General features: G+C 41.3%; 38 protein-coding genes, 1 long non-coding RNA gene and 1 other non-coding gene across 99 annotated transcripts; 26 read left to right on the top strand and 14 right to left on the bottom strand.

The window, feature by feature from the left end:
- Window positions 1-8,539: 8,539 nt before the first annotated feature.
- kcna1a (potassium voltage-gated channel, shaker-related subfamily, member 1a) lies at window positions 8,540-16,903 on the bottom strand. Its single transcript, XM_020079398.2, has 2 exons — window positions 15,913-16,903; window positions 8,540-15,295 (listed from the first exon to the last, which is right to left on the bottom strand). Exon 2 carries the CDS (start codon window positions 15,033-15,035, stop codon window positions 13,566-13,568), a length of 1,470 nt encoding a protein of 489 aa, XP_019934957.1. The 5' UTR covers window positions 15,036-15,295; window positions 15,913-16,903; the 3' UTR covers window positions 8,540-13,565.
- Window positions 16,904-16,951: 48 nt separating this feature from the next.
- Window positions 16,952-22,431, bottom strand: LOC109624600 (shaker-related potassium channel tsha2-like). The gene has a single exon (XM_020079399.2). It carries the CDS (start codon window positions 21,457-21,459, stop codon window positions 20,017-20,019), a length of 1,443 nt encoding a protein of 480 aa, XP_019934958.2. The 5' UTR covers window positions 21,460-22,431; the 3' UTR covers window positions 16,952-20,016.
- Window positions 22,432-33,014: 10,583 nt separating this feature from the next.
- Window positions 33,015-33,939, bottom strand: LOC138410806 (galanin receptor 2b). Its single transcript, XM_069528185.1, is given in 2 exon segments — window positions 33,015-33,599; window positions 33,601-33,939. Coding segments are annotated over 2 exon segments (924 nt in total).
- A 3,222-nt stretch (window positions 33,940-37,161) lies between these two features.
- LOC109624601 (parathyroid hormone-related protein-like) lies at window positions 37,162-39,032 on the bottom strand. Its single transcript, XM_020079400.2, has 3 exons — window positions 38,611-39,032; window positions 38,300-38,418; window positions 37,162-37,810 (listed from the first exon to the last, which is right to left on the bottom strand). Exons 1-3 carry the CDS (start codon window positions 38,701-38,703, stop codon window positions 37,414-37,416), a joined length of 609 nt encoding a protein of 202 aa, XP_019934959.1. The 5' UTR covers window positions 38,704-39,032; the 3' UTR covers window positions 37,162-37,413.
- Window positions 39,033-69,505: 30,473 nt separating this feature from the next.
- Window positions 69,506-76,575, top strand: tmpob (thymopoietin b). The gene is made up of 6 exons (XM_020079186.2): window positions 69,506-72,524; window positions 72,674-72,791; window positions 73,661-73,816; window positions 73,990-74,111; window positions 74,197-74,297; window positions 74,649-76,575. The coding sequence occupies exons 1-6, from the start codon at window positions 72,291-72,293 to the stop codon at window positions 75,034-75,036; spliced, it is 1,119 nt and encodes a 372-aa protein (XP_019934745.1). The 5' UTR covers window positions 69,506-72,290; the 3' UTR covers window positions 75,037-76,575.
- Window positions 76,576-77,887: 1,312 nt separating this feature from the next.
- Window positions 77,888-82,831, top strand: ldhbb (lactate dehydrogenase Bb). Of its 2 annotated transcripts, none has more exons than XM_069528863.1 (8): window positions 77,888-78,036; window positions 79,917-80,053; window positions 80,403-80,520; window positions 81,012-81,185; window positions 81,266-81,439; window positions 81,542-81,659; window positions 81,753-81,876; window positions 82,373-82,831. In XM_069528863.1, exons 2-8 carry the CDS (start codon window positions 79,925-79,927, stop codon window positions 82,538-82,540), a joined length of 1,005 nt encoding a protein of 334 aa, XP_069384964.1. In that variant the 5' UTR covers window positions 77,888-78,036; window positions 79,917-79,924; the 3' UTR covers window positions 82,541-82,831. The 2 variants fall into 2 exon arrangements, with proteins under 2 accessions (XP_069384964.1, XP_069384962.1); XM_069528861.1 differs by lacking the exon at window positions 77,888-78,036 and adding an exon at window positions 79,377-79,538.
- Window positions 82,832-83,983: 1,152 nt separating this feature from the next.
- On the bottom strand, window positions 83,984-86,526 carry LOC109624137 (spexin prohormone 1-like). The gene is made up of 6 exons (XM_069528878.1): window positions 86,405-86,526; window positions 85,420-85,491; window positions 85,272-85,317; window positions 84,985-85,044; window positions 84,262-84,348; window positions 83,984-84,174 (listed from the first exon to the last, which is right to left on the bottom strand). The coding sequence occupies exons 2-6, from the start codon at window positions 85,480-85,482 to the stop codon at window positions 84,116-84,118; spliced, it is 315 nt and encodes a 104-aa protein (XP_069384979.1). The 5' UTR covers window positions 85,483-85,491; window positions 86,405-86,526; the 3' UTR covers window positions 83,984-84,115.
- A 1,449-nt stretch (window positions 86,527-87,975) lies between these two features.
- Window positions 87,976-91,338, bottom strand: golt1bb (golgi transport 1Bb). Its single transcript, XM_020079199.2, has 5 exons — window positions 91,163-91,338; window positions 90,160-90,251; window positions 89,884-90,062; window positions 89,708-89,789; window positions 87,976-88,553 (listed from the first exon to the last, which is right to left on the bottom strand). The coding sequence occupies exons 1-5, from the start codon at window positions 91,185-91,187 to the stop codon at window positions 88,515-88,517; spliced, it is 417 nt and encodes a 138-aa protein (XP_019934758.1). The 5' UTR covers window positions 91,188-91,338; the 3' UTR covers window positions 87,976-88,514.
- Window positions 91,339-92,320: 982 nt separating this feature from the next.
- Window positions 92,321-98,971, top strand: slc35b4 (solute carrier family 35 member B4). Its single transcript, XM_020079198.2, has 10 exons — window positions 92,321-92,719; window positions 93,551-93,664; window positions 93,961-94,063; window positions 94,140-94,189; window positions 94,286-94,367; window positions 94,511-94,571; window positions 95,590-95,699; window positions 95,829-95,904; window positions 95,984-96,059; window positions 96,650-98,971. Exons 1-10 carry the CDS (start codon window positions 92,643-92,645, stop codon window positions 96,897-96,899), a joined length of 999 nt encoding a protein of 332 aa, XP_019934757.1. The 5' UTR covers window positions 92,321-92,642; the 3' UTR covers window positions 96,900-98,971.
- A 164-nt stretch (window positions 98,972-99,135) lies between these two features.
- LOC109624626 (uncharacterized) lies at window positions 99,136-106,733 on the top strand. 2 transcript variants are annotated; one of them, XM_069528248.1, is made up of 9 exons: window positions 99,136-99,345; window positions 100,800-102,816; window positions 103,293-103,407; window positions 104,066-104,246; window positions 104,607-104,621; window positions 105,043-105,126; window positions 105,666-105,736; window positions 105,939-106,074; window positions 106,160-106,332. In XM_069528248.1, the coding sequence occupies exons 1-9, from the start codon at window positions 99,268-99,270 to the stop codon at window positions 106,181-106,183; spliced, it is 2,721 nt and encodes a 906-aa protein (XP_069384349.1). In that variant the 5' UTR covers window positions 99,136-99,267; the 3' UTR covers window positions 106,184-106,332. The 2 variants fall into 2 exon arrangements, with proteins under 2 accessions (XP_069384349.1, XP_069384350.1); XM_069528249.1 differs by lacking the exon at window positions 104,607-104,621 and having other exon boundaries at window positions 99,137-99,345; window positions 106,160-106,733.
- Window positions 106,734-111,117: 4,384 nt separating this feature from the next.
- Window positions 111,118-113,889, top strand: LOC109624274 (uncharacterized). Its single transcript, XR_011243561.1, has 3 exons — window positions 111,118-111,316; window positions 112,937-112,996; window positions 113,142-113,889. It is a non-coding gene; the product is annotated as an uncharacterized lncRNA (long non-coding RNA).
- Window positions 113,890-119,122: 5,233 nt separating this feature from the next.
- Window positions 119,123-127,201, top strand: LOC109624618 (neuroepithelial cell-transforming gene 1 protein-like). Its single transcript, XM_020079427.2, has 12 exons — window positions 119,123-119,436; window positions 121,224-121,290; window positions 121,496-121,555; window positions 122,102-122,209; window positions 122,306-122,473; window positions 122,578-122,640; window positions 122,730-122,826; window positions 122,904-122,980; window positions 124,204-124,461; window positions 124,575-124,745; window positions 124,862-125,048; window positions 126,263-127,201. Exons 1-12 carry the CDS (start codon window positions 119,288-119,290, stop codon window positions 126,595-126,597), a joined length of 1,740 nt encoding a protein of 579 aa, XP_019934986.2. The 5' UTR covers window positions 119,123-119,287; the 3' UTR covers window positions 126,598-127,201.
- Window positions 127,202-129,956: 2,755 nt separating this feature from the next.
- asb13b (ankyrin repeat and SOCS box containing 13b) lies at window positions 129,957-138,353 on the bottom strand. Its single transcript, XM_069529245.1, has 7 exons — window positions 138,204-138,353; window positions 134,593-134,775; window positions 133,423-133,622; window positions 133,170-133,320; window positions 132,803-132,937; window positions 132,241-132,432; window positions 129,957-131,343 (listed from the first exon to the last, which is right to left on the bottom strand). The coding sequence occupies exons 2-7, from the start codon at window positions 134,633-134,635 to the stop codon at window positions 131,177-131,179; spliced, it is 888 nt and encodes a 295-aa protein (XP_069385346.1). The 5' UTR covers window positions 134,636-134,775; window positions 138,204-138,353; the 3' UTR covers window positions 129,957-131,176.
- tasor2 (transcription activation suppressor family member 2) lies at window positions 136,498-155,502 on the top strand. The gene is made up of 22 exons (XM_020079172.2): window positions 136,498-136,988; window positions 137,304-137,452; window positions 137,733-137,828; window positions 137,910-137,982; window positions 139,924-140,015; window positions 140,109-140,246; window positions 140,639-140,772; window positions 140,875-140,891; window positions 141,236-141,335; window positions 141,439-141,533; window positions 141,664-141,770; window positions 142,256-142,328; window positions 142,430-142,501; window positions 142,660-144,750; window positions 145,056-145,794; window positions 145,912-146,383; window positions 147,582-151,025; window positions 152,617-152,739; window positions 152,830-152,983; window positions 153,085-153,190; window positions 154,181-154,362; window positions 154,572-155,502. The coding sequence occupies exons 1-22, from the start codon at window positions 136,955-136,957 to the stop codon at window positions 154,664-154,666; spliced, it is 8,586 nt and encodes a 2,861-aa protein (XP_019934731.2). The 5' UTR covers window positions 136,498-136,954; the 3' UTR covers window positions 154,667-155,502.
- Window positions 155,503-157,818: 2,316 nt separating this feature from the next.
- taf3 (TAF3 RNA polymerase II, TATA box binding protein (TBP)-associated facto) lies at window positions 157,819-166,782 on the top strand. Its single transcript, XM_069528311.1, has 7 exons — window positions 157,819-158,245; window positions 158,660-158,902; window positions 159,726-161,548; window positions 161,635-161,717; window positions 163,068-163,338; window positions 163,894-164,000; window positions 165,897-166,782. The coding sequence occupies exons 1-7, from the start codon at window positions 158,080-158,082 to the stop codon at window positions 166,009-166,011; spliced, it is 2,808 nt and encodes a 935-aa protein (XP_069384412.1). The 5' UTR covers window positions 157,819-158,079; the 3' UTR covers window positions 166,012-166,782.
- A 4,054-nt stretch (window positions 166,783-170,836) lies between these two features.
- Window positions 170,837-201,088, top strand: LOC109624358 (CUGBP Elav-like family member 2). Of its 25 annotated transcripts, none has more exons than XR_011243404.1 (14): window positions 170,837-171,096; window positions 182,621-182,811; window positions 185,936-186,018; window positions 187,598-187,646; window positions 188,146-188,280; window positions 189,186-189,265; window positions 190,441-190,602; window positions 191,662-191,707; window positions 192,783-192,917; window positions 193,570-193,698; window positions 195,291-195,467; window positions 195,636-195,779; window positions 196,324-196,504; window positions 197,430-201,088. XR_011243404.1 is itself a non-coding variant. In XM_069528096.1 (13 exons), the coding sequence occupies exons 1-13, from the start codon at window positions 170,984-170,986 to the stop codon at window positions 196,449-196,451; spliced, it is 1,575 nt and encodes a 524-aa protein (XP_069384197.1). In that variant the 5' UTR covers window positions 170,837-170,983; the 3' UTR covers window positions 196,452-201,088. The 25 variants fall into 25 exon arrangements, 16 of the variants coding, with proteins under 16 accessions (XP_069384197.1, XP_069384196.1, XP_069384195.1 ...); XR_011243403.1 differs by having other exon boundaries at window positions 191,662-191,725; window positions 192,780-192,917; XR_011243402.1 differs by having other exon boundaries at window positions 191,662-191,725; window positions 192,780-192,917; window positions 195,633-195,779.
- A 1,110-nt stretch (window positions 201,089-202,198) lies between these two features.
- dhtkd1 (dehydrogenase E1 and transketolase domain containing 1) lies at window positions 202,199-216,257 on the top strand. Its single transcript, XM_020079259.2, has 18 exons — window positions 202,199-202,624; window positions 203,648-203,942; window positions 204,237-204,380; window positions 205,158-205,369; window positions 205,481-205,675; window positions 206,249-206,518; window positions 207,388-207,559; window positions 207,696-207,894; window positions 208,348-208,660; window positions 208,757-208,841; window positions 208,940-209,079; window positions 209,694-209,844; window positions 209,939-210,045; window positions 211,648-211,812; window positions 211,902-211,984; window positions 213,258-213,424; window positions 215,087-215,172; window positions 215,262-216,257. Exons 2-18 carry the CDS (start codon window positions 203,786-203,788, stop codon window positions 215,361-215,363), a joined length of 2,748 nt encoding a protein of 915 aa, XP_019934818.1. The 5' UTR covers window positions 202,199-202,624; window positions 203,648-203,785; the 3' UTR covers window positions 215,364-216,257.
- An 833-nt stretch (window positions 216,258-217,090) lies between these two features.
- On the top strand, window positions 217,091-240,597 carry camk1db (calcium/calmodulin-dependent protein kinase 1Db). Its single transcript, XM_069528107.1, has 11 exons — window positions 217,091-217,684; window positions 229,626-229,757; window positions 231,130-231,204; window positions 232,716-232,854; window positions 233,189-233,315; window positions 233,568-233,643; window positions 234,898-235,010; window positions 236,036-236,114; window positions 236,840-236,927; window positions 237,226-237,388; window positions 238,383-240,597. The coding sequence occupies exons 1-11, from the start codon at window positions 217,590-217,592 to the stop codon at window positions 238,532-238,534; spliced, it is 1,239 nt and encodes a 412-aa protein (XP_069384208.1). The 5' UTR covers window positions 217,091-217,589; the 3' UTR covers window positions 238,535-240,597.
- Window positions 238,706-247,672, bottom strand: ucmab (upper zone of growth plate and cartilage matrix associated b). The gene is made up of 5 exons (XM_020108061.2): window positions 246,478-247,672; window positions 246,291-246,353; window positions 246,096-246,191; window positions 242,028-242,126; window positions 238,706-241,926 (listed from the first exon to the last, which is right to left on the bottom strand). The coding sequence occupies exons 1-5, from the start codon at window positions 246,533-246,535 to the stop codon at window positions 241,829-241,831; spliced, it is 414 nt and encodes a 137-aa protein (XP_019963620.1). The 5' UTR covers window positions 246,536-247,672; the 3' UTR covers window positions 238,706-241,828.
- Window positions 247,673-247,714: 42 nt separating this feature from the next.
- On the top strand, window positions 247,715-250,758 carry LOC109643060 (ubiquitin carboxyl-terminal hydrolase 37-like). Its single transcript, XM_069528546.1, has 7 exons — window positions 247,715-247,897; window positions 247,993-248,116; window positions 248,211-248,359; window positions 248,444-248,543; window positions 248,927-248,997; window positions 249,290-249,398; window positions 250,651-250,758. Exons 1-7 carry the CDS (start codon window positions 247,863-247,865, stop codon window positions 250,756-250,758), a joined length of 696 nt encoding a protein of 231 aa, XP_069384647.1. The 5' UTR covers window positions 247,715-247,862.
- A 1,458-nt stretch (window positions 250,759-252,216) lies between these two features.
- Window positions 252,217-264,485, top strand: LOC109624286 (uncharacterized). Of its 9 annotated transcripts, none has more exons than XM_069528076.1 (27): window positions 252,217-253,910; window positions 254,694-255,246; window positions 255,347-255,405; window positions 255,555-255,678; window positions 255,804-255,865; window positions 256,534-256,599; window positions 256,918-257,020; window positions 257,146-257,204; window positions 257,866-257,931; window positions 258,226-258,349; window positions 258,475-258,533; window positions 259,200-259,265; window positions 259,582-259,684; window positions 259,810-259,868; window positions 260,534-260,599; window positions 260,890-261,013; window positions 261,139-261,200; window positions 261,601-261,666; window positions 261,845-261,976; window positions 262,072-262,195; window positions 262,289-262,437; window positions 262,522-262,621; window positions 262,897-262,973; window positions 263,362-263,470; window positions 263,582-263,642; window positions 263,957-264,114; window positions 264,248-264,485. In XM_069528076.1, the coding sequence occupies exons 1-27, from the start codon at window positions 253,849-253,851 to the stop codon at window positions 264,257-264,259; spliced, it is 2,805 nt and encodes a 934-aa protein (XP_069384177.1). In that variant the 5' UTR covers window positions 252,217-253,848; the 3' UTR covers window positions 264,260-264,485. The 9 variants fall into 9 exon arrangements, with proteins under 9 accessions (XP_069384177.1, XP_069384175.1, XP_069384181.1 ...); XM_069528074.1 differs by having other exon boundaries at window positions 252,218-253,910; window positions 259,810-259,871; XM_069528080.1 differs by having other exon boundaries at window positions 252,220-253,910; window positions 255,576-255,678; window positions 259,810-259,871.
- A 998-nt stretch (window positions 264,486-265,483) lies between these two features.
- On the top strand, window positions 265,484-294,824 carry LOC109624545 (cyclin-dependent kinase 17-like). Of its 2 annotated transcripts, XM_069528090.1 has the most exons (18): window positions 265,484-265,925; window positions 276,467-276,615; window positions 281,298-281,462; window positions 282,635-282,768; window positions 286,417-286,542; window positions 288,307-288,363; window positions 288,554-288,668; window positions 289,970-290,064; window positions 290,272-290,334; window positions 291,057-291,180; window positions 291,342-291,462; window positions 291,796-291,893; window positions 292,056-292,161; window positions 292,291-292,341; window positions 292,536-292,578; window positions 292,735-292,825; window positions 293,004-293,081; window positions 293,534-294,824. In XM_069528090.1, exons 2-18 carry the CDS (start codon window positions 276,489-276,491, stop codon window positions 293,569-293,571), a joined length of 1,632 nt encoding a protein of 543 aa, XP_069384191.1. In that variant the 5' UTR covers window positions 265,484-265,925; window positions 276,467-276,488; the 3' UTR covers window positions 293,572-294,824. The 2 variants fall into 2 exon arrangements, with proteins under 2 accessions (XP_069384191.1, XP_019934856.1); XM_020079297.2 differs by lacking the exon at window positions 292,291-292,341.
- Window positions 294,825-295,526: 702 nt separating this feature from the next.
- On the bottom strand, window positions 295,527-305,923 carry LOC109623634 (ETS domain-containing protein Elk-3-like). The gene is made up of 5 exons (XM_020078124.2): window positions 305,563-305,923; window positions 301,472-301,680; window positions 300,311-301,093; window positions 297,287-297,409; window positions 295,527-296,364 (listed from the first exon to the last, which is right to left on the bottom strand). Exons 2-5 carry the CDS (start codon window positions 301,676-301,678, stop codon window positions 296,266-296,268), a joined length of 1,212 nt encoding a protein of 403 aa, XP_019933683.1. The 5' UTR covers window positions 301,679-301,680; window positions 305,563-305,923; the 3' UTR covers window positions 295,527-296,265.
- A 2,760-nt stretch (window positions 305,924-308,683) lies between these two features.
- hal (histidine ammonia-lyase) lies at window positions 308,684-315,175 on the top strand. Its single transcript, XM_020079547.2, has 20 exons — window positions 308,684-309,221; window positions 309,418-309,478; window positions 309,744-309,771; window positions 309,853-309,927; window positions 310,015-310,087; window positions 310,246-310,312; window positions 310,423-310,460; window positions 310,600-310,725; window positions 310,885-311,024; window positions 311,198-311,245; window positions 311,435-311,582; window positions 311,682-311,777; window positions 312,177-312,235; window positions 312,352-312,432; window positions 312,594-312,659; window positions 312,741-312,906; window positions 313,041-313,175; window positions 313,968-314,076; window positions 314,206-314,275; window positions 314,382-315,175. The coding sequence occupies exons 1-20, from the start codon at window positions 308,975-308,977 to the stop codon at window positions 314,511-314,513; spliced, it is 1,965 nt and encodes a 654-aa protein (XP_019935106.2). The 5' UTR covers window positions 308,684-308,974; the 3' UTR covers window positions 314,514-315,175.
- A 2,385-nt stretch (window positions 315,176-317,560) lies between these two features.
- LOC109647114 (netrin-4-like) lies at window positions 317,561-334,259 on the top strand. Of its 2 annotated transcripts, none has more exons than XM_069528088.1 (10): window positions 317,561-317,911; window positions 323,439-323,995; window positions 326,529-326,801; window positions 328,125-328,251; window positions 328,468-328,656; window positions 329,382-329,589; window positions 329,711-329,823; window positions 329,950-330,018; window positions 331,293-331,466; window positions 332,438-334,259. In XM_069528088.1, exons 1-10 carry the CDS (start codon window positions 317,812-317,814, stop codon window positions 332,578-332,580), a joined length of 1,953 nt encoding a protein of 650 aa, XP_069384189.1. In that variant the 5' UTR covers window positions 317,561-317,811; the 3' UTR covers window positions 332,581-334,259. The 2 variants fall into 2 exon arrangements, with proteins under 2 accessions (XP_069384189.1, XP_069384190.1); XM_069528089.1 differs by lacking the exon at window positions 317,561-317,911 and adding an exon at window positions 320,132-323,164.
- Window positions 317,575-317,661, bottom strand: trnay-gua (transfer RNA tyrosine (anticodon GUA)). The gene is given in 2 exon segments: window positions 317,575-317,610; window positions 317,625-317,661. It is a non-coding gene; the product is annotated as a tRNA-Tyr (tRNA).
- Window positions 334,260-334,378: 119 nt separating the features above from the next.
- On the bottom strand, window positions 334,379-340,966 carry LOC109624240 (methionine aminopeptidase 2-like). The gene is made up of 11 exons (XM_020078786.2): window positions 340,680-340,966; window positions 339,794-339,907; window positions 339,527-339,589; window positions 338,815-338,917; window positions 338,380-338,541; window positions 337,980-338,161; window positions 337,698-337,792; window positions 336,579-336,675; window positions 336,390-336,493; window positions 335,207-335,322; window positions 334,379-335,054 (listed from the first exon to the last, which is right to left on the bottom strand). The coding sequence occupies exons 1-11, from the start codon at window positions 340,825-340,827 to the stop codon at window positions 334,802-334,804; spliced, it is 1,437 nt and encodes a 478-aa protein (XP_019934345.2). The 5' UTR covers window positions 340,828-340,966; the 3' UTR covers window positions 334,379-334,801.
- Window positions 340,967-341,497: 531 nt separating this feature from the next.
- Window positions 341,498-353,883, top strand: LOC109624089 (uncharacterized protein C3orf20-like). 3 transcript variants are annotated; one of them, XM_069528085.1, is made up of 17 exons: window positions 341,498-342,526; window positions 342,603-342,694; window positions 342,761-343,230; window positions 344,890-344,949; window positions 345,057-345,156; window positions 345,716-345,922; window positions 346,045-346,194; window positions 346,715-346,835; window positions 348,248-348,373; window positions 348,945-349,116; window positions 349,378-349,597; window positions 350,681-350,758; window positions 350,875-351,208; window positions 351,576-351,695; window positions 352,618-352,760; window positions 352,995-353,111; window positions 353,516-353,883. In XM_069528085.1, the coding sequence occupies exons 1-17, from the start codon at window positions 342,476-342,478 to the stop codon at window positions 353,619-353,621; spliced, it is 2,667 nt and encodes an 888-aa protein (XP_069384186.1). In that variant the 5' UTR covers window positions 341,498-342,475; the 3' UTR covers window positions 353,622-353,883. The 3 variants fall into 3 exon arrangements, with proteins under 3 accessions (XP_069384186.1, XP_069384185.1, XP_069384187.1); XM_069528084.1 differs by having other exon boundaries at window positions 345,036-345,156; XM_069528086.1 differs by lacking the exon at window positions 342,603-342,694 and having other exon boundaries at window positions 345,036-345,156.
- Window positions 353,884-354,014: 131 nt separating this feature from the next.
- Window positions 354,015-372,528, top strand: LOC109648288 (FYVE, RhoGEF and PH domain-containing protein 6-like). Its single transcript, XM_069528073.1, has 21 exons — window positions 354,015-354,498; window positions 355,738-357,763; window positions 360,333-360,483; window positions 360,737-360,804; window positions 361,987-362,017; window positions 364,731-364,882; window positions 365,875-366,031; window positions 366,190-366,277; window positions 367,062-367,112; window positions 367,207-367,265; window positions 367,360-367,431; window positions 367,827-367,895; window positions 368,383-368,466; window positions 368,549-368,628; window positions 368,738-368,840; window positions 368,962-369,108; window positions 369,985-370,090; window positions 370,203-370,297; window positions 370,580-370,708; window positions 371,260-371,399; window positions 371,710-372,528. The coding sequence occupies exons 1-21, from the start codon at window positions 354,489-354,491 to the stop codon at window positions 371,744-371,746; spliced, it is 3,855 nt and encodes a 1,284-aa protein (XP_069384174.1). The 5' UTR covers window positions 354,015-354,488; the 3' UTR covers window positions 371,747-372,528.
- A 1,823-nt stretch (window positions 372,529-374,351) lies between these two features.
- On the top strand, window positions 374,352-383,221 carry nr2c1 (nuclear receptor subfamily 2, group C, member 1). Of its 6 annotated transcripts, none has more exons than XM_020079418.2 (14): window positions 374,352-374,953; window positions 375,939-376,071; window positions 377,301-377,534; window positions 377,679-377,757; window positions 377,855-378,034; window positions 378,125-378,275; window positions 379,433-379,529; window positions 379,850-380,034; window positions 380,423-380,576; window positions 380,685-380,806; window positions 380,924-381,066; window positions 381,251-381,388; window positions 381,537-381,642; window positions 382,364-383,221. In XM_020079418.2, exons 2-14 carry the CDS (start codon window positions 376,000-376,002, stop codon window positions 382,533-382,535), a joined length of 1,833 nt encoding a protein of 610 aa, XP_019934977.1. In that variant the 5' UTR covers window positions 374,352-374,953; window positions 375,939-375,999; the 3' UTR covers window positions 382,536-383,221. The 6 variants fall into 6 exon arrangements, with proteins under 6 accessions (XP_019934977.1, XP_069384172.1, XP_069384170.1 ...); XM_069528071.1 differs by having other exon boundaries at window positions 374,625-374,759; XM_069528069.1 differs by having other exon boundaries at window positions 374,625-374,759; window positions 379,820-380,034.
- A 2,721-nt stretch (window positions 383,222-385,942) lies between these two features.
- LOC109624567 (transmembrane and coiled-coil domain protein 3-like) lies at window positions 385,943-400,390 on the top strand. 2 transcript variants are annotated; one of them, XM_020079335.2, is made up of 4 exons: window positions 385,943-386,231; window positions 396,112-397,085; window positions 397,162-397,297; window positions 397,996-400,390. In XM_020079335.2, the coding sequence occupies exons 1-4, from the start codon at window positions 386,166-386,168 to the stop codon at window positions 398,299-398,301; spliced, it is 1,482 nt and encodes a 493-aa protein (XP_019934894.1). In that variant the 5' UTR covers window positions 385,943-386,165; the 3' UTR covers window positions 398,302-400,390. The 2 variants fall into 2 exon arrangements, with proteins under 2 accessions (XP_019934894.1, XP_069383969.1); XM_069527868.1 differs by having other exon boundaries at window positions 386,053-386,242.
- Window positions 400,391-404,598: 4,208 nt separating this feature from the next.
- On the top strand, window positions 404,599-430,413 carry LOC109624658 (coiled-coil domain-containing protein 136-like). 11 transcript variants are annotated; one of them, XM_069527863.1, is made up of 10 exons: window positions 404,599-404,825; window positions 405,997-406,142; window positions 413,939-414,256; window positions 418,093-418,167; window positions 418,992-419,294; window positions 421,330-421,447; window positions 422,433-422,709; window positions 424,072-424,203; window positions 425,764-425,876; window positions 427,983-430,413. In XM_069527863.1, exons 2-10 carry the CDS (start codon window positions 406,091-406,093, stop codon window positions 427,993-427,995), a joined length of 1,401 nt encoding a protein of 466 aa, XP_069383964.1. In that variant the 5' UTR covers window positions 404,599-404,825; window positions 405,997-406,090; the 3' UTR covers window positions 427,996-430,413. The 11 variants fall into 11 exon arrangements, 10 of the variants coding, with proteins under 10 accessions (XP_069383964.1, XP_069383961.1, XP_019935058.2 ...); XM_069527860.1 differs by having other exon boundaries at window positions 404,687-404,825; window positions 413,897-414,256; XR_011243370.1 differs by lacking the exon at window positions 404,599-404,825 and adding an exon at window positions 405,720-405,859 and having other exon boundaries at window positions 413,897-414,256; window positions 425,813-425,876; window positions 427,983-428,058.
- Window positions 430,414-432,952: 2,539 nt separating this feature from the next.
- On the top strand, window positions 432,953-455,900 carry LOC109624441 (filamin-C). Of its 4 annotated transcripts, XM_020079095.2 has the most exons (47): window positions 432,996-433,663; window positions 436,075-436,323; window positions 437,795-437,892; window positions 439,033-439,183; window positions 439,536-439,654; window positions 439,772-439,849; window positions 439,930-440,092; window positions 440,255-440,455; window positions 440,620-440,736; window positions 441,329-441,466; window positions 441,661-441,787; window positions 441,879-442,015; window positions 442,116-442,309; window positions 442,397-442,510; window positions 442,603-442,746; window positions 442,891-443,014; window positions 443,314-443,474; window positions 443,595-443,685; window positions 444,088-444,257; window positions 444,340-444,457; window positions 444,559-444,821; window positions 444,922-445,519; window positions 445,939-446,112; window positions 446,961-447,123; window positions 447,211-447,539; window positions 447,619-447,742; window positions 447,890-448,046; window positions 448,136-448,325; window positions 448,453-448,476; window positions 448,561-448,802; window positions 448,994-449,093; window positions 449,169-449,309; window positions 449,480-449,608; window positions 449,702-449,875; window positions 449,989-450,153; window positions 450,258-450,461; window positions 450,553-450,705; window positions 450,995-451,117; window positions 451,223-451,471; window positions 451,566-451,835; window positions 451,923-452,060; window positions 452,210-452,325; window positions 453,086-453,218; window positions 453,308-453,484; window positions 453,602-453,820; window positions 454,224-454,451; window positions 455,209-455,900. In XM_020079095.2, exons 1-47 carry the CDS (start codon window positions 433,288-433,290, stop codon window positions 455,394-455,396), a joined length of 8,241 nt encoding a protein of 2,746 aa, XP_019934654.1. In that variant the 5' UTR covers window positions 432,996-433,287; the 3' UTR covers window positions 455,397-455,900. The 4 variants fall into 4 exon arrangements, with proteins under 4 accessions (XP_019934655.1, XP_019934654.1, XP_069383959.1 ...); XM_020079096.2 differs by lacking the exon at window positions 440,620-440,736 and having other exon boundaries at window positions 432,953-433,663; XM_069527857.1 differs by lacking the exons at window positions 432,996-433,663; window positions 436,075-436,323 and adding an exon at window positions 437,534-437,656.
- An 18,893-nt stretch (window positions 455,901-474,793) lies between these two features.
- On the top strand, window positions 474,794-509,347 carry LOC109624676 (A-type voltage-gated potassium channel KCND2-like). 3 transcript variants are annotated; one of them, XM_069528722.1, is made up of 7 exons: window positions 474,794-475,207; window positions 475,491-476,677; window positions 503,500-503,662; window positions 504,120-504,218; window positions 505,136-505,234; window positions 506,272-506,492; window positions 508,020-509,347. In XM_069528722.1, exons 2-7 carry the CDS (start codon window positions 475,566-475,568, stop codon window positions 508,195-508,197), a joined length of 1,872 nt encoding a protein of 623 aa, XP_069384823.1. In that variant the 5' UTR covers window positions 474,794-475,207; window positions 475,491-475,565; the 3' UTR covers window positions 508,198-509,347. The 3 variants fall into 3 exon arrangements, with proteins under 3 accessions (XP_069384823.1, XP_019935093.2, XP_019935092.2); XM_020079534.2 differs by having other exon boundaries at window positions 474,794-476,677; XM_020079533.2 differs by lacking the exon at window positions 504,120-504,218 and having other exon boundaries at window positions 474,798-475,207.
- A 694-nt stretch (window positions 509,348-510,041) lies between these two features.
- LOC109624677 (dopamine D2-like receptor) lies at window positions 510,042-511,950 on the bottom strand. Its single transcript, XM_020079535.2, has 2 exons — window positions 510,412-511,950; window positions 510,042-510,203 (listed from the first exon to the last, which is right to left on the bottom strand). The coding sequence occupies exons 1-2, from the start codon at window positions 511,948-511,950 to the stop codon at window positions 510,042-510,044; spliced, it is 1,701 nt and encodes a 566-aa protein (XP_019935094.2).
- A 3,207-nt stretch (window positions 511,951-515,157) lies between these two features.
- On the bottom strand, window positions 515,158-517,371 carry parietopsin. Its single transcript, XM_020078586.2, has 4 exons — window positions 516,885-517,371; window positions 515,959-516,287; window positions 515,571-515,816; window positions 515,158-515,419 (listed from the first exon to the last, which is right to left on the bottom strand). The coding sequence occupies exons 1-4, from the start codon at window positions 517,234-517,236 to the stop codon at window positions 515,264-515,266; spliced, it is 1,083 nt and encodes a 360-aa protein (XP_019934145.1). The 5' UTR covers window positions 517,237-517,371; the 3' UTR covers window positions 515,158-515,263.
- A 335-nt stretch (window positions 517,372-517,706) lies between these two features.
- On the bottom strand, window positions 517,707-526,502 carry nt5dc3 (5'-nucleotidase domain containing 3). Its single transcript, XM_020078973.2, has 14 exons — window positions 526,133-526,502; window positions 524,812-524,996; window positions 524,612-524,686; window positions 524,447-524,502; window positions 524,127-524,217; window positions 523,901-524,038; window positions 523,019-523,079; window positions 522,792-522,894; window positions 521,965-522,066; window positions 521,685-521,766; window positions 521,492-521,578; window positions 519,326-519,466; window positions 519,174-519,238; window positions 517,707-519,070 (listed from the first exon to the last, which is right to left on the bottom strand). Exons 1-14 carry the CDS (start codon window positions 526,425-526,427, stop codon window positions 518,851-518,853), a joined length of 1,701 nt encoding a protein of 566 aa, XP_019934532.2. The 5' UTR covers window positions 526,428-526,502; the 3' UTR covers window positions 517,707-518,850.
- On the top strand, window positions 526,217-533,761 carry hsp90b1 (heat shock protein 90, beta (grp94), member 1). The gene is made up of 20 exons (XM_020078972.2): window positions 526,217-526,510; window positions 527,387-527,498; window positions 527,829-528,161; window positions 528,672-528,774; window positions 529,077-529,218; window positions 529,333-529,449; window positions 529,542-529,873; window positions 530,146-530,257; window positions 530,380-530,508; window positions 530,633-530,749; window positions 530,861-530,998; window positions 531,078-531,155; window positions 531,265-531,330; window positions 531,572-531,841; window positions 531,940-532,185; window positions 532,316-532,452; window positions 532,587-532,665; window positions 532,893-533,048; window positions 533,301-533,408; window positions 533,503-533,761. Exons 3-20 carry the CDS (start codon window positions 528,113-528,115, stop codon window positions 533,527-533,529), a joined length of 2,406 nt encoding a protein of 801 aa, XP_019934531.1. The 5' UTR covers window positions 526,217-526,510; window positions 527,387-527,498; window positions 527,829-528,112; the 3' UTR covers window positions 533,530-533,761.
- A 3,374-nt stretch (window positions 533,762-537,135) lies between these two features.
- LOC109624431 (cAMP-dependent protein kinase type II-beta regulatory subunit) lies at window positions 537,136-543,763 on the top strand. The gene is made up of 11 exons (XM_020079081.2): window positions 537,136-537,751; window positions 538,750-538,785; window positions 540,320-540,372; window positions 540,500-540,583; window positions 540,855-540,961; window positions 541,117-541,270; window positions 542,675-542,776; window positions 542,862-542,936; window positions 543,033-543,101; window positions 543,192-543,327; window positions 543,434-543,763. Exons 1-11 carry the CDS (start codon window positions 537,481-537,483, stop codon window positions 543,565-543,567), a joined length of 1,221 nt encoding a protein of 406 aa, XP_019934640.1. The 5' UTR covers window positions 537,136-537,480; the 3' UTR covers window positions 543,568-543,763.
- A 3,926-nt stretch (window positions 543,764-547,689) lies between these two features.
- Window positions 547,690-556,446, top strand: hbp1 (HMG-box transcription factor 1). Its single transcript, XM_020079078.2, has 11 exons — window positions 547,690-547,801; window positions 549,542-549,723; window positions 549,810-549,990; window positions 550,416-550,536; window positions 550,645-550,759; window positions 551,364-551,482; window positions 551,856-552,012; window positions 552,195-552,339; window positions 553,215-553,502; window positions 555,025-555,166; window positions 555,258-556,446. Exons 2-11 carry the CDS (start codon window positions 549,651-549,653, stop codon window positions 555,273-555,275), a joined length of 1,359 nt encoding a protein of 452 aa, XP_019934637.1. The 5' UTR covers window positions 547,690-547,801; window positions 549,542-549,650; the 3' UTR covers window positions 555,276-556,446.
- The last annotated feature ends 12,200 nt before the right edge of the window (window positions 556,447-568,646 follow it).

Genomic DNA, 568,646 nt, shown 5'->3' with positions numbered 1-568,646 from the left:
TTTATCATGTCTGTGTGTGTTGATTTGACTGAGTTAAGACTTTGAAAACGAGCTCACTGCCTCGGTTCGTTCTGTGTTTAAGATGATATGTGCGAATGAGGACAGCAGCACTTAGTCGAAAGGTTTGTCAACAGGAAAGTTATAGTTTTTCTTTTTCACCTAAAGCTCAGATTCGCTCTGGTTTATTTTGCATTTTATGTTCAGCTGCTTCTATTCAGCTACATGACTTAGAACTTGTACATTTATTCATTTCAACAAACTTTAAAGCTGCCAGGAACCAAAAGTACAAGAAAAATCACCAGTGCTTATAAAATGAACACATGTTGTGTTACAATCACTCAAAACCGCATAGATCTCATTTATTTATATAGCTTCACACTATACAGTAAGAATTAAAACAGTTTGTGTTTAAAGTGATGTCATATTTCAGGATCTCTGTCAGTGAAAGTCTGAAGATGTGTTTCTACCTAATTGTTTTAAAAAAGCAATTTCAATTTGCATTTAAAAAACCTGAGAGCCAACACTAAAAACAAATGAAAGACAACAGTTATAGATCAATGTCACCAAGTGGGATTGAAATGGAAAAGTGTTGCTTAGAGTTCTGTCACTGCAGAGACTGATTCTGTCAAATCTGCGATGCATTTGGATGCAAACACAGTTTATTCTGTCGGTTTCTCCAGTGGTGGATGTAGGATTTTTCTAGATCAGGGGCCATGGAGCTTACACAGAGGGGCCAAATATATGTCCAACATCCACTTACAATTCCTGATTCAGAAAGGAACACATTAAGTCATTCCTTGTTTACCGTTAGCTCCATAGCTTCAGGTAAAACCATACACCAATGAATACATTTGGAAATTGTTTCTTGTACAAGCTCATTGTGTTCTTCCAAAAAGCTGAGAACATAAAAATCTTAGTAGTTGACGATGTATTTTCGATCGGTCGACGTTATGGATGGTTGATCCTTTCAGCTCTCGTCCTCAGGTAAAGAGACATGTTGTTGAAACAGACGCCCCTCTGCTCAGACCCAGTGATGTTTGAAGTAACCCCCCCCACCACCACCACCACCACCTCCTCCACCACCTCCACCCTGCTGTTTACAGGCTCCAGGTGCTGAGGAGGCAGCAGCAGAGGAAGGTGAGTGTGTGAATAATGCAGGTGGGCAGCAGATTCAAGGGCTGTGACAATGAGTCAGCAGCAACACACAGAGCGGGAGGGGAGGGGGGGGGGCTCTGCTGAGAGGAGGAGGAGGAGGAGGAGAGTGTTCCTCGACCAACACACACACTCATGCAGACGCTGCACTGAAAACACAGTGCAGGTATGTTTGTGATGATGCACGTCCGACACGTTCAAGAATAGCATCTGTTCCCTCTCTGCAAGCTACAGAAAATAACTCCAGTTCTTCTGTCTTCTTCTTTCTGCTCCGCCGGAAACATTTGCCCTAAAAGCTGCATGGACTCCATCATCAAGCGTTTTGTGACAGACAGTGTTGCCACTGATTAGTTTATTGATCTTCCTGCTTTGCTGAAACTGCATATTTATGCTCATTATCATAAAGGGGATAGAGGAGGAGTGAAGCTGGATGATGAAGCAAAGGAGGTTAGAGGTAGAGGTTTCTCCTGTTTGTGATAAAGTCCTGGATGTTACTGTCACGTTTGTTCTTATTTAATTTGAAAGAGTCAGAATTGAGGGAAATTATGTGACTTCAAATTCTTATCTCGAAACGGCTGACTGAGGTATGCTGAGTATTTGCAAAATAAATGTCTATAAACTGCATTTAACTAGAGTCAGGTGTAACATCGGGCGAGGCAGAAAAAGCCCTGATTTTTCACTCTTCCACAGATCCGTCCTCTGCAGGGGTTCAGTCTGTTAAACTGCTGAAATCTTGCTTTTCTTGAGGACTGCAGCTACAGTGAGAGGGCATGTGGAGAGGGCACAGAAAAGCTGCAGTGGCTGCTGCTATAGAGCTCACTGAAAGTAACAGATCATGAGCCAAAATATACACGATACCATCCCCTAACTGCAGCTGTGTGGTCTGTGGTCGGTTTGGGCCATCTTCAGTGACACTGTGCAGGTGAGCCAGGACTAATGCTTTAGTATTTGTCATATACTGGAGATTAAGAGAGGCTGCTTTAAGCCTCATGCAACAGCAGATCCACTCTGACACTTCCCTGCACTGTGCTGAATAATGCAGCATACAAAGTATTAAAATATGATTGGGTTTTTATTTTCTTCAGACTCCTCTGCTCTCCTCTCAGAATAACCTGCAGTACAGCGTAGTGGACATCTCCATCGTTTTACTAACCTCCGCCATGGACGTTACGTTTTCATCAGCATTTGTTTCTTAGTAAGCAGCATCACACAAAAACTACTGGACAGATTACTGCAAATATGGTGTAAGGAGAATACAGAGGGGCCATTACACGTTAGTGCAGATCCAGATCAGGGGTGGATCCATGATCCTTTCTTTTTTAACATTGTGAGATCAGGTGTTTTTCAACATTGTCTTTGAATTATATGTGAATCCTGACGAAAAAGTGCAGACATATTTAGGGAAGTGAGATTTTTGTATGTAGATATGTACAGTTTCTATGTACATGTGTACGTATAATTTCCAGGCCCAGTGGCTGCATGGGAAACCTGCAGGGATTGCTCTCAGCAGAAAGCACTCTCTCTCTCTCTCTCTCTCCATTTGTCAGCCATTGACAGGCTCTCTCACCAGTGCAGCTGCTTGCACTGCAAAAAATTAGAGTTTTGAAGTTTAGCCTCATGTTGAGCTTTAAAATGAGGGATGCAATTATTTGTCAGGTTAATTGGATGGAAAGAAAATCAGCAACTATATTGGTTGTTGACCAAACGGCAAAATTCTGTGGTTCAAGCTTCCACAAGGAAATTGTGAACTGTCTTCATTTTATATTGTTGTAAACTGAATCAGTTTGAGTTTTGAACAATGCTCAGACAAAATAAGACAATTAGAGCTCTTGCTAGGGACATTTTAACACAGTTTTATAGATCAATCTGCTTTTAAAAAACGTAATTAGCATACAATATACGTATATATATTTCCTTATAATTATCAATAATTGATAAGGAAAATAATAAAGTATTTCCATCATAATAAGAACCAACATTTAAAATTAAAGGAGAGCTTAATAATTCCACTTAAGCTTTAATTTTGACAAAATAAAGCTTAATTTAACTGACACTTAAAATGCATAAAATAATTGCTCTCTAAAAGTCGTATTCAGAAGAGACTCAGTAAATGTTGACAGACATGATGAGGTGGATATTTTTTACAGTGTGTGTAACTCTCAACTGACCCACACAAGCCTTTACTGTAAATTCCACCAGCAGTCCAGTTAATGTGTCCTGGCCAGGAAAGCTGACATGCTCCTTCATCATCGTACAGTATGTAATGGCTCTGCTGCGAGGGGTCTGTATGTAGAGCAACACGGACGCTGCTTTATGTCCAACAATGTCTTTGGGTCCTCTCCTGCAACCTTAGGGAAAACAAGATGCTTGACTCTAATTAGACTCTTTTGACAGCCGTGCATGACTCACTGATATTTAACCTGAATATTAAAATGCTGCTATAAGGGATATAAGGTTAATTCAGATATAGCGGAGTAGTGCGTTGGATGAGAGACATTAATCGTGGTCGCATTAACCTTCTATGATCAGATATTTGTTGATGGATCCTGATAATTGGTAATTTCATCGCTAACTATGACTCTAAAGTCGTTCATCAAGCAATAGAAGAAGAAAACTCCCTGGTACCTCTGGTGCTGGTTCAGTCTTCCGTCAGCGCAGACAGTCGAAGCTCAGGTTGTGTGAATCTCAGCAGGTCCCTCACTCTTCATGCTGATATCCTTTTTTTTGTGGTTTTGTGTTTGCTGGCCTCCTTGAGTGTTGTGCGTTGATGTAATTGAAGTGGGAAGGTCACAGCACCGATTCCGTTTTGAATTTTCTCAGCCAGACAAGTGCGCTGCTGATCCTGCACACTGGGCCGGAGCTCAGCTCGTAAACTGAGATCCTCATCACCTGATATCACAGTTAAGGACATGAACTGCAAATCAGACCAATATGGAAATATTGCCAACATAGTGAACTTTTTAATTTGTTAACGTCACTGTGTTAGCATGCAGGTTCTAAGCACTGAGCTGCTGTGATAACTGCAGCTCTGATTGTACTCGGTGGATGAATAGAACTGATCACTTTACAGATTGATTGTGTTATGGAGGGATCGTAGACAAACAGACTTTGTTATATATATTGATGTTTGTTAGCAGTCAATGTGCCGAGTCATGCTTTTTTCCCTGAACATGTTGATGGGTAGACACCGCACCACAGGATGAGCCTGTGTCTACGTCAATGGAAATCAAATAAACCGGTACATAAAAAGATGAGTGGTTCATTCATGATGAACTCATCCCTTCTAATCTGGTCGTCACCACCTTCTCTGGATCGTATCGTCTCTTCTGTATCACTACAGTGGTGCATGGCTGTCAGTGGCCCGAGGTAAAGAGGCACATTTAACTGGCCTGAGTTTCACAGAGACCATTTGTGGACTTCCACAAGAACGAGGAAATTATGGACGTGCCCTTAATTATTAAACAAGTGTGTCAGCAGCCTGGCCTGATGGAGGTAATGCAAAGAGGAAGTGGGCCAGAGAGAGGGCCTTTGGGATCGGGGGATAAGAGATGAACTGGTGGGCTCGGACCTGGGGGCGGGGTGGTGTTAGGCCCAAGGGCTTTGCCTTTAGCTTGGTGGATCCAATAATGCTGCGCGAGCTATACTGCACATTGTTAACATTCAGAACCTACATGAAGCTGTTAGAGCGCTGTGCACAGGCATCTCACTCATTTGGTTTTACACAGTGAGACAGCAGAGGACAGCTGGTGATTTGATACAGGCTAATCATATGATACTCTGCAGGCAAAGCTGATCGGGCGACAATGAAAAGGCCCTTGAGAAAGTTTTTGGGTGACGTCAACAGGAAAAGCATGGCATTATTGTACGAGGGATATGGGATGATTGTTTGTCTTCAAATACATCGATCTGGGAATATCAAGTGAGCCAGAGGCCTGACTCAGGCAAATCGACCATCCTCTCTCTCTCTCTCTCTCTCTCTCTCTCTCTCTGTGTTTGTGTGTGAGAGAAACAGCACGTGCAGCCGCAGTACATTTACATCCCTGACAGGAAAACATTTGGCTCACAGCTGATTGTCGACTTTTCGCAGACTTGTCTTTAGGTGTTGTGTAGAGTGTGCAGGGAGGAAGAGGAGGGTATTGAGCTCGTTGAAGGCCCGTTCCACCGCTGACCGACAGCACCTCAATTAGTCCAACGCGCTGATCAGGGATTACCAGGACAGTGGCTTAAACCACGGTTTTAATTACATGTTTGTCATTTGCATGTTGAGTCTGACATCTGAAAGAAAGTGTGAACCTGAGACCATTTTTAAACATCTATCTGACAGTGTGAACACTCCACCTTCTGCAGGGATCAGTCAGGTAAATAACCTGGGCTTTAGTTGTCGTAAACAAATCCAATGAAAAAGACTCAAACTTATTCTTTGCGTATTCTTTTCCAATTCTGTCAATTGTTGCAGGTCTGGATATGATACTTGCCAAAACAACAAGTTAGATACGTGAGGTTCTGACGATTTTATTAAATCCGTTCATCTTCATTTGGACCATTTTCTTTTTCTGCTCAGCGTGACGCGTGGAAGTCTTTATGCAGGACTTAGAATGGATCACATCTTTTAAGAGAGATCATTTATCAACGCATTACGGTTGTGGTGTTTGCGTTACAATTTTATTGCATAATTGTTTGTGACTTTTAGTATGTTATTAAAACCTTTGTGTTTGTGCCCCTCTGGAACCAGACCATTGCTGCTTGTAGCTGTAATTTTGGGCGATTGAGCTGCTTTCTTCTGTTGAGACAAAAAGTTTACAATCTGCGATTTAATTCTCCCAAAGTTTTGAGTTTTGTGTATTTTAAAGTTCCATAAAAGAAGAGACTTCACAGGTATGCTATGGGCTACATAGTAAATGCTGTGGTAGGCGATGTGGTATTGGTTTATGTAATATGCTGTAATTGTCCTATACAAATGATCAAATAAAAGGTAATGACATAAAAATCAACTCAGGCATTTAGACTTATTACTATTTGACAGGTCTGTGTGTGTGTGCGTGTGTGTGTGTGTGTATGCGCGCACACACGCATAAGTGTGAAATAAGTTGCGACAACTGGGAGAGAAATTGAATAAAAGCAGGTACAATCTCTTCTACAACCGAGCTCCTCTCCTGTACGCTCGGTTATTACAGTCCAGTGGAGCTTCACAGCACTCAGGAGAGGGAGCGAGTGAGAGACAGACGGACACAGGGAGAAAGAGAGAGTGTGTGTGCAAGAAGAGTGGGACCTGCGCCAGCTCACCCCACCCTTACTGCTGCTGCTGCTGCTGCCTGCAGAGTGAGGAGTGCTGCATTTCCTGAGGGCAATGCAGAGGACAAGGAAGAAAAGACTGGATGGTGTTAAGGTCACTGTACAGCAAACACAGACCTGGGCTGCAAACACAGACACACAGAGTGTCCGTGGTGGACAGGGACACTGAGAAGGACGGACGAGCTGCAGCATTCACAACGATGCGTCCTCTGTCAAATGTTCAGCTTCACGCCATCAGAGGACACAAGTGGGAGTGAATCATTTTCACACCCAAAAAAATGACGCCCACTCATTTCAGCTTCACTGCTCGATTTCCCTTTCACTGCTCTATGACTGGATGTGTGTGTTTGTCGGCTGATGTATTGTCACTACACTCGACGGATTTAGTGCTAAAAGACCTATTTGTTATATGACAAAATATGCCTTTAAAATCACACTATGAGAAACAAGGTGTTTAAGAGTGAGTTTAAAAAGGTTATGATTTAATTATGACTGACAAAAACTAAACTTAACCTTTAAAACACACCATCCCACCAGTGGAACCCTTTGGCCTCGGTTGCTCTACTTTAGTTGTGTTTTGGTCTCTGCTGCACTCAGGCTTCACTCAACCTTCACAAATTATACATTGTTTGAAAGCATGAAGTCTCCTGATTCCACTGTGAATGGTCTGTAAATAGTCTGTATTTGTATCAAGCTTTTCTAGTCTTGATGACCTCTCGGAGTGCTTTACAGTCCAGTTTATTACCTTACACACACATTCATACAGTGCTGTCTATGGGCAGCACTTTTTTCTATGACACTTGGGCATGCAGATGGGGAAGACTGGGATCAAACCGCAGATCTTATGGGTGGAGGACGACTGTTCTACCCCCTCAGCCACAGCCGCTATCTGTACACAAATGATGCAAACTAAAGGCCTGTATTTCCTTTTTTATGCCTAAAAGACCACAAATAATCCCAAAACCCCTTTAAATTACACTACTCCCATGTCTGTGTTCACCTTTTTTCAGTATCACATTCTGACTTCTCTCTTTCAAAGAAGTTGCATTGAAAAGGCATGAAGAACAGAAACCTTTTTATTTGGGGTACATCATTTTTAGACTTGTGCACAGAAATTGGTGTCTGGTAACTGTTTATTTGAATATCTCAAAAACTGCTCTGAAGAGACGGACACTTTGACGACTTTAAATTAGCAACAGGAAATTATTTGACAAATAATAATTAAAATATTTTTTTGAGAAGTAAATTAACAAACATTCGCAATTGTTTCAGCTCTTTTTCATATTGGATAGTAAATCTGAAAATCTTTCACTTTGGGCTGTAGGTGATAGTCAGCACACTAATTTATAAATAAATTATGTTCATAAGTGGTATTGGTTTACGAGATATAGCCTACTGCATCCGACTGGCACATGGACACTGTGTGTGTGTGTGTGTGTGTGTTAAATAACAACAGAGAGAGAAATCCAATGAAATACTTAGTGACAACAGAAAATGATTTTGCAAATAAATTATTTGGAAATTATGTTTTGAATTTCTTTTTTCAAGTAAAAATACTAATACTCCCAATTTTTTTGCGTTTCAAATGTGATGTTTCGCTGCTACTCTTGGTCATTTTGTCGCATATCTTAACCTTGTTACTTTGGGCTTTATAAGTAAATAATCTGCACAAAATAATCTATAAATAAATAAATAACTTAATTATTCTGCACTCAGCAAGTGCACAACAGCCTGGAACGGTTTCATGCATGTGTGCATGTGAATACAGGAAGAAAAAAAAAGGGAGTGATGGGTTCTCTTCTGGCCTCTGAGGTGTATAACAACTCGTTGGGAATGACAGAGGTAAGCGGGGCTCTCCTGGGACTGAGGATTAGTGTGGAACCATTACCTTAGCCCTGTGAATCACTGCTAATGGCTTAAGCGAGAGGGTAGTACAGAGGTAGACACATTTAGATTGAGACTTCCAGTTCTGTAACACTGCACACTGCAGCACATTTCTCCTGTTAGTGTGCTGCAGAAACGCCTCGGACAACTTAGTGCACAGTGGATGATTTAAGTCCCCCCACCCCCCAACCAAAATGAGCGTACACCAGCAGATCCTTAAAAATTTATTGAAGTTAATGTAAGATGAAATCATAAGTGATATAAGAAAAAAAATAACCCTTGCATAGATCACAGACCATGCCTTTGTCATCATCAGACAAACTGAACACATTGTAGCATAATCCTTAGTAAACACAACATGACAATGGTGATTGGATCAGATAACACAATCAGAGTTTAGTTTTCTTATGCATGAAAAGAAGAAGAGTTCAACAGTCCCTTTGCAAGTTTTTCTCCAAAAACGTCCCTACCAGCGATTTAAATGTGCGTTCTCGACAGAAAAAGACAAACTCAGCCATCGCACATTAAACACAGACCAGATCTTCTCACTGAAAGTCACCTTTGGCGAGAGAGGTACACAACAACAACACTCCCGACATTTGATCCTGTCCAGTGCCTCCTCAGCAGGCAGAGAGCAGTCCAGCATCACGACCTTCAGCAAACAAGAAATGCCTTAAAAAACCGAGGTGGTACTGACAAGGGTGTGTGGCACAGGCCCTGTTTGGACATGACAGGCATGTTTCTTACAACACGGTATCACTACAGTCTAGACTGAGATAGGAATGGGGGGAGAAATGTCACTGGAGCGAGCGCTTCAGTCCTAGAATAGAGATAGAGTTTGAGAAACTATAGCCCTTGATGTCCTCGCTCACATTCGGAGCCTAAGCGAGCACAACCTGAACATCCACACACGCTGGGCAAGGCTCGGATGCCCAGCGTCGTCTTGGTGATGAGGTCAGTGCTAAGGTGCTTTTTAAGAAATCCTGCGGAGGACACGTTTCACGACAACTCCTGAACAGGGCCTTTTACACAAAGCCTTGGTGCAGATGAAAGCAAGGGTTTCTTTTCTTTTTTTGTTTTGAAACGATGCAACTGTATTATAGTTGATCCACAGTTTGAAAAGCTCATGCAGTCTTCCGTCGACCATGCAGTTTTTTGCGATCAGTAGGTTTCTGTAGAGATACTTTAAAGCAGTAGGTTCAGCAAGAGACTGGAAACAATGGGAACATGGTGTTTGAATGAATCCTCTATTTTTTTTCTCTAGAAACCAAAAAGAAAAACCATTTGTTTTTTTAGTACACTTATAGTCCATATCATTTATTGTATAACAATTGATCATAATACAGTAGTTTCATTATCATGGCTTGCCAGTGGAACATACTATCTTTGATATATTCCAGTGTATGGCATGTTCTTCCTAAATCAGTCATGTTACAGTGCCACCAACAAAAAAGGAAAAATAAAAACACACATTAAAGTTGTTTTTCATACATAATTGCAGTATATAGTGGTTACTTTTCTCTATCTTATTGTAGCTAAATTGCATTTTGTTCTCGTTTTTTCTTAGTTTAAATGAATGTCATTTTTTTCTTAGATCTTCTCGCCTTTGTTTCTTTGCAGAAGCGTAACATCTGACAGTAAGCTCAAAGAAATGAATATGTAAAAACAATTTAGGCACCTTCTCTGACGTTCACTCGCACGGTCAATCAGTCCAGTGAACTGATAATAGATCCTCTCTAAATACATTATGGGCCATTCCTTTGGGACCACGTTACAAGGTTCGGCCTTTGTTCCTTTGACTGCAAAAAGACTGGAGTCTGACTTGGGTGGTTCATGGGGACTGCCACTATTACAAAGCTTTTATTTGGATTTTTTTTCCCGGGTTACTCCTAACAAAATGTCGGCCTCCGTCTACACTTAAACCCCCAATGACCTTACAAAAATCACAGAACAGAGAGCAAGAGGTTGGTACATAAACAGCCCTGTTGTGAGTATCTGTCAAGTGATCACAGTTCCTCTGACATTCAAAATAGATTTGTTTTTCAGTTTTATATATATCTATATATATATTTATTTATTTTATTTTTTTACAAAAAAGCGTCTAAGAAACTGGTTATTCTGTTTATCTATTGCTGTTAAAGAATGCATGTTTCTTATTTTTGGGTAATTGACTGCATAGCACCATCCGTACATGCCCTCACAGCGGGAGAAGCAACAGCGCTGCTAATGTGAGGGGTGTCATATCTATTTTCTTCACCTCATGTGAGCTGTGGCATGCAGGACATGTTACACACACTTTCCAGCATTAGTCATTCGAGATGACCAAGGACAACAATTTCCTGATAGCTGCATTTATGAGTTGACTATAATTATCTTGAATATATATATATGAATATCTATGCAGACACATATATATATATATATTGTATCAAATATATGTTATTGGGTGTTATTGGCGTCCTTCTGTATGAGAAACCCTACACAAGGTGAAGATCCCTGACACAGTTGTGTCTTTTTTTGCTCTTATAAGATACTGACATTGAGCAAGGCTCTTTACCTCGCCTGAGGCAGACACCCTTCAGCTGTACAGTACAAAGATCAGTTTCAAATAAAATAATAAACAGTTCCCTATACTAACCAACCACCAATAACAAAAACCGTCAGGAACAAGAATCACAGAGTCTCGTCGAAAACAATTAATGAAAGCTTCAGATAATATGTGATGGTGACAGGACAACGATGGTGGTCCTATAGTAGCACCACAAAAGATAGCCATTGCACCAACAGAAACGACTATGACATTCAAGTAGCACTGCAGCAGAGCTTTGTTTTTCACAGGACCTTGTCAGGAGATTGCTAAATCTAAAATAAAAAGGGCATACAGTACAAAATCTTACCTTTGTTAGAATGAATTTGTCTTAATACTGAGTGTAGATTGATGTACAGTAGCTGGAGATTTTCAAGTAGTTGTTACAATTTGTCCCCGTCTATATCTGCAGTCAGCCTGTTTGGGACAATGTGCTGAGAAACAACGCACTATGTGTGAGCAAGCACGGTGACAAGTGACAAAAATCGAACTAGCAAAGAAAACTGACTTTAGCAACCGAACAAAATGACTGTGCAAAAAGTCGGGCTGCGCTTTGGATTGCACGATGACAGACTTAAAAACTACATCAAACTTACATCTGCTCTCTCTCCCACGCGTTTTGAAACACAACTCAGTGTAATTATACACCACTGTTTCAAAGAAAGCAACATATAAAACAGGCAACCTCGCTAAACTCTCTGATGATGAATGTTCTGATTGTGCGTAGCTTTAAGTGAACAAAAGGAGCAGGATTGGGGTACACTATTCGTCCTAAGTGCTTGTGTAAAAAGGCTATGCTTTGGGACTCTCACATTCAATATTGCATGACTGCTGTTTACACTTAAGGTTCCATTTTGCATTATGGTATAGGAAGCCCTGCATTGAAGCTTGCAGCTCTGCAGCAAGTTTGCAATGACCTCGCTGAGGTAGAGACCCTGAAAGGATGCATGGTGCACAAAGAAAAAAAACAACAGACATGAATAAAAGATGTTGAAAACCGATGGATATTCCCTTTTGACTTGAATTGGTAAACATGCAGAGTACAATACATTGCTGCTTAAGGGCATAATTAAGTGCATGAAAACTGGGTTGTGCATGACAGCCATGGATCATCTATTTTTTACTTTTTTGACCACAATCAGCTTCTATTTCAACCTTGCTTATCTGGCATCATTAACATTCTAACCAACAGTGTTTCCACACTTAAACAGAAGGTGAACCAGCTCCGCTCAACCTCACAAATACCATTGTACACAGAGGCACTTTCACTGGTCCTGTTGGTGAAAGGGATAAAGGCACTAGCAACTAATGTCAGAAGAATTCTCCATGATATGAAGTTGAATGTGGTGATGATCTTTTTTGAGTGGATTCCAAACAAAATTACACTAAAATTTGAAATGGAGATGGAAGCATGACTAATAATTTTCTTCTTCGTAGAAGGTCCATGCACTGCACTATTGATGTAATACTGTAATCGGTGCTTATTTATGATTATATGCATTTTTGATAATATTTATTCCGTTTCTTTGTCTACTTTTAAAATTAGAAACTCTGCATCCTCAGGGTGGGTTCGGATATATTTGATCGCAATTCAGAAACATCCAGAATTTGATTTCCGTAGTTTCCCTGACAATAGGGCACTGCCGAGTGCCTGAATTGCAACAAGCTGTATACTCATGTCATGCATTAAATATACCAGGATACAAAAGTACCTTAGTCAATAGACCATAATGCAGGTTACTTTTTTCATGCTATGATCTCATTTTATGTACTGTTCCCTTAAGATTTAACATTCAGTTTCTATACTTCTAAATGAGTAGCATTTCAAATGAAAAACTCATCCAGTGCACTCGGTATGAAAACAGATGAGAAGGGGAGGTGGATGGAGGCAGGTTATCCAAAAGAACATCCTTTCCATTACGTGAGATATGTCACATGCATGCCGATATCAAAATGGAAAGTCTCTAATCATGCTTGTGTGAAGCTCACTTTATCATTGTGCTGTGTTGCATCTAAAGGGCATGGCATTGAATCACTTGGTGATATCACATTTACAGCCACTGCTGGAAAACAGCAGCATTGCGGATGTCCATGAAGCGAGTAGATCACCATCTGTTTACATCCAAACAAGAAGAGATCAGTCTTCCTCCTATAAGGTGCTTTGCTGAATAGTAGATCCAGTGTAGGAAGAGAGGAGAGAGGAGGGTGTGTGTGGAGAGGAAAGGGGGGGGTCACCTAACTTCTTGGCGCTTACCACTTGACTGCAGATGCTTGCATGTCTCTGCAGACGTTTCTGGTGCATTGTGCAACTTGCTGTAATGTTATCTGTACTCCATGCATAAGATTTTAATTGTCACGCCGTCGTCTCATAAGACAGTGTGTGCTCTGCATCCTCCAGGGAGCCGTGTATATGCGCAGTAATCGATGGTTTCTTTTTGATATACCTATATATTTGTAGGATCAGAAGAATTAATTATTCTAACAACCTGTCATACACTCTAACAGCTTTGTTTTTTCTGTTTCCTTTCTATTTAGCTGAGCATAGTTGTAGGCCTAATGCCATAGAGCGCTTTGAGGAGGTAAATGAAGCATTCTTAACTGATGGTCTACTCCACAGTCCAATAGAGATCCCAAAGTTTCTAACTAGTGTCTAAACATCTGTGAGCAGCTTGCTTTTATTTACACAGTTTTGGTTGGCTATAGTGCAATTGCCAGTTCTGAGATTTGCCTCCCTAAAGTTGTCGATGCTATTGTTTATGTCTCCATCAATCTCCATGTACTCCGACTTGCTGACTGTGGATGAACTGCGGCGACTGGAATTGGTTTCGGAGGGGATGTTGGGATTGCTTACATTGAGCAGCTGGGCCTGCTCCTCTCCTTCTGTCTCCCTGTGGTAGAAGTAGTTGAAGTTGGACACAATGACAGGCACTGGGAGTGCGATCGTCAACACTCCAGCGATGGCGCACAGAGATCCTACAATCTTGCCTCCTATAGTAACCGGGACCATGTCCCCATAGCCCACAGTTGTCATAGACACAACGGCCCACCAAAATGCATCCGGAATGCTGCCAAAGTGGGATCCTTGCTCCTCTGCCTCTGCAAAGTAGACAGCGCTGGAGAACAAGATGACTCCAATGAACAGAAAGAAGATCAGCAATCCCAGCTCTCGCATGCTGGCCTTGAGGGTCTGCCCCAAAATCTGAAGTCCTTTGGAGTGTCGTGACAGCTTGAAGATCCTGAACACCCTGACCAGACGAATCACCCTGAGTATGGCCAGAGACGTTGCCTGCTCCCCCACCCCCTCGTTGTCGGGATCCTCAGCCAGCTCAGTCCCAAGTGTGATGAAGTAAGGGATGATAGCCACAATGTCGATCATGTTCATCATGTTCTTGAAGAAGGCCGGTTTACTTGGGCACGCCAGAAAGCGTACTATCAACTCAAAGGAGAACCAGATTATACAGAGTGTCTCAATGACAAAGAAGGGGTCAGTAAGGATATTTGGCTTGTAATAAATAGTAGTGTTCCCCACTATTCGAATTGTTGCGTCCTCTTTCAGCTGTGGTAAAGTCTCTAAACAAAATATGACTATTGAAATCAGGATCACCATCACAGACACAATGGCGATCCCTCTGGCGGGGCCCGAGCTTTCTGGATGCTCAAAGAGGAGCCAGACCTGACGCTGGAACTCCCTATCAGGCAAAGGGCGCGCTTCCTCCCTGATGAAACCCTCATCCTCACGAAACCTCTCCATCGCGTCCACTCCCAGCTCGTAAAACTTGATTTCCTCTGAGAACATATCCAAAGGGACGTTCACTGGTCTTCTCAGCCGACCGCCTGACTGGTAGTAGTAGAGGATGGCATCAAAGCTGGGGCGGTTTCTGTCAAAGAAGTATTCATTTCTCAGAGGGTCAAAGTACCGCATCCGCTTTTTGGGGTTGCCTAGCAACGTCTCTGGAAACTGGGAGAGAGTTTTCAACTGTGTCTCAAACCGGAGACCCGCTATGTTGATCACCACCCTCTCGCAGCATTCGTGGTCATTATGGTCTGGGGGGTAGGTGTCCTGAGGATGACCAGGGACAGCCGAGGTCTCGTCCATGTTATCTCCTGCTACGACGGTCATTTTGGTAGGAGGAGGAGGTGGAAGACAAGGAGGAGGAGGAGGAGTTGTGTTGGGTTTCGGTTAGTCTGACTGAGCAGGCATTCAGGATCAGGGGGAAAATTTCCACTCCTCAGCTTCCCACACCCCTTAAATTGTTGGAGACGTCCCCAGGTACAAGGGGGTTGGTTGGCTGCTCTGCCTCAGTGCGGCTCCACTGCGGTTCTCGCTGACTTGACCATTGCTGCTCTCCAGTGCATCTGCTGCTGTTGTTACTGCTGCCTCTGTCACCCAGAGAGAGAGAGAGAGAGGGAGGGAGAGGGAGGAAATAATGGGATCAAACTGCCAAGATATTTGCTGGCTCAGCATTTTCTGCAGTTTATTTATTTATTCGTTTACTTCTCTCAGCCTACATTTAGTGCAACTACCCGATAGTGTATGTAAAAAATACTATTCCGAGGATTCAAATTGTCATATTTCTACAAAATCTGTATTTACAATCTTTCAGTTAAGAGTTCATGAATGTTTTGATCTTTATTGTGTTTTCCACATTACCTTTAAATTCCTATTAGTAACTCAATTGCTGTTTCATTCTCTGCTACATTCCTATGACATTTCTGTTAACTTAAGTTTGTCATATGTGTTTGTGTCTTAAAGGAACATAGCAGTGATTTATCCTATGCCACTCTCTCCGGTCTGACGCATAATATACTGACATTATAGCAACTGAGGTTTCTATATGCGCAAAGCCTTTAGGCCTAATGCAGTATAAAATACTGCAAATAAAATCTTACTCTTAAGAAAGAGGGAGAACAATACAATAGTAGTATATCATCTTGAACAGCGGCTGTTGACATAAACAATCCATGATGGCTATATTGTGCTAGTCAGCAGTTCTTACCGTAATCTTGAAAGGTCTTGAATGCGTTTTATCCTCGGGTAATATCATCCAACAGCAGGACACCAGTGGGTATCATGTGGCAACTTCACATTGCACCTTCCCGAGGAGAAAAGCCTAGAGCCTCACTATGGTCATCATCACCATCCCGTGTCCCGTCAAAGTGCCCTCATAGGTCTAAACGTCTGATGAGAAATCAGGCAGGTCTGTAATGAGGGAAGCCTGAGATGGAAATGCTGCGAGAAGAGAAGGGTTGCAAAGCTGCAGCAGCGTCCGTACAGTTGCTCGCTTGGCGGCACGGTGGTGTGAGCAGCTTTACAGTAGAGGCTGTACCGCAGGAGAAAATCTTGCGCAGCAGTTCGGGGGGAGAGATACATTATGGGGCAACAAGCGAGCCCTTGACATTTCCAGACATCACTGCATCAGCAGAAATCTGCTGCCTCCTGCGAGTATGGACACGATGACGAGCTGGAGTGTGTTTCTCGGAGAGCGGAATTTTACGCTCCCCCCCCCCCCCCAAAAAAAAAAAAAAAAACGAGAGTGGAGAGACGAGTCAAGTGCAGCAGCAGCGAGGTCCAAATGTTTACTTGACAATGTCAAACATGTTGTGATGTGCATTTTACATGCAAGTGCATGGGAGGTGAGGGAAAAAGAGAGGAGAGGAGGAGAGGGGAGGGCAGCAGCAGCAGGAGGAGGAGGAGGAGTTGGAGGGTTTCGACGCAATGCAGACCGGCTCTACTAAAGCACGCCGACTCAACTTCTCCACACACACCACAAAAACAAGAGCGCCCGCGCAGTGCCAGCTCTGGCGCAATGGACCGCAAAGAGGGACAGGAGCTCTGAATCATTCACTGTGCAACATCTGAGACCATCTGCCAATTACAGACCAGTCTGTTGTCGATCAATGAGGGAAGAAATGATCACCTTGTCATCATATCACTCCTGGATGACCGTTGGATGTGTCAAGGACTGTTGTGCGCTAAAGTGATTTAGTATATTTTATTATGCCGATGAGCAGTAAATCAAAGGGTAACAAGCTTGTGCTCAAGTGCCTTTAGAGAACTGAACCAAGTGCAATACAATCGTAACTGTGCAATATCATCATGTGCAATGTTATTATGTGCAATTTAACTGAGCACACAAACCCATATGTGTTAATATACTACATTTCATACTATGAATTCTTTATGAATCTATTTAATACACAATAATGTGTCTATACTTGTCTCTGAGTTATGTTATACCATTTGTACAACTGGGATACTTAATTGTACTCCATGCAACGACAATGGGTTTAAAATGGTCCACGTTGCGTCTGCAGGTCAGCTTGTCTGTGCAGGTCTGTGCTCATGTCCAGGATCTTTATACTTTATGATGCTGACTAAGTAATCACATCCTCTCAGCCATTAACCTGCTACATTTGGCCCCAGAAGACACATTTTGCAAGGAATGTGACAAATACTGATGTTTATGTTTTTGACTTAAAGCCATGAAGCCATAGGAAACGAGTGAAAATAGATTAAGTCACATAAATGGTGGTTTAGAATGTACTTTCTCAGGCCATGGATACAAACCACAATATTAAACCCTGTCACCTGTTCTAATACTGTGAGTTGGAATTTACTAGATGATCCTCTGCAGAGGCCGGATCACTTTCAGCACCACGGACAGCGCAGATTATTGGTTCGCCTCAGGAAACCACAATTGGGTAAAACTTGAGAACATACTCACATTACAACAGTCAAAATAAAATCATGGCAGTGTTTGGTTTGTCAGGGCCTTATGACACTGAGCTGAACTAACTCAGAACAAATGTCTGACTTACTAAAAAAAGACCTTTCAGATCAAATCAGGTGATCAGACCTCTATCTTATTGGTTGAAATGTGCCTCCTCCATTCATCACAATGACATTTTATTAACCTAATTGCTTTTGTGGCAAGACGACCCTTCCTCTGACACCAATGAGCACCAACAGAGGTATAGAGCAGTGAATTGAACTAATCACTGTGCATGGATTTGAAGTTCTAACATCAATGACTTGCTGTTTCTGAATCCGTTTTATTGCGATCATGAAAAAATAACGAGGGGTATGTTCTCTGATCCATAATTTATTTATAAAAAGAATTAAGTTAAGTTCACATACATCTTTAAATTAGAAAAATAAATATTTTATTACATCTAAAATTCACAATGCATGTACGTCATGCAGACATTGCACTATAATGCTCTTGTTGTTTACAGCGGGCTGCAATGTAAGCTGAATGATTGTAACAACACAGAAGCAAGTTGCGGTTCCAACTTTGCATTGTAAGCTGCATAAGAAAAGAGGAAGTTCAGAAGTTTTACAAAACAACATTATGTACACAATTTACAGCTACAAAAAGAGCGTGGTCATTTATAAAGCCTACACAAAAGAATGTATTTTTTTCTATGGCTAATACACAAAATGTCCACTGCGGCAGACTAAACTTTCCCCAAGCGTTTCCACCATGAGGTCTCTGTAGGCTACATCACTGGCAATGCAAGAATAATCCATGAGAAAATGATCCAGTATTTTGGAGGAGAAAAGAATGCCCCACTAGTATTTTAAGCGAACAACGAGCTTCACTTAATCGTCTCTTGCCTCCTGTAAGCAGAAAACAAAACTCACTATGTTGGCATTGGGAGGTGAGAGAAAGCAATCAGGTATCTGAGCTTAGATCACCATCACAAGCATCTGAATACATACTGTGTCAAAGAGCATGGCCTCAGGAGGCTTAAGCCAAATTCCGAACAGGCAAGCTGCAACAGAGCAAAGATATTCAAGCCTATGTCTTAATTTTGCACTCTGAGGTTCCTGAGCTGTCTGCAGGGATGTGTTTCATCCACAGAGTGGCGCTCAGAGCTCATTTATTTTGACCACTGGCTACACATTACAAGCTCCAAGAAAAAAAAAATTGGGCTGCAGATGATGTAGTATTTTTAGACATGTGAGACTTGTTATTTTTAGAGGAAATCGATCATGTAATAACGAGATATTTGTCTTTTTATTATGGGACATTGGTGTTGTCATGAAAAACAGACCTTAAACCTGAACACAGTATCCTGAGTGTTAGAGCCTTGGTTAAGGCAACAATCTGCAAGTTGAACAGATGCAAACAACCTAATATAAGAAGGTTTCTATCAGAAATCTAAGCGGTTTTACTCATTTGACCGCCTCATACTTAAGTGCAAAGTAGGTTTTCATAGTTCCCATTATGTCGGGACGCCATGCTGCGTAATAGCAGAAGCTACTTGTGTTTATGTACAATGACACGTTGGGCACGAATATATCGGAGGCTTGAACGCAGCTGGACAAGAGTGTTGAACAAGTGCCAGTGTGCTCGTGCACATAGCAGCAGCCAACTATCCACAGTGCGCACGGCTCAAACCCCGACACACTCTGACATGTGGCCAACATGAACCCAAACTCTGTGGTGAAGTATTCTTTTTTCGGTTAATGGACATGTGTCTTAGTTCGCCATGTGCTCCAGTGTGGAGAGATGGATGCCTTGTGCGTCATTGGCACGTTTACGCACGCCTGATCTGCCCTCTCCGACTCTTTTCAATACTCTGGGATTATTAGAAAATAGATAATGCTATTTTCTCAACAATATATGAATAAATTGTAGCTCATATTGAAATGTCTTTATGGGTAAACAAATAACAAAACACCTGCCCCTGACACGTATGGAGCCGTGTGTTTTCTCGGATGGCTCTATGTTACTGCTGCAGACCCAGTTCAAATAATCCTTGTGTTTAATTGCGTGTCTCATGAGTTCCCACATGTTTTTATTTAAGGTTTCCCGAGTACAATATTAAAGTCCACAGCTTCTCTCTGCATGTTTCCAATAGTCTCTCCAATATGAGAAAATGTGAGAAGTGGAGGAATGATTTTCTCATTTGGTGAATTAAGATAACGTGAATTCCTGATGTTGGTGGTATTTGCAAAAACTAATATCTGAGGCCCCACGTTTGGAGACCACTGTAGACAGCATGCGTAAAAGCACCTGCAGCATCCGCCGTGGAGAAGCATTGACTGCGTGTCCACTGGAAGATAACTCACCAGGAAAAAAAACACATCTTCTTTATACATCTGTCAGTTTCCCTGTGTATGTCTCAAGTGGATTTATCTTTGGATATTTCGGAGGGTCCAGGTCGTCGCTCTCCTGAAAGGACTCAGGTTTGGAGAGCGACTGGATACTTTTGTTTGAATCACACTCAACAAATGAGGGCTGTTGCTGTTGCCCACAAGTCACGTGCACGTACTGAGTGTTTTCCTCCTCCTCGTTTTCTCTGTGATAGAAATAATTGAAATTGGACACTATGACTGGGACGGGTAAAGCTATAGTGAGTACTCCAGCGATTGCGCACAAAGATCCAACGAATTTCCCCCAAATGGTGGAGGGACACATGTCTCCATAACCAACCGTGGTCATTGTCACCACAGCCCACCAGAACGCATCAGGTATACTGGAAAATCCAGAATCGGGGTCTTCTGCCTCTGCAAAATAAACTGAACTGGAGAATAAGACCACACCGATGAGAAGGAAGAATATGAGCAGCCCCAGCTCCCTGAGGCTGGCGTGGAGCGTCTGGCCGAGGATCTGGAGGCCCTTGGAGTGCCGGGAGAGTTTAAAAATCCTGAAAACACGGACCAGACGGATGACCCTTAGTATGGCCAGGGACGCGGCCTGTTGACTGCTGCCCTGATGCTCTGCGAGATCCAGGCCCAGGGTGATGAAGTACGGAGCTATGGCCACGACATCGATGAGGTTCATGAGGTTTTTAAAGAAAGCTGCTTTGCTGGGACACGAGAGGAACCTCATGGTGAATTCAAAAGAGAACCACACGATGCAAAGTGTCTCAACCATGAAAAAGGGGTCTGTGAATGGGCTGGTCGCTTTACCCTGTGCGCTTTCATTCACCGTGTTGCTGTTGTCCGGCTGCGGAGGGACGTCTCTGAACTCGGGTAGTGTCTCCAAGCAGAATATAACAATGGATATTAAAATAACCATAACTGACACGATGGCAATTATCCGTGCAGGTCCTGAACTCTCCGGATACTCGAAGAGGAGCCACAACTGGCGCTGGAACTCGTTGTTGGGCAGCGTCTGGTCCTCCTCCCTCGCCAAGCCCTCGTCCTCTCGGAAAAGGTCCACGGCCTCTTCCTCGAGTTCATAAAACTTGATTTCCTCCAGGAAAATGTCCACAGGTACGCTCACGGGCCTCCGCAGCCGCCCGCCCGACTGGTAATAATAAAGGATGGCGTCGAAGCTCGGCCTGTTCCTGTCAAAGAAGTACTCGTTTCTCAGCGGGTCGAAGAAGCGCATCCTCTTGCGCGGGTCTCCCAGGAGCGTGGCCGGGAAGCGGGAGAGGGTCTTTAGCTGCGTCTCGAAGCGCAGACCTGAGATGTTGATGAACACCCTCTCGCTGCACTCCTGGTCCGCCGGCTCCAAGTCGGCAGCATCTTGCAACAAAGGAGTAACGACCACAGTCTCGTCGTGGTTCTCCTGGGACACCACAGTCATCTTTTTACCCCTCCGAGGGTAAACCCGCCACTCACCTCCTCGGTGTCTCCCTCTTGCCCTTTAGCCCGTGCGTCCTCACGTCTCTCTTTCTCATGCAGCCGCCCCAGATTCAGTTTTTTTTTTTTTTTTTTGCTCCTCAGAGTCTGTCGATAATCCAAAATTGTTGCTCCGTTGTTGATTTACACCGTCCTTTTGTCAGATTAGTGCCTCTGAACTGTCAACTTTCAATGGTGCAGACAGATCTCCACTTGCATAAGCAATACCGATGGCTGGAGATGGCTATCATATTCACACCATTTTAAACTCCAGAGCCCTCCCCAAGTTGGAAGACCAGATGACACTTGCTGCTGCTGCTGTCCCTCTCACACTCACTCACTGTTGCACTGCAGTGATTTCCAAGTAAACATGTCACCTTACAAGTCTGTTATTTTAAATCAAATTTAAGTTATTAATACTTAAAATATAATATGCTTTCAAAAAGTCCTTAATCCTTGTTTTGTCCAGGGAGAGTTCAAATATGTTTTCAGATCCAGTGTCTGCTCAGAAATGAAGTGTCTTACCCTGCAGGTCCCTCATTCATGAAATCATGGGGCTATTCTCGTCACAAGGGGAACCTCCTCGCCCGGGTCTACTTTGGGTCACAGCCCACAGTTTTAGAAACAGCACAAGAGAAAAGGACAAACAGATTGAGCTTGTTCAGCATATATTTTGGTTCTTTTCCTGCGTATCAAATGTATCTTGATATAAATAAGATGAAATGACTTTAGTGCTCTGAGGCTCAGAGCAGCGTGTCACCAGGGGCCCTCCTGGACCTGGCCAGTGGAAACTGCTGGTTTGACTGACACTTGAGTAGCCAGAGAGGATGGTGTCTTCAGGAAGCCTCAGCCAAAATAACATTCACTGTTCATCGCACTTAAAGGGATCAATTGTACAACTTGGAACACGTGGACCCCCATAAGACAAGTGACCTAGCTTTGGGGTCACAGAGGTGTAAAAAAAAAAAAAAACAGCTGCAAGTACTTGTAGTCGTATATTCAGACTTCAAGTGTCAACTTTTCGTCACATTAGAGTTTAATTATTCTTCTTCTCTTAAAGATTAAATGCTAAGATGTTTAAATGATGTGGCCCCAATGTGCAGGGTCAAGTTATATGTGTGCCGCAGCATTGTGGTCTTTTTATAGGCCAGTTTTTTCCACTTTCGTTGCCTTCATAAAGCTGTAGGCTATCACTTATGTCAGTCACGTCAGTTGTAGACACAGGAGAACAACAATAATAGCACAGGGGTGCTAATCAGTGTTACTAAAACCAACTTGGACGGTTTGCGTTATTACACAAACAAGGGCGATCATTGGTGAGAAGAACCTGCCATCACAAACTTTCGAACAAGCACTGGGTCTCAGAGGAGCACATTTTTATGGTCTTTCCATTACTGAACAAAGGGTTGGATTTCAGAGTCAAGTGTCAGTGTCAGGACACGGTGCCGCCTGCTGCTAATTTTTTAGCATATAGCAAATGACTGTCTGGGTCAAACCAAGGTGTCAGGCCTTGACTGTAACCAAGGAAACAAACAATAATAAACAAGCTGTGGAATGGACATGTGACTCTCATACATCAGTCAAAGTTAAAGAAAGGAATATAACATGGCATGATCTACATTAGCCTCCCTCTGTCACCTCTAGTTATTATCTATCTTAAATTCAGTAGTATTTTAATCTCATCGTTGTATTTACAACAGCATTATTTCAGCACAATATTCACATCATCTCATTTGATTATTTAACAGAATTGCAATATTTACTATTTTGAATACTCTGCTGCCAAGTGCACGTTTCCACCATCTATCCATTTCTCTTGAGATGTACAGTACATGCACACCTAAACAGTGACCGCATGTACCGAGACGTAGCCTGGGAGACACATGCCATAAAAGCCTGCAGGGTGCATGAATGCTGACAGCGAGGAACCTCCCATCGTTATTAATGGCTCGACCTATGAATGCAGGAGACCCCCATGGTAACAAGACCCCGTGCGTTCACTCACAGCTAGGAAACGTCTGCTTTCTCATCATTCTTCAGAACGAGAGAAATGCTGTCATCTCAACTGACACTGATTTAATATCTGATTTAATCTTGGTTTCATCTGCAGAACTTTTTAATGTGTGATTAATAATGTTATTTTTATATTTTCATATGTTTGCCTTTACTTGATTGCTCTGTTTTTACTTATGTAGTGTCCTTGAGTATTTTTAAAAGCTCGATATACTTAAATTATATTATTATCATTATCTTCGTTTATTGTTATTCATTGCGTTATTTTAACAATAAACTCTCCCCTCAGTTAAGACGTCTCTGTCACAGTAGCATGATGAAATCAATAACATAACTATTTATAACATGCCAATTGTTCTAATAATAAACAGTTATCACAGTGCTTAGATATTCATAAACACATAAACTCTATATCTTTAAAACCAGCCAATGTTTATTAATTTTTATCATGGAAAAATTGCCATTATATCTACAAAATACTAAGTTATATTATAAAAATAGAAATAATCCTAATAATAAATAATTATCCCAATGTTGTGATATCCATAATGACAATAACCTTAACCCTAACCCTATTTTATGATGAAAGACATCCATTGACTGTATGATATACTGGTTAATAACTCATAATATTAATAAAATAATTTGTTTAAATATATTCTAATAATTCTAAATTCTAATCATTATCCTAATTAGATATTTTGAAACACATTAACTATATTTGTTAAGAAGCAGCCAGTATGTATGAACATTTTCATTAACTGCACTTCATCCTCTCAAACTTATCTTTGTCTAAATATAAACAGGATGAGGTTCCCTCCCAACCCATTACAGACGTGAGGTAATCACACGACCAACTTGTGTCGGCGTCTCCCTTTGGCTTTCACCTCCTCCAGATCCCCAGGCCAAGTATTTACAAAGTGTGTGTGTATAACTGCAAGTGTGTATCCGGCATTGTTATTAGTGTGATTGGTGAATGAATGCATGTGCATATCAGGTTTGTGTAAAGAGTGTGTTATAAGTTGAGACAGGTTGGTTTTTTTTTAAAGGTCAGTCACACTAGTCAACAGCTTCTTCAGATCACATCATTCTAGTGCCAACTACTCTGCTCGAAATGAAATAGGGGGTAAGTGACCCAGTCTGAGGTGCACTCCGGTGATGACAGCGTGTCAGACACTGGAGTCTTTTGAGATTAAGTTTAATCTGGCAGGTCTCTGATTCAAGATGCTTCACATAGATTTTCAAAATGCAACATTTTCATGAACAATCACTTAAAATAAGTCAAATAAAATTTTTACCAAAAGCCAGAGTTCGGTTTGATCGATTGGCCAAGAACAGACAGGATTAGTTAATTGATTACAATTGATGATAATGATGTGTATATTTGACAGTTTGAAAGCTGCATTAATTATTTAAACTGATAGTCATTTTCTTTTCTAAGTGTGTAGCCTACATCAACAAATGTTTTTAAATGAGTCCTTATATTTGGTAGATTTGTCTTTATACCTTGACACATACATTTTTGAGCCTTGCCAGAGATGTGTGTATATATGTGTTTTCTGTATTGCAGCTTTATTAACTGACTGATAAATTCAATAATACAAATATGTTTGCAATAAGCTAAGCTTATATCACCTTTGGTAGAGTCCAGCTTAACTGAATACCTAGATGTGTTTTGACCTCAAATGATCGATACCGAAGATCTTTGCTCACAGTGATAGTGAGTCAGTGAAACGGTGACAAAGTCTGTAGATCACAGTTTACCTTGTAGTCTCGGTGAGGAGTGTGTGCAGCTGCAACTAATTAATAGTGTGAAAGTTTTGTCCTAATGGAGTTTAAGCTGTGTTTATGCCGTCCCCCGCTGCCCGCTCTGCACACGGTCTCCTCACCCAGAGGTGTCTGAACTCAGGGCTTCCACTCTTGAAAGCAGACACTTCCCGGGTTTTGATAGCCACCAATTTTAGCCCGCTGTCATCTTAACTTGAAGTTCATGCTCTTGCTGATAGGTAACAAGGCATGCAGCAAGAGATGAAACTGGATACCTCTGATCCGGAGGGCAGGGTTCCTTGGAATTACCTCCCATCCCACTCCTCCCTCGGATTATCATTTCACCCCTTGATCAAGCCTTTCCCTTTTTTAGTAGACTGCGTCGTCCGCCATCCAGGCCAGGGGCAGTTGCAGGGGGATCAGTTCACAGAGGAGCCACACGTGGGTTATAAATCAAGGATTACTTCAAAGGTCTCAAAGTTTCATTTTGTCAATAACGTTGTTCATGTGATTCAATGACGTGCGGGTGACTTTTACAGATTGGCAGGCAGAGCCGGAGAACCAACCCCCTGTGTAAAAATGAATATCAACTGATCTTCATAGTCAAGTGCAGTTTGACAAGCACACGTTTCTATACCTACAGCTGATCAGCAGTTAAATCACAGGATTGTCCACGACGCACATGTGCAAACGTCTAAAAAGCCACGCCCACAAAAATGGCAGGAATGTTAGCTGGTAGTCAACCTAGCTTCCAGAGATAGTAGTCTACTGTTGCCACAAGGGGGCACTACATTTAAAGATGAATGCAAATATCAGCAACAACAAATCTTTTATTGGACAGAACCATAGATTGTGTACAGAAACAGATGTTAAGAGAGATATCTCTTCCTCTCAGGTGGAACCTGTCAAACACTTAATGCTGTATTGTTTTGACATCAGGCCACTGACTGTGTTGGCGTTTGGTTGAACAGACACCACCACCATCACAACTGAGTTTCTGTTGACTTCTATCAGAATCAAGCTAATGTGTGTGGGTTGATTCCACCTGTTATTCAAAAGAAAAATAATAGCATATTCCAGGGGTTAACTCTCCACACTGAGATTTTCATCCATTTCAGCAGTTACTGTAAGAAATGGAAACAGTTGCAATTTTAACAAAGTTATGACTCAATTACATGTCTGTTATGGTGTTAACAAGAAAAGGTAATGTTGATTTGACCTGCCTCTCATTTGAGTTTCTCTTTCCTAGGCCAGATTTTGCTGCTATAGGCCAAAGTAACCACCCACTATTTATAAGCACTCTTGATGTCTAAGAACAGTTCAACTTACAATCTGGTCACCCGCTTGATGTCATATATATACTGTATATATGCAATTCGACTTTGCTGGACTGAAAAAATCCCTGTTCAACAACCCACCCAGCAAACACACAGCTTTACAAGTTCAGCCAGAGAATCTCAGAGAGGATAATTATAAAATATCTGCTGACACTGGTTCTTGCAGGTAGAGTTCTCTGCTTCATTCCTGACTGTTTTTCATTCTTGGCAAGAATTTGAAGACTTTACAGCCAAATTATGAAAAAAAAAAACATTCTGACTGTAAAAACAATTTCAAAAATCATTTGAATATGTGCAGGTTTTCCACTTTCTGATTATTTTCTTTATAGTAAGAGTCATATTGACACTAGCTTTTACAAGGCCTCACTTGTTCTTTAAGCTCAGTTTACTCAGTGTTAACTTCAATGTTTTTTTGTGTGTCACCTGCCATGTCTCCACATGTTACAGTGAGTTCTACAACGTAAACAGACTATTGAACCGTGATATTAGGTCAGGCTGAGGCTGGTGCCGACCATCTGGTCAGCAAATTGCTGCCATGTGTCTGATAGCGTTTCTCGATGCCTGGGCTTCCTTGATATACTTTTACCTTGAGCCTACTTATAAATACATCTCTCTCTACGTCCATGTGCTCACAAACAAGGCCGATGCAAACCACATAGGCCTATTTTCTGTAAAATGTTTTGCAGCCTACTTAAATTCTAACAAGACAGTTTGTTTTTGAACACAGACGATATATGGATTCCTTATGCAACTTGCTGCTAAACTGGTTTTAAGATGATGACAGCACACACTGACGTGATCTAAATATGGAGGATGCTGTTTCTTCATCCTTCAACCTATTTTCATGCAACGGTTATCTTCCATATGCCCCCTACATTACAGTCATCATGCAAAGAAAAGAAATAAAAAGTTTTCGGGAATATTTGAGATGTAGCTGTAATGTGTTTAATGGTTCATTTGCAGTCTATGTTCCTCTGGAGAGATCATGCGCCTCCACTGCCGTGAATATAGCCCAATAAAGTAGGCCCATAGATCTGCATTAAGAATTTATACTCATGTTTGTGTCTGTATAGAAGCTGTATTTTCATCTTTCACCATAGCTGTAATTTAATCCAGCTCAAGAGCAATCCTCTGCCGTGGAACCTCAGAGGCTCCTATAAATAAACAGGCAACGCTCCTTCAACACTTGCCTATATGGCACATGGAATGATTAGCTCATGGCAGGAGCCCTCTGATCTTACAGTGTGTAGCCACAACTATTTTCTGTCAGCTATGTGCATTGCTTAACTCTTGGAGTGTGTCAAGAATGTGGTCTCCAGGGAATTCACAAAATTTTGTCAGCCATACTGAATGTTGGCCTTATATAGATTATTTAATGAATGTTGCTGTTGCGGGATAATTTGGGACCTTACTTGCAAGATATTTTAAATGAATTACAATAAGAACACCAGCTTGTAATTGCAGTGTAATTGCAATTGCTTTGAATTGCAGTTGAGCGGAAGTATAAAGTGGTGCAATATGGAAATACTCAAGTGCACAATCCTCAAATATAATAGTACTTAAATATTCTGCCATTGGCTTTTAGTTGGCATGGCTAACGGTTAACCTAACAGATACAGGCCGAAATGATTCAAATGTCTGGTCATCTAATTTTTCTATTTCTATGTTTCCAAGAACTCCAGAGAAGAATATCTGGGTCTTTACATGTCATTCTGGATTTTCTACATTAGCCATTTGTCCTTTGTCGTTTTGTGTTTTGTCTTGTAGCAGTAAGTAGCTTGTCTGAACTTGAATGCTGAAGCCATACATAATGTCTTCTGGACGAATGAAGAACCGTGCGTTTTCTTAATTTGCAGCGCAGTGTCTCTCTCTGCCACTGTAGGTAGTTAAGGTGGGCTAGTTTTGAGTCATACAAACATGTATTGTGTATACATGATATGATACAGAATGTTTTAGATTTAGTGGTTATAGAAAGGATAACCGTACCTCTGATATCCATACATCCGCTTTTTAGGTTTTATGTTATGTTAAATCAGTGCTTTTGTCTGTACATCCACAAATAGATAGAGCCAACGGGAACTGCCAATATAATTCGGCGCACAGAAATAATTATATGCTTTAAAAATTGTTGTAGTCCTCAGCTCAACTCACTGAATCCACACCATCAACAGAACAATTATATTTAATGATATCAAGAGTCTCTGGAGTACAAGAGTCAAACCAGGAAACACTGAAGGTCACCGGGAAACACTGGGAAAGTTACGGTAATCATCTCACGCCAATGGAACTACTGAACGTTATGTAGCAGCCAAATAGTGTGCCAAAGAGTTTCCTAGCTTTTCTTTGACTACAATTTACTAATGGTGTTGAGCTAACAGTGTTAAGCCAACAGCAACAATTAGCTTTAGCCTCTAGTGCCAAACACTGCTGCATGTACCGAATGACATTGAAAAAAAGAGAGAGAGCTGGGTAATGTCAGTGCAGTCCTTTGTGGATGAAATGTTTTGTGAACAGCTCTCCACCATGACTTTTTTCAGATTTTAGAATATTCATTTGTTGGAATATTAGTTTTGAAATTCAAATCCAGATTATTGCAGCTTTGGTTTAAAGTTTTAAGATGCTTCATTGCACCACTGCTAATTGTATTTGAAATATGTGGAATAAAATATGAGAATATTTGCACCTTTCATTGACTTTTGATGACTGAAACTATGAATCTTTAAACATTTAATGTCTTAAGAATATTTTCTGATAAATATCCCATTGACTTACTGATCAATTTCAATTTGTTCCCACCATGTGTGCATCATCAGTGACTTGATTAACACAAACAGTACTTAATATATAATATACTGTATATCCATAGACATATGTTTAATGCACATATATATATATATATATATATATATATATATATACACACGTAGAAATAGACAAATCGATAATTGTGTCTTTGTAATCAGTGGAGCACAATTTTCTGAGTCACCATGTCCAAAGGACGGACACTTTTACAAAGACTTAAACTTAAAATCGATATTAGATCTATAAAACTCAAACGTTTACTTTCTTTATTGAGAAAGTCCATTATTGGGATGTAAACAGATTGTACACTCCTGCTGATCAAGGATAATATCTAATTAAGTATGGTGGCTGCCATCCTCATCATCTTGATTATTTTCGATCTGTGAGAAAAGGCTGCTTCATGTAGTGGATGCATCGAGAAGGCCACAGGGTAATTGAATTACATTCTGGCAGGAGCTACAGTGTAGATGTTCTAAACATTAAAGTAATTTTTATTTTGTGTCATATCTGGGTTTTGTGACTCAGCATTATCGTTGGCCAACACTGACTTAAGGATCCTTTTAGTACAATTCTCTTAATGAACATGCTGACTTGAGAAACTTTTGTTGTGTGACATCCACAAAGTATTTTGCATTTGATATAAACATGCTACAGTTAGTAGAAAATGCTGTTATACCATCACCTTAAAATTCCCTGCACATGAATCAGAACAACAAAGTGCCGCAAAATGTTTGATAGGATGAAAACACAGAAATCTTTTTCTGCAAAGTTTGTCACACAAGTGTCACAGAAATCACACATAAGTTCAGTGACAATGATTTAGTCAAAAATGAAAGAGCAGCAAGAGCATAAAGGTGACGGTGAAGATAAAGTATCATATGATTACTTGTTTAATATCAACCGATTATCATTTGAGATAAAAAGATAAACTTACTTAAAGCTCCAGTGTGTAAGATTTAGGTGAAAGGATCTATTGGCAGAAATTTAATGTAGAATAATCCTCATGATGTTTTCAATAGTTCATTTCGTTTAAATTGTACAAATTGTATTTTTCTTTACCCCAGAAAAGGCCCTTTATATTTAAATACTTTATATTTACATCAAGTGGACCCTCTCTACAGAGGCCGCCATGTTTTTTACATTAGTCCAGACTGAACAAACTAAACACCTTTTGAGTTTTTATGACAACTGAAGCTACCACAGGTTCTTTTTCATGTTTGTAAGGAGAGGGTGAGGTGAGGGGTGTTCAGCTGCAACATGCAACGTCAACACAAGATATCATTAAATTCTACACACTGTAACTTTAAATATTTGCTTCTCCAATGCTAACATAAATTGTATGTTATCAAATCCTCAGAAGATAATAGAGCCCTGCTTGATTGATTTTCAGTGAAGAGCAGGAAGAGAGGAGCACATGAGAGCAAGGTTCAAAATAAATGAACTGTGATCAGGTAGGGTGGAAAATCACAGGGCTGTAACCTGCCACATGAGATCTATCAGAATCCAAGGTGATGTTTTACAGTCTTGTTTTGTCAGCACAAATTTTCATGTGGATTGAAAAGCATTGGTCTGCCCACAAACACCAGTTTCTGGGAACTGTTAGTGGCCTCTAATGATAATGTAGTAGAACTGTCATGCGCTAATAGATATAGTGAAAGTGTGTGTTGAGCTTTAACAGTACAATTCAACCAATATATTGTTGATAAAAGCACATAATTAACACTAGACAACTCAGATGAGGTGTCAGAAAAAACATTACATTTACAGTATTTATGAGACTAATATTTGTATAGTTTTTTCTTTTGTGTCATTTGCTTTGTTCAGAGGCCACAGATCGATCTATTCACTCTGAAGTTTACATTGAGCGAGATAGAGGAGCCAGAGGGGAGCATGTGTGCTTTATTACTTCACCATATCAACATGCTGATGACCGCTCTGTACGAGTCCGGCCAGCTGCCCTTGCTGTACACTAAGGAGAAGGCCAAAAGTCAGGGGGCGACAGAGGGAGGGGTGGGTGGTCTCCTATTACTGCAGTGGCCGCCAGAACTCAGCCAACCTTGTTATTCCCTTTCTGAATCCCTCTGCTTTCTGTATGACTTCACACCTGCTAGGCAGCTCCCCACTTACACCTCACCTCTACAAACTTTACACCTACAGGTGTGGGTTTATCTGTGTGTGCTGTGAGTTTGTGTTACTGTAATTACCCCCCCCCCCCCCCAATGGATAGCCAAGAGCTCATGGGGATTAAGCTAATTTTTAAAGGAGCAGTGATCACTAAAACAGTTTGTCATTTCTCAGTTTTTCATTTGACTCGATAAACAGTGATCAACCCACGATTTGAATATTTCACATGCAACTTTTTCTCATATTTTATCGATGATTCATTTATTAATCACTAAATAATACAAAAAAAGAGAAAGTGTTAAACCAAATTTACCTCTAAAGAATAATCCAATAACATCTGAAATTAGAAGAGAGCAGGCACAGCTCATTAACGGAAAATAACACTCTTATATTTCGTAAATTACAGTTATGACTCCCACAGTTCCTGCATTGGAATCATACATTTGTCTGATTGGTCGTCACCATGTCTTAATATGTATGCTTTTAGTTGCTCTATGGCGTTCACTCCAGGCAGAATTATCATCACAACAAAACGGACCAATCCAGTATATTTTTCCAAGTGATTTTTAGCAATTTGAATAATAAATAAACTTTGCATGAATGCCCTGAATATGCACTGAAACAATAATAATCAAATGGTTAGAGATCAAAACCTTGTAATTGCATCCAGTGTCAGTTACTGAGTCATCCACTTTGATGACTTACTTAAACAACATAAACCGGCGGTTCTTCATTCCTAGTTATGTGGTGTCATACTAGTGCATCATGCCGTGTAGCTCATGCCGTGTAGCTCATATTTTATGGCCACCCTCTGCCAAAGCAGCAAAACCTGCTGAATGATTTGTTGCATCTTGGAAGAATGACGGCCCTGTGACAGTTTATTTGTCATATGAGCAGGTGTGATGGACGAAACACGGATCTATTCAGTGTTTAAATTGCAAATATTTTTGAAAGGAAGTTCCCCCTCACCACATTTTAGCCAGAAAGTCATTCCAGCTCTTTATAAACCTCTGTAAAAAATACATGTTTTGAAAGGCAGTTTAATGTTTTCTGTGTCTTGTTTCCACTGTTCCAAAAACGTACCAAACTGTGACCTCAAAACCGTGATTTTTCTTCACCTTTACATCCCGAGTAAATGTAAACACTGCTGGACAGAGCAATGACAAGAAACAAAGCTATAAGACTTTAAAATGTTGTGTTAATTTCATGTGCTGCCCTGAAGCTTCAAGTGAATTATTATATTTTTCAAACAATAGAAATCCTCAGCATTAATCAGACGGTCATTATATTGTTCAAGTTCTGCATTACAGTGAACTTACTTAGTTTCCCTAAAAATATGTTTCTAACGTTTTGATAATTCCTGCTACATATTGCAGAGAATAGTCAATGTCTTCATAAAAGTAATAAAAAAACCACCAATTTCATTGTTCACAAAAGGAAAAGTGTCCCTGATGATGTACAAACAAATGAGCTGGTTTTAAAAACTGTCTGTGGTGATGCTGACGACCTGCGGCTGCACTCTGTTCTTGTTACGACTGAAGAGCCAGGCTGCCCTCCTGTGGCGGTAGCGCTTAGAAAGCAGCACATAGAGCACAGGGTTGACACAGGGGTGCAGGTATTGGAGCACAGTACAGATAAAGTAGAACATCTCCCAAGCCTGTCCATGACGATACAGCCCCATGTATACACAGAGCTCCAGCACGTAACCAGGCAGCCAGCACACTGAGAAGGTGGCAGCAGCCAAAAACACCAGGACGGAGGCTCTGCGGGTGTTCCTGGCACTGGACACTGACATTACAGGGCTCTTGTGGAGGAAAAGACCCAGGCGGACATAGTTGAAGGCAATAACCAGCATTGGAACAAAGTAGTAAAGTACGAACTGGCTTAGGACCACTTGGTAGTGGTGCTCATGAATGGTTGGAAGGCAGAAGGAGGAGGTTGCCAGGCCCGGGCTCAAGCTCTCTTTGGTGGCAAACATTCGCAGTGGCAGGCTGATGAAGAAGCTGAGGGCCCAGACCAAGACAAACATGAGAATGACCAGGTCCATGTTGGGTGGCTGATATTGGGTTGGTGATAATCATGGCACGGGTCATAGAGACGGCACACAGCGAATAGGTGCTGGCCGCCAGGCTAAAAGCGAGCAGGAACTGGTAGACCTTGCATGACGTGTCGCCCAGAGGCCAGGAGTGGCTGACAACAGAGTGCAGGGTGAAGGGGATGAGCAGGAGGGTGAGGAAGTCGGCCAGAGTCATGCTGAGGAGGAGGATGTCAAGGCGGTTCTTACGCAGAGTGTTGTACTTAGCAAACAGGGAAAAGACCAGCAGGTTGGCACAGAGCCCGATGCCCAGGATCACTCCACAGGTACAGGCAAAGATCAGCCCATAGGTATTAGGGATAGCCATTTTATCTGCAGCTTTACATCACCTTTTTGAGGGGGAAAAATGAATTACTATTCATTGTCTTTATTTGCTTGATGATTTATTTAACAGGCACAGTGCACTTGTTGTTAGCTGTACTTGTGTTAGCCAAGAGGCTTTTCATCTAGTCCCTGAACAGATGTTACCCAAATGAAACATAAAAACGTATCACATTGTAACTGCTAATTCAATCATTTCTAAGCATAAGGTAATACTCATGTAAATGAAACATTCAGGACACAATTGTATGACATTGACAGGTGCTATTTAAAACATGCAACATCGCCTGATATTAAACCTAACAAATTTGTCTAGCTTTGTCTTTGGGTTGTGGATTGTTAATCTGACAGAGGAAAACATGTGACATGATCTTGAATTACACAATATCATTAAATGCTGTGCAAGGCAAACATTATAACAATATCTTTATAAACAAAATTATTTTTGATTGTTATTCTGACTCAATTTGCAGCTTTTTTTTAGCTATATTGTATAATTAGAAATAAATTAATAGCATTATTAAAACGCACCACTTCTATTATTTTGACAAACTCACCCTGTCTTTAATCAAAGCATTGTCTTCTAGCTCATGTTGTTGAGTGGACTATCTTCATAGTGTAAACAGGAGTGTCCTCTCTGGTGTCCATCCTGTTAAACTGGACTGAAGCAGGGAGAGGTGGCAGCCTCTCAGGGCTCATTACAAAGTGTGATTACTGAATGTGGAGGGAGGAAAGGCAAACATCACTCGCGTCAAATCGATTCTGGTTGACTAAGTTTAAAGAGAAACGGCCTCTCGTCTGATGCTGAGACAACTGTGACATGCATCACACCCTCAGTGGAAATAGTTTATGAAATCAACATCCCTATCCTTCGCTCACATTGAGTACCGATGGGCCTCCTTTCATGCACAGGGAAACCCTTCCATCCAGGATGCAGCGGCGTCTCCTTGATCAGTCCAATAAAAATGCATGCAATTTCACTCGACTGGCTACCAATGGCCACCCAAATCAAATTCCAGTCACTCATACTTGCCTGTACAGACTGACCTCTGGGTCTGCAACCATGTACTTCAACCCAGTCATACATGTGTAATGCTCCATCTCAGCCGCTGCGTTCCTGTAAGTAACATTGTTTCACCACCCCTACACACGAGGCAGTCATAGTCCAGACTGTTCTTGTTTGTGGTTCCCCAGTTGTGGAAGGAACTACTTAATCATTTTTTCCTCGCCAAATAAAAAGACAGAATCGTGAGGCACATAGGGCACAAGGAGGTGCTCAGAAACGCAAAAGCAGCGAGCAAAAAACTTTACTTTCAATAAAAACAATCACAGAAATATTTAATTTCATAAAAATAAGCTGTGTAAGCTGTGACCTTTGCAAATATGGCACTTCATGAACATAGTAAGGATGATTCATTGCTGCACCATGGCATCATTATTTCATTGGCAGTATTGTTTTGTGTTGTTATTGAAAAATATTTTTGGCCTGGCAGCCTGTAAGTCATTATAGGAGCAACCTGATCCACCTGAGCTCATCTCTCCTGAGAGCACCTCCTCTCTCAACACCCTAACATTCCTTACTTGCACTTGCTGTACACTTCTCTACCTGATCTCCTGAACTTTGCCATATTGAATAGATTCAGTGTAAGTTTTTACTTCAGTGTTTCTACTGTACTGAAGCTTTAGCGTTGCTCTCAGTTGTTTGGCACGTTGGATAAAAGCATCTGCCAAATGAGTAAATGAAATAAAAGTTGATCATGCTCCACAGATTAAAAATTCCGTCCATTGATTACGTTCTGTGTTCCTCCCCTGCTCTGAAGATATTAATGTCTCTGTCCGTTGTTGGATTGATTTCTTCGGTGTGAGCTGCAGGCTCCTGGCGGCAGCTTTATCAGGCTTTCCACAGCATTTATGATTATGTCAGCTAATGGCCTATGGTGTACACTGCTGCTCTTAGCACAGGATATAGCAGACGCTGATGCATTTGCTAACCCCTCCATTACCAGTTTCTGTGCCATCCAGTCGGCAGCTGTTAAAAATGCCACATGTTCTCAAGTGGGACATTAACAGCTTCTCTGTGTTCTGCTTGTGCCAAGTCAACAAAAACATTTTTTTTTTGCAACCTGTTCAAATAAGGTTAAAGGTCCTGATAAAAAAACAAGACAGGAGCATGAAGACTAAAGGAGGTTGACTTGCTCAAAGACACTTCAGCAGTGAAAGATACTTCGTGTCAGGCTTATGGTCATTTCTCCCCCTTGTTGCTCTATAGTTATTGTTGATTTATTGGTTCTAGCCCCCCCCCCCCCCCCGCTACCCTTTAAGGCTAAGGGTAATAAATATTGAATGGATGGACTAACAGGGAACTACCACTCAAATTTTGGATGAAGGACGACAAGTTACACCTGAGACAACCCATGCTTAAAATATGCACTCATGGGGAAAATAAGTTTTTTACTTGTCATAAATGATTAAGTGCATCACATTCATTTGACTGATGCTTTTTACCAACACTCATGCACCATCAATGATTGACTCTCTTTACCAGCTGAGCTACATCATATAAATGGTACGACTTAATGAGATAGGACTGGTAAACAAAGACACCACGAATCAAAAATATTTCTAATGGCTACATTTTTAATGTTTGAATAACTGGAAACATGTACAGTATGTTCTCAGTGCAAGTGAAGAACATGAAATGAATCTGACGGTCCCTGACTGCGGCTAATTCTATAAAAATATAAACTATGATGCAGAATGATGAGAATGGGTTTGATGAAGCATCCAATAAGTTACAAGTCCATGAGGGATTTAGGGTGGGAGAGGAAAGCACGTCCATCAAAACAGAAACATCAAATTAAAACGCAACCACAAAAGAACATTTACAGGATATAACTAAAGTGCATTATGGAATTTAGTCAGCAGCACCATGATACATTCACAAAATAAATACACACTTTCAAAGTGAAATAAATTATGTCAGAACAGTTCAAACAGATGTATTAAATGAACAGTTTGCAACTGTAAGTCCATGATAGTCAACAGAGCCAAACTAAAGTAGACCACTCAGCATCCAGATGTTTGAAGTTACATTATATTCAGGCAATAAATACTTCCTTCTATGCTCTACCTGTGCACACTCTTTAGAGATTATAACATACTGTGTGCTTTGTTTTGAATTTAATCAGGGTGAAAGAGGCGTGAAAATTATCCAAATAAATATGGACCTAAGAAGATGTGATGATGAAACTCCAGGCTGTATGAGATGAGATTGCTTTAAAATGGTACACAGATAGCAATATTATCATAAAAGCACAGCCCCGGGCCCCTTATATGACTGTGATGGAGTCCGCTGTGGTTCCAGTCTGTCAGACCTCAGTCCAGCTGGAGTAGTGTCAGTATCTTAGTGCAGTACCATATAAAGGCTAGTAGGAGTCTCTGAACCAAGGTACCGCATCCTTCATGGTTCCTTTGTTGTGACTGTGGTAGACCGTGCGCGTCTCCGCCTCTTGTCATTCTCCCTGCGCCGGCCTAACCTCACCTTTTTTTTCCGCTTTGTGGCCACTTTTAGTGGCTGGTCCTTATAAGCCAGTTCCTTGTTGGTCTCCTGGGGCAAGTTTGGGCCCTCTTTGTCCAGCCTGAATCTGTCAGGTAGGTTTTTGGTGGCCCCTGGGGGCTTTTGGTGTAGAGCATTCCCACTGAAGGTTTGGCTCGGTGTTCTACTTTGCACAGGCGGTGCTTGCTCATCGGCCGTGTGCACCTCCTCCAGCAGCTCCTGCAGCCACATTTGACGCTTGAACTCCTGCAAGGATCGGCCCTTGTCATGCATCAGCTGGGCGTGACTCACTGATCTCCTCCTTAAAACAAAAAAAGTAATGAGCACTATAAATGAGTTCAGTGATCTCTGTTCTCTAATTTCTGATTTCTCTTTGTTTGTCTGTAATATAAGTAATACAAATTTGTAATTTCTGAATTTGCCTATTTTGTATTTTTGTCCCTTGTTGTTATATCATGCCAGACTGTGGAGTTGAGTTTATGTGTGGAGCAGTTAGGCTTCATTAAAGCTCACAGTACAGTAGGTGGCAGCATTAACAAGTTTCTGAGAGCCATCAGGAGTCTGAGCTTAAGACCTTCAAAAAAGTCAGAGCTGAAACAGCAAAAAAAAAAAAACCTGTATGCTACTCAATCTATTCAGATCTGCTGTTTTGATTTCTAAATCAGGAAACAGGAATTTCTTTATCTATGCTTAAATAGCTGTTAAATATTCTTTCATTTTCACATTCCTTATTGCATGTCATTCATTTATTTTTTTATGCTTTTTAATATCAATGTTAAAAATAACTTACGTTCTGCTACTAAGTGCATCAACTGGTCTCCCATCAAGAGTCACTGGGGAGCACAGCAAGAACACAGCCAGACTCCACTGATGAAGCAGGACTATGGAGCACATCCTTAAGCCAAAGAGCTGAAGAAAACAAGTAACATTATATTAGTCACTTTTCTTAATAAAGCACATTTAATTAATCCAACTTTAATGAATGAATTGATACTTAATTATTTAGTCATTTAAAAGTTTATGTGGCTTGTGTGAAAATAACACACAAGCAGGTAAGATCTCTCAGGTGGCATAAACAGTTAATAAGAGAGTTGGACTTACGTGATGTAAATTGGTGCAGTGAAAATCCACTAAAAGCTCAGTCTGCGCGCTCTTTGGAGATGATCTTGATGCAAAAATCAATTTACAAACCATTCAGAAAAATTACCCAGCCAAATGCAATTTGGCCAGTTCAAAACTTGTGTCCAGATCCATTGGTGTGAAGACAGCCTGGGGAAATCCCCCCGTCAGTGTGCTCCATTCATTTGCCTCCCAACAGTGTGTGTTGAGCTATTTATTTCTCCTCAGCGTCCCAATTAAAACAGGGATAAAGATAGAAACCAGCAGCACATGAGCTGCAGAGCTGCAACTCCTCTCAGTCCTCAGCGGTAATCTCACGGGCTTGTTCAGTCCAGCACTGTGAGCGAGCCTGTGTGAGAGAGGCACTGAGAGAAAGCCAAACTCCTCTTTGGGTGAAGATGCAGGCACTACCTTCGCTTGTACCCATTAACTCCAGTCCCAACACCCTCCCCAAACTCCCAACCCTCGCCTCTCTTCCCCCAAACCCCTCACATACACCTGCTGTGACAAGAAGGTGGCGCCCACACTACATCCAATCCAACCTATAACAAAGAGCATATTAACCATGAGCTTGGACATTTTTTTGATTTGTAATCTATTTCAAATTGCTGCAGTGTCTACATGAAGTGTATGAATAACTCATGGAGGTCAGAAATGACAGGTGTGCACCAATGGAGGTAATCATTGGTTACCAAGCAGAGAGTGTACAGTATGAGGGGAGGGGCAGGGTTACTCCAAAGTAAACAGCCAGGCCTAACCACTTTCCCAGGGGAGAATGACCATAACCTCAGAGAAACCTAACCCACAGCGTCTCACTGCAGACCTTTCAGTTCACCTCCACTCTGCCTCAGCAAACCAGCTAACCACCAAATGGTTACAGTGGGCTCTGAGGTATCTCTGATATTCAGCTAATAAGGAAAGTGGAGAGCTTTGCATTGAGGCGGCCGTACACAATCCCGCGTTCACTGTATGTTCAGGCACTGAGCCCAGTATTTAAAGGGCCACTATGTAGGGTTTGGGGGATCTGTTGGCAGAAATAAAATAGAATTCATGGTTATGTTTTCATTAGTGTATAATCACTTGAAACTAAGAATTGTTGTGTTTTTGCTAGTTTAAAAAGACCCCTTTATATGGGGAGGGGCCTCTTCCACCATGTAGCACCACCATGTTTCTACAGTAGTGTAAATTCTTACAGGCGTGGAATGGAAGGGGTGAGAGGAAGGGCATTGGGTTGGTTGCAATCTGCAACCTCACCACTAGATGCCACTAAGTCCTATAAATAGGTAACGTAAAGCTTTCAGCTGTAAATGTAACATGTGCTAAAGGTCAGTGGTCTAATGTCAGAGGTGGCTCAGGAGCTACAAGTGAATGTATTTTTAGCATCATCACATTGATTGACAGAATACTACTTAACATTTGGAGTAGCATATGCAACAAAGGGATGTCATATTTTTCTATTTTATATTGTAAAGATTTACAGTTGAACATGGTTCATTTCTTCAAAAGGAAACTGAATTACCTCACTAGTAGTTTTGCATACATCCCATATAAAAAGGATTTTGTAAAATTTTCCTTTAAATTGTGATTTTAATCTGGCAGTTCTCCCTGCACTTTATGTTGTAATTGTATTTCTAAAATGGGAAATGTGATTTTATTTAGTTGTAACTTGATCAACATAGAAATCAAAATACTTAGTATTTTGTAATATTGTATATTTGACAGTTTTATATATGAGACAAGAAACTGAGTTGTGATTGCACATGATCGTTAATCTCATTGGTCACCTTTCTAAAAGTAATGTTGCAGGTGAATTTGTGACAGACATTTGTTTATAGCTAACAAAAGAGGCTGTACTTCGACACAGCATGCTTTGAGCAGAGTGCTAACATCAACATGCACACAATGACACTACTAACACGCTGTGAAACTGATGTCTAATGCAACACTCTGCCAATGTCTGAATTTAGAAGTGAAGACCGTAAACTCTGCATGTTGTTCCACCTGAGGAACTCCTGACTCCTGACTGGGATCTTGACTCACACAGTTCGCCAGGTCTTTCCACAGCACTCACAGTGAGATGAATGAGTTCGTTCAAAGGGGTCTCTGCCTAAATTCTAATTGGACTTGAATAAAAAATAACAATTAATATGAAAATGGGTATTAGTGTATGTGTACTCAGGTTTTGCGGGAGTCTGTGGTTTTAGTCTGTTTATTATTACGGAAGCAGCTTGTTCTCAACCCAGAGTAAAGTTCCTGTGATTCATTTCTGAGTCATGACCCCTCTTTTGAAAAACAATAGAACAACATGTGTTAATAAAGTTAGCACATGGTCAGTTCCTGACCTGTATTGGTCTTAAAGTGAAAAAACTCTTAACTGTCTTAAATATATTTTAAAAAATGTATGCAGTAGGTATTGAATATAAATTTAGTTTCAGTACACTCCACTAAACTGTGGGAAAGACGAACACCTATTGTCTCAGTGTGTAGTTTAAGGCTTAATCTCTACTCTTCATCTAATCTTTAATTATGGGGAGGTAGTCTGGGACTCAGATATTCCTTCATATCCATGGAATTTGACAGAGGTATTAAATAACATTTATTATGCTCTTAAAAAGCCTTAAATTTAACTTGTTGAGACCAGCAGAAACTCGTAACCAGTACCCTCTATACTTTATACTTACACTCAATCTGCATTTCTCAATTACCGATGCAGCTCAATCACCAATCAATATATTCTTAATATCCCCCCAGGATGAATTGTAATCCCCCTTCCCTTGGAATCCCCTGACTTTTCACATGTTTTCATTTTTAGAATTTGTAATTATACATTATGTACCAAGGGTTTAGTGCTATAGAATGTTAACATGCTAACAAGCCAATCCAAACACTGAACACATTAAACATAAACCTTTTAGCTATCAGGATGTTAGCATTGTCATTGTGACCCTGTTAGGGTGCTCATTCCAAACAACACTGCAGCCTCACAGAGATGTAGCTGCAGTCGTGTCCCTCTTTTTCCATTTATTAATTTATTTTTTATACTTTTGAATCTCTCTTTTATAACAGAGTTATTCATAAAGGTGTGAATAACTCTGGGCCATACAGCACCTACTATTTACCTGCAGTATATTCTGCTTATCAGAAACATTAACCAGTTCACTCCTCTTTAGTTTAGTGTCATCTATTATGATCCTTGTGACACTTTCACTATGACTAAAATCGAAGGTAAACATTGGAATAGATAAATGTTTCCACTGTAATATGAAAACACTGTGTCTTTGTCTACTTTAGGGATTCATTATAAACTTGATCAAGATGAATACAGTCCATTCAAAGACCTGAGTCACTTCTGTGGTTACTGTACCTTCTCGCACTGTTTTACAGGATGGAATTACTTGCATTTCTTCTCATGAATAAAGCTCATAAATTATTTGTGTGAGCTGTGATGAGTAGTAGAATCACTTCAGGCGAGACTGCAGAGCAGTTGGTGGTAAATTACTTAAGAGAGGGCTCAGTATTTTACAAGCAGTCATGATTCAATTCTGCAAGAGGTCCAGAAGGGGGTTTGGGGTTGGGACAAATATATGGCAGACCCCCCTGCTGTCTCCAAAACTCAGCTTTCTTCTGTTTCCAACGTGTCTGCCCCAAACTTCCAACACTTTAACATTTGGTAGGAAAAAAATACCTCATTTGATTCCATTCTGTAAAGACTTTACCTGCAAAAAAATATGAAGAAAAAAAAATCCCATTTCCTGGCAGACGGCAGCATATGGAACAGGAGCCAGGAAAGCTGCTTTTGATTCATGCTAAATTGCACTCTCAACACAGAACAGTATTCCTGTGCGTTTTTCATCCCTTTCACACTGCACCTACTTCACGTTCACACATACAGTACACACCACCCACCCACCCCAGTTTCAAAGAAATTGTACCCGCCTGTTCTCAGCAGCCAGCTCATACACACTCTGCATCCAGAGAAACACCCTCATACCACGTTTAAATTCAGCATCTATTTTTGGATGTGATGTACCCTATTCACTATATTGGCCCACCCAATTATGTCATAAACCCTCTCTAGTCGCAGCAACAGTTCCTTTTGTTGTGGAGTTACATTCACATTCACAGTGTACTTGGCAAGAACATTGCAATTCTGTCTGTGCCAGTAAGACGGTGTTAAGCTCTAAGTATCCTCCATTATTATTTTATTACTGTGTCACGGCACCCCACCCTTTAAACTCTTAGTACTGTTCCAGCTTTAAGTGAAAAGTGAAGACAAGTGAAGGCATGTGCTCTAAAAACATCCAGTACATGTTGAGAAAATTCAGTGCAGTTTCAGTTGAACATGACATTCAGATGTCATACGTAACCGTATATCCAGCTGTAAAGAACAGAATCAGAGCAAATACAGTGTATTTGATAATATTCTCTTTATGATGCAGTCGGGGCTTTGATTGCTCACCAGTTGTCCACATGAGAACTTTGGGTTTGTTATCCTGGAAAACCTCACTTGAAAAATGAGTTTAGCAGAATTACTTTCCCCTCTTAATGGTTTTTTAACGGTGAGTTATTGTACGGGCTATTTGAATTAGTTCATGTGAGGCATGCTTTATAATGTCATGTTGTGGGCAGTTGGAAGAGTTTCCTGCTAATCATCCACACCTACCAATCATAACTGTCATCCCAGGAATGTACTTTATTCCTCTGTACCTTCTTCTTGGTCAGCTATTTCCAACAGCTCAGCTCCTGAGGCGGGCGAAAGTTAAAATTGATGCACTCTGTTCTCTTTTCAATCGGTGGTTTATTGGAGCCTAAATCATGTCACTTTTCTAAAAACCTGGACACCTGACAATGACCTGTTGAAGGAGAGAGAGCTCTTTGTCAAATTAACATTTAAACATGAAAAATTTACTGAGAACTGCAGTTTAGTTACTGTGAACTCCAGCTGACTGAGAAGGGATTTATAAATAACTCTGTATATGTTCCTCAGTTATCTGTGCTTTATATGAAATCACTGCAATCAATCTCTACATTTTGTGTGTGCGGAGGCTAGAATGTGTTGCATACTGACCTTTTAAGATCAAAACATATTTAAAAAGTTATTTTTTACATCCTAGTTTTAACTCCATGTGCTAAGAAAGCAAAGGGATTAAATGAGAGAAGACTGTTTTTTCTTTAAATATATATTTTGTATTTATTTTTGTTAAAAACATTTTTGGAGCATATGAATGAATGAATAGAACTTAAGGGTGGAATATTGCTTTCAACTCACCAGTACAACATAAATTCAGACAAAATACAATCAAATTAAGCACATATTTAATTGGTTAAAGAGAGTCATGATTACATATTCTACATTTGTGATGATTATAGTCTAAAACTGCATAATTGTATTTCAATATAATATATTAAATATATAAACATTTAAAAAGAGAGCTTTAATCCTTGTATTCCATTCAAAGTGCCAATATTTTGTATAATTTCAGCATCAAATGATAGATGAGAAAACAATGTAAAGTAAGATTATTCACCCATACAGAGATCTCATTTAAGCTCATTGTGTAGCTGTGTGGTTTGTAAACTTACTGTCTTGGTTCACTCTCCCATTTGGTCCTTTTTAACCACAGGAAAGAGAAATTTAGAGACTAGCTGGTGAAAGTAGCTGAAAATGCATTAGCTAAAAAAGAGTTGGTAGGGACCAAAAACAGAGCAAAAAGTGTTGATATTGGACTTGCATTTCTCAGGTGGATAAAAATAACGCTAGTTGAGTCACTAGATCAACATTAACGAAAAGATGATGATACATTTTTGCAGATTTTGTTCACTGCTCTCAAGTGAAATTAATGAAAAGCACCAGTAAAATGTTGCTTATGTTGGTCATCCAACTGATTCTGCAACTGATAAGATGCATTTCTAATACTTAAAACAATATTTGGTACATTTCACATTGTCACATCCATTGTATTACATATAATGATACAGGTCATAACGTAATGCTTCCAACAGTTAATGCAGACTTTTAGGTTTTGAGCCAAAATGCACAATGAGAAGTTTAGTCAGAGAAGGGTCACTGATCTGTACTTTAAGAGGCGTACATCCTGAACATTACCTAATTCCTGCTCAGGGTTAGCCAAACATGGCCTCCTCCGTCACGCATTTATTTGATCTGAAGGTAGCTGCAAGATTTGTCTGTTTCTGTTTCTGCTGCATGATATATGATAATCCTCCTCAGGTTGTGCTCTGGGACTGATTTTCTTATTTACAACTGCATTTTTTTTTTATGTTAACCATAAATGTCAAGCTATTGGAGACAGTGAGTCGGGGGAGGTCCAACCAGGACAAAAGCATGTTGTCCAGACTTGGTCTAGAGCACAGGTACATTAAATCATTATTTTTCAGACAGGAAATATCTGCCACTGGACATTTTGCCTGTAAAATGTATTTCTAAGATGAAATGATTCCATCCTGGCACAGCTCCACTCTCATCTGAAATGGTGGTTTATTAAACTCAGTGTTAGAGCTCGTTTCTAGTAAAAACCTAAAATGTTGTTCATCTTATGATTCAACTGTGTTTGATGATTGAAAAAGTAGAAAAACAACTCCGAAGTGTGAGTTTTGACCAGGGGCGCCCACCGCATTAGCATTTCTCTGTGGACAGATGTTGATGGTAGGGTGTCTGACTGTGGCCACAACCTTTCTGCAGTGGCCCTGTGCTCTGGGCTCTGTGGAAGGGGGGGGTAGGGCCCCTTCTTGCTCCGTATTTGCCCCCCCAAACCCAAACCACAAGCTGCCCCTCGTCTGATGCCCCCTTCTCACCCACCTGACCTCAAGAGGCAGACCCCAAGCCAGCTGGACAGGGTCTGAAACCCCACACAGCTACCACCGATAGCCGCCACCCTCCTGCCCCTGACCTATCACCCAAAACATTACCATAAACTTCTGCGTGGCTGCCAAGCATCACACAGGGCAGAGCACACAGTGAGCCCCGTCCATGTAAAGATAGCTCTGTCTGAGGGCAGAAAGTGGAGCTCGTGGACAGGCTAAGCGCTCTTGGTAATGATGTGCATTTTACATGCGACATAAAACCCTCTGTGGTGTTTTATGTTTTGTGGCTTGTGGTGATGCCGTGGCATTGCCTGTGGAACAGTCTCCTGCCCGCTGCAACAACTACCGTGCAGTATTTGAGGCTGATGAAAAATGTGTCCGGCAGCGTGTTAAGCGTTTTGAAACATGCCACAAGTCTGCGTGCTGCACGTCTTTAACTCCCTTGACAAATCGTGCTGCTTTGCATTGCCTCAGCCCGAGCGAAAATTGAAGAATCAATAAAGGCCTGATTGAGAAGACCACACACACATGGTGTTACGGTAATGACGGCTCGAGTCTGTTTGTTTGCACAAGTGAAGAGCAGGCTCAAATCGTTAATGAGTGCTTTGCGTCCAGCGTGCAACCACAGCTAAGCCAGTGGGTCAACAAGGTTGGCCAGACTAACCACCGTGTGTGTGTGTGTGTGTGTGTGCGTGTGTGTGTGTGTGTGTGTGTGTGTGTGTGTGTGTGTGTGTGTGTGTGTGTGTGTGTGTGTGTGTGTGTGTGTGTGTGTGTGTGTAAGAGAGTGAGACTGTGTGTGTACATATGTCTGCATGTCCAAGAAAAGTTATTATAGAGAAACTAAAGTAATTTCAGAATTTGTCACATTTCCCTTGTTTTTGTTGAGTCTCAATTTGCGAGTCTTGCATTATCTATAATCACTTACAGTTTGAAATCATCTTCTATTTACTTGTGCTCTGACACAGATACTTGTTTGATAGTTGTTGTTTTCCCAGTGAAAACATATCTGTAAGACATTTCAGTGCATATTCAAACACTGAAAAAAATGCTTCACTTGAAATTTCCAAATCGTTATAATGCATGGTGTGAGCCAAGTGCATTTCACGGACTCAAAGCTGATCCATTTACTGTAAATGAGCTTGTCTCTGTTGGTTTCCTGACCAATTACTGTACAGTGAACTTAGGCACTGTATTTATTTATCCATAGGTTATTTTAAATGGACTGCACTCAATGCAGAAGCCTTGCTGAGCAGTCTTGTTCTCCCTGCCTGCCCTGGGACATGCAAGCAGCGCTTGGCAGACGGACGTTGATGCTGAAGGCGGCCTCTGGACAGCTTTATCCTGCGCTGTGCGAGGCCACCCGCCTCGTGCTCAGCAAGGCACAGTGACTGGCACGCCGTTCATCGGCCTCAGTTTTCACCTCTCAATTTTCTGCTTCTCCCAGAAAACTGGAGAGCACTGTACACTTTCTAAACATCTGCAACCATGAAAGGATATTGAGGCCAACCAGAGAATAGGAAGGCTCAAACTTGTGGTGGTCTGAAGTACAACATGTGTTGATGGACTGCAAATAAGAAACTACACTTATTAATGATTTAATACTTTTTTTCCTCATGTTTGATTGAAGGGGAAATTGTGAGTCGATGAATACATTAGTTCACTGACATTTAACCAATCTTTCGGCCAAAATATTTTGTAGTTCAGCTGTGATGATTGGCTGATTTTCTTCACCAGTAAAATGAATCTTTGGGGGTTTTGGACAAATTGGCCAATACTAAAAATAATTGCTGAACACAGCCATATTGAAGATTTTAAAGTTTTGATGGAGCACCGTTTGGATGAATAATCATCCAGGAGAAACCAAAGGAAAAAATGAGAAATTAAAGTGGGTCAGTGCAGTGGCTAATTGGATATACAAGTTAAATTTTACGACTGCAGCAAAGCAAATTTCAGAAGGAGACACTTCACTGTGAGACTGTGCTGGTGCTAAATAATAAAGGGATATGTCATGTTTGATGAGTTCTTATTAGTTGATTGGGTTCAGTATGTGGTCTTGTTTAGCCAAACTCTTTTAATAAAACCAACAGTTAAATCTGCAATATTCAAAGATGGGATTTGTTATTTTGCTTAAAATGCTTTCCAGTTGGTTTATGAAGCTAAATTTGGCAGATGTGGTGAGTAGTGACATCACGTTGTTTTACTGAGGGCCACATCTTTTGTTACTGAAGATTTCCCCCAAACACAGACAGACAGACAGACAGTCAGACAGTCAGACATTTAAAATTACATGAGGTTGGTCATCTAAATATTTTATTCTCTCAGACACAATAAATGAGAGCAGCAGTAAAAAATGTCTACTTGAGGGAGGGTGACATTCATGGATCTATGTCTGTTTTTTGAGACATGCACTACAAATCACTCACTTTTCCAGGAAATAATAAGAACTTTGTCTACTACTAAAACATTATAATTCATGCTGAAAATATTCCCAGGTATTATTCACTGATATATGCGTTTTACAAAAAAAATTTACAAAATTAAATTTTACAATGGTGGCTATATACGGGTTTCTCTATTTAGTGGTTAGCACTGCTAGGTCCAACTACATGTTTGCAGCTAGATTTATTATTACTGCACCATGTTATCACAGACGTCTGCCTCGTCCAATAACTTGGACCAATGCATTACTCGCAAGTTTTTGAGGGATCGTTGATGTAGACTTTATCGCCACCTACTGGCCTGGCATGCTTGTTTGAGCATTTGTAATAGTTTCCGTATATTAGTTTGGAGGGAGACATTCTGTCAAACAAATGTTGTGTGTAAAAATATTTTTAAATGGAGGGGGAAATTAACTCAAATAAAATAAATAAAAAATACTGTCTCTTTTACTCTTTATCCTGTGAATGAAAGGTCGGACAGTGAATACATAGTGGATTTTTAGCTTTGTATATATTTGTAACAGAGTTCAAACTGAGGTTTTATGAGGCAGGCTCAGGAACATGTACAATAAACGCACATAACATAATGGGTCATGCATCAGATTCTGCCCATTGAGCTGACAAAATGCAGTAGTATTGCATAATGTTTAGTAATTAGTTTGGAATGACACAGACCAGAATGTAAAAGCTACACATTAGTCCTGTAAAGCTATCAGTAATGTTCCCTTTAAACAGTTGTATGTCATAGTTGACAGATTGTTGTGGTTTTGCATTGACGTTTAGGTTGGTAAAACTTGTTCTGTAATTGTATATTTTTCAGAATAGTTTATACAGAGAAAAATGTCCCCACCCTCTGAGCAAAAAGTCTAAAATAACTTTCTTTCACAAATTGGAAACATCTGCCTGGCCTTGATGATGTAAATGTTCAAAAGTGTTAATTCACTAATGAACAGTGAGTCCATTAGACATGCGATTACATAGTCTGGGCAGGAGATAAATCAACACTGAGTGTAATTCAAACATGGGCTCTGGCTAGGCGGCTTGTTTTCTGTCGGACTGTGGTTTTCCAACAGTCTAAATCCATGAAGCGGATTTGCTCACAACAGCCAACATATTTGTCCAATCTGCATCCCCTTGTAAAGCAAAGGAAGGAAGGCAGAGCTGTTTGTTTTGTGCTGCCCACGGTCTCGCAACCCTGTAACATAAGGCCAGGCTTTCATTGCCACTTCACTGCGTGAGCAAAAGGGATTTGGCTCTTAAAAGTTTGTTTTGTAAGAGTTGTAAATAAAGCCGCACTGATTCAGACCTAGATTCCCTTTCTCTCAGATGGGGTAAGGCTGGTGTGCGTGGCTTTGGAAATACTGAGGCATGCTGAAAATGTTTATGTTACACAGGAGAGTTGAGCTTGGTGGTGCAGATGGATTACAGGGGAAAAGAGCTGTTGTAGACCTTTAAAGTTCAGTGTTAATGGTGGGAGTGAAGTGGCTGTGTAGCTGTGATGTGTTCACTTCACAGGTCACTGGCTTTTCTGTTGATCAAGGAAAAAGGGGGATTCCCTGCACCACCCATTAATAATGTTTTTACTCAGTTTACAGCTACACTAATCAATATTTCATATTAACAGTGGATCACATGACCGTTTGGGTAATAAAGCTCAGGGAATAACATACAGAGTTCTCATCATGTTTTGTTTTTAAGCATACATTATAAAGATGGATGACCTGGCAACTCCCTAAAAGTGAAGCCAAAGTGTCTCAATCTCCTCCTGGTGGCTAACTGCAGTCATATATCCTGGCTCCTTCATGTTACCTGATGGGACATGGACCAGACTAAAGTCAAAAGACATGCATACATACTAGGGGTGTAACGGTACGGCTGTGGAGAATAGTCCCAAGCTATACACTCTCACCAGCCTTATAAAGGGCTCATATGACTTGCTGGTTGAAATGCCGAAGGGAGGGAACTTCGTAACGGGGCTCGAAGGGTGAGACTACGAGAAGGATATCAGAAGACATTTAGGCTAAAAACATGGTGTATATGATGCCATTTCAAGTAGAATTTGAATGTCTGGGCTTACTGACACTTGGATGACACCACAGGAGCAGTATGGAGGCATGTTAATGTTGTCTTTTTATGCTTGAAGAAGTGGTGGCCATTTAAGTCAATCATGGATTTGGCTGCAACGCTGTTTACCCCTGAAACTCCAAAAGTGTTTTGTGGACTCAAACATTTCACAAAGCTTCATTGGCATAGTGGTGAGTAATAGTAATACCGAAAAGCTGCAAGAAAAACAAATGGTTGTAAACAAGATAAAAGCCCTGATCCAACCAGAAAACGCTGGCTACTCACTCTCCTTTACTACAGACTGCTGGTCTGGATCAACAGAGTCCCTGATGAGCCTAACATGTCACTTCATTGACAATGAATGGACCAGAAAGTGGATCGTTTTACACACAAGGGTGATGAATGGATCCCACACTGGGGAATACATCAGACATTCCTGAGCATGCTTAATGATTGGAAAATAAGCAAAGACCGTGTACTGCTTGTGCTTCTAGACAGTGGAGCCAACATGGTGAAAGGGATGAGGCTCGCTGAACTTCCAGACCTCAGATGCACAGTGCACTCATTGCAACTTGTGGTAAATGATGGTCTGTCAAGACACCGTCACGGATATTATTGTGATGCTTGAGTAATGTGCCACCCATTTCCACCACTCAATTCTTGCCAAGTAGCGTTTCATTTAGAAAGACCTAATCCAGACTGTCCCAACGAGGTGGAACTCAATGCTCCACGTAACACAAAGAGTGCTGGAGCAAAAGCATGCCCTTAACATCTACTCTGGTTAGCACAGAGGATTTACATCTCATACTGCTTATCAGTGGGACATTGTGTCCAATTTGGTTGAAACTTTCATCCCAATAAAGGAAGAGACCCTTGAGATGAGCCATAACAATTCATCAGTGTCTTGCTTCATCCCCTGTCTGACTGTGCTGAAGATGCTGCTTCAAGGTGATGAAGGGCTCTCAACACAAGACATCAGAATGTTCAGGCAAGTTATGAGGGAGAGCCTGATCAAACTTTTCTCAAAACTAGATGAAAATAAACTGTATTATTAGCACATCTCTTAGGTTCTCAAAATAAGAATCATGCATTCGTCTCTGCTGCTGCATTGACCAAGGCCAAAGAATGGCTGAAAGAGGATGGGAAAGGTGCCACGCAAGAGACCAGTGTGGAAGAGCATCCTGCTGCAGAGGAAGCCAGTGTGGAAGAGCAGGCTGCTGCAGATGTACCCATGAGAGAGGCAAAGGCAAACGAACAGAAGAGACATATTGTCGTAGTTAAATTGATGTGATGTTCAGTTCTCTGCTAGGACTCCACACTCGTGAGCCGTTGGCCAATGCCTTCCTTGTGGACAAGTTACATCTGTACTTCAAGGATCCAGTGATCGACGGGCTGCTTCCTACACAAGCAAGAAAGTTTCTTTGCTCATCTCTTCCAAGTGAGTTTCAATTTCTGAAAAGAACAGAAGCCCAGAAAGCACGCTGAGCAACTCTGCTTTCTGCACCACAATCTGGTGCTGCTGAATTGGGAATAGTGATCAAACTCAAATTTCAGTAAAATGTTATACTAGCTTTATTTTTTTTTATTTTATTTACTTCAGAGAGCTATTTTGTTTATGTATTTATTTATTATGCACAATTTATTTTCAGATAATGTTCAAAAGCTGACCACCAGATTTCAATATCGGGGGGGTCAATAAAACATACAGTCGATCCCTAATTTGAACGCTCCTTTCTCAACAACAGAGAATGGTTGCATATCAACTGCCATATAAACATCTATGTCGCTTGCAGTTGCACAATGTCAGCGTACAGCTTTTGTTTAATCCACGTCTTTGTCCGTCGTCATCATAGTTGACTGTGAAACTGAAGTGTTCCGACATAACAGACTAAAATGATGAGGGTTTGTCTGCAGTCACCATGACTACGAGCCGACTGCACATTTGGTCCTTCACAAAAGTTGTCCCTCTCAATTTGAGAACCATACGCACACAAATAAGTTCCGCACATGGACTCGCAGCATGACATATCATGATTGAGAGCTGAGACTGACTCATAATTCATCCAGCATATGTATCGAAGATCACTTGCTACTATGGCTCGACCTCAGATCAGTACTGTGCAGACTCTGGCTTTAAATGATGTCATCGGTACAAGATGGCAGCATGTGTTTTCAGGATATTTTGCTTGATATCTTGATTGTTGAGGAAGTGGAGACGTTTCGTCCATTATTATATGGAAAAAGGTTTATGCAAAGCTAAGCTATCTGTTGCACCGCAGAATGAGTGTATCTAATAGAAATTAAACTAAATTGGGAGGCCAGGATTACAACGTAAATGGATGTTAATGTTGCTCTGTGTCAGCTTCAAGTGTAAACAGTTAAACATTTGTTTACGAATTTATCATAAACAAGCTGTTGTGTTTTCAGTCTGTTCTGCTGCCCCCAAGTGGCCAAGAAAATTACTCAATGCATTGACGAATATTTTGATGAAACAAAAGCCGGGAGAGAAAAAGAAAATCACAGGGGGAGGTAAAAACAGTAAAATATGTGGAAGGATTTATTTTAACAACTCCACAGCTGAAGATATCTGTTCCCAATCAGGACTTTTTGCGTAGGTAGGAGCGCACCAGCACTTCTCTACAGTAACGAAACCACAGTGTGTGTGTGTGTGTGTGTGTGTGTGTGTGTGCGCGTGTGCGTGTGCTTGCATGTGTGTGCTTGCATGTGTGTGTGTGTGTGGGCAGGCATGCCTGAGGTTGCTGAGCCTCGGCCTTCTCCTCAACATTAATAAGGACTTCCTTCCTACCAGACAGAGTCAAACACCTGATCACTTACCAAGGAGGACATGCCCACGCATCCCTCAGAGCTGGCAGCCTGCAGCCTCTAATAAGGATCGGCCTGTGTTCTTTAGCTGCCCATCAATCAAAATGTTCGCATGTCGGACTTCCATACGCAAATCATGTTTTCTCTCCTTACTCCACCCTCAATGTGTGAATGTGTTTGTGTGCAAGTTTAGACTTAGATATCATAGGTGGGAGCTAAGAAATCCAGAGAGACAGAACAAGAAACAATCCCTCTCATACATATGCCACTTTAAAAATTACAGCTTCTTCTCCCATGGCAATAAAGTTTGGCTTCTTTTTAAAAACGTCGAGCCAAGATACACCTTGTGAAATGTGCATTTTTATGATGTGCATAACCCGTTATTTGTCCTCCTTAAATATCCGTTTTTTAAGTGTTTTTTCTGTAATAGAGTTAGAGTAGCTTGTCACAACTGACTCAAGAACACATCAACAGAGTCCAGAGGCTGGACTGGAATTATTTGGCCGTAGCAAAAGATAAGTTAGCGAAGAGAAAATTGTTGAATTTGTTCCAGAAAAAAAGTACCCCTGAGTCCACAGCTAAAATGTTGTAATCAAATCATCACCTTGGACTTGATAGCTGATATGTCCGGTGCTGGTTGTCATGACTGTTTTATGGATCAAATTCTGTCAACATACCTGCCAGGAACACAATGCTTCACCAGTAAGAGCTGTAAAAGTCAGTTTGTGGTCGCCATAGCGAAAAGAGAACAAAGTATTATTCAGATTAAATGGAAACCTAGTGTCCTTCACTCCTTCAGCCCAGAAGTTTATTATCATGAAACTCAGTATATTCCAATGTGTCTTTTATAGACCAACCAACATCATCTGGTCTTTATGTTCTGTACCCAGCAGAATCAATGGATAGTACACGAGTGCTTTCCATTGACATAAGATCTGCAGTCTTCAAAAAGAAGCTAAAGATTTGTTTATTCAAAATGGCCTTTGCCTACTTCTCCTTTTTTTTGTCTTCCTTGTTTAATTTTAACAACTTCATTCTTGTGAAGCACTTTGTGACTTGGTGTTATAATAAAATAACTTTACTCACTTGGTTAAACTGAGTATTTAAAGATGCTCAGAATTACTAACAGTGAAATGTGCTTAACACTAGCACAAAGTATTCTATCTCAACACTGAGCAGAAAGCTGTTTAAACCCTTTGTAGTGGCACACCATGTTTTGCGAACTGTGTGCTTCTTGTCAAATTGTCTGTCTTTTGTCTGGAGTGTCGCCAAACATTTAATTTGCAGCAAACCATGGAACATGCTGCTCTTCCTCCTCCATGATAATCTGTGACTCAGCCGGACATGGCCTCCAACTCATGCAAGACTTGGTAGAGAGACTTCAGTAGAATTTGAAACAGGCAACAGTTGAGATTAGAGAGTGCACATAAGAAAAAGTTTAGAGAGCTGGACTCAATCTAAATACAAAATTAATGATCATATTTCTATATAATAAAGGCCCAGGTCCCCTACTAAAAATGATAAATATATGTAAGTAACCCTGGTCAGAGGGTTTTGGGACCAGTGCAGTGTTTATGAGTTTATGAGGCATGTATTTAAACAGAACAACAGAGATGAACAAACACACACACATGCTGCTCAGACCATAGACTGTATATAAAGATGGCTGCTCCCCAAAAGTGCAGCTAAAACATCTCACCACCTGGTGGCTAGCTGCAGTATAAGTCATAATTCCAACTTCCTTCATGTTAGTGGACGGGACATGGTCCCAAATAAAAAGTCAAAGAACACATTAAATACATTTTCTCAAGATAGTTTGTCCTTTTAGATATCTCTTATCATGCCGAGATGCGACTGACTCATAATTGATCAAACGCATGTATCAGCAGGACCTTGCTACTGCGGTTCCATCCCCCAATTGCTACTGCGCAGACTGTCTCCAAGTCCGCAAGATGGCAACGTTCGTATAAGGGATATTATGGCTTCATTTCTGCATAGCTGGAGGAAATGGAGACATGTCTCATTGTTACATACAGTCTATGGTTCATACAAGATATATGATGTTGCTGACTACTGTAGCTTGTTTATCTTCAATTTGTTAAAAATATTTCACGACTAAAAACTTCCTCTATTTGCACACATCCTTGTTGGCGACAGACAGCCATCTGTACATCTGTTAATGTCCAGGTTAATGATTTGAGCACCACTACTCTACTTATCGAGATGTTATAGTGTCAATGACTAAGAAAGAAAAGTCGGTAAGTTGTCTGTAAATGGCATTTTGGCAAAAGGCATTCAATGCTGTAAAACAGACCAGCATGTGTGCTACAAGAATAGAACATTTTTTTATTATAGTAAAATATCTCCAGCCAGTCATCTCTTCGTCCAGAGAAACCTGGGCTTTGTTTCAGTTTGGAAAGGGTTTCAGAAGATAAATGTGTCACATAACATGGAGGACTGAACAAATAATTCTCTTTGGCTATCTTAAGTGTTACATCGCAGTTACATTCCTGTTCGGTACTTTTCTCCAGCGCGTTCAAGCTGCAACCGCAAAACTCAATGTCACTATCAAAGACAAACAAAACAAATCTTTATCGAGCTCATTTCCATACTGCCGTTTCTCTTTGAATATCCCTCTGTGTGGGTTTTCCACAGTACAAGTCTGAACATATTCAGACCCTGCTATTCTACAGCACTAAGGTTCTCAGCTCTGTTTGATTAGGGCAACACACAGGAGGTCCACTGCCACGATGTTTTCTTTACCTGGGCCCATAACTCTTAAAAACACACAAACACTTGGGTTGTAAATGACCTGTTCATCACACAGTGACAGGAGAGGTGATTCTGGACTCTTGGTGGGCCAGGTGTGCAGATCAGGACAGCTGCGTCGTGCCAAGACCTGTTGGCATGGCGACGCAGGACCATGGAAAGTTCTGGACTCTGTCGCTGCTGGCAGGGCTGAGCTTCTGAGCGGGACCGGTGTTGGCTTTGCCTCCAGCTGTTTCTTTACAGACATGCTGAACGCCAGCAACAGCCAGGGGCCAAGATCAGCCCAGCGAGCCTGACCACACACAGCCCACTTACACACTATACACACACACACCCCCACAGTTAGACAAGCACACACAAACATCCAAGCATTTTCAGCAATTAGCTGGAATATATTTTCACACACAATTTTACTGGTATTATTTAATTTATACATATAGAGCTGCCACAATTTTCATTTTGTCTCATGAAGCTGTTTGGAACTTTGTTTTGAAAAGCGCTATAAAAATGAAATTGAGCAAACATGAGTGATGAGGTAAAAGACACTTATTATTAATGGAATTCATATGAGAGATTACAAGAGTTTAAAACATAGCAATACATAAATAATGAAGAGGTCCCCATTCAAAGATTTATGTATCATAAGACTGTGTATTGATTCTTTTAGTATCAATGATGAGGCCCATCCTTCTTGGTGAAAAGCCTCCAGTTTTCATAAATTCATTGTTTGTCTTGCATCTCCTCCAAAGTGTCTCAATGATATTTGGGTCAGGTGACTGCGACGGTCACTCCAGAACCTGTGCTGTTTTCTGATGTAGCCACTACACACTTGATCTGCCCTGGTTAATGTCGAACAAATCTATGCTGCTGTAGCTCACACACATGTCCACAAAACATCAGAGATCCCCCTCCATGCTTCACAGTAGGGATGGTGTACTTTTCTTCATTGGCCTTGTCGACCCCTGTCCAAACACAGCGTTTATGGTTGCGACCATTAAGTTCACTTTTGGATTCATCCCTCAAGATGATTTTTTTCCAGAAGTTTTGAGGCTTGTCTAGGTGTTGTTTGGCAATTTTATGGGTTGTTTTGGCGCAGTATTGGCTTTTTTCTGGCAACTTGACTGTAGAGCCCATTTTTGTTCAAGTACCTCCTTACTGTGAATCTTAAAACAGCCACAGCACTTTTTTGCAGAGAAGTCTGTATTTCAACTGAGGTGGCATGATGGGCTTTCTTTTATTCAGATTGGTTTTCCTGGTAGATGTGGCTGGGATCTTTTGTAGGTCTACTTGACCATGGCTGGGTTTCAACAGAATCTTAAATAATCCACTTCTTTATCAAAGTGAGAACACAACTAACACCATTTTCAAATGTTTAAATATATATTTATATCCAAGTGCATCTAGTCTCCTCTTTCAGTCCTTAAAGGGGTAGTTCACCAAAAAATGAAAATTCAATCATCATCTCCTAAACACTTAGCCAATGGAGGTGTGGGTGAAGTGTCCACTAAACACTTCTGCAGGCTAAACTTTGTTAGAGCAGAATCCAGCACAACTGAGTCCTTCTTCCGACATAATATTAAAAACTAAAAAAACATAACATGCCTCCACACTGCTCGTGTGGTGTCATCCAAGTGTCTGCAAGCCCCGAAAAATAGCCCAATGACCTCGTTTCGAGTTGAATATGAATGTTGAGGCTTGCAGACACTTGGATGACATGTTTGTTGAAATGTTTCTTCTGTTGTTTTATTACATCTGAAGAAGGACTCACCATTGAATTCAATTGTGTTGGATTCTGCTGCAACAAAGTTTACCCCTGAAACTCCAGACGTGTTTTGTGGACTCAGACACTTCACCCACCCCTCCATCTGCATAGTGGTGAGAAGATAATGAGTTCATTTTTATTTTTACTATAATTGATTTATTACCTCGGCCAAGGAGGTTTTGTTTTCATCTGTGTTTGTTTGTCTGTTTCTTAGTTAAAAGAGGTACGCAGAAATTAGTTAACCGATTTCCATGAAATTGTGACACAACTTGTGTTGCTTTTAAAAGTAGACAATCTTAGGATGTTGGCAGTATATCAAAGATATGGAAACATGCTGCTGTAATAACTGGATTTTATACATTATTATGATGAACAACATGCTTCTTATTGGAATGTATATAGAAAAACACCATAATACTAAAACAGTTCTCATTTAAAATATTACAGACAGTAATTTTTCAGTTACAAAATATACAGTACATGCTTTTTCAGTTTCTAAGTATAATGTGGCGTGTCCTTCACAGTACTTAAATGTTCCTGTAGTTGTAGCTAAGCACTATCAGTGGAGCCTGCAGCCTTTGATTGAGGTACATTTGAATGTGGTGTCAGTGAATAATTGCTCTGTTGAAACAGTCCCACCACAGAAAAATAAATGTGCCATCTTTTGTTTTCCTTCTGTGGTAGACAGTAATTCATTGAGTAAAGAGAAACATGAGGTAATCTTTTGAGGCTTTTGTTTGCTAATTCATTACATTCTCAGGACCAGGAGAAGGGGCTGTAGAAATTAGAATTTATTGAAATCTATTTCAGTGGTGAGGTTGGCTGTGTTTCTTGGAGAGTTACAACCTTTTTCAAACTTTCACAGTGAGTTTTGGTCAATGAGGAGGCAAACTGCTGTTGTGGCTAAGCCCGGAGGGAGGAATGTGTAGGTTTGTGGTTGGTGGAAACCTGCAGCCAGAGGAACTGGTAGTAATGGTATGGACTGATCCGCAGTCTTCCATATTTAAATTGAAAACATGATCCCCATCCTTGCAGAAATGTGGACAAAACATATCCAGTAGAGCATCATATTGATTACCAGTTTGACTAGATATCTGATAAATATAACACAAAATGTGTGCTACAATACCAAAATAAGATTCCTGTCTTTCTTTTGCTGTCTCTCCAGATTAAACCATCAGCAGAATGCATTGAAATGTGAAGTATTCTGGGAAATGTAGGAAATCACTGAAGGAAGTTCAAGTCATTAATAGAAAAGGCAATTTAAAGCAAGCCCATGTAACTTTTGCAGATAAGGCATTCATTTCCTACCAGAGATTTACCATTATTGCAGTTTCCAACTTCAACATCAACATCCAAGCATTTATTAGAAGTATTATTTATCATTAATACTGAATTGCCTGAAAACTAAACAAACATGGATGCATAATTTATCCAAATGAATTAAACTAACTTTAATGAGTACAGTGCTACGTTGTTAGATCTCATGTTAGAGTAATTTAAGATGGATTGTTAACTCAGGTTGCAGGTTTGAATCCCAACCTGAAGTTTGCATGTTCTCCTTACACCAAAGGTGTGAATGTGAGTGTGCAGGTTTATTTGTATGTTGGCCCTGTAATATCCTGTCCAGAATGTATCCTGCCTTTCACCCAATGTCAGCTTCTGGCACTTTGGTTTTTTCTATATTTTTAAGAATGCTTTTCTCAGTGGCGTTGAGTCACCAGTTGCTTAGGGTTAGAGTTTGAGGTGTGCAAAGTTTCACCTGTAGCCATGTACATGGTCCAGCAGCTTGGTAGCCTGCTGAGATGAAGTATATCGTGACTGACTGAAAGACTTCCTCCTCTCTGTCCCCTCTCACTGGGAACAGAGTGGGTGGATATGGTTAGCAGCCGTCATAACAAGCATTTTTCAAATTGAGCTCCAAATGACGACAAGCTCGGATGTATTGAATGCCTGACAACTTTTCCAGTCCAACTCTTTGATGATGCCCCAACAGAGAATACGCTGCCCATCAGTATGGAGGGAGGTTTCGGAAAATGAGCAGACATCATCCATGAAAGCGACGACTTGAGCATCCTCCGCACAGCTGGACTTGTATGGTTTTCTCAAGCTGTTAGATATTTTGACTAAATCATTATGTTGTCACTTCAATTTCAGCCTCACATATGGCATTATATGTCTTAATGCATGTGGTTACTACACTTATTACTTTAACAGCATGTCCATCAACTCGCAAAGCTTCAACAATAAACTGTCCATTTTCCATTTACCGTCTGCTGCTGCTGTTGTAAGTATATCTTTGCTTTCCATATCCACATTGCGTGCCAGCACTCGTCCAGCCTTCCCCTCCGGTCTCATTTTGACACCTGAGGTTGCCATCTTGTAAGTCAGAAAAAGTAAGAGCTATAGCGAGGTGACAACAGTTTTTCCTCCTAGTTTACCTCCCTGCGCCACACCAAGTCTGACAAGCTGCTGAAAAATAGGACCGGGTCACGTTTCAGCCTCAAAAGAATGTGCAGTGGCTGTGAGTAACCCTGTGGTCTGCTTTGGCATGTTTGGTCTGGCTCTTAATCGTATCATGTAGTGTGCCATTGAGGACCTGGGGCACGAACACCAAAGAAAAGTGCCGAGGGCGTTTCTACTTTGGACCATAATCGATGCCAAAACCTAATAGGAGCACTGTAATCAGCCTTCCCTCTAATATTAGCACCATGGCTCTTTTCTCCAGGGTGGCGGTTGGTGTGTTTGGCTCAGTGCATCCTCTTTGACCTTAAATTCAGTCCTGTGGCTTTGTAAAGCACCTCTTGGCATCATCAGCAGTCAGCACATTAATAAAATACTGCTTTAACCTTGTATGTGATGCTTTTGACTGAGTGAAACACAGAAGATAGTGATACCAGTGATTTCAAAAACACCTTCAGTTTCACTACTAATCCTTCTTACCAGCATGATTACTGAATTCATCCATTATGCTTCTCTGCATGTCAGATGTATTAACTTCCTGAGCTATTTTTTTTCGCCATATGGTTTTATCATCGAACTCCGCTCAGGAAATCTCATAGAGCTGGTCTCTCTTTTATCAAAACCAGAAGGGCTGGAGATGGCGGGCACCGGAAAAAGGTCGGGTTACACAGAGAAATGAATTGTGTGTCCCACGAGGCCTGGACATGAACTTAAAGATAACTTGGTCAGTGCACTTCACATCATAGATGATATTCAATATCACCCCTATTGGCAATTGTTTCTCCTCTTACTCTGCGGGGTTGCTTTCTATACTGTCGCACCTGTGCTGAATTAGCAGGAAAACTCATATCCTCGCCCCGAAAGTGAAGAGCATGTCAATTTAACCAGAGGCTGATCTCTGGTCAATCAAGCCACCCAGTATGTGCTCTCACTATGAATTAGAATTAATACTGATATCCCCAGCATGGCCAATATTTTTTTGTTCTGCCACTAAATGTCGGCGATTTATCATTTAAACATCCCAGGGTTTTGTGTAGGTTCTTTTGGACCTCGGGTTCAGTGGGTTTGATGCTCAGCCAGGGACAATATCGAATCCATGCCAAGAGTCCAAGCTGTGAACGCTTGTCTGAGAGTTACCGTAAATCCTTCTGCTTGCACCACTAAGAAGCTAAGAAAGCCACAGCCCTGCTATTTGCCACCCCTGTGGTCCTTACAGGTAGCCACTGAGACTCCCCCAAATTATGATCTACATGTATAGGGGAGCAATGTGAGAACAGAGCTCAATGGATAAAGGGCCTACCTGTTGCCCCTTATTCTCCTCAGTGGATAAGGACTGGCGCTGTCAGTTTTCCTCCGAGTTGATTAATCTGGCACTTTATTGGATATGATCCTGATGATTAATGGCATATTATCGTGGCCCTGTGATAAAAACATTCAGATTTCAGTTATTTCCTGGTTGAACATGATATTTCTGGGTGTTATTTCTTAACACACTAAACTTTTTAATGTGACAATTATATAATCCCATGTGCTCGATTAACCATTTACTCAAATATAACCCTTTGTTTCTAATAATTATTTGAGTTATTTTCTTTCTATTCTTTTTTCTGATTTCCGTTTATATTTTTTTCTCTTGGTTCAATGGTCAAATGATATCGATTTCAATGATTAAAGAAGTGAATCATGGTGTTAATGGCGTCCACCCCGATTTCATCGATGTTTTTATTTTCTTTAATGAATTGGCATGATGTCAGTAAACATGTTAATGTTCTTAATTTAGACTTTTTTTTCCAGATGGAAAATGGTCGGTCAGTGGGGTCCGGGAGGTGAAGTCCAACACTGTTCCCACCAGGAGTTCCCAGCAGGCTTCTGGGATCACACATCAAGGTCTGTCGCTGGCCCCCGACCCCTACCCAGGCCCCTGTGACGGGGTGGGGCCAAGATTGAGTGGGCCAGAGGAGGCAACACACCATAGCTGTGTGCAACTGCACAGTGAGTCCTTTCGCTCGTTGCCATGCTGTAGCTGACCGCAGGATTGCAGTGTTTACTTAAGAGCCGGTGCATAAGAGAAAGGCGGACCACCGGCAGTCACCACCCGCCGGGCCCTGGGCAGGACATGGGGCTCATCTGTGTTGAAAATGGCTCTGGAACCTGCCACCTCCCACAGGGCAAGCCTATATTTAGAAACAAACTGAAAAACCTCTTCATTCTTAAAAAGCTGTTTAGGTTTCCATTGAGAAGGGGGTTCAGAGGAGGACGGGTGGTGATGCTGCTCTCATGTGGTCAGAGAGGTGCTTCTGTCTGCCCCAGACTCACCTGTACAAGATGTTTGTTACAACTTAAGGAGGATGGACGTTTTCTAAGTCCTAAGACCAGCCAGTTAAAAAGTTGTGCAAGAAGATGATAGGTCCTGGGATATTAAATGGGAGATTTTTAATAATATAACAATGTCATACAGCATTTGTTTTTTTTTGGGGGGGGGGGTTATTTGGCAGGGTTGAGCAAAAACTATTCAACTGATTTTCATAGATTTTTGTGGAGGGGGTCTGGATAAATGAATTGTTTTTTTTATTTGTTTTACATGGACCTCTCCAAGTGCTCTTCTAGTTAAGACATATAAAAGCAGTCAGAACTGCATGAGAAACAGGTCTCAATCCAACCAGACGTACAACACAATATCTTATGGAAATATTAGACTAGAACTGTGAGACAAAATTAGTAATTCACAGTGGCCAAAATATCCACGTAATAACTTTGAAAGCTGCCCTTAGAAACCAGGCAGATCAGACATTAAAGTGCTGGATAATTAAATAAAATGCCCTTTTCATCAGCCATGATACCAGTTTATCAGAAAATGTGATTTAGGTCCTGTCTCAAAAGAATCCCTTTAAGCATCTGAATGTTTAATATTTTGCTATTCTTGATTTATTTGCTTAAGAAATCATCTTACATGTTTCCTTTCTCATGCAGATGATGATTTGCTGAGTCTGTCTTTTTCTGTTTGCATGCTGTTCTACTCTTCCCACCTCTCAACGTCTCATTGAACTCGGTAGGAAGGCAAATCCAAGACAGGACATGCGTATTACATGTTTTCATTTGCCCTTATATATGCCTCAACACTGAAACAATCCCCCTTTTCATGCCCATGGTTTCATTCAGTGGGTGGTGAGAGCACGACTATGATTGGGGATGAGGGAACTGGGTGATTTTTTTTCCAAGGTGAGCACCTCATGGGAGATGACTGTTCGCTGCCATTAGTTTAAGTGCAGGAGTGTCAGTTAACCCGACACTGGCACCAGGAATACTTAATGCCAGATGGAGGGAGCTGTCCTTGATGTCTTAACAAGCAGGCGTAGAGAAACAAGCCTTTATTCAGAGTGAGAGAACGTAGAAAAAATTGATAACTTAGCAAGGTTACCACAAAGTGTATGTTAAATCCCACATAGGAAAGGGAGGGATAAAGGAGATTGAACAGGGTGGGGAGGGGCAAAAGTCCAAACTGGATAAAAACACAGTTTGGATGTTGCTGACTGTAATTTTTTATTGCGTTCAAAATACGCAGGGATATAAAACAAAGCAGTGGTTGTCACGCTAAAGGGTCCAGCTGCTTAAGAGGTGTCAAATTATTGTACCTCAGCTGGATACATCAGCATTGGAAGCCAGGGGGTGAGAAAAGAGCCAAACCCAGTAGACTTTGGCACATTTGTCCTTCACCGCTGGCACGGATGAGCCACGCTGTGAGACTACAGAGTATCGATAGGCCCCCGGCGTTTTACGACCCAAAAACTATGAACTGCCACAAGACTTGAACCATCAAAACTGCCTCCTGGGATGACAGTAAACATGACGACAAGTGCTTTTTCCACACAGTCCACTTCCTAGTCCCCTGACCAAATAATTCTGATATAGGTCCAGCTAAAGAGCGGTCCATTTAGGCAGAGAGACTGTGTGAGGCCTAGAAGTTTCAGTTTCACATTTTAATAAACAAGATCATATCAGCTGAAGTACCACTTTTTTTTAAGTGTCCTAGCTGCAGTAGACACAGAGCTAAAATAACTCGACACCAGAAAGCACCTAAACCGACCAGTGAGGAAGTTACAAACCCAGTCATGTCACTCTATGGAAGCACCTCACATAAAGGTTCCCAAAGAGCTTTCTTGTTGTCAGCTTTGATAAAACCCACTCTCTTTTCTTTTTTGGACATTAATTGAATATTTAGCTTGAGTCCTGCCAATGATTGCAATAAAAGGCTGAATGCACTGAGCTGTTGGCATGTTAACCTGATCTGGCACTTGTAACTACTTCTCATAATTATGAGTGCTGCTGAGTCTCTGTTGATTGTCTGCTCCTCATTCATTAGTTAAAGTTAATGCTGACAGTCTCGAATGATGCTTCAGTAAGAGGCCTGTGAGTTCAGAGCCCAGGCATCCGGGAAGCAGAGGAAATGGTTCAGGGGCATGGCGGTGTCACAACCGACATATCACAGGAGGCTTTTTGAGAACTCTTTGGCTCCTTCAGTGGTCCAGTACCAGTGCTCAGCCATGTGGACCAAAAACCTAAGTCTGTTGAGATCTTTGTCCAAGTTAAGCAGGGAAATATTTCTTTCCTGTTAACTCAAGGGTCTGGCAGTCACTTGTTTTAGTTTGCACCCCTCTTTTCAGTTGTTAGCCACCGGCCATTCAATTCAGTCATGACAGGCACGAAATTAAAATCCTTTCTTGATGAACCATGAGCAAAGTCAAATATGTGATATCTCAAATCTTATGGTGTTAGGTTTTGACACTATATTATTTTACACTGTCATTGTCCCTTTACTAAGATAATATTTATAGGTTATCTGAAACGTTGGGGAGCCAGGTTTATTCTTGGGGACACAATGGATAGGGTTGTCTACAGTGTGAAACAAGCTATAAGTTGGGAAAGTTGTTAGCATGTTGAATCCGCGGTATTATTCATTTGGCGTTATGTTTCTGGCCATTTGATGGAAGTAAGTTAGGTATTCATTCTTGCATTAACTCCTGAGGGAAATATGTGTCTCTTAGCTGTAAAATGTACCACTGACCTCTAGGTTCAAAAGCTTGTTGTTGACTTCACCTGTTTGGTGCTGAGTGGATTTTGTGCAGCGAGTTTTTAGCAGCTGCCTTTTGTGGCTGAACAAAACTTTGCTGGGCCATGAGAGTAAACCAGAACGTAAAGGTGACCTTTTATTCTTTTTTTTAAATGGCCCCAACATTCTCAACACTGACCACAGTTTTGAAAGATTGATGGCAGCTACAGTACATTGTTCTAATCATCTTGGAGAGCTTTCTACACTCTGTCTGTGGAATCAGTCTCATTGTCCTTTATGTCTTCTTGGAGGACAGATCATCTGTTGCCATTCTTCTTGTTACTGAAAATAGCTCTTTATGACTCTGGCTGTGTGTTTGGGGTCTGCAGAATGAATTTGGGACAAATCAGGCGCCTCCCTGATGATGGATAATAATCTAAACAAATAAATTACCTAAAACCTTGTACAGTTATATTTAATATGTAGACTGGTGTTTTCTGGCTAGAACACTTTGGTCTTCATTCCGATGCTATTATTTCTCTTTAACTCTGGAATAGTCTTAAAACTAATTTGCTTTCTTTGGCTTTCTCTTGATTTGATTCTTTTTATTAAGTGGATAATAACCCCCCCCCCTTTCCATTTTCTTCTCTTGAAGCATACTGCCGTTTGATGAACCATGAGCAAAGTCAAATATGTGGTATCTCAAATCTTATGGTGTTGAGTTTTGCCTTTTGTGGCTGAACACAACTTTGCCGATCCATGAGAGTAAACCAAAACAGTAAAGTTGACCAAACTCTTTCACAGCAGTGAAGCTCCTTATAATATCTGCAGTGGCCACAACAGCAGCTGCAGAAGAGGCTCTAACAGATCACATCTGTGTTGATTCTTTTATGTCAATGTGATATATTTCACAAAGATAGAATAGTCATGATGGGTTTTCAGCCCGAGTGATCTAACATGACATCCCATGGGTGCCTCAGCGTGGCCTTAATAAATATTCTTTAATCACGATAAGTTCATACACAGTAGTTTGCCTGAAGTTCAGTGAGGACATGAGCAAGTGTGCCTTTGTACTCAATGGCCAAATAAAACTGGACAAGCCCAAATCATAATAGTAATGCAAATACATGGAGTAGTACTTATGATACAAACCTTCAAGCAGCCAAATGGGCATCAAGAAGGGCCAGAGAGGCAGTCTCATTTTTCCTCCTGACAGAAATGTCTACAACTAAGTGTGTGTCCTTTTAAGTAGAGTTTGGATTGTCAACAGAAGAAAATATACTGTGCGAGCACTACTAGATGGCTGTTCCTTAGCCAGGACACACAAATCTCAACTCCTGTGAAATACACTGCCCCCGCTGCCCGCATCCTACCCTCCTCTTTGTACAGGAAACGGCCTCGGACTTGATCTTAATTAGTTTGGCAGTGAGTAATAACATCCTGCAAGGATTAGAGATTGTTGTGATAGATTATTGCAGGAAAACACACCTTTTTTCCAGGATGCCTTGGTTATTTAAAAATCTTAATGTGGGAATTTTGTAAAACAGAATGAACACTTATTTTAAAAAGCTAAACTAAACATACAACTGACTGTTTGGTTATTATGTAAAGCTGGACCAGGCAACACATGTACACCCATGAGATGACAGCTCATGACGGCTGTGATCTTACAGTGTGCGGAAATTTCATAACGTTGATTAATTTCACCAGTATGTGTTTCGTTGTGTCAGTGGAATTGGATCAGACATTCTCTGGGTGGTAAAGGTTGACTTTTCCTAAGCTACTTCTGTGGTCGACTCAATAGGGATTTAGAAATATGTAAAATCCAAGATAAACTCGACCGAGGAGTTTGTGTTCAACGTTTTTGTAGGTGATCAGAAATCCGCTTCTAGGACACAGATGTTTGAGATGTGTCGTCTTTTCCCAACACCATCTCACATTTAAGACTAGTCAACACAAATGTCTCAGTGTGACTCCACACAGGCAGTTATATTCTCGTGAACAGCTTTTTTGTCTGTTTTGTCTTCCACCTGCCAATCATTTGACTGTAGATTTGTTTTTTCAAATAATCTGTCATGAAAATGTGAATGTTGACGATTAAAGCACAGGCTTTGATCATTTTTCTGGGGCCATGATTGTTATGCTTAAAGAGGCACCCTCTATGATTCTTGGCCTGAGTCTTATTTTCTGTATAAATTACATACAAAGAAAACTTAAGAGGTGTTTCTCAAGGGCTCTACACTTTTTACGCTGATACTCCATTGGAAAAGCTGAAGTATATGTGAAGTGCTGTATTTTTGTGTGGTTTGGAGCTGAAGTGGAGATCTATTGCCTGGTTTCTGCAGCAACATCATCAAAACGCCCCAGAGGGGCAGCTCTGAAGGACAGGTGGGGAGCCACATGGTGCCACCTCAAACCACTGTCCCCATGGCAGGAAGGAAGGGGGGGTAGAGACCAGCATGCTCCTGTGCTCATGTGTGAAGGCATTATTTTTCATCATTGATTATTTATTGATAGGTTGTAAAGTCTATGTCAGTAAATACAGAAAAAGAGCCTGTTTCCAGACCTCTGCATTGCTGTTTTTATTCAGTGATTCAATAATGGCAGTTCAGTTGGATTATCAGGCTTCTAATAAAATGTCCATCACCCACGAATTTCTATTTGCAATAATATAAAACAGAGAGAAGCAAATCGTCATGTAAGAAGATAGAAGTGTGTGTGTTTGCATGTTTGTTTCTTGTACTTATATCTTTGTGAGGAGCATTTTGAGCATAAAGCTTACAGAGTGAGGACGTTTTGGGAAGGTGGGGATATTTGGCCAGCCCTCACTTTTTGAAATTTCTTTTAAAGGCTTGCTATTAGGGTCAGGGTGAGAACTAAGGCAAGGATTAGGGTTAGGCATATAGGTGTGCTTTTTAAGGTAAATGGATAGGAAATTCATTATGCCAAGGAGTGTCCTCACTAAGATAGAAGCACAAGAAAGTGTGTTTGGTGGCCAGATGAAAGAAAGCTATTGTCACTTTTTGTTCTTTTCTCTTATGCTGTCCTGTTTACTCTTGGCGTACAATATTGTTCAAAGGTTTTGTTGAAATAATACCATGAATATGTATTCATTAATTTCATACTAAATGCAGTAAGCAAGAAAAAGTCCTGAATCAAATCAGTATTTGCTGTGACTACCCTTGGTTTTTTAAACGGGCCCAACATTCTCAACACTGACCACAGTTGAAAGCTTGATGGCAGTTACAGTACATTGTTCTAATCATCTTGGAGAGCTTTCTACATTCTGTCTGTGGATTCAGTCTCATTGTCCTTTATGTCTTCTTGGAGGACAGATCATCTGTTGCCATTCTTCTTGTTACTGAAAATAGCTCTTTATGACTCTGGCTGTGTGTTTGGGGTCTGCAGAATGAATTTGGGACAAATCAGGCGCCTCCCTGATGATGGATAATAATCTAAACAAATAAATTACCTAAAACCTTGTACAGTTATATTTAATATGTAGACTGGTGTTTTCTGGCTAGAACACTTTGGTCTTCATTCCGATGCTATTATTTCTCTTTAACTCTGGAATAGTCTTAAAACTAATTTGCTTTCTTTGGCTTTCTCTTGATTTGATTCTTTTTATTTAGTGGATAATAACCCCCCCACTTTCCATTTTCTTCTCTTGAAGCATCCTGTTGTTTCTTCTATCCATTATATCAAGGTTATTTGCTGGCTTGATACTGAGCAACATGAAACCTTAAATAAGTGTAATAGGTTTCTTTGGAATTGTTGGGGTTCCTGGAGAGTTCACTTACTTAAATGTAAGACTTTTAAATACCACATTGAGCACAATTTAAATACCAGTTTCACAATGACACTTAACAAAGAACATAAGGGAAAAGCAATACAGTTAAAAAATAATTTATTTTTATATCACATTTATAACAATAATGTATGGGATAGACGATGGACAATCATTTGACACAATGTTGAGCAAAAAAAACGAGGTTCATTAGCAGTTTTCCATATTTTCTAATAAATGCAGTGTCTTAAGGTTTGTGACTGGTGGTCAGAAAAAACAGGAATTTGAATATGTTAATGTTTTAAAAGCAGAATTTGACTCATGTTCCTAGTTGATAACGAACTTCGATAGTGCACATTTCTAAAAAATGAACTCCTTACAAACTAAAGCAGGCTAGAGAGAACATTTGAGTTTTCTGTATTAAATTAAAATTTATTTTAACACTCTGAACCTTTCTTGTGGGGAAACTAAATGTGTTGCTATAAAACTCCAGACCTGCTGATACCCTGATAATGTGTCTCATGCTGCCCTCTTCTGTTATAGCAGCAGTTTTCATCTGCAACATTTGCTCACCACTGCATTCTGCAATATTTAAACCAGGGGTGTAGTAGTGAGAAGAGCAGTGGAAAGGTTAAATTATTATTATTATTATTTGAAAATGTAAGATGAACAAAAGGTTTAACAGACAATCTCTTTCATCTATAACAAAAGAGCCTCTCAGAGCCCCTCTTCATGTCCAGTGTCAAGTTATAAGTTTTAAAAATCTGATGCTTGTTCAGTTGTAAGGCTGCAACTTAAAATTGTTTTAAATACCAAACTGTGAAATATACATGTGGACCTAAATCTGTACTCTCTTGTTCTATTCTTGCTGATAATTTAGTTTTTCACTTTACTTATTTTGTTGTCCATGAGCACATTATCACGTTTTTTTGCACCTATGTGTAGCTTGTGGTAACTGTAATTTATCCTTGTTGTTAACCCGTTAACCAACCATATGTATATATACAGGGGGTCCAAGAGACTATAAATCAGATTTTTTTTTTTAAATTGCAGATGTATTGCTCAGTTTGTATATTTAATACATGTAAATCATTTTATAATGCGATTACTCAAAAAAAAAAACAGTAAACATCCACAATTGACCTGTCAGTAACTACAGATATGAAGGAATAACAGAATCCTAGAATTACTTTCACATCCCATAATCGAAGATAAGGGGAAGTAGCTTAGAGAATAACCTTCGATAGGCTAAACTATCTCACAAACTACAGGCAGATACAGTAGGTTTCTGCAGCTTTTCCCTAAACCAAGTTAATTGCGCTGTGATGAATTCTAACTGAGGTGTTTGTTGACCTTACCTATCACTTCCCTGTTGGTCTTGTTTGCAGTTTTGCAACAGCATACACGTTGAGAAAGAACTACAACGAACAGAGACAAATTACAAACTGTGCAAGGTCCACTTTTGGAGTTTCAGGTGTAAACAGCGTTGCACACTGCTCCTGTGATGGCATCCAAGTGTCCATGGGGAAAAAGTTATTGGCCTGGAGGATAAAGAAAAATTCAAGCTGATTAATAGTATAAAATCAGTGTCTGGCAACTTAACTATAGATCCATTGGCGATAATTAACAATTTTAGAGACTTTTATAAATTGTTACACAAGTCAGAATGTACAGAAAATGAATGTCGGGGGTTACGGACATTTGGATGACACCACAGAGCAGCATGGAGGTATGTAACATCTTTGTCTGTTGTTTTTTAAGGTTTAAAGAAGTGGTCACCAGTTACTTCAATTGTGGATTTGGCTGCAATGCTGTAAACCCCTGAGACTCTAAAAGTGTCTCGTGGACTCAAACACTTCCCCCACCCCTCCATCACCATTGTGGTGAGTAGATAATGAGTACATTTTACTTTTTGGGTGAACTATCCCTTTAATCTGCTATAGGGGGAAAGTACTGACTAACCAGCTAATTGAAGAATCAACCTCAGTTCTGTGTATTGGTTGCCTTTTGAGAAAACAACTGATATACCACTGATCTACAGGGGCCCAAGAACCAGTGTTTGCCCAGGGCCCCATAAGACATCTCTGGGCCCCTGATGGTAGCTGATGATATTAAATGAAAACATTTTAAATTCGAGCAGATTCTCATGAACCCTGTGATCCGTCACAAGAGAAACTGACGCTGTGATAACATTGGTAACAATCAGCTCCAACAAACCGCCATTAACGTCGTTATCTCGTCACTTGATACGACTCGTGTGTGAGGTGGGTGCAGTGGACCAGGGGTGCCCAAATTCTTCCCTCTGGAGGGCCAAAATTTAATCGGGGGGAGGCTCGTGGGCCAAAATTGTAATTTTTCAGTATATTAGGTTAAATATGGGTATAAATAGCATGCATGTGCAAAATCAACACTATCACAAGGTCATTTTGAAAAATGAATGACAATGTTTATTGTGCTTCACATTAATGTTCAAAAAATAATAAATAAATCATAAAATCTATCTTCTTTAAATTAGAAAAATAATTGAAGCACTATGAAATATTTGAAGACAGACATGGAACATTACTAGGCCTTGGGCCTGTATCTTCAAATACAAAGATTTTTTTTTAGTGCAATAAAAGTAACACAGGACAGAGCAGAACATACTCCGACACATTGGAGGTCCAGGCCTATACATTATGATTTGAAGTAGGCCTATCAGTGGGAGACATGAAGCCTGTCCTTGGTTTTTACAAGTCTCTTAATATCAGGCTCCAGCTGACTAACTGACAGAGTGAGAATGTTATGAAGGTGAGAGTCAGATAAAGCATTTCTCAGTTTGGACTTATTAAGATTCATCAGGCTGAATGCCTGCTCACAGACATAGGTACTTCCAAAGAGGGAGAACATCACCTGTGCATGTTTGCGGATCTTGCCATATCTGTGTGCAGGAACAGATTTGTAAAAGTCCTGTAAAGAAAGCTCTCTAAACCGGCAACGGAGGTCTGAATCAGACTGAAGCTCCAAAAGTTCCATTTGAAGCTCCTCACTGACTGCATAACTGTAAACCCCAGTCCGTTACAATATATACAGTGGGTAAGGCGCGGGCCAAATAAAATCAGTCGCGGGCCAAACTTGGCCCGCGGGCCCCAAATTGGGCTGCCCTGAGACGGAGGAAATGTCGCCGGGTGTTTTGTGTGAACCATCATCCGAACGCTCGGCTCGAGCTTCCTTTGTGGCCGCGGCCTGCGTCTCTTCCATTCATAGCGGGCCAATCAGCGCTCGGCATACTGCGGCGCCGCGGCCAATAGCGGCGCTGCTTGTTGCGTGGCCTTGTTGCGACCGCGGACAGACAGAAGCAAGTGCACCGGTGTGAAGCTAAGCTAAGCTAACCCAGCCACGTTACCGCCGGTGAAATTTCATTTGTGCGCCCGCTCCGCTCGCAGCACTCGCGCGTATCTGCTTTCGAAAATTCCGCGCTATCCGGAAGTGTTCTCACCCCGAGGCTAAGAGGCGGAACGAGGCGTTTATTTCCTCCAGCCCGCTTCCCCCCCGCTAGCAGCGGGTAGGCGCCAGTCGTGTTTGACAACAGCGCTGCTCGCTCACGTTCCCGCGGGTGTTGATGTTGTTTGCAGCTGCGGACTGAAGCGGCAAAACAAAACAAAAAACCCCGAACCTCGCAGCGGATTGAGACAAGAAAGGTGAAGCATGGCCGAATTCCTCGCAGACCCGTCGGTGCTCACGAAAGAGAAACTGAAGAACGAGCTCTCCGCAAACAATGTGCCACTTCCCAGCGGAGAGCACAAGAAAGAAGTGTACGTGCAGCTGTACCTGAAGAACTTAACCGTGCTGAACAACAAGCCGAGCCCGCCAACAGACACCTTCTCCAGCGACGAGGAGCTGCCCGCCCCCGTGGTGTCCAACAAGAGCCGCTCTGGGAGAGTAAGTTGTTTTTAGTTTGATGACACGATGGAGCTTTTGGTGGTTCTTTTATTTGTTGATGCTGCGATCGTCTGTATCTTAAAGCGTGAGTCACACTGTGTGAGTAATGGGTTTGGTGGGATTTTTTTAAAACTTGAATTATTCTGCAGAAAGCCACTAAGAAGACAGACAAGCCTCGCACAGCAGAAGCGGAGGTGACAGATCTCACAGATGAAGATCTGAAACAACAGCTGGCAAAGCATGGTGTGGAGTCAGGGCCCATTGTCGGTGAGTACCCGGAGGCATGTCTATCACTTCAGTCATTCAAAGACTAAAAACACAAATGTATAAAACCAACTATCACCTTGTTATGATTATGCACTTCTGTAAACTACATTATACAACTATTTACTTACATTCAAACAGATCTTTGGTTTCTTTTAACGAGTTCATCGAACTTTGTCGTTATTTTCTTGATCATAACTCAAACACCAAATCTATTTTTTTCTTGGCTTCCTAACATGTTTGAACTAATATTAGAGTTGAGATGCAAGTATGAATATCAGTTTTTTTATATATATAAAAAAGTTTACCCTGGCTAAATATAAATACATACGTGGAACTTACTGTTTTATCTCATTTAGATTTTATTTGGCTAGTTTTAAGATAGCTAAGAATAAGAAAATGATATATCAAGATGTTTTTATCATGTAAAAACCTTTGTAGCATTGGCAACTTTGTAAATACATGAATATATTTGTTTTTAAGGAACTTAAAGACCACAGTCTGTACCAAGTAGGATATTTTACAATTGTAAAGTTCAGACATACAAAGCATATGTGGATAATGTTATGAATTATTGTGCCACTGCCAAAGTCAAGTCAAAGTTATTCACAGCATTTGCCTTTGTGTCAGACCACTCTGCTGCAGTATGAGTAGGATAATGAAACTGAAATGCTAGAACAATGCATATAGAAAACAATATCCCCATTATTATAAGTGAATACATTGGACTGAAACCTGCTTTCATGACTGATCCTGAAAGAGAGAGAATATAAATGCAATAACTGATAGGTGCAAATGCATGCATCTGTAAGGTTGCTCATCTTCTTAAAATATGTAACAATATTGTATTTATCCTTGTCCCCGTCGCTCAGGCTCTACACGTAAAGTGTATGAGAAGAAGCTACTGAAGGTTTTGGATGAGCCTCCGGTTGAACCTGAAGCTCCTACAGATGTCACATCTCTCCCCAAGGCAGATACTAACCAGAACGGCAACACAAACTCTGACCACTACAGCGACAAGGAAGATGGTGAGCTCTGACAACACACTGCTCATAATCTTTGTAAATTCCACTCTTTACCCCCAAAAAACATAAATATCCTCCATCATACAAGTTTACCAAGGTTTACCAGGTTACGTTTTGTGAAAACACTCTGTATCCCCCTGGAGCACTGTTTGTTTATATCACCTGTGGTTTTTCAGAGGAGATTGCTGTTCAAGAGGCAGAACCAGAACCAGAGCCCATTCCTGTGGTAGAGAAGCCCGTGAGGAGCAGAGGTAAAGCTCCGGTCACTGCCAGGACCAGCAGCAGACGACAAACCAAGGTGAGGGATGTTTTGATATTCTCCAGCTTGGAATATAAGTTTTTGTTTCCATGTGTATGAACATGTTTCTATATTACATTGACAGGTGGTGGAGGAAGTTATTATCGAAGAGACACCAAAGAAGGCCAGCAAGAGCGTTGTTGAAGATATCCTTGCCAATGAGATAAGCACACCCACAGGCATCAGGTAATTATTGATTTCATACAGCCATTAAATTGACCTTTGACTTGTAGTTTGGTTTTAATTCAAGGTTCAGTCACTAGCTTTTCTAGGGTTTTTAACCATATTTCATGGTGTTATGCAGTGGATGGAATTAGCTTTATTTTCATTGCAACAGATGACACCTCTGAAATAAAAAAACAACTCCAGAGACAGCAGCCTCATCTTTTCCCCACATAGTCTTTGTTGTCAGATTGGACAGTTATCTCATGATCAGCTGAGGAAAATCATCGGATGTAGTTCTACTTTGTCGGTCCTTAAGTCCCTTATTTCTGCCAAGTTAATGTGAAACTTTGATTTAATTGTTTCTCTGATCAGTGCGAGCTGCAGGCGTCCGATCCGAGGGGCGGCCGGGCGACCTGTAAAACCGAGCGAGTACTGGCTGGATGAGTCCCGCGTCCTGCGCAGCGTCCACACTGAGAGCCGCACTTTCTCAGAGTCCTTGTCTCGACCGGGCAGTACCGTCTCTTCAAGGAAACCCTCAGCCCGACGAGGCTTTCTGTCCGTGTTGCTCAAGCTCCTGCTCCTCGTTGTTGTGGGTGGTTCTCTCTACTATGTCTACCAGAACCTGGATGCGGAACAGATCAACACCCTCAAAGGCCTCTTGGACGGCGTCATCGTCCCACTCCAAGGTATTGCAGACAACGCAGCCAACTACCTGGGCATCAGCAGCAGTGCTGGTGCTGCAAAGAGCGCTGGCAACTAAACACCCTCAGCAGTCCCTCGCCATGCCCACATCTGCCTCCCTGCCACAGCACACCACAACTCCAGCAGAAACCTCAACTCACCCCTTCTCTTTTCCTACATGCTCGGACAAAGGACACAGATTTAATCGGAATGAAAACTTTCTCCTTTCTCCGTTCCAGCTTTCCTCCCACCACAAGAGGGAGGTATAACTCAAACCGTGGCTTCTGGATAACACTGTTTTTGTGGCAGTCAGAAGAGACTCATTTTAATGTTGATTTTAACCTGTGAATCGTTTGTGTCTTTGTGCGTACTTAACCCTTCGTCTGTAGAAAAAAGTGCAGAGTGGAGAGGCCAGTTAATTCATGCATGGTTCTAGTTTTTGAAGGTCATACTGTAGTTTCTAATGCTCTGTGCCAGGTGTTTTTCTGATGGTGAAGTGCCTGGACACTGTTAGCACTTAGTGCCCTCCCCTCAAGCACAAAGCAGTGCTACTACTAATACCAGAATGTCTTCATGTGTTTCTCTATGAATTTCAGAATTTGCTCCGTAGCTGTAGACTTAGGTAGAACAATGCATTATTTCTATGGTGCTCAGGTAAATTCAGCTCAAACCTTTTATTGTGGTCTGTGCTGGGAGGAGACACATGGTCAGGTCACATCACTGCATGAGGAAAATCAGCCCACAATTACAACATTTTTTTAATCTGCCAATTCTTGACTCATCTTTTTGTGGGGCTTTATGGCTCTGACTAATAATTCTGGTAACTCTGTATTATCATCATGGGTTTTATTGTCAATAGATGATGAACATTTACTGTACTGTGGCATCTTGTTTCAGCAACCTCATCAATTTGCAAACTACTTTTTTAGTGTTGATTATCTACTATTTGTCTGACATTGCAGTGCTTGATCATAGATTGATTTCTCCAGTCCCGCCAGTGTGTCCATATGAGTTTACATGCTTTGGCTTTTTAGTGCTCTATTGTACTTTCTTTTTATTTCACTCTTTTTGATTAGATCTCTGATCCTTCGGTCCTAAACGCAGGACTGGCTGTTGACGTGCACCCACATAGCCCACCTCACTGATTGCATGTGTCCAGACACTGCAGAATCACGAAGAAAACGCAAGGAGAAAGTAAATCTTTTTTGGGACAATTAATTGGTGTGTTCTCTTCAGAGCTCTCGACTACGTCTGCCTGTGCAAATTAACAGAATTAAGATGCTGTAGGTTTCTCTGGGGTGTGAGGGTTTGTTCACTGGAGGTGATGTTGGGGGGTGGGAAGACTTCTGGGGCATCTTTGTTTCTATTTTCATATTTTTCTAAAGTCACATTTTTTACAGCACATTTTAAGGTAACATTTGAAAGCAATATGTAAAACATGCAAATGTGATACTGTATCTTAATCTGACCCTTTCTGACTTAACACGACTGATTCATCACCAGGCAGCTCTCCCACAATGGACAGAAACGACAGGGGTTATGTGGGTAAGGATTTTGAATCTGTTTATTTATGATAATGTGGGCAGTGTATCATAAAATAAACTTGGTTGTTACAAGACATGTTTTCCTTTATTTTAATTTTCCTAGACAATCCATACTTTGTAGGATTTTTAAAAAGCATGTTAGTCAGATGTTATCACAGTGAATATCATGGTCGCTTTTAATAGTCGCATAATCCGAGTGGGGTAATGCACAAGAATAGAATTTGTTTAAAGTGAAAGCGGACATTAAAAACTTAAGATATTAGTATCATTCTAATCTGATTAAGAAATTTAGAATAGCTTATAACGCCACGAAAAATCACTTATAAATAATTTGCATAAGAGTCGCTGATCAATTCCTCAAGAAAACAGTTCAAGTTGGCCCCATTTAATATAAAATGAATCCATTAAGTATTTAATCGTAAATGTTTTAATAAATATATTAACTACTACTAATGCAGACATGTAAAATTGAAGCAATTCTATGAAAGACAGTAAATATAAAACATGTTTTATTAGAAGCTGGTAAGTTCTGTACAATAATAAAAACTTACAACTGCTTACAACTACATCATAGTGTATTATGAATTTATTATCGGGGGACTTGAAAATGTTTATTGTTTGACAAGCAGCTTGAGGTGTGCAGTAACTGCAGCATCTGGGACGGTCGAGGGGAGCACGCTCTCAATCTAAACTCTTTGTTGCTCAGAAAGTTCTGCAGTCTTTCAAAAAGAAAAAAACAGCCATCAGTTTGTATTTTATTTATTTCACCTGAGCAACTGTAAAAAAAAATGTGTCTTAATGCACTGAGGACCTTGATTTATTTCATCTACCGACTTTGTTTTGTTTCATTGTAGTGCACAGGTTTCCTTTGTCTACATGTTTTCTCTTTGTCTACATTTCCTCCAGGTTCTGAGAGCTGCATCATTATTATTAATTGTGACAGGTCCCCACTCTCCTTCCATTGAATGGAAATATCAAAATGAATGTGGCTGTGGAACAGCTGGTTGTCAGGTCAATTTTATTTATATAGCTCATGTGACAAATTAGCTTCACAGAGTTTAACAACCACTACAGCTTACTGACTTTCACCATTTACATTACTGTCTAAACCAGAGCAGCTCAGAGGCTCCATGTAGCTCCCGTCTCTGCAGGTTAACTGCTGCAATCAGTTTAATGTGAAACGATTTTATAAAGTAGTCATCAATAATCATCACAATTGTCATTTATGTTATTGGAAACCTTTCTCAATGTGTGCATCACATCTGCATCTGCACATCTTTATTATTTAATAGGAAATGCACGTTAGTGTTGTTTTTGCATGCCTGTTGTTGTTGTTCAACATAGCAGCAGGTGACTGTTGGAGTGCCAAACTGAGACTTTGGAGGGGATGGAGAGACTTAGTCAAATAAATCCAGCAGCCTGACAGCACAGCAGGGAGAGGAGAGAGGAGCAGGAGGACACACACACACTCACAGAGAGAATCCTACTGAAGCTTCAGAGACACGACAAGAACTCAGCCGGACGCTCGACAACAGGTGAACAACCATGTTTTCATTTTGTAGCTTTGACAAATCTTACGGAGACAGACTATTCTTTTTATTTAGAAACTTATTTTCTACCAAACAGCAGCTGAATATCTGAGCTCATTTCCTGCTTAACTCACATTAAACTGCAAGTTGCATTTATTTAGTCATCTGTGCATCCACAATATATAAGTTCTGCTGACCATGGTTTAATAGCAGATGTTGACAATAGTCCAGATGCAGCAACAGAACCATCATCTGCATCACTGAGCCTGGACATGTTCATGCTTTCTACACTAGAACAAAATGAAAGTTAAATATAATCAAATTAAAGTCATTCAGGTGGATTATGTGTACGTCTTTTTATAGAGAGGGAGGTGGGTAGCTTCTTTGGTTTCGTTACAAATAGCAAAAGAAATTTACTCAAAAATGTTTGTTCCCTTTTGTAGAAAATGTTTTTAAAATGTAACTTCAAATGAAGCGTTTAAACGTTACACTTTACAGTTAAGTATGTGGGATTTTTGTAAGGAAACCTGCTTCCGTCACTTACATTATAATCTGCATCATCGTCAAACAACTGAACATCTTAACACGAGGTCTCTACATATCTGTGTTTCTATGACATTTGTATTAGAAGTTAATAATGTGACAACACTCCTGCTGCTCGACCATTGAGACACTAACCGTATATATATATATATTCTGCACAATGAAAAGTTGTGGAGGCCACTGTCCCCTCTGTGACCTTGTAGGATAAGCCACCTCATTAACCACTTGTGTTTACATGCTTGAAGTGTGCAATGCTTTCTCTCAGTAATCCAGTGTCACAGGGCTAATGAATGGACAGGATGAGGGGATTATCCAGATGTCTCTGTGTCTAATGTCTCTGTTGTATTAAAACAATTCTAAATATACAATAAACCAAATAATCATTAGCTTTAATTGTATTTAATTCAGATTCTGTTTCTGGATGTTATTTTTAATAGTAATATATATAACATTGAAGTAAAGGCTACTATATTGGATTGTTCATATTTTAGAGACAGTTGTGGTTATCAGAGATTATTTGATAATTTCCTAATAATCAAAAATAGACATCAATTGTTATTGGTCTTTATAGATGACATCTTATTAGGTTATGGTTCATGTTCATCAGTGCTGGTGCGGCAGATGGAGGCTGCGTTAAGGGATTACAGTAACTCCTTCCACAGTCTGCAGTCACTCAGTCAAGTTTGGCATCCGATTATAGGCCACTGCTCCGTTCCCAGTTTTGGGAGGAGAGGGGAGAACGGGTGAGGAGAGGGAGGAGGGGAGCTCACCGGCTCTGAGTCACATGTGCTGCGTGCTGCAGCTGACCGGATACCTGCCTCAGTCTGGAGCACACAGACTTGACAGTGTTGTGGATGCAGGCCACACGCAGCTCTGTGGAAACACACCTCAGGTGTCCTCTCAGTCTGCCATGCTCATCACATGGTGGTATTTATACCTCGCAGCTCGGAGCATCGCCCAACAAAGCAAGTATAACGCTGGTGTTTCTGTGTCTGGCTGCAGTGTGTCTCTGTTGAAGGTGAACTCTGCAGAAGGACAAATGTGACAGAGCTCAGTCACTGGGTTTTCCTCTATTCTTGTAATAAATCTAGATCATGTCTGAGATCATGCATCTATTAGTGCTTCTGAGAAAAGTGTCAGGCTTAATATATGACTCCTGTGTACTCTGACTGTGACGTGCTGTGTCCTGAATGCAGTATTTATGAAGTTTGAGCACGCAGCCTGCTCTCTGGCTGCAGGGATGTGTTCCTCTGTATGAAATGTTCACACACAAACACACAGACACACAGACAGACACACACCATGACTGACTCTTGTTTCCATCCATCATTTCCACTCCTCAGCTTTTAAAATGGCCTCAATCCTGCAGAAGCTCATCACCCCGGTCTTCAGTGGTCCTCCTGAGCCGCCCAGGAATAAAGTGACAGTGGTGGGCGTGGGCCAGGTCGGCATGGCCTGTGCCATCAGCGTCCTGCTCAGGGTAAGAGAGCCCCCCCCCACTGGTTCTGCCTCCACTCAAATGAAACCCTCCTGCCTGCTGCTATCACAGGTTTGGGTAATACCCAGGATCCTTGGAGACTGACCCCGGATTACAGATCTCTTGGTGTCTGATCTGGGTGTTATCCCTGCACGGTGCTGACGAAGGTGTGGTGAAAGAAAGAAACTATTTGTTCAAATCTACCTGTCTGAACAGCTGCAACTACATGTACTGCTTGATCTTATGCATTGATAGTACTTCAACCAGTAACTGAAACAGTCAAAAGCAGATATGTTGCTAGATGAGTTTAAAGTTGGGTGAAGCAGAGTCATGTGACCTCTGGTGTGTGCAGGAGCTGGCTGATGAGCTGGCCCTGGTGGACGTGATGGAGGACAAGCTGAAGGGGGAGATGATGGACTTGCAGCACGGCAGCCTCTTCCTCAAAACTCCAACAATAGTCGCAGACAAAGGTACGTTCATATCCACATCATGCAATAAGTTTAAATCTCATAATTCAGGCATCGAGTGGCCGCCACATTCAAACCACTCCTTGCACGGAGAGCTCCAGCAGCTCACTCACAGACTCCAATCATTTGGAGAATCGTATGTGGGCGGCTTTTAAGCGAAAGTAGGACAAGTACGAGGGCCATGTCAACAGCTGCCAGAGGCAAGGCTGGAAGACAAGGTGCTTGCCTGGGGACTTAGGGTGAAGAGACTTTGCAGGACAGTGTCTCTGGCAGGGAGGAGGAGGAGGAGGAGGACCGTCTATAACAACCCAGAGGCTGCAGAGAAACCCTCCAGGTGGCTCTGGATCAAGAGAATGGATCTGTAGGGGAGTGTGTCAAGGGCACAAGTTGTGGCTTGATCAACCTCGGCTGGGTCTCCTGAGTGAGGGTGGTTGATGTTCGAAACCTCCAGGTACATCATCATACATCACCATCTCTTTCTCCTTCTCCATCAGATTACTCTGTGACAGCAAACTCCCGCATCGTGGTGGTGACAGCCGGAGTCCGTCAGCAGGAGGGGGAGAGCAGGCTGAACCTCGTCCAGAGGAACGTCAACATCTTCAAGCACATCATCCCCCAGATTGTCCGATTCAGCCCAGACTGCATCATCATCGTGGTTTCTAACCCAGGTACCGTCCAACCAACGTTTCCTCACTCGTCTTTTGTGTCTCACTCAAAGACAATGTTTTTAACAGCTCTGTTCAAACAGTGGACGTGCTGACCTATGTCACCTGGAAACTGAGCGGCCTCCCCAAGCACCGCGTCATCGGCAGCGGCACCAACCTGGACTCGGCCCGCTTCCGCTTCCTGATGGCTGACAAACTGGGGATCCACCCCAGCAGCTTCAACGGGTGGATCCTGGGAGAACATGGAGACACTAGTGGTAAGAATGTACGGCTCTAACTTGCCTGTGGGCAAACTGAAGAAAGAAAGAATCACTATCATGTTCATCAGAGGAGTGTGATGGTTTGAACGTGTGTTGTAGTGCCTGTGTGGAGCGGAACAAACGTAGCTGGAGTCAACCTGCAGATGCTTAACCCCGACATCGGCACCGACTGTGACGAAGAGAACTGGAAGGAGACGCACAAGATGGTGGTGGACAGGTAGAGTTCACTTCAGTAACTTCATGATAATAATTATAATGTTGAACTGTTGAACGTTCTGAGTGTGTTAGTATGTTTCTGTGTGTGTCTCAGTGCTTATGAAGTGATCAGACTGAAGGGTTACACTAACTGGGCCATCGGTCTGAGTGTAGCTGACCTGACAGAGAGCCTCATGAGGAACATGAACAGGATTCATCCAGTCTCCACCATGGTGCAGGTAACGTCCACACAATCTGTTTGTCCTACAAGCAGGGTTTCTGTTTTTAATCCCTATCATCCATATATATATTATCATTATTATAAATAATACTAATGATATTAATAATAATACATTTGATTTGAATGGTCATGCCAAGCTTATTGATTTAAAATGTATAAATTGATTATGGTTGACTTACATTTAAATATGAAAACTGACTTTTGTCTGTATGTTCCAATGAATTTTTCTTGAATCATGTTAAAATCTGAGTATAGTTTTAAAATTTGGTTCCCCAAGTGTCTCATTTAATACTTTAAAAATAATGAAATATTTGAATCAGTAATTCTTTCAATTCAAACCTGTGCTTTCAATGATTTTTAACTAACAAAGTTATCTTTTCTTTTTTCCCTCACATTGAGTAAGAATTGAGTTTCTGGCTCTGATCACATGCGCTGACTCTAATCTGTGTTTCATAAAAACACTCTCACACACACAGTGGTGTTTTGATTGACAGGGCATGCATGGAATCGATGATGAGGTGTATCTGAGTCTGCCCTGCGTGCTGAACAGCGGGGGCGTGGCCAGCGTGGTCAACATGACCCTGACTGATGACGAAGTGGCCCAACTGCAGGACAGTGCCAACACACTGTGGGACATCCAGAAGGACCTGCAGGACATCTAGATGACCACCAGGGGGAAATGTAGCTGCACCTCCCCGGCTGCAAATCAGCAACACTCACTCTGCACCTTCAGCTCCACCTCCACCCACTGCTCTCTGTAGAGTCACCGGTGAATGCACAGAGATCCTGATTCAGATTTAGCTGTAGAAGTCAGAGTTTGTTCACTGTTGTTCTCTGGAGACAAAACGTGACGTCAGCTGAGAGAAATGTTCGACTCGACTGTGCTGCAGTGTTGGGACCGTGTGTCACTCATGTTGCTTTGATGTGCAATAAAGTTTGGTAATGCAAGAAAAGCAGCGTTCAGTTACTCTGTGAAAGATCATGTGTTCATACTCATTCCAACATGAATACTTATCTTTAGACTACAACAGGGACTGTTCACTGAAGAAATGCATGTTGGGAAACTGGTTTCTTAATTTAATTATAAAGCGAGTGAATTCTCAGCAGTTGCTTCATTCAACTCAATATTTTTAATTAAAGAGGGCTTTTATGTTCTGACAATAGAGACCAGATATTTTAAGTTGAATTAACTTTATTAACACATGTATGAAAAATTCAATTAGATTCCTGCGTGTTGTTTTTCAATGTGTACTATTGTATTGCCTCAGTTTTAAGGTGAGCATTAGAGAGAAAAGACGTATGGGAGGTTTGGATAACGATGTCATGATGTAGTCATTATCAGACATTATCAGGATGCAGCAGGATACTGTCACCTCATCTAAACAATTTAGATGAGGCGTGGCTTCTTATCTAACCTCAATTGATTTGGCAGAAGATTTAAACTCGTGTTGCAGAACATTAATCCTTAGATATGATATTTCTTCTCTCAAACTTGGATCTGGGTCTGAGTCACTTTTATTGTAAACAAATGTAAAATTAGCTGCAACAGTTCAAGTCTAAATGTAGATTTGTAAATCAGAGTTACATCTCTGTAACTACTTTATTATAAAAGATCATTTAAATGACAGATTATAAAATCTCCATTCAATAATTCTCATGGTGATTTTTTTTTCAATATTTGAATGGTTTCTTTTTCATAAATTGTTAATTCAAGAGCCCTTACATGTACAAATATTCTGATTGATGTTAAAAAAAATCAGGGTGAAACGTTCTGTTCCCCCGATGACCGGTGTTTGACCGATTCACGACCGGGTCCAGCTGCTCTGTCTAATAAAACTCAGTGGGCCGACTCCTCCATTGACCCCTGTGTGGACAATGTGATGATGTCTGACTGTTTAGCCTGGTGTTGATCACTGTGCGGTGAGAATCACATAATTGTCGCCTCAAGCTGACAAACTTTTTTTTTCCCTTGACAAGTTGAACCACAGTAAAAGGCAGAAATCTCCTTCAAGCTGAACACACACTGTAAATCTCTCTGAGGAGAATACAGATAAACACAATAAATTAAACACGGCTCAGAATTTAACAATAAAAGCTCACAGGTAAGGCAGTTTTATTCATCTAGCACATTTAATTTCAATTCAGGTCAGCAACAGTAATGTTTAGATGTATATAAAACATAATAAATACAAGAAAATGCAACAATATAAGAAAAGAAGAAACAACTTATGATGTGATCACAAATAGTTGAAATGCAGCTCCTCTTTGTCTGGATAATCGTCTAATTGGTTCCCACCTGAGGAAGAAAAGACAGATTTGGGAAAATAAACTTATGATAGATGATTGTCAGGAAGCATGTTAGTGACGTCTCTCAGGGTTTTACCTCCTTCCACGGCTCGCTGCAGAAGCTGCAGGAGGACGGATGAGGCCCAGGATAACACCAGTTCATCACCTCTCAGTTTGTGAGTCACTATACAGACACACAACATAAACATTTGGTAAAGAAACTCTACAGTTAAAACATGTTCTAGAAATAAATAACATGCAAACATCTATCACATATATATGAGGAGAGACTATAACTTAAGATCAACCTGATAGTTTCCAATAATAATTGTTCTGAAATATGAAAGCTGACATTAAATTTTACGAGATAAATATCTAGTTTCAGACGAATGATATTTTTATTCCACTTTCTAACAAGGAACTTTTTCTGAGAAATTGAATTAAGGAGTGGATATAATCATCAATTCATATTTCAGTTATAAGCCATTTGTTGCCAGTTTGTTAAACCTCCCTCCGGTTATTAATTCAAAAACAAGTGTCGCCCTGGAGGAAGAAAAACACCAGCGAGAGACATTTCCCAACCTGGCAACCCAGATGTTGTAATGGTTTATTATTGCTTTGTAAAGGATTTGTAAATAATTAAGCAGAATATTATTAAAGCCACTCGTTTAGTTTACCTTTATACAAATATACAGAGAATACTGCTTACACAACTTTAAATTACTGTATGATTGTCTGACAGTGAAACTGAAATGTGATTTATTTATGAATATTTTTAATTGTAAGGAATCTGTATGTCTGCGTTACATGTTAAACTCACCTGAGAGTAAAGTGTCATCTCTGTCTCTGCTGTTTCGCTGCAGCACTGAGCGGTGTCCCTCTGTAAAACACCAACACGGTTTCCTCTCTCTGTGCAGACACTTCACAGCAGCCATCTTTATCATGTAAACAAATCTGCTACTAATCACACTAATGAGGTTTTCATTAAGGAGATAATGAGCTCTAATGAGAGCGATGAGCGACACTTGTGTTTACCGCCTCATGTCAATGTAGCTGCTGTGGAAGAAAACTCAAAACAGAGAAGTTGTGTTGGGAATGTGCTCTTACGTGCTCCTTTCAGGTATAAGATGGCCTGAGGAGTCCAGTTCCTCCTCTGGAAAATCAGTCAGACAACACAACACACGACACAGCATCATCTCACACTGATGTTTCTACACTTTCATTATTAAACCCAGAGATATGAGCTGCCACTCACCTGTGGAGCCGTCCAGCACTGAGTCACCAACGTCACCACAAACAACGAGACTATCAGAGACATCGTTGAACTCTGTAATGACATTCGATTTTTAAAATTCAACAAATTGAATGACTGATAATAATAAAAAATGAGGTACAAACTTATATTTTCCCATCAGTTGAAAACATTTAATTTGTATTTCCCTCATTTTTTTAAAAGAAAGAAGAATAATCTTATATAATCTGCTCCTCTTTTACAAGACATTAATTAGCCAAGCAAATAATCCAATAAAATATATCTAACACTAATGTCCACAGTGTGTATACATTTAATAAATGGTTTATGACAAGTGTACATAGATACAGGACATTTAAAGTGTTGATTAATACACACTTAATACTTAACCAGATCATGTAGTTTCTCTAGATATTGTGATATTTTGATTTATTCTATATTTTAGGTTAATGCAGCTGTGTTGTTCCATATTATTGTCATTAATCTGTTAATCAGCCTCGATGTGTGGGATCCTAAATACTCAACTTAATTACAGTGTAATAAACCACTTTTAATCATGCAAAATGATCAAAAACACAGATTTTATATCAACACACTTAACACACACATTAAAAGTAAAATAACACTAAAATCAATGAATTAAAATGTGGCATATATTCATACAAGCAAACTAAATGTTTGGAGAAAGTGAAAGTGTTAATAATAATAATAATAATAATTTATATTATCTATCATCACCACTTCCCTTTATATTGCAACTAAAAGTGCAAAACATTTGGTATAAATATATTTTAGACCATCTGTTAAGGGTCTATATTCTACATTCAGATTGTAAATATTGGTCCTTCAGGTAAAAAGTATAAATATATAAAAAGATTTAAATTCACACGTGAAGAAAAATCATAACTCATATCTGGTGAATGGAATAAGAAAACAACATCAATAACAACAACTAATAATAATGATAATAATGATATTATTAGCTTACCGTAATTTACTCTCCTGCTGGCTGCAGTTTGTGTTTAAATGTTGGATTAGTGCTCCTCTCTTTGATTATTTAACAAAAGAATCCCCCTCATCACCAGCGTCAGTGATGGGGCTGATGTTGAACTACATCACGTCACACATTAAACTGTATTTCAGCTGACGAGGATGACAGGTGCTATCAAAACTGTCGCTGCTCATTAACCACACACACGTCTGATTCTGAAACTTTGAAGTCGCTCATTAAAGCAGCAGCAGCTTCACTGGGTCACTGTCGACACTTCGAGACTTTATGAATGGAGCTGACGTGATGACAGCTTGTCTGTGGGCGTAGACACCTGCAGGACGCCTCAGGCTGGAGGTCGTGTAAAAGCTGCAGATATTTCTCAATTTATTGATGTTTTCTATAAAAAGAAGATGCCTGAGTCATTACCTGTCTACTGCAAAAGTAACTTTTGTACATCGAGTGCTGAAGGATTTATGTGAGTTCAAAACACAAGTAGCACTTTATAACACAGCCCGACATTCAGAGTCGTGAACAGAGAAGGCAATGGACCCACCAACCTCCACACCCAGAAAAGAAAACAAATAAATGTGGTTACTTCCACCATGTTGTGTTCTGTCCATTAGTTTGTTTGTCAGCAAAACACAGAACTTGGTGGGAGGATGGGACATGGGTCAAAAAAGAAACTGTTACATTTTGGCAAACCCTGGATTTTTTTTCCCACTTATTTTTTGACATTTTCTCTGATTTCCCTGTGAATCATGTATTCAGGCGTGTTTATCAGTCTGATATTTATGAGTGTATGATAGAGTGTTCGTTTTGGCAAGGTATGCAAAATCCTTGAGGTAATTTTGCATCTGTTTGTAGATCTTTTCTGATGCCCCGCTGTTGTCATTTTTTCGCTCATGTGTTTTTTCGCTCATGCTTGTAGTAGTTGTCCATCTGTCTGCAGTCAGTATATGTCCCTCAGGGGAACAGTGGCCCCCCAAACCAATATGGATGTATGGGGGCCTCTGCAGATAAAATGTGAGTACCGATACCAATATTTAGACATATGAATTTTCTTTTTTTTTAAAACAGCAATAATTCCAAAGATGTTGTTATTAAACCTTTAAGACAAAGAAATGTAACCAAGGCTTTTTACAGTTTTCTTTACAGTTTAACCATAAACTTTATTAAAGGTTCAGTGTGGAGAATGTGGTGATATTTAGTGGTGAAGTTGCATGTTGCAGCTGAACACCCCTCACCTCACCCTCCCCTTCCAAACATGAAGGAGAACCTGTGGCAGCTTCTGTTGTCATAAAAACTCAAGTGTTTAGTTTGTCCAGTCTGGACTAATGTAAAAAAGAGTGAGAGCAACTTTGTTGTAAATACAGTGGGGAAAAAAGAATTCTACGAGGAGCAGATAAGTAACAGTTGTATATTTCAGTGGAAATGAGAATTATATTTTAACTTTTGAGTATTCCAACAACTCTGGGAAACAAAACCTTGTACCATTGTGAAGGAGTAAAAAGGTAAAACAGACAAACAAACACATTTAAAACTGTTAAGACAAAAAAAACCACAAAAAATGTATGAAAGTCAGTTTATTTCAAGTTTGAATTTACAAAAGTTACAGTAAAACATCTCCACAACAAGATTCTTCTACCTTTAACCAACAACACTGGAGGTTTCTTCGCCCCAGTGACATTTAGCTCCACCTCATCACGTAACGTACAAAACTCCAGTAACACGTCATAGAAAAAAAGCTCTCAGTGAGTGTTCAGGCACGATCTGCAGGAGTTGCTGCTGTAAAAGGCCCCAGACTCTCCTGTGAGTTAATCCAGTGGTCCCACATTTTCAGTCCATAAATATCAAGACTGGAATGATCCAAAAAAGGGAGACCTGCTTCCAACCTTTAAAATAAAAACATCTATCCTGGTAACTTTGTCCAAAACTGTTTCCATCCGACAGACGAAACTTCCCGTCAGTCAAATGTCCACATACGAACTTTGTGCAGAAAAATAAATGATGATTCACAGTCATCGAGTGGCAATGACCAAAATATACAGTAACCGTTAGAAGCTACGATAAATACTGAAACTCTCCTCCAATAGGAAACAACCCACTGTTATACCATCGTGTTGCTCTCACCAATTTTATCCACCAGCTGAAAATGAAAAAGACAAAACAGGGTTAGTTACAGGCCACAGAGAAAATACACACACAGATGTAGACTGTATATTTTTAAAGATGATAGAAATACTATGCACTAACTCTCTGATAGATATAATAACCTCCAAGGAGAATATGTTATCGCCTCTGTCCTTTTGCTTTTTTGCTGATCACGTCATACAAAGATTACTTAAGAGATTTCCATGAAACTTGGTGGGAGGATGAAATGTCTCTGAACATTATGAGAAACATATTTAACATTTTCATTGTTTTCCCAGGGAAAGACTCTTGGATCAGGCATGTTAAGGGGACTTATATCAATAAGCGTGTGAAATTCAATGCAGCTTGACTGAAATTTAACAACATTCTAGTTGTGTCTGTCTTCACTTCAGATAAAAAACTTTAAATCGTTCAATACAATTCTGCTTCTCCTTTAGTTTACAATTGTTTTGTACAGACTTGGTTCTGAAACAATAAAAGTGTTTCTCTGAAGAGGCAACAGATTTGTAAAACTGTGCTGAGACCAGTAGTGTGTCACAGTGTATCACATTCAGCACAGAGCTACACTGAGTGGATCATGTTGAACACTGACTGTCTTTATGAACCTGTGAAGGCCTCACACACTAACAGATTCAGAGGAGAATCCCATGAGGCCGAGTTCACAACAACAGAGACACTGTGCTGAAGAGGCACGAGAGAAAAACACTCACATTTCAGTCACAACCTACCTGTTATATTTGATACACAATTCTACTATGTGTAGACAAAGACATATCTCAACTGTAGCTTCTTCCACAGACGTTAACTCTTTCTCACCACGATGAAAGGTTCAGAAACCACTAAATTATATACAGGTCATATTTGCCTGGTTGTAGATCATAGAAATAATAATCTATTAAAAAATAATGGTATAACTAATAGTAACATCAACAAGAGTAGAGCACATTCATCTTTTAAAGTGAATATTTAAGTCAGCTCAGCTTCAACTACATGAACAACTTCAGTTAAATTCAGATTTATTTGTAAAGCAGTTCCCACCATGAGTGGGCACGTCCAGCAGAACGTGATGAATCCTCAACTCTGTGAATCTCTAATCATTTAAATGTATGCTCATTTTTTCATGGTTTAATTGCTCAACGTGATACTCACAGTACTGATCCCTGGTAAACTGAGCAAAGAGCCGAGCACAGGAACTCGTCTGATGAAGCCCACTGCCACCGGGAAGAATCCCCTGTTACACAGAATGAGGTGAAGGGGAAATCAGTTCACATTCATTCAAGAATATGACAAAATGACGAGTTTGTTTTCTGTCTGCTCCAGCTGACCTGAACAAGAGGAAGAAACCGTAGATCTCCAGAACGACACCGACGATCGGCCAGCCGATCAGAACCACCAACACTCCTCCCAGGAAGAAGCTGGTGGCTTTGAATTTGTGTCTCTGGAAGAAAAATCTGAACGTGCGTTCCAGGCCGATGACGAAGGACAAACCAGAGACGAACAGAATCTGAACAACAAACACAGAGACAATCACGGGTCAAGACATCTTTCAGTCAACACAAGGGAGATGATTGACAGTGTGTTGAGATAAGTGATAAACTCACATTTCCTATGGCGAGGAGAGCTTTATCGAAAAACAGCATCATCCCGAAGAAGAGGAAAAACACGCCAAACCCTGTCAGCCCCATGCCGATTTCTGGAGACGTTAAGAGACAAAAGAGTAGTTGGAGCTTACACATGGTTATATCATATTACTATTATCAAAACAAAAATGTAACTTCTGTAGTCAAAGCAACAGCTGTGGAGTATAACGAGGAGCATGACAGTTTTCAAACAATGGATAACAGAACTCTGAGCAAAATGTGGAGTGAGCATTAGTCACTATAAAACTTAATGAGTAGAACATAAATAAAACTAATGATTAAACTCATAAGCGGTTAACTAACTGATCTTTTTTCCCAATTAATCAATTAAAGCATGTCTTCTGACTGATCATTTTGTCTGTCCAATAGTTAGAAATAAGAACGCTGCCATCTTGTGCCAAACACGTAATTTGGAGCCAGAGTCTGTGCAAGAACATGACCAACTGTTAATCAGAATCAGTTGTCAGTCATGATGTCTTTATTAAAACCATCTTATCAGGAACAAGCACCTGAATGAAAATCTGTGTGATAAAAAAAAACTAGCCCTGTGCTCACTGGGCTCTTCCAGTAATCCTTCCATAGCGAGGACCATTGTATATTTATAAACAAAGTTTTATTGAATGAAGGAACTGAATAAAAACTAGGAGCCTGTATGAACAGTATAATGGAAACAATATAAAGTAAAAATACAATGTAATAATGAAAATGTAGCGTAAAAATATAATGAAATAATGAAAACATATAAAGTAAAACATATAACATGTTATGAATACATATAACATAAAATATATATAAGTTATTACTACTTTATTTGTAAACTTTATTTTAATACGAGTTGCAATGACGTTGATACATGACGTCACACTGCTCTCAGCCAATAGCGTTTGGGCTCTGATCCTCACACATGAACCGGATTGAAAAGGTTGGAGAAACAAAGCAGAGAAACAGCTCGAGCTGAACTTACTCTGAGAGTCTGTGAGAGAGATCATGGTGACGTCAGTTGGAGAGACGATCAAAGCACTTGAAACTCAGCGGATCAAAGCCGCTGATTTGAACGTTGAAGCTCACGAAAGTGTTGATGCCTCCGCAGCAGTGGAGCAGCGGTTTGTTCCACAGACACGTCCCCCACAGCCACGTCATGACGTTATCCGGCAAAGATCGTCTATGAAAGGAAGCTGCTTGTTTACAACCTGCACTCGTGTTTGTGCTCAAACTTTAATTTTGTTTTATTAATCGCATTCCATTTATTTTCATCTTCATTACTTCGGACTTTCTTCATTGATTAAACATTATTTGTTACTAGTACACCTTATTACTCATTAAGAAGCTCTGATCAGAGCCTCTTTATTTTATCTTTATGGCATTCATGCTTGTGGTTGGAATAAATTACCTTCAAATATCAGTTCCATAATCTGTTGTGTTTCCTTCATTCCTTACTTATTAACAGTTTGGTCTATTTTTTCTCTCTTTTTTTCTCTGTCTAGTCTAAGGTTGTAACTTCTGTCTTTACTTATTTCTGTCCCTACTTTATTCTCTTGTTTGTTTTGTATCTGCTGTGTGCTATATTATTGTCCCTTGCTTTGTTTGTAAATGTTTGGGGTCTTCTCTCTCCAGTCAAAGATACGTACATCTTCTATATAAGTGTAAAATATTGAAAGAATATAACAGGGTAAAAAAAAAACACTGAAAGCAGTTATAACAGTATACAATAGTAGCAGTAAGAAAATGTGTCAGTAACATAAATAACTGTATACAGAGAATAACATGGTACAAAACATTTGAATATATAATGAACTGATATTGACAAACCACTTAAAGCACATGAAGTAGTTCAAATTGTCTCACTGATCTGCCACAATAAATTTGTACAATATCACATCATTAATTACTGTATACGTAATTAATTACTGTATATTTGGAGGTGTGTGCAATGTGGTGCACCTTGATCGAATTTTAAGGAGATTTCATTCATAGATGTAATATAGTTAGGCAGCAGCTAAACGGGTACAGCCCATGGGTGAGCCATTTCCTGTTCTTTCTGCTGGTGCTTATAAATTCAGTCCGAGTGAGACCTCTTCGTCTTGAAGGCCTCTCTACCGATGACGCAGCACGCCACGCACGCACTGCGCAGTGACGTGCTGCTCACAACCCATTCATTTATTCTCCTTCTGATTTATCTCCCTGTGATTTTCACTCCTGAGGACATCCGCAGCGGATTCACCAGCCGGGCATGAGACAAGCAGGACGCTGAGGACTCCTTTACCAGCGACGTCACAGGCGAACTACAACTCCCATGAGCGCCCGCGGTAACTTAGAGCACCATCTCGCATTCGGACGTGGAGTTTTCGAGGAAGCAGGAAAGGTTTCGCGCAGCTGCTCGTCTGCAGAAATGCTCCGATCACCCAGCGCTTCATAAAGAGACGCGTCTTTTCTCTGCGGCCACCATGGCGACAGTGTTCGCCATCGCCCTGGTGTTTGTCGGGTGCTGCAGCAACGTGGTGTCTCTGGAGCTGCTCGTCAGGTCAGTGGCAAACTTCTGATCACTTCACCGGCGTCATGTTGTTGTCACCTGCGTCTGTCTGCCCTCAACCTGCAGCATCCGCCCCGCTGTGGATACTGGGAATGAACTTGTGCACGAGGCGCAGAGTAGTGTCGTCATGCTTCTCAGGTTGTATAATTGGTTTTAATGTTTCCAGTCAAACGAGAGAATGAATCATTCCTGGTTGCACAAACCGTCTATTTCCTGCAAGTTATTTGTGTGAGAAAGTTTCCCTGATGACTTTAAATAGGTCAGAATCATTTTTTATTCAATCTGTATTTAATCAGGCAGTCACATTGAGATCAAGATCTCTTTTCCAAGAGAAGCCTGAGGACTTCAAGAAACATTCACTACAGCAACAAACAATTAATCACCAGCAACAACAAAACAACACAATACAAATAAATGAATAAAAACAGTCAGAAGAAGATTTATTAAAAACATGGTAAAGGTTTAAAATCTCTAAGGGGAACACAAGCCTGTAGATTGAGGGAAGTGTGTGAATAATTCCATTTAGCAACTCAACCACATCTCGTTCTTGAAATGTGTATATTTCCACATAGATTAAAAATCAATCAATCAACATTAAAAACCTAGATTTCAGTCTTTGTTTCAAATCTCACTGTGGTTCAGAGTTTGTTTGGGAGCAGCAGAAAGTTGTATTTTCATTCATTACAGTTATTGCTCAACAGTGAGTGTAGTGATTGACATGACTGTAAAATACCTGTCATCTTATTTCCACAGGAAACCAGACAGTAAATAAACAACATATTATAAGTAGTCAAGTGTTGTTGTTTTCTTCTCTTTCTTTAGACAGTTTCCAGGATGCGGCAACATCGTCACCTTCGCTCAGTTTCTATTCATCGCGTTGGAAGGCTTCATCTTCCAAACCAACTTCGGGAGGAAGAAACCCACAATCCCCATCAGGTGAATGTCAACCTCTCCCAGAGGGGTCAGAGGTCAGAGGCCCAATCACAGTATTGTGATATTGTGACGTTTTAAGCCTGACTACTGATGACTGCTTCTGATTTCAGGAGTTTTCTGTGGGAGAGAGGAGCTCCCTTTAATGTGGACTGTGGGGCTTTTAACTTTGCAGAAAATTAACTTACACAAATAATAACCCAAAACAAACTAGAGGAACAGGATAAACTGAAAAGAATATACCGCTGTAGAAAAGATAAACAGACACTTAAAACAAACCTCTTATGCCTGTTTTTTTGCAGGAACTATGTGATCATGGTGACAATGTTCTTCACCGTCAGCGTGATCAACAACTACGCTCTCAACTTTAACATCGCCATGCCGCTGCACATGATCTTCAGATCAGTACGAGCTTCACCTGTCACACAAACCCCACCCATCACCTCCACCTCAGTCTGACCCGCTGCTTGTTTCTCCGCAGGGATCCCTCATCGCCAACATGATCCTGGGGATTATCATCCTGAAGAAAAGGTACCAATGTGTCCTCTGACACTCGTCTGCACCATCACTGTGCACCCACGTGTAGAAGTGTTGTAGTTATTTGTGTCCCACCTTGTCTCTCTGCAGGTACTCAGCCAGTAAATATCTGTCTATAGTTTTAGTTTCAGCTGGAATATTCATCTGCACCATCATGTCTGCCAAACAAGTGGTGAGTCCTCTGCACAACAGTCCCTGGTTCTCATGCAATACATGCTTTTACACAATGCACAGTTTTCTGTCTGAATATACTCAATATACGCAATTTTTACAACTGCTAATACTTTTTGTGACCTCTTGTTTTTCTTCCTGCAGAATGTGGCCTCTGAGGGATCAGGAGAGCAGGGATTTTACACCTTCGTGCGCTGGCTCATAGGTCAGTTCTGACTCACAAAATTACATTTTATTTGGGTCGGGGGTTATGATGATGATTTTCACCATCTACTGAGGTATGAGCTTTTGTCTTTATTCATCAGCTAATTGTTCAGTCAATAAATTGCCAGAGAATAGTTGAGATGTTTTATTTACAATGTCATACAAGAGAGAAAAAAATCAACACATCTGCACGACAAGGAAGCTGGAACTCATGAAACTTTGGTAATTGATTAATGATAAATCAGAATTATTGCTAATTATTATTGATTGTTGACGGACTCTTCCAACCATTTGTTTTCAGCTCTCAGCTGCTGTTAGCTGTTTTAATGTCTAAGTTAACAAGTGGCCTGAGGGACAGTTAAAAATGAGGCCCATCAGCATGATGAGTTTTCAGTAGATATTACAACATCATTCCATGGTGGTTATTATTATTTCATTAGTATGAATGGTTCACTCCACAACCCATCTTACAACTCAGCTCTCATTTTGATCTCAACTACACTACACACAGTCGTGTCTCCATGGCAGCAGAGGACATTACACTGACTTACATTGATTTCCTCGAGACTTGTGATTGACAATAAGGGGACTTAATTCGTGTCCCCACAAGGAGGACAAGTCTCCATAATGTGACTGTGTAATGAGATTTAGGTCCCCACAACATGAGGACTACTCAGACCACACACACATACACAAGTGAAACAATTTCCCAAGTGGTAAAACCAAAGTTTTTCTTTTTCATTTCTGCTCTTCGGCGGCATGGTGGTTCAGCGGTTGGAGCTCTCACCTCACAACTAGTAGGGTCTGAGTCCCTGTTTTAGTCAAGGCCTTTCTTTATGAGTTAGTATTTTCTCCACATACCTGGATTTCCTGTGTGTACTCCAGCTTCCTCTCGGTCCAATCACAAGCATGTTGGACTGATTAGCGACTCTATTCCTGTATGTTGTGTCTGGCTTCTCTCTCCCAGGACCCTCAAAGAATAAGCAGTGTTGCTAATGGAAGGATTTCTGTTCTCGTAGGTATCGGCATGTTGACCTTTGCTCTCCTGATGTCTGCGAGGATGGGTATTTTCCAGGAGACGCTGTACAAGCAGTATGGGAAACATTCCAAAGAGGCTCTCTTCTATAATGTGAGTGTTGTTCTTGCTCGGACACGCAGGACGTGCACAACACATTCAAATGCCTGCAGGGAAACTTCAAGCTTCCTCTAAGCCTCTGTCTCTCGCTGTGTAAATGTCTCTTTTTCTTTTCTCTCTCAGCACTTCCTCCCTCTGCCGGGCTTCCTCCTCCTCTCCACAGACATCTACCACCACTGCGTCCTCTTCAGTCAGAGCGGTGAGTCGGGGGTGAAACGTTAATGTTTGTGACTTTTTCACTTTTCACACTGATGTAAATAAGCATCTCCTCTCTGCAGCTCCTGCGGTGGTTCCTGTGGTTGGAGTGTCTGTGCCAATAATGTGGCTCTATCTGCTGATCAACGTCATCACACAGTATCCTGCCAAAACAAAAGCTCATTGTTAATTGTCGACATGTCCGTCATTAAGTACAGCTGAGTGTTAGGGCCAATTAATGTGAAAGATTAAAAAAATTCTGGATCTTCCTCCTTATTTGGATCTGTGCCAAAATTTAAAGGGTTCTTTTCTTGACTCATGTTCCATCCCTCCATCAAGTTTTATGAAAATCTGTTTGTCAGAGTTATCCTGCTGACAAACAAATAAACAAATCAACGAACAAACTGACGGGGTGAGAACATTAAATATACTGTGTAAATGAAGAAAAAACCTCCTCAAGAGTAGAGAAATACTATAATTTGCTTTGGTAAATCATTAAGCAGATAATCTGGTTTTCACCTCTGAAACTCCACTATCTCCCATGATACCGTGTCACAAGCTCAAGAATCACTGCTCTGGAGGATAAAATCACAATTTATTACATTATTTAGGGTTAAAGATTTTAGATTTAGATTTTCTCCTCATAGATGTGGCCATACACTCGAAACACACAAAACATCATGTAAATGTGACACCAACACAAAAATAATGATGACACTCTTGTTGCAGACCTTAACCAGCGTCTTCAGGTACGTGTGCATCCGTGGCGTTTTCATCCTGACCACCGAGTGTGCCTCACTGACCGTCACTCTGGTGGTGACACTGAGGAAGTTTCTCAGCCTCATCTTCTCCATCATGTACTTCCAAAACCCCTTCACCACCTGGCACTGGGTGGGCACCGCCGTGGTCTTCCTGGGCACTCTGCTGTACACGGAGGTGTGGAGCAGTGTGCGGACGGCTCTGCGCGGACCAAGCGCCAAGGAGAAGAAGGCGGAGTGAAGACAGACCTACTTGAAATACAGCCACTGTGTTGGACTCTCGGATTGGGTCAGCTGCCCTCCAGCAGTTTTTATGAAGTCATTTATTTTTGGTTATAGTAAAGCTCACACACACTCAGAAACATACAGCAGGTTAATGGGTGGTGATATTCTGGTTTTTGGTTATTAAAATTACATGAAAAGACAAAAACCTACAATGTATTAGTTCACCGCTCAAAACTGTCACTTCTCAGCCCAAAGAGCTTTTTGGACCTGAGGTCCAGGGAACGACTCCTGTGTCAGAGGCCTCTCCAGACCTGGTTCTAGGCTTCATTATTTTATATTGATCACACGATCAATATTTTTAATGAATCACATGAGCTGTTACCGAAAGAGGTCACTCAGAGATTAATCACCCAATTGTGCAGCATTTTGGCTTCATTCAGTTAAATATTTTAGTTTTTACTGCTTGTAACTGAACTTTTTGACTTCTGCTCCCATCAGCAGTGTTTTCAGTCGCAGTTTAAACCACAAAACTCTAAAATGACTTTACATCCCCTGCTCAGCGTCATGCAGCCGACACAGTCACTGACTGGCTGGTGATCATAGTGGAGAGTTCAGCAGCTAAATAAGCTGATATTTCCCTCGGGAGTTGGTGGAGAGCAAAAACAGAACTGAAACCGTTCCTCAAATGAATGTCAATGATGATCTTCATCTGTTATCTGCTAACTGCCTGTGGCCTGATTCGAACGTAAATAACTCCAGGAACATTTCCCAGGAAAAATTAGGAATGACATGTTTATTCTTATCTGTTTATGCCCAAAGCCTTTCCCATTCCCCACAGTGGTAACTGCAACATTAGCTAAGGTTCTTTTAAACCTGTTACCTTTAGTTGTGACTCAACTACAGTCTAACGTCCTTCTGCTCTCATCTGCTCATATCTGACGTTAGTTTAACATCATCGTTGTCTCAAACCACCTCTGCTCAGTACAGACACCTTAGTCCACTGACCTCACTCCACTATATAAAAACTGTTTTTTGTTGAAACTTGAAAATGTGAACTGAAATGTGAGTTGTGGTGAAAACGGTTATTTTGGTTGTATGTAGGATCTCAGCTCTAGTTACAGAGTGAATGCTAGTAACAGGACACTGACTGCAGTTCATGCAATGGCCTCTGGTTTCAGTAATAACTACTTTTCTGAATGTGAGATCCAGGACCTTTAAATACCAACTATTTTATCATATCAACTTAAAATTTGATATGTCAAGAATTAGTGTGATAAGTTTTTTATATTATTAATTTGCTTAATTGTCAATTTTTAAAGAGATAAAGTTCTCAAATTCGCTGCTGATTTTGGTTTGTGTCACAGTAAATTGAATATTTTTGGGGATTTTAAAAGTGTTTTCATTCAATGACTATCTCACTTTTTGCTCGAGGAGATTGTGAAGAACAGTTTGAAGTAAAATTTGCATCAATTGTTGGTTTAAATACGATTCACAAAAACATATCATATTTTTCAAAGGTTAAAAACATTTAAAGATCTATATGCTATATAATGTTGGTGTCTGTGGTAATCAAAATACACCACAGAGGCTATTTTCATTTTTAATTTCAGTCACAGTGTCGCTCACTGATGTTTTTTAACAGTGTAGCTCTCAGAATAATAAGTTAATAGGATCAATACGTTGTTGGTTTTGTTTTTTTGGATAACGTATTCGTATGATGGTCAATTTACTACACAGAATATCACCTAACAGTAACAGTAGTCATTTCTAAGTAGATGCCAAATTGTGATGCAACTTTCTTTTCCTTTGCATTTGTTCTTGGATTTGAGTATTTATTTGATAAGAGTGACAGATAATTTTCCTTGTGGATCAGGAGGATTTAACTGCCCACATTGGTGTGATGCTGTAAATCAGGACTGTTACATCAGTAGAGTTCATGGAGATGCTTTCACCGTGTGTTTTCATGTGTTCTTGTCATATTGTCTCAGGTGCAATGGACCAGTATGGACCAGTATTATTGACTGACATGTGGATAAACCTGCACATTTACACACCACTGAAAATAAAATGACAACATGGCTACAAATATAGATTATTCAACTGGTGTGACTGCATCTTGCACAAAGGGTGTGTTTGTTAAGAGAAATAATAATTTCTTATTTAAGAACACAATGTTCTCTTGCACTGCATTTGGCTGTAGGACCCAGGCGGCCAATCAGATGAGCTGTTGTTCAGCCGCAGCCAATAGAAGCAGCTGTAGTTGTGGGTCGGCGGTGGGAAGGGCAGATCTCAGTGTGCAGCAGATTGGTGTGATCCACGTTGTTTGGTGGATTAAGTATTTACAGTTGTCTCCTGGTTGACAGTCTGCTACAGAGGTGGTGTGGATGGGGGGGAACAGTCCGAGTCACCTCTCCCGAGAAGAGGGTGAGGCAGGCGGAGTAGCTTTTGTGAAGGGCATCCGGGTGAGTGAAAGCTCCGGGAAAACTTGGCATGGGATTGAAACTGAGACTTTAAACTAAAGGGTCAAGCACACACTTCATCCACTTCTGCATCAACACTGACCTGTGATCAGTTTCAGTAGTTTCTAATCAGGATCAAAAGATGATTTTTTTTTATTAATTTCTAATTTCTAAATCAAACAATGAAACATTCTGCTTCATTTTTATATTTCCAACAGTAATCTTCATGGATGAGGCAACATTTTCTAAACTAACAGCTTTTTATTAGTAATAATAATAATAATGATGATGATGATAATAGCTGGTAAATAATTGTGTACACTTGCCCGCTGGATCTTGTGTATTCTTTCTACATCCTCTCTAGGTTTGAATTTAAACATCTTTACCTGAATCGTTTTTTAAATAGTCACTATAGCCACTATAAAAAACAAAAAGGCCTCTGACAGAAAATAAACCATTTTGCTTTAGACAACATTAAAATATATTATTTCATGCATGCTGCAGTTTAGTTTTCCTAAATTATTATTTAAAAAAATAGTTGTGCTTCAGATGTGCTTTAAAATTGTCAGTAATCCTAAAGTAATTATAGGCAAAGATCAATCTGTGACTTATATTGACCTCTGTCAGGGACATTGTGCTGTGTCAACTTTTAACTAGAGAAAATATGAGGTTGTGCTTTTCTCATTAAGTTTTCTAATTGTGTAGCAATTAACAAGATCTCATACTCATGTAAATATACCATATATCTATTTACTATATTACATGTCAAACTCATGCATTTAAAGGTCCAGTGTGTAAGATTTAGGTAAAAGGGATGTTTGGCAGAAATTGAATAAAAATTATTCCTAGGGATGTTTTCACTAGTGTGTTTCTTCTATTGTATGAATTATTGTTTTCTTTACCCGACAATGGGCCCTTTATATTTAAATACTTTACATTAACACTAGGAGCGGGTCCTCTCTGCAGAGGCTGCCATGTTTTTTACAGTAGAACAAACTGGACAAACTAAACACCTTTTGAGTTTTTATGTCAACATAAGACTACCACAGGTTCTCTTTCATGTTTGGAAGTGGAGGGGGAGGTGAGGGGTGTTCAGCTGCAACATGCAACTTCACCACCAGATGTCACTAAATTCTCCACACTTGAATAAACATCAGTATCATAACAACTACTTAAAGTGATAAAAAAAAAAAAACTTTCAGATGAATGTATTTGATTTATATACTACAACCAGCCACAAGCGGGTGATTTAAACACTTTGGCTTCACTTTTTGGGGAGAGGTGATGTTGTCATAGATTGTTAATACTGATGAATCAATACACATTTTGTAGGTGCAACAATTACTCGATTAATTAGTTGATGGACAAAAGGTTAATTGGCATCTATTTTGAAAATACACCTGATGAGCCCAGCAGGTGGCGCTCACCACAATAAATATGTGTGTTTCTCTCTCCAGCTGTCAGACCGAGTCATCAACCGGATGAAACAGCCTTCAGTGGTCAGCCCTCAGCTCCCACAGAATGGAGTTCCTCCTCCACACTCACCTGAATCTCCAGCGCCAACTCCACCCTCCGCCCCCTCTGTTGATGACATGCTGCCTCTCCTGACACCTCCTCCTGCTACATTCATCTCACCTCCACCACCATCCACGCCTCCATCAATGGAACCTGCTTCTCCTCCTCCGCCTGTAAAACTAGTGCCTCCTCCTCCTGTAAAGTTTCACTCCCTTCCTACAACTTCTCTGGAATCTGAAGCAACAGCTCCTGCTCCTCCTTCACCTGCAGAGACAAAAACTTCACCTCTACCTGACCTTGTTGTCTCAGCCCCACCTCCCCCTCTATCCTCACTTTCTCCACAAGTCGCAGCAAATCTGGAGCCTGCACCTCCTCCTGCAGCAGGGCCAGTCGATCTACCTCCTCCTGAACCCCTCGTCATAGCACCAGAAAGTCCCACTTCTAGACCACCTATTGCAGAACAAGTCGTCAAACCTTTTGTCCTTCCTCCACCTGTGGAGTCACCCCCATCAGCTGCAGCTCCACCTGAACCTTCAGCTCCATCTCTTCTCTCTGAAACTGTGAAACTAGCTTATCCACCTGCTGAACCTGCTGCTCCTGCTGCTCCTGCTGCTCCTGCTGTCAAACCTCTTGAAACTGTTGTCTCTTCAACCCCACCTGTTGAAGCAGTTAAACCTCCACCCACTGTTGAACTTGCACCAGAACCAACAATCCCATCCTGTCCTGTTGATCCAGCTCCAGCTGAAGGCTTGATTTTACATCTTCAGGTGAAGCCTGTAGTCCTGCCTCCTCCAGCTGAAGAACTGACTCCAGCTGTGGTTGATGCTCCACCTCCATGTGAACTGGTTTCATCTCCTCCAGCTGTAGAAGTGACTCCAGCTGTGTCACCAGCTGTTGATATGCCTCCTCCACCTGAAGTAGTGACTCCAGTTGTTGCTCCAGCTGTTGATTTGCCTCCTCCAGTTGTAGAAGTGACTCCAGTTGTGGCTCCAGCTGTTGATTTGCCTCTTCCAGCTGAGGTTGTGACTCCAGTTGTGGCTCCAGCTGTTGATTTGCCTCCTCTAGTTGAAGTTGTGACTCCAGTTGTGTCTCCAGTTGTTGATTTACCACCACCCTCTCCTCCAGCTGAAGTATTAACTCCAGTTGTGGCTCCAGCTGTTGATATGCCTCCTCCAGTTGTTGAAGTGACTCCAGTTGTAGCTCCAGCTGTCGATTTGCCTCCTCCAGTTGTAGAAGTGACTCCAGTTGTGGCTCCAGCTGTTGATATGCCTCCTCCAGTTGTTGAAGTGACTCCAGTTGTAGCTCCAGCTGTCGATTTGCCTCCTCCAGTTGTAGAAGTGACTCCAGTTGTGGCTCCAGCTGTTGATATGCCTCCTCCAGTTGTAGAAGTGACTCCAGTTGTGGCTCCAGCTGTTGATATGCCTCCTCCAGTTGTTGAAGTGACTCCAGTTGTGGCTCCAGCTGTTGATATGCCTCCTCCAGTTGTTGAAGTGACTCCAGTTGTGGCTCCAGCTGTTGATATGCCTCCTCCAGTTGTTGAAGTGACTCCAGTTGTGGCTCCAGCTGTTGATTTACCACCTTCCTCTCCTCCAGCTGTGGAAGTGACTCCAGTTGTGGCTCCAGCTGTTGATTTACCACCTCCCTCTCCTCCAGCTGTGGCTCCAGTTGCTGATTCTCCACCTCCATGTGCACTGGTTCCACCTCCTCCTGAGCCAGTAGCAGCCCCCCCTCCTGTTCCAGAGCTCACCTTTGAAGAGCCCTGCCCGCCTTGTCACTGTGTGGAGCTGGCCGTCATACCCACTGATGCCCCTGTGGTCAGTGAACCCCTCGTAGAGCCTGTAATGCCACCTCTGTCTGAGCCACCTCCATGTGAAACAGCTCCTGAAGAGTCCATCCCCATCCTGTCTCTGCCCCCTGTTGTTGAGGATGAAGTGACCTCAGTGCCTCCACCGGCCAAAGGTACGTTGATATCTACTGTTGTGACGTATTCATGTGCCTGTAGAGGTTTATCAGAGCTCAGGGACACAGGTTTGACTTGTTGGAACAGCATCACCTGGTAGCTCGGGTACCACATATCAAGCAGCCACGGGTTCATTTATGACCCAGCCCTTTGCTGTGTGTTTTCCCCTGTTCTGTCTCCACCTTTCACTCTAACTGTCTAGTCAATTAAGACAAAATGGCTATAAATATCTAAAAAACACATTCACACGCATTCCTTCAAAATTATTAATATAATTAATAGACATTTATTCTGACAGTGCTAGATAAGTGCTGTTTTCCTTTACAGTCTCATTGGAGAAACAAATGTATTTAATATTAATTTATGCAAACTATGGAGGATCCGCCAGAACTTTGTAATATTAATTATATTCCTGATGAATAGAAATTCAAAACTAAATTCCTGATTTTCTTCTTTTTCTTCGTCTGACAAACAGCGTTGCCTGTTTCTCCTGAAGTGGTGGAGGGAGAACTGAGGCAGAAGATCAGAGAGGAGATGCAGAGAAGTCTGGAGGACGAGATCAACCAGAAGAGACAGGAGCTGCTGCTACAGTAAGAAGGGGTGGTCTATTGTGTGTCTGACAAGGTGACATAAAGTAGAACTTAATTCAAGCTCAACACAATCTTTTGTGACCAAACTCCTCTGTAAACATGGTAAAATAAATACAGTCAAAGAAGCAGAAACTGTTTGAAAAACAATCATAAGATCCACCGAGTAGCTTTTGATCATAATATCACATGATGTTCATCAGATCAGATCAGGTACTTCCCGTCAGTATTCTCTTAAAACTTAATTCTTGACATTGGAAGCAGCAAATGAATTAACATTTATTCATTAAGTGTCAAACTTGTTACTAACAATTAATCCTTGAATAATTTTCTTAATTATTAAATGTAATCAAATCGTAAGAAAAGAGTAAAAATGTTAATTTCCCTGAGCCCAGTGAGACGTCTTCACATTTTGTCCAACAAACATTCGGAATCCCATATATTTTCATTTCACAAGACAAAATAAATATCACAGAAAATCTTCACTTTCTAGTTAAAATATATATAAAACATTTAATCAACTGTCAAAATTACTGCTGAATTATGAATTTTTAGTCTACTAACTCATCAGCTTCAGCTCATCATATATGAACTGTATGAAAGAGGTCATGGGGTCACAATAGAAACTGTTCTGACATGTGATGTGTGCGTACATATGCAGACTGGAGGAGATGAGGGCTCAGGCTCAGGTCGAGGCCACGGCTTCAGCTCAGGCTCAGGTGGAGGAGCAGGTGAAGAAGACACTGGAGGCGGAGAAGTCGGCGCACATGGAGAAGCTGACGGACGCCATCATGAAGGAGCGAATGAGGACAGCGGACGAGAGGCTCATGGTGCAGCTTTATGTGAGCAGAAAAAAAACACATGCATGTCATTTATGTGCAGTACTGTGCAAAAGGTTTAGTCCATAAAAGTAATGTTGGAATGCATTCAAATCAAAGTGTTTTATTTATCGATCAACCTCATGAAACTGCAGCAAACAAAACTGGGTTAAAGCAGCTCCGGGTCTCCAGGATACATGGCAGATACAGTAGGTTTTTCAAATCACTTTAGAGAACTTGATCTCTTCTGGCTTAAGTCTGTTTCAGTATCTGGTTAATATCTAAAGGTCCTAAACCTTGTGCACAGTACTGTGAGTATGAGGATCTCTTGTAAATACGACTCCTCTTACTTTTTCTCTTTCTTGCCCTATTGTCTTGTTTCAGAGGATGGAGCTGAAGGTAAGATGGGAGAGAATGCATGTTTTAATCTTTCACTTTCATTCTTCTCTAACTAAACCCCATTGAGGTTAACAGCCCGAGACTTGTCCACGGTGTCAGAAGAGACAATACAACATTAAGCATGAAGGACAGAAGATACACAAAACAGTTGTTGGTATTTAAGCAACGCTATGTAACTTTGCTGAGCAACAGCAAACCCAGCAGCACCAAGTAAAAATTCATTATTTTGGTAGTAGTAGTTTTCATGTCCAGAAAGATTTACCATCACGTTTGCAATATGTTGAGCACAGGGACACCCAGGTCTTCATTTTAATTTCCCTCTCTAAACTATTCTAATAAGAAAACGGTGAAATGTAGAGTTTGAGCATATATTTTTGTTTTAGAAGTTTTCTTCATGTGATAAAATTGTTTATGGACTCAGGCTCATCAGCTGGAGGAGAAGGAGAAACAGTTGAAGAAACGAGACACTCTCTACAAGGAACACATCGCAAAACTTGAAACCAAGGTAAATGAACTTTTTGGATACTTTTCATTTATTTTAAGCTGCATGGATCAGTTTTTACCACTATGTGGTGCTATGACCCAGATTAATGTTAAACTACACCTAGATTATTAAACTGTTTAACAAAGCAATATAAACTGGAAATTGCTGTATATGTGACTCATGTTAATGTTTTAAACAAATGAAAATATTACACAGCTGTGATTGACTTCAAAATGTGCATGTTGTTTCTTACTTTCTCTCTTTGTGTATTTTAGTTCGAACTCTCTGTGATTAATTTGCCTCTAGTTGTGACACAGCAAAGACAACTCTGCGTTGCCTTGACAGATTTGACCTTATTCAATGATTTATTTTTCTAACAAAAGAAAGAATGAAAGAGCAGTTTTTACATTTTACCTCCTCACCTATGCAATTGCTTATACAAGGTTTGAAAAAATAATGATAAGAATAGGAAATAGAAGAATTATATGAGTTTCTTTTCAGATTTTTTGATTGGTATTTGATCTGGATGGTGATGTGTGTTGTGTTTACGTCTGTGACAGTGCACTGAGTTTTATAAAGTGACAGCAGAGAGCTTCCAGAAGGGCAAAGAGGAGACACACCAGCGTTTTGCGTGAGTCATTTATGTTAATACTGTTTCTACAAATTTATTTTGGGATGACTGTTGTGCTTGGTGAGCTTACAGAGTGCAGTGACCTATGCAAAAAGTTAAACATTACACATGTGACAATAGTGTAGTTTGTCTGCTAGGTGACATTAACCACAGAACCAGCGTGATGTTTGACATTTGCACTTCTGTGCCTCTGCCCTCTCAGGCGCTTCGACGTGCAGCCGGTGTGTGGAGACCTGCAAAGTCAGATTCTAAAATGCTACAAGGACAACACAGGAAAAACTCTGTCTTGCTCGAGCATAGCCTCAGCCTACATGCAGTGTGTGGACAACGCCAAGAAAGTATGACTCTGCATCTACTGTCACATTTGACTTTTTATTATTTCTCTTCATGATTGGTTATAACTTGTTTTCTTTCCATCTACAGAATAAGTTGAGCACTGGAGGTTAAAATGAACCACGCGATGAAGACGTCTGACATATTTACTGTTGCAGTGAACAAACGATGAAGGACAAGGAAATAGAAAAAGTGCCACATACCCTCAAAGTGACTTGTCTGGTCTGGTACTGGTGTCACAAACACAGTTTCATTTTACACTTCATGTCTGTGACCTTGTTGGTTCTTGGGATCATCCTTAAACTTTTTGTGCCAATACCACAACATGACAGGAGGATATTTCTAAGTGCTTGTCTATGTTAACAAGGCAGAAAAATAACAAAGGAGCATTAGGGTGAAGTTTGCTGCACATGGTTTTCATTTTGAGTGTGAACAAGATATTTGTATGAGAAGCAGTGTATACTGAATATGTATGTGTGCCTTGAAGCTAATAATCAGACTGCAGATGCATGAGAGAACAGAGGAGCAGAGATGTGATATAACAAAGACCTGTTGCTTGTTAAAGTTTATGTACGTCGATGATTTCAGGGAATCCCCTTCAACTTCTCACCCTCAAAGTCTGGTGAATGCACAAAATAATAAAAAGGTTTTGTTTGATCTAAAATTAGTTTCTTTATTTCGCAGCTTGAGAAAATAAAATGCAGGTGATTGTTTTCTGTGATGAATTTAGATGAAGTACAAGAATCAAGAGTTTATTAGAAAGTCAGTTTAATAGGCTGAAATTATTAAAGGGTTGTTTTTAACTTATGTGCTGCTACTGAGAAATGATCATTAGTGCAGACATTCATGTTACTCAGAGGATGAATCTTAATGACTTAGGTGATCACTCTGAATGATTCAACTGGAGTTCCCTTCAGCTCTTTGGGGAGTTTTTAGCAGGGAGTGTTTTATTATTATTTTACAACCTGCATCTTTATTACTATGATTCAATCTCAGTCACTTCTGTCATCAGGGTCATATCTAGAAACAGCAGACGTTGGTGCCTGCTGGACGATGATAAGTAGTCAACTGCTGATTGTGTGTCAGGGTTGTGTTTACATGTGGTTTTTGCTGTAAAGATTATTCCAGGTTTACTAATAACTATAGCACCCACATTCTGGCCCCTTCAGTGGCCCCCTTCTCTGCTCAGGTAGGGGGCGACCTGCTCTCTTCTCACTGCTGTATCTATCTTCGTGTCAGATTACGTGTTCCTTCAGGTGAATGGACAGAGAAAGTAAACCTCACAGAGATATATAGTATATATAGATACATCGTGATCCAGGACCCGTTTGTCCATCTCTGGTTCGACAGGTCTCACTAACTAATTGCTGGCTGCTGATGACTCCTCTCAGCTCCAGATGTTGCTGCTCATTGTGGGATTCTGTTTAAAACATTGTATTTAATGGCAGATGAGATGAAATTAGCAGTGAAAGAATAATATCACATCTCCATAGGGATTTACAACACAGTTTTAAGTTTTTGAAAGAACAGTAAAACACACAATTAAATGTCATACATAAAATTGTATGCTTGAAATCATAAAAAGAAACACCATCCATCCATGTACCTCTCCTAAACCATGCTTTCTAGCTCTTCTTAGAAGATCCTAGGGCATTCTCCGGGATATGTAGTCCCTTCAGCGAGTTCTGAGTCCACTCTGGAGTCTCCATCTCCACAGAAAGGCCCCCAGGAGACATCTTAACTAGATGTGCTTTTTAACTATATTTGGTAAAATGTTGGCAAATTAAATACTGGGTCTTGGTTTTGTTGTGCTCCTGAAAGAATACAATTAGTATGTTTTTAAAAAAAATGTTTTATTATTATTTGCAAATCTGGGGGGAAGCCAGTCTTCACAGTAGATATTTCTTTCTCTGAAACGTTTGCAGTCTGGTAAATATCTTTCTGTGAGCGCTCTGAGCTTATATTGTGTGGGCAAAAAGAGATTGGAAGAGAAAAAGAAGTAGAGTAGCATTTAAATGTCTCTGAAGGCCACAGCCCTTTGGAAATGGAAGGTGGGTGAATGAATGTACAGAGAATATTACGAAGGACAAAATAAAAACAACGGGTGAAAAAAAAAAAAGGGAGGTAGGCGGTTTGTGTTCGTGCCCAGTTTCTCAGTCCACAGAGAAAAAGCCTGTCGCTGTAACCTCATCACCCACTCAGTCTACTCACAGATACCACAAAATCATTTACATTACGCTTACATCAAGACAACTTGCTGGCTGGTTTCCTCCACCAGCTTCACGTATTACAACATCATAATCAGATTCAGAACATGATAAAATCAAGGTCGTATTTCGCCTCTGAAGGGAAACTATTCATCTCTTTTTGCTGTTGGAGTGGGGGCCTTGCTGAAAAGACAAAACAACACACACATTTTATTAATTACAACTATGGCTGCTGAAACATACAGATCCAAACATTAGAAGAATGACCTTTATGACATGTTCAACGCGTGGGTTCAGTTCTGTTGCATTTATCTGCTGTTGGAAGAAACTGAGTCTGTCATTATGCAATCCTGTCCTTTTACTTGGTGGTGCTATAGTGATTGTTACCAAGGAGGTGTCTTAAACCTGCAGACTTGAGTAGAACTGTTACATAACACTGCCTGTGGTTCGTTTGAGTGTGCTTGTGTTTTTCTCCTGTCACCATGTTACCTTGCTGAACCCACGAGAGGCAGAGTGTGACGTCTGATGGTTACCTTAACATTACCACAACGCCCACGCACGGGTCATGTACACATCTACATCCACCTATAATACACAGAGGCACACGTGTATCCATGTATCTGTGTCTGGTTGTGTAACTTTTTAAATGTGTATAAAATACAAGGCAGAGAGGAAGAAAAAAATGTCCTTGAAACTCTCCTCACGTTCTTTTTTGTACTGATCTGTAACTTCCATCCACACTGTGATGCTGGCTTATTCATTATAGTATCTGACTAATATACCATCATAGTGATGCACATCACCCTAAAAAGACCCAAAGAGTAAAACAAGCATCAGTGTCTTTTAAACCTTTATTTAGACATCAACAAGTTATTGACTATTAAGAATATCTTTTGCACCTGGAAGCTGCAGTAGATGCCAGTGTCAGTGGCTGTATGTAAGTAAGTAAGCTCCCAGCAATCACATCATATCTTCTTCAGGAAATATAATAGAGCTCCACTCTGAGTCTTCAACTTCTGCTTGAACAGAAGTACAAAACTCAGACTATGTTAATTTAGCTCTTTGTTCAGTGCAGACTGTGAGGTACAAGACAGTTCATCAGGCTGGGTCATGACACCAAGATCTGTTCTGAAACCGTCTCGATAAGGCTCATGTCTGAAAGCTGGTCCGTCAGAATGATATTATCAGAGACAGATAACGAGCAGAAAGAGAGTGAACTGAGGATTTATATAATTTCAGTCTCTCTATCTGTCATAGCAGTGATGTAGTCTGATGAAGCAGCCGGTGAGGACTGGGGAGGATGGTCAGGGTGTTGGCTTGCAGGTGGAGGCCAGTCACGGGTCTGTGGACGTCCAGGATTTCATGATTCTATGGCTGTGGGTTCTTCTGCTTATCTTGGCTTGGCTCATAGAGGTAACTGGCCAAGTAGGGTATCCCACTCCTGAGCCTCTCTTCTTTCCAGCTCTTCCTAGATGATCTTGAGGTGTTCTCAGGTTTGATGGTTTATGTGGAACAAGACTTCAGTTGACCCCGGGGTCTCCAGCCGGAAGGAAGTGGCCCAGGAGGCATCCTGACAAGATGCCCAAACCACGTCAACTCTTGCCTCTCAGTATCAGTTTAATATTCAAACTATAGCACATATAATTTGAACTAACATGTGTAACTATATTTGGGTCTTGGCTCTGTCATGCTCCTGAAAAAACGTGTCACGGCTGGAGAGAGGGGGGAGGTTGAAGCAGTAACAGGTGCGTATGACTGCAGGAGGATGGTCAAAGTGTGGGTGATGTTGCAGTGATGGGTGGGGGGGGGGCTTGTGGTGAGATCAGGGTGAGAGGTTGACGTGACTCAGCCATCACAGCCACTTCCTCTGGCACTGTCAGGATGGAGAGAGGAGAGGAGAAGAGGCAGTGAATCATGGTATATAACCAGCTGACTCACCATATAAGAACGGATGCAGGGAGGGGCAGTATGTATCTGTGTGTGTCCAAATCTGTACTAAGCCTTTGGTCTTTGACAGGAGGACAATTATTCCATTTACCGTCAAACCAAAGGAATGCATGGTGAGATTCCTGCTCTGTGAGTCGTGCACTCTCACCTACCATCACCATGCAGATACGATTTCACCCTTCCCTTTCCCGCTCTCTCTGGGGAATTCCCCCATTCTGTGTGGTTGGACTTGAAGGAAGCTGCAGAGTTTGTGTAAGCCATGTTGATGTTCTGGTAATAATTGAACTCTTCAAGTCACGGCCAGTTTAACATGTTCCTGTTTTTCTTCACGCACAATTTATTTTTGCTAATTTGGAGGAGGTCAGGAGTCTAATTCAGGAAATAAATCTGGATTATGTGGATGAAGTGTGTGGGTGTAATTGCTTGTTTGTGTTCGTGAGATCAGGGATGCTTTGTCATGCTGAATATGCGTGTGTGTGCCTGTGTGTGTGTGTGTGTGTGTGTGTGTGTGTGTGTGTGTGTGTGTGTGTGTGTGTGGAGAGAGAGAGAGAATGAGCAATTAAGCAGCTGCCACTGTAAACCATAGACTGTATATAAAGCTGTAAACTTATACTTGACCATTTTGAGCATAGACCATACAAAGTGAAGACGTTTTTTGACAGTGACATTTAAGGGTTAACACTAAACACTTAAAACTGTGTGTGGCGGGGGGGCGGGGGTGAGCTTGTGTTGAGTCACAGTTACAATAATGACTCTGGCATAGAAATGGACAAACAGCTCGAACTAACTGTAAAGAGAAACAGAGCGAGAGAGAGAGAGTGAGAGAGAAAGAGAGAGAGGGAGAGAAAAGGAGAGAGCAAGAGGGGGCTGTGCTCTCAGTGGCATCTCCATCTTATAACTCCTCTGCTAGTCAGTGCATCCACACACACACACGCACACACACACACACACACACACTGACATAGAGGCTACAGTACAGTATATCAGTTTAGTGCAGTGTGGGTCAGGACTGCCGTTCAGCGGAGAGTGTGAAGTGGTGTGTGCAGTGAGGACATCATGTGTCGTGTGGTGGATGATGGATCATCTGCAACAGGTTAGTGTTGATGTTTATCACTGTGCTTGTGTACGTGTATATTTGTTGTATATTCGGTGCTATAAAGAAAAAGACGCTGTTTTACTTTCAGTCTTTTACTCTGAAACAACTCGTGTTAAAGTGCGTGTCATGGGTGTTACAGAAAGTGACGTAGCAGTTTCACTTTCAGTCTATTTTTGAATCAGTCGGTCGCCTGTGGCCCATGCTGAGAGACTGATCTCTGTCATGTCTGCTATCAGTCACTAAAGAGTCAAGACAAGAGAGACAAGTTTGAGTTGAAGAAGGAAAGGAATTTAACCAACCCTGTTATTTACGAAGGGTGATCCAACAAGAGTCCGTCCTCTTGGTCACTATCTGTTGATTTTACAAGCAGTGACACAAGAATGAGAGAAAACACTTTCCGCCTCTCACTCCTGTCTGTTCTCACAGACTCAATGTGAAGCCACTCACTGAGAGATTGATTTTCAAGGATAGACATCTTCCCTTCATACTAAATTATCGTCTGTATAAGCGTGTCTGTGTGGAATTTTCACTGTCTTGCTCTCATTTGTGAATGTTGCTTATGTGACTGTCAGGTGACCACACCTGGATCCTGTCCTACATACATATATAACACACTCCCTGCAAACCTCATTCTGTCATTTAAATCCTGCGTGTGATGAAGTCTTCCTTTGTTTGTACCATTACTGATCTCAGACCAGGCAATAAAGGTCTAGACTCATTAACGGAGGACCGGCAAGTCTCTAAAATCCCCTGGTTACAGCAAATATACTGTTACATTTATTTTGCCCATATTTGACTAAAACAACTCAAATTCTCTTCCTCCTGTTCATCCATCCTCATTCATAACCACCTCCATCGTTTTGTGTTTGCTGCCTCTTCAAAATGACAAGTCCAGGAAATGTGTCTGTATGACTCATGTGTCAAAAGGTTGATTGCTTTAAGTCTTGGTACATGACAAACGCAGCTTATAGTCTTTGATGAGACATATCTTTCATAATCATTACAAATGTTAGTGTTATGATCGTAGATTCTTATACATAGACAAAGAGATGGACTGAGGCTCTTCAGTCCAGTGTTTTATAGTCTGAGGTAGGTGGAGCTGATTACTTTCATCTGGCCAAATGCCCACAGCCCAGACTGGGTTTCTGATCTCCACCAGATCCTGTCGATTCTCATTACACTCTGCTATCGCCTTAAAGCAACAGTTGAATATTCACTATTTAATACTATATATTTTTTTATATATATATATATATATATATATATGACTTCAAACAGTAGCTGAAGCCAGGCTAGCAGTTTCCAGTCTTTATGCTATGCTAAACTAACTGGCATGAGACAGACATGAGATTTTCCTTTAATCCATCCATCCATCCAGCAGGACTTTGTGAATGATACAGATGTTTGTCTGTGAAGAAGAATTTCAAAATGAATCATCACTTATTTTCCTTCCTGTATCTGAAGTAAAACGGCCATTTTAGGAGTGACTCCTTCAGAAGATGGTTTTTTGGCTGCCCATGGTTTTGCTGACTCATTTTCTGCCCACCTGTTTGAACTTCAAACTGATCAAAGTCATCAGTCAATACATAACAAGCCCAAAATGTCCCCTCTGGTTAGGTCGGGTCAACAAAACCACTTTCGTTCACATCAAGATGAACAGGAAACCGTTCTGCCGAGGTGAGCACATGATAGCACATATTCATGGGGTCACACCTTCTGTTGCCATTAAGCATAATTGCCCCACCATGCCCCACGTGTGAACTCACTTAAGAATACAGAGGAGCGTTCACTGCAATACTAACAGTAAAAACCTCAACTGCAGACGTGCAGAACCTTTCATGATGAGCTCAGACATGATGTATGTCAGCCATCATGTCCTCCTCATCCACGTGTCTCGGCTGACCTCTGCTCCTCATGGCAGTGTGACCGTCGGCTGACTCACCCTGGATTCTCGGACGCTTGATGACACCAATCTTGGAGAGATGAGAGCCAAATTGATGACTACAGCCTCTGGATGCCTCTTGGCCCCATGAGGGTCACCAATCTCATTTAGTCATCATACCAGATTGGTGATGCATAGCATTTACCAGCAAACCCCGAGGAGGGTGGAATTTCATTTCCTTCCTCTGAAACAGCTCCAGTGTTGTTTTTGTGTGATGTGGTGAGGTTGCACTGCGGCACTTCTTTCCCTGAAATGAAAACATGTATTAACCAGTATCTTTGTATCCCTGTGTGTTGGGTTTGTGTGTAATGAGATAAACCTTTACCCTTTTCTACTCCTGTTCAAATGAAGCCATCTGGGAGCGAACATGAGTCACAGCTCCAGGAGTAGATCATTATTAAACCTACCAGACCTGAGACATTCACGTTAACAACAGTTTTTATTCTATAGCTCAGAACAGAAAATGCTAAATGCACTTAACACAGTTAGCCTGACTCTGTCCAGTGGTGAAACAAAATGGACAACTTCAGAGTGTATTTTTAACTGTGCAATTCAATGGCTGTATTCTGCTCACACTGTATATATTGTTTACACTGTAAACTTTATTACTATTCTATTTATATTCTCATATTTAATTTTGTTTTTATTGCATGTTTGCTTATTTATTACTTTTACAGATGTGACTATCCAAAGCAAATTTAAAGGATCCTCTTATCTTATCTTATCTGAATATTTAAAGCACATCCTCTTGTTTACATACAAAATATTTGGGGGGGGGGGGGTTCATAAGATACATAAACAGACACTCACCCTCACAATCACAGCTACAGGTAATCTGAAGTTGCTAGTTAACCTAGCGTGCATGTATTTGGACTGCGGAAGGAGGCCAGAGTAGATGAACAAAAGCAGGTGCAGGGGGATCAGAATACAGAATAACCCGGGTGAACTGGGGTTCAAACCCTCTTGCGTTAAGAAAGAGTTAAAAAAGACTTTAGAGATGTGTGTAGGTGGATGTTTTTTCTCTTGCAGACAGAGCCAGACTAGCTCATTCTCATGTTTCTAGTATTTAAACAAAGCTAAACAACCACTGGCCATATTTGATGTACCGACATGACAGTGCTATCAATCATCCTATCTAACTCTCTGCATGAAAGTGAAATGCATCCAATTATTTCCCAGAATGTCAACATCATACTTTAAAAACTCAACTCTGATACTAAAATGTAATCTCAAAAATGACTGCGAGGTATCCTGATGTCCAACACTATATCAGTATAAAACCTTTTATGTTTGTCAGAAGCAGGAGAGTGTGTGTGTGTGTGTGTGTGTGTGTGTGTGTGTGTGTGTGTGTGTGTGTGTGTGTGTGTGTGTGTGTGTGTGTGTGTGTGTGTGTGTGTCATATATCTCTAAATTATATGAGGTTAAATTTCCTTCTTCACTGGGTCACAAGTTGGGCCCATGAAGTCTATGGTTTGGCCCTGGCTTGCAATGTAACCACGCCCTCTGCTGTTCTTCTGTAGAACAGCACGTGGAGCAGAGGGGAGCAAACACAGACAACTTCCCTCTTCAGACAACTTTTGACCTACATCTGCATCCAATCAGCAGCCAGGAGTCTCACTTGTTACACAACACCAGGAGTCACTTCTTCTCCATCCAACACGTCCTGTGCGTATTTGGCCTGATGCACTTTAACGTCTTTAACAATGAGGAGACTTGTTGAGTGAAGGACTGCTCTCAGAAACTGATTTCATCTGGTGACATAGATGTTTGTATCCAGTCTCTAGCACCATATGAAATCAGTGTTTTGGGAGGTGGACTGTCAGCATGTGGAGCCTCTGTACATGAGTACACTGACACACAACATGTTCTTGTGTTGATGCCGAAAAGTAGGTCACATATGTATAAATTACTGTATATTCTCCTGCTTCATTCAATAACTGCTCACAGCTGCTGTCGTGCTTTGACCTATTTTTTTCTCCCGCCTGTCTCTCAACTACTCAACATATATATTATCGTGAATCCACTTTTATTCATGTAGGAAATCTCTTTCCAATTATCTTACATTAAATGTTATACATTTTCTGAACTATTTAACTACTCCTGAACTGTAGCCTCAACTGACCATTTTATAAGTTGCCTACTTTTCTTTAAAGGCTCATTCTATGTCTGAAATCTGGCAGCTCATTGCATGTACGTCCTCCAATTACAGAATTTCCTTTAATATATTGGTTGTTTTAACTGAACGTGAAATGTACTGCTGAGATTGTGTATGTTGGGTGTGTGTTACAGCCGCTATGCTATTTTTAAAGTGATTTTCTTTTAAAGCTGAAAGAACTGTGCAGGTATTTTCTTCATAAATGACAGTATTATAATAAAGGGTTTTCATCACAATAAAGCTTTTGCCCCATTTAAACTCATTCAGAGGCTGAAAACTAAAATGTCTCTCACATGAGTTTGATATTTATAAAATAAATATCTGAAAGTTTGTTCGTGTGTTGGTTTTAATCAATAAAAACGTATATATCTATGTTTACCCCGAATGAAAGTTCATTCTTGATCTTGAAGATCGTAGTCTCACCACACCCTTGTCGTGAGATGAGCCACTAAGTAACTGCTCCAGAGCTTTTTAACATAACGTAACCTGACCTGAGCAGATTGAGCTTGACCAATTTCCATGATTGCGAATGTCAAAAAGTTGAGATTGATCGTTACAATCGAAAGCTACAGAATAATTATGAAATGGACTTTGTGTTAACATGACGTTTTGTCAGATACCATTTCCAAGCTTAAGAATGTTTCAACTTTTAATATGGACATGAACGGTTCCTGGACACTGGACAAACATCTGCTGAGGAAAATCATTGGTTATGATTAAAAACCCCACAACAGAACTAAATGTACCTTGTGTTGACATCATTTTTCAACCATATCCATGTGTTTGTGGGGATTGTTTTTATCTTGTCCAAATATAAACTCACACGACTACAGATGTTATGTTTGACTGTGAGTCATAAATATGAAGGTACAGTGTGTTTTCTTGCCCATGAGGAGCATTTTCTAACTGCCTCCTCCACCCCGACTTTATGAAGAAGCTACAGCAGTGAGACCAGGCGCCGTATATCATGACACGGACAGATATGGTGATTAAACTGGAACAGGCGCCCTCACTGAGGTGCTGATGATGGGCTCATGAAGGACATGAGGGAATTGACTGATGGCCAGGCCGTTCTATAGGGGACCGTCATACAGGCCAGAGGGATCCCTATAAATCTCAGCTGGATCCCTTCATGGAGGTAAAAGGGAAGATTTATGAAACAGCATAAGTCTTCCCTTAGGAGGATGAATCATTCATGAAACGTGCACCAAGGTTAAAAAAAAGAAAAAGGCGAAATTACTGACATTGTTTTCATAATTTCACATGTTTTATTTTTGCTTTGACTGAAATGAGAATACGTTTTTGAGCTCTGAAGGATGTGTCGAATGTAATATGCACTGAATTAAAACAAAGTTACAAACAGGCAGCGTTCTGATGCAATATTCATATGGTCACATTCGTTTTTATGCATATTTGTATCCCTGTCTTTGAGCACAAACAAGTGTATTCAAATGAGACATTTTACATTATGTTAATATATTTTCTCTGAACTAAAAAGTTTGTTCTTTTTCTTGCTGTAGTTCTTCAGTTTGGTCCATGAACCCAGACTGTAAAGACAAATAGGGGCCTCAGAGGAAATAAGATGTTGGTGCCTACAGACACACCATCTGAAACCAGCTCTCTCTGCAGCTCATGGCAGGGTGTACATGGCAGCTGAGTGATGAAAATCAGCCAGAACTAGATTGTTTTTGCCAAATATGTTGACACCTACATGATTTGTCAATGTCAATGGAAAAAGAAGCTGCAAAATATAGGAAACAAATAAGATGTTGCACATTTAGACATTCAGCTAAACAAAGACATGAAAACCAAACAAACACAATGAATTATAGAGACATTAATATCCTGCACAGGCAAGTAGGTATGAAAAAAATATGTATATAAACAACATCTGGTCAACAGATAAACAGCACGAATAGCTCACATTTTTACTGAATACTGCTTAATTAGAATTGTGGTGTGGTTGTTATACTGTATGTTAAAAACAACAAAGTAGTAATCAGTGGAAAGACCATTGATATGGGCAATGTTAACAATGGTTTGATTGAGTCTTTACACTATATCACATTTCACTAGAAGCCAAGAAACCAACCAGTGCTGCTTAAGTGGAATAAAACACAGACTCAGGTTAACAACATGTCTGTCGTTTGTTAACGTCTGTGACTCATTTGACCATATGAGCGACAGTACAGCTAAAATAAAAATATTTATGACACTGATTATGTAAAAGGTAAATGACACATGGAATGCATTTTATGGTGCATTTATATATAGTCACATTCACACACTCATTCATACAGTACTGGGTGTAGACCCAGCAGTTTTCATACCACACACCATCCATACACTGCCAGCACAGAAGTCAGGGGTGATTTAGGGTTTGGTGTCTTACCCAAGGACACTAAGGAATGCAGACTGGAGGAACCAGGGATTGAACCACTCACTTCATGGTTAGTGGGCAACCCACAGCTTCCCCACAGCCATTTATATGAAACTCAGTTGATGTAGCCATTCATTTTCATACAAATTCTTCTCTGTGTTGTCATTTTTCATCACATTTTACCTCCAGATAGGACATAAAATGTCAGCACTGCTCCCTTTTGGTCAGTACGCTTGTTACAACACATCAGAATGGAGATGGACACAATCTCCATTCTGATGTTTTGTACTTCCCTCCCTCAGGGAACATATATATGCATAACCTCTAGGTTTTTTGGTGAGCTTTGAAACTTTGAACGGTTGAAATGAAAATTTATTGGAAACTAATTTGATAACTAAATAATTGTTTGAGTAATTATTAAAGCAAAAATACCAAAACTTTTGATTTTGTAGTTTTTCTATATTTGGTTTTACATTTGTCAGATGTGACAGTAAAGTGAATATCTTGAGGTTAAGGACCATTCTCCTGTTCACTGGATCAGTTATGGCACCATTCCGAATAAAGTGTTTTCTTTTTCTTTATGTGTTCACATAAGTCTGTTGTATGTAGATATTGGGAAGACACTTGCCTGTATATTTTCTGTACATTCTTATTATAGTGGTGTGTGGTATAGTCCTTCAACATAGACGGGACGATGCTGCGGATGTTCTATGAGTCTGTTGTGTCCAGTGCCACCATGTTTGCTGTTGTCTGCTGGGGCGGCAGCTTGAAGAAGAAGAAGTGGCAGACTCATCCACCCACGCTGCTCGACAGAACGCCACAGGAAATCATTCCTGCCTGTGTACAATGACAACCTGTAAATTATACAGATTAATAATGTATACTGTGTATACTTTAACTTTAACATACACGCATGCACAAATGTAAATCTATACATACATTTATTTCTACATATGTATATCTTTTATTTCTTTTAGCCTTACTTGATTTTTATATTGCTATGTTTATATCTGCTTTTGCTATTTCACCTCTTTCTCAGGGGCTCTGTAACGTTTGAATTTCCCTACGGGGATTAATAAAGTATGTCTGATTCTGATATACAGGTAAACTGAGAATCTACATGTGAGTGTTCATGCAGAAGCTGAATGAAGAAGTGACCATAATGAAATAAATGTGAATGAACGAGCAGAACAAGTGTGGTTTCCATTATTCTGAACCACATTCAGAACAAGGTCCTTTTACAAATATCTCTCTGGTCCCTCCCACCTCGCAGTATCCGAGCAACGCGGCTCCGGGCTCTCTCCTGATTGGTCCGTTTCCAAGAATCCGCCATATTCAAACTTCCGCCGTGGTGTGTGTCCTGTTGTCATCGATCGTCTGCTTTCTTTGTACGCGTCGGGACCGCTCTAACGCGACTGCACGTCGTGTTTTTCTCGCTTGGTCACGACCACACTTTGATAGAAGTGATTCAGGAACGGAGCCGGTCACAAAATGGAAGAAACGGAGGAAGCGTGCGGAGGAACGATGGAGAATAAGAAGCTGAAAGTTCGCAGGATGACGTCGAGGACGTCCTCGTCCAGCGTTCGGAGCGTCGCCGCAGAGGCTTCTCCTCAAACCCTGCGGAGGAACAACAGCAAGAAGTACGTAGAACACGTCCGAGAATACAACTGTGGTTCTTTATTGGGCTCTAACGTTGTTTATTCGTACTAATGTTCGTTTCCTGGTTCGTCCGCGGTGACGGGCAGGGCTGCTGCTGTAACTGATCAACGAGGCTTTCAAGTGCACCACGGAAAACACACCTTTAATTTTAAATGCGGTTGAGACTATTTGAAATCTAGTTGAAAAACAAGTACATGAAAGATTACTGCAGAGATTAACTGGCCCCTCTTCTATTATTTTCATCATCTGTTGGTTTCTGATTAGATATTTTTTCTATAAAATGCCACAAATGCTCATATCAATACCCTAAAGCCCCTGATGATGTATTCAAATCAGATTCAATGATTATTTTCATTATTTGTTAATCTGCAGATTGTTCTCCTCCATTAGTTGTTTGTAAAATCTGCAAACATAATGAAAAGTCTTGTACGATCTTATTTTGCCTGAGCAACAGTGCAGTCAGTTTGAAATGATGTACGTCAAACATCACATCTGCACTCTGCACTAGAGTCAATGATATTGAATCATAGATGCAGCAATGAATTATATGGAGACCGTTTGTATGTTACACGTTTTTCAGCTGCTTTTGCATTTGACTAAGCTAACAGCAGTTTAATTCACAAAGCTGTATCTTTTTCTATTCTATAGTGTAGATCTATGTTATCAGCTGAACCAGCTCACTGTTTATTCCTCCTTACAGGACTTAGCATAGTGGTGATTTTTTCCAGGTGTATGGTACTTTAATGCAACATTGAATACTAAAGTGTAATTTCCTTTTTTTCAATTATAAACATCTGCGTCATTTAACCTGCTCTGCACTTGTATTTGTTCCTGCAGATTTTCCAAAATGCAAATATTGATATCTGCAGATAGACTTGGTATTTGTTTTGGCTTCACATTTATGATTGCAAAGTGCCAGATATTTAGCATGTACTCTCTACACTATGTATCCTCGACAAGTCACAAGATAAACTGTACTTGTTTAGTTCATTACTCTCTTGTATCATTCATGCTTCTCTCATTAGTCTGTTATTTCCAGCATGGCTTAAGGCATGAGCCCAAGATGTAGATTGTGCAGCTGACCTTGGACATGAAGACACTGAAACTCTCTGTAGCTTTATTGTTTTGTCACCATAACTGAAATATTTAGAAGCAGCTAGCAGACTAATGCCTTACATGGTTTTAAACACTAATATCCCTCCATCATCATTGGAACGTAACAGAAATGGGATGCAAATGGGGTCAACCATGTTAACAGAGCTTTAATGCATTCCCTATAAAAAAAACTGTGATTCTCTATCTCCATCTTCTCTTAGATACATAAATAAAAAAGACTTGTCTTTAGTTGCAGCCAAACAACAACAAAAAAACCACTGTGGGCAAACTGAAGTCATTTCCAACGCACTGTGATTCAAAAAAGACGAGATATAAGATATAAAAAAAACTACCTAAAAAAAGGGGGAGTGCACCCCAAGAATAATTTAAAAACAAGCTTGTGAACTTCTGATTAATTAACAAAACAAAACAAATCTCAGACGCTCAAACAAGGTTAAGAAACTATGCAGCTTCTCCTGATTGGGATTCTCTGCAACTGTTCACCTGTGACTCCTAAATATAGACTGCGTGTGGCTATAGTGGACACCAATCGATAACATTCATGTGATTTACCATCAAAATCAATGTAACATGAAGCACACTTCAGTTTTGGCTACAACTCTGTCAATGACGTAGATATAAACCTGTTTTTACTGTCTCTGCTTTCTTGTAGGCCTCCGCTCCAGAGAGGCAGCTCCTTCACCTTTCTTACACCGGGGACTCCGTGGGACTTCAGTCTAGTGAGTTGATCTTGAAAAAACCATCATGTCCCACTGCAGAGGTCACATCCTCACACTGGTATCTGTTTGTGAAGCAGATGAAAATAAAACATGACTTGTACTAATGCTTGGAATAATATATTATGTGTGGGGATATATCTGATGATTTTTGGGCTCGGATTGCAACTGGGAACGTAATGAATGTGGACTTGTTATTTTTCTACAGAAGAGGAAGCGCAAAGAGAAGGACGATGACACGGTCAGTCTGTCGAGCTTCGACCTCAAGGTGAGACCCAGGACAGCCTGTCCACTGGCTGCAGGCCTCGTCTAGCACAGTCTTGAATGCTGCACCAACCAGATCTGCTTTAACGCCTCAAATTTTAATCCCTGTGCATGACTCAGGTGCTCGTCTACACAGACGGACATGAGCGCTCTCGTGTGTTATGAGCTCAGGATAATCCCGCTCTCACTCGGACTGTCACAACCACTGACAATCTGAGCAAATGAGAACGGTGAAAGATAATCTGAGCCACACCGTCGCTCGAGATTATCAGTCTATCAACACTAACGTGAATTACAGGTTCAGTTCAGTACACTGGTGTTTTAATACACTTTTTATTCAAGATAAAAAACAACATAAACAAAGTAACTTTTGAGACCAGAGTTAAATAATAGAGGATTTCCTATTGAAACCTTTTCTCAGCACTAACTAGACACTGAGTATAGCACATAACCATCTGCAAATCCAAAGAGTATAAAGTTTTATAATTACACTTTACATGTCAGTACAATCGAGTTGAACCTGAAGAGAGTTTATTTTCTTGATTCGTAGGAACCCAGCAACAAGCGAGTCCGACCTTTGGCCAAAGTTTCATCTCTCGTCAACTTGATATCTCCTTCAAAGAACGGGGCAGTGCGGCGCTTTGGTCAGACCCTCCAGGTACACAGCAGAAGTCTTTACACTGACAATCACTCAGCCAATTGTCTTTATGAGAATTTAAATGAATTGAATTTGTTTGCCTGTTTTGTGTTCTAGTCAATGTCGTTACGCAGCGACAGCAAGTCACCAGGGATGTCCCTCAAAGCCGGCAGCAAGGCAGCAGGTCCCACTCCCACGAAACGGAGGAACAGCACGCTGTGGTCAGAGACGCTGGACGTCCATCAGAAGAGCACGTTCTCCACCAAAGAGATCAAGAGACAAGAGGTCGAGCATTTCAGACTAAAGTGCAGTCATCTCAGAACTCCACAAAGTAAAAAACGAACTTCTCTCACTCTGGTTTCTCTCGTGTTTTAATATTCCTTCTCCAGGCAATTTATGAGCTGTACAGGGGAGAGCAGGATCTCATCGAAGATCTCCAACTTGCACGAAAGGTTAAAAACTTAAAATTGTAACTTTTATTTTATTTTTTAAAATCAAACCATTTCTGCCCTTTGACAACTGTTTCGTTGTTTACTTTCAGGCGTACCACGATCCAATGCTGAAGCTCTCCATCATGACAGAGGAGGAGTTAGCTCACATATTTGGGGACCTGGACGCATACATCCCCTTACATGAGGGTAAGTAATCACCGACCATGATTGGATTTTGATGCTAGTATGTGTTTTTAACCATGTGTGAACTTTTATATCTGCAGATTTACTGATGAAACTGACAGAAGGAACCGGCCCCGATGGAACAGTCGCTCAGATCGGACAGATTGTAATAGACTGGGTATGTATGCTCGAGATGATATCACATTCAGAGAATATCTGTGAAGATTCTCTATCAAGCTCATGGCATCACGAGAAGTTGAACATGTGTATGTAGTCAACTGGACTTGCTTGTGTTTCATGATGAAGTTTCACCACTGATCAGCTTCTTCAGTTCTCACTGACGAGAGCGAGGTTTCAGGTATTTTACCTATGCGGGTCTTTACCTATGTTGAGAGTCGTTATGTTAAACAGACAGGTCGTTGAACCCCCCCACAGCTAGTGGGTCAGTTGGAACTGAAGAAGCCTTTTGGACGAGAGGTAAAACGTCTTAAGAAACACAGGCAAATTCAGTTGCTTATGTACACAGGTACGTACCCCAAAAGACACATGGCTCCTATTGGATCTTTTTTAGATCCTTTAATGCCACATACAAAACAGTTTAATACCAGCGGAATAAAGGGAAATGGAAAGAAAACCTATAGAGACTGCAGTATACAACAATACATGTTATTTATATGACAAGTTAACTTTCCACTAATGCAATTCATTCATGATTTTTTTCAATTCATATTGTGGAATTAGAGATTTATGAGACAAGACTTCCTAATTGTGATAGTATTGGCTAAAGGTTCAATGGTGATGACTGAAACTCTGCTACAGGATAGATCAGCCTGCTGCAGCTTCATCCACACTTTTTAGTTTGGGGTATAATTAATTAAAATATATTCTATCTCCTGACAGTCTGCATTAGCGTTTTATTAAAATTCTTTATTAAAAGCAAGATGAACTATTTAGTAAGTTAAATTTAAGGCTTTTTGGAGGAAACTGAAGTAAAGATTATTTAATTTATTTTAAGACTTTCCAGAGTGATATATAATCTTTAAATGCTTTCAATAATCTGGATTTATCAAGTTCCAGTGTGTTAACAGTGTCACTGATTTATAAATTCGTGAGCTCATGATTAATTTTAGTAATCCATGAAATAGATAAATATTTTAGTTGATGTAAGGTTACAATTGACATTTTCAAATCTTATGTGTAAGGTACATGAATAAAACATTGTATGTGAGTAGTTAATCATTTACATTGTGTGGTTCTTATCTGGAAGTAATGTTTATGTATGTTTAAAGAGATTTTGAGAAATTTCAAGGAACTTTGATCCTCCTTTATGACAAGAAACCAATAAGGTATTCATTTCACCTAGTTTCAAACCGTTTGAAACAGATTATCTTATCTTCGCAGCTGCCTGGTCTGAACGCTTACAAAAACTACTGCAGCAACCAGCTCGCGGCCAAAGCGCTGCTCGACCAGAAGAAGCAGGACAGGCGGGTGCAGGACTTCTTGCAGCGCTGTCTCGAGTCGCCCTTCAGCAGAAAACTTGACCTGTGGAGCTTCCTGGACATCCCACGTTCACGCCTGGTGAAATACCCGCTGCTGCTGCGAGAGATCCTCAGACACACTCCTCCTGATCACCCAGACGTCATCAGTCTGGAGAGAGCTGTACGATATATATCTGCCTCATACACATCTCTACTTTCACAGATATAAGAGTGTTGATATTTATTTTTCTGGTTACTGTGTGTTTTCTGATAAATCTTTCTTTGATTATCCAGATTTCTATAATCCAGGAGATTCTGTCCGACATCAATTTGAGGAAGGGGGAGTCTGAGTGTCAGTATTATATAGACAAACTGGAGTATCTGGATGAGAAGCAGCGAGACCCTCTCATAGACAACTGCAAGACACTGCTGTGTCATGGTGAGCTGCGGAACAAGAGTGGCTCGGTGAGAATCAGGATTAATCTCTTATCATAATTTCACCCACATGCTTTAAAAGTACTGTCAACATGTATGTGTCCATCAAAGTAAATTTCACTCTCTGTCAACGTCTCTCTCCACAGCGGCTGCATGTGTTTCTCTTCTCCGAGCTGCTGGTTTTGACGCGGCCGGTGACACGTAATGAGAGGAGCTGCTTCCAGGTGTATCGACAGCCAATCCCAGTGAGGGACTTGGCTCTGGAGGACGTGCAAGACGGAGAAATCCGCATGGGGGGGTCGTTCAGAGGGGCTTTCACCAACACAGAGAAAGGTAGGTTGAGTTTGTGTTACACTCCAAACTTGCGTTGAGTTAGTGTTGTGTTGCCATTTTGAAATTTTGATGGTTTCACTAATTATTTGGTAAACTTGCTCCCGTTCTTTTCTTTGTATTGTTGTAAATTTTTTACCTTTTCAGTTTTTGACCGAAAAATCATTTGAAGACAAATTTGTGCTCTTGCATTTTTCTCTGTTGTGACTCTAAATGAATAAGAGGAAAATAATTAATAGATAAATGCTCATTAATGGTAGCCCTCATGTAGAAGCAGGCGCTCATTGCCATATGGTCTCACCCAGTCTGGTGTTTTTACAAGCTTGTTTAAATCGTGCCGATTACCTTGTTACACAGTGAACATGTTCTGATCTCTAAGGGAGGAGTTGCGGCTTCAGTCTTCAGCAGAGCTTAACTTGAATCTTCTCTTTGCTATAATGCCCAATTTGCTGTTGCACAAACAAGCCTGAGCCAATGTAACCACAGACTTTAGTGATAATTTACATGTTTACCATACCATACTGCAGCAGCTAAGTAGAGGTTTAGTATATTTGTACTCTCTGGAATACAACTTAGTGTACACATACCTGCTAGGTGAGTCATTTTAAAATGTTGGGCATTAAAAACAGGGAGTACATCGTTACATTGCACATAATGATAATGATAATATAGCAAAGTTGGATTTTATTGCACTTGGTCAAGTTCTCTAACATCACTTGGATAAAGGCTTGTTAAGAGTCTGGAAGTGAGAGTTTTTAAGGACCTTCCAGAGTGGCAATGTGAAAAGGTGGTGACCTGGGTGAGATGAGCCACTTATGACAGGTTGTGTAAGGTTTGTTTTGATCACCCTATAATAAGGTTTTTTTCCTTCCACTGTTTGTGCATAACGTGAATAAGACTTTGATTTATTACTCCCTCCATGAACATTTTTGCATCAATATCGAGTCACTTCAGGTAGATTTTTATCTGCATTTTCATTTGCAATTATGGTGAAGACAGCTTCCGTGATCCCACGTTGCTTAACGTCACCAAACAATCACAAACGATAACACATCTTTTGTTATTGATTTGATTGAGAGACCCCTCGTGGCCAAAGGTACATATTGTGCATTTAAAGGATAAGTGTTGAAGATAATGGACGAAATTCATGGATTTTATTGTCTCTCACAGCCTAGAGATCATTTGTCACTGTTTCTTTGCTCACTGTGTCTCTCCAGTGAAGAACATTTTCCGTGTGAGCTCTCTGGATCCTTCCCATGGCCAGTCCCACACCCTGCATGTCAATGACGTCTACCACAAACAGCAGTGGCTCAACTGTCTGCGCACCGCGATGGCTCAGCAGCCGCAGGAGGCTGCACCTCGGGTTCAGGAGGGTGAAGCCATCAGAGCCAAACGCCGCTCTTCCACCCTCTCGGCCACCATCTGTGACGAAGAGACGGACGAGAACTGTCCACCCGTCTCTGGCCCAAAACTCAGGCCTCAGAAGCTCTCAAAAACCAGACTGGACAAGAAGTTACAAGGCTCAGTGAAGAGGAAGGAAACTGAGGTGTAGACATTTAACCTGGTGGTTCACATATGGGTTCCTCTCAGACAGGCACGTGACGTCTTTGTCACATGTCATTGAATTATCATGCAACCACTAGTGCTTTAGCTTCGTCTCTGCACTGAAAAAGCCTATCCAATTTCCGTCCAAATGTAAATAAAACTTTTGTCTTTCAATCTTGTAATTAGTTTACAAAAAAAGTGATACATGCCAGTGTGACTGAAACGTGTTTGCATCAATGAAATGTGTGGAATTTTCTCTATCTACATAACTTCCAACTACTTTACACCACTTGTAGCTCTTATTTCATTTTTCATTCCAGTGTTGACACGTTTCCATTATCTCAGTTTTTGTGTGTAAGTAGACATCATATGTGCAGTTGTTTGTTGTGAGTATTATCAGGTTAAAGAACCAGGAAGCAGAGACAAATTGTCATGGCCTCAGTTGTTTTGAGCAAAAAGCCACTAAATGAGACAACGGTAAAAATATTCAAGCTAAGATGATGAGCATAACATTGGCCACAAAAAAGGTTAAAAACATTTCAGAGAGAAAATCAAATGAACATAGATGTATTCAGTGGAAAAAAATAAAATGTGTTTGTATGTAAAATGAATCCTGAGTGTGAGTGTTTGAGTTTTGTTGTTACAACACATCCTCTGGGTTGTACTCTGACCCCTGAGGCACTTCCTTCACTGTTGACAGAGCGGTTTGACAGTGTTTTCTGAACATTTGTAAAGCAAACAGAAGTTGAGTGAACCATCAAGTTGAGTCCTTTGTTCTTAATGGTGAAAAGAAATCCATCTATAATGTAGCTTTGTGCAGTTTTAGACTCCCACTTTTACTGTTCCACTGCTTTTATCTAATGCTGATGACTTGTTGATAAATGACTTTGATCTGCCCCCCAGTTCATTGTTTTGGCTTTACATATTTTTTACATACAGGCAGTGCAAAGTTCTTTGGTTAATAAAAGTTTTGTCAAATATCTCTTGCAAAGCCTTCATTTGTTTGTCAGGGGTCGATGCTGTAAAACCGAAGAATATCCACTGACACTCGCTGGTGTAAAAGATACAGAATCAATGTGTTTAAAATCCATAGAGAAAACAAAGGGGCCTCTTGCAAAGTGTCAGCTGGTGAACAGCTGCAGTATTTATAGCTCAGGGTATCTCACCAACACTAGGAGCTTAAGTGATGGTGAGCATTGTTGAAACCACTTTCCTCACGTTGAGTTTTTGGCTATAATAAGAAACTGTTGAATGTGTAGTTTTTAGAAGCCTATTGCAGTTTTTCTGTTTGGTAAGTAAAACTAAAAGGTGCAAGTACAGCAGGTATTTGTCTTCACTGCCCCCTTACCATAGCCCCTTATGCTTCCTCTTAGTAGAGTAGAGAGTAGCTGGTTTCCTGACAGCCGACTTTCACAATTCACATCATTTTATTAACTCAGTTTCATGTCCGGATGTGACAGATTGAATGTTGTCGTCTTTGTGTATCTTCCTGTATTCCTGGCAGCAACAGTATTGATGTAAACATATTGACTCTGTATGTTTCAGTGCATGTGACTCAGCAGGTAGAGCAGGTTGTAAATTTATCACAGGATTTGACCTCTGGCTCCTCCTGTCCATGTGGCCACATGTCCTTGAAGAGGACATTAAGGCCCCTTTACATTATGCAATCCTCATGGGCTGAGACGTAAGTTTACAGCTTGGACAGACTTTGGCTGTCAGATGTTCATCTCTGCACTGATTATTGACACGCTGCTGCAGATTTCAGTGTCAGAAATTAAGGGTCAAAGTTTGAAAATACCATTTTAAATAATCAAATTTACGTCATAGTGTTGTAAAGAACAGGGCCTTCATTGCACAATCTGACATCAGACGTCAGAATTACACAATCATTGTCTAGGAGAGAAACTTGGGTCAGCTTTTGCCTAACAAAGCTTTTCAAAAAAAATTCCCATTAAAAAAACCAAAATCTTATTTGTTTATAGGACATATGTTACCTCAATCTAACTCCATAGAATATACACTGATGTCTCCTGACCCTGTAAAGTGAAACAAGGACAGGGACACTTTTAGGACTGTAAAAAAAATACAAACGTATTGGTCTGAGTTACATTAATTGTAAGAATTGTTAAAACAAAGTCACTGTTTCCTATTATATATGTTTGTTAAACTTTATATACACACAAATGGCCAATAAATGCAATCTTATGCTGATGTGTTCCTCTGTGACATGTTAAAAATGTAAAAAGCCAACCCAATCTCTAACATCTGATGTAGAAAAGAAACGTAATATGATAATAAACACTTTAAAATAAAAGGTACGCAATCATTGTAACTGCGCAGTCTGATAAGGCCTCTTTAGAACTTTTCAATGTGAAACACTCCTTGTCTGACGTCACATACTGTTTTATATCACACTGTTTCTCTATATGCCATTAACAACTTGTCAGACTTTATAGCTGTGGCTCAGGCTTGGACATGTTTTCAAATGAGTCAGACTGAATGAATGTATCTACTTTCCCTTCAGGAAATGGCTGCAGTTTACTCTGTCTAAACCTCAGTGTACATATATTATGTCCTCTGTACCAGGCCACCCTCGTCTCTGTGCCGGGGGGCGATTCTGGGATAGCCTTGACAGGGATGATAGTGATGACACTTTTTTCATCTTCGGCTGCTTGCTGTCTGTGCAACTGACTATGTTGTGAGAACTTCTGTCTGTGAGGCCTGGAAAAAGGCTGTTGTGTAGACTTTTCATCAGTTTTGATCCGACCAAAAGGTTTTGACTCTATTTTTAATCAGTCCTGAACTGAAAACTGTCACTTGCTGTTAACATCACAGTACTTGATGTTCTGTGATGTACTGTGATGATCTAAGCAGATTAGACCAATAACTGGGCTCAGATTACTGACAACCCTTAGTTACACTTATAATGTAATGATTGCTTTTGAGCTATTGTCCCAATAAAATTTTACAGTAATTTTGGTCACCTTTTCTTTCCATGGCTCCCAAATTAGCATCTTTATACCATTTTAAATGAATGAGATAGAGATTTTATATTTCCTAATGTCCCACGGCAGTTTCCACCTATAGAAGGTTGCCTAGAGACCGCAAAGCCCACACTTGCAAGTCTAACATCCGATCTAACCGTGTTAAATAAAGTGAGAAGAAAATCCTTGATCTTCCTGTTTATCCAGATCTGCTCCAAGTTTGAATAAAAAAAGACAAACAAAGAAACAAACAAAAATCATAGAAAACATACCCTTCTTTGTGAAGGTCATTATTTCAATCAAATCTAAAAATGAATCAGCAGAAGATGATCCAATTTTTAATTCTACATGTAAAAGTTGGAGTACATTAAAATACACAAAATAAAAATAGTTTGGGTCTTTTTATTTACACTAATTTGATAAAGGTAAAACCAGATTATTTACAAATTTCTGTGAAAAATAAATACTCATTTGAATATATACAAGAAAATACAATCCAAGTGAGACAGACCACTTCGAGTTGAGGAACTCACACCTACATTCAAGTTTACTTTGTCATGATGAGCAAGACAAGTACATGTTGACTTACTTAAAGCTCTATTGGGTAATATTAAATACTGACATTAAAACTGACTCTGACTGATGAACATGTGCTCCTTCAATGTGGCTGATTTTTCAACAGCTTAGTCTGTAGGTGAGCTGATCTATGATGGGACTGATCTAAGGTTACCGCACTGTACATTCAGAGGTGTAGATTGTTCTGGCATAACAAGTATGAAGAGCTGACCGGAGAGTCTGTGTTGGCATGCATGGCATTTACCTGACAGCTGTTATGATCTTTCAGCCGTTAAACTTGTCTTTCCTCTTGTAACCACCTTTAGGAGCCAGTTTAAAACTACCTGTCAAGCATGATGCTTGATGTAAATGAGTGGTGAGGAGTTGTTAGACGAAACCAGAGGTGAAAGATGAAAACTTCCGAGACTTCAAATTACCTTGGTGGGCAGAAAACTCGACTCCAGTGCTATGTTCGTGTAGCTAAGGTGTTAATTTAGTCTCAAAATTTGCTCTGGAGGTGGGAACGGTGGCTGATGCTCCCCTCCCTGGATTAGTCCCTTTGAAGACTTGAGTCCCCCACCCTATCGCTGATCTTCCCCCTTTCATTTTTCTGTAGCACCTGTAAAATTCATGGTTCATATATACCACTGCTGTTGACACAAAAATTCTACATCTTGTCTATGCACTATTTACTTGCGTTAAGGGCGTTATAGAAGTGGCTGGCTCATTGTACCTCTTTTTTCTCAAACTATTGATGATTCTACCGCCATGGGGGGCGTTCAATTTTTCTTGCGTGAATTTTGAGACAAAATAAACCGCATATGAAGCTCCGAGTCTGTGGCAGTGGTTTGCGTACAGATTTGTCATAATACTGCATCTTGATGAGCTGATGATGTATCATGGTTACAAATCTGCTGATGTAACATTAGTTATGGGTCAACAGTCTGAGTATGTCATCTAATGAAATCTCCTGTCATATGACTTTCTTTGGAGAGAGATCCAGAGCAGACCTAACAGGTCTGGATTTAACCTCCTCAGAGCTGCAGCTCAAGTTTCTCCAAGTGATAAAAGTTCAACAATTGGAGGTGCTGTGTAAGAAAGAAAACTTATGATGCGATTGGGGAGGCCCAGCTGAGAAACCACCTCACGTGCTCTTGTGCCGAGAGTCCTCCTCACTGTCACTCTGCTGATCTGCTGTAGACTCAGGGGAGTATCTAGGGCAGAGAAAACAAGAGAGAATTTTTTATTTGACTGCTGCTCTCAGGCCCTGTGCATTTCTGGTAGTATCATCTTGTACCCAAGACGCATCAAGGGCACATTTGAGACCAATGAGTCATACTCAGCCGACATCCTCTGCAGTGACGTCCACTTCAATTTCAAAATCATGTTTTGTCTAAGGTTTCCACACACTGGAATATTTGTGACCACCACCACTATATTATAATGAACCTCCACATATTGAAATTCTACTATTTCTCTCCTGCCCCGGGCCACACTGGGTGTATGAACGGCGCTTGTATGCACGGAAGGTCTTTCTTTTTATTTTGGCGCCCATGTTATCAGGTTAGAGCGGCAATACTGTCTGTATGAGCCACTTGTCTAAGGTGTGTCCCAGGCATGTGAGCAGCGCTGCTCTTATAGAGAGTTGGAGTCTGGCCTATTTTTCTAACTGAATCCATTCATTTGTTTTAACAAGGTATTTATTGTTATTGTAAGACCAGAACAGCTTCATACCTGAACATCCTGGCATTTTGTTGAGTACATGGGCTACATAACAGAAACCTATTGAAGCAACTCCTCAGCAGACACTTTCAGCTTTCACACTGACACACATTAACTCACAGACACACTGACGGAGCCATTTGTACAGTCCAACTGGCGAAAAACAACATCAATGCTCTTTGTAAACAGAAGTATAGTACATGTGTATTTGTATATAGAAGCAGGGAGGTGAGATCTGATCACATGTGGTATCTGAAGTCACATGTGGAGACTATTGGAATGCCAGATGTTAGTACCAGATGTTAGACGGATGTTAGTACCAGGTCTGAACAGGGCCACTCAGGATACCGTACATAGAAACAATAAGATATGTGTGTAAGCAAACTTACTCTCATAGAACTCAAGGCAGAGGTAACAGGGAGATCCCAGACTGGTGTAGTGGATGGGTTTTTTGTTCAGGTTATCCCTGGCATACACGTTGCCCCCAAATTCCACAAGTAGCTCAACTAAGTCAACGTTCTTTGTTTTGGCTGCATGATGAAGGGCAGTCTCATGTAGCTTGGCAGCATTAACATTTGCCCCTAAAGGAAAGAAAAAACACAAATGGCTTGAGTGAGTGAGTACATTATAAATGTCATAATAACTTGATATCATTTATGGTACATATGAAAACAAACCTGCTGTTACTTTGAATAGGCAAATTAAATCTCCCTCATATGGAATATCGACATTGTGAGCCATGTTAACAAGCTGAGTAAAACTGTGACAAATAACAGGCAGAATGATCGACTGAAAAAATACAATTAGTCAAATGTATTTTCAGGGCTTGATGAAAAGCTGGGAAATGAACTGATGTGACATTTTTCTGTCCCATGGAGACAAGACAGTTGATTTTGTTGTAGTAATTATCTGAATACTGTAATATCATGATGTTGTCATTTCACATGTTACCTGCACTGAGGAGAACTTTGGCGCAGTTGTAGTGTTGCCTGGCACAGGCTACATGAAGCGGTGTCCCGTAGTGGCAGTCGTGAGCCTCCATGAAAGCTCCTCGATCAATCATGAGCTGAACACAATCTGAATTACCTTTCGAGAGAAAAAGGCAAAATGTATTTTATTTAGAACAAAATGAAACGACTCTCTGAGCACAGAAAGGTCAGGAGATACTTATTTCCTGTGGGCTTGAAAGGAGGAAATGTTTTGTCCTTCAAAGAGCAGAGGAGCTGTTGTTTGGCTTGAATAGATTTTGGTGAAATATATGCACAGATTCGTGCTTCAAAGTACATTCCTGTCTGATGTTGTACAAAACATGACGCACCTCCCATGCACGCCTCGTGAAGAGGTGAGAAGGTAAACAGCGGAGGGTTAACTGTGGCTCCATACTCCAACAACAGCTTGACACATGCAAGGCTTCCAGCTGCACAGGCATCACACAGTGGAGTGCTACCATCGATGTTGCGGGCATCCACCTGTCGGACACAGAGGCACAACAACGTCACACATACAATCAGTCTATCGTGCACTGATGAGCTAAGACATTAACTTGACTCAATTCTGGTGGATCTGTTCACCTGTGCACCAGCGCCCAGCAGCAGTCGGACACATTGGGTCTGGCCCTGTATGCACGCCTCATGCAGCGGCGTGATAGAGTCCACAGCCACGATGTTAACTGCTGCACCGCCCTCGATCAGCTGCTGCAGCTGCAGCACCCTGCCCTGCGCAGCGGCCTCATGCACAGCAGACCGGTCCGTCCAGAATCCAAGACCATGAGCTGCAAACATGCAACACCAGACAAAACTGACCCCGTCTACTTATGTTAAATAACTTTTCTTTTCTTAACTAATCTTCTCCCCAAGTCAATGTTTATTTAGTCACTTCTCTTTAAAAAAACATTGTTGAATAATTAGTTTGTTGTTCATTTGGGCCCAAACACAAAGTGAGAAATGAGAGCCCAAGAAGTTTTTCAACCAATTCTTTATAAAACAAGAGACAAAAATCACTTGGATAGGTCTTGATCCTGTTGTACTGCTGTTGAATTTATTAGTACTTGCATTTATTACATTGTATGAAGTATGTTATTGTATTGTATTACATTGTATGAAATATGTTATTGTATTACATGGTAAGAAGTATGATATTGAATTGTATTACATAGTAAGGAGTATGTTATTGGGTTGTCTTACTTTGTAAGGATTGTTTTTTATTGCGATGTATTATAAGGATCATTGGTTATTGTGTTGTATTATAAGGATAGTCTATTATTGTGTTGTATTATAATATTAGGATCTTTGGTTATTGTGTTGTATTATAATATAAGGATCATCTGTTATTGTGTTGTACTATAAGGGTCGTCTGTTAATGGGTTGTACTATGAGGATCGTCTGTTATTGGGTTGTATTTCACGTCATTGGGTTCATTAACCTGTGATGTCAATCTCTGGATAAATGAGATATGTCGCCTCTGCTGTTAAAACTAGAAACTCTGTGTAACATTGTGTGACAGGTACTTCAGAGCCCACTGGCTTCCCTCACGAGCTTCCAGCTTCGTGCCATGCTCTCCATTTATTTACCAACGCTTGTCTTCCTACGTTGAGCTCGATATGTGACCGAGACTCGCAGCTGCTAACATGGAATGAAAGCTGCGTGAACCCGCTCTCGTCCATGTGTGATATCCCAGCTACCAACTGTTAGCCAACACGGTTGTCCCGGGCTAGTGTTGGTCACCAGCTGTAAGCTACTTACCGATTTCTCCGTACAAGGACGGTCTGGCCCGGGTGGCCTCCATTTCATGTTACTGCTCCTCTCCTCCGCGAAGCGCGTAGATTCCGCCAAACGTGAAAGTCATGTCTGAGCAGATCAATAATGACAGAGACAACATCATCGCTGCAGCAGCACGCGGGGCTGAAGGGGGGCTGAGGTGTAGTCCTGAAAGAGACAAACAGTGCTGTGGAACTCTGGGTAATGTAGGCGACTGACAAGCAGGAAGTGTCCTACAGTCAAGTTAAATAATTGATTTAAAGAAAATAAAACACAACGAAATACCTCCCAGTCACAAATAAAAATTAAATCGACCTAATTATAAATTAACTTTATAATTTGATTATTTATTGACTGTTTCTGAATCCAGCTTGTTCATGCTAACATAAATTATATTATAGTCGTACTTGCTTGTTAACCTGTAACAATAAAGCTCATAAAAGAAACAACGTATACAATGCAGTGTTTTAAATTATATTTTAAAATGCATCGACCTCCTAAATGTGTTAACAAGTAAAAAGGTTTTGCATTTTTAAAGCTTACATGGCTAAGCTAGCATGCTAGTGTGACGCTTACTATGCCATCATATGTTGTGACCAGGACTGCATGAAGGGAGCTGTTTATTTATTCTTTATGATTCATTTATTATATATCATAAAGTTCCTTCACCAATGATTGTGACTGTCTGCAGTTTGTGTTCTAGCAGCAACATTTGACTTCACGGTGAGGAGTAAGCTAGTATTAGATTTTGCTTCGGGAAGTTAGCCAAGGCTCACAATAAATAGACTGACTTTGCATTATCTTACTCTTGCCCAAGTCTCCTTGTTTTTGGTGTAATGTGCGATTGCTGCTGATGGACAATTCAGAAACAGACACAATCCCATTTTCATGTGTAAGGCCTGAACAATATTATTGCTGTAGATGGTTTTCCACAATTATATCCCATATTAAAAATTGCTCTACACCACAAAAGATTTCAGAACTTTTTGATGAACTTTTTAAAAATGTTGTGGTTTGGGTGAAAATGCCTGGGTAGGTTACGGGTGTGTTGTCACTGTTGAAGTAAACATTTGACTAAGATTATACAACTGTGCTCAAAAAGCGATCTCTCCTGTGCTCTATTTTCCAGGGAGTAGTAAATGAGTGAACAGGGAAGAGATTTTGGGTACAGCAATGGATTGCATACTTTGGTGGTGAGAGCCCAGAGTCTCAATTATGCAAGCATCCACCCACAGATGAGGCCCAAATGTTGTGGATCTAGGCTGATATATGAAGCCCTTTTGAGCTACCCAACTGGGGCACAGTCTATTTTGTCCCCAGTTTCCATGGTGGCCCCATAAGCTTCAGCCCAGATGTGTTCATTATAAAGGGGCCCACGTGGGTAACCCTGGTTTCTCCCATTTGGGGCCTGGGGGAATTGGCCTAGATGGGTTAATGATGGAACCCAGCTAGGTCTTATCTGATTCTTATAACAAGTGTATATATTGGGCTACTGTGTAGGATCACGAAAGCAACTTGACGTTGACTTGATTTGGATAGTTGGGGATTTGTTGCCACTTTGTCACCATGGACTCAACAAAAGGTAAATACTTGATGGAGCTTTATTTTGTCAATAACCTCTGATCAGGTCAGTGAAAAATACAAAAAATGACAGTAAAGAATAATGACAGTGGCAGCATTGGCAGTAATTAATATCCTGTCACAGAACCAGACTAACAGGAATAAATAGACCCCGTGTTGCTTCTGCCACTGTTGATATCAACTCAACTTTCTCTTCATGGCAGAATCTCGTGTTTAATCGTCCAAATCGTGGCACGCGTTGAGTCGTCAGTGTAAGAACATATGTCTGATAAGCTCGTGTGTGATGATCAGTCCTCGATGAGGGGAGCAGACAGGGGAAAGGGAACAGCAGAGCCACACCAGCCTCACCACCGCCGCAGCTCCGCGTAGACTTTCAAAATGGAGGTTCTCCCCTCCGTAGGTTTCTGTTTCTTTTTCAAGAGCGACTTTAACAGCATCCACCGACTGGACTACGATACACGTAGGAAGCCGAGGAGATTCCACCATTAACCGTATTTCTTACCTGGGAAACGATATGGAACAATAACCTAAGCAGATCTATTCGCTCCTGCGTGGTTTGACTGTGCTCTATTCTGCAACTTCCTGGTTTTTTCGCATTAATGTCTGTCGAAGCTGCGACGAAAGCTCGAGTGACTGCGAGAGGTTTAGTTGACGCATCAGCACACTTGGGACCGTCTAACATTTCCGTGGTGATGTGTAAAAGCAGAGACAAGAGTTTTCAACGAAGGGCAAAGGGAGAAAGACAGATTTCCTAAAAAGTCCAGCGATGGAAAGTGGACTTATCGCTGCTGCGCGTAAAGGTGACGAAACACTTTCTCCTCGTGAAACTTTGACTATTAATGTGACTTGAGCGTGTACACCTCCACTATACCTGACCTATATTATTACATATACATATATATTTGTATGTTTATTATGAGATATACTATTAATGTCGTTTGAGTCGACGAGAAAAGGACACGGAGTGTGTGTCGTGTCTCTCAGGACAAATAGTCCCAGTCTGGTGGAAGTTTTTTCCCCAAGCTGGGAAAGCGAAAACGCAACTTGCTGTAACTTCGCTCGGTGGCTTGTAGTTTACTCTGTGTCACGCTGTTGTTGTTTGTGTCCACTTTAAGGTGTTTTAGTGCCCGTGTCAGACGCTTCTGACGTCTTTCAAAGCACGATTTTGGCTCCACTTCAAAGTGCGTACTTGTTTGAGGAGTCCAAGCAGTCTTTCAGGTATAAGTCCGCAGTGTTGATCAAGAATGAGCAGCTGGAGAAGAAGGTTAGTCCAGACCTGATCCCACCAGTCCAATGGCATTCACATTGCAGCAACTATATAAAAAGTGTGTTATTTAGGTCATCGCATCCTGTGTTATTTGAGTTCTCATACTAAAAAGTTAAGGCAACATTGTTTAAAATGTGCAGTGCAGCAAAACACCACTCTTACTTTGCTTTGTATTCAAAAACAGATTCAAAAACATCAATCCGTTAAACAGGAGATCTTGAGGAAATGGAAATTTCATTTTCCATTCTGTGTTTTTTTTTTATATCTTTCACTTCAGTATAATGCCTTCCGAGCAAAGAGAAGACAAGCAGGATATTCAGAAGAGGAATTGAAGGAAACCTTTGGGTTTTTGCTGTTTGATGACATCAACCAGGTACAGACTTGCTACGACGACTAACGTGAGACAGCACACGTTCCAGAGGTCGCTGATTTTCTCATTTGTATTTGCTTAAAGGCTCATGCGCTCGGAGAAACTGGCGTCCTCACAGGAAAGAGTGCATGCACAACTCTGGGAGATCCGTTTAAGGGTAAGTTATGATTTCTTTCACTTCCTCAAGCTATCCATGACAGTTTTGTAGAAATAGCTAAGCCATGACCGAACATGAGGTCAGGTTTCCATGCATAACACCGGTGTAAGATTTGTAAACAATGATCACTGGAACATATAACTTGGGTAGAGCAAAAGCAAAAAAAAACATTTGACATTAAATCTTTGTCATTGATTTAAAGTATGCTATGGAGTTATTACCTTGATGGTCATGTCCAGGTTTTTATCCAGGCATCTATGCTGTTCAGAGTGTCTCTTTTGCAGATAAGGTCCATGCTGAGTGAATGGGGGTCCTCTGCCTTTAAAAGTGAAAGCAAGCGCAGGAGCTGCATTAATGTTAAAAATGAAAGTGGAAGAAATTGTGCTGTGAAACAGAAACTATGTTGTCAAACAGAAACTAATTTGGTGTATAGAAGAGTGTTGGAAGGAGGGGGAGAGACGGTATGTGTTGCCTGTTTCACTGCCCATTGCAACATTTAAAAGAAATCTAATCTAAAGGTCCAAGATTTAGGTAAAAGGAATCTATTGACAGAAATGTAATGTAGAATAATCCTCATGATGTTTTCATTAGTTTGTTTCATCTAAATTGTATGAATTGTAGTTTTCTTTACCCGAGAAAATACCTTTTATATTTAAATACTTTATATTTACATCAAGGGGGCCCTTCACGGAGGCCGCCATGTTTACCACCACAGGTTCTTTTTCATGTTTGGAAGGAGAGGGTGATGTGAGGGGTATTCAGCTGCAACATGCAATTTTAGATACATTCTACACACTGTACCTTTAACTGTGATGTTTTTTTAATATATCAAGTTTTGCCTCTTAACTTCCATTTAGAAATGTTGCCAGTCAAAATTTTGCTGCGTTAGACCTGTGCAAATATTCCCACCTGGTCAGACATGTGTATACCAGCATCTCTACATATCTACACGTTTATATTTTCTGAAGACCCCAGCCTACCCCAGGCGGTATGGACATTGTAAACACTGGTCAAAGTCCTTTTTAATGACTCTGTTTTTCATTGAACAGTAGTTTAATATTACACTGGAGTGGACCGTGAAAACATGGCCCCGCTGTGTCACATGCAATTAAAATAAATGTAGCAGTGTTGCACTGTTACCAATCATCCGTTTCTGTTTTGATCTGTTTCAGTTTTTGTCCAGATCAGAAACATGATGTAACAGATTTCCTCTGTTATTAGGACCACAAACTTGCTTTATCGATTTTTCAGAGACATTTGGACAGGTTATCTATTAGTATTTTTTGTGATTTGTTACTTACAGCAATTTGACAGGAGACTTTAGGTAAGGGAGTATACAAGACCCGCCAAACTATTCATTGGCTGTTTCTTCTACCTCTTCTTTTGTAAGTTTGCCATTTTTAATTTGTGGGAGAATCTAACTGAATGTGTATTTTTACACATCCTACTCATTTCAATGCTTTTTTAATTATCCTATTATCTCTACGTTTCAATATCTTTAAGTTGTTGTGCACTGAATAAAGTGTATTGAGTTGCTTTGTGGAAACTAAGAATTAAGTGCAGGCCCTGATCAGTGTGAAGCAATATGTATTCTTGTACAGTGAAGCTTAAAGTATCTATAATATTCGTTAAGGTTATAGATGTAAATTTCTCTTTTTAAATTTCTTATTGTTAACGATTGAGGAGAACATAATGTTGCAAGTACATGGTCTGTCATTCAGTGGGTGAGGTAATTCAGATAGCAGTTTATCGTGTGGTGTGTCCTTGACAGTTGAGACATTCATATTTAAAGGTGTGTGCTGTTAAAACATGAGTTGTTTTTGAAAGTCACTGCAGAGTAATGTGTAGTTACATTGTACTTTATTATAATGTATTCAAACCCTCCTTGTGTTTATTTCTACCTGAAAACACATCAAGTGAAAGTTTCCTGTATCTACTCAGGTGTTTACTTGTCAAGATACTCTGACTGTTGGGATCTAAATTGCTGGTATCATGGAAAATCTGGATACGTCGCCATCATCAGGCTAACAAAGGTACTAAAAAATTGGGAACTTGAAATGTATTTATTATTAGAACATAATATGTTATGAGCTAAATCATTTGTAATCCTTTGTTGTTTTCACCAGGGCAGAGTTAAGAGGGTTCTTGAGAACTACACCCAGAAGTTCACAGCACCCACAGTGGGGTTTGACTGCCATGAGTCAGAAGAGTTGTCCTCAGCATCTGCCAAAACCAGCTCCTTTCTTACTTTTGGGAGAACCCAGGTAACTGAGTGCTGAAATGTGAACAGATATTTTAACTTGGGGATGTGCTTAACTCAGGAGATGATTTGATTCCACTGTTCTCTGCTAATCTGTGTTCTCACATTGGCTCATTGGACATTATGGTGGACTTTATCTGGACTTTTTAGGAGGGGGCGGGCAAACTCTGGAGAGTTTCCGAAGCAACTGACTCTGACATTTGCCTCATACAATCTCCTGAAATTATCCAGAGTTCAGTGCATGTCTGAAAGCAGCTCAAGTGTCTTTATCTCTTCGTCTATATGCATCCTTGGTAGCACAGTATTGTTGAGCACCTTGATATTTGACAGTATTTGAAGAAAGAAAGAATGAAAGGGCGTTAAGTAGCTCAAATGCCTTTTGTTTTGTATTTTCAGTTTTACTTATATGAGCTGTTGGATGATGGAAGCGGTGAAACAGCTCTATCTCCCAGTGCTGCCTGTCCTTTTGCTATTGTACCATTTTCATATGTGGACACCAAAGCAATACTTGTAACACCACAAGAGACAAGGTACTGTAACATGATGGCACCACGTATTCTGCTCTGCATATCAACACCACTTAATACACGTAAAGAATATTTGATAACTTGTTTCCTGATTTCTCTTTTCAGTGAGAAGAAAAAACTGGGTAAGTAAAATCCAGAAAATCTTGCAAATTCAGTTCAATAGCACTTTCATAAGGTTTATTACTTGGCAATTCAGCCACAGCCCAAATGTGCCAGTGTTGAAATACATTATTCATGTTAATCAATTTACAGCTTTTAATTTAGATAATGGCAGTCATTTATTTTTCAGTAATGTGCATGTCTAGTAAATCAGCTATATCATGTTTACATGCACAACTTCATGTTTAATTTCACAGGTTCACATAATAAGTGCCCCATGAGTGTATTTAATTCATTGAAAATAAACTGAAATGAACATGTACAACATATAGCTATTTAATAGTTGTTGTATGTGATTTTATTTCAGGTTGTGATTACTTGGCCTGGAGGGGTCAGCTTCAAATAGGCACCCGGTCCTATGATGTTGGGCTGAGGTCCACCAAAGGGGCACTGATTCCTACAAAACTGTAAGTTAAAGGTGCAGAGTAAATCTATACTGCTCTCTTTATTAACTTAGACTTGAATTAAATGACTTGTATTTTTCTCTCTGTCTTTGTTTTTCTGTTTAAGGCCTCCAGTGGTCAAAGTTGAGAAAGCCATTTCCATGGTTGATCTGATGCAGCTGTTGCCAAGATCTGCCTTTAAAACCTGCTTCTCTAGTGAAGGTGGGTTTTCCGGATGTCCGAAAAAAATATCTTTATTGTCCAAGATTTACAATTCAAAGGAATGTTTATTAAAATTATTGGATTTGAATTCATGTATAGTAATGATGTTGGGTCTTTTGTTGTCTTTCAGTCTCTCTGGGTGGCTTATACTGCAGTGTGTTTGAGCTGGTTCCTTCTGAGGCGCAAGATACAAACTCACTCGCTCAGCTTCTGCAGGAGATCAAGGAGAAAGATCTTGTGAGTCTTTTGATAACAGATCTTTCAGACATTAGTCTTTCATTCTAAAAAAGTTTATTCAGTTGGCAAAATCAATTAACTTGAGCAAAAACCAGTTGAATTTGTCAAGCAATGTAGAATTTTCCTGTCAATTGACTAAATCAGTGAATGGACTAAATTTATGTTGCGCTTACAAGTTATGGTTGGTCATAAAACATAGTAAAAGAACGTGCTAACAGATAAACCATCAAACAAACCAACTGAAAGGGCACTCAGAGAGCACGTTCTTCTCGCCATGGTAAATAAAAAAAATCATGAATCTGGACCCTCTCCAAAATTGAATGGTTTGCGTCTCGGGTCATCCCTCCACATAGTTTAACGCAAATCGTTTTATTATTTTTCGCTTCATACTGCTAACTATCAAACAGACGCAGATGAAAACACAACCTCCTTGGCAGAGGTAACAATTAAATTATGTACCTAACTTCTTTTTTTTTTTTGCTCAGGCTCTCACTGTTCCTCTGAATGATGGTGGTTTTCTTCTCCTGTTGCACTCATCCCATTTTTTCCCATATGATGGTAAGATATGAAAATGCTGATGTTTATAACAGTGACATTTATAATGCAATTATAGAATTCTATCTTATCAACTACATAATTTATTTTTAATTTTTTTTTAGATAATGCTTTGAATGCAACTGAGGTCCTGCACGGCATGTTTATTTTCCCAGGCTCACGGGTCATAAAGAGAGGTGATTACAGCATGCATTTACTTTCACCTTATGTTTTCACACCCCTGAAATGAATTGACATTAACCCCACTCAGTGACATATGTAGTTTGCTTTGTTATAAGACCAAACCAGAGATTTAGAACTATTCTTTTCTTCTTTTTTTTTTTTTTTATCCCAGGCACAAAATCTGGACAGAGAACGGGAACCCTTTCATCTGAAATCCTTCAGGTTCTACCAGTGCTAAGTTATGCAGAAGGTGTAGTTGAGAAAACACCCCTCAACTCAACTGAAGAACTGTGTGAGGTGTTGGCACAGCACATGCGGAGTTACGCAGAACTGATAAACCCTGCGTTGGACTTAAGTACATCAGGGGGAGGCAGCCTCTTTCCAGATCAGTATGATGTGCTGGATGACCACAAAAACCTCTACTCGTCCCCCGTTTGGACTGACAAAGCACGGCAGAGTTTCACTTCATACATGAGCAAACCAGTCTCCTTTCAACTGCCAGTGTCCTTGGCTTCAGAAATCCTGGCAGCTAAAGAAGAGGAGCAAAGGGAATGTCTCGATGACAGTATTCACATCTGTCCGTCATTTCCTGAGGAGGCACCAACCAATCCTATCGGCATGGGGTCAGAAGACAAGTTGACAGACCAGAAATCTCTTGTAAATGCTGAGACATCTGTGAAGAATTGTCCAATAAGTACTAGAGCCCAAGTTGATTTGATAACTGTACCTCAGAATGTTGCATCAAATGATTTGCAAGCAGAAGATGCAGCTGAAGACAATTCAAAATCTGACCTGGCTGTACTGATCAAAACATATGATACAGGGTCAAAAACTCCCTTATCCTCCCCTACATCAGATGACATGTCAGCAGAGCTGATTGTCAGCATCACATCAGCAGAGCGAAGTGTCACTGATGAAAGTCTAAATGTGATCAGTTCTATGTCAGCAGCAAAGCATGATGACTTTCAGATTTCTGGTTTTTCAGCAGCAAAATTACAAACAGCAGGAGTCAACTCTCTGCATGAGACGGTCAAAATCAAAAATATAGATTGCCCAAACATCACAGAAACAAATCAAAGGAAAGTGCGTAAGGGGCATTCCAAAGTCTGGCCAAGTCTGAAAAAGAAGTATAAAGCTTGTGTTGAAACTGAATCATCTGGCCACTCACAGTTGAACAATCTATTGAATATTGATCAGAGAAAATTAAGAAGTCACAAATGCAATGTTGTAAAACTTTTATCAAAACGTAACAAGGTGAGATGTGCTACTGTTGGTTTAGCTGTAGCAGAGGAGAAAAAAACTGACCCTGGACAGCAGAGCTTGGAGGAAGCCATTTTAATGGATCTTGAAGTCTGTCCCCTGAGAAAGAAAACCGAGCGCTGGGATTTGAAGCCTGTTATCAGTGAATGTGGACGGATCTTGGTTCCTCATGGCTCTGTGGATGTTGCTGATCAGATTCAGTCTTTAAAGCACAAGTTTCAATGTACAATCGATGAGCAGTACTCTGAAAAAGTGTTGGTTGATGCCTCTTTGAGTGATAACAAAAAAGTCAAAATGGAGCAAGAATCAAACACTGTGCCATTGACAGCAGTGGACAAAACGGATGCCATCATATCCAAGGATGGAAGGAATCCTCTTCAGAACATTGTGGCTAGTTTTATAAATAATGAACATAGCCTCTTTAGACAATCAGACAATTGTTCATTGCCTTTGCATCCAGCGAGTAGTGAGCATTCTTCAAAGAATGATGGCACAGACACTCCTCCAACAGAGAAAGTTAAAGAAACTGGTACCTTCCTCACAGGAAAGTGTGCAACAAAGGGTGAATTAATCTTGAGTAAACTAAAATCCGTCCTGTTAAAGGGAAAGAGAAAAAAAAATGTGTCAGAGGAAACAACGGAAAGTATTGCCAACACTGAGCCTTGTCTCAAAAAGGGCAAAGATGATGCAGAGGCATTGGAGGCCTCTACAAGTGTCCAGGACACTAATGTGGATGTCAAGGAAATGACAAACATGCCATCAGTTGACCCTCGTTTTGCATATGCCCTAGGCCTGACCCCGAAAGAGAAACCAGATAAGGTACAAAAGAGTGAGGGCCAGGACTCTCAATTTAGGGAATACTCATCAGAGACACAAGAACAAGCCCTTTCAAACAAACAATCTCCAATCCTACAAAGGCCTCCATCAATCTTCACAAGAAGGAGTAGGATTAAAATGCTCAAAAAGCATCAAGGGATCTCTGAAGACAATATCAAAAAGAAATGTAAGTCATATTTATTTTACATTTGGAATGCATGTTTGTGGTTTAATTTGTATAATCCGTTGAATATTGTGCAGGGCTTTGAAAATAACTGACATTTTCTTGGCTCTGTGGCTTCTGCAATTGTCCTCACAATGCTATATGTGCTTTGCTAATTAATTGCTTTTGCTCTTCTCTTGCCTTTTCTGAATTTTTGCCAGTAATATGAACCCAAAGTAACCCAATTTAAAACAATAGTTCATGTGGGTGGCAAGTTCCTTGTACTAATACACGCAATTTATTTTTTCTTCTCTATTTTGTCTTCACAGGGTGGTTGCATTTTCAAACCCCAACTCATTTTCCCACTGACAAACAAAAACACAAAGAATGTTTTAGGGATAATTCTGTCAGTAAGACTGATATGGAAAAATTGAACAATGCTTGCTCATCTACTGAAGCTTTGAATTTACTTGCTGACTTGGCCTTAAGTGCCAGTATTGACAAGGTTCCACCACAACCAGCACTTGAAATAAAACCTGAGACAAATTTCAAGAAGTGTGGCCTGATAAAAGATGTTCCCAGTGCTGAACAGGAGTCACTTCTTCATGCTCTGCTTAGACAACCTGCTGCTAGACACACTCAGCCTCTTGAGACTACTTCACCAATCCCCCACGCGGGAGACAGTAACTTGGTTGGTTTGATATCTAAAGAACATGATTACTCATTGCCTGGGTCTTTCCCTCTGCTGTTGGGTTTGCCAGGTAAACCCTTCCGGGTAAACCCTTTAAGTGGTTCTACCAGATTGCTGCACCATCATCAATACTTGAATACAGATAGAGTTCAGACTGCTCACCGCTCTGTTGGTCAGGAAGACAGAGGTGAACGCAACCACTGCAGGACTTCAGAATCCCTGAAACGCAGGCAAAAGTTCAGGAACTCCCGAACCTTTGTTAATAAGGATAAATCTGTCCAAGTCACTAGACGATGGAAAGAAAACTATAACTTCAAAAGAGACAGCAAGTTTGCAAGTAGCTCTAAGGGCAGAGCTGTCGTCCGAGCCTTGCATGGGTATGTATTTTGTGTTACTTATTTATACAAAGAATCTAAGCATGACTTTTCACATTAAGAGATGAAGATATATTTAACTTAAAGAGCTCATGTTTGCACATTTCCCGTTTTTGATAGCCCGTGGGATTTCTCCATTCAAGACACCACTGAAGAGGTACAACTCATCGTCCACATATGGATAGGTCTGTTTTACAGCCGGTCAACATCCAGATTATATCACCTTGACTCAAACTTTACAAGCCTTTGTTCAGAAGAGAGGGATTCTTTGGAAATGTCCAGTGAAATCGTATCAGCACCAGCTCAGTCTGAGAACAGGACAAAGTCATTTGGTGCTTTCCCAAGTACAACAGCCTCTCAAGACCCTTCAATTTCAAAAGTTTTGGACTTGAGCAAAAATGACAACCCTGTCTTGGACCAAGGATCTGTGCTTTTGGACTTGTCACTGAGAAACTCTTGTGCAGAAACTGTCACTTTAGATCCACAAATCCACAGCAAAGAATCCTCTGTGTCCAGTGAACTGAAAGAAGCAAGTGACATTTTGAATACGCTCAAATCAGCAGTGGGACTACAGGAGGCAAGAACATTACAGGTTTGGTTCTAAAGTTAATGTTATGCTGAAGGCAAACATGTCATATTTTAACTGTGTTTTTCAGATAGTCTTTGTGATATTAAATATTTGAAGGAATAGGGGCCAGTTGCGCCAAGTTGTCTCACCTGGTCTTAGGCTAAGTCAGTTGGTAATCTTAAATCCAAATTTATTGTTATGCCAGTTGTGCCATTTAGGCTTAGAGGAGACGTATTATGCTTGTTCACTTTTCCCCTTTCCGCTAATGTGTTATTTCGTTTTTTTGTGCATGTAAATTGTCGGCAAATTTAAAAAACCAAAGGTCCACGAAATTTCCTACTCATGCTGGAAGCAGTTAACCAAGCACAAAAGATTGGGCTAGCTGACCAATCAGAGCAGTCTGAGCTGTATGGGGAGAGGGGGCCTCAAAGAGACATGAGTTTAAACCAAGTGTCAGGCAGAGAAGATGCAGCAATGGACAGATGAAGAAAGTAAGGCATTTTCTCTGGATCATGTAAAGCTTGTCAAGAAATAACCCAAATTTTAACAAGCATAATATTTCTTCTTTTGAGGAAGTGAATGTGTGAGCACCAATGTCCGAGTGAGATGCTCAGTAGTTTCTGCAGAATTTACCTGCCTGGCCTCTTAAAGTCTGTATAAATCCAGGGGAATTCTATGTGTGAACACATATACTCAGGAGTCAGGATCAGGCAACAAGTAAAAATGTAAGTTAGTAAAAGTAGTAATCATCTTTGTAATTCTACTGTACTAATAGTAATATGCACATTCCTTAGCTGGTCTGTATACTGAAAATCATGCTGTGGATGAACTGTATGAAGACCACAGGGATTTTACCAACTGAAAAGAAAGGCCTTTACACATACCACTCATTATATTGGTGCTTCATGTGATACTGTGTGGATAGATTTAGTTCCAAAGTTGATTTCAACCAAATTCTTAGTTGAAGCCGCTTTCTTGGTTGGCCATTTGTTGAGACTTTTCCGACTTCTGTTTTTAATTGTTCTTTGCTGCATGTCAGGAAACAATTATTTAGCCTTATACTTCTGCTGGTATTGACACATATTTCCCATCGTTTTTCAGTGCAAGTGTAGCTACTTTTTGTAATGTTTTACAGGACAAATTTTTTGAATTGCACAATTGGCCTTTGAAACATTGAATTAGCATTTAATTCCTATGTTCTGTTTTCTATTTCTTTTTCCAGTGTTACAAACCGATGGTACACGCTACAGAGATTGTTAATGAGGTGAATGATCTCAGAAGCCACTGTGGAAATGGCAAAACTTGTGGTCCTTCACAAAAAGCTGAAGATGATAGACCATTCACTCACATTCAAGAAAAGATGAGAAGTGTATTAATCTGGACAGGAAATGTTCAAAACCCATTTTGGATTGGCCGCATGTTACATGGATGCCACAATGAGAAGACACATGTGGACATTAATATAAAACATTCACAAACTACAGGGATACGTTTGGTTCAAAAACATGCAACAGATTCATCCAAATCCATGACTGATGAAGAGGCAGAATCCAACAAAGAAGCAAATGATGTGCTTCGTATAGATGAGAAAGATGAAATTCAACCTAAAGATGGTGAAAAATGGGAAGTGAAAGAGAACCCATGCCAAGAAGAGGATATGCAACCTCCAAAAACGATTTTCAAAGGGGATGACTCTACAAAGAAGGAATTGGGTATTGTTTGCAATGGAAATAGTTTTGAAAATGAAGAGCAGCTAGCGATCGAGGGACCTAAACCAGTATCACCTGGCAAGGCTGAAAATATTGCTGAAGATGTGAATTTTCATACAGTTCACAAAGGTGAAATGGTTGCTGATGAAGATAACTGTGGAAAAGAGGATGAACTTAATGAGAACGAAAGTTGCGTCTCAAATGGCAGTGATTTGAGTGATCAGTCGTTACATATTGTATGCGACAGCCTTGAGTCACTTCAGGATTGTTTTACAGATGGTAGTCGCCAAGCACCATTTGATGAGCAACCCCCTAGTGCCTGCCATGATACACGGTTGGGAAAACCTTGTGCAAATGATAGTGCTTTGACAGAGGAACATTCTATTTCAGAAGAAGCTCCTTACACTCCACATGAAGATGAACCTTTTCCTGACGAATCTGCAGATGAGGAAAACCCAGATGAGGCACCATGTCAGAAGGCATCGTTACTCGTATCTGATGAGACCATTTGTTTATTAAATGGTTCCTCTGCAGCTGGGTTTATTCCCCAGACAAAGGACAGTTTGGAGATGAGAGGTACTGATGATCCCAATGATCAGAAAACCAAATCAGTTGTGTTAGAGAGAAAGGACAACAACGCATCCCAAGAATTACTTGATCACCAGTCACATTCACCTCAGTGTGAGGTTATTAAAAACGAGGAAGATAAGGAGGCACTGACTAAAACAGATCTCGAAATGAACGCTACAAATGAGGGATTGGAAAAAGCTCACAGTGAGGTTGTAATTCCATTTATTACAACAAATATAGTAAAACTACCTATCTCTCACCCACATGGTAAGATAGACAATGTTCAAGGCCAGAAAGGAATACCATTTAACAGTGAAACTGCAAACCCTGACATGCCTGCAGAGGTATGTAGTACTTCCATAATGTACCGTAAAGAAGAGGAAGTGCATGCTGGCAAAATATCACTACTTGATGTTAGCAAAACCAACCAGACATTCGTCTTTGGAAAAGAGTCTGATGACAGATGCCCGACTCCAACTTTGGATGAGGTGCTAAACGAGTGCATACCTTGTCCGCTACCTGGCAGCAGTACTGACAAAACCTGCAAAAACATTACTCCAAAATGTCTGAGCAGAAGCTCAAAACCCATAAATCACAAAAAGCCTCCTGGGCAAAAACTCTGTTACACATCCAGAGTTAATAGCCATGCCAGCCCTCACTTCATTCAGCATTCTGATGTTGAACAAAGAACTCTGAATGTTCTGCAATGTCTAGACAAGTTCCTCACCAATTCAAACCATACCAACAAATCTAACCAGATTGAAACAACTGATACAAAAAACTGTCTTGATCAAAAGCCTAACCTCTCTACTTGTTTGGCCCCAAGACACACTTCGGCTGACTGTACGAACAAGAAATTAAGCTATTTAAAGCCAGCGAAGGTGTTATCCTCTACCTCACAAGAACTGCACAAAGAATCATCAAGTAACCTTGTATCATCTTTCAAAAACAAGTTTGAGAAGGTACGTGGTGTTAAATTGCAGCAACAGAGCAAAGACTCACCAATTCCTCAACATAGTTTTGAAAGAACAGAGATATTAAAGGAAACTTCTAAAGGGCAAGATTATTGTCATTCCTCGAGATCTACTCCCTCTGCTGAGTGTTTGCAAACCATTAAACCAAATATTGACCAAGACGGGCAGAAGACAACATCACAGTTAAGTTTAGATAATGGACCTTGTTCATACAATCAGCGTCCTGTTATGGCTGTGAAACCCTCTAAGAATGATGAAAGTCAATCAGATCATATCTCTGAAGTTGGACATATTGAATGCTCTCCCACCTACACAACACCCATCACCATGCCCATGGAGAAGACAGAAAGTTTCAAGGAAAAGTCTGGACTAAATGATGAAAAGCCAAACTTCAGTGAGTTTTCTACCAAAAGTTATCGACTGTTGAATGTTAATGACTGTAACTCTAGCTCAGATGAAGTTGCATTTGCACACTTAGATCCTCCTGATCACAACCAAAGAAGGAATATGATTCTTTCATCCCCTCTGTCCAAGCAGTCAGTTGAGTCGGCAAAAAGTGATGGACACCAAGGTTTCTTTACACATAGTTTACTTGAGAAAGTTGGGCAAACGACTAAAGAGAACCCGAAAATGGATCAGAAAGACGACACAGAGACATTAACTTTATTTGAGGATGACAATGACAATAGCGTTACAGAAGAAATTCTCTTCCCTGGACCTCAAACTTCACTCACGTGCACAGTTTTTAACACTGGTCAGAAAAGGTCATACTCTTTTCTGGAGCAGGTTTCCCGAAGGTGCCTACAGGATGACCCCACACAGGCATCAATGGAACAGGAGTGTCTTATCTTCTCTGAACAAATGAAACAGCTTTTGAAAAGGAGTAAGAGAGGACAGATAAGCGAACAGGATACAGATGACAAATTGGTATTGTCTTGTGCTACTCCTGTAACTGTGCACTTTTCAAGCCTGGAGGAGCAGGAGGATTCACTGGATCTATTGGACGCTCACTCACTTGCTGGACAAAAAATCAAGGTTGACATGAGTGACAGGAAAAACCCAGAGGATGAAAAGACTATGCATCCTCAAAACTTATCCCCAAGAACAGATAACCAAAAGCAACATGCGGATGCATCTGGTGTTGCTACAAAATGTGCTACACTTTATGAGGCAATGATGGATGACATTTGTGGTGTCCGAAAGGTCCCACTTGGACCTAAACACTTTGTAATGAACAGAGGTCACAAAAATATTGAACCAAGTCACCTTTTCGACTTCTGTGATCAAATGAAGCGAGAGATGGATGAGAGCTTTCGAAGTAAACTGAATTCAGTTGTGAAGAAATCCTGTAAATCAAAGTACAGATTCTACATATTGGCAACGTCGGACGATTCCATCTTTGAGGAAACCAAGGTAAGACCAAGTTTTCAAAGAAATAATGATGCAATATTTCTGTTGATGGAGATGGGTGGTTTTTGTCAGTTTGAATAAGGAAAAGAAAAAATGTCCATGAACATTCTCAGCTTCTGCAGAACAATCAATTTCTCAGGTACTTGATTTGTCTACACCTCTTTATATAGCTTAAAACAATTTGTTGTTGATTAATTAATTTGGCATTAAACATAACATTTATAATAAACTAATTTGATTTTGGTCATTTCTCAAGTAACAATGTCAATGATTACCTTTTCTTTGTCTGTTATGAAATATCAGCCAAAGAAGAAATTGAATGATGGCACCCTACACTTGATAGGGATTTTCTGTTCTTTAAAATATTGTTAACCAAAATGAAAGTAATCATTTGCTACAGTTCAAGTTGTTATCTGTTAATACAGATACATGAAGGCAGCTCAGTGTTGTTTGTCTGTTATATCTGCAGTTTGGTGTTTGTAAGTTATATGTCCAGTATCATATTACAGCCTGCGTGAGGAGCTGTGCTTGTTATATATACATGACGGGTTAGACATGACCTGTTTGCCTGCAGGTCAGGATATGATAAATATAGAAGTGACCTTAAAGTTAAGTCCCTCAGCGGGTCTGCAGGGTTACTTAGAAAATGAAGCAACTAGCTTGTTCGTATTTATTGTAGGACACATCACTGATTGTTTATAAAGACGGATCCTGCCCACTGCCTGTTAGTGGATGGGATATGAGGAAGTATTCACAACATTTTCCCAAAGACTTTCTGTCATTTTAGGTAGTTCTTATCACTCTGACACAACTGTTCAACTCAGTGATATGTTAGCTTTTGATAAGTGTTTTGATGCTAATGGCTGAGAAATCATAATTGACAGAGATGGATTCATAATCGGTTGCGTGGGTGTTTGGACAGTACCTCAGTACCACAGCTCAGCTCCATGACCATGATATTTGGGTATGATCAACAGAAGTGGGTAGAGACGTTTCTATGGTCATTTTTGATTGCTTTATACTCCTTGAAATCTTGGGACTATTGCATTTCATTCTAACAATCTTGAATCCTAAGTGATCACAGCCTCTTTCTGTGGTTGAAAAACTACTTACATTCACTTCTCTTTTCCAACAGTGGTGTTTCATAACCAATGATTCATTTTGGGTTGAGTTTTAAAAAGATCTCACCAGGGTTTAACACCTATGATCCAGAAACTCAGTGCATACACCAAGATTTCCATATATATCAGTTTAATGTTGAGGCAGCTGGTTGGCACCGTCCCCTCAGAACAAGATGATTGTTTGGTCAGATGCTGGTTGATGTCGCCCAATGTCAGCTGGGATTGGCTCCAATTCCCCTCTACAACCCTGAAAAGATAAGCTGTGTAGAAAATGGATGGATGATATAATGTCTCATTCATTGTACCATTTATTGTATTGGTAGGGTTCGGGTTATTCACAAATAACACACAGTCTCTTAATTAGCCCTCTACTCATTTGCTGTTCTAAAATATATGACAGAAAGTCAGGGGAATGTGTTTATTGCAGAAATTTGCTTCTAATGTTTTGGATTTTCTCCTTTTTTTCCAAAAAGACACAGTTAGAGTCAGTGGGCCATACTCCCATACAGCCATCCGAGTTCTTCCTTGGTGGGGGTAGTTCTTCATCCCTTCTCATCATCCTCAGGAATGAAGACATTGCAGAGCACATTTGCGAGGTAACCGATCATCATATACTATTAATTATCGCATAAGGTCTTTTGCGATAGTTAATCATGAATTCATGACTCTGCTCTCTTTTATCTAAGGTCCCACATTTGCTGGAGTTAAAGAAGTCACCAGGCGTGCAGTTCGCTGGAATAGATGAACCAGATGATGTCGTGAATCTCACTCACCAGGAGCTCTTCACACGGGGAGGTTTTCTAATGTTTGACAGAGCAGCACTGGAGTCCCTCAGTCTTTGTAAGTGGACTAGTTTGTTGTGTGAGATCTTATAATATGAGCAGTTATCTAGTATATTTGTATATTTAATCTAATTAATCTTCTTTTGTATGAATGTTTAGGCGACATGAAAAAATGCTCAGACATCTTGCAAGAGCTGAGCAGAACAGGGAAGTGGAAATGGATGTTACACTACAGAGACAGTCGTTGGCTGAAAGAAAATGCGAGGTAAGGGCAACTTTGGAAAAAAGTTATAGAAATAAATCTCTTCTCACCTCCCCATATGGCAGGAAACAGCTGTGTAGAATTCCTTTTCATTTAATTTATAAATTAACAAAAGTCAACATGTTGCAGTTTATCAAATCTAATATAAGTACAATAAAATAAACTTTCACAATAAATTGAAAGGAAGAAAAAGGGATGTAAATTATAAACAACACTTTCATCTCATTTTTCTTCTTTTATGTGCATTAACCTTGATATAAACTTCTTCACTAGACAATAATTTGTCTTTGCAGTTGTAGATTCAAAAGAAGCCTGTGGTCAATTTTATTTACTATTCAGAACTGTCAGTCTATGTTTGACTTTTCCACTGACGGGAACAATCATTTCTTTCAAAATTTAGCATAAAAGTCCAAGTCCAAGTTTTTGTCTGCATTAGTCCTTTGGTAGGAGACACTTGTGTTGTGATAAACACAGCTGAGGAGATTTAAGTACTGGTTTATCTTACCAGTCCAGTGGGTCCACCATGTCACAGGAGCACCTCAGTGGCCTTTCTGTGATCAGTATTAACAACGCAATTGCTGAGCAAAATGATGTGATTGACGACTTTGCATCAAGGAAGGTCAGGATTTAGCAGTTCTGCAATTTAGTTGCATATGTGTGCAATAGATTGTTGTTGTATTTGTGTGATACACAAGAAGGATTTGTGCAGTTTAGTTTTGTGTGCAATCTTTTTTAATGTGCTTTGCCTCCACTGCTACAACTCCATCCTGTCCTCTGAACACTACCTCTGTATAATGATGTAAATTGTAAATTTAGGCTCTAACTGACCGCCTGGCATCAGCCTCCATTTTCTTTTTCTTCTACATTTAATTTCAGATTCAGTGTTTGCTGTAGCTTTACAGACAACTGATGCTGACAGTGCACTTTCTACAAGCCTTTCTGCTGAAATCCTGTCTGTTTGTCTGAATATTATTTTCCTTCTCTCACATTCAGGTTGAGTCCAGAGGCAAAAGAAAAGAAGTGCTTCTTAAACTCTTGCCAGGACATTGGGATACTGGAGTTCTTGCCTTACCATAAGTGTGACGTCACATCAAGAGATCAGCCTGACTATCTCACATGTTTGGTTCGCTTGCAGGTCCAGAATATATCCGCCCGTTATCCTTTATTTATAACTGGTGAGATCCTGTTGAATTTATATTTTCACTGTTCCTTGACATTCAATGAGTCATGTGCTTTTATTTTGAAGGAGTTGTTTCTGAGGAACAAATGTGAATACACATAACGTAAAACATTAAATAGAAGTTTTTGCTCCGTGTCTGAGTTGCCCTGTGTTTTGGTTGTGTAGAAGTACAAAGGGAATAATGTGTATTTCTTGTTCTTACAGATACTGCAACAGACGGTGCATTTGGGAGAAATGGAATTATAACAATGACTGTTAACTCTTTCCTGACAAAGTCTCCAAGTGAAACTTTGTCATGACATTTTCTGACCTGAAAAAGTCTGATGGACTTTTCATTTCATCTCAAGTACCCATGAAATGACTCACTGGGTGTGAGGGCAAAACTGGTACTGGGGATTATAAGTGATTTCAGACATACTGCATACAAACTCATACTTATGTTCACCTACAGCAATACCTGTTGATCTGTTTTAATATGCTTCTCTGTATGTTTATTTGTTAAGTCAGTGATCATTCAGTTAATGGTTAAAACGACAATAATGCCAGTGTACATACTGTAATAATTTTGTATTATATTTATGTTGTAAAGTATAAAGTTTCAAAGACCTTTGATTTTTTCATTATATTTACAGTATATATTGTCTCCTAGCAATTGCAGCGCAATCTCTACTTTGTACGAAGATTACTACAAGAAGTTCACTACAATTTTATAAAACGTTTTTTTTATTTGGCTGTTTTCATTTATAAGCTGCCACTATACACTGTGAAGGTAACTCCAAGTGATTCTTAACTCCTGTTGGAGCAGAACAAGCAAACATTATTATTATTAAATGCTAAATATCTTGAATGTTGTTACATTTTGTTCGCCTAAGTTCAGAGAATAAAGAATTCTCATACATTGTTTTCCTTTGAAAAAAGTTCATTTTAAATGAAGCATCTGATCCGACACTGTCAGAGAAATGGTCTCAGCTAAACAAAGAGCTCTCTTTACTCAATTAAGTAAAAAATATAGTTTTTGTAAGGAAACTCAAGTTCAGCTCTATCAGAGTAAAATGCTTCAAATGTTTGGTTTCTCTACATAATGGCATTTCTTCTGTCATGGATTTCATATTGTAAAATAAAAATATTTCATTTATTGGTGAATGAATTTAAATTAATGTAGCTCTGCTTTTAAGGTACAGTGTGTAAAATTTTGTGATATCTAGTGTTGAAGTTGCATGTTGCAGCTGAACAGCCCTCACCTCACCCTCTCCTTCCAAACATGAAAAAGAACCTGTGGTAGCTTCAGTTGTCATAAAAACTCAAAAGGTGTTTAGTTTGTCCAGTCTGGACTAGTTTAAAAAACATGGCGGCCTCTGTAGAGAGGGTCCCCTCGATGTAAATATAAAGTATTTAAATATAAAGGGCCTTTTCTGGGGTAAAGAAAATACAATTCATACAATTTAGATGAAATTGACTATTGAAAACATCTTGAGGATTATTCTACATTAAATTTCTGCCAATAGTTCCCTTTCACTTAAATCTTACACACTGGACCTTTAATTGTTGTGGGCATGAGGCAATAAAAAGGTTATGTGCCAATTATGAATACAGGTATGGCGATGTAGTGTTTACCTGTTTTAGCAGTAGTTTCTTATCTGTTGTGTATGTTGGACTGTGGAAAATGACTTTTGCTCCCATGTTGTCTGTTCGACAGAAGTGACAAGGAACTTAGACTTGTGGTTTACATCGGCTTTAATGCAAAGCGATAGAAAATGTGGTATTTGGAGTTAATTTTACATTAATAAGCAATGGCTTATTCAATAATTTCAAATGTTTAAATGGTTTTCAGCAAAGAATCATATTTCCAGACGTATGTGTATAAATGAGAATATGTGTAGATAACGTGTCATATTGAACATGCAATGGAAATTTATAAAGAACGATATTTAACCAAAAGAGGGCCTCACTGAGAATAAAAATGTCTTTCACATGAATGTTCTGGCCTAAGCACAAAAACAAAAACACTGACGTCACAAAACATTTAATAAAACAGATGATTTATGAAGAGCACATCCAAAACGTAATGTAAACTTGATTAAATAAAGTATTCCAAAAAGAGGAATATAAAAAACATCATATTGAAGTTATTTATGAAATTGATAAATACAATAAAACAGATCATATTATTGATTACAATTTGTAATAATAATTCAGAATGAGCAAACCCCCCTTTAATATGAATATACTTAATGAAGAGTAATAAAAGTTAGAACCTGATAGTTTTGCAAATCAGGCAGCAGACATTTTATATACTCTAGTTGAGGGGTTTGAAGTGCAATTACAAATGTAATTCCCAAAATATTCTACAATTATTTTATTCATTCATTGACATATTCTGTTTAGCTTATTTCAAGAGGATATCAATCAAACCACATTTGTTTCATCTGAGAGCATTATTAGAAAACATCAAATTGCATTGAAAATGCTCAGACATCTTGAAAATTTGAAATTAGAAATTAATACTTTAAGATCACCCTTTTGATTTTAAGTAAAAAGTATAATTAAAAAAATAGACAGTAGATAAATAGAACTCTTGAGGTGCCTTTGGGCAGCGTGCGGTTACTGCTATTAACAATATTCATGAACCTTGAATAGAGAAAAGTTACTTAGATTTTTTATTAAAACTGACATGACAATACATTTTTTTATTGTTGAAGGTATATGTCAAAAATAGTGAAATATGCCAATTATTGGCACAAGTCAACATTCATACTGAGGCCCGACTTATTGGTATGAGCCTTTCACTGATTACCACATAATGATGGACACTATCCTTAAATTGTTCAAATCTTTATTCAAAGCTCAAGTGCACGGTGTTCATTCAGAGCCTCTCTCCTGCTCGCACACAGACACACACACACTAAGTGATACCAGACACACATGTGAACTCTGACTGAGTTAAACAACATAACCTGGTCTTTGTGAACAGAAATTATATACTTGTTTATTTGCATATAGGGCGGGAAGTGAGATCCCTATGAGATCCCCTCAGCATGTGGGGCCACATGTTAATGGTGTGAAAGCACTGCACCCGGAGCTGGCCACTTGTGATCGGATCACAAAAAACACATGTTGATACCGGATGTGTGCTTGTACTGGTTTTCTAGATCCGACAGAAACACAGAACCGTGTGTAATGGGGGACCAAGGGTGCCCAACAACAAATGGAGCCCCTCAGCGAGGTTACTGATGACTCCGGCCGTGGTGACAAACCCTTGACGTAACGCTTTCTCCAAGTTCAACGCGCCTCAGTGAAATCTGGGACGTGAGAACTTGTTCCCAGGCGAGCGGACAGCGACTCCTCTGGATCCAAACCTCCTCTTTGAAGATCACAGCACATTTCTCACACACTCCTTCCTCCATGTGGCGCACGAGCAGCTGTTCTGCGCACAGTCACGCGGAAGTGAGCTGCGCGCGCACAGCGGAGCGGCGGAGGCCGACGCTGACCTACCGCGCATGCGCCGTGCAGATTTCGGGGATGGGTCTATCGATGGAATCAAGATGGCGTCTCTGGCAAAAGCGCCAATAAATGTACTGAAGTAGATGTTCCCAACTGACCGCGTTGGCGGCTTTTTTCAAGCCCCTCGGTGGGGTTCGTGAAAACATGACGACCGGGAGCATGCTTTGGAAGAGGAATTGACCGGGTTCGATACCGCAACAAAGTCAGCGAGATGTGCGAGAGCTATGCCCGCTCGCTGCTGCGTGTGTCGGTGGCGCAGATCTGCCAGGCTCTGGGCTGGGATGCCGTTCAGCTCACTGCGTGCGATCTGCTGTCCGATGTGCTGCATCGGTATCTCCAGCAGTTAGCCAGGGTCTGCCATCGCTACTCCGAGCTCTGTAAGTGCCGCATTTATCGCCTCCATTACTTTTGAACCTGAAGTGGTCGATCACGCTGTTGTTGACTGGGCTCCGGAGCTGGCGCCCCCTAGCAACGCTTGATGTGTCAAAAAGTACAGTAGCTACATAGCTGGGATGCTACTCTGTTTATTTTTGTGACCGTGGGGCTCTCCAGCTGTGGTGAACACACTGTGAGCAGCTCACGTCACATGCTGTAGTGACCAGCGTGCTGTGTTATCTGTAGTTGAGTCACTATCGGTGTGAAACCTGTTGAGCTTTACTTCTTGCTGTAGCTGGAATGTCAACATCAGCCTGAGCAGCTCATTGTGTGTGTGAAGTCAAACCTTTGTCCCAGGTTATCAGTGTAGTCAAGTGGTCTGATCTTTAATGGCTTGTCCTGATGCTGAATTTCAGATGGAAGAACGGATCCAGTCCTGGATGATGTGAGCCAGGCCTTCAGGCTGCTGGGCGTGAGTCTGAGTGAACTGGAGGACTATGTCCACAACCTGGAGCCCGTGGCCTTCACCCATCAAACACCACTCTTTCCTGTTAGCAAAAATAACGTCCTCCAGTTTCCCCAGCCCGGAGCCCGAGATGCGGAGGAAAGGAAGGACTACATTCCAGATCACATGCCCCCCCTGGTCTCCTTACAAGAAGGTGCGTACACAAACGGTTTACCAGTATATGCATATTTGCGTATGTGTGTTTTTCACAGGTTGAAAGTTTCTTTGTGCTGTTTATTCACTATAAAGAATACAAATGTACATTCAGTGTGCCAGTATTTGGTACATCTAGCTAATACTAATGTGGTCCTGCAATTTATCCTCCATTCATGAGGGCTTAACTACTGTTTAACATATTTTGTGGTTTATTAGTTAAGTTGAATCAAGACCTCTTTGAACTTTATAACTTACAGGAAGCCAAGTTTCTATTAAACCACTTTCAAACATGCACTGTGCTCCGGACATTGTGCTTATAGACATGCACTGAACTCTGCATAATCTCCTGAAATTAGAAGAAAATGTCAGTTGCTGCCGACATTCTCCAGAGTTCCTCTGCCAGCCCCAAACTTAAGATAAAGTCTGAACAGGAGATTTGTTTACAGCGGATTCACTGGGAGCAATTGGAGGTGTTGATGACGTTTCTCACATGCGACAAACACCGACCTGAAAAAAACAAAAAGAATACAAATACCTCAGGAGCAACAGGAGGAGCCAAACACGTAGAAGACACAAAGATATCAACTTCAACATCAGTTCATGTCTGAAAACAGCTTTAGACTGTGTTAGTTCAAGCTAGGCACCTTATAACCTGGCAACTGTGCATATGAAACCTTATCTTGGGTTGGGAGTTAATCACTTTTGCACAACCTCAAAAATAACATGGAAATATGTGGGGAAATGAGGTCCTGTGTTTGTGAAAAATCTGGTAGATTAATTGAAAATAATGCCTCACATATTTTTGTCCCTTTCCTCTCCAGAAGAGGAAGAGGAGGAGGTCCTTGCAGACATGGGCACCTCAGCCGAAGCTATGCAGGTGGCACTGGAGGAGGATGATGAGGAAATTGAAGAAGATGAGGCCGTCAATGATGAGAACTACCCTCTGAAGAGGCACCTGGACAGCCCAGATGCTGCGGTTGGCATGATGCCTACTTCCAAGAGACCACGGATGTACCCTGGCCTCAGCCCAGAATGGGGGGTTGAGCCCCGGGAGCCCCTCACGTCTCTCAATCCACAACGTGTTCCCCCAGGCATCCTGCCTTCTCATGATAGCCTTGATCCCCTGTCACCCGAAACACCCTCTGGAGCCTTGCCCCCCTTCAGACCTCAGCCGGTAGTACCGAAACACTCTGATCAAAAAGGCCTCACCACTCCAGGGAGAAAGCCTAAGGTCTCATCCCCTGGCAGACAACGGACTAAGTCCCCTAAAGGGTCGATTCCTGTTTCGGTGGGTGGTAGTCCCATCCACTCTCCAAAACCGTCTAAGGAAAGAAAGAAATCTCCGGGCAGGACGAAGAGTCCTAAAAGCCCCAAGAGCCCAAAAATGGTTTCGGTCAAAGCATCTCAACCCCCAAGCAAGACAGACGTTGTGCATAAATTACCGCTATCTGCGCTGAGTGAGAGGATGGGTAAGGAGAACATCCATATGCGTCAGAACATAGAGGACCGGGAGTTAGCCGAGGGCCCCTTTAAGAAACTAGAGCCTGATAATACAGCTATCGATGACTCAATCGATGCAGTGATTGCCAGAGCGTGTGCCGAGCGGGAGCCAGATCCTTTTGCCTTCTCATCTGGTTCTGACTCAGACAGCAATGGATCCTCTAGCCCCAGGAGACTGACCATTATGGAGCCATCGACACCTAAAGCCCTGATTGGGGCCAGCAATGCTATTACAGACACGTCAACACCACTTCACCTACAGGCACATGCAGGCCTAGGAAACTGGACAATGGATGATTCAATCAATGAAGTGATCCGAAAGGTCAACCAGGGGGGTCCGTCTGCACAGCCGCCAAACCAAGGAGTGTATGTGTCGTCTGGGTCGGCCTCGCCACCCACTCCTGAACCTCTGCTCAAGGTGTTTGAGGAGAAGAACAAGATTGTGTCATCGGTAGATGTCAAGAAAAAGCTGAAGAAGGAGCTCAAAACTAAAATGAAGAAGAAGGAGAAAGACAAGCCGAAAGACAAAGACCGGGAAAAGGATAAGGGCAAGGTAAAAGAGAAGAATAAGGATAAGAACAGGGATAAAAACAAGGAGTTTTCCAAGGAGTCCAAGACACCCTGGAAGGAGTTTGGAGTGAAGGATGAGGAGCACTTCGTTCAGCGAGACTTTAGTCTGCCCGAGGTTTCCATCAAGGTGAAATCCAGAGATGGAGAAGTTCCCAAGAAGGAGAAGGAAAAACACAAAGACAAAAAGAAGGATAAAGAAAAAAGCAAAAAGGACAAAGACAAGAGGGAGAAGGGCAAAGACAGAAACAAGGAGGACAAACAGAAACAATCTGCTTTAGCTCCTTTTGCTCTGGGTGAAGTCTTACCATTGTTCAGCCCCTCCGCCTGCCTGCGCATCCCCACCATACTGCCTCCTCTGCCCTCGATGCTCCAAGAGAAAGATGTGAAGAGCAAAGAGAAGGACAAGAAGAAGGACAAGAAAGAGAAGAAGAAAAAGAAGGACAAGGAAAAGGATAAGGAGCGAGAGAAGGCCAAAGAAAAGGAGAGGGAGAAAGAGGAGAAGAGGAAAGAAAAGGAGAGGGAAAAGGAGAAACGAGAAAAGGAGAAGGAGAAAGAGAGGATTCGATTGGAGAAGGTAACTTTTTTATTTTATTCAGTTTATCTTTTAATCTTAGTGTTTGTGTGTCACTTAGATTGATCTTATTCTTCCTGTTTCTTCAGGTGAAAGTAGAAATTCCAGCTGCTTTACCGTCTCCAGTCATCCCCAGACTGACGCTCAGGGTGGGAGCAGGCCAGGACAAAATGTGAGCAATGAATGAATGAACGAATGTTTGATATTTCTTACATCACCTCTTCTCACCTGGTGTTCTCCTTTTACTTCTAAAAGCTGAAAGGCAGTCAGAGGAGTGTCACACCTCCCAAACCTTTTTGGTGTAGTCTGAAACAATAACGTTAATAATAAGAATAATATGGATTATTTGAGTGCCTTTCAGGCTGCTTGAGGTCGCTTTACAGCAGGAAAAAGTTAAATATGCGTATAGCATTATTGCAGTCTTATATATTTCTATTGTTATTAAAGCAGGACTGAGCACTGATCAATAACTAAAGTTGAGTTCACCACATAACTTCCTGATGTGTGATTGGGAGTCATGCAGTTTTTATGCTTAAGTTCATGCTATACAACTGACTGGCGACAGGGGTTCACACACTACACTATCTTTCACCAGTAGAAACCCCTGACTGGTCCCAAAACTACATCTAATCACTAATACACATGTGAGAAGAGACAGTGAGTCCAGTGATCCTCCTGCTCTTCTGTGTCATCCTGTGATCAGGCTGAAGAAGGTGAAACGCTTCAGTAGGCTCAGGACGGATTTTGTTGTCTGAACCTAACAACCCGAACCCGATGCAGTTAATACAAGCTGCACTGAGTTTGTGTAACCTTGTCCATAACACACGTTGTTATTGCTCAATTTCTGTGATTACATACGCAGTGTGAAAAATGAGGGGAAACCTCACCACTACTTGAACCTTCACCTCGGCCCTGCCCTCTGATTGGCTAGAGCTAGGCTAAGTTGTCAGCAACTCCAACTACATTTCTAGAAGGATGGAAATCTGACCGGAGTGTGAACTGCCAGTGAGCCTGTCTATGAGCGGCTGTATATGAACAGTTCACACAAGGCGGGTTGATTACTGCTGATCTGAAGCTTTTGTCTGCAACTTGCAAAACTCATTGGTGACTGGTATATTGGCCTGAAAACCATGTGGTGTGAACTAGGCTTAAAGATGCATCAAATGTAAGATCACGACTGTGTTATTTATTTATTTTAACTTTTTTTATGATATAATTTCTGATTTAAAATCAAAATTATGCTAATTATTTACTATAGAATCAACAACATTGCTATACTCAATATTGGAAACAGTTTCTTTCTTCCCATGAAAAGGTTTTGTAGAAAAATGTAAGTATTTGAAGAAAGTTCTGTTTTGGTATCTATATTTAAATTCAGGTATGGTATTGGCAATGATACAAAAGAAAATTATGAGTCAAAAGTCAAAGAATATATTTTAAAAAAAGACTATGATTAAATACATCATTGTATATTATAATTTTATCTTCACACTGACGTGTATTTGTCTCTGTTCATCACCAGAGTTATCAGCAAAGTGGTTCCAAATACAGAATCCAAGACGCCAACACCCAAGACCCCCACTGCCAAGTCTGGACCTGGGAATCGCCCTCGGACGCCTCCACCTCCTCCAATACTTTCCCCAGTCGTTCCCCCTCTGCCTCCACCCGCTCCTCCGCTCCCACTAGTGCCTGCTCCTTCGTCTTTGCTCTCCCTGGCACCCATGCTCTCTCCCGCCGCTTCCCTCAAACCCCCGGTCCGCAGCGTAGTAACTGAGACCGTCAGTACCTATGTGGTGAGTGTTTATACTCTGGGCTTTTGTTAACTTACAATTCATGCAAATGAGAACAGTATTTACACAAAGGGTGTGCTTTGTCTTAAAGGAATAGTTCACCCAAAAATGAATATTCACTCATTATCTACTCACCACTATGCTGATGGAGGGGTGGGTGAAGTGTTTGAGTCCAAAAAACACTTTTGGAGTTTCAGGGATAAACAGCGTTGCAGCCAAATCCAATAAAATTGAAGTAACTGGGGACCACTTGTTCCAACCTAAAAAAAACAACAGACTAAAAAACACAAAATGTCTTCACACCGCTCCTGTAGTAGTATCCAAGTGTCTGTAAGCCCTGGCATTTGAATTGAAACAGCGTCATTCACACCATGTTTTTAATGTGAGTGTACGTTGCAACATTTGTGTGCACGCAGCGCACAAGCTCTAACCTCTATGCTCTTGCCCAAGGGACTACATTTTTAGTTTTTCACTCATCTGCTTTGTTTGTGCAGTAATTATTTTATCATCAAGTGGTTTGTCGCTAATATTTTTCTTATTGTCTGTATTTATTCTAAGATTCGAGATGAATGGGGAAACCAGATCTGGATTTGTCCTGGATGCAACAAACCTGATGATGGCAGTCCCATGATAGGATGTGATGATTGTGACGATTGGTATCATTGGTAAGAGAGAGTTTCTTTTCTGGCTTGTTGACCCACATTGGGTTGTTGAAAAGATCAGTTTTACATAGGGGACAATTTAGGTACCATTATTTACAGCTGTAATTTCATTGGACATAATTATAATATAATATATCAATTAGGCAACTTAGCTGTTGTATGGTCATTAAGAAAAAAGGTAAGTTTTACTCCATCTTATTACAATAGAATCAAATATGCATATTTGCTAAAGTAAAGTAAATGATAAAATGTCCATTAAAGGTACAGTGTGTAGAATTTAGTGATTTCAATCATGTTGAAATTGCAGCTGAACACCCCTCACCTCACCCTCTCCTTCCAAACATGAAAAAGAACATGTGGTAGCTTCAGTTGTCATGAAAACTCAAAAGATGTTTAGTTTGTCCAGTCTGGACTAATGTAAAAAACATGGCCAACTAGGGAGGGTCCCCTCAATATAAATATAAGTATTTAAATATAAAGGGCCTTTTCTGGGGTAAAGAAAAACTACAATTCATACAATTTAGATGAAAAAAACTTGTGAAAACATCATAAGGATTATTCTACATTAAATTTCTGCCAATAGATCCTCTCACCTAAATCTTACACACTGGACTTTTAAGATTAGTTAATCATATTAATAGCAGTTCAAGCAGTACAGTTTTACTCATTTACTTAACTGTTGGATGGCCGTCCAGGAAGATGTCCATCCAACAGAAGAGAACGTCTTAGGTAAAGATGAGGGTGTTTCCTGGATAATGAAATAAAGCTTGTCCTTCACATCAACAGCGACGGCCAGATCCGTCCGGCTGGAACTCTTCAGAAATGTTCTTCATCAACTGAAACTTGAAGCTCATTTGGCATCAATAAGCTCATTTATATATTTAATATAGTCCAATGGATTTTATTGGATTTTCAAAGATTTTACACAGTAAATAAAGTCCCAGATGCAATACATGCACATAATTATACACACAAAATAATAATTAAAAGATTGATGTTTAATAAAGAACAAAACGTTTGTTCCGTACTAAATCAATCTATCATAAAGAGCAGAATTAGTTGGGGAGCATGGTTTCCAAGTGAGGTATGAAGCATCCCCATTTGTTTTGGAATTCAGTATTTATAGCATTTAGTAGCCAAAGTCAGCTTTTCCATGACCGGTCAAGTTGACAGATGTACCGATTGTGAAACAGAAACCAATTACCCGATACTAATGTGCACAATCTGTATCTCGATATGTGACGACAGAGCCACAATACCCCCAAACGCACCACCACAGCTGCATGTGCAGCCTGTTGAGTTGTCATTCTTTAACTAGTTTTTCATTTTGCAATCAACTGTATCTCACCTGTTACTCACAAAATGAATATTAAATATTAATATATTAAAAGTTAGGACACACTGCATTTATTTTAGATACGGAATTACACATAACACATGTTTTATTGTCTTCCAAATGCATGTGTCTTGTGATTATTATGGTCCATTCATGATTAAGTGACTAGTTTAAGTAACTCAAGATGGACACTACCTCCAAAGTAAAACGTTTACCTTTTTTAAATGTAGTTATTTTGCAATTCATCTGTAATAGATAGTAACACTCCAAATGCTCATAATATATTTTTTTATATACTTAAAAACTTTAAACACAGGAGGACCATTTCTCTGTCAAAAAGTCAAATTCGCAGTTAAGCTTCATCGTCCCATTCTCCTCTAATTAGGATCAGAGGCACATAAAATGTAGGTTCCATAGGTTTCTAATATGAACCAAATCAGCATGAAAATCTTCATGTAGGTGAATGACCCTGTGATTATTTCTGACTGATGCCTGTGCTGTTACACCTCTAGTAGAAATGAAAAACCACCAAACTGAACTGTCTCCTCCTCTTGTCCGCTCAGGCCTTGTGTCGGGGTCATGACAGCGCCTCCCGAGGACCAGCAGTGGTTCTGTGTTAAATGTTCCGGCAAGAAGAAGGACAAAAAACACAAGAAACGGAAACACAAACTGCATTGAGACTATGCAAAAAGCACATATCCTGGACTTTTTTTCGGACTGAAAGCCATCACTGAACACACGTGGCGCTGCTGGAAAAGAAAAAAAAGAAAAAAAAAAAAAAGAAAGTTTAAAATTTTGGCTGATACTAACTTCTGATGATTTTTTAAAAATGATGTCAGCCATGATGCATTGTGATTTGGTAAGGAGAAAAAAAATCTTTAACCAGCACATAATCTAGCCTTCGTTCTCATGTGGGTTTCCCTGATACACGTGTACTTTGTTTGATTGTTTTGGATGTCCGCTCTTAAATGACAGTTATATTTGTACGAGGTCACCACGACAATTTGCATGAGATGAAAACTCAACAAAGCAGAACTAGAGAACAGCGAACATCCATTGTCTTTATTTCAGTTTCCATCATGTGACCAGAAAACAACCGGTCTCAAGGTTAACAACTCCCCCTGGTTTTCTGCAGTGTCATTGCAATGTCATGTATATAATGATGATGGCATCAGGCATGTATAAAAGTGTAAATACCAACTTCCAAGCCAAGTGCATTTTGTTCTTAGGATGATTCTGACTTGTTAAATCCATTTCCAGATATTGGTTTTTAACTAAAATTCTTTTCTGTACATTTTTTAAATTCAAAGTTTGTATTTTTATTTTTTCCTTCACGTTGATTTTTCCCCGGGGTTATAATGTAGCCGTGCTTGTAATGTAATTAATTTCCCTGATGCTTCAATATTAAAGATGAACAGTCTGTGTGCTCGCAGACTTTAAGACTTTAAACCTCATTGCCATCAAAACTGTACCTTAAATTGTCTATCGCTACATATCTGCACCTTTGTTTTATTTTCAACCCTGGCAGAATCTCTGCATTTACACCCCCTCTTCTTTTTTCCCCCTCAGTAGCTGTTTGTTTGCATTTGCTTTACAAAAAAATAGATTGGAGATATTTTAACAAACTGAGTTGCGGATGTTGAATTTTGTTCTAGGACAATTTGCTTTGTGTGGAATTGTCTTGATTCTGTGTGCGGTTACAGATCAAGCTCAGGTTTCAGTTTGTGTGATGCATCAGTGCAGATTTGAGGCCATTCTGCGGACTTGGCATTCCACACTGCACCTACATGACATGTGGGACATCGGTGAGAGCTACATTTCAGAGCATGACTTATTTAAAACTGGATTTTGAGGACCTTATTTATTACCGCGTCTAGAATATCTCCCATGCCGTGTGCAGCTGCTGTTTTTGCCTTTCCCTGAGTGACCACACGGTGTCATTCTTCATGCACGGTCGCTGTGGCACGCTGCCTCTGACATGTGCCGACAGCACAGCAGGCTCTCAGAACGTGTTTCCCCCACATGCATGTATGAATGTATGCAAGAATTGTAACAGGTGTCTCATGTGGAATCTAAACCCTGCTGCATGCCCTGAAGTGAACACAGCTTGAGACGTGTGGTCCCTCACGAGGGAACCTATAGATGACTGGGACTGTAAAGATGGTTTACAGCCTTTCAGAGGCCTCTTTTAAAGCTCAGATTTCTATAGAGTGAAGTGTGAGATTGTTTAAACACATTTGTCCCAGTTATCACTGGACTTATCATACTTATGATGCAACCTCTTTCAATGGTTTACAGAAGGAGGAGCACTTGACTGTTATAGAAGAAGCTTTTATTACTGGTCCTCTGCTACTTTACATGCTGGACTCTATCAGCTTGCCTCGTTCTCTGGGAACAATCAGCAGCCTGGTAGTGCTCACAGACCTCACACCAGAAGCACATCAGAAATGTATTTTGGTGCAAAACCATTGAATGATTTATAAACAAGCAGCAGCAGCACCTCAACATGAATTCTTTGGTAGAGCAGTGGTGTTCTGAATGAGCTGCTGCTCTCTGACAGAGCTACGAGGAAAAACATGAGAAAAAGCCCATTAATGTTTTATCATTTACTGAGGTCAAAGACACAGAGTAGTTTTAATAGATGTTGTTGGGACGTTCATTTTCTTGAGATGGTGAGGGCTGAGTTCTAATAGGCTGTTCAGATTAAGATCTGAACCCACGACTATACCAGGATTAATTCAGTTTGTCGTTTGTAGGGCAGGAATCTATTGGATCTATGATGATGATTTTTACTTCTCAAACTCAGGGATAAACAGAATAGATTAAAATACATAAAGCCAAGAGGATTTCATTTTCATAATCATTGTGCCGCGGAATGAATGTATACATTAAATTTCTCAAGACAGCTTTGAAAGATTTGGTAAAGTAATATTGTAGTTATGCCCTGTTTCGATTGTGGAGGATTGTGGCTCACCAGATCAACGAGTGTTCAATGCATTTATTTATTGAGCATGGTTATTGTCTCATAGTGAATAAGAATAATCCTCGCACTCTCAGATACAACACATTGCTCATATACAGATGCCTGATTAGATTTTAATATGGAAAGTTTCCTTTACTTATTCGCCTTTTAAACTTAAACTCCACCTCTCTCTCTTTGAGTGGATGTTGCCCATGCGTGTGTGTTTACGGTAATCAACTCATTGTCTTTCAATAACCCTACATTAAAGAGGAAGTGGAAAAAGTGATGCGAGACAAGAGAAGAAAGGGGAAGTGAAATGATTCCTGTCCATGCAAAAGAAACTGTCATTTCAATGTGGTGCAGCTTTTTACCACATGAAATGCATCCACTCACAAAATGTCAAGAACAGGAAATACCGAATGTTTAATCGCTGGTTAAGGACTTCATGATAAATTATGTCAAAAATAAAAATGTAGTTTTAACAAAAGGACAGAATTAAAGATCAAAAGGTTACAGATCCATTGAATAGTGTCTCATGTAAAAACACTAACTTCACTCATGGTTGCAGTGGCTCCCTCCCTCCCTCCCTCCCTCTGTTGTCTGGTGTCAAGCTCATCTTATTGTTAGCAGGTGCTGGATTATATATATTTTTCTTTACAGAGAAAATGAAAATCTTTATTATCTTACATTGCCTTTTTAGCATGATATCAACGTGTGCTGCTTATTTACACATACACAGGTGACATTCTTCAAATTGAAAATGACAAACGACTTCTTTACTTTAATGTTAAAACTCGTGCAAACGGTCCTTGGCATTCAAGCGTGCTACAGTGCCCAATGTGCACCCAGTTGTGACAGTTTCAGTTTTAAGCCACAATAACACAGACGGCATTTGCTCATGCAGTCAGTCCCCAGGGACCGGAAAAGTGGTAAAAAGGGAAAGCTAATGGCTGCTTTCACTCCTCATGAGACCACCTGCAGGGCTGTTATTTGACTTATTGCACGACAGGCACAAGTGCAGCTTGAGCTAAGAGGCTCCGAGATGTGCACAGGAAGTGGCTGATAGAATATTGCATCCTTGCTGCATTCACTTCCTGCTTTGCAGAATCTTGAGAGCATGTCATTTTCTCACATTTCTTTTGTATTATTTGACTTCTCTAACCGCTTTTCACATAAATTAACTGTAAAACATTACTGCAGAGGGTTTTCAATGCTTGTACATATGTGTGGATCAGCAGAGAGAGAAACCCCCTCTGTTATTCTGTGCTCTACGTGACTCCTGTGGCACTGACAGAAATATTAAGCAGTCATATAGAACTGCTTTTCAACATCAATGTTTTAAAATATTCATGTCAGCAGAAAAGAATGTGGGGCAGAAACCAAGAGGAGTTGTGCCACGACTTGAGGAAGCGGAGTCCCTTCTTCACGCTGGCCCCGTCGACTGTTCTGATAGCAGCACACACTGACATGACCCTGTTTCAGATGACTTTCCTACTTAATGTCAGGTTTGCTCTGAAGGGACACAGCACCTATGGGACAACAAGGCCTAGATTTAATTTCTCCTGGGTTCTGTACAAAGAAAATCGAGACAAATTGCTCTTTAATTTTTAATCGGATGAGATGATGGTGGTGTTTGAAGTGTGTTGGTTATGAGATGATGATAAGTTCACCAATGTTGAGCACCTTCAAAAACAGTGTGGCTCATGGGAGGTAGGCAAATGAGCTTTGTCTAATGCAAATGAACTTGGTCCACAGCAAATAAACATGACATTTTTCTTTGCTGTAAAAGGTTCTTCATTGTGTTCGGAATCCTGCCTTCTGTTGATGGAACAAATTCCCACCGCACGTTTCTGCAGAATTATAGAGCTCATTTGAGTGTGTGTGCATGAAGCTGTGGGTCTACTCACAGGTGAACATGCATCATTGAAACCACAGGCAGTAAAATTATCTTCAAACCACTGCAGGTATTTCAGTCCCAGCGTAGACTGACTGCAGCCTGATAGTGAGCTCCAGTGACAGTGCATGCTGACTGTAATGTTTGCTTATGTCCTGGCAGGCTATCTTTATACTCCAGAGTAATGATGTCATGAGATTGTCATGGAAAGCTCTGTACCTGTCACCCATCGACTCACATGAGCTGGACAGGAGATGTTTGTGTTTACCTGCAGTATGAGAGCTGTTCATTAATGAAAATATCAATTATAATGGGCTCAGTTATGAGGCGATTGGGTTTGGTAAACCTATTTCCAGGAGTGTGCCTCACTTTGACCTTTATGTGTAGCACTTCACATGTTACCACCCACAGAGACATGCCACAAAACCAGAACTTGTGGATGAACTCTTGTGGCCACTGCTTCTAATTTTGTCCCTATCTGACAGTGGGAATAAATCATCTACGTCCAATTTCCCTAAGTTTCCCTAATATGGGTGTCAATTAGCGCAGGGGGGCTACTACAGCCACAGCTTTACAGCCTGCAAACTGGGCTGCCGCAGGCAACACAATGCATTAGCGCATGATGAGCTGTCAGAGAGGATTATTTCAGCCACGCCAGTCAGCAAAGGGGGTGGGTGCCGCTCTGCTGCACTAAAACGAGGAGAAAGAGTGGGCGGGAGACAGAGAAAGAGAGAGAAACACAGGGAAAGAGAAGAAAGTGTCCATTACACCGGGTGGATTTTTCCAGAGCACCGATGTTGGAACACTCTTCTGAGCTGGCTCTGGTGCAGAGTTTGTATGCCAACAGCATGCGCTGTCCCCCCTCTGCAGCTGGGATCTCTGTCAGGAATGAGGACCTGCCTATGAGGTACGTCGGGGTTGGCCCCTCACTCAAATCTGGGCTAGCTTTTGTAGAGCAGCCTGTATTTGGACTGCCTCTTTGTCTAGGCTGGATATTGTCATAGGATGTATTGTTTCCAGTGGAGGCATTCTTCCTGCTGTGATTGTGACTGTGGGAAGGGCAGAGGGGTAGGCTTCTCCTGGTGTCCCAATATATATATATATATATACATACATACATATTTGGAATTCAAAAACCATGTGTTGAAATCTGTTGAATCAGGCTTTTCAAATCAATCCCATCTTCCTATGACACAAATAGTTCACAAGTGGTGCTTTAGTTTTTTTTAAATAAAAAAGAATCAATCACTTACATCTTACATTATTAAATGTACCTTCCTCTTCCCTTCAAAGTTCCACAGGGGCTCAGATGTTTGCATCCACAATAAAGAAAGAAGAAGAAGTGAATGTGTCAGTGATGCAGGTGTTTGTCTCTGGATTGCACAGGCCACTGAAAAACACAGTTTGATTAGATATCTACTGAAACCAGCCCGGGGCCGCAACAACAAATCATAATTACTATCTGTAAAAGAACAAGAAGAAACATTCATATCCACTGTGGAACTTGCATGAATTTAGGAGAACTGGTCATTGATAAGAGGGTGGTATCTCATGTGCTCAGTTCATCTTGACACAGTAGATTTCTTCTAGAAACCATGATATGATGATGTTCCCTCTCTCCATTTTCTCCATTTGTAGTTGGTCGCCATTCTGCAAACGCTGTCAGGAGAGGCAGAGCTCACACAAAGCGTGACTCCAAGTTGATGTTCAAAAATATACACAGCGTGACCCATTTGGGTTTTGACGCTGGCCTATTTTTATACTGCGCAGCTTGACATGAAAGGGTGCAAAATTTAAATGCAGGATAATGACGATTGACCCGCAGGACCCCGTCTCCACTGCACGAGGGGAAAATATTTGATGTAAACAACAAAAGCATGGTACGTGTGGGGGATTATGATAGGATTATGGTAGTAATAATCTCAGATTAAGAACAGTATTCGAAGGTGCCGGCAACTAGGTAACGGCCACTGGAATCCGCTCCAGTAAACATCTCTGAAGAAATGACAAGGAGATAGATGCCAAAATATGAAAATAAATTGTTGCAATGACATAATGCACTGCCCTGTATATATTGTATGTACCCATGAGGAAAACAGGGCAGCTATTTACAAGAATCCTGCTTTACTTCTTAACAAATCTATTCAAGAAGGTCCCCTGAGACCTAATTGAGTCAAAGGAAATATGTGGATGCTGAAGATGGGATGACATTATTGTATTTTTCCTCCATTTTAATGAAACCTGATTCTCCAGAGAGGTTTACACTTCCTTTTTATAGCATCCCCTCAGGCTAAATGGTAATGCATGTTGCATTGTGGGCTTGTCTGCATGTATATGGCAAAATAGGTCGCATAGCTCATTATGCATACAAACCTCTTTTAGTCACCATTTAATATAGAGCACACTCTGCGCCGATGCCAGGTTGCCTTGAAATTGCTATGGATACAAGGATTAAGTCGGATTTCGCAAATGGGATGTTTCTTAACACTCGCTATGAATAATATTTTTGGATTGTGCAGCTGCTGGAGCGGTAATGAATGGTTTGATAATTAGGCGAGTCCCCGCCACCACTACCACCCTGCCTCTCTGCTAAAGGCAAACAGTACTTGACAATGACCCCCCCCACACTCTACCTTTCCCCCCAAGTGTAGAGGCCTCGCCTGCAAGTCCAGCTCAACAAAAGGAGACATGGCTCCCGCTCCCCCAGGGCAACAGCAGCCATGCACAAAGGGGAACATGACCTCTGACCCTGGGGAGAAAGCAAGAAAAAGTGCATTTTAACCATCTCACTTTTTGTCTCACAAATAATAATAATCTCATTTATTCAAACAAAATGGTCAGGTGCCTAAATTAGATTGCTGGGGAAATATGTAAACAGGACCAACATAGTTAGTCTCTATGCCGATGACCTCATTACTATATATAATAGGAGTGGGACACTTTACAATGGGATGATGGCACATGTGGGTTTGTGAAAGACTAACAAGACACTAAGACAAATTGCAGTGAATAAATTGACTTTACCATCTTAGGGGCATTTTGTTTTCCTCAGTTTGACAGATAGCGTAAAGTATCATTATACGATTGTCGATTATCGCAGAATCGCTGTATCGTGACATTAGGGTCATCGCTGTATCACATATCGCATCGGATGGTGAGTTCGGCTATGAACGATAAATGTCTCTCTAATCAGGAGGATAAGATCCCTGACTCATCCACAGGCTCACCTCCCTTCATAGTCAGGCTCTATTTCTCCTCATGTGCGTTTTGGTATTTGTCTGGAGATGGTGTAGGGGTCTTTATAAGGTTGTTGTGGTGATGCTGCAGGACTTTAAACATCAGAATCTGCAAAGAGATCGGCGTGGATGACCATGTGCAGGTCCCCGTGGAGACATTACAGTGAATTTACGTGGGAGTAGCAGCTCAGTGAGCAGCAGCAGCAGCAGCAGCGTGGATTCAGACTTTTGTTGGAGAGGCAGACCACGCCTCTGCTTTGCTGCAGCTCGCTGTGCAGAGTCACACTCGTGTCTCTGGGTTTATTTCAGCCGGGGGACGGAGAGAGGGAGAAATAAGGAGGAAGGAATAAAGGCGGATACCACCGGTGCACATACCCACTACCACCGCCGCCTCTCAGTGGCTCTCTCATGCAGTTTTGAGGAGGACACCCCCTCCCTCCCTGCACCTGTTCTGCCTCGTCTTCTCGCCGTCTCGCAGGAGTTGTCGAGCCGCTTGAGAGCGAGCGGAGCGCACGTCGCCTTTCATTGTTAGACAGACGGCGTTCAGAGCATGACTTCTGCGTTCAACATGGATTTCCACCCCCTGACGGAAAGTCGGTTAATGGCTTCGAGCGATTCGCTGTAAGTAACCCAACCACCGAGCTGTGCCGTGGAGGACAGGGTTTGTTTTTTTCGAGGGGAAGCTAAAACACACGCACGCAGGAGACAGTTCAGGGCGAGTTGGGAGTTAGCTAGCGTTAGCTTCACTGCCTAACCGGGATGCTAATGTTGCTAATGATACGCTACGCTCACCTGCGAGTTGGGGGTAGTTCGCTCAACTTACAAGATAACACATGTGGCCATGTTTGAAATCGACTTCATAATTATCACACAACCCACCGGGTTCGACCGAGCGCCCGCGGTGGGGCGAACTCGTGTTACTCGCAGAGGTTCCGGGGGGGGAAACGCAGTTTGCACGGCGCCACAATAGTCAAGTGACATGTGCTTCCGGACATCACACATTTCGATATCGGGCTCAGAAAAAGCAGCATCGATTAGCTTTCAAACAGCAGCAGCCCGGGGTGTGTTATCATCGGTGCTGCTCGCACACAGCACCGCGGTGTTGTGTCGGTAGTTATTTACAAGTGGGCACGTTTACATCGGCGGCAAACGGTAGGTGTTACATTGGTGGGTAATGAGGGGTTTGAGATAGGAAGTGGCTTCAGGAGTTTCCGTGTTAACTTTGCCTGGAGTTTGTTTGTAATACACAACGTTACAGACTAAGCAGCAGTTTGTTTTTCTGCTTTATTTGCTTAAATCAACAGCATTAGTGGACCTGGTGTCAATGCACACACACCGTCTGTGCTAGCTGCAGAACTAGCTCCCCTCGTTAGCCGCAGCTCTCGGGCACTGGTGCCCCCCCTCCCTCCATGTTGAATGTGGAGTGCTTACTTAACGGCACCGAACACGTGGTTTCCTACATTATTGAGCCATTAATGGGAATCTTGTGACAGGGCATGTAAACAAGGGAGGAAAAGACCGAGCACAGAGGTCCATATTATAGCCTGGGTCCTCTCAACATAACATCAGCTCGTCCTGGTTCACAATAACATTTACAAAACCCACTGCTCGCTTTTTACAAGATTGGTTGAAATTCAAATGTTTGCACTTTGACCACTTGTGACTTTTTTTCGTGCAGCAAAATGGATCCTTGGTCTCTCGTAAAAGTGATATTTAAACTATTCAGATTGTTGAACTAAAGTCATTCTAACCTGCCGTTTTTGTAAATTTGATCGATCTATAAAAGTCACCAAACAGTGAAATATACCCAAGATGACCTCATTAAATATATTCTTTTATTTGACCGACAACTCCTAATTATTAACTTATATTTAATGTAGGATCAAGAAATGCAGCTTAATCTCAACCTCTGATGGTTGTATTCTTGCTTGAAATTGGACAACTACTTAAATTAACTAACTTTTTAATTGGGAGGATTCTTTTAAGTGACTGTAAATTGTGAAATGTGAAGGCTCATTTTCATTGTTTTAAAAAAACCTTTGAGACCAGACAGTTAATTATATCCGAAAATATATTTAAGAATAATACATTTTTAGTTGCATGCCTGCTTAATACCACAGTATGACATTTCGATTTCTTGTGGAAATGTATGATTGGTTTAAACATTAGTTCAATAATATTTCACATGTTGAATTGTGTTTTCTGATAATATCTCGTGTGTAATTTGAAAACAGTGAGCTGGTGATAAGATCTTGCCCTTGCTGTATTTGATTGATTTATCCCTCTGATTGTTGACAGTGAGAGTGACTATCAGGGCTTTAGAGGGATCCTTTGGCAGCCAACACGGCCATAGTACTGTGTCAGTAAGCTAAGCGTCTCGGTGATCCCTTTTGTTGTGGCCGGGGAGCTGTTGATCTGTGTGAAGTGTAGGATCTTGGCACAGGGTCCGGGGGCTGCTCAGAACAGCTGTTCTCTTCCTTTGCTCTGAGGGTGGCGGTGGTGGGAGAGTGCCATACAACCAGATGTTGAAGGCCAAGAGTAGGAGGACTCTGATCTAGCCTGTCACCTGTTTCTCTGCCCCTGCTGCTAGCTTGGCGCGGCTATAATTACTAGACTGGCTGTCCTAGAACTGCAACATGCCTGGGAAGGCTCCTAATCATGTCCCCTATCTGCAAGTGTGGGGTGGTGTGATCGAAGGTTGAGCAAATTCTTTTGCAAACAAAATGATATTCTAGAACAGAGTTATGTAATACCAGATACACCCACGATGCCCATACATTTGTCAGTCCTACTTGACTGTTAAGTTATTAACCAATGTCAAGTCAGCAGTTGTATTTTGATGCAGCAAAATAATTAAGCCTGTGATTCTGAAACTGAATATCAGTTGCATCATGTTATCGAGATACTTCACTGACCATGTCAGTGTGCTTGTAAGTCTGTGGCTGCAGTTCACATGAGGTGGAATCAGCTGATTGGCTTTAAAAAAGGACCTTTTGAGTGGACATGTGAGGAGTGGCAGTAATGGATTAGGGCAGTTGGCCGGACCACCCCATTGCTAAAAACATCCTAGGGGTAACACTGCATCATATTGAGCAGTGGGAGATCATAAAAGGAAAAAATGTGACACTCTCCTATGATGTAATGTCCAAGTTTTATGCGTCTGAAAATTTAATTGTAGATTTAATCTGAATCTAGATGCTTTATTGATCTGGAGGGAAATTTCACGGAATCATATTCACTGCTCACTTTTGTGGAATGTTGAGTGTTTTTATAGGAAGAAGGGAATGATGGAGGGATTTTTGGACACAACCATAGAGACATATCTTATTTGTAGACATAAATTGAAAGCAAAAAATGATATGTTACGGGAGGGGGGTAGTGTATTATCGATCTTCTGCCTTTAATAGGTTAGGCTAATGGATGATTAAGTCTGTGGTAAGCACACGCTGTTAAAGTAATACAGCCTAATTGCTGCTTTTAGTGGACTTTGACTCTTCATTTGAGAATCCTTGTTAAGGATGTTGGTGAGCTCCACCTGTACAGTTAAGTTCATGCTCCATCTAATGCTGACAGAGGTGTGAGCAGAGTTTATTTCATTGCATGTAGACTGTGGATATAAGCCTGCCATTGGGCGCCTATTCTAGGCTGCAGTCTCATTCCCTGTTGCTCTCCGGATACTGACTTTAAAATCCTGTCCTTTATGAGAAACAAGAGCAACCCCCAAGCTGGTAAACTTACTTGCTAAAAATAGAAAGATTTGATGAAGATTGGGATCATGTATGGGGTTGGGCACTAACATGGTATCCCAGGGTATTTGAAAATAGCAGTGGTGTCCGTTTCATTACTGTCATGAAAGAATTTTGCTTCGTAATGTGCGCATGTATTTAAGAAATGCTGTGAGTGTCTCTCCAACGCCACTGTTTGTGTGGTGCAATATGCTATGAAAGTAGCATAGACAGTAGGTAGACTAGTTAAATTAGCTCGAAATGAATAATAACAAATGCAGACAATTCAGGCACATTGAAGTGAAGGAAACATTTTGGCTATTCCTAAAACCAAGGTGTGAAACGAACCTTGGCTTAAAGATTAAGGTCTGAACTGAGTTTCATTCGTGCAAATGCTCCACCTAAGTTCCCTCAACATTTTTTTTGCTGTCCATGACAATTGTAATTGGTTTAAAGAAATACAAGCAAGCCATAGTGGTTTTCCCCTTGCAGAATAATGGGTACAGTCAGGCCTATTTCCATACCGCTGTGGAGATGTGAGACTATATTGTTCGTTCACACAAGCTTTATTTTAGTAACGTCATCTATAATCACCAGGGACACTTGGTGTGATTATGGGCCTAATGGGGTGGACCTCGTCATCAGATGCTGTCCGTCTGTTAACATGCTGCCCATTCAGAGGCTGATTGAACATGTCTGTCTTCATCAGGAAAAATTCAACAATGAAATCAAGCCATATTGAGCTGAGTTGGAGTTAACACCAGGAGGAAAAACCTAAACAACTTATAATCAGAACCATAGTGTGCTGATTAGGGCAGACCACCATGTATAGAAATCAAGTAATGCATAGTCTTCTTTTCTCTCCTCAACTGATATCCATTCTTCATTATAATTTTTTCCCCAAAGCTAGGCCATGGGTCTCGATGAATCTTGCTCAAGGTTCCTACAGCAAATCAGTCTCCTTTTTTTCTGTGGCCAGTTTTCAAGTCACAACTTCAGGTCTAGTTTTTTTCCAAACCCCTGAAACCTTATTCAACTTAACAAATACTGTTTGTGCTGTGAAGAAAATACATGGAGTTAGAAGAGAAAGCCTTTACATCGAGCGTGACAGATGTCAAAGATATTACCGAGGCATTAGAGTATTCTGTGTCTTGGTGAATCAGCTTATAAGGCCATTGGTTTCCTGAAAAAAGAAACATCTCGTTATCTTTTTGAGAGTACTACTAGCAAGCAGCTGTTTCATTTGACAGATTTCTTTCCCCGAAGCATTACATCTCCGTGTGATCTTTGACATTTTTTTAGCCCCAATAAAGCATGACAACAGTGTGCTGCTTGTTGCCAAAACGGTTCAAAGCAAAGAAGCAAGTTTCACTCTGTAACTCAAAACAGGAAGCGGCTCAGCAATGTGTAATTACCCTCAAAAAAGGCTTGTCTGATCAATATTTTAATTAATGTGATAATTTAACTGACATGTCATGTGCCATTGTATATTAAAAAGGCAACTGCCCACAAACAGTGAAGAGAATCAAGAAATTGTTTGCCATAAGCAGTGATGACATAACAAAATCACATGATGTGCTGTTGGTGTGACGCCTGGAGATTGAAGGATGAGTATCACGATGCTGAGCTTTCAAAATCCATGTACATTAGGAGACAAATTAGCTGGCTTTCTATTATGGGCACAGCAAAGGTGTCGCTGACATTCTTGCGCGGTCAGAGCTCAACAGGACAGACACATGGTTCAAATAAATCACCTGTTTTTATGGATGGTGCAACAGTAAGCATGCAACTGTCGTAGCTCCAAATGAGTCTTCAGCTGCTGCGGGGTGTCTCTGAGCATGATTAGCTGCCACCTCGCAGGGCTGTATGTGGAAGCTCAGAAAAAGGACTTCATCAATATTGTCTGTAGGCAGTCTGCCGGCTGCAGTAGGGAGTAGAATAGTGCTTTATTGACAGAATCAATCGTAGGTTTTTGGAGTTGGTACTGTCTGCAAACATGTCAAATGTTTAAGGTGAGTAAAGATGAATTTGTGGAGCCCAAAGCTTTGGGAAAAATTAAAAGGCACCACCTAAACACAGTTTCTACTGACCTCACTGAACCTGCTGTATTTCGAACAAAACTATGAATACTTTATACCTTTATACTTGCATAATGCTCTAATGCCATAATATTATACTTCTTAAACAGCTTGATACCGTAGCTCCACTGATAGATATTACTTCTTGTCTGCCACTGTCATCTTCCTGCTACCTAATAGCCGAACTAGTCATAGTTAATTTTTAGGTCTGTAAAATAATCACTTACTTGGCTTCATACCATTTCTTGTGCAGGCACCATATTTTCCTGAACTTTAGGATACATGGATTTTATAATCTTCAGAGTTGGGCTCGTCATTTTCCCTATTTTCTTAAAGTGTATTCCCCAAAATGAACCACATGTTTAATTCAAGAGCAGCAGCATTGACACCTTTTACTTTAACGGCTAAAAGTAGTGTCTTTTTACTTTTAACCATTCGGTCACTTTTCTCTTTCCTCGAGGTTCAACTCAATACAGCCAAGTGTGGAGTAGCTGCCTGTCTACTCTGTTAGCATTTTAGGCATGCAATTTAATTAAATGATTTTTGAATTGAGGTTCATTGTGGGATGTAAATTCATGACAGAAGTCGTTTAAGCTGTCGTTTTTAAAGGGATGGAATAGGTAGGCCAAAGAATTTATTATCACCTTCATTGAGGAGCTTTTTGTGTGTGTTTGTTTGTTAGCAGTATAATGCAAAAACTAATACTATTTTAAATGATTCCATAAAGAATTATTCATGAAATCAGGAATGTTTTGAGGACTAATATACATGAGTAATTTTGTGCAGCTCTGAATAAAAATCCAGATCTAGTGAATTTCAATGTGGTTTCACAAGAGGACTGTTGGTTCTCTGTGGAGTTATGCGCTCCGAATGCCGTTCTAGTTGCATTTACATTTGTTTTTAACCAAGGGGGCTGGGGCAAGTTAATGAATGTAAAAGTGGGTTTATTTTGAGACTTCATGTTTTTGATTGAATCCGGTTTTTCGAGTGAGATTTGCCGTTTTTACTGTGGGCACTCGGCAAAATGGCGTCGGGAGTGTCACTGGCAAAATGGGATAAATGGTCTCACTCAGTACTGTGGCCTTAGCAGATGTAGCCTTCTATCTGTCCCGAAGCATCTCTCTGACTCGGCCCATTGTGTTGTAGAGCAACGGTGAATAGTGTTCTCCAGCATGGGGGAACAATATGTGATTGTTCCCCTGCTGTGCTGAAGAAGCTGTAGGTTACTCTCTGTACCATCGCCAAAGCGCCTGAGGAGAAGATGTACCGCAAAATCGGTTTCTGCTAACCAGCGATTCTTGGAGGTTTCGAGCTCTGCTGTGCCTTTTTGTGTAGCTGTCGAAGCTACTGGGGGGAGGGGGCACTCACCCCTTTTTTGGTGGAGAGGCTTTTGTTTCAGTAGAGGGATTTTTCAGTTTAAATCATTATTTGAATGTATCGACGGCCTCCAGGAAAAAAAAGCTGAGGAAAGGAGTTGGATTAAAACAAGAACCCAAGTGTGATCTGTTAGTATGTCATTTAAGTCGCTCAAGGAGTTTGGTGTTTCTGCGGAACGACTGGGCTCAATTTGTAAGAGATGGATGGCTCGTGTCCAAAGGTCTGTGTGTTGTCTCTACAGTAGTGCATCTTTAGTGTTTTTTGTTTTTTTCCCACTGGACTGTGTACTATAGTCTCACTTTTTGTCTTATACTTGTGAACTGTGGTCTGTCTTGATCCTCTGTGGTACTTCACTGTGTAATAGAGTGATGCTTTATCTTTAAAATCCTTCACATGCATTAATATCTGTCGATGGCTACTGATGTGGCCTCTCTGTTTCCAGCGTTGTTACCGTTGTCAGGGAGTATTTATATGCTTGATTTTGTGTGAGACAAAGAGGCTGGTATTGATTGTCTGTCTAAAAGGGTTTCCTCAATGTTAAATGGCACGATTTAGTACTTTAAACATCTTCATCATTGCTCTACTACACACGGTCACCCAGATTGTTGCTCGATATGTTGACTATGCAATTCAGAGTGGTTTACACCATCCTTTACTGTGAACAATATATTGTTTCAGCATCTACTTGGGTTTAAACATTAAAATTATATAGATTTATTGCTCTAGAAACCATTGAAAAATGCCTATATAATGCTTTTTGGGTTTCCCTTTTTTGTGCTTGTAAAAGTTATAAAGCCAGTCCTTCTCTCTGCTCCCAAAGTGCTTCACATGCCTTGTATGCATACCTCTCTTTTTGCCGTAAATCACATTCAATATTAAGTGTACTGCAACTAGCGTCCTGGCTGCTTCAGCTTGAACTGGTGTGGTATGATGCCATTGTCACCGTGCCTACACCTTTTAGAGTTTACAGGTCATCAGGAAGTCTCTGTAAGGAGACCTGGGCTTTTTGGGAGGTCACACAAAAATTAAATGAAGAGACAGAGGGTAAAAAGAGGAGCTGTAGCAATGAGCTGTATGAAATTAATAATCCTTGTATTGAGCATTAGAGCATAGGAACATTTTCTCACCCCCAAATTAAAATTATGGACCTTAAGTGGCCATAATTTGGGCACTATGAGATGCATATAAACTATCAAAGCTTGGTGTTTTTTCACAAGACACAGTCTAACCCATACAATAATCAGTATAGCATGATTCAGTATGTTTTGGTCATTGGTTTCACACACTGACATTGACCAGTTCATCTCCTATTTGTTCAGCAAATGAGCTAAAAAAGTATCAAATGAATGAATGAATGATAAAGTGATTAACTGTCAAAGAATGGTTGTAGAATCTTAATTGGCTCATTCTAATGTTTACATTTTCTTGAGAATTAACTTGATTGTTGCAACAACAAATATATCCATTTATTTTGTAAACTAAACTGAAGAAACGAAAAGACTGAACTGTAGCAGAACCAGTTTTGTGTGTTTGTTATCTCCTAAGCCTCAGGGTAAAACCCAGAGAATTGGACACTGTGTTACGCGTAGTTTGCCTTTCACACATGCAAAACACAGCAGGAGGTTCTCTGCACAGACGCGATCACAACAGCATGAAATCCTCCGCATTATTCAGGCGAGAGATGGAGCAGCCGGGTGTGGCAGACAGAGACAGGAAGTGGCGTATTAACTTGGTTGTGTAGATCACATGAGTTTGTTTACAGCACCCCGACACTGTTGTCAGCTCTTATCACTACAAACTCTCTTGACATCTTTGTCTGTGTCTTCTACGTGTGTCATTAGTTTGTTTTCGATTTTTTTTTTTGCTTTTTGTTTTCTTCTTCTCCCTGAAGTTCTTGTGACTTGTTGACAATTTGTGAGTTATGAGTGGACTTGATGCAACACCACTGATTGACCCTGAAGAAATGAATTTTGTTTTATATTAACCACAGATGCCTTTTTGCTTGTTTCTCTTAGCAACGGCAGCAAGATGAATGGGTCAATGGAGCATTTGGACCAGCCAGACCCCGACTCCATCAAGATGTTTGTGGGACAGATTCCACGCTCCTGGTCAGAAACGGAACTGAAAGAGCTTTTTGAGCCCTACGGAGCTGTGCATCAGATCAACATCCTCCGTGATCGCACCCAGAATCCCCCTCAAAGCAAAGGTATAGTCAGTGAAAATGTTTTGCCTGTCATTTTTTTTTTATATACCTATTAGATCAGTTGATTTGTTGGCTGGACATAAAATAAATTAAGTCACAACATTAATACCTTAGGAAATCTAGTTATTGGTTGCTTACCTGCCAAAGTGTCCAGAAGTACAGAAAAATGTAGTGCTACTTGCACCCTGTTATTGCCACATCATCTACCATCGCATTTCAGCAAATTCCCCTTAGGCAGTTTACAGCCTTACTTGTCTGCACACGCAACACAGCTATACTTGTGCTCACAGATGAGATGATTCAATAGTCTTTTTCTTTCAGGGTTAAATAAATAACACCCTTTTTCATAACCCTGCTTTACAGGGGAAAAAATCATTTTACTTTGCATTTTTACAACTTTAATTTATTCTGTTTTAGAAGCAGTATGAAGGAAGTGTTACTCAGCTGCAATTTCCCATTAAGCTGTCCATCGATGGTCCCACCTTAGAACAGGTGCTCGAGTTGAGCAATTCAGTTTAGGTTGCAATTAGAGGAGACTGAAGTGGAAGCCTGCTGTCTGCAGAGTGCTGCAAAGTGCCACTGGAAGTGCTCAGTCTCCTGTAGCTAACTGCAGGTGAATAAAGTAAACTGTTTCCCTGATGTAACTGTCCTGGGTTTACAACATCACCCAAATTTCAATTCCCTTGATGGTTGGATGACTCACTATGGCTAAAGGCACTAATCCACTCTTTGGCTTTCATGTGGTGTGGCCATGTTTGATGAACAAAGGTTTCATGGCCCTGAAATACCACACTCTCTGACCACCATTGAAGGTGTCCAGCCATTGCTTTTTAACGTTTGTCTAAAACCATTGGCTCTATTTAGCCCTTATCAGCCCCAGAGTCTGAAATTGTTGGGACAGTCAAGATGGTGACTGAGAGGGTGAATCCTGACTGGTTGAACAACCAGGTGAATCAATGATTTTACACAGCGAATAGTTTATCCTTATTTTAAACCGGTCTGTGTGGCCAGCCTGATAAACATGAATGTCAGTGACTGACTGAGTTTGTAACAAAGTTGCATCATTCGTTAGTGTGCTGAGTGTTGGACTGTTCACATTAGCTGTAGCACTGATTCGTCTCGAATTGTTACGATTGCGTCGTCAACCGTAGCGGTTGGCCAATCCGACACTTTCAGCTCCGGTGTCAGTTGTTTGCCCAGTTCTTCGTGCCTGCAGAGAACTGCGTGCCAATTCCCGTCAGGGGAATGTGTACAGCTATAGCGCAAACTACCGGTGATACGCCGAATTAATACTAGCTGACAGCGCTGTCAGCAGCCCAGCAGGAGAGATGCTCAGCACTGCGGTAGGATTTTATAACTGAGCTGTGACCAAGATGCCAACTTAATATCTATATTAAAAAAAGTTCAAAAATCTCTCCTGATGCAGCCCTATCCTAAGTTTTTCCCTGTCTTCTATGCGTGTCACCAGCAAAAGAGAGACCAACAACAGCACTACTTCTGAGTCATGAGCCTTTCTGGCTTTTTAGTCTCCCTTTTTATCACTTACCTCTCATGCCTGCAAGCATTGGTTGCATCACAACGATTTACATAGATGTATGCAAAGATGGAGCTTGTGGTTCCTGGTTTATATCTGAATGTAGTACCTCAGGTTTCCACTTCACTGTGGCTATTTGGCCAAAAAGAGCCTTTCATTTGTCAAAGCCCAGACAGCAACACACCCTATGTTCATTTCCCACACCTGCATCAAGGCAGCACTTAGATCCACATGATCAGGCTTTTTTTATCCAAAAATGTACACATCTGACATCAAATAATCCTGAATGTGTTCAAAGGTAAACCAGAAAATCTCCCGGGTACTTAATATGCAGTGTGTATATGAATATACAGCCAACACTGAGCAGTTCATTGGGAGGCTATGGAGTTCAAAGCCTCCTTTTTAAAGAAGAGCCCTCCCCTGATCTGTGTTGAGTGTCAGCTGTGATGGCCTATTGACATGTTAATGCAATGTTAATGTATTCTAATAGATAATCTGGCCTGATCACAGTGGTCTTTGGCTCTTCACGCCTGTGTGAGGTGAATTAGTTTCAGTGGCACCCCCGCGCACCCATCACTCACATCTACCCAATGCTATCAGGCATGTGTTTATTTGCATGGCAGATAATACACCCTTCACCTGCTTTTTATGTCATCGATCTTGCTTTTGTTAGATTTGATCTTTGAAATTGCTGTAATCCCACTTCGGTTTTGGTTGGCTGTTTTTAGGTCGCATCTACTGCAGGTCATGAAAAAATCATCTGATAACTATCACGCCTCTCCGGATGGTTTATTTAGCTCTGGTAAATCGGAGGCAGGGCTAAGCGGCAGCAGAGAGAGAGAAACTCAGCTGGTTGAGAGAGAGAAGAGAGCAGCTCGATGCATATTAGAGTTCAGCCCTCCCTGCAGCCTGGGAGCTCCAGTAACAGCATAATACACACTATGTAGGTCAAAGACGCTGCAGTGCTCCACTTCCCCAGCCCAGTGAAACTGACAGGCTGGAACGCCACTGGCAGTCTACTGGGACGGAAGGATGAGAGGCTTTTTTTTTTTCCTCCCCCGCTCCTCTTTTTTTTTTTTTTTTTCAACCCCCTCCCCCACCACCTCTTTCTTCCTCTTATTCCTCTTCCTTGCTCTTGCTTCTGCTCCTTCATGTTTCTTTGTGCTGTTTTTATGGCACTGATATGTATGTCGAGTGTGATTGGAGCCTTATGCAATGCGGCACGTCTCTCTATTGTGTTGGTGCTGTGCCCTGACTTGCCCAAGCTGTGTTGACCTGCGGACTGTGCAACCGTATGTCCTGACAGCTATCCAACCTTGTTGTCCTCTCTATGGCCAAGTGACAGAAAAGCCTCCAACAATCTCATTACTCCAGTGTCCTCGCTGCAAGCTACTACACGAGCGATCAAACTTTCGGCTTTTAAAAATATCCAGTCACATAACATGTGATATGCAGAGAGAATACTTTCATTTAGCTTCTTACCTGCTCTGCAGTAGTTGTTGTATTACATTTACTGCCTGTATGGGTTGTGTTTTAATGCTGCTTGCCTCCTTCCCCTCACCCATTGTTTTCAACTGTGATTTTTCTCCGCAGGATGCTGTTTTGTAACTTTTTATACAAGAAAGGCTGCACTGGAGGCCCAGAATGCACTGCACAACATAAAGACCTTAAGTGGGGTGAGTAAGCACAGTATGGGCAGTTGCTTGAGCCCCTCTACATCCCCAGTGCAGGCTGTGAGCCGGCTGATAATGAGCTCTCCACTCACCAAACGCCTGTATGGCCTGTGAAATATCTCAGCTTCCAATATTCAGTAAGACCACACCCAATACACACAGGTATCAGGAAAAGTGTGCCTGATCAGGCAAATGACCCAATCGCCACAAAGTGGAGCAAATTATTAATGCTTGTCTGCATGAATCACTGATGCACATCTACACGTCTATGTTTCCCAAATTCAGAGTTAAAAAGGAGGGTTGAAACCTTTTTTTTTATCAGTGGAACCTGGCGTGAGTGAGAACGATCTCTTAATTCCTCACCTGATTTATCTGGTGAGATTAAAACCCAGTCAACTGGAATAAGTGCAGTTGCTTGTTAAACCTTTACAAATCTGCAATGCCTATATACCATTCTAAATTACTTTCCTTGCAATCAGTTAAATCTATACCAAACAACTGGTGGTGTCGATTAAATCAATTGCTCAGTCTATTAGAAAAGCAGCCACAGTCGGTGAGGTTATAGGTAAATATTGAACCAGGTTGATAAATGTGTTTAGCAGGCTGAGTATACAGGCCCAGCGATCTTCACTGAAGGACTATCAATCAATCAGACGTTTCAAATATAGTGTGGTCAAACAGCTCAGCTCTTGAATCCAAATTCCCGCTCATTCCATTACTTGCATCGACTGCAGGTGACAGTTTGGTTCGCATGATAGTGGAGAAGCTTGTTTCCCTGTCCCTTTTTTTCCCTCTCCCTTCTGTGCTTCGCTCGCCTTCGTCTGTGACGCTAGCCAGTACCCATACCGAGCAGACCATCTGTCTGCTTCTCTTTAGTACTTGTCAAAAACAAACCCGCCACTTCTCATAAGTACAACCTGCTCAGGCATCTCTCAGCCAGATTTATTTCTTCTTTCTTGTCACGTGGCAGGTAAATGTGCTAAAAATATATTTGCTTGAAGTTGTGTGAATTGCCTTGGACAAAAGAGGCACATCTTTTAAAGATCCATTTTTTTTCACATAATGAACACGGCTTTAGAAGCGGCAACATGCTCAGAGACGTTAAGCGGACTTGAATGAGAATTTTCACAGCTCAGCATGTACATGTGTGTAATATGATGGTTTGTAGAGGGTCATGACAAAAGTATTGCATCAAAATCTGAAAAAATTCCCTGTTCATTAGAAACCAATACAGGAATAGCTCTCTGGTCAACCATCTCTGTGTAACCATTCTTAAGATGACAAGGGATGTTGACCGGAAGAATCGATAAAATCAATCACAGTTCTGTGCTACAGTGAGAAGTGAAATTAGATACTAGAGAATTTGATCCCTGCCATCAAGCTAGACACTCACAGTGGTGAGGGATGATGGTCTTGGAGTGAGAGAACAAAACAAGAAGCAGAGAGAAATGCTTGAAGATGGGGGGGTTAGTGTGAAGGTATGATATTGTAGTGATGAAGATAACAAAGCCCTGCATCTGCATGGTGTATAACGGTAACAGATTTGATGTTAACTATTCCTCTTCTCCTTCTTTTCCCCCAGATGCATCATCCTATCCAGATGAAACCTGCGGACAGTGAGAAAACAAGTGGTGAGTGAATTCCTCTGAAATGCATGGTGACACCAGCTGAAAGATTCTTAATCTTGAGGAAAAAATTAAGCCAAGAAAATAGTGAGATTTTAAAAAGAAAAATGAAGGCCTGAAAAGGATTTAGTTCGGGGAATGTGCTGCAATACACAATTCCTATATAGTGTTAAGGGTTAGGAGGATTTAAGGCTCTAAAAGACACAGAGGGTTGAGGGGTAGACCTCAACAGAGAATCCGTAGGACAGCACAAATGGATGATATAGTCATCAGTCTAGAGAAGTGGACACAGGGAAAACAAAGCTGCAAGTTGCAGAGATTTGCTCAAGATCCTGGCACATTTACTGAGTAGCAGAAAATGTGCCAGCACAATGAGGAGTGAGCTTGAACATGAAGAGAGGTGAAAGATTTTGTGCTTGATGTAACTGCTGCTTTCAAAGCTCCATAATTGTCTGCTACATTACTGAATAGCTGTTCTTTTTTTCTTTTTTTTATCCGTGTGCAGCGGTAGAAGACAGAAAACTCTTCATCGGAATGGTTTCAAAGAAATACGGCGAGAACGAGATCAGAATGATGTTCTCGTCTTTCGGCCAAATCGAAGAGTGCCGAATTCTCCGGGGACCAGATGGTCAGAGCAGAGGTAGGTGTAGGCCCTGTGTTCTTGGCTTTGCAGCCGCCACCTGCAGTTTAGCCAAGTACAAATTCTCATCAAGTATTTATACAGGCCCCTCCCCGCTTCTTCATTTGAACCCCCTCCGCCCCAAAATCAAGTGCTATTCACCTCCACTGGCACCCATTCCATCCCCACAGTCTTTCCCTCCCGTCACTGTGACACTCGGCCTCCGCATCTCACAGTGAAGGGCCGCTGCACTCGCTGTCCAGCACAATGGCCCGTCGCCATGGCAACCACTGGCTGCTGGTGTTCGTGGGCTCAGCTGGCAGGCGGCTCAGCTCCTCCTTTACCGCCTCCTTCATCACACTCTACAAAGGCTGGAATTAGCCTGTCGTCGCATCTCCTACATAATTCTCTGCTGCAGAAAAGCTCAGATAGCGGGCGGCTGCGGGCTCGCGTGTCAATGTGTATACGATAAAACCTCATGGCAGAGACGAGGAGCCATGAATTTTGGCTTTTTTACCGGTAAATGTACGCACCTCAACCACAATTTGAAAAGGACCATACATGTTTGCAGATTTTGCACATTTCAGCAAATCAAAAAACTTCCGATGTGTATTTATGTGTGCATTTTATGTGTATATAGTCACTGTTTCACCATGACACCACATAGTCAAGCCTCTCTGGGTGGCTATTTAATCCGTCGATCACTGTGCTCATGTGACACGTGTTACTGTTCTCCTTGTTGTGTACCTTCTCTGTGTGCTAACCAGTGAGGGTGGTTCTGTGTGCTTGGGAGTTGCCATTCTTTGTACTGTAATGTGTTTTTTTGGGGTTCATAACGAGTTGTCCAAACCTTTTGTCTTGTTTTGTTTCTTCTTGTCCCTCCCTCCCTCCTCTCCCCCCCCCTTCCTATTGTTCCCCCCCTACAGGCTGTGCGTTTGTCACATTTGCTACCAGGGCAATGGCACAGAATGCAATCAAAACCATGCATCACTCTCAGACTATGGAGGTACTGTACCCCTTAGCACCTATTTCTCACCCCTCCCCCTTTACATTCTGCTGCCCCCTTGTGTTTGAAAGATGAAGAACCTGTCCAAACAGATGGTTGCCATTCATCACAGAGCACAAGATATTTAAAAAAACACTTTTGTTAATTATAAAATCAAATTTTCATCTGCAAATCTCATCAAATAATACCTGAAGCATTGACTTGCACAAAGTGTTAAAAGGACATGAGAGGATATGACAAGAATTGCTGTCATCTCTAATTTTGGACTGGACTAAATGGATCTCATTTATTGATTCTGATAATAATTGAGAGCCTAGCCATCCGTCTGCCATAATCAGTCTATATTTTGGGCCACAGGGAAAATAGCCCACACCATCAAATATAGGTTAACAAAGAATTGCTTTAGACTGGAGCAGCCACCCGATTAGATTTCTTCAAAAACTGGGTCCATGTCCTGGTGAAGCCGATGGAGACTTGTGGAAGTGGAGCAGCAGTAATTTGACAGCTAGCAGGTCAGAGGCTCCCCAGTGAAGCATCAGGCCACATCTAATTAGGAGTCCAACCAAAAACATTACATTCCTCCTCTCATATAAAATGCTAGCCCCAGTGGTGGTACCGCCTATTCCCCCCACATCATAACCTACCCAATTTTCAGCTGCCATGGGAGGTGCTGCTGGTGCAGAAGCCATTTTCCCTGTCCAGCCTGGTCCCTGTTAAGCTCTCAAGTATCAAAATACTTATGCACCGCATGCCTCGTGTCCATACGTCTGTCTCTACCGTATGTGACTGTCTGTTTGCGAGATTGTGCGTACTGTAATGCATTTTTCTTGTTAGTGTCTGCTGACATATCTCTGTCTGTTTTAAATGTGTATTTTTTATATGTTGTCTCCATCTCTTGTCTGCTTGTCTGTGGACTCTGTTCAGCTTAAAGTGCTAAAAAGATTCACTGACTGCAGCATTGTTCTGTGCCCCTTTTGGAATGTGGCCTGGCTCAGCAATGCATGGCAGATGTCCTGTGTGTTAGTTTTGATATGACGATTGTCTTGAGGCATAGACGACACCCTCCTTTTTAAACATCCCTTGCAATGACTGTGTCTTTGCATTGGTAAATGAACTGATGAATTCTTCTGTGTGTTTCTGAACCGGTCTGACTCTCTATGTTTTCACTGCTCCAGGGCTGTTCCTCACCTTTGGTAGTGAAGTTTGCCGACACACAGAGAGATAAAGAGCAGAGGCGCCTGCAACAGCAGCTAGTACAGCAGATTCAACAACTCAACAACGCCTCCACCTGGGGAAACCTGGCTGGCCTGGGGACCCTCACACCACAGTACCTGGCTGTAAGTGTTACTCAAATATGCAACCCTGCTGAGCTTCACATGTTTACTCATGTATTATGGCACAGGTTGAGTTTCTTCAAAATGTTCTTAAATTGGACATATACTGACTTTTCACGAGACTCACAAAACACCAAGGTAGAAAAAAACCACAACTACTGCTAGACATTTAAACCAATACATACACTATAAGGCAATGAGTAATAATTGTGGTGCTTGAACCTTTTAATACATTTGTGTGGATGGAGTCAGATATAGTTTGTGTTGTTTGTAGTTTTAAGGTGTTTTGATGCATCACCTATTATTAACAGATGAAACCTATTATCTCATTTCATATCTAGTACATAAAAAGCACAAACAAGCTATAAAATACCTTCTAGTTTTAGGACCTGAATAGATTCATTGTCTCAGTTTGGGTACTGCCTGAAGAAGCCTGGCATGTGACTTACATGTGGCTTCTCTGTATTGGGGCCTGTAAACATGTGATTCATAACTTAATCTGTTTGTTTACAGTCATGGAATTTTTGAAGGAAGCCGATGATATATATTAATTTATATAATGTATACTTTAATCTTAACAGACAGGAACTGATAATTAGCTATTTCATCAATCCAATTACAGCATACATTTTCAATAGGGAAAGATGTGAAAAATATTTGTAATTTGCTAATTTCTCAGTGTCAAAATATGGAAGTTAAAAACAAATCTTCTCCTAAATTGTTGGCGAGCCTTAAGGTAATTATCACCAATATAGTATTGTTCTGGGTTTGTTCCCTCATGGTTGATGCACTTATTGTAAGTCACTTAAAGCGTCGCCTAAGGTAATATAATCAGTACGTCAGTCAGATAAACTGCTCATTATGTATGTTGTAAAAGACTAGATTAAAGTCAATGTTAGGACATATTTTTTGTCTTCTTCCTGCCACAGATGTGCAGTATGCTCTAATGGCAACACAAAATTGTCAGTGATAAACTAGTTAATTTGGTAACCAAGACCTAATTGTGCATTGCCTGTCTGATTATTGATGTCTTTCTTTCTTTCTTTCTTTCTTTATCAACAGTTGCTCCAGCAGGCCACATCTACCAGTAATCAAAGCAGTTTCAATGGTATGCAGAGACTAGGAGGTTGGTTAATTCTTTCAGATTTTTTCAGACTTTGTTCTTAATCTGTTCGCTGTTGTCACAAGCAGACAATTATCATGTCACACACCATGTGACTTTTTAAATCATATTATTGAAATCAGTTCTGCTAGGTCAACATGACTTGTTAATTAAAAATCAATATATCTTGGAGGAAAAACTGTACGTTGCTTTAGAAATGTAACATTACAATAATAAAATTGGACTAGCAAGACCCCTTTGTTATTATAAGGGATAGTTAAGAAATGGAAAAATCAGTTTTCATTCATATCGGGTTCAATGAATACAATATGCTGTTCGGTTGTAAATAATGGACTACAGTTCCCCTCAGTTGTCTTCTAAAATAAATAATAATTTATTTTTCCAACAAATTTCCTACACATCCTTAATTCAGAGTTTATACTTTATGTTTTGCTTTAATCTTTTTTCAGTTTGTTTATACATCCAAAATGTAATGGAAGTCAAATGACAGAGACCCACGGTGTAAAAGTGGTATACTGTCAATAAAAATATTAGTACTAAAATATAAAATATCAAAGAAATGTGTAATTTTCTTGGAAAACAATAAGGTACTGTGCCCGACAGCCAGCCTTAGGTAAGACAATGTTAGCCTGAGCAATTTTCTGTGATTGAAAAATAATTTTGATGCTACAAACATCATCATTGAATTCAATATATCACATTAATTTGGATATAGCTAAACCATAATGGTAAAATTATCAACTTGAATTAAGTAATCCTGCTATAAATCCTGCAACTGACAATAACAATATTTTTATAATAAGTGTCAAATGTTTTCTCAACATGTGGTTGTTAAACCCTTGTCTTATTAGCATTGTCATACAAAACCTTGACTGTATCTTTCTTCATTTGTTGCTTTGTAAGACAGAATAAACAGTAAATCTTAAACAGTAAAGAGTTATTCTGGAGTAGCTGGTTCCCTCCAAGTCTGTTAGGGAAGGTGTTTGTGTGCAGGAACATGAGCATACTGTAAAAGTGTAAGTCTTTGATAATCACCTCTGTTTGTTCGTCCTCTCAGCAGGTGTGAATCCCCTTCAGCTGCAGAACTTGGCCACAATAGCTGCGGCAGCGGCCGCAGCTCAGAACTCTGGCAGCCCGACTTCCGCCAACGCCCTGTCTGCAAGCGCTGGAGCCCTGGGAGCTCTGGGCAATCCAGGTAATTCATCACCTACTAGAGCTGAATTTATAGTATGTGCATGTGCTGTACATTCAGGGTTAAGCACCCAAGAGTTGAACCCTGTGGCAGCATTGATGATCATTTGTTATTTCAGTTGGGTGAGATTGTTTATGAATGTGTTCTGCATCCAGAGCTTTTGACCTTGTTTATTTGCAATTGATACATTAACCTGTGTCTGTTTCCTTGGTTTATTGTCACATAACATTTAAATAAAAATTCCTCACCCATTGAGATATAACTGTCCTCAAGTCAGTGCTCCTGCTGCTGTTATGGTACCTACCAACTGCTCTTCAAACCTCCCTCATCCGCAGCGGTCATCAGCCATTCCTCATTGATTTTATGGGAGTTAATCACCCTCATATAAAGCTTTATGAGAGCCCCCATTTCCTTTTTAATCTGGAGCCAGTGTATATACATTTGCTCCATCTGTCTGAGTTTAGCATATTGCTGTTGTGCTAATGACCACTCCTCATTAAGAGACAGAATTTTAACTGCCCCTTCACTGCTGTTTCATTCTCTCGTGACTATAACAACTTGTGGCAAAGATGCCAGGGGTTTAAAGTGTTTTGAACAGGAGGTCATCACGTTTGTAGTAACCCATATTTCCTCTTTTTTTTGATTGTCTCAACAGCTGGTTCAACAGCAGTTTCCAGCGCTGGTGCTGCTATGAGCACCTTGGCATCTCTGAGCACCCTGCAGGGTCTCACTGGGACCTCTGTGGGCCTCAATAACCTTAACGCTCTCACCAGCGGCGTCGGTGGTGAGAATCTGCTTTATACTAAACAGATAAAAGCTACAGAATGTCACCTGAACACTTGTGCTAACCTGAAAGCTGCATTAAATGAGTGACTTGTCACTGCCTGGATGTGCAAGTAGGTAGTTGTTTGCCATGGGCATATTCAGATGGATGATGAAAAATTAAAAACTGTAGCATTTTCTATTCAACCTAAGGTTATATGGCCAAAATGTTAACCTGGCTCAATATTTGCCATTTGTCATCTGATTGAAGGTGCTTGGTTGAGCATATATGTACAAGAGAACCTTCTTGGTGAATAACTAAAAACGTTTTCAGACACAACCTCCAGTGGGGGATTCCCTGCTGTGTTCACACAGCGTCTTCTCCTGGATTTCTACAGACATTATACTAGGAGGCCAGGCAGATAAAGTCAATAGAAACTGCAGGGCGTCTCACTCGGACACCTCCTCTGGAACTGCAGAGTCCAGTGAATGTCTGAGGGCAGCTTGAGAGAAATGCCTTTTTAGCAAGGCTGCTGACAAACTAGCTAATCCTGACACAGACTGGACAAACCATACTAAGTCCCTGTACAGACCTGGTATCAACTTCTGTCCTGAGAGATCTGATTACAAGAGGACAGCTCTAAGTTCATCTGTTCCCACCCATCATAAAATGTGTCCTCTGTGAACACTTGTGATCAGATCTCATTTCCCAGCTCTTTACGCAAATAACCATGCAGGGAGGAGAAGATGGAGGTGATGCTGTCTGTAGATCTACTATAAAAATAAAGATTTTACTAAATTCCCAAAAATCTATATATCATTATGCGGTGGTCAGTGTTGATGTGGTGCTGGTCACAAACCAATCATGATATGGGCACTGAGATACGTAAAATACGCACAACACATTTGGGTGCGTTCAGAACTGAACTTGGCACTTTTTCTGTCAGTCAGGGCAGATGTTGATACCAGGTCTGAACAGGGTCATAAAGACAAACTAGAATCTAGGTAATAAACACTGAAAGAGCATAAACCTTTGGACTTAGTAAATATACTTGACAAGTCATGGACGACAGGTCAGTAACAACTGGTGGTAGATGACCACACAGATTCTGCAAGAACACCAGCTGTTGTTTTTTGTTCTACTAAAACACACAAAACCAGCTGTGCTACAAAACAGAGAAGAACTTTGAGTTTTGGTGATATCCTGTGTTTCAGTCTGCCTTTAACCACAAAAGCCTTTTTGGTCGCCTTTCTATCTCATGTTGATTTACAAATATTTTCACACACATTCACAACACACAAGTGATGTCTATAGAATTAGATGTCAGTCCCAAATTGCAAAAAAATGAGAATAACAGACCAAAGATAAAAATCTTTACTCATCACACACTGTCTGAGTTTCTCTGCAGACTGAGACAAACTAATTCTACAGTCCTGTGTCCACTTCTTAAGTCATGACAACTTGAAGCTTATGTTTCTGAGTTTGTCTTTCTGCCCCCCTGTGGTCAAAACCATCCAATGCAGCTTTAGTACACATTAGACATTTTACAACTTGCCCCAAATATTTGAGTTGTGATTGTTTACACGACACATTAATTTAATGGTGTTTCACAGGTATGGCGGCCATGAACGGAGGCCTGGGAGCCTCAATGGCCAACGGGTCAGCAGCCAGCTCCATGGACGCTCTGACCCAGGCCTACTCAGGGATGCAGCAGTACACCGCCTCCGCTCTGCCCTCCCTCTACAGCCAGTCCCTACTGCAGCAGAGCATCGCTGGCAACCAGAAGGAAGGTGAGCAGATCCTCAGCACGTACCAACACACTCTGACATCCCATATTAACATTGGCTGCATGAACATATGTTTTCTACATAATTTGACTTGCATTGCAATAAACCTGTGCATGTGCCTTTTAAATGTAATCTAACTTGAGTGTTTGGTTTTCTTACCAAATGGAGTAGGGCCAGAGGGCGCCAACCTGTTCATCTACCACCTGCCCCAGGAGTTTGGGGACCAGGATCTCCTGCAGATGTTCATGCCTTTTGGAAACGTGGTCTCTGCCAAAGTCTTCATCGACAAACAGACCAATCTGAGCAAGTGCTTTGGTAAGATTTGGTGCCTCTGAACACCTACATATTATGACTGAGAATACCAGCCTGGAGCATTGTGTCATGGTGCCAAGATAAATGTCTGGATTTTTACAGGTCTCCTTTTTGAATAATGCAGTGACAGTATTAATGTAGTGCAAGCAACAGCCCTGCACATTTTCCTTAATAGTAGCAGTGTGTTCAAAGTGTGACACACAGCATTGAAGTATCACATCTCAGACATATTTTAAGACGTATTGAAATATTTTTTTCCTACACTATCTGAGAAATCAGTTGTATCCATAACATTTTTAGGGGGAATTTTAAAATAATGTTTGGTTGAGAGCGTATTTATGCTAAAACATGACGATGAGGAGTTCTACAAAAGTACACGCATCCACACTTGATAAACACTAGGACAGAGGTGGTGATAATGATATGACAAAAATCACATGTCACAGGTAAAATAAATACTGTGTCTGTGGCGACATCGACTGGTGTGCCGACATGCTCGTCTTCTCATCACATGTTTGTAATGCCTCATTTACCTTTATGTCCTCAGGGTTCGTCAGCTATGACAATCCTGTGTCTGCGCAGGCTGCCATCCAGGCCATGAATGGTTTCCAGATTGGAATGAAGAGGCTGAAGGTTCAGCTGAAGCGCTCCAAGAACGACAGCAAACCCTACTGATCCTAGCCCCGGGGCCTTACCCCCTCCCCAGCTCTAATGCTAGCACTGCTAGGGTAAGTTCACCCTCCAGCCAAGGTCACCACAGCAGAGACTCAGTGGGGCAGGGGGTAAAGGAGCCCACTACAGGAGGGAGACTTACCCTATTACTAAAAAATGGTTGCAATGATCGTTCCACTTTTTACTGTTTCATTCCTGCGGTTTTCTCATGTAATTTGAGTCTGATTAAATATTTTAATGTGTATGATTATTTATGACTATCACTGGAGTCAGTGTTCGCTGGAGGTATTTTGTGTCACTGTATTTTAGTGGAGAGCATCAGATGTGTTTCCATGCCATTTCATTGCCTTCAGGTCAAGTTTGACAGGTTGACTAAGGATCAGTTGTTGTGTTGAAGGGCTACAGCCCCCAGGCCATGTGGACCCCCGGGCCCAGAGCTTCAACCTGTGTTTGGCTTCTGTCTCATTTGTGTTGTGAACATTTCTTTCACTCTCAATCCTTCAGTCTTTGTCTCCTTCCCTCTATCTGTTGCTCACTCATTCTCTCCCCTCCCTGTCGTTTCATGTTCCAAGCCATGTGGAGCTAGGCTACCTCTGTCTCTCTATTAACAACCTCTTCCAGTCATTCCATCCATCCTCCACGTCTCTCACAAGGGACTGGCTCTAGATGGATCTCTTTGGGTGCCAAGTATACAGTTTGTGCATGTTGGAGTCTCTGCCCATGCGTCCCTGGTGGTGTCCCTTCCTTAAATCTGTGTATTGTTTTTGTGTGTCGGGAGAGATAGGGGTGGGGTCGTTTACTGCACTGTCCTTTACTGTATGTGGTGATTGTTTTTGTTGGTTTTTGTGCCTCATGGCTAAACGATTCTTGTGCCGTGCCCCTAACTTTCTCTTCTCCCCTCTTTGTCTCCTCTCTTTCTCTCCCTCTCTCTCTCTCTCTCCCTCCCTCTCTTCCTTTCGTGTTTTTGTTCCTTTTTTTTAGAACAAATCTCCATGCCTGTTTGCTCATCATTAGCCTAGCATGTCTTCATGATGTTGAAAGCCAAGCCAAACTCCTGGCCTCATCATCCCACCATTGTCTGTGATGTCTCTCTAAGCTCGCCTGACCAATACCTGGCCACCCACTGACCCTTGACCTTAGCTCAACCTGATTTGTTTTTTTCCTGCATGAATATTTTTTGTTTTTTCTCTGTATAGAAATGTGATAGATGGGAGGGAGGTCAAGCTAATCAATGTGAAAACTTACCTGCGTTTAATTCATTTAAGAGAACTTTTTGTGTTTGAGAATGTTTAAAAAAAAAAACAACCTGTGGGATTCCTTTTTTTAATTTAGCTTTTTTTTTTCCTCTTTGTTTTTTTTTAAGTTGCTTTCTTTTTACCTCTCAGTAAACTTCACTTGAAAGTTGAATACAGGGATTGGCACACAGCTGTGCTATTCGGTGCCATTAGCAATATGTTGGTTTAAAAAAAAAAATTAAAAAAAAACTTCAGACAACTTTCCAACACTTTTAAAAGTCTGACCAGTAAACCCCCTCTCAGTGCTCTGTGATGATCTCTACATTTTGCGAGCAGTGTGAAGATTTACACCAAGGCTATTTAAAAAAATATATTCTTTTCATTTGCAAAAAATATCCAGTGTATTTACCTTCTTTCTTTTGAACTATCAATGGCACAATAACAGGTACATTTGCTCTGTTTAGAGAAATGACTACCTACATGAGTCAACTTTTTTAGAACTGATTCACAAATAGACAATCTGTGGTTTAAATGCACACTTAGATTACCTATATTTTATACCATTGAATCTATAGAAGTTTAACTAACAGGACCCAGGCAAAACGTTGGGTTTTTTGTAGATTATGTTGTAATGTCATCTGTGTCGGGGGGGTTCTTCAGTGTATTACATTTATAAAGAGGACTAAATCAGTTGTAAAATCAGTGTGACCATTTAAGGGTCATTTCTAGTCAATTAAAAACACTGAGTTAATGATTCCTCTGCATTAATTGTAATTTGATTTTCTTGGGGCGGGGGAGTACTTTTTTTTTTTAAATAGTCACATTTTTGAGTATGTAGGCAATTTTCTCCTGCATTTAAAGAAAACTTTAAAAAAGTGTTATTTTCCACGGTACATCTGGTTGACTGTGAATTTCTCGTTAATAATTTAATTAATGGATGTTTCACTTTGGTTTAGTTCGGATGCCTCATGTTGAAAGATGATTTACAATGTCTGTTAATCACACAGATGCCAGACATGTATTTTTTTTTTCTTAGTTTTATTTTGTTGAAGTGCCCATGTGTCAAAACTCAGTGTTTTTGATTTCACACAAACTTTTTTCATGTAATATTTCCTGTTTTTTCCTAACACGCACACATGCACACTGCGACACACAAAAACACTTTCTGTCATTGCAAACGTGGGAGCCCCTGAAGGAAGAGATCACCCGGACACAACATGCGACCTGTGGGTCTCTGCACATTTTTTTTTAGACACACACACACACTTGCTTTTTATTTTAGTTTTTTGCTGATTATTCTTTTCATGTGTAATGTTTGAGTCATACACCACAGTATGCACAGCACATTAACCACTAAACCACTAAATCGACCACAAAAGTGTTGGTTTACAAATACATTCCATTTTTTTCAGCACAAAGTTTACAATTTTTTTTATTGGGGTGGTATTTTGTCTCTCGTACTACGATTCTGGTAAAATAACAACCACTTCAGTCCCTAAGGAAAGGGTTACCTAAAACTGCGTACCTGATGGCGCTTTAGAGTTGTCAACTCAGGGGTTTTTGTGTATGTGTGTGTGGGTGAAACTAAGACAAGATTTTACCACACAATGCACAATTGTCACATTTGTCCTTGTTTCAGTTTGGATTTTTTTCCTCTCAAAATACATAAATGTTCCAAAAAAGTAATAGAAAGGTACCAAATTTTAAACAGTGCTTGAGGAAAGTGTAGTTTTGTAAGGGAACGTTAAAGCACAATTTGTGGGAGCTAAATCACTTTTTGCAGAATGTTGTGTGTGTGATTATAATCCCAAAAATGTCACGGTACCACTGATTTCACTTTTGAATAATGGGCATGTGCTTTTTACAGTGTGTTTTTTCTATCCAAATGCAATACAATATTCAAAGTGCCATATATACGTCTATAGAAACTGCCTACACATCCTTATTAGGCCTTGGTTTAGAGATTGCTGCAGTTTGCCGTATCTTTTTGTCTATTTATGCCAGTGTCATTAAAGCTCTTGTCACCTGCTCATGTTCCCCCCTCGCCTCCCGCTCCTCCCCCACTCTGTGTGTTGAGTTACTGGTAATGTGTAATGTGATGTACTTCAATTTGAACAGTTGGTTTGAAGAACTTGTAGATAAAACAATAAACTTCCCTATACATTTGAAGGTCGAGTGTGAACACATGTATTTTGCGAAACTCAACGATTGGATGGTTTTTTTGGGGGGGGGCGAGTTAAAGATGACGACTTTGGTATCCATTTCTAAGATCTTAGTGATTAAGAGTCGTGTGGTAAACGAATGCAGGTCTTTAGGGATATGCAGTGTATGTTGAAGTGTTCCTGTGAATGAATATATATATATATATTTAAAAAAAAAAAAAAGCACAATGTACAGTCCACAGCTGTCCCGACAAGAACTCGACTCACTTCAGGGGCTTCCATCACAAATCCCGTTCGAGCTCTAACAATCACTTATTTCTTCTTCTGTCGTTTTCATATTCTCAAGTGCTACTTTTATTTTCTTCTTTGACTCTGTGGTAGCTTTGCATCTCTAGATATTGTCCTGATCCAAAAGAAGAGAGAGAAAAAAGATCTTTTTCCTGTGTTATTTTCTTGTCTGATAATCGGTAAGACTTTGTTCATGTTCCACCAATAATTTAATCGATGTTTTCTCTTGTCTTGATGAAAGCCAAAGTGGGTGCATCTTGATGTGAACTGTATCATACACACAGTAGTTATTATTTTTTCTGTTTAATCAATATCAATTTTTTGAAACTGGGGGGGGGGATTTGAAAAAGAGTTAAAAAAAAAATAAAAAAAGACCTACACAGGCTTTCCAATTTCTACAACTGGTTGTTCATATGTATTTTGTACCAGTGACGCTTTTTATATTGGAAATTAAAGGATAAAAAAATCTATATTGGGAAAAAAATTGTCTGGCCTGTCTATGTGGCCTCGCCTTGACCATGTCTCGAGTTCGGCCTCTTGGTGGCGTCAAGCAATTTTTGTTTTGTTTCTTGTCTCTAAAAATATAAAGATGCCTGATTTTTGGTTTGACTTGGATCTCCATGTGTTCCTCACGCTTCATTTATCAGTTTTTTCGGTGGTGGGGGGCTGGGATCCAATAGATTGTGGTAAGTTTCCTGTTAGTATTTGTGCTGTCCACATAGTTTAATGGTCATCGGGATTTCGACAACTTGTGTGGATAATTGTCTTAGTTGAAGAGTTAACTATCTGTTTAGTTTGGAGCCTTGCTTTTTACCTGTGTAGAGATTTCTGTTTTGTTTTTTTCCCCATAGAGGAGTGTGTAGCAGAAAGACTCTGTGTTCTTTTTTTGGTCAATGTTTGTTCACGTGTGGTGTGTTTCTTTGCCTCTGTCTCCAAATTAAACCATTTCCCCTAATATGGACTGTGTGTCTTTGTGTGTTGTGCTCGTCCAGTGTTTGTTAAAGACATTTTTACAAACCACCCCCTCCCCTCCCTAGTGTGTCATGTCTGGCTGACGTGTTTCTCTCGTCGTGCTTCTTTGCTCCTTTCTGAGCAGGGACAGGTGGGGGGGGGGTTACAGCAGGTTCATGTTACAGTCCCTGGTGTCTAATGGGCCGGGGGGGGGTTGACATGTGTTTATTCCTGGGGCTTCAATCATGATAAATACAGATACATGTTTTTTTTAAACATTAAATAATTAATTCATGCAGATCCTTAAAAGGTCATATACATAATAAAAATGCAAATGACAAATTATAAGGAGGTAAGAAGCAATTAATAGTTACAAAGGATACAAAATAAATAATATAAGAAATAAAAGAGTGAACATCATATTTGATTTAATGAAAGACTGAGTCAAACAGGAAGCTCTTCAGCATTGTTTTAAAAGTACAGAGATTTGTAGTGAACCTGCAGTTCTCTGGGAGTTTATTTCACTAAACCGAACGCTGCCTCTTCAGGGGACAGAGAGCCGACCTGAGAGCTCTGAATGGTTCACACCATAGCAGCAGGGCAGAAATGTTGTTTGGCCCTAAAATGCTTTATAAACCAGCAAACAACTGATAACTTTTACCAACATTACATCACATATAAAACACTTGTTTCGAGCCATGTTTTAACTTGAACATTGTAAATATGTTATTTCATTCAGACATAACAGGCAATTTGAAGACATCACATGGATCGGTGGTAAATGTAATGGGTGGTTTTTTTTTTCATTTCATGTCATTCATTGACAAAATGCCAAACAAATAATAGCCAACTTGATAAACCCCACAACCAAACAGTCATCCCAGAAAATCATCAGTCTTCAGTAAACTGAAGGTGGTTTTAATTGTTAATGTGAAAACTCTGAGATTAGACAATTGACTTCAGGCTTCAGTGAACTTCCGACCTCTGGGGTGGGGCTTCTGTTATAAGGTCGTGTCTTGACCGTCAGTGAAGCTCCACCATTTTCCAAACTCACGTGACCGCAGAATCTGCAAAGACTGATGCTTTATATCATCAGTCCGCAACACTTCCCCTCCTGAAGTCACTAGGAAGTGAAAGTGCCGCTTGCCACAGCTGTTACAGATAGTTATTTCTACGACCTTCTAGAATGAGCTTTTACCATCTGTTGGTAAAGAGCAGGTAAGAACATGGGTATTTCGGTTGGCACATATACATTATATCCTCACCTCTCCCTTTAAACAAGAGGCAACCTGTTATACAACAATGCAACCACAACGTCAGGGGCGTGGCAGGGGTAGCTGTGTCTCTGCTCCTTGTATTACACATACACTGTTTTCTCTTTTGTGTAACATTTGTACATTACACGTTTGGGAGAAGCTCAGTGAAAATGTTCCAGAAGAAGCAACGAGCCAGGACTGACTGAATGAAAGATACTGAGGATGCTCGGGGTTCTCAGAAGACACAGCGGGATGGGACTGTTCCCTGGGCTGCTCTGCCATGTGTATGTATCTGTGACATTGTCCTTTGAGAGGAAGTCAATTTAAACCTTGTGAGATAATAATTGGTCACGTTCATGTTGAGGTCACCATGCGAATCAATTTGATGTCCTGGTTACAGGGTTTTAGGTCAACCAAGGACACTTACGAAACAAAACAGTGTTTGTGTTATCTCTTCCTGGAAAACATACATTTAAAATCAAATTTCAACACACTTTATGTTTCGATTTGTTCATCTGTTGTAATGCTGAATGCATTTGATAAAACTTTTCATTCTTTTCTCTGAGTGTCCAGAAGGTAACACTTTGGGAAGGTCACATTATTCCATCACAGGAGGAAGGATACAACCAAACATTTTCATTTCATCTTTCTTTTCTATTTTCTTTAATAATCAAATGATAACTTGACACTAGCAGAGAGGCCTATTCACACTGGAGAAGCTGATACCAGTATGTTTTTTTCTTTCTTAAAATGCCTTTAACCAGTGATGGTTGTATTTCCATTCACTGTTTGATTACATTTAGGCAACAAATCAACTTTGTTATATTTTTTAGAAAGGATCAGGTCAGGTTAAAATCACAGACTGTCTATAAAGATGGAGGACATGACTGCACCCCAAAAGTGAAGCCAAAGCATCTTGGTCTCCACCTGGTGGCTGGCTGCAGTATAGGTCCCAAGTCTTTGTCACTGGTCAGTTTGGTTTAAAATAGTTATTTGAAACCACGAAATCTCCATATAACTGTTGAACCTAAGTCACATGTGGAGACAGTGATTGGTGGAAGACAAAGTGAAACTCAGCTGTTGAACACAGTTTGAATGATGGCAAAATATCTAATATAATATCTAATATAATATCTAAAAATGTTTGAAGAATAATGTAAACTCTGCAGAAAAAGCAGAGACACTTTTGAATAACTTGATAACTTGAGGTACTGTGGTTTTAATGCTGTAGCATTTTATTTACAGTATTTCATTTATACATTTATACTTGGTTGAGTTGTTGTCTCTGAACGCGCTGTTCAATAAAGTTGTTTTAGGGGAAAGTATCCAGCCAATAGGATTGCTGTCTCTCGTGTCCTCCCGTCACGTGTCGCCGGCAGAATGGCCGCCGTGCTGTAGCTTCAGGAGACGCTGCTGAAACTCAAGAAGAAAAGTTTGGAGGAAACATGGCGGCGGTGTTTTTCCTGAGACAGTCTCTGAGCAGACTTCCTCCGGCCGCGGCCCGACAGCTGCTCCGCTGTCGGTACCACACCGAGAGAGGAGTCTACGGCTACCGACCCAAACACCCCGAGCACGAGCCCCACAGCGCCGCGCCGAACCAAGGTCAGTGAGGGGCTCATCCACTGCAGGAGGTGTCTTCATCACCTGCGAGGAAGAGGAGGCCGCTCTGTAATGATCCATGTGTCTGACTGAAACACGTGTCTTCATTCTTGTTTGTCATGTCCTTCAGTGAGAACTTTACTGTCTCATTGCTCTGTAAACATGTCATTCATTCACTCAGATTGCTGCTGCTACTACTACTACTGTTGTTGTTGTTGTTGTTGTTGTTGTTGTTGCTGTTGTTGTTGTTGTTGTTGCTGCCACTTTGACACAGACAGCCTCTCACTCTGTGCTCAGATCATGGCGTTGCCCGGCTGGTGGACTCTTACAGAGCTCATGGACACAAGGCTGCTAAAATTAACCCTCTGCTGCCTGTTTCTGAAAGTGTCCCCGAGATCAACATCCTGAGCAGCACCTTGACAGGACAACTCAACACCTCAGGTAAACAACAGCTGCGGATGGACAGCTGCAGAAGACACTCAACCCAGTAGGATGATGACAATCCTACCTGTAATTCACTCCAAGTTTTGTTTCCTCGAGGCCTAAAGGGTCAGAGCCTCTGTATGAAGGGACATCTAATGTCAGGATTAGTGTTTGAGTGTTGGATGGCAGAGAAGGTGCTGCACATAGATGCACTGTGTGTGGCTGTCAATTCTGTACTGTGAAGCCCTTTGAGTGGTCATCAGTACTAGAAAAGTTCTTTAGAAATACAGACCATGTCATCCTTTGGAAAGCCAATTAAATAGCTTCAAAGAGACACAGAATGAGCATAAGGAGACACAAAACAACCACAGAAAGACACAAGATGACACAAAGCAACCAGAGAGACATCAAATGACAACAACCAGTTAGGAAGACCACTAAATTACACTAAACATAGCAAGTTATCACAAAAAGACAGAAGACACAAAGCAACCAGTAAATGGCACTAAATGACAACTACACAACACTAAACTACACAACTCCACCACATAAAGACACAAAACCACCAATTCATGACACAAAACAACCACAGACTCAACATTATACAACAAAAAGACACATCCACTAGATAAAGACACAAAATGACACAAAACAACCACAAAATAGTCCAGTCTGTTCACCTGACAGCAGCGCTGCTCGCCCTCTGTTCTTGTTCGTCTCCCATATTTACTCGTCTTGCACAGTTAGAGCCTCACGTGTGGGTGTTACCACAGCTCACTGCACGTGTCTCTGCAGGTCTGAGGCACTTTGGAAAGGCTGAGGCTTCACTGGAGGAGCTTCAGGCCTACTTAGAAGAAGCCTACTGCGGCCACCTGTCAGTGGAGACCAGCCAGCTGAGCACCCTGGAGGAGAGGGAGTGGTTCGCCGACCGCTTCGAGGAGCTCAAGAGGAAAAGTTTCTCCACGGAGGAGAGGAGGCAGCTGGCCAAGATCATGCTGGAGTCTCAGGTCGGTACAAGGACAAAGATGAGAACAAAAACCCAATCTCACATTTCATGTTGTGGTGTCTTTTAGCATTTTGTGCACCAGTTTCTGTACTTTTTCCATCTCAACCTGTAGGAATTCGACCACTTCCTGGCCACCAAGTTTGCTACTGTGAAACGTTATGGAGGAGAGGGAGCAGAGAGCATGATGGGTTTTTTCTACGAGCTTTTCCACCTGTCGGCCCACAGTGGAGTCACGGACATTGTCATTGGTATGCCCCACAGAGGCCGACTGAACCTCCTGACAGGCCTGCTGAAGTTCCCACCTGAGGTTAGATAATCCCATACAGTTCTGTAACCAGCAGCATCATACAGTGGACAGAAAGAGTAATCAAGGCTTTTACAATGATCTGTTTTTATGTATAAATGAGTCAAATCACTTATGAACAAACACAATGTATTTTAATCAAGACCATAGACTGTGTATATAATATAGATGTGCCTCCATCTCGACGAATAAAAACACTTTATTCTTGTTTTTGCTCACAAGAAAAATCTGTTTAAAATGCCTCACAAAGATCGTGGAAGACTTTAGATCATCAATTGTTGATTAACATGAAGCTGGAAATGTTTATGCGTTGATCTTAAAGAGTGCAGATACTTATCTGTCAGATTACATGTCTGTACGTAGAGAGGCCGGCTGAGATGGCTGAGTTTATAAAAGCTCTTGGTGGTTATCAGGACTTTTGACTCAGATGAAGATCAGGTCTCATTTCATGGTCAATTTAAACAGAAAATATTCTTCCTCTTGCCAATGTAAACAAGTAACGGTTTGTGGCTAAAGAGTAAACACGGGTGTGATAACGTCAAACACGCTTCTTCCACCACTTTTTTTTCTCTCCAGCTCATGTTCCGTAAGATGCGTGGCCTCAGCGAGTTTCCCGACAGCTCGCCGGCCATTGGCGACGTGCTCTCCCACCTCACCTCCTCGGTGGAGTTGGATTTCGGAGCTGGACACCCTCTTCACGTGACCATGCTGCCCAACCCTTCTCACCTCGAGGCCATCAACCCAGTGGCTCAGGGCAAAACACGAGCCAGGCAGCAGCTCAGGAAAGAGGGCGACTATTCACCTGAAGACAGCGCCCAGCCAGGGGACCAAGTCGTCTGTCTGCAGGTACCTGGTCACAACAACTAATACACTCCCATAAGAAGGTGAAGAGTAAGTACCAGGGATATCGGGATTAACGGGTTTTACAATAATTGCTGTTTGATAACGTCACAATTTCATAACCGTAAGAATTGTAAAAAATACGATATGCAACTATGAGGTTCTGCATCTTGCAAGTCACGGTGCGGTCTCTTGCGAGTCACGTTTTGAGTGCACGAGCCACTGAACCGTTAGTTGAGAAGAGGGAACTGATTTCAACAGACGCTGGACAAACAACTTCATCAGTTGTTCACAGCGAGAGGAGAAATCCTTGGTTACTTTCGGTTTCTCTCTGTGTGTGTGTGTGTGTGTGTGTGTGTGTGTGTGTGTGTGTGTGTGTGTGTGTGTGTGTGTGTGTGTGTGTGTGTGTGTGTGTGTGTGTGTGTGTGTGTGTGTGTGTGTGACATGAAGAATGTGACTTGAACCATGACACGTTTAGTTTTTCAAAACTAGTCCAAATGTGGCACCCATAACAGAACCACTTCAGTTGCTGACACTTCAAAATAAAACTCCCACACAGATACACAGCTTATGACAGGAAACACAAATTTAGTGACCAACCTTCCACAATAAGGCAACTAAATAAAGTAGCTTACATAAAGGACTTTTAAATAGACAAATGTTACACTATAAAAACTAACTGGATCAAGTTGATGATAATAATAAATATTTTAGTTCGTAAGCTATATTATTAGCTATATATTGCTTGTTGTGAGTCTTTTTTCTTCTATAGTATCGACAATCGTGAAGCCGTGATATTTCCTGGGACAATCTGGCACCAAAATCTCATATCGTGACATCCCTAGTTAGTACTGATCTCTGTTCTCTACTCACAGGTCCATGGTGACGGCTCTTTCACTGGTCAAGGGATAGTTACAGAAACCTTGACCCTCTCAAACCTGCCTCACTACAGAGTCGGTGGGAGCATCCACCTCATAGTGAACAACCAAGTGGGCTTCACCACTCCGTCAGAGAGAGGGAGATCATCTTTGTACTGTAGTGATGTCGGTCAGTGACACAGATTCAGTATTCTTCAATTATTATTATTTACATACAATATTTCTGGTATCTCTTTTAAATGTCATGTCACAGGTTTTTGTTCATGGAAGCGTCTTCTAAGTAATGACTTGTTTTTCTATCACAGGTAAGATGGTGAACTGTGCTGTGATCCATGTAAACGGAGATGATGCAGAGGAGGTGCTGCGAGCCACTCGGCTGGCTGTGGAGTACCAGCGGCGTTACAGGAAAGATGTGATCCTGGACCTGATCTGCTATCGTCAGTGGGGCCACAACGAGCTGGACGAACCGTTCTTCACCAACCCAACCATGTACAAGATCATCCGGTAAGGACAACTTCAATTTACCTTCTTTACTTTGTTTTATAACTTATTTTCAAAAATCGCCTCAGTAGTAGGAATTTCCTCTCTAAACTTCTCATGTGGTTTTATCTAAATAACTGTTTAATAAAATGATCCAATATCTCACAAAATCATAAAGGAACCTTCCAAAAAATTAACACAAATTGAACAGATTTTTTTCCCGACACATTAATCATGTCACTCTCCACTAGGTTTGCAACCATCAATAAAGATATTTCAGTAGGTATTAGGCAATATTTATTTTAGAAATACTGTTGGATTTATAAAGAAAATATTGCTGCTTTCTAGATTGAGACTTTAGAAACCTACAATTACAATATAGAATAGAACACATTCTTTAACATCTAAATTCTTCTTCCATCACTGCTGTATGTTATGTTTTTGAAATATTATTGGGTAATTGTCACTTTATTGCAGCTCCCGTAAGAGCATCCCTGACTCCTACTCAGACCAGCTGATCTCCGAAGGTCTGATGACCGAAGCCGAGCGCGACCAGATCAAAACCAAGCACTACGGCATGCTGAACGACAAGCTGGCCAACATGACCCTGTACACCCCCCCGCCCACCAACCTGCAGGGCCGCTGGGGAGATCTGGTTCAGCCCCAGGACAGAGTCACCACCTGGGACACGGGCGTCCCCATTCCTCTGCTGCAGTTTGTTGGAGTGAAATCAGTGACCATCCCCGAGCAAATCAAGCTGCACGGTCACCTGGGAAAGACCCACACACAAGTAAGGCCGTCGTCTCCTTCATATCTGTCAGATGGTGTTGTGCTGCTGATGTGGCAACATCTGGATGACGCTGTGCTGCTCCTGTTGTGAACTCAGGCACGGTTGCACAAGTTGGAAGAGGGCACCAAACTGGACTGGTCCACAGCAGAGGCCCTGGCGTTTGGCTCTCTCCTCAGTCAAGGTAAGTGTGGAGCAGAAAATAACATCAGATCAAATGAAAGAATCATTGAATTTTTATTGCTGGCACTCAACTGATCTCTCTGTGTATTGTTGCTGCAGGTTTTAACATTCGAATCAGTGGGCAGGATGTTGGAAGAGGCACATTCAGTCAGCGTCATGCCATGGTGGTCTGTCAGGAGACCAATGACATGTACATCCCTCTCAACCACATCAGTCCTCAGCAGACTGCTTTCCTGGAGGTAACACTCTAAATCATGATGATAAATCATGACGTATTTAACATTTTATTGTTATAAGTATAACTTTTCACTGTCTCGACACAGACTACCTGGACTTGTACTATATATAGAAGTGATGATTGCTTGTATGGCCCGACCAGGGTTAAACCCCTGAAAAGCATATATACAAGGAATGAATGGAATATAACTACTTTTATTATATAGTTTGAACACAAATAAATAGATCTAGGAAAACACAACAATCGCTTCCTCTCAATAGCTTAAAACTAAATACTTGCATACAGTATTTTTATCTGTTTAACTGTGAAATATTACCAAATAGCTGACATTTTAACTAGCTCTGTCCAACACTACACTACCAGAAATCACTTCTTCTTCGCAGCTCTTAAAACAGTACTTGCCAGTGACAGTGCAGTGCGACTGCAGTTTTGGAGCAAAGAAAAGATACTGATATACTGTAAAGATGTGGTTTCTGATAGGTACTTTGATCTGATGCACGACCCCACATTTAGCAGCATCAGAGGCATTTCCGTTGCTGGTATTGTAATCTCTAACATCTATGAGAAGATTGCTTCCTTTCAATTAGCAAATTGTGGTGTTTTGTGGGTTGTCAGGTGTGTAACAGTCCTCTGTCTGAGGAGGCGGTGCTGGGGTTTGAATATGGGATGAGCATCGCGCAACCAAAGCTTCTTCCCATCTGGGAGGCTCAGTTTGGAGATTTCTTCAATGGAGCACAGATCATCTTTGACACCTTCATCTCTGGAGGTAAACTTCTCATACATTTAGGATTAAACTCGCATTGTCTAATGTCTTGGATTTTTTTTTTTTTATCTTCATACATTTGAAACTATGTCCCCAGGTGAAGCGAAATGGCTGCTGCAGTGTGGGATGGTGATCCTGCTGCCTCACGGCTACGATGGAGCCGGACCAGAACACTCGTCCTGCCATATGGAGCGCTTCCTCCAGGTCTGTGGGAGTGTCATTCTGCCTCTGTGTCATATGAAGTCACTTGTTGCTTATTCTGTTTTTCACATTAACATCCAAATATCAAATCAAATTTTATTTATATGGGCCATAATCACAATTTGCCTTTTAGTGCTCAACAATCTGTACAAGGTTCTACATTCTCTGTCCTCAAACCCTTGACTAGAACAAAAACTTTTATGAAATTTGAAATACTGAAGAGAAAAACCAAATTTCACAATTTTTCAAGTGTGTCTGAAAACGTCAGTCAGGTGACCTGGTGAAGGTGGTCAAACTGGTTTTGCTTTGTGTCATCTCTCCAGTTCACACTGGCCAGCAATAGATCATCCTGCATAATGTGCTTTAATTTGAAATGACAGGGATAAAATCCACAGTCGTCCTCCAGTGAAAAAATACATGCAAAAGGTTTGTCTGCAGATAATCTGAGGCTTCAGCTGATAAATGAAGTGTATCCTCTGAAATTCAATAGTGATGTGATGAGGGACAAAATCTGTAGCTGTCTTCAACACTGTGTTGAATAATATGAGGGTAATAAGCAGCTTCAGGAGCCTGGTTTAGACAAATCAAGCAGATCTCTCGGTCGGTCATTTAACAGAAGTCACTGAATCTGCAAGCAGTATCTTCTCAGGCAGGTTGTTCTACAGAAGAGTGGCCCTGATGGCAAAAGCACGGTCACCATTAGACTTATGCCTTAACGTTGGAACGACCATCTGAGCATCTAAGACTGCGAGCTGGTTCATAAGGGGTCAACATGTCTGCTAATGTAGTTTGAGGCCAGCAATTTTAAAATTGATCAGTAAAATTCGGTTAGAATAAAACTAGACGTTTTCCACAATGCATGTCAAATAGATCCTGTAATTGAAAATGAATGGCTGAACAGATTCACACACACAGAGCAGGTAGGCAGGCGAATCAGGGAATGATGGATAACAGGCTGTTATTACCATCTTCACCCAGGTATTATCTGGAGGGAGGACCAGCAGTCCATTTGTTGAGAGATGAGGGGGAATGTCATCCCCTTTAAACTAAAGTTACCAAAAAAACCTCCCCTTTAAATAGCTTAAACAGCCATACCCTATCCCCTATCCTTTGTGTGTGCAGGTGAAAATCTCGCCGGTTCTGCAGTTTATTTTTAAAAACTAAAAAACTGAATGGCATTGAAAAGAACAGGAGGACAGTGTTCTCTGTCCGTCACAGACACACTGACCGTCTTTCACAGTCTGGATCAACAAGACCACCCCCCCGGTTGAAAATGATCACCGACTGGGGCGGTTTATTCAGAAATCTAATATCCACTTTTATTACTGAGCAACACACAGCACCTGATTTTGATGGAATCTTTATATTGATGTTTTAGTGCAGTTTTGAGGGCACGTCTCTGCCGTTACATGTTAACTGACAGCAAGGTCTTTACACAAGTCTCTGCTGCTGAATATCATTACATTCCTCCTCACAGACCCCTGATTTACAACACTGGATGTTTCTTAACTGAGCGTCTGCTTCGTACCAGCAGCAGTCACATGTTGGTGTTACACATTACCTGAATTGTAAGTCATCAGTAACTCATCCTCTCTTGTACTGCAGTTGTGTGACAGTAAAATGGAGGGTGTGGACAGCGACACCGTAAACATGGCCGTGGTCAACCCCACCACTCCCGCTCAGTACTTCCACCTCCTGAGGAGACAGATGATCCGAAACTTCCGCAAACCTCTCATTGTGGTTGGACCCAAGACACTGCTCAGATTTTCTGTGAGCGCTGAAACCACCGTGAAAAGCATCTTCAACATTTTGACTTATTTATTATTGAAGTGGGTGAACAGTGTTTCTTCATTTAACAGGGGGCAGTGTCCAGTCTGACCGAACTGGCACCAGGAACCACTTTCAGACCTGTGATCGGTGACACTTCAGTCTCTGCAGAAAGGTACATTTTCAATAATTGCACAAACTTGAAACTCTTTCTATGGGTTGCTAATTATTCAAAAGGTTGCCTGATCCTCAGCGTTTTGAAATATATGAAAATGAATGAAATTGCAGGACATTGAAAGGTCATCTGTGCAGTGTTTTTTTTTTAAAACAAGCATCCATTTAATATTTTGAAGAGTCTAATAAAACCTGCTTAAAAAAGACATATGATTCAAAAGCATCCTGTAAGTGACCTACATTAAAGTGCGGGTGTCACTTTGTGTTGAAACGTGGTTGGGATTTAAGGACTGAAATAGATTCAATATGTGTGTTTTAAGGTAATGTAATGGAGAGATCACTAAGAGGTCAGAGCTGATAATTACAGAAGGAACTAGTGTCACTCAGTAGAGTTCATACCTCCACTAAGGCCTAACAGTTGCCTTATGTAACCAAAATTTAAATTCACTAGATCTGGATTTCTATTTGGATCTGCACCACATTGCACACACTCATAGATATCAGGCCCCTACACACGTCTGGTTGTTTTCATCAAGATCCATGAATTATTCTCTGAGAAATCAATGGAAAGTTTACAGAAAGTGAAAAATAAGAAATCCTAGATCCACACCGAAACTGAATTCTTCCCTTTTTGTGTAATACTGCTGACTAACAGATAAGTTAACGCTGATGAAAACACAAATCTTCATCTATGTGCATCATATCATATATTAACAGTGTCAGCTAAGATAAAGATAATAAATCAATCTGACTTTAGATGTTACTTTAAAACAGCCCTGTTGTTTTGATGCTGCACAGAGAAACAGTTCAAAACAGTCGGCCATATTCAACCAATCACGTCTCATTCCAAGCATCAAGTTTAAACATCAGTGAGTGAGAACATGTTTCCCCTTTTGGGCCCTGAATCGTTATAACTCAAATAATTTAGTGCAGCTCGTAACTCAACTAACGGTTCAGACTGCTCTGCTGATGAAAACGATGTGGTGAACTTCATAAACAGGAAGTTTCCTCTGCAGCAGTGAACATAATACACAGTTGCCTAATACTGTTCTGCTGCATCCTAAGCTCACCTGGACTATTATAAGTCTCTACCTTACTGTGGCTAGTAGCAGTATCATGCAGGTAATCCTCTCCCACACTCGAGTGAGATCTTCTTCCTGCAGGTCACCCACAAGGCCACTGTCCTCAAACTAACAATATGAATTAAACTGGGGCAGGGATTTTGACTATTTGTTGTTGGATGCAATAAACCCATGTCATGTAATCCCCCTCAGTGTCCAGAGGGTGGTGCTGTGCTCAGGGAAGCATTACTACGCCCTGCTGAAACAGAGGGAGGCATCTGCAGCAAACCTGAACACAGCGCTGGTGCGTGTGGAGGAGCTGTGTCCGTTCCCACTGGTGGCTCTGCAGCAGGAGCTCAACAAGTACCCCAACGCCAAAGGTAGAGTGACCTCGCACTGAGCTCCGACCTGCTGCTCCACAGAGCTCCACCCTCACACATAGTCAGTACACATGCACCTTTACTCCAGCAGTTTGCTGGAGTCTTTTTCTAGTTCATTTCTATATGTTTTCTGTAGGTTTGCTACTATCTAATTTAGCTTCTGGGCATGTTGTGGGTTAGGAGGTAGAGCGGGTCCTTGGCTAACCAGAATGTTGGTGGTTCTATCCCTATCTCCTCTAGTCCACATGGCAGTGTTAAGAAGCCCGATGTGCTCGTAACAGTTGTGTCATCAGTGTGTGAATGATGTGATGTAAAAACACACAGCATACAGAAGTGCTGTGTTAATGGGGGAAAATGAGTGCAAAGCCCTTTGAGTGGTTGTTAAGACTAAAACAGCTTTATATAAATACAGTCCATTTATAGCAAGTAAGCCCAGGCTTCAGTGTGTGTAGACAGAAAGTACTTCAGTGTAGCTTCACCTGACTGATGCGATACCATTTTGCACATCATATCACTCTAACCATTATGTAGTTCTTCATATAAAGCTAAAGAATGTTGTGACATTTATAAGACGGGGAAGGAAATTATTTAATTTAAAGAAACAAACCACAAAAGACCAAATAGTAAAGAGAAATAAGTGTTTACGGGATTAGGATAAAAATCTGATGTAGAAGTTTGTTCCAAATATAAATGTAAAGCAGAGAAACCTGGAGTTGGAGGAATTTACAGATTCATTACACACAGGCTTATCTTTTAATTCTCATTTTTTATTGTCTTGTCATCCTAAAAAAAAAAATTCGAATCCAGAACAGAACAAAAATGATCGATGACCTCTGAGGGTCACCACTATCATTGACACTAAATAACCAGAGATACTGGTAGATCAGTGTATGTGACATACATACTGGTAATGACTGCAGAACGAGTACTTCTGCTGCTTTAACCGTCATCAGTGGCTAAATGAGTTTCAGTCAGGGATTGCTTCATTTTGTTGTGCAACACTTTCCAAGCTTGAGGAACTTCTGCAATCAACATCCTTCTCTTCACCCACCAATCTTTGTCATTTCTGGGTTCTTAACTGTATTTTTCTCTGAATGAACTCACCACAATCACTGCCCATTGGAAAAGGAGGATTCATTTACAGGCAGTTTTAGCAAATCCTGACGTCACCTCTGGATCCGCCACATGTCTGGCTGGGTTTTACAAGAAAGTAGTTTCTATTTGTGTTGATCAAAATGTTACAATGCTCATCTGAGTCACCATCAAATTCACCATGTGCTCATAGCAGTTAAGCTTCTAAAACACAAACAGTAGTGAGGGATATTGAGACTTTTTTAATGCAGATTTTGCTTCTTGAGGAAAAATCAAGCTTTCAGACATGAAGCAGGTTGTGAACAATTTTGGAAACACAACTCAGAGATGAACCTCAAAATTGTCTTTTCTGATTTTTTGGGGATAAAGAGATAATTTGAGATGATTTTATTAACAGTCGATCACCCTAAAAAAGATTGAAAGCAACTTAAAAGATGGTTTTAAAATTGTTCCTGAATTTCTTTTCTTTAGATTAAGAAAAAGAAACTCTGATCTCCTTCTGTAAAACACTGTGAATCACCTCCTTCTTTACTGTGTATTATAATCAGTTGTCCCTTCGTTTCTCCACAGAGTTTGTTTGGAGTCAGGAGGAGCCTCAGAACATGGGCCCCTGGTCTTTTGTGGCTCCCAGGTTTGAGATGCAGCTGGCCTGCAAGGTGAGCAGAGTTTGGAATAACACAATCAACATTGTAAAGCCTGATGGTCTGTAAATAAACTGTGTAATAAACTCCTATGTCCTCCTCAGCTCCGGTTAGTGAGCCGACCCGCGCTGCCTGCACCTGCTGTCGGCATCGGGACCCTGCATCACCAGCAGCAGGAGGCCATCCTCAACGCTACCTTCTCCTAAGACTGGGAGATAAAATAACCAGTACACAACTTCTGTACCACACCACACAACACTACTCTACTACTGTGGTTTTTCAGCTTCTATCACTAAATTAAAGAAGCTGCTGCACGGAAGATACATGAGATCGTTAAATGATGTGCACAACTGTGAAACTAATTGGTCAATAATTTAAGGAACAAATTAAAGTGTTAAAGACAGTAAGTGTTTTATTTAAACACATATAACTCTAGTTTTAATTGTTATGTTTTTGTGGTTTGAAGGCAAGGCCTATTTTCTGTTTACTTCTTTTCCCTTTCTCTCATTTAGCCTGACAGTTTTCTTTATTGGTCCAAAATTAAAGAGTCTATGGTAAGAAGAAACACGTCCGCAAATTAAGTTTGGATCTGAATCAAGGCCTTGTAGTAAACACACTTTTAGGCGAGCGTGGATTTTGTAGCACTGGGGATTGTTGTAATGTGCCTGTGTCAAACCTGTACAGGCTCCACACTTCAGGACTCTAAACTATTGAATTGTGTCATGCATTTTATCTTGAGTTGTTCATTTTTTTACGGTTCTGAACAGAAAGATATCAGTGTAACATCTCGGAGCATTACCCTTGAACTATTTATATAAGAATGATAGTATTTTAACTGGATTGAATACTTAAGGAGATGAAATGTTTCTGAAAATAACAAGAAGATTTGTTACCCCTGTGGTAGGTTTATTCTATCATGAATTAAACATATTTGTACATTTTATGTTACAAATTTGGGTTAAGAGGTACTTGATTGTTTTAATGATGAAATCACAGTTGAAAGTGGTACTTAAATTCAAAGTAATGGCATTAAAGGGCTAATGTAAATACAAGCAGAATGTTCAAATGGAAATATTTTTCAATAAATCTATTTTCATGTTCGTGTATTGTGCTTCAGTTATTTTTGTCTTAACCAGTCTAATTCACCCTTGACCTGAAATAATGGCCTATAGTTACAATCATAGACATACTGAGGGATCAGGGGTGGGAAGTATATGTACTACAATACTGCAGTTAAATACATTTATGAAGTACTTGAATTAAGTATGTCAATTTTCTGCCGCTTTTTACTTGAATCCAGTACAGTGTCAAACATCCAACTTTTTACTCCTTTATATTTATCAGCTCAGATTTAAAGAAGAATAGCATCACATTAGACAATTGTCAAAACCAGTTGTTCTCATTTACACTGGGTTCGAAGCAGTTTGGTGTTAAACATCTCTGCCGACTACAGCTTGACTAAAAACATGGTCTAAGTCAAGTTTCTTTTACATGTAGCACTTTTTAGTTTGGCTTTTTTGAAGCTAGTGTACTTACATGATTCTTGCTGTTTTGAGTTTACCCTCATGGTTAATTAGACTTATTGGAAATCACTTTGGATGAAAGTGTCAGCTAAATAAAATGTAATGTAATGTGAACCTGAAGCCAAAGAAATCAAACTGAATGAAATGGAAGGGGGGGTGCACCTACTGCACATGAGCCCCCATAACTCCTGGCTACGCCCCTGCCTGTACATTTCACCACCTGTTAAAATGAACGCATGTTTGTTTACAACACGTTGAACCAGACCTGGTGTTCACATGGGGACATGTGAGCAGAGACAGATCATGACACCGGTGATTTGGTGCAATGCGAACACTTGAGTCGTTCATGCATCTGTCACCCCCCCCACCCCCCACCACAAACACACACACACACACACACGCACACACACACCCAGCATCCTCCTCATCCTCCCCCTCCTCACATCGCTTTAACAACCACGGGGACGTCCCTGAGGCTCCACGATGCAGACCGAGTGTTGCCCGACCTCAGATCACCGCGTCGCCGCTTGACTCTGACTGAACCCCCGGCCGGGAGGAGCCGAGAAGAGGAGGAGGTGGATGAGGAGGAGGGAGGAGAGGCTGTGTTTCCCTCCCCGTCACAGTGATCTGAGCAGCGGGGAAGCTCAGGCTCGGGATCCGCTACGTCAGGCAGATTAGTCAAATAACCCCTCAGACCTCCCTCCCCTCCCCGGGCTGGGCTGCATGCAGGGGGCTGAGGAAGCGACACGGTCTGACAAAGAGCCAGGAAGTCTGTGAGCTGAGATACACAAGTGCACCACTTCTTCTTCCTCCCGTGGCTTTTGTTTTCCTGGATGAGAGGACTGTGGTGATCGACCCCAGCCAGCGGCGCCTCCTCTCTGTTCGTCCCCGCACCCCCACACCACCACCATGGCGAGAGAAAACGGCGAGTGCGGCGATGGATCCTGGAAGAAGCACGTCGACGATATCAAGAGCATCTTCGACTTCAAGGAAGTGCTCGGGACGTGAGTAACGCAGAAACTTTGAATGCACCAGACAACACATGGCAACACACTGCAGCGATGAGCAGGAAGGAAAGGGTTCAGTGACAGACAGACAGCTGTTGAATATGTGCAGAAGTAACCGAGCATGGCTCCACAAAGAGACAGGGCCTGTTTAAACTTCAAATCACAGGAGACATTATGCTGCAGTCACAGTTCATTCAAAAAACCCACCGCAGATCAGGGTAGAAGCATGTAAACCACACAGAGACCCGTGCAGGCAGCCATTCATCTCCTCCACAGTTGGTTTTGTTCGTCATAACAAGTGTGATAGAGATAAGGCTCATTTGCATGCACACAGGATGGAATCAGCTCTGAAGGACCATCTGTGGCGACTCTTCTTATTCCAACAGTGAAACAATGGGTCTGGGTCTGTGTCTTCGTCTTGGACTAAAAACTCTGGTCATGAAAACTGTCCTCCAGCTCCGTCTCATTTGACTTGTGGTTATAGTTTTTAGGGACCACTGTGGTTGAAGTCGTTGTCTTGACCTTGGCCCCCAGAGAAGGTGAATTCCAGGTTCTATTTTGGTCCTATACCCTTTTACCACCAAGGCAGTTCAACTCTGATTTGGAGCCAGTGACGAATCTCGAACTGGTTCTTTGTGTTTCGCTGTTCGAGGAACGTGGCTCTAGTGCCAGAAAAATGTGTTCCACTTTGGCACCAATGCTTTCTGATCTAGTGGTAAGAATCGTTTACATCAGTGGGTGGGACCATCATGACGAACAAGACCAATAACACCAACGAAAACATTAGCTGCTTTCAGACATGCACTGAAAGTAGTATAAAGTCCGCAGAAACTCCGGAGGAGCCGATGTGAGAACACAGCAGTAGATCCCCACCGCGAGCGAGTGGGTGGGTTGATACCATTCTAACTTTAACTCTTCCTACTGCACCACACCTCACCTGAAACCTCTGCTGGATTTGCTGCTGTTTTTACTGCTTTTGTGAGTGAAGAAGCTCCCGCGGCGTTGTGCATGTGTGAAGGAAACCTCTGGAGAAAGTCCGGACCCAGGTCTCCAGAGTTCCTCTCAAGATCATGCCAGAAAATGGCTATATTACCTCCTTGTTCGTTGATGATCGGGTGATGTGTGAATCCAGGAGCAACACTAGCAAAGAGAAGCCGTAGTCCACCATTGTCAATGTTGTGCTTGAAGTGTAGTGTTGCTGAGAAATCAGAGAGACGAATGAAGTGACGCATTGAGTAACAAAGTGATATAGCTGTACGATGTCTCCAGCCTGTTTCTCAAAACAATCGCAAGTAGAACCAACTCCTAAACAGCCCTAGCACCAGCCCAGCACTAGCACCAGGTTCACGTTGGTCACAGAGGGAGCTTTGACTTCACGTCTCGTCTTCTTTGCAGCAGAATGAGAACCCAAGTGTTCCCTGAACAGAAGACCCCTTGGTCTAGATTTGGTCAAGCTCTCAGGCTTTCAGACTTGTGATGGATTTCTTGGTGCTATCACACATCTAATGTGCATTTCTCTTTTCTCCCTCTGGTATTCGTCCCTTGAAGCTATGTCCCTCCTCCCTCGACTGAGAGTAATTTAATGTGGTGATGTTTGTGTTGTTAGGGATTCGGGGGGGAAGGCCCATGTTTCCCTTGGGAAATGTGTTTTTCCTTTTTTAAATTGGCCTCAGAAACTGATGTCAGGCTGAGCCAAAAATGGCCTCCAGTAGTCACTATGATATAGCCAAGCTGGGAAGGAGGCATTTCACTAACATTCAAACACACTCGCTGTTGTAAGAAATGCAACCTTATTATGTGTAAATGTAGAGTATTCATCATCCTCTTGGCTTTCCTCCCCATCCCCTGATTCTGTGAAAGTGTACCCTTGCTCAGCATGACCATGGACCTGCTTTTCCTGAGCGGCAGCAGCAGCAGCATCATAAAACCCTCGGGCAGATTGGTGATTCATGAAGTGCACTCGACACTTCAGCTGTTTCTGCTAAACAGTCAGACATTCCTAACTGGAGGCTCTTCTGATTTCCCCAAGGCTTTCATTTATGTGCGAGGAGCCACTGAATAACAGCAGTGAATCATCGTGGTTAACTGTGTCCACACACAATGGCCAGGTTGGAGGAACACGTATCCCTCGCCCACAACACAGTACAGCACATCTCCGGGGGCCAGTTAGTATCAGCTCAGCCCGTATGTTAGATATTGTACAGGGTGTTCCTGGCTGATTGACTTTAACTAAGTCCCATTTACTAGTTCCTGTGTGTCTTAATCAGGGAGTTCCTTGTCGCGGCACACTGTGGTTCACAACAGGTCACCAGGGGTAGAAAATCCAAGCAACTCTGCAGCTTTACCTGAGGATTAAAAATGGATGAGGAAGGACTGTTGGTCAGAGGAAGAGAGACAGATTATCCTCCCCCTCCTCCTCCTCATCGTCCTCATCTTCCTCCCACTCTAACTCCATGTGAGGTTTCCCCTCAGTGTCCGACAGGGTTCGACCCTTTGCAAAGGCCTTGAGCCAAAGAAAACTCTTTCACTGCTTCACTGAAAGTGCATTTACACGTGTCCTGTGCTTTCACTTTCATTTTATATTCATTTATACTTGTGCCCCACTACATTTTAGAGATAAACAGATTGTGTATGTGTGAATCTGTAGGTGAGGGACAGTATTTGCTGGTGTCCCTTTCTAGTTTGACCAATCCGGTTTGAGCAGGCTTTGGTTGCCTGCAGGTAATGGCCCAGTCACACGAATACAAAGGATAATTTGTAGTCATGCGATGGCTGATTGACTCAGAGATTTCAGAGGTATATGGGCGAATACATGTTTTACAGCACTGCATTTATCAAACAGATTTCATTCTCAGTTATTTTGCTGATAAAGTGTTGAGTCACTAAACAGTTTAAAATGGTTCAGTTTAGCTCATAATCCTACAACCATCCCGCCTGCATTTAGCTCAATTTACTGATATCATTTATTGATACTGTCATTACAACTCACTCTTAATATTTCTGTATTATTGTCAGATCATTTTCCATTTCCCAACACTGCTGCAGACCTCAGCACTGACAAATCAGGGCTGAATAGAATGTGAGAGGTTCTATTATATTATCTATGATATTCTGTTTTCTGAAACATTTGAATTTGAAAAGTGCACGTTGGTGTGAACATTCAGCAAAGAGAAAAGATCAGACTTCAGCAGCAGCTGCAGGCCTGTGTGTGTGTGTGTGTGTGTGTGTGTGTGTGTGTGTGTGTGTGTGTGTGTGTGTGTGTGTGTGTGTGTGTGTGTGTGTGTGTGTGTGTGTGTGTGTGTGTGTGTGTGTGTGTGTGTGTACATTATGACTGATCAGATAATAATAGGAGTTTCCGAGCTGAACACCTGCAGCAGTGTCTGTAATGCTTCGGCCTCACTCCTCCGCCGTGTGTTCTACTTGCTTTAGATGTAAGCTAATGAGATCTTCACCACTGAAGCCAGTCCTCCCTCCTCACCGTCACTCGCCCTGCAGCTAATTTCAGACCCGTAAGCTGCTGATACTCTGCAGAAGCAAATTAAGTAACCTGACCAAAAGCACCTTCACAGATCCCAGTAGGCAAAGTGTTGGGGTTACCACGCAGTGGCAATGTTATAATGTGTGTCTCATGTTACAGCTTGATGGATGATTAAGGATTCACTAATTCAACTTTTACCGATTCAATACCCATTGCAGCCTTATTGATAATTGATTTGTTTATATGCAAAGTGCCTTGAGATAATATCATTTTTCATTAAGTCAGCCTATATTTGAACTTTAATACATACATAGAGACATAATTTACTTTATAGTACAGAAAATAAATAAATCAAGATGCCAAGAATACACAAATAAGAAACAGTTAAATTTGCAAAGTAGCAAAATAAGAGCAAAAGTAAACGCCTTATAGGAATAATTACAGTGCATACATTTTGATTTAAGCTAATGAATCAAGTAAAACAAATGAATCACCTAAAACAAGAACAACTGGAGGTAAAATCAAGTAAGACAGGAAACTTAAATTGCCTGTGGGATAAAAAATAAGTTGAGCTTTAGATTGTTAAGAATAGTATTCCATGTTTCAGGTGCATGATGAGAAAACCTTTAGCTTAGTCAAAACAGTTGGACCTGCTGTGTAATCCAGTCATTTGAGTGGGTTTGAGAACACTGAGGCGTTGTTAAGGGGTAAAAGACCAAAAGGGGCCTTATAGATGTATGTTGTATTACATATGTTGTAATTAAAGAACTAGATGCTGCAGATAAAAGACAAAGATATGTTTTAAATAGTCTGAGACTCAACCAAAACAGTCAAGTTGCCATCTGGGAAACGAAAAGACTGAGCTGAAGTTGCAAAAACAGCCGAGTGATGAGGTCCGACTGGCTCATCATTACAAAGCTACGTTCACACTGCAAGCCTTAGTGCTCAATCAGATTTTTTTCTAGATCCAATATTTTTATGTCACTGTTCACATTATCTTGTAAAATGTGGCCAACAACAGACTCCAATGTGAACTGGTCATGGCCCTGATGTGACCCACATGTGCAAAAGAACAAATAGACATGCAGCATGCTGAAAAGAAGGTGGTAATAAACATGGAGGCCACACGTGGTTTCATTTTTCTCTTGATTCTTTGAAACACTGTCCAGTTACAATACGAACCCTCAAGTTTTGCTTGTACAGACGTGTCACCCCAAGTACTCATGAGGCCAAAAACCTCACTGTCCCTCCCCTGTGGCAGCTGTCTTCTATGAGTGACCCCCGCCCGCCCCTTAGCCTGCACAAAATTATGAAGAATGTTGATCTAGAGTAATGATAAAGTTGCACTTAATTCAGATACGGGTCACATGGCTGTTTAGACTGAGGTCACATTTCAATTTCATCTGATGTGTATCTGATAGCACCACATATGAAAGTGGCTTGAATCTGATTTGAAAAGATCCGATTCCATGTGAACTGTGCTGTTCACACTGTCATGAAACAATCAGATCTGAGTCACATGGGGGAAAAAAAATGATCGGGCGGCTGTGTGAACGTAGTGTGTGTCACCATCCGTCGATACATCCATCCATCATATACCGCTTATTCCTTGAAGGTTGTGGCTGGAGCCAATCCCTGCTGACATTTGGTGAGAGGTGGGGCACAGCCTGGACAAGTAGTCATGTGATCAGTTAATATAGAAATATCCACTGTAGTCATTTTAATAAAAAAAAGAATATTAGTCTGTATGTTGAAATTTTTTTAAAGATGATTTATATATATATATATTTTTGGGTGTCTTTCTCAAAGTCCAGTGTTGGTCAGACACTTCACCACTGAGAGGATCAAATGACATCAGTGGTGTATTTATTAAAATGTGCTACCTTAAAAGCAGCAGGAAAGCAACACAGTCTGATTGCATCCTGTCTAAGTGCTTTTCCATGTATTTCCAGAATCCCACATTTTGAGATTAAAGTGCCAAAGTTGTCTGTCAGCTCAGAGCCAGAGCCGAGCTGCAGTTCACTCATTCATCCCACTGTTTAGCCCCTGAAGCTACAACCTTTATCATTCTTTATTTCTTCCAACGAAGAGGTAAATTTCCTTTCTTGAGTTTGATGTTAATGAAAGAAGAGGCCTCTACAGCCGATATTAAACCGACTCTGGATGTGACTTAGCCGGGGTCAGCTTTGTCAGATCTGCTCATTCCTTCTAGCATTGATCATTCTCTGAAACACAGCCTGTGCGGAGAAGAGTGGGATTCTTGAACGCTGCCTGGAACCGGGAAAATGGCAGCTAGGCAACAAGAATGGTGGAAGTCCTTGGTTTCACCCTTTTGAAGAAGATGCTACACCGACCACTTTGCACCACCGCTGTCCTTCAGCTCCATTCACTGTGGGAGGACATGACTGTAATGATGGAAAGTCAAATAATAGTGTGTGTGGTAATTTCCTGAGTTCCCATTTGTATTCCTGCTTCTCTCGGTGTGAATGCCTATAGAGAGAAATCTGCTGTATTCTGAGTGTTGAAGTGCACTCCTCTGTCCTGTATCAAAGCACAGGAGCCAGTTATCACCCTCATTAACATAATGCAGCCTCTCTCTGACTTACCACGGGTTTCTGCCAAATATCTCCCTCGAGTGGCTGATATTTTTTCTTCTTCCATTTGTTTACGAGTGGTGTCAGCTCTCACCTGTAAACTGACCATCTTTCTCTGTTTGATCAACAGTTCTGGTGAACACAAAGTGCACTATCCGGGAAAGTAGCCATTGGTCCAGAGTGTGTGGGTGTTTAATGGTTGTCAGCTTCAGGCTTTGGATCTGTGAGAGGTGCGAATTTTCATTCTAGTTATTTAACAATGCAGCAAAAATATTTTGGATCTTTAATACCTAAAAGGTAAGAGAACAAGTGTTGGCTCGTCTTGGTCCTGAGCATAGATTCTATATAAAGATGGACGACGCGTCTCCTCTTCCAAAAATGAGGCTAAAATATCCTGGATATGGGTGTCGCCATCTTGCACTAACATAATTTGCAGCCAGAGTCTGTGCAGTAGTTATTGTGGTGTGGAGCCATGGTATTGAGGTCCTGCGGATACATGCTTTCGACCAATCATAATTCAGGCTCAGCTGTCAATCATGACGTTCTGCCCCCTTTGGTCCATGTCCCACCCACTAATATTTGAGGCAGGGTTTATGATTAATAATGCAGCCAGCCGCCAGGGGGCGGTCAAGATGCTTTGGCTTCACTGTTTGGCAGCTGTCATGTCATCCATTTTTATATGTCTATTGTCTATACAAAAAGCTCAAAGTACAGCTAAGGCTCAGTTTTGCAGGTTGGTTATGAACCAAATATAGATTGGGATCTGAATCATAAAAATGTCAACCTGCTGGTGATGCTAGAGGAAAAGATACTTAATATTGTGAATCGACAGATTACCTTTTAAAATATGATGATGAATTCTTCATTAAACTACCCGACAGTATGAAATGTAATTAAGTTGCACTTTGACCAACTACAACTTTAAAATGCTTCACATTTTCATTTGATATTTTCTATTTAATACTTTTAAGTGTTCTGTAATGATTTAAATTCACAACCTTAACTTGAGTAATGGATCCATACTGAAACAAAATTAGTTTATTGAAGGTATATAGGCTTTGTATGTAAACCAATAAGAAACAGAAATAGCAGGATAGAAAACCAAAGATTGAGATAATTTCGGCATAGTTACATCTTAATGTAGTTTTTCCAGGTTTTAACAACACATAAAAAAACGTAATGCCATTAGATGTTGGAATTGGCTTCAATAATCCTGTATCACCGAGATTACACTGAAGCTTTTCTTTACTACTTAACTAAAGGATCTTAACAGTTCGTCCACTGCCACTAATAAAGATTCTTTAGATCAAACCCAGAGAAGCCCGATAGTAAACCTAAGGAGCCAGTATTGTGATTGTGTAAGTATTTTCCAGATGATGCTGATGAGAATGACTCTGAAGTTAACTTTGAAATGTTTTGTCCAGCTGATGGTAGAGTTTACAAAACTGAGTAGGCAGAGTTGTTTATCTCAGTCGAGCAGATGGTGCTGTGACGTCTGTTTAAAAAAAGTGTTTTGTGTAATTTGTAAAAACGATCTGCTGCCAGTACAACTTTGTGAAGAATCTCAGCTGAAATGTACAAAAGTGTGTGATTTGTCATTCCAATCATCCAGTATCTGTCTGTATCCACATTGTTCACAAACTTCATGCAGCAGATTATTTGCACTGATCAAATCATGTTTCAGATTGAAGGGCGACTCTGAGCACTGCGGGTTACACCGACAGCAGCTCCACCTGGATTATCAAATTCCGACTTTTCCTCTCCATGCATTGTGTAACGAGCTGCTGTAATGCATTTTACAGTAGATGATTCAATGTGATTACTCAGCAGCACCACAATACACAGACCGCTGCTGAATGTCAAAAAGGCTGCCTCAGTCGCAGACACCCCCACCCCCTGAAAAACACACTTCCTCCATGGAGAGCACCCTGCATTTTCATAATCTCAAGTGATGACCAGCTGAGGTCAAAGCCTGAAACTGTTTCTGGAGGATTCTTAAAAAACGAGGCTCCGCACTCTTGCATCTGCAGCATCAGTGGCGGTTTTCACAAAGACATCAGCCCACGTTCACATATGAGTCAGCAGGTTTGGCTTGGCTGCCCCGCTCTCAAACACACACACACACACACACACAAACACACACACACACAGTGTGATGCTGCTGTGTGATGGCAGACTGACACACGCAGCTCATCCAGGAGCTCTGTGGAAGAACTCTGTCACCACCATCCAGCTTTTCCTCATCACTCAGCTGTGTGAGTCACTGTGCCGAATCTATGGTGGAATCATTTTCGCAGCCATACAATCATCTCTTTTCTCTCATCACTCAGCACTCCCCCAGATCACATCAGGGATTAGTCTGGAGATGAACTGGGTGAGCCAGAAGTCACCTCTGTCAAGGAGGTTATGTTTTCACCTCGGTTTGTTGGCTTGTAAAAAGGATTATGCAAAAACAACTTAACTGATTTCCGCCTCAGGGGAAGGATGCAGCGTGTTCCTGGGAAGAACCCATTTAATTTAGGTGTGGATGTAGATTAACAAGTGGATGCAAGAACAGTTTTTTTAATTTGTACATTTCTGACACAGTAGAGTGCAGTCCCCTTATGAAACCACGTTTAAATTCACTAGATAAGGATTTTTTATTGGGGTCTGCACCAAATTGTACACAATCACAGATATCAGTCCCATTTACATGTCTGTTTTTTTTCTTTCATAAAGGGAAACGAAATATCTTCTGAGAAATCTATGAAAATGTTGAAAAATGCTCTATCTCACAATGTGAAGGAAAGTGAAAAGTAAATTCCTGGATCCACCTCAAAAACTGGATATGCACCAATATTTAATGTGTTCTTTTCCTCCTGACTCACACACGCCACACATCTTTCTTTGCTGCTAATTAGTCCAATAGATTTTGCGTAAACTTTCTTACGAACAAATAATCCACAAATCATGTCAGTCTATGAAATAATAGAACTTTGAGCCAGTAGTGATGTATTCAGTCTGAGCAAAAATACCAACTCTAAAAACTCTAAAAATGAAAAAACACAAAACCTCCTGAATTAAAATCTTCGAACCAGCAAATGCTCAATGTGTTGGCTCAGAAACAACAGAGAGGATTAATCATCTACCAAAGCAGTTGCTGATGAATTTATTTTCTTTATAATGGACTAATCATTTCAGCTCTGGAGTGAAGTGTGATGGTGGTGGATGTGTCACCATGGCTTTTGTGTGTGTATGTATGTGCAGATATAGCATGTGTGGGCGGCAGCGTTACCATATGCACGTCTGTAACAGACATCGCACCTCTTTCTCTTCTGTGAATTGTGAATTGAGCCCGCAGCAGCGTTGTCGAGCCTAATGCACGGAGAGAGGCTCGGTCACAGGCTCGGATTCTGTCATGTTGTCATTCACAGGAAATGACGCTGCTGCTTGTCAATGTGGTGAGCAAAGAAACAGAAATGGTGCGCGAAACCATCCTCCCTGTTAGTTTGCAGGTTTCCTGTGTGTGTGTGTGTGTGTGTGTGTGTGTGTGTGTGTGTGTGTGTGTGTGTGTGTGTGTGTGTGTGTGTGTGTGTGTGTGTGTGTGTCCTGCAGCAGAGAGGAGTGAGCGTGCTCTGAAAATATAAGCGTGCACGGGAGCTCAATGTGCTGGTGGTGGAATTTTGATCTACAATGTCCACACAGCTGTAGAAGTCGGTAGCATGCACTGAATAGAAATGATGCTCATTGTCCTCAAGGCAGCAGCTGCAGTGGGTGTGTGTGTGTGCGTGTGTGCTGTAACAAGCCAGAGAGCAGTGCACCATCTCCTTCACACGAGCCTTTGAGTTTACATATTGTCCCAAATGTCAGAGTGAGGTCGAATTCAGAAGGGCTTTTGCTCCAGGCTCCCTTTAGTTCTCTTTGTTTGCTGTAACGTCTTCCGCCTCATCACACCTGGGGCTGGGCTTTGTGTCCAGGTAGTGTGTGTGTGTATGTGTGTATATATTTGTGTGTGTGTGGTGACTCTGACTGACCCTCTTCGTTCCTCCCCTGCCCCCCGTGTCGTGTGATGGTGGAGTGAGGGATTAGCGTGGATTTGATGGCCACGCTGGGATTTAGCGAAGCAAGAGGCGCTGACTTTAGAGCCCGTCAGGGGAAACTGATTACACTCAGAGAACATAATGGACCTTTTGATGTTGGGCCTGCCTCGCCGTTTGTTCGGCAGTGAATCACTTCAGGTGTCTTTTATTTTTACTGATATGATGCTTCAACTTATAACTGCAGGAGACAGTATGTTTCATATTGTTATAGGTTTTTATTTCAAACATGTTAGAAATAAAAATATCAATATATGCCAGGGAGAAAAAGTCCCAGCTTTAACAACAAATCAGGTCAGAAAAGGGGAAGAAAGGAGTGAATACTTGAGTTCTTCACTTTTCTTTTCATTTTTTATCAAAACATTTTGTGAAATGCCGCAATGCTCCAGCTTTCATCGTAAACAGCTCAATTACAATCAGCAAACATGAACATTCATGGCTCACTGAGAGCAGGTAAGCAAAACTAAAGCAAATGAAGCATTTACACATCCCTGTCTTGCTGTGCTACCTCCCGTCCTCACTCATCCATGTATTCAGTATATTTGCAGTATATTTTTAGAAATGTATTTAATGTTGGATATGTTTTCATTGTTTGGGCTTGTCCTTTATTTTACAGAAAATTAACAAGAGAGCTCAGAATAGGCAATTAAATTATTTGGAATAGAAGTTTATTGGTCCTTTTCTTACATTATACCCGGACAAAACCCTTCATAAACTTTTTGTACACAAAGAATATTTCATTAAAGGTACTGTTGGTAAGTTAATAAAGAAAAAAACGAACTAAAATGGCTGCAGGTAATTGTTGCAACAAGAACAACAGGACTACTATTGCAGAATAAATGAAGAGTTTGAAGAAATGTATCTTAAAACCACAATGTGAACAATAGGGAAAATATTGGATAAAAGGGACCATATACTGTGTTTGTGTCTGTGTAACCCATTACATAATGAAGACCCTGTTGCTGTGCTCATGTCAACACACTTATTTAGCCTGAACATATGAATTAAAGTAAAACTTTGTCAGCAGCTCAGTTTGTGTTTAAAATTACAACAAACAAATAAAATGGATAAGACAAATAAATAAGTGAAAAACTCCACATGGCTTTATGAGTCAAGAAAATCAAGAACTCTACCTCAGATAAGATTTGATTTTGTTGTCCTGACACATTTTGCTGAGCCTACACCGCAGAGCCGTCAGTTCATCAGCAATAATCAGGGATTATTTGAGGTTTTTTAGATCATATGACCTGTTCTGGTCCAGTAACTGAACAAATCAAAACATCAATCCTCTTTTAAGATCTTCACTTCAAACCCTCCTGAGGTGGAGGTTAAAATAAGTGTAATGAAAACAAGAAGTGGGAGGGGGGGGGGGAATCATGCTGCATGCTCTGCAAGATTTAAGGTGGACTGAATGTGGTATCATAGCAACGGAATACAGATTGCTCAAGCAAATATTCCCTTAATTCAGTATTTGTTTTCGAAGGCTCTCGTGTATAGAGACAGATGGCCGAGGCGGACACACTATCTGCCGATCTAAATGGGTGTTTTAAAAGTGTTTGCCATGCTTTTGGCTGCACACGGGCACCGAGCGTAAGCCAGTGCGGATGGCTGTTGGCTTTAGTCAGGGATTTTTGCCAGTTCTCAGTAAATATTCACAATATGCTGTTTGTGTACTCTGGCCTGTCTGGCTCTGAGTGCCTTGTATGTACTCATTCACGATAGGTTTTCTGTGTCAATATTGCCCCAGCGCATGTGAAGGAGGACTAACGTGTCTCCTCTGTCTCCCACAGGGGCGCGTTTTCCGAAGTGGTGATGGCTCGGGAGAAGACCACGGGAAAGATGGTGGCGATCAAGTGCATCCCCAAAAAAGCACTGAAGGGGAAGGAGACAAGCATCGAAAATGAAATCGCCGTGCTGAGGAAGTAGGTGCCGCTTGACTGAGTCTGAGGGGGAGATTGCAGTAGAGGAACACCACTTTTAGAGAAGTTCACCAGTGTGTGCATCCTCTGAGGGGGGAAAGCTTGTAAATGTCTGCTCTATGAGTTGAGATGCAGATGCCACTCAGGCTACATCCAAACTAAATCCACTACATCAACTCTGCTTGTGATACGCCTCACATCCACACTGCTCCTGAATTGTAGAGCTGCTAAAATTGAGGAATTTGGAAATGCTGCTGTTCCTGTTTCAGTTTGAAAACTTTGAGGCTATATTTTAGTCTGGACAAGCAAAAACAGAGATGTTTGCAGACGATGTAGACACTCACAGCCACTTGCTGATTGGGTCTTTCCGGTCCCGACGTAGCCCTCACTGATTCATCAGGCTCCTATCACATGACTCCCCTCAGCTACCAGTGTAGAACGCAACATGAATAACTAATTACAACTGTTGCTGACCTGGTTGTCTTTGTTAACAGCTGTTGTGCTGTTAAATTCTGCATTTTAGAATCCTATAACTGCTGACATGCGTAAGAGACGAGCTATTGTTCGAACAATCTGCGACAATTCTGCCACTAACAACCACATTCTTCCTACTTCTTCCTACGCAGGGTATGATAGGATTGCATTGACAGTAGGTGACACTCCATCCTCCTTCAGGGCCTGATGGGTAATTCCACCAAGGAGTTATCAGTCACTCTTGAAGTGAGCACGCCAGTTGTTGGGTGTAGTTGCCTGGCTACAGTTGCTATCCTCTGACTTTTTCCTTTTTTCCGTCTCTCTTTTCTGATATGTCATTCCTTCTATTTCCTTTCTCTCTTCATTCTTCTTCGTTGTATCCACAACATCCCCAAAACTGCCACTGGGAGGAAGTTGTGAACACTGAGATGCTTCCTCCCTACTCTACCACCCCCACCTTTGCTTTATCAGCTGCACGTCTGTCATCTGCATATCTCCTTGCAGAGGCGTTTTTTTTTTTCTTTCTCTTAAACCTTACATGTTGGTTGCCTGGACACAGACTCCCAGCATTTTCATCCACGCCCTATTATCTCCTTTAGGTGCCCCTGCTGACGAGGGGGTTACTGCTTCATGACTCATTGATTAGCATCCTCCAAGAACAACCCCCTGCCCTTATCTCAGTCACTCACTTAAGATTTTCTCCTTTAGGTAAATGATAAGCTTTGCCGGGTTTATCTTTTGGCAAGTGAAGACACACATGCACAAACATACACGGCGAGCAAAAGAACAAAAGAGAAAAAGAAACAACAGGATTTAAGGGTCATGGTTTTAACAAAAGAAAAGGGACCTGATTAAACAAACAGAGCAAGCAAGTGATTTTATTTTCTCCTCCCTCCTCCAGGATAAAGCACGAGAACATAGTGGCTCTGGAGGACATCTACGAGAGCTCAAACCACCTGTACCTCATCATGCAGCTGTAAGTACATCGGCTCACCTCTTTGTTTGTGTAGGGCAGCTCTTTGTTTGTCCTGTCAATTTAAGGTTTTTGCCTGAAAAAGCATCTTGTAAAGTCCTCGAGGTATTTCTGCCCTCATCTGCACGTCTGAGTTGATACAATGATTTCAAAGAGGAATGAGTCTTGGTGGGAGATTTATCGTATTACACACAAACAGAGGGACCAAATGATGTTGCAGATGGTATTGTTGAACAATAAAAACTATTAGTTTAGTGTATTCACTCTCGTAATGACAGTTGATTCAGGAGAGGATTACGATATGTACCATAAGTATGACGCTGGAGCCATGACAGAGTTAGCTTAGCTTTACTGATGACTGGAATGATAGGTAAACGTTTGACCAACTTTATCAAATATACCTAAATTTGAATTGTCCCATTGCATCTATATCTATAGCAGGGGTCACCAACCTTTTTGAAACTGAGAGCTACTTCATGGGTACTGAGTCATATGAAGGGCTACCAGTTTGATACACTCTTCTGAAATAACGCATTTTCTCAGTTTGCCTTTAATTATATATTATTATTAATGATAAATGATTCTCATCTATGTGAAGACACTGATCACGTTAATGATTTCTCACAATAATAATCAACAATGACTTAACAAGGTGGGAAACAGATAATATCAACATTCAACACTTTATTTCTATTAATCTCAGCAATTGTTTAAATGTTCAGATGATCACTTCTACATTTCATAAGACAAATGTCCCATTTTCACTAACCACTGACAAACCCTTTTAACAAATCATAGTCAATAGTCAACTTCAATATGAGAATAACAATTTGACAGTATAAAAAGTAAATAATTACATTTAATTAGAAACGCATATCAAATTTTAGACACAGCTCACTGGTGAGTTGTGTTATTTTTAGAACAGGCCTGCGGGAGACTCATGCGGTCCTTGGGGGCTACATGGTGCCCGCAGGCACCGTGTGGGTGACCTCTGATCTATAGTGTGATAACAAGCTGAGGTTTTAGACCAGCTTCTTCATTACATGAGTCACTAAACTAAAGATCTGTCACACACTTGTTCCAGGCTCCTCACAGACCACCATCTGGATGAAAAAACAAATTCTGTTTGGTGCTTGTACCAATTTCACAAGTTACATCTGTGTTTCCTATCCAGGTTGTACGGTGGAGGAGAGGGTCAAAACAAAAGCACATTTCACAAAACATAACATTTTAAGACACACTGCAAGATTTTAAGTGATAATATAATAAGTCATTGTGATTTACAGGAGCTCATAGGCAGATTTTGTTCTCAATAGACAAAGCCAGTGTAGCTGTTTGCAGCATAGACTGTAAATTAATAGGACGATGCATCTCCACTTCCTCCAATTGTCAGTTGCCTGCCTTTTTTAAACCACTTTGTTATCACTGATTCTGATTAGTGCGACATAAATGAACTTCTTCATCGGATTGATTATTGATTTAACCTGACTGTTGTTTTCTGTGTGTGCTGGCAGTGTGTCTGGAGGTGAGCTGTTTGACCGCATTGTGGAAAAGGGCTTCTACACAGAGATGGATGCCAGTCGACTCATCCGACAGGTTTTGGATGCGGTCAACTATCTGCACTCTATGGGCATAGTGCACAGAGACCTCAAGGTATCAACTGTATTTAATATTCACAGTTCCTCACAGAATCACCTGCATTTGTTGTTGAGGACTTTTACATCTTACAGAGAAGAGAAACCCCTGTCATCTAACCTGTGTGAGTGACTCAATAACTCTGTGTGCTTCACAACCTCAGTAAAAGTGATGAAGCCGTCTGGATGAACTGTAAAACTTCACCAGACTAATAAATCCAGGGGGGTTTTGTTTCACATTTTGTCTGACGTCTTACTGTCTGGACGACTGAAATTAATCCACACAGAAAAAAACCCAGAAGCTTGACAGACGAGCTCAGGCCCAGTGTTTGACTCTTTCTTTTTGTTTTCAGCCTGAGAACCTGCTGTACTTCAGTCCTCATGATGAGTCAAAGATCATGATCAGTGACTTTGGCCTCTCCAAGATGGAGGGAACAGGTGACGTGATGGCCACCGCCTGTGGGACTCCGGGATACGTGGGTGAGGATGCCCTTTGAGCTTGTCACTGTGGTGGAAACTTGCTCTGAGATAATTAGCTGCTCTAGTTGGCTAAACATGATCTAATCCAAGTAGCCATAGGTTAACCTCCGCCATCTGCCACAGGCCAAGCAGCAAACATTCACATTTGTCTCCAGCCTCTTTGTCCTGGTGAATGGAAAGAATCTGTTTGCATTGGTCGCTACACGAATGTTAGTGTTTCTGACCGTTTACAACAATATTTTATTCTTCCAGCTCCTGAGGTTTTGGCTCAGAAGCCCTACAGTAAAGCTGTGGACTGCTGGTCCATTGGGGTCATCGCTTATATTCTGTAAGTGCTTCATTTAAACCATAAATAGATATAATATGGAAGGATCTGAATCTTGTATTCTGCATTTGAACATTTTAAACAGGAAACCTTGAATCAGAAACATCCAGGAAAAGCTGACTGAGATGAAAAACCTCTTTATCATGAATTTAAAGTTATAGATGATCATCAGAAAGTGGATAACAAGATCAGAATTGAAAAATAATAATTCTCATACTACACAATGATTCTAAGCAGGTTTTTAATACATGTATTAAATCATGTTAGTTTAGTGACACCAACGCCGCAGTTTGATTGACAACCAACATCCCACGTTCTTATTTCCTGTTTGTATAAAATGGTTAAATAAGTCTGATATTGTGCTGATTTATTAAAACAGTACATTCTGATGAGAAGTTTATTGTATGGATTTGAAATACAGCTAAATGTATTAAATATTTTGCTAATTCTTACTGTCTTTAGTTTTTGCAGGTGTTTGATTGTGAATCAAGTTTTGAAGTTTTGAAAGCCTTAGATTCAAAGTAATGAACATCAACAGAGTGTTAAAAGGTTCATCCTTTGGGAACCATGAATGTGTCAAAGAAATTCAACCGCTATCATGTGATCTTCACCAAAATGAACAGACCAACTTTTCTCTGGACCCACATGATAACGTGGCTAAAATTGTGAAACACATAAAAACAGAAGTGATAATCACCGGTGCTCATGTTTCTTACACAACCTAAAAAGCTTTTAGTGGAAAGTCTTGCACAAAGCCACTAAACTAATTAGATAAATTGGTGGTTCACATTTGCAAAAAGAAAATCCCAGGTCTCATTTATCCACTTGTCAGGATGATGAGTTTTAATGCTATGTACGTAGTGGAAGAGTTTCTGAGGCTCTTACAGATAATTCTTCTGTCTTATGATCATTATGGAACAATTTTATTCTGTTTCACAATCAGGAGACAGCTCAAATGTACAGGGTTAGGGTTGTGTTATGGATTTATGTTGCATATCTGCAATATGCATGTCCTGTTTTTTTCCATATCATATGGAAGTGAGTGTTTGTCCCATTTTTTCCCTCTTAGACTCCATGTAGTCTCTCTAATCCCTCTGAACCATCTCCTGTTGCATGCTGTATGAAATCAAACTGCCAGTAAATGAGATTAGGCCCACAGCAAATCCTTTTAGATTTAGGTTAAAGTTTCTAACACCAGCTGGATGAAAGTGCTCACAGAGACTATCATTGTGCAATCATCCATCTTCATCTCCTCAGGCTTTGTGGTTACCCTCCTTTCTACGACGAAAATGACTCAAAGCTCTTTGAGCAGATCCTCAAGGCAGACTACGAGTTTGACGCACCGTACTGGGATGATATATCCGACTCTGGTGAGCTACGTCGGAATTTGTGTTGAATATGTTATAATAAATTGTAACACCTCTGAATCACAGGTCCTGCAGTTTCCTTGTTATTTCAAGGAAGCTAATTTTAGTTTGGAGCCCTGAACCTGACAGTAAACAATCAAAAAAAGAGAGAAAGACGTCTCTTAATCTATAATCGTGCAGGTGGTGTCAGTGTCCCAACCACTCACCTCGAGGGGGCGATCAAGATGATTTGGCTTCACTTTTGGGGAGCTGTCATGGCGTTCATCTTTTTATTCAGTCCATGGTACAGATTAGTGCAAATGGCAGAGCTAAAATAACTCCAGAGCTTGCGTGAAAACACTGTTAGCATTGCTCAGCTGTAATAGCAGCCAGTTTAGTTCACAACACTTCAGCAGTCAGGTCATGTCACACACACACACACACACACACACACACACACACACACACACCCACAGTCTACCAACTAACAGCAGATTACAGTTTTAGCAGCCATAGGGAAAAGAAAGCATAAAGCTGTTTACACAACATTTTTATAATTGAGCTTTTAAGTTTTTGTGATGTATTTATGCTAGTTTTTATTACCTGTTATTATTTTCAATCAGGTTTGTTGCTCCATCGTCAGCAACAAAAAAATCTTACAAATAGATTTGGGAAAAGACAGAAAAGAGTATTGTATTTGTTGACGTTTGATGGACGATTCCACTTAAATGCAGAATGACTGCAATAATAATTGTCTCTATATATTTATAGATTAGTGCCAAGCTTATAGTTCAACAGATTTTGATAAAATAATTCCCATAATTCATTTGTGTTACATGGATCTCTGATTTTCAGTCATCTATTTATTTATTTTTTGGTTATATTAAGGAAATTCCTGTGGAAATCTGCCATCGCTCATAAGGTTACACATGGCATTTCCTGCTTCCTCTTAAGTCAAGATGAATGTTTTTATAAATCACAAGGCTTTACAATCTGCACAGTATACAACTTCCTGGATGTGCTCATGACCCTTTCGATTGTTTTCATAGCCAAAGAATTCATCAGCTGCCTAATGGAGAAGGACCCAGAGAAGAGATTCACGTGTGACCAGGCCCTTGAGCACCCCTGGTGAGTAACCAACCGCGACGCAATGCGCCCCAGCCAGACAATCACAGGGAACCACATGTCCTGGTGTAATTCAACAGCAGAATGGCGCAGATAGCCAGGCTTGTGCTTTTGTCATAGAGAGCATGTCCTCCCACTGTCATCTGTCGCCATGGCTCCGAGCCGCGAACCCACCACCGCTCGCCACCGGCAGCCCTCGAAGAGAAATCTGCTGAATTAATGGCTGCCAATTAGCGACCGGTGTCCTGAAGGATCCTTAAAGAATGTAGAAGCTTTAATGAACAATTAGGATGTCTTTCCAGGCCTGAGCTGGAGGTAATGAGAGCGAGCTGCGAGCAGCGTGGGCTGCTGTCTCCGGCTGAAGCAGCCAATATGAATACGTCTGTTAGCCAGTAATGGGTCTTTCGGGGGCTGGGCAGGTGGTCTCTTTGATACAAATATATGGCTTGTGACACCGGTAACAAGTGTTCGCAACAGAGAGGAATGGGTTTCATTGACAAGGAGATATTATGATGAATGTGAGAAAATGTGATGCTGTGATTGAGCTCCTGCAAAAACACATTGCCCCATCAGTCAAACATTATTTAGGAGGATGGAAATAAGTGATGGGAGCAAATAGGAAAACAGCATGACGATGGATTCCCAGGTTATAACACATACCAATATAAATCAGTTGTGCAATGCCGTGCTTGTATGTGTGAATTAAGGGACTTGACTGTAATTTTCAGGATTGCTGGAGGCACGGCTCTCTGCAAGAACATACATGAATCTGTCAGCCGACAGATTCGGAAAAACTTCGCCAAAAGCAAATGGAGGGTGAGTACTATATGTTGTCAATCTCCGAAAGAAAACATATCTCAGGATGACGCCGGGGTTGATTTGCCTGCTGCACCCCCCCTCCCCTGAATACTCCAGAGATTTCTGTGTTGTTGTGAACGCGTCTGAGTGGAGAATCTCCCGCTGCGTTGTACATGTGTGAAAGGAAACCTCCAGAGAAAGTCTGGACAGAATTCTCCAGACATCCTCGGGAGGTCATGTCTGAAAACGGCTTTTCAGAGATGCAAAGAATCTGTCTTTGGTATCACACTTGTCTGTTTACATTCTCTCCTCACAGCAAGCCTTTAATGCGACGGCTGTGATCCGCCACATGAGGCGTCTGCAGCTGGGAACCAGCTTTGGCAGCAGCATCTCCAGCGACAACTCTGTGTCCAACCCCCAGAGCCGAGCTCCAGCCAAGAGCCAGTCTGTGGACTGCGCCCCGCTCTCCCCAAAGGACTGTGAGTGGCGCTTCAGACGCTCTCTGTAGATACGGACGTGTTCAACTTCTTAGTGCTGCACTCAGCTCAGCTCTGTTCTCTCTGCTGCCGTCTCCATTAAACTCACTGGCAACTGTTTGAAAAGCTCTTGAGGTGTCATTTTCAGTCCAACAGACTAAACTGGGTTTGAGATGATATGTTTGAGTTTCTGGTGAGAGTTTAGTTTAACATGAGAGCTTTTAAAAATCAAGCTCACTCAGTAGTCACTGGATCTCTGTGCTTCAGTGGTGAAACGATTAATTGATGAATCAGAAGGTGATTTGCAGAAAATGCATCAACATTTAATCAAACAAAACATCACATCAGAATACGTCACTTTGGAATTTTCACCAGTTTCTCACTTTTTATAGACTTATTTGTTTATAAATTGATAGATTTAATTGATCTTAAATCTTATGGCAAATGATAATGATAATGATCACTGGTTACAACTTTTGTGTCACATTTGAGCTTGATGAAATATATATATATGACATAGGCCATAATTGACAATTTACATGTGTAAGAAATGAATCTCCAGGTCAAAAGCTTCTTTCAGAGCTTACAGAGATATCAATAAATTTTTGTCAAATCAGGGATTGGTTCTGGAGACACTGTACCAAGATCTACCATAGAGGTTTTGGTCCATTGGCCCAGATTTATGTTCACTCCCCATTCACTGTATGTATTGATTAACATTTGCTGAAGTCCACAGTGCCCAGCCTTTCAGCAATTATTTGTTTTCTTTATAAACAAAAGTATGAGAGACATTTTTGTTGAAAGATTTATATCTTCAGTAGGAACCAATGGGCTCTGTGCTGCAGAAAGGCCAGTGAAGTGGAACATAATGAGACATAGGATTTGTTGAAAAATAATTAATAAATAATCATTTTAATTTTAACTTGAATCTCTGCTACTTTTTATACAAACTTAAGTTAATGATAGTTTCTCATATTGCACATATTCTGTCCCATAGGTCCTCCAATAGCTCCTCTGCCATCTGCGGTTAAAGTGAACAATCAGGACTCTGACATCCCCTCTCCTGTACGAGAGGAACCATCTGTGGTGGCCGAGCCGTCACGGCCCCGACCCTCCACCGTTACTGTCATTCACACTGGGACTAAATGACGCCAGGTTCCGCGGGAGGTGAGCTGGGAGACCACGGAGCTTTGAGACAGGATCAAACCATCCCACGCCTCGTGACTCGATGTCTTCGCCCAGTTTGCCAATCCCGCGGCCTCCCACTTGTTTCTGCCAAACACGGGAGGAATTTAAGGAGCGTTTGTTTCAGCTCCATTTACCATGGCTGTGAGCCCGCCCCCCTCGATGCCTGGCTTCCCACTGTCATACAGACCCCGAAGTACAGAGGGGGAGAAGTTAAGCAGAAGTTGTTGAGGGAAGCCATGTTCAGGCTGCATCATGGTTGGACCAACAACCTGCTGGTGTGCAGTGCCACACTAAAGGGAAAACTCTTCACTGAAGTTGCTGTCATTTCTGACTGAGCGTCTTGAGACTGGACGCTCCTCTGTATGCCTTGTGTAAATATCCTGTCTAGGACTATACTGTGGAGTGATAAGTGAAACATAAGCTTCAAGTTGTGGTGAAGTAATCGTGACATCATCTGCACTCTGAACTTCTCGTCGTTTTTTGACTGCTCGTTCATTTGCTGTGGTATTTGCTACAATGGCTCAAACGGTCATGACCCCCAAAAGTGGTGTGTAACTTCTTCGCTTTAAAGTGTGTGTGTGTACGAGAAACACAAGCAGGCTGTGGTCATGGGGTGTGAACGCTGAGGGTGCAGCCGCGTTGCACTAAATGTATCGGATTATTTATTTTCTTACATTACGACTTTTCTAAAAATATCACTTTGAGAAATGTGTAAATGTAAAAAAAAAATTCAACTGGACTGAAAAGTTATGGCTTTAAATGATAAAGACACAATATGTGATAGTTGCTTATTTGTAATCACTGTTATGTTTGATTGATTATTTTTAACGTGCATGTGAAGTCCTCCTCGACCACAGGAGGGCGACCACGTGTTGTCGCTCTGTGAGCAGTTCTCAGGGATGTGCTCCGACATGAATCTGTCCAAAACACCAGACGCTGCTGCTGAGGAAGGTGAAAGAGCTGAAAAGACAAACCCTCCTAATCCTGCATGTTATTCTAATGTGTCACTGGGTTTGTTTATTACATCATTACTAACATATGAGCATCGTGTAACTCACACTGAATGGATTGTTGCCCCAATGACAACCTCGAATCGCATATTTAAAGAACTTTTTCGTGTTCACATTCATGTCTGGACTTATAATTAATTTGTTTATAAACAGATTTCAGTTTTTCCACTTTCTTCTTGTTGCCCTTGTTATATTGAGGACATTTTTGTCAAAATCATTCATTCCTCAAGTCCACCATTACTCCAAATCGTGCATAATATTCTAATGTGCCATTGAGGCTGACAAATGTTTTCGTCCCTTAAATCCATCATTACTAACATATGAACATCATGGAACTCACACTGAAGGCGATGTTTCCTCAATGAAGACCTTGAATTACAGATTTAAAGAACGTATTTGAAGTGTGAATTCATGTCTGCAGTAAAAAGAAAAATTGACAAATGAATGCAAATGTATCAAATTTGCTCCCATGGCAGAAGTGTGCGGTCAGTATATTGTACAGTTGAGTGGTGAAAATATCGTGCTCTGCTTCCGCTCATGGAGTGTCTGGTCTGTAAACAGGTCACTTTCTCTCTCTGTGTTTAATCACTGTGCTTTCATACCAGCCTGTTGAATTTAGCAGAAAGACTCGTTCTCCTGCTCTCTCTCTCTCGCGCTCTCTCCCTCGTTCACACAGAAAAGAGAAGGGGTCTGTCTTTTTATTGTCTCTGTGGATCCTCCATTTTCCTACGAACGAGGGAGGAAGAAAAGGAACCCTACACCAGAACATGCCCAGTATCAAGGGCTACGCCATCTTGAATTATTAAAAAAATGTTGGATAGTGAATGTGTAAATACAAATCTCAACCACACAGTTTGCTTGGGTCTTGAGTGTTTATTTTTGTCTTCCCTCTCAAAAAAAACCACCAAAAGAAAACATCAGATGGTGCATTTAAAGCCCCTCAGTATGCATGTATTATATATTGTTCTGTGGAGTTGTAGAGATTCATGTATTAAAAAAAGAGGCTTGTTCGTATGTGTCGTTGGTTCTTTGACAGAGAGTAAATTTCAAGTTAGTTAGGGTATGTACACATCTCTTATATAGAAGTTATCATTTGATATGCACAGAATATATATATATATATATATATATATATATATATATATATATACAGACCTGGAAAAAAATTGAGACCACTGCAAGATAATTTGTTAAAATAAATGAATATTTATCCTGCAAATTTCAAAGTCAACAGACTCTGGAATGCAGTGGAGTACATCTTTTCTTATTTTTTTGCAGAGCTGTATATAGATTTTCAAATAATTTACTTGTTTATTTTTATGTCATTACAAGTGAGTAAATATGAACATATGTGAGTATAGGAATTTTGAAATTGCCCTATATCTATTTAACTCAGTATATACTTTATGGCTGATGTTTAAGTTTGTTTATTTTAATGTTAATTGTATGAGAATTTCTTATACATGTTGCAGTAAAAGACTTCATAGATATGTGGCCTATAATAAGATATCTGTGGTTAATGTTAACATTACTATTCTTAGAAACACATCCGCATGATAATCCTGAAAAGGTCTATTTGGGTTTCTCAGAAACATTTATTTATAAAAATTACGTATATGGGCTTTAATTCATCTTAAAAATACATCATTTGACTTTTCACTTGAGTTTCTTTCAAGTGGAAATCATGGTTCCAATTCCTGAGATGTGACTATTTGCTGGTTGTCTTTGTCGACTAAACAATAATTGACTGCCTTTGCTTCGGGGCTGTTTGTTGGACTGAGCATTTCACACAGTTTTCTGACATTTTACAGACCAAAAAACATTTCAATTAATCATGAATAGAAACACTTAATCAATAATGAAAATAATTGTTGAAGCCCTGAAAAAAGGAATAACTACTTGTTCATGCATCCTCCATAAGATATCAAACACAGAATATCTGCTTAGGTTACCACTTCAATAGTTTTATGCTCATTAGTTTTTTTTTAGATGTTTAGAAGAAGAATCTTTATTATTGCTTTTATACAATAAGCAGTGATGTCAGAGGGAGGCCATGAAGAAATAAAGCCAATATCAGCAACACAAGGGTTAAAAAGGAGTTCAAACATTTCATTCTGTGCTTGATCTTTTCACTCTGCAGCTGTCAGGGTCTGTGGTGACAAGCATCACTGTGTAGTTCAAGACTTTTCTTTCTCTTTTAAGTATTGGTTTCCACAGCATCACATCTCTTCTTTCTCTCTGTATCTCAGGTGGAGTGACGGTTGTACTCGTGGGGAGGATGCATCCCGTCGTAGTGAAACTCCCTCCACTGCTCGGTGCTCACTCTGGTCCTCTCGTCTTGCTCTGGAAGATTAGAGAGGATTTCTGGCAGATGAATGAACTGGATACTTTGAATGAACCCATATTCCTCTGCTGCATGCATCAGATGTAAGGAGTTCACGTACCATCGTGCTCCTCCTCAGCGTAGTTCTCAAACTCGTTCCTCTGCTCCTCGTGAAACTCTCTTCTGCGCTCGTCTGCAGCCAAAACCAGCCTCTGCTCAGCTGCAAGCACAGAGGAGGAAAATATATCATATCATGTCATGTCAAATTATATCATATCATATCATGTCATATCAATAATACAGAAGTTAATTGTCATCTGTCCTTTGCCTAGAACAGCCAAACAAGAGAGCACGGGTGAATTATTTTAAAATGTAGAGAAACATCAGAAAATCATTGCAATTCTACATATTATGTGTTTGTGTTAAGAAGGCCTGACATGGACTTTTTTTACAAGGTAACGAAGGGAACAAGTTAGAACCAAACAACATTGATCCTTAATTAATCAATCAATCATAGCAATGTAGAATTTTGATTTTAATTAATCGAGTCAAATTGTTTGAGGAAATGTATCGAAAAAATTGTGATTGAATAAGATCAAAGAATCTGTCTGTTCATCCTTCAGTTTTATCATCCCTCAAAGACGGTGGATTTGTTGCTGGGGAAGCACTTTGAATGGACATTTAACTGCCCGACCTTCTATTTACCCATCAGTTTGTAGTTTTTTTTTGTAACAGCACATTTGTCACATGTGAAAACATTTAAAGAGAGCGAGACATCTGATGACTGCTACAAAAATATTTCTTTATTTGACAAAAAGTGCAATATTTTACTCTGAAATGTCACGAAGCAGAGGTCACAGGAAATGGAAATACTCAGTTACAGAACTGTCCATCCCTGGAAACTAGAATGGCATTCAGAGAGATCCAGATTTTTATTTGGATCTGCACCAAACTCTTAAAAGATCTGTCCCTTAAACATGCCTGATTTTTTTCCATCAAGATAATGAATTATCTTCTGAAAAATCAATGAAAATGTTGCCCTACCTCCCAATGTTAAATAAAATGAAAAAAATCCTGGATCTACACTAAAACTTAAATGTGTTCTTCTTTGGGTCCACCCATCCCCTGAAAACCTTTTGAGTAGTTTTGTGTAATCCTGCTAATGTGAGACAAATGCAAACAAAAACATAACCTGATTGACTCAGCTGCTAAAACTGCCACAATTTCAATTCAACAAGTGGAGACAAACAAGCTGAAAACAATAACATCACTAAACTGCAACCCCACAAAATACCACAAAACTGAATCAGTGAATGTGGAGAAACAAAGCTCTGGTCTTCATACAGCTGGCATGTGTGTTGAAGCTGTGATTCATGGATGGTGATTGTATCCAAGGCTGACACACAAAACCTGGATCTCTGAGTGATGGAGAGAGGCTAATGACTCATGTCTCATCTTTTCATCCTCCATAAAGATGTGTGTGGGTAGAGAGCAAAGCCAAGGGAGAGGTTCACGGTTTCCAAGGCAAAATAAAGGACTGTCTCTCTAAACCCACCAGGTTTATTTAACTCAGACTGCTAAAGCCCAATATTACCTTCAGCTTTAAATAAGAATGCAAGATTGAGGATTTTGCGGATGTTGTTCTTCATCCTAAACATTGGAATTATTTTAGGACAATAAATTGTCTTAAAAATTTTAATTTATGGACAATAAAAAAACCTCTGCAGCAAACAATGATTCTTTCAACAAACTGGAGATCTCAGTATTGTTTTAATACTTTTATGAATCATTTGAGCTTAAAGAGTTAAAACTTGGTTTAAGTCTCATACAGAAGTGAGGCTGAGGACTCTGGGCGGCCATGTAACCTCTGAGCAGTGAGACTGGACACATGAAGAAGACCAGAGGGCGTTTAAAGTAATCATTATGTCGAGTGTGGGCACGCTAGTCTTGCTGACTGCAGTAACATTAGAAAGAGCCATTGGCTGAGATTGCAGAGGTTCCAATTCACCACGCTAACCTTTTCCAAAGTCTGGTCTTGACATTTGACCTTTAGCCAGGATTCCCTACACAAGTCTGTGCATGAGCTCATGTTGGGATTTCAAACCATTTGGTTGTATGCACATTTGAAGGTTTCAGGTTCACAGATTAATTGCTGGTGAGTATTTACTTGCAGAAGAAAGTATATTTAATAGAACTGAGGTAAATTGTATATTACTTTTGGTTTGGTGTCCCCTGTAGATGTTGCACAGCAGAGTTAATCAGTTAATCAGTTATTTTCTTCTTGTGATGCATCACAACTCCTACAAAAACCCCAAAGTCAAGGAGCCTTTCTTTGGAGTCTTTTGTCTATTATTATAAATTGTATGTCACCTTATCTACCCACTGAAATAACTATTACAAATATCAAATATTTTTCTCTACAAATTTCATCTTCCTGAAAGAGTGATGTTGTGCTTTTGTGTCATTAAGCAGCAGGAGAGTGAGCACAGTTTATTTCTCTCACTTTTTTACTTGGTGTCTCTCTCACCCCTCTCCGCCTGCGTGTCCGCACATTCCACGTCCACCTCCCAAACGCTCACCCACTCACTCGTCCATCACTGCATTCTCTGCTTAGTGCACAAAGTGTCTTGTTGTTGTTGCCGCATGCACACAACCCCACAGTCTGTTACACAACTCCAATTCATAGCACCAGTGTGTGTTCCTGTACTTATATCTTTGTGAGGGCCATTTTAAGCATAGACCCTAAAGAGTGAGGATATTTATGAAAAGTTAGGACATTTTGACCAAGTTAAGATTTGGTTTTAGGGTTAAGGTAAGGGTAACAATTAGGTTTAGGTTAGGCGTTGTTTGGATGGTTAAGGTTAGGGTTAGGGGCTAGGGAATGTATTATGCCAATGAGTGTCCTCACTAAGATAGAAGTGCAAAGATGTGCGCGTGTGTGTGTCTGTGGGTGTGTGTGTATATATGTGTATGTGCGTGTGTGTGTGTGTGTGTGTGCTCTCACCTTTCTGTTGGTAGAACTGTACATAACAGAGCTTTTAAGCCCCCTGAGAACTTCAAACACTGCACAGCATGTGAATTTTCACAAAACTTTTTAGGAAAATATTGACACATCTATTCCAAACTGTGTGAGTCTGTGTGTGTGTGTGTTAGAGAGAGAGCTCCATGCTGCCCTGTGGCTCCTGCTGTAGCCTCCAGCAGAGGAGGAGGCCGAGCTCAGACAGGTTGGAGGTGGTTTCTGGTGCAATCATTTGAACTGCTGGATGCCACAGACAAACATTAAGTCCACAATAAACCTGTTCTTCTTACTGTCAATTCAGACTGCAAAGGATCTGAATTTTAATAAGTCATTTAATTTATTACTGAGCAGCTAATTTAAGTCTTTCTTAAAACAAGAGATAAATCCATGACTGGGGTCATAATATCCAATACCACCTGTCTCTGTTATCATATCAGTTCTATTAAGAGATAAAAAAAATCATTAAAGGGCATTAAAAGTTTCTTTCAGTTCAGAATTTTGTTGGTACTTGTACAGCAGTTTGCCCTCATTTCTATTCATTAAAACTTCCTCAAATATGCAAACATTTACGAGGAACAATGGATTTATTGGTTTTTAGAATTTTGTATAGGCACAGTAGTTGATCCAAGCCACTTTAAATGTGCCAGACTAACTTTTATTTTAGCAAGCTGTTAAATTATCTATTAAAATTTCAATAAATCAAACAATATGAATGAAAAGCAGGTGAAACGTCAACATTTCTTAAACCTCTTTGGAAGATTTTTTTGTTTTAAGTTGTAAAATAAATGTCAAGTTTTGTAAACAGGTGTGTTGAATCAAAAACTGTTCACTATTTCAAAGTCATATTCAGTTTTTCAATCAGAACAATTTTAAAAGTCATTAGTCATTATTACACCGGATTATTCAATTTCCTCTTCAAAACGTAATTCTGAAAATGAGACTAAATGACTTACTAGGATAAATGGTTTCTTGTGAGTCATCAGTGATAGCATTATTTGATAGTACAACATGATGACGTCCATTCTGGCAAATAACAGTGTGGAAATTAGTGTGAGAGTACATCTGATGAATGTGTACTTACATTGTAAAGAACAGATGACCACACACACACACACACACACACACACACACTCATTTTGGCTGGCCATTAACAACCTGAAGTGAACTCACCGTTAATCTCATCCTGGGACTTCGCTCCCCGTCTGCTGCGTCTCCTGAAGAAGTTTGAGGCATCGGCCTCCTTCATGAAAATCCTCTTGAGGAGACCTGCAGTGGAAGCAGGAGGTTGTTCAGCTGACAACATGAAGGGATTAAGACAGATTGAGGATGTAAGGATGGAGCAGTGCAGCTGGTGCAGCTCCTCACCTTGTGGATCAGTAGTGTTGCTTGTGCTGCTGGGCACAGCTGCAGAGTCGGCCTCTGGAGACACTGGGTCAGAGAACAAAACATGAATGAATAAAAAGCTGTTATAAGTGTGTCTAAACCTAAAGAAAAAAATCCATCTCCACAAATTCAAAAACCCGAATCCAACATTCTTCTGCATGAGACTCACAAGAGAGTGCGAGGAGCACGGCGAGGAGAGCCAGGACGGTTGCATACGTGCAGGACATCTTTAGCTCTGGGTCTCAAGTGTTGAGGTACATGCAGTGGACGACAACGGGAGGGAGAGAGGTGAGTGAGATGTGAGTGAGAGAGATAGGGAGGGAGCCCCGAGGATGATTGAGAGCTTGTCAGAGGAGGGAGGGAGCGACTGAGCAGTTCTGATAAGAGGATGAGTCCAATAAACTGGAAGCAGCTGAAGATTCAATTCTGACTTGATCATCTTATTCTGCTCTTTTGATCACTCAGTCATTGCACTGCAGTTACAGGAAGTGAGGTGACACCATATTTGGATCTAACATTTGCTTTGGCCAGGTAACATGGGCCTCTGGTGGCCTGTTTTTATAGTTAAAAATTGGGGCACGCTACTGAAATTACACAACAGGTTGGACATGAACAACTTTTGCCAGACAGCAAAAAACACTGACATGTCTGAGAAATCAAGTGACATGCAATAAACCTGGGCCCAGAACCAGAGCAGGGTCTTCTTGCCAAACGTCTCCTCCGGCTGAAGTGGGCACCTCAACAAGGCCGTCTTCTCTACCACTGTGTAAAGTTTTGCCGGAAAGTATGCAGCCTTCTGTTTGCTCTGGTTTTTTCCCTCTTGGATTCTGGCCGTAGCCCCAGAAGAGAGTGAATGTTTAAATTGTTTTGTGAGGCGATCTGAAGGTGGAGAGATTGTTGCTCAGGGAGAGTTTGAGAAAATGTGAAGGGGGAATGTTTTGCTCAGGTAGATGAGGATGGAGGAAAATCACTTTCATATGCACCAAATTAATACGCACCTGAAGTGAAATAGGACAGTGAACATAACAGAGTCTTTTTTAATGGACAATGCTATGTTTGTCTGTTTGATTACATTTGGTGGGATGTTAGAACAGTGTCTTAGTAAGTGATGAGTTTTTGTCGTGGATCTGGATCCAGAACTTTAAAATGTATTTCTTAACATTGCAAGAACATGTTTTGTTTACCGTAGTGCTCAGTACAACCCAGAGTCAGTAGTACAGGGGTGTGGTAGATGTGTAGTAGTTTTACTGAAAGGTGGTGAAACTAGTGTTAACTCTGCAGAGAAGAGTGTGTCTTTATTTACAATCTGAATCCTGCTCACTGGAAATAAAACATCACAGTTTGATTGCAATGTTGGTACTACATGTTTAATGTTAAGTGTACTCCTTGCAGCAAATCTTAACCACACAGTAAAAGGATACAGGTAAATATCACCTTGTAGATATCACTAAATTCTACACACTGAACCTTTAAGTCAGCTAAGGGTGTCACTTGAGAATAAATGCTATTCTCACTCTGACAGAGTTCACCAGAGACATCAGGGTTCTAAAAGACATGTGGGAGTTGGATCCCGAAGCTGAATTTCTCAGGTACACGACACACCGCAAACAAACACAAATCTGATGTGTGTGTTTTTGTCAGTGGTGATAACAGAGGTTTCCTATTTCTTTCTCACCCTCTACAGTGCATTCATGAACATAGTGAGGTGTCACCGCTCCCCTAATAATGGAAACAAACTCAAGGCCCTCTTTGCCTTCAAAATGGAAGTGGGCAAGAGGTATGCAGAGTTCTTGGACATGGGGCAGAAGGTGTGTTGGCTAGTTTGAAGGTTTGTCTTGTTTCTTTTTCGTCTTGATAGTTTTTCCTCTGTGCATTGAACCCTCTGCGTCTTTCCTTTTGCAGGATGCTCATGAATTTCTGACGTCCTTTCTGGATCACATCCGAAGTTTATGCCCCGTGATTACAGGACTGCCCGGTATGGCAGACATCTACGTATGCCCCATCCAGAAGCACCTGATGTTCAAGATGAAGAGCACCCGGGCGTGCATGGAGTAAATCCCAATGAAGATAAAACACATTTATTTTATTCTTGTTTATTGCGTCTGTAATTTCATGCACATTGTTTTATATTGCAGATGTGGACAGAGATCTATGAATGAGGAAGTCTTCAACAACCTGTCTCTGAACCTGGTACCTCAAGAATCAGTTAAAGAGATGCTTGATAATTACCTGCTGGTGAGTCACGTCTGTCCCTGTCCAGTCCTGTCATCCCATCAACACACACACACACACACACACACACACACACACACACACACACACAAACAAAGTTCATCATAGATTCAAGATTCAAAGATTTTATTGTCAAATACACAGAGAACACGTTTCCCTATGAATTGAAATTCTTGTGCTGTCCTTTCTGGAATACCGACCAAATTTACATAAGAATACAATATTTACATAAAATACAATAAGGCTATGAACATGTTAAAAATAAGGCAGAAACAAGGCGAATGAGGTGAATAAGGTGAGGATTGTGCAAATTTGACAGTAACAGTGAAAAATTAAATAATAATTAAATATAACATATCATCTCTGTATTGTTTTTCAGGAGACAGAGTTGGAATGCAATTGTGTCTGTGGTGGCACAAACTACCACCCAGTGCTACAGCTTTGATACCCTGCCCAGGTAAGTGGCATCACATCCACCAGTTAGATCACAACGGATACTTTATTCCTTAATCACACATCAAGTTTACTTGACATTTTTCACAGGATAAGGACAATCCTCACAATGTGTAAATTTCATTCTCAGACTCTCACTTATTTGGTTATCCATCACAATAAAAATCAAGTATTGATTAAGTAATGATGTTTTCACCAGTTCATTTCATCTAAATTGTATGAATTGTAGTTTTCTTTACATCGAGGGGGTCTTCTCAAAAATATTAAACAATCTTTCCTCTATTTCTTGTCTGCAGAATTTTGATCCTGCACGTGAAGCATTTTTGCTTCACTCCGCTTTTTACCCCGAAGAAACTTCTCAACCCGATCAATATTTCCAGGGAGCTGATTATCTCGTCCACCCAGGTAAGAAAAAACCCCACCTAACTCCCCCTAAAACGTTGGGGACCCCTGTTCTAAAAAATATCTTAATTAGTTAATATGATGACTACTTTGTCTGTGTCTGTAATGAATATCTTACTAACTTAATATGATGACTAACTTTCTCTTTGTCTCTGTGGTGGAAAATCTGCGGACCAATGGTCAACTCATCAATGAAGAAAGCGTTCAGGAACCCTTTGACGTCTTATGCTGAAATATTTATTGAGCTTGGCCAAAGAGAAAATCAGAATTCATCCATACAACATCTGTGCATGATGCTCTCTCATATTGTGAAGTCTGCTTTCCTGCAGTCACACTTTAAACCCCAACAGATCATTTAATCTATGGGTGTGCTTGTTCCTAAACAATCAAATGTATTTTCTAGTTATGGAGACAGTAGTGCGTGCTTACGCAGTCTCATATCTGTGATGTCTAGGGAGTGAAGGCTTTGACCTTCGCCAAGCTCTCGCACTTCCCAAACACAACAGCCTGTTGCACTCTGCCCCAGAGAGGACAAGAGACAGTGTCTATGAAAATTCCATAACAATCGCCTCATTGATCATAAGATCAATCCTGATTACCATTACCCTTAATTAATACATTTTCAGATTGCCCGGAGCCCCTTCAGAACAGATCCAACATCATGCATTACAAAATCCTTCTCAATTAAACAACAAATCAAAAACATTTGAATGACTTTTAAAAAAAAACCACAAATTCACAAACATTATTCTTTGAACTTGTCATTCAGTTAAGATCAATTCATACAATCAGTGAGGTAAATGAAAACCCCTTTTTTGTACCACCCTTATCACTTCTTACATGTGCCCATGAGTTCCGTCTTCTGGCCAACAAGGGCATTTATAAAGCAAACCTTTATTTTATGATGATCCCCTCAAAAACCAAGGCATTAAAGGAGCTCATGACGGAGGTCACAGATCACATGCAACTACTGACAGAGGCCAAAAATGTCACTTATTCAACTAAAAGTGAAACAAAAAGACCCTGCGCTAACTACTCTACTCGAGACAGGTGCAAGATTAAGTATCATCTTGATTATTGAAACCAAACATGAACAGAAGAGGATGAGCAGGAGAAGTGTGACAACAAGGGTAGTTAAGAATTTGACCAGCCCAGACCCCCATCACCCAAAGACACCTGAAAAGTTCCCAAAAGTGAAACAATGATTATCATGTAATTCTTTGATGCCTCCTGCTGTGTCATGTGCCATGTCTAGGACTTCAGCTGTTGCGTCAGAGATGTAGGAGCAACATTCAGTAACTATAAGTTTACAGGTTCCCCCTGGCGCTGCCAACAGGAGATCAAGTGCCATGCGGTTCTGTAAGGCCACTATTTTGACTTCCTGCAACTCTTTATTTTCAGCCAATTCAGCTCTACATGAGACATTAAGATGCCTCTCTAAGACTTTAGATAGAGACTTAAGTTCCTGCTGGGATGTATACATATCATACCAAGGAAAAAGGAGGCTGGATACTTCTTGAGCTGGAGTAATTTCCCTTCTGTGTCTGTGTAGTGGAGGATACAGCAAGGCTATTTCTGCGGATTCTATCTCTCTGATCATGGGAATTAGATACGCTAAATAACAGACACCATGCAACTCTTCATTAGCATGCAACGATAGGCCTGTTCTCCACAAACTAGATACACTCTCTCAGGTAGTGGGGACTGCTTTAGAGTGACATTTATTACAGTGTTACAGCTGCTGTCCTGAATCCTCATATCCTTTCCCTATTACGCGGAAACATAAAGAAACATTATGCAGCTCCTGAATGGATACAGGGGGCACGAAGGTTCGGCAATCTCGTTCGGGTGTTTGTTCACTCTGCTGGGGAGCTGAACAGTTACGCATCTGTATTTTAACTGAACCTATGGACCTAGTGCCAAACCATGGTTGCACATATACTAAAGCTTCAACCAGAATACTGGTAGAATATGGCTCGGGAACACACACCTGGTGTTCAGAAGGTTTTGAACCATTTGTCTGAGCCAGTATTATTTGGACTCGATAATTGAAACTTATCTCTACGTACATTTGCATATGAGCGACGCGGAGCAGTGTGGTGCAATTAAATCCGCTCGGCAGATATTGGTCATTAACTGTTTTAGCGACGTATAGAGCAATGTCTGCATTTTGGGTGGACCTTGCAAAGTCTACGTGGTAGGTTGGAGTGTAGCAATCGTTTGCCTCATCTTTGAATCTTGAAGCAAGGTCATTCCAATTGAACATTTCGTAGTCGGCTTTATTGAATGGGATTGGATTAAACATTGAAGAGTGTATTGATGCTGGCATGTGTTGACATATCCAGCAATTACTGAGATTACGATCACGTGCAAGTAAAAAGTCAACATTTGGTAAATGTGTTCTGGGGTTTTATGTGAGGGATTATTACAGTGTTACAGCTGCTCTGTCCCCAATCCTCATATCCTTTCCCTATTACGCGGAAACATAAAGAAACATTATGCAGCTCCTGAATGGATACAGGGGGCACGTAGGTTCGGCAATCTCGTTCGGGTGTTTGTTCACTCTGCTGGGGATCTGAACAGTTACGCATCTGTATTTTAACTGAACCTATGGACCTAGTGCCAAACCATGGTTGCACATATACTAAAGCTTCAACCAGAATACTGGTAGAATATGGCTCGGGAACACACACCTGGTGTTCAGAAGGTTTTGAACCATTTGTCTGAGCCAGTATTATTTGGACTTGATAATTGAAACTTATCTCTACGTACATTTGCATATGAGCGACGCGGAGCAGTGTGGTGCAATTAAATCCGCTCGGCAGATATTGGTCATTAACTGTTTTAGCGACGTATAGAGCGATGTCTGCATTTTGGGTGGACCTTGCAAAGTCTACGTGGTAGGTTGGAGTGTAGCAATCGTTTGCCTCATCTTTGAATCTTGAAGCAAGGTCATTCCAATTGAACATTTCGTAGTCGGCTTTATTGAATGGGATTGGATTAAACATTGAAGAGTGTATTGATGCTGGCATGTGTTGACATATCCAGCAATTACTGAGATTACGATCACGTGCAAGTAAAAAGTCAACATTTGGTAAATGTGTTCTGGGGTTTTATGTGAGGGACTTTCACTAACAGTTGTTACCCATTGCCTTCTCTAGTGAGTGTCATCAGCCACCTTGGATCCAATGCAAACTCAGGTTAGTTAATCACACAGTGTCACACATTCAGGTCCTCAGGCATATTATAGATAGATGGTTGTATTTTCAGTTCTTTATTATTGTAAATTAGGATATTTGAATGAATTTGCTGTGGTTTTTTTTACATCTGTCATTTTCCCTGGAACTGCCCAGTTGAGTGCTACGTAATTCTCCTCTCTCCATAAAAGAATGCAAATATTTGTCTTGATGTTACGGTCCTGGTCACAAAATTGTTACCTTTCATAACCTCCACACATCAGAGCACCTTTTGTAACAGTGATTTGTCTCCTTTTAGGACACTACATTAGTGCAGGGGTCAAGCGTGATGCAGCTGAAGATGATCCCACTGACCAATGGGTCATTTACGATGACAATACTGTCACACGTACAACTGGGCAGTCCATGTATAACCATTTTTAAAAAAATGCTTACATCCTTTTCTACAAAAGACACGTAAGTTTACGACACTGAGTCCAACACTTTGAATTTACCTGATTGTATCGTACACAAGCATTTTTTTTAATTTTGAAGAGTTGTGAAATTCATTGACTGTACTGACATAGTTTTTCTCTTTTTCTCAAATATAGGGCCTGATGTAAATGGTGTTCTTTCTTTTGATCACATTGAAACCATCAGCCTGAGCGACTGCAGTATTGAAAGGTTCAGTGTGTAGGACTCATAAAAACTCACAAGAACAGCTTGATGAGTTTTTGTTGATATTGTTTGTCATCCACCAACCAGAAGGTTGGCAGCTCGACTCCCAGCCCATGCATAAGTGTCCTTGGGCAAGATGATTCTGAACCCCAAAAAATTTATGTTGAACGCATTAAATGTAGTGTGTATCTTCTAAAAAATATCTTAATAACTCATTATGATGACTACTTTCTCTCTGTCTCTAAAAAATATCTTAATAACTCATAGGATGACCACTTTCTCTCTGTCTCTAAAAAATATCTTAATAACTCATAGGATGACCACTTTCTCTCTGTCTCTAAAAAAATATCTTAATAACTCATAGGATGAAAGAATTCAGCAAATACACTGAACTATAGGATTGATCTACTGGCAGCCTTTAAACTGAAGAATGTGCTGCCTATGATGTTGGCTTTATGGCTACCCACAAAGCAACTGAATGAAAGAATAAAGGAATGCAGTAATGCCCCTTATCATGGGTTGCCACAAAGAAGAAAGATAAACTTTAGGTTGCCAGATAAATATTTTTCAGCAAACTCAACTCAAATCAACGTTTAACCATGAAATCTTTTCTATTAAGCATCGCTAATCTTTTCAAGAGCAGAAGTGAGAAACTTAGAGGGTAAGAACAAAATAACATTACACTGACATAGGAAATAGAAAAACCAGAACAATAGTGCTTGAGTTTGAAGAGGAAGTGCTCCCAAAAAATATGACTCTTGGCTTTCTATGCTGTAGTGTCAAAGAGTATATTCCCAGGCCAATGATGTTCTATAATTGTCAAAGATTTGGTCATACAGCAGAAATATGGGAGATAAGGGGAGAAGATGTGCTAGATGTGAAACGATCATGAATATGTAACCATGAACGACCAAAATGTTGTACCTGTGGTGTCAACCATAGTGTGGCTTATTGGAGCTGAGGAGCAGAGTAGTGTGAATGAACTTAGGTAGGTTAAAGACCAGTCGAGCTGCTGAGTTATGGGTGAGTTGCAGTGGTCGGATAGCACTAGCGGGTGGACCAGCCAGAAGGGAGTTGCAGTAGTCTAGGCGTGAGATGACCAGAGCCTGGACCAGAGGCTTCTGAGTGAGAAGGAGAAGTATTCTCCTGTAATAAATGTGATGATATGTCTAACAGGGTCAGAATGGGGAACAAGCAGGTTGTCACTGAAAAAAACGAAAGTAGCGCTCATCACATCTGTGCTAGATTATGGTTGTATTGTTATCGTTAAAAATTAGAGGTTGCGTAAACTCAAGCTTTGAGACCCAATTGCGACTGCTTTCACTCTGTGAGAATAAGGTCTGGTTTGAGTTGATTTGTCCTTTTAAAAAGAGATTTTATCAACAGCCAGAACTTTGTTCAAAGTAGAATAAGAATAATCAGCAGGTGTGTTTGTGTCTGTCAGCAGAGATGACTCCACAATTGTTCCAGCAGCTACAACCACAGAAGCAGTGAGAAATAAAAACCTACATAATAGTGGACGGAAAGAGGACGTCAACAAAGACGGTCCCTCAGCCATCAAGACTGTCACTGACCAGGCAATCAGAGAGACATCTAGGCATGAACCTCTCTTTACTGGAAAGACTAAAAAGCTACGTAAGAAGACACCGAAAGAGGACATCAGAAATCACAATTCCTTAGACATCAAGACTGTCACTGACCAGGCGGTCAGACAGACTACTTGGTATAAACTCTTCATCGAAAAAACTAAAAAGCTATTTAAGAAGAGACCGAAAGAGGACATCAAAAAAGACAATCCCTCAGCCATCAAGACTGTCACTGACCAGGCGATCAGACAGACTACTTGGCATAAACTCTTCATCGAAAAAACTAAAAAGCTATTTAAGAAGAGACCGAAAGAGGACATCAAAAAAGACAATCCCTCAGCCATCAAGACTGTCACTCACAAGCCGATCAGACAGACATCTTGGTATGACCGACTCTTCGGTACACCAGTGGTAAGGTTTCACATTGAATAGATTTTAGAAGTTAATAAGATATATATTCTTTTATAATATTGGACAATTCAACTGCATGAAATTTGTTTTTACTCTACAGGAGAAAAAAACTTTTCCAAAAACAGTTGACAAAGGAAGAAGCTTCGCCTCACACAAGAGGTAAGTGAAAGACTGCCTGCCACCACTAATAAAAAAAAGGATTGTCAGATATCTCTGTGCAAGCTGAGTCTCACATGAACATATACGGGTTAACCAAAATTTTAAATACATTTTTAAAAGATAATTTTTATCCACATTGAGAACTGTAGTGTGTTTGTGTCTGTCAACAGAGGTGACTCCACCAATACTCCAGCAACTTTAAAACTATGTGCTGGACAGAACATAGTGAAAGACAGCGGGGTACAAGAGTTCAAAGATCTCAGCATCATACAAGTAAGTCTCCCACAGAGTTTTACAGCTTCAAATAAACCACACATTCACCAGTGTGGACATGTTCATCACAAAACAAGTGTGTAACTGTAATATTGAACCATGAGACTTTATTTTACCTCCATCAGAATGAAGTGGGAAAGAACTCAAAGAAGGTGGAGCAGAGTCCCTCTCAGCAGACTAACAACAAGTAAAGACACTCATTACACATCACTACACACTACACAGTTTACAAGTTGACATTTAAAACCAAAGACAGTAACAGGAGGAGTTCTGTAAACAAGAACTCAATATTTCCAACTGAACTGTGGCCATAGTAGAAGCACATACTGGCGTTTGGATGTCTGATCAGATTTGTAATATTGTTCAGTTTAGTCATTATTTTATCAGACAGATCCTGATTTAAAGCTCCAGTGTGTTAAGATTTAGGTGAAAGGATCTATTGGCAGAAATGTAATGTCCAATAATCCTCATGATGTTTTCACTAGTTCGTTTCATCTAAATTGTATGAACTGTAGTTTTCTTTACACCAGAAAAGACCCTTATATTTAAATACCTTATATTTACATCGAGGGGACCCTCTCCACGGAGGCGGCCATGTTTTTACATTAGTCCAGACTGGACAAACTAAACACCTTTTGAGTTTTTATGACAACTGAAGGTACCACAGGTTCTTTTTCATGTTTGGAAGGAGAGGGTGAGGTGAGGGGTGTTCAGCTGCAACATGCAACGTCAACACTAGATATCACTAAATTCTACACACTGTACCTTTAAGTCAGCTAAGGGTGTCACTTGAGAATAACTGCTACACTCATGTCTGTCATGTTTACTGACGTGTGTGTGTCTTCCTCTTACCAGTCATGTCTTTGCTGGGAGTCCCTCCTCTGACATCAGCAGTGATTTGGACTGTGAGGACAGTCTTAGGCGAGTAAATCTGCATAAACACACACACACACAAGAAATCAAATCAGCTGATCATTGATCAGCACCTGCCTCCACTACCAAAAAAAAAGAATTGTCAGATATCTCTGTGCAAGCTGAGTCTCACATGAACATTTGCGGGTTAACCTAAGTAAAACAGTCTATGAAAGGTTAGGGTAACAAAGAAAACACATTTACTCTTCCACCAAGGGAGATTTTTTAAGATTAATTATTTTATCAAAAAGAAAAATTTTAAATACATTTTTAAAAGAGAATTTTTATCCACATTGAGAACTGTAGTGTGTTTGTGTCTGTCAACAGAGGTGACTCCACCAATACTCCAGCAACTTTAAAACTATGTGCTGGACAGAACATAGTGAAAGACAGCGGGGTACAAGAGTTCAAAGATCTCAGCATCATACAAGTAAGTCTCCCACAGAGTTTTACAGCTTCAAATAAACCACACATTCACCAGTGTGGACATGTTCATCACAAAACAAGTGTGTAACTGTAATATTGAACCATGAGACTTTATTTTTCCTCCATCAGAATGAAGTGGGAAAGAACTTAAAGAAGGCGGAGCAGAGTCCCTCTCAGCAGACTAACAAGTAAAGACACTCATTACACATCACTACACACTACACAGTTTACAAGTTGACATTTAAAACCAAAGACTTGTTCTGTAAACAAGAACTCAGTATTTCAAACTGAACTGTGGCCATAGTAGAAGCACATACTGGCGTTTGGATGTCTGATCAGATTTGTAATCTTGTTCAGTTTAGTCATTATTTTATCAGACAGATCCTGATTTAAAGCTCCAGTGTGTAAGATTTAGGTGAAAGGATCTATTGGCAGAAATGTAATGTCCAATAATCCTCATGATGTTTTCACTAGTTCGTTTCATCTAAATTGTATGAATTGTAATTTTCTTTACACCAGAAAAGACCCTTTATATTTAAATACCTTATATTTACATCGAGAGGACTCTCTCCACGGAGGCCGCCATGTTTTTACATTAGTCCAGACTGGACAAACTAAACATCTTTTGAGTTTTTATGACAACTGAAGGTACCACAGGTTCTTTTTCATGTTTGGAAGGAGAGGGTGAGGTGAGGGGTGTTCAGCTGCAACATGCAACGTCAACACTAGATATCACTAAATTCTACACACTGTACCTTTAAGTCAGCTAAGGGTGTCACTTGAGAATAACTGCTACACTCATGTCTGTCATGTTTACTGACGTGTGTGTGTGATTCTTCCTCTTACCAGTCATGTCTTTGCTGGGAGTCCCTCCTCTGACATCAGCAGTGATTTGGACTGTGAGGACAGTCTTAGGTGAGTAAATCTGCATAAACACACACACACAAGAAATCAAATCAGCTGATCATTGATCAGCACCTGCCTCCACTACCAAAAAAAAGAATTGTCAGATATCTCTGTGCAAGCTGAGTCTCACATGAACATTTACGGGTTAACCTAAGTAAAACAGTCTATGAAAGGTTAGGGTAACAAAGAAAACACATGTACTCTTCCACCAAGGGAGATTTTTTAAGATTAATTATTTTATCAAAAAGATAAATTTTAAATACATTTTTTAAAGAGAATTTTTATCCACATTGAGAACTGTAGTGTGTTTGTGTCTGTCAACAGAGGTGACTCCACCAATACTCCAGCAACTTTAAAACTATGTGCTGGACAGAACATAGTGAAAGACAGCGGGATACAAGAGTTCAAAGATCTCAGCATCATACAAGTAAGTCTCCCACAGAGTTTTACAGCTTCAAATAAACCACACATTCACCAGTGTGGACATGTTCATCACAAAACAAGTGTGTAACTGTAATATTGAACCATGAGACTTTATTTTTCCTCCATCAGAATGAAGTGGGAAAGAACTCAAAGAAGGCGGAGCAGAGTCCCTCTCAGCAGACTAACAAGTAAAGACACTCATTACACATCACTACACACTACACAGTTTACAAGTTGACATTTAAAACCAAAGACAGTAACAGGAGGAGTTCTGTAAACAAGAACTCAATATTTCCAACTGAACTGTGGCCATAGTAGAAGCACATACTGGCGTTTGGATGTCTGATCAGATTGTAATCTTGTTCAGTTTAGTCAATATTTTATCAGACAGATCCTGATTTAAAGCTCCAGTGTGTAAGATTTAGGTGAAAGGATCTATTGGCAGAAATGTAATGTCCAATAATCCTCATGATGTTTTCACTAGTTCGTTTCATCTAAATTGTATGAACTGTAGTTTTCTTTACACCAGAAAAGACCCTTATATTTAAATACCTTATATTTACATCGAGGGGACCCTCTCCACGGAGGCGGCCATGTTTTTACATTAGTCCAGACTGGACAAACTAAACATCTTTTGAGTTTTTATGACAACTGAAGGTACCACAGGTTCTTTTTCATGTTTGGAAGGAGAGGGTGAGGTGAGGGGTGTTCAGCTGCAACATGCAACGTCAACACTAGATATCACTAAATTCTACACACTGTACCTTTAAGTCAGCTAAGGGTGTCACTTGAGAATAACTGCTACACTCATGTCTGTCATGTTTACTGACGTGTGTGTGTCTTCCTCTTACCAGTCATGTCTTTGCTGGGAGTCCCTCCTCTGACATCAGCAGTGATTTGGACTGTGAGGACAGTCTTAGGCGAGTAAATCTGCATAAACACACACACACAAGAAATCATATCAGCTGATCATTGATCAGCACCTGCCTCCACTACCAAAAAAAAAGAATTGTCAGATATCTCTGTGCAAGCTGAGTCTCACATGAACATTTGCGGGTTAACCTAAGTAAAACAGTCTATGAAATTTTAGGGTAACAAAGAAAACACATGTACTCTTCCACCAAGGGAGATTTTTTAAGATTAATTATTTTATCAAAAAGAAAAATTTTAAATACATTTTTAAAAGAGAATTTTTATCCACATTGAGAACTGTAGTGTGTTTGTGTCTGTCAACAGAGGTGACTCCACCAATACTCCAGCAACTTTAAAACTATGTGCTGGACAGAACATAGTGAAAGACAGCGGGGTACAAGAGTTCAAAGATCTCAGCATCATACAAGTAAGTCTCCCACAGAGTTTTACAGCTTCAAATAAACCACACATTCACCAGTGTGGACATGTTCATCACAAAACAAGTGTGTAACTGTAATATTGAACCATGAGACTTTATTTTTCCTCCATCAGAATGAAGTGGGAAAGAACTCAAAGAAGGCGGAGCAGAGTCCCTCTCAGCAGACTAACAACAAGTAAAGACACTCATTACACATCACTACACACTACACAGTTTACAAGTTGACATTTAAAACCAAAGACTTGTTCTGTAAACAAGAACTCAGTATTTCAAACTGAACTGTGGCCATAGTAGAAGCACATACTGGCGTTTGGATGTCTGATCAGATTTGTAATCTTGTTCAGTTTAGTCATTATTTTATCAGACAGATCCTGATTTAAAGCTCCAGTGTGTAAGATTTAGGTGAAAGGATCTATTGGCAGAAATGTAATGTCCAATAATCTTCATGATGTTTTCACTAGTTCGTTTCATCTAAATTGTATGAACTGTAGTTTTCTTTACACCAGAAAAGACCCTTTATATTTAAATACCTTATATTTACATCGAGGGGACCCTCTCCACGGAGGCGGCCATGTTTTTTACATTAGTCCAGACTGGACAAACTAAACATCTTTTGAGTTTTTATGACAACTGAAGGTACCACAGGTTCTTTTTCATGTTTGGAAGGAGAGGGTGAGGTGAGGGGTGTTCAGCTGCAACATGCAACGTCAACACTAGATATCACTAAATTTTACACACTGTACCTTTAAGTCAGCTAAGGGTGTCACTTGAGAATAACTGCTACACTCATGTCTGTCATGTTTACTGACGTGTGTGTGTGTGTCTTCCTCTTACCAGTCATGTATTTTCTGGGAGTCCCTCCTCCGACATCAGCAGTGATTTGGACTGTGAGGACAGTCTTAGGTGAGTAAATCTGCATAAACACACACAAGAAATCAAATCAGCTGATCATTGATCAGTACCTGCCTCCACTACCAAAAAAAAGGATTGTCAGATATCTCTGTGCAAGCTGAGTCTCACATGAACATTTGCGGGTTAACCTAAGTAAAACAGTCTATGAAAGGTTAGGGTAAAAAAGAAAACACATGTACTCTTCCACCAAGGGAGATTTTTTAAGATTAATTATTTTATCAAAAAGAAAAATTTTAAATACATTTTTTAAAGAGAATTTTTATCCACATTGAGAACTGTAGTGTATTTGTGTCTGTCAACAGAGGTGACTCCACCAATACTCCAGCAACTTTAAAACTATGTGCTGGACAGAACATAGTGAAAGACAGCGGGGTACAAGAGTTCAAAGATCTCAGCATCATACAAGTAAGTCTCCCACAGAGTTTTACAGCTTCAAATAAACCACACATTCACCAGTGTGGACATGTTCATCACAAAACAAGTGTGTAACTGTAATATTGAACCATGAGACTTTATTTTTCCTCCATCAGAATGAAGTGGGAAAGAACTCAAAGAAGGCGGAGCAGAGTCCCTCTCAGCAGACTAACAACAAGTAAAGACACTCATTACACATCACTACACACTACACAGTTTACAAGTTGACATTTAAAACCAAAGACAGTAACAGGAGGAGTTCTGTAAACAAGAACTCAATATTTCCAACTGAACTGTGGCCATAGTAGAAGCACATACTGGCGTTTGGATGTCTGATCAGATTGTAATCTTGTTCAGTTTAGTCATTATTTTATTAGACAGATCCTGATTTAAAGCTCCGGTAGAGAGGTGAGGGGTGTTCAGCTGCGACATGCAACGTCAACACTAGATACCACTAAATTCTACACACCGTACCTTTAAGTCAGCAAAGGGTTCATTGAGAATAAATGCTACACTCATGTCTGTCATGTTTACTGACGTGTGTGTGTGTGTGTGTGTGTGTGTCTTCCTCTTACCAGTCATGTATTTTCTGGGAGTCCCTCCTCTGACATCAGCAGTGATTTGGACTGTGAGGAAAGTCTTGGGTGAGTAAATCTGCATAAACACACACACACAAGAAATCAAATCAGCTGATCATTGATCACCGGCTGTTTGATTACATACTCGAGCTTCAATTCTAGAAAAACCTCAGCACTTGATGTTTTCACTTATGCAAGTTTTGTAAATTCAACTTGTTTTGTCAAACACCTTCATCCTTGACAGGTTTCCAAACCCCAGTCAAATCTGCTACATGAACTCCATCCTCCAGAGTGTGCTCACTCTGACAGAGTTCACCAGAGACATCAGGGTTCTAAAAGACATGTGGGAGTTGGATCCCGAAGCTGAATTTCTCAGGTACACGACACACCGCAAACAAACACAAATCTGATGTGTGTGTTTTTGTCAGTGGTGATAACAGAGGTTTCCTTTTTCTTTCTCACCCTCTACAGTGCATTCATGAACATAGTGAGGTGTCACCGCTCCCCTAATAATGGAAACAAACTCAAGGCCCTCTTTGCCTTCAAAATGGAAGTGGGCAAGAGGTATGCAGAGTTCTTGGACATGGGGCAGAAGGTGTGTTGGCTAGTTTGAAGGTTTGTCTTGTTTCTTTTTCGTCTTGATAGTTTTTCCTCTTGCATTGAACCCTCTGCGTCTTTCCTTTTGCAGGATGCTCATGAATTTCTGACGTCCTTTCTGGATCACATCCGAAGTTTATGCCCCGTGATTACAGGACTGCCCGGTATGGCAGACATCTACGTATGCCCCATCCAGAAGCACCTGATGTTCAAGATGAAGAGCACCCGGGCGTGCATGAAGTAAATCCCAATGAAGATAAAACACATTTATTTTATTCTTGTTTATTGCGTCTGTAATTTCATGCACATTGTTTTATATTGCAGATGTGGACAGAGATCTATGAATGAGGAAGTCTTCAACAACCTGTCTCTGAACCTGGTACCTCAAGAATCAGTTAAAGAGATGCTTGATAATTACCTGCTGGTGAGTCACGTCTGTCCCTGTCCAGTCCTGTCATCCCATCAACACACACACACACACACACACACACAAACAAACAAAGTTCATTATGGTACTCTCCATTTGTGCATATTATCATTTGAGTCTTTGGTCGGTGTGAATGAGACACATCAAAGTTTGGACGTTGTTTGTCTTTCAGTTTTAATTCACAACCATGTGACCACAATTATCTCTCTCTCTGACACACACACACACCCCGTATATCACTGATAACATATCATCTCTGTATTGTTTTTCAGAAGACAGAGTTGGAATGCAATTGTGTCTGTGGTGGCACAAACTCCACCCAGTGCTACAGCTTTGATACCCTGCCCAGGTAAGTGGCATCACATCCACCACAGTTAGATCACAACGGATACTTTATTCCTTAATCACACATCAAGTTTACTTGACATTTTTCACAGGATAAGGACAATCATTTCCTCACAATGTGTAAATTTCATTCTCAGACTCTCACTTATTTGGTTTTCCATCACAATAAAAATCAAGTATTGATTACTTTTAGTTTCATGGTATGTAGTTTCAAACCGATTTTACTTTAAAGGTCCAGTGTGTAAGATTTAGGTGAGATGGATCTATTGGCAGAAATTTAATGTAGAATAATCCTCATGATGTTTTCACCAGTTCATTTCATCTAAATTGAAATTGAGTAATTTTATCAATCAAAAATATTAAATAATCTTTCTTCTATTTCTTGTCTGCAGAATTTTGATCCTGCACGTGAAGCGTTTTTGCTTCACTCCGCTTTTTACCCCGAAGAAACTTCACGACCCGATCAATATTTCCAGGGAGCTGACTATCTCGTCCACCCAGGTAAGAAAAAAACTCACCTAACTCCAAGTAAAAAGTCAACATTTGGTAAATGTGTACTGGGGTTTTATGTGAGGGACTTTCACTAACAGTTCTTACCCATTGCCTTCTCAGGATCAGGGCTGGTACAGTCTAGTGAGTGTCATCAGCCACCTTGGAGCCAATGCAAACTCAGGTTAGTTAATCACACAGTGTCACACTGTCACATTCTGCAGTCCTCTATCAGGTCCTCAGGCATATTATAGATAGATGGTTGTATTTTCAGTTCTTTATTATTGTAAATTAGGATATTTGAATGAAGTTGCTGTGTTTTTTTTACATCTGTCATTTTCCCTGGAACTGCCCAGTTGAGTGCTACGTAATTCTCCTCTCTCCATAAAAGAATGCAAATATTTGTCTTGATGTTACGGTCCTGGTCACAAAATTGTTACCTTTCATAACCTCCACACATCAGAGCACCTTTTGTAACAGTGATTTGTCTCCTTTTAGGACACTACATTAGTGCAGGGGTCAAGCGTGATGCAGCTGAAGATGATCCCACTGACCAATGGGTCATTTACGATGACAATACTGTCACACGTACAACTGGGCAGTCCATGTGTAAGCATTTTAAAAAAAATGCTTACATCCTTTTCTACAAAAGACACGTACGTTTACGACACTGAGTCCAACACTTTGAATTTACCTGATTGTATCGTACACAAGCATTTTTTTAATTTTGAAGAGTTGTGAAATTCATTGACTGTACTGACATAGTTTTTCTCTTTTTCTCAAATATAGGGCCTGATGTAAATGGTGTTCTTTCTTTTGATCACATTGAAACCATCAGCCTGAGCGACTGCAGTATTGAAAAGTTCAGTGTGTAGGACTCATAAAAACTCACAAGAAAAGCTTGATGAGTTTTTGTTGATATTGTTTTTCATCCACAAACCAGAAGATTGGTAGCTCGAATCCCAGCCCATTGTATGGTGTATCTTCTAATAAATTTCGGACTAAGTCAGTATGATGACTTACTTTCTCTCTGTCTCTAAAAATATATTAATAACTCAATATGATGACTACTTTCTCTCTGTCTTTAAAATATATATTACTAAGTCAATATGATGATTTACTTTCTCTGCGTCTCAAAATTGCGACTTGCTCATTCAATAGGTTAGTAACTTAATATCTTTTGGTGTTATCACTCAATCTGTCACTTCAGGGGAAAATGACAACTGTGTTCAAGTTGGCAGATAAAGTAGCTGCATTCAAAGCCAAACTGGAATTGTGGGGGGGGCGAGTGGACAGAGGGATATTTGACATGTTTTAAACATGAGCAGGGATTTTGGAGGACAGCTCACCGGTGACCTTAAACGTACGTTTGAGACAACAACCTTGCCGATGTTCTGGATGAAAACCAAGCCAGAATTTCCTGACATAGCCACAAGAGCACTGAAAACCCTGCTACCATTTCCAACATCCCATCTTTGTGAAGCGGGCTTTTCTGCAGTGACAGCAACCAAGACAAAATTACGGAGCAGACTGGACATAAGGAACACACTGCGGGTGTCATTGTCTCCCATCACCCCTAGATGGGACCAACTCGTTGCAGAGAAACAAGCCCAGGTCGTGTTATTTTATTTTTGCTGTACTTATCTGCCGCACCTTGAAGGCAGGTCCGTGAAAATAATGCCTACATTAAATCGGTCCGTGGTGCAAAAAAGGTTGGAGACCCCTGTTCTAAAAAAATATCTCAATAACTCAATATGATGACTACTTTCTCTGTGTTTCTAATTAATATATTACTGACAAACATGTTCCTATTATTTTGTAATCTCCATTCAAATGAATGAGTGCAGACAGTTTCAGCACAAACTGGGGGGGGGGGGGTCATTACAGGCCCGCTTTACTTTTAGTTGCTTTGTATTGGGAGCTGAGTTGTACGAGTGCACAGTACAGCGCTTTTTCCAGTAGGGGCCGCTGTGGGGCTGCAGTGGCCGCCACCGCGTCGTTTCTCGCAGCGACAGTTAGGTGGCGCTGTTTCCCGCCTGCAAGCACGGGGACTGTGGTGGCAGCGGAGGACTCGCACTCAGACCAACATCATCCACATCGTCCGCCGCACTGCCGAGGTCTCTCCGGGTTTAAACACGCTCTCACACCGAGAGGAGGGCAGAGCAGAGCGGGGCCTCCTGTCTGTTTCTACCGGGAGGGAAACTTTAAAGCCCGCAGAGGAGCCATGCTGCCGGGCGACACAACAACAACCCCGCGGACATAAGCGACAGCGAGGAGCAGAAAGTAGCTTCCAGCTCCACGACACCACAAAGAAGCAGGAGGTGGAGAAGAAGAAGAAGAAGAAGCGGCTGCTCACCCGCTTTATTGTATTTTAATTTAGGGGAACAACGGTAGGAAAGACGGCGTCCGGCCTGAGGAGAAGCTCCGAGGTCGGGGACTCCGGTCGGAGCAACGCTCATCGTTTCTGGTGAGAGCTCTGGTTTTTGTTTCACATTGTCGGTGTAGCTTGTGTGGATGTATGGCAGAGAAACACGGCCGAGCTGAGTCAAGACACATTTAGTGAACAACACAACGAGCCGAACAACGCTGCAGTGTTCTCCCCACGGTCCTCGGCTCACTTTGTCCCATTCACCGGTCAATGGCCGCAGCTCAGCCGCACAGGTTAACTGCTGGGTTAGCTACACTGAGCAGGAAGCCACGTTCACTCAGGTTTATCAGTGGCGGCCACAGGAGTTAAACATTAGTGCGAGTCGTGTTGTTAAATGTCCCACAGCAACACGAACTGGCTGTTGTCACTAAAGTCAACGAGGCTGTCGTGAGAGGAAAGAATAGGGAACTGCTGCTCTGCGTGTATCGTCTTGCATAGTTGCTACCAAAACACTCACTGACCCACATTACACAGGGTGTCCTGTCTTTCTGGTCCAAATAGTTTCACAGGCCAGTCGAAGCTCTCTCTCTCTCTCACACACACACACACACATTCACTCACTGTCTCACACACAAACACACATTCTCTCACTCGCTCACACATACACTCACTCACTCACACACACACACTCACACACACACATACACTCTCTCACTCACACACACACAGACATACACTCTCTTACTCACACACACACTCACTCACTCACTCACTCACACACACACACACACACACACACACACACACACAGAGCTGCAGGCAGGTATAGTACTGCACAGACAGGTAGGCCGGACTCAGCAGCCTTCGCAGGAAACAGTGTGAGCAAAGAGTTTCCAGGAATCTCAGCTTTCAACGAATCCCCCTTCACATAGGTCCGGTTGTGGGAGTTCATCTGCCTCTCTCTCTCTGTGTTTGAGTGTGTGCAGCCTGCAGGATGTCCAGTAGGAAATCAGCATTGTTTTAGAGCGAGGCATTGTCATGGCAAACTGGTGAAGGAAGTTAATTTCAGTGTGAGACCATGTTTATTGCCACATATGTTGTTCTCATGTGTTTATGGCTGTTTCCTTCTGAGAGCACACATTGATTCAAAAATATTGTTAACCCTGTCCTGCCAGTTTAGGTTGAAATAATTAGGCAGGTATTTTTCCATTACCTAAAGTTTATCAGCTAAAACTAATGCGGCAGCCCTGCGTTGATATTTACATTTCATCAATAACAACAAGAGAAGAGACGTTTCTGAGGAATTTCCTGTTGATTGATTAATCAATTTATCATTTAATAATTTCAACTGTCAATAACAGTTATATCATTTTGTCAGGAATCTATTTATGATATTGAATAATTTCTACTTGCATGAAAAAACTGTTACTAGGATTATTTCATTTAACATTGTGTCTGCTGTTATGAAACCTAAGTTTCATCACTGAAATCAAAACAATGTTTTTTAAATGCCTTGTATCTTATATCATTATAGCATTGCTTTTCTTCTAATGTAGCAAAAGAACGCAAACTTCTTAAAATCAAACATTGCCTCGCAGCAGAAATATGATTATAAGAGAAATCGTCTGATCAAAAAACGTGACAGGTTTTGATACCATGCTGCAGAAATGTTTTGGTCGGAACCAGAAAAAGTACTGATGTAGTTGATGTTGTTTTGCTGACGGCTGATTGGAAGAGCTGTCAAAGCACTTTCTCTCATTTCTTGTGAAACGATTTCAGTTTGAAAGCCACAAGCTGTCAAGCTTCTCTGCAGTAAGTGAGCTTCAGAAGGTGTGTGTCTGTTCTGGGCTCAAAATACTGTGTGTTGAGCCTGGTACATGCAGGAGGGCAGGGATCTGTGGGGAGGGTGGTGGGGTATGTGAGTGCAGCCGTGTGTTGGTTTGACGTGGGGTCGTTCCCTTGGTGAAGACCTTCGGGATGGCGGTATCAGGGTAACCTAACCCGCTGTGAAACAGCTGTAGCAACGTGGGGCTGATCCCCAGAGTCCCAGTAGAGATCAGATGATGGTCCAGTATGGGTGTGTGTGTGTGTGTGTGTGTGTGTGTGTGTGTGTGTGAGCATACACACAAGTGGCTGTTTTTTTTGCCAGAGCTTCAAATGCAGTGACAAAAACAACAACAAAAACCAAAACTTCATTGACTTTTTGGCTACTTTTTATTCCGTGTCCCTCCTTTCGTTTACTAATTAAGTGTTTGTGTGTGTGAGAGAGAGGTCAGTTTGAAGCAGCAGGCCAAGACAACTGGCTGAAGGTTAATGTGTCACCAGTCTTTGGGGAGCAGCTGCTATGTCACAGGCACCACTCCTGTCTATAGATAGCCATGAATACAAACTCTTCCTCTTTTCTCTGCTGCATTAACACAAGAATCCTGGCACCGGCATGCAGCCCGGCCCTCTCACAAGCAGTTGCCTCCCAAGACAAATGCTGCTGCTTGCAAGTTTTTCCACTTTCACCCCCCGATTCTCTATCTCCGTCTGAATCTGGAAGTGCCTGCTGTGGTGGTACCAATGACCTCTGCCTCCCCCGTCCCTCCCTCCAGCGTTGAACCAGCTGGCAGAGAACCTTTTTGATTGAGTTATACAGTAATAACCTGACACCACATATCTGGGTCATCTGCAGTATTAATGTTTGAAACAGGTGAGGGAATAATATTGCCTTTTTCCCATCACTCTTGGCAGGACGCTGTTTGAAACTTGTTTAGTCTTTATTTGGAAGCAGACGTAGTCGCGTCTTCATCCACACCAACGTTATTACACTTGAGCAGGATCACATATTTTAGGTGCGGTGCAGTGTTCATAATTAAGTTCTCCCTGGTTTAATAAAAGAATAAATGTTTAATCCTCGTGTTTGGTTTTTTAATTAGCTGAATTTGGAAACCCCCAGGCTCGCTGCACTTCACGCTCAGTGGGTTTCGTTCTTATCAGGGACAGAGAAAGTAGTCCACTGTTCAACAGCTGAAATTATTGTCAGGCCCCTTGTTAATGATATTATCAAATTTCCATTTAATTTAAAGCATGGTGTAAGCAAGTTTTCCACAGTTCTTCCTTTACTTCAGACTCAATGTATAATGAGAAACTGCAGACAAGAGTAGAAATTTTGATGTTTTTAAAACCACTACAATGGCTTCTGAAAGTTGCTTGTGTTTGCAGTTTGATATGGACACCGATATTCTGATAACCTCAACCCCATCCTGCCATCTGCCCTTGTTAGATAGCAGTTTGGCCCATTATTCCCTTTTAACTGCCATGAAAGGCTATCAGGACCTGCTGGTGCAAGGATGAGCACAGACAGGCAGTGAGAGGAGGCTAATTGTCGCTCTCTCTGATGCTAATGCTCTGCTCACAAATGAACAGCAGGTGACATGATGTCCAGACACAAATCAAACAACATCAATTATCTCTTTAAGGAGCCAAACCGTAGTTTGTGATAATCCGGACGTCTTTTTATTTAGAAACTCACTTAAATGTACTACTACTACTCTGCAAATCTGGTCTATAAATGCAAATTTACAGGAAAGAAATTAACACCCAATGTCTAGTTTGACTGCAGTTTCCATAATTCAGTCTCTACCATTGTTTGTTCTGACCATCATTTCATCCACTAAAGATCTCCTACAAAACTTTGCTTTTTACTTTGATTTTCAAAAGCAGGATAATGTTTGTAATGTATATCATCATCATCTTGGAGTGACAGGATCCCGCCGCAGGCTGCCAGATAAAATCAGGCTCTTATCTGTTGATCTCAGTACCCTGCTATGAACCAGCTGCGTCCACAAGGCTTATCTGTCACAATTCATGCTGGCTTTTCATCCCATTCATAAACTCAGCTGTGTTATCACGTGTAGTAAGTGGTGTTTTTAATTTCAGAGACATTGTTAAGCTCTTCCTGACATATTTCTGGAAGAGAGTTTTTTAATCAATATTAATTCCATGCAATTCTGGATGCACTTGTATATTTAAATCTCAAGCTTTCCCCCATTATGTACATATGTGAACCTACAATTCATAAAAATTGCGGTATTAGTTATCTGACAAATGTCTGTGACTCTGTAATATCTGTACTTGTTTAACATGAGATGTGAGTAATATGAGTAGTTTTGGAAATTAACAGGGTTTGGTGTTATACGTAGAAAGCAACCCGCATCTTAATGCTTATCCTCTCTTGATCATTTTAGTTAGTGGATGATGGCTTAAACAACAGCCAATCTCACTACATACCTGAAGTTTGCTTTAAAAATTACTGCATCACTTGATTTGTCGGACTTTGGTAAATGTGGTCTTTGTTTCAGCCACATTGTTTCCACTATGACACCCTGGGAAACCCGAGAAAGTTTATCAGTAACAAGCAGAAGATGTAACAATGAGATGTGGAAAAAAATCACAGGTACTTTAAGGGCTTCAAGTAACGGTTATTACGTTTTCACTGGTGTTTGTATGTTTTTTTTAGCAGGATTATGCAAAAACTACTAAAATTACACACGGATCAGCTGCCTGATCCAACAAATTTAACATTGTGAGACAGGGTGTTTTTTTGACATTTTCGCCAGTTTCCCACAGAACAATTTGTATATCTAGATGGAAAGAAAATCAAGTGTATTTAGGGGTCTGCTTATATTTGTGTTCAATGCAGCTTGATTGAGGTGACGGTTGTGCTCTACTGAGTGTTCATGTTTTCATTGATGATTGAGCCTGCAATTATTTTCTTGGTAAATCTTTTACCAAGTTTAATCTGAAAAAAGCCTGTCATGAAAAGATAGCCATATATGCAAGAACATTGCCTTCACAGCACAGTTTATATATATCTTTATGCGGTTTAACAGTAACACCTGTTCTTTCTGAAAACCATATTAGCTCAGTATAACTGTAGCAGTATTGAACTTGGTTGTCTACTATCTGACTGCAGGCAGAGCTTGGCCGCAGGGAAAGCTTAGAGAGGAGCAAGGCTGTCAGTCAAGCTGCTGTAACCATAGCAGCAGTGCTAATCAGCCTGCGTTCAATCTTACTGCCTGTGAGATCTGCTGCTGTGTCACCTGTCTGTCCTGGCCTCTTTAGGCCATAGGCTCTGGCTGAGGTGTCTGTTGTCCCCTCTCACACACTCGCTCAACAGCACTGACCAGTCTGTCATCACTGCTCAGTCCTGCGGTCACAGGTGACATCTGTGATGAGCGTAAAAGCAGGGTGCGTTGAGAATGTGCGTCAGTGCAAATGGAAAGGAGCAAAGAGAAGAGGCGAATATGATGAGACTCTTTGTGTGGCTATCCTTGATGAAGTTCAAACAGATCTTACAGTAGAAGTAAAGCTTCACCTGCTGCAGTGTGTGGGTGATGCATGCCTGGTTGTCATGCTCAGCACTGCTCAGCTCAGCACCACACAGCACGGTGCTACAGCCTGCGTCTCCTGAAAAAAGCCCACTTTATACTGTGCACAATACAGCCTTTATGCAAGGCCACCATAATGGAGCCAGCTCCTTCACTCATGTCCTCATTGTCTTGGCCAGGATGAGAAAAGGCTGCTCTTTAGAAAAGCAAGGCTGAGCTCACCCGTGATTCATGCCAACAGTCACGCTTGTTCTCCACTGCCTTCTGTGAGCGAGACAACCAGGGGTGGAGAGAAGGGAGTTTTCTAGGACCCCCGTCCTCCCTCCAGGCAGTGATGGCAGGAGGTTTACTGGACCCTGGAGGGGTGACTCAGAGGTTGCGACCTTGCTTTTCCTGTTTCTGTGTGTGGCCCAGACAGAAGTCACCCTGTAGCTGGTCTGTGGTGTGATTGGTTCGTCCAGCAAAAGTGGGACAATTGCACAGGCTTCCGCAGTGATGTTGGCGTGTGGAGCGCTAGTCTGGCATTGCAGGGCTGCTGTGGGGGTGGTGGTTCTTCACAGCAGGAGCTCTACTCATACCCTTTTAGAAAACCTCTTGTTTAGTATCGACACAGTTACTATCTGCCCAGGGCTACAGCAGGAAAAGGACAGAATCCATATGAAGCATATGTGTAATGTCAGCACTGTAGCATCCATAATGCTTCACTCCCCACCTCCCAGCTCCTGTTTCCTTCAAATCCACCTCCCTATCTCCTGCTTACTGTACTGCCAGGAAAACAGGTGGGAAATGTTGTTTAGCACACAACTGTGTCAGGGCTACTCTGTGATGTGAGTGTCACATCGTGGTGGGTGTTGATGACTGGTTTAGGGGATAAAAAATGCAAACTCGCTGTAGGTTGTGAGATGGAGAGAGATGGAAAAAAATCAGCATGCATGTAGTCTCCTGCTGCGCTCTGCATTTTCAACATGGAAAAAAAGCAGCGGGGTTGCCGTGGCAACAAATCCCAAATCAGTGCAATCCTCGGACCCTTCCATTCCCCCTCAAGTTCCCCCTCTCCCCCTCTCTCCCTCCCTCCCGCCACCTCCTCCTCCTCCCTGGCGTCCTCCCAGTGGATCTGGAGCTCAGACCTCAGACCGGCCTACTTAGGAGAGCAGGCATGAGGCTGAGAACAGGGATCATGTCCAAAGCTCCGCACTCGATCCCAGAGCAGGGACGTGGGCCAGCGGATACGGATCCACAGTAGACAGCCCCCCTTCTTTTTTATACTGCTATTGTTAACTTTCCATGGAGCTCTCAGAAAGTGATTTGTATCCACTGAGTCTGCTGGATAATAGATTGTGTCCCAGTTATTTATGAGATGTTAATGTGCCCCCTGCTATAGCTTCATCCTATACATTATTACAGCAAGAGGGGGTCCTGGTTATTACCATGGAAACCAACAGTAAATAGCATGTCGGTTTATCCTAATCTATTAGTACTTAATTCTGATGTATCCCAGCGATTTACTAACATGTCAAAGTGTTTTGGTTCAACCAGAATAAAATCTGAATTATGGCGTCAATTTACGGATGTGTTCATTATTGATTAATCTATCAATAAGTTTATAAAAAGTCCACAAACTGATGAAAGTAACAAGTTCTTAAAGTTCAATGTTACTTTTAGTTTTACCAATTAACTTTTATGAGATGCTGCTTATTTACATGTTGTTTTTTAAGTATATGATTAATGAAAATTAATGAAAAAATGTATTAACAAATGTAGAAAAAAAATCTACATTTATGGGTTGAACATGGCTCTCCTTGCACACAGTGTTTCAAACCATCTTGGACCTTGCAGCGCCGATGCTTACGTTTACGTTGATATCTGAAAAGGTTACACCCTCTAATCAAAGGTGGGCGGCCCCGCCCCCAGGGACAGCTTGTTAGTGGGAATCTATAAAGCTGCGCTCATTTTTCGAATCAATGCTGAAACTATTAAACCACCATGTTGTCTACCTGCCCCTCGTCTGTCTCACACACACACTGTTTGAACGCTGAAAAGTGTGTGTGCTGCTACTGGAGTTGTCGCTCATAGCTAGATAACTTTGCATTAGCAAGCAGAATGGCATTTACTACGTGGCTCTTTGTTTACGATGTCCATGTGTGTTCGGGTGAGAAAGAGCGAGGGGGATAGGTAGATATGTTTCTGGAGAATTGTTTGGGCAATTTCCATGGAGAGACATATTTTTCTTCAAATTAAAACAGCAGCAAATAATCACATTTTAAAAGCTGGAACAAGCAGATAATTAGCATTCTTGCTTTAGTATACAACTGAAACAACTTAACAAGTTGTTTGTTTCTATTACTTTTCTGTTGATTAACTAATCAATTTAATGACTGTTTCAATTGAAGTTCAACCAGAGTGGTTAGAAAATTGCTACTTTGGCTATTAAATCACTGATGCTTTGACAGGTAAGTCGTCTTCTTCAGTGCACCTGCCAACAGTGATGAATAAATAGTTTTCGATCAGTTCTGAGTGTTCCCTTTCTATCCAGTGTCAGCGTTGCAGGCTGTGTGCACGGCTGCAGCAGGAGTGTGGGTAAGGCTGATGTGTCAGGAGGCAGAACTGACTGACGTGAAGCCGTTATGACAAACTAGTTGACGCTCTGCCTCCTCTTAGTTCCTAGAATGATGAGATTGATTGGCAAATGCCAAAGGGAAGAACGTATAAATGTGGAATAAAAGCTGCACAAGACAAGAATATCATGTAAAATGTATGGTCTGACCAGTCTGAAGAGGAAAATAAGGCTGTAGTGGAAAAGAGTATCTCATCTGTTCTACAGCTTGTCCATAGTTCCTGGGTTGTATGACTGAAAATGTGGCATAAAGTTGCATAAAGCTATTTGTGAAGTCTGATAAATTGTGTGATGTAATTTCAGTAGGCATAGGTTGGGTTCCTAGTCTTAAATTTTAAATATAACAGAAACCTGGCAGTGGATTTAGAATGAAGTGATGTTACCAGAGCTCTGTAACTGCTCCAAATTTCTGCTTGAGGCTAGTGACTCAAAGATACATTAGCTGCTACCAGCACCTGAATCTCTGTCCCAGCTGTCTGTGGTTGAGATGCAACGTGGGTAATGCAGGGGGCGGGTTTGGACAAGGACGATGTGGAATGAAAAAGATGATATCTCTGGTTCAGCTGAAACAATAAAGGTCTTTTCTTTTCCTCTGTTAGAGGAGTGCTATGTTAAGTTTGTGAGAGTGAAGACATTGTTAATTTGTCCTGTTAATTAAATTTTAATGTTTAATATGTGCTCCTCTCATCTCACAAAACTTGGACTTATCATTTTGATATCCTGAAAGCTATAGCTATAGAGACTTTGTGCAATAAATGTGCCTGACCAGAAACAAGCCAAGAACATCACGGCTCCATAAAATTTACCCCAAAAGACTGAACCAGGTAACTGAAACCAGTAAGTTCACAAATTACACAGTATGTGGGTTTTCCAGTTCACGTTTTTTCAGGTACCTCACTGTTATCTGAAGCTGCGCATAGTGTATTAAGTTTCCTTCTGCATTTTACATTCTCCTGATCTTCAGTCTAATATTTCTTCCATGCGCTTCCCCAGTTTGCTTTGGCCTCAGTCCCAGTTCAGACAAGACGCTTGCTGCTGTCCACTCAGTGTAGGGAATAGGAACAAGCTCGCTGCCTCATAAAACTCTGCAGAGGATTCAGGAGCTGCATGTTCTATTTTTCATGGCAGATTTTTTTAACACACTGATTCTAATGATCTGTTTTTGTGTAATGAAATGTTTAAATCAAGCCACTGTGTTTGTGTTGTTTGGCTACAGATGTCATATGTTGTCACATTTTCACACTAGTTATTGTAACCTTTTCACCACTTTTAGTTAGAGCTGATGCTTTTCCCAATCCCCACCATCTCCAATAGGTAACTGCAGGTTAATCAGTTCAGTCATCCATCAAACATTCATTACTTTACAGCTTCTCAAATGTGAGAATTTTGCTGCCTTTCTCTGCCTCATATCTTCATCAGTTGGATATGGTTGGTTTTGGACACATCACTTCGGGCTGTAAAGAATGAGAATTTAAAGATTTTAGACAAAAAATCTATACTGACAATAATCATCTATTGCAGCCATATGTTTGAGACTAGACTGTTTGGAAAGCTTTGTAGTCTTTCATGCTCTTTTGTGTTACAATTGCACAGGCAAAATAAAGGACAATACAAAGTCAGAGTAATGTTAGCCTTTAATAACCAACGTTTAGAGAGCATCTGTAGTTCTCAGTCAGACCCTGTTCTGTTACAATGTCCCTCAAACGCAATCATCCCCACATTTCCTCTGTTTAACTGTAGCTGATTTGATGCGTCGCTGGATATAATCCATGTCATGACTGATATCTGGAAGACAGGGCTGTCACTGGGGACTAGTTGACAGGCGGTGAAACCTGAAGCCCGTTCTGCTCATCTGTTTTCATGTCTGCTTTTAGTCATTATCATCATCGTCATCATCATCATAACCACAGACAGACAATCACAGGTCCAGACTTGCAGTTGTAGTGGAGTCATGATTTCTACATCGAGGTCACAGGGAGCGGCTGCTTGTAATCTGCTGTTTTCACAAATATCTTCCGTCTTGATTCGAACCCCTTTCCCTCTCCTCACACAGATTCTCTCTCACACACACATAGAGCCTCTAGCTAGAGTCTAGCTCTTGCACTCAGTCACACTCGTGCACACAGTAAAGGCAGCTGGAATGTGTAATGTGGACTCAATGTGGCCCAGGCTAGTCCTGCTCCATTCAGCAGCAAATCCCTCCGGTTTAGGATTTGCTTTTACAGTCCGCTGTGCCAGGGACCGAACTCTAAACTCACCCGTAAGAATCTCTCACTAACTCGTCATATTTTCCCAGGGGGGAGGAATGTAAAGCAATGTGCCTGAATGAGCTGAGTCATAATTATCATCCGGGTGCTGATTGGTCTGTGTCTTTGTTCGGCCAGTCTGATACCTAGTGATCTAACCCTGTCTTTGGTGTCAGTTTGGCTCCTGATTGTGAAACATGGCTTCAGGCAGATGAGGTGTCACCTTTTTGAATTAAAGCCATTTTGCAATACAGATATGAGAAATGTCAAGAGCCACATCAACACTACAGCTTTCAGATAGTTGGTTCATTCTTCTGTAACTAAAACATGCACTCATGCATTCCCTTTTGTCTTGCATGGATTGCAGCCAAATGTCAATTTTTTCTTTCTTTTTGCTTTCCTCAGGCCTCCCCTTCCCGAGAGCTCCATGGAGAAGATGAAGCGGTTCAAGAGACGACTCTCTCAGACATTACGGGGCAGCCACACCATTGACGAGTCGCTGTCTGAGCTGGCTGAGCAGATGACCATCGAGGAAAACGGCCTGAAGGACAGTGGTGAGTTTTAATCAAATTAAATTTAAAGGGTGTTTGTATTCAAATCTCCGTAGATTTCTCTATTTCCCTCTTCATAATGTTTCATGGCACTGAGTTTAAGTAGTTTCAGTTTAGTTTTCTTACATAACTTATGTATGGTGAATACTACAGTGCCCATGAGTCCCAGCATATACCAAGGTCAGACTATGCAACTTTCAAAGTCATCGGATCACTGTGCAGTTCACACAACAGGATGTCTTGTGATCGGGAGTCTTGCAGTCTTTGTGCATTAATAATACTTGATTGCTTGGGGACAGGAGACCACACGCTACACAAACTGTTACCACTTAAATGTCTGGGGATTTGAGTGGCATGTCCTCTCCATTTAAATCAAATGTAGACTAAATATTACAGACACTATATTAATGTGCAATTCAACAGCATCGCAAACTGCAGCCAGCGTCAACAAACCTAACATTACAACCTTTATGGAGGGAAGATATACTGGAGGATTATTGAATTTGACTCCATTAGAGCAAGTCATACCTATCTGGCAGCTGAGTGTGTTCCTCTTCTATCTCTGGGTCTATCAGGTCACTGTGGGCTGTTTTTCAGATTAATAAGATGAGGGGCTTAGTTTAGTTGATTTTTGGGCCCAGGATACACATCTACAACAAGTGAAGGATAAACATAGGCGAGTGGGCATTTATTCAAGCACCAGGATAATGTTTAAACATTCCCAGCACATTTACGCAATGAAGAGCATATCTGAAATGGGATTTAGTCGTTGAATTTTAATGGACTGCAGATATAATGTACTTTTTTTATCCAAAGCAAAATCCAAATTTGATCTAACACGATCCTAGAATCTGAAATAGGAATCAAAGTTGAACTGCTGAATGTTTTATTAAGTTAACATTTGAAGCTCACATTAAGCAGCATGCTCAACAGAACACAATGGGCCTCATTCACCAATTTCTTCTTAAGAATTTTCTTATCTTTTGCAGCATAGACCAGATATTCTGTGTGTGTTCTCCTCTTCAACATTTCCAAGCATTTAAAAAAAAAATTTGCAAGAACATTTTTTTTTTTTTACAACCATACAACTGTAGAGTTAAAAGTAAAAAACATATTATTGTATACAAGCCTTTCAGTGCTCTTTATTGTGTGCAGATTCTGTCCTTACATCAGAACAATAAGAATAAGAGGAATGAGAAAACATTGCTGAAAGTAAGGATCCTTGTAAAAGTGGATTTTAAATCTTAAAAACGGTGAATGAGGCCAAATGATTAGATATTTCTAACTGAAATGCACCTCAGGGGATGAGGTTGATTTTTTTTCATTAGGCTTTAATGTTAGTTGTTACTTTTTATCAGGGAACCAACAAAGATGTGCCTCTTTCACACTGACAATTCAGTTTTATTTTGCTCCAACTGCCACTGGCTTATTGTCAGTTAGATATAAACTCTGTTCTGTGCTCACAGACACTGTAGATGATTACATCATTCATTTGGATTCAGTTGAAGGCTGCAGCCTTTAAGGCGTCAAAATAAAAAGCAGAGTGGCACAGCAGCTTATCTCTGCTGATATTCACAAAATCTACGGGGAGCGAGGGAGGGAGCATGCCTCGGTGTGCCACCACGTCGTTACCATGGTGCTCGGGGTACTGGAAACATTCTAGAGTTTCCATGACATTGCCACAGCAACTTGGATGACTTGGTGAAGCTAGTTAGGAATCTCTTTTTTCTAATGCTTCCCTAAATTTCGCACACCCCGAGTTCTCTCTCTTCCAAGCCTCTTTCAGACTTGTCCTCAGTTATTTTCCCTTCTTCAAACAATCAGATCGTCCTAGGACACCCCCCCCCCACCTCCCAATTCTTCTGAGAACTAACTGAGCTTTGTAAAGAGCTTTTTGTGCAGTGATTAACACCAGGTTTGGCCAGAGTGTTCTGTGCTTAGAGAGTGGGGACACAGAATCATGTTCTGTGTGTTTGTGTGTGTGTGTGTGCGTGCACATGCGTGTGTGTGTGTGAGACAGAGCTTGCGTGTTGGGATTGCAGTGGCCTGTGTAACAGTAAGTAGGGTAGAGAGGAGACAGAATGGAGTAGCCAGATGAGATGTGATCTGAACTCTGTGATTGGGGAATGTGTTCTGGTTCTGATCTGGTTATGTAACACGACAACATGACTCAGGCCAGCGGCAGTGGCAGCAGCTGCAGAGAGATAAGGGAGCGGTGGCATAAGGACCTGTATATTATACTTGGGGGCTGTGTATTTTTCTGTCTCCATATAGGGAATCTAGGAAATTCTTAACAAACAGTGCAGTGCAAATGTTTTAGAGGATTCTCTCAAATAGAAGGGCATTAATACTTTCTATATTTTAACACACACAGTATAAACATCAGAAAAAGGTCAAGTGAGTATTTGGTGTGACCATCCTTGGTGTTTAAAATAGCACCATTCCTTGACAAACATGTGCACCCTTTTTGAGAAAACGGTACAGTTTGTTCTTCTGTGGATTGTATCTGTATCTGTCTCTTCATGTCCCAAAATGACTCCATGATGCCAGAGCTTTATGGAGGCCACATCGTCTGGATCAGATGATGGTCACCAGATCATCTGCTGCAGGACTCTTTGTTCTTCTTGTCACTTTAGATACTTCTTCATGACCCTGGTTGTGTTTGTGGTTGTCACAAGGTGACTGCAGGTCCTTAGAAAGTCTTACAATGTATGAAATTCAATTTTATAAATTTAAGTCCCTAAAAAGTCGCTGTAAAGAAGAATTACTAGTTCAGATTTGCATTGTCTGTTTCTAGTTGGGTTTATATGTTAAACTAATGCCTTTCTTACCAGCCTGATAGCTAGTTTATGAACTTGGAAAAATGCAAGTTAAATGATAAGTGGCTTGAGAATGACAAGCATTTGTGGTGGTTAAAGCCAGGCCCTGGATGTTCTCATCAAGCATGTCAAACGTTTGTCAAACTTGGGATAATGGGGATCAAGGAGATCCAGTGAAGTATATTTTCGGTATTTCCATAGCAAGTTTGATCTTAAATTTCATTTCGTTAAAAAGGTCTTAAATAGTCTAGGACCTGAACATTTTGCTGTGAATCTGCTTGGAAAAGGCAGTTTGAGTCTTGTGAACCTAATTTTCATGATGAGATTTAAGTGAGAAAACAGCACCACAGGGTTGGTTGACCCTGGATACCAGAGGCCAGTCTAATCATTGAGCTGTGGGGGTGTTTAGGTGAATACATGGCTGGCTTACTCTAAAACCTCATAAATCTTTGTTTACCATTTATTATAGATGTTGTAGATATAAAATGAAGCTTGTTGTGCTACTACATGTCCTACATTCCTTACTGCCTGTGCAAGTTGTTTTTGTTGAACTGCCTTCCCTATACTTGTTCCCATCGCTTTTTTATATGATATGATCTGAGTCTTTTTCCGAGGGGGAGATCAAGATGCACCCTGCGTCTGTTTGCATCTTTGAGTGGAGAGTTCACCATGTTGAGAGCTGTCAAAACCAGAAAAGTGGGAATTACGTCGGCCGTGAACTGTGACTCTCCATGTGGTGTTATCTTGTAGTATTTTGATCACGCACATGAACTGATATAACATTTTATTTCATTCTCTCTGACCTTGTTTATGTCTGAGTGACAAATGTTTAAGCTCCATAACCATCTTTCTCTTGTGTGATGGAATTATTTACTCTTAATAGCTGTTGCTTTGTGTTGCATCCTAATCCTCACTGCCCTTGTTGCACATGTCCTGCTGTGTCCGTCTGTCTGTGGTCCGACTGTCCTGCTTAACTGCTTCTCTGGGGCTCAGTGTTTTTCCCCACAGTCTGTGTTTCAGTATGTGCTGCTCTGTACATAATAAATCCCACTAAATCCTTTGCTTTCTGACAAATGGGACTACACAACTTCGACTACAAGACCTTTTGTTTACATGCTAACCTCTGTCACTTCTTTACTTTTGATACTGGCTATTCACAGTATCAGAGTTGCAGTGGTCTCAAGAACAGAAGCCTGAGGTCGGCTCTGTTTACATTTGGATAACCCCAGTTTCAGTGCAGGATGGTTATACTCATGGAAAGTTCAACCTACCCCCAACCCTACTTTGTATTTTGAAATAAACTAAAATAAGACAATATCTCAAATTACCCTGAACTATATTACACTAAATCTATTTTACAACAGTTCACCTGTTTCTTTCATGAGTTCATTTACTTTGATTATCTCAGTTTCTTTCTTTGTCTTTTTATTCTGGGTGTTTTCCTCTGTTCACCAGTCTCACTCTGCTTCTCGTGATAAATAAAACTCAAATTCCGTGTCCCTACATAAAATCCTTTTATACAAACACATGCTTAATGTGCTATAGTGATGCAATAGACTGTCTTATCACAGCAGTTAATATATTACATGCAAATCTATGCATCAGTAGATTAAGAGTTAAAACCACTTATGTAACGGTAGTGATTATTTAATGCAGTCTGGTGTTATGCTATGGTTTCGCCAGTCATGCTCCTGCATCAGAAAGCTGTTAGTCAGACAGACAGAAGTTTTAAAACGTTTATCTTTCGCATTTCTGTACTTCACTCTGCCATTTGTCATTTATTGTCTGACATGTAAACCTTGTATACCTGCAATGACAATAAACAAAAATACATTTTATTCATTGTTTTTTTGTCTTCTCTGGCAGAGCCCATAGTGAGGAACGGTCGTCCTCCGTCTGCCCACAGCGTGCACTCCTTCCTCCATCAGTACACAGGATCCTTCAAAAAGCCACCGCTGCGACGACCTCAAAGTGTTATCGGAGGAGGCCTCGGGTCTCTCATGGTCATGCCTCGCAATGGCAGTCGCCTTGGTGAGACACACACGCACACATCCACATACACTTTTTTGTGACTTTAAACAGAGGTTTAGTGCAAGGGATTTATTTTGTGTGGAATTTGTAGAATGTGTGTAGATGCTAGTGGCTAAATGTTATTCTATATTAAAATCTAAATGTGAAGCTGTTAGATTTAGCTGTCTAATAGCTACAAGTGGAATATCCTCAAAACATGTCAGATCCTTGTCTTACACTTTCTACTGAGTCAGCTGAACCTTCATACTCTAAGTGATATATTATGTGTGAATTACGTGCTGAAACTAACATTGCCGCAGGCAGATGTCAGCACAGACGCACATAAATATCAGTTAAATCATTCCAGATTTTACATTCAGCCGCACTGTAAAGAATTTGTTAAAATATTGAGCCATAGAATAATAGTATGAGCTCTAAAGAAAACCAGTTGCTTGGATTGTGAGCCCATGTACAATATTTATACAGTTTTCATAATATAAACATAAAGCCTGGAGAAGATGACAGTGTGTTTCATCCTGTATGAAACCTGAGTTTGTTTGAGAGGTGGGGAAATGAGCTTGATATATGGATTTGTCTAAAGCCCTGTGGCACTGGAGTATATTAAATATATCAGTCAAACTTATTAAATCTAATATACTTTGCATTCACATCATGTGTTCAACACAGCCGGCAACGAGATAAGCACAAAGGATATGGTAAAAGTAAATTAAAGTAAGTGATTTAAGTCAAGTGTATTCAATATGCCACCTTTCATAGAGCAGATCACAATGTGCTTCACAAAACAACAGTTTTTACAATTAAAGAATTAGACAAAGCATTAGCACCCAAAAAACACTTCGATACCAGTGCTCAATTGACTGGTTGGAGATGTACATCTGGCCATGGAGTGCTCTGTATGTTAGAATGAGAACCTTCAAATGAATTCTGAATGTAAGGGGATCCAATGTAAGGAATATAGACTGGGTGTGATATAGGTCATCTTGCTGGAACCAGTCAGCACTATTGCTGCAGTGATCTGGACCAATTGTAGGCGGTCCAGATACGATCTGCTGAGGCAGGTGAAGTCTAAGCTGTTGCTGAGCCCTGACCTGTTTTCACACAGACCTGCTCCATCTCCCAAACTCAACCCCTTATCCTTCTTTGCGCTCTCTAACTTTGTCTCCCTACTCCAGACATCGTCCACGAGAACCTGAAGATGGGGTCCGATGGGGAGAGCGACCAGGCATCAGGGACGTCCTCAGACGAGGTGCAGTCACCCACAGGTGTTTGTCTGAGGAACCGAGGGAACAGACGCATCTCTGCAGAGGTGAAATATGAGTCTCTCTTGTTGTCAGACTTTCTTTGTCCTTGCACAGACTTCCTGCTTTTTGAAATACTAATTATTTTGTGGGGTGTGAGTCACCGGCTACATTTGTACAAGCTCTGACGTCTGAATATGTTATGGTTATGAATCACGACACATCTGTTTATCTGGGTTATACCTGGGCTAGTGGTTCATCCTCCACATTGTCATTGAAGGTCTGTTTAATATAATTCAATGGAAAGCTTGAACGATCAGTCAGTATGTCAGTATTTAACAAGGGACATTTTTTCCTCTGTAAGACACAGTATCTAATGATGTGTGTGCTGCAGCTTCACTTGGAAACTGAGCGTTGTCATGTCTTCATGAACACGCAGCTGCCCACATAATCTTAGCATAAGACATACACATTCATGTGCAAATACATATGTACACTGACTCCACATACTGTACCTCTAAACATAGTTTTGAATCTCTTCACTACCACCTACACCCACTAACCTTTCTGTCTCTCTCTCTCACACACACACACACACACACACACACACACACACACTGGTAGTTACATAATGTCAACACATTATGGAAAGACTTTTGCTGTGACAATTTTTTTGTTTTGTATTTGAATTTACATTTCATGCCACAATGAGGATGTTATGTTTGCGTAAGGAAGCATCATTATTCCAAAATAATGATTTAACATTTGAGAACAAAAACAAGCCTCTGTAGAGATAAAATGGTCGTGGCTCCAGTCATACTGAGGCTGATTTAGTGGAGCATATTTGAAGTCAACCACGCACACAAATGGAGAACGTGATCAGGAGTGAAAGCTCTAGTCCTGTTGGGCCAAAGCGACACAAAAGGCAGCAAGAGGAGAAATTACACTGAAGGTTGTGGGCTGCTCAGGGAGGTTAATTTGACTTTTGCAGATTTCAATCAGCTTTCTATGTGTGTTTCCATAGTAATGACAGGAAATCTGATGGATGGAATCTGATGAAGACATACATTTGAAGTGTGTAGTTGGTGTTTAGTTTGTCCAGTTTAGACTGTTTAAAAATAAAACATGGCTGCTTCCGTATAGAGGACTCGCTCCCTATGTAAATATAAAGTATTTAAATTTCAAGGGTCCATTTTAGGGTAAAGAAAACAACAATTTGTACAATTTAGATGAAACACACTAATGAAAATCACTTGGATTATTATATATCCAGTTTCAGCCAATAGATCCCTTTCACCTAAATCTTACAACCTGGACCTTTAAATCCATCTTAATGACTACTAATGGGATTTTAGGGATGTACACCTGACTGCAGTGTCAGGGTGACTGTGGGATAGTGAAAGTGAAATGTCACTGAAGGTTAACCTTGACATGTTGATGATTTTATTCATTTCAACATCCTCAAACATACAAAGCATTTGTTTTGGAAATTTATTTATGATCATATATCATTTTTACATATTAAATTCCCCTGTCTGTGTGGTAGAGGTTGACAATTGGACAATAGGCCAGTGAAGTGTGTGTTGCTTAGCACCTGCTGGTTCATTACAGGAGGAAAAAGTCTTGTGATTGAAGAAGACACACTTCTCCTCTTCTTACAGTGTTTATCAGTCACTGTGATTGCAGCAGGATCTCTGGGGGTTTCTGATTTTGAGCAGACAAACCAAGACAGACAGAAAAACAACACCCTCTAAACGTGCAGTTAAGCAGCTTACTCCATTTGGGGCCATACCCACAATCACGCGTGTGCACACACACACACACACACACACACACCCACACATTCACAGACATTACACGTCACCTCTCACTGTGCCTTTGCAAGCAGCGAACCTCACACTTCCTGTGACTGTTTCACAACAAGAAGATGTTGAGCAGAAGCACATACACACACGCACACAGTTACACTCAGATTCTTTCTTGCAGCCCAACAAACACTCTGCATTGTTTTTAACTGATATAAGCAGCATGATGGAGCGCAGTGTTGCTGTTGATGAAGTGATCAAGCAATACATTCACTGTGCAGCCTTGCTTGCTGTCTCTATGCTGCAGTGACTCTCAAAGGAGGGAGAGTAGAAGAGGGTGAGGACGAATGAGGAAGTCCTTCCGTTTATGGTCAGGCAGTGGATTGGTGGATTGGATCTTGCTGCAGAGGAAGTTGTGCTGTTTTGGGATTACATCACAAGGATTACTGTAATACGGTCCAGATGGGCTCCTGTTGTAACAGATTAGGCCTGGTTGATTGGACAACGAGAGGAGGGTGGGGGGTGCAAAGGTCAAGTGATGGATGGCATCACTTGCTCCGATGGCAAACTACCAATCCTGGTTCTGCACACAGACACTCTGGAGCAGCAGCGCTGGGTGTAATGATCAAAATTTAAAAAACACAGATGCACATTGTGGCAGCGTGTGCTCAAGCTGAAAGGCTGTTATTTACATGTATGCGACTTAATGTTTTTTTCATTTCCGATTAATCTGCCACCAAATTTTTTTTCCAAAAATAATAGAAAGTAGAGAGAAATTTCTGTCAGTTTCCTTAAGCCTGTGTTATTCTTTTAGTTTGCTTGTTTTGTCCCAACACAAGAAAACTGAAAGATATTTAAAAAAAAATTAATAACAGCATCTAACTATTTTTATTTGAGAAGTTAACACATGCTTGTTTTTAAGCAAGATTACACAAAAACTCCTGGGCAGATGACCATGAAACTTGCAGAATGGTTCAACCAATTCATGAACATTTTGAGGCTTTTTTGACAATTTTACTGATGCAGAGTATAATTCGTGGGTCGTGGTTAAAATGAAAAAATCCGACATATTTAGGGAACTGATTGTGTGAAATGTGGTGCAGCTTGATTGAATTTATAGGGCATTGATGGAGGTATACGTTCGACTGAGTACCATTCTAGGTATTATATTGGATTACTGTTGGTAAACTGTTCAGGTAATTTGCAGCCAACTCCCCAAATGTGAGGCCTTGCTGCTGTTATTAGTCGAGTCACTGTCATGGCTCATCTGTCCAGGATTTCTCAGTTACACATTCATGAGAGAGCTTGTTGTTCAAATGTGGAAAGTTCAGAGTTGCATATTATTGTATTTCAGTGAGGGGGGCAGAGCAGTCGAGTGAAACTAAGTGTCCAGTGTTACCTCGGGGGGCGGGGGGGTGGACCGGATTAACAGTAATCTAACAAATAGAGGAAATGCATGATGGGAAGAATCCAGACATTTCATTGTAAGTGTGTGTGTGTGTTTGATTTTTACATAACAACTCATTAGATTCATGATTTAATACTTTGTTGCTCTGGCAAAGACTTTACCCTGAACTCTTAAAGGGCCCCCTACAGGAAGCCTTTCTCATGTGCACAGTCTGCTGCACAGAACTGTATAGAAGCATGCGGCTACACGTGTATTTACACACACACACACACACACACACACACTGCCCTCTCTGTTGGCCAGTGAGGCCGAAAGCTGGCTGTATAATGCTGGTTCTTACAGATTCTACTTGTTTACTCTGGATCTCTGCCATTTTGTTGCTAATCAGTGGTATTTATTCAGAGCTTACGCTGTTTGCTGAGAGTTAACTCCGTTTTCTCAGGGTTTTACACTATGTGGACACAAATTGAGTCTCTGTTGTGTGTCTCTCTATGTGTTTCCAGGACCTGAACAAACGTCTGTCTCTCCCGGCCGACATCCGGATACCTGATGGTTACTTAGAAAAACTGCAGCTGAGCAGCCCGCCCTTCGACCAGCCGCTGAGCCGACGCTCCCGCAGAGCATCACTGGTGAGAGAGAAAGAAAGGCAGCGAGGGCGAGGAGTTACAGAGAGAAAGAGGGATACACAGGAGTACTCATATTTCTGAACTAGGTGAAGTGGAGAATAGAGAAGCTGATGTTAAGAGAGGGAGTAGTTAAGAGATATACAGTACATATATAAATAACAGCATCAGTATATGTTGACCAGAGACCTAAAAACATTTGACACAGTTTTGAATGACATGATGTTGTTTTCCCTTGAAAGTTTTTGATTAAGCTTTTGAGTTTTTGGTTAATCCAGCTAATTAAATAACCAAACAAATCATCACATAAAACCAAATCAATCAAAACCAATGTTGCCATAAAGAGATGTTTTAAATGTCATTGTCCAATAATGCAGGCATTAATAGAAAAGTATCTTTCACATGTTTTTAACACACAAAAGAATACCTTACATAAAATGCAAAGACTGAATATACTATCTTGAATAATATTTCAGAATACAAAATACTGTATAGTAACAGGAGTATATTTAGTAGATATTGAATCTAAAGTGTTCAGATCGCACACAGTGGCGTAATACACCTGACAATATTACTCAGTTCTACATCAGTATGAAAGATGTATAGCATCTCATGATGAACACTAAATCATATTGTTATCTTACATCATTCAGCAAAGAATGGATCCACTTTAGGTAACTACTGCCTTCATCTTTCAGATACATGTAGTGGAGGAAAACGTGTTCCTACCTCCACACTGTACTTAAGTAAATGTACACTATTTTTGCCCATGACCGAGAGTGAGTACTTCTGATATGAGAGTCGTGTGAAGAAGAATGTGACAGAATTAGAAGGAAACTCAAACCGAGTGGATGACAGGGAGCAAATCTCCCTCATCCACCATTAACCGTCCAACCTCATCCTCTCAATCTGTTGTCAATTGTTTACATCGCATTCCAGCATTCACTTTATTAGCTGCCTCGATAATTAGCTTGTGATTTTACTTCATGTTGAAAGCAATGTCCTGGCTCCGGATAATTCACAATGTTCAACACCCAGACCTCTCCGCTCATCTGGTGCTGGTCTTTCTGCACCAAGGGTCAGTTAAAAATATGGTGACCCTGCCTTTGCTTTTTAATGCTCCTAGTTTCTGGAAAAGCTTTTCTCAGGACTGAACATGACCTCCGACTCTCACTTAGAAAAACAAAAGCTGTTGTGTTTTATTAAAGAGCTTTGGATTTTAGTTATAAGATAATCTCTCTCTATCTGCATGTAATAAAATGGCTGTGAACTGTATGTGCAATTTGTTCTCTCATTTTAGACTTTCAGCACTTTATGGCTTCAGATACTGTATTTTTATCGATTAGTGCTGATTATTTTCTGTATTTACACAGCTTATTTAGTTCGATTAACAGCCCAAACCCAGGACTATTCAGTATAATCACTAATGATTATGACACTAGCTCTTGTTTTGCATTTTTGTTTTTAAAATGACTAAAATTAACTACCAACCAGAACACAGAGTTTTCAGTTGTGTATTTAATCTGATTTATATATAAAGTTTGCCTTTGCATGTCTTGCCTATAAACCAACACTTTGTAAAAGCCAAAAGCCAACGGTCCTTTGTCACAACAGATTAGAAGTGATGGCGGTCGGGGGCGTGTGACCTCCTTACATCCCCCTCTGTTGCTGCGAGGCCGTCACAAGGATTTCTCGTGGTGTCTGTAGGCTTGTCATTGCTAATTAAGACGCCGCCCTTATTAATATTGTTTGTCCTTTTCTCTCCTCCAGTCAGAAATAGGATTCGGGAAGCTGGAAACCTACATCAAACTGGACAAACTGGGGGAGGTAAGTGAGCGTTTGTATTCAGTGTCAGCCTTGGCCCCTTTGTTGTTTTCCACCAGGTGCTAATTCTCAGTGGCACTTGGTGACATATCGTACAGAGTTTCCTTTTGACCCCTGATGGCTCAGACTGTGCAGCATCAGTCCAATCTCTGAATCCTGTCCTCACCTCTGTCCTTCTTGTCTTTTCCTCAAGGGCACATATGCTACAGTCTTCAAAGGGAGGAGTAAGCTGACGGACAACCTTGTGGCGCTGAAGGAGATCAGACTGGAGCATGAGGAGGGGGCACCGTGCACAGCCATCCGAGAAGGTACAAAGGTTGACCACGAACCCTGCACCACTCCCGCAACTGACTCCACCTAGATTTGATGATAGAAGATTATCTCATTCGTTTATGATAATGTGCCTTCCACCACAGGGCACGTTTGAAGACGATGATGAAATTCTGGTTGTTGTGAGTGGTTGAGTTGTCACGACCATCAAAAGAGATGAAATGTGCTCAGTTTAGAGTGACAGTGATGCATCAGCTAAAGGCAACAATATGTGTTCCATTCACGTCCATTGAAGCCTGCAGGTCTGACAAATTCAAACATGTCTTCAATTTTGCTGGGATCATCTTTGGACAACTTGATGTTAATGTTCAAAGACACAGGATCAAGTATTTTATCATTACACTACGAGACTGAAAAATGTACAGCTTGTAATCACTTAATCAATATATGTATTAGTCATGTGACTGTGACATCACCTCCTAAGCGTAGGGCTGTTTTGTTGAAAGCAAGATGAATGTGACATTATTTGTATGAGTCTGTGTGCCCCTGTGCTGTAGGTTTATGTACATACGGTTTACTTTGTAATTACTTAAAGATTAGTCATAAGTCAGGTTGGTAAGTTTTTTTCAGAACCTCTTTGAGTCCCAAAAAGCATCACTAAATAGAGTCGGACTAAATTCAATAATTGGTCGACGTACTTGGTCCGTCACTGACCGACCTGCCTGCCCGTGCTCTCACTGCGCATCACCAGAGTCTTCAGCTGGAGAAACAAACAATGCTGAAACAGAAACGAGCGAGTGAGTCACAGAAAAGTCGGCTTCGAGCAGTTGTCAGTCAGTGCATGTTCATGTGTTTTGGGGGCAGGCTTTGACAAGAAAGCTGATGGAACAGGGTGGGATGTACAGGTATCTGTTGAGTGTTTGCCCAATGCACCATCCTGCTCGGTTTTTCTGGACTTCTAACTCTTTAATGCTTTTGTTGTTTGTTTTGTAAGTCTGGGACATTTGTGAGGGATGTAAAGATTTATAATACACATTACTAAAGTTGATCTGTGTAAACCCAGATATATGAGAGTTTAGTTTTAGTTAAGTTAGTGTTTTAATAAGTAATTGTTATTATAAAGTAATAAAAGAGGCATGATACTTGAGTAAATAAAAGGGGATTGTACTGGTGAGATTAAAAACCATCTCAGCCAAAAGACAGAAATATATGTATAACAACAATAACATCTAAAATAAAAGCAAATAACACATGAAAGATAAATGAAGAAATGTTTTATACCGTATGTCCCATAATGCTAAAAACAAACCAACCTTTTCACCTTTTTCTTTTCCTCTAGTGTCGTTACTGAAGGATCTGAAACACGCCAACATCGTGACGCTGCACGACATCGTTCACACAGAAAAGTCGCTCACACTGGTCTTCGAGTACCTGGTGAGACCAACACATCCTCCGTCCTCAGCCCTTCACTGCCTCCAGGACTCACATGTTAAAATATGGTTAAACAAATATATTCTCCATCTTTATTATTCATGAGCCTCAGCAGATAAGAGCTTACTTCCCACTGTTTCTGTGCCTGTAGCCTCTGCACTCCTCTGACGTCCGTTCTCCCTTTCTCTCTCCCCCCTCTCTCTCGTTCAGGACAAAGACCTGAAGCAGTACATGGACGACTGTGGGAACATCCTGAGCATGCAGAATGTCAAGGTGAGCTGCCGCAGGCTGCCTGCTGGCCCAGCCAACTTCATCAACTTCCAGGACTTAAGTGGTTACTTACACCAACAAGAAACACTGTTATTGTGCCCCCTGGTGGTGGAATGTAGAAAGTAGCACTTGTTTTCTTAACCTTGTCCACAAAAACCCATGTGTTGAAATGTTGTTACATTTCCTTTTTTTGACTGAAAAAATTTGAAGACATATTGTTATTTAAAAACAATCTTGAATCAACGTGACACAAAATATTTGCTGCTGAATCTACAGAGGTGCCCACAATTCCCCCAAAAGGTCAAGGCACAAGGTTCAACAGATAAAAAGCTTTTATTATTGTGGCTACGTGATTAAAAACAAGACCAATGAATGCTGACAACACACCGGATCAAACAGTCATGCACACAGATAAGTGAATTAAGTCACAGCTTCCGTCACGCTTGAGTTTACACAGCAACATCTGGCTCCCTCATTACCCCTGCAGTCAACTCTCATAACCTGCACATCGCAAATAAATCCGATATACGAGTAAATTCTGTCATAGCCATACACCACTATTACCACTAAATACTTAGATATTATTGTAGTACTGGTAGTAAATAAGGCTCCGGTTGTTTAGAGCAGTTAAAATAAAATTTAAATAATATGAAATGGCATATTTTAGGCGTAATTGTTGATTACCATTGATCATGGTTACTTATCAGAACTGTCTCTTTGCTTAGATTTTTCTATTTCAGATCCTGCGAGGCTTGGCGTACTGTCACAAACGGAAAGTTCTTCACAGAGACCTGAAGCCCCAGAATCTGCTCATCAACGACAGAGGAGAACTCAAACTGGCCGACTTTGGTAAATAACAAAAGAACTAACATCAACGCTTTGTTTTTTAACAATGGAGATTTTCTCTTCAAGATGAATCATCGTTCATTTAGATACTAGTGAAAACTGCTGTATCTATATTTACTACTGCATAACACATTGTTTATGTTTCTCACATTTCTGCTCCACAGGGCTGGCGAGGGCGAAGTCTGTGCCCACTAAAACATACTCTAACGAGGTGGTAACACTTTGGTATCGGCCTCCCGACGTGCTGCTCGGCTCCTCTGAGTACTCCACGCAGATAGACATGTGGTGAGTGGGCCTCGCACTCCGGGGGCGACTACAACTGTTAGAGAGTATCACAATCATGACTACTCTCTTCTTTCTGCCCATATGCCTACGCACACGGACGATCCAAATATTTCTAATTTCACGAAAAGTATTTTACGTCTCACGACTTTGTCACGGCACGTTTTTTTCCCCCGCTGCTTTCTCCACTCACAGACACAAAGCAGTCAGTTAAAGCTCGACTGGGATTTTGGTCTAAAAAGTTCATGGTGGTGTAGCCACAGACGACCTGTAGCGTTATATTGTGTTTGAAGCTTCACTCAGACCTAATTCCTCCTGTCTGCGTCTCCCTCACAGGGGTGTTGGTTGCATATTCTACGAGATGGCTGCCGGCAGGCCCCTGTTCCCAGGCTCCACGGTGGAGGACGAGCTGCATCTCATCTTCAGGCTGCTGGGTGAGTGCTGCCCCCTGTTGACGGGGATGCGATGGAACTTTGAATATGAGCCTTTAATCGCATTAACCCTGGCATGTAGCCCCTGTGGCAGCGTGAAAAGCCCCCTCCAGCTGCCGCCGCAAAGCCCAACTCTGACATGGTCGATTGAATGTCCCTCCACAGGCACTCCGACAGAAGACAGCTGGCCTGGAATATCCTCTATTGACGAGTTCAAGTCCTACAAGTTCCCCAAATACAAGGCCCAGCCCCTCATTAACCACGCTCCCAGGTAAACATAAATATTCATACTCTGTTGTCATTTTTGTTCTGTGTATGTTGTTGAACTACAGTTTATCCCATGTTGCTTCTGGTTTTATTAAAGTTGATGAACACTTCCCTTGACTTCTCTTCTCGTTAGCTCTCTTATCATTGGAGATGGAAAAGAGCAAATGTTTCTGGTCAGACCCAGGTATCAGAGAAGAGCCTTTTCAGTTCGTAGTGAATGAGACATTAGTGTTGTAGGTTTGTTTAGTTAGCAGCTGGTGCTTTTTGTTACTTCCTCTAAGGAAATCCTGTGGAATAGTTGACTGTTTTCCTTCCTTACACCCGCCAATATGTGTGAGTGTCCCCCACTGCCACTGACCTCCCCTCCCCTCTCTGCAGGTTGGACACTGATGGCATTGACCTGCTGATGTCATTCCTAAAAGTGAGTCTCTCAGTATCTGGCAGGCAGCGCGACACATTTTGCAGCTATGTCAGGACTGTATTTATAGAAGGAAGTGCATCCAGGCAGCAGCTCATTTGTATTCAATCACACACTAACTGTTCCTGTTCTTTTACCGACTCCATGTTTGTGTGTCAGTACGAGTCCAAAAAGAGGATCTCTGCCGATGAAGCAATGAAACAGCCGTACTTCAGGAGCCTGGGGCCACGTGTGCGCACGCTGCCAGAGAGTGAGTAATGAAATGGCAATGCAGTAATGCAGACTTGGCAAGCTCCGCTAGGTACAACTTGAAGGATATTGCAGCGTGCAGCGAGGATCAGTTACAGCCTCGTAACATAAGACACTGTTCTCCTGGCAAGATGTGGTTTCTGTCGCACTGACAGAATAATGCTCTTCGTGTTTGGCAGGCATATCCATATTCACACTGAAGGAGGTTCAGCTGCAGAGGGATCCTGGCTACCGGAACTCTTCGTACCCAGAGTCAGGTGAGTAGTATTGTTAATGCCAATAACCAAAACAGGTTATGGCCAAGCCAAGTGTTCTGGGAGTGTTTCTAGACTCTCAGCTGTCAGTTCCACGTTGTTGTTTTTTTGTAGTTTTATTACAGCGTGATAATAACTAACAACTACAACAGAGACATTGGAAATATACATTCGGCCAAAACATTTCTCGCCAAAACTAATTTTGTAGTAGCGTTAAATGATCGTTAACATAATAAGATCATCAAATGTATTTAAGATCTAGTATGTAATAGTTTATCATAGTTGTAGACTTTTTATGACTCAGTAGAAACAGGAATTTAGTTTTTTTAGTTGAGCCCACTCACAAACACTATTATAGCTCATGAAGATAAAAGTGTCTGGTTATGAAAATCTCTTCTGTGAACTTTATACAATCTGTAATTTATGTTTTCATCCTTGTTTCTTCTCTCCTTCAGGCAACGGAAAGAGCAGAAGACAAAGCATGCTCTTTTAGTCTCTCTGGACTCTATTTTTTTTATTATTTGGGAAGGATCTCCGAGCTGTACAGTCTCGCCGATGGATCAGAGATCTAAGATGGATGTTGGCGTGGAGCAGTACCTTCATCGTCCTCATCATCATCACCCCCCCAACTTACTTGGGAAACTCGTCCTCAGTGCGAACCCCCCTCCCCTCTAGAAGAGACGTTTATATACTGTACATCTATATTTATTGAGAAGAGAATTTGCTGCTAAATCCAACTACTGTCTAGAATTCTAATGGGCTCAGTCACTTTAATGAGAACATGCAATGTATATAGATTTCTTCTTTTTTTTTGAAGTGGTGGTATTTTTAGTGTTTTATTTTGGGTTTTTTTCATTTCCATTTTCATACATAAAGACTCCTCCTTGGTGTGAGTGGATGTGTACAGCTCACCAGCAGACGAACAGAGGGATGTCTCTGTAGCAGCTCAAAGTAGTTTGATTCTCATGCTACGGCGCCGCACAAGTAATTTGTGACCATTTGCTCTGAAGGTTTCTGAGGCCAGCTCTGATTTAATAACGGATCATTTTATCCTAACTGGAGGCTAATACAAGATAAATGCTGCCAAGTCTGTGGAAAAAAAATAAGAAAAGGAGATTTTGTTGTGTCAGATACTGGCAAAGAATCATTCCAGGATGCTGTGGTCTGTGTTGTGACCAATGAACAAATGCAGGAGGGAAACTGGCAGCGTAGAATTATTAACAAGGGCATTAAAGGATTAGATCCGCCTTCTAAAACTCTTCACAAATCCTAAACAATCAAACTCGTGAACAACCTCCTCCTCGTTCTTCCTCGCCTCAGTCGGACACATTTTCTCCTCTGCTCAAAGAGGAGAAAGCGCAAAGTGAATTTCCTGTGTCGGAATCCATGATGCTGCCTTTACTGACGTGTTGTCCTTTCTGCCATTCCCATCTCATCAACTGTAAAAAGACAAATGGCTCAGATGGCTACCTTTTTTTCTCTGGATTGCATCGTTGTGTTGCATGTCTGTTCTGTGGTAGGAGGAAGCACATGTTCAGGGAGCATAGCTGTAGTCCTGCCCCCCAGTGAATAAGAAACTAAAGTCAAATCTATTTAACAGTGTTACAGGAGATGTTTTGTATGATATTCTTTAACTTTATTTGTCGATATTTGTTATCTGTGTGGGATTTCACTGCAGATGCACTCCCATATTTGAGCTTTTTTTTTCCAGAGTAAAGAATATTAAATCTAATGTTTAAACAGAAACCATGGGTATCGGTTTGGATTTATTTTCCGGACACTTCATATTTTGTTTGAGCTAGACTTTTAAAAACCATGATAAATGACATTTAAAGATTAACATCGAGATGGGGTCCTCTCTACGGGGGCCACCATGTTTTTTTACAGTCGTCCAGACTGGAAAAACTAAACACCTTTGGAGTTTTCATAAAAATGTAAATCTACCACGGGTATTTTTTATGTTTGTGAGGTGAGGGTCATTCAGCAGCAACGTGCAAATTCACCACTCAATTCTACACACTGAACCTTTAAGTTCTTTGTTAACTCTCATAACTACAGCACGTATCCATCGTTCACTCAGCTTTTCAGTTTTATTACAGCGTGCTGATATCTGTAAGAACAACATCACACTGAGACATTACAAACCACACATCAGAAAACCATTTCTCTTGAAAAAGCAAAATTGTGCAGTAGCATTGAAATAAACATTGACATGATTAAGACTTACCTAAATGTATTTAAGACCTAGTATGTCATAGTTAAACATATTTATGAGGTTTTAAGGACTAGAATTTACATTATTAAATTTTAGACCTTAGAGACCCAGCAGAAACCCTGGATAAAGATGGGATCAGGAAATTAAATCTAAAGTTTAAACAGAATCCACGTGAACATCCACGTTGGATTTTTTCCTTCACATTTTGTTGTAGCTACAGTAAAACCAGCGTCCATGTTTCAGCATTCAATGCTTGGTTTATTGAAAACGACATGACGTTCTTCACAATACAAAAAATATACAGAATACATACTATATACCAAGTCCATTATAAAAAAAAAAAAGAACATTACAAGCGTTACAAAGGCTTTTTTCATTGATTTGAAATCTCGTCTTCATTAAAAGATTTGTTTGAAATAAAGAGGAAAAATAGGACAACAAGGCACAGCCGGTACTATCGGAGAAGCATAGTGCATACATTACATACAATACCACACAATGTGAAACGACCTGTTTCACACTGTGATGAACATTTAAAGAAAACATTTTTTTTGTTTTTCTTACAAGATTAAAAAACAACTGAGCTCTCTGCGCAAAGAGAGGAAGACTAGCCTTTTCTCAGCTAGCTACACGTCACTACTGTCCGTGTTGAACAGGGTCATGTGGAAATGTGCTATACTTTATCACAAAGAGCCCGACGCCTCACAGACATCATGGCGTATGGCTTTTTTTTTTTTTTTTTACCAAGTGCTTTCAACCACTGTAATCTGAAGCAACTCAAGTGCAAACAAAAAGGTGAGGTCAGAGACTGTCTCAGGACGTTACTGAAGCAAAATGGAGAAGAGATCGCTGCTGCTACTGATGAGGATGATGATGATGATGATGATGATGATGATGATGATAATGAAGCTGAAGCCTTCAACAAGAGATGGATGAAGATGAGAGGTTTTTTTTATCTACACAGACCCTGGATCAGGATTTGTGGGTGGCGGGGGACAGGAGCAGGGAGGAGGGTGTTCCTTCCAGGTTTGGCAGGGGGACAGGCATGTGTCCGTTGATTAGGCTGGGGAACTGCGGAGGAAGAGAAAGGGGCCGAGAGTTAGCGAGGCGGGGACGGACGCTCTATGAAGGCTGCTTTCCGCTGAGGAACTGCAGCATTGTCACCGCTCTGGTTTCCTGTTTTTTTTTTTTTTTTTCTTTTCATTGTACCTCTTCCTTTTTAGTCTCTGTCCCCTGCACCTCAACAACAGACGAAGCAGTCAACAGTATTTGTGCACAAAGAATCCGGTATAGTGTGTGTGTGGAGGGGGGTGTGGTGCATGCATGTACGTTTCTCAAATGAGGAGCAGCTCTCAAACCAGTCCGCCCTGTTCAAACCGGCTCCCCTGGGCTCAAACAGGAAGTATTCACAGGATTTCCTCTCCAGCTCACAAGCGCTGAAACAGGACACCTCTGCTGGACCTGCTCACTAACGCACAACTAGTTTCACCACCGCTGCTGTCTGCTGTTTTTTCAAATCTCAAAAACATCTTTTATATAGTCTCTTTGTCAAGTTTATAGACAGAATTTTGAAGTTCGAGACCCAATCTCCTCATTTTAAACGATGTAATAGAGGGTTCATGATTATTTCACATTGGATAAAAAACAGAAAGAATCAAATATATGTCCAGGCTATAAAAACCAGAGCCAATCCTTTTATTACCTGTGATAGAAGATAAACCGGCTGTGTGTGTTTGACTCTGGTTTATTTGAATCTCTCTAATCATTATTCACGTGATTTAACAACTGCTGGGAAGAACGAGGTATTTTAATTTCACCTGCAGTCTCAAAACTTCCTACTTGGCTTCCAGTCAATATTTATCCTTTCAGCACACTGTTTTCACCTCCTGCGTGTCCGTCTCTTCACAGCCACACCTGTCAAGTGTATGTTTTTTGTGTGTGTATGTGTGTGTGTGTGAGAGAGAGAGTGAGTGAGTGAGTGTGTGTTTGTTACCTGGAACAGCGAGCTGTGGCCCTGCAGCCGGGCGGGGCTCAGCGGGGCAACAGGGCTCAGGCTGCTCCAGAAGTGGATGCCCGACAACAGCGGACTGTGAGCCAGCAACAAACCGGAGGGAGTCTGCAGAGGGGGAAACACAGGAGGAGGAGAGTGAGGGAGGTTTCTTGTAAATGAGAAAAAAACAGTGAAGACAACATTTTTCTCTAAAGACAAACAGAGACCCACTGGTTGCGGAGCATTTCTCTGAGGGGCTCGGATAATGCGAAACATGCTGAAATAGTAAATGGACGTGTATTGGCATTTGGAAAAACAAACTGACGGAGCAGGAAGGAAGTCTGAGGTTTTTTTCCCCCCCTTCCAGAATACAGGGGTGACGTGGGGAGGGGAGGTGGTGGACAGTGGGGGTTGTTGTTGATCGGGGGGGTGGAGGGGGAGAGGGGTCCTCGAGCACTTGGAACGCCAAGTCGAGAGAGAAAACATATGAAATCAATTTCTCCCTCTCTCCCCTGGTCTTCTTTCCCCCTCCCCCCCGACTTTCCCCCATGTCACCTCAGAAGTGAGCCAGTGTTGCGGAGGGACCGGCCCCGCTCCCATTATTAATGGAATTATTGGAGCATATGGCATCACTTAGGGCCTCTTCCCTGCTCTCATAGGTCGAGCTCAGGGAAGATTTCTGTAAATCGCTTGTTTTCTTCTGATCCCACGTTTTTGCGCTGTCCAATAAACAGACGTGTAAAAGCAAGTTTCTGAACGTGTGGACAAACCTCTGATGTGGGAGGCTCAATTTTCCCTTTCGCCCCTTCGATGTCAACACATTGTTGTTGTTAGTACTATTAGTTTGTTCGCAGGAGTTTGGTGGGAGGTAGATTAAAGGGTAGAACCAGGAATTTTTCTTCACTTTCTTCAACCACGTTATAAGATAAATAAATCATTTACACTTTCAGACCGCCTCCTCCTAGACCATCGTGTGTTATATTATTCAACCTTGGTGGAGGTTTGTGGTCAACTGAGAGCCACTCTCGTTCTTCTTATTATATTAAATTGAGATAGAGCATTAAATATACAATTTGAGTAATGAAAGATCAAAATGAACCAAAATGTCTGAACTGGGTTGAATTTTGCTCTAAATTTCTAGATATGTGGCAGAAAAAAACTGACCTGTAATCCCTCTTACATTAGCTGTCAGTTGTTTATGACTGTACAGCTAAAAGACTCGATGAGCTGCACTACTCACAGACATACTTCTACCAGCACTTTGTGGCAGTAATTCCCCAAAATAAAAACGTAAAATTCATAAAAAGCCTGAACATACATTAGCCTAACATACCACTTTACCTTTTTGATACCTTCCCCTCTCTGATTCTTTAAGACATTTCTCAGGACTCAAATGATTTTTTGGTTTCCAGCATCGCGTGCCGGGTTGTGTCAGATGTTTGTCGCTGTGTCTCTCAGAACCGAAGGACACTGACATCATGCTCAAGACGGATCCCATCATCTCCCCATCGCTAACCAGACCACCGCACAGAGGGGATGGAAACTGATAGCATCGCTGAATTATTCTCTTTCTTTGTAAGATTTGATTATTATCGGATTAACTACTTCTGCTGTGGCTGGCACAGAGACATCATCTCTAGTATGTCTTAAATTATTGAGAGCAGAAATGAGAGAACTTGTATTAATGTGTCCCTGGGGAGCGATGAGGCGCATGAACATGAGCAGGGAGAGATCAGGTTTCTCTCAGGTGTGCGCAGGTCGACCGTGCCATCAGTGACCGAATTGATTTGATCTCTGAAATGAACATGGTGTAATGTCTCAGTGTACACTGATTTAAAAAACAGAACAAATAAATACGATTTAAACAGAAAAAAAGGATCAGATAATCTTAAATCCCAAATTTAATCTGATTTCTTATTCATCTTGCAGCTGAACACACTCATGACGTTCAGTCAACAGTGGAAATCAAATAATGTGGGGACACTTCGTCCCAACTCTGCAGCAGAAGTTCCCAGTCATATGTTGCACTAGCAGTTTGTTTATGGTTTAATCCTGGAGACTGTGCTGCTCTCCCATCATGTGAAACCTCTGGTTCTGTTCATCTAATGTTTTGGATCATTATGTTGAACCACTGAACAACCAGTCAGTCACGATTCTGTTCTTTTTCCTCCCCGTTCTGCCAGTAATATACAACACGACTTCCTGCAGCACTGTATTGTCCTAATGACGCATCAGAGGGAGTCGTAACAGTCTTTGTGTGTAAACAGCCAAGAAAATGTTTGCATCTTTGTTCGAAGCTTCATATACAGCAGCAAAGAGGCTGCAAGTGAACCAGTTCCTTAATCTCTGAAAAGATGTAGGTTCCTGTTAGTTTGCATGATTTTTCAGATCTTGGTTACAGAGAACAATTTCAGGTTATTCACTCCTGGAAAAAGGAGGTTTTCAAAAACATTTGACTGGTCAAGGATGTTGGGAAATGTATGCTGGGAAACTGCTGATCATTCTCCAAATGACTAATACAGTCAAAATGTGGAGTCGATGAATTATCTGAAACATGTGTCTAGAAAAGAAAGAATCAATCCTGTCATACCTACATCCAACATGCTGCCAAGAGAGAATTTTAGATGTGTAATTAGAGATGCACTTTTGTTTGCACCAAGCTGAATCTGGAGATCTGCAGGTACCATGATTATGATCATTCTAAGCAGTAGTGGTTATATTTGCACGGTTATATGAGGCTGTAGTAAATCGACTACTAGTAAGTGATCTCATGAGTTCCACAGTAAGTTAAGGATCCGGACTGTTTGTCGGACAGTGTAATAACTACTTGTGTTTGTGAAGTGATGTAGTATTAAATTTGGGCTGAGACATTTTGGCTTTGAGCTCAAAACTGCATTATAACATGTTTACAATTGATCAAATCGTCAGGCTTTCGAATCCAAATCAGAACCGTGACGTCAGCACTCGATACCAAAACTGGATCTGATCAGTCTGAACTGAAACTGTTACTGAGACCAATCATCTCACCTGTGCAGTGAAGAAGGCAGGAGTGAGGGAGCCGGACGGGAGCGCTGGGCTGTTGAGGGCGATGGAGCCGATGTCGCTCCCGGCCAGCAGCAGGGACGGGGCGGAGATCTCCAGAGCTTTGGGCTTTTTGCTTTTTGGTAGGAGTCCATCTCCTTGGTTACTATTACTAACAGAACTACTTCTGCCACTGCTGCTGCTTCTCCTCTTCTCAGGAGGCTGCAGGGCTCGCTCCCTGTGCCCAGAGGAGAGGTTGAGGGGCTGGGCGCTCTGGTCAGAGTCCTCCTCATCTACCTCTTTGACAGCGGGGCTCCAGCTTCGGCCCGGCTGGGCGTGGGGGGAGGGTGGGGAGTGGGAGTGAGAGGGGAGTCTGGATGGCCTAGGGGAGACGTAGGTCTCGGGCTTGGTTGAGGGAGGGGAGCTCCTCTCGTTGGCGCCAAAGCGGATGACGGAGCGGGACTCGTCCTGACGCTCTCGCAGGGCTCGCAGCAGCTCGGTCTGGTTCTGCAGCGAGCTGATGCTGAAGGAGGAGTAGAGACCTGAGCGAAGGTAGTCGTTACGACACTGCTGCACCCCGAGGGCTGCCAGGGTCCTCCTCTGGGCCTCCTCCTCCCCTTCCTCTTCCTCCTCCTCCTCTACCTCCAGCTCAGGGGCCTCCCCTTCCTGGAGGGGAAACCGTCCAGAAGCCAGGCCCATCTCCACCGCCTGTGGGTCCATCTTCAGGATCTCAGGGAAGGACACAAACTTATAGACAAACTTCTGGCCAATCACCTTCTTAATGATGTTCTGTGAAACAAACACACATCAGTAACAAAGAGATCGTTACACACAATTTACACTTGTGTAAAACATGATGACATATAAAATATGAACACATATTGATTATCAATGTTTCAGTCCAGAGAAGGCGCACTGCTACACTGAAACTCTGTGTTCGGGTGTGTTAGAGCTCTATTGTGCATTTGATGAGAAAGAGGAAGTGGATGTGTCTATCGGGTCGACTGTGGTTTCAAGAGAAGCATAACAACGGATCTGTTGTTGATCTACATCATTTTAACATGCTGCCTTCAGGTCCCACCACTTATCATAGCTGCTGTGACATGATTTGTTGGACGACCACACAGTGCAACTTCCTGTTCTCGATCAGCATTCAGTTTATTGTACCTTGTCGTAGTAGTAGCGCAGGGCTCTGCTCAGCTTGTCGTAGTTCATGTTGGTCTTGTTCTTGCGTAGCCCCCATAGTTTGGCCACTTCCTCTGACTTGAGGAGCTTGAACTCGCCGTCTGTGGACGTCCAACATATCAGGTGCTTGTGGCTCTGGTCAAGCAGCAGCTGCAGCAGGAACTGCCACAGGGTGATGGCACTGTCCATACCTTCAGGAAGACAGATCGGTGTGAGGAATTTGACTCGGTGCAGAATATGCAACATAAAAGCTCCCACTGGTTATTTTTAAGGTAGTTTTCAGACATAAACACCAACACTACCTGTGCACTACAAGTTCAAGCACCCAAGAAGAAGAGGAAAGTTTGCAGTCAATGTGACAGTTATTGACTATGTTTTATACTAATGTCAATTAACTGTCCACAAACAGTATCACGTGTTTGTTTGGAGCAAGAGGAGCTGATGCTTCGTCTCAATTAAATGCCTCTTTACCTGATTCTCCGCACAGACTAAATTATGCGAGTAGCTGAAGAGGGACAAGCCTGTTTAAGCTCTAACATGTGGTGTAAGAAAGAGTAGAGCGCTGATGAATAGAACAGTGTGTGTTAAAGACTGCAGTGTAAAGTAGCAGCAGCGGGCAGAAGAGAGAAAAAAAACACACATATAAGGAGGAACAACAGCTCAAGCCAGAAATATGCTGCGGTTCAACCTGGCCCTCTCTCCACAGGAAGTATGACTGGCCCAGGGTGGGTTATTCCTTTAATAGAGGAATGTGCAGCCTCGAAGCTCCTGTCTGCCTGCTAGCAGCTCACATATTAATAATTTTGTTTAAGAGAGGAGGGGCTGTTTCCGCCACCGCAGACTGTAACACTAAAGTGCTCAAACAGTTGGTGGATTAATTGATACTTCAAAAGACAGATTGACAGGCAAAACATTATTTAGCCGATTGGTTAAGTCATTTACTGAGCTAAAACGCCAAGGTAATATGTTTGAGTTATGGACTTTCGATCAGACAAAACAAGCCGAGACATTTGAGAACGGCAGAGAGATGCATGCTGGTCGGCCTCAAACTTCAACCCTGTAATGAAAAGCATGGGTGATGCATACCCTGCATGTGCACTGGATGTAACCCATTCAGGCAACTTGTTTGGATTGTAATAATGCCATTTCACAATGACATCATTATGGAAGATTAATACCAAATAATGAAAAATTATGTCGCTATATGATGTCATTTTCTGACTTCCTTGCGACTTCTTCCTGACGTCCCTTAATTATATGATAACATGATGGGGAATCATTTTATAGTCAATATTAACATTTAGCTCAATTATCCTATTATTTGTGGAGAGCTCTCAGAAAATGTGTTTTTAGTTTTGTTGAGCTTGACCTTTGACCAAGCAACGACAGAAGTTAATCATCGGGAGATAATGCCCAAACTACTATTCCCACCAAGTTAGGTGAAAACATATCCCGGCATTCTTCAGTTCTTATGCACACAGAGATGAGCAAAAGCCCTGCTTCCAGCTTTGCCCACAGCCAGGGAACTAAGTCTCAGTAAAAACTGTTGAGTAAATGCTTGATCAGAATCATTTTGTGTACATTGGGTTAAAACATCTTGTCTCCTTCGAGGTGAACTCGAACCTAAAGATATCAGCTATAGAGCAGCCACAGTCCTCCCATCTACCAAGTGAGCTATTGAAAGGATATGACAACAATTAAAGTTAGATTTGATTAGTTGGATTGATAAACTCTAGTTCTGCTGTTTCATTTCATAGTTTTACAAATTTTAGACTCAATTGAATTGATCTCAAGTTCTTTGTGTCAGACATCTGGCTTCTTTTGTTAAATAAAAAAGGAAGAACAGGGTTTATTAAAGCAAACGTATATATTTCACAAAATAGAAATATTGTATTTTTTGTTAAAAATATATATATATACTGTTGTCTTTTTTATTTGATATGTTTAATTATTTTACACGTATAAAAATGTGGTTGTATTGTTTAAAAGTGAGAAGTCTTTTATGAGTCCCACAATGGGAAATGTGCACACATAAACATATTGTTGTCCATTTTAATCTACACATACAAATATTTATGGTATAGTTGTGGCGACAGTATTGAAAATGGTCACCCTCCACACAGTCCTTCATATTGATAAACCTTTTTGTCATCTTGTGTTCTCTTCAATCTAATCTGTGGATGTGCGGAGTGATTAGAGACCGATGCTCAAAAAACAATGATAACAAACTCAGACAGGAGAGAGAGGGAGGGAGCGCTGAACCCACTTCCGACATACGCTATCCCGTGAGTTTTTTATCTGCCATGTGAAACTACAAACCTGTCAGAGTCAGGACTTCCTCCTATTCTACTTCCAAGGACAAATGGTGAGCAGAGGGGATCCCACAGCAGGGGATCGTTTCCCCAATCCTGCCACACTTCCCACTAAAGCCCCGGAGGACGAGGGGTCAAAAGATCAAATCATTGTCCCATTTTCACAGCTCCACCCTGTAACCCACTCTGAACCCACACTTTGGTTTGGCTTTTAAACGCAAAAGTAAAGCTCGCCAACACAGGGCCAGTGAGCTGACAGGTCTGCAATTAGGCCAGAAGGACTTGTAAACATTCACCTTTGCAAGATGCTGCAAATAGCACAGTGGAACTTTTAAATACTCTGCAGTCCCGAATACCTCAGAGAGTGACCAGCAGGAGATGTGAGCACAGCAAGGTGATAATAACCTCACAGCTGACACACGATGTGGATATTAGAGTGAGTGGCCCACCACGGGTCATACCGTGTCAAATCATCACATTTTGGGCTGCAACAACGTGTTCTTGATAAGATAAGTTTTTGATGCTGATTAGGTCGTATGAGAAACCAATAGAACCAAAGTTTTATGTGGCTCGCATCATAATTACTGGAGATATGGAAAGTTTTAACTTTTTGGGGTCATATCTTCCTTAATTGAAGTCACAGAGACATTGTTCTCATATGTTTTAAATCTATTTCCAGCTCCAGCTAAACGGGATACTGCCCCAATATAAAAATAACAGCATTGTGAGTTTTACAACAGATACAATTGAATTGCAAAAAATATCTTTAATTTCAAAGTTGGTGAAACTTTCACCAAGACCTGCTGAAAGTTTGCTCTCTGAGTCATTTCTGAGATGTCATTACTTATCTGAACTTCTTACAATGTTATTAGTGATCAGTGTGTGGTCAGGTTCATGCAAAATAACAAGACACTACTTTATCAATGGACTCCCAACACATACAAAATCATCCATCATCCATTTTCAACCAAATGTTAATTCAAGTTTTTGAAAATCTACACTTATGAACGTTGAAGTGGTGCTGAGCCTCTCAGAAAGATGAAGTATTTCTATATATAATGGAGATACGCACAGATACAGCCCCATATCCCAGCCCTACTGTGAGTTCTACCTGCAGTCACCCACAGATCATGGTAAAACTCATTCCAGGATTATCACAGGGACACTGTGGTGGTTTTGCCCGGGGACGAGGAGCCCTGCTGCGGATGCTCTGGCTGACGAACCTCGCCGTGCGCACAAAGCCGTCCACTGTGTTGGCTGAGCGGAAACTCCTAATGAGATTAGATGGTGTGTGCAGACATTACTTAGCCATGACTAAATCTGCTCTCTTCCTGTTCGCAGACGGTGGAAAATTCAACAGGGGAACATTAAAATAAATCATCGAGGATAGACTCCGAGGCTGTGGGCTTTCTTCGCATCGCGCTGCGTCTTTTGTTTGCTTGTGTGTGTGTTTTGAGTGGTGAGGTTTCAACACTCGTATCCGGGAGCCGAAAGTTGCAGCGGCTCTTTACGCACAGCTCAGCGGTCTGGATCGCTGCTGTGCCCCACTGACTCATTTTCAAGATGTTGCTCGGACCGGAAGACGACACAAACCGTGCGTAAAACTTAGAAAACGCACCCAAACGATCCAAAGAGTTTAACACCAGATACACATTTACAGTCGAGGTGGCTCAATGATTAAAGAGAACACGAGAACGTGTGCGTTATTTCGCAGTTTACAACCAGCAATCGGGTTCATCACATAGAAACATTTTACTTTACCTGATCAACGGTGTGTTTCCCTCCGTGAAGCGTTACGGTGAGCCCTGTGTGATTCCTTGTTTTTCCATGCTTTACTTCTGCTCCTCACAGTTGTGCTGCGCTGAAATAGGATCCTGGGCTTTTTCTCTTTCTGAGCAGGAAGTTGGAGCAGGCAGACACAGAGCCGGCTCACTTCCTCTCCCCTACGATTCCCCAGGCAGTTTGCCGTCTGTGTAAACACACTTTTCCTCCCCTCCTCTCCTCCCGTGCCTGCCCGCTGACCGTGCGCCAGCAGTGGGCCTGCTCACACAGGATCCGCACACATGGTGATACAGAAACTCCGACTGCCCATAAACTGACATCATCACCGTCAGTCCGCAGGCGAGCGAGCTGCCTTCACGTACGCCTCGTTTACTTTACAGTCACAGTCAAAAAGCAGAGTCATGTGGTTCGGGGTCTATTACACGTTAACTAATGCGCTGTGTGTGTGTTACTGCACCAAACGCATATCAGGATAACTCAATTTAAAACTACAATGGCACTCAGTAGAGCTCATACCGCCGCCAGGGCCCAACAGTCCCCTTAAATTCAATCAAGCCTCACCAAGTTCCACAGACTCACTTATATCAGTCCTTTTAAATGTGTGAGATCTGTAAAAACCCATCATACTTACAATGTTAAAGAAAGTGATCAAGATGTGTGTCCAAGATCCAACTATTTGTGGAAACCATTCCAACATTTAATGGCTTCTTTCTTGGCTCTTCCACCAAGTTTTGTGGAAACCAACCAACCAATCAACCAACCTACTCACCCACCAACCAACCAACCAAACCAACCACCAACCCACCCTCCAACCAACTAACCAGCTAACCAACCAACCAACCAACCAACCCATAAACCAACCAATCCAACCACCAATCAACGAACCAACTGACTCACTAACCGTCTGACCGACCGACCGACTGACCAACCGACCCAGACAAACAAGGGTAAAAAGATAACCTCTTTGGCAGAAGTGAAAATGATGCTTTAATAGTCGTGTATTCCATCAGAAAATACTGCTCTACAGAGGTTTCAGTGAATTAACATCACAAAAGACTATTTGAATAAAATGAATAGCAAACAATCTATCATTTACAGTAATATACTATATAGACAACAATATCTCGCATTATGCAAATTAATTGTACAAATATTTGTGAAAAAAATAGACTTAGCGCCACTTCATTATTTAGAGACTTAATGTCACTAATACAATATAATAACATCAGTCCATCCATTATATTTTCTGCTTACCCAGCTCTGTTTCAGGAGGGCTGGAGCCAATTCGTTTTTGTACTTTGTTTTATTATTATGCAGGGTTTCATTTGAAAAAAGCCTACACGGATTTGATTAATTTTGTTGAGGTATTTTGAAAATGTTTGTCGATACTGACAAAGACAAAATACCAAACATATTAAATTTAATATTTTATTTGTTGTTTCTGTACAGGCCAGACTCACTGATAAGCTTCCAAAAACTGGACATCTGCCATAGGATTTTCAGTGTGATTATATTTAGTAGTTAGGAGCATTTTTGCCATTATTTGATTTTAGGGAGAGGCTGGACGAGCAAAGAGAGATGCAACAAAAGTCTTCAGCTGACATTCAACTGGGGACACTCCTAAAACAAAGTGTGAGCCTCAGACCTGGTCCAAGAGACGGTTACATTAAGGCAGATAGATTTTAAAGTAACACTTCATCTCCCCTCATATTTAATTCAGTGAATATCAGCTTTTATGGTCCTATTTATGGTCTTTATTCCTCAAATCTTCTGTCAAGTCAGAACATAGGTTCCCAGTTGGGGTGATACCACACCAGAGATCTGCTGTAAGACACCAATTAATGTGTTTTATGATGTGCATCCCTGTGTAGGTCAGCAGTGGAAGTGAGGCAATGAAATGTTTGGTTGTTAAAATATTTTGCCGACTGACTGAATGTATAATTTTGTAATGTTTGTTTGTTTTGTTATGAAACAGTATTTAGTCTGTGATGCAAGAAAAGGCCAATTTAATCTTGTCTAAAAGAGTCTTTTGAGATTAGCTAAAGGTTTACCTCAAGATTAACACTATAAATTGGACAACTGAGATCCTTAGAGGTGTAGTTAGTAATCCTCGAGAGTGACTCGATATTTGAACTTCACATCAAAATGCTTCCCGCTCATCGGTGCTCATTCAGAAGTTCCGTCCTTTAAATTCATGGACACAATGGTGGAATCCTCTGTGAATTCTGTCTTTAATATAGAACACAAACACTAATACAAATCATCGAACAAATGACATGCACACAAACACAAAAATCAAAACACAATATCGATTACAAACTACCAAGAGGTAGTCATTTATATTCTTTTAACATGACACTGAGAGGACCACAGGTTTATAAGCTTGTAAGGAAGGTGACGTCACCTGCCACAGTATTAAATGATCTGTGTTTGCAACACTTTTGAGTTTAGGTCTTCATTGCTCGTTTCTTAGAGCCAGCACACCAGCTGCAGACGATCACAACTCCATGCTACTTTAATTGACTTATTGTGTATTTTTACAGCAGACAATTAAAATAATTAATTGGACCAAAGTTAGATGGAAGATTATTTGCATCTGTTGTCTCTGGGCAAGCATAGCATAAAACTCAGTTGGGACTAGTTATAAAAACAAGCAAATTCAGGAAGAGCAGCCTCTGCATCAGTCTTCTTGTCTGTGAACTCTCGGAGGTCCGTCAAATGTGCTGCCACATCTGTTACTGGCCCGTCAGTCTGGTGGCCCTTTCGCATGTTGAGGCTGTGGGACGTCCGCAGTGGAAATCCAGGGCTCGATGTCTCCCAGTCTGACCGTTTAGTGTCTCTCCTCTTCTTTATTTTCACGTCTTCTTCTTTTTTTAAAGGTTTAATTTCACCACCTTTTAGAATGTGCACATGCTAAGATTTTATCAACATATAAATCTTTGAATCTTGAATATTTCATTGCTGTTATTGTTCACTTTCATTTCACTTAACTTCAAACTAATTCATATAAATAAATCAAAGTCGATGTAAATAATTGTTTCCATCACAATAAGCAAATAAAGTAGATACTTCATTTTGTGGGCAATTAAACATTGATTTGTTATTATGTTAAATTTTCAGTATGCATGTGAATGTGAACATGAATGTGTTGTTTTAAAAAAAATACTTGTTGGTTTTTTGTCGTTGCGTCACCTGAACGCATTGAGGTCAGTGTGTCCAAACATCCGTGTGACTGACCCGTGGAGGTCAGTGGTCCCCTGGAGGTGTGACACCGGCGAGGCGGGACTCCCCAGCGGTGCGTGTGATTGGTGGCACCGCTGTACGCAGCTGAAGGTGATGGGCTGCGGAGCGACAAGCAGCGCTCACTGCAACAGAGTCACGCTGAAGCGCAATGCCTCGTTTTACTGTCCACATCCGCGATGAGTGGCTGGCGGTGCCATGCCGGGACACAACCAACACCATCCAGTGGCTCGGACTCGAGGCGCTTAAACGTTACATTAAGAACAAACCGGACAACGGCGGCATCACGGCGGTGAAGGACACTCGGTTCGTGGTGCGAAGGTGCCAGGGTTTGGGTTTGCTGGACGCGGATGACACCATCGAGGATGTACTGGAGGATAACGACTTTGTCGAGATCGGTAATGACAGTTTGCATGAATTAAGTAATTAACAAGTGCATGCATCAGCACTGACGTTATAACATTGGCTGTGCGTAATTTGTGCGTAATTGCGCAATATTGGTGCCATGGCGACGATAAGAACGTTAATTATAATGACAAAATTAACGATTAAGAGGTAATCCATATAATTTGTATGATTTTCTTTTTCTTCCAGCTATAGAAGGAGATACCATGTCTCCTGACTTTATCCCGTATGAGCCTGGAGTTTCTCATCTGTATCCTCAAACTTGTGAATTTGTGCTATATAGTTATTATATGGTACATATACTGTAGCGGGTACTAAACACTGTTTGTTTTTTGTTTTCAATTTATTAATTTTTTTAGTTTAGTTTTTTAGTTCTGGGTAACACTGTCTTTTGAAAAGAATCCCAGTCTATTGAATAATGGAGTTTTATCATTTCTGTATAATATAATCTCTTATTTTCACTGTAGGGCAACACTGTGTTTAACTGAATGTTATCCTTGATAAATGTGAAACAGTACAGCAGCATATAAAGAACCTGGAGACGTAAGTGTTCGTTATATACCCATTTTCTGCTAAAATGTTATACTAACTACATCTATATAATATGCATATCCCTGTATACAGTTTATTTCCCTGGATGGGAACAGCCTGACATCTACAGATTTGGTCAACCTAGGCAGGGGACTGTACAAGATAAAGGTAATTATCAACAACTTGTATTTGTCGTCAGGTCCAATTGGATAATCTTTTACTCAGTGTAATCATTCCCTTTACTGACATTTTCAGCTGACTCCAGAGGCAGAGAGAAAAGTTGTGCAAGCCAGAGACCTTTTGGACACCATTGTCAAAGAAAACAAAGGTTGAGATCAATTTCAGGATAAAGACCTTAAATGTCTGTCTGCAAAGAGAATGAGTGCATTAAAAAGCACAGTGTTAACCAGCTGCTGCAACACTACAGCCTCCCCAAAGAAATTATTACATGTTTTCAGTTCTCTGTATTTCTCTCTGTGCCATCAGTTGTCTATGGAATCACAACAGGATTTGGCAAATTTGCCCGAACTGTCATTCCTGTCAGCAAGCTCAAGTAAAGACAATATTTTATTTTCTGTTTTCTTTGTCAACTGTTGAGGAATCATCCTTTTTTATGTGCTGATTTAAGGTCTTTTTCCCTTCCCTTTCATTTTTTCCCTTCAGGGAGCTGCAGGAGAACTTGGTGCGTTCACACTCAGCAGGTAATAACAGTCTCTATAAGGCTCGCTTTCTTGTTTCGCGTTTAACATTTGTAAGACCTCGAGAACTCCAGACAGGATGACAGGTATTTTAGAATTTCTTATTGTACATATGTCAGCATGGATCTGCTCTGGTGTGCAGGTATGGGAAACCCGTTGAGCCCTGAGAGAACCCGCATGTTGCTCGCTCTCAGGATCAATGTCCTGGCCAAAGGGCACAGTGGGATCTCTCTGGAAACCCTTCATGCCATGATCCAAGCCTTTAATGGTGAGCCTCACTCTGACCCACCAATCTCACTTGACCTCAGGTGACCTGAATTATCTATTAGCTACTGTTAACTGACATGATTACTGGCTTGATGGATTAGTATTGGGGAATTTGACTGTTACATGACTCTTCTTATGAATCTTACTTTGCCCCCCGCAGCTTCCTGCCTCTCCTTTGTCCCAGAGAAGGGAACAGTGGGTGCTAGCGGAGACCTGGCACCACTCTCTCATCTGGCTCTAGGGCTGATGGGAGAGGGTAAAATGTGGTCTCCAAAGAGTGGATGGGCAGATGCCAAATATGTAAGATTGCGATGACTTTTTCATAGTTGTAAAACAATAACATGCTTGATGCAGTGGGAAGTTTGCATTTTGCTTATGAGAGTGAAAGGTCGTAAAGGCCAAAAGGAAAACATGTTTAGCTTTGGATGACCCTTGACCTTTTACATGTTTTTTTCTCTTTCATCCTTGGCCAGGTCCTTGAGGCCCATGGACTGAAGCCAATATCACTAAAGCCTAAAGAGGTAATGTTTAAAGCCAACCACACACTCTCATGTTTCACTTGAACTGATAACTTCAGAAAATAAATCCAGGGTTCATCGGGAATCCTTTGTGTTTAAGAATTTAGAAGAATATGAACAGAGTTTACATGACTATTACACAGCGTGATATAGTTATAGTAAGATGGACAATACTCTTCTTTACCCTCACAGGGTCTTGCTCTGATCAACGGGACCCAGATGATCACCTCTCTGGGGGCAGAGGCCATGGAGCGAGCCCAGGCGATCGCCCGTCAGGCTGACATCATCGCTGCCCTCACCCTGGAGGTGCTAAAAGGAACCACCAAGGCTTTTGACAGTGGTGAGCAACATCATCTCAAGACTACAGAAGCATTTACCTTCAAATTGAAGATCCTGCATTTTGTCCATCCTTTCTGATTTTCTGTCTCCTCCTATACAGACATCCATATGCTGCGGCCTCACCCAGGACAGATAGAGGTGGCCCAACGCTTCCGCTCGCTGCTGGACTCTGATCACCATCCATCCCAAATTGCAGGTCAGAGGACAGACCTGGAATCTAAAACAGACAGAGCATGATATAGTAGTCGCACGTCATTATCATTACACTCTTTAACATCTGGGCAGCAGTGGCTCTGCCACTTCAAAGCCAGGTCAAGTGTGAGGACATATCTAAAGCTTACAAGGTCACACTGCGTCAAGGTTGGACGTTATCTCTGTATTTGTCAGGGTTTCTGACCAACCTCAAACATCTATGAGGAATGTTGCTCCTGCTGCCCTTGATCAAGGTCCTTGTTTCAGAGCTGTAGCACTCTATAGTCCTCCTCCATACCACAACTCATAGCCTTGGTCAGGTCAGATGTAGAAGGTGTATTTCCCTTAATAAATTAATAAACATGTTGTATTTAATGTTTGTCATCTGGTGATGTTTTTCCAGAAAGCCACCGTTTCTGTGACCGAGTCCAGGATGCCTACACCATGCGATGCTGTCCTCAGGTAACTTCAAGTTAAATTTGTTCCAGAGGGATTTAAATTCTCTCCACCCTTAAACTGCCAGTTTTGGAAGGTTGTTTGTTCATATCCTGAGCATAACCTTCTCTTCCTTTACACAGGTTCACGGAATTGCCACCGACACAATCAACTTTGTCCAGAACATCATCAATACAGAAATCAACAGTGCCACTGACAACCCTGTATCCTCCTCCTGCAAACTGGAAGTCTGTGATTTCAAACGTGTCACCGTAGTCTCTGCACTCAAACAATTATCAACCCCAAAGTTTAGGTTCTGCCACAAATTGTGCGTTGGATTTTCACTAGATAGTTTGTGGTGTAATTTTCTTAACAATTGTACAAGATGGTGTTTGCCGAAAGAGGTGAGACCATTTCAGGTGGGAATTTCCATGGAGAATATCCAGCAAAGGTTTGTGACTCATCAAAGTTTTTTTGTATTTGCTGCAGATTTTGTTCTCCTCTCTTTCACTGCTCTTTTCCTTTCTCTTAGGCCCTAGACTTTTTAGCCATTGCAGTCCATGAGCTGGCGTCTATCAGTGAGAGGAGGATCGAGAGGTTGTGTAACCCCTCCCTGAGCGAGCTGCCTGCCTTCCTCGTCAACGAGGGGGGACTCAACTCAGGATTCATGATTGCCCACTGCACTGCTGCTGCATTGGGTCAGTGCAAAAACATAAAAATAAAGTAGAGCATGAGTAACCAAGTAGTTAAAGTACATTCTATGTCTCTATTTTATTAATTTCATACAAAATTAACATCATTAACATAATGTCTATCTTTATTCTGTGTCCAGTTTCAGAGAATAAGGTTTTGTGCCATCCATCTTCTGTGGACTCCTTGTCCACCAGTGCTGCCACAGAGGACCATGTGTCTATGGGAGGCTGGGCTGCCAGGAAGGCCCTGAGGGTCATTGAGCATGTGGAGCAAGGTTAGGTTATTTCAAATATCAATATCAATATCAAACTCCATTGGAGTAATTGTGTGTAACTTTGAGGCACAAATAAATAGTAACAGTTATATTTACACAAACTACAATTTTATCAACAATAGCAGGCAGATTTGGCCTTCAGTGAAATATTTGACATGGAAACCAACTAATTATCAGTCAATAAAGTGAATTTCAGCATGAATCAGGACTCACAAGGGGAAACTCACAATGTGTGCGTCATTGAGTTGCAGTGTATGAGCAATAACAGCTTTTTTCAATAATCTAAAAACCACCCAATTTTATGTGAGTTTTTAAATCATGACATGAAAACTGTTTCTGGTAGAAAGAGGCTCACAGACCAGCTTCTGATGATTCTGTCACCAGTGCAAAGGTAACAGTGTCTAAAATAAGGGCAGTGTACACCGACTGTGGATAGAGTTGCCTCAGCAAACATTTGCATGGTTGTAAATCAAAGCTCATCGAGTGGAAACAGTGGTTAACCATCAAACCACAGGTTTAATACATTAAAGTTACATATGTGATTATATCAAGTCTCTGAATTATTCACAACAGACGCAGTAACAAACAATAATGGTTGCATGTAAGATTTAAGCCGTCAGTGTCTGACTTTTAAACATGGAAGTGGATCTATACTGTTATATAAGAGTTTTGATGCATTAAGTGGTTCGACTGCTCTACAAGGACATATCTAGTTTATGTGATATTGTCTGGTGATTTTATTAAATATACGGAGATTATATTTCTCTAAATGAATGGATATTCTGTGATCAGTTCTTGCCATAGAGCTGCTGGCGGCCTGTCAGGGTATCGAGTTCCTCCGCCCACTTCGAACCACCACTCCACTGGAGAAGGTCTATGAACTCGTGCGCAGTGTGGTCAAGTAAGTCAAACAGATGTGGCCAAGGTACACAAGCTTTCCCTCCACTGAGATGATGTTCAGGATGGTTAATATTTATCCACTGTTCCACTTCTGACGTTCTTTTCCTGACTGCTCTTTTGTCATGAACAGACCGTGGATTAAAGACAGGTTCATGTCTCCAGACATCGAAGCTGTTCACCGCCTCCTACTTGACCAGAAGGCAAGTCGTGGCTATAAAATGTCCCCACTGTCGATGCACATGCAGGTCCACTGTTAATAAGATTAAATGGAAACATTTTAATTGAACATTTATATTTTCAACCCAGGTGTGGAATGTGGCCAAACCTTACATTGACAAGTATCAGACGGAGTACATCCCAGAGTCCCGCCCCGTCTCCCCCACTGCCTTCTCCCTGGACTCTCCAGCATCGCCGAGGAAGCGTGTCCGACATGAGTAAATGCATTCTTTTTTTATTTTACAAAGACTTTTGTGAATTTCAATGAACCAAAGTATTTGATTTAACATTGATTTGAAGATGCAATATTGGTTTTCCTTCTGTTGACTATATTCATATTTAGATATTTGACATTGAATTTTTAATATTTGAGGATATGTTGATAAGATAAGAAATGGGAATAATATATATACACACATTTAGTGACCACCAATAATGACACCAGTAAAATCGAATCCAACAGCCTCAGCGTAAATATTTCCTTTGCAAAGATTATAATGTTCACTCTTCATTGACACTGTCAGCAAAGTATGAGTTTAACTGTATATTTATAGTTTAGAGTCTAGTTTGCAGTAATAACTCAACTGTTTAACTTTGAGAAAATGGGGTCAGAATTTCATAAGATTGTATGGGTGTAGTTAATAAAGTGGCCACACAGTGTATGTTTCTATGTAGTAATTGTTGGGTGTTGAACTTGTATCCTGTATATCCACTGCCCTATGCCACGATGCATTAGAGTTTTACCTATGTACACTTGTGTTGTCCCTTAAAACTGTTTTTAATTTAGTTGTTCTTGCCACACTACCTCAGCCATTTTCATATCAAATCTTTTTAATGATGTAACACAAACATTACTCTGATTAAATGTAGTTTTTCTGCTTTAATCATATGAAATCTTAAATGATTTTCATCTATATGTTTTCACACATAAATTTTTTCATCTATATGTTTAGATAACAATAAAAGTTTCAGCAGAAATGTTTTATTGTTAGCGTGATGATGTGAGTCCTGCCTCTACTTGTTAATATTTATGTCCATTTATGGTGTTTGTAGCTGACCGAAGTTAATTTGGATTCGGAGTAATCCCTTCAGCTTCATCTCCTCTGCAAACAGAGCTCAGTGCTCTCAAACACCAACTACATAGATTTCATTTTTGGAGCAGCAGCAAGAAGCCAGGCTTTGGAAGGAATCTACTGTAACTCTAGTCACTTAAGTCAAAACACCCACAACGATCGAGGAGTATCATCCCATGTTTATTCCTGTGTGTCATACCTCAGGGAAGTAAGTTTAACAGAAGCCTCCAAGTCCAGTTAAACAGCACCTGTCTGTCCCTGAGGAAAAACCTAAGGAGGATAAAATGTTGTACCACAGACATGTAAAGGCAGCTTGGTCAACAAATTCAAAGGTTACACAAATAACTCATTAGAGATAGTGGAACAGGGGGCAGAAGTCTGTTGTACACATAGACAGCACTTTGTTAAAATAAAGACTTTGCCATGTGCAGAGCTGAAAATAAATTAGCAGGGCCACAACTTCTCAGTTTAGTTTTCTGTAGTGTCTTTGTGAATATTTATCATTGAATAGAAGACAAATATGTGTCCACAGAAACCTCAAACATGACTGACCGACAGTAGCTCCTGGTTAAAGGTCACAAATAACACCAGGGATAAAACCAAACTTATACCTACAATTTAGGTCCATGTCAGAGGTATTTATATGCAGCCATTTATTAGCTCAAGTGTACAAGATGTGCAGGTTTTGGGCACTTTTGATGTTTAGTTTATACGATCATGGAGTCAGTGCAGGATTACATGAAGGGACAGGCTAAATCCTGAGAACTATGGACACCAAATATTGATTCAATGTCGGCATTGACTTACTTTGTGTGCAAATAAATTAAAACTATCATGGTCACTTTTTGAAAGTATCCAATGAAAATGTTATGCTTCCTGACTAAAGAGAATCTGGAAGTGAATGTAAACCAGATATGATCATTCTAAGTTTTATCTCATTGGTAAAAAAGCTTCTGCAGAGAAGAAAGTTCTTCAAATACAAGAAATTCACTACAAATCAATGGATGATTTCAACCTTTCTAGTAGAACTTTTAAGTTCAAGTTCTTACTTTGAGCGCAGTGAATGTGTTTTCTGTGAAGATGATACCGAAAGAACAGAGAATTGCTTTGTATCCTGCTCTTAAACGCAGTTGTTTTGGAAACTATTCACAGAATGGTTTAATAGCCAAACCAAAGCAAATCTTGTTTTAGATCTTAAGATTATTCTTTAGTTATTAGAGGATACAACATTTTTGCCTCAATTCTTTAATCATGAGACTACATTTTGTACAAAAAAACAAGTTGATTTTCACATGATTAGTAATGAAATCCAACACAACACTAAATCCTTAAATAAAATGAATAAAAAACATATGTATTATCAAATGTGATTAAAAAGTGATCTTACTTAGATTGTAATACGTTTTTCCTACTTACACCATATTTTGTAGTCTCTGTATATTTGTTTTCTCTTGTGTAATAAGTTATGAATTATTCATTTGTTATGAATGAGTAACTTGAACTTTATCTAAAAAATATTAATAATGAAATAAATAAATAGTCCCTGATACCTTTTTAAAATTTGTTGTATGCTAACATCCATTAATCCATCTGGTTAAATCTTGTTATCATACATGTTTACAATTGATGCTCTGCACTTTGCACTTTTCCATATAGCATCTTCATCATAGCACCTCGATAACATACCTCAAAATTTGAATACACTCTGGCACACTGTGAATTTTTTATACAACTTATAGGTCCATTGTCTGTCTGTATATGTTGTTTCCATTGTTGTTGTTGTTTGCACTATTTGTTGTATGTTATATGTTGTGTGATATATATTACTTGCACATTTGGAGTATGGGGAAACGCAATTTCAATCCTCTGTGTAACTACCTGTTGCATTGTTTGGTTGACAATAAAGTTCACTAAGACTAAGAACAGGGATGCAGTCTGGATTTACAAACATTAAAGAGACGTAGACTACTGTTTGAGATGTTCCTGTATTACCAACCACATAGTGCTCTGTGAAACACATTCAACCCTGGAGTCTCTAGAGGTGAATGCTCACATAAACTATTGCTTTCTAAATAACCTTACCCAAACCTGACTGTTAGCATGAGAGAGGCTAGATATGCTAACTGCTGGAACAGCGACACCGAAGCCACATGTGCGGTAAAACAAAGATCGTTCATTGTAGATGTGACGGACATAAAGAAAAACGAGTCTCCTTCGAGCCGGATTCGAACCAGCGACCTAAGGATTTCAGCCGCAGCCACTACAGTCCTCCGCTCTACCAACTGAGCTATCGAAGGGACGATGGCACGCAAGGTATCGTATCGCAGTTTTATACCCACTACTCATCTAATAAATTTGTTTAATTGTTTTACGACGCAAACAAACACATGTCGAAAGTGCTGCTGATGCTACCCTGCTAACTGCATTCTAACTACCTGCTGACTGCGATGAACGCCTTCTACTGGAAGAGACGAAACGCTGCGTCGCCTGGAACTCTTCTCCAGCTTCACACTGACCGTCTGTCTGTCGCTGCAGTTTCACGCACAAGTAAGTTTCAAAAAAATCACCTCAAAGCGAGTGCGCTAATGTTAGCGTTAAAGCTAACCGTGGATAAGCTGTGACCTAAAACAACTACTGCGAATCTACTGAAACTATAAGAGTGTTACAATATAACGTGTTTTTTTCCAAAGCTACACACTATTTACTCATCCACGTTTTACTAATGTGACACAGTAATCTAAAGGTGGCAAATAATAAATGAACAAGTGAAAACACACACACACACACACACACACACACACACACACACACACACACACACACACACACACACACACACACACACACAGACAGACAGCAGCGAGGTCTCATCCCTGAGTCACACGAATGAGGTATGAAACTTAGCATCTGCATGCATGGAGCTGTGTGTATTTGCAAAGGTTACTGTGTATTTAGGGTGTTATGTTTACGAGTGTGTGCAGTTTGGTGCAGGTCCAAAATAACATCCTGATCTCGTGAATTCAAAAGTGGGACTGACTTGAAATCCAACTTTAACCACTAGATGGCAATATTCCCCCATTTTGGCACATTGACCCCGTTGGGTCGGTCCGTAGACAGGAAAGTGCTGCTTACATTTACAATCTACATCAAGACAGTATTTCCAATGTTTCCTCAGCTCACTGTGCTGTATTCTTTCTGTCTGTGCAATACAATGGTCCATGTGCAATCCATTCACTGTACATATTCTCATACTGCACCTGTTAGTTTTAATTCCATTCATATTTTTCTATATTCTTTATATTCCTACACGTAATATTGCAAAATTCCCCATCGTGGGACTAATAAAGGATTATCCTATCTTCTTATATCTTATACGTAGAAAACTCATCCTCCAGGCAATCGTTTGAGTTGCTTTTTGAGCTCCAGGTTTATTTTAATCTCCACACATGTGCTTGACATAGTGAGAAGAAATGTTGCACCTCGTGGACCCCACTATCACATGACGAACATGTTAATACCACACACTCTTAATGTCGTTATGAGTGAACAAACACAGTTTTACGAATATCAAGCAGTTAAAATGAGTCAACCCATACGTAACCCCACACATAAATGCATCACTGTTTCCCGCACCTGTTCCTCATGTGTTTCACCTGTGTTCAATAGCAAGTAAATACCAACAAATAAAAATCAACAACTACAATTTGATGTTTAAAATTCCAATTACATTAGCAGTCAAAGGTTAAATTAAATGGGGGACATTGTATTTCGCAATTTTTTGATAGTACCAGAGGAAATCTTAATGAGTTGATGCAACAGGTCCCACCCTTTTTATAAACACGTGTATTCACGATCTCTAACATTAGTCTTTTCCACTCGTTTGACAGGTTTGTTTTTTCAGCCATCACTTACCACATACACAAAGCAGAGCTCACACCTTTGGCATGTACAGTATTAACAAGTGTCACTGTTTGCTCTCTTGCTGTTAATGACACTGTATGCCTTCTTATCTGCAGTATCTCACACCATGTGGTAGATGACATGACACAGGTATGCTCTAGCCATCTGTGGACCTTCCGTTCCCCTCCCACAACTCTAAAAAATAAAATGGGACACATCCGCCGGCCTGGCTTTTATGAAGGTGAAACCCCCACGGTTCCCTGTCTACTCTGGCTGTTAATTCAGGCTTTGTGCTCAGTCATCTGTTGAGTCTTTCCTGTGCCATAAGACAGCGTGTCAAAAGGTGGCATGAAATATAGAGTATAAGCTTCCAGAGGTGTCTGGATGGTGGAGGCTGTGAAGCGAAACATTTGTGTGGAGCAGTTGAGAAAGGCATTTGCTGTGCTGCTGTCTTTCAGTAAAATCAATAACTCATAGCAGGAATTCCAAACGATTTACATCATGGGAATATTTGCAGCGTAGAAGAAATATTTACATAACGCAGATCCTGTTTCTATTTTTTGTCATTCCAGATTAAACTGTCTGATGAAATGTGGGTGATGTTATGGCTGCGAGCAGGCAGACAGATAGCAGTGATAAACGTCATAAAAGTGGAAGCAACGAGAGCAGTGATGGAGCATGTGTGGGGCCTTCTGTTTAACGCCTCGCCTGCGGGCAAGGCACCTTCCCTTCTTGCCTGGAGCACGTCTGGCTTTTTGTCTGGCTTTTACAGGAGAGTAGACATATTACTCGCAAGGGTTGAGACGGTTCAGTGAGCTGGAGGTACTAGGTGACATGGCAGCATGAGGGGCCGGGGCTGGGGGGGACCATATCCTTTTACAGTCTGGAAATAAAGCAGGCCAGAGGTGGTGGAACGGCCCAGAGTCCTTGTTTCATTGGGCCATTAGATGACACAGCAGTAGCACCACTGGCTTCGGACGCCCAGCACAGCAGAATTCATCAAATAATTGTTAAAGTTTTATAATTTGAGTAGTATGCTTTTTTTCCTTTCTTGCTGAAAGTTGGAAGAGATGATTGATACCACTCTTATAGTGCATGCAGTTTCAGCTAGCAGCTTGTTAGCTTTACCTAGCATAGGCTAGCTTGGCTCTGAAAGTAAAATTTCCACCAAACAATCTCTAAGCCAAAACATTACCGCTTTATATTTTTTGTAACTTTAATCTATATGTAAAATGACGAGTCGTGGCTTTGGGCATAACATGCAGGCCTACTTCTTGAATGAGTGCAGTGACGTCCTGGAGGCTCCACTAACAAAAACGTCAGTGCGTCACCCACCCATTTTGCGGCAAAGCAGTTGAAAGGGTTAAACAAACAAACAAACAGTTTTTATGCAGGAACATGAAAATCCAGAAATTTCTCTGAGTTTGCCTTTCACATATGAAGAACACAGGAAATTGTCTGGGTCAGGCGCGTTCACAACAAGAACATTCGCATGAGGGGTGGGGCCTGTTTCCACCTGTTTCCATTCTTTCGCCCACATTATTGTGTTACTTCTTTCCTGATTCGGCTTAGTAACGTTCAAGTTGTGTAACAGAGAAAAACAACAAACAGCTGGACTTAAAGAGTGTGAAGGAATTTGTTTATGATGTGCCTTGCTTTCATCCTGCCAGGGGAATACACAGACTGGCCAAGATTAGACAACCTTTCCTGCAGCATTTTTCATGGTGACTCCTGGGATTTGAGGATCGAAAAACATGCAAGTGATGTACAAAGAGAACAACTCAAGGTGCATCACCCCTTGCCCCGGCAGATCACTGGGAGAAAACCAAAATAACCCATGAAAATCTAAAAACACACACAGGCCTGAACCCTGTCCCCTTTAAAGGAAGAGGGGCCGCCACTGTGACGAGAGTCACAGTATTCCAGGAATGTCCTGATCCGTCAGGGTCGGGATGCCTCAGGGAAGAGACTGAGAATGCTCATGATTCCCCTTCTTTAACATGTGCACGCACACATAAGAGAGGATGATTCATATGACAGGTGGAGAGAGAACAGTGGGAACACGTTACTTCTGACCTCATGTATTTAAAGATATGATATACAGTCTCACTGACACTCTTCCCTTTTCATGTTCACTCATCAGCTTGTCAGATCAGTATTAAATAACTATGACAGCCACAGGCAAAGCTGCCTAGTATCACGCACACCATTTCTTTCTTCAAATGTCTTGAAATGATATGATGTCACTGTTCAAGGGAAAGAAGGTGTGAGACTGTATAATTACTGGGGTCAAGGGTTGTGTGACCCCTCAGAGCTGATGCGTGTCTGAGGAGGCAAGTAAAACACTGTTAATGAGTGGCAGTTAGAAACAAGTGGTGATATGTGGCAGGAATGCAACACAATGACACACTTGTCAGTCAGCGCTCCAGTGCTTTTTGGTTCGTGGAGGCAAATTAAATCTCTGCGTTATTGTTTTAGACCATCAGCAGTTTTTTACGCCTCAATCTGATGACAGCTAATTAAAAACACACGGGTGTTTGAGGAATGCAGAAGGAAAAAGGTTATTGCTGCTCTGTATATGCATTTATTGATTTGACAACAATCTACCCACTAACACAATATATTCAATGTTAGTAAAATTGGAATAAACAGGTGACCAGCTGGGTAGCAGTCAGTGGGGGATGGGGCAGTGTGCCTTCAGAGTTGAATCTTCTTCTACGTCCTTGGATAAACTACAGCAGCACTTGGCAACTGGCAGCCTGTGGCCGATAACATATTTGCTCTGCCAGTTCATTTTGATTATTTTGTATTTCTCCATATCAGACTGACACAGATATTCACACAGGTTTTGTGGGTTCTGATCTCTGTTACGTCAACAACATTCTTAGAATCACCTCCTCTTTAGTAAGCTGTCTTCAAAGTAAAAACCATTTTGTTGCTGCAATGCTTTATATCGAGCTGAATTACAGTTTTCATTTTGACTGAGATTATGGTGATTGCTTAACAGACCTCTGAAATAGCTGACATTAAATGTACGAATCCCTTAAGGCACAAACATGAACAGTAATAAAGCTAATTCTGTTTCATTTTATGAAAAACAGTGACTATAGAAGCTTTGAAAACAATGTCCAGCACACAAACAATAACAAGTGACAGTCTATTGTAGAACTGTTTGAGAAGGACTCACAAATGATTAGAAATAATTCTGCAGTAGCTCTAGAGAATGAACACAGGTCATTGCAAACAGGCAGGAATGGGCACTGCACTTGTGTCATATAATATGAGCTAATATAATAAAACCTTTCATAATTGCAGTCATCTTCTTCTGGATGATGACAAGATGATCAACATTTTCCCAAATCATGATCTTGTCTTTTCTTCCAGAAATGCTTTATAAATCTATATATCTATACATTTATAGATTATTGCCAGAGGAAAACAAGTCTGATTTAAGGAAACACAGAGGGAGGGGTGTGTTGGAGACGACCAGACGAGGGCGGTGCTAACCTCTTCTTATTCCTAAATGTCAATGAAGTCTCCACAGTGACGCTGAACCCTCAAGTGTGTGGGATGGAATAATGTGAGGGTAATGGCTGCAGAGATCTTGAATAACACCAGTTCAATCTAACCAGGTGCTTCTCCACCATGACAGACAGGAGGAATCTCACCTTTCAGTCTCTTCTGCTTCTTCATTCCTGCGAAGTGAACGTTTGCTGTTAGATTATGTTATATCGCAAAGGAATACTGGATTACAGACAAATGGAAACGCGTACGCCTGCATCAAGCTGTTGAATGCGCCCTCTTGTTGTTGCCACACACAACTCAACTGCTCCACAATGAGACTGTGGACTTTACTTGTCATCTTCCCGGTGATGTGTGCGTCTTCTCCTCTTTTAACCGGTGAGTTGAGAATGACACCTGTTTTTTCTCACCCCTTTAATGAAGATGTGAATAAATACATCAAGGATTGAGTGTTTTTATTTTAGGAAACGCGCGCATCCACGTGCGTCACAGCATCGGGAGCGCACTACATGGACCAAACTCGCAATATCCTTTAAATCCATTGAGGAAATAAATCTGTTTACAACTGCGGTTCCTCTCTCATAGATTAGACTTTTTATACTTATATTCATTTTATTTATTATCATATGAACTATTCTTTTTTTCTTACCAGAAACACCCCGGGGCAAAGATCCAGCTGTGGAGAACAGCTGCTCAGGTCGAGCCTGCAACCCTCGCATGGGCAACTTGTCCCAGGGCAGAGTGCTGAAGACCCGGTCAACCTGCGGCTCTAACTCCTCGGAGCCTTTCTGCTTCTACAAACAGACCTCTGACCCCAGCAGGAGAGACTCCTGCTTCCCGGCTAAATGCAGCAAGTGCAACTCCGCCATCCCAACTCAGGCGCACCCTTCCTCCTCCATGAGCGACTCCTCTTTCCGCCACCCGGACACCTGGTGGCAGTCTGCAGAGGGGCCGGAGGAGGAGACGCTCCAGCTGGATCTGGAGACCGAGTTCCTCTTCACCCATCTCATCGTGGTGTTCCGCTCCCCCCGCCCCGCTGCCATGGTGCTGGAGCGCTCCCAGGACCACGGGCGCACATGGAGGACCCTCAGGTACTACGCCCGGGACTGTGAGGAGGTGTTCGGCCTGCCAGAGGCGTCTTCGGCCGGGGAGAGTGGGGCCACATGCACCTCCAAGTACTCAGCAGCTTTTCCTTGTACCAGAGGAGAGGTGAGTGGCTGTAGTCTGGAAATGTTTTACTTCTTAAGGCAAATAATAACAGAGAAATAATTAAAAAGAGGGATTACACAGTACTTTACTGGATTCGAAGAAAGAGCAAGAAAAAAGGAAATGTCTACATTTTCTATTTGGGGTTTTCTCCAAATCTCGGCTTGAAAAATTGGGTGCAACCCTCAATGTAAGGGTGGAGGGCTGTAGACCCACCCCTGACTCTGGAACAGTGTAGTGGATAATTCAACTGTTTATCATGAAACATGACACATTGTAAGATTACTATGATCTGAGAATTATTAAGTTTAACCAACACTCGAGGCAGATTGATTAAATATTGTACACAGCATTGGCATTTATGTAGTTACGTCTATATGGAGGGAAGAGTACATTTACACAAATGTTTAAGTGTTTTCACCATATTAGAATTTATTATTCTTACTGTTATGCCTTTTTGGCACTTGCAAAAAATATAATCTATAAAATTATCAAATTGATGTTCAATGCAAGAACTGTCATTTACAGTTTTGATTACATCAGATAAAACTAATCAAATGCAATAAAATAGAAGACAATACAGTATAATTCAGCTTCATTAGGCCTGGTTCAGGGTAATTAAAAGAATAATTTTTGATATTGATATCACCATATCATCATATGTACACAATATGATTCCTCAGAAAGTCTGTGTCTGGTCACTCCCACCCAATCTCAACCCCCACTGAATTAAAGCTCTGTTATTAATACATTTGATTCATGGTGAATAATAAATTATCCTCGATGAATGATGCTGCTGATCAGATGAAGCTTCAGAGAGCTAAGAGATGAGTATTGAATATTGAACTGTGATTTTATTTCTGAAAACACGCTGCCAGATATTTACTTAACACTCACCATCTGCTCCACTCTATGTTGTCCCTTCACTGACTGCGAGACGCTCCAGAAGAGGATATCACACACACACACACACACACACACACACACACACACACACACACACACACACACACACACTATTGAACAGTGGAAGAAGTGTTGTAAACTGACCTCCTCTGATAAGCTGTGGGAAACTATTTGTTTAGTCCTGGGAACAATATCAATGTTCGCTTTTGCCTCTGATGGTCTTCCAGAGCATTTCTGGACCTGCTCTGTGTTCACTGGGAGATCTGGGCCAGATAGGCAGCTACAGTTAATTCACACACAATTCAGCACACACACACACACACACACACACACACACACACACACTGATTCACACAGATGGTGTCAGATGGAGACTCGCGGTCCAGGAGAGATTTGTTTTACTCACAGACAAGTCAGGAGGTTCTGGTTGAATGTCTGAGTGAATATATAGTTTTGCCTGATCTCATAATTGCAGTGTATATAAAGCAAGTATGTGTCTCTCTGTATGTGTCTCTGCAGTTTGTAGGGTTCCCTATGTAAGCCCCTCAGCCAGTAAATTACTGTCTCTGTAGCTCAAGGTTTAAATACATCCCATAAGCAAAGGTTTTCACTGTTGAAACAATACTATAGATATACTGTACATACTCAGTTTGAACTTGCTGAAGTGCACAATGAGTTCACAGTAAGTCCTCTCATTGTTGACATACACACACACCAAATTATGTCATTTTACAAATTAAATTCATTATGATACAAGTTTGTCCTTGTTTACAGGACAAATGGACGATGAACAAAGTTTTAAGTAAGGACCAATTATAAAAATTAAAATAGCATCTTTTAATTTCAGTAAAGGTTCAGTTAAATGATAAAAGTTTGATTCAGTTAATTTTAATGTTAAATATAATATTGGTAGTTCCCTAAAAAGGGTATTTCATTTTCTGGAAGTAATATGAAGAGAGATAAAACATGTATTATGTTTCTTTGTATTTTTTTAGTGCTTTTGAGACATAAAAGTGCCTTAAAATTGTTGGATTATGGGACAGATTGTGGGACACCTGTATGTGCAGCCCTCATTGGCAGGCAGCTGACCCCTCTGCAGATCCACCCCTGGGAGAGTCCTTGCATTATAAAGTCCCACCTACATCCAGATTTATAAAATATTTAATTTAGTATTACTGGTATTCCTTTATTTCACAAGACATTATGCAAGATGATTATCTTTGTATAGTAATTGCCTAAAGGTATTTTTCAAATAACAGTGGTGATGCACAGAACTGCAGTGAGAATTTGATTGAAAAAAAGCTTGTTGCTTTGTGTCAGTTTTTATTTGTGATGTTATAATGTTGTAGGAGTAGTTTTCATGAATCTGAAACATCAACATGGGAATAAAGTTAATGCCTGAGAACAAGAACCATTTGAGCGTCTTTACATGGGAACTATTTTAAAAAACATTAAGGAAAATTAGCTCCTGTCTGTTATTTATTTGGCAGATCACACACAAAAATAAATCTGCATTATTTACATTTTCATCCTGTTCTGTCTTTAAGATAATATTTTTCACTTTTTAAGTGTATTGTTTACAAGTGAAACAACACAGGTTTTGTGAGATTTCTCATCATTTCATTTCCAGGTGATCTATCGAGCCTTATCTCCCTGGCAGTCAGTGGATCCCTACGGACCATCTGCTCAGGACCAGCTCATGATCACCAACCTGAGAATCCGCCTGCTGCAGCGCCAGCCGTGTCCCTGCCAGGCCAAACACCCCGGTGCTGCTGCGCTCCCCACAAACCACTACGCCATTTATGATTTCATTGTCAAAGGCAGCTGCCTTTGCAATGGACACGCTGACCAATGCGTTCCATCCAGGAGCTACCAAACCAGCCAGCAGAGGACGAGTAACATGGTGAGCCTTTTTCAGCTGGATTCTGTGAACGTACATCTCACAGGTGCACGAGATTCCACTAACAAAACACACTTGTACAGTTTGTTCTTTGGTGAGAATTCATCACACTCAGATGTTGTGACTTGCTGACTGTCTGTTTGTCTGCATTTCTGTTGATGTGGTGGGATTGGGAGGAGAAGGATTTGGGGGCTTTTGTTCCCACCACACCCTTGTTACTCAAGTGAGCTTTCGTGCGTGCTGCTGAAGCTGAGGGTTGAGGTGAAGCTACTATATATTAGGCCATAGATTTACCTGCCATTTCAGGGATTTAGGATGTGAAAACTTTAATTATGGTTTTCAACATAATGCTTTAACAACCCTGAGCTGCTGTCGTGTTATTCTCTTCACTGTAAATGGAGAAAAGGAGAAATAGTGTAATTCCAACATGACCTGAGGGGGTGTGAAAAAGTTACACAGGCAGGAATAAGCTGCACAGCATGTAAACACAGTGATTATCTATATAGATGTTAGTATGTTGCAACTAAGAAGGAGGGCTGTTATACTCACATAACATATGAGTGCAAGACTGTTCAGCATGAACAAGAATGGCTCTCAGTCAAGCACATACCTCCACCAAGGCCCAACACTCCCCTTAAGTTCAATCAATCTTCACCAATATATACACACAGATATCAGTCCTCTGAATAAACATGATTTTTCCTGAATCATGAATTATTCCCCTGGAAATTGGTGAAAAACATCATATCTCACAATGGTAAAGAAAGTGAAAAACAAAATCTTGGCTCCGTCCCTTTGTCTGGATCCATGCCACATGTTAATGGGTTCGTTCTTGGCCCATGTCCCGTCCTTCAACAAAGTTGTATGTAAATCTTTTCAGTGGTTTTTGCATAATCCTGCTGATAAACAAACAAAGAAGCCAACCAACAAACACACAAATGGACATGGGTAAAACCATGGCCCAATCCCTCCACAGGTATAAACATAACCTCCATGTTAGAGGTAATGAAAAGAGTTACATCTGCACACTGACTTTGAAACACAAATATATTTAAAAGGATCCTAGTTGGATCTTCAAAGACGCATAGACATCCAACCTCAAGGATAAAACCCTTTTTCTGTCTGTCTGAACGTGAAGTGCATATCTCTAGAACTCGTATCCACTTCACACTTGGCAGATGTGTTGCTAAGGGTCCAAGGAAGAGCAGTGGTGAGTTTGGTGTGATTTGGACAGGCGATAGCTCAGTATAATATAAAACAATATGTTGCAATAAAATGAACCCTGAAGTAATTGGTTATTTTCTTCCTGTTTGGTGTGCCTGGCAGGTCCATGGTAAGTGTGTGTGCAGACACAACACGGCCGGTGACCACTGTGAGCGCTGTGCACCTCTCTACAATGACCGGCTGTGGCAGGCTGCCAATGGCCTCAAAGGGACGCCACACGAGTGCCAGAGTGAGTGATGGGGCAGAGAGTCAAACGTGGAGTAGGACACACAGCATGTGGATTTATCTGCAAAATGAATTTAGTGTCATAAATCAGCTGTAACCTTTGACACACTGATACTTGGTGAATAACAGAGCAGCTACTGTGTCACTGCTCTGATAAGGTTTTTGCATGAGAAAGCTTCTCATTCTTTCTTTCCTGGTGTATGTCTATCAAAAAACACAGAGTGCAAGTGTAATGGCCACGCCAGGAGCTGCCACTTCAGCCGTGGGTTGTGGCTGGCCACCGGACGACGGAGCGGCGGCGTGTGTGACAGCTGCCGCCACAACACAGAGGGCCGCCACTGCCAGAACTGCAAGACGGGTTTCTACAGAGACCCTGCTCATCCAAAAACGGCCCCTGACTCCTGCAAACGTGAGAGCCTCTGTTTCCTCAAAGTGCACGGTCACTTCTTTATAACTTTTGTCTCCATGAACGCCAACTGAGAATTCATATTAAGAGGAGCAGCCTTTGAGAGTTGGAGGGCAGTAATGGAGATCAGATTTTTTCTCTGACTCTCCACATTAAAGCAGATTGATATCTCTTTGGCAACTCCCCATTAGCACCTTTCTAAGTCACTTGTCTTGTCGGTGATGAGATAGTTAACATGACTCCAGTCGCCAGAACGATGGAGAAGACCTTTCTGTTTTGGAATGTGACTGTTATTGCAAACAATGGAGGAATTTTCCATGGTCCATGTGAACAAATTTTTACCATTCTTGCCCTCCCCCCCTAGCCAGACATGCTGCAGCATTTTTAAGAGCAAACATACTTTTTTTTTTCATACTGAAAACAGATGAAGCAAGTTCCTACCAATTAGAATCATCGGGCTGTGAGTCTGATGGTGCAGACAGATTCCACTGATTTATTGCTAGTTTGTTTTTGCTGCAGCTGCTTAATCCAGTGTATATGCCCAGCAATAGGATGATGAAATATATTTAACTTTTATACTGTCGTGGGAGTTACTCATTAAATATGTTTGTTTTTCTTCTACAAGTGCATTTGCCCTTTCTATACATGCATGAGCATAATGTCTACTGCTGCAACTGACTCAGTGATGTTAACATATGATCCTGTTCCATCACCTCTCTCCTCTGCAGCCTGCTCATGCCACCCTGTCGGCGCCGTCCTCTCGGGTGGGAGCCCTCTCTGCAACCCTACCAGCGGGGAGTGCACTTGCAAGCCTGGCGTAGGCGGCCACCGCTGTGACAGCTGCATGATGGGATACTGGGGGCTGCACGAATACGGCTGCCGCCCATGCGACTGTACGGGGGACTGTGACCCCTATACCGGGGACTGCATTTCTGGGTGAGAGCCAAGACGTAGCCGTATGTATTATATAAAGTTATGTATTGTGGTAGAGTGCATTCTGGGTTATTAACGCTGAGCGAGCCCTGAACCTGACTGGTGTCTTACCTCTGCACCACAGCTCAGACGTGGAGGTCTTCTATACAGTCACTGGCCACATGGGACACAGCAGCAATAATAGTGAGACGGCACTCTTTAGGGCAGAGGAGCTTTTCTCTGCACTGCACCACTCTGGTGAGTCTCTCACAACTTAATACACTGCACACTCCCCCATGCTGCTGTTTTTGTTCTAGAAATCCATAACGTCACGATGAAAAGATTTATACACAAAGCTTATTGATTATGTTTCACTCTCCTCAGAGAAATGCGAATGTGTTGAATTAACGCTCGGCAGCCCTAAACTCTTCTGTGCTGCAGAGTACGACTACGGTAAGAGTTATTTGACACAGTGAATTGATTCAGTGTTGTGTGAGCCGGTCACGACAGTCATTGATTGTTAGGCCATTCAACAACATAATGAAATCAGTAGCAGCTTACCTAACCTTAACCCTAACAACCAGGTGGGTTTGTTATAAAGTTTTAAAATACCCCTGATTGTTCTATCTAATATATTCTGCATTGATTTCCTCTAGATCTGTTATACTGCATTTATACTTCACATTTTTAATACTTGCTCCATTGGACATTTTTATATTTCATGTATAATTATTATTATTCACAAATCACAATTTGCTTCATAGGGCTTAACAAGGTTCAACATCCTCTGCACTTGACCCTCAACAAGAGTGAGGAATAACTCAAAAACCGAGGGATACAGAGGAGGGATAGACAGAAGTGGAATAGATGTCCAGACCAGAGCACAGTGTCTAATATAAATGGAGAGTTTTATCAATGTTTAAAGAGAAAGTCTGATGAAAGCAGTATTGCCCCTAATTGTAATAAATGTGAGTAGGCATGTTGTGTATCTAGTTGTAATCTAGTAGTAGTCTAGTGGTAATCATTATCCACGATCAGCTGCCATCACGAGCCACCACCACAATCACAATTATACATTTTTTGACATATTGTCATTATATGATTCCTATCTATATTGTTCAATAATGCACTTATTTGTACTTCAAATGTATTTATTAGGACAAACCCCTTGAGATGTACCTTCTCATTTTTGTGGGGGTCCCCATATCAGAATCACTGCATAACTAAAAATACATACAGTTTTTATACATAAATAAAACAGTTTCATCATTTTCATACATTATGTTTTTAATTATTATAATTATTTAGGTCTGTATATATTTCTATGTGCTTGTCTGGGATCAATTTTCTGATTCAGATTTTTTTCCCCAAACACACCTCCTCGAGATTTACCAGACACAAAGAATTTGTTTCCTTCCAAATACAACATTTAAAACAATATTTTCTACAATCTTGAAAGCAGCACAGTGTTTATCTGTGCTTACCTGCTAGAAGTCCCCTTCTTCCTCCCCGCCTCTGTTGGTGCATTGGTGCATTGAATAAATCAGAGTATAGATAGTGTGCCTCATGACTAGTGAAGTGATTTCGGTTTCTAAAATATATTTTCTTCCCCTTTATTCTCAGAAATGTGATATGAAAGAGATATACTGTGCCTTAAGTGTAAAATTAATATTGATAAATTGTGATTTGTGACGTATGAGAGATGTATTGATGTTTCTCCTCGGCAGTGCTGGTTGTAAAGGTAATGTCAGCTCATGACAAAGGCTCCCACGCCGAGGTGGAGGTCAAAGTGAAGAAGGTCTTGTACCAGAGTCGTCAGATGAAGATCCAGAGGAGAAGCATCACCCTCTACCCAGAGTCCTGGACCACCCAAGGCTGCACATGTCCCATCCTCAACCCAGGTTAACTACAGCAGCCTCTTCCAATCAGAAACTTGCTCACGATGCAAAATCGTATAATTAGTAGAATCTCAAGTCGATAACCTGCCAGCTTTGTGTCGCTCCTCAGAGACTTCTGAGTGGGCGCCAGGGTCCCAGCATCACTCATTTTGATTTGACATTTACAGCTTAAAGATTAGAGCCATATCTCTGTTATAAGACTATTTAATATCTAACTAGCAACATTAACCCAAGCCAACCATCACAGCACAGTATTTAACGTGTTAATTAAATTATGTGAGGGCCGGACCATGAATGTCTTGACAGGTTTATTCTGGCAATAAGAGCAAAATAAAACAACACAAACATATAGCATTATAACTAGTGGGTTAACTTACAAACATAATTAAAAAAAAGGCTAACATACCGGAGGACCAAAATTTCACGTACCTCTCCTGTGGTGTACAACAACAGAAAGGGAAAAGGCGAAGTGGGAGACACACCCTTATAAAGAGGGGTATCCAAAAGTGGACGTTTGGGTGTAAAACTTTATCCGCATATGGACAATCGAGGGCTTTACATGCCAGGTTATAAGTATTGACAGCTTTTGTGGGGCGGTTGTGGCTCAGGAGGTAGAGCGGCTCGTCCAGAAGCCAGATGGTTGGCTATTTGATCCCCACCTACCTTGGGCAGGACATTGAACCCCAATTTGCCCCTGATGGCTGTGTTGGCAGTGTGTGAGGGATGTGTGTTAGAGAAAGTACTGCACATAGATGCACTGTATAAATGTGTGTGAATGGGTGAATGGCAAATCTGTAGTGTAAAGCGCTTTGAGCGGTCGTCAAGACTGAAATAACTATATAGATACAAATGATTTACCATTTAATTATAACAATGAATATAACAAATCATACCTACTTCTTGTTTTGTGTATTTTTGTAACATTCTCAGAAGAAGTCAAAGTCACAGATGCTCTGCTCTGTCCTTCTCTCCAGGATCAGAATACGTGGTGGCGGGACACGAGGACTGGAAGACCGGCCGACTGCTGGTCAACACCAAGAGCTTCGTTAAACCGTGGAAGTCGAACCTGGTTCGCAAATTCCTCCACATCCTCAGGAAAGACTGCGGCCGCCGATAGGGCGTTGGCGAGGAGCGGACTGGAGAAATGGACAGAGGGATGGAGGGGATCAGCTGTGATGCACAGAAGATTTTCTGGATAAGGGTAAATAATGGGCAAGATAAAAACAGGAGGTATCTGAATTTTGCTTGGACACTAAAGTGAAAGTAAAAGTCACAACAACAGAACACTACAATGCTGTGCATGTTGGAGAATGAAATAATATGAAATAAGTACAAACTGGATTCAGTTACATCACCTGCATTCGCTCAAGGATCCAAGAGAACATTACATTACCTTCGTCCAGACAAAGCTGATCCTAGAATTTCAGTTGTGAGTTAATAATGTCTCAGCTCATCTGTCCACCTTATTTATACAGCAGTAATGAGTGCATGTAAATTACTCTGTTATGCTTAATTTACTGGGCGAAGAAGCTGTCAGAGTTAATGAGTCTAAATCATCACGTCCTGCTGTATCTATTTCAGTTTGGAATCTTGCAAAGATGCCCAGACTGAATCCTCCTTGTCGCCTCACACACATTGGTGATAAATCATGGGTCATCATCAGAATCTGTGTGTGTATATGTGTGTGAACGTGGACGTGCGCATATGCTCGACGTCTTTGGCAGCGGCTCTGGGACATTGCAAGTCCAAACAAGTAACTCCTGGATGAAAAAAACAGCATTAGAGGAATCAAGCGGCTTAATGTGAACAGCTCTGTTTCTCTGGCACACTCGCCCGCCTGCTGTCCGACAAGAGAGAGAACACACACCTCTGCGCCCTCTCTGGTCTCTGCAGCACAGATGAGCGCCTCAAATGCTTTAGGATTGAGTTTGCTCTAACGGCTGGTTCAGCTACAAGAGTGGATCATTGTCAGGTCGCTTGAGTCAGACTCGATTCTGTGGAGGATTTTTTACTGTCCTCAAAAGACCTACTTCTCTGTGAGGAGGCCTCTCCTGACCTGACTCTGTGGGAGCCAGAGAGTACACTCTATCTTAACATATGTTCCTCTATTCGGCCTGTGACTCTCGCTGCCCCCAAAATAAATATGTATTAAAAGCCTGTGTGCTTGTTGACATCACACTGTATCTGATACAGAGTCCACAGGCCATTTTGTTTAGCTGGGTCTGGATAAGAATAGGCCCGCTCCGTTGTCTCCAAGGAGACTTACAAACTGCGTGAGGAGACATGATGCATTCCTCAGTCATTACATCACCGCCGATGTCCTTGTCCCAAAGTCTTTACCAAAATAAGAGAAAATGAGCAGGAAACGTTTTTTTTCTCATAAAGGACCAAGTGGTGATTTAGGGTGCACCTAGCATCAATGTCACATTTCTTATGCTATTTCTGTGTGTCCTATATGTATTTTTTAATCAAATCTGCATAAACTCTGTCAGTGAGCTCATTCTTAATGCTTTTGGGAAATGTCTCTTTCATTCCATGGTCACATTATGCTGAAGCATGAGGTTATGAATAGCCTGTAACGTCTGAGTAGGAGGTCGCGGACTCATGTTTGACCCATGTTTTAGTACCGCCCTCCTTTGGTTGAAAGAGAGAAATACACTATGACGTGATTTGACATCAAATCGACTTTTTATTAGAAACAGTTAGTTAAAACTAATGCTGCTTAATGCAGCAGTCCCACCTTCATGAAGGTTATGATGTTCAGTGTTTATTATAAATATAAATAAAAATGATTAACGCCTGACATTCTAATATCTAACAGTAGTACTAAACAGATGGATGGATGGGTGGATGGAAAGACACAGACAGACAGACAGATATGTGAAGCTGTACAAACATGGACACAGCATTCAGTGCAAGATTTATAACAATTTATTTTTTATAAAAACTGCCTCAAATTAGTAATAGAGCAAAGAAATATAGAAATATAATTATTTCTATACAGGAATGAAGCACAGCATTCTGGGTAAAGTGTTCACCAAAATCTTTTTGCATGATTCTCTTGCATATATTTATATATTTTGCATATTTGCTAAAAGCAGCACATCAACATGTAACTTAAATGACAACACTACATTTCTTAAAGATATGTCCTTTTGTCTACTGGCTTAATAGTTTGGAAAAACAAAATACTAGTAAGCTGCTGCCATGACACAAGTCTGTTGCTCTTGCTAACATTTACCTAAAGGTTCTCTAGCAGTGGAAATTTAGTTCAGAGAAATATTGCATAATTGCTGTCAGTCTGAAGAGGTTTGTTGTCTTTGAGCTGTCATGCCGTTCTAGTAGTCCTCTCCCCGGCTCACAACCTCCTTGCAGATGGGCCTGAGTAGGATGGTGTGCTCGTACTGGGCGGTGTAGCTGCCCTTGATGTCGCAGAGGGGCGGGTACGGGTCTACGATGCCAAGGTCGCACAGATTCTTCAATGCCATCAGGTACTTGCTCTCGCCCAGGCGGTCCAGCCAGCGGCGGCAGAACGCCAAGGTGCAAAAGTTCTCATTGATCACGTTCAGCAGATGTTTAGCCCTCGGGAGTCTGCGGCACAAGCGGCACACGAGTCAAAAGTGAAAACAAGCTGTAGGATGGATCTAGAGATGTGAAGTAACGTAAGATGCTTTTTTTTATTAGAATGGTGGATTAATTATCAGACTCAATATTTTGGATTTCAACACATGGATGAGATGAACCTTATTGGCACGTGTCCGACATTGAAGTTCTTCATGTAATGTGAGCACTCCATGTCATCGTGGACTGCACCTCTTCCCGTGCTGCCAAATGTCTCAATGGCGTATGCTTCACCTTCCTGAAGAGGCAGAGGAAAGACAGAAATAAAAAACTCACCCATCTAAATCTATATACAGCATATATACCTTTGTGAAGGCCTAAATCAGATATGACACTAAAAAGGACAAAAACACCTCAGGGGTACTGAGAGTAAATGTAACACAACCCTGAAGTTGTCAGTTGACTAACATATTCACACGTAGTCTATTAAGGACATCAGTGCCCTTTTTTGTATGTTGACTGGCTGAGTTTCATCAGCGTTTGTAAGTCTCTATTGGAGCGTGGCTGTTGTTAGAAAGCCTATGGTATTAGCTGATAACACTGCGACACCCTCTGTCACTCCACGATAATCAGTCAAAGTGCTCGCGGCCCCGTGGCACGCCCAGCTGCCGCTCCAGTTGTGCACTCGCTCTCTGATCACAAAGAGGGTTAATGTCCCCGTAACAAAAAAAACACTTCAGCTAAAAATACCACACGCAAAGCTGCCACATCAGCAGCCACCACTCCACCTCCCCTCTTCTGGAACCATCAGGTAAAAAAGCTTAACACAGCAACTTGCCAATTAACATACTCAATTCTGCCCAAATGCACGCAGTGACACAGGCATGCATCTCCATGTTTCTCCTTGGTGAAGCAGAGGCCTGTTAATGAACCCTGGACGCCCACATTACAGTGCTGCTGTAGTGAAATGAGGAGCTGGGGTTTTAACACGTGTTGCCGGTAATTCGATTATAGGCGTAATTAAAGTGCGGGTGAGGGTGACTAAGAAGCCATTAGAGCAGAGCATTAGAACATATCTCCACACCTCATAATAACCCAATAACCAGCCACAAGTACCTGCAATTACACATAAGAACTGAAAAAGGGTAAATTTATATGCAAGGTCGAGCAGCTCAGAATGGTTTAATTTCAGACACTCGCACAATTTAAACTACAGCCAGTAAAGTGCATACCTCTCCTTATGAAACCACATTTAAATTCACTAGATATGGATTTTTATTTGCATACACTTATAAATATTAGTAAATATTGGCGTAGGTCATTTGAACAGAGTAAGTCATGTGCAGTGATTGATGGTGTACAAACCTCCATCCTCGTGGCCTCTCCACCTTTAACAATGGGGACTGTCTTCCCTGAGTGTATCCTGTACTGTCCGATGGAGTGGCCGTTGAGATTCCTGATTGGCTTCACTGTAAAGAGAACACCACACTGAGGTTTATTAAAGAAGCACTAACCCTGCATGTGAAGAAAAGATGACAAATGACCTCACATTACCTTGATATGTTTTCCCATCTATCTCCACTTCATAAGACTCCATGACCTCCTGGATCGTCTCACCGACGTCACACAAGCGCACGTCGATTCCTGCAAACTTGGACAAAGAGGTGTCCACGCTCACGTCAGTAAATTACATTATGTTCCTCGTGCAAACACAGACCGAAGGTTTTTACAGCTACAGAAACTCCTGAGGGCTGTACAGTATATCATATAAGGTTACTTGACAGGTAGATAATGTGTTAATAAACCAGGATATGAGCTTGTAAGTATGAATGATGTGATGGACAAAATAATGAATCGATCCTGAGCCTTGAATCAGGTTATAAGTATAACTGAATTATTAATAAGTTAATGTAAATGTAAAAAAGTGCAGTCTGCCCTATATGAGTTTGTTACCTACACCAAGGAGGTTATGTTTTCACCCCTGTCTGTTTGTTTGTTGGTTTGATTGTGAACAAGATCACACAAAACTACTGGATGGATTAAACTCGGATGGACGGATGCGTCAAGGTTCAGAGAAGGAGCCCTGTACATACCTGGAGGTATGTGCCATTGTACTTTGGATTGTAATATACTCCCTACAGGTACTACATAATATTCAACCTATGATAACTGTTTTAAATGCTCCTTATTTTAGAAGAGATAATATACTGAGACTTTAGTGAGATTTTAAATGTAAACGATTGAATTATCTCACTTGACTTGCATTCATTTTATAGTGTATGTTATCTCTACTGTATAAGTACCCATTAACTCTATTCTATCTGCCACTGCATCTGGTCTTGTACCTGTCTATCTTAATCATCATTTACTTATTATATATATTTCTTGCTATTTGTGTGTCCCCTCCTATCAAGTTGTACATCGTGTTCAGAGGAATCCACCATCTCTTTATGATAACTCTATTTTACCATATTTGTGTCACATCAAGTCCCATTAAGACTTTTCCCTGGAAGCCAATTAGATCCATATAGAAGTTCTTCAGTTATTTTAGATTTTTGATTCTAATACCCTGTGATCTAGATCTGAAAAATGTGCTCTGGATACTTGTATAAGCTTTGTGCTGGATGTTGTGTATCTTGTAAGCTTCCTGTGTGTCAGAGAGAGCCGTGTTACCCTGATGCCAGTGTCTGTTGCATCTCTCACAGCCTCCAGCAGCCGGTCATACTTTGGATTGAATGTGACGGTGAAGGCACAATCTATTATCCGACCTGAAAGACCAAACCCTTTGATTACTCACAGCAGTTGCCATGAGGTGATTCATTTATGAGAACAGCTTATTCAGGGCAGTAAGAACTATAATGCAATCATTCATTTAACTATTTATAATAAATGCCAAGTGTGAAACCGCACAGCTTAACTCCAAAAGCACATAAAAATGTATTACTGGGCTCTCACCGTTGATGTGTGTTCCAAAGTCAATTTTGCAGACGTCGTCGTAGCGCAGCACGGTGGGGTCTCCTGCGTTTGGGGTGTAGTGGGCAGCGCAGTGGTTGATGGAGCAGCCGGTGGGGAAGGCCAGACCGGCCTCCAGCCCGTTTTCTTTAATGAGCCTCCTGGAGCAGTCCTCCAGCTTCTCACTGAAACAGAGCAGCACAGAGGGACAACGGGTGACAGGAGCGATGAGACTGTTGTCTGTCAGGCATTTGAAGAGACACAGCAGCTCTCCTGCTTGTTTCTAAGACAAAGAAGTGCGGAAATCTTATCAATCTTATCTTATCAGTCTAAAATCAGCATGAGGAGCCAAGATTTACGTCTCTTACAAGGGGCTTGAGGATGCAATTTCAGTTTGTCTCACCAGATGTCAATCATGGCCATCCCTGGTTTGATCCAGCTCCTGACGTAAGAGCGGACCTGTCGGTGCGCCTCGGCCGCCTGCCTGAAATCACTCCACATCTCCTCGTTGGCCCTGTCCAGCGCCCGCTTCTCCTCGCTGGTGGTCCGCCATGCTGCACTGCGCCTGACGGGGGGGGGGGGGGGGTAGACAGGCACATCACAGAGGGTGGTGGCGCTCATTATTTTCTCATTATACAAATATTCATAATGAGGATGTGACACACTCTGCACAGGTGAGGACAAATATGACAACATTACCTCCCCCTGAAGAGGAAATTAAACACTGCACCTCATTATGATATCAAACGTGAATAAAGTGCAAAGCAAATAACCACTGGGCATGTCACACAGTGGACGACCACTGCTGAGTGTGAGGGACGACGTGGAGGTCACACACCCGTCTTTTGAGGGGGGGTATTCACACTCCTCTCCCTTTGGAAAGTCTCCGTTGGGATACAGCTCGCAAATGGGGACTGAGGGAGGGTCAGTCTGTCCCTTCACTGTGGCCCAGATAGAGAGGAGGAGACGCAGAGGAGCAGCAGGAGAGAGAGAAGAAAACACAAGTTATCCTTCCTGTGTTCATGACAGTGATATTTTGCCTTCGCTGAAGAATAATCCTCAGGTCCCTGACTTACAGATCTAATTATGTGAGACACCCTAAAGAATTTAATCTAAAAGAACTGTACAAATACTATAGCACTTGTATTATACCACAGGTTGGAATGATAATTATGTGGCACATTTATGGGATTACTTAATTTCAGTTCCCTCAGTCCAAACTGTGACTCTTCTTGAAACTTGCGGAATTTGTCTGAAATGTCAAACGTGCCGTCATTAATTTTGTCCCGTCTTCTCGACATGTAAGGTCCTGTCGCATTGTGTCCTGCACCTGAGTCCGTCCTGCATCGCACAAATATCATGACACCGATTAACCAGGTCAAACTGCTTCTGTGCACCTGTTGTGTGATAAATGTGAAGCTAAGTATTCAGGAGGTTAATTTAGTTTTGGAGAAACAAGGCTCTTGCAGAACCTGTGGTCTAAAAGGCGGGGGGAAAAGTTGTCTGTTATTGTGGAGATGTGTTTCAGTAAGAGAACAAAAAAGTCTTACATCCTTTCTTCTTTTTCTTCTTCTTCTTCTTCTTCCCGGCCGAGTTCTCTCCCTCATCCCCATCTGTTGAAAGCGTCATTAGTTTCAATTCAGTAAGTGGCACAGCTCCCAGTGTGCTACTAAAAATCTTATATCTCACTGCAGATATGACCGACTGAATTTCACTTTCTGGTACTTAAAAGTTCAGCACGATCACCGCAGCAGAAGGTGATGATGATCATGATGAGGATGATGGTGATGATGATGATGAAGATGGTCAGGAGTTACCTTCTTCTCCATCCTCCTCTCGCTCTTTGTCCTCCAGCATCTGCAGCTCCAACTGTTTCGCCACATCACCAACACATCGGGCTCCTCCATCCCCCTCAGCCTCATTTGTCCCTGCTGCAAAGTCACACACACACACACACACACACACACACACACACACACACACACACACACACACACACACACACACACACACACACCGTTGTGCATGCATGTGCAGATGAACACGTGCGTGTGCACCATTGGCAAGACATGCAAATAGATTTTGACAAACACATAAAAAACTCACAGAGTAAGGGATGTGTTTCCTGTTCATTTAAAGAAAGTGCCTCCACCAACGTCTCAACTTGGCAGAGTGTGTGCATTAATTATTTCTATACGTTGAGGGTCAATATCCTCAAGGGCACGTGTACCTTGCAGCATTCTGACATTTAGCCTTTCACACACTGCTGTGTGGACCACACTTGACTTGGGGCAGGTTCAAAAACCGAGGCTTTTATATTTCCACAGTTTGGAACAGTAAAGCTGAATTTATCATCGTGCAGAGCGATGGATCTTGTTGCACTTAAAATGTTGATACTTCTATTACATAATTTCATGCAGCTTAGGGGAGGATTTGTAGGATGGAACATATTTAATCTGGAGTAAATGTTATTCAAATGGATTCTTTCAATCAGCTCTGGTGTTATTTTTTCAGATTGTCCCGTCTCCAGATGAGCAGCAGCAGCAGCAGCAGCAGCCTGTCAGAGTTGGGACAGTGAAACCCTCTGACAGGTTGAAAACTCTCCTGTCCCGCATATCTGATGCCTTCACATCGTGTGGCTCTATAGAGGAGACACATTTGCGCTATTTTCCTCACTGGTCCTTTTAAAGTGATGCCTCCTACCTGCTGCAGTGGTCCTGCTCCTCTTCTTCTTCCTCCTCTTTCTCTTCACTGACTCCGGCGCATCCGCATCTTCCCTCTCCTCGTTCAGGTCCCCGTCCCCGTTGAGAAGTTGCGGCTCCACTTCTCGCTGTGGCTGTAGCTCCGCCATGACCGGCGACCGACCGACGGAGAGATGAAGTGACGCATAAGCTGCTGAGAGCCTCCAGTGGTCAAAGCAAGAAACAAGTGTGGAGCAGCTGGAGGAGGCTGAGCCAATAACGGAGCTGATGGACGAGCTCCGCGCAACAGCTTGACCTGAACGGAGGGAAGACGATCCTCTCCTCTGTCCAGAAACTTTTTTTATAGTCAGTTATCTTTCTCCCGCAGAGGAAGTTACATTTAGGAGGAGTGCAACACAATCCCTGTGCACTGTGCAGAGATTCTCCTTCATGCAGTGCCCTGGTACATCACCCCCCACTGAGCAGAACTGTTTTGGCCCATTTGGTCCACAATGTCACAGTGTTTTATACTGCATGGAATGATGGCCCTTGGTTGGTCCGCTCCTGTTTGCCAGATCTGAGCCAAAAGTAAGCCAATACCACAAAGGGAGTCAAATGGTTTCTATTTGAGCCATTTAACACACAGGCCACTTTAGGTTCACATCTGGATTACACCTGGCTGAGAGCACTGCATGATTTCCAAACCATACCCATATTTTCAAGGGATATTTGGGCCATTTTAGGCTCTCATCCATTTTGTCTGGGACATAAGAGGGCCAGAAGAGTGGCCCTTATCCATATGCTATCTGGGCCGAGCTGCACATCAACTAAAGCCGTCTTGCAGTAACTGCCCGTTTGCCCTTTTTGACAGTGCTGCCCCTCTGGAGAAAAATAAAAGTTGTATTATTACTGTGAGTTAAATATTGGTATAAATATGAGTAGCACAATAGTTGAGTAAGTTTGACCAAAAAAAATCGTGATATCGTTCAGCCGTTAAAATTAATAATTCAAAAAAGCAAAGTGATGCCTTGTATCTCCGACGTTTATGTCATGACTGAGAGTCTGAATTTGCAAAATTACTTTTTTCCAATTTGTTGCTTATGAAGGACACGATGTTAAATCAGAATGAGGTGAATGCATTAAGAGTTAATTTCTCAAAGTTTGAATATTGTGGTTTGCAGTCACATAGATGAGAGTTAAGCATAAGTTGCAAAATCATATTGCTGCTTAAACTATAGTTCACTGGAAACTACAACCTACTGCACTGATGAGGTAACTTAAACTAGCATGGGGGGTGAGGGGGGGTTGTTGCTTTTTTTTTCAGGTAAGAGCAATGCCCCCCTCAAAATGTCTGTGCACGTCCCTGGCTGCCATCAATCATTTCCTCCTGAACATCGTGGCACAGTCTGAGGATCATGTTACCTGCTGCTGCTGTGCGCACCTGTGACAAGCGGCAGCTCCTCAACCCAAGCCTGACGAGTGTCAACATTTACCAAAGGCTCGATGCCTTGTTGTGTTGTGTTGCGATGTTGTGTTGTTTGTATATCGTCACGCAAACAGCTCGTTAGTGTGATAAGTCGATCGCTGCTCGTGCGTAACGTTGGTTACAGGTTGGAGCCGCTCGGGCGTACAGAACTATGCGTATCCAAGCAACCAGCGCAGTGGTGGAAGCGAAGGGTGCATTCACACAAGCGAAAAGTGGATTTAAACGCACTTTAGTTGTGTTTGTTTATGTTATTTTGTTGCAGGGACGTATGTAGTGTGTTTTTCTGATAGCTGGGAACATCTGGAGCTACTGTGGATTTTCTTGTGGGAACAATGACTTCTTTTGAACAACTCAGAGCTGGTCCTTTGTATTTCTTTGACCAGGTGAGTTTATGATTCATTTTTCTGACTGTATAATTGAGAATAAACTGCTGGACATTAACCATATACCTCCCTACAGCCGACAAGACGAAACAGGGTTAAAGGTACACGGAGCAACATTTACCTTTTTAATGTGGCACCTGGACAAGGAGCACATGAGGACACACACAGGTATTTCATTGGTGCTATAGTATATTATCGGTTTATTCTTATATTTGATGAATCATTTTCTTTCAGTAACGTGGAGGATGACAACAGAGACAGAGCAGAGGTGGCCAAGAGGCTGACAGGTGAACCACGTGGTGAGAGCAAACCTGAACCTGACACCTCAGCATCTCCTGCTCCACTGAACAGAACGAACCAGGAGCCAATGGACGTATACAAGCAAGCAGCCCCTCTGTTACTGAACGAACTGGCTCTCCTGCTTTCCCAGTACAACTGGGCTGAAGAGGGTTGTGTCCCGCGCGGGCTGGTGAATATTCTGAGCCACTCCTCGCAGGATCTGACCTCAGGGGCAGCAGTACTGAGAAGTCCTGAGCTGATTCACAAAGGAAGAGGGTCCAAAGGCTCCCTGAAGTTGGAAGGAAGTCCCCATCATGTGAGCGACAATGGCAGGAGGGAGACAGGAGAGGGAAGTGCAGGTCCCTCTGAGAGTAAACCACAAACTAATCCACATCTTAAAAAGCACAAACAGAAGTCCAGCAGAGGTAAATGAACATTAGCAGAAGCACATGTAAGAATATATTAGAAAAAAATGGCCTCTGAGTAAAATCTCTAGGTCCATCAGCGGTGGTATCTGCCTGATCAAAGCCTTTCTCAAACACTTGACTACACATCACATGACTGGGAAGCTCATAATCATTAATTTATCATGCACTCTTTTTATGAAAAGTTTTTCTTGACATATCATTTTCCAACATATTAATGAACTGACATCAATGGGCTTCCATGCTTCTCGGTCTGCTGTAGGTTTTAAATGATCTGTGAGAAGGGATTTTATTTATGATTAACAATTGATTCATTAATGCTTTAAAGACAAATAACAAATCATTGATAAGAACATCAGAATCCCTGTTATTCCAGACTTGAGATGTTTTCAGAACATTTAAAAATCTTAAGTAACAATTTGTTAACATGCAATTTTACATTTGATGGATTGTTGTCTCTCAGTTTACAGGCTAACGGGTCAACAGGTACAACGTTTGGCAAGACATTAATATAATGTTCTTGAGCATATGTTAAGTGAAAAAAGTTTTTAATGCAGACAATGCTAAATACAAAGTCAAACAAGTGTCCCTGTGGATGAACAACAGCCAAAGTGCTTTTCCACTGTATCACAACCCAAAAATAGATTTTACAGTTGGCTCATTACCAATCTATAAGTGATTAACAAATGACTTATGGACAATTAATGAAGCCCTTAGGTACAACACGAACTCTTAAGGAGGAAGGCCTATACTTAAAATGCTTGTCTCACATGGGTACACATCACAGACTGTACGATGCATGAAGAACTAGGAATTAGACGGCACCATCCCCAAGTGAAACTGCTCCTGTGTACGTCAGAATTAACACAATAAGAATGACAATGATGGGTGTGAACAAGTTGTTCCCCTTAACCTCTGGAGTCTGAAAACATCTTTGGTTACAAGCTTGTGGAAGTGAGAGGATTTGTTTACCAGATCGGACAAGGTAGCTGGGCCCGGTTACTGCTGTATGTTAATCAGTTACAAGCTACTGAGTAACATTATTAAGTTCTTTAATGTCACTGCAGCAGGACCACTTATAATATAAAATAATAATAAAGCTTTATTTCTACAGCACTTATATAAAAGAGGTTACAAAGTGCTTCCTGAAATACTTGGGAATAAAACAACGGCAAACAAAACAAGACAATGAAAAAATGAGAGATAAAATGGGATAAAACATTAAAAACAAACCAACATTCATTAAAAATAATTCAAATCAGACATTAAAAAGCTTTCCTATAAAATTATTTTCAGAAATGATTTTAAAAAAAAAAGAGCTGACAAGTCTAATCTCCTCAGGCAAGAAGGTCCAGGTTCACCTCTTAGTTACCAGCTTTGATTTATAGGAACTACTAGTATGTGTTGGTTGGAAGAGCTTAGATTACATCTTGGAGTGTAGGGAGTTAGTAGCTCTGTTATATAACTTGGGGGCTGAGATTTAAAAGTTGTTAAAATAATAAAATAAAAATCCTAAATTTAACTAGTACCAAATGAAGGGAGGCAAGATCGGAGAGATATGGTCCCTGGTTGGTGTTGGTTGAAATGCGAACAAATAGATATGCTAGTATTTAGATATCAAGCGACGTACTGACTTTGTTTTATATTCTCGCTCCCCAGCAGCTTGTAGCTTCTCATCCATCAGTTTCTCCATCTCATCCAGCAGCTGTAAAGATCCAGGTATGACGTCGGAGCTGCTTCACTGTGTTGATGATGTGACTGACTCTGTTTGACTGTGTGTCACTGCTCTGCCTCTGCTGCCTCAGCTGGATGTGACTTGTGTCCAGGTCTGATCATTCAGCCGAAGCAGCCCTCCTACGTCGAGCCTCAGCAGATCAGATTGTATCAGTGGGTGGTGGAGCGACTGCGGGCGGCAAGAAATCTTGAGTGCGTCTTTACTCTGCTCCTCTGCATTTAAAACTAAAAGTGTGTCAATGAGGGTTTACATTCTAAAAACTTACATCCTTGAATTTCAGATTGTTTCAGCTTTGGAAATGTCAGTTTTATCAGGACAGACTTCTAGAGAAAATTCTAATTAGTACATTTAAATAAAATTATATTTATTGTGAACAAGAAGCCGGAAGAAGAAACCAAGTAAGTAGACCCATGAATGAGATGTTTTGGATGTAGGGAGACTGGTGGTGATTGGAGCATTAAGGTTTCTGATTGGGTGGTTGAATTTGTGGTTTAGATTAAGCCTAATGTGTCTTTGCAAATATTGTATGGATCTGCATTATATTTGGTTCAAACATCAACGTTACATCCTCACTGTTTAAAACTGTATTAGTCAAGTACTTTCTGACCAAATACCTGCTAGACATCAGCCTCAGCTGTACTCTACATTCAGTATTCATTGAAAAATAGAAGGCTAACATATGTGCAAAGTTTTCATCGGTTAGTAATTGCAATTTGATTACATTGAAAAAACAACTCCATCTTCACATAGAAGGCAGCAAACACCGAACCTGAGCAGTCCACTCATACTGTGTCACTATGGAGATGCAAAAGCAAATATGAAGAGCATCAGATCCAGGAGGAAGAGCCAGGAGGCCGTCTTAGTTAATGGGATACCACGGATACCAGAAATGAAGCAGCCGGATCCAGCACAGCAGAAACTACATTACAGAATTGACGACGGCTCCTCGTTCATATAGTATCCTTCTCTCATCGTAACTGTTTTAATTCCAGTATTTGAGCAGGAAGTGGAGCAGTTTTAGAGCATATGGTAAACGTGTCACTGCATCTGATGTTCTGACCCTTGACCCTGCCTCTCAGCTACCCGTCTGGTCGTACGGCTGTTTGCCGGAGCCACTCAGCTCTGCCCTGTGGAGGCTTCTATACCAACGTGTTCAGTGACAGCGACTGTCCCGTCATCCTGGCTACTATCACTGCCTTTGGGCACGGGGCTGTTACACACCCTCATAAGTGAGTTCAAATGTGATGAATTCATTTTGGGAATGATGTGCAGTTTGTAAATCATGAGGCTCATTCCATTCAAACCATAATGTCCTCTTTGGCACTTTGAAGACATTATTTAGATTTTCATTCCCAAACAGTTATAATATCTCTCCCTTTGTGGAACAACTGTTGGTTTACAGAGTTCTGATCTGCTGCTCTGTTGTGAACCATCCAGACGTTTTTCTGCTATTGCACTTATGTCCGTCCTGGGAGAGGGATGTCTCACTCTCCCTGAGATTTCTTCATTTTTTCCCCTTTGGTAGTTTTTCCTCTTACCCTTGTTGATGGTCAATGGGCAGAGGAAGTTGCACCTTGTATATTTGTCAAGCCCTATGAGTAAAACTTTAATGGATTTGATTTAAACATGGTCTATTTGGACATGTCTTGCTCTGCATTGTGGTTGCAAAATGCCCCTATACTATAAAAATGATGTGTGACAGCTTTGATGATGTGTGAAATATAGTTCTTTTTGTTTATGTTTCTCCAGCTCCTCTTTAGGAGCAGTGTGGGACCAGGATGGTGGATTCATGAATGACCACTATGGGAGGAAAAGTAAGGAGTGGAGCTGGCAGACTGACTGTGCACTGAAGGAGAAGGTCCTTATACAGGTAAACAAAAAAGTCAATAAATTACAATACCCACATGTCACATATACAGTTATAAAAGCTTACGTCCATTTTCTGTGTGTAATAAATAAATGAGGTTCCCTTGGTAACAGTTTTAATATTGGAGAAATGTCTCTCTGTGGAGTCTCAACTTTCCTTCACTCTGTCCTCACTGACAATGTGTCAGTATCTATATCTGCATAAAGAAAATGTCAGAGGTGATGTCCAGAGAAGTAGGACGAAGACTCTGGGGTGAGCCTGTCACTGTAGGGGAAGAAAACAGGGTATGATGCATGACCCACTGAGGAACAAACACAAAGAGTCTCTGACACGTTTCATCTGGACTGTTTGGTCCATTTGTTGATGAACAGGGGTTTTTCATGAAGAGAAGATTAATGAATTCACTATAGTTTAAAGCTCCAGTGTGTAAGATTTAGGTGAAAGGATCTATTGGCAGAAATTTAATGTACAATAATCCTCATGATGTTTTCACTAGTTCGTTTCATCTAAATTGTATGAATTGTAGTTTTCTTTACCCCAGAAAAGGTCCTTTATATTTAAATACTTAATATTTACATCGAGGGGACCCTCTCTACAGAGGCCGCCATGTTTTTTACATTAGTCCAGACTGGACAAACTAAACACCTTTTGAGTTTTTATGACAACTGAAGCTACCACAGGTTCTTTTTCATGTTTGGAAGCAGAGGGTGAGGTGAGGGGTGTTCAGCTGCAACATGCAACTTCAACACTAGATATCACAAAATTCTACACACTCCACGCCAGCGACACCTAGTGGTCCGGAGGAGTTATGTTTTAAGGTTGTGAGTCCGTCCGTCAGCTCCATTCATGTGAACACGATATCTTAAGAAAGCTGTGAGGGAATTTCTTCAAATTTGGTACAAATGTTCATTTGAGCTGCAGGATGAACTTATTAGATTTTGGTGGTCAAAGAACAAGGTCACTGTGACCTCATGTTTTTGTGAACGTGACTTATCAGAAACAGGATATTTGAGTAAATCTGGCACATATATTCACACAATTCCCTTTTGCCTTGTGAAAGCCTTGAGAGAATCCTTTCAAATATGGCCTTAACATTCACTTGGACTCTCTGAATAACTGATGTTGTTTAAAGGTCAAGGTCACAGTGGCCCCACAAAACATATGTTTGGCCTCTTGAACGCTGATATCTCAAGTCTGCCTTTAAGGAATTTCTTCAAAATTTGACAAAAGATTACCTGATGAGATTTCAGTGGTCAAAGGTAAAGGTAATAATGACGCCATATTATTTTGAATGTGATAAGTCAGGAACACCTGGAGGGACTGAAACAGGCATAAAACCACGGGACCGTGAATCTAGTTCAACATTGCGTAGCTTTTTAAATTAATCTATCAGCCTGTCTTTCTGTCTTATCCAGGTATCAGATCTGATCAGTGTGAGGCTGCTCAGTGGTACATCTGCTACTCTCAACTTCAGGTGCAATGATGAGAGTGTTCAACTTCCTCTTCCTGTCCTGTCCAACATCAACCAACCGAAGGAAATGGTGAGATTATGATTATCTAGTAGATTTTAGCTTTATGATATGATTATCATTCTCTCTGTTATAATAGCTCTGCTTGCAGACTGATGGAAAGTTTACCTCTAATTTTGCACAAGACCTGCTGCTGGCGAGGAAAACAAAATCCCCTGTTGTGGTCCTGGAGAACAAGAGGACCCTGACTCCTGTAAAACACTTTTTATGCCAGTGTGATGTTTGAGTGCCAGTGTTTGTCTTATGCTGAAGTTAAGGTGAAGTTAAGATAGGTTAGGTTAATGTAAGGGCAAACACAAACCAATGGGGAAACAGACTGTAACACGATGTCTGTATTAGAGATTGTGATTATAATAATAAACGGTGTTGGAAATAGAAATGTGGAAATAGAAATGTAGATAATTCCTTACCTGATAATCAGGTATTTTCTTTTCTCATATAAAAATAATGAAAACCTTTGATTCCTGCCTGAGCTTCTACAGGTTCTGCAGACGCCTGAGTCCCTTTGTATAGAACATCTTGCTAAATGCCTCCTGTTGTTCTGCGTCATATAGTCTACCATGCAAGTAATGATGTATGGCAGGTGTCGGTGGGCACCCAGGAGATGCTCCAGATGGTCAGAGAGGTGGAGGGGCTGGAGGATCCGTCAGCACGGTGGAGGAGAGCAGGGTCTGCCAGCAGGGAGCTAAGAAGGCTGCAGCAGAGAGTTAGAAACACCCTGGACGACTGGATGGATTATTATTGTGCAGCTGTTGGTACGTACCAGCTCACAGATTGTGAACAAATCTTTTCTGAAATACATCTTCACTTTTCCCATCTTCAAACTGCCCCCAGTTATCAAAAGTAACAATGAGTCCATCTGAGTTTGTTCCTCAATGAAGCAAAAAAAAGTTTCAGTATCGCCTCATCATGCAAACTCAACATTATTGAATAGTTCCATCAGGATCCTGTTCACGGTCAGTCGTGTCACTGTGGCGTTTGTGTGCATTTCTGAGTGACCTCTTCCTGTCCTCCAGGTATCAGGTGTCCTGACACGGAGCAGATGCCAGACGCCCTGCTGAGGACCAGGCCGAGGAGAGAGGTGCAGTCAGCGGCTCTTCCCTCTCTGAACCCACCCCAGCAAGCGGAGGCAAAACCGGTCTGGCCGGAGGAGAGCGGCGACGAGCCACAGGAGCCGCACAGACACCTGTCAGTGCGAGCAGAGAGACCTGCTGACTCGTTCGTCAGGCTGCCAAGGTGCACACCACACACAGTCCACTGATTTAACATGTCAGAGTAGAATTAATAGCCTTGAGGTCAACTGCAAAGAAAACAGATGTGTGATGTCTCCAAGCTTTGGCATGAACATTTCGCATGTGGTGTCATCAGGGCTTGAGGACAACAAATTTAAAAAAGTACACCTGCATCACAAACTCAGGGTGCGGAGTTTGAAAGACGTAGCAGCTGAAAATGAATTGGTTTTATTACCTCCGCTAAGGAGGTTATGTTTTCATTTGCATTTGTTTGCCTGTTAGTGAGCAATATTACCCCAAAACTACCTGAACAGTTTAATACAACACATGGTTGAAGGATGTGGTGGAGGATCAGAGGAGAACCAATTACATTTTGGTTCACTTTGTTAATTTTTCAGAAAATAAGTTATGGATCTTAATGAAATGTTTGTTGGTGTAGAAATAAATCCAGATCTAGTGAATGTATGTGTATGTGTATTTACGCTCTCACTCTGAGTGCCAATCTAGTGTTGAAATTGGGCTTCACAAATGTGATCACATTAACTGTTCAGTCACTTGATTAGTTAATGGTCTGAAGACATAAATAAACAGTTATTAAATGTAATTATCTGTTTTTTTATCTGACATTGGACGTGGTACAACCTGGACCCTGGTCGGCAGTCTATCACAGGGCCGAAATACAAACACTACAAAAACACTTACATTAACACATTTAGAGTCATTTAACCTAAACTGCATGTCTTTGGACCGTTGGAGGAAGCCAGACAAAAGCTACACAGACACAGGGACAACATGCAAACTCCACAGGATTTGAACCAAGAACCTTTTTGCTATGAGGCGAATCAGTTAAACACCATTACTTTTTTCACATAGAGCCAAATAAACTTGTGGTTACACTGTGTGTTAAGTCTGTCACATCATCTGTCCAACTATCTTACACCGAAGCCAGAGATTGGTTTTGTGGTAGTGATGGGGACACACTGTTTACTGATAAGTTTCAATGCTTGAGCTCTACCTGGCTTCTTACAGATGTATGCTGCATTATATTGGAGTAATAAGGGGCCTTTTTTTATCTGATTATTTTCAGGACACCTAAAAGGCGATCAAAGGAGTCTCGTGTCACTCAGATTGGACCCCTTCAAATCCACGGCAACATCCAACTTGAGTAAGATCCACTTCTGTCATTTACAAATGCTCTCATTACAACTCATTCATGTATTATTGTGTATAAAATGGCATCTGCTGCAGTTTGGCTTCCTCACAATGACTACACTCTGCCAGGTCAGTGATTATTTCAAAGAGTCCAGAGCAGCAGCCCGCCAACGTACCCCGCTGTCCGGCCCCGTGGCCGCTCACCCCCTCCGTCCCCCTCACAGTGTGCCCTGTGCTGCTGAGAGCTGCCCTGCTGGGGGAGGGGGTGCGGAGGCGATGCTGCTGCAGTGTCACACTGATGCCTGCGGTGACGGACCTGGAGTACGACATCTTCGTGATGGGCCAGCCTCCGCACAGTCAACAGATCCTGGCAGTGTGTGTGACTCTGCCTCACGAGCACGAGGATGCACTGGAGCAGCTTTACAGGAGGAGGAACAAGCACAGAACCACACCATGTACTCAGGTGTTACATCCAGGGGGAAATAATCAAAACATGTCATGATACAATAAGAAACAGCACATTTTGTATGAGATATGCACACACAGGCAAGAATCATAACAGCCTCTGATACAAAGTGTGTGCATCCTTCGTTTGTTGTTTAAACTACATAATGCAGCAAATGAAGGATGCACACATTTGCTGCATTATGTAGTTTAAACAGCATTCAATTCATTCAGCAGTGCACATGTGCAGAATTTTAACTTAATACTGATTCACATTTTGCAAGAACAGCAAAATATCGTATTGCTACAAAGTGGAAGAAACATGTCTTGAAACACTAAAGTCAGCAGGCTATTAAATCATTAACACAGCATGCTTTTTTCTTCAGTGCCAGATGGATTCATTTCGCCTCGTGAGGTATGAGATGTCAACAGGGGGGACGCCGGGCTGTGGACGTGCCAACATGCTGCTGCAGCAGCGACACAACGCTGCCCCTGGGATGATCCTGGTCAGTAAACCTTCTGCAGGCAGCCTGAGGGTGCAGGCTCTGCTCAGTGCATGTCTCCATGGCTGCCACAGGGAGGCAGTAGCAGTGCTTGTATAAACACAGACTGTATATGTGTGTATATATATATATTGTATATATACAGCTCTGGAAAAAAACAAGAGACCACACCACGTTTGTCTTGAATTTGCAGTCTTGCATTTACATGTAAGGCTGCCATTTCATTGCCATGTCTCTTGAATTTGAAATTTGGGTGAAATGTTGTCAGTAGTTTAAAAAATAGAGCAAAGATGTTTTTTTTGTTGATTTTATTTTTATTTTATTTTATTTAACACACTAGCGCACCGTTCCAAACCTGGTTCTCTCAGCTCGAGTTACTGCTCCAGAGCTACTGCACAATTATTCCTTGTCATTAGTGAGTCCTCCTTAAACAGTTCTACAATCTACTGATACTTTTTTATGGTTTGTGTGCTGGATGTTGTGAAAGCTTTTTTACCTGGGTTCATCCTACCTGGTTTATCTACAATGGATATTTTAAAGTCAATGTTTTTTGTGAAACTAAACTCATGGCAGCTGCTCAAATGATTATTTTCTTTAAGATGAAAATGCTTTTCCATAAATTGTCCATAAATCATAACATGAAACATTGTATTTAAGTCAAGGTTTTTACACAGTAAGCATTTATAATGATTGACCGGACTGTGAGTAAACACTCCGTAGGCTCCTCTGTTGAGAAATATGAAACTAAATAACCACATGACTGATACGACTTATGTTGCAGAAATAACATCAATGTGCCACTCCGATCCACTTCTCTGGAAGGCTTTTTTAAAAATATGACAGTAAACGTGTGTCATTGTGGTGATATCACCCCCACCCCCTTCTTCACTCACATGATGTCAAATCCTCTGTGTTGCTGTGGCAGATGTACATCAGAGGGAAGCTGCTGTTTGTGGGCTACATGCACAGTGATCGCAGCTACTCAGTCAGGGACCTTCAGAAGCAGATCTGCAGAAGCAGGGGAGACTACAGATTAGGTCTGAGCCTCCCACCAGACTACAAGTTCAGGTACTGCTGCACCAAGGCCACAGCAAATCAGATTTACTGTAACTCATTAATAATCAGTGCTGTGAGGGTACCACAACAAACAACAGTTTGCATTGATGATCATGGAATTTGTAACCATGGATAAAATTAAACTAAAGTCATCTATATGCTTAGCACTATTTTTTTTAATTAAAATATAAATTAGAGAGAAATACTCTATACTCTAGATATAATTAAACTGCACTTTATTTACAGTGATGCAGTGAGTAACTCTGCAGCCACAGACGCACACAACTCACGAAATGCAGCATTGACAGGAGGAAATGACGCAACACTGCCAGCTTCAGTGGAAAAAGAAAAGGTCAATGAGAGGTTTGTGACAGAAATACAATTTTAAAATTAGATTCCTGGGGTTTTTCTGCACGTTAGCTAATTATCTGTATCAACTTTGACTCTCATTCTGGTTGTGTTGTTTGTTGCCTCCACCAAGAAGGTTTTCATCTGTGTTTTTTGTCTGTTAGTTAGAGGGACAAAAACTACCAAACGAATTCAGTGTGATTTTGTGGAGGGATGGTTCATGAAGCAAGGAAGAACTAATAAAATGTTTGTGTGGATCTGGATCAGTGGGGAGCAATTTCATGCAGATCCAATGAAAAATAGGGATCCAGTGAATTTAAATGTGTTTTTTGTTGGCACAGGTATGCACTCTAATGAGTACAATTCAGTTTTTAAGACATGTGGTTGACATACCTGTCTGATGTCTTCTTCCTGAACAGAAAAACCATTAAAGTTCCTGAGGCATCGCAGCAAAGACAGAGAGACTTTTGTGTCAAATCAAAACAGACGACAGCATTTCCACATGTTCCTTTGACAACACTTTGAATAAATGCTGTACTCCAGTGACTTTAAGTCAATGTTGGCAAACACCTAATATACGTAGTATGCAATTTTGCACCTATATGGGACTGCAGATACAACATTTCTTTCCCTTTTGACATTAAGGTGCATGTACCAGCAACTCTTGCACACATCAAGCGATCCAAGATAATAAAATAAGATGCAGATGTTTCACTGTGTTCTGAATATTCTCAATACACGTGTTATTTGAATTTTTGATCATTTTAATAAATGCTTAATTTTCCAATATTTTGTTGTAATGTCTCTCCCAGATACATGTGCAGAACTATTCTCACTTCTTTTCCAGTTGCTGTTATTCACCCCCTTCCTCCTTTACAGACAGAAAGATCAGGTTACAACATGAAGATTTTTTGGAGTTTTACTTCCTCAACTATTCATCAGATATGGCTTACACACTACCACTCTGACTCTTAGTCATATACAGTGTTGCTAATTTAAGTAATGATGATATACATGGAAATAAATGTGTGTTTGCCACTCAAGAAACGTAATGTGTAACGTGTTAGACTTAGTTAACATTACACTCAACTTGTGTTTACTATGTTCATATTTAAAGGAGTTTAATTAATTATTAAATCCGGCAGTCTGTGCTCACTGAGGACCTCTAGTGGTCGTTTGTTGAAACTACGAGCTCCCTGGTTCATACCGCAGGCAGTCGGAGCTGCTGGTGACTGAGCTGTCTGCAGCGGGACCGCAAGTGTTGCTCTCGGACAAACTCGAGGAAACAATGTCGGTAACTTAGTTTGAGTCGTCGGTTCGTGATGTGACAACCGGAGAAGGTTTGATTCCTCTGTTCTGACAGAAGAAGAAAGTGAAGAGAGAGAAGCGAGGATGAACTCAGGTGAGTGAGAGACAACTCACAACTGACAACTGTTGTTGTGTGATTCGTGTGTGCGTGAGAATCAGGACATTTTAAAAGCAGTGATTTATCAACCATTTGATTTGTTTGTCACACTTTCATACAAACAGACAATACAACAGATGTTCATATATTTATTTCTCATTTATACAAATAAACAACGCGACAGAAATGTTATGTGTGTGTGTGTGTGTGTGTGTGTGTGTGTGTGTGTGTTGTACAGACATTCCTGCCTTTAAAAATGTATTATTATTTAGGGCATTTAACTTGTGTGTCACATATCTGAGTGATTGTGCAAACAACCTCCAAATGAAATGACTTTAAAGCACCAATTCTCAAATGATTATTTCTTATCAGTCATTAACAAGATGGGGGAAGCAATTTATTAAATAGGATCCCAACTGATCCCCCACCGCACACAAACACACACACTCAGGGGAGACCACCCTCCACTTTGAGAACCACTGCATTAGAGTGTTTATGTAGATTTGTGTAGTGTACCACTTAATGCTTTGCTGAGTAGGGAAATAAAAAAACATCAACATGCCTTTCAATCAGCCTGTTATGGTTACAGTATTCCACAGAAGATTTTAGGGCACTAGTTAAGACAGATGTACCAGTTTGCGTGACTGTTCTCCAGTCCCTGTGACCCACTCCTCACTCTTCATCTCCCATCTGCTCCTCCTCCTCCTCTGCCATGTTGACACGGGCCATTAGCTGGATTACTGTGCTGCTGTGTGTAGTGGCAAACAAAAGCCATGTGATATTTGAACCCCCACCCCCCGGAGAGGTGCTGTAGTACTTTACAGTTTTACACTAAGCTGTCATTAGGTCAGGATCAATGCTGCAGAGTGAATCTGACGAGTTAGGAGTGAAGCTCCATTAGAGCAACATCTGTCTGACGACTGAAAATACATCTGACATGCCGTCTGGATTTTGAGAACATGGTTTTCACATTGTGTCAGATTAGAGCCATAATCATTTTCTGGGCGGCTGTGGCAAGATGCTGAACCCTTGACTGCCCTTTGATGGCTGAACCAGCAGTGATTAGTGAAAGAGAAAGTGCTGCACAAAGATACACTGTATGAATGTGTGTGAATGGTTGAATGGGCAAAATATGCTGTTATCAAGAGTAGAAAAGCTGCTCTATAAATAGCTTTAGCTTGACTGTGGTGCTGATAAACTCAAAATTTCAAGTGTGTTTTGTTTTTCTCTCCTCAGGCATGCACAAGCCACCTCTGGCCCCGAAACCAAAGCTGGTGCAGCCCCAGAGGCTGGGGCACTCTCCCTCCACCGCCAGAAGAGACAGGCTATCTCTCCCGTCTCCTGTCATGCCAAGGAGGGTCAAACCAGTACTGGCCCCCAAACCCTGCCTCTCAAAACTCACATTCGCCGCGGTGGAATCCAAACCCCTCGCTTCAAAGAGCTCGCACCAATCATCTGTAACAGAAAACCCTCGCGCCATTGGTCTGCTGAACTCTCAGAATGGAATACAGCAAGAGAACAAAAAGCCGGATTGGGATTATATTATTCCTATTTGCTTGTGTAGCCAGGAAAACTGCCAATGCATCAGGAGCACAGCAGCAAGCAGAGACAAAACGGAGAAAGAGTCGCAGAAGGGTAGAAGTGAAGAAAACAGAAAGATTCCCCAAACATCTAGAGGTGCGGTGGAAAGTGGAGAGAGAACGGACACTGCTAAGAGCCACGTGATTAGCGATAAACCACCACAGTCTGCCTCTACCAATATCCACCCCACTCACCATAAACCTTTACAAGAGATGCTCAATTTGGACAAAAATCCTCACACAGACATTACCCCCAGTCCTGTGGTGACTGTTAGGCCCTCTCTTCCTCACAGTATGCGCAACAATGAGGCAAATGGTAACATAACACCTCTAGGTCCACCTGGGCGAGGACAGAAGGAAGAGGCTCTTAGTTCAGGGCAAATATCTTGCATGCCCCAACCCAAACCAGTCCCCGTGCCACGGAAACCCAGGACAGCTGTTCTGGCTGCTCAGGAAAAGGTGGAGGAACAGAGAGAAGAGACTATGAGCATGCAGGAAGGGAGGGAAATGAACGTCAGAGAGGTGAAGGTGTCATCGGAGGGGAAGGACAGCGCACCCCTGTCTGTCAGTGTACCTGTAAATGAAAACAAGCAGCCGATTGTTCTGACTGTGAGAAAGGTCTGTGCTCCACCAGCCCCTCCACCCAAGAAAAAGCCTTTTCTGTCTGCACCTGAGAGAGCGTCACCTGAGATGCTGCCAAAGGACGTGGACGAGGAGGACCTGGGCTGGGACAGCAGCGTTTATGAGATGGAAGTGTCGGTTGACATGGAGGAAGAAGAGGTGGACAAGGACACAGAAGGAAAGGAAGATCAGGGGAGAGTCTTCGGTGACCTCACACATTGTCCAGCTTCTAGCTGTTCGCTCAATCAGCCAGACATCAGCCAACCTCCTGCCTTCACCGTTGCAACAGAGAATGTTTTAGTTAAGGCGCTCCCGAAGAAGCCGCAGAGACACAGCAGCCCCAAGACGTGTATCCAGAGTATGGGATCCTCTGAGGAGAAAGAAAGTGAAAAATTAGGAGATTATGAGAAAGGGCAGGAGGTGCTTTCCAGACAAGATTGTGTTTTGAGGGAGAGAGCGCTGAGGGAGCTGCCTCTGCCTCCAGATGAGAAAGCAAGAAGAAGCCTCCTACCACCTGGAGTCATTAAGCCCCCACGGTCTAGCCTGGGCAAACAGAGAGCCAAGTCGTTCGCCGGTGCCGACCTCATATGCTCCAACGCACTGAGGAGGAGCTCCTTCCGGAAACTGCTGGACTTGAAGCTCTCGGTGAAGATGCTGCCCAAGCTGAAAGCAAGAGGAGGCCAGAGCCCAGACTGCACTGCCAACGACAACGAGCAAAGTGTTGACAATCACCAAGATGCATGTCAGAACCTCTCAGAGCATCCCAGGTTGGTACGTAAATCATCCTGTCCTCTGTTTGGAGTGGAGCAAAGCGTGGATGGAGATGATGTCCCCCCTGGGATGGATCAAGATGTTTACTACGAGAACATCCGTCACTATGAGGAGATTCCAGACTACGAGAACATCTACGTGGGGAAGGCAGGGTCGTCTCCTGGAGCCTCCTTCTCACAGCCTGCGGCCTGGAACAGCGACATGTATAATGATGAGGGGATTTATGAGGAGCAGGAGCCGTATATGTCCTTTGAGAAAAACACTGGAAACCAACCGACAGACTATGAGAGGTAGATAACATTGGCTTTAATTTCTGTCTCTATATAACCTCGTATGAGTTTCCATTACTTCAGAATCAGAATCAGAATCAGAATTCTTTTATTTGCCAGGTATGTTTGCACATACAGGAAATTGCCTTGGTGTCATTGGTGCACTACTTATGTACATAAAACAACAATATAAAAAACAACAATATATAAGAAATTTAATAAAATAAAATAGAATAAAATAAAATAAAATAAAATAAAATAAAATAAAGAATATACATATATACAGTAACAGATTAACAGGGTTATGGGCACGTGCTGTGCGAAGGTGCAGAGATTGGTGATAGTGCCAGTAGTGTATAAGTAATAAATTATAAATTATGTGCAGGGGGTGGGGTGTGGCTGCTGTTGTTTTCTGAAGAATCCTGAGGCTTCTCAAAGCTGCAGACTTTATGTGTAAACGATTTAATGACTTAATGAGTGTGACAGTGGGTCACTTGTAAAAATAAAAAAAGGAAGACTCACTGAAACGCATGTCTCACAAGCAGATCACCCAGCTCGTACATTAATGCCAGGTATGAACAGGGCCATTGTCTTTCTTTTTGTTGTTGTTGCAGATTCCTGTCTGGGGAGTTTGACAAGTACAGTGAAGAGCGTGCTTACAAAGCCTCTCAGGTGTTAGTGGGTTGACGTAAAAATTCAGATGGCTCATCTAAACAATGCTTTTTGAAATATACACTTCATGCAACAGGTTGCGTTCGAAGTGTTTAATTCTTTAAAGGGTTATTTCATCCACTTCCCCTCCAGGTGTTGAGATGTAGGTGTTGATTTCGGTGTCACCCAAACACAATAGAGGAGATAGTTTTTTTTATTTGTGCTGCTTAAAACATTATTGTTAAAAAGCAGAAACCAGGTTTCTGTGACTGCGTAATCACAACCTAGTTTTGAGGATGATGTTTACACAAGTTGCAAAAGGCTGCAAAAACTCTAAGATTATGTGAATAAGTAAGTCAGCAAATACATTTTATCTATAAAGCACCTTTCAGAACCAAAGTTACAAGGTGCTGTACAATACAAACATGAAGAAGCACACACAGAGGACAAACAAAAACAATGGAACCATAAGGACTAGACCAAGTTAAATATTTATCAAATAGGGGAGTTTTTCACAACCTCTTAAAACTGTTGATGGCTCTGCATTTTTTTATAACTCAGGGAAGACGGTTCCAGAGGGTGGGAGCAATGACAGGAAATATCTGGTGACCTTTAGCTTTTAATGTGAATTTTGGGATGGCCAGAAGGCCTTGGTCAGCAGACCACAAAGATTTCACCGTGTGCAGGGGACACAATGATTCCGAAATAAATGAGGGGCCAGCCCAATTAAGATGCATACACATTTACATTTTGTGGAATAGTCCACGTCTTATTTATTTTTTATTCCAAGTATGACCTTATTCAGGTAATGGTAATCAGACAATGCTGTTCACATGACAGTGTCTTCTACAGACTTAAACTAAATCAGGTTAACATCGGAACATTACCGTGCACGTTTCTGGAACAAGACACTGGTACTTAATTATCCTAATGCCATTTTGAATGCTCAGATACTGTAATCATGACAAATTGCTCAGTTATACTTTTATTACATTTAAACTCCTGGGAGTGATGTTTGTTATGTTCCTCATCTTGTAAAGAATGTATGTTATGCTGTGAATGACCAGTGAACAGAAGTCAGTCGGGAAAATAGGATTACCGTTTGTGTAACTGTTCACTCTGCCTCCTGTGGCTTAGCGTGTCGCCCCTCTTTAGTTCAACAATCACATGTTGAAAACACGTTGAGCTGCTCACAAACACAGACCAGTCATATTTAAATGCAACAGCTAATGTAGACACATTATATGAAAGAGCCACTGACTCTGGCTTATTGCCTTTGCAGTTTTTTTTTGTGGTCTTTTTCATTTTCTGCAGTCAGTGCAGGGAGGTGCTGTTGTTTCACATGTGGCTCTCCCTCAGGGGATTCTGGTATTTTAGATATGAGGTTTGTCTTTGGTGCAGTTTCCTCTTCGCTCTTCACATCATCATTTTTTAGCTGCAAGGTTAAACGAGCAGAGTGTGTGACGACTGAGACTAGTGGTCAGTGTCTTGTTTGGACTTCAGGTGCACTTGGCAGCGTTTTTGCTCTGTGAGTGGAGGCATGCAGCCAGACCAGGCCTCGTGTCAAGTGACAGTGTTGATGATAATTATTGAATGTTTTTTCCGGCTGCATCATGTGCTGCCTTTCCTGTGTACTTTTATTTTTATGACTCCCTCTTGATCAGAGCAGGAAATGTTGGACTACAAAAACACTCCTGCAGATGAAATGTGCTGAGGTGCTTTTTATTTCATCCTCATCTCTTTCACCCACTTCTTTCAACAACAACATCCTTTCATGTGGCCTTGTTTTATCTTCTAATCATGTGTCATTAGAATGACTTAAGTTTGAGTCACGTTGGGCTGCATTCAGTATTCAGTATGCACAACACCTGCACAGTTCATGCTTTGGCATCTGTTTCCTTTTCTTCGTTGACTCAAACATTGTGCCCCCTTTAAACAGAAGCTCTACCAGTGAGGAAGTGGCACCCCTGGGCGACGGCCCGTCAGATGATGATTTTATGGCGAACACGTTGTCGTCAGATGAGGAGGATGAGAACGACAGCAGCTCCATCTCGAGTAAAGGAGACACTGAGCAGTCAGAGGAGAGTACGGTGAGGAGATGCTGTTCATGATTTATTTTATATGTTCATGACTTGAGTCCCCCGAATCCTCCTGGAATCATCTCACAGGATTTATTCTTTACAAAGTCTTTTGAATTATATTGTGTTTTACTGACAGGTGTTTTCTACTATTTTGTACACCCACTGCTCATCTAAATGGCCACGGACTTAATCAGGATGCACATTTCTGATGTCATTATTTTCTAATGCATCACAATCAATATCTGTGTTTTGCTTTTTTTAGATGCAGAGTGGACAGAAGAAGAGCAAGATTCACCACATCGCTACTGAAATCATGAGCTCTGAGAGTGTGTAAGAGTCTTCATTTTTTTCTTAAAGCATAAGGTCACAAAAAATACTAGAACAGATACATTTTTCCTCTCTTGCTATGATGCAGCCATGCATTTTGGTTTCATTTGCCCAGGTTTTGAAATATCTGTCTCTGAGATTTGTGCCTTCACCCCCATTTAAAGTGAAAAGACATCTCAAATATACTGAGGATTTGAAAGACGATTTGGCATTTAACTAGAATGGAGTGCATACCTGTGCCAAGGCCCAACAGTTCCCTTTTGAAACCACATTTAAATTCAATGGATCTAGATTTTTCGGGGGAGCTACACCAAATTGCAAAATTACACTGAAGAACCGAAAAGAGGTTTATTTATATGCAAGGTCACACACTCAGGCAGAAAAGGGTCCCACCATGTTTTGTGCTCAAGAATAAAGTCACATGGATCCTTTTTAAACCAGAATGTCACTCAGTTGAGCACATACCCCTGCCACGGCCCAATAGTCCCCTAATGAAACCACATGTAAATTCACCCAGGCTTTTATTCGGATTTAGCACCTATATTGCAAACACTAATACATATCAGCCCCCAAACATCAGTCACATTATTGTTAACATCAAGATCCATTAATTATTTAATTCTTATTATTAAAATTAATGACAATGCAATGTCAAAGAGTGAAAACAAATCCTTGATCTTCCCCCACCAAAATTGGATCATGCCGCACCCCTTCCCAAAATTTCATGAAATCGGTTGACTAGTTTAATCCTGTTATAAGTTTGCTAAAAAAAGTAAGAAACAAACTAACAAACTCAGAGGAAAACATAACCTCCTTTGTGGAGGTTAAAAAATCCAACAGCAGTTTTCTAAATCTACGTTATTGTTTAAACTGTCTGGATAATCCAAAAATGTCATTAACAGTTTAACAAGACTATTTTTCTGGTATGAAAACTCACAGGAAGTTCTTTTCATTATGTAACATACTTGTTAACATTTTAAGCTGCAAGCTCCAAAGTGAAAATTCCATTCAGCTACATTGTATTGGGTGGAGACAGAAATCTTAAAACCTTGGGAATTGTCAGTATGACTATATAAAAGAGGTAAGGGAGAGGATACAATGTCCTTGTACTAGAGGAAATGACTCTTTGTTGCTTTACTTATCCATCATAACAAATGAATCTTTTCCCATTTGTTGTTGTTCTAGGTTTGTCGATGTCCTGAAACTGCTTCATGTCGTAAGAACTCTCCCCACACACATCACCCCTCACATGAAAACATGGCCCCATGTTTGTTGTGATAAGAGCAGATAGGCTGGTGTTTTTCTGTATATATTGTGCTTCGTGCTCGTCTACTGAGAGAGCCCACATTCTCCATATGTGTTTGATTTGCAGACCACTGGGTCACACCCCATTCAGCAGAAAAGACGCAACTCCTTCAGTCTCGTCCCCACAGATCACATTGCTCATGGGTTTCCCCCGAATTTCAACAGTAGTGTGATCTCACTGTAACATTACACTCATCTGGACTTAAACTGTTATATTGTCTCCTTGTGGTTTATGGAGACATTTGATATTTAGTGGATCACAGACTCAACATCAAATGACGATCTGGTTTCTTTGCTAACTTCCCTCAAAATGTTACGGTCACATGATCAAATATAGAGTGACTAGTATAACAGTAAGTAGTATTAGTTTCTGCTGACAGACGAGTATTAATCATAGTCTCTCTCAGTATAAGCATGTAAACTTTCTTTCGGACGATTACAAAACAAAAGCTAAAGCAGTGTATAAATGGGACTTAAAGCGACTCTATGCAAAAACATTTACCTTAAAATTGCAGTTTCAGAATTAGTTTAATGGTTCACTGACTTGTGACAGTGAAATATTCAGCATTCAACTTTTAATATATTCATAGTTCTAAATACATTTTGATGTATTTGTCACCACGGCTGCTCCTCTGTTTCAGGAAGCCGGGGATCATGGGTAACTTTTAAGCACAACAGAATTACGTACCACATGTGGCTGCAGAGATCGCTGTAACTTAAAGTTACAAAGTTTTGCTTTAATAAGTAGTTTAACACAATTCCCAACACGTCCACAGTGGTGGGTCATTTGGTTACGAAGGACAGTGGCTCTGTTAGACTGTACTTTGGAACACTGGTGTTTAGAGCTAAATGCTAACATCACAACATGCTCATGATAACAATGCTAACTTGGCTGCGATAGACAGGCGTAATGACCATGTTAAGGTTTTTCTGTTAGCTTATGCAAATAAGCAGTAAAGACATCGTAGGCTACAGCTGCGGCTTAAATAGTTTAAATTAGTTTTTACTAAATATTTTGTCATTTTATAGAGAAATGAAAATTTTGTCCTGATGATGGTATCAGATACCAAAGTTATTAAAGTTCATCCTTTGGAGAAAAAGAATGTACTGAATGTACTGAATGTATTATAATTATCAGCAATTATCCATCTCGTGGTTGACAAGACATTCCAATCAAAACCACAAAATACCAACATCATGGTGGCGCAAGAGTCAAGAGATCACCAATGTGATAGTTGTAATCTTTTAGCTTGGACCAAAGTGGTAGGCCTGACATTTCCCTATGCCACCATGACAGTTCATTAAAACAATGATTTTATCTCTTCAGTACTTGAATCATGACTGAACACAACCACAACAGTTGGTTTTGTTATCACGAGAGACAGATGACATAATAACAATGACTGGACTTCTAGCATCATGAATATTAAACACAGGTGACAAAGAACAGTTGTGCTATGTAAACATCAACAGGGCTGTGATGACACACACAGAAGACCGCTAAGTCATTTAACTCATGCATCTGTGTTTGCGATGGTGTTTTATCTTAAAGTTAAAGGCTAACACTAAAATGAAAAGTCATGTGAGCAGATATTTGAAGAGACGAAGGCCGTGAAAAAAGATCGTAGTAGAGCTGAGTCACAGATGATGGTCAGACAGGAAGTTCTTGAGTCTCTGTCTGTGGACTAAAGGTGAATGGAGTCCGGTAATGAGGATCAGTCATAGCAAGAATGTGGAGGAGTCTTAGTCTTTGTTCATTCAAGTCTGCCAGGCAGCCAGCTTTCAACAAACCGATGGCCATGTTAGTGCTATGCTCTTTGTACAGATGCCTGTTGTCTCTAAAATGCTGACTTTTCAACAATAGAAAAAGAGTAACAGCTGGGAATTCTAGCTCAATGAAAATGTGATGTTGGTCTGTCTGATGAGCTTTTAAACCTTTCGTTAACCACAGAGCTCAAAGAACATCGAAGAGTATGTACTAGTCTCCAAGAGAATTTGTTACAAATCAGCTCAAGTCAATAAATGACAGTGGCCACTTCACTCTGGGCAGTAACAAAACATAACTCACAAATATTCAATAACAACTTCTCACTTGAATCATCCATGTTTTTTGTCTAATATCCACGTGACCCACCTCTGTCACTGTCAGCTGTTGTAGACGGAAGAGATTGCACATGTTAACCACAGGAGCTCTCTGCTGGGTGCCCAGTGTGTAAGCACTTTTATTTGCCATGTGTCCACATAAACCACCAAAAATCTCCACATCATCAGAAAAAGGAGCAGACACGGTGCCTCCAGGCTTCTCTGTGCTCTCTCTTTAGTCCTGATTCACTAGAAACTGATAATGTGAAAATGGTTTATCAGTATATCTCTTTCTTTGACTTTTCTACTTCCTGGAGCTTATCTAATTTATAAGGTTCTGCTTGGAACCTTTAACAGGAGACAACTTTTGAATCATTGTTTCTTAGTAAATTTCTTAGACTTTATTAGTGGAACTTAGCCTTGGCTTAATTTTCAAAAAAATATAAAGATGCAGTTCAATAAGAAACAAGTTGAGAAATGTTTGCATTTCCCCACTGTGCCTTTAGTTGACTTCCTGTATTTGCCCCTTCTTACATAAATAGGACTTCCGAGATGTGGTGTCTAAATCATCTCGTCAGAATGGGAAGCCCGTGATTGAAGAGCGACTTCTCAACCAGATCCTGTATTACCTCCCACAGCTCTACGAACTCAACCAGGACCTGCTGAGAGAGCTGAAGCAGAGATTGGCCAATTGGTACAATAACAGAATCACAAAAAAGTGCTTTTACATTTGTTTTTATCAATCACTGATAACTCAGATACAGTTACACCACATGGCCAAAGGTACGTGAACATCTCTGTCTCCATACATTTGTTATGGGACTTTTGTTTCAAGGTTTGAAGTTGGAACTTAATACCTTAAAATTGAATTTAAACTCTGAAGAATTGTATTAAATTATATTAACATCTGTAACATCCATCAATCTATTCGTTATTTATACCACTTATCTTGTAGGGGTTGCAGGAGGGCTGTAGACAATCCCGGCTAACATTGTGTGTGACAAGAACTCTGTAGAATTTCTGGAGAATTGAGTACAGACTTTCTCCAGAAGTTGAACAACACAGCAGGAGATTGTCTGCTCAGACACGGAGACGAACAACAAATCACATTCACACCTACGTTCAATTTCGACTTTCCAAACAATCTAACCCCAATCTGCATGTGTGAACTCTTAAAAGAAGCTGGAGTACTCTGAGAAAACCCACACAGCCTCGAAAAGAACTACAAAAGACCCCATAACATTTATAGAACATTCAAAAACTCGCTCATTCACTTCATCAGGCCTGTGTGAATGTGATTTAATTAGCCTTGATTGACAGTGAACAAACATACCAACTGTGTCATCGGGCTCTCCTTAAATGCTGCCATTACTTTAATTACCACTTTCAGACTTGAAAGCAGCATTCGTGTCATCTCTCAAATCAAAGTTCCAACTGGGAAACTGACATAATAACCGACATGGCACTTACAAATATGGAGGTGCCTTGAAACAAAACAATATGGATGCTTAACATCAGCCGAAGAGCGTGGTTTGGTGTTTTTAGACATACATTTAACTCTCACACAAGCATCTCTTTAATCAGGCAAATAATGAGAAGGCAAGTTGTTTTCATTGAAATTGTTACACATGCATACAGAGGGGTCACAGGTCTAGTTTATTTCATGCCACTTCATTCTGTGCACAGGGATGAGAGTGCACAGCTAGCGGACATTTTCCTGAAGAAAGGCCCCTATCTGAAGATGTACTCCACATACATCCGCGAGTTTGACAAGAATGTGGCTTTACTGGAAGAGCAGACCAAGAGGAACCCAGCATTTGGAGTTGTAGTTCGGGAATTTGAGGTAAGGAGGCCTGTTAGACCTGTTCTTTCTTTCTGGGGAGGCGTGTTTTAGGTTGATTCTGCGTCATTGTTTATGTATGTATGTGTGTGTGTGTGGGTGGGTGGGTGTGTGTATGTGTTGCTAAAAATGTTTATGAAGTGTGTCATTATCTGTCCAAGGCCACTCCACGCTGTGCCGGCTTGGCCCTGAAGCATTACCTACTGAAGCCTATTCAGAGGATTCCTCAGTATCAGCTGCTGCTCACAGGTAACATCTTATGAAGTCAGGGGCGGTGCTAGGATTTGTCCACATCATGGGCCACAATTTACACAAAGCGGCCAATTATATGTCCAACATCCATGTTTTATTTCTGGTTCATAAAGGTGCACATTCCTTGTTTACTGTAGCTTTGATTCAAAGCTGATATTCATCACTGAATATGTTTACAAAATGTTTCCTTGTTCAGGAACACTGTGTAAATTCTAAAATAACTTTTTCTAAACTCTTAAAAAAGACGACTGACAGGACAGGCACACTGCAAGGGCCAATCAGATTTCAGCTGGGGCCAGTGCACCCCTACATCCGCCCCTGAATGAAGTTTCACAGCACTAAATTAATCTGTTAATTTCTCCTAAACATGTTCCTACAGCCTGTGATGTCTCATTGCAGGCGTCATACTGCCCCCTGGTGCACATAAAACCAAATACAGTCTACAGTTCTGTCTTTCGTCGTCTGTTGACATATAAGAGGTTTTTGAAGTGCGGTCCAAATCTTAGTCACATAACATGAGCTTTAACATGAGGAGGCTTAGAGTGTCATGAGTCTAATGCACCAGGGTTGATCGCTCAGTGCCAGAATGTGAAGAATGTAACTCACGTCACTCTTGTATAATTGCATTACCTTAGCACCTGCAGACCTTTTCATCCAGGATTTTAATTTCAAACTACATTCCAGGAATTTTCTACACAACACTGAGCACTTGTGACCCAATGTACGAAGCAGTTTCCTCTCGTTTGTTTGCAGTGTTGAACCTTTGTGAATTCCGTTTCAGACTATTTGAAGAACCTGTCGGAGGACTCAGGTGATTACAAGGACACACAAGGTAAATCAGGCACCTTACTGTGCACTTGTTCACGTCATGACATCAGTGGATTTGAAACTTTATACATCATGTATGTGATTTTCTTTCTACTCAGCCGCCCTTGCTCTAGTGAAGGAGGTGGCCAATCATGCCAACGACATCATGAAACAAGGGGTGAGAGCTGATTCAAATCAACACGTTCTGTTAACACGATGAAATGCTCCATGCATGTTTCTGATCTCCACTTTAAAAAAAAAAAAAATCTCAGGATAATTTCCAGAAGCTGATCCAGGTGCAGTGCAGTTTGAACGGCCATCATGAGATTGTCCAGCCTGGGCGGGTAAGACCTGATAGATGGAAATCAAAGGTTTTTGTTAACAGCACATCAACACTAGCATCGGCCCTCATCACCATAAGCTTTATTTTTCATCCTGACATAGGGTTTTTGGGGTATTTTTTGGTTTTGTCTGTTGTGTGTTCGCTCACAGTGAATTCTTATACATTTAATGATTGTCATCACTATAATATCAATATGATACACATAACTACATTCATAATAATAATTATACTATTATTATTATATGTAACTTTTATTAACCAAATGTTTTTTTACCTTTAAGGACATACAAAATATTTTATTTTAAGAATGACATTCAAACAGAAACATAAAATAAACATATGTCTTGTTGAATAAAACATGACTTGATAAGCTCTTGTGACATGTTTTGGTTCTAGATCTTCCTAAAGGAGGGCGTCCTGATGAAACTGGCCAGGAAGGTCATGCAGCCCAGAAAGTTCTTCCTGGTACAGTTCACATCTGTCTCTTACTTCTCTTTGCTTTCGGAACATGATCATGGTAACACTGTAAAGACTGTGTCATGGGCCCAGTCCACACTCTGTCGTTTTCCCTTTCTCTGCAAATTCTTCTGCAAAAAATCATTATGATCAGATGTCCCAGGAGATGCTCATACTAAATACATTTTTAGTTAAGCGTTCCTTTCCAAGCAGTTATTTAGTTCATTCATCCATGTCTCACAATGTTTTTATGCTGCTGTAAAGACTAAGAGAAGTTATAGATCAGAGAGTCTTGACTGTCTTGAGTTTAAATCTCTACTGTATGCAGTAGGTGATTTGGTGGTTGGAGGTGCAATCCACCTCAAACCAAAGTTATATGTACTGTACAGCACAGAGCCTAACTACTGGTTATCTCAACCACACCAAAACTTTGGAATTTGAAATCATTTCCCACTGTCTTATCCTAATCTTTTCTTAAATGTGATTTCTCCTTTAGTTTAACGATGTGTTGCTGTACACCACCCCTGTTCAGTCGGGTCAGTACAAGCTGAACAACATGCTGTGTCTGGCTGGGATGAGGGTGAGAACTCTTGTCACATCAGTATAATCACAAGATATAAGATATATGCTGCCACCACTGCTCACAGTGAAATTAATTACAGGTTAGCAAACCAAGCCAAGAGGCCTATCAGAACGAGCTGAACATTGAGAGTGTGGAGCGCTCCTTCATTCTCTCTGCAAGGTAATGATCCAAATCAAAAGATAATAACGCATGTGTTTCTCCTTGTTGAGCATAAGTGTGTTAATGCTGTGCAGGGTGTGCAGTCATTCTTTATTTCCTCTTCCTGTAGCTCGGCAACGGAGAGAGACGAATGGCTCGAGGCCATTTCCACAGCGATCTGTGACTACACCAGAAAGAAAATCACTTTTATATCTGGCAAACCTCTAGAGGAGGTAAGACAACCTCAGAAAATACACCCTTAACATAAAGAGTAATGATAAGGTGATCAAATCTAAAAATGTGGGGTATGTATGAGCAGTAAGTGAGTAAACTGTTTCTTTTACTTAAATGCAGGTAGAACTGACGGACAGCAGTGATGGTGCTCCTTTGGGTTCCAAAGCCCCGATATGGATCCCTGACCCACGGACCACCATGTGTATGATCTGCACCTGTGAGTTCTCCCTGACATGGCGGAGACACCACTGCAGAGCATGTGGAAAGGTGAGGTGACAGAAAGTGGCCCTGTAAATCTCCTGAAATAACACTTGACATCTTGTATGTTTCAACTGTGTAAAAACTAAACTAAACCCGGCAATCTCACAGTGGGACTCCAGGAAGTAACTGGTCTTCCCCAAAAAATAGTCTGAGCCCCCATAAGGGCTTAATCACACATGCGCAAATGTTTCAGTGGCGGACCTTCACCATCCGTTCACTTCCAATCTGTGTGAGGGAGGATGAATAAAACATTCTCTTCCTGTGGCGAGGCAAATCGATCTGGTGAACTCATAACAGATATTTACTTCACTCTGGCATATGTGAGACCTTTCCCTATAAGGCCAAATTGTTGCGTTTACACTAACCTGCTGTTGGTGATAATATCTGTACAAACACATATTGATATCAACCATCTCATTTATTTTTTGGCAAGACCGCAAATTAGCAAAAATGTCTAATTATTACCTGCGCAGAGGAGGCAATGTTTGTATGTTTCTTAGTTAGCAAGATTACACAACAAATTATAGGACAGATTGCAATGAAACTTGTTGGAAGGATGTTGTATGGGTGAGGGAGGAAGTCATTACATTTTGGTGTGGATCCAGAGCAGGGGGTGGATCCAGGAATCTTTCTTTAATATTGTGAAATAGGGCGTTTTTCTACTATTTTATTGATTTCCTCAGAGAATAATTCATGATGAAAATAATCAGACATGTTTAGGAGACTTATATTTATGGGTATGGCAAATGGCAAATAAAAATGTGGATCTAGTGAATTTAAATTTAAAGTTACGTAAGGGAACTGTTGATCACGAAACCCATTTTAATTACTGTTGTAAAGCAAGAGAAAGATTTGTATGTTTGGACTTTTTCATCCAATCAGGTGGTGTGCCAGTCCTGTTCCTCCAACAAACACTGCCTTGAATACCTAAAGAATCAGTTAGCACGGGTGTGTGACCAGTGCTTCGTTGTTCTTCAGCAGCAGAAGAGTAAGAGGAGCAGTTTTCATGCTTTATTCACAATAACACTGTCATCCCTCTGGTTTTATGTTGTCTCACGCTGAAACATCACTGTGTATGTGTTTTATTGTCTGCTCATTAGGTGAAGGCTCCGTATCAGCAGCTGTGTCCCCTGGAGGCAGAACCTCCTTTGCTTTTTCCAGAAAGCAGAAAAAGAAACCTGCTGCGCTTAAAGAGGTGGCTGACATAGTAATAATCATCAGATGAATTTTATGCCTCAGCATTATGTTTTTGAGGTGTCCGTCTGTCTGTCCGTCCCCTTCTTTTGAAGGCAAAAAGAATGGGGATGCCTCGAGTGGATCCTTTTAAATTTGCCACAGATGTTCACTTACACACTCACAGATTAACTGATTAGATTCCAGTGCTCAAAGGTCACAGTGACCTCATATGAGTCTGGAAAAAGAAATGTATGTAGACTTAAACTGCTTTGGGTGGTAATTCTAGTTTTCCTTGTTTCAGGTGTCAGCAAACACAGACAACTCCTCCATGAGCGGCTATCTCCAGAGGTCAAAGGGCAATAAGAAGCAGGGGAAGAGGCTGTGGTTTGTCATTAAGGACAAAGTCTTGTACACGTACGCTGCAAGTGAGGTAAAGTATCCCACTCGTCTCAGTGACAGTTTGTCTTCATGTTATAATTGGACTAGTACAGTTGTCACTAACCCGTCGATTGCAATCAACTGGTCGATCTCGACAGTCTTCACTGTTGATTCTCTGGCAGTGTGTCCAGTCCTGGGAGCGGAGCTGCTGGTGTATCTACTGCATTTCCTTGAATACAAGTCGTATTACGTAGCGGAAGATGCGGGGCTTCATACTGTAAAGTACTGGTATTTGCTTGAGTACACAGGACTACTTTTATACGAGCAAAAACAATGTGCTGCAGTAGCAGCTCTGCAGAACAGTTCTATGACTGCCTTTCTTTGTGTATATTTATGTTCCTACATTGAGCCTTTAATAGAAATTGCAGACATAATGAATATGACCCTCCTAAGTGGGTTTTTTGGAAGATCTCAGGCTGGTAGATCTCAGCCTACATTTGGAATTAAAAAGCGACCATAGGCTTGAAAAGGTTGGTGACCACTGGACTAGTAGGAGTTGATTTCATGTCCCTCTAACGTGTGTGTCATTGTGTCTTCATGCAGGATGTCGCAGCCTTAGAGAGTCAGCCCCTGTTAGGATTCATGCTGAAAGAAGATTCATCTCAGAAGTTACAGTTTAAGCTCTACCACAAAAACACGCTGTACCACAGTTTTAAAGCTGATGACGCACAAACAGCTCAGAGGTACAGTATCACGAGAGATGCTACTTATTCATCAATCTATTTTTACACCACTCATATCTTTTCTACTTTATGCCTTTTGACTTCGTACTGTGTTGTGTACCTACATGTCACTTGAGTACTTGATATGTTGTGTACTTATAAGTTGTGCTACTTACATGCTGAGTGTGTTACTTTTATGTTGTGTGTTACTTGCATGTTGAGTGTCTAACTCATGTATTGAGTTGACAATACAGAATTGGCTATAGCGTTGACTTTTATAATTATATGATGAAAGCAATTATAATATATATATTCTATTTTCTTTTTATAGATGGATCGACTCATTCAAAGAAGCCACTGTACTTTAACACCTTTAGGTATTCAATGAACATTCAAACCTGAAAATGTTTTACCTCAGTTCTACAAAAAGCCACTTGAGGCACAATAATAGTTTCATTGAAATGAAGTAAACACATATTATTTAAAAACTTTTTTAAAATCAGATTTCTTGTAGTTGCTGTTTCCATTGTTATCAGCACTCTTGTGATGGTGAAAATTAAGCACATTATTTTTTTTATGTTATTGTGAATGTTTTCCACCAGATATTATTTTAGCAGTGTTAGAATTTTAGATTTAGATTTTGTCACATTTTTATTTAATTGCATAATTGCCTGCTTGGATCTACATGGCAGCGACTTGTCAATTAATGCCCAAGGTTAGTAGATTTGTCATAAATAGTGTCATTTATTTTGTATCCACATTTGCCTAATAATAGTCATAGGTCAAAACAAATCTTGCAAATGTTTTTGCTATTAAGGGATAATTACTTTATTTCACACTTAGAAATGTAGCTGAACAGCACTCAAGACACCACTCTTAATACTTGTTTCAAAGTTCTCACTTTCACAAGTCTTACTGGTTTATCTGGGGAATAAATATTCAGTTTGGAAATTCAGTAACTGTACTTTGACATTAATATACTGCAAAGTGTTTTGCACTAAAGTCACTTAAATTGTTGTACATAGATTATATCCCTGAACATTTACAATCTGTAAATATAGATAATTGTAAATTAAATGTTATTAAAGTTCCATGAATTTTGTTTTTATAGTTAAAATTCTGTAACTAATAAATGTGTTGTTTTACTGTGTGTTTTGCCTCCATGTTGAAATAGCGGAAAAAGTCTTGATTTAAATTGTATTACTACTTGTCTGGCTGTAGCCGAATTGCTTTTTGTTTTGATCATATTTTTACTTTACTATTTAAGTACTGAAATACTTTGAGGTTACAACCATATCAGTGTGAATACTGGTTACTCTTGCAGAAAGACGATCCGTTTTTAAGTGTGTGGAGCCTTGAAAAGCAGCCGAAGAGCATCAGGTTGACTGGGCATTCTTAACTGAACATTAGCATAAACATTAATGTACCCAGAAGATGCCAGATTGTGCTTTTGTGCCAAAGGCCAACAGCTGACCTGTAAAGCATTGGTGAATAATTTATGAATAAAGAATAAAGCCCATAAACTATTCATTAAATGTCTTATCAGAAAGAGGAACTTTACAGCATCCAGTGGTGTTGCCCTCTCCTCTCTTTTTAATAATTAAAATTGTTATGGTTTTATGCAACAAGACAGTGTGGTATGCTGCAGTGCAGGTTATTTACATAGTAGATGAAAACATTCCATTTACATGGTAAGATCAAATAAACTGAACACTTGGGATGTATAGTCAATAATTAGCTATACAAATTTAATTTTAGGCTCAGCTTGACATGAAGCCAGAAGTGTTCCCATGTCTAAGTTACATCTACCCCATTATTTATTTTACTCAGCATGAGCTCAAATGATGGGACCTATTGGATTTTTCCAGTTTTTAATACAGGTTTTACAGCCCCTCCTTGTATTTCAGAGTAAGTTTTAATCACTCCCTAGTAAAAACACTTCTACATGAGCACAAAATTGAAGCAGCATTATGTTTTTGTTTAGATTTAACTGCTTATGTGTACTTTACATACTTTATGACATAATTATTAAGACAAGATGAGATAAAAACTTATCCCACACTGGGGAAAAACACTTGCTACAGCAGCAGACAAGTCAGAATGAGGTAGACAAGGGAATAAAAAAGCAATAGAATAAAAATAAGAAATTAAATAATAAACATAGAATATCTACATAATATACACCATTCACTACAGAAATACAGTTTGTATAGAAATGAAATAGAGTTAAGTGCAGTGGCACAGGATGATTGCACAAGCATGCAAAGGGAGCATGTAAAATAGTACTAGGAAAAATAGCATGCACATATATATATATATATATATATATATATATATATATATATATATATATATATATATATATATATATATATATGGGTATAAATTACCATACCATAGTAACCAAACTATAGTAAACTAAATATATCGGTACATACAGTATAGCATGAATATGGAAAGGTATACACGACATATAAGATTAGATAAAATACTTTATTAGTCCCACAGTGGGAAATATGCAACGTTATAGCAGCAAGAGGACAGTCAATAATAGACAGTTGAGTAATAACTCACATGCAATACTTATAAATGTAAGGAAGTATAAAAAATATATAAACGTAATAAAAACTTAATATATACAGTGTAAACAGAATGTGTACAGTTAAATGGATTGCATATAAGCCATTGAATCTCACAGACAGAAATACATATTGCAGTTAAAAAGTGAAACATATACAAATGGTTGTGAAATCACAATGAGGTATACATGTGGAATAATGTGAAATAATATGATATAGTAATGTGCAGAGGACACTGATGTGACACTGATGAGCAAAATATAGTATATAAAACGTCAAGATAAGTAGTTGTGGTAGGAGAATAACAGAGCAGCATTTACTACATGAAGGACCTGCAGAAGAGTTCCTTCTCACCATAGACCTATATAAAAAGTCTATATGCTTTTATATATCCTTACAGTGTGGGTGCAGCAGACTGTTGCCCAAAGAGCTGCACAGCCCCCACAGTGTCAGGAGCTGAGGGCTGCATGTCCATGATGGATCTCAGCTTCACTAACATCCTCCTCTCACCCACTTCCTCAGTGACACCCAGAGGACACATAGATTTCATTGTACGCGATGTGATTTTTACAGATGTGTCGTTACTCCTGTAAAACCTCCAGAGCAACAAAGGCAGTTTCACTTTGACAGGTTTACAGCATCAGCACCGGGAGCGGGGCGTCTCACCGCGCATGCGCCACACGCGTTTATTAATGGGGAAAAAAAGGTCACGAACTCTGACCCTCCCACCAACTGCAGCAAACAGATAAAATATTAATTTATTGAAAGCGATACGTTATCCTGACTAAGAGCTCCTCGGCAGGTAAGACGTGTTTGCTCGTGTGGAGGCATGAGGGGCTGGTGACAGAGACCCGACGGTCCGACAGCACAGGAAGGGAGGGAGTGTTCAGCGGGTCTTCAGCAGGGAAGCTGCCATTAGCCGCCAGCTAGCAGAGGCTAACCTAGCTCGTTAGCATTGTCCTCCGATGCCGAGCGTGTATAAGCACAATAAGGCAGGTATGTAATAATGTTGATATTTGAGAGCGACTGTGAAACTGCATAAGTAGAAAACACTCACGTGTAGCTGTTAGAGGTAATGCGTTCACACGAGCGGTTAGCGGACCAGCTAGGTAGCTAACAAGACTAGCCGCGTCAGCTAACGGAGCCAACGTCTCCTGGTGTTAGCTGCTGTGCTAACGTTGCTAACCAGGTTCCGCAAACTAAACTAAACCACTTGAAACGCGAATGCATTGGCGGCAAGTTGTACTGTTGAATATACTTTCCTTCCAAGCGTTGATCTGTCGCGGAGATCCAGCGGAAATAACAATGTGACTTTAACCTAGTGGTCGAAACCGAAGTCCCGCCGCTGACTCTGAGACTCGGCGTCACGGGCCCTGAACCCTAGCATTCTTTAACCCTTCAATGTTGACCTTTCACCCACAGGAAAAGAAATACCTTTATCTTCCGTATCGATTTTGAACAGCCGACAGCAGGAGCGTGTTTGTGTCCGTGCTGCGGCTCCACGGCTCATTTCTAGTCGCGCCACAGTCACATTTAGCTGTATTTTAAAACAGGGCCAATTGTTCAGTTCTAGCTAGCGCCGGCTAGATTGTGTTAGCACAGGCCACGAACTAACGTGACTCGCAGTATGAAGAATCAGATGTTTGTAAATCTGTTGCCTCTAAACAGATGTTGTGAAGCTCATTTTGACTTTGTTTGCTGTGAACATGGATAAAAGATTTTTCTGGCCTGGGTAACCGGTTCCTTCGTTACCTTCATTTTATCGTTTATCCCACATTGATGCACAATAAACTTCAGAGACTATGAACACAACAACCACACTGCCTAGTTGTTGTAGGTAATTTCTCTGTCCTTTAAAATGAACTCACATATCCGTGGCCTGTTAAATAGTATTACACTGTTGTCAGAAAGAAGATGAGTGAATAAAGGATCCATATCCGTGGATAACACATGAAGTAAAGCTTATGCTCTCTCTCTCCAGGTGTGTGTCTGATGGGGCTCTGATGTGACGAGCAGTGTCAGAAGGTGTTCACAGTATCAGAATGGATGGACAGACTCAAAGGATTCAGCTCGTATCAGCAGACAACAACATGGCTTTAGGACACAGAATCCAGGTGATGTGACGGCCTGTTATTCTGCTTTATTCACGTTCGAATGAACACATTTCAATCTTTCCTGAGCTTGGCTGCCATTTGAGTGGGGGGCTTTGGCTCTGTGGGTTTGTTTTTTCTGTACATGTTAGTTTTTTCCTGATCTGAGAGCTAATATAATGTTTGGAGTTGAATTAAATTTACTACTATTTTTATTTATGCTTATACAACCTATTCTTTTCAGAAGGTGCAGCTGTAAAAGCAGCAGAGCTCACATCACTGCTGTTGCGAAATTGGCTCCTCTAGCAATAATGTTTTGATTTTGCCTGACTCTCAGGTTTTGGGTTCAAGGTCTTTGATCCCAGACTGATGTGGTATTAACATCCATCCTGAGTGATCTGATCACAAATGGTCATGGGTTAGGTACAGGTCTGAACGCACCCAAATGCGTCCTGAGATCCAATCACATTTGGAAGTGGTCTGGTACGCCTGTGGCTACATTCTTTTCAGTGAGAAGTCGATGTGAAAGCACAGGATGTCTGCGGATTTAATATTTCACTTCCTATCTCTGTCTGCTGCACCTGGCATCTCGACCTCTCGCCTGATAAAGAAGAGGATATGATGCAGTTGTGAACACGTCAGTGCTGAAAACCTTGCGCTGTGTCGTGCACATGTGCAAGGTAAACTCTGTAGCAAATTCTCCAGATTTTACCCAGAGGTCATGTCTGAAAACAGCTATAACGACATTGGACATCTGTTAAATCTGTTAAAAATTACATCATTTGGTCTTTGCATACAGAGCAGGGAAGTGAGATCCAATGATAAGTGGTCACAGGAGACACATTGAGGACGTAGATGAACTTAGATATTGTCCACTTGTGTCTCTCAGAAAGGATGTTAATACTTAACAGGGCCTTTGGTTTGTTTTTTGGGTCTTTGGTTTAAAAGCACTTGTTGGAAAGCTTTTATTTAACTTAACAAGTTGTCAACCTGTCTCTCTTCTGCCCCTTACTCACATGTGTATGGGGAATCAAGTTAAACCATGCCCCTTAAAACCATGCCCATTGTCATTTGCAACAGTCATGTGTTAGTGGCAAAGGAGATTTCAAACCACCCATAACCTTCTCCTAACTGTATGTGGAGCTTCAACTTCCTGCACACTTGCCCTTCCCTCAGTAATTAAGAGGAAACCCACCCACTCTATCTACAGCCAGCACTCTCATGTTTTGATGTGTTGTTTTTATTTCAATTAGATTGTAACAGATCAGCAAACTGGCCAGAAGATCCAGATTGTCACAGCACTTGAGCCATCTTCCCCTGGAAAGCAGCAGTATATTCTAGCAAATGCAGATTATTCACCTGGCGGGAAGGTGATTCTGACGAAGCAGGAGGGTTCACCCAACAAGGTCATCCTGGCCGCTCCAGACAGCTCTGGGGTTAACCAGCTGCTGTTTGCCTCCCCTGAACTGGCTGGGCAGCAGATTCAGGTATTGCCAGAGGATATTAGTGACTTCCTTTAATTGGTTACAAAAACAGGGTCTTATGACTCAAGCCTAATTCTGTTTAGTCAGTCTAAACTGAATCTTATGTTTGCTGTATTAACTATTCCTTTGTCTCTGGTTGTTTTTCAGTTTGTGACAGAAGGCTCAGACCAGTCTATGGTGAAGCCAGTTGTGGAGTACTGCGTCGTCTGTGGAGACAGGGCCTCAGGTAGGAGAGTTTGCCTTTAGCTCCTAAATATTCACTATTATTTTCAGTAACACATAAGCTAAGGTTCAGCAATGTGACCCATCTTTTCATCTGTCAGGGCGGCATTACGGAGCGGTCAGCTGTGAAGGCTGTAAGGGCTTTTTCAAACGCAGTATTAGGAAAAACCTGGTGTACACGTGCAGGGGCTCCGGAGAGTGTGCAATCAACAAGCTTCACCGAAATCGATGCCAGTACTGTCGACTGCAGCGCTGCATAGCTCTGGGCATGAAGCAAGATTGTAAGAGACTATAATATTGAATATGTAGTTGTGGATATGCTCTGTAGGACTCGCATACTTAAGATCTTACGTTTTTGTTTTGTGTTTTAGCTGTGCAGTGTGAGAGAAAGCCTGTGGAAGTGACCACCAGAGAGAAATCGGTCAACTGTGCTGCCTCCACTGAGAAGATCTACATCCGCAAGAACCTGTGCAGCCCTCTGGCTGCCACACCCACTTTTGTATCTGACAAGGAAACTGCTAGGTACATTTCTGGTCAAGTGGTAAAACACCTCAATTTTTTTTTACAGTTGTTACTTAAATCAACATAGTGTAATTTCTCAGTTTACTTTTAAAAGTAAAGCAAATAACAAACAAATAATAATAAAAAAAACAACAACAGAATAATGGAATTTTTAATTCTGAATTTAATACATTTATTTTTTATTCATTCAGTAGCTGAACACACTTATGATATTCTTTCTACAATACAAAAGAAACATTACTTGATGAATTTGTCCCAACACCGTCACAGAAGTTCTCATGAATATGTTGCACTTGCAGTTTTTCTTTGTGTTATTGCTGGAAACTGTGTCCTCCCCTTATATCAAGTGAATCGTCCGTCTTGTGGTTTTCTTCTAATGTTGTGGATCAATATCTCGCTGTAGGATGAACCTCAGACCAACCAGTTTCTCTTAATGGATCTTTTTGCGCTCAATTATGACAATAATACACAGTAAGGCTTCCTGCAGTACAGGAGTCAAATTGATTTTTTTTAATGTAACACCAACTCATAACAGAAGCTGTTTCCAGTCAATTTCATATTGATAAAGTCTAAGCTATACTCTTTTGTTTTATTTACAGTAAATAATAATTATGCATCGGAGGGTGTAGTAATACAACTTATTCCAATACTGTCACTGTGACACAAATATAAATATATAATATAAGGACCTCTAGAAGTTCTTACATAAACACATTTGCTTCCATTGCTGCAGGAAAAGTGAGGGGTTTTCCATTTATCATTGAGCTTTTTTTGGCCTTGGAGGGTGATCACTTTTAGTGCAATTTTAGGTTGTTTACTGGTCTCACCGCAGAAATGACAATACAAATGGTACAAATTTGATTGTACCTATTAAACCAACGTTACACAATATAACTTAGCATCTCATAGAATACACCTGTCATGAAAAAATGTGAAAACTGCATCATATTGTCTTCTCTATCTACATACATGATGAGAAAACGTATTAATAATATTATTATATTAATATTATTAATATAATATTATATAAACTCTCCATATGATGCTGTGTATTTCTAACTATAACAAGTTTAAGAACATCCAGTGGTAAATTTACTGCATTTTTCTGTATTGTATAATTCAATGTGATGTGTGAGTTATCAAATTTCCAACTGCAGGTCTACAAGTTTGCTTGAGTCAAGCATGTTGCTCAACATCCAACAACCTTTCCCCAAGCTGGAAAATACCATCTTGATCCCAGCATCTCCTGACAAGGTAACTGATGCAATCACATTACAGAACATTTAACTCGTGATATTCTAACCTTAAAGGTTCAGTGTGTAACATTTAGGTGAAAGGAATCTATTGGTAGAAACTGAATATAAAATGATCATAGTGATTTTTTTCACCAGTGTGTTTCATCTAAATTGTACAAATTATTGATTTCTTTACCCTAGAATGGGCTCTGTTATTTATATACTGAAAATGTAAATGCTTTATATTTACAGTGTGAATGTGTTGCTAACATGAAGCAGACAAACAAATACAAACTTTTATTTCTGAAGCATGTCCTACAACTCCACTGCCCTCCTCAGGATGACCCATCTCAAAGCGACCTTGGCACACTAGCAAACGTAGTGACGTCCCTCGCCCAGCTCAACAAGACCAGGGAGGCGAGTGATAGTGGCAACGATCTGATGGGAGTTGAAACGCTCAGCAACGGCGACAGCTCGATGACAGACATCCAAGGAGACGAGCAAACTGCAAGTGATATCACTCGGTAAGGGATTATGATGCACGTCATAATGAATCAAGAGGCTTTGATACTGACCAGTGGTTTCTGAAGAAGTTGATGCTGCATGTGGAGATCTACAGGAGCACTGGAAAGTAACCCAGCGGCTGTTTGCTGTTTTTCTCCTGTGTGTCACAAAGCTTTAATAGAATTTCCTGTAGGGCCATGTGGTCTCTGCCTCAGCTTTTAAGGACTTAATTAGATTTCACTATAGTCAGTCAAACAAAAATACATCTTGGATTATGGGGTGCACTGCAGTGCTACGAGTTGTGTCCTATAATTCTTGTTTCTTAATCAGCTACTATATATTATGTGTAAATCAAAACAAAGATCTTTTGTTGTGAGCATTTTGTTTTCTTGTTTTGTGTATCATCAGAGCTTTTGACACCCTGGCTAAAGTCCTGCACCCTGGTGATGGCTCAGCAGGAGACTCCTTGGAGGCCACGATGCAGCTGATGTCAGGAGACCAGTCAGGCCCTGTAGTGGAGTTGGAGGGACCTCTCCTCTCTGACAGCCATATTCCTTTCAAGGTAAAAGTACACCTCACAGACCAAAATAACGAATTTTAGAGTTACATCCTTTTCTGATTAACACTGAAGTTGCGTCTTCTCCCTCTGATTTTCAATTTGTTTCTACAGCTTATGATGCCTTTGCCTGTGCCAGAGTACCTCAATGTCAACTACATCTGTGAGTCGGCTTCCCGCTTACTCTTTCTCTCTATGCACTGGGCACGCTCCATACCTGCCTTTCAAACCCTCGGGTAAGTCCTTCCCCCCTATGATTATTCATTTTTTTCAGAAATGCACCTAAAAAACTATAATCATCATGTGTCAATTATAAAATGCCCTTTTCTAATTAATCCAGTTTTATTTTGCAGTGGTCAAGACAATGACATTAACTTGATGAAGGACTGCTGGAATGAACTGTTTGCCCTGGGTCTGGCTCAGTGTTCCAACATTATGAATGTTGGTACCATCTTAAGTGCCATTATCCACCATCTGCAGACCAGCTTACAGGAAGGTATGCTGTTGTCTGCCTGCGAGGGTCTTACACTGTGAACATAATTTCAGAAGTGTAAACTGTTAAATCTGTTATTTTCATTTGAATGTGGCACAGTTGTATTGGTTTTCAAAACTACTGATGCTTGGGCCCCTTAATTCTTGTGTTCCCTAAATTTCTCTCTGTTTTGTTTTGTCTCCAACAGAGAAGCTTTCCCCAGAGCGAATAAAACTAGTAATGGAGCACATCTGGAGGATGCAGGAGTTCTGTAACAGCATGTCCAAGCTGTCCCCAGATGCGTATGAGTACGCCTACCTCAAAGCCATTGTTCTCTTTAGTCCTGGTGTGTATATAACAGGCTTCTTTAAAAACTGAAAATGTTTTTTGTTCTTTGAATTGGGGCCAAATCCTCAAAGTAATACAGAGGACCATTTTGAGACATACCCATAGACTCATGTCTGGATGTGTGCATGTGTCTGTTTCTGTACTAGATCACCCAGGCATAGATAACATCCCACAGATCGAGATGTTCCAGGAGAAGGCTTACATGGAGCTGCAGGACTATGTGACCAGGACCTACCCAGAAGATTCGTATCGGTTAGTCTTGTTTGTATCTTGTCCAGACATGGTCTGACACTCTGACTTGTCATTAGATGCTCCTGGCAAAGAATCCACTATACCAGCAGAAAGAGCTGGCCCCCCATTTGACGTTCTAAAACAAATCTACCTGACTTTCATTCATCCTGTCCTTGAGTATGCTAGCCTTGTCTGTGTCTCCTCTTTGAAGAGCTGGAGAAGGCAGGGTGAGGAGGCCACCCTGTGTACCCTCTCTAACATACTCAAGTACAGTTCATCCCCTTTTACACTGGTTCCTGCCTCTAGCCACAACACTCCGGCGGCACAGGGAGCACATACTGCAGCGCCCATGAGCAGCACAAAAAGACACGACCTCTCTTTTATTCCTTGTTTTCTTAAACGTATTTATAAAATGAATTATGGGGTATTATGTTCTCTGCCCTTGCTTATGATTCAAGAATATATTAATTCCTTTGTACTCTGTATTTTTTTTATTATTCATTTTTGTATAATGTTTTTTTATTAAATGTTTATTATTAGGACATCAGTTCAGGATTCACAGCTAAAACTTTCTATACTGTCAGTATGAAATCTTGAAATACATGGATATCTATGCTACATGTTGCCAACTGACTGCTGTAAAAGCAGTGGTGTACAAATACAGAGTTACATTTTACTGAACATATGATGAATTTGACATTTTTCAGCATATATCTCTTCTTTCCCTGTCATTAACTCCCAGGTTATCCAAGCTGCTGCTGCGTCTTCCTGCCCTCAGGCTGATCAGTGCAGCTGTCACAGAGGAGCTGTTCTTCGCCGGCCTCATCGGCAACGTGCAGATCGACAGCATCATCCCTTACATCCTTAAAATGGAGTCCACTGATTATAACAGCCAGGCGGCCTCCGGGGTCTGACAGCAGACTGCAACATCAGACTGTGAAAACTCCGCAGCCAACAAATCAGAGTGCTTTGCAGACTGCTTACTGAGTGGTCATAACATACTGTATTTATGACACCGCGTCCTGTGTGAATTCAGTTTCCACTTTACCTGCGTCCTGACTTCTCAGTGGAGCACGACTCACAAAGAGGTCAGGTCAAATCAAGTCCGACGGCGAGCAAGCCCACTGGTATCTGCCCATTCAGGAATGAATGCTTGAAACCTGCATAGTAGATTGTGCTTTTTATTGTACATAGAATTTTATGCTTCATTCTCTCCAGGTCTTTCCTTTTCTGCAGATCTCGTTTGTACTTTGAAGGAATCTAAGTAGTTTCTTTTTCACTGCTTTCCTACATGGCCATGCATTTTTTTATCTTCTAATAATTATGAGGAAAGAAACTTATCATAATGTGAACCGATGTGTGAGATGTTGTTATTGCTGAAGGGTATAACCTTTTATTTCATATTTGTTTGCCAATCCAAAGGATAGGGCAGCATCATGTCGACTGTTTGACGCAGATGATTCGCTTGGATCTGAAGAAATTGTGTATATAGATTTGTATATAGAATGCACCAAGAAGGCTATAAAGAGCAGCACTTGGTAATGATGTGGATTCAATGTTGGTCAAGTCATTTGACAATAAAAACATCTTTCAATCATAATTGTGCTGCATTGAGTGCCAGTGTTAAGGGTTTGGAAATCAGCTGTGGGCTACAAAACGGACAGCATAATATGTGTTGCAGCCATGTTAGTAAAAATTGGAAGGTTCAACACTATTATATTAGACTTTTAAGTGTGGATGTGGACGCCAAGTATTATCTGTTGTGCTGCCTGTTTTGCGGTGAACTTGTTTTGCTGGGACTCTTAAATTTAAAAATCACTGTAGTGTTTATTGATGCCATTGCAGCAAAAAGCCTAAGAATACAGTAACAGTAAAAATGACCTGGACTTGAAATATACACTGAGCCAGGTGATAAGTTTGTTAATCATTGAAAGGGACATACTGTAAGTGGAGTATTCGTAGTAGTAAATAGGAGTAGTAAACACCCAGATAATCAACTTATGACCTTTGTCAAAGTCCCATCCAGATTGAGTAGAGTTTGTTGACCTGGTTCAAGTAACACGGCAGAACTGAAACTGACCAAAGTTACGTGTGTTTGATGGTGCGTTTACCACAAAGTCTTCTAAACATGTCTTCACCGCTACAAGTGCAGTAATCCAGGGGAGGGGTTTATTAGCTCATGTTGGAACTCCTCCAAGAAGCTGTTTCATTAAATGATCTGGATAAGAGTGGAAGCTGGAGCAGCTCTGTTTTACTCCAATCAGACTTTGGTAGTGATTTGGCGAGGCTCTTAGTTTAATTCAATAAACTTAGAAAAAGAAAGCTCAAGTTCTGAACAGTTTGGAACTTCCTCTGTAAACACAGTGGCCTGTTTATGTGCTGCCTACGAATTAATAATGCAAAATCTGTATCCTACCCCACTGACTTATTGTTGTGTTTTCGTGTCAAGTGGCATGAAGGCGGGTGTGCAAGGGACTAGACTTTCAATGTTCTTTATTAGCCAATGAATTTTTCATTAGCAGCCTGCGGATGTGGGTGACCAGTGGACAGTTCCTGTAAGCTGTGTTTTGCTGTAGTTACCCAGTGAACGTGTGCAGCCAATTAAAGGCACTAACAGCACCATTAAACCTTGATGATCGCATGAATGATGTCGCTCTGCTGCTGTTTTTAGACGCCCATTGTCCAATGCCTGCAGCTGCTGCTTTATGTGATTCTCCACGACCCTATCACGTCACTGCATGGCCTGACCCGTCCTCTTTGGACCACTGAGGTTAATGCATGTCAACGTATGGTGCACTCGCTCACTTACTGCAAGTTCTGTGCAAACAAAAGAGGACATGCTCGACATCTCTTTGTGAACCACCCAACAGTTTACAATTGCACAAACAAACAGTGTTTGTCTGTGTCTGAAGTTTGAGGGATTTGTGATGTAACATGGGCTTTTGTGTGTGTGGTGAAGTGGATTAGCTCATTCCAAGATGAATGAATGTGAGAGAAAGGGCCAGTTGGACTGTTCCCATGGCTGCTTGTTTTTTTTTTTTTTGGGTGTTAGAGGGGTAGTGATGCAGGTTTTGCAAAGTAGAACCAGCAGAACTGGTTTTATGAAAAACAATAAGAAAATAAGAATCTTATGCATTATCTTTAACTATAATCTTACAATTACAAGATTTTCTATAGTCTGAGAAGACGACTGCTTGAGCTGCAGCTTATTACACGAACTGTTTCCACAAGAATTCAATTCATTTCTCTTTGTCCTCAGTCACCTACCTCTGCAAGTTGTGTTGAATTGAGAGAAATGGTGTAGAAAGAATATGCAAAAACTAAATTACTTCCACTTCCTGCTGCACCAATGACATCATGTTACTCTAAATTGAACGTAGGTGTGAATGATTGTTTGTCTCTGTGTGTTAGGCCTGCACTTCGCTGGCGACCTGTAAACGGTGTGCCCTGCCTCTCGCCCAATGTCAGCTAGGATTGGCTCCAGCCAACCTTCAGAAGATAAAGTGGTGTGTGTCATAGACGGATGAATGAATGGATTGTGCCATTATGGCTACACATTTCAATATATGCTCAATACAGTACCTGTGAGTGTGCTACTCATTGTCTCCTCTCCATTTCTATTAACTTAATAATTTATCTTGTGTTTTATGAGTCCTCAGTTTTACACAAATTTTCCCACTTTCTCAGAGAGGAAATGACTGTGGTCAGAAAGAAACTAATTTGCTCTAGAACAGCTTAAAGTACATTTTTGAGGTTTTCTATTTTATATATCTGCTCCACCACAATCCAGGGAGAAATATTGCACTTTTTACTATAATTATAATAAAAACGGTAATAATAATAATTATATGAATGCATCTTATTTATGTAACACTTTTCAAGACAAAATAGACTAGAAATTAAAGTCACAAAGCCCAAAAACCTCCCTCATACAAATTTTGGGAATGGACTGCATGTACATCATTAATCCTGTGTGCCGCCCATACATCGACAAATAGATGTATATTATTGTCATAAATAAGATGATAAAGAAATATAGTTAACGTGATTTCTCGGTTCAGTTTCAGTAGATTTTTCTGTTGATTCTTCAGTGGATGTGGTTTCTCCTGCATCATCTGTTATCGCTCCGAAGGAAATCCTCTGTCATGTAGAAGTGAGAGTGTGTGCATTACATATGTTAACCATGAGGACTGTGATCAGTGTGTTATCTGTCACCGACAGGCACGTGCGCTGAAAGAGTTAACCCCTCCTCGTGCAGCCAGAGGAGTGGGCGGGGTTTATGCTCACACATTTTGTTGAGGAGGGCAGACCTTGTGTGTGCGTGCGTGTGCGTGTGTACGTGTGTGTGTATGTGTGTGTGTAAAGAGAGAGAGACAGAGAGAGAGAGAGTGGGAGAGCCGGTCGGGTCTCAACATGGACTCAGGCAGTGAGTGTTGAGCTGCTGCTGAACTAAGGTGGATGAAGAAGAAGAAGAAGACGAAGAAGAAGAGAAGACGTGATCGTGTGTCTCCGGGCTGAAGCTCCGACTCTGGATTATTATTATTATGCCCAGCGCCAACGTGTCGGTGCGAAGTTTATCCGAAGTGGAGAAACGCCTGAGCAGCCGGATGGTGAGTATCATGTGAGTGTGTTGTGCACCATTGTTGTGTGGCTGCTGTACCAGTGATAAACACAGACACACACACACACACACACACTGTAGTCTATGAGATCCACGTCATGTGAAAGCAGCAGCTGCATATCTCTCTGCTAACAAAGAGCCCCAGTGACCCTGCTGCTCATATGTACCATGTGAACATGTGTTCGTCATAGAAACATATGTCTTCATCATGGAGACCTCTCCATGATCATCTGTCTCTGGAAACTTCATGGGTTTGTCCATATCCAGACGGGACAATAATAATCTTTCTCTTTATTTCAGTTTTAGTCTGAAACTCGCAATCATTTTATTTCAGCTTAATCTGTGAAAAAAGAAAATGGTGAAAAGTCTTGGATGGTGTCTTTTATTAGTTTTTCTGCCAACCTACATAAACCCACGATTTTCACATGATTTTTTTTTAAGACAAGTTCATTTGGAGTGTTTGTTGATTTCCAGTTGATGTTCATTGAGCTTTTAGTTCATTTTCAGTTGATTTTTTTCCAGTTAATTTTAAAGTAAGTCTTTCGAAATCGAATAATCATTTAAATTATGTGGGTCTGAAATAAATGAGCAGATATTTGTTTGTGTGACTATTCAGGTGCCAAGAAAAATAACCTCCCTCCTATATCATTCCACTACAGTAGTCTGAATTCAAATAGACCCTTTTGGTGTTGATTTAACTTTATATATATGTTTGGGCTATTTCAATTCTTAATCATGCTCAGTAGAGTGTATATCTAGACACTCCCCTGATGAAAACACATTTCAATCCACTAGATCTGGATTTTCATTTGGATCTGCACCAAATTGCACACTCATGAAGGATAACATCTGGATTTTTTTTTTATTATCAAGATCCAAGAATTATTCTTTGAGAAATCAACAAAAACTTAGCAAAGAACCCTATCTCACAATGTTAAAGGAAGTGAAAAAATAATCTAAAATTGAAGGGGTTCTTTACTTCTACCAAGCTTCGAAGTAGCTTTAGCGTAATCCTGCTAACTAATAGACGGACAGAGATGAGAACATAACCTCCTTGGTTGAAGGAATAATGCAGTTCAGTCCAGCATATTAAACTAAATCTTACCAGAGCATTTCATCCATACAAAACAACTTAATTAATGGTTTAATCAGACTCAAGTGTTTTTTTTTTGCAAGACTACTGTATTTGCATTTGATCGCACAGGTGTTGTGGTCAATCAATGACTAAATGTGTGACCTTTTTTAACCTTACTCTTTATGACGGGTGGTGCTGGGTACACGGTGACACTGACATTTAGAATATGTAGTATCATAGAGGATGTATGAAGACGGTCACTGCAATTAAACAAAATTTGATGCTCATTTATCATATCACATGATGTTATTTAACAGCACAGTCTAACAACATACACACATTATAATAATGGGCCAGATTCTAAACCCACAGCAAAGAGTGGATGATGATCACATAGAGAAATGTCCGGATTACTCTCAGACATGTTTTTTACATCATTTTTACAGTTATTTATGGTTTTACCTCCGCATGCAGAAACATATTCAAATCAATAGTTTTTATATATTTTATCCAAATTACAAATTTGACTGAAAGAACGTCACCAGTCTAGAAAATGTACATCTGCATTTAGAGTCACTTTACAGTCACTTGCCAAAAGAAGTCCAGCTGTTTGCTGCTGAATGTCTACTCATGGTTTGATGATGCAATCGCACAGATAAACCTGAATACGTTTAAAGCCAGTTGCTCTCGGTCACATTGACTCTGAGGAGAGGAATGCTCAGTCAAGCTTGATTCTTGTGCAACCAGAAAGTCAGCCAAGTATCATGCAGCATTTTGTGTTTCTTTGTGTTGCTGGTATATGCACGAGCCTTCAGGCCTGTTGAGCAGCCACCTTATTCTTCAAAAGGTCGAGGTGACATCTTGCATCTGAAAAGAGAGCTGTCACTTGGCCTGTGAGCAACAATAACTCAAATAAATAAATGTCAATAACCTTTCCTCTGAAGAGGAAGAGTAATACACAAATAAGTTGTGCCAGGAAGTATTCAGACACTACCTCTTTTTGCACATTTGAATGTGTCTAAGATTGAATTCTTAAAGGAAGAAATCTCACTTTTTGCCCTTTAATCTACTCAATAACCCATAAAGACAAGGTGAAAACATCCATTTGTCAATTAGGCTGCTCTTAGACCTGCACTGAACTCTGGATATTGAAATTATTCACAGGGGTTTTATGTGAAAACGCAAATATCTGAATTACCATCAGTTACTCCTTACATTCTCCGGAGTGTCTTCAGCCAGACTCTTATTAAAAAAACGAATAATGTCTGATGGAGTCTACTTCACTGGGAGCAAGTGAGTGGTTGTGTTGTCATACATGTGGAAGGCAGAGACAAAGATGTCTATTTAGAAAGACATGAGATTCGAGAGCTTTTGGTGATGCGGGCCAACGGTGGAATGGAATTTATACATCATGTCTATGCTGCACCAACCCTCACCTGGACAATCTCTATCCCTAATGTGGACATTTCCCAGAGTTTATGTCTCAAACCGGCTTGAGAATGACCAGTGGGTTCTTGTTCCTTCTTGCCCAGTACCCAGTTAGGTCAGACAGGCACCTCCAGAAAAAGTCTGTGTGGTTCCAATCTTTACCCTGTTCACAATTATTGTTGCCATTATCCCTCAAAACTTTAGAAATGTTTGTACTCTTGCTGTGATCTATGCCTCAACATGATCTTGTCTCTATAGTGTAATTCATTTTTAATACATTTGCAAAAAAAATATAAATGTCTACCACATAGTTAAGTGTTGAAGAAGTGAAGGGATTTGACGACTTTCCGCAGCCACTGTAAAACCATCAGCACAATATAACTGAAGGACATATCTGACGCTGTTGGCTGGTTTATTGCTGCTGGGCTGTGTATTTATGCTTTTCCCCCTTTTGTTGGCCGCAAATGACATTCCAGTTTTGTTTCTCGAAAAGCCATTGTGCAGAAGACATAGCGGGTTATAGGCCAAGATGATGCAACAATTCAGCTTGAGTGGCTCATTTCCAGAAAATGTCTTTAACCCTCGGTGGATGGGGGCCGTGCAGAGATGTGCTTGTCATTTCTCACTGACACATCTTGTTCTTACATGAACCTTATGCTTCACTTGTGGTGGCTGTGGTACATTCATGCCACCAGACAAATGCCAAACATGTAAGCCATCATGTCTGGATAACTGACATCCTTTTTAATAATCTTTATGTTGTGAATCATTGAATTGCAAACATTGTCCCTCTGCTCTATTCTTTTTATCAAGCTCTATTTTCTCGGCTAATGAGCTGCTTGACTCTTTACTAACCCTGCTTTGTCATCGCTGCTATTCACTCTCTCACTCTGAGTGCATTGAATATAGCTGCATATTTATCTTAATTGAATTCCAGTCAATACTCTGCCAGTTGAGGGGGGCAAGCAGACGCTGAGAGTGTTAATGGGCTATTGATTTAGTCCGGGACCAGCTTGTCTATGAGATAATAGCAAATATGTTTTTAAGCAATTCATTCTGCCGACCTCCTGGGGATTAGTCGTTCAGAAAACTTAAGACTTCAAACACTGCTGCTAGTTAAATTTTTTTACCCCCCCTCTTTTATTCAGTTGAAGACCACATAGGCAGCTGTGGGATGCAGATGAGAAGAGAGGAGGAGGAGATGTTGGGTCAGCTCTCCGATCAAAAGATGTGCTCCTTGTTGCTCTCACTCTCTCTGTGTCAGTATTTTTCCTGTTTCCCTGTGTGAGCCCTGAGTGGGAGAGTGTCTGTATCCATGAGGATCAGCTGGAAGGAATACCAATAAGCACTGCAGGCTTCTTCCCCTCTGTGGTTCTGTTCTCCACTGAAGGGACGGTTTTGTTCCATCTCGATGAGTGTGCCAGTTTTTGGTGTGTGCGTTTATTTGGGGTGCACAGAGGCACACATAGAGAGAATGGTAAAAAAAAGTGCCACCCTATGCACCAAACAACTCACCACTGCCCCATCATTCAGATCTATTTTATTCAAATGGCTGCAAACACTTGCGACATGTATGTGAATCACTACATGACGTGAACCAATGGTTTCAGCAGATTACATCTTAAAAACATTACTTCCTCATAACAGGGGCAGTGTCTTCCTGTTTGCATAAGATGACTTATTTGTGGAGGGGGAAGCGAGCTTAGCAAGAAACAGGCTCAGTGTCTGTATGTTCTGCTAATCTGAATCACAATGTATTAGACTAATGCAGCTCAGTGTTGCGTATACACCCACTGCACAACCACTGGAACCTAAATAAGTTGTGCCTTTCTGCTACACCCCAGTTCACGGCTTAAATTTTGGATTGCTTCTTGTTTCTTGCCTCTTCCATTGCTGCAGTGGGGGAGAGGGGGTGCAGTGTCTGTTTTTGCATAAAAAATGTAATCGCTAACTGGACCATTGATCCAAGAGGGAGAACACTACAGTGCAAGATAAGCAGGATCTGCAGTTTCTATCGACTCACCATGACTTGCCTCCCCCTCCCGAAAAGCAGAAAATATTTGTGCAAATTTCTGGAGGAGAACAGCAAACGGCTCTCCCTTGTCGGGTCAAGATTGAGGCTGATGCAGTTGGATCTTTATGTTATGCTGTCAAGTGAGGTCAGAGCATATTAAAATGGGTCATGCTGTTGCACAGACGCTGTGTGTGCTATGTAGGGCAGCGTGGAGAAGGGGGGAGCTTATGCAGGGGCTTAGGTGTGAGGGAGGCACCCCGGGGGCACAGAGGACTCCTGTAGATCCTGTTGGTGGAGATGAGGATGATTGGGATGATTTGAGCTGCTGAGCTGTGTTTGGAACCAATCTCTCTTTGTTCTACTCCCAACCCCTTATCTCTTATCTGTTTCGGTTTCTGTAGCCCTCTCTGTTTTTTCTGTCGGTCCGATAACGTCTGAGTGAGCCCATGTGAAAACACAGCAGGATAAGATCCAGCAAATTCCCTACGAGCGAGTGGCCGTGTTGATGACGTATCTAACACGTAACGGATGCAAAACTGAAAACAAAAATAATACAAATGTCTCTGGAGGAAAGAGCTGACAGAGATGTCAACTTGGAAATGAGATTTGATTGTTGTTAACCCGTCTATGCAGAGAACCTCCCGCTGTATAGTGCATGTGTGAAAGGCAAACTGTGGGAAAACTCTGTTGCCAATTCTCAGGATTTTACTCGTAGGATAAGTCTGAAAACGGCTTAAGTATATACTATATACTTATAGTCACTGAGCACAGATAGGATCTCACTGTGTTGCTCAAGAACAACCTGGAAAGGTTAAACCACTTTAGATGGTACCACAGTCTCATCAAACTCTAACCTTGCTTCAATTTGTGACCTCTCAGGTTATGACTGTACATTCAACTGTTGCACTCTGCTGCTGCCATCTGCTGCGTTGTGGCCTTTCCCCTAGTTACTGGGCTTTCAAACCTTCTACCTCAACAACCCCTGGAGAACTGCATAAGTGTTGGGGAGAAATGGATTGAAAAGTAGGACAGCTTCTCTGCAGATTTGGGAGAACATTTTCATCAGCATGAGACTAATTCATTAAGCAGAGCCACTCTACCAGAGAGGCCCTCAGATTGCTCCAGCAGTTATGGGTAAAACTGCAGCAGTTGAGGAAAATCGCTTATTAGATTGAAATGGTACAATTTGAGTCTCTCATCAGGAAAATGTCAGATGTCAAATTCAACTTTTGGGCTCTAGTAAGTGTAAAAGATCTGGGCTGTGTCATCAGCGGTATTCGAGCTGCTCTCATGAATCAGATGTCGTCCTGCCAAGAGCCAGAATGTTTTTTAACAGAGTCTAAGCCTCTCATTCCAGCTGTGTAAGACACATTTGGCTTGACATTCTCTTGATGCATTAGTTTGATATGGACATTTTGTTGATGCTCGTTCTAAACACTTCCACCCCTGTCGAGGCCTGGTTTTGTTTCAGGCCCTAACAGTAACCCAGTAATGGTTGCCAGGTGACTATTTCATATGCTCATCCGTATGATATCACAGCATCTTGAAGCAATAAACTTAGACCCTTATTTGGCCCCTAATGCTACAGAGGAGAACATAGAACATTTAGTAAAAGCTTAGAGGAGCCAGCTTAGTTCCAGTGGTGACGAAAGAGCATGTTGCCTAAGCTTTCTGGTTGAACAGACAGTTCTTTGTGTTGCTCGTTTTAAAGACTAAAAAGACTGGGTAATGTGATCAACCTACACACCGGCCTGTCCCATACTTCCTCTTTAAGAAGGACGGTATTAGTTAACTCTTTCGTTTGTGTGACAAACAGGTTTGACAAAAGGTCAGCTTATGTGTGAAACTAATTGTTCTGTCAAGAGATATTTGCATGGTCTCTGGGAGGAGAGGGGATTGCGATCGGGTGCAAGGCTCCTCAGGCTACGATAGGCCAGTGAATCCATATGCAAGTAGCTCGCTCATCAGAGTCCTAGACAGAGTAGAGGTAGGACACGACAAAGTGCGCTTTTTTCTCTGCAGAGAAAGAGTCCTGTGTTCAAGAAGGACCGATGCCAGAGAGGGGGAGAGAATGGGATGAGGACGGAGGCTGAAATACTGCAGGCATGCTTGTTGAAATAAGCATGGCATTCTCCAGCCACACACTATGGATAAATAATTATAAATTATGTATGTACAGTATTTTAACAAGCACATAGAGACCAATAAACTGCACGTACATTTTACACAACACTAAGAGTTGACAGCCTGGAAGTTGCCCTTTAGCTTAAAGCACGGCAGTGCTTTGGACTAAATGATGAGCAGCAAATGAGCATGGCAGCCAGCTTGCAATGGTGATGTTTAGCTGGCACGATGATTACCATGTTTAATTTCATCTTATTGTTTTCTATTTAACCAGAAAGAGAAACATAAATGATGTGTGAAGGTGCCTCAGACCACAGTCCAGACCAATGGACCAAAATTTAATCTGACCCAAAAGACGTGGTCTCAGTTCAGTTCAATTTAAATCATGTTTTGGTTCGTTTGCAGTGTGAAAACACTTTTTTTGAAATAGTTCAGACATTTGCACCAATTACAGGAAGTTGAGACCATATCATACAATAGAAGAAAAAGAAGTGGAAGAGAAACTGATCTCTCTTGAAAACAGAGTTGCCTAGACTCCAGCGCTATATGATGACAATTCATTTTTTACATTCAAACTAGTGTTCAGTGCTGCGTCTGACAGCTCACGCTAACGTCAGCCAGTCTACAAATCAATCAAGGTCAAGAATAGGTAGACACAGCCCATGTAGGTTATGATGACATACAAAAGTCTTTAGTGCGCTCCCTAAATGACAATGTGAAACAGAACTAACCAGATCAAATGTTAACAATTTAACAATGATCAGCTCTTTAGTCTCAGGTGGGAAAACGTCCTGAAGCACAGATAACACACAGAAAAATGCAGGCTTCAATTCCAATAGAATAGTGGAAAGTAAAATTAATGGTAATTAGTTCTAAACAAACATGTGGAGGTATTTAACTGCAGGTATTTTATCATGAAACCCACTAGACAAACTGACATTTTGAACTGGATTGACAGGAAAAGTCTAGATCACCAGGATCATTAGGATTCATCTTGTGTAACACACAAATGTCAAAGCACTTCATCCTGTTGTTATTGAGAGAGAGAGATAATGACAGGGCCAGTGTTGTTACAAACACGTAGGCTACAAAGCAGTTCCTGTATTGCACATTATGGTGAAACTACATTCTACTAATAAACAGATCTCAGAGACGATATTGCTGCTGCTCTCTCTATTGGCCTCACAAACAAGTTTGACGAGTTGATTGTGGCAACGGCAATTAAATGGGAAGGTACGTGTGTTATTGGATCAGGTAAAACCAACTGACTTAAGAGAGGGGTGATCCTGCTGAATGTGTTTTTGTATAACAGCATCAGTGTGTATGTGACTCAGTTTGCACGTCCAGCCAAACATAATGTCACTATTGTTGATAAAGCCCTGTCCACCTGACAGTCATGTGTGGAGGAGCATCAGTTCACGATGCATTGTGAAGGTGCTTATCTTGCAATATGTAACTATTATGTGCTGATGTGGAAATGCTAATCAGGATTGAGTCCTAAGTCTACTGTGATCTGTTTATTTGCTTGAAACTAGCAGTGTTACATTTGTTAAGGATTAGTGCAGCTTTGTGCAGCCCATAGTGCTTGTTGTACAACACTTTGTATTATGCTTTATCAGCTTACATGTCCAGTCATTACTGTGCTGTAGTGCTGTGATCATCTTGCAAGTCTTCATATGTCACAGTTGCAGAGAAGTGACACTAAAGCTAAAACAAATTCTGACTGGAAATCTAATTAAGGCTTTGATTCGCTGCTTTCCCCAGCTTCCTCTTTTTGGAGCGTTTTAAGGTGCCAAAGTTGCATACTTAAGTGTTATTTATTCTGTTTGACTTTCTCAAAAAAGTCCATGTTCTATCAGTCACAGTCAATAATGTTGAGCCTCCATCAGGGAAATGGTAATTTAGTATAAAACTAGGGGACTTTGTCTGGAAAAGGGATTTCCTCAGGCTCGTGGCCTCGTGTGACATTATCACTGACCTACATTAGGTCTGCACGCTCCACTTCTTTCATACACATTAATAGCTGTTATCTGTTTTTTTCATCTGTGTACTATACTATAAACAAACAGGATTAAATTCTTGTTGCCAAAACGTAGCAGATGTGCCAACGTACAGTATAAGAGCATTACATACACACCAGATGGTCTCACAGCGGCAATCTGCAAGCAGGGGAGCAGTGTGCTGAGGTACTGTACGTGCATACATTCAAACACACGTGAAAAAGACCTTTGAAGGAAAATTAGATTATTTGACAACCTTATGTTCATTGTTTCAGCCATTATTATAAAGATTTTGCTCACCAGACGTTTTGTAGAGACACGTGGGAGCAGTGAAGCTGTTGTAGACACATCTACAGCTTAGTCTGCAGAGCAATTAAACAATTCAACCCAATTATCCAAACCATTAATTTGGAACTGTTTGTTGTAAACACACTGGCCACATGTGCTCATGCCATGGAACGGTAGATATTAATGGACAATTAATAATGCTCCCTTCATTTTACTTTCAGATTGACAATGACTATTAGTGTAACTATGTTGCCTCTGTCCATATGTACAGACTGTTATGAATGCAATATCTCTGGAATACTGTGAGATAATTTCATTAAATTTGAATCCATGGCTCATTTGGACTCATGGATGAACTTATTTAGATTTTGGTGGCAAAGGTCGCTCTGATTTCACAAAATACATATCTATCTATTTGTATTTATCTCTTTAGCCTGGTTTTGATTAAGTATGTTGTAGACGTTATTTCATTAATAATATTAAATTTGATCTGTTCATTAATATCATTAATATTTGTTTTTATCCCATTTTATTCATTATCATGTGTTGTTTGATAAAAAGCATTTTTATTGTTATTATAGCTTGGTCAAAAGTCAAAGTTCGATATGGCTTCACAAACCACATTTTTGCTATAACTCAATAATCTATACATTTATTAAGATAAAATACACTTTATATATTTTATTGAATTCCTTTTTTAAGTCTTCACTGCATACATCATATGAATCTGGACAGACATGGATGTAAACTGAAAGTGGGTAGTAGAGGCATCCCAACAAGAGGAAGTAACCCAAGGTGATGCATGTTCTCGGAATTGTCTGGCCTATATTTCCTTTCCTGGTTGACTAATGTAATTTTTTTGCTGATAAGACACATTTCTGTGGTGTAAGATCATCCCTAAATGTTCCATTCTTAATATCTGTGTTTCTCCCTCTTGCAGGATCGGAGCGCTGAGGGCAGTTTACTGAACCTCCCTGTATCGATGCGGCGGGGTTCTTCAGAGAACAATCTGGATCTGGACCTCAGTGATACAAGTCCTGGTCCAGCTCTCGGTTTCGAGGTCCAGCGTAGTCGTTCTTGCTTAGACAACCTCCAGCAAAAGATACTGAAAGTCACAGAACAGCTGAAGATTGAGCAAACGGCAAGAGACGAGAATGTAGCCGAGTATTTGAAGCTGGTGAACAGTGCGGAGAAGCAGCAGTTGGGGCGCATCAAGCAGGTGTTTGAGAAGAAGAACCAGAAATCGGCTCAAAACATCGCTCAGATGCAAAAGAAGCTAGAACAGTATCATCGAAAGATGAAGGACAGTGAAATCCATCACAGCCCATCCACTCATCCGTCCGCTGTCAAACACAGCACCATCCCCAGGGAGTCGCCCAGAGAGCTCCTGAGGGATATGACGGGCAGTGGCCGCCACCCGACCATGGACAAGATCAAGACCATCGGACCAGGAGTTTCTCTCTCTCCTCCTTTCTTCTTCAGCAAACCCAGAGAGTTCGCCAACCTCATCAGGAACAAGTTTGGCAGCGCTGACAACATCGCCCACCTAAAGACCAGTCTTGACGCTTCCTCTCCGTTACCCACCGACAGTGCAGGGAAGGGGCTGAGCAGCAGCACCTCTATGGTCAGCAAGCCCAAGTACCCCAGTGATGACGAGTGCTCCTCGGGGAGTGCTTCTATTTCAGCGGACAGTAACGGGCACCCAGCAACAGGAGGGGTGTCAGCGGGGCAGGCGCATGGTCAGGGGCAGCCAGCAGGTGGCGAAAGTCAGAGCAGACTGGCCCTGAGCCTGGAGGAGGTAAGGGAGGTTAAAGAAGCTCAGAGCCAGTTGGAGGACGACATGGATGAGCTGAAGACTCAGTTCAAAAGAGAGTATGGCATCCTCAGCCAAACACTGCAGGAAGAGAGATACAGGTATTTTGTAGTTTGATGTAAACATTAAAAAAAAAATGTTTGGATTAAATAATAATCATTCTGCACTGATCTCAAGGTATGAACATTTGGAAGACCAACTGAACGACCTGACGGAGCTTCACCAAAATGAAATGGCGAATTTGAAGCAGGAACTGGCCAGCATTGAGGAGAGGGTGGCCTACCAGGCCCACGAGAGGGCCAGGGACATACAGGTTAGATTTTGGACACCCAACCAGAGATGGATATGGACAAAATGTTGGAAGGATGTCCAGGCTCTGGTTGGATTTGGACATTGGCTGGGCTATCTACTTTTATTTTTTACACTCCACATGCCTGTAATTGGGCAAAATATCAGATTCATGTTGAGCTTGATTCGTTTTCTCTCAGGCTGATGTCTCAACCCAAGCACATCCAGTCTAATAGGCTAAGCGCTGGTTCTATATAAAAATGTACAAACCCTTCTGGGAATCCAACCCCAGAAATATTAATACGATAAATATGTAGGACCTGGAAGCAATTAAGAATAGTGTTAGGTAGCTTTTCTCTCAGGCACGGACAGGATTCGACAGAAAATTGTCCCACTCTAATACACGTGTCTGTTTTTGGTTGTGATATAAAAATGTGACATGTTGGTGGATCAGTAGGTCATGTTCAACACATTGGTGAAGCTTGTTTAAGAGTTAATGAGATCATTACCACAGCGAGGGGAAAGTTGTTCCCTTCATCAGATGAAACAAATCGTCTCATTTGTCGCTTGGCATTCACGACCAAACTTTCCTCTCCATCCTTGTGATACATAATTCATTGTTTGGGGGAATTTGGGTAATGGTTAAAAGGTCAGAAAAATACCCTTTAGCCACTTTGGAAATGTTCAGGCCGGTGAAGTCTCTCTCTCTCGTGTTAATTCCAGGAAGCCCTCGAGTCGTGTCAGACGCGAGTGTCCAAGCTGGAGCTCCAGCAGCAGCAGCAGCAGCAGACGGTCCAGCTCGAGAGCCACGACGCCCGGGTTCTGCTGGGGAAGAGCATCAACATCATGCTGGCCATCATCACCGTCATCCTGGTGTGCGTCTCCACCGTTGCTAAGTTTGCTGCCCCACTCATGAGGAGCCGATACCATGTGGTCGCTACCTTCCTGGGGATTTGTTTCTTGACCATATTCTGGAAGAATTTAGATCGTTTACAGTACGCCATGGACAGGTTGCTGGTGCTCGGTTGAACATACTGAAATCAACAATGACACCACTGTCAGTTATTAGGATAGTCTAAGAGGATTGGTTGTACAATCATCATAGGACACGATCGCCATGCATTTACAGTCGCTGTTTTTTTAAAAGTGAAATTTTGGCGATTTTCTTGTGTAAACTTGAATGTGTGTACCTAATATTTCCATTTAATCTTAACAATAATATTTATAACAGTATATTTTGTTAGTTCCTCACTGATTGATGAAAAAGTGATAATCACAAGACACAAAAGGCCACTTCAAGGATTAAGAGGGGTGAAGAGAAATGCTTTTCACCATAATGCAGCAACATGGGACTCACTCTTTACCACATTTTAAAGGGATAGAATCCATAGATCAGGAAGAAAATGCAAGAAAATGGTTATTCTTTTCATTTTGCCTCAGCTTACCTTTAATATCACTGACATTCTTGTAGTCATGCACATGAAAACACAAAGAAGAAAGCTAAGAAGAAACCCGTAACATGAGATTTGGATGCTGGAAGACCTTGTTACTTTAGACCGTCCATCCAGTTTCCAGTCTTTTTGCTAAGTTAAGCTAACAGGCCTCTGGTGTTATATCCATACTTTACTAGATTTTCTAATCAGACTCATTCACCCAAAGAGGTAAATGAGTCTATATATCTAAACTTTGAATTATTGTTTTTAATGAGGAACGTACTGAGGGCTATGTCACACATACATGTAAAGCAAATCTGTGGGTCAAAGTTCACTGAAGTTGAACTCCACATGATCCCACCTTCGCTCAAACAAATTGGAAGTGAACGGGAGATGAAGGTTCGCACTGATGCATTTGAGTATGGCACAGTGGAAATTAGCATCCTCTGTTCTACGTGTTTGTTTTCTTCATTTCTTGTTGCAGGGGTGGGGAACCTTTTCCTATCAAGGGCCCTTAACATTTTTGAGGGCCATACTTAACGAGTGACTCCATGTCACATAAGCCTGATATGGTTCGCGCTGAGAGCCGGCTGTGTCAGATGGTTGTGGTGATGATGCAATGCACAATTTTACCTTTACAATTTTAGCGGTAAGAAGGCAGAATTGCAATTTAAATCAAAATAAGTTGCTTTCTTGAGACATTTTTTATTTTAAGAAATTGTCCCACAGTCCAGATCAAATTGTCTTGCAGCCTGGAGGCCGAAGGTTCCTCACCCCTGTCTTATGATTGCCTTGTTTGACTTTTGTGGTCAGTCATCTCTTAAAGTGTCTCTGTGTACTGGGCATCGTGTTTAAAGTGCAATACATTTGATTTTGAAAATGATTCTTTTTAGGAGTGTGTATGTCTATGTAAATGTTTTACAGTGACTGGCTGTTGGTGTTGTCTGGAGTGGGGGGAGGGGGCTGTCAATGTTGGCATGAGCGACCCATAACCACTGAAGAAGCCATTGCTGGTGTGTGATGAGACCAACTGTCTCCTCTCTCTGGGGTCTGGACTCTGACTGCATCACTGTGCTGGTAGCATGGTGATATCAACACACGGCAGACTCACCAGTGCGTCACGCATGCATGTGCACAAACCCAAACAACACTCTCTCTCTGTACTTACATGTCTTATGGGTGTTTTACCCAGTCTCCACGTCTTTTGCTAATAATGTGATTAAGAGGCGATGGGCTATACTGTGATACAAGACATTTTCTTTGAGGAAAAATGCAATTCTCTTTTTTTAAAGAGCCAACCAACAGCCTTCAGTGCTCTGGTGATGACAGAGGAGCACATTACAGTTTCTACGTGTTGAATTATGAGCCTATTTTATGAACTGACTAATTTCATGTTTGTCTTATGAACATTGCCTGTAAGGATCTCACATGAAGCCACAGACCACTTTTTAATGTTTGTCCGCCACTTTAACATATTTGTGTTGATGTTTGTTCTCGTCAGCGACTGTATCATGTTTAGTTTTTTTCTGTTTTAACGTAGTTGAGGAAAGTTTACCTGTAGAACTACAGATCAGGTTTACATTCTCTTCTCATCTCTGGTGCATGTGATCAATCAGTTGTATCTTCATGCATCACGTGCCTTCGTCTGACAATTTCTGTTAAATTAAACAACCCTTTTTAAACAACGTGTTACTTATGCTTTTGAATTGATTTTATCATTGTAGTTGCATGTGATTTTTTCCAGTGTTGTGAGGTCACAACTGTTGGGACATCAGAGATTGCAAGAAATGGAAAGGAAATAGAGTCTGAAGTTTAACTCACTGAAACTTCCTGAAAGTAACGTATTTATAGCCACAGAAAACATTCAGACACACTTCATGAATAAAACTGCAGATTTCTTTGTCATTATCTTGTTTTTTTTCCTGTGGGATATTTGCACCAGAAGAACAAACCTGTAGAAAGACTTAATCAGCACGAAGTGTGTAATAAGTTACACTTGATTAGTATAAATAGCACATATATTTGCATTTTCACACTGGTAATGTCTCTTTCTCTCACCACCGCTAGGGGGAGCAAGTGCTGCACCGTTGACATGGTATAAATAAAAACGTTGAAAGGCTGCATGATGACAAACAGATTGTTTCTATATCGATACCTTAAATATGAACTGAATTCAATGCAACCACTTCACACAAACCTTTTTATCTCTCACATGTCTATGATTCAACCCCCGACATCACAGAAAACAGTCTGATCTGGTGCAAATACCCCCAAATTAGAAGAGGAGCGCCCCCTGCTGTTGCAACAGATGGACACTACCTCCACAGCTTTTCTCCATATTGCTACACATTTCTCGAGTGGCCCTCACTGCAGCATATTTCTGTATATTTTCATAAACATCGAATCTGGGTCACACTGTATTCAGCACAGTGAGAAGTAATTCTCTCTGCGGACGGGTTCTATAATGCTGCTGGATTTTGATCCTTTTTTTTACTTCAACGAATCAGCACAGTTCCAATAATATCAAACAGCCACAATGTTAAATAATGCCAGATAGCTACAGTGCATGTGAAAAATCAATATCAACTGATACAACATATAATATGTCACTTATATTGCTGATACAGGGATACACATATACACAGAAAATGAAGCTCATACAAGGTTAAACTCCACCGCACTGCAAAATGGGTCACCTGGCATTGTGATGTGATGTGCATGGTTTTTAGAGTGTGTGACTGGTGTCTGCCTGCATGCTAAACAGAGGCACAGCCAACACGGTGAGATGCAGGGGGGGTGATAGACGGATAGCTTAACTGGGGATCTCTGGCACTCACACTGTGTTCCCGTACTTTATGAGAGCTTAAGTTTAAGAGTGGAATCATTGTGAGTGTGTGTGTGTGTGTGTGTGTGTGTGCCTGTGTGTGTGTGTGTGTGTGTGTGTGTGTGTGTGTGTAGGTGGACTGGCACTGTGTTTTAATACATTTGTGGAGCAACTAAGGCCTCTGGGGGAAGAAAATAAAACCTCAGATTGCTGTGACGCATCCTGAGTAACACACACACACACACACACACGCACACACACACACACACACACACACACACAGAAGCTTAAAAAGGGGGATTATGAGCTATATTTGTAGGTGTGAATGGAGAGCAATATTTTCTCTCCCATCTCTCCCTCCTCTGTATTGTGTGATGTAAAGGAGTGAGCGCATGGCTTTGATGTGAAGCTCAGATCCTGTGTGTTTTCCACCGCTCTCTCTCCCTTGTGGCTCCTCCAGCTCGTTGGTCTATTCACTGGGCTCCATAATGAGCTGCTAATTATCCCAGGACCTCATCAAGTCTCTTTGGGCCTCACAGCTAAGCCTCCTCCTCACACAGGTTGGCATGGTGACCGTAGGGGATGGGACCTGCATGGAGGAGGCCACCAAAAGAACCGCGGCGGTTTCTCCCCCCTGCTCCTTTCTACTGGGGGATGTGAGAAGGACACTTTTTTTTCTCACTCCCAGGAAGACAAAAGAGAGAGTGGGAAGTGTGTAGATAAAATTAGCTGTAAGCATTGCTGGATGTAATTTTGTGATTAATTGTGTGAGTGTTTATAAATATATTTGTGAGTTAGTGTGGGTTTGTGTGTGTCTGTCCCTCTGAGGGCATGAACTCACATTATGGGAAAGCTCTGACCTCTCTGGCAGCACGGGTCCCTTCCCATTTCCTGTTTATGATGTCATGGAAACAGGCCATGTTCCCTCCTTGCGCTTTTGCAGTATAAAATGCACCCTGCATGTAACAAAAAGCCCCCTCCTCATACTTCATCAGGCGCCAGGTCTGCAGCTCTGTGATGCTGCAGAGTCTGTGACCAGAATTAGATCATCTTCTAATAAAGAATACATAGAAATAGCCTTTAGAAAATTCCAGATTTATGGAGGCATTTATCATTAAGGTCTACATATAAATCATCTCTTTAAATGTCCTAATTCAAAGGCACCTCCAAATCCTTGGGTTGCTAAGCAACCGCAGAGCGCCACGGCGATGCTCAGAGTTAAGGCTGCATCCCAGTGGTGTAAAGTGGATTGTGGGGTGAATCACTGACTTTTATATCTCGGAGGTACCATTACACGTCCAGCTGACTGTGACAATGATACACTGTCACTGCAGAGTAATTACACAGCACGTCGCTCCCTCTGGTGGATCCACAAGCAAATGATGTGAGTTGTAGTGGGGCTTTGTGGATCTGACCAGTGTGAATGGATGAACGGTTCATCGCTGTAATAAATTGATCTGATTTATTCTGCTTGAATGTTGAATTTAGTTCTTCCAGGAACCAAAACTGGTCAAAAACTCGGCCTTCCTAGGTCTCTGCCACAGTGTCCGCACTTTGTTCCCATGTTCATGCACCTGATGAATGATGAAGCAAGAAGCTCACTGAGACGTGCCCCCACCCTGAGCCTCAACCTCCAGGTTCTCAGCCATCTTACAACTTCAACTGACCCCCTTCATCCCTCTTCTCGATTCCCCACAACATCCATCCAACACTTTCTCTCAATCCAATAAATTACTTGGTCTTTGTTTGTGAATGTACTTTTAGAAATCTTTTCTGTTTCTTTGTACTCTACTTGTGGGAGAACAAGTTTACCTTCATGCACCATTTTTCGCTTCTTCTCATTTACCTTGTTTCCAGTCCCAGCTGGCAGCTGTTATCTGGAGGAAAACTCTGATAAACTCAGTGTACTCTACAGGACAATATTAAAGGCACTGCAGAGCGTAGCTGCAAAGAGACACATGTTTCATTCAGAGGTTGTTAAGACAAACTAAACTAAAAGGTTTATTCAAAGTGAATATTCAATGTAATAAGAATTAAGGGCAGAGGATATTAAACCTAATGGCCTATGAGGCAAATTAAGATCTGTCAGTGTGCTGTACAAATATAAACTGATTGATTGACTGATTGATAATACTGTTTATAGTATGTTATCCTTGTACTTCCCTATTGGACTATTCTTATGTGCAACCCATGGCAGTTTGGTGATAAAAAATGATTTCATGAATGGCTGTAAATGTAGAATCACAGACAGACAAACTCTGACAGAAACTGTTTATCCATTGTGTGTTTGTGTGCGTCTGAGTATGTCCACTGACGTTCCATGTAAATTAGAGGTCAACATTCCTGAGGCTAATACTAAAGCTGTGGGCTCCGTGTGTGTGAGTTGTAGAATCAGGACAAAACAAAGGCCACAGTATGAGCAGAGCGGAGAGATTCCCTTCATATGACCTCACACTCTGTGTGTGTTACTGCTCTCTGTTACAGAACAAACAGCCGATCTGTCTCCAACACTCTCCTACTGCTGCAAACACGTTGACTTGTAGCGCCATCGTCCTCTTCATGGGCTTCATTTTTACGTTTTTCCTCACAGTATATGGATGAGGATTGCTGCACAGAAAATTTGAGTATATCTTTAACAAAGCTGCCAAAACACTGCCACGCGGGACTGACAGTGGTGGACTGCAGCCAGACAACGTCAGCTCATTATCAACACCTTGTCAGCCAACTGTCTCCACAGCTCTCTCTTCCTGTGTGTGTGTGTGTGTGTGTGTGTGTGTGTGTGTGTGTGTGGACTTTGGGATGTCTTCAAGTCAAAAAGATGCCTCCATGCTCATTCTGTTCATCTGGGGATTACAGCTGCACAGAGCCTCACAGGAGGAGGAGGAAACAAGCTCATAAACACCAGCATCAATCTTTTCTGCGTGCTGACTTTCATCCCTTGTAATGTGTTGTCTGTGCTTGAGAAATCACACGCTGTTCATCACAGGTACAAACAAGCACATGCTGAGCCTCAGACTGCTTTCTATTTCCGTTACTCTGACTTCTGCTTTTCTTTTTTAACCATTTCCTCTTTCAGATGCTGCCAGGTTGTGAGCATGCTTAACTAAATTGTTTGTGTCTCTTGGTTTGTGTATGTGTGTCTGCAAAGCACTTCCTGCTCTCTGACACTGCTGTGATAGGAATATCCTCCTATACGATTAAGCCTGGCCCTCCTTTCCTCTCTTACATTTCTGGCCTCTTGTGGGCTATACACAAAGTTGCTAGATGTGACAGCGGCTGGAGAGATAAAGAACAAGGTGAGGGACAGACCGCGAGACAGAGAGAAGTGTGTGTGTTTGTGAGTGTGTGATAGGGGGGCCGTTTCAGATACTCTTTATAGCTTAAGAGCCTCTGTTCATTAGTAGTATCAGAGATAGAATGAGAGTTGGAGAGGCGAGGGGGAGGAAATGAACAATGAAGGGGAAATGATCAGTAAGCTGCTGCATTATCTGTCAGCCTCCACTGCAACACTGGATCTCATTATAGTTAAAACTCATTTGACCCAAGGGCTGAGGCCGAATATGCATCTGTGTGTGTGTGGGTGCGTATGTGTGTGTATGTGTGTGTGTGTGTTTGTGTGTGTATTTGTGTATGTGTGTGTGTGAGTGGGTGTGTTTGTGTGTGTATGTGGGTGTGTGTGTGTGGGTCTGTGGATGTGTGTATGTGTGTTGGTGTGTGTGTGTGTGTGTGTGTGTGGGTGTGTGTGACTGTGTATGTTGAGGAAAGTTTTGATCCTGCATGATCTTCTGAGCTTCTTTTGAAAATCTGTTTGTTGTTATATCTCTGTGCACTCACCATGACATGTTCACATGTTCCACTTTAGGAACTACACAAGACAAATGGAATTCACATGACAAAAAAAAAGGCTTATTTTAATTTAATATATTATAAAATGTCATATTTAGATTAGGACTTTGGAAACAACCTCAGAGACATGTGCTGAATCTTATTATAAAACAGTGTATATCATCTTTTTGGTTTAAGTATTAATTCTATATCATAAAAACATAAATGTGCTTTTTTATGGAAGGGGGAGGGGGTGAGGAAGTTGAAAGGGAGACTTCAAAAATAGTAAACAGAGTCTCAGCCAAGCAGGGAGAGATAGTGTGTGCGTGTGTGTTTGAGAGAGAGAGAGGGTGGTAGAGAGAGGTTGAAACAGAGCTCCTCGCCTCGAAAACAGCATCTCTCCCTCCACTCTGCTCCTCCCCTCTTCTTCCATCTCGGCATCTCTCTCCCACGCTCCAGAGCTCAGCCTTCAGCTCCCCGGACCCTCCCTAATAATTCTCCCTAGGTACAGCAGCCTGTGTGTGTGTGTGTGTGTGTGTGTGTGTGTGTGTGTGTGTGTGTGTGTGTGTGTGCACTGAAGTCTTGGCATATGCACTGTGCTCAGTACTCTCTCTCTCTGCCTCCCTCTCTCTCTCCCTGCAGCTGAGGTGGGCGTGCAGAGCCTCTGACCCTCTCTCTCTCGCCCACTCTCTTTCTCCGTCTCTCTCCCTCTCCTCGACGCAGCTACAAGGGGACCATGGATGGACTGCGTTTACCTCCACTCATCGAGGAGGCTGTGGACTCTACAGGTCTGTGCATGCAGCTGGTGTGTCAGTGTGTGAGTGTGTTGTATCTGCAATGCTGTGCACTTGGATGCTGCTATTTTTAGCCCTGCACTATACAGATGAGATACGATCTGCCCCAAAAGGTAGAAAAAGAGGGGATGTTTGTCTGCAATGAGGAAGAGGAGTGTTTCCTCCTATGGTGGGGGATGAAGTGAGGAGCAGAGGGAGGTGGTCAGGTGGTGGGAGATCATTGTGGAAGCCTGTCTTGTTTAGGAGCTGACAGACTGGCTGCATGAGAGGATAAATTTGTCAGCTGTGGCATCTGTGGACATTTAATGGAAGCTGCAGGCTGCCAGGTAATGAATGTCTGGCAGCATGAGGAGATAATGTGGGCCAGAATTTTGTTATTTGTGTTGTGTGATATTCTGAGGCTCATTAGAGGATTGATGCAACGTGGAGTTGTGCAGCGTTGTGTGTTATTTCAGCTCAGCTTTTGAATCTTTCATACCAAGATTATTTTCAGCTCACAACTGAGTTCTCGCTCACTTTGCATGATCGTGCTGAGCTGCAGTCAAGTTGAGCTCGCTTTGGTAACTTCATACCACTGAACACCACATCTGGCACAGCACATCTTCGCGTTTTATGCCTCATAAAGGATCAGTGCTCAACTGTGTGTGAGTTCAGGGAAGAATGTATGGAATGTTTTTTTCTGTGTCCCAACGAGCTGAATTGTGTGTTTTTTTGTATGTTGTGTATGCAGACATGAGCAACTCTGTGTGGGACACTGGAGGAGGATGTTTATGGTGTGGAGTGGCTCGGAGTGAACCGCAGGTCAGCGACCCTTTGACAAGCGGCCAGCTTTTCCAGAATGTGGCTTCCTTTTCCTGTGTCACACTGTCCTAAATCTGAACTTTTCAATGACTTATCGTTATCGGATTATTTCCTACAGCCTTTACGCTCTGTAAAATTAGCAGCAGACTATTTAAACCACTTAACTCAAGTGTTCAGAGAATAATTTTGTATTATGGCGTAGTCTGTGTTTTGACCTTCATAACAGGGATGCTGCATCTCATGAGACTTTCTTCCTCTCTAACAAGCTAGTTCCCATTATCTTTAACTCTGGGGACCTCTTTCCTTTCATCACAGCCTGAGGCGTTGTTTTTGAAGTCGGAAATTTAGCATTGAGCGATGGCAAGAGTCTGACTTAATGTGGCATAAATCCTGACTGATTGACAGTAATAGGAAGAGACGTACAGCAAATCAAAAGAGGAGTGAGTGACAGCAGGAATTTCATGCTCTTGGGGGTATAAATGGATTAAAGTGCATTTATTCTGTCCTGGCTGATGTCAGTTTTAGCCACACATCAGTTTGAGTTCTTGGAAAAGGGTGACTTTATTCTGAAGAGCAGGCTTTTATTTCCTGTGCTGCTGGGAATAAATTCCTCCTCCCTACACCTTTAAAATCACTTGTCTCATGCCAACAGGGAATATAGATGCTCTCACTCTAACACACAGATCCACTGATCAATAAAACACCATCGCAGGTAGTCTGCGTATCTGTCAGCCACCATGTTGTTCCTCCCACTTGCACAAGTCTCTCTCCATCCTTCACTCTCCTCCACCACTCGGTATCTCTTCCCCCTCTCTCAGTCACAATCCTCTGCTCTCTCCAGCGCCCACACACCCTCCAACACACACAGACACTCACACACACGCACACACACACACACACATATATGCACATGTGCATACACTCTCACAAACCTTTGCACCTGCCAGCACCTCAGCCCACACAACGTTTTTCTCCCTGTCCTCTCCTCCTTTCCCTCCACTCTCCAGTGTTGTGCCCTCACGCTGTGAAATCCACATCAGCACTCATACTCCCCACGGGGGCACCAACAGGATCTCGCTCTGCTCTCTGCAAAGTAATAAATAGCAAAACTGCCGCCTCAGACAAACTTTGTATATGTGGCAGCTGCAGAGCAACCTGAGAAAAACAACAACAACAGTTTTTAATGTGGGATCAAATGAAAACAAGTCTTACAAGCTCTCCCACATTAAGGCTGTTCCCTCTCTCTCAGCCCTGAGGCCCTTCAGCGGGACATGTTCCCCTGTAACAACCTGTCCCAATCACCCCCCCACCAGACTGTCGTGCTCATTTTAAAATAGGCTTTCAAATCACTCTGCAGGTCCCTGAATGTGCCACCTGTTCTATTATTCTCCCTTTGTTACATAATGGAAAAAATAAATCTTTCAGGTGAATAGAGAAGCTCATGTGGCTCCCTACTGCAGCTTATTCTGTTTTTTGTTTTTTTTTTCTTAAGTTTTCTTTCCACTTGCAGAGATAGAAAGCTATAATTCAAGTGCCCTCTCTCTCCCCGGGTTTTTATCCTTTTAGGATTAGGCCGCTTCGTGGCGAGCTGCAGTATCCTCTTGTTCCTTTGTGATATAAGTGATGTGAAACCTACCGGGGAGATTGCTGTCAGGTGGGAGGCACTGATTTGTGATCAAATTGATTATTACCGGATCACTTGTTTTTAGACACTTTGTTCTCGGTCACTATTCATTAGTCACACACCTATAAAAACATATTACCTGAATCAGTCATCTACAATATATGTACACACTGGCACAGTTTTTCTGTATGCTCATCTAATGAGGCCAAATTATACCACATTCTGTGATGCCTTTATATTCCGCTAACCCACTTTCTCTGATTTCCCTTTGAAAGTGCAAACATGGATTTTCCATTTAAATAACAGAGCAGCTCATTAAGTCAGTGCTGGGTGCTTGTGATTCCTGTTTCCTTTCTCGTTGGCTCCTGCTGCTTCTGTTCCTCACCTTCCCTGGAGTGTTTTCAGGCTCTGGGAGTTCAGGGAGACAAACTGACATTAACATCATGCGACCTTCACCTCTGAAGTTCACTCATCTTGTCTGGTGCAGTTTGGAAGTCGCCAAATCTTATAAGGGGTGACGTCGCCACGTGGGCTTCATCAAGAAGTATCTGATAAGATTACTTCTCTGTGGGGAAATGCAAAGAGGTTTCCATGGTAAGCAAAACTGTGGACAAAAACACAGCTTTATCACCAGGGTGACTTTCCATATGCTGAAGCCCTGGGTTGTTGGTGTGCAGAAGTCACCATGGAGATGAACTGGTTTGTCTTCACCTGCCTCCTCTTAGTTTCATTAGGAAGGGAGCAGCTCGAGTGGCCCTCAGGCTGTATCAGAACTCCTTCTCCTTCCCTGCATCTTGGTTGTTGTTTTCCTTTCCTTTCCTCTTTTGCTCTCACCCTAGCTTTCTGTCTTTTTACGACCCCCTCCTCCTCTTCCTGCTCTGTTATGTGTTGGTGAGGAAGTGTGCCATGCAGTGCAGGGAAAAAGCTTCAACATCAGTGCTGGGCTGGCTTCAAAGCTGGGGTGGGAGGGGGTGGCGTGCATTATGCATGGTCTCCCACACAGCCACAGAGATCCATGGCATATATGTACCGTATAGTGCATGCAGAACACATGGGGTTCAAACATGGATGGCTTATGAAATCATCTGTAGTCATATAGGCTCACAAGTACACAACGTTTTCACATGCAAGTTCACACAATGCTGCACGCTCCCACACACACGCGCACACATACACACCTGAGTTCATCATCACTTCTCTCACTTCTTGTGTTTAGTCATTTCTTGTCAGCGCAGTGGAAACAACCTCTTATGTCCTGATACATCACGAGCCCATAGCAGATACAGGGAGAGAAGAGCATAGACTTTGTAGAGATTTTCTCTGTGCTTCGTACCACACTTTGAAATCATTTTGTTGATGAATAATGAAATCAAGAGTAAAATGACTCATGTGACTCCTTATACATGTGTTTTTCAGTTCATCGCTGCCCTTGCTGCGCTTTCGTTTTTTGCCTCACATTCTGCTGCGTTACTCAAACTGCTGAATCACACTGATTGTTTCACAGAAGAAGGATTTCCTGTGGTGCCGCAGGTTACAAAGCAACTCTGTGTTCCACATCCATCATCCATCCTCTCCCAGCATGCATCTGTTTGCTAAAACCGTCACCGTCGGCTCCTCAATTTTCACAAAGTGCAAATTTCATTACACTCCTCACTCAATCCCTGAACACTGAACCAGAAAAAAAACAAAGGGCTTGTGCTGTCACATTAATGTTTTACATAAAATCTCAGACAGCTTTTTTCCGATGCTGACAGAGAACCCTCGGCCGACTTGCTGTCTCTTTCCTACAGTGGCCCAATGTTTGCACTGACATACTCAATATGTTTTGCTGCAATGTGATTAAGAAGGAATGTGCTGTGGCCAGATAAAGCTGTCCTCTCCCCGGAGCTGTAACACTGCTCCTGAGATCACTCTCCTGTGCTCATGTATTCATGCAGCGTCCATGTCCAATGCAATCCCAGCGTGACTGAACAATCAGCACTGTGCCAAGTATACAGCACAGTGATCACAGGTGTCATGGCAGCCGACTCTTTTGCACTACGTGTACCAATGTTCAGGCACAAGGTTAGGTGACAAGGAGTGGGATGATTAACAAGCTGTTGGGAAAGGTTCAGTGAGGGGTTTGGGCAAAGTTGATTAACACTTGCAGGGACCACTCCCCAACAATATGTGTTTTAAAGGTTTGAATGGAAATTGATGTATTGGATGTTGAGGTCGAATGAAGGAGGATGAAGGAATGCGGATAAGGAGGAGGGGAGGAAGATGAAGGTATGACGAAAGGAGGGTATAGAGAAGAGGGAAGGGGGGTGAAGGGACAGGGATGAGGAAAGGCATATGAAGGGATGAGGGTAGAGAGGAGGAAAGGAGGATAAAGGGATGAGGGATGGAAGATGAAGGTATAAGGGTAGGGAGGAGGGAAGGAGGATGAAGGCATGAGAGAAGGAGCATAAAGGTATGAGGAAAGGAGGATGAAGGGATGAGGGAAGGAGGATGAAGGGATGAGGGAAGGAGGATGAAGGGATGAGAGAAGGAGGATGAAGGGACGGAGGTAGGGAGGATGAAGGGATGAGGGAAGGAGGATGAAGGGACGAAGGTAGGGAGGATGAAGGTTGTTACTGTATAGAAAGTGTGTGAAGTACTGGTTTGTTTTCACTGTAACTTGAACAGTATATCAGTTTGCTGATGATCGGCTGCAGTTAGTGTCAGTTGGAGGACACTGTGGATACTGCATCTCCACACCCAGAGAATAAAACACAGCCCAAATCACCCGAGCCAAATCTTTCCGAGTTATTACACCCCGAACTCAACATCCCTGAAGGATTTAGATGTGAGTGATATTCACTGGGAAGTCTTTTGTCTCTTGATGGCCTTTAGCTGCCGCTGGCTATATATACAAGCAGCTCCAACTCTCTCACTCTCGCTGCCACACGGCCCAGGCTCCCTCTCTCTCTCTTTATGACTAACTCATTACTCCGGCATCAAAGTTTAATGACAAAATAGCCCTGCGCTCATGAAACCTCTTTCCACGGCCCTCAGGGTTGACGATGTTTAAATTAACAGGACTAAACAAGGCCACATTCAGATATGATGAAAATGTGCTCGGTTGTAATGGAAATGGTTACATCTATAGGGAGGGGAACAACAAGGCAGAGGAATAATTACCTCAAGAGATGGAGGCCTCCCCTGAGCCGAGATTACACTGGTGAGCATCACTCTTAATTAGATAGATCTTTAGTTAATGCTCGGCTCTGTCCCCAGCTGCACCTTCTTCCCTCTCTATTCCTTCCTTTCTCTCAGCAGACGCCACCTCCCCTCTCTCATATACTCTCTCTCTCTGAATACAACCTGCGACTTTGAGAGGCTGCTTGAATAATGGATTTGTGATGCTTCATATCATCCATCCATTATCTATACTGCTTTTCCTCTTGAGGGTCACGGGGGGGCTGGAGCCAATTCCAGCTGACATTGGGAGAGAGACGGGGGGTAAACACCCTGGATGGATCTCCAGGTCGTAGGGTCAACACAAGCCATTTTCAGACATGAACTGAGGAGAAGCTCCGCACAGTTGGGTCTGGACTGTCTCTGGACGTTGTCTTTCATGAGAAATATATCTTTTGGTTCTTTTCCGAGATTCTTTGGTCAGATGCGTTCAAAACAACACAGAAATCTCTGGAGTGTTAAGGTGAGGGGTGGCTCTACAAGTAGAGCTCGGACGCAGTTCTACCACCAAAACCTACCACCTCTCCTGCACCTTTTTCTTTGTTGTATGGTGCAGCTTTTTAATCCTGGGATATTTGTATTCTTTTAGTTTGTTCCATCAATACTCCCACTTGCTTGTGGTGAAACCTGCAGAGGATCTATTCTTTTCTCACATGGTCTCTCTCGGTTATTATCCAGAGTTTTTACTCGGGGGCCTGGCAGGAGAAAGTACAGAGGCTGTCACTCAGACATGTACGTTCTCAAACACAGCTCCTCTGAGATTATAATGCTTGTCTGAAAACAGCGATACGGAGACAAGCCACTCACATTCATTTTTAGTATTTTTAACCTTTAACCTTTCCTCAGGACCTGGAGAAACCCCAGACAGACATGGTAACATGAAAACTCCACACAGACCCAGACTGAACATGGATTCCAACCGAACACTTCTTGCTGCGGTGCCCCAGTGATTAACACTGCACCACTGTGCCGCCCTGCTTCATATCAATTAAAGTTTAAGTTACCGAGAAATAAAAGATTAATGACAGCAGGCTACTGTGTGTGTGTGTGTATGTGTAATGAAAACAGAAATTAACTGCATGAGACTGAAAACGCCTCATAACTGATGTTTTACATCTAAAAGGGAAAAACAACCTGCCACTTCACACAACACAACATTTCATCTCCATTTAGATCTGGCCTATTCCCACCTCACAGCAAATCTCTTGTGACTAATGCGAAAAGACGTCGAATGGGAATTTGCCTTCGTGTCGTTGCGCTGTAAATGACGCCTTTCCTTTGTGTTTTCTGACCTGCACCGGGTTCCACCTTCCTAGCAGCTGTTATAATGTCAAATCAAGTTTATTTGATCATACCCTACACTGTCCCGTTAAGCTTTACAGGCCAACAATAAAAAACAACAGCTCCCAGCCCGGGCCATGCAGGCTGTCAACAACAAGGACGAGGAAAACCTCCACAAAACAGCAAAAAAAGCTAAATCAACGTAATGTGACAGAGTGTAATCAGGGAAAGACGAGTGTTTGTCACATCTCTCTTACTATGAGTGGTAGCATGTGTTATTATGGACTTTGAGGTGCATTGCTGAGCGGTGAGTCATAGTGATTGCTTCAGCATACTGGCCTACTCCCTCTCTCTCTGCATTGGGTCGGCTAACTCGCTCCACCTGCTGGTTAAATGTTAAAATCCACAGATGTAGGGATGTAAAACAAAGAGATGCATGTGTGATTCAGAATCATTTCCATGAACATGTGTTACATCATTAGATTTCCCCTTGACTTCTAAATGGCATGTGACCACTGACACACTAGACAGTTTTCTGCAAATATTTAAATCTTTGCTTCTCCAAGTCAAGGATTTTCTTTTTTCTGCCATAAACTGATCTTGTGAATTGGTTGTTATTCTACATGTTTAAACTATTATGTTATTTTAGGGTGCATGAGTTGAATAGAGGCTTGTGCACAATGGACTCTAATCACAAGATGGTGCTGTTGATTCAAGAAAACAATCTATGCTGCATTTGAGCCAACGGCTGAATTTAGGTGATGACAAAGGAGTTTATATCACCTGTAAATCTCACCCTCTGCCTCCCTCTCTTCCCTATCAGGCATCCCCTTTCCTAATCTACGTTGTGCCCTCTTTCCCTCAGATGACCCCTGCGATCTGAAAGCAGAGATCAGCCCCACTATGGACAACGAGATAACAGCCAAGGAGAGAGGCATCCTGGAGGAGAACAACGAGAAGGAGGAGATGGACCAAGAAAGGGCTCGGGACGAGGAGGGAGAGGAGAAGAAGCAGAGGGAGGAGGAGGAGGAGGGCGAGGACAAGAGCAGGAAGGAGCAGGAGCCGTTGACGGAGGAAGAGGAGCTGGAGGAGCTGAGGGCCCAGGTGCTGCAGCTGCTGCTGGAGCTGGATGACGCCAGGGAGACGTCCAACAAACACCAGGAGAGTTTCAACGAGCTGCAAGGTCAGTGTTAAGAAGCAGTCATCTGATCAATCAATCAATCAATAATCAAGATCTAATCCAATGCATCATCCATAATCACCATAAACTCCAAATTGTGTCATGTTATGGTATAAAAAGGGAAATTCTGCCGTTTATTGACCTGGATATTTTTCTCATGGTTTTTCTCCATGTTTTTCTTACCATCTCGGTCATAAAGATTTGTGAAGTGCAGATTTTTAGAAAGGATAACAACATTTGAGGGAAATGGACCTTATCAGCTACAGCTCTTTGAAAATACATCAGTTCAACAGAAATAATCCTAAATATTTGTTTTTAGAACATTTTAATGCATCAACACCAAGAAATCCCTGTAGCTGTGGCCTAGAAAATCTTAACTTACATCTGCAATCTGCTGTGCAGTTTGTCATCTTGTGTTTGTGGTTCAGAAGTGTGCAGACACCAACCATCAGCTTGTATCAAAAATAAACCACAGTGGCAGCAAAGGAGTAAATACGCTACACAGTCTCTCATTTTGACCAATTGTGGTAAAAGAGTAACACTCAATATTTTCATTTTAGTTTTAGCACAATTCCACCAAAGCTTGGAAGTGTTAGTGTGACACTGCTGTTTGCTACAATGATACACATTATTTCTTTTTCCATGTGTTTTAAGTTCTCCCATCCTCAACAATGTAGGTGGTGAATTAACATGTTAGAAATATGAGAGTTAAACCCAGACTTAAAGGGAAAGTTCATTCAAAAATGAAAATTCATTCTGCTGCAGCAGTAACTAGGTGGAGGATAACATGAAAAACATGGTGAAAATGACGCTGTATCAAGTCTAATTTGATATCTGGTCTTACTGACACCACAGAAGCAGTATGGAGGCATTTTCAGTTGTTTTTTCTATTGTTTTTTTTACGTTTGAAGAAGTGGTGGCCATTTACTTAAATTGTATTGGATGTGGCTGCAACACTGTTTTCTCCAAAAGTATTTTGTGGACTCAAACACTTCACCCACCCCTCCATCGACAGAGTGGTGAGAGGATAATGAGTGAAGATTTGAAAATCACAGTGACGTGATTAAACATGATTTTATGGCAGTTCTGCCATCTGGACCTGTCCCTCTCTATATATCAATGTAGGTTGTAAAAGGTTATGGATTCCTGTTTGGGACATCTCAACATCTTAGCCTTTACTATTACAACTGTTCAGTCGAATATATTTTCATTTTTATGGATGATGATGATGATCACAAAGTAAAAACATCACAGCAGCTCTATTTGCAGCGTCACATCAAATTATAATGAGTCATTAGTGTTTTTTTTGTGATTTTAATGTTATTTTGTGTTATTTAATGTTATTTAATGGTATTAATATCCTGACTCTCACATGTAGTCATATTATTTTCTTCATTTTGTATTGTCTAATTTTGTGAAGTTTTAGTTGTATAATGTTCAAGGCTTCAAAATTAGACCACTGGGGGTTTATTATTATTATTATTATTATTTTAATCTATGCTACATAAATATCTAAAAAAACTCAAAAAATAGACACATATGTAACATTTAAAACCACAAAAACATATTCTGATCTTCTCCCTGTGTGTATACATTTTCATAATCCTATTCATACAGAAGAAAATCCTCCCTCTACCAAACAGCTTAACTTTCCATCCATGACGTCTCCTGTTCATCACGAGCTGAACCTGATAGAAGCGTAAATGTTTATATGCGGTTACTGACAGAATCTTTTCCTCATAGCTGCTAAATGGAGCATCACATCATACCTTAGAAATTATGAGCTAAATGTTCAGGGACACTGGCAGTGAGTAAGACCTTAGGTATTGGACTGCAGTGAGCTCAGTGTGTGTGTGTTTGTGTGTGAGTGTGTATAGCTGTGTGTCCTACTAAAAGACATGAGCTCAGTTGTTTGTCAGGCAGCGGCAGAGACATTCCTCAGACAACTGCGTGCAAGCTGGGGGAAGCTTCCAGACTGGGTGTCCTAGACCACATTGAGAAATCTCTGTTGGTGAGCTCCCCTGTGGGAACAGTCAGCTGCTCAGGGGTCTGGCAGCTGCTTGGGGGGGGGGGGGGGGGGGGGGTCGACCATGGTAAGGAATGAAATAAGCTGAGGTGTAGGAAAAAGATCAAGGATATCACTAGGTTTCTGTCTCCAAACTAATATAATGTGGTTGAATGGAATTTTGTTCAATGTGCAGTATCACTGGCATTCTTGATTTGAATGGTATTTAAATGGTTAAAAATAAAGATACAGAGACTACAGAGTATCGGGCCATATTGAAGAAGACTAACTTCAAGAACATGGTCGTAATTGAGAAGAAAGTCATGATATTACAAGAGTAAAGTCGTAATTTAATTAGGAAACGATCGTGTTTAGGAAGAAAAACAAAATTAGGAAATAACCAGCAAGGAGAACTCTCCAGAGTCTTGAAAACATCCCACTCTTTCTTAAGAAACTGCAAAAAATTAAATATCAGATGAAACCAATGATAACCTCACAGTCGACCATTGCTAAACATTTCCTCCTCTGCAAAAGAGTCTATGTAAGTAGATTCAGTTTCTTGCACAAGTCCTAACACTTATGATAATAAGTTTTATGTTTTTTCTGAAACGCCTACAAAGTATAACTGAACATGATGCTCCACACTCCTCATTTTAAAACAGGCCGATCTTGTGATATTGTTATGATTCTGCTGTTTTGAACTTATGACAGACTTCCTGTGTTTGGACTCTTTTATCTTTTGAACTCGGCATCTGCTTGCATTTGGATTTTTAGATTTCTCTTTGTTTGCCATTTTGAGTTTTTTTACTTCCTGTTTTGTTTTGAAGTTTCGTTCCTTGTGTGTTATCTTTGTCATTTTGTAAACATTTTTCTTGTGTGTCAGTTTATTTTTCATTAATGTCTTTAACCTGTTGAGCTGCTTGCCACCGGACACTGTTATTCTGCAGTTATTCTCCATATAAAATGACACGTAGCCTAAAATAATGACTTTGTTCTTGTCATAATACTTTCACCTTATCCTATTTTTAATCTTTGAATAGCCTTTATACACATTTCGTTGGAGTGGTTTATGATAAATGCTGACATTGAGCAAACACTAACATGATGATGTTTAGCATCCATGATGTTTTACTGTCCTTATTATCTCAGACTAGTGTGTTAGCTCACTAATATTTGCTTATTAGAAACACAGGGAGGAAAAGGCAGGTGGGAATTTCATCAGCTGTGCAGGTACATAAAACAAAGTGTTGGAGTCATTGGGATCACCAATGTCAGAGGACGTCATTCACTGGGTGTGATGGCAATCTAACTCCTATATAGCATTGAGTCATAACACTAAGCCCAAGAGATAAGTGGAAATAGAAAAAGAGACAAATAAATTATTATAAATATGGAGACTCAGGTGACCTTTGTGTTTTAAACTTGCTGTTTTAAACCTCAAGTGAATCTGCCTGAACACTGATTTAATGAAAGTCAAAATTAACAGCAATTTTTACTTGAATTTTCCCTGCTGCTCGTATAAAATAAATTTTCTCATAACATGGATTTTGATAAATTAATATACTAACACATCTTATACAAATGCTCACATGGTGTTCAACAGACACTCACAAAAACTGCTTGTGCTGTTCAGTCATGCTTCAAGGTTGAACAGCTTATCAAGTTGTCATCTTTCTATTGGCCTGATGAACTGACATTTTCCTCTTATCTCTCTCCCCACTGCCTCTCCTCTTCCTTGTCCTCGTCCTCATCCTCTCTTCTCCCTCTCCTCTCATCTCGTCTCGTCTCGTCTCCTCTCGTCTTGTCTCCTCTCCGCTCCGCTCCTCTCCTCCAGGTCTGTTGGAGGATGAGCGTCTGGCCAGTGCCCATCAGGCTGAAGCCTTCACTCGCCAGATCCAGAATCTACAAGGTAACAAACCAAGAAGTCTCTGCAGGTTAACTCACAATTTGATACACGGTCTGTGATAACGCTAATATCAGCCATCAGTGATCATCAATTCGATTCTGTGATAATTGATATATTACAAGACAATCATATGACAAAACATCATGATATCTTTCTAAGTGAGATTAGAAAATGGCGTTAAGGAGGTCAAGTGCAGGATTTGTGTTTTTATTAAATCTAATTTGTTGCCAGTACAAAAAAGTATATGTAGATTTATCTTAGTTCCTCTTTAGTCTTATACAAAGACTGTAACCTGTCCACATGTGCCATCATTCCAATGTGAAATAACCATAAACTCGTAAAACGTCAAACTATGTACGGTATATAAACATACATAAAATCTATCATGAGTCAGGATGACGATGTATTGCCATATTGATATTTTGTCCCACCCCTAATCAACAGTCCTATCTTGTATGTTTTTCTATTGTCGGACTAGTTGCAGACAGAAAGGGCCTCATCTGTAAATGTAACTAGATTAGAACTAAGGCTTGCAATGATCTGGCTCAGTGATTTGGGAGGATGTGCTTTTACATCCACTTTTTATATTTTATATTATGGCTCTATTGTTATTGTGAAAAGTTGGGAAGAGTTTCTGCCCAAAGAACATAGTTTGTTACCATCAGTTACATCAGCACCTCTTCCAAACACTGCCCACACATGCAGCATGTACACACACACACACACACACACACACACACACACACACACACACACACACACACAGTGATGCTGCATTCTCACCCACTCTCCATTAAGAAAACCCACCATATTCTCCTCCTCTACAGCCCAGTTGCGTTCAGTACAGGAGGAGATGGACAGCCTGGAGGAGGAGAAGGAGAGCGAGCTGGCCGAGGCCCAGGAGGAGCTGCGCGTGGCTCAGGAGGAGGTGCTCCTCCTCCAACAGGCTGCAGAGGAGGCTGCAGCAGAAAGGGAGAACGACATCGCCTCTCTTCAGGAGGAGCTGTGTCGTCGGCGGGCTGAGCTTCAGCGCCTCAGTGAGGAGACGCAGGAGTACGAGCTGGAGATCACCACGCTGAGGGCCGAGATCAGCATGAAGAGCCAGCGCAGGGAGGCCGAGAGGAGAGAGGGTGAGGGATGAGGATGGAGGGAGGAGATCTGTTAATTAATAGAAGAGGTTGACATGGATGGATGTGAAAGAAGCAAGGCAGAGTGGAAGTGGTTTCAACAATATTTGACTTGCAGTACAACAAAGTTAAAATACAATAAGTCTTGGTTTTACACCTCAGCCTCACACCTTGTGTTAACAGCTACACAAGGACCTGGTGTCTGTGCTTACTATGGAATTTGTCCAGCTCACTACAACAAACAGGAACAGCCTATAATCAGTCTTTATAGCTGCTATTATAAAAACAAATCATGTCAGCATCCTGCAGCCAAGAGCATTAATCATTTTCAGGATGTAATAAGTGTTATAATTTATAAAGTGATTGCATGGGGAGTGGTGTGTGTGTGTGTGATTGTACTTATATCTTTGTGGGGACCAATTTGATTGTAAACCTTATGGAATAGGGACATTTTGGAAACGTGAGGACATTTAGTCCTAACTTTTCTCAAAGGGGGTTTGAGGGTTAGAATGAGGTTTAGGTTATGGGTTAGGCATTTTGTTTATATAGTTAAGGTTAGGGTAAAGAGCTAGGGAATGCATAATGGCAATGAGTGTTTGTATGTTTTCTTGCTTATCTTGCCAACAGAGGACCTCATGGTTTACTCTTGTGCAGAGACACAGGTAAGGGCCACTATAGTCAAACAGTTGAATTATTATTATACTGTGCCTGTATATATACACACTCTTCTCTGCTAATGTTGCAGCAAAGCATTAGTCACTCCAGGTATTCCAGCACGTAGTGTATACCCCTACTCCTCTCTGCTTGTAAATCAGGAGAGATCAAAGCCGCCTCCACTCTTAGTTTTTTTTTTGATGCTCCACTAACAACAGTCAGGATTCACACCAGACACTGCACCACTGACACATACGGACCAACAAAACCACCACCTCACCAAGTCCCCTACATTAGGAGCTTCTCTCTGTGCACTTGTTGTAGTTCTCCTTGGGGTTTGAACTTCAAAATGTTATGTTATAGTATGGAAAATCACAAGGGAAAATGATTTGATTGCGTATCCATAATAAAATACTTGCATACTACTTAAAGCTTACTACATAAAAAGCTGCTAATGTAGGCCATATAAACCATAGATATATATCCCATACTTTTTTCTAGCATTTCTTTTTCGTTTTTCTCAAAATCACTTGTGGTAGCTGCCCACACTTGAAAGTCTGAAAGTCCATAGGGTAGAAATGTACTTGTGTGTGTACTTACAGAGTGAGGATGTTTTGGGAAAGTGAAGGCATTTTGGCCAGTCCAGACATTTTCAAAGGTCTGATTGAGGGTTAGGACTTGGTTTTAGGGTTGTAGTTAGGTTAAGGTTAGGGTTAGGCATTTAGTTGTGTTGGTTTGGGTCAGGATAAGGAGCTAGGGTTTGCAATATGCCAATAAGTTTCCAGGGACACGAAGGATAACAGGGACATGATGTCAGTGGGGGGCGGGACACACATCCAACACATGATGTCACCGCCAGGCTCTGCAGCTGAGCATCATCTGAGGGAGTGGAAGATATCTGTTGATTTCATTTAATGGTTGTACGCATGAAAACATCACAGAAAAATGTATTTTGTATGTGTAATCTAAGTCATAGTTGCGATCAGTTTGACAGATTTGGGAGACACTTACTGATGTCTCTGCTGGTACCTTGTCAACAGATCTCGGTCAAGATTAAGAAATAGTCCAACTGTGAATTATCACCTTTTTGCAGTTTTATACAGATTATACATGTAAGATATAATATTTAAAAATAATATTTAGTTACTTTTGGAGAGAGTCAAGCTAGCTATTTCTCCCTGTGTCCAAACTTTATGCTAAGCTAACTGGCTGTAGCTTGTCATTTGACTGACAGTGGTATTAAGCTCCTCCAACTCTCAGCAAGAGAGCCACTCTATACCTGCTGCAGTGATTTGAAGACCTTGAGCAGTCAGATTAAAAGATGAGCTCTACTGACTGAGACCCTTTTAAAGTATATTCATCTCCACCCTCATCCTCCGCTCAGGTGACGTGGACCTGCTGAAGGAGGAGTGCAGAATGCTGAAGGAGGAGTGTCAGACCCTGAAGGAGGACAACAGACGTCTCAGTGAGAGGCTGCAGCTGCTGCAGAGACAGAGGACATGGTGAGAGGCCAATGAGGACTCACTCATTGTCTGTGCTTACTAGATCGTTTGGAGGGGATTACCTGTTTAAAGGTTTGATGTATCTTATGAGGAGAAAGACAGAAGTGCTGAAACCAATGGTTCATTAATCCAGCTCAGCATTATTTGTGAGCTCAACTTCACACCTGTAAAGGTTTTTGTGATGCGGTGACAAAATCTGTCCTCAGATATTGACTTACATTTATTACCTGAAGACTTTCTCTAACCTTAGCCGTAACTCTTATCCCAACCTTAACCTAAACCCAATTTAACCACATGTCTTCACCTAGAGATTTGATCATTTACATCTTGGGGACTTTGTTTTTGTCCCCATAATGTAACTGTGTAAACAGATTTAGGTCCCTATAACATGAGTAATACCTGAACCACACTCATGAGTACTTTATATTAACTTCCCTTCATTGTGGAAGGCCTAACCAAAACTTTGTTTAAATAAAACCCTAACCCTAACCCTTAATCCCTCACCTTAACCATGACCAATTCAATCCTAATCTCAATTTTAAACTCACTCAATTCACATTTTACTCCTAACCTCAACCAGGACCTCAGGCATTAGGTTTTACCTCATTAGGACCAGTGTTAGGTCCCCATGAGGTCAACTGGTACTGACAAGTTCAGTGTTTGTGCACCTACACACCTACACACACACACATACACACACACGCACAGACAGACACACACACACACACACCTGGGCAAACAATGCCAGTCATGCTATCAAACCTATTAAATATAGTTTCCACATTCGTCATCTGATTGTGTGTACACTGTGTAATGTACTGTGAAATCTCTATATTTCTGATGTGCTAATACAAAAAAAAGGAACAAATACTGACTATCACTATATATATTTTATGACATAACATATCAGAGCAAACACACTTGACCTTTGATTATCCACATCATCAGATGAAACAGTTTTTACTCCTTTTCGTCCTCCTCACAGTTCCAGCGTCTACCTCTCACTGAAGGAGGAAGACGCAGGGGAGGACACAGAGGGGAAGGAGATGGAAACCGGCTCTGACGAGGTCATGACAGAGAGCTACATGACCATGGCGCAGTCTGAAAACTGTCGCCTGGTCGATGCCTCAATCCAGAAGAATATTTCATTTGATGGGAAGGCGATGACACCAACCGGCTGGAATGGAGGCGTTGGGGAGATCTTCTCCCTGAGGGACCAGCTGAGACAGGCTGAGGAAAAGGCCTTACAGGTTCAGAAAGAGGTACGATGTCTTAGTATCATGCGTCGGGAAGTTAATAGATTAAACATGGATACAAACATTTTGATATCATTAAAGGTCCCATATTTACACTCTTTTAAGTATGTAGTTTTACATTTCCTCTGTCACGCTCGCTCTCGAGCAAGAGCACAGTGTTTACTATGAGTCAGCCAATCAGAAGAAGGTTTCTGAGCCTCTGAGCTTCTCCTCGGATTGATTTCTGAATGACACCATTCGGTCAACCACAGGAAATGGACTGTATCCTAACACTGTAGCTTGGTCAAAGTTACTGGCTGTCAGGGACTTATTTCACCCAAAAATATCAAAATACAAAAAAAAAAGAAAAAGCTAATTGAGTAGATAACTGGGCCGATAAAAGAGGTCAACTGAAACAGAACTTTATTAAAAAATACTGCTGACATTAACTCAAGCAACTGTTCTAACAAACATGCCAAATGGGACATATGGCTGATCAGTTGTTTAGAAACAACAAATAAAACTTTATACAAAGAAACCCCATCCACCCCCATCCTGATGCAGCACTTGGTCTTGTCCATTTTACTGGGCCTGTGTATTCAAGCAGGCTCCACCCTCAGCCACATGGTTTGGCCAAACCAGGAAGGAGAAGTGATGCAGCAGACATGGTAACTCATAGACAAAGAAAACTAAATCAGTACAACTAACAGCATAAACTAAATGTGTGTGCAGCATTCAGGATATAATGTAGTGTCAAAACTTTAGCAGTAAACAAGATTTTAACCAAAAATAACTGACTGCAAAGAAAATAAGAAAACAGGTGATCCTGATGTGAGAGTGTGTGAAACAATAAGTCTAAATTGAATCCATCTTCAAGTGTGCTGAGACAAAGTGAATTACCATTTATTACATTATGTAGTTTTGGATTATCTGGTCGTGTCAGGGTGACTGTTGTAGTGCTCAGGTCAGTTGCTGTAGTGAGGAGTTAGAACTATGGCTCAACGATCAGTTGACTAATAGACAAAAATATTACTAGAGAGTCTGAACAGAACACTGATAAGAGAACTTAGTAGAGACTGAATAAAAATAAAGCATATTTAATTCAAACACTCAGAAGTGACAGTGGGTCCAGGGGGGCCATCTTGAGAGCAAAGCTGAGGGGCTAGACTGTTAAAGGTAGAAAAGTGCCGAAGGCTCATTTGAGGCACAGATTCCCAATGTGGATTGTGTACGTTTCTCTGTGGATTGAGTGCTCTGATATATTCTCACAAGTAGACTTAATTTCCAATCAGAAAAGACATGGAAATCTCTAAAATTGTACAATATGTGTCAATCAAATACAATGAATCTGATTTTCAAGACTGAGTGTTTGACCTGTGTGCCCTCCAGTGTGACGGTCTGAAGACGGAGCTGCAGGAGCTGCAGGTACTGTATGACAGCAGCCAGAGGGAGAGAGCGGAGCTGGAGGAGGAGCTGCAGCGCTGCAAGGCAGAGCTGGAGAAACTGTCAGGGGGGGCTCAGGTGAGGGGCACACATGATCTGGAGATCCCTAAGCATCTCTCAATACATTTATTTTTTAAATTTAGCTTCAATTCCTCAGATACTTCTGTGAATTTCCAGCCCACATTTCTTCCTGAGTAATAATTTACAAAGATGTATCTTTGAACCCACATAACACACCTCACATCACACCTACTGTTTCCCATGTGTGTTGAGCCCACTTTCTATGTGTGTCTCATGCTGTAGCAATGTATGTTTTGATATGAACTGACTCACCCTGTCAGCACATATCAGTTTTTACTGTGTGCTTTGGACAAGGGGAACTCTCCCCACCTCTGTGTGTGTGTCCTAAACTCTCTGTGACAGTAATGCTTAAATACTGTTGTTGGACAAAAACACAACACAAAAAGGCATTCAGCAAGGAATGTTTTACCGCTGAAGTCTACGTAGGCTTCAGATATTGTTCATCAGAAGAAAACTATTAAAGGACCTTTTCATCTTTAGATGTTCAAATATCTTCAGACTGGTTTCTGATCATTTTAATTAGCTGCTGCATGAAAGTCAAAATTAAACTTTTAAACAATTGACAGCATGCCCACTTTTACTTTTAGTCACATTTGCTCTTATTGCATTTGTTTGAAAGCATGAATAGTTTTAAAGTGCTTTGTTTTCAAGAGCTCATGGGAAATATCTGAAACACAGGGGAACAACACAAGAAATTCAAGTAACAAATTCACTGTAATTTTAATAAAATTTATATTTGCTGTCTGTTTGTCGTCAAGTTTTTGACCACACTCTAAATATAATGCAGTGCCGCACCTCAATGCACCAAACCCAGGACCTCAAAATGATTCAATATTCAGTAAGCTGACTTTCCTACATTTTTTAGTATCTACCAGTGAAATCTTGAAAACAAAAAAACTTGAAATGCTCTTTTGGAAAACTGTCCGGCATCATGCAAAGTGATGTACATGTGTGAATACTAGTAAGGTCCTTTACATAAATAAACAGAAACCAAAAAATAAAAAATAAATGCTGTGTTTTGTCTACAACAGCCATGATGAGATGTCTCTGCGTTTTGTCAAACTGTCTACCTGTGCCTGTCTCTGACGCTGTCCTTGTTCTCTGAATGTCCATGACCTCTCAGCCTGTGTAAAGGCAAATGCTGCACAACATCAAAACTATATTTAACTAACAATAAAATGAGGATAGAGAGACAAACATACCACCATATCTGCTACAGTCACAGCATTCATGCTATGTGTCTTCCTCATCACCATAACATCACATTCAGCTAATAAATGTCACACAGGCCTGCTCACAGTTGACGTGTATGTCACCACAAAGTTATGTGATGTTTGTGTTAATAGGAAATGTTCATTCCATCACTCTCCCTCGCCTTTATGTCAAAGCCATAGACCATGTCAGACCTATGCTTTAGTGATTTTTGTAGTGGTGATCCTTCTGCACTGCTGTCATGTCTTCTTTATCTGTGTTTATTATTTGGCTATTTCAGTCCATCCGTTCATCCATTCCCTTCATCTCCATGGCCCTTGTGTTTGTTTTTTATTCCCTCCTCAGAGATTCATCCATCCGTCTGAGCACCCTATTCTCTCCATCCCCTTCATAGGAATGATTATAATAGTGGCTGTGGTCTGGTGCTGGTTGTCGGAGCTGGCGTCCCAGAGAGTAAGGTATGAGAGGAGCTCATCTCTATTTGACATGTGATGCTACAAATGGGTTTTACACAAATGAAGGATCAGTTCATGCAAATCCCAAAACCTCCCAAACGTTTTCATTGTATGTGCTTGAAGTTGTATTTTGCGATGCAAATACAGTGGTTTTGTTATTTTGGTGAACTGACCCTTTAATATTTTGAGTTTTTGTTACTAAGGATTTATTTGGTTGTCATGGGAGGATCGAAACTTGAAATCCCAAATACAGCTGAGAAAATCTCAGTGACGTAAGATACTGAAAGACGATGATGTTTTCAGGGAAAATGGACATAGGACATGGGTGGGCAGTTTGTCAAAATATTTCTTGATTCTCACTGATGATGTGATTTACAGGAATAGTTCAAGATCATGGGAATTGTGCATTGTTGTTTTCTTGCCAATAGTTAAATGAGAAGACTGATACCTCTTTCATGTTTGTGTTGAATAAAAAGCTGGTGATGGTTATCTTTGCAAAAAGGGAGCGAGGAAGCAGTCAGCTGTCTGAAATTCAAAAACATACCTGCTAGCTCCTGTGAAGCTCTGTAATTATTCTGTATTTAAACCTCAACAATAATTTGTAGTTGTAGGGGAGTTGTAAGCTGTAACCACAGTCCGTATAATGATGGACAACATGTAGGCTACTCACAAGTGAAGCCTAAGCTTTTCTATCACCGCCTGGTGCCTGGCTGCAGTTTAGATCATAAATCTTGCCTCCTCCATGGTAGTGGATGGGAGAAGTGCCAAAAATAAAAAGTCAAAGTACATTAAATAAATGTTTTCTCAAAGATGGTTTCTGTCATTTTAGGTTGTTCTTATAATTCTTTTAACAATGTTTGTTCAAGTGCTAGTTTTTCCGATTAGTTTGTTTACTTAGTTATTTGTTGCTATATTAGTAGGGTGAAACTAGGGCTCACTATTTTTGCTGGACAATATATTGTCCCAGAAATAATGACGATAAATGATTCAATCCATGGATAAAGTCAGTTTCAGTCTCCCCCACAAGCAAAACGCATTTTAGTTAAATCCAGAAAAAACCAACACAACAAGAGTTTTTACCTCAGAGCTTCTCTGACCAACAACTCAGGAAAGTAAGCAGAAAGAGATTCATCCGTGTCAAAGTTCAAAACAACAGTGTTTCTCTTACCATAGTGTACAGGGAGTCCACTGTACCCTTCAGCCTTGAACTCTGCCAAGGTTGTTAGTTCCAGAGAAACTCCAGAGGTAATAAACAGTCCACCAGATGATTTCCTCCTGACTCTGACTTTAGAGACGAGGCATCTGCTCTTGAGTGGCGACAACATGTAGACTTTACAATGCGCCTACAAGAGAAGATCCTCTCCGACTCTCCTCTCCCACCCCTACACTCATCACTCTGCTGCCTACAAGTCACTTCCTTATAGTTTTTCAGAATATGCGGGGCTGTAGAATGAATGAAGTCCCTGATAGGTGGAAGGTGATGTGATCCAACACAGGTCGCTACAGAAAACAAACGGGCAATGTCGAGGTCGGCAAAAATGATCGTGGTCATGTCTATATAACGTACGATAAGTCGATAATGTAATTATCGTGACAGGCCTAAGTGAAACATTGTGACTGACGGCGGAGACTGACTCATGATTGGTCGAGCATGTGTATCAGAGGAACCTCGATGTCACGACTCAATCCCCCTGATCACTACTGCGCAGGCTCTGGCTCAAAATGCCAGAGATGGCAGTGTTCGTATCTGGGATATTTTGGCTTCAATTCTAGGTAGCGGGAGGCAGTGGAAATGTGTCGTCCATCTTTATGCACAGTCTACGGGTGCAACTAGCTAGCATAACTGTTAGCCAAACATTAGACTTCTTGGAGTCTTCATCAACACCACGACCAGAGGTGGTATTAAACCTAGCTGTTTCTCCCTGCCTTCATTTTGTTGTTGTTCTGGCCCCCGCTTCTTATTAAACATACAGACATGAGAGTGGTAACAATCTCTTCACTGTAAGAAAGCTGTTGAACCATTCCTTTAAAAGCTCAGTATACTTTATTAATAGCTGATGGGTGGTCTCTACTGACTCTTAATGCTCTCCTTTTCCTATCTTCCCTCAGGGGAGTGAGGTAGGTTGGAACTCCATTTTAACTATCACTGCGGCCGCAGCAGTGTTACTAATGATGACTAGCTTGTTGAGAGCTCTCGTCTGATGTTGACTGGATGGGCAACAACCACACAGGGACAGACGTCTGCTTCAGACCAGCCCTCGTCGTTCTCTCCTGCCATGTCTTATAGACCAAACTGGAATCCTCTAAGGCCTGATAGAGCAGACGGTTTTGTAGTAGAACGTGTTTGAGAAATTTCATCTGTAATGAGACGGTACTACGTGCGCAGGCTGATGGAGAAAGATGCTCTGGGTCTCATTAAATTGATGTTGGATGAGAAGATCGCTATGAGGATGACCTGCAGAGAGCCCACATGGGGACTGTTCTCATGCCACTTAATGTATGCCAGTGCTCTGTCTTTTCTCTGTGAATATCTTTTCTTTATCTCTGTTCGCTAAATAATGTGATAAAATGAAGGTGTGGATTTTTAATGTGCACCAAATAGTTTTTCAATTTTAAGTTATTTATTTATTTGTCTGTTTGAACATTCTTGACAGCTGTCTCCGATGATAATGACGAACCCGAAAACCCTGAAATGTACACATGCCCTTAAATAATAACAGAGCAGTTTGCATTTCCTCTTGATGAGTTCATGTAACTTATTTAAAAAATTAGATGAAATAAATGTAAAATTCTGCAAAAAATATATTAGAAATCACAAAATCTTAATGAATCAACCAATCTTCCATATCTACTATCCTGCCACTGTATTTCTGCCCTTCCCAAAGTCAGTTCTGTCCATTGTAAACACCAACAATCTGCTATTACAGGTGTAGCTTACTAAGCACTTGTCAGTATAATTACATGAAGAAAGCTGATAGTTTAGTTCGACATCACCCCCGGTGGGTGGGGACAGCCTGTCTTCTAAGTGTTCCTCAGTTATGCGCTTTGCTCCGAGCCCTGTCTGTCTGCCTGCTACAGCTTTATCTTGTGTGACTCTGAAATCAGACGACTCCCACGTCTCCCTTTAATCATCAGTTAACCAAGAAGCCAAAAAGTCAGCGGAGTGTTTCTGATTCATACTTTCCCGCTCTCCGAATATATGAACACTTAACTCCCATAGCTGCACTGTTACATTTAAAACGTGCTTCGCTCCAGTTCTGTTCAGCACTTATTAAATGTCTCTCAGCAACTTCTGGAGCAAATTCTGGAATATTATATAATAATATAATAATTCTGGAACGTTATGATGTTGTCTTACATTTCAATTCGATGTCAATTGTGACGTGGAGAAATTAAGCGTTGTATTCTCTGAAGCAGTTTGAATGACTTGGTTTTTCCAAGTGTCTTGACTCAAAGATTTATGGGAAATCGGTATTGTTAAAAGTACAGTGTGATAATGTTGACTGTCAACATTCCCTTGTTTTATGTGACTAACTGCAGATCTGATCAACACCGGTCACCATCTGGTCAAACCCCAGAGATGCAGGTATAGGGACCATCACACTCAGTTGTTTGTGAGGGCAAAATTTTTGGAAAGATTTAATTTGTCAAAGTATAAATTTACAAAATATATATGTGGAAGGACTCTGATTATTGTTTACATTTGTGAAACTTTTTTGTGAATCTCTGTTGGAACTGAAAAAAAGCATGCTACGAAACATATAGAAGCACAATATACTCTGTGTTGGGTTATGCTGTTTATGTTACTTTGTATTTCCTGTAAATAGATGTGACATATAGTACTATTGGAGAGATTTTTTCTTATATCCATTTGTACTAGCTTTGTAGAAAGTGAATTCTATTTTGGAAGAGCATCATATATTTGATAGCCAAATGATATAATGCTATGTAAAAGTTTATTTATGGTGAGGTTATTCAGAAGGCCTACTAGCATTGCTAATCATTTTCAGTAGCTCTAAGTTCGAAGGTGGCGTAGTCATTGCATGCGTTTAGATTGCATTTGACCTTAGTTGCCAGAAAGAACAAATGACTTCTGGTTTTCTGTCCATTAAATTTCATAAATTAACTGAAATCATTTCTGAGATGTTTGTCATTAAACAGAAGCGTGATAAGCAATGGCTGACCAATGATATTTCTGCATGTGAACATACACTAGGAAAATAATTTGCGAATGGACTGCAAATGTTGTCACTGTCTATTTTAAATGATAAAATCGCAATAGAAGTTAAATTCCCGTAGACTGCAATAGTACCTGTGAATGTTGCTGGATTCAGGACGTTATTTATCATTATTTCTGAGGTTATTTCATGACTATTAAGATTATCATAGTTTCATAAGACTCTATGTTGCACAGTGTTGCTCAGCTTGCTGCTTTACATCTTGATAGCAGTGTTGTTTCTGATATATTTGTGGCTATTTTGTTACCTGGAGGTCTATTTTGTACTGTAAATGACTTAAGAAAATAAATATACTCACCCCACCTGATGTCTAAGAGATTTCTTTTTCTGGGAGATGGCATCACCAGCTCTCGCAGGTCACATGGTACCCCATTCATGAAATCAGCAGCAGCCAACCTGAGTGAGTGAGAGCCGTCGCTCTGCTGGTGTCACGTTACACGGGGTTGTACGGGTATAAATAACCAACCACTCCAGGGACGTGACATAAGCTCACAGACATGGATATTTTTTTACCAATGGCAGGAACTGATGAGGCGTCTATACTACACTCATTACTCTGCTGCCATGACTCATGGTTTACCGGGTTCAAGTGCCGCTAATAAGCTAAAAGTAGTCTAGTTAGGCAGCTTCATCAGGACAGTTAGCACTTGACACTTGAGGTTTAAGTTTAATTATTGTCCTGAGCCTGCACATATTCCCACCTGAATCTGAATCAGGTTTTTATCCCATTCACATGCAGAGTTATGGCTGCAAAGAAATGAGGTGTCTCAATGGTCGAACTGTCAGATCCGGATCACTGGCGAAATCTAATCAGCTGGCCCTCAGCCTCGGGCCTATCTGTCCTACAAATTCACCCCAAATCCGCTCTTCAATATTTAATATATTCAACTGACAGGCTAACAGAGAACACGCTAATTAATACCAAAGAGTGAGAGCAGCCATCGGGATTCTCTGGAGATTTAATGTCAGGTGAACAGAGTCCAGTTCAGCAGGCGCAGTTCTGTCATTTGGTTTTCACATGTAATATATACTTTCTATCGAGGGTGGGAGATGTAGAGAAAATATGATTCAATTTATTAAATCCAACACAAAGTACGTCATCATGTAACTAACTCAATTTAAATAATCAGTACAGCTTTTTTAATTATTAAGTATAAACATGATCTGTCAATATGACCATTTTGTAATGATACAACTTTTGTAAAGCAAAATGGAGGGTCAAATCGGTAGGTGGCTCTGACCTGTGGCCATTTTTAGCCGTTTACAAACAGTTAAAATGGTTTAACAATGATCCCAAAAATCTTTTTGAGTATCTCATTACACGGTGGGGGATCAACGTGGGGACCCCTGGCTGTGTATCCCAAGAATGCTCTGTGCATGTGTCACAGTTATTCTTACCTCCCACTACATCAGGGCTGATGCTGGCATCTGGTGTCACTGTCGTGTCACTGACTGCTGAGTCACGGCACCATGGCAGACACAGAACCTGCCGCGAAAACAATATTCATTCATTCTGACACTTTTTATATGAAGATTATTAACTTTTCTACGCTGATAACTCAGTGTCTGTCCTTCCTGATTTTGTCAAGGCGATTCTTATGTGATCTCAAAAGAACATTTTAAACTGTAGGCCGTTATATTTTTGATAATTCTCCTTTCTTGTCCTACATTATCATATCCATGATCATGAAACATATACTCAAGTTCCCTCGAAATGCAGCTGCCAGACTCTTGTACCAAATCATGTAAATATAATCATAAGAATCCCCTATTAACCTCCTTCAATGGTTCCTTGTGCATTTTAGAATTTATTTTTAAATATATCTTTTGACTTGCAAGGCACGACATGGTTTGGCACCAGCTTCTAAACTCCTCAAATCATAGCCTGAGATGCTCTGATAAGGGCCTGTTAGATATTCTTGTGTCATGACTGATCACAAAACTTCTAGAAAAATCGTACTTGGATTTGAAAAAATATTGTTTTCAAGTTATCTCTCAAAACCTACTTTTACTTGCCCGTTTTAGCAATTAGCCAACTTATGTTTAATTTGAAATTACCTTTAAAATGTGTTTCATTATCTTACTTACTGTATTATATAATTTGCTGTCTTTTTCAAAGCTACTGTTGAATAATTTCGCTAGTTACTTTGTAAAGCAATTTGTAACGATTGGTTTGAAAGTTGCTATATGAATAAAGTTATTATCGTTATTATATCCAGTATCTAAAACTCTATATCGTCATGATGCATTTATAATGTTTTACTTCCATATCAGAACTTAAATAACAGTTTTCCATAAATACCTTATCAAGCCTCCTCTCATAACCCTGCCTGAGCTTGTGCCTCTGACCTTTGCTTGTCTACATGGTAAAACATTTCACTGAGCGGTGGCAGATTAATGTGAGGCGCACGTAATGCAGTGGCTTCATCTTCACCAGGGTGACCTCATCCTTCACTGTGTGTTTGGGCCTCTCTCAGAGATTTTAACTTGTACATATTCTGCTTTTGGACAACCGTCCTCACACAGAAACTCACTGCACCTCTCACCGTCTTTTCTCAGCTCAATTGTTCAGCCACTCGGATCCTGGAGCATGACACACATTCACAACAATCAGTAAGTTCCAGCCCCCCACCTCCAGACGCCCAAATAGGAGCGCCTAAAAATAAAAGACGCATGCCGCATCTGCTGCTCTGACCAATCCCTGCCCCATTCTCCCAGTAAACCGACCCCGACTCCTGTCATCCTTATGGATTAACAAATAGACTATGATGGCAGGGGCTGAGTGACGTGGGCCGGGGTCCTTTATAAACTCCAGTCCTCCCTCTCTGCGCACTACAACACGCTCAGTGCTGAACAGAAACTCACTTTTCTCATTTCTTCTCAGGGCCGTATTAAAGAGGACCGGCTCGTCAAGAGGGTGCCAATTAAAAAAAGCGAGTAGCAGCTGCCTTGCACATCGTAAATCGGATAATTTCATCCATCACTGTCCCGACATCCAGTGGCTTTCTTCACACGCTCCTCTGAAGAATCTCCACACTGCGTTTTAAACTCCTCCAAGCTTGAACTTTCGTGCGCCGGCTGCGCGCCTTTGCCATCGACCTGCGAAAACGTTTTCAGCGCACAATTCAACAAGTGAGTGTCAGCGCGGTATAAAAGTGGACACGGAAAAAGCGACCATGATGAGCAACAACTACGGCGACGAGCAGCTGCCCCCGCAGTACTACCAGGCCACCGACTTTGGGGAAGAGGAGGACGACGAGATGCCGGCCACGGAGAAGGACCTGGCTGAGGACGCGCCATGGAAGAAGATCCAGCAGAACACCTTCACCAGGTGGTGCAACGAGCACCTGAAGTGCGTCAACAAGACCGTCACCGACCTGCAGAGGGATTTTACTGACGGGCTGAAGCTCATCTCACTGCTGGAGGTGCTGAGCCAGAAGAAAATGTACAGAAAGCACCACATCAGACCAAACTTCCGTCAGATGAAGCTGGAAAATGTTTCTGTGGCACTGGAGTTCCTGGACAGAGAGCACATCAAACTGGTCTCCATAGGTAAGTTGGACTTGGATGGCTTTTGGAAGTGGAAACAATTTAACAGGGAAATGTTTGGCTATTATTAGAGAGGAACAAGTAATCCGGAGGAATTTTGATAGCTGACACTGACAGTGTGTGTGCCAAGATCATAATAAGATGCTGGGATGTTTAAAACTTATCTCACCTCTCTTCATATTTTCAAAACTGTCAAATGCTCACAAACTCACTTTGTAGCTGCCATGTTGGTATGTTATCAGCCCTGGCTTTCCCAGTGGGCCTCTGGGGAGCAGGGGTCAACAGCTTATTGGAAAACTTACTGCAGAGGTGAGGCCATTAGCTGGTGTCAGGGCTGAGGTCTGGTGGTGGCTCCACGGCATGATTTACCTCACAGTCCTGCCGCAACAATACGGTCAACTACGGGCTGGAAAATTCACCAGGGCTGTGCTAATGAGAATGACACAATTTTTACATGAGGACAGCGAACACACACACACACACACACACACACACACACACACACACACACACACACTCATCTCTGGCAGGTCAGGGGGTCAGAACGACTCACCCGGGGCTCCGTGTTGACAGCCAATTTCCTGTCCAGACCCATCAGCAGCAAACTCCTGTGAGGTGGGGATTAAATGCTGGTGGCATTTGGGGATCAGACTGCAGTCACAGATAACTGAGCTGCTGAAGTTACATTAAATTGTAGTGGATTATTGTGGAGTCGCCACGGAGGACGAGGCACCACCAGAGAGAACAGGATGTTACCTCTTAAAACTATTTAATAACTGAGGAGAAACTTGTAGAAAGAAATGAGGAGCACAAAGAGTTATGGCTTAATTATACACCTGCAGACAGGCACACAATTCATGCAGGAAAATGATTATTACATTTCTGACAGAGTATTTTTGTCTTAGGGAGACTAACGACACTGCCACACACTTGAGTGAAATTCCCGTCGTGGCTGAGGCTTTGGCCGCCGCACTGTGAAGGCCACAGTCTGTCAGTCTGAACACGCACTGAGTGTGTTTGTTTGTGTGTGTGTGTGTGGGTGTTATTACACGGAGGGATGGCACTTTCAATCCCCAGGAGGGCAAAGGTCACAATCACAGATATTTCCTCAAAGAGTGCAAAGTGTCTGTGTTTCTAGGATAGTGTCTAGAACTTAATATGTTAGAGAGTGTCTGACACCGTTGCTGCACACACACACACGTGCACAGACACACACACACACACACACACACACACACACTGAGTCAGACTGGTTTGACAGAAACAGGGCATGATAATAGAAGTCCTGGCATCTTATTTCCCAGCACCCTCTTCCTGCATCAGTTCCACAGTGGGCCAACTCTTAGGATGATGTCTCAGTCTTATTACAGTCACCCAGAGACACCACAGGCTTACATGCACATGTGTCACAGTGTGTAACTGGATACCATATGATTGATGTCCCTTTGACCAAGCAGTTGCCCTTAAAGCCAGACACAGCGGGATCTGAATCACACTGTGCCACATGGTGCCACCTGCCTGTGACAGTCAAATGCTGACACATCAAACATCACCCTCAGATAGAGGCCACTGAACTATGAAAATATAAATATTCCCAATAAAATAACTTGTGTGAACCACCGGCACCAAAGTCCCTGCGTTATTAAAGTCTTACTGAATTAACTGGAGTGTATCATGCACAGATTAGTCGATGGTGACATTAAAGTCTACTGCTCCTCGGAGGTTATTGGGCCTAAAGTGGCTGCGTTTCTAAATGAGAGTGGCTCTAAAATGGCTTATTTGACAAACTTTTTTTACTCTGAGAACTTGGTGGAAAAGGAGCAGCATGCTCGCTGTCAATGAATCTAATCTCTGTCTGTTTGATTTATCACACTCCAGCGCAATAAGTTTGGGAGGTAATTGAAGTCCAAGTGGTATTTATGCAGAGAGGGATCCACTTCCACATATCCTCAGCTGTCACTGTCTTCAGAGCACCATTGTGACTGGATGACAGACTGTCAGGGGTCCTCAGCCAGACAGCTGTCTAAGAGAAAGGGGCTCGGGGGGGAAGCAGCGAGGAGCATTAGATTCTTGTCTCCTCAGCAGTCAATCATCATTGTTTATATTTCTACTCAGAATAGCCCGGTCAACTCTGCGCTATAGAGAGGAAGGACTATTTTTGATGTAACAATGAATTTATGCATAGGTCACATGTCTTCATTTGTTATGGCTTAGCCTTTGGAGGATCACTCACAATTTAAACCAATTCACGAATAAACTTCCCTGAAGGGCCCATAAACAATTAAGGATGAAATATGGCTAGAGGATGCATTTAACTATAATATGCAACAATATTGGAAGACATGATGCACTATGGGAACATTTAGAAGTTATAAATCCTCATGAACTCTCCTGTCTCCTCTGTCCAACTGCAGATAGCAAAGCCATTGTGGATGGTAATCTAAAGCTCATCCTGGGTCTTATCTGGACCCTCATCCTCCACTACTCTATCTCCATGCCCATGTGGGACGACGAGGACGACGAGGAGACTAAGAAGATGACCCCCAAACAGCGCTTGTTGGGCTGGATACAGAACAAAGTGCCCCAGCTTCCCATTCACAACTTCAACCGTGACTGGCGGGACGGCAAAGCCCTGGGAGCGCTGGTCGACAACTGTGCCCCCGGTAAGATGTGTGTGGTGGTGGCCTCAGCTGAATCCACAGGCCCAGGGAGCAAGTGCTGAGTCAGAATACGTAACGCTCCCTCTGACAGGCTCGTTGTATACTGTGGTTTTGCTTGGTTGCTATGGAGTTTGGGTTCAGGCATGTGTCAGTCAGTGTATTTAAAACAGTATCAGTATGACGGCTATATATCTTGCAAACATTCTGGAGTGCAGACACACACACACACAGATTCATATGTCAGCCTGTGTAATCTGTCTCTAGAGGGCAGGCTGTGTCAGTGGGTTGTAGAGGCCTTACTGAATGCTGGAGGACGTCCCTGCCAGTTGTCTCACAATGACTGAAGCTTTCACTCTCACTTTTTGGGTCCCTAAGGCCCAGGCCTGGCTTTAGCGTTTATAGCTACACAACACCCCCAAATTTGGACACCATTCCTCCTCTTCTGTCAGGGCCGCGCTTGGCCGTGCATCAAAATGCGGAGTGATCTGTCACGCGGAGGTTTCTAAGCCACTCATCCAAGGACCACAAGACCACATTTTGAGTCGCTGCCAATTTAGGTTTCAGCTTCCAACGCTGAATATTGGAGAGTCCTCTAGCTCCTAACTGGAGAATGAAAAAAAAGGAGGAGGAGTAGCTGGAGTTTAGAACACCACCATGTTTAACTGTGTTTATATGAGCCATTGATCTGAGGAGACACATCTTTCAAACACTGGGCTGCAACACTGACCATACAAGGTGGTGTTGTTTCATCAGCTGTTACCAAACAGCAGGGGGACTGACGAAACTAACCCTGTGCTGATACACAGGAGTGCTGCTTTTAATTCAGATATAAACAGTGCAAAACACTTTCATTGGCCAGGCCAGGAAGAAACCAATACTCTAAACAGGAGAGTAGCTAGAATTCTATTTGTTTACCGGTTATTCTTATACAGCTATAGCTTATATTTTTGCTCCCTTTAGTATTACAGTGATGTTGCATTATGAAACACATTGTGACATCACTTGAAAGCACTGACTTCTCAAATTAATTATTGTGGAAGGTCCACCCAACCGACAGCTGTGCAAAGTTTTATTTTTACTCTCCCTGCTCACTCCTTCCTGCTTTCTGCACTGGATATTAATTGGATAATAGTTTTCTGTGGTGCGTCTGTATGGACCTGTTGACTGAGGGGTCGCTCCATTACCAGCACTAATCCAATTTAGGCATTAGCTGCACAGGAGGAGGCTAGCTTTAGCCGTAGTGAAAGTACCAGAGTGTCCGTTGAGGTTATTTCTTTTTAAAACAAAGGACCCTGTCGATTGTTGCACATTTTGAATCAATCAAGCAGCAGTGTGGGTAAGGCATGCAATGTTGTAGCTGGAGGTGACGGAGAGATAGTAGTGACAGCCTGAGTGGTCTTATTATAGCAAGCGCTGTGCAACGCAGTCTGCATAAGTCCACACACGACTGTTTAATCTGCCTGTTTTCCATCAGGTTTGTGTCCTGATTGGGCGGAGTGGGACCCAAACCAGCCTGTGGAAAATGCCAGAGAAGCCATGCAGCAGGCTGACGACTGGTTGGGTGTGCCTCAGGTAAGATACAGGATGGATGTCAATTACAATGTCCTTTTTTTATGATTGGCATCAGAGAGGTGGTGTTGACTTCATGAGAAAGTGTGAGAAAAGCAAGTATGTCTCCTCTGTTCTCTGATTTGCAGCATAGTTTATACCCACTGCATAGACTTTCAATAAGAACCACTACAATCAATTTATGATTTGAGCGAGAACCAAGACTCACTTACATGCTAACACATCTCACCACATGTACATTCACCTGTGTGGCTGCACAGAGATGTAAAAAAAACAGCAGAACTGTGTATGATATAGAGCCCGTTGTTCCTTCCAGGGAGATCGTGCTTCAGGGTATCATGAAATATTTATGACCCGGCTCACATCTAATATTTCCATTTACTTTATTGTAGCTCTCAGTGAGTGATTGTGTAGGAGTTTTGTTTGGTGGATTGGTGAATCTGCGGAGGTGTGATATTTCTTAACACCTTCTGAGCCGGCCACCAACAAAACATAAGTATAAATATGCCTGCGCTCATCAGAATAACAATGTGAACACGAGAACCAGAGTGCCACATTTCCAGGCCCATTTGTGTGACTCTGAGTCTTCATATTGTTATGCAGCCATGCAGGTTGTTTACTTGTTTGTTTAAGACACAGAGCTAGCTATTCTCCATGAGGCTTAGCATTGGCAAGATAGCTGGGGGATGTATGTCATGGCTCCGCAGGGCCTGGGGGCTGGATTCCAGTGTGTTGGTGTTAAGGAGATGTGGGAGAGGTCTGGCTCAGGATAAATCCCCCCTGGCTGGATTATTGAAGGCAACAATCCTTTACCCCACTGTCCTAGGGTTATATATAACTGGCATGGAGCATGGCTTTGTGCCACTGTGTGATAGACAGGCAAAGTGCTGCGAGGGAGAGAGAAGTCAGAGGTGGAGGGAAGACATAAAATTAATTCTTGTTAAATCCAACTGCAAGGGAATTTTGTATTAAGGGCCAAATACACCCTCTTTACAAATGACAACACAATCAGCTCAAACACAAATTATACTATGGTGTTTTTTTTATGATCATGAAGTTGTATTAACATTTGTCTTTTAACCACAACACAACCAGATGTACAGCTAAGTTATGTGATGAACTCCTCCTGTCTCTGTGCTGTAGGTGATTGCACCTGAGGAGATTGTGGACCCAGATGTGGACGAGCACTCAGTGATGACCTACCTGTCTCAGTTCCCCAAGGCCAAACTGAAGCCTGGCGCTCCTCTCAGGCCCAAACAACTTTTTCCAAACAAGGCTAAAGCATACGGACCAGGTAGGCAGCACACACCTGCACAACTCGCAGCAGTTCACAGAAAACAGTATGAATGTTTCATGAACACTTCTCAGTCCAGCATATCAAAGCAGCAATGTTTGGCAGCAGCTCCAAAAACAGTATAAGCTTGTACTTTTCTAGAAACTTTTTAATCCTGTGTCCACTTTGTTGCCTGATGCTAGCAACGTTGCATCGTTTCAAACTTTGCAGACTTTTAACATTGTCGATGGATATTTAATCTTTTATTTTGCTTTGTAAGGTGACCTTGGGTGACGTGAAAGGCGCCTCCAAATAAAATGTATTATTATTATTATTATTTATTACCACACAACATGTGATTTTTACATCACAGGTATTGAGCCTCATGGCAACAAGGTGCTGCAGCCGGCCGTGTTCACTGTGGACACTCTGGAAGCTGGAAGCGGGGAGGTCCTGGTCTATGTGGAGGATCCTGAGGGACACAAAGAGGAGGCAAGTTAGACCTGGAAGTTAAACGTGCAGCCTGTTTTTACCCTCTAAGATAAACTTGTGCCAAGTTCAAAAGTTTCAAAGAGTATAATCTAATCTTTATATTTTCTCGTTCTCCAGGCTAAGGTTAAACCCAACAAGGACAAAAACAGAACCTACACTGTCACCTATGTTCCTAAAGTCGAAGGTGTCCACAAGGTGACAACTGTTAATATTTTACTTACTACATTAAGTGCAAGTGAAGCAGTCTTACAGTTTTCTTGGTGTTTTATTCTTAGGTGAAAGTGCTGTTTGCGGGTCAGGACATAGACAAGAGCCCGTACACCGTGAATGTGGCGAAGGATTTGGGTGACGCCAGCAAGGTCCATGCTAGAGGACCAGGCCTGGAGCCCACAGGCAATGTGGCAAACAAACCCACCTACTTTGACATCTACACAGCTGGTACGTTTGGAAAATTCAACCAGGTCACACACTGACATGAAGATGTGGAAAACATATAAATGAAAGAGAGTGTTTTAAAAAATAATCAATAGAATATTGTCATAGACTAAAACTGCAGCATCTACTTCGTACTTTCACTGATTATTTTCCCGTCACACTCAGGTGCTGGCAATGGTGATGTCAGCGTGGTCATCGTCGATCCTCAGGGCAAAAAGGACACCGTTGAGCTCATCCTGGAGAATAAGGGCGACAGCGTTTTCCGTTGCACCTATCGTCCCATGTTGGAGGGCCCTCACACCATCCACATACTCTTTGCAGGCCAGGAGATCCCCAAGAGCCCTTTCACAGTCAACATCTCGGAGGGTGAGCGATCCGTCTGTGCTGTAAATAACTGTCGGACAAATTAGATTTCTTAGTATGCTGTTAGTGTCCGGGGGATCAATCTATCACTATATGCACTCATCCTTATTCTCCCTGGGAAACCCCACCTGATATAGACGATAACCCTTCCTATCTGTCATTTCTAGCTCTGCCCGTTGCTCCTCCCATGGGAGCTCCCCTGCACATAATCCCTCAGTCAGTGCGCACCCCTCCTGGAGTGAAGGGTGGGAAGGGGCCCCCCCCTCCAAAACCTGGCCGCCCAAGTTAGTATGGTCTGCTGGGAAGGAGCCTGTGCCCATTGCTCAGCCAGATCCCCCAAACCTTTCCCTTTGCCGCACCTTGTCCATGCCCCTATGTGCTTTATTTAAGATTCTGGAGCGGTGGCTCAGTGCGGCGCTTCTTCTTGCATCCTGCAGCTTTAAAGCCAGAGATGAAATGCTATTTTGTTCGAGAAGTTAACAGATTGTCCCAGTCTGCATTTCTGACTCTGTTCTCTGTTAAATATCTTTGCTTGTGCTGTTGACATGTTTGTTTTCATCACAGCCAAATTTGCATCGGCCAGCATTCAGTCTGCCTGCAGTCAACATTTCTGGCTGACTGACTGAAATGTTGTCAGAAGCTGCCCTGATTCAATTAAATGCGTCAATATCCCATTCAACGTTCTGCACCTTATGTTACATGTGCTGCAAAATGCATTGTTCTCATTTCAGGTTCTGTTCGTCAAACTTTAAGGAATCTGCGTTTGAATTGGATATTTAATGTCTTTGCTACTAACACCGCCATCAACTGCTGCTACAGTACAGCTGCTTTTTGCTTTGCTAAACACTCTTTAACGCTTGTTGTTATTCCTTTCAGCCACGAATCCGAATGCCTGCAGAGCTACAGGTAGAGGCCTTCAGCCTAAAGGCGTGAGAGTGAAGGAGGTTGCAGACTTCAAAGTTTTCACCAAGGGAGCTGGCAGCGGAGTGCTGAACGTCTCAGTCAAAGGACCAAGTGAGTCAGACAGCTCTTTCTCTTCACTGCAGCACTCCTCACTCCTCCTCATACAGTTTTGGAATGAATTCCTTTGTCTGTCTTTTTTGTCTGCAGTGTTGCATTCTCTGAGGTATAGGTTAGGTTTAACCAAATGCATAAAATGTTTCTTTGACTTTATAAGAAACCATATTGATTGTATTATTTATCCTCAGCTGGAGCGGAGGAGCAAGTGAAAGTGCGTGATGCCGGGAACGGTGTATACGAATGTGAATATTTGCCCCTTAAGTCTGGTAAATACACCATCAGCATCAACTGGGGAGGCCAGCCCATCCCACGCAGGTAGTGTACTGTTGATGCCCGTAGCTATTCATTAACAAAGCACGCTCACATTTACAATAGTTAATACTGTGCGTATTCTCGGGTGCTGCAGCCCATTCGAAGTGGAAGTGGGTGAGGAGGCAGGTTTTCAGAAGGTGAGGGCCTGGGGTCCTGGACTGAAGACTGGCATGGTGGGAAAATCCGCTGACTTTGTAGTGGAAGCTATCGGCACTGAAGTCGGAACTCTGGGTGAGACGTGTGCAAGTGATTTTAGCTCTTTTAGGACAGAAAAGTTGATTACATTTTTTAAAATCTTAAATCTAAATGTTGGAATACTTTCTTGGCTCAGGCTTCTCCATTGAAGGCCCATCACAGGCTAAAATTGAGTGTGATGACAAGGGCGATGGCTCCTGTGATGTACGCTACTGGCCCACTGAGCCCGGTGACTATGCCGTCCATGTCGTCTGTGACGATGAGGACATCAAGGACAGTCCCTTCATGGCTCACATCCTCCCTGCAGTCAATGACGTTTTCCCTGAGAAGGTAATTCCCACTTGCTGAGTCATAAATGGTACATGTGAGGATAAACCAGTTCCCCATGGTGATCTATTCTCACCATTTTCTAAACAGGTGAAAGCCTATGGACCAGGTCTGCAGCCAACCGGCGTCATCGTGAACAAACCAACTGAATTCACAATTGACGCCCGTATGGCTGGAAAGAGTCACCTCAAGATCTATGCACAGGTACGGAGAGCCCCATTTCCAACCTTCAATGCTTATTTATAGGAAGCATCATTTATATTGCTTGTAGCTGACGTGATTTTGTATCCACTAAGGATGCTGAAAGCTGCACCATCAACATCAAGATTACTGACAAGGGAGACGGCACATTTCTGTGTGTGTACACTCCTGTCAAGCCCATTAAACACACCATCATCATCACATGGGGGGATGTTAACGTGCCCAACAGTCCCTTTAGGGTAAGACACACACACACAACTGTTCTGCATTTAGCAGTCAATTTAATATAATGATACTTCACCAAATAAAGACAAAGTAAGAGGACTGCAGCACTTCTTCTTCAGCCAATTGCTTCTACCTCAAGTACACTGTGACTTCATTAGGTGCTGGTTGGAGAGGGTTCTCATCCAGACAAAGTCAAGGTCTATGGGCCTGGAGTAGAGAAGACTGGGCTCAAAGCTAACGAGCCAACGTACTTCACCGTGGACTGCAGCGAGGCTGGTCAAGGTGAGCATGTACGAGGAGATGATGTGGGCAGGCACATCTCACCAGTGGTCTCACTAACTCTTGATGAAACGAGTGCTGCATCGTCTGAATGTAGAAATATATTAAGAACAGAATGAATGGAATAAGTACATCTATGCAGCTGTGCTCACAAGGTGAGGTTAATTAGGTTAGGTCATTTGAACTGCATAAAATGTTACTTGAAGGAAAGCTGTAGGCAGTAGACTGACTGCTTCTATTTATTCTGATCGCTTGCTTTTGAATGACCTTTGTGAACTGTGCCCATTGCTACGCACTATTAGGGGACATCAGCATTGGAATCAAGTGTGCCCCAGGAGTGGTTGGACCTGCAGAGGCAGACATCGACTTTGACATCATCAAGAATGACAATGACACCTTCACTGTCAAGTACACTCCCCCCGGTGCAGGCCGATACACCATCATGGTGCTGTTTGCTGACCAGGTGAGAAACCAGTTCTCTCTAACTCTCTCTCTCTCTCTCTCACACACACACACACACAGGGAGTGATGGGTTGTTATATCACTTGTGAAATGATTGATTTTTGTCTTTTTGATTACTCAGGAAATTCCTGTCAGTCCATTCAAAGTCAAAGTTGATCCTTCCCATGATGCTGGCAAAGTTAGAGCAGAGGGTCCTGGACTCAACAAGACAGGTGAGAACATACTAATTCTTCAAGTGCCTGTCTATCTGTGACTATAACATCTATATTATATTTGTAATTAACCAGGTAGGATGAACACAAAATTCTCTCTGCACCACACAGACTGTTCTTAAAAAAGTCTGCATACAACGTCCAGCACACAGACAATACAAAAGTGACAGTATATTGTAGAACCGAGGAGGACTCACTAATGACAAGGAATAATTGTAAAGTGGCATTTACACAGGCCAAGAGAACAGGCAGGTTTAGAATGAGTACTACACTAGTTTCTACAAATCACATTAAATTTACAGGTACTGGCATTTGTAACAAACACCAACTGGAATACCTTTATGCCATGGGAATCATGTGATTAAAGTAGTGTCTACAGCACTGACAAAACACGTGTTTCAGGAGTGGAGGTGGGCACTCCAACCCACTTCACCATCTACACAAAGGGAGCTGGCAAGGCCAAGCCTGAGGTGCATTTCACAGCACCGGGCCCAGGAGAGGCGGTTCGTGACTTTGAGATCATCGATAACCACGATTACTCCTACACTGTCAAGTACACAGCGCTCCAACAGGTACTGTAGGCCTCTGAAGTCCACGACCATTACCATTATCCCAAATCAACAGACATTCATTCTTATTCTATTGTTTTTCTAGGGTAACATGGCTATTTCAGTGACTCATGGAGGAGACCCCATTCCTAAGAGCCCCTTCCACGTCGCAGTGGCACCACCTCTGGATATTGGAAAGGTGAAAGTGGATGGATTGGACACCAGTAAGTTACAAACACTAATTCTGTATTCATACATTTAATATAGTGTTTTAATGTATATATAGTCTCAAAGTTCAAGTGTTACATGTTGCTCTTTCTTACAGAAGTGGAGGTCGGAAAGGATCAAGAGTTCTCAGTTAACACAAAGGGTGCCGGTGGGCAGGGCAACGTAGGTGTGAAGATGACCTCACCCTCTGGCCGCCCAATTCCATGCAAGCTGGAGTCTGACAAAGCCAAAGGCGCTCACAGTGTGAAGTATATTCCCCCAGAGGAGGGACAGTACAAGGTTGATGTCAGCTACGATGGCAACCCTGTGATGGGAAGCCCCTTTGGGGTTGAAGCAGTGATGCCTGCTGATCCTTCAAAGGTAAAGATCATGAAAACTAATCGTTTTTCACCCTGTCCCATCTTCTCTAATACAAGCTCGTTGCACCACATCTCAAAAATTGACCTAACTTGCATTACAGGTGAGGGCCTATGGCCCAGGCCTGAAGGGAGGCATTGTGGGCAAACCCGCTCCATTCACTATTGACACAAAGGCAGCTGGTGCAGGTGGGCTGGGCCTGACCGTCGAGGGTCCCTGTGAAGCTAAAATTGAATGTCAGGACAACGGCGACGGCACATGCTCAGTATCCTACCTGCCCACTGAGCACGGGGAGTACGCCATCAATATCCTGTATGCGGAGCAGCACATCCCTGGCTCTCCTTTCAAGGCTGCAGTGCGCCCAGCCTTCGATCCCAGCAAGGCGACAGCAAGCGGCCCCGGTCTGGAGAGGGCCAAGGCGGGCGAACCAGCAACCTTCACTGTGGACTGCACCAGAGCTGGCGACGCCGAGCTCACCATCGAGATCGTGTCGGAGTCGGGGGTTAAGGCTGAGGTGCACATCCAGAAGACTGCAGAGGGGACCTTCTCTGTAACGTATATCCCATCCTTCCACGGCGCACACACCATCACGATCAAGTACGGCGGCCATACGATTCCTCAGTTTCCCAAGGTGCTGCAGGTGGAGCCCTCTGTGGACACCAGCGGGGTGCATGTCTACGGGCCAGGAGTGGAACCCAGAGGTACAGATGAACCTGATGAGTTAGCAGTAAATATTAGGGCTTTCATACAGTTAGTTTGTATTAGCCCTAAAAAGATTATTGAATGATGATTTGTTCAACATAAAAGCAAGTTTAATGCTAGATATCACTTTTAGTCTCTCTACTGTGAGCAATTGCTGCTTTTCACTATTTTTTATTATTTAAAATTCACTATCTTTTGGCAAAACAAGCCATTTAAAGAGGTCTGGTTGTGGGAATTTTTCACTATTATCTGACATCTTAAAGACTTTACATTCCTGAAAAACAAATCAAGAGATTAATTGATAGAGGAAATATTTAACTGGCAGTTGCAGCCCTGGTTTAGTAGCGTTATAAAGATTTATGAGTGTTGGGACTGTGTTTTCCGCAACAAATAGCGTGAAGGGCTCTTCTGTGTCTAGGGGTCCTCAGAGAAGTCACAACGCACTTCATCGTCGACGCCCGCGCCCTTAACAAGGTTGGAGGAAACCATGTGAAGGTTCACATCATCAGCCCCTCCGGCACCAACACAGAGAGCTTCATCACCGATAAGGGAGACGGCACATACAGAGTGGAGTACACAGCGTTCGAGGATGGTAGGAGTCATTTAATATTGTTAATTCATGCAATTAAAGAATCATGTGGTGGAAAGACATTGTAAAGCAATGATGGATCTAAGAGCCTCCATTGTGTTTCGTCAGTGCTTGCAAAGGAGTTAACATTTACAAACCTACTGACATTTATTTTCTGCTGTCAGTAAACATGAGTTTGAATAGACAGCCCATCAGAGAGTGTGCACGGAGATAGACGGAGTCACTAACAGGTGCTTTATTGGGAATAAAGCAGAGGAGTGGGAAAAAAGAGAGAGAGCAAGAGAGAAAGAGGTATAAATACATAATGATGCAGTGAAGCAACGCTTTGAGGGGCAGAGAGCAGAGACGCAGGCAGACAAGCTCTGTTTTATAAATAGTGTGCTCTGGAACAGAAGCTCTTAACCAGGCAGGTATGTGTGCTGAAGGCTGCTGCCTGCCCACAGCAATATAGTAGGGAGAGGGGGGGGGGTGAATGACAGGGGATATTAATAGAGACCTATAACACAAAGCTGAGAGATCACGGAGCACTTCTCCACCAGCAGACATGCTCTAATATCACAGTTTTGTGACTGGGAATCTGGCTTGTAGGCCTACAGAGAGGCCTCTGTCAGAGAAGGTTGTAACAGAATAATGAATAGGTAACAGATGTAATTCTTTGTACGTTCACCACAACGTCTGCGCTCGAGATGGCATCTTTTATAAATAAACAGATGTTTATCTCCCTAAAAGGGAATTTGTCTTCTCCATAATTGAAAGCAAGTGGCAATAGCAGAAAGTATTTGCTTCATTTAAAGGACACTCATGCAGAGAGATGTGTGTTAGCCTTTATTGATGTATCTGATTGTGTGTAGGAATGCATCTGATAGAGGTGCTGTACGATGATGCGCCCGTACCCAAGAGTCCCTTCAGAGTGTCTGTGGTGGAGGGATGTGATCCCACCCGGGTCCGCGCCTTTGGCCCAGGTCTGGAAGGAGGAATAACCAACAAGGCCAACTGCTTCACTGTGGAGACCAGGTACTGATAAATCACATTTAAAGGCGAAATTTCTTAGGATTTTACTCGAATACGTGCAGGAAAGAAATTTTTGGGTTTCCCTCTCAGGGGCGCTGGTACAGGAGGCCTTGGCCTGACCATCGAGGGAGCCTCAGAGGCCAAAATATCCTGCAAAGACAATAAAGATGGTAGCTGCAGTGTGGAATACGTCCCCTTCACTCCTGGAGATTACGACGTCAACATCAACTACGGAGGTCACCCAATCCCTGGCAGCCCGTTCCGCGTGCCAGTGAAGGACCCCGTGGACCCCAGTAAAGTGAAGTGCTCAGGTCCAGGTCTGGGCGGCGGAGTAAGAGCCCATATTCCTCAGACGTTCACAGTCGACTGTACCCAGGCTGGACAGGCCCAACTGGATGTCAAACTCTACGGCCCAACAGGTGAGGACTCGACTCTGTACACTCTGATAAATATCACTGTCTGTGGTATGTGTTTATTTATACAATGTCGTAATTTCAGGTACCGTGGAGCCAGTTGGTGTGAAGAACAATGGTGATGGAACCCACACAGTTCACTACACTCCATCTCAGGACGGCCCTTACACTGTTGCTGTCAAATATGCAGATCAGGAGGTCCCACACAGGTATCGTATGAGTTTAAAGAATGGTGCAGATATGTCCTAATTAAAGTCCTGCTCCATCGGTCTAGATTTAAGAGCAAAGTTCAGCTCAGCACATTTTCTGTTCCTGTCTGGACTGTGCTTAGTAATTACACCGTCCTCTCTCCACAGCCCATTCAAGGTGATGTCTCAGCCCGGGCATGACGCCAGTAAGGTGCGTGCCAGTGGCCCCGGTCTGGACACCAAAGGTGTGTCTGCAAGTCTTCCTGTGGAGTTTACCATCGATGCTCGTGATGCTGGAGAGGGACTTCTCACTGTGCAGATCCTGGTGGGTTTGCAGCTTCATACAATCAAAGATTTAAAATGTTTCTAATCATAAGCTGTCATTTAAAACAACTCCATGCCTTTTATTGACAGGACCCAGAAGGCAAACCAAAGAATGCAACCATCCAGGACAACAGGGACGGCACCTACACTGTGTCGTATGTACCTGACTCTACAGGCCCTTACACCATCACCATTAAATATGGTGGAGATGAGATCCCTTACTCCCCATACTGCATCCAGTCGCTGCCCACAGGAGATGCCAGCAAATGTCGCCTCACTGGTAGGAAAACTACTTTCAATTCGTAATTATAAACACTACTAACTTACATATTTTCGTTTTTTACTTGAGCATTTAATCACTATATGCTCTATATATATTTTCACCACTATGTTCTTTTTCTTTCCAGTGTCGATTGGAGGACATGGCATGTGTAAGTAATCAATGTTTAGTTTAGAAAGCTCTTCCTGGAGTCCGTGCAGCTCTGTTTACCTTCCTCCATCTCTGTCCTTCACAGCGAGTCTTCAGAAACTGCAGACCTCTGAGGATACTGTTATCACTGTGGATGCCAAAGCTGCCGGGAAAGGCAAGGTGACCTGTAAAGTGATGACCCCACAGGGGATGGAGCTGGACATGGACGTGGTGGAGAATCGTGATGGCACCTTTGACATTTACTACACTGCCCCCGAACCTGGAAAGTATGTTATTACTATCCGCTTTGGGGGACAGAACATCCCTAAGAGCCCCTTCCATGTGATGGTGAGTAAAACAGTGTTCTATATGCTGCTATTTTGTTTTCTCTTGTTCAGATTTTGTACTTATTTACTGCTCGTCGTTACTGTACTTACCCTGTTTTCTATCCTTCACTGCCTTCTCAAAAAAAGGCATAAAAACACCTAAGAAATATTTATAAAAGAAACCAACAATTTCTCCTCTCTCTGTAATGACAGGCCTCAAATGAGCCAGTTGCTCCCCGTGATACTGTGGATCCTCTCTTCCGCCCCGTTAACTTCCTCGTCCCCTTCACGCCACAGCAGGGAGAAATCACAGGTGTGACAAACACCACTCACACACAAACATTTTTTTTAGGTCACTGATGTTTAACCGTGCCGCTGTCATTTCTAGGTGAAGTGCGAATGCCTTCGGGCAAGACTGCTCGCCCGCATATCACTGACAACAAGGATGGCACCATCACTATCAAGTACCAGCCCATAGAGAGAGGCCTGCATGAGATGGACATCAAATATGACGGCAACCACATTCCAGGTCACAAACACACCACAGTAGAATGATAGGAAGTGACTTTCCACTTTGAAAACAACCTTAATTTTATTCTTATTCTTTTAAGGAAAATATGATAGATGTCTCATACTGAGATAACTCTACACACAGTTCCATGTCTGATGACTTTTTACCACTGATTGTATTCCCTGTAGGAAGCCCCCTGCAGTTCTTTGTTGATGCTGTGAACAGTGGAGTGGTGACTGCTTACGGTCCTGGTCTGAGTTATGGCATGGTCAACAAGTCTGCCACTTTCACTGTGGTCACCAAGAATGCAGGAGAAGGTAAAGAACATTTTTCCGGGGATATTTGCTGCTACACAGTGAATTTGTGGTAAATCACCTGTATAACCTGTATGTATATTTTCTCCCCCTCAGGTGGTCTGTCGCTGGCAGTGGAGGGTCCCTCTAAGGCCGAGATCACCTGTAAGGACAACAAAGATGGAACCTGCACTGTGTCCTACCTGCCCACGGCTCCTGGTGACTACAATATCATCGTCAAGTTTGACAACAAGCACATTCCTGGCAGTCCCTTTACTGCTAAGATCACTGGTGAGGAAATAAATACAGTTTTTATACTGTCGATGTGTATTTATGGTGGACATGTACCCTATATATTACACTTTAAGGATTGAAAAATGTTTAAACCACTGTTATCTGTCAAGGGGACGACTCCATCACGAGGACATCCCAGCTGAACGTGGGCACATCGGCTGACGTGTCCCTGAAGATCACAGAGACTGATCTGAGCTCTCTGACTGCCAGTATCAGAGCTCCATCAGGCAATGAGGAGCCCTGCCTGCTCAAGAGACTGCCCAACAGACACCTCGGTGAGACTCTCATTTGAGTAGATAAGACACTGCATTTAGATTTCATTTTCCTGATTATTTGTCTTGACTTTTTTCCTTACTGCCTACCTTTTTTATGTTCACAGGTATCTCCTTCACCCCTAAGGAGGTTGGTGAGCATGAGGTCAGCGTGAGGAAGAATGGCTTGCACGTAGCGAACAGCCCTTTCAAGATAATGGTTGGACAGTCAGAGATCGGCGAGGCCAGCAGGGTCAAGGCTTTCGGTAAAGGTCTTGTTGAGGCGCACACTTTCGCAATGGCTGAATTCTTTGTGGATACGAGGAATGCAGGTAAGATTTAGATGTTTCACATTCACGGCACAACACGATTGGAAAAAATGCATAAATAAATATTTTTTCAACTTTTTTTTCTTCTTTTTAGGTTATGGAGGTCTAGCATTGTCGGTTGAGGGTCCGAGCAAAGTGGATATCAACTGTGAAGATGTGGAGGATGGGACGTGCAGAGTGACATACTGTCCAACAGAACCCGGCAGTTACACTGTCAATATCAAGTTTGCTGAAAAGCACATCCCAGGTCCGAATCTTTTACTTGGAAAATATAAAAATATGAAAAAAATGATTCATGATCTCATAGATACCAGATCCCTAAATGTTACTTTTTTTTTTTATCAAGATCCATGAATTAGTCTCTGAGAAAATGGTGTAAATTTGTCCCAACCCATACCACATCCCTCCATAAAGTTTGGTCGAAATCTGTTTAGTTGATTTTGTGTAATCTTGCTTACAAACAAACAAACCATCAAAAATACCGATAGGGGTGAAACATCGTATAATTTTCTTGTGTTTGCATTCTTGCCATGCAGGAAGTCCTTTCACAGTGAAGGTGACTGGAGAAGGAAGAATCAAAGAGAGCATTACCAGGAAGAGGCAGGCATCCTCTATTGCCTCAGTGGGCAGCACATGTGGCCTTAACCTCAAAATCCCAGGTGAGAAGAGAAACCAGTCAGAGGGGGTTAGAGGGTAGTGGGCAGCCATCTTTAAAGAAATGAAACCGTTTCAGACTCACATTTGTATTCTCACTGCTTTCTCAGGGAACTGGTTCCAGATGGTTTCAGCTCAGGAGAGACTGACCAGGACGTTCACCCGCAGCAGCCACACCTACACCCGCACTGAGCGCACAGAGATCAGCAAAACCCGCGGAGGTGAAACCAAGAGGGAGGTACGAGTGGAGGAGAGCACCCAGGTGGGCGGGGGAGGAAGCCCGTTCAGAGATGTGTTCGGGGATTTTCTGGGCAGGGAGAGCCTCAGCAGCTTTGCCGGCATCACGGCCAGACCTGAGGGTGAGAGTCTGTGAAGTTCAAACTCCTTTTATGTATTCCAGAAACACTCTTGTCTTGTTTGTGTCTAACCTGCTGTGCTCCTCTGCCCCGCCAGTTGAGAGCGGCTCGCAGGCCATGACGGCACAGGTGACCAGCCCCAGTGGGAAAACGGTGGACGCTGACATTGTGGACGGAGGGAGCAGCACCTACAGCGTCCGCTTCATCCCGCAGGAAATGGGACCGCACACAGTCAACGTCAAATACAGAGGCCAGCACGTCCCCGGGAGCCCCTTCCAGTTTACGGTGGGGCCCATGGGGGAAGGAGGAGCACACAAGGTCCGTGCAGGAGGGCCCGGCCTGGAGAGGGGCGTTGCTGGAGCACCCTGTAAGTACTATTCAAGAAATCTTTTAATAATTTTTTCAAACACTAGCACAACCATCATCTGATCTACGTTTGTCTTTCTTTGACTAGCTGAATTCAGTATCTGGACTAGGGAAGCCGGTGCTGGTGGCCTGTCCATCGCCGTCGAGGGCCCAAGCAAGGCTGAAATTTCCTTTGAGGACAGAAAAGACGGTTCTTGTGGAGTCTCCTACATAGTGAAAGAACCAGGTAGAACTTGTATCTCTTACAAACGTAGAATGTTTCCTCTTTTGCACGTTTTATCCGAGTGTTGAGTGTCTCTTAAGAGCTCAACTTTTCACTCATTCCTTCACACTTCTTTGAACACTGAAAGTAAACAACCTGTCTGCTTCCCCTAGGTGACTACGAGGTCTCAATCAAGTTCAACAACGAGCAAATCCCCGACAGCCCATTCATCGTTCCGATTGCTACACTCTCAGACGAGGCTCGCAGGCTCACTGTCACAAGCCTTCATGTAAGATCCCAGTTGACACAGGCCAAATGATTTTGTTGCAACAATAAGTCACACACACACTCGAGCAACAGATTGCATTTAACATAATGTAGGAGTGGATGTAGATATTTCTGTGCAATAGCACTTTGCCCTTGAAGTGTACTTGAGTGCCGGTGTCAGAGCAGCGTCCTCGACTGCAATTCTGCAACGCTGGCCAGCGATGAAGGGCTGGATTAACTGTCCTTGTGCTTAATGTGGGTCAACACAAGCTGTGCTATGTGTGGGCAGCAGGCTAGTCCGTGTGATTGTGTTTCTGCGTGAGAGGAAAGAAAGGGCGATAAAAGTTTCCTGCGACAGATCACACTGTTGCTCTCCTCACTTCACAGATGCGTGTTTTTTATTTTATTTGTGTTTCCATTACAGCTGCCAACAGTGCTAAAAACATATAGTTTTAGTCCACTGGAATGCCTCTTCATAGTGTTTTTTTTTCTGCCACAAGACGCCCGGTGAGAGCAATATGAAACGTTTAAAATGTCACGCTACCTCTCATATCTGCGAGGACCGCTTGTTGGCCTGTGGGGTAAAAAACACTAAATGCCTCGCTGTAAACTTTGACCTTTTCTGCCTCACACACCCAACCGTTCGATCTATTCTTGTTCAGGCTTGATGAGTCACACGCGTTGTGTCCCTCAGGGTACTGGCACACACACTCACACAGTCACAGTCACACACACGCAACACACTTTCACTGATATCCTGATGATATCCCTATCTCTTCTAGGAGAAGGACTTGAAGGTGAACCAAGAGGCCTCCTTTATGGTGCAGCGGAACGGCACTCGAGGTGTAGTAGACGCTAAAGTCCACACCCCCTCTGGCTCCTCTGAGGAATGCTACGTCACCGAGCTTGACAGCGGTATGCGCCAAGTACAATCCAGCACAAATTCAAGTTTTGTTCAAGAGTGCTGGATGGTAACATCTCCACCTCCCTTTTCGTGTTTTCAGACAAGAGTGCAATTCGCTTCATTCCACGGGAGAATGGAGTTCACTCCATAGATGTCAAGTTCAATGGATGCCACATTCCTGGAAGCCCCTTTAATGTGCGAGTGGGAGACCTGGGGCTGATTGGAGACCCAGGCATGGTGACGGCACACGGTCCTGGACTACAGGGAGGAACCACAGGTAGGAATCATCACCGTTTCTGAAAAATGTACTGAGCGAATATAGTTTGCTTTTGTTTTTCAATTTTCAAATATATACAAAAAATTAAGCTGTTTTCTTCCCTCTTGCCTCTTCCAGGTGTAGCCTCAGAGTTTGTGGTCAACACCTGTAATGCGGGCTCGGGCACTCTATCTGTCAACATCGATGGGCCGTCCAAGGTGAAGATGGACTGTCGCGAGTGTCCCGAAGGCTACAAAATCACCTACACTCCCATGGCACCTGGCAACTATCTCGTCACCATCAAATACGGCGGGCCGCAGCACATAGTGGGCAGCCCCTTCAAAGCTAAAATCACAGGTCTGCTTCACAGTCATTCTCCCATCTGATCTGTGGATCACAGATGACAAGTGTCTTATGAAACCAATGTTCCTCTGAAAAAAAGTGTGGAAGTCAGGAAAATGTTGTGTCATCTGCGTTTAGACTGCTGTCTTTTTCTGGCACGACAGCAATACACTCCTGTCATTTCTCAGTGCATAGAATTTTTTTTTTTTTAATACTTTCGAGAATTCCCTTGTGTTCTGAAAGTTAACTTTATTAGAAAGTATTATGAAATATTTTCCTTTATGAGCTCAGGCTGGAGTAGCAGTACCTTTGCCTCCCTCATATCTCTGTCATTGCTGGCTATATTAAGTAATGCCTTTATTGAGCTGCTGATCACATTAGATAACCTTTCTCTCTCTGGGTCTTCTTCATCTTCTAGGTGCCCGGCTGTCAGGGGGACACAGCCTCCATGAGACCTCCTCTGTCTTGGTCGAAACAGTTACCAAGTCTTCCAAAGTGGGTGGAGCCTACAGCGCGTCCTCCTCCTCCTCCGCCACCTCAACCAAACTGTCGTCCGACGCCAGCAAGGTGGTCTGTCGTGGAACGGGGCTGTCCAAAGCTTTGGTGGGACAGAAGAATAATTTTACAGTTGACTGTGGCAAAGCAGGTGAGACAATCATCCACATAAAGGCATGAGACAGAAACACATTGCATTTCAATCTATCTGTAGTCTCTGTCTGTCTGTATGTGACTCACATATTTCAAAAACCGTTGATCTTATCAGCTTCACACTGGGCATGTGTATTGTTCACAGCCCAAGGGAGTGCGGTGTTGAATTTGGTGCGATTTTGATATGCTCAGTATTAGAAAACTGTAAATAACAGGAATCCAGCGCTCTGTAGCTGTGGTGGGTGGGACACATCAATGTGAATGATGTCAAGGACATCCACGTCAGCCGCTGCGTTCACGACAAAGGCAACGACAACTGGTTCTCCAATAAGGCTTCTTGCAAACTTTGTGGAGTTCACTGAACTTTGAATACATAGATGAACAGCTCTTTGTGCAGCAGCGGTGGCGAGGCTTCAGGCTTCAGGTCCTTCAGCTGGTCTTTACTTCCCGTTGCTCAATTCCTGCAGGTCACTTTTACAGTTTCAGGAAGAAAAGCTGCAACCAGCCTCGCCACAGGCCAAACAAACAGCCCAATCCAAACTGTCAGGTTTCAAACGGGCCCTTCACTAGTATAGCAAAAGCATAAATTCATGAATATATGCATGGAGAGGATATAAAAACATTATATTTGTGCTCTGTGAAAAACAAAAATCTGAAAGACAATAAAATTCTGAAGTGAGCTGAGGCGAGCTGCAGAATCAGATAATACACAAACTTTCCTTCACCACAAATATTATTATTCCTGCTCTGTCCAGGTACCAACATGCTGATGGTGGGCGTGCACGGACCCAACACTCCCTGTGAGGAGGTGTACGTCAAGCACATGGGCAACAAGCTCTACAACGTCACCTACACTGTCAAGGACAAGGGCAGCTACACCGTCATTGTCAAATGGGGTGATGACAACGTCCCCGGGAGCCCCTACAAAGTGGCTGTGCCCTAAAATAAACTGCCCCGATATTCCAATCCCTCGTCCTCTGCTGACCCACCAGCCTTTTACTTGACATGTGCACACATCAATCAAACTCTCCAGTACTTCTCTTCTCCTACGGATTTACATTGTACTCAACATGCACTAAAACCTGCAAGAACATCTTGCTTACGTTTTTTCTCAATGATAGAATAACTACTGTGCCAAAGTTTTGTATTAACTCTACAGAAATGACATTAAAGCTAAGAATCCACGTTCAGAGTGATGTAAGGGCGAGTTTTTTAGTGTTGTTGGTTAAATGTTTTTTGCTCAGTCCATAAACTTTCTCCTCATTTTGTCGTGCTGTATACCAATAATACAGTGTTGAGAAACGTTTGGAATAATCAGAAGTATTAACGTGTGGTGCAATATGGTTTTGTATGGTCTAAGAATAAGAAATTGATTGTTGTTTTTGTTATATTAACCTATTTTTTGGTAAGTCTCTGCAGACCTAATAAAGATTTCATTGCTTCCTTCCCAGATGAAAGTGATTGAGTTTATTCGGTCTCTCACAGAGCTGGTATACGCTTTGCTAGCTCAGCAGGAGGCGTCTTTTACTTTGTGGATCTTCATAATTTCATTATAGAGCTATTTTCTGACCACTGCTGGATCATCCTTCCGAGCAGCTGTCCGGATATTTTCTCCTGCTCACAGACGCTCTTAGCTGAGCGCCTGTTTCTCCTTTAACCCTTCATGTACCTCTGACATCAATGTTTGGGCACCATTCAGTGTAGCATTCAAAAAATAGCCTCCTGGCCCACTCATTTACATCCTGCGCTTGTAGAGATGCAATCACAAGATGGCAGCATAGTCAAGCTCTGCTCTGCGTCCGCGTCTCGACCAAATACACCAGAACAAAATATCCATTGTTCCCAATGAAGATTAACTACATCATCCTCAACACAAGGGAGCCTGCAGAGCGTAGAAACCAGAGGCATCAGCTTCCTTTTGTGTGTGTAATTAATCCTGTTGGATCAGAGATGGAACACAAGTGGTTTCTGTTGTGGCAGCGTCATGGGGGGGCAGGCCCTGCTGATGCACACATCAACCAGGAAGAAGGGAGGTTCTGCTCGTGCTGCCGTGCTTGTATGTGTATGTAATCACTTGTGTCTCCACCATGGCCCGTGTGTGTGTGTGTTCTGCTCGTCCTCTGCGTGGTCTGCAGGCCTCGGTCCCTCAGTGAGTCAACCACCCAGCCTCCACTCGCTGACACGCACACACACCAGTCAGCACCAGTGCCATTCTTCACAGAGAGGAGCCTATAATTAGGTGCTAATTTTCTCTGGTTCCACTGTGACATGATGCTAGGGGCCATGGCGAGGCAAGACAGAGCGAGTGGGTGCGTTTGATTAACAGTGGCGAGAGCTCGACTCAGGACCATCTGGACAAGTGGCTGCCACACTGACGTTGGGACCAGTGCAGGGCCCACCCACGTCAGTCTGTCCTCCCCGTCCTGCTCCTCCGGACCAGGACCCAGGCGTCTGTCCACCAAAACATGTTTATCTCAAGTGGCTGCCAAGTGAATCACAGAGATGCAGCTCCTCACTATGCAGACAACAGCGATCAAGCAAATAGAAAGAGAGGGGGCGATGCAGAATTGTGGTGATGGTGGTGATGGGGGGTGTGGATTAGAGGAAGAGAATGGGATTTAAAGAATCCAGATGGAAGAAAGGGAGACAGACAGGAGCACAGATGCACAAAAAGCACAGGAACAGAGTGTTTGAGACAACACACACACACACACACACACACACACACACACACACACACACACACACACACACACACACACACACACACACACACACACTGCATATGAATCAATGGGTGCTCCAGATTCATTTAGGACATGCTAATGCAGTGTATTGCTTAACCTTCAAATCCATCATAAATGTTGGACTTAGTGCAACGGGTGATGTGTTATTAATTCTCTACTAAAGGGGATCAATGAGGGGGTGTGGTTGCCACGGCGATGCTTCTCTCTTACATCTCTCTCATCCCTATCCTTTTTCTCACTCTCTCTCTCACACGAACACACACACACACACACACACACACATACTCTCTCTCTCAGAAATCTGGATTATGTTGAGAGTAAAATTTTGTAAAGGAATGCCCACAGAAGCTTTTGAAGTCAGTGCTCTCAGGGCAAAAATCTCATTCTCTGGCTCGCCCCTATCATGCTGACTCCTGTTCCCTCTCGCTCTCTCTCCCTACATCTGATCCAGCCTCTCACTCACTCCCCCTCCCTCTCTTCCTCCACCCCTTCCCCCAATTTAATTTTTCCCTCCCTCTCTCTAAATTCCAATCAATCTAAGCCTCTGCAAGTCCAGTGGTTTATTTCTCGTCTTACTTCTTCCCGTCACCGGGAGCCTTGTCCGTGGGCCTGCTTCTTCTACCTCTGACCTTTATTTATCAGCCCGGCCACTCTCCTCAGCTCAGATGAGAATCTGTACAGATTGTGTCACAAGACGATGTGAAGCAGATGAAAAAGAAAGATGGAGAAATCTTCCATGGCTGAGCGAACAGACAAACAAACAGCTAAACTAATGTTTGCACAAACAAATGGCCGCCTGGTTGGATTAATGAATGGACATGTAGAGTGAGCGGAGGGAGGGATTGTTGTAGGAATTCATCCATTCGGTTTCCATCCAAGCCCCAAGGCCCTGGTATGTAATTGCTTCATGCATAGTTGATACACTGCATAATCAACCAAATACACTGGATTTCTCTGGGCAGCACTCACATTTGCAGCCCATGGATGAAGTTCAGATTATATGGGAGGCACCTTATAATGGAAATACTAGTTCCTATCTGAGTGCTCATCTCTCTCCTTTAGAATGAGCAGATACACACAGGAGTAGTGAAAGGTATGCAGCTCTGTGGTTGAATTGGGACCATGGTGTGTTTTATTCATATAGAACAAAAATGAAATATTCATACAGGAGTGTAGTTGTTATGCTTTCCTCTGTGTCTCCTACTTCTCATGTACACACATCCTGATTAAAAATCGGACAGACTATGGCCTCAAATTGGTTCCCCTCACATGGGAGCGTAAAAACAATGCAAATGGATGGAGGGAGTTCCCACGGGGCGTCAGCAGATTGTGCAGCATGTAAATGCATGAAGTATGAAGCTGGTCCTGTATACCCACCCTCAACTCACTGCAGGGAATCTGAACATGCTGCACAATATAAAAGTATGGATTTCTGTTGACGGAAGCCTTAGACAAGAGATGCATGCCAAAGACCTCCACACACCTCAGGATATCATTTTCACACAGGCGTCACACACACACACAAGAGCACACACATTTTCTTCCATAGAAATATATAGGAGACAAATAAGCTTGACCAGCCATTCATGCTCACAGGCTGCACCCTGCAGGAAAAGTAACAGCATGATGCGAAATGGTTTGGCTTCATGAGGTGAATGAACAGCAACAGCCCGAGGCAGGAAAAATGATAGGAAGGTAAGCCCTCCTTTTGTATGAGAGAGGTGTGCTCACACTTTCCTTTTTTGGAGCAGCAGGGACATGTCAGGGGCAAAGTCCCCATGTCTCCATCTCTAATTGGAGCATATCCCTCTGCCCTGTCCCCATCGCACTACGGTGGAGGCAGGATGCTGTGCTAATGGTTAGCCCCCCTGCGGAGTGCATGTCCTTGATGTGCCGGCTTGACTGTGGCCCACACTGAGGTTGGACTGCAGATTAGAGGCAAATCAGAAAATCTGTTTGTCCTCTCCAAGTGGGGCTGCAAAATTTAAGGAGAGAGACCAACCATGGTTGTGATGGAGTGGATTGGATCGGTGCGACAGATGTGTGTTAGTGTGACTGATGTGTTCTGGGTGAGCAGGCTGCGCTGGGTCACCAACACCTGGAGAAGAAACACAAGCACCAAGGAATACCTGCATGTTGACTGGTGCCGCCTTTCTTTCAATCAGTTTCCAAAAAGGGCGAGCAGCTGAGTCAAAGGCCATTTTCTGTGATGCGACTTTGGTGAAGATTTAGAAGAAGATAACAATGTTGTAATTACCTGGGCTAAATTGGAACTGTGGCTGCTCAATGGGCTGTAAACAAGGTTACTCTAGTCCCCTTGGGGTAATTGTTTCAAAAGCCTGCAACAGTCTGGTCCAGTGATGGCAAAATTGGAAGGGGTGGTATCCTGTAATTTCTCAGACCGCTGAAGCATGGTCTGTGTGTAGGCTGAAACTCAGGGTGATTTGAAATGGAAGCATAACTTTTTGTTCCCTTTTACTGTAAGTATTAAATTCACTGGTCTCAGTCCGCTTTTAACCCAGAAATGATAGGGTCCTGTGGGTCAGTGGGCACCACCCGCATTGCTTTTTACATTTCAGCGAGTATGTCAATTCCTATTACAGCAAATTTCTTTAGCTGCGGCTACAGTGCTCCCATGGAAATCATATTGTATTAGAATATGTACACAGGTGGTTAAATCTATCTTCTGCTGGGAGGAAATAGCACGACTGAACAGAAATACATGCCCACTCGCATGGGCTGACTGTTTAACAGTGGCATAATGGAATTCAGAGCACACTCGCAGAAATTCACTAATTCATCACAACATCTGGCCAAGCTAAATAATGCTGTGGCCCTTGAGCTTTGAAAGGGCGACGTGTTTGCAAATATTAGAGCAGATTGACTGTTTACAGCCTAAACAAGCGTTGACTTAATTGTTGAATCTTAATAGCAGCAGGCTGAGGCACCGCATGGTGTGATGTTGTGCCCGTCCTGCAGGCATGACCACAGGAAAGCTGCAAACAGACGAGTTATCCCTCAGATCTCGCTAGCCTACTCCTCAGCCCGCATCACACCATGTAGCTGGTTTTTACAGCCACAACCTTGCTGCTGTGATCCTCCTATGATTTCCAATCCTTCTCCGCATTTTGTATCTCACTGGCTACGGCTCGGCTCTATTTAATGCATGCATCTCAGGGAGAACCCCAGCTTGTTTTTATCAAAGTTTGATTATAACACAGTCGCCCCCTTTGAATTTCGCAGCTGAACACTGGGCCGCGCGTGAGATTGAGAGATGAGAAGAATCTGAATAAATGTGCCGCTGCAAACGGATGGGGGGAATGTCATTTTCGACTGTTGCGTGAGTAAATGTACTTTAATGCATTACTGCCGTGCGCACAAACCACAAGGAGTACATACATTAAAGCACCCACACACATGGATACACACACATACATGCACAACACACCCACACAACTTGTGTCATCAGGATTGCTTCAAAATGCATGCGTTGCAGGTACTCTGTCTTCTCTATGTGCTCCCAGCCGTGATTAATAATGTGCTGCTTACATTATTTAGAATCTCTAAACTGGATGCCTCTTTATTAACATGCATTTTACATTATCATGTAGGCTCAGGCCACATTAGTGTCATGCAGGCACATCACAGGCCCCCATGAATTTAATTAAGCATGTTGTCTTTAGAGTGTATAGGGGTGTGTTGCAGGCTGCTCATGAGGACATCATGCCCACGAATGTCATTAACATTTTACATACATGGGATGTTTCATGTCAGCGGATATATATAGTCGACTTTAGAGGGATCGGAGGACAAATCTGTCGACAGAAATGATCATGACAGTGATTATCGCAGGAAATCAATCTGAGATAATTTAATGAAAGTAAGCTCTGCTCCATATGTAGGATACTGCAGCTGCTGCATTGATTATCACATGCTGACATTTACATAGAAGATGTGAAATGATGATGAGATTTCTTTTAACCACATAGGCATACAGGCATTTTTTCATTTCGTTTGATTGCTGTCATTACTTAAAAACTTTTTTATTGCTGTGTTTATGGACCTTGCTGATGTAAGCATTCAACCCTAACTTTGACCTTAAACCTCATCCATCAGTAAACACTGATTTCATTGATTCTGCTGCGGTTTACAGCATCAAACGTCCTGTCGATCAATGTGGACGTCTTAAGAGGTTTCTATTCAGTGTTGATGATCAAACCACTCCATTATATTCGTTGATAAGCTTGGATCATGGTTTGTGTCTTTAAACCTGCAGTAATTAACAACAGGCCATTAGACTATAGTCTAACAAGGACAGCTTAAACAGACGACAAAGAGAATCTGACTCTGCACTACCTCTATGTTATATGGACTGGTTTTACCCTCCAGTTCAGTTCATTGCTTGGATTTTATGGCCCCTACTACTTTCTATCTGCCTTGCACCAAACAACAGACACATGCGGATGTGTAAATGGGTAAATGCTAAAATGTTCACCACATCTACTTTGTAAGGTGATAATAAGTAAACGATTTGTTAACAACTTAATCCACTGCCCCCAAATGCAGCAAAAAGCATTTTTGATCATTCTATGTCATATTTTCTCATACAGTTGTCATTACATCCTTTTCATCCTTTTATGGTATCCAATCTTTCTCAGCAGTAATGACAAATAGACTAGAAAGGAAAGGGTGCATACCTCCACCAAGGCCCAACAGTCCCCTCATGAAACCCGATTAAAATTCACTCGATCCAGATTTTTATTTGGATCTGCACCAAATTGCACAGACTCATACATTTTAATCAAGATCCATTAGGTATTCTCTGAGAAACCATATCTCACAGTGTTAGAGAAGGTAAAAAAATATTCCTGGATCCACCACTTGATCCAAAGCCACACCAAAATTAAATGGGTTATTTTCCCTGACCCATACCACATCAAGTTTCATGGTAGTCTGTCCTGTAGGTTTGCACAATCCTGCTACTAAACAAACGAAAAAACTACCTTTTTGGCTTAGATAATAAGTAACATGATGTGGATCAACCTTACATTTCATTTAATAGCATCAGAAGCCTCTTTGTCATGTGCATGTGTAATGCCTCTCTCCAACTAACCAACATTTAGAGGAACATTTACTTTGACTAGACAGAGCAGGGGTGAGGGGGAGCTTACAATTATGCTATTATTCCCAGTGTGTCCTCTGAGACTAAATACTTCAAATCCATTAGAAAAAAACATGAATTAATCTGGTTCATTTGAAAGGGATAATAAACCCTGTGTAATAAGCATTATATGGACGTAAGTGGCAGCTCCTCTGCTGGCCTCTAGGTGCAAGTTAGAGCGAGAGAGACGTGCATGTGTGTGTGTGTGTGCGCATGCGTGTTGATGTGTATGCTCATTTGTGCATGGGTTGTCTGTTTGTGTGTTTATGGATTTGTCACTTGAATGGGGTGGGGGGTGGATTGGAGATGTGTGTGTGTGTGTGTGTGTGTGTGTGTGTGTGTGTGTGCGTGTGTGTGTGTGTGTGTGTGTGTGTGTGCATAAGTGTGTTCAATTTCGCCTGTTGTGATCCAGTCCCAGCTGTGTCTCATTAACCGCTGTCATTTTAATCCTCTTAGTCAAATCCCATAATTTTGTCCATCAACAAAAACATAAGCAACAGGGCAGCGATTAGGCTACTGTGTTCCAGCCATTCAAAAATAGAGAAAGTCTAGATAGAGTTCAGTCACATCCGCCCCGGTGTTATGTAAAGCAATCAGGGGCCTTCCCTTTGAATTTTCATCGACCATACTTTGGTGCAAAACCACGGTTAATCTGGTTTAGACTCCGCAGAATTCCAGGAGCTGAAAGGATTTGTTGTTTGTTGCTTTACCCACCCGCTCATCTGCAGATTCTCTGGAGATGACAAGTGGTTTCGTTGTGTTTTGCACAACTCTGGATTCCTGCAGTCAAATTCCAGTTTACCCGTGTGGCTTTATTTGAAAATGTATGACTGATTCAGTCTCCCTGTGGCCTCGCAGTCCTCTCCCTGCCATGATGAAAGCTATTTTCTTCTCCTTCCCCACAGTGACAGCTGGTGTGCGCATCTCACCAGCAACACTTCAGCTCAGACCAGCTCTATGTATAGATCGCCTTCATTGAAGAAGCCTATTTCGGGGGCTCTCGCAGCTATGAATATAAGTGCAATATTCTGCCATGCTTTATTTCCAATGCAATCGCCTCTTCCCCTTCCAAATGAGTCCAGTAATGCTGCAATGCGCAAGCTCTGCTGGGTACATAAAATCCAACTTCTTTTGTGAGGAGAAACTCAACATGATTGTCCAAATGTCAAGCTGTCCCCCGAGAGGCATTGTAATGTACACACAGCTCGTGGTTGGTTTTAATTGTGACATTTATGAGACGTGGGAGAGCAACGTTTGTGCTCCCTCTCTCCTGAGCCAAAGCTACCCAGAGGATTTCTTTTTTCCACCAGAGTGAATTGTCCATTAATTGACGGTACGACTGGTGAATCGATCTGTCAGGTAGTATTTTCCCGAGCTGCAAATGAGTTTTCCTGGAAGTTGTTAGAGTAGCTATGAGAGGGTTTGCAGCGTGTCTCTGTGCGATGTATATGGTAATGCCACACTGTTTTGCCATAGCTTCCCTTGATGCCCATAAGTCAAATCAACACTTTGCAATTACCATCTATTCCTCAGTGTTGCAGCTGCCTGTAGTGACTGCCTCCACCAGGAGAGTTAGGACAAGCTTCACTGCTTTATTCTCCCATATGTCATTCCGGCCTGAAAAACAAGATTAAATTGGTTCTGCTCAACTATTTGCTGTCAGCTAAAAGTAGATGGTTCAGCCTCAGAGAAAAAAGGTATCCTGTGAATCTGCGACCAAACACTCACTCAAACAGACAATGGAGGCGTGCGAGTGCATATGCAGGCTGTTGCAAATGCACGCGCACAAGCTCAAACTCAAAGAAATTCAAAGGCAGATTCAGAAGTACGTTGACGCACACGCTCATAATGCATGACGACACACTCGCTAAACGCGCACGCAGTAAAACACACGGACCACACAGTCAAACATTAGTGGCGTGTCAGAAGTCTGTCATTTCTTGTTTGGAAGATGTGAAGGCGAAGGCCGGATTTGTGACCTTTGTTGTGACTGCAAGGCGTGTTTCTCCCTCTTTGGAGAAGATGATTAATTTCTGTTATTTACATTACTGCCCTGAAGGCTCCTCAATAGGCTTCACACATTTGTCATTTCCACTGCACTGTATTTCAAATGGAAATTAAATAGAATGTACAGCCTCCTGGGTCCATCTCGCCAAGACTCCTTAAAGCAGAGAGAAAAAAAAACAACGTATTTGCTCATAATAAAAAAGCCATGTCAACATGGCACTGCAGCAGTCACACAGTGCAAAGTCTTTTGGCTCCAGTAAACAATATAATCTTGGGGGCTATGAGGTGCTACACTCTAACCATTCCCACACTGCTCCTGCTTAATTAGAGCTCTGATTGGATGGGCACAGTCCATAAACCAGCCATAACACTGCTTCAGTCCAGCTGCAGATCTGCAGTGCTTTTTTAACATTGGTTTACAGCCGTCGGAAACCATGACATCCCCAGATGTCTGTGTGCGTATGCCTACACACACACACACACACACACACACACGCACACACACACACACGCACACACACACACACGCACACACACACACACACACACACACACACACACTCCTTGGTGAAGAAAAACCTCACGTGTTTATGTTCACCCTGTTCTCACTTCCTCTTCCTCTCCTCTCTTCCAGCAGTTCAGGGCTGTTTCTCTCACCTCCTGGGAGTGTGGCAGCGGAGTAAAAGAAGTGAGAGGAGGAAACAGGGAGTTAAAGGGAAAGTGAGAAAAGACCTGAAGGTGTCCTGAGAGCAGTTTTCACTTTATGGAAAATGCTGCCACTAATCCTCTGAGTGTCACTGCACTCGCCGCATCCCAAATAAGAACTTTTCTTTGTGTGGCTAAGTACAGACAATTCCCTGATTCCCAAGACGTGACTGTCTCCGTCCCTCCCCCCTCTCCTCCCTTCCTCCCTCGATTGCTCACACAGCCTCGGAGAAACAAACAAAAAAACACTAACAATCAACCGTGCGCCTTGTTTTTTCATGACCATCATTAGCTTCCACCAACACAATTAGACTTTTTTATGCTGTTCAAAGAAAAACAGCAGCACAAAGTAGCTGTTTCATCATTAGGGTCCACTGAGTTTCACCGCAAACAGCTTGATTGGAAAGCTAAAGCCTCTGATGAGCCGTAAATGAGTTATGGTCATTTATGCTAATCGAAGCTACATGCTACACATGTCTCATCCTATGTCGAACAAACACTTTATTTCCCAATGAGAAGCGCTGGCATTTGCTCCCTGGGGTTGTATTACTACAGCTGGCCTGCAGCTATGATCATAACTTAACATCCCCCATAATGGGCTTGGCCTTCTCAGTAAGCTGACCTGTTAGACCTGGGACTGCTTGACGGCAGTAATTACACACGTGAGTCAGTCAAATGAGCATGATTAGCCGGTAACAAGCTGGAAGAGTGAAAGGAGGTGATTAGACGACTGCGTGCTGATTCATCTTCCAGTGGGGAAAAAAGAAAACCCAAACCGCTGCAGGTGAATATTTGCGTTGCTTTATGCAGTAATAGATGCCCTGATGATGTTTATACTCGTGGTGGTGAGCCCAACCATAATGAGAATCTCAAATTGTAATAAAATGTGGTTTTACTATTCTTACATTCAGACAGAAGGCACACCACGCCGCAGTGAAAATGGAAATACTTTTATGCTCTTGTGTCTGCTCAGGCACATCAGAAAGTCATATTCTATTTAATATTAGCAGTTCAGTTTGGGTCGCTTACCTAGTGTTTATTTCAGTCTCTTGTTTAATTTAACCACACACTTGTGTTGTCAGCGTAGCCCCTGAGCTACGCTCAAAGCCCCAGCATTGCCCTCTGGCTTTTTTTCTCCTTTGCAGATAAAGAAATCCATGGCTTAGCATATCAAAATGTTGCACTTTAATGTGGCAGGTTTATTTATAGAGCGGAGGACTTATAATTATTTTAGCATCACAAGACACACTGGATTGTGTCATTCTAAAGCTTGTATGCTCTACCTGCCGTCATAACATCTGACAAGTGACTCCAGGCACTTTGCTGTGTGGTGTGAGCCAGAGTCCAATTCTGACAGTGTGTTTTTGTGAGATTTCAATCACGCCCGCTGTCCCAACTTTTTCCATTTAGATATTCATGAGTGTAAACACATACCTTAGCAATCACTTACACAGCCACTGTGGATGCACAACTCTTTGATTAGCCATGAAACATACATCAAAACTTTTAACAGCGTTCCACTGATCATTTTCTCTCTCTCACCCTCTCCCTCTTTTTCTGCAAGTGTGTCTGACTCCAGAGCTGCGGGATCCAGATCTGACTTACTCAACAATAATAATAATAATATTAATTATAACTTCTTTTAACTGGCGCAGCTATCATTTATAACATGATATTATCTCCTAGTGCAATGCCCTTTCTAAACCTGCCTGTTTGGACTGGGCTGTGCTCTGAAGCTACTTCAGAATGATTCCTTGTCATTAGTGAGTACTCCTCAAGCAGTAACAATACAAATACCATCACTTTTTATTTTTTGTGTGCAGAGCTTTTATAAACAGTCTTGGATGCAGAGTGAAGTTTGTGATCATTCTACCTGGTTTATCTGTGATGATTTTATAGATTTTATTGTCAAGTTTTTTCATAACAAATTCATTCTTGTAACTGAATGTGCTCCATTGCTGTGTGGCCATAAGTTTGAATAACTGAGTCCACTGGTTTTGTTGTTTTCAACAATCGACCCATTCTCTCTGGACACTGGACACATGACATTGTGAGTGTCATGGGTGACCGATCTGCAGTTGACATGGAGTGAATAACAGAGTGGGACTTCATTGTGCTTTGTGTATTTTGCAGGCCACTCATAAATGCACACACCCATGCCCAAACACACATTTCGTAATGATCTTTCACTCAACTTGAAAAACTTGCGGAACAGCAAGACAGTTCCAGCAGCCAGTTCCATTAATAACATGTTAATGATGTATATCTGCTTTGAAATTCTAATATTTTTGTAGGGGCTCAATTTGAAATCCATCATGAGTGTATGTGTGTGTGTGTGTGTGTGTGTGTGTGTGTGTGTGTGTTTGGGTGAGGGGGTGGGGAGGTGGGCTCATTATTAGTATGTAGCTGAAGAATAATCAGAACGAGGCCCTTTGCTGCCTCTCTGTCATTACAACACTGTCAGATGTGCTTTGGCTGGGGGGGCTGTTAAAGGGAGCACGGGGACTTATCTTCTCAGCTGTAAAATGATTTTCTGTCTCTTCAAGAGATACTGGAAGTGTGTGTGTGGGGGGGTATCAGTGATCTGAGAATAATTAAGATATGGGCTCACATCACACAAGGGCTTTGCACGTGGGAGACGAGCAGATAAAATTGAACTTGAAATAGTTGAGTTTAATAGGAGGACTTTGATTAATTACAAAACCCTGAAAGGGCCGTCCACCCCCTCTTAAGTTGAACTGCTGTCCAATAGCAGCTGCTCCAGAGCTGATGACCTCAACACCTTTCCTTTATCTTGAATAGGCAGGTTATCTCGTTATTCATTGTAGCTCACCCATTCATTTGCTATATTGCTCTTGAAGTGTACGCCTGAAATATGTCATTATCTCAGTATCAAGCTGTTCCGTGTAAAGATTTCCTTTAAAGGGTAAGACAATCGCGTATTCAATGGCACCTCAATTGAGTTTATGACACAGAATGTATATCTGCACTGCTCTCATCAGTTTGAATGGAGACTCTTTTTGCTGGAGATGCTGATTGCAGGTTTGCCTCATTAATAACTTATTCACTCTCTTGCTCAGAAACCATGACCCTAACCCACATATGTTCATTAGATATAATCCCGCATCCTGCAGTGATTAAATCACAAAGACTGGAAATGAGGAAACAACTAGCCTTGCCCCGAGTGAATGCAACCAAATCTGCTGATACCTGCAGCTCCACAAAACGAAATTAGAAGAAAATTACAATTCACCATTAAATGAGGTTGATCTGTGCCGGACTAGGCTATTTCTACCTATTTCTGAGTAGTTGCCAGGCAACCAGCAGAGAGCCCTGGAAGGAGCTGCCCAATGCCATAAATGTGGAGTAACTCCTTAGTAATCGTAATAATTACCATTTTTTTATGATTTGGTTTAAACAGAGAGGTGTACAATGTTGATTATGGAGTTTTAGAGGTGCTCAAGGTGGTTTGCAAACTTTGGAAAGAATCAAGCTGTGTCCCTCTGTTTGTTTGAAGCTAAGTGGAAGCTGCTGTAGCCCTGTCTTAAATGGTTTATATTTATTATGTGCTTTTCTAGTCTTGATGACCTCTGAAAGCGCTTTACAAGATACATTTTTCCATTCGCCCACACATCCATACAGTGCATCTATCTTCTCCCAATTTGGGGTTCAGTATCTTACCCAAGGACAAGTGGGCATGTGCAATGGGGGAGACTGTGATCGAACTGCCAATCATCTTTTCAACCCCAAAGGTTATGCCAAACATATTAAATGTAAAGACATGACAATAGTATTTATTTCCCCATCTAAATCTCTGCCAGAGAGCAAATATGTGTATTTTTCAAAATTTTGAGCTATCCATTTAATTGTCAGTGGCAGAAACATCAGCCCCGCTCTGTGTGATGCCCCGTGCATTCATTTGTAAAATTTGGGATTGTTTGGGTTCAATTCCCACAGAAATAATTGCATCTCGTTAAAATCTGGTGATCACATCAGCAGTAGGAAGTGGCTTTAGAAATAATGAAGCATGATATGAAAAGCAACTCGGGCTGGGCTTTCTTATGACTTTATTGTCATGTGGATTCCTGATCATCACCTCAGTGCCCCTACTATTCCCGTCTCTGGTTTGTGTGCAAATGCTTTTACACAAGCCGCTCAAAGGAGCTTTAGATTTATGCACCGATGCTTATCACAGTTTACTGATATGATGTATTTAGTCTTCCTCCAAGCTGTGATGCCTATGATTGATAAAAATTTCAAAGGGATTAAATTGATTTGCCTCCTCCCAGCAAGGTTAATAGGCCACACTTATTTACAGCCCGCCAAAGTGTTCCGTTTGCTCTTCAGCCCTTATCTCCCTGGTCCTGTGGACTATATCACAAGATATCTGCGTCAATGACAAATCTCTGTTCGCTGGCTGTTCCGCTGAATACTATTCACAGCTGACTGACAACTCTTTCCTTGTGGGACAGAGAAGAAAAAACACAGAGGGCACGAGACAGAGAGCAGAAGAGAAAGAAATTTTGCAGCAGAGATAAAGGGGAGGTGGAAGAGCCTTGTGCAGCGCCTCCCTTCATGATGATATTTCACCCTGAACAAACAAGCTGAGCCTCACAGAGAGAGGGAAGCATCGATCTACCCAGCTCCAATCATAATACATCCACTTTTACCCAAGTTTACTTTCTGGCATTCCATCAGGACTTTATAAATTATTTTGGGTGACAAATCGATCTGTTGCTTTGCTCCCCTCTTTCTGCTGAGTGAAGGTAAACTTGATAGTGAGCACAGTGTGTGTCTATATGTAAATGTGTGTCTACATGTTTGTGTGTCGTCTGCTTTGGAGGCATCATCTGCCATCTGGCCTCAAAGTACAGGGGCCACATGGCGGGGAAGCAAATGTCACCGGTCAGGCCAGCCACTGCCAAGTACTGACAAATGACGTCAGGAGAAGCCCACACTGCCACTGCCCAAACAAACAACCCTGCCACCCAGTCTGATCCCCTCCTGACCCTTTGCCTCAGTCGCTTGCTTGTGTGGATGGTGATAGTAATCTAGGAATTAAATCTTATGCTTCAGTGACAGTCCCTGTGGACAAGAGATGAATGACTAAATACAAGTAGAATTTATATCTAGGGATTTGCAAGAAATTTAGGAAGTGTGGAGAAAACACTGAAAGCCTGAACTTGTGGATATTTATCACCATTAGTCAGATGATATAAAAAAGACCACAGAAAAGATCCATGTCTGAGCCGGCCGTATTTAAGCCAGTGACATTTAAGTATCAATCAGCTGAAATGGCAATGAATTTCTGAAAAAAATGCCCTGAAACTGTGCTGCCAAACAAATATGATTTCAATGCCGCAGCAGATTAGATCATATTTTTCCTGTCTTGGATGCAGTCCCATGTGCCCTGGCTATAACGGTCAAGCAAATTTATGTGCACCAATGATGAGCAATGAACTCTGAATGTGGTGGTTAATGTCTGATCTGATCCTGAGCTGAACACGACAGCTAACCTCTGTCTTTCTCTCAGCCATTACTCTGCTGCACCAAGGCAGCTGCAACATGAAGGTTTTAACTTGGGGGAAAAAAAGAAAAAAAAAAGAAGCTTCATTTCCATTTGCTGCTGCGGATGTGCAGACAGTGTGAACCCGTTAACAACCTTGTGTTCAGATGTACACATAGCATCTGCTCTGCACCTCTGCAGCGAGCTTTGTGTTCAACAGATGAGGCGGGTAAACAGCACAATGTCCTTGGAAAACAATTACTATTTCAATGAGGGTTTTCCAAGCGGGCATCACGCTGTCTTTGGTTTTTAATTACACACCGTGAGATAAATGCACATCTGTATTTTTCTCTGCTGCAAGCCTGAGAGAAATACTACAAGGTTGAGCTGACAAGGCAAGGTATTGGAAGGTATGATTCAGTTTAGTTTCATGGCCTTGCTTTACATTTTCCAGCTGATGTGCCCTTGTGCAGCGATAATTAATCGTGCAGTGGTGCACTGGACTCCAGGAGCCCCGGGCACATGCTGCAGTTTATGTGCGGTAGCTATAGGCACAGGCTCTCACAGTGACAGACACCTCCCTTTCTCTGCTAATCCCTTCCACACCTCTTCACAAAATGACAAAAGCTACTTTCCCTATTGACACAGTGAGAAGGAGCTTGGTGAAAAACAATTAAAAACATGCCAGTGGGTGGAACACTTGTCCTTATCTATTTGTCTCCCATCAAGAATGTACTGTACTGTATGGATTCAATGAGTCAGACCATTTAACAACAAATGTGTTTGCCAGCTGTAACTGCATTAGTCACAAATGCTTCAACATATTTGGATGTGTTTCATGGCAGTGAGGTTACAAACATTAATGCAATTCAAGTGTTGAAATATACAGGCGGTATTTCATGTGCTGTGAACCATACACACCCATTGTAGATTTCTGACAACAGACAGTTGTAAAATTATAGATTAGATAAGACAAGCCACACAGTCCTCGAGCACAAACATCAGCCCCTCCCTGCACACAGATGTGAACACGTATAAATAGCTTCTCATGAGCGTGTCCTTTTGTACATGCACACAGACACAAACACACCAGCTGCCACATGCAATAAAGAACCAAGAAGACCTTCTCTATTTTACACATCCACAGGGGGTCAATAACTCATTAGTGCTGAGGAAAAGGCAGAGGCGGCTGAGGGAGATGACATGGTGGGAGATGGGCTGTGCCGCTGTGGGCCGTTCACCTGAGGATGTAAGCATGTCATTGTGTCCAGAGGTCATGAGGACGATTCATGACTTCATTAGAAGCGTGTCATAAAACATGCCACGGTGTTTCCAGCCTTGAAATAGGGAACTAAACGTGTAATTTGCCTGTTTTATTCGTCTCTAACCTTTTTTTCTGGGAATTTTTTACTGCTCATCCTATAGACTTTTTATTTATTATCCTTTTATCACTTGTCATGATCTTTGCATCTCGTTGAAATGCTCCATAAAGATAAAGTTTATTACGAGGTTAAACTAGACCAGTGTTCCTCTACAACCACAGTGCAGGGCAGTGGTCTATATGATTGTCTTTAAAGGCGTTGTAAGCATTGAAGCAAATATTTGCAGTGTGGGTGATTTGTTCTGCTCACTTGCTGGTTTAAATTTTGAAAATCACTTTAACAGTTTCAAATATTTTCAGTTTCCCTATCGATGACCCGCATTAAATGACGGCTGCCCCTTTACTTCTTCCTTAACAAGGCGTGGCAAGTTTCCAGTGAAGGGGACTCATCTGTTAAATCATCTCAGTCACTAAGCAGACTAAATATAGAAATACAGAAAACAGGCAGTGGTGTGGGCTACATCAGAGTACGATTGTGGACAGACTGTTCAAGTCAAAGGATCAAATGGGAAAAAAGAGATGGCTGTGAATGTGTGCATGCGTGTGTGTGTAAGAGAGAGAGAGAGAGAGAGAGTGAGAGAGAGCCTTTGTTGGTTTATCAGAGTGACAGTGTGTGTGTTGGTCTTGCGTCCCTGCATCACAACACAGAGTCTATTTAAGGATCTGTTTACAATATATCCTGTTGCACAACCTAATCCCAAAGGCATGCTCCATGTAGCTGGACGGGACAAGGGTCTGATCATGTTTTATTACGACTGCGAGGCAAAACCTTAATGTTAATGAGATTTATGCAACATCCAAACCTGTGACATCCATCTTTGAACTGATGTCCAGGCAAAAAAAACTGCCAAGGATGAGTTGTTCAACCTTGTTAAGGACACATGCTAATTACTTGATCCAAAAAGTAAATCCATAAACACACAGACGATGTAATTAAATCTTCTGCACAGCTCTATGTCAACATCAATCATCTGAAATGACCTTGGAACTTCTTGAAATATAGACAGTGTTCATAAAGTATCAGCATCTTGGATTATGTGTTTCTGACGCAGACACAGAACAATCACAAAACAATACCAGGAAAAATGTCTTTAATAAACCATATTTATCCTTACTTACATATTAACCAAATGTCCATTATGGGCGTTTTAGGGGATATAACATTTTGACCCTATAGATGCAGATTCAGTGTTATGTCCCCTTAAAAATAGATTTTAATGAACGTTTGGTTCATATTTAAGTAAATGATATCTGTAGTTTATTAAAGGGTAAGGTTTTTTTTTAAACAACAGGATAGACAAAGATAAATGGATATATGAGGAACTAAAGATTGAAAATCCCTATTTTCGTTTTGTCATATCCAATGTACAAAGCAAATATTGCATGAAATTCAGAAGATTTCACCGAATGGCTTTTCTTAAATTAAATTATATTTAAATGAAAAATAACCCCTCTCACTACCTTTTAAATAAAAACACTGTGGCTATCTGTGCTCTGACAAGCTTGCAGCTAGTCTGGCATCCAGCTCAGCTGGGACGCCTGCGCTTGGTGCCATTTGGCAACCACTGGAATATTTAAATGCCCTAATGAATACATAGCCCCTGGGCCTGACTGCTCAAACTGAACACTGAGTGTGCTCTGACATGCTCAGCATACACTAATGGGACTTCTGACAGTAGTCCTGTGCATTCATCCTACAAAAAACTCGGCGTTGCGCCAGAGGGGACCAGAGGCTGGGTGCGAGTGTAGTGCACTGGCTGGAGATCCGGAAGCTAAAAGGCCACAGGTCCGGCTAGTGTCAAATCGGACGTTTCCATCAGCGGCTACTTACACTGTCAAACTGTCCTTGAGCGAGACGCTGAGCCCCTTCCTACTCACTTGTTGCAAATTACAGTACTTTGGATAAGCGCAACAGCTGCAGTAAATTCTGTGAAAGGGAATGAGTCTGGGTTAATGGTCAGAGAGACCATCTATTTTGCAGAAGCTCAGCAGCTGGATGTACTTATACTGACTGAAGCCCGTGAGCTGCTGGAGGCTCGGCTGCTGTCCGTGGTGCTGAAATACAAAGAATTCAAATGTGTGGGAACGTGCTCCGCTTGTCCCCGATGCGTGGATCCGCTGCCAAATATGGTCCACGGCGCGACACATGCTTTCACGGTGGACGCAGCTGCCTCGAGTCCCCCCGGAGATGCCAGCGTTGCGTTATGGAACAACAAGAGACATTTCATTGATTATGGTTATTATGGAAAATGTCAGTAGAGCGGTGCAGTCCAATAATGTTGACCTTTTAAGCTGTGTATCAGAGTGATGCGATTGAAAATAACAATATCGATCAAGATTTGTTGCAGATCTGGAATCCTTACATTTATTTCTTCCACCGAAAGAAAAAAACAACAAAGTCCTTATATTGCAATCAATACATTTTGCAGCATTTTAACACATAAATCAAACAAGGGCATCACTCTCAACTCTGCAGACCGAGTGGACCGCACGTGTCATTTCTCCTTTCAGGGACCAGAGAGAAACTTCAATGGACTTCATGCGTTATTGTCTCAATGCGGACAAAACCTAAACACATTACGACCCTCACAGAAAACAAGGCCCCCCTCTTCAGCTCGCACCGTCATATTAACGACGTTAAGTTGAATAGTGAGGGTCCGCGGTGCGCAACGCAAACGCAAACCTTAACTCGGGTCTTTTGGCGAAGCCGCCTACTTACATTACTCTACCATTACGCATTGATTAGTTCCCAAACGGTGAAGCAGAGGAATTTCTGGGTGCAGATATTGGACCACTCCTCTCTCTCTCTCTGTCTCTCTCTCTCTCTACTGCATATGATTTTCTCTCCTCTCTCCACAGCCTGGCTGATGCTTGGTGCTGAAAAGGAGGGGGGAGGGTGGTCTTGCAGTCGACGAGAGGAACAGGAGTTTATTGAGGAGTATAGCTGCAACGAGAGGGGAAAACGCATGCAACTGAGCGCCGCTGCCTTTTGCGGATGGTAACAAGAGGAAAAGGAAAAAGAAAAAGCGAAGAGAGGATCGCGCCGGGGTTGAATGGCCACTTTCTGCTGAGAAACTGCCGCTTGAATTGTTTAACTTGTTGATGCGACGCTATTGTACCGTTTTCCTCTTTCGCCTGGCTGCAGTGACAGATAGATGGGAGGCGTAATCGCAAGTGTTCTCTACCGAGGATAGGTGTTTTATTTCAACTCTCCGTGGATACAGTTTAAAGAGCAGCCTTTCCTGAGGTGGGTTTTCTTTCACTTCACTATTGGGGGGAGAGAAAAACACACATTCCTGCTTATTGATGGGTGACGGTCTCCAGATCCAATTCATATTCTGCCGCAAAGTAGGCTCTTCCATAACTGAACAGATCCACTGTGGGTATAAGGCTGGAGAGTGATAGGCTACTCAACAGAGCTATGCGCAATATCAGCATAAGTAAATGGGACTGTGTGTTTTCCTATCAGCTCAGGTGCTTCTGCAGCCTATAACCACCGCTTGTCTCTATATCTGCTGCTCTCCCTGCAGATGCAATTCATCTCCGAGCCGTAGCACTGTGATCACCGGAGCGGGGTCGTTTTTGAAACACTAGCACAGGTCAGCATGGCAGCAGGTGTAGCGGCGTGGCTCCCCTTCGCCCGAGCGGCGGCCATAGGATGGATGCCCGTGGCGAGCACCCCGATGCCCATCCCTCCCCAGGAGAGGAAGAAAGCCAAGGACGGACTCATCATCCTCAACGTCAGCGGCACCAAGTTCCAGACGTGGCGGAACACTTTGGAGCGGTACCCGGACACTTTGCTGGGGAGCACGGAGAGGGACTTCTTTTTCCACGAGGAGACGAACGAGTACTTTTTCGACCGCGACCCGGACATCTTCAGACACATACTCAATTTCTACCGTACGGGGAAACTACACTATCCGCGCCAGGAGTGCATATCTGCCTACGACGAGGAGCTCGCCTTCTTCGGCATCATCCCGGAGATCATCGGGGACTGCTGCTATGAGGAGTACAAGGACCGGAGGCGAGAAAACGCGGAGAGGCTCCAGGACGACGAGGAATTAGACATGGGCAATGACGTCACGCCGGTGAACCTGACGTACCGGGAGTTCCTGTGGCGGGCTTTTGAAAACCCCCACACCAGCACCTTAGCTCTGGTCTTCTACTATGTCACCGGCTTCTTCATCGCCATATCAGTCATGGCCAACGTGGTGGAGACGGTTCCGTGCGGGTCTCTGCCCAACAGGTCCAAGGAGGTTTCCTGTGGGGACCGGTACGCGCTGGCCTTCTTTTGTTTGGACACTGCTTGCGTCATGATATTCACCGTCGAGTATCTCCTCCGCCTGATCGCCGCCCCCAGCCGCTACAAGTTCATGAAGAGCGTGATGAGCGTCATCGACGTGGTGGCCATCATGCCTTACTACATCGGCCTGGTCATGACCGACAACGACCAGGTGAGCGGCGCCTTCGTCACGCTCAGAGTCTTCCGGGTCTTTCGGATTTTCAAGTTCTCCCGGCATTCCGCGGGGCTGCGCATCCTGGGCTACACGCTGAAGAGCTGCGCCTCCGAGCTGGGCTTCCTGCTCTTCTCCCTCACCATGGCCATCATCATCTTCGCCACGGTCATGTTTTATGCAGAGAAAGGCTCCACGGCCACCAAGTTCACCAGCATCCCCGCTGCGTTCTGGTACACCATCGTCACCATGACAACACTGGGGTAAGCTGTTAGCTGTTTGAGCTAAACACGCTAAACTCACACTCTCAGTTTTCTCTTCACCTCCACGAAACACCCACTTTTTCTCTTAAACAAGAGCCCCCATGTTGCTTCGTTACAATGACAACACGTAGTAATGAACCATTTTTATTCCTCTAATTCCTGAGCAGTGAAATTAGCATGCTGGGCGACACAGAGGCTAATTTGCCCAAATTCTTCCGCCATTGTTTTCAGTGGCTGTGCTGCGGCCACAGGTGTGTGTTTATTGGGCGTTTTATCTGCCCTGGTGGCTGCTCAGCCAATCAGAGGGCAGCATTGGTCGGTTTTGTGTGCACCATTCACTGCCTCTCAATGAGGCCGCACCTCACCAGCACCTCTCATCCGAAGGTTAACCATCCTCCCTGCTTGTTGTTATTGGATGAGCTCTTCTGGAAAGGTCAGCACAATGGAAAAATACATTGTGGACAAACAACAGACAGTGGAGCAGTTTGTGTTTAAAAAAAATTCCAAATAACAGAAAGGAGAGGAAAGAAAGAATGAGGCTCCTAACTGGACAAGATCCTGCAGGCCAGAGAGGCACGAGTGCAGTGATGACATTAAAAGCAAAGTGTACAGGACACACACACACACACACACACACACACACACACACACACACACACACATACACTCAAACACACAAACACACAGGGTTTCACTTTTCATACCTCAGCCTAACCTAAACCTAACCGCCTCATTAAGACCATGGCTTTCACCCCCATGAGGTCTACTGGTACTGACAAAGGTTAGTGTTTATGCTAGAAAGGTCCTATAGAGGCAACCACAACAAGTATACAAACACACACACACACACACACACACACACATTATCTATCGTAGTGAGGAGACTCATTGGTGTAATGCATTCCCTATCCCCTTACCCTAACCTCAACCATCAAAACTAAATGCCTAACCCTTACCCTAACCTATGCCTTATTCTAACCCTAACACTAAAAATAAGTCTAAACTCTGAAACAGCCCATTAAAAGTGGGTCAGAAAGTGAGGACTGGCCAAAATGTCCTCACTTTTCCAAAATGTCCTCACTCTGTAGGTTGTGCCCCTCCACACACATACACCCACACACACACATACCCTCTGTCTCTCATTCAACCTCTCCCGGCTCTTGTCTCTTTCTCCTCCTTTCACCGAGGTACAGTAAATATTTGAATGCTAATTTCATGCTCATGAACAATGTCAGCTGTACTATGTGCTGATGTAGCATTAAATAATTAAACACTGTTAAGAAGATTACATCAAATTAATTTGTATTGATGAGTGCACCCAGCCGCTCAGCTGCTGGGTGTGGGTTATTATTATTCCTACTATTATTATTCTTATTGCCGTTATTCACTCCAGCTCAGCTCCCATGGGGCGGTGCGCTTTCCAAGGTGCTGAAAAGTTGTGTCAGTGAGCCGAGCAGCTGCCATTTGGTTTTCGTCTGTTCAGATTCATAAAACGAATGCGGCGTTTGGCTGCTTGAAGTGCGATTGCAACTTATGCAGAGGGAAATAATGATCACACCATTTCTTATTTGTGCGTAAAAATATCCTGGTGTCTTCTTTACTCACTGCAGCGTGTGCCAGGCTGTGCCCAGCCTCTCAGGCGATGTTAGTCCTCTTCACTGATGACACAGAAATGAGGTCCTGTTGAAATAATGTTGTCTTTTAATTTCAAAGTCATAACATCAAGGATCAAACATTGCAAAACAAATTGCCACTGGCTGTGTGTATTTGTGTGTCCTTGCTGTGTCTGTATGTGTGTATTTGTGTGTGTAAATGTGGCGATGTGCATATAAGTACATGTTTGAGATGTCAGGCATAATCCCATGAATATAAATTTCAAATAAGCACTTTTCTGTCTTATTTTGGTTTTAACTTGTGCAGGAGATGATGCAAAATCACTTGAATTGACTTTTCATACATAAGATATGATGCTTCTTGTTTTTGTCTGTCCTCATATCTGCATTGTTGCAGCCACTCTGCACCTGGTCATGCTTCAGATTTGCAGGCAACATATATTTATTTATCATTCAAACTATCTGTCACTAATTTCTATGTGTCTGCTCTCATGGTGTGTTAGTGGATTTTCTTTCTTCTTAATGGCATACAAAGCTTCCCCTTGCACTCATTCAATACCAGTCAAACTACTACTCACCCTCGAAATGTCCATTGAGAGCATAATTAGTTATGAGCATGAGGCGATGATTGAAGCTGCCACCTCAAACGTAATGCTGCGTCGGCCACACTTTCCATTCAGATTCAAAACGGAGATGAAAGACAAGTTGTGTAAGAGGGTGCATTATTTATCTTTGGGGAGCAACAAAGATTTTGCTGCATTCAGCCAGGAATCCCCTTTGTGTTGCTTAAGATGGATTTGAAAAAGGTGTTCTGCCATGTGAAAATAAAACTGAAATGTCCATGGTAATGGGAACGTTTCTGTCACTCCATTGTGAGCCATGACAGCCCGGCTGTTAGATTTGCAACCTAAAACTGAAGCCTTGCAGTGGCGCAAAATGCTGCATAGTGGACCACCAGTGGAGAGGCTGAATGCTTATCACTGAAAGACAAAGTCGTCTCCTTCTCATGATCCATCATTGTCTTAAAGAGTGCTTTTAAAAAACACATCTCGCGCAACGCCTGTAGAATTTAATTGTGGTTGTCATTGTCTCCTGTTTACACTGAAGTGGGGGAAATGTCTGCTGTTGTGCTCTCCTCCACTAACCTGCAAATGCTCATCTGATCAGGGAGGGATGAGGTGTTTCAGAGCTCAACATGCAGAAAAATGGATCCACGTCCAACAAATAGTTATTTATGTGACTGGGTTAGTCTTTTCATTTTGTGACAAATAAGCTCTGTAAAGACCAGCGATGGCGCTACTGGCTGCATCCTCCATCTGTGGCCTTCGAAAGCATTTGATTTAATTCTGATTGTCAATGGTGTTTTATTCCAACACCATAGTATCATGATGCCTTTCCACTACATATATTTTCAATTTCCCTGACTTGCACCCTGAAGTAAAGACAGTGGTGTGCGTTCTCTCCGCTGCTGATGGCCCATTGATTGTGCTTAAGCAGACGTGCAGATATTGTGAGAGCAGGGGCTCCTGTTCAGAGGCACTTGGCAGGCAGCCTGAATGGTGCCTGGAGACCATTGGAGAATCAATAGCACTGTGCAGCTGTGTGTCACGCCTCTGTGTCTACTGCTCTATGGCACCAAACACAGGAAAAGACCCACTTATCCCACCTTATTTATTGAGCCTAATCTCTGTGGCTGCTTTCGGACACCGTACAAAGAAGAATCTGCCTCTGTGAGAATGCTGCTGCCAAGCTCTTGAAGAACTGAGAGACTGGGTGTAAAATATGCGATTGTTATCTGTGCTGTTCTCCAATATCTGTGAAAACCGCACTGGTCTCAGAATGTAATTTTGTGACTTGATTTAATATTATCCGTTTAAGGCAGCGATAGATTCTAATATAGAGATAGCGTTGCACTTTGTTAGGCCTGAATCAGATGTTGGTGTGTGCTCTTGTTTTCCCTGGATGATCCACACAGTCAGGGTGAATTAGCTGCAGAGGGAATTTTTGGTGCTTCAGATCTTTTAAGTGATTTAAGGTGTAATGGAGTGCACTGCTGAGAGCAGCTGTGAAAACAGTGGAAGTCAAGCGCAACCCACAAGGGAAGAGGATAACGGAGGACAGGGTTTAGTCTGGCATAGAGGCACACACGTTCCTCTGGACACAGACATTACTTTTGATAGAACTAACTGGCCTCAACGTCTGACACAAATGGTATTTTCAAACACACACACACTTAACTCGCAATCCTTGTATCAAAAACTTTCTTTTGGCCACTGCCTCTGGATAATGTTGAGAATAATGATCATTCTAATTAGTGATTTGTTGTGACATTACTCTGTGCACTGTCCTACAGCACCACACATATGGCTGTGCATTGAAGAGTCTCAACAGATATAGAATTTATCACAGTGTAGTTTGTCTGTGCAACAGCTCCATCCACCAAATACGACAGGAAAGGCTTGACAAGTGAGCCCTATAAACCTCTCAGGGTAGGATTTATAAGACAGAGGAGGCAAGGTTAACAGACACAAGGGTCATCATAGGGCCCATAAACCACCAGATGTATAACCATTATCATGCTTGCCAGTTTTGACACCTTAGCCCCTTGGCAATCAAAGCCTACAATGCAAAGCATTAACTTCATGATTCAATGTGGTGCAGAGCAAAGCTTTTTGAAGTCCAAACCCCTCGCTGCATGTCAAATGTAACTGAAGTCTACAGGAACATTCTGGGGGGGCTTTTACTGTATCTGTACCCGAGAGATAACAAATGCATTCTTAATGATATAGTATTCATGTGGTTGGCTAAGTTATCATGAAGAGGATTTTCACTTTCTTTTTCAACAACTCAACAGTCGGTGAGAACATTTGGTGCCTTTGATTACGGCTGCAATCAGTGTAATTTCTGTGTTCAGTACAATACATTACACCACTTGGCATTGTGTATGTTATGCACATTATGAAAATCAGCAGTTCAATCAGCATTATGAGCAACATGATGTATAACCATGTAAACTAGAAGTGGCTGATGTGAGATGTGTATAGGCTCACAGTATACTCCTCCAGGTGCTTTATTGGAGAGGAGAGGTGATGCTAATGTGAGCCTGGTAATAATGGTCCTGATGTGACAGGTGACTTAATGAGGGGAACCTGGCACTGAAATGTGTTTTGTGAGAGCTTGATTCTGCCCAATGCAGATCACTGCAAAATGGAGGAGTGAGAGCGAGGGGCGGGAATAGGCAGCCTTCTTCAGAGAAGATTAGAATTTTTCAGAAAGACATAAGCAGTGGAAAATAAATCCTCAATTTAAAATTGTAAATTGAAAATTTAGCATTTCCCCTTATTTATTTGATTATGGATATGCTGTTTCATATATATATATATATATATATATATATATATATATATATATATATATATATACATATATATTTCTATTTGTATATAGCATTTGAAATACAATGTCAAAAGGAAAATGTATTTGTGGTCAGTCAACCCTGAACTGAAAAACAGATTATGGCCAGCTGGCAGGTTGATGTGAGGATACTGTGTGTGTGAACTGACTCTAAAAGCAGGCATGCGTCACTGCGGATGGTCAGATTGATAAATAATCTATATGGCAAGGACAAAATGGCTGTCCTTCCATTTGATTCGATTTCTTTGACAACCCGTCTTCAAGGCAGCACCAATAACACTCATTCCACGCTGGGGGTTTTCATTAATTCACTTTGAATGTGCTGCATTAAGTAGGGAAATAGACTAGCACGTTCTGCACTCGGGCCTGGGTAACGTAGTGTGAGGACGTAAAATATGGCATCAGTATTTTTTTCCACTGCTCAGCATTTTTATCTTCTTCTTTGTATTGCAAGCAACATCAGAGATTAATGTAATTTTACAGCTTTAAGTTGCTCAGGATGAATGCGGTGTCGCTGCATTAGGAAATAAGGTGATATTTGAGAAAACACATCACCTCAATTTCATTGTTGTTGGAAAGCATTTGCTCTGCCTGGTTCCACTTCCATCCAATCTAACAGAAACCCAGAAACCCTGACCCAGCCTGAGTGAGTGAATGAAATGAGGAAACTTTTCCCATTATGTGTCTGTGCCCTATCTTGAAAGTTGATATGTTCTAAAAGATATCAGATGTTAAGTGTGTGTCGTGACATCAGTGGATCAAATATTGTAGCGTGCAAATTTATCATCTGCACCAAGCCCAACAGTTATCTCTTCCTCTGGTGCTTCATGGCTTATTTACATAGTCAGCATTAACATACAGATGAAAATGGTGTGTCTGGTCATGGAGATTGGTATGCACACACACACAATGCCTCCTCATCACTTTGTTGAAATGTACAACAGTATTCTAAGTGGATTCTCTTTGAGTTTAGTCTTCTGGTTTACCCTCTGCTTAACATTAGATCCATGCAATTATCAGGATCACAATAAATATGCTCTAAAAAGAAATGTACAAATTGGCAGCCTATATATATAGAGAGAGAGAGAGAGAGAGAGAGAGAGAGACATTTATGCTTAACACCGATTCTTATTGTTACTGTTACTCTGCTTACAAAGCCTATATATTGAGATTGTTTTAGTTGTTTGTTTTTCTCATTACACAGAGTATTGTGTAATCATGTAGGGGATGGCCGTGTGTTGTGTTCTGTAAGATGAGCATTATCATCATTGATAAGCTATTTCTAAATTAATTTTCATCAGCACCAACATTACTTCTGTTATTTTATATGGACACAAAAACATGCAGCAGATGTTTCCTATTGCCGAAGTCAACCACTCATGTTTGATGATAGAAAATGTTCTAACAATGACAGCTGTCGTAGTGTCAACTTAGGATTCCAACAATATGGACATATTTGCCACATATTCAGTAATCTTCGTTTTTTTTCATTTGTTTTTAGTGTCTGTAACTGCCATATTGGGTACGACATGCAACCTCTCCATTTGCTTTTGTATTTCCTTTGTCAAATTGGTGATTATGTTTCTTGATTTGATCATCCTTTTCATCATCATTAATGTCACCCATGTGTTTGCAAAAGGGTGAAAATCTTTTCATCTTTTATTTATTTTTCCTCCTCTAGTCCTTTTCTCATTTTTTCAGGCAAAAAAGCCACATTGAATCATTTTTGGTCTTATGGATTGGATTAAAAATTAACAATTTCTAAGCTTTCGAGGTGATAACAGAGACAGGCCAGCTACTTCTCCCTGGTTCTAGTTTGCATGCTAAAGGCTCAGCTAACCAGCTCCAGGCTGTAGTGTAGCTTCATTTTTACGGTAAAACAAAGACAGTGGTCATCTGAGACTGTCCTCTCAAGAAGAACGATCAGCCGTCTGAGCAAGTTCCTAACAAACAACCTTTGTTTACATTCAAGTGATTAAACCCTCAAGTGGTCAAGGTAATTTTGACAGGAGCAGAGGAGAAAGCCAGTTGACATTTTTTTTCCATTGACACAGTCCACATGAAGTGGATAAATGAGTCAACAAAACACTGGACTTTAACATGGAGACAGGGTTCTTCATTTCCTGTTTCAAACTAACTTTCATAGTTGTGTTTCAAAGCTTGACTACAGTTGATCCTTTGAAAATAATCCTTTCAACCTAAACCGCAATATTTCCCTAAAACTGAACCCTCACAGAAAGGTAATTTATTTTGGATCCTTGATTTGTAACATTTTTGGCACAGGAAAATGTTGCCATGTTGATTGATATAGATTTAGATAGATCAGAGTATGTCTATCTAAGCCAGGACTTGTTTTATTATTTAATTTGATTTTAATTCTCAACAGGAAAGAAAACACATTTACCTAAAATGCATTTAACTCTCACCACTGTACTGCCCTCTTATTTTGAGATGATCTTCACAATAATTGGTGTCAACTCTTGTTTTTAGTTGGATCTCTAATTCAATCCATTTCCATGTACTGTGTAAAAATATTTTATCAGTTAAGAACACCCACTGAATTATTCAGTTTCCTTGAATGATTTACAAATAATTATTAAAATTTTCATGGTCAGCATTTTACTGTAAGGTCAGAAAACGAATTATCAACTCAACATAGTGTATAACAGGAATTAATTGATCTGAGTAAGTCCCACACAGGAACATGAGCATTAAGAGAATAAAATCACTGTAATAAATTATAGTGTTTAACATATAAAGTCACTTGCACTTGTTATTTTTTGTGTTACTGTTAAACTAATCAGCTTGGAAAGAACAAGCTGTGGTTTGTTTTCATGGAGAGCTGTAACACAAAGTCTACTATGGCTGTCTGAACATTACACTGTTTCCTGCGATGGCATGTAATGAGTGCTGGTTTCAAAGGAAACAGTTGTTCTGTTATTTATAGACGCCACTGTCACTATGGTAAACATGGGACTAGTATTCATTATGCTCAATTTCTCAGAGTCTAAACAGCCTCCTGACCTCGAAATCCAGCTTTGTAGCACAGATGTAAGACCCGAAAAGTTGCGAGGAAGGTGATGATCCTCCCTCCTGTCACTGCAAAGACTCTGGGATGTATTGCTCTTTGCACCGATTATTTCTCGGGCGAATGGGACAGCATAGCAAACACGGCAACTTGAAACAGTGCCAGCTTTTATAATGCCAGAGTGTGAGAATGTGAGAATCCCCCCCCACCCGCTCCCCCTCCTCCCCCTCCTCCCCCTTGACATTTGTCTCTTTATCAAAAAACGCCCAGCAGCCAGCAAGCCAACATCTGTGATCAGCAGAGATTCAGAGATTGTAGCAATGATCAGTCTGCTGCGAGAATTAAACAGAAAAGAACTCAAACAGTAATGCGACTTCTGCCTCGTCTAAGAATGATAGGACATCACCTTAGATAAGGTTTAAAAAAAAAAAAGAGACACTTATACTGTTTTTTAATGCCTCTCGGCAAAATCCTAACTGGGGTGGAATGAGAGAAATCCATTACCTTGACAGTTACCCTAGTTTTTCCACATACCTACTCTTAAATGCTGTGGAGCATATATTAATTTCATGGTGACACACTTTTATTGTGTAGCTATGTGTAATGTTAACACCGGTTACTTTGTTGTATTCTGTGAGAGGGTTGAAATCAATAGGAACTTCATGTACCAGCAACAAACAGGAGGCGTTTCTTGTCATCAGATTCCCAGAGAGCCACAAAACCTTGATGCGAGCAAATTAATTGAAACTTGGTTCACAGCCCATTCCTAACACCTGAACGTGAGCTGATTCATGGCAAAGTCATGAATATTGATTGAGCCTGTTTGTCAGCTTAAAGCTCTGTCTCACTGCTCACGAACCATGTTTTTTTGCCAGTAGCGGAGGAATCTCGTGCCAGTTTACAGCAGCCAGGATGCAATACAAGCTCCTCATGATCAATACTGATCCCACTTGAATGAAATACACAGTGTTTGCTGTAAAGGCAGAGAACAGATCTCTGTAAGGCGCACAAGTGTGGCTTTGAATCAAGCAGTCCATAGTAGCCACTCTTAACCCAGTTTCATTTTTGAGTCTTTGCCACAGGCTCCATAGATTATTAGTTTCTGTATGCGGTATGAATGATAAGAGGCTATGTCCCATTTCAGTTTAGGTATAAAGAGCTTCCTCCTGTCTGCCTGCCAGGGAGGTCCTGCTGAGATGAGGGATGTCAGCCTGTCACCCTGACGCATGGCAGCTGTTTCCTGCCTGCCCCAGCTTCTATAAATAGATAAATATATCACCTAATGTAGGCCATTTGGTCAAACAGAAACTAAACAGGGCATGTGCTGCAGGGCTATATTTTTCTCTTTCACCTCTAACTAATTTCCCATATACAGGTGTGTCGGTGACCGCACCACTGTCTCAATATTTCCTTCTTCGTTAACCGTCTCCATGCGGCCTCAGATGGATTGATGACATATTAAGTGGTGATCATATAGCTCCATTATTTTATGTCAGGTTCAGACCTTCAGATCCATCAAGGGATCATTTCAGCTTATCTAATGCAAGTGTGATGGATTTTTTAAATATAATATAAATACATCAGTTATTATTAAGCAGTCTATAATACCTGATGAGATACTGCCAGATGCTGTTATGGTTACTATCATAAGCCACTTTATATTGGTGATGGGCACAATAAAGCCTGCACATTATAGACTGTTCCAATAAAATGGCTCTGCAGTAACTGCCACTCTGAAAATTGCATTATTTCTTTTAGTTCTCTGTTTTGTGTGCATCAGAAATGTATTCAAAGATGGTAAAAGTTTCAATCACACATAACAATACGATGCAGTTGAATTACCACAAGCTGACTGAAAAAATAACCACAGCAGGAAATGGTGATGATGCTTTTATTGGAGCCACCCACTGTAAATTCAGAGTAGTCACATGACAAATGGAAGGCAGCACATGCCAGTGTCTATCTATTGCCTGTATTTCACGATAATTTATTATCCCACAGAGCGGCGGTGTGTGGCGACTTTTACACATAGGCAAGCAGAGCTGCAGAATGCACCCCCTGCCCAACAAAGCACCAGCTCATTGTGAGATTCAATTGTTTACTACACCAACCACACTAAAACATACCATTTCATGATTTTGCAATGCCAATTTTTTCTGTTCTGAGAGTATTTCTCCTGCATCCTGCTGCACTCAGCCTGGACATCTTCAGGTTTCTGCACTGCTTCCTGGCAGAAGAATTGTTCTTTTGATAGTATGTATTAAATGTGCCGTACAGAGGAAAATATGTGTAATGATCACTTCTATATATATTTACCAGTAACAATTACACTCTCCAGTGATGATGCAGAATCTGTATTTTCCTGTGTCTGACACACATCTCTTGAACTTACTGTAGATCTCACACAGAGAACACTTGACCTTGATTAGCAGTGAGGAAAAGATTATTATGAAACAGTAGGGTGGTGTGATTGACTCTAAAGATACCAGGTTATCTTGTAATTGTAAGGTAATCAGAGCAGTGTAAAGAGAAGACCATATGAGAACTGTTTTACTGAGAGTGATGTCTCATAGATTTTAAATACAAACTAAATTATCGGCAAAACAGATATAATGTCCGCTAATGTTATGGATTAAACTGCAGTGTAGTGTGTGTATGTATGTACGCGTGTGTATATTTATTCACACACATCACTTATGCATTAATAATTTGAATCCAATGATGGAATATATATATATATATATATATATATACATATATATTTAACTAGAATGGCACTTAGCAGTGCAATACTGTACATCCATGTACTCACCAAAGCCAAACAACCTTGAATATGTGTGATATTTAATACTTTATACTTTGGAGATTTTATTTCAATCGTTAATGTCACTATCTCAAGGTATCAATATGTACAGAAATGCTACAACAATAACATCTGAAAGAGACGGGTCACTAAAAACAAAAAGAACAAAATCCAAAGAATTAAAAAAACTAATTGAAGTTATGAGGGTGCATCTGATTTGGCATCTCTTTGCACCTTTCACAAACAGAGTTTAGGTCTGGGCATGTTCATATAAGTTTGTCTTCAGAGAGATGTAACTGATGAAGCCTTTTGAATTGTATTACATTATGTCTAGAGAACATAGAAGAGGGAGGGATCAAAAAGATTGTTCTTAAATATGAGATGTCCATGATCTGAGAATTAATCATCGAGACTCTACCCTTATTTAACGTAATGACCTTTAACTAAAATCCAGGCAAGAAAGTTGGGTGTGGAAGAAGGGACTGTAGGAAAATTAAAAAAATTTCAATGTCCCTTGTCCCTGTTTTAAAATTCCCCATAGAAATGATAAAGTAAAATTTTTTGATAATTGATCAAACCTAGCAAAAGTTTTATCAATGTACAGATCTGCAATCTTACCTTTGTAATTTAGAAGCATTTCTCCGATAAAGATGGTTGGGAAAGTTCATTATTGATATAAGTGAGTGAATAGAAATATTAAACTGCTATACAGTGCATAGTGATTTGGTTACAGCCAAGTTTCTATAAATATTATTGAAGTTACAGTGAGTAGAATTTTGTTATATCTTGTGTTGAAATTGCATGTTGCAGCTGAACACCCCTCACCTCACTCTCCACTTCCAAATATGAAAAATAACCTGTGGTAGCCTTTAATTGTCATAAAAACTCAAAAGGTGTTTAGTTTGTCCAGTCTGGACTAATGGTAAAAACATGGCAGCCTCCGTAGAGAGGGTCCCCTCGATTTAAATATTAAGTATTTAAATATAAAGGGCCTTTTCTGGGGTAAAGAAAACTACAATTCATACAATTTAGATGAAATGAACTAGTGAAAACATCATCCGGATTATTCTACATTAAATTTTTGACAATAGATCCTTTCACCTAAATCTTACACACTGGACCTTTAACTAGTGTTGGCAATTATGCACGGTGGAAAACGGGAAGTGAGTGTGGATCGCTTGTGGTTATTTCCATCTGGAGTCGTGCAGCGGCCATACCATTGCAATCCTTTAACCACAGGGAGATGGCATTAAAATGTGCACGTCTAGAAGCGAGAGGCCACCTGAGTCCTTTGGTTTCACCATAAATATTTTACTTCAGCGGGCTGATTTACTATTCCAAATAAAGGAAGGGATCATCTGGTTGAATGCATTAAAAAACTATTGTTGTATGGAAATGGATTATGCTTGGAACAAATATAGACATTCGGATCTGATTTCCCACTGTACTATAACTGTTATTGGTGATTTTTACACCCAACTATGTCAAAAGGAGTGGAAATGGCAGATCGGGATATTCTTCAGCATTCTTGCAAATGGCAAAGTACACACTTTTGTTTGAATAGATTTTATACCCAGATATTTTCTCTAAATTCTTCCAGAACTCTTTAGTTTAGATCAAACGAACTAGTGAAAATATCATGAGGATTATTCTACATTAAAATTCTGCCAATAGTTCCCTTTCACTTAAATCTTACACACTGGACATTTAATAAAATTATCTGAATCCAAACCCAACATTTATATGGAGTTGATAATCCCACTTGACCCTTTCAAATGTCATTTCAGCATCAAGCAAATTAGAATAAGACTGTATGCCAGAAAAACCCAGTCTGGTCAAAATATATGAGTTAGACTGCATTAACTTTCAAAAACCACCACCGTCAAAGTTCATTCATTTGTTCAACCGATTTGTCAGTATGAAGGACAATCAGGTGGGTCCTTATTTTTCTTTAATAGCCATATCGTAAATAGATGTCTAGCAGAGAGTGAATGAATGTTTTTTCCCTGAACTTTTGGATAAACTGAAAGACAAATAGGGGCTATTTTATTTTTATTTTTAATATTATTATTTTTAATGAAAATTCAGAACACATCTGGACATGAGGTTCTTCCCCTCTGAGACATTATTGCTGTGACAATTCTCCTCACTGTGAGATTCCATTATAATTCAGTTTTTCAGTCAGAGTCAATTGTAGGAATGTTCAAATTAGAAAATTAATTGTTTGATGTCTATTGCTGAGGAGCCATCAGATGATATAATAAGTGAGACAGTGTGAGATGCAGCTTTTCTCATCAATTTGGATTGTTTGTAAAATCTGCTATGATATTGGTTTATAATTCTACGTCCCTAGTTTGATGCTCCAGTGCATTTTTCTGACAATACTTTCTTGTTTGTTTTTACTTAAGTAAAACATGGAGAGCTTTTACTTGTTACATAGTATTTTATGCTACTTTTACCAAAGAGATCATCAGTTTAGGGCCAGGGGCCTCATTCATAAATATTGCCTAGGATTCATACTAAAGGTGTGCATGTGCACAATGGCCGAAAATGGCGCACACCAAAAAGTCAGATTTATAAAACCGTGTGCATGCACACCTGAACAGAATGTTCAAAATCATAGTCCACCTGGAAACGTTCATATGTGGATCTGTTTCATATTTCGCCCTCTACACGCCCACAATCAACCATAAATGGTCAATGCAATGTTTAATTATCCTGCTGACCAATGGGTTTCAACAGTGAATCATGATATCAAGCGATGAAGAGAAGAGCAACTTCAACAAATCGAGCTGTTTGGTAGTGAGCTGGAGGTGAAGATTGATTTAAAAAATAAAAAAATAAATAAAATAAAAAAAATCTAATTCAAAGGTGGAGGCAGAAAAAGAATTGCTTCACACTGTCAGAATGTGAGGGAACTTGGTGTATCACCTATACGTCTTTTAATCATCCAAAACTGCAGGATTATTAAATTCAGAGACAGCTGTGATGTCCCCAATCTATCAAATTTAACTGATTTTTTAAAAAATGATTAAAAGAGGCTCTTCATTGAAAGGTAAATATTATACAAAGTTAATCATACACAGATCTGTTGGCTAATAAACCAGAGTTGTGAACTCTTGTGTTTGTATTGGGATGGTTCAGTTCCTGGACTTAATTCAAAGGTCCAAGATCACAGATCTATAGAATCTATATCAGCTGATCAGTCATCTTCATGGGACAAAACATTTGTGATCACTGAACACTCGTTTCCTCCTCATCCTTCCATTCTCATGCATCCATCACGCAGCATTACGCATGAGTCTCACCGCAGTGTTTATATATTTAGAGCAGTATCGGACTGATTACTTCACACATCAGTAGATCCTAACCTCCACTCTGGGATATTATTTGGCAATGGAAGTTTGAAAGTGAATAGCTTTTCTTAATTTTTTTGTGAGTGATCTCCAGTGCGCCTGATGGCACAGTGATTTTACACACACTCGTCCTTGATGATATACACACAATGTTGGAAGATATTAAAAACTATTGAGGACTCTGCTGTTTAATGGTATCTGAATGTTATTTTCTAAAGGTTGTTTTATATATTTTCATATGAAGGTTAATATGGAACAGATATGTCAAGCAAGCATAAATAACGCTGTTGGTTTAAATGTTAATGATGAAATCAATAATCTGGCTTCAGTTCATCTGCATTGTCATTTTGCCGTCTCCAAACTTTTGGTAAGCACATTCTCCTGTCAAGTTTGTTTTTATCGTTTGCAACGGTTATAAATGAGGCCTCACATTCTTCTGAGCCATAGTTGGGAAAATGTTAAAATACCAAAACACTTAATCAATTCAGTTTATTTCTTTTCAAAGGTTATATGCTGGTAGTGAATACAGATTGCAGGGGGTATGTTAGGTGACCAGGTCTCAGCATATTAAAGTTGAATGTTAAAATAAATAAATGACTAATTCTCTCCTGTCAACAGCCTCTGATATTGTACTGGTTGGATTCTACTGATTTAAAAACTGCAACAATTTAAAAGCTTTATTTACAATGGGATTGATGAATACTATGCAGATAGTTATGTTTGTCTAGGCATTATTGAAGTATGAGCTCAGCTCTCACCTAAGGGATTTCCTGTCTGTTTGTCTCCCTGCAGGCGCCCTATACAGGGATATCTCACCTGAAATGATTGCATTTGCATGGGAGGATTTTTGCTTTTTTTCAAAGTATTAGAGGAGAACTATAAACAGGTGATTATTTGTATTTTTCCTCTTAGCCAATTGTCTATAATCCCTGTGGAGGAGCTTAAGAGTTGGATTTCTGGCATCCATGGCCCTATCTTTACATAATAGCCACAGACAAATGGAGTGTGTCCTGTTTTTACCGAGCCACACATTTGGGCTGGTAAGCAAAGACAAGAGAGTTGGGCAGAGAGGAAACCCACCCAGACAGTTAGCATTAAGGCAATGCAATTAATTTCAGATGCAGCTCAATCTCCTTTACTTGCACATACTGTCTCAGTGTCACATGCTGGGAAACACACATGACAGACACAACATTTATATTCCTGATGTATCTGCTGGTGGTGATGCTGGATGCTCCGCTCCTCGCTGTCTTTTGGAAGTCACAGGGGAATCACGGCCGAGCATCCTGCGAGAAAGATCCCGCCAACTGCCTCTCTAATGTGACATTCAATTACCTCCAAAGGTGAGGTTGTCTCATTTGGATCCAGAAATCAATTCTGTGTGGACTTTGCTGCATTTTACTCCTCAGAGCTCTTCCCCCCACGATTTTGTGTACACATGTTTGTGACAGAAAACAAGCTGCACTGCTACCGTTCCCAGCTCTCATTGTCTTTTCTATGAAATGGCAACCATCAAAGTTAATGGGCTGTGATCATTACCACAAACACATCGTCCTACTCCTCGATCCTGAGCGTTCAACTCCCAGTCAATAGGACGTAAAAGAGTGACAAGCTTGAGCAACACAATCTCCCATATCATTAACTAGTCCAGGAGGGAATTGGAAGAGAATCCAAAGATGTTGCCATTTTTTGAACTTTAAAAATCCTTTTGTGTTTCCTAGACATCTTTGGGGACTGCAGACGAAAAATATTAAGTTTATGTGCCTAGAGTCAATAATACTGACACTATGTTTTCAGGCATCTGTCAACATTGTCATCTGATGAAATAATACTTATTAAAGTATGTCACTCGCCTCCAAGAGATCTGCTGTGTGCTGATAGATTAATTTTCCAAGTAGCCAATCCTGCCAGCTTTATATCAGGGTGGCGCGTATACTGTATATCTACTTATCTCCATGCTGTACGCTGCTGGTCTTCTGATTATACATCAAACACACACACACACACACACACACACACACACACACACACACACACACACACACACACACACACACACACACTCTGCTATGACAGCATGCCAAGAAGACTGTCCCAAATGCATTTGTGTGTTTGATAGGATGTTTTAGCCGTAACAACCCCAGAAGACAATGTGTAGGCCACAACAGATGGAGAAGTCCAATTAGAAAGCGGGTGAATGAAAGGGAGAAATGGGAGACATTACTAAACTCCTCCTCTCTCCCTGAGGACAGACAGCTACCCTTATAGTGCAGGTACAAAACCAACACCCCCTCTGTTTCTGTATCTGAAGGGGAAACAACAAAAAAGGGAAATAAAAGCTAAAAAGTGGTCAGTAAAAAAAAGCCAAAGATTTGATTTCTTACCACTGCGCAGTCAAACAGGAAGGTACCGAATCTGATGCAGCTTGCTCTCGCTCCACATCTACAGTATGTATAAATATCTCCTTCTGTTGTCTGATTCTTCAAGGGCAGACATCCCACAAAGCAATTGCCTTGCCATCAGCCAAGACCAAAAAAAGGAGAAGAAATGAAAAGTGCTTAAATATAGCAACCCCCTGGGACAGAGGGGGGGAGAGAGGGGTGTGCTGTAGTGTGATTAAAATGAATAACCTTCATTCAGTCAAAACTCTTAACAGTACATTTGAATACGCTGTCTGCGGCGGAGCCATAGCTTTGCTCCAGCACCTGCCTCCCGAGTGTTAACATCGTTATTCATCAGGAGGCTTGTCCTCTGCAGTGACAAACATACTGGAGTTATAAATAATGGGAGTTGTGTCATTAAGTACACATGCTTTCTCCCACTGGCCCAGGATCAGTTCAATTCAGGCTCTGGCCACCCCTGCTGTGAAAGCAGACGCAGCAATAACCCCACTGATGACGGACAGATTGTGTGGATGCAAGACCAATTTCCATCTGCAAAACGACCTTTTGGTGTTGAAGCTGTTGTTCTGCCATGGCCCTGAGTTATTATTTTTCATGTCATTTTTTTGATTTGACAAGAGAAATCTCATGGAGTGAAATGGAAAAAGTAATGATGTCCCCATGCGCATGAAGTAGCGTGTTGCAGATGGGGAGATGGTGGATATGGCTGCAGCAAGCAGCTCTGCTCTGCCCCAGGGGCCAGTCAGCAGCTGTTAGAATAGATGCAGCTCTTCCCAACACTTCCCCACAGGTTCTTGCTGGTTCCTGGTACTCACTGACTCACTGTTATCTGGGCTCACTCCTGTCGCCGGTCTGGCTGCTGTCCAAATTCTCAGAGAGAGCTCTCACTACATTTTTATGCTTCAGCACTCTTTCTGTCTCATCCTGGCCTTCACTAGTCTCCCCAGTTTCACTGTGGGGTTTTGAAGTGTTTCTTTTGAACTTGCAGCAGTTTCTTTTAAACGGCAGGAATTTGTACCTTGACGTTTGTTTCAAAGACACTCTGAAGAACAGGCCGAGGCCATTTCTGTATTGAGGTCTACTTTCAATATGCTATTCAAGGCAATATATCTATCTATCCCGCAGGTGTGTGTAGATTTGTACAAATAGCAACCCTGAAAATGAGTAGTTGCAGCTGTTTGGTGTAAAAAGCTGATATAGACAATTTAAAGTTGCAACTCAAACAGAATCAAAAAGTTTTCTAGTGTTGAGCATGAGGAAAATCAATCCCTTTCCCCTAAACCTTTAATTATCCTGAGACTTTTCCTCTCCTCCATATTCTTGGAATATATTTGGTGTATGGGGTTTTTACTTTTTTTTAACTTTTGACTTGACATTAATCTTTCCAGAGACTGCAGATGTTGCCCATACAATAAATCAGTAAATATAAACTGGACCTTGACACAACAATCCCAATGTAAGGTCCACTCATTCCTGTCACGCAGTCTTCATCACTAGAGTTTGCACCGTTGTCATGAAGATGAATTCATTAACAAATGAGGCTCAGACATGTTGCTCTCCCTCTGTAATGCATGTGTTGTGTGTGTGTGTGTGATCTGAGGGAGAGCAAGGTAAATTTCCATTGTGTGTAATTTACTGTGCATGCAACATGACAATAAAACGAATCTTAATCTTAATCTTAATATCAAACCATTCACCAATTTTCTTTGTCTTTTATATTTGGAAATTAAATAACCTCTGGGGTTTTGGTCAAGACATCACCTTCCCATCAGGTCTGGAAACAGTGATGGGCATTTTCAATTTTTTTTTTTTTACATTTAAACTCAATAGTTTAAACAGTTGATTGCTCTAGCAATATTGCGTATTCATACAAAACATTATGTAGCTGTTTTAATGGGCTTAGTAGCACTGATCCTCAAATGAGTTTTGTGTGTGCATTTTTAATCAAAAAAGCAATTAATTAAATGCTGAAAACAATATGTAGATACATGCCATGACGGCTTATGGATAAAACAGGAACATTTAAGCCAGAAAGCAAAACATGTTTCTTTATGGTGGATAAAATACTACCAAGACCATAAATCCATTTAGGTCAAAACCTGGTGAAACTGTTCTCTACCATTAAAAGCAGATTTTTAGATACTGTAGCTCATGAATGCACATGCTGCAAACCCAGAGTTAAGGGGCCATTTGGTGGAGAGAGCTGATATCCAGCGGCTGCTCTGTGTGGAATCGCACATCAAAGTTAATCTTGCACCGTCTGCTCTGGCGCTGCAGAGCACTAATCTGCTGTCAATGTGATGAGGCTCCTGGACCAGTTCCTCTTTTCAGCACAGAGGCACAAATCCACAAGACCTTTCATGTTGTCTGGTTCTCCTACAGCACCTGAGCACACTGCAAAGGTTACAGGGGTCACTTTGAAATCTCATCTGCTCAATACTAGTTGACCTATAGCATAGTTTCTAATGTACAGTATGTTTCAGTAAGAGGTCTGTCTGATCTGGTGTTGTTGTATCATCCAGATTCTGCTTTTGCAAGTGCTTTTTTCTAACTTTCTGGGACTAGGATTTTACATTGTCCAATGCAATAAAAATAACAATCAGCTACAACAACTTCTAATAGCTACTGCTGTTACTACTGCTTTCCTTTCTCAAATGTATTCTCTTAATTGGTCATTTGTTAGCGTTTTCACCATTAACCCCACCTCAGGCCTCCACGTGCCATAGGTGACATAACTCACCCCCTTATCAATCTAATCCTTTGGTGTTAAAGAAAATGCCTCCTCACATCCGCATGCCGATTAAACAGTGATGAATATGGAATGAGTTCATTAGCATAATCTCTTGAGTGTCTGATGATTTCATTTCATTATCAACTTCTCTCATAATCCATAGCTCCGGCGCCCCTTCGTGCTTCCGAACCCACTTTCATGTTCCTTTGCCCTCCCTATTCAGCCACGAAGCAGTGTAATTGCATTATCAAAGTATTATACTGACGTTGTGGGAATATATTTTTAGCCCCTGGCTTTCTGAAGTAATGTTAGGAGGCTTGCAGAAATCTACACATGGAATGACAAATTAGACTTTAAACAATGTTTGACTGAGTTTACTCTGGTTTCATCTCGCGCCTGAGCGATTCAAGATTTGCCCCATCCACACCTCCCACTGACATGCCCAAATTATTTTTCTCCCATTTGTGTTTGCAGGAAGGAATGCTATTTTATGTGGAAACTTAACCCCAGTAAAACTTCCTGTAATACTGATAGGCCATTCATGCAGTAGTTAAAAGAAATTGCCACAAGGAATTGGTTGTTATCATGACACTGAAGAGCCAAAGTAGATGTGACTTGGCATATAAGAGCACTGAAATCGGGGTACTTTTCTGCATAGGACAGCAGTTGTTTTTCAAGAGTCAGCAGGTGTAGACTGAGACAGTAGAAGAGCAGAAGAAAAGAGAAATGTCAAGCAGGGCGGCGTTAGCACTGCATGATAATAGAAAAGGAGGAGAAAAAGAAAGGGAATGAAGCGTTTCATCTTCAACTCATAGTTAGAGGCGGGCAGGTCCAGGCAGAGGAAGGGTGAGTCAAAGTCAGGAATGGAAGAGCAGTAGAGAGGAAAGCTTTTTATCATCCCTGACTCTTAAGAAGATCTCCCAAATGAGAGAGGGCGTGCATGCTAATGTCAAAGCCGCGGTGATAACTAGCCGCCTGGTTTTCGTAGGGTGAGGGTTAAGCTGGGATTTGGAGTGCTGAGGGAATACATGTTTGATATATGAGCGAGAGAGAGCTGAGGTGCCTTTGCTTGAGCTATACGTGGGGGATTATTCTATATGGTTTATCTGCATCTGCATAGATAAATGAAAGGAATTTCACTGTCCTTCATTGGCTGTGTGCAGTTGCTGAGATTCCTGGGTGAACAGTCAAATGGAAGATCGAAACCACGTTGACATCGCTGCACCACAAAGTCTACATTTACAATGTTTTAACACCGACTGGCATGTAACGTCTGTCACGTGCTAACCTTCAGCTCTGCCCACTGCCTTTCACAAATCTGCAGAGACGAGATCTCCATTGGATTACGGAAAGCATAAAAAAATGAAATCTCACATCTGCACCACACTTCATCTTATTACATTTCAACATCTAGTCAGAACAATGCACCCTATGTTTTTTTTCCGCCCAGAGTTGGTGAAGTTCCCCTATCTCGAAGTTGTCCTTCCCTGTAGCTATTGTTCGCAGTTACTCATGCTCAAGCTCTCTGTGTTTCCTACCACACGCATTACACCAGGCAGTGCGGTCCGCTGGCTCTCCTCCTATCTCTGCTTTCCCATCTCCCCATTATGTTGTGTAGTTCTGCCAGCCTCTCCTTCTCTCCCTTATCACCTGCAGTGAAAGTCTAGCGGGCTAATCCCAGCGCCTTTGGGATTCCCCCATCTATAATGATGTATATCTGAGGGATAGCATCGGAGCAGAGTCCTATCAGCCCACACACTCTTAATCCCATCACTCCTTGGTGTCCAAACCCAAGAGAGGCAGCGTTTTGGATGTTGTGCTCCCAGGCCTGTAGCCAGAGATGCAGTGCCAAACATCAGGAATGATACTTGGTATTTAGGGATCATGTTGGAGATCATGTTCATTTATTGTGCTCCTGATTCAGAAAACTTCTGGTATACCTCCCTGAGGATTGCATTGCAGTGGTTCGTACAGTAGTTGTGCGACTGTATTGAAAAAAATCTTGCAAGGTGTTTGACACCATGTGAAGATGCGGTTCTCTCTGGAATAACAAAAATGTATTTGCTCTGTGTTACAGTGTGTTCATGGTGGAAAATGTACTCAATATTTTAACATGCCGACCAAAACACAAAACAGATTTACATTTGGTTCATCAATAATATAAAAACATTATATATAGCACACGAATGAGTGTTTTCCTTTATTCAACTGAGCATCACTTACTCTTGTTAATGTGTAAATGCAGTGTTCTGTGTTTGCAGCATTTCTCTTTCTGTTCTTGGTGGTCAGATTCACAAATTCTTCTGGCACAGAAAAGAATGATCATATAGCCCTTCTTGTTTTTATGAACTAAATTTTTTATGAAGGCTCTTAATATGACATAACCACCCTCAAGACCTCTCCTGCAGTACTCTATAAATCTTGTGGTCTTCACAAATGCACCCCAGAAAAATTTATATCATCTTGTCACTCATATTAGTATGCCTGTATGACATGCAGGCAGTATAATCCATTTTCTTGAGATTCTAAATTCATAGTTGTATGAGCATGATGGAGTTCAGGAGGAAAATTACATTTTTGTGGTACATCTATTATTTAACTGTCAGCAAGGATGAATACTGTGTTCTCTCAGCCTTGTGGAGAAGGTACAGAGAACCGTATTGTCGAGGAGCATTGCTCCATTTGCTCCTTGTCATGGCTTGTAATAAATGGAGCCTTTCTAGTTTGGTCAGCGTAAGGCTTCATCGCCTCTTTGTCAAGTCTGTATCTAGATAAGATTTTAATGTTTGGTCCACTCTGACACTCTTTGCTGCAGTAGCTTTAAGTTTCACATCACGCCCGACTCAGGTGTCACTTCTGCTGATATAGTATCTGATACTTCCCGACCTTTCCTTCGTCCCGATGTCCCGGCTCGATTTTAAGGCCTCTCTGTGTCATTATCAACTTTTGATTGGTACAGTCAGTGACGGTATCAGAGTTTCACGATAATTGACAGTTTTCAGTCTCATAGGTTTTGAGGGATTATCTGTGCAGTGGAAGTCACTGGACTGTGAAACTGAATGAGTGAATTACCTCAGAAAGCACTGATGGGGAGCTTTGTGTGTTTGGTGAAGGTCAAACAGAAAACCATGCATTCACAGGATTAAGACAAGCTGTGGATACTTGATGCAGGTTAGAAGTCATTATCTTTTTGATTAAAAAGACAGTAATGCTGTGTCAGATTTAAATGTGTTGACCTTTACATTTTTTTCTTGCTTTTTCAAATTAATGTCTTGTTTTACTATCTCAATGAGCATCGCTTAGTAAGTTCACTGTGACTTAACAGTTGTCAGTGATTCCAACGGATGTGTTTTAGGACAATTTCCCAGATAATAAGAAACAAACGCTGAACAGGATGTGAAAATAAACCAGTCTCATGGAACAAGGTGAGATTGAAATTAATTTGAGATTCAGATTATGAGATTGCAGGCCCCTCAGTAATTACGGCCATGAAACAAGGCGGATAGATGCTGCATTGTGATAGGACAGTGCGCTTAATTCATCTCCATTCCAATCAGCTGATCAGTCAAAATGCTTAATGTATTAATCAAATTTGTTTCATTCCATTGCTTCTCATCGAAACATCAAAGGAGTATATCAAAGTGCAGTTTGATGAAATAGACATTTAATGTCGTTCCCATGATGATTTTAATGGGAAGGTTCATTGCAGCCCGGCAGCTTTAGTTCCTTCATCACAGGATTTGTCTTCATTTGAACACCTTGACCTTGATCGCCCGCATCAGTGGAATTGAAAACTGCCAGCATCTATCTTTCCCTTTGCCTTTGTTAATGCACTTTACTAGAGATATTTCTGCAAGAGGCGATTTCACAGTAAAACCCAGGAAGAGGAAGCTAGAATTCGCTATGACAGAGGTGCCAGTGGATGATTGGATTTGAACGCTGTTGACAAAGCCCTCTCAGCTGAAAGATCTGCCACAATCCTTCTTGGATCCTAATTGTCAGCACTGCTAAGCTGTTGGCGATGATCTCAACTGGCATGCGAGTGAGTTGGTGGCACAGTGGGACTTACTTCAGACCTCTATGATTACATCAAAAACTTGAGCTTGTTCTCACTTCAGAGAGGTTTGTAGGAAAGTGTTGCCTGTGTCCTGCCAACCCCCAAACACTTTAGTAGGCTGGTTTGTCTGTGTGCAGCAGATGTAGCAGCTCTGATGACCACAAAAAGGTCAGGTTTTTACAATTTATTCTCATTTTGCCTGAAAACATTTTGTTTGATTGGAGAAAAAAGATTTGTCCTTTTCTAAGAAAAGAAACAAAACAAATTAAATGTATGTAAAGTCATCAAGATATGTGTATTTTTATTTTTTGTCCCTTCCCTCGAACCAGATGGCTGATCAGATTTCCGACTCAGGCTTCTGGAAGACAATTAGGGAACAAGATTGCTTTTTTGGGAAGAGGGTTTGGTTTAAGTAGATGTCAAATTAAAGGCCTTCCCACACAAAGTCACACATTACACAAGCACACATTACACAGGCACACACACACATTGTATGCAAATGCACATGTGCGCACATACATGCACATGCACACACATTACACGTGCACACATGGCTTAAGCGTACATTAACACACACTTACAAACACAAACATACACACACACACCAATAGACATGCACTCTCTCTCTCTCACACACACACACACACACACAAAGCCTGTGTGCACATACACACACACACACACAATACACACATAAACATGCGCATGCACACGGGCACATCCACACACACACACACACACACACACACACACACACACACACACACACACACACTATATGACTGTCTGCTTGTGTGTGTCCATGTGTGTCTTGGGCGTGTCCATGTTTTTTGGTGTCGGTGCTCGCTGGGAGGCAGTGAGGTCATGTACAGAAATCTGTCTCTGACCATCCCTTGATGGAATACCGCACCACTTTTAAGGTCAGCTGCACAAACTCTGCCACGCAGGTTGATACAGGGACTCATTAATGTTTGATTGGTCTATTATCCATGCCGGACGGGGGACGTTCATTTCCCGTTTCTGGAATTCAAATATTCTTTAGTCTTGACATTTCTCCTACAATGTCTGAAGCGAACCCCCACTCTCTCTCTCTCTTTCTCTCTATCTCTCTCACTGCGCTGGGCTTCATCTGCAATGCTGTCATCGCACGGTATTCCACACAGGATGCGCTGTTTTTAAGAGTGGCGAGAGTGTAGGCACAGTATGGTTTCAGGTGGGTGGAACTGGGGAATTGATACTCAGTCATTCCGACACCCCTCTTCCTCCTCTGCAGGGTGGATAAAGATCTGGCCATCCATCTTTGTGTCTCTCCCATGTCAGTTCAGGGTAGCGAACGTGGGTACCTGGTAGTCAGAGACAACAAGAACAAAGCAGGAACATTACTTTAATCTCTCGCCGCTGTTAATTCCTACCTCTGCCATCATCCAGGAGGCAGAGCTTTGTGTATCTCAGCTTCCCCCTTATGAACAATCCATCACTGTTAGTGCCCCTCTCCAGAGTACGCTTTTTTTTCACCTGCTCACCACTATGCTTTGCTTTCAAAAGACGATGCTTGCCGAAAGAACTGCAATACATTGTATTCCACAGTTGACTGTTCAGACTTATATTCACATCCGGCAGCAGCATCTCACCGCTCCTTCAATTGGAATAAACCATATGTGAGCAGTCACATTTATATGAGGCAATGCAGCCCTGCATTTTTATGTGGATCTCTTAATAGGCTATCAACAGTACTTTCAGAATGTATAATTGACACCTGGCGTTCGGCTTCATCTGTGACTTCGCAGGAAAACGACTTGACCTGTAATGAACTGTAAAACTAATGACATCCGTGAGAGATTACTCAACTTGAAAGCAAACTGTTGTACATGAGGTCCCATCAAGCGTGATATTAAAATGTCCACTTTTACATCTTCCCGCCCAAGCTCTGTAAAAGCCCGAGCTGTTTGAGCCCGACGTGATAGGAACCGGAGGCTAATGACTCAAGCAGACGTCCGTGGGCATTAGACAACTTCATTTATGAAATAGTCAACCTGCCGTGTAGCGATACATTCACATTACCCTGCCTCACTTGAGAGATCTGCTGTCACAGCCACTGAGCAATGCTGATGTCCTTTCCTACCTGCATTCATCTTACTCTCCGGAGGTAATGGTCTTCTCAGGTCATTTGCGCATTAGGGTCTTGATCATTCATCTCACCCACCTGCAATCTGGAGGACTGCATGGTCCTCTCCGGCACATACAGGGATATTTAGGAAAAAGGGAAAACATACACGCTCAATCATTCATTTCCACCTGTTTTGAGAACCCAGTGCTGCCTAACCAGCAGAGGGCCGTCCATGAACATGCAGGATATCTTCACATGATTTGTGTGTATAATTTGCAGGCTTGTGCCTCAGAGAAATCAGGACTTGCTGCCTTATGTTTTTTCCTTTTATGATTTGTGATGTTGAATGATAATTATCTCTCTCTGTGAGAGTATAAATGTTTGTGGATGAATGTTAGAGTGTTAGTCGAGGTTGTAATGTCTGTAAAGTGCCTCCGGAGGTGTCTGCTAATGTAAAGAACGTGAGATCATGAAGACAGTTTGATTTTAGCTCAAGCACAGGCGGGTCTGACCGCCCGAGAGAAGAGAGGCGTATTAATCCCGTTAATGGAGATGATTCAGTCACATATGACACATACAACCATTAATCTTTTCATGCTGAATGTAGCCTGTTCACAATTTGCAGGATGTAGAAAAATTACATGCTTGTGCTTAGGTACACCATCGGATCAGCGTCGTGGAAACATTTACAAAGAGCTTTTAATTTTTCAACATGAATTGTTCAAATATGGCTTTGCTGCAAATCTGCATTCAATATTCAAGGTCCATTATGTTGAGAAAAGAAGAACAAAACACAAAAGTGGCTCTTGCTGAGGCCCACAAACCTAAATGATCCCTTCAGGGTTCGGCACTACACCCCTCCCTCCCCCTTTTTGCTTTTACTCGACATGATACTGCTCCCTGCATCTTTCACAAGCTGTTTGGCTAACAGAGGTCACGGGGGACATGTAGCATGTTCGGTCACAACGTGAAAGCATTAGCCAGTGCCAGCAGGTGTGTAATTATATATGAAACAGGCTTTTGAAAAAAAGGGATCATCATGATGGCATCTAGAAAGTAGGCCAGGAAGAAGAGACTTCACAAAAGTCCTATTTATTCCTCACCCACTTCAATTGTGCAACTTTGTATTTGAAGTTGTGAAATAATCCAAGGTCAGTGTAACTATTTCAAGACTTAGTAAAAATAACTTTAAACACACAACAACTTAACTTGATAAAATAAGCCTCCAGAGCAGTTTCTTTAAAAAGAATGTGTCCTCTTCTTGTTTTTCTAGCTTGTGTGCTCACTGTGTGTCTGTTCTCTGTGTTACAGGTACGGTGACATGGTGCCAAAAACAATCGTGGGGAAGGTGTTTGGGTCCATATGCTCTCTGAGTGGGGTGCTGGTCATCGCCTTGCCTGTCCCTGTCATAGTGTCAAACTTCAGCCGAATCTACCACCAAAGCCAGCGGGCGGAGAAGCGACGAGCCCAAAGGGTACTGACTCTCGCCCTTCCTCTGCCGCTCTCTTCCTTTTTCTCTCTGTCTTTCCTTATTTTGCTTCTATCTGCCCCTCTCCTCTGTCCCTGTCTTATCCACACGCAACAGAATGACAGGGCAAATGCTATCTCCCAGGATAATAATCTTTTATTGTGCTTCTGTGTATGTCTGTATTGGGTGAGCTAAACTTGCTTTGGGTATATTTCATTGGGGATAATAAGAAAGGGAGATACAATGACTAAACAAATGATCTTCAGAGTTTTGTGTCAGCAGCTTTTCACTGGCAATATGTGCATTTCTCTCTGAAAGTGTTTGTTAATGCAGAATTTCCTAATCGTAGATTCCAGCATAGCCTCTCCTTACTAAATACTGTGGCAGCCGGGGAGGAGACAAAGCCAATTAGTGTGACAGCAAAGCGTCAGAGGCTAAAACAGAGGTCTGTTTGTTTAAACAGAAAACTCGGCTTGCTAGAATCCGTGCTACGAAGATTCGAGGCACTAATGCCTATATGCGCTACAAACAAAATGGGCTCCTGATCAACTCGCTGGAGGAGGTAACGGGGCCAAGCAGCGGCTTGGGGGCTGACTGACCGGGGCCTCGCTGACGCTTGCATGCCGCTCTGCTCGGGGGTCCATGCCACCACACACAGGGGGAGGGGGTGCTTCTCATGCTGTAACACAGGGGGGCTGCTGTCATTCCAGCGCTTCAGTGTGATTGTCCTCTCTTTTACATCACACCTCTCAGCCGCAGCATCGACATCCTTCGTCAACACTCTCTCTCTGTCCATACAGCAGGAGGGCCAGGCAGGCACACTCGCCTTCTGGTGGAGCACAGCCATTACAGTCACACTGACTCATGACCAAGCTCTGCATGTCTGTCCAACAGGGTTTGGAGGGGAAGGAGGAAACCAAAGGCTTCCTGGACAGTAGGTCGCCCATGGAGGCTGTCGGCTCGGCCTGCATCTCCTCTAAACTCTGTTTCTGATCTGCTGTGTGTTCTGTGTGTTATTTCTAGAGCATCCAGGTTGTAATGCAGACTAACACAACATACCTTTCATCCCAGAGCCGTGCAGAGCTTCATCAAAGTGTGTGGTGTGATCGTGTTTCGGAATCTGTGTTTGGTGCAGTCTGTTCGATCTGTGTCTAGGTGTGCCACTGCTGTTGCACTGAAATGAGTTCAGCTCTAATTTGACTTTTCTGGTCTTTCTCACTAAATCAGCGAAAGAATGAAAAAAGTCCATCAGCGAAACATGTTGGAATCAGTCAGTGTATCTATGCATCTCTAAAACATCCCCATCTCACTAGGTTCTCAGTAGATTGGCTGCCGTGCTACAGATCAGCATTTCAACCCTCTGCTTTTCGTACTCTCCACTACATCACCGAGCTCTTAGCCGTTGCCTGACACTCTCTTCCGATCCAGAGTCTGAGCCTGCTCATCTACTTTTTTCTTTTTCACTTTGTGTGTTCCAAGGCCTCCAAGGAGGCAGGAAAAGCCCTGGTGGGGAAGGCCGCCAGCCCTCCCTTTGAGAGCCAGCATCATCACCTGCTGCACTGCCTGGAGAAAACCACGGTAAAATCCCCTCTCTAAAATCTCCCCATCTTTTTGTTTTATTTCACAAATTAAAACCTTAAAATCACTCTGGCATATTTCATTTCTACTATCGTGCTATGGCTCACTGTAAAAAATTGCTCCTCGTATGTAGCATTCCATTACCGGAACAGTTTGTGCTGTATCACTAGCAGTGTCAGCCTGTTACCATGTTTTGCAAATAGAAACAAAGTGAGTTCCTTCATTCATGCACAAACTGCAGAATCTATTTCATGTGAGCTAAAAATAGTAGTAAATGGGGCTGGGAAATGTTGAGTCCTCTCGCCAGCAACATGCTAAAGATAACATGACTGCCAGTCAGTAACATTATTTCCTCCAAACAAACCAGCACACTTCGTTTTACACTATCTATAATTTAGAGACGCAAGAAGTCTCTTTAATACTCGGCCGTGACTCAAGTTTTACACTTGCAGCTCTAAACCCTGTGCGGAGACATGGGCAGGCAGTAAATCAGTGTTCCTCGTCACAGATCATCCTCCCCCAAGTAAAAGGCTTTCCTGTAGTCTGGGAAAAGCTCCATAAAGGCTGCATGCCATTCAGATGGCAGCGCTCATGTGTACATCAAGCCTCTCATGACGTGCATTATAGATGGCAGAGAGGAGAGCAGAAGTGACAGAGCGAAGGTGTAAGAAAAAGGAGGCACGATTCAGGGCATGGCATCGGATTCTCCGCGGTGTCACTCTGCCACCTGCCGGCAGAGTTGGAAACATCCTTGGAGGCTGACCTTCAAGTCACGCTCATTTGTCACAGGGATAACAGTTGTGAATGTTTTCACAGATGGCACTTAATATGGACATCTGGGCCAATATTTTCCTATTCCCTTGATGATTCATTTTCCAATTATTAAACAATTTCGCTGTGGATTCTGCTCAGTCTGCTTCGTCTCTGCCGTGAAACGTCTTTACTCATTATTTAACAGAGCCAATCGTTGTTGTAATAGAGTGATTCATGAACATCATCCAATCCAGATTTTCGCTCACTGCCTTCCCTCTCCGCAGAACCACGAGTTTGTGGACGAGCAGACGTTCCAGGCCAACTGCATGGAGATCTCTACGATGAACAAGTCAGGGTCCCGCGCCTCCTCGTTGTCGTCGTCGCCGCACGGGCTCAGCTCATGCTGCTCGCGACGACACAGGAAGAAGAGCAGCTTCAGCCTGCCCAGCACAAACAACCAGGAGCTCAGCACCATACAGATTAGAGAGAGACCAGTGGTCAACAGGTGGGCCGTCTCTTTTGCTCTTTTTTTCCTCTCTCTCATTTCAAAGTCTCACATATGCATGCACATCACTGATCCTGTAAAAGAAGACAAGCTAAACTTTATTGATTCCATGCAGGGACAGTAAAGGCAAAAATAAACCAGCATCTCATATTTGTGATAGTCTTAAAATGGCCAATTCCTCAAAGTAGAAAATGTCCTTATTTTCACATAGCTCTGCAAATAAACCTACTGGTGTATCAGCGGATAGTTTGGGTTTTATTATACCCTCTGCCTCTGAGAATTGTGTTGACGATGATTGAAGTGATAAACAACACGTCGTTCCAGGGACAGTGTTCCCGTCACTCTGGACTATCCACAGAACTGTGAATAATTTTCATTAGAACTACTTTGTACTGAAGTTATAGTCCCTAATCTCTGTGAAAACTGTTGACAGCTCGTTCGGTGGATTATCCAGTGCAACGAGGACACTGTAGCTATGAAGAGGGGTCGCTGCCGTGTCTTGTTTATTTTTTATTCACCTCAATTTTATTGGGCTGCAGAATTATCTAAAAAATATGGACAAATAAAACCAAAATTTGGTTATTATCATTATTATTTTTAGGAATGGTTTATAGCACATTACACTTGTCATAATTTGGGTGAACTGATATCTGTTACCTTTAATATTGGTGTGAAAATGTTCATGCATAGATGCATTCCGTCCTCCATCATGAGTCCTATATGTTCTCTCTTGATTACATGTTTTCTCTACATCTGCCTGAATGTTGATGTATGGTGTTTATCTGACTCTCACTATTGAACATATATTATATAACATGGAATGAGACACCTCAAGTAGTTAGTATTTATGAAGGCTGTTTAGTCTGAACCTGAATATCAACCATTGATTTGATTCCACACTATTTTTCTATGTGTATTTATTAAGATATATCTACTATGATATGTATATGTGTTGCATTGCTGAAACATCACATGTTCAAAATGGATTGTGGGTATTTAAAATGGCAACTTTATTCTTTGTCAGAAGACTGAGGAAGAGCCTTGGTGCTCGACACCTCACAGTCAATTCCTTTAACTGAAACTTTTGAGTGCGTGGATTTTCTAATTTTTTGTGATGTTTTGATAATCCAGCACCCATCAAAAGATTTTTTTACTGTATATGCGCGTGGTTCTAATTGTTTATTCCTAACCATTAAACCTGATAAGTTGATTTGATTTTCCCATGCAATAAGAGGGAACATACAATTAAATGTGTTCTCATGTAACAAAACACATTTATTATGTCATTGCCTCTATACTATTACTTTATAGAGAAATGACTGCAGTCCACATTGAAAACTGAAATATACCTTAATGAACAACATGAGCTAGTTTTCCGTTCCCTCTTTGTGAAGAATGCCTGTTTCCTAAGTGTGGCTTTAATAGAGTATAGACGCTCTGAAAGGACTCTGTGTGATGCAGGCTTTGTGTAATACATTCACAAGGTCAGGCCTCTCACCCTCTTTCATCCTGTGTTCTCTCTCGCAGCCGCTCCAGCCTGAATGCCAAACTCAACGAGACTGTGCCCTTGAAATGTGACGAAGCTTACATCACTCCCTCCATGGTCCGCCTGTCCGCCCCCGTGGTGACCTCATCGGACGGGGACGGCTCCATAACCGCCACCGCGTACTCTCAGAGCAACATTGTCCGAGTATCTGCCTTGTAGATGTCACGCTTATCTTATCAGCTAACTGGTCTCGAGCACCAGATGCTGAGGAGAGGGACCACCGAGCATCAACCTGCCATAATCTAGAGGGATTATAAGATTAGCAGAGGGGGGGGGGTGTTTTTGAAGTAGTGATCTCATCTGATGTCAAACTCTGCATGGTATTAAAATGATGTGGACGGCTGCCTTGGAATAAAAGCGACCAGCAGATCTTGCTGCATTAAGCACAGAAGAGCAAGGAAGTGTTTTGAGGATTGCGTGGTTTTTCGTTGTTGCCTAAACATACTGAGAAAAAAAACTTTATTTTTGAATATGTAATGTTGGTGTATTTGTTGTCTTCTGATTCAGAGGAGGAAAAGATGTTGTTTCAAGGTCATGCTTGGTGACCTTTAATGACAAAGCACATATTCATTACCCGGGGGCCATATTTGTGAATATTAAAACAATCTATGTGCACATTCACCTCAGTCAGCACCCAGTTATATAGATTGTTTTTTAAAACCCCTAATTAACTGGTTTCTTATTGTCCCCTCACTGTTGTAAATGCAGAAAACATGAATCCACAGGAATGAATAACTGTTATGAATATTCATTAACTGACTCATTAACTGGTCCATGTCATCGCTTGATGAGTAAAATATACTACGCATCTTGACATGTTTGTGAAATGTGCAAGTGAAAGTCAAAACGACAAAATATGTGTTAGCTTACATATTTGACATTCTGATATGGATCTATGTCGAAGCCATTTTCATCAAAGAGAAATACAGGGTACATACTAGTTAGCTTACAAGGTAGAGATATAAGTGAATGTTCTTTGCAACACTTAACTAATACTAACCCTAATGTGGACACGCATAGTATTGACCTGTACATCCAAATGAAAGAGGGTTGAGCATCGATTCCACTGATTTCCTGTTATATCACCACATTCAAAGTCAAGATCTCACTATGTCAAAAGGCCATTTTGTACATTTTTCATATTGTAAATATCTCAGAACTTTATCAACTGCATTTGAAGTTGGCTCCTCTAATTTCTAGATTTAGTTGACAGTTGTTGGCATACTCTTTCTGTCTGTTACCTGGTTGAATTAAGGATTTGCATGCTGTCATTGCAGAATTCTGTTTTATTAAAAGTATGTCTCTTCTTCTTGTTGGAGGTTTGTCAGTAAAAATTGGAAACTGGAGAAAGGAAAACACAACGAGGCTGGTATGTTATGTAAATTCTGCAACACTTTGCTTTTAATGAAATACAAATCTTGTCATGGAGTACATATATAAAGCGGTAAGGAAGGACGAATAATCACACATTGTGCATTTGGTTGAGTGGATAGAATAAATACTGTAGCTCTACTGAAACATCCACTTAATGAGCCATGTCTTTTTTTAAAAACTAAAACACAATTAGGTTGATTTTATAACGTTTGTCTCCTGATTGCTCAAACAGCATCACTAATAGCAGAGATGGGATGATAATTAGGTGATGCTGGAGGACATGTAAGGACCTGACTGGCCCAGTGGTGGGTCCAGGCTGTGGGGTCTCTGGAGACAGACGCACAGGCCTCATCGGTTGTTTGACAAAAAACTCAGCAGCGTCCTCCCCGCTGAGCTGATTGCGTTGGTCGAGGCTGCTTCTCACAGCATGCAGCGCCTGAGCTCTGCAGCGTTAAGTAATTGCTGAGAAGTCAACCTGCATAAAATCTGAGATAACACAGCGGCATATAAAATAGTAAACCTCCTATATACCTAAATACAAATCACACTTTGGGTGTGTGGCATTTAATGTAATTAAGTTCCAACAAGATAGAATAGACCAATTCTATATAATGAATATTGACTGGTAACTAGTGCCACTTAAATGTGAATGCGGTTTTAACCTTTTTTCTTATTCTGTCAAATTCTGTGCGGAACTGTGGGTTCACTGCAGCGTATATTATGGGATCACTAAGTGATGTGATACAGGAAACAGACACTGACAGGATCTCCACATCCTGCATGATGTTTTTCTGGAAAAACAGAGAATTAAGAGAGAATGTTACAGATCATTCAAAAGACTGTAAAAGCTGTCAGTCATCAAACAAACTACTACTTCACACTTCACACATCTTTACTTCACTCTTGGTTTTTTGGTCCTAAAAGTGATGTCACTGCACTTTGTCTTTATTTTTAACTAAATGCTTGTAAAGTTTCATCCTTGCTTCTATGATGACTCACCGGTGTATTCTTGTTTTTGTGAATGACAAAATTCACCAGGATAGTCGTGATCAGCGGCAGCCAGAACAAGAGGAAGGTTACAATGATGTAACCAGCACGCTTTGCCATTTTGCTTTCCTTCTTTTTGCTCGCTCTCTCTTTACCTGCCTTTGAAGGCATCATGCAAACGGCACCATCTACCCCCATGTCATCTTTGGGAGCCTGTGTTTCTGCAGCATTGCCTGAGACTGGAGGTAATGAAGAAACTTGATCTACTGTGACAGCCGGGGTTTCTCCTCCGCTTCTGTCCTCGCCTTGTTTCGGTTTAATCTGTAAAACAGCAATAGATTCAGGATCTTCTGAGCAGGGAACACGGGGGCTGGTTCCTGTCATTTCAGTGGGCGCCTTGTCAGTTTTCACTTTCTCTTTGGTTTGGTTTTCTGTGTTAAATTTGCTTGACACCTTCTGTGGCTCTGTAGTTGAGCTCTTAACACTGCCAGCGGCACCTCCATTTGATGGTTTTGCTTCCACTGTGGCACTGGGGTTGGACTGCTCTGTTTTAAATAGTTTCTCTTCCGTCTGCAGTCGCACTGCAACCTGCTTTGCAGGAGGGCACGGTTGTTCTGTTTCCAAGTCTGTTATCTCCACAGTGTTCATCAATTCTTTCTCTGAACCAGACACACATTGTGCAGGTTTTATTGGGGTCAGTGGAGCAGTTGAAGAGTCTTTCTTTGATGAACACGCTTCAGCTTTAGTCACTGGCTCAACCGCGGCAGCAGGTGGAGAGGTCTGTTTTTCCTCAGACTTTCCATTTTCCACAATTGTGGTTTCTTCCGTCTTTTGTTTATCTTCAGTTTTTTCTTTCTTGGCAAGTGGAAAAGTACCTTTGTCGAATACTTTGCGATTGTGTGACCTCACAAGGGCAAATATGCCAGCATAGAATCCAATGATAAGACTGAAGCAGGTGGCCCACAGTGGGAACAGTATGTAAAGTCCAAAGGTGTCATAGGAGGCTAACATTTCTCTCTGTAATCCTTTGCACCTTATGTGCACGGGTGAGTCCTTTACAAATATGAGACAAAAAACAGCCACCAGAATCGCCAAGGTCCACGTGAGAGGAATCAGCACTTTGATCCGTCTCCTTCGTTGACTAATTTTGAAGGGTTGTGCAATGGCCTGGTACCTTTCTGCACTGATGCATGCCAGTGTTAACAGCTGGATACAGCAGCTGAAAGAGAAAGAGGCCACTTGAGCATCACAGATCATCTCCTCCACATGTCCGTACCGATGCACAGCCACAACGATGGTCAAGAGAATGGGGCAGTCCATTACACACCGCAGGATGTCTATGATGGCAAGATTCACCACCAGGGCATTGTTCGAAGTTTGCAGTGACTTTTGGTGATAAACTGCCAGTATCACAAAAATGTTGGCAGCAATTCCAATGACAGAGGTCAGTAACAGCACCAAGCTGTTTGCCACCACAAAGGTGATGTCAATGTATTCCTCCAAAATGGTGTTATTTCCAGAGTCCCATGCACGCGCAGGTTCTGCTCTCATCTCCGACTTCAGAGAGTCGACATGTTTAGTTCCGTATCTTCAAACGCCGACCGAATTTACACTAAACCGAGATTAATGAGTGAACCCGTTGCTTGGACAAGTTACGCCAAAGTATCCGCCCTTTTCATTATCACTCTGCAGCACCAGCGGCCACCTGGGAGTCCTCGCTGTTCACATTCATTAAAAACTGTGCCGTGTATTCACAGCAGAGACAAATGGAAAGAAACGATGGCTGATCAAGGAAAAGCTGTAATGTCACTATTTTCTCAATCCTGATATCCAACTTTTTGAAATGCAGTAATGAAGATGGGAAACTGTAGTTTGTGTGTGTGTGTGTGTGTGTGTGTGTGTGTGTGTGTGTGTGTGTGTGTGTGTGTGTGTGAACTGAACAGCTATCCATTTCATTTAATACAGCACCACACAAAGGTTAAAAGCCCCGCATTAGCTATGCCAGATGGATGAGTTGGGAGTTCTTGAATTGGCTCAGGAAATAAGGGAAGCCATGCTGCTGGATTATAGCATGACATTGTGTAATCCTGTTTGGAGATAAAGTGTGAAATGCTCTTTGCTTCAGATCTGAAAGCTTATGGACTATGCCAAATCTGGGATTAGATCAACACAATACATTTTTCTCCTGACCATCCTACATATTAGACTGATCAAATGTCTCTCAACAGACATAAACAGGAAGCGCTGTGGAAGAAACTGTGGCGAAGTTGTCAATCTTCTCAGCGTCTTAAAATAAATGTGAATATTTTCGGATGTTGTGACCTAAGAAAACCACATCAAGCAACTTGTTTGAATAGAAATTATGAGACAAAGGGGTAGTTGCAAATGAAAAACGCTTTATTTAGAATTTGATTTACAATATTTACATCAAGCAGGTGGACTTAGATGGAGGGAAAAGGACAAAATTAAAATAAAATTCAACCAACAAACCCTAATGAATCCAGAATCTTGACATATTTCCAAATGACTTTACCCCAAACTTTGCATTATGGGCACCCATTTCTATTCCAGTACATACAAATTAAGTCATGAGTATGAAGTCTGTAGTTACTATTTGCAATGTAATTTAAAGTAAGAGATGTGTGGAACAACCAAGTGACATTATGTAAAGATGTTTGGGTCATTTGAATAAATAAATTGTCACATTCAATGATATTTGCAATATTGAAAATGTTTATTCTCTCATCATCAAAAGTAACATCATGGTTAAATTATGGTTAATTGAAAAAGCATAGGAACACAATAAAGTAAATCACAATATAATAAACAATCATAAAAAAAAGATTAAGCCTAGTAGCTCAATCAACAGTTGAAATTCTCTTTAATAGCATCCTGTCTCTTCATCTTTATCCACTGATGCGTGTTAGTGTTAGCTGTGGTGACTCAGCGTGTGCCATGTGAGACTCGACGTGACGGGTTTGAATCAGAACCACAGACTGTGTCATTATGTCATCATTCCCCCTCTCAACTGTCTACAGAGATAATAAATCTGAAAATCATACAGTCCCCCCCACCCCCCGTGCAGAGCACAGAGCAGGCCAACCGAGAAAAATCTTTCAATGTCTCACTGAATCAACATTGTTAAAATACATGTTGCTTAAAGGTACAGTGTGTAGAATTTTGTGATATCTAGTGTTGAAGTTGCATGTTGCAGCTGAACACCCCTCACATCACCCTCTCCTTCCAAACATGAAGAAGAAGTGGTAGCCTTCAGTTGTCATAAAAACTCAAAAGGTTTTAGTTTGTCCAGTTTGGACGACAGCGAAAAACATGTCCGCCTCCACAGAGAGGACCCCCCCCCCCCCGCCCCCATCTGAATTGAAGGTATTTAAATATAAAGGGCCTTTTCTGGGGTATAGAAAACTACAATTCATACAATTTAGATGAAACGAACTAGTGAAAACATCATGAGGATTATTCTACATTAAATTTCTGCTAATTCATCCCTTTCACCTAAATCTTACACACTGGACCTTTAACAAGTGCATGATAATATCCTGTTGTTCTAATCTGATTTTGTCTAATGGGATCAGACAAAATTACCTTTGTTGCTTCTGCAACTGAAAATGTTTTTTTAATGAGTAACTCCTGCATTCATACATCTATTTATAAGCAAAATGAAACCTATATACAGTTCACTGCAGTGATGAAATATTTTTTTGCAACAGAAGTCTGGAAATGTTGGTTACAGACATATTGCGTAATACACAGTAAGTAAAATGACGTGGCGGAGCTGCCAGTGTTGATTGGATGATGGAGCTGGCTATTGTTAAGTTTAATTTTAAAATCTTTGCATAATAATATTACATAGAAGGAGGCACTGTGCAGCATATCTTCCAATAAAATCACAGCACTCACTCCCAGAAAAATGCCTTGTGAAATAAAAATGGTCGCACACTCCTTTATACGTGTGAATCAATATTTCATTACCCAACTCCCTGAAACTGTTAATCACAAAGTGGCTTTCTGAGAGTCGGAACTCTCTCACTCACGCTACACAAAAACAGGTCCAGTGCATTTTATCTACGAACAACAAGTCAAAGGTTTGACTCCCTCTCTTGTGTCCAGGCTTCTTAAAAAATGCACAGAGATGAAAGAAATACAAATGAAAAAATTTATTTCAGTCAGAGTTTCCTGACTCCTTTTTTTTTCTACATGCACAAGATCTGCAAACATCAATATGAAAAAGTTTATAGTTTATTGATTGAAGCAAATCACAGAAATAAAACCATCTTAATGATCATTCTGATTGTTCTAGAAAAAATGCAATGGAGAGTAAATACCGGAAAAAACTCTGCAGTATAATGCAGTTCAATACATCTCTCTATCTCTCTATCTATCTATCTACTGGCCGTCTGTCCGTCCCTCTGCCCTCTGTCTATCTGTACGTCCCCTGTACATCCATCCATCCATATATCCATCCATCTGTCTATCATCTATTTATCTATCTGTCCATCCATCTATCCATATCAGTCTGTCCATCAACCTATCTGTCCATTCATCCGTCTCTGTATGTCCATCCATACATCCATCCATCTATATCAGTCTGTTCGTCCTTCCGTCTGTATGTCCATCCGTCCTTCTATGTATCTATTGATCTATCTATTTAATATTGTATTGAATTGCATTACTCCAGAGGTTTCTTTGTTTTTGTCTCCACCTCATGAACATCAGCTGTAAGTCTCTGACTCTGTGCTCGTTGACACAGTGAAGACGTCTGTGTGAGACAGGGGCCTGTGGATGTGCAGGTCTGTGTCCATGATGAGGCACCAACATACGCTGACAACCATAACAGTGGAGACAGTCACAGAGGCAAAACCTTGCATTGCATGTTGATATTCCTGCTTAAAGGAATCATGTGGCTCCTTCTGTTCAAGGTATGCATGTTGATGCTGACACTAGTGGGTCCATGGGGAATGTATCGTCCACACGACAGCACCTCCAGGGTGGAGTCGCGGAACTGTGGGACATAAAAAAAACCACATAATCACCCTGTCAGGAAATATATGAGCAGTCGTTTCACATGCATGACATGCAAATAGGCCTCTGTATTTCTTGTGCCAATCTTAGTTCACACTCAGCCTATGCATCTCATCTCTTTAGCTGCTTACCTGTTTGTTGGAGAGAAAGTAGATAATGGGATTATAGACAGGGCTGGTCTTGGCAAAGTACATGGGCATGGTTGCAAGCAGTGGAGGGATGTAGAGCTCAGGGTCCACGACCACCACCACTGACAACACTGTGTAGGGCAGCCAGCAAACAAAAAAAGATGCAATCATGGCCAGGACCATGTTGATGGCGTGATCATTCTCTTTGTGGCTGGAACGCCCCCCTTGGAGCTCCACACTCCTGTTCAGCTGCATGAGTGGAAAAACAAATTTGAAGCTCATATAGTCAGGTGGTAGATTGCAAACAGATGAGGATGGAGGTGTGAGTTTTAAAACATAGTTTTAAGGGTGTAAAAGTGTGATAAATATGCAGACACCATACTGAACCCACCTTATCCATGGATTTGAGCACTTTGGAGTAACAATAGATGATGACTATGACGGGGAAAATGAAGCAGAGGAGGGTGTAGAGGATGAGATAGCTGTAGTTGCTCCACGATCTTTCCTCCCAGGCCAGAGAGCAGGAGGTCTGGACTCCTTCAGGTCCGTAGGAGCTCCAGCCGAACAGTGGAGCCACGGCCCAAAACAAGCAGAAGACCCACACACATATGAGTCCATTGACGCTTCTCCGCATGCTCAGCTTAAAACCAGCTCTTGGTTTACACACTACGATGTAGCGTTCGTAGGCGAGCAGGGTCAGAGTGCAGAGGGACACCAAACCTACATGGAAAAACAAAAAGAGAATCTCAGCTCAAGGAGTTAAAAGACTTTTCTGGACATTCAAATGTATGTTTTTAAGTCTCTCTTGGGCAATGTAGTTTGTGGTGCATAATATCCCCAAGACAACTAAGCAAACATCTCATGAGAAGACCATGAGCTGTTGTTGAAAGCTCTGGAAAAAGCTTTATTTCTACCCTAGATCAACATTTGTTCCTTCCCAAAGTCATGAATTAAATTAAAAAAAACCATCATTTGAAAGCTCAGATGTGAACAGAAAGACATCTCTCCCACTGTTCTGCCAGTGGTATGCAGAGTTGATGTCTTTATCTCTAAACCTCATCCATTTTTCCATTGTCTGGTAAATAAATCTTCTTTCTTCAATCAATAAGTAATCTTTTCCATCACACATATGTCCTGCACAGTTTCCAAGTGTTTGTATCAAACCAGAAGTTAGAAACTGGCTTGATATGAACAGAAACAAACAAAAGCCCCAGAACATAAATGTTTTACTAAAGCGTGAACTGAAGTATTTTATCCTTTGATCCTTCCGTCAATATATTATATTTCACAGGCATAGTCAAACACATCTCCACTCACCAAAGTAATTGACTGCAAATCCTTGAAACACACAGGCCGTGTGGCCAATAAAGAAGTTGCCTTGGTAGTTGGTGATGGTGACGACCAAGGAGCCGCACAGGCCTATCATGAGGTCCGACACGGCCAGGCTGAGGATGAAAACGTTCATTGGGTGGAGGAGAGATGGGTTCCTCAGCATCACGGTGATGACGAGGCTGTTGTTGAAAACTGTCAACACTGTATTGATGAACATGAGGAAGGAAAGTATGCTGAAACCAACCCGAGGGAAGATGGTGGGCACCACGGTGGCCATCACGCCGTGGTTGGGTGGAGGATGAGAGCTAGAGCTCCACGCAGTGCTGTTGCTGTCCATGACACCCTAAATGAAGTCCAGGGGAAACCGCTGTGAGGCCAGGGGACCAAACCCTCAGACTCAGGACACGGCGTCACAGGTCTTATCATTTCTGATCCCTTTCCAACCACTTAGCCTTTCTTATTTCCAAGATCTCAGATTGTGCACCTGTCTGATAGAAAAAGCCCCAAATGCAATATGAGAAATTGGTTCGTAACACGATTTAGAGGTTTAATCCCAACAAACCATCTGCTGTGATGGTAATTGGAAAAGTTATTAACAAGGGATAAATTAGTGCTCAAAATCAATTTTCAAAATACGAAATGTTTCTTTTCCTTTTGTTGTTCACACATCAAATAACAAAGTAAAAGGAGCTGCACACAGTGGACTTCACACTCACTAACCTACCTGCAAATTAAATCTGATTACAGCACAATTATCCAATCACATCAAGCTGTTCCACATTAATGACAAGCACTAGGCTACAAGCATTAAGCCATTTCTGTTTTAATAAATAATGACATAAAAATAAACATCAAGATAAACACAACACAATCAAATAAATAAAAGAAACCATGAGGTTGTGGCCACTGGTGGAGATGTATATAAATTCCCTTTTTAAGATCTTACATTAATTTCTCTATAGCCGACAGTACATTCTAGCATGGATGAGAGCATTTAACATATTTTCTGCCAAAACTCTGCACAGATCAAATAGCAACACATGTGCTAAATATAGAAACGACGCTCTATTTTCTCCTGACAAATTTTACTATCTCTCATTTGCTTAGGAGAAACATACAGGCTGTGCCAAATATTTTTAAAACAAGAGGAAAAATCTTATTTTACAACATCTCAACTCCAGTTGAAATGAACTTAAAACGCTTGACAGAAATAATATTGGGCTATTACAAAAATATATACACGGCAGTAACGTGAGCATGAGATTAAGGCAACAGAGTCTGTAATTCAAATGTCATATCTCAGTTTTAAACTTGCAGTTCAGATAAAAAAGGCAAAAGATAATGTTTACAGAGTGTGAACAATGTGACAGATTTGATGTATGACTGCCCCCTGTTGTTTAAAGTATTGCATTATATTCATATAATCGTGCACCACAATCTCTCTCCCATTCACAACACACTAGCACAGCTATCCTTATAAGAACTTTGCATTAAGTTCTATTCTTTGTGGACAGTCAAACCAGGACCTTATCTCTAACCTTAACCATGATCAATTCATGCCCGACACACACACACACACACACACACACACACACACACACACACACACACACACACACACACACACACACACACACACACACAATTCAGTGCCTTCAAAATATAATCTATGCACATTAATCTTGCATAAGTGAAACTGTACATTCTGTCTCGTATCATTTGTCTTAAAATCTATTAAAATGTAATCAATTCTGTGAAACTAAAGTCAACTAACTACTAACTATATAAACATCAACACTTTATGCATGACCTAAAATGTGCCATGCATCTTCGACAATGACTTATTTCAAGTTGTTTAAATCAGCAATGAAAATCATTCATTCCATTCATCATTCTCTTCTTCTCAGTGTCTCTGGTCAGACTCTGCTTTGGTCCTGTGGAGCGGAGAGGCTCAGACCTTCAGGTTGTGCTCAGGCCAGAAGGGGGACTCGTGCTGCAGAGGATTACGGCGAGGGAAGAAGGTGTGCTGGAAGTCGTAGTTGAGCAGGCAACTGATGGAGGCCATGTAGATGTCTGCAAAGCGCGACAGTCGGCGGGAGAAGTAGGTGGGGTTGTGGTAAGTGCGGAAAAGACTCCCAAACTGAGCGTTGAAGCTGTCCTTCGTCTGTGGCCTGCCATTAAAATACATACATAAGCATTTGGTTTAATCAGTTCTATGAGACCTCAGGAAACTATTGACCTGCTCATGAATGTCAGAGTAATTATCTCTATTACCTCATGGCCTCTCTTTCTCTGATCCACTCCTCAACGACAGCTTGAGACGCCGGATCCCTGTGCACCTGTCCAGGAGAAGTGGGAAGAAGTTAGGCACATAAAGTTGAGATAAAAAAATGCAGAATGGAAGACTGACACACAAGTCTCTTCACCTGCATCTGTTCAATGAGTCCAGTCAGTGCCTGTAACCAGGTCATCATGTGCACATACTGCTCTGTGTTCATTATCTTGATCTCTTTCCTCAGCTCAGGGATGATGGCACCTGTTCTCCAGCCATGTTTCAGTGTTAGATCCTGCAGTGAAAAACACCATAAAATCAGTCTTGAACACAGAAATATTGTGAACATCATGATTTGTTTGTATTTGTTTGGCCAGTGTGAGGCGTGTGTCTCAAGTAAGAAATAATTAAGCAACAAAAGTAAATTACTGCCATGTATGCCTCCACCAACCAGTGCGGTTCCAGTCCAAATAAATGTTTTCATGCATCGTGACCTTTGACCTTTAACCACCCAAATCAAATCAGTTAATCTGAGAGTCTAAGTGAACATTTGTTCCACATTTGGAAGGAATCTCTCGAACCACCAGATTCTAATCTGTTAATGTTTGAGTTCAGAAGAACGTTTGTACTGAATCTGAAAGGATTCCCTGGAGGTGATCCTGAGAAATTGTGTTCAAAAGGCAAAAAAAAAGTCCTTGTGAGGTCACACTGACCTTGACTTTCAACCTTTAACCACCATCTAATTGATTCCAACTAAACTTGTACCAAATTTGAAGACATTTCCTCAAGGACATCTTGAGACATGTTCACAAGAATAGGATGAGCATACGTACAAATGGACAACCTGAAAACACAATGCCTTCGGTCACTGTCTGTCTTCAGCACAGAGTCATAAAGACAGGGGCCTCTATAAATCATTTAATCGAGTGTCAGGCTAAAGATATATGCATACAGTACATGCAGTCACAGAACTATTGTACACTGCAGCACACAGCGCTCGAAGTTCAACATACAGTCAATGCAGCAGAACACTCAGATCAAAGAAAACAGACTTCAAGCCTTAATCCCCCTGGCTGCAATTAAGTGCCTAAATCCATGGTGAAGAGTGGCCTGTTAGGTGGCCAGGGCAAACAGCAGCAGCATCATTAAAACCAAACCACATCTGTTCCATCAGACAAACATGAGATTGAAAAACTACATTGACGTGGATCAGAGAAATGAGAATATTCCTTTCAATATTGCTCCCTCGATTCCTCCCTCCTGAGATGCCTCTACTCTGTTTCGACCCACAGTAATGATCTCATCCCACAGCCACTGAGGCCGACTGTAAACTGTGGCGAGAGTGAACTTCACACGCCGTGTTCCATCTCAATAAATAAGCAAGATGATATGTTTGACACTTGGCTGCCTGCCAACAGCGAGGGCATCAAGCCAGAGATGTAAAACTCTGTCTTTCATTATCGCCATTTATAGCTGATCAGACACATGTACAAATATCCACGTTGTTAGAGTGAATTGTGATGCAGTTAAATAAACAAGAAGATGCTGGTTTGTTAAGGGCAGATGTGGAGCAGCTGTTTGCAGGTCACTAAATGTAAAGGGATACTACTTTACAAGTGATGTCTGTCATTCTATGAAAAGCTACGGCAACTGTGGTTGAATGCATGAAGATTTTTCATTTCATTCATCACATTTTTATTACAATATCCAGCCGGGCTGTATGTTACTCAAAACATTTCCGTAACGTTTCCATTTTGAAAATATTTCCGTCGCTTCGTCATTTAACAGCAGGTCGCCAAACGCCGCAGATAAGACCGTATGCGGAAGTTTGTATTTCTCGCCGATGCATCAGTCAGTTAATAAATGGAAACGATTTTTCATTTCTGAATCAAGGCTGGAATATTTTCCTACCGCCCATCTTGGAAAATGTCTGAGTGTGCTCAGGTGAGAACACAGGAGGAAAATGTTCCACAGGCGAGAGAGCATGTTGATGACGTTTCTAACACTCAATGGATGCAAAACAAAACAAAAATAAAAAAATACAAATACCATAAAGTACAAAGTGTTAACTTGGAAAGACGAGATTCAAGAGCTTTTTCTGATAAGGGCCGACGCCAGTGTCGATGATTTGTGCTTTCTGCAGCTAAATGTATACATCATGTCCTGCTTCCTGCATGCTGTACACTGACGTCACTCCTCACCGCACACATCTGACCAAAAAAATCTCCTGATGTGTTCTTCATATGTGAAAGGCAAACTTACAGAGTATTGTGAGGTTATAATTATCCCTTTGCTATACATATGTGTGGATGCTGCTTACTGCCAAGTCGCTGTAGATGTGATCACCGAAGTACAGCACTTTGGATCCTCTCCAGCCGGTGAGTCTCAGGAACTCATAAAGGTTTCCCTACCATGATCAACAAATAACAAAAGTCAACAACAGAGCCTATCGATGTTCATACTGCGTTAATACATTGGAAATGTTTAACTAGCATGATGTGTTAACGCCGCACCTGTTTGTAGATCTGCCCTTTTTCCAGCCTGTGAATTCTGTCCCACAGCAACGCACCTTGGTCTGTCACTCGCCTGAAAGGTCTAGTTATAGAAATACACAAAGACAAATCTTACCCACTATATATACAATAGGAGCTAATATATATATTAAGAGCTCCAAAGAACACTTATACCTACGCTGTTTACACAGTGTTTAGGTCTACTAGTGCTTGTTGGCTGCATGGTCCAGTGAGACCCCTAGTGGGCTAGAAGAGGCATAACACGGGCATACAGACTTACTTTCTCCGGTCGTTGAAGAAACTGGGTTTGTCGGCCTGAACAATAACAACATCAAACAGGTCCCTCCAGTCCTTCCCTACAATGAAGCTCATTCCTCGGTCCCTGAGGAAGAAAAATATTCCAGATATCACCTCGTCAGCAGCATCCTGAAGCTCATCATGAGGGTACAAACATAAACAATCGACCTGATTCAGCAACAAGCAATGATGATGCAAACATCAGCAATATGTCCATCTGCTACTGAGTTAGTGTGAAAATATGGCAATCACATGTTTGGTTGCTGTAATGACTCAATGTGATTGATAATTAAACTGAGGACATTAAGGAAGCATTTCAAGATTGGATAGATAGACCTGGGGCCTCATTTATAACCACTGCGTACGCACAAAACATGCTATCCCAGAATTCATTGCGCTTGAGTGACGAACCGTTTTCGAAAAGGTAATGGTGCTTGATCATCACGCTTCAATTCAACCAAACAGCTAATGGCACACCAAAGGCACTTAAAACTTGTGTTTAACTGCAGCTTTGTTGCTTAGCGACAGCAATAAGGGCGGGACAAGCTGGTGACTCTGAAATCCTCTGTAGACCAGACACTTATTTCGATCTGTTCTTCTGGGCTTACACAGCCCACGTAGACCACGTCCTCTGAAGCCGATAACTTCCAATGAACTTCAAATTATTTGTGAACACAAAGTCCTTTGATGTGTGTGTGTGTGTGTCTGTATGCCCATCCATAAAAGTGAGAGCACCAGTTAAATATTTGTACAATAATAAATGAATTAACCGTGACGACAAGCGCTTGCACCCTGTTTGCTCATACTTACACAAAGTAAAAAGGACTGTTGGTGATGAGGAACATTTTCTTTCCACTCTCTGACAGCTTCTTCAGCACAGCATGGCTTTGCTCACCATAGCAAATGTATTTATCTGGAAAACCAGAAAATAGAGTGAGACAGAGAGAAAAAAAACAACATAAAATATGATTTGTGTAATCAAAACTCTGCTTTTTCATATGCGGCCGGACAAAGTAAAACAAATCAAAAAGCATTACCAATATCTGCCTCCACAGCTCGGTACATAATGCCCTTGACGTGAACATCTCTAATGGCTTCCTGTGAAGAGGAAAAAAGTAAATGGCCCCCAGCAAGGAAGTCTTGACTTTAGCAACACAATGTTGGCATTCAGCTCTCGCAGCAACACTTTGCTCTGCGTATAAACGGTTGACTTGGAAGCATAAAGAAAGTGCATCACTGAATACAAATTAAAACATGAAGAAAATAGGCCCTGGGGTTAAGTTACTTTGTTAACACACTGAGAAACTTTACACTACATTTTAAAATGTGTATCTTGCGCTTTTAAATCAGTGAATTGAGATGGACATTTAAAGGCAAACTTAAAAAGTTAAAGGAAAATGTATTGAAAAAAACTTGAGCAAAAGAAAAGATTAATATCGAGTGATGAATCAATTTTGGTAAGAAAAATAAAGATTAAGGAGTGTGTCCTTGAAAAGATAAGAGAGACACTCGTGAAAGACAGAGTGTGTGTGAGAGCTTTTAATGACAGCGATCTGTCAAACACGCTACAGTGTCACACAGAATAGATCGGACCGGCGTGACAGCTGCTCTCAGAGGAAGAACACACACCGCTGATTTCTCGCCTCTCTCTCTCTGAAGCACCCGAGCCACCAGTGAACAGACGCAGATGGCCAAGGCGGGCTCGCTTCGACTAAAATTAGATGCCAGTTTTCAGAGCTAAAATTAAGACGCCGTTGAATGGCTGATGTTTCACAGCATAGCGCAAACAAGTAAATACATTGTCTTTCACTTGTGACTGAATCTCCTAGCAGTCTGTGTGTGTAAATACATAAAATCCAATCACAGAAAAGGGGAGTCATGCCGAGTCCTGAACACTAATAAACAAAGGTAGATCTCACCTTTACGTCTTTGTAGAGATGGACTGGCTCGTAGTCGATGTTGTGCCTCATGAAGAAGTCATTGACGCAGGACAGGAGGGTCATCTCAGGCAGGGAGAAGATGTCCATGAATTGTTTCATGGTGTGGCCGTGGGAGCTCTGCAGGACAGTTATTAACTTAAATATTCTGCTGTTTTTACATCCATGTACCTGTGTTGATGCAGACAAATGTTGAAGTGCTCTTCACCTTGCCATAGAAGTCACTCATGATCTCTAGAGGTACGTGACAACCTTCATACATGGCAATTACTTCCTCATCAGAAACTGGATGAAGACCCCTGTAAGAGAAATATGAAAAACAAAAACAATTTTGCCACTTTATCTGCAGTTTTTGCAAACTCAAAGAAAGTTATAAGATTCTTAGTTTAAACATTGAATGACTGCATTAACTATATATTAAACATGTTTATTAGTTGCCTTGTGAGACAAAAATGTTGTACTCACACAGAGCTGTATAAAATGTACATTTTATCCCACTGCCCCTGGTATAAAACATTACACAGATACCTGTATACGGTTCCCAGCTGGATGTAGTGAAAAGCATCTATCTTCATCAGCAGTGCCTGTTTGAATAATTTATTTTCATAAAAATTATCTTCTTACTGGGCTTGAAAAAATGCCCAAAATTTTCAACAACCAAATATTGGAGTTCAACAACAAAAAAGACCTTACCTTTTGCACATCATAGTGAAGTCCTCTCACTGCAAAATCTGGAATATACTCATACTTTCGCAAACCCTCTGGATACTAATGCACAGAGAAAAATCAGAAGTTGATATCAGCTTTGCAGATAAAGGAAACATACAGTTATACATCGTCCTCCTGTATGTGAAATAAGTAATAGGTTTAAAAGAGTCAAACACTGCACACACCCTGTGGTTGGTGATTAAAATGTCCCGGGCTATGTTGAAAATCAGGGTGTGGAGTTGGCTGGAGTAGAAGGCGAGGGTGTAGTCATAGTCAAAGCCGTAGATCTCTATGTCTCGCAGGCTCATCTCGTTGTTGGCAAAAATGGTGTTGGGGTTGATGGCGTTGGTGCAAATTGCTGGGATCAAATCTGAAAAGAGAGACACGATAGACGTTATTTGGCTGTTTCGCAGGATTTATGTATGAAAGTTATTTTATAGGACTGAAGTTCTTGTGATAACGATGTATGGAGATGGATACATTCCGAGCAGTAACACAACTTTACACACACGTGGATTATTTGGTTGTAAACTTTGGGCAAGAGAAAGTGAAACTGAGGAGGAATGTGAGGTACAAATTGTGATGTAGTCCATTCTTGTCCTCAAGATTTTTTAAATTTTTTTAAATTAATAATACTAACTTGGATTTTATACAGGCTGCTCATTTTAGGTCCAAGCACATTTTAAAATTCCAATTCACACACACAAAATAATTGGAGTACTGTATAAATAAAAGCACTAGAGAATCACCACGAAGTTGGTTCAACACTTCTCTGACACATTTTCAACAAATACGGGACATTAAAAAAGTATTATTATGTTTCATGTTAAAAGGTTTGCTGTGTTATGATTGCCTTACGCACAAAATACTGTTAATAATATATGGTTATGTTCTTGTCTTGTCTCTCTATTTTGAATTCCTTGTATATACATATTTATATTTTTAGAATCGTATCCTATTTTAGGCATCCACAGGCTGGCTCCACACAAAATTTCATTCCACTAGCAAAGTGATTCAAGATCTCTTGAATCTTGGTATGGTTTTGAAATTGTGTTTAAGGTTTGGACAACATGACATCAACACCTTATAGGGGCGAGACAAATCGTTTATATGGCAATATATCTTCATCCGGATTCATGAGATCTGATCATCGACACACTGGCACCAAATTGCAGCGAATAAAAACACAAATCCTGACCTTCACCTCCTAGGGGCGTTTTGTTTTCTTCTTCAGTTTGACAGATATCATGATGTATTGTTACATGATTGTCTTGCAATGCATTCATTTACAGAGGTTTGCTGTATCGTAATATTTATCACGTATCTTATGGTGAGTTAACCTGTTATTCCCACCCCTACTGTAGAACATTTAGCTGCAGCAACTACTAAGACGACCAACGTCACAACCTGCAGACACATCAGTAGACTTGAATCAACATAATGTGCATGTTGCAGGATTCTCAGGCAGGATTCGTCTACATAGCAGGCATGCATTGGAGTGCATACCTTGTGTCTGCCTCTTGGTCTGGTTGTAAACAGACCACAGTCTCTCTGTCATGTCCTGACCGTGTGAAGAGGAACTGCTGCGACACACTGATGCTCCGTCCTGCTGCTGCTGCTGCCGTGACAGGAGCTGACCGACTCCGAGCTGGACCGCACCGAGAGTTTGTCTCCATGAGCGGGAGGTGGAGGAGAAGGCCCGCTGGTGTAAACCCTGCAGGACACTACAGAAGACAGCGGTCCTCTGGAGACACTTCCTGTGTCCGAGGAGGGACGACAGGGGCAGGGACAGGGACGCCATGGCAATGAAGTCTGTGAGGCCTGGGAGAGTGCATGTGGCTCCAAAGTGTCACTGCAGGAGGAGCTACGTCACATCCGTGTTTGGTAACGTCACAGCCAATCAGCGTCTCAGAAACTGATGCGCACACTGAGACGCTTCCTGCTTTTCCACTAATCAGCTAAGACAATTATTATGATAACAAAATTATAACATAACAATCATAATCACAATAATTATAATAATCATTATAACAATCATAATAATACTTATATTTAATCACAGTTTACATAGCACTTTTCAAAACAAAGTGCAAAGTATTAAATATTCCTGAAAATAACATAAAACAAATAAAAACACGGTTTCAAAAGAATATAAACAATATTTCTGCTTCAGAAAAACACACAGAGTTGTGTCTCTGTGACTTCAGAGGACAGTACATTGACTTAGGTTGATTTAATGGAGACTAACTGTAACCTAAACTACAGTTACTACTTGCCTAACCCTAACACTGACCTTACTTCCAACCCAAGCCTTAACCTTAACCTAACCTTACAAGTCTTCACCTTCATGTTTAATGATTTACATTTACTTTCACACACACACACTCACACATGATCATCATAACAGCCACTGTGTAACAATAGCTGCTACCTGACACCTGTGACCTGAATCTCCTGAGAGATTGAGCAAACAGTATGTGTATGGACTTATGTTCACAAATTGTTTTTCCTTTTGCTAAAGGTTTTTGATGTCATAATAAACTGCTGTTCCTCTAGTCTAAAAGCAGCTTCCACTTCCCTCTGTCTATTCCCAAATCTAATCTATTTACCATCCATTCATTACAATTTACCAGCAATTAAGTGTGTTGGAACGATTACACTAACTCAAACCTGCCATTCTCGTGTTACTGCTCTAGTCTCAAATGTTAGAATACTTTTGACTGTGAAATTAAATCTTGCTCATCTTCTTTCTGACCGCAGGCTCGCCCTGACAGAGGAGGCCTCAGACTATCTGGAGCTTGAGACCATCAAGAACCTCATCAAGAAATACTCTCAGTTCATCAACTTCCCCATCTATGTTTGGGCCAGCAAGGTAAGACATATCCTTCCACACTTTGACTAAGAGTTGATCCCATGTATAGCTCTATCATGAAACTTGCAAATATGGAAATGAGGAGAAGTGGCAGCAAAATAGAACAGGCTACACATTCGATGGTTATCAAATATACACGACTAGGTATATGTATGTCACTATAAGGGCTACAGGAAAGAAAGAGCCAGAATAATGGCAGAGTGGAGTGAGAGAGCCAGAACAAACATCCTCATATCACTTTGCTGTGACCCTGCAGAAGAAAATCAAAGTTCAACCAACGTGTTGACTGACATTTTTTTTCTTTTTTGTCACTATGTACATTTTCGGAAGTGATGTGCTGATCATTCATTCTTAGCCAATGGTGTCGGGCCACGATTTTCGGGTATCGACTTATGTTGAAGAAGGTGATTGGGCGACGCGTGCCGTGTGCTACGCTCTGATTGGCTGGAGGTTGTGCGTGGTGCGCAGCCATTGGTCGGCCGCCCCGGGTCTGATAGAGTGAGCCGCTGCTGTGGGAGAGGCAGGCTGTCAGTCTCCGAGCTAAAGACTGAGCTGCGTGCGCTGCTCTCCGGCTTTTGTCTCACAGCAGCTCCACACTCACGTCGACAGTGAAAATGAAACGAGTCTGGCTCACAGCTCTGCTCTTCGCCCTCTTAGCCTTTGGTGAGTAGCGGGAACATTCTTATCTCGCATTTATCTTTTTATACCCCAGAACTGTAGCTAGCAGGGTTAGCTAGCGAGCTAACTTACATTTCCTCCTCTATGCTGTGCTTCTCTTTGCTCATTCGTGACTGCAGCTTTTGAATATGTGCACTTTCCAAGCTCAGTGTCGTCCGTTAGTAATTTTATTTCTCAATTATTGATTTCACAGAGCAACGTCAGTATCTGTTCTTCATTAGTGCTTTATCAGAAGTTTCTAGCTGAACCACCATGAATGTTAAAGCTGCCTGAAGCTAACTAACATGCTCTTACATCCACGCACATCCATGTTTTATCCTATAATATCCAGCCTTCCTAACACCCCCCCTTGCATATGTAGTGATTTTCAACATGTCTGTGTAGAGTTTCAGTCACATTGAGAAAACCTGACATCCTGGACATTTCTCCAGCCATACCTGCAACAATCAGTGTGCTTGCTCTTACATTTCTAACAATTGTCTTGTCCCTCTGCAGCTGCTGTGAAGGCAGAGGATGAACTTGACGTAGATGGCACAGTAGAGGAGGACCTGGGTAAAAGCAGGGATGGCTCCAGGACAGATGATGAGGTGGTGCAGAGGTGGGTGTTACTTGTTTTGGAATATTTCTTTTGTGCCTATTGTATGCACTGCAGGTGTCTTTATCAGAGAAGGTCGACTAAACCTTAAGTTAACAGAACAAGGTCAGTGTGACCATGCTTGTGCACACAACGCTCAGAGCAACCTTGGAATTGAAAGTGGTGGCCAAGCTTTGCAGGATTTAATACACACACTTCGTTAGGACCAGGGAACCATGTGTCTGGCCTTTAACTTGGATATTGATTCCTAGAGTGGAGAGTTCTGTCACTATGATTTTAACCTGTGTGTATATCTGTGTCTTCAGAGAGGAGGAGGCTATCCAGCTGGATGGACTGAATGCAGCTCAGATTAAGGATATAAGAGAAAAGTCAGAAAAACATGCCTTCCAGGCTGAAGTCAACCGTATGATGAAGCTGATTATCAACTCCCTCTACAAGAACAAGGAGGTGAGCAGGAATAAACAATATAAATATTTGAAATACTGTCTGCAATATTGCAAAATAACCTCTTTTCTATTATGTCTGACAGTAAAGACTAAATTATGTGTTTATCTGTTGCAGATCTTCCTTAGGGAGCTGATTTCAAATGCCTCAGATGCTCTTGATAAAATCCGCCTGCTGTCTCTCACCAATGAAGATGCAATGGCCTCCAATGAAGAGCTGACTATCAAAATAAAAGTGTGTACATTTACTGTATGATGCGGTCTATAGTATTGATGTGAACAGCCCTTGCATTGTTGGTAATTTGTCTGTCTTCTTCCCATCTCCAGTCTGATAAAGAGAAGAACATGCTGCACATTACTGACACTGGTATTGGAATGACCAAAGAAGAGCTGGTGAAGAACTTGGGCACCATCGCCAAGTCTGGCACCAGCGAGTTCCTGAACAAGATGACAGAGATGCAGACCGAGACAGAGTCTACTTCAGAGCTGATTGGCCAGTTTGGTGTGGGTTTCTACTCGGCTTTCCTTGTTGCTGACAAGGTCATTGTTACATCAAAGCACAACAACGGCACTCAGCACATCTGGGAATCTGACTCCAATCAGTTTTCCGTCGTCGAGGACCCCCGCGGGGACACACTTGGCAGAGGAACCACCATCACGTACGTTCACAAATAGTTTTTCCTTTTGCTAAAGGTTTTTGATGTCATTATAAACTGCTGTTCCTCTAGTCTAATAGCAGCTTCCACTTCCCCCTGTCTATTCCCAAATCTAATCAATTTACTCTCCATTCATTACAATTTACCAGCAATTAAGTGTGTTGGAACGATTACACTAACTCAAACCTATATTCTCGTGTTACTGCTCTAGTCTCAAATGTTAGAATACTTTTGACTGTGAAATTAAATCTTGCTCATCTTCTTTCTGACCGCAGGCTTGTCCTGAAAGAGGAGGCCTCAGATTATCTGGAGCTTGAGACCATCAAGAACCTCATCAAGAAATACTCTCAGTTCATCAACTTCCCCATCTATGTTTGGGCCAGCAAGGTTAGATATTTCCTTCCACACTGTGACTCAGAGTTGATCCCAAGTATAGCTCTATCATGAAACTTGCAAATATGGAAATGAGGAAAAGGCAGTTAGACCATCTCTTCCTCTCTACATTCCAGACTGAGACAGTTGAGGAGCCCATTGAGGAAGATGCCGAGGCAACAGAGGAACCAGAGAAAGAGACAGCTGAAGACGAGGCTGAGGTAGAAGAAGAGGAGGAGGACAAAGACAAACCAAAGACAAAGAAGGTAGGATTTTCATTTAGTGGTGCTTGATGAAAATTGGTAAATAAATTGATCTTTTTTTCTTTTTTTTTTTGAAAATGCGTATTTGTCGGTTATTTTTGAAAATGTTTTATCATGTCTGTTGTAGGTTGAGAAGACCGTGTGGGACTGGGAGCTGATGAATGATATCAAGCCCATCTGGCAGAGACAAGCTAAGGAGGTTGAGGAGGATGAATACAAAGCTTTCTACAAGACCTTCTCTAAGGTAAATAGCACAACAGTAACTCTGTACCTCAGTGTAGATTGAGCACGTCCATTGAAGACTCAACAAGTGTTAAATTTTAGTTACTTAAACATATGTTATGATTTCCAACAGGACAGCGATGACCCACTGGCTCACATCCACTTCACAGCTGAGGGTGAGGTCACCTTTAAGTCCATCCTCTTTGTGCCAACTTCAGCTCCACGCGGTCTGTTTGATGAGTACGGCTCCAAGAAGAACGACTACATTAAGGTATGTGGCTCGTTTACTACTCTACTATTTATCAGTTTCATCAGCTCAATTTCTAAATAAATGTCTCTTTCTGTCACAGCTATTTGTCAGAAGAGTTTTTATCACAGATGACTTCAACGACATGATGCCCAAGTACCTGAACTTCGTCAAGGGAGTGGTAAGTGATTTCTAATGCTAGTTATGGCAGAGTCGTGTTCTATTATGGCCTGGACAGACATTGATATAATGGCACCAGCATTGTGATTAATGTAAATTCATTTTACTAGGTTGACTCTGATGACCTCCCGCTGAATGTGTCCAGAGAGACTCTGCAGCAGCACAAACTGCTCAAGGTGAGCTTCACAGCTACATGAATACATCTCAATTCCACTTATTTTCCTCTTTAATTATAAATGTCCAATTTTTTATTAATCTGGTCTTTTAATCATGGAAAAGCAAACATATTTATTTTTGGACATTTTAAATTAGAAGTCTGGGAAAAGAAGGCGAACAAAGTAAAAGTTCTAAATTAAAGTAGAATGTTAATATCACTGAAACTGTCAATAATTAATTGCTTATCTTGTCTGGATTCAGGTGATTCGTAAGAAACTGGTGCGTAAGACTTTGGACATGATCAAGAAGATTGCAGAGGAACAGTACAACGATAAGTTCTGGAAGGAGTTCGGAACCAACATCAAGCTGGGTGTCATTGAGGATCACTCCAACAGGACCCGACTGGCCAAACTGCTGCGATTCCAGACCTCCAACAGTGAGACAGTCCTGGCCAGCCTGGAGGAGTATGTGGAGCGCATGAAGGAGAAGCAGGACAAGATCTACTTCATGGCTGGAACCAGCAGGAAAGAGGTGAGTAGGGAGTTGGAATGATGATAAAACAATTCAAAACTAAATACTGTAAAGTCCAAGAAGGAATCACAACACTGATGAACTGTTTTCCTCGTCAGGCTGAGGCTTCTCCTTTTGTTGAGAGGCTACTGAAAAAGGGCTACGAGGTAATCTACCTCACTGAGCCTGTGGATGAGTACTGCATCCAGGCGTTGCCTGAGTTTGATGGAAAACGTTTCCAGAACGTGGCAAAGGAGGGCATCAAATTTGACGAGAGCGACGCGGCCAAGGAAAAGCGGGAGACCCTGGAGAAGGAGTATGAACCTCTTACCACTTGGCTGAAAGACAAGGCCCTGAAGGACAAGGTAGAAATTCAGTTATTTTATCAAATACAGACCAAGGATAAATGAGTAGCAGCCATAGTATTGCTGGAGTTGCTTGGTTACGTCTGTTCCATCAGCCTCATTATTTCATATCCTTGCATTTTCCCCACAGATTGAGAAGGCCATCCTCTCTCAGAGGCTGACCAACTCACCCTGCGCTCTGGTTGCCAGTCAGTATGGCTGGTCAGGAAACATGGAGAGGATCATGAAGGCACAAGCTTACCAGACAGGAAAAGACATTTCCACAAAGTTAGTAATGATGATTTTTGCTTTCCGACACTATATGCTCATTGTCACAGTTGTGAAATCTTAATCCAGGACATGTTTTCAGTCAGCCTGACTTTTTAAGTTTGTGTAGTAATTCCTCTCTCTCTTTTCCTCAGCTATTACGCCAGCCAGAAGAAAACATTAGAAATCAACCCTAAACACCCTCTTATCAAGCAGATGCTCAACAGAGTCAATGTAAGTCTCACTACTATAATTGAACTATTTTAATTGTGCTATATTATGTGATCTGGGAAATAATGTGTTGCTTTTAGAAAAGCAGGAGTCATAATGTTTCTCATCAAGCAATATAGTTTTTTTTAAATATGCTGCACACCTCATATGGGAACATGGTAGTTGTATTAATAATAAGAATCTTCCTATCCATGCAGAGAATCAATAATTGTTTTGTCCTTGTCCCTCAGGATGACGCTGAGGACCAGACTGCATCAGATCTGGCTGTGGTTCTGTTTGAGACAGCCACGCTGCGCTCAGGCTACCAGCTGGTGGACACTAAGTCTTACGGAGACAGGATAGAGCGCATGCTTCGACTCAGCATGAATGTACCTCTGGATGAACAGGCAAGTCAATGCCAGCTGCACTGTGTGTACATTTGCATAGTAAATGTTTCTAGTTTCAGTTTCAAGTCATCTCTTCCTCCAGAGCCAGTGAACCAATCCTTATGTCTGATTTCATAAAGCAGTGTTCATGTTTTATTTGATATAAGTCAACTTTCCCTCTGTCTTTTGAACATTTTATGCAAACCCATCTTCCTCATTTTGTCCAGTCGTGTAAAAAGTTTGTTAAGTTAAAATCATGTCACTGTTCTACAGGTTGAAGAAGAACCAGAGGAGGAGCCGGAGGAGCCAGAGGAGGAGCAAACTGAGGACGACGCTGAAGATAAAGATGAAATTGTAGATGAGGATGATGATGAAGAAACGGTGAGAGCACTTAAATAAGTTCCGGCATGTTTAAAATGCAAAGAATTCATATTCTGGAATATTTACTCATCGCTTTGATTTTCTTCCTCTGCAGACAAAATCTGACAAAGATGAACTGTGAAGCACTGAATGAAGAGCGCGTTAACAATGGAGCTGGACACTTTCTCCAGGGCCATTGTGGTCGTTATCCTGGGAGGGGAACTTGGGTTGGGTTTTTTTAAGGGCGGGCGTTGTTTGTTTGTTTTTTTATTTTACATTCCTCATGACTGTAAATTTGTTAATATTTAACTGACTTGTTTATGGAAAGATGCGATCCTGTCTCTTGATCAAATAAATATCTCCTGGAAAAAGGAGCAACAGTTTTTCTTTTTTTTTGTGAAACGCACTGTAGGTGAACGATTTGACTTGGAAGTGTAGATGACATGTTTTCAGAAGTAAATACAGAAATAGCAACATTTCTGTCAATCAAAAGCATAATAAGATGATCACAAACCCTAGAGACCAAATCAGTGTTTTCAGATTGCGAAAATATTGCAAAAATCAATCAAAATGCTGAAGGTAATTCTATAAAATCTACCCAGGTAGGAAGCTGTTTCTTGGTTATGACAGTTTATCTTTTCTGCCAGGGATTATTGTATATACTGTAAAAACCATGAGTAAACAAGCGATTGACATTTCATCTAAATCTGCTGCGATGCGTCCTCAAACTAAATTATCATTTGTCACAATCATCATTGCTAAGTTAGGATAGAAATGTCTGCACAACCTCAGTCCACTACACCATACACCTTGTGTTACCCTGACAACGAACATGTTCAGCCTTGATGTTTGGTTCACTGTTTCTGAAGGGTACTATCTGCTGTCCAGCCAGACAGCTGGTCCACTGCTGTACGTACCTACGCAAGACCAATAAAAAGCAAAGCTGTAATTGTGGAAGAAACTGGATGAATTATTTTATATTTAGCTGTGGTATGTTTTCTTGTTGCTCTTCAATTTCACACCTTTGCAGATTCAGATATATTGTGTTAACAGAAAGATCTTGTTTACTTGCCTATCTTTTTCAAAAATTATGAAAGAAAACTATCAACAAAACTAACTCTATTTAGATCAGTGAACTGTTAGGGTCATTGTTGTCATAGGTAATCGTCCTGAGTACAATGTTAACTGCATGGTTGACATTTCCCATCAGCAGCATCTATGTGTGGGTTGGTGTCAATTCTGACATCCGATAAATTCTATTGAATGAGTAGCTACGGTTCAGTAGGATTTACTGCTGTTGAAACCTTTTGCAACAAAATAAACTAAGTATAATATTTTTGTATTATTTAAAATTTTTTAAATGTGTGATACAGGCATCTTAAAATATCCCTAAACTGTTTTAATTTCAAGTCATTCTATGGTTACATAGTTCACAGAAGAATAAACATTTCCACCAGCCAAAGTGAGGTTTCACATTACATTTCTTGTGTAATATGCTGCAGGGTAAAAATGTAAAGATTGCTTGGTATGTCCTGAAGACACCGTCTCTCACATTGATCTAATGCATGTTTCCTTATAGTGCATGTTTCCTTATAGAGCAACTTTGATAAGGTCTTATGTGTTGATCATTCTGGTGTATACTAATATCAGACGTTAATCAGAATTGATCATGTAAAGACAAAATAAATTGTAATGTAACAAGATTTTACAATACCATGCCATGTCCAGCAGGTGGCACAATCACTCCTTGAAAATATGAATGGCACAAAAAGATTAGTGTCAGTGTGTCACTTTCAACAGAATCTGAATTGGCAGAGGAGTTAAATATGCAGAAGAAATTTAGTGGCACAATTGTTTCTAAAATATCAGATTTTTTCACTTTTTTTCAGGTGCAATACCAGTTTTACAGTTTCTGATGAAATGTAATTTTTTTCATAGTAGTTCACAATATTCAGCCATGGGTCCTGTCACTTTGCAAGCTGTAGTATGTAGCGCTACTGGCTTTACAAACGTTTTTTTTCAAAAGAAAGAAAGTGACAGTTTTTGTTTGACTGTTGGATTAGATTACATTCAATGAGCTGGGTGTGTCTAAACACTGTCATCAGCATGTCAAATACAGTAGTTTTAATATGTCTTGTTATAATATGGAAATACTGAGCCTTATTCCACATATTAACGGAGAGCCTTACTAAACCACATCACATGACCTATCGTGTTTTCCTGCATCCTAAAGATGATTCTCTTTATTTTGAAGTGTAGTAATTGCAAAGCTTAAAGCTCCATTGGTCTGTTGAGAAGCAGAAAGCAGAAACAATGTTCAGGATCTACGGCTGATGCACTGCTGTGTTTGTTCCCTATAATAACTGTCTCTAATCTCTTCTTACACTCGATGGGTGGGGTTGTAGCCTACTGTACAGGTCCAGATAAAGTCCCTGTGTGTGACTGTTCACTGTGGAAATGTGCAGTTTTGAATTAAGAGTTTGAGAAATATTTGCAAAGGTCACTCTGTGGACGAGGCATACGTTTGCCTGAATGAGAAAATGTTGAGCCTTCTTAATAAAGGGTGACAGATATGGGACACAGCAGGGGGAGGGGTCTCATAGCTGAGCCACAGAGCCACAGAGGCACAGAGGATTGATATTAATAGTAGATATAGCAATTTTTAATAATAGCATTTTTTTCTTCTCAACAATATATTGTCATGATTTTTATTTTATATAATTTTATATTGTTTAAAGGGATATTATGTATACATAAGCTGTTTGTGTAACATGATCATTTTAAAGTTACAGTTTAGAGCTGGTTTTACAGGTTTAAAGCCACACATGAATCCCGGAGAGGTTTTCGGCCACTGTGAGAAAGTCTAAAGCAGAGGTTCTCAATATTTTCTCAGTCAAAGACTCCCTATAAGAATATTCAGGGCCCCTCATGTCCCTTTGAATAACCTGACTCAGCCTATATTTCTTTACAATTCTGCTTACTTGTGTGAACGGAGAACGCAAGAGAAATGTCTTCGCAGCATATTAGACATGTATTACAAATATTTTCACCACATCAACATAGAAAATATATCATGATTGTTTTAATGGATACATTTGAAAACTTTTCACTTTGTGCTGCGGAGCCCTATTTGAGAAGCACTGGTCAGATTGGTCAGATTGTTGTGTTTTGTAATAGACAAAAGACAACAATCTGACCAATCTATACAACATATACACAACAGATAATTAATTCAATTAAAAAAGTCAAATATAGAATTTTACTACTTTTTCTTTCTAATGTCCTGGAAGCATCCGATTTTTTCTCTCTGGAATAAGAAATGGGTTCTAATCTCCTGACATTATTATAAATGGATGCTCCCTTTATAATAACCCTTTGTCTTAAGGCTATTATGAATAAAATGAATAATAATTGCTTGAGTTCAGGGCAAAGCGGGTTTTCATTGTTATATTAGTTATAATCTGTACCACTTTGATCCTTTTATAAATTATTAATCATATACACATTACACTTTATATGCTAGATGTTTGTTTTCCCTATATTTTCTATTTTTTAGTAGATTTTTTAGAACATATGTGAGACATTTTCTGCCTGTGCGAATAAACAGTATCAATGCCACAAAACATGTAATATACAACTCACATAATATGGACACCCGCCATGTCCTCTTATCTCTCTCAGTGAAAATCGGTGTGTGAATCATGAAAGCCAAGGGTTTCTCTCATTTGTATTTTGCGACTGGCTGCAGATTCTGCTGCTGCTCATACGCAATCCCTGGATAGGTGGTTGCCATGGTTTCCTGGGTCACATGCGTGGGTTTCCTGTAGCCAGAAGCAGCAGCAGCAGAAGATGATGCTTGGACCAAAAACCCACAGCCATTTTCATTGAAGGAAAAAGCGAAGATCCGCTGCTGATGCTGATGGCCTGCTGCTGACTGACTGGGTGGTCTGACTACACCCCGTCTGCTCCAATCCGCTGGCTTTTGTTTTTTTTCATCCGATTTTCGCGTGCTTGCTTGTGTGCCTTTGATTTAATTCACAAAAGAAAATCGCAGCAAACCGGTTTAGTTCACATTCATAGACTGAGAACAGGAATGAGTATAGAAATTCCTGAAGGACTGACGGAGCTGCTACAGAGCTTTACCGTGGAAGTGTTGAGGAACCAGCCCAGGGATTTGCTCGAGTTCGCGCTGCAGTACTTCACCCAGCTGAAGGACCGGGAGACCAAAGAGGCCTCGTGTGGCAATGACCAAAATTCGGCCCCGAGACCTGGGAAAGCGGTCAACTTCATTGACGAAGCCATGCAGATCGACTCGGAGAACGGAGAGGAGGAGGAGGAGGACGACGATGACGAGGAATTCATAGGTAGGATAATACATTTCGAGAAGATGGCGAATGTGAAGGTGGATGATCTTACTTTGATTCGTATTGTGAGCATGCATCGCTGAGGATGATGTGGGACACATTGAGCGCAGTGATGCTCCAGCTCTTCTCCACCTTGCATCCACCACGGCTCTGTCATTTTCCATATATGGTCACAGAGGCAGAATGATGCTTAATGAACATCATCTGTGCAGACACAAGAGGGACAGCCTTAAAAATAGCTGCAAGATCAAAGGCACCAGGAGATTTTTTCTCGTTTAAAGTAACACATTGCACCCGTAGGTCATTTGTATAATTTTCAGTTGCTGGCCGGCTGGGCCTTTACTCTGATTATACATCCAAAAATATGACAAATAGCAGAAAAAGACATGGACCTAAACCTCTAATGTGATGTCATGATGTTATATGATGTGATGTTTTCATAAACTGCTCATTTTCATCACAATAGCCAGTGAAGGTGCAGCAAGTAGCATAGCAACCCAGAGCTCTGACACAGCATCCCAATGAGCAGTGGGGTCCACAAGGCTGGCTGCAATGATTACATAAGGCCTCTTTATTCTATCATCAAATTATATAGTTTAGTATTTTTTGAGTCACTGTCGTGTACGGATCAAAACTCCAGTGTCTTGTCATGATGATATTTTAAATAAGCAAACCCGGACAACGCTGGCTGGCAGACCATTAATGGATGACACCTCCTGTCTAATGTATATTTCATACCGGGCTATTGTGTGTCAAAGGTTCGGACTTGTTTTACATTTAAATGTGTTATTCTAATTCAAATTGGATTCAAAGTGGCAGACAAGCTTCAAAGCAGCTGTCCTTATTCTGGTTTTACCCAAATGAAGATGGATCCTTAAGGGCTTGGCATACTCTGCTGCACATGTGCCACTGTAGATGCAGCAATAAATTAATAATTTCCAGTTACTGTAAGATACATTAACTTTATGGTGAAATGTATATTTCTTATGCTTTTGCAGCCCCAGTCATTAACCGATTCATCAGAAGAGCATCAGGTGAGTTATCCTTTGCTTCCTGTCTGAGCAGCCAGTTAAAAGCCTTCTCTGTCAAGAGGGGAACTCTGGACTGTGTGAGTGCTGGAAATGTTCTGTATAAAACTTGTTTGACACATGAACATGAAGGCTGTGTCAGATTTGCTCCAGCACAAGCTGGACTGAAGTATTTTTCCATCTGTCTTGTCTCACTGTCTTTGGTTCTTTCTAACAGTGTTGATTAATTAAAGTTTGTAAAACCACTTTATAAACAAATTCTTCTTTATAATGTCGCTGAGTGAAGTGGAAGGGGAGATACAGAAAAGTACAACTTCTAATAATCTATAGTTGTAGTAATAGTTATAGTAAGAATGTAGCTTCACAAAAATAACTTTGTTGTATTAGGGCTAATGGTTGCCTCAAACACACACATTCACACACATGAATTCTACAAAAAAAAGGCCTGTCTTACACACAAATCTAATACATTTGCATTCCTTCTATCTCTTTTGGTTTTTACCTGTTTCTGCCACATTGTACATTATATTATATGCAATGTCTCCTCAAACATTGTAGCAAAGTGTCTAATCAAGGCTCACCTGTTATGTTGCATTTCACAGCTTAAAAAGGGGGACACATGAATTGATAGTTGCACATTAGTAAGGATGAGCAGGTGAAAATATTCAGTGGCACTTGAATCATGATTCTTTCTTACCTTTTGTCATTTCAGATAGAAAATTATTATCCTCTGCAAAAGACAAATAGCCAGTAGACTTAATTAAAAATAATTGGCAAAAATAAGAATACTTAAAATGTTGTAAGACAAAGCAAGATATGCCATGCAGCAGGGTTTGCATAGCTATGAGGCCAACTGTGACCAACTCGGTTAAGTGATATATACCTTACTACTGCAGTGCACATATACACTGTCTTATTTACCCAAAGTTGGTCAGTGTAAAGTTTATTATAAGACCTCACAGACCTTTGACAGGCATTACAATTGCAAAATGAGCGATAGGCTACTGGTCAACTGGTCAACCAGTCAACTATATTTCCAAATCAGCAGACATGTTCTCTTAACAGATAGGTAGATGCAAATTACAGATAGTATGTCACAGACAATGAGAATAAAGGACAGAAGACATATCAAAACAAAAATAGATAAAAAGAAAGGAAATATAAATCTCACATTATTCCTCTTTAAAGAGATTATTGAATGTTCTTAATAATAATATTCTGAATGTGTTACTTTTTTTTCTCATCAATAAATGTAGGCGTCTCATAATGATTTTTAAACTCAAAAGCCAGTGAAGTTGGGGGTACTTTTGGTTAACCTCCATATGTAATTTACCATACAAGATCAGCTAATCAGTTAACAACAAAATCAAATAAATTATTGTCTGAAATATATTAAAGAAGACCAACAGGAGTTTAAATATGTGCAAAGATTAGATGAATGTCTTACATATTCAGATTCTATGTTACAAAAATGATATAGGTATAAGTTGGTTAAATACGTTTTTGTCTAACTAAACAGTCATTTGTTTATGTCATGCAGTGTGTGCTGAAGCATTCAATCCTGATGAAGATGAGGAGGACAAAGAGCCATGGGTAGGCTGCGCTCCACCTCACAATTATCAACTTTTCATTTGCCGGTGAATGTGAATGAACTTATACAGAATAATTATTCTGTATAAGTTCCCTCTGGGCAACAACACAGGTGTGTTCTGTTTTGCAGGTCACCCACCCAAAAACTGATGAGCAGAGACAGAGACTACAGGAAGCATGTAGGGACATTCTTCTGTTCAAGAATTTGGATGCAGTGAGTGGATTATTCCATGTGCTCCAGTTTGTCCTCTTCCATCTCTTAAATGACACAAAGGAGAGCGTGGCCTGAGGCCAGCAGCTTTTTGCCACAGCTCAGTGCACCATGCATGAAGATGGTCATTTTTAAGTAGCTGAAACAGCATGCTGAGTTCATTCTGTGCGATTGTTTCCTCAAATAAAACCCAAATTTTGTATTGAATCTGAAAACTTTTTTTTTATTGTACTGAGATTTTGTTCAGCTCTGCTGTTCTGTAACCACCACACAGGAAGAGATGTCTCAGGTGCTGGATGCCATGTTTGAGAAGTTCTGCATAGAAGGGGAGCACATTATTGATCAACATGATGACGGGGACAACTTTTATGTTCTTGAAAGGTACATTTTGAAATGAAAGGTTTTTCTCTTGAATCAGATCATTGATATGAGAAATGTAGTTTTGAAAATGAATATATTGTTGGAATATTCTGTAAAATCAATGTTTCTTGCTGACTAGACTTGATTTATTATTTTGCTTTTGTATTTTCTTTCAGTGGGAAGTTTAACATATTCGTGAAGGTTGATGGTATGGAGAAGCTGGTCGGCTGCTATGACAACAGAGGCAGCTTTGGAGAACTAGCACTGATGTACAACACCCCCAGGGCAGCCACCATAATCGCTGTCTCGCCTGGAGCCCTTTGGTGCCTAGTGAGTTAAATCCTTGAACAGGAGCACAGTTTGCTCCATGCTCAGCTTTTTGTTACACGCTGTGCTGTCATCAGGATTTACAGTAAAGACCCAGGTCGTCTGTAGCAGCGTTGGTACCTGGTATCATTTGTGAGGTCATTTCATAGTGACACATACTACAACATACTGATTAAAATCCACTGCAGTCCCCTGTCATGCCCCTGGATGGAATTGTACATGTTCATTAATGCATATATTAAACCCTTTAAAATGATTTTGTAGTGCATTTAGAGAGCTCAGCTTTCAGATGAACAATCTGTTTGTGTCTTTTTTTGTGAGTATACACCACTGGTGAATTTAGGTTGATGATTTAAGTTGTTAGATTCAAACTACTGTAAGAACTGTGGCCAGGACAGCTGTTTTGAATATTCAGTTGCTTAATCCCAGTTTGTTTATTAATGACTCAGTGGAGGTTGTGTCCTTTTAAAATGTGAGTAACCTCTTTGTAATGTCATGTCTGTGCAGACTGGGCAGGTTGCAGATGTATCCCCTGTTAACCTTGGCCCTTGTACTGTGCTTGTTTAAAATAATCCAGCTCTGTTAAACTAACATTCCCGTCAGGTTGATGAAGGATGGCACTGCTGAGGAGCTTCTGAATGAATAGTACTATCACTATAGTAGTCTGATTTAAACCCAGAATTAAAATGCTCTGTAATTTATTGGTCGCCTGGTCACATATTCACACGAGAGTACTCAAAGTTCTAAGGACAAGGACTGACTCTGACTACCCTACCACAAGGTGTGTTGGCTTGTTTGGGTGGGATTGTTTTTGTGATGTCAGCTTGAAGGTGCCCCATGGCAACCTCTACTGTGCTGCTGGTTAAAAATTGTGTCTTAACTGCTTATACTCTTGCAGAAGTTACTTAAAACCTGAAGAGTTCTGAATATTTATCATTGAAACAATCAGAATGGTTGAAATAAGTGGCGTCTTGTTTGCAGGAGATTGTCTGCTTATTTAAAATCTGGTTAACAGTGACCCCTACTGCAAAATGTGGATTTATATCAGTTATATGGTGAAAGGCTTCCAGAGAATCATTACCCAGTCAGTAATTGCAGGGAAAACAAGTGCAGTATTGAATTGAATTCCATTCCATTATGCATAATCTTTGTATTATAATGTTATGTTCAGTAGATGCCTCCTAGTTCAAAAGGACTTATCAAAAATAATAAAGGCTTTTGATTGGAAAATAGGATTTTTTACATATTTCCATCAATCACATGCATCCATCCGTCCATTATCTATGCCGCTTATCCCATGAGGCATATGCATTCACAAATCATTAACGCAGTACCACAGGATTAGAACAAGTAAAATATGTATTTCTTTTTACATTGTCTTGAAACCGTCTTTTATTTCTGTGGCAGGATCGTCTGACATTCAGGAGGATCATAGTGAAGAATAACGCCAAGAAGAGAAAGCTGTATGAGGCGTTCATCGAAACGCTACCACTGCTCACATCATTAGAGGTCAGAAGATTAGCTTTTTTGTAAGGAAACTGCTAAATGCATTCACAGTAAATCCACTGATAACCAAATATGTGTCCATTCACAGCTCTCTGAGAGAATGAAGGTTGTAGATGTTCTGTCCACCAAGGTGTACAATGATTCACAGCAGATTATTGCACAGGTGAAGAGTTGCTCTCTTTTTATTTTACATTCTAATGGAGCATTTATTAAACACATAGCCACGCATTTAATATTGCATGAATGCTTTGTGTTACAGGGGGATTTAGCGGATTCCTTCTACATTGTCGAGTCTGGCCAAGTTAGAATCACCATGAAAAGAAGCAGGGTATGTTTGCACAGTCTCCCTTTAAGTTTTAGGTGTAAAAAAACGTGTGATGTTTTCTGGTATATTATTGTGTCTTTGTTTTCCTACTAGACGAAAAAAGACCAGGAGGAAGAGGAGGTGGAAATTGCCACATGCACAAGGGGCCAGTATTTTGGGGAGTTGGCACTTGTCACAAACAAGCCCAGAGCTGCATCGGCGTATGCTGTGGGGAGCGTCAAATGCTTGGGTACTTAATGATCATTTATATGTTGAATCCAGCATGTTAATGTTCCACTGTACCACCTATTGTTTTATGTTACTCTCTTTAAACAACGTCGTGTTTTGTTTTTCAGTCATGGATGTCAAAGCCTTTGAGAGATTGCTGGGTCCGTGCATGGACATCATGAAGAGAAACATTGCTAACTATGAGGAGCAGCTGGTCACCCTGTTTGGAAGTAGCCCTGAGATTGAGCAACACAGTGCATAAGATGGCTCCAATGGACCATGAATCCGTGGATGAGAAAACAAAAGGCTTATATGGAAGATTTCCCCCCTGTAGTCACTTAAACGTCTTTTCTTACAAGAAATGTGAATACCCACGACGCTATTTGTGTATGAGATAAATAGAACAAACAACGTCAGATTCCCAGATGAGACGAGGTTCATTTCAGCAGAGTTTGCCACAGAGTGTTACGACTAAATGTGAGCCAAAGCAGAGTTGCTTACAGCTTCCTTAAATTCAATTTCTCTCACGACTCACTCACCGAAAAGACGTACGTGTACATTTTACTCGTGAGAGTCAGATGCATTATTCATTTGTATTCTGAACACTTTTGTTAACTCTCACCTTATATCCCACAGTGTTATCGTTACACCCACAGTATTATATTGTTTGTACCTTTTTAAATATTGTTTGTTAAAACCAGATGCCAAAGCAAATTTCTTACTGGATAATAATTGTGAGTAAAACACGACATATTCTCTTGTCAATATTTTTGTGGCAGGAGCACGAACACTGCACGAGGCAACGCAACACGAGGCAACGCAACACGAGAACAGATAAACAATTTATAAAGGGAGTGGATTTGATTCTGTGTTTGAATAGCTTCTTTCACATATTTGATCACAAGAGAATGTAGACTTGGCAGTACTTTAGCATTTTTACAAAACACATTTTGTTTATCATGAGATTTAATCCCTTAAATATGTGTTCATAAGATGTACATCATTGTTGGACAGTGTTTGTGGCTGTTAGCCTTTTGAAAATAAACAAAAAAACAAAAAGAATCTTCAGAGAGATAGCTGATAGTTTTGTAAGAATATACAACACATTGCTATACAATTTGAAACTGAGTATTTACTGTTGATGTACAGGCCCACCTTTAATTTGATAAGTTACCCCACTAGACTGCACCCATTATGGGCAATGTCTTGAGAACATTGATTTTCCTGTGTTTTAATGTCTGTTTTTGTGTTGGTGAAACATATATTTATAATTATGACATTCATTATTGCTGTCTACCTCTGCCAACAGCTTCTACTTTATGGAAACACATATTCTGATGTTCCCTTTCAACAGAATCTAAGTCTCTCTGACTCCCTCTCTCTCCTTCTAAAATGAATAATTAGTCTGTATTTTGTCTGTGCTTTCCTGCAGCTTTAACTGTTTGAAGCTGCTTTAACATTTAAACATTATGAATTTATTTCCCCCCCTTTGTGCAGGTTGTAGGCTACTGGTCATTTCTGAGGGCAGAACCCATAATACTGGATGAAAGTACTGTATGTTTCACTTTTCATGACAATAAAGGACATTTTTATATAGTTTTTGTGTCATATTTGTTCTTGATACAATAATATCTGCCTACTAATTGCACAATTGTCTGTCTGTATGTGGCTCACATATCTAGAGAAACAATTCATCTTTTTCGGCCTTACACTTGGCCTGTCTATTGGCATGTTATTTTTGCATTATTATTACATATAATTTGGCTGACACTTTTATTCAAAGCAACTTCCAGGGTACAAACTCAAAACAGCAAGAATCATGTAAGTACATTAGCATCAAAATAGCCCAAACTATAAGTGCTACATATAAGTGCAACTTGACTAAGACCATCCTCTTAGCCAAGGTGTAGTTGGAGAGATGGGTTTTTAGCCTGTGGCGGTAGATGTGTAGACTTTCTGCTGTCCTGATGTCAATGGGGAGCTTGTTCCACCATTTGGGAGCCAGGACAGCAAACAGTTATGAGGGGGCAGCAAGCCGATTGGCCGATGCAGAGCGATGTGGACAGGCTGGGGTGTAGGGTCTAACCATGTCCTGGATGTAGACTGGACCCGATTCGTTCACAGCACGGTACACAAGTACTATTATATTGAAGCAGATGCGGGCAGCCACTGCTAACCAGTGAAGGGAGCGGAGGATGTAGCGGTGTAGTGTCAGTGAACTTAGGTAGGTCTGGACTAGTCGAGCAGCTGCATTCTGGATGAGTTGCAGAGGTCGCATAGCCCTAGCAGGCAGACCAGCCAGGAAGGAGTTGCAGTAGTCTTGGCGTGAGCTGACCGGAGCTTGGACCAGAGCCTGTGCCGCCTTCTGAGTGAGAAGGGGATATATTCTCCTGATGTTGTGCAGCATGTATCTACACGAGTGGGTTGTTGCAGCAATGTTGGCGGTAAGAGAGAGTGTTCAAATGTCACACATGGTGATAGTGAGGTAATGTTTGAGAGAGCCCTTCTTTGGAAGGAAAAGTAGCTTGGTCTTGTTAAGGCTGATTTTTAAGTGGTGTGTGGACATCCACTGAGAGATGTCAGTCAGACAGGCAGAGATTCATGCTGCTACCTGTATTTCAGACTGGGGAAAATAATTAGTTGGGTGTCATCTGCGTAGCTGTGGTAGGAAAGGCCATGTGAGTGAATAACAGAGCTGAGAGAGTTGGTATACAGAGAAGAAGAGAGACAGGTCTGCAGCTGTTTACTTCTGATGAGTTGAGGGTGGGTTTCTTGAGGAGAGGGTTCACTCTTGCCTCTTCAAGCCAGATGACAAGGAAGTGTTAAAAAGATGGGTAAGAAAAGAAAGAAGGTCAGGAGCTATTGACTGGAGAATGTGAGATGAGATGGGGTCAAGAGGGCAGGTGTTAGGGTTGGCAGAGGTTACTAGGGTAAGAACTTGATTGGGAGAGAGGGGGGTTAAAAAGGATAGAGTTGGGGATGAAGATGTGGTTGATAATGTGATGGGCCCAAGGAAGTGCAGTGGTGATTCTGACACATGATACATTTGATACTGATACAAATGTAATAAACAGTTGACCAGCGCTCTGTAGCAGTCAGTGGGGGTTGGGCAATGTGCTACATGTCAATGTGTGGACCGAGTTAAACGTGTCTTCTTCCATGTCATCGGATAAAATTAGAGCAGTGGTTGGCTGGGTCAAACTGTATCATTTTTTATTTCACCATATCAGACTGACAGACATTCATGGAGGCTGATCGCCATCATGACAGCAACATTCATTGAATCACTTTCTGTTGAGAAAGTTGTTTTCATAGCAAAAGCACAATGTTTGTTTTGTTGCTGTAATGCTTTATATCAAGCAGAATTACAGAGATTTTATTTTGAAAAGTTGGTAACTGGGGTCTGAAGATTGTGCCACTTGCTTAACAGACTGAATCATTCAAACTTATACATAAGCAATGCATAAGAACAGCAATAAAGCAAATTCGACTGAAAAACTACTACAACATCTACATCGCAGATAAACCAGGTAGGATGATTATAAAGTTAGTAGAGCCCTGCTGGAGGATCTCAGGCAGCGGTCATTAGGGTTAGCAGATCGCAGATATAGGCACCAGCCTGACCGTTCAAGGCTTTAAAAACAAGCTGTAATATCTTAAAATTAATTCTTAAACCTGTTTTGTACAAGTTGTAATCTTTGTAGGTTTCGCTTGTAGTAATCAAGTCAGAATGAGATATAAGCATGGATGACAAGTCTGTAAAAGAAAGGAATGATGTAATTTTGGTTAAGCTGTTGGGCAAAGCAGGATTGCACCGCTTTGGTCACTTGAGCATCAAAACACAGCTCAGAATCATAAATAACTCCTGGGTTACTTACGGGTGTCTTTACAGACATTGGTTAATATGGCACAGCACTGCGGCCAGGGGGTGTAATTATAATCACCTCAGACTTCCAATCATTCATGTGCAGAATTTTTTTAGCGATGAGCTTTAATTTCATCCTGGCAGGACATAACATATAAAATATAATAGAGGAAATACCACCAGTTCACAGATGTTCATTCACTCAATCCTTCACCATTCATTCATTTTTCATTCATAGCCATTCTTTTGTCCATGCACTAGATCTTGTAGTTCAACAGTTGAAACGATTGAATCACGATAGAAAGAAGCATTAGAATCTACATCTGACAGACATCTGTCCAAGTTCTTTTTTGCTTTAGTTGCAACATTGCAGATGAAAAATAACATGTATTGTTCCTGTTATTGCCAATCAGCTGTTACTGGGCAGTAACAGGCATGCACTTTCATCCAATGACGCGATGAGTAACAAACATGGCCCCGCCTTCTGTGTTTTTCTCAACGGCGTTAACCAATAGAATACCAGAATTGTCTTTATTGACGTTCCTGCCCACCAATAGGGATCTTCCTCTGGAGACATTCATTCCCACCCATCGAGTGAATGCCAGAGAGTTTTTTGATGGCGACAGGTCTGGTAAGTGGGAACTTCTTGACTTTTTTCCGAAGAAATAAGCCGTTGAAACTCGTTTTTAACGTTAGCATCGTGTCATCCACGTCTCCACGAGTCTAACGCTGTATTTTAACCGGGCTGTCACGCTTTTTATCCCACGTAGAATCACAGGTTGGGCTCGACAGTTTTTTTTTCTTTCCTCTCGCTGTGACGCTTGTTGTTTTGGTGATAGCAAACCCACCCGACAGCAGTTCTGAGAACTGAAACCAGCGAACCCAGCGGAGAGACCCTCTGTGAATCGTGTCGTAATGTCGTTGAAATAGCTCGCGGAGGCTTCGGTGTCATTCATTTTGAACGGAGCTCAGAGGTTGCGTCATGCCTCAACTTGTTGACATTCTTTTGTTTACAGTGTTAGAGCCACGGCCTGTGGGTCTGTGCTGCTGTGGAGGAGGACAGGGGGGGACAGCAGGCCCCGACTTTAAACTACGACACCGTGCACTTTAAAGCACGATTACACTTTTAGAACATTTTATTCTCGACGTGTTTCAAGCGAATCCGCCTTTACGAAGAACAAGCGACGGTTTGTCCGAACCTGCAGCGGCGCTTGTTCGCTCGTCAGATCGCTAATAACCGTGTGTTCTTCTTTTAAAAACGATCTAATCCAGAGGCCACAGCTTATTTGACACTTTACACCGTTTATTTCACTTTGCATGTCTTCAAACATGAAGCACTTTTCATATAAGAACACAAATGTCATCGATGTCGCTTCGTATTTTTCTCCTCTCGCCGGTTTTGAACGTCCTCTCGACACTTTTCAAGACGAATTCCTGAAATTCATCACTTTAGCTACGCAGCCATGAATGAATGAGCTCTGTTGCGCATGCGCCACATCCCCTCAAGTTTATAAACAAGGCCTCCACGCAGCGAGTCACGTGACCAGCCACAGAGCTCCACTGTGTGGATTCACAGACAAAGGAGTCCCCACACACCGCCTGTCTTTTCCATCATGTCCATACGATACATGGCATCTATTGTAGCGATTACACCCATCATTATTTATCTGGTGTTGTTACAAATCTCAGGCAGTTAATGTTTATTGTGTTAGTGTTTTTATTCAATGGATCCTTTCATCTTGTCTCAATGAAACCTTAACTTTACGACCAAAAACATCTACATATTCACACTTGAATAATATTGTAACATCATTTATTTTTGTAATATTAAGACATTCTCAAAATCTCATAATAAAAAATGTTTAAAGTTGTAATAGAGAAATAATTGGGACAACAAGGTCGTAATTTAATGAAAAACATTCATAATATTATGACAATAATTAATTTTATTTAGCAATTAAGCACGTAGCGGTGCTCGTGGTCAGCCTAACAATCGATCACTACCAAATATTTCCTCCTCCAGTAAAGAGGCAACTTCCTCCAAGTCTGTGTATCTTTCTTCAAATTAGACACTTACACAATCTTTTCAAGGTCCTGCTACTTATAATTTGGTTCTGATGCACTGAAGTATAACTTAACCTACTCTAAAGTATAACAGTCTTTTTTTAACACAGGCAACAGGCTGATATATTTCCCTCCATAATGACACAAAACCTAAAACTATGATATAATTCTTGTAAATTTGCAACTTTGTTCCCCTAATATTACCACTTGAGTCTCATATCTCAGATATTTTTCCTCTTAAATGGCTTTAGTACAACACTTTGTCTATGAAAGCTCTAATTTTGTCTTTTTATTTGTCTAAAACCAGCCGACGTGGCAGAACATGATGATGGATGCTGAGTAAACGGACTGGAGGCCAGGTTTTTTTTTTTAAATAGGCAAAGAGAAAAGAGGGGAAAGGACAGGAAATTGTGGGAATGGACGAGTCTTTTGATCCACTCAAGTGTAACGAAGACCTGCCTTCCTCACCTGGGTGCCACATGGATTATGGTAAAACGCTGCACCAGCAAGAAGTCACATTCTATATTTTATTTTTTTCAGGTTTATAATGAATATTACTGCTGACCTCTCTTTAGATGACATGCCAGAGCTGCAGGAGGTGGAGGAGGACCAGAGGGCTCCGGGGTTATTTCAGGTCGGAGCAGGAGTGTCTCACCAGGAGCTCAGCTGCTCCCCTAGCACCAACTGGCTCGCTGAACTGGCCAACATTGCCACCAGTCCTCAGAGCCCTTTGCTGAAGGATGCCCTACATAAGAGGTTTGTACAAATATCTGGTAGTATGGAGATCAGTTAAGTCTAACAGTTACATACATATGACATAAACACAGAGACCTTGTCATCGCACAGAATAACAAGTGCACACTAGTATACCTTGGGGGTATTCCAGAAAGCAGCATTAGCCACATAACACTGAAATCATAAATCTAAAATCAAATTACAATAAACTTAGATAACCCAAGTATTTTACAGGATTACATTCAGCTACACATATTTTATACACAGTATTATCAATATGTTCACTTATGATCCATTTCTTTGTTTCTATGTTATGTAAGAATTGTTTACAAGTGTCTTACAAATGAATCGCCCCCACAACTATATTTTATGTTATTTGTTGGTATGTGTGGTGTATGACACAATAACTATCTAATTATATATGTTTTTTTATACACTTTTTACAGATCATCTCCAGTTCACATCTTTGGCAACAGTAATAGTTTACATTCCTATGCACGGCCACCATTAGCTAGCAGTGCACCCAACCCGTCCAGAGGCCACCTCAGAGAGCGCAGACGTGTCAGGGTACGCTTTCCCATAATTATCCATAAACAATAAATTCTGCATGAGATTCAAACCGAAATTCTTATTTTACTTGTGTCATTGTAAGATTTTTTCTATCATCTATGACAGGCTAGTAGTGAATCGGAGTCTGGTGTTTTCTCAATGTCCTCGTCCTTCTCTGATGATGAAGACATGGCCTGGTCTCACTCCTGGCCCTCTACAGCCTGGCATTGCTTCCTGAAAGGTACACACTCTCACAGCTAATGCTTCTACTACAGTACGTTCACACCATCTGAAGTGACCTGAGTTGGGTCAACCTTTCTTGGGGGGAAAAAAAAAACGTGTTTTTGAAAAGTATGCCGTTATAGCTTAAAGGCACAATCCAGTCTAGTGAAGACATGTACCGCCCATAAGAAGACCGTAAAGTCATTCATTGATGTTTTCATAAATCTCTAAATGTATGCTTCTTTAATTTCTAAGTTTTTTGAAACACGATCAGAAAAAAACCCACACAGTTTTATTTTTGTCTGAAAGTCCAGTTTTTCAATCATGTTTATCAGTAGAGTGTTGGTTTTTATTCCTGTATCTGCTCTGGCCTTAAAACGCTGATGACAACCAGACACAATCCGGATTGTTCTAATAAGGAGCAGTAGAAGTGGTTTTTCTGTTTTCACTTTTTTGAATGAATCCTCCCTTCTACAAGTATCTGAACAAGGATAAACATGACTTTAAAAGAATTCTTAAGAAATATTGACCTCTGGTGTCTAAACAGCAGCATTGCACTCATTTCCTGACGTCCTCTTATCAATACCAACGCACATCTGTTCTTTCACCACGTTAATATTCAGGAACTCGCCTGCGCTTCCATCGCGGCCCTAATGTAGAGTGGCAGGAAGCCGATGAACTCAGGGATTCAGATGATGACTCAGATGATGAAACCATGATGCCATCCGCCTCATCTCTCAAGGTTAGACAAAGAAAAACAACTTCTGTATGTCTTGAAAATTTGTAATGCTGTGGAAAATCCTCTAGCTATGTAGACCTTATGTCCATTATTTCTGCATTGTTAATCGTATGAGTGACAGATTGTCTGTGAAGTATACACTATTATGGCTTGGAATGGCCACAAGGTGACAGACAGGCTGAATGAGTCATAAAATACATTCTTGGTGATTTTCAGTGGTGATGTAATTTTTCATTCAACTAAATTTCTTAACCTTTCCAGTTAATCAGGCACTAAATTTTAGTTAGTTCAGAATTTCTTTAGTGTTGGGTTTGTTTATAGTTTAACTTACATGTGAGTATAACCTTGTCTTATTGGTCTTTTTCTTCATTTACAGAGATATGGTTCAGGGGGGCTGAAGCTGATGAGCCATGAAGAGACAGTATCTTTTGGCCAGGCAGTTCTTAAACTGACCTTTGACCCAGGCTCACCTGATGAGAGCTTTTTAACAGCTGAATGCCGACTAGATCACCCATTTTTTGTCAGAAATAAAGGTCAAATAACTTCATATTTCTTGTTCAGCTCTATATAGAAATACACTTCTAATGTAGTATAAATAGAGAACAGGTTATGCTTTCTGATATTTTGAGAAACAGAATTAAATAAATGTCAGATTTGTTGACGTTATCCTTCATTGAAATATTTGCTATCTTTCATTTTCCATCTTTCTTTTTAGGTTGGTCTTCCTTTTATCCAAGCCTTACAGTGGTGCACCATGGGATCCCTTGCTATGAGATGCAGCTCGGTGACGTGTGCCTGCCACCAAACCACCCAGATGCCATTAACTGTGATGACTCAGTCGTTTTTGACACTTTCAGAAGGTACACTCTTCTCAATAATGTGTTCTTCCTTTGTGTAAGTAACAGACTTGTGGGGATGAGTTATCCATCAGAGGAGCAAAGAGGGTTTTGTATCCACCCGTTTGAAGACCTCTTTTGTACTGGTATTGAGTTCTGTCTGACGTACACATGTAAGCACACAAGTTGTCATAGGTCACTTTTGGGGAATTTACACAGACTTGCATGTATTTCCTGGGTACTTTCCCCAAACCCTAAATATAACCACTACTTACTTAACCTCAACCACTGACTCAAATAAAAATCAGCTTTTTCCTGATTGGAGACACAGCATCTGTCCCCAATTAGATAAGCCGTCCCCAATGGATTAGTTTTTGCCAGACAGAAACACATGCACATTAGACTTTTTATTTTCAAAGTGAAAAAAATGTTACATAAATGCATGATCTCCATTAGTTTTATGCCTGGATCGTTCAACAACTCTTAAAACAAACTAGAAGGGCAGTCTGAGGAAGTTAAATCTAAAATCTTGCATATACCCCCTTAATCGAAACCATTCTAGATTCCTCACCCTTTCACCAAGTTTCGCTAAAATGCGTTCTGTAGTTTTTGAGTAATCCTGCTAACAGACAAACAGCAATGAAAGCATAACTTCCTTGGGGAAGGTTTATATTTGGCTTATAAATATGTGACTATATAGCACATCTACAATGGTTTACAAGAAGATTTGAGAGTTTATTTGAAACTGTTATTTCAGAAAAACGAATCAAAATTCAAATGTGTGTGATGCAGAATTTTAAAATGAAAAGGAACAAACAGCACATGTAATGACAAAAATGTGTGAGATTAGAAACTCACAATATTAACGAATGTCTCCGTTTTCCTTCCTTATCCTGCAGTTACGACTTCACCCCACTAGATTCCTCAGCAGTGTATGTTCTCAGCAGCATGGCTCGTCAGCGCAGGACCTCCCTGTCCAGTGGAGGCGCTGTGAGTCCAGACTGTGATAAGCTCGAGCGCTCCAGCTCCCCGCAATCCTCAAATAGCAAATCAAACAGGAGCCACACCTCAGGGACAGCCAGCGTTGCCACGCCTACAAAATGCAAGCGGCCAATGAATGCCTTCATGCTCTTTGCCAAGAAGTACAGAGTGGAGTACACACAGATGTATCCTGGGAAGGACAACAGGTATACAAAGGACACTAACATCTGCTGCAGTCATCCACACTATCATATATATGAAACTAGAACTAATTTAGGTTAGTGTTTCTATCAAAGTGTCACACGACCTTTGTTTTACAAAATATCTCCGTCCAGTTAAGAAGACAAAAACGACAAACACTCAAGTGGAGCACGTGTTTTGCTGTGATCTCAGTCGGCTCCAGCAGAAGTTTCCCCTTTGTTCAACTTGACTGACTGGAATTGTTCAGCCAGCCAATAGAAACAATGCTGCACTTTGTTTCCAAATGGAGAAGTTACTATTCTACCTTAATTCTTTAATATTTAGTACATTATCACACTACCAGACCACACACTGTAGCATCGCTCTCACAGGCCGATGCTCTGATCCATGTTTATTTTTTACCATCATCTGAAATGTGATGACATTTCCTTTTTTAGTGCCAGGACATTTTTCTTTCAACAGACATGAGACATGATGTGAGCGTACCTGTAGCCCTTACAGGACACGATATCATGGTTCCAAAGCAGCTACACATAGAACAGAGCGATCACAAATTCTAAACAGACTATGAGAGCAGTCTTCCAGTTTGTAGTGTGGCTGTGTAACGTTGTAATAACCAGTATGAAGGCACAGAGCACGTTTCTTTGGGCAAAGGCGACCTCTGACCTGTCCACTGGAGCCCAGCTGGAGATTGTAACAGTGTTTGACTCTGTCCATCACATGGGCACTAATTGAAGTGACTGAGAAAGGAGTAACATTTGTAGAGCTGGAGAGTAGCACGACCTTTACAGTAGAGACGCCACAGTGTGGAAATCTTCCCTCCGGGTAATGAACTCCCGACAACATCAGTGTTACTCAATACAAAGGACATTTTACAAGAGATGACGTGTCGCTTCGATCTCTTCAGAGTGCTTACTACACTTGCACTTGGCAATGTGGAGATTAAGTGTTGCCTCAAGTGTTTCTACCACTTCAGCAGATTGTAGTTTGCATATTGCCTCATTTTACGTGTGTAAATTCCCTTTTGGTATTGGGTTTATATCCAAAGTAATACTATAATAAGTGGACACCTTTGTTTTCATCAAATCCTCTGCTTTGTCCTTTTGGTCAACTGCTCTCATCTTGTGATAGGGCTCTGCCACTCTGTGATGCAACTCTCACTCTGTTATAATTGTTGTATCCAATGTATTATTGATGTCGATTTAAAAATTGTAGTTTTTTATGTAGAAAAAAAAAGAGTCCTGTCTCGCTACATCTAGCAAATGTTATTTTGTAAGTGCGATTTTCATCTCAGTTTAGTTACAGCCTCAGCATTCTGTTTTCTTTTTGGACCATTTACATTCAGTGTGTCCAAGTTACGTTAGTAATGTTGGTCTGGGATATAATAAGCTTATTTTCATTGTATAGAGATTTACAATGAAACTGGAATAGAAAATGATCTAGTCAAAGAAAGTACAACAGATCCTGTTGTAACAAACGTATGAAAAGGTAAATCCTTCAACATCTTTCTCTAACTTTTCACCCCAGAGCCATTAGTGTCATCCTGGGTGACAAGTGGAAGAAGATGAAGACTGAGGAGAGGAGGATGTACACGATGGAGGCCAAAGCTCTGGCTGAGGAGCAGAAGAGACTCAATCCAGACTGCTGGAAACGTAAAAGAACCAACTCAGTAAGAACCAAAGTCACTATGACCTGTAGTAACAACACACAGATTGTACTCCGATATTTCCTGACACCATGATGTTCCCGTTTTCTAACAGGGTTCCCAGCAGACCTAGTTAATCCCCCAGAATCCCTGGCTGCTGGCTTTTTTTGGCGTGGAGAGGTGCTGGACAGAGTCTGATGGACCGCTTGATGCCTCTTTGCTCTCCTGTATTCTTGATACTCAACTGTGATGCTGACTTCACTTCCCTTTTCTTTTAACCTTGAAACATTTATAGAGTCAAACCAGATTATGAACTATAAACAAAGCATGTAATCTAGTCACTAACAGTGCATATATTTTCTTATATCTTTAACGTCCAAGATGTCTTATTCCCCTGAAATAAGGAAGAATGAATGCTCTTGCGAATTTCAGGTTATTTCATATTCAAGGTTGAAAATAAAAATGACAGCATGTGGTGCTATGCTTCAGTGTAGAAGGAGCAGGAAAACAACAAGTGTCTATTTATAATAATTAAAAAAGGGGAATTTTAGGCAACTTTTCACAACTGTTCATATGGATTATATTTGTAAGATTCAGTCTATTGCACAGATTGGTAACCCTTTCATACATTTTGTAATACAGTCTATATTCTGCAGCTGAACTATATGGCCAACAGTTTGTGATACTGTCCCGCCAAGTCTGTAGATGGGTTTTTGTTTTTGCTCAACCGCCAGGCCATGTGATGTGAAGGCATCCAGCATGTGCTGGTGGGTTTACACTCAGTCACACAGCACTTCAGGCCTTCACTGCAAGTGCTTGTTTCTTTTGCACTTTATATAAATATGTAATCTAATCATATACAGCCATTGTATACTGGTGGAAACCATTTGTATAAAACAGTATCTCGGTAGTTAGCTGTCCGACACAGTCGCGGCTCAGTGGCTATGTTCTGCTTTCAGGTTGCTAAATGAGTGCTTTGTTCATAATGTACAGGTTTTCATAGTCCAACAACCTCTTGCACAAAATATCCTTGTATCATATTATAAATAATTGTTTTTTAAAACTTGCATCTTATCCAAGTGTTGGGTTCTTTTTCATAAACTGTAAGCTGTAATCACAACCTGTGGGGATGCTTGGGTCCGTGTTATGTCTCATGTTTTTGTCTGTCCCTTTAGCTTCCTCCCATGAATGAGCGCGTGTCCTTTTCTGACACTCTGAACCAGGCAGGTCTGAAGCTTTAAGAGCTCTTGATATCCACTGATCTAAATGTCCAACCAGTAAAGCTTGATGTTTCCAGGTAACAACACAGTTAAAGACTTTTCATTCTTTTCTGCTACATCAAAACGATCGGGCACAGATGCTAATAAAGCCTCCCAAGTAGCAATTGTACTGTTGGAAGATTATTTAGTCCTGGGCTGAATGAGTTCATTATTGAACGTTTTAATTGAATCTTATACTCACTGGATCCCAGAATCAGATTATCATAAGATTTTCCAAGAAATACTTATATATATATATATATATATAAAAACATCAGTTGATGTAGTTAGAAGTTAAAGATTTGCTTAATTCCGGTTGATGTCAGTGCAATTATTAAAAATCAGTAAAACAACGAGTGCGAACATGCAAAATCTGTGCCCCATTCAATACATTTAAAATATACAGATAGGGGGCGCTGTCACACAACATTTGCTCAGAGGTGCATGATGACAATGATCCATCTATAGGGGTCATGATGAAAACACAATGAAGGAGTCTCTAGTTGAAGAGTCCCGACACATGTAAAATCAAGTCAGTGAACATTGAAGCTGATGTGGCAGTGATGTACCAACACCCTGTATGGATACTGAATCTGAACACGCTGCAACTGTAAAAAAATAAAAAATCTTTTCTTACTATGAGTGTAAAAAAAAACATGCCTCAAATGATTTATGGGCATTATGAAGTTATTATTTTCTTATTTATGACCATCTCGAGGGCCTTGCTTGTCTGCAAGTTGGTCTGAGAGAGTGAGATGCATAGCACTGCATGCCTCATGAAATAACAATGATCAACACCCTGCAAGCCTTTCAAGCAAGGCAATCTAATTATAGCTCCATAACAGGCAACTCCGAAATGATCCGACGTGAATACTTTATGTAGTGTTAATACGAGGTAAATGGAAAGTTTTGTCTGATGATGTGCTTCTGGCTGAAGGTTTGGAGTTTAAATGGAGAACTACGGAGCCACGTAGCAGCTTTTTTGATCGGAAATTAAAAGCATTTTTCAAATCTTGTCACAGTTTTGCGAATTAAAACCATGTGTCACTGTCGTAAGAGGCGGATCAACGTCCTCTGTCTATAAACATTGTATTATAAAAGCACACACATCATTTGTGTCGCCTCACATGGGATTTTCAGAGGCTGATGTTCTGGGCTTACAAAAAATGCTTCCCCAGCTAACGTCAGTAAAGGATATATAGACATTATATATGAAGCAATGCTCCATCTAAGCTGTGACAAACGGCTTGTATTTATGCATCAGGTCTTTTCAGAGGAACAGTCAAAGAAGGAACTAAGATTAAATAAAGTTATATAGAGAAATTCGGATGGGGCTCATCACTGCTGGTTTCCTCTTAAATCAGTAGCTGAATCTTAATCAAGCTTCCTAATTAGGGGCAATTAACATTAGTCATTCACTGAGAGACAGCAGACTCTGTGTCTCCGTGTCAAAGCAGTGTTTGTGTCTGTCTCATCTATAATTGGCACTTTGTTACAGAGACATGTCTTAATTTCATTTACACTGCTTCTAATAATTGCTGCACATTTTTAGGCTTAAAACTAAAAGGAGCCAGGGTGTGATTTATGCAGTGCCTGTTTTTGGCTTGCGGGGTTCACCAAGACATTTTAAAACATTTAAGACCCATTAAACACAATATATGATGTAATTTAATACATGTTATGGTCCTATTGGGCAAAATATGAAAGCAAAAGGATGGAGAGATAAATTTAGACCATATGTCCAAGATTTATTCCGTATTTTATCACATTTGTTTTCAACACTTTTTCCACTTAATATAACAATACATGCTAATGGTAATCATTAAACGAATGTAACCCAAATAAGCAGCATGATATTAATCGATGCATTCACAGATATAAAAAAACAATTTTAGAGATGGACTGATGAGAAAATTAAAACAAATTTAATTGCCAAGCTTTTTTGATAAATCATTAGTTTTTTGGTCACTTTTCAAGAAAAACAGCCAAATATCCGCCACGTTTTTTTTTGTATCATTCTAAATCATAACATTATCTCAAGGCACTTTATATACTAAGGTCAAGACCTAACAGTATTATATTCATGAAATTAAGCAGTTGGTAGATGTCACCTTGGATTGTGGGAAATCTTCATGAGCTTTCTTTCAATATATTATGACGATTTATCAGAATAAACAAATATTGTTTTAAGGAAAAAAGGGCAAATAAACCAATGATGTAAAATAATCTCTAGTTGCAATGTGTTTTTGACACTTGGCCTTTGTGTGGCGAGCTCCTGTAACAGCAGAGGTGACAGTGTTGGCTTCAGCTCAGATTGTTCAGACTGTGGCAGCGTCCACTGACACAACGATCACATATTTAGTTCTGAGGTGTGTAACATCTCCTGACAGCCTGCCAACATACAGACACACTCACCGTCATGGGAGAATATGACTTTAAATATGGCCTTTTTATGAGGGAACTGTGTTCAGGGTTTTTCAACACTTTATATGAACTCTAGCTAGAATCTCTATTATTAATCACTTGTTGCACTAATACATAGAGACACTTGATACTGAGTCAATTATAAAAAAGAATATGACATTAAGAGAAAGACTGCAGGTAAAAAAAGATAAGTGGATTCCTCCTCTCTCTCCTCAGCCATCAGTAGCAACTCACTGATACTGTGGCATTTTGTGAAGTTCTCACAGATGAAGCTGCATAGAGATTCTGATGCAGTGAAGAAAGCATTGTTTATCTGATTGGACCAAATTCCTGTTTATTTATAGTCATATATGAAACTTGAGATGTAGGAAATTGTATTGTGTAATAATATTACACATGTTTAAGGCCCTTAAATTTGTGGCCTTAAACGCATCTTTGGCATTTCAAACATTTCTCAGAGTTTACTCATTGTCCATCCTACAAGCACACACCTACTGTTTATTTACAGTGGACCTGAGGGAAAACTAAAACAAGACAAATGAGAAAACACAACAGCAAATAGGAAAAGGCAAGGCAAAACAACAAGACAAAAAACACAACAATAAATGACAAAACACTACAGCAAATCACAAAACACCACAACAAATCCGTTGTTTTGACGTGTTTTCTTATTTGATGGTGTTTTCTCATAAGCTAGTGTATTCTGTCATTTGCTGTTGTTTTTTGATTTGCCGTTTGTGTTTTATTTGCCGTTGTGTTTTCTGATTTGTAGTAGTTTGTCGTAGTGATTTGCACTTCAGGGCCACCGTATATACTGTATCTTCAATAAACTACTACTGTCTGATTTATTCGTGTAGTTCTAGAACACATTTTGAGAAAAATAGTAACTGCAACAGTTCATGAATTCCCAATGCACACACTGTAAAAGAGATTCTGATGGTTTCATAGGCCGCATGTTCCACTGCTCTTTTGTCTCTTTCCTTCAGCCACTTTCTTCTTTCATACTGCCCACATCTCTGTCTGCCCATTACTCCCTCCCCTGTGTTTCAGAGCCCTAATTGGATGGTGTGTGAACACTGTGAAAGGGGGAAAATCATTCCATTTTCTTGGTCCGCAGGTTCCAGGCAACAGAGAACTGAATTGAATAAACCCCTGCTGATAGAATTTGCACTTTGCTCTGATGGCTGAACAACAGAACGGCCGAGACGACAGAAATCACATAAGAGTCTAACAAAGCTCCAGAGGAGTTGGGGACACAAACCGCTGCATGGCAAACTAATCCATGCTAATGCTCATACTGTAGCTGCTGCCCTGGATTACACAATTGTTAACACAGACGCACACAAGCCCATTAATCGGGGCTGTGTTGCCTTCCAGGTGACTGATTTTGTAGATCAATGTGAATGCTGTGTCACAACTGTGTGATATAACTTTTTAATACCATTTTAAATAGTAATTAATCAATCAAATGATCAACAGAAAATGTATCATGTACATATAGAATTTTAGACATGACAGTGCTAACATCCTGATGTTAAGCAGTTCTAATATTTAGTCTGGCTCCAAGTGTTGGAAATATTTAAATTTTGACTTGATGATGGCACCAGATGAAAAATCGGGGGATTAAAGGGATTAAAATTCATCCCGAGGGGAACTTGAATGTTTGCAGCGAATTTTCTTGGCAATCCATCCAACAGCTGTTGAAACTTTTTGTTCAAAACACAGCACCCTCATGGTGACCCCATGGGAGAAAAGTCCGGGATCAACAAAGTGTTTAGAATACAGCGTCTGGGAAGTATGAGCGTGTTGGTGCCAATCCAGCCAATGGTTGTCAAACTATTTCACCACAGGCTAAAAAATGTCAACCTGCAGGTGGCGCTAAAGAAAAAACTGTAAAAAACACGAGGGTCAGCAATACCTCTTTCACACAGAGTGTGTGTGAGTAAACGTGCTAAAAAAAGTGATTAACTCTTTTCCCACTGACAGTAGAGGAGTTTCATATTTGTATTTCCCAATGTGTCATCTTCAAAGTCACGAATGCTACAGAAACTGAGAAGCTCTCTCACATGCTGTCTTTCCACATTAGCACATCCACCTAGGTGTAATGTTTTCATCACTGACGATCAGAGCCAATAAAAACCTGTGTCTAACAGTCATTTGACCCGGGAGTGAATGCAGATTGTATCCATTCCCATCGCAGACAAAATTCAGGTGTTAGTGGCTGTTAGTAGGTTTTTTGCCCAGTGGAAAAGGTGATTAAGATTCATCCCAGGGGACCAGAAATGTCTGTACAAAATTCCAGTCATTTCATTCAACAGTTGGATATATTTCTGACCAACTGATGTATTCAACCCTTTTTTGCAGGTTCCAGCTTCTAAAATGTGATTATTTGCTGTTTTTTCCCTGTTTTATATCTTTGTAAATTGAATATTGATCTGATAAACTGTTGGGGATGCACTGATCTAATTATCTGGATTTGGTATCAGCCCAGACTCATCAATCCACAATAAATGTAGTTCTTTTGAGAATATTAATATCAATTTTAGTCAAACAAGATGAACAAGTTGACTGCCCTCAGGTCAGGATTTCACTTGTTTTAGAATATAATAAAAATAAAGGGGGGCAGAGGGTTTGCATAGCCTTAAGAAATAATCCTGACTGTGAAAGTGTCTTTCTTCAAGTCTCGGCTAAAAGCATACTTTTTTCAGATGCATATTTCCTAAGTTGACTTGAGGTGCCAGGTTATTATTGGTCTTTAATCTCTATTATTACTATTAACATTATAATTTATCTACTTTCTTTTTAATTCAAACCATTTGTTTTCTTGTTGTGCAGCAGCATGTTGAAAAGTGCTCTATCTTATTCTCTATTAGCATTATTACTCACATTATAAATTCTTATTATTATAATTTTTTTGTATGACATAAATGTAAGACACAATAAAGATGAAACCATGGAAATATGAGTGAGGGAGTTAGAAAAAGCTCCTGAGAAAATGGTCATAAAATCAAATACAGTGAGCCGTTATTACTTCTAGTTCATTAATTGGTTAATATTTTCCGAGAAAATAAACTTGGTTTCGACAGAGACTCATAACTGAAAACAGTAAACACAATCAGCCCAAGATCCTCATTTCCTGTGTCTACAATATTGAAAGATACAACTCAAGCTTTGATAATGCAATCAACGTCTCCTGGAGATCAATAACCCTACGGTAAACAGATAATGAGACATCAGGACACGACAGAGAGAGACAGAGAGATGAGAAAGAGAGACACAGATACTCTACTCACATCGTGCTCTGATGATCTTCTTGGAGACTGGGAGCTTAATACTTATATTTACTGTCTCGCACAGTCCTGGTTAGGGAGATCCCAACAGGAACTTCATTTTTGATTGTTGCCGCCATTGTTTGCATATCTGATATTATTGGCTTCTTATTCAGCGCCTTGGTGAACAGTGTGATTAGATTGTCTGAAGTAAGCTGCAGTGGTATCAGGGGACCAATGTACATGTTCCTAATTCATCAAAACAGAGACGCCAACAGGTCTGACATGACATCCACGGCAGCATCACAGCCACGACATGCTGATATCATCATTACATCGCAGAAAGCATACGGATGTGTGGGCCATGAGGCCCGATTTGTGAGGCCCAGACAAAACGGTTGTGAGCCCAAAGAGGCCCAAATATCCCAAAGGATAGGGCAAACAGGAGTGGAGGAAAACATCTAATGGACCCAAAACTATTCTGCAGAACGTTTGTGCAGGGGCAGTGTTTGTGATTTGTCTGTGACTGAGCGGAGGAAAACTATTTTAGTATTTTTTGTGTATAACAGTGTTAACTCACCAAAATAATAGAGCAGGGAAACACAAAGTTTAACATTGCAGATTAAAAAAAGTTGCTGCTTTGACCCACCCAGACATTCATGGTAACAAAGTCCCTCAGGTGACTGACGTACTCCTCTCAAAAGCTATTACCATTTCTGATCATTTGCTTTTTAATTTCATTATTTTAATCCTGACTTAATCAGGCTTAACCAATTTACAAAGGAATTAAAAAGAGACTGCCAGTGGTTATCACTGTGTGTGTGTGTGTGTGTGTACTGTAGTTGAAGCTGTCACTTTTTACAGTCATTCAATCTTTTGCACTATGTAACTTTAAATTGCAAGATCTATGTATTGTGCTGTATTGATTAGGTTCCTGGCCAGGTTTTTATTTCAAATCACATTTAACATGAAAATAACAAATACATGCTAGTAAGAAAAAGGCACAGGAAACTTCAGCAACAAATGTTCAAAATAAATAAATCATATCTTAAAATGTGGAGGAAGAAGTTAATACTTATCGAGTCCTACCCCCTTTTTTATATTTCATCAAAACATTTTGTGAAATGCTGCTTCTGGATAATTATTTACAAAATGATGTATAGTTTACCAGAGATGAAAGGTTCTTACATCATCACATTGCTGCCGTTTGTGTTCAATTTGTTAACATTTGCTAATAAGCGCTAAATACAGTGCAACTGAGACTGACTGGAAATTCAAGACTTTTGGGGTATTTGGTTATAAACTGAGAGAGTGAATAAATAAACGTTGACCTGACGATGGCACTTGAAAACCAGAAGAGGATCAACAAAGTTATTACAGTTCATCCTGAGGGAAACTTGAAACTGCAACATCCGTACAGACACTGTCAGGCTATAGAGAGGAAGATAAGATATTTTTCACAGAATAAGTGTAAATAAATAACCTGCTAGTGGCATTAGATAAAAAGTAATGGGATCGCCAAAGACATTAAGATTCATCCTCTGGGGACCATGACCATTAAAACAGAACTCTACAGCAATCCGTCCAATAAGAGGATGGGTTACTCTTATTAAACTGATACTGAATACTTAAATGTGTTTGTTGAGTTGTAACTGAGTTATATTACATCACATTAATGCTGTTTTTAAATCACATTTATCACCAAATTTAGACAAATACATACATTTATGGTCATAACACTATCTAGTGTTGGAAACCATCTTTGCCCCACCTCCCAGCACTGCATTCTAAAGGGCTTTTTTGAATTTCCCCGGAGTGACACTTCACCAAAACTGGGTGAAGTTACACTTTAAGATATTTTTAAATATTAGGATATTTTAAGATATCTAAGTCGATACTCAAATAATATATGTTAAGATAGTCTGAACCAAGTCTTTACCAAGTGGGAGATAACTGATGCATCCATTATTAGAGCTGTACAACCAGTTTTTCCAAAATCCTGTATCATCATAAAGAAATCCTGATTTTAGTTTTTTACATTACCCACAATGACCTAATAAACCTACTGAGTCCGACACGTGTGTTAAAAGTCTCTGACAGCTGATACATTTATATATTGTCATGACATTTACTGCCCAATCATCCAACCATAGAACAAAGAGCTGGATGAACTTTGTTCTGCTTTGATTCCTGCACGTTGTGCTGGAGCTGAAGGTGAACACAGTAACTTGGCAGTCAGCTTATGTTCCACACTGTAAATATGCCACCGCGAGTGAGAATTATTCTGTGCCAAGAATAGAAGCAGCAAAGCAAACACTGTTTCGGATATGAGCACCTTATTTTTCATTGAATCCTTGGAGACATCAGTGAAAACCTAATAGGCAGCTGCTCTAAGCCATGAGCAAATCCCTGATTTGTGCTCTGCCCATCATGCGTGTAATTCATCCAACACTGTTTTACACTGTAAAACAAAAAAGCTGGTCTTACAGGAAACTAGCTGTAATGTTGGGGACATATGCTGATACTTGGCAAGAAAATGTCAAAGTTTTCCAGTATTTACAGTTTAAATAATAGTATACACACACGTGACAGGAACATAAATTATAAAATTTAGTTTTTGTCACGTCATCCCACAGGACAAAGACATGCAGACTGAGGTTAGGTTAACTGGAGACTATAAATTGGCCGTATGTGATTGCTTATCTCTGCTTTATATCTGTATGTCAGCTCTGTGATTCACTGGTGAGGTAGATTTGTACGATGTATCAGTGCTTTAGACTTATGGACAAATGAGCTGGAGTTGTGTTTGATCACTTTGTATTTTAGCATCATATGGCTGTACCCCTTAAAAATGTAAAGTTGAAAACACAATCAGTTGTTATAACTTGCTTAATACATGTATATATAACAAGTGATTGAGTATAGCTGGGGATCATTTAATGAGCCAGAAAAAGAGGCAGAAGCATGATGGACAGCAGTGTGCTGCTGCTGACATGTCTGGTCTTCATCTGCTCCGCTCTCCATATATAAACATGTAAAAAACAGAAAGAAGGGCTTTTGCAGGCCTCAGATATCATCTCTCAAATGTCATCCCCCTCTTGAACTAAATCTTGTGATGATATCGCACTTCCACTTTCAAACATTAATATTTATTATCCTCCTTATTTGATATTTCACCACAAGCAGTTTTTCATTTTATTACTCAATTTGTCTGGAGATGATGGCCGCGAGGCCGGAGAGGAAAACCATCATTTTAATGGGAAAAATTGCGCAGGGGGTGGATGGATGGATTAAAAAAGCAACACCTGTATATTGTGATCCCATTTAATATTATTGTAATGAATGAATATGACTAACCCTAAAATGTTTCGATGATATTTTGTAAGTAAACTTCACAACACAGTACAATAAAAACACAAATAAATGTCTCAAACATGACCAAAACTAAATTAATACAATTTAAAAAAATACCTAATCAGGAAGCAAAAATAAAATTTTAAGCAGTAAATAATGCAGTGCATCTTCATTTATTTATTGTAGAGTATTTATATATGTATGCGTGTTTCACATGCGGCTGTTTTGTCACTATTTGACTAACATGAACTGAACATTCAGGTTAAAACAATCAATAATAAAAGCGTATTAAAAAGAGTGAAAAAGTCCATCACAATTTCCCAGAGCACAAGCTGACGAAATAGCTCGTTTCATCTGACCAACAGTCCAAAACACAAAGTTCAGTTCAATTCAATTCAGTTCACGATGACGTAAAACTGAGAAATGTGCAACTTCCTAATGTTTCCCATGCATCCAGTAGTTCCTGTTTTATTTTGAAAACCATTTCTAATCAGTTTAGTTCCTGGTAATGACGCCACTTTGCTTCTCACTCTGACAATGGATGTGTTTCCTGTCAATAGACCAATTATATCAGCCTACATGTGCTTAGTTGATCTTTGCCAGATTGATAACTGTGTTCATGCTCTCTCATGTTTCTCCCTTTTCTTAGTGTTGCCTCTCAGTTAATGACCAATACTTTGAATAATTGCTCCTGGATTTTGTCGGATTTCTTTTGCATGTGTTTCTTTGAGCACTGGCACTGACCCAGTGATTTGCCATTGTCTCAAAATGCAAAAACAAGCTGAAACAAGCGAGTGTTTGACTTTTATGTGTTGTACATGACTTAAAATTGATTAATTGATTATCAACATAGTTGCAGATTTATTTCTATTAACCAATCAAGGAGGTCAAACTTGGAAAAACTGGTTTGAGACTTAAGAAACTGTTGAACTTGGCAGTAACTCATGAAAAAACACTGACTGACGAGACTGTAAATCAGCCACAAAGATCAAACAGCTATAAATTTGTTTTTATCTGAAGTGCAGAGAAACTGAAGTGGACAGGACCTGTCACAGGGACATCCTGTAGATGGATGACGGTAGAGACACTGTGCTGTAGCTGCTGTTACCTGTAGGCCGCAGCCCACTGGGCAGAGCCTATGACCTTATCTGACCATGATGGATGGCACTGTCAGCCCATCAGGACCACCCCGAACTCATGAACACACACTCAAACACACACTCTAACACACCCACCTGAAATGTATGGAGAGGAGATTCTATGTCAACTGCTCTCCTGTGATATTTCTATCATGAAAACTGTACACGGTGAATATATTAAATAAAGACAAGAGAAAATGTAATAAGATAAACCTAGAGGGACGAAAGGATGAAGGGAAAGACGGGAAGTAGGAGACAGTAATTGAGAGAAGTAAAGGGAAACAGAGACACAGAAAGAGCTGTCATGGCAACGCTCTAAAAATGACAAAGCAACAGTTAATTACCACCTCCACCCACAGGAATGATGCATAGATAATGGTGAAGGTGACAGGACACCTGCTACAAAACCTCAGTTAGTTATCACCTGCAGGTATTTCTGGAGCACCATGTGTCGTGAGACTAACCCAGTTTCTCTTACTTTCTTTTCTTGTAACAGATTTGGGTTCATATTGAGAATGTGAAAGTGTGGGGGGAAATACCAAGAGATCCGCTGCTCTAACTGTCAAAGACACGGCGTGACATCCGGTCTCTGTAGGATAAGCTGGAGACCATTTAGAGCTGCAGGTTGTACCATCACTTTCTGGGTGGTTACTTTGTGCGTGCTAGATGTTTGGGTGTTCCCCACAGACCTTTGCAGTTTCACACAGTGGTATGCATGGCATTCAAGTTAATATAATAATTTATTTCCCTACAAACAAGGCTGTGATCCACTAACTGATGCTACAACCACCATGACCTATACTTTGAATACTTGGTCCTGGATTTTTGTCACCTTTTTTTCCAAGTAGGCGACTTCCTTGAGCCCCTGCAATGACCTTGCTCCTGACCTTACTCTTTTTTCGTTTGAAGATGCATCATTTCAGCTACAGATACGTCTGGCATCCACACTAATCCAGAGTTTTAGAGCTGCTAAAATGGAGATGTTTGGAAATACTGCTGGTCGTGTTTTAGTTTGGAAACTCAGAGGCTGCTCCATTTGAAGTCTTTTTGGTCACAAGGTAGCCTTCGCCCATACGTCAAGCTCCTATCATTAACTACTGCATTTTAAAATGATGCGAACACATATGGGAGACAACCTATTATTCAACCAATCCGCAACAATTCAGTTACTAAAATCTAACTAATCGTTTTAGTCTGGGAATGCTGCTTTCATAAGAAAACTCAGTAGTTTGGATGTAGCCTGAGGAACTGAGCTACTTAAATGAGCCCATTCATCACTGTTACTTGTCAGCAGCGCATCTTCAGACTCAAATCAGTCACTATTCAGACACCCTCAAGTGTCACAGATGGTTGAGTCTGGTATCATCACGACCAGCTGGATTAGAGGAGAATTGACCTGCCTCCTTGAAGTGACCTGGAGCTCACAAAGTGCTGACAAAGCAACTCCCAGCTGCATCGAGAAAAAAAATGTAGGATCAGGTTTTTTACTCTGCACAAAGGGCTTTAGGCTCAAAGAGGAGGATTTCCACGTCTGTGATAAAGTCCCTGCCAGATACTACACAAAGCAACCAGCCATATAATTAAAGGCAAAATTTAATGCACTTTTTTGTCTTAGGGCAGCAAAATTTAGGTACGTCTGCCACCTGCTAACCATAAAATCATTACTGCATTCACCTTTGGTTTTCATAAGACTTCTCTGCACAACCGTGTCCTTCCAAATGCTACAAGTTTATCTGTAAAATCATAGGCTTGATGTAAAGATTGACATGACAGCTTCCCATAAGTGAATCCCCCATCGCCCCCTGTTGGCTGGTTGCAATATGTCATAAACCCTGCTTCCTCCATGTTAGTGGATGGGACATGGATCAAACTAAAGAGCAAGAGTGCAAGTTAAAGGTAGGGTTGGTAAGTTGTCTCTGAAACACCTCCTCTCTTGAAATCCTCTCCCTGATAGCCATCAATAAAAAAGAATCAAAGCCAGTGTCTGTGGCCCTCGCAGGACTGTAATACACATGGCCAATCATTTCATGTGGCGTACGGACCTGCAAGACCGTGCTCT

The sequence above is a fragment of the Paralichthys olivaceus genome, chromosome 7 (genome assembly GCF_024713975.1).
Source record: "Paralichthys olivaceus isolate ysfri-2021 chromosome 7, ASM2471397v2, whole genome shotgun sequence".
NCBI classification, from domain to species: Eukaryota; Metazoa; Chordata; class Actinopteri; order Pleuronectiformes; family Paralichthyidae; genus Paralichthys; species Paralichthys olivaceus.
Note: the sequence above shows the minus strand (reverse complement) of the source record. Positions and strands in the feature narration are given on the sequence as shown.

Coding starts and splice junctions, on each gene's coding strand:
- ucmab (XM_020108061.2), bottom strand. CDS start 246,535: ATGTCCTGCACGTATGCAACCGTCCTGGCTCTCCTCGCCGTGCTCCTC. Junction 246,192..246,290: donor CAACACTACTGATCCACAAG/GTGAGGAGCTGC, acceptor CTTCCACTGCAG/GTCTCCTCAAGAGGATTTTC. Junction 242,127..246,095: donor GTCCCAGGATGAGATTAACG/GTGAGTTCACTT, acceptor CTGTGCTTGCAG/CTGAGCAGAGGCTGGTTTTG.
- parietopsin (XM_020078586.2), bottom strand. CDS start 517,236: ATGGACAGCAACAGCACTGCGTGGAGCTCTAGCTCTCATCCTCCACCC. Junction 516,288..516,884: donor ATTTGCAGTCAATTACTTTG/GTGAGTGGAGAT, acceptor TTTTCCATGTAG/GTTTGGTGTCCCTCTGCACT. Junction 515,420..515,570: donor ACTTTCTCTCCAACAAACAG/GTAAGCAGCTAA, acceptor TATGTCCCACAG/TTCCGCGACTCCACCCTGGA.
- LOC109647114 (XM_069528088.1), top strand. CDS start 317,812: ATGAACGCCTTCTACTGGAAGAGACGAAACGCTGCGTCGCCTGGAACT. Junction 328,252..328,467: donor GACGCCACACGAGTGCCAGA/GTGAGTGATGGG, acceptor CAAAAAACACAG/AGTGCAAGTGTAATGGCCAC. Junction 329,824..329,949: donor CTCTGCACTGCACCACTCTG/GTGAGTCTCTCA, acceptor CACTCTCCTCAG/AGAAATGCGAATGTGTTGAA.
- LOC109648288 (XM_069528073.1), top strand. Junction 366,278..367,061: donor GTATCAGCTGCTGCTCACAG/GTAACATCTTAT, acceptor ATTCCGTTTCAG/ACTATTTGAAGAACCTGTCG. Junction 368,841..368,961: donor CTGGCAAACCTCTAGAGGAG/GTAAGACAACCT, acceptor ACTTAAATGCAG/GTAGAACTGACGGACAGCAG.
- hsp90b1 (XM_020078972.2), top strand. CDS start 528,113: ATGAAACGAGTCTGGCTCACAGCTCTGCTCTTCGCCCTCTTAGCCTTT. Junction 529,874..530,145: donor GGCAGAGGAACCACCATCAC/GTACGTTCACAA, acceptor TTCTGACCGCAG/GCTTGTCCTGAAAGAGGAGG. Junction 530,750..530,860: donor TCTACAAGACCTTCTCTAAG/GTAAATAGCACA, acceptor GATTTCCAACAG/GACAGCGATGACCCACTGGC.
- LOC109624626 (XM_069528248.1), top strand. CDS start 99,268: ATGGGGGGGAACAGTCCGAGTCACCTCTCCCGAGAAGAGGGTGAGGCA. Junction 105,737..105,938: donor GAGACACACCAGCGTTTTGC/GTGAGTCATTTA, acceptor CTGCCCTCTCAG/GCGCTTCGACGTGCAGCCGG. Junction 106,075..106,159: donor GTGTGGACAACGCCAAGAAA/GTATGACTCTGC, acceptor TTCCATCTACAG/AATAAGTTGAGCACTGGAGG.
- LOC109624567 (XM_020079335.2), top strand. CDS start 386,166: ATGCCCAGCGCCAACGTGTCGGTGCGAAGTTTATCCGAAGTGGAGAAA. Junction 386,232..396,111: donor AACGCCTGAGCAGCCGGATG/GTGAGTATCATG, acceptor TCCCTCTTGCAG/GATCGGAGCGCTGAGGGCAG. Junction 397,298..397,995: donor AGAGGGCCAGGGACATACAG/GTTAGATTTTGG, acceptor TGTTAATTCCAG/GAAGCCCTCGAGTCGTGTCA.
- LOC109624286 (XM_069528074.1), top strand. CDS start 253,849: ATGAAATCTTTTCTATTAAGCATCGCTAATCTTTTCAAGAGCAGAAGT. Junction 257,932..258,225: donor GACTGTGAGGACAGTCTTAG/GTGAGTAAATCT, acceptor TGAGAACTGTAG/TGTGTTTGTGTCTGTCAACA. Junction 263,471..263,581: donor TGACTATCTCGTCCACCCAG/GTAAGAAAAAAA, acceptor TTGCCTTCTCAG/GATCAGGGCTGGTACAGTCT.
- nr2c1 (XM_069528069.1), top strand. CDS start 376,000: ATGGATGGACAGACTCAAAGGATTCAGCTCGTATCAGCAGACAACAAC. Junction 380,807..380,923: donor CCTGCCTTTCAAACCCTCGG/GTAAGTCCTTCC, acceptor TTTATTTTGCAG/TGGTCAAGACAATGACATTA. Junction 381,643..382,363: donor TACCCAGAAGATTCGTATCG/GTTAGTCTTGTT, acceptor ATTAACTCCCAG/GTTATCCAAGCTGCTGCTGC.
- LOC109624089 (XM_069528084.1), top strand. CDS start 342,476: ATGACTTCTTTTGAACAACTCAGAGCTGGTCCTTTGTATTTCTTTGAC. Junction 345,157..345,715: donor CGGGCGGCAAGAAATCTTGA/GTGCGTCTTTAC, acceptor ATCTTCACATAG/AAGGCAGCAAACACCGAACC. Junction 346,836..348,247: donor AGGAGAAGGTCCTTATACAG/GTAAACAAAAAA, acceptor TGTCTTATCCAG/GTATCAGATCTGATCAGTGT.
- nt5dc3 (XM_020078973.2), bottom strand. CDS start 526,427: ATGGCGTCCCTGTCCCTGCCCCTGTCGTCCCTCCTCGGACACAGGAAG. Junction 524,218..524,446: donor CAGCTGGGAACCGTATACAG/GTATCTGTGTAA, acceptor TTTCTCTTACAG/GGGTCTTCATCCAGTTTCTG. Junction 519,239..519,325: donor GACTCATTGAACAGATGCAG/GTGAAGAGACTT, acceptor TCTCCTGGACAG/GTGCACAGGGATCCGGCGTC.
- tasor2 (XM_020079172.2), top strand. CDS start 136,955: ATGGAAAGTGGACTTATCGCTGCTGCGCGTAAAG. Junction 144,751..145,055: donor AGACAATATCAAAAAGAAAT/GTAAGTCATATT, acceptor TTGTCTTCACAG/GGTGGTTGCATTTTCAAACC. Junction 152,984..153,084: donor ACTGGAGTCCCTCAGTCTTT/GTAAGTGGACTA, acceptor ATGAATGTTTAG/GCGACATGAAAAAATGCTCA.
- LOC109624600 (XM_020079399.2), bottom strand. CDS start 21,459: ATGACTGTGGTGTCCCAGGAGAACCACGACGAGACTGTGGTCGTTACT.
- LOC109624676 (XM_069528722.1), top strand. CDS start 475,566: ATGGCAGCAGGTGTAGCGGCGTGGCTCCCCTTCGCCCGAGCGGCGGCC. Junction 476,678..503,499: donor GTCACCATGACAACACTGGG/GTAAGCTGTTAG, acceptor TCTGTGTTACAG/GTACGGTGACATGGTGCCAA. Junction 503,663..504,119: donor AGAAGCGACGAGCCCAAAGG/GTACTGACTCTC, acceptor TTGTTTAAACAG/AAAACTCGGCTTGCTAGAAT.
- LOC109624658 (XM_069527860.1), top strand. CDS start 406,091: ATGGATGGACTGCGTTTACCTCCACTCATCGAGGAGGCTGTGGACTCT. Junction 414,257..418,092: donor GAGTTTCAACGAGCTGCAAG/GTCAGTGTTAAG, acceptor CCTCTCCTCCAG/GTCTGTTGGAGGATGAGCGT. Junction 421,448..422,432: donor CTGCAGAGACAGAGGACATG/GTGAGAGGCCAA, acceptor TCCTCCTCACAG/TTCCAGCGTCTACCTCTCAC.
- slc35b4 (XM_020079198.2), top strand. CDS start 92,643: ATGGCGACAGTGTTCGCCATCGCCCTGGTGTTTGTCGGGTGCTGCAGC. Junction 93,665..93,960: donor AAACCCACAATCCCCATCAG/GTGAATGTCAAC, acceptor GTTTTTTTGCAG/GAACTATGTGATCATGGTGA. Junction 95,700..95,828: donor AAGAGGCTCTCTTCTATAAT/GTGAGTGTTGTT, acceptor TTTCTCTCTCAG/CACTTCCTCCCTCTGCCGGG.
- tmpob (XM_020079186.2), top strand. CDS start 72,291: ATGGCCGAATTCCTCGCAGACCCGTCGGTGCTCACGAAAGAGAAACTG. Junction 72,525..72,673: donor ACAAGAGCCGCTCTGGGAGA/GTAAGTTGTTTT, acceptor ATTATTCTGCAG/AAAGCCACTAAGAAGACAGA. Junction 73,817..73,989: donor CTACAGCGACAAGGAAGATG/GTGAGCTCTGAC, acceptor GTGGTTTTTCAG/AGGAGATTGCTGTTCAAGAG.
- LOC109624358 (XM_069528091.1), top strand. CDS start 170,984: ATGTTGGAACACTCTTCTGAGCTGGCTCTGGTGCAGAGTTTGTATGCC. Junction 171,097..182,620: donor AATGAGGACCTGCCTATGAG/GTACGTCGGGGT, acceptor TGTTTCTCTTAG/CAACGGCAGCAAGATGAATG. Junction 193,699..195,290: donor TCTCACCAGCGGCGTCGGTG/GTGAGAATCTGC, acceptor GGTGTTTCACAG/GTATGGCGGCCATGAACGGA.
- taf3 (XM_069528311.1), top strand. CDS start 158,080: ATGTGCGAGAGCTATGCCCGCTCGCTGCTGCGTGTGTCGGTGGCGCAG. Junction 158,246..158,659: donor CCATCGCTACTCCGAGCTCT/GTAAGTGCCGCA, acceptor GCTGAATTTCAG/ATGGAAGAACGGATCCAGTC. Junction 163,339..163,893: donor AGACCGTCAGTACCTATGTG/GTGAGTGTTTAT, acceptor ATTTATTCTAAG/ATTCGAGATGAATGGGGAAA.
- LOC109624677 (XM_020079535.2), bottom strand. CDS start 511,950: ATGAGAGCAGAACCTGCGCGTGCATGGGACTCTGGAAATAACACCATT. Junction 510,204..510,411: donor ACAAAAACAAGAATACACCG/GTGAGTCATCAT, acceptor CTGTTTTTCCAG/AAAAACATCATGCAGGATGT.
- hbp1 (XM_020079078.2), top strand. CDS start 549,651: ATGGACGAGTCTTTTGATCCACTCAAGTGTAACGAAGACCTGCCTTCC. Junction 552,013..552,194: donor ATTTTTTGTCAGAAATAAAG/GTCAAATAACTT, acceptor CTTTCTTTTTAG/GTTGGTCTTCCTTTTATCCA. Junction 552,340..553,214: donor GTTTTTGACACTTTCAGAAG/GTACACTCTTCT, acceptor CTTATCCTGCAG/TTACGACTTCACCCCACTAG.
- hal (XM_020079547.2), top strand. CDS start 308,975: ATGCCTCGTTTTACTGTCCACATCCGCGATGAGTGGCTGGCGGTGCCA. Junction 310,313..310,422: donor ATTCCTGTCAGCAAGCTCAA/GTAAAGACAATA, acceptor TTTTCCCTTCAG/GGAGCTGCAGGAGAACTTGG. Junction 310,726..310,884: donor CATGATCCAAGCCTTTAATG/GTGAGCCTCACT, acceptor TGCCCCCCGCAG/CTTCCTGCCTCTCCTTTGTC.
- LOC109624618 (XM_020079427.2), top strand. CDS start 119,288: ATGGAAGAAACGGAGGAAGCGTGCGGAGGAACGATGGAGAATAAGAAG. Junction 122,641..122,729: donor ATCTCCAACTTGCACGAAAG/GTTAAAAACTTA, acceptor GTTTACTTTCAG/GCGTACCACGATCCAATGCT. Junction 122,981..124,203: donor GACAGATTGTAATAGACTGG/GTATGTATGCTC, acceptor TTATCTTCGCAG/CTGCCTGGTCTGAACGCTTA.
- LOC109623634 (XM_020078124.2), bottom strand. CDS start 301,678: ATGGACAGTGCCATCACCCTGTGGCAGTTCCTGCTGCAGCTGCTGCTT. Junction 297,410..300,310: donor CTGCCTTCTTCACTGCACAG/GTGAGATGATTG, acceptor CCCCCTCTGCAG/ACTCCCTCCGGTTTGTTGCT. Junction 296,365..297,286: donor GCCACAGCTCGCTGTTCCAG/GTAACAAACACA, acceptor CTTCCTCCGCAG/TTCCCCAGCCTAATCAACGG.
- golt1bb (XM_020079199.2), bottom strand. CDS start 91,187: ATGATCTCTCTCACAGACTCTCAGA. Junction 90,063..90,159: donor CTCTCCTCGCCATAGGAAAT/GTGAGTTTATCA, acceptor TTTGTTGTTCAG/ATTCTGTTCGTCTCTGGTTT. Junction 88,554..89,707: donor GTTTACCAGGGATCAGTACT/GTGAGTATCACG, acceptor TTTCATTTTCAG/CTGGTGGATAAAATTGGTGA.
- LOC109624601 (XM_020079400.2), bottom strand. CDS start 38,703: ATGGTTTGTAAATTGATTTTTGCATCAAGATCATCTCCAAAGAGCGCG. Junction 38,419..38,610: donor ACTGCACCAATTTACATCAC/GTAAGTCCAACT, acceptor TGTTTTCTTCAG/CTCTTTGGCTTAAGGATGTG. Junction 37,811..38,299: donor GATGCACTTAGTAGCAGAAC/GTAAGTTATTTT, acceptor TTTTGTTTTAAG/GAGGAGATCAGTGAGTCACG.
- ldhbb (XM_069528861.1), top strand. CDS start 79,484: ATGCTCATCACATGGTGGTATTTATACCTCGCAGCTCGGAGCATCGCC. Junction 79,539..79,916: donor TCGGAGCATCGCCCAACAAA/GCAAGTATAACG, acceptor TCCACTCCTCAG/CTTTTAAAATGGCCTCAATC. Junction 81,186..81,265: donor CATCGTGGTTTCTAACCCAG/GTACCGTCCAAC, acceptor CTGTTCAAACAG/TGGACGTGCTGACCTATGTC.
- LOC109643060 (XM_069528546.1), top strand. CDS start 247,863: ATGTGGGAGTTGGATCCCGAAGCTGAATTTCTCAG. Junction 247,898..247,992: donor CCCGAAGCTGAATTTCTCAG/GTACACGACACA, acceptor CACCCTCTACAG/TGCATTCATGAACATAGTGA. Junction 248,360..248,443: donor AGCACCCGGGCGTGCATGGA/GTAAATCCCAAT, acceptor TTTATATTGCAG/ATGTGGACAGAGATCTATGA.
- LOC109624545 (XM_069528090.1), top strand. CDS start 276,489: ATGGAGAAGATGAAGCGGTTCAAGAGACGACTCTCTCAGACATTACGG. Junction 288,364..288,553: donor AACTGGACAAACTGGGGGAG/GTAAGTGAGCGT, acceptor CTTTTCCTCAAG/GGCACATATGCTACAGTCTT. Junction 291,181..291,341: donor ACTCAAACTGGCCGACTTTG/GTAAATAACAAA, acceptor TCTGCTCCACAG/GGCTGGCGAGGGCGAAGTCT.
- dhtkd1 (XM_020079259.2), top strand. CDS start 203,786: ATGGCGGCGGTGTTTTTCCTGAGACAGTCTCTGAGCAGACTTCCTCCG. Junction 207,895..208,347: donor ACCATGTACAAGATCATCCG/GTAAGGACAACT, acceptor ACTTTATTGCAG/CTCCCGTAAGAGCATCCCTG. Junction 209,080..209,693: donor AGCAGACTGCTTTCCTGGAG/GTAACACTCTAA, acceptor GTGGGTTGTCAG/GTGTGTAACAGTCCTCTGTC.
- asb13b (XM_069529245.1), bottom strand. CDS start 134,635: ATGGAGGCCACCCGGGCCAGACCGTCCTTGTACGGAGAAATCG. Junction 133,623..134,592: donor GTCCTTGTACGGAGAAATCG/GTAAGTAGCTTA, acceptor GCATGTTTGCAG/CTCATGGTCTTGGATTCTGG. Junction 133,321..133,422: donor TGCTGGGCGCTGGTGCACAG/GTGAACAGATCC, acceptor TGTGTCCGACAG/GTGGATGCCCGCAACATCGA.
- LOC109624431 (XM_020079081.2), top strand. CDS start 537,481: ATGAGTATAGAAATTCCTGAAGGACTGACGGAGCTGCTACAGAGCTTT. Junction 540,373..540,499: donor AGGAGGACAAAGAGCCATGG/GTAGGCTGCGCT, acceptor TCTGTTTTGCAG/GTCACCCACCCAAAAACTGA. Junction 541,271..542,674: donor CTGGAGCCCTTTGGTGCCTA/GTGAGTTAAATC, acceptor TTTCTGTGGCAG/GATCGTCTGACATTCAGGAG.
- kcna1a (XM_020079398.2), bottom strand. CDS start 15,035: ATGACCGTCGTAGCAGGAGATAACATGGACGAGACCTCGGCTGTCCCT.
- camk1db (XM_069528107.1), top strand. CDS start 217,590: ATGGCGAGAGAAAACGGCGAGTGCGGCGATGGATCCTGGAAGAAGCAC. Junction 233,316..233,567: donor TGGGACTCCGGGATACGTGG/GTGAGGATGCCC, acceptor TTATTCTTCCAG/CTCCTGAGGTTTTGGCTCAG. Junction 237,389..238,382: donor CCCGCTCTCCCCAAAGGACT/GTGAGTGGCGCT, acceptor TCTGTCCCATAG/GTCCTCCAATAGCTCCTCTG.
- LOC109624240 (XM_020078786.2), bottom strand. CDS start 340,827: ATGGCGGAGCTACAGCCACAGCGAGAAGTGGAGCCGCAACTTCTCAAC. Junction 338,162..338,379: donor ATGGCCATGATTGACATCTG/GTGAGACAAACT, acceptor GCTCTGTTTCAG/TGAGAAGCTGGAGGACTGCT. Junction 336,494..336,578: donor AGATGGGAAAACATATCAAG/GTAATGTGAGGT, acceptor TTCTCTTTACAG/TGAAGCCAATCAGGAATCTC.
- LOC109624137 (XM_069528878.1), bottom strand. CDS start 85,482: ATGTCTCTGATAGTCTCGTTGTTTGTGGTGACGTTGGTGACTCAGTGC. Junction 84,349..84,984: donor AGATGACACTTTACTCTCAG/GTGAGTTTAACA, acceptor GTGTCTGTATAG/TGACTCACAAACTGAGAGGT. Junction 84,175..84,261: donor GCAGCGAGCCGTGGAAGGAG/GTAAAACCCTGA, acceptor TTTCTTCCTCAG/GTGGGAACCAATTAGACGAT.
- LOC109624441 (XM_020079095.2), top strand. CDS start 433,288: ATGATGAGCAACAACTACGGCGACGAGCAGCTGCCCCCGCAGTACTAC. Junction 439,184..439,535: donor GGCTAAAGCATACGGACCAG/GTAGGCAGCACA, acceptor TTTACATCACAG/GTATTGAGCCTCATGGCAAC. Junction 441,467..441,660: donor CGTCTCAGTCAAAGGACCAA/GTGAGTCAGACA, acceptor ATTTATCCTCAG/CTGGAGCGGAGGAGCAAGTG.